Here is a 527,500-nt window from a genome sequence, read left to right as displayed (position 1 = left end):
AAAAAATGTCTGAATAAGCCACTTAATATCTTTCCTGTTGAAATGGTTTTCTTTTATTAAGTGTCTGATCTGTTGTGTATAAATTCAGTAGGGCAAACCTAAAGATTAAGAAATTAAAAATATACCATCATAGCACAAATATTGCATGCTCACAGCCAGCTGCTGATGTGGATGTTATGTATGTAACGACTAAACATTTTTTCATACTCTAGATCAGGGGTCTTCAACCTTTAAGACAGTGTGGGCCACATAAAAAAATGAAACGAAGCCGAGGGCCACTAAGCTATACTGCGGTATTTAGAATCTAAATTTTAATTTATGATTGTAATGAGACCTTTTCTAGACTCATAAGACCATAAAAAAGACTTCAAAAGATAATTATTGTAATTTAATGAATGAAACATGGTCTACTTTACCTTTGTTATTATAATAAGTTCATATCAGTGGGAAACTTGGCATTGTTTTTGCTTGGCCAGCTTGTCGATGTTGGCATCAATGTTAGAAGTCGCTATGCGCAGAGTATTCTCAAGATGTTGGTCTGACTCCGGGAAAGGGAAAAAAAATTTTTTTTTTTATTGTGTTCATATGTGCGCTGCGGGCGGGCGCGTCGGCGGGCCATGGAAACCATAGCAGCGGGCCACCTGTGGCCCGCGGGCCACGGGTTGAAGACCCCTGCTCTAGATAAACTTTTTTTCCCCCCATTAAGCTCAGCAGTTATACAGCATACAGTAGTTTGCTATTCTGTTGAGCAAATAATCTTGGTTATGGCCATTTAAAACCATGAAACATTTGAAACCTGTATCTGCATACATGTTTAACCGGGTGTTTTTGTTTTGTAAAGAAGCTTGTACTGTAAGTCATCAGTTCTGTATCACTTTGTTTATGTATGTAGCAAAAATATGTAATTTTTCTATGTACTAAAAGCTATTCATGAAACACTTGCTTTTGTTAACTGTTGCCAAGAAAGGAAATATATAGAGATTACTTTTTTTTTAAGCATATTCTGGGATGCTTAACGCAAACTATTTGTAAATTATGCACTCAAATATGTTTTCAAATGTGCTTTAATTAAATTTTAGTATTTTGGCAGTATGTGTAATTCTTTTGTCTAAATCATGTAAAAACAGCAGTTAAAAATGTTGGTTGTCAGGGAATTAAATATACAAATACAGCTTGCTTTGTTGTGAAATAATAAGGTTGATTATACTTGTGAGACCTTCATTTTTATTTGTGGCTACCATACATAAGGCACTCTAACCCCTAACAAACCTCTTTTATTGATTTGGTCATGCTGGTGTGATATTACATAGTGAACCACCTTTTAGCGTAGGATTGAAAAACAATAGCTCCATAGACTCTTGAGTAAACCAGAGCCAGCCTCTCATTTAATAAAAAGATTAATAGGTCTATTTCCATCTCTCGAAGTTCCACCTTTTGGCCTCTACCATAATCTAACATTTATAAATGTTGGTATTTGATTTATGGATTCCACTGTGCAGTGTGTGAATTTCATGACCTAATATTTGTTTAATAAACTGTAACCAGTTATGTACTGAGCTCACCATGTATTATATCAATTTCATCAAGTAGTGTATGCCTTTTATTCGATGATGTATGCGTTTCAATTTGCTAAAACGTGTATTCACAGCTTGGATGAATTATATCGCCAGTCTCTCTCATAGCTCTGAGGTTCATTGGGTTTGGAAGCTGTAGTCTTCCAATCTAAACAGTAGAGGGTACTGTGTCACACACACTCATTGTGAGCAGGTCAAATATTTTATTTTATCTAACATTTCTTGTTCCCATAAAAAATTAACTATACAAGAAAACATATGAATTATTTCAGAAAGCGACTTTCAACAAAGGTAGTGCTGTGTGCTGAACACCATGTAGCAATAGAATACTATACATGCCCAACATAACCACTGGACATGGTTGTCTAGAGCAGGCCTAGACAACTTTCTTGTAAAGCCCAGTACTCACGGGCCGATGTGGGAGAGATGTGTGCTGAGCGTGTGGGGGGAGACGGGGGGGGCGCACATTTCACCCAGCGGGTGAAATGAGCGACCTGCATGGCAGGCCAATCTAGCACCAGCGATAGCGATGCGTGGGGCTGCGTATCGCTATCGCTGTGGGGGGTACACACGGAGCGATCATGCTTAAAAGCTAAGCAATCTAGTCAGGTTGCTTAGATTTTAAGCAGCGATCGCTCCGTGAGTACCCCCCTTAAGGCTTGTAGGTTAACAACACCTGTAGAGACACAGGTTGTCCAGAATTCTTTTTTAGACCCCTCACATCATGATCTCATGATTGCCAGAGAGCTACCTTTTCAGGAATAAATCCTCAAACTGGGGGACTGTACCTGAAAATCAGGGGTAGTGTGTGTATTCATATGTAATATACACAATGGATACACAATATGCATAAATGTGATGGAGACATTAGTGCAGCAGTGTGTAAATATATACCAAAAAAACTTGCTCTAGAAGGATGGAGAACTTGAAAATTAAAGGTTGATTTTTATTATTACAATTCTCATAAATAAGTGATTGAGGGGAAAAAAAAAGATTTGTTCAACGGTTTATAATATGAATGAAGGCAAGAAAATTGCATATGAGTAATTTTGTGTCCTTTAAGGCCTTCCACCGGGTTCACTATGGTATGCCGGCGGTTGGGCTCCCGGCGACCAGCATACCGGCGCCGGGAGCCTGACCGCCGGCTTACCGACAGTGTGGCGAGCGCAAATGAGCCCCTTGCGGGCTCGCTGCGCTCGCCACGCTACGGGCACAGTGGCTATTTTATTCTCCCTCCAGGGGGGTCGTGGACCCCCACGAGGGAGAATAGTGTATGTATACTGTGCGCCGGGATCCTGTCAGTCGGCATACTGAAGACCACCCCTTCCACCTCCCCTATTTCTTACTTGCTGTCTTGGAGTGGCTCGTTAGGCAGCTTTGTGCATCCTGAAGAAAGCATGTGTTTTTAATAAAACTAATGTAAACTGATAAATGTATGAGTATAGGACTGCACTGCTTTATGTTGTCATAAAACTAGTAATACACAATTCTGGATTACCAGATCCTCCCAACAGTTTTCTCCAAAGTTTTTAGTGCTAACACTGCTAAATTACTATTGCAGTGATGTTTGGGGCGCTGGATTCTCACTGCTGTTAATGTTGGTGATCTCTAGATTTGTCAGAGAAGTTTTTCTTTTTTTTCTATTTATCCAGCGCATATAGATATTATTGGAGGTTACTACCTACTTTGATATATTTAGTTTTATCCAATTAAGCAGAATACCACATTTCAAAGAGCAATGAGTAGCTTTGGTGATTTGGTCATTTAGGCTATACTGAATTCCCCTTTTTAATGAGCACATTGTTACAATTTTATTTTACAGTGCTTTGTAAAAATAAAATATATTTTATATATAAAAAAAAAAGCATGTAAGCTTTTTATTGGATAATTAAGGTTGTTGTAAATATTTCCTGTGGAACATTACACTACAAATAAAAACGGAGGCAAGTACCTTCCTTTTGAAGAGTTAGATCTGTTAAGTTTTACTAGACCATTCTTTTTGGTGCCATTTTGGTAAATGTTTCCATGTGCATTTCACCTTTTGGTCTAATCTGCATGTATTGAAGTTCCCAAAGGCTTATCTATATCTGATAAAGAAGTCCTAAATGAGTATTTTCCCATGACATAATCATGTGGGAGGTACAATGAAAATATGTAGTGTATATATAAAACCAGTGCATTTGTTTTTGTTTTTTAAAGCAGATATTTTATAAATAAACTGCATTTTGGGGTCAGTTATACATTGAGTAAAGCCTTAATTGGATATTGAAGACCCTGAGAAAAATGAGGATACACCTGACACAATTTCTGATTTGTCTTACGCATTTAGTGGCCAGTTTCCCAGATACACCTGCTCATTCCAGAGAATTGACTGTTGTACAGAAAATGTTATTTAAAGCAGGTGCTTAGGTACCAACAGATTGCATGTGCACAACTTGAATTGGATATTCAAAATATAAATTTTGGTTATATTATGCCAAAATATTAGAGACACTGAATGAGACATGGCGACAGTGGTTCATTTGCAAAAAGCAGACCTAATACATTGATCTAACAGCAGCTGAGACAACTTGGATGGAGTAACAGACTGGCAACAGTCGGTCATCTAACAGCCGAGTACAGTAGTATGACATACAACTCAACTTTGTCACTGAAAAACAAGGTGAAGTTTCAGATATATGGTAATCGACCTAGACCCTGAAACACTGGAAAACCATAGTCTTTGATAAATCCTTGTTCTTTGTATGCTGACACAAAATGTTTAGTTCATGGCTTCCATCTGGCCTCTGCAGGCTAGTAATTGCTGTACGTGGTTTTTTTTTGTTTTGTTTTTTTGCCAATCAGGTGAACCTCTTTTTCAGCAGTGTACACTCCCAGCAAATGGACACTTTTCATCAAAGATAAGAGAATTTGTATTGGTACCAGATTTGGACATTGAATTCAGCTGATTACTTATCTAAAGCTGGATACTCACTATAAATCTGTCCAATCCGACTGGTTTGAAAGAAAATCTGGTAATGTCTGGGAGCAAATGATGATCAACCATTTGCTCCCCAAATCCAGAAAACTGACAAAAATGGTTGTTCGGATAAATTGGCTAACTCAAATGGATTTAACCAATTTGTCTGTTTTCTAGTGTTTGGGAAAAAATGGTCAATTGTCATTTGTCCCATACATTACCAGATTTTTGTTCCAACCAGCCAGATTGGATAGGTAATCTTGTAGGGTAGAGCAGCATGAAATGGGATACATTATCATACCTCCCAACATGACCCTCTCCTGGAAGGACAAAATGTTCTGCTTTTAGGCTTTTCTCTTAGTTTATGATTGCCTGCACCTGTTTTGATAACAGATTAATGAATAAGAAAGATGTTTCAGCACAGGGGATGGCAATCCTATATTAAGAGGGAAGTCCAGGAGCAGAGAGTTCTGTCCCTTTTGGAGAGGGTCATGATGGGAGGTATGCATTATTACAAGCAAACATCTCCCACCAAATATTAACAACAGGTTGGAACATTATAGTCCAATATGATGATTATGGCACTTTTTTTTTTGTTTCCCTTAGGATATCCGTTTGTGTGTCTCAATCAATAACTTCTGGGTTTTTTTTTTAAGGAGAAATGGATTAGCAACTTGCTATTGGATATAAGTAAAATTTTAAGTGCCAACTCACTGTGACTTGAAATTCCTTACATTACACTATGTACAAGACTCTTTCTTTTCATATTGAATAGTAATACTTATGAACGAAGTTGAATCTAAATGCACTCAAGCATCTGTATGGTTATGGTCATTTCTCAAACATTGGCATAGTAGCCCATATGATTATGCACTCTGTGTATAGACCCGGTTGCTTATATTTATTTGAGCACTTCATACACATTTTTCAATCTTTTCACACTTCAAGTCATAATATTGCTTCCCCTAGTCCCAACGTTATGGCACATTATTAAATTATGAGTTGCACAATTGCTGAGAAAACTCTTTCCTATACAATTATTTTGAAATCAAAATAACACCTTTAAGTTCTATAAAACACTATTGGTCTTAAGAGCTACTAATATTGTTTGTGTGTTGATGATTTAGTCACAGTAAATGTAACTTGCTACCTGTGAAATTAAAAAATTTGATCTCAATGACTGAAGTTCAGCTTCCATATATACAGTATGCTTTCACAGGGGATGGTATCGGGATCCCGGTGCTTGGGCGGTTGTCAAAATACCATAGGCTCCATACTGATGCTCAGGAGCCCAATACCTAATTGGTAAATAAATAAACTTTCTCTAACCCTCCCTCCCCACAGCCTAATGCCAACACCCCCCCCCCCCAACTGCCGCAATCCTGACTAGATCCCCTGTGACAGCCTAATCAACCTTCTATAGACATGAGAATACAGGTGCACTGTCATGATATTTGGCTGAATTTGTCTGTATGGAAGTCTTTACTGAACTGTTGGCCTATAATGTCTGTAAATGTGATTAGTATGTATTTAGCGTGTCAAGCATTAACGTGTATTTGTATTAATAATCGTTACTGCAAATATTTAGCCGTTCTTAATCTGTGTTGTTGCTAATGGGGTAAATATACAAGCCTCTGAAATCTAGAAGCACAAGCCAAGACCTCATGCTGCTTATGTAATGAACAATGACTCCAGTTGCCTTGGATTTTAATTGCTGCAGCAAGAGAATATTTTGTAACAACCTGGGTCATTCATATACGCTCTTATGGCAACTTTCCACCTATTTAGCATGGACGGACCATAGGAAGAACTGGCACCGGTTTTCCTGTATATCAGCCTGTATGTGCACGCTGCCTAGCACTGTTAATCCTGGGAATCATTTGAGGAAAGTAAAGTACATTTGCATGGAAATGCATTCTAAAATTATTACTACTATTAACAACCTTTTTATTCATCTAACCATATTACACAGTCTTACAGTGTATGTTTAATCAACCACTTCAATGGAGCCTAGCATAAATGCTTAAATGCGCGCACACATATATACATTATGGACATTAGTGATTGAACTGCTCTGTTGGGCCCTATCTAGCGGCTGCGGGCGTGTACCACAATTGAATTCAATTCTGCCAAAAGAACATTCATTTTTGATATTTATTGCTATAGTAGTCGGTTGTCAAAATTAAAAGCTATCCATATGCATATATTCAGGGGAGAAGTGTGTTTTCATTCATCCTTTTTCATTTTTCGGTTTAATTTTTTTTTCAGTGTGATCAATCTTTAAAGATGGTTGATGCTGTAGGCCTAGTAGAATTGTCACAGCTAGTAGAGTGGTTTGGTGTACATGACCGCTAATGTACTTTGTAACAAGGTCAATACACTTACTGCATATATAGCATGTTCATCTGATACCCATGTTCCTACAAATTTTTAATCCCAGATTATTGCCGGGGTAACCAAGGTTAAGGTTTGGTGGGAAAGGGTCAGATCAAAATAAACCAGGTTGTATTACCCAGAAATATGACCCTTGTCGAAATCCAGGTCACACTGTTTACACTGTTTACCTGTGTGATAAAAGCATAGAGGGAACCAGATCACTAGCAGTTGGAGATGTCATCTCCAAGTGCTAGCAGAGGGAAGACCCGGCAATAACCCAGGTCCAGCCTGTGGTGCGAATGGGGTTTCCAGCCACTGACGCACCTTGAAACCGTGATTCGGTTGCTTAGTTCAGACCTGGGTTTTTGGGGGTGTTTGGTGGAAAAAGGGGTATTAGATCTAAGACAAGCGCAGCTACTATACATGGGTAGAAACACTAGAACACTTAATATCCCAGGAAGCTCATCTTATCAATGTGGGCTAAACAGGCTCTTGGGTACTAATGATGTAAGTGAACAGATCTGTGCTTTAAGGACATATTTATCAAACCAGTTTTTCATAAAATAGTTTGGTCCCATTGGTTTACACCAGAGGTTCTCAAACTCGGTCCTCGGGGGCCCACACAGTGCATGTTTTGCAGGTCTCCTCACAGAATCGCAAGTGAAATAATTAGCTCCACCTGTGGACCTTTTAAAATGTGTCAGTGAGTAATTAATACACCTGTGCACCTGCTGGGTTACCTGCAAAACATGCACTGTGTGGGCCCCCGAGGACCGAGTTTGAGAACCTCTGGTTTACACCATAGTCAGATGGTGTAAACCACATTGCCTATAGTAGCGGGGTCTTGTGATACCTATTCTGCGGCCTCTGGAAACTGATACTGTGTGCATGTACAGTTCCTAGGAGGCGGTTTTTTTTTTTAAATGAGTGAGTCTCCCCTGGATGTAATTTACAGGGGCAGCGGTTAGCATTACCTCTGTCCCTGCAAAGTCACATTTAGTACATAGCGGAGATAATCATGTAACAAAATTATCTTTGCTGTGATGTCCAAAGAAAAAATTGCAACCCTTTTAGTACATATGCCCCTTAGTCTGTGTCTCCACATACAGGGCAGTTGAGAAGTATGGGTGTGCAGCATATTACAGGTGATCCCAGATTTCTACTTTTACTTCTAGAAAAATGAAGCTCAGTGAGTAGACAAGTTGAAACATGTCTGGAAGTAAAAGGGAAGTGATATAAGTGAGGGATCCTGTCATGTCTGCGTTGTGTGAGGTGTCTAAAGATGGGGCTATTGTTATGCTACTTGTAGGTGACAGTTTATTTTACAAATGTAAAGATGAGTAACATGAGCTGATAAACTGTGTAATCCCAGGCACACATCCACCTGTTTTTAATCTAAATCACCTTCTCTGCAAATAGGAGAGAAATTCCACAGCAGTCCAACGTGTCATTTTATGTACCGAATTCACATCTTACTGCAGAGTCCATACAATGCATCCTCCTTTTGTGGGTCTTTTGTACACAGGTGCTACTTCCAAGGAAGGAAGGAAAGCTGGAAGGCAGAAAAGATGCTAATAAGTAGCAGTCTACTTCATTGCCCAAATGATAGAATTGTATTATTCACTAGTGGTACTTTCAAACTATAATAAATAATGTGGTCAATCAATTACTGAATTCTGATCTTCTTAAGATTTTCAATGTACTGTTTAATGAATACAAAATACTGGAACTACTACTGCGCAGTCAGACCTGTTAGATTTGTATGTTGTTTTTTTTGGTGAGATCTGACATACTAAAATATATCTTAAACTGGGTACACACCTGTACACCTGATATGTGCTGATTGGTCCGATGATTGTATAGGTGTGTATGCAGGAGTGACAATTCGCCTTTAAACAGCTTAAAACGCTCCTGCAACTGTCGTATTGGGAGGTCACATTTTATGTGCAGATTAGTATTTAAGACACTGGCTTCCCAATCCCATAGAAGAACGTACGCTATGGGGTATGTTCAATTATTGTCGAATTTTCTGACATTCAGAAAATCTGCACTAATTCGACCTCCATTGTATTCAATAGCGGGTGTTTTCGCCAGTTTTGTAATCCGTTTTTGCCCATGCCTTTTCGTTTGTTTTTGTCTAATCGGCATGGGTGAAAACGGACCCAGAAAACTGTCAAACACCCGCAAATTCGACAAAACACTTGAATCGGCGGTGGATTCGCGATCCACGTGGTTTTCTCCTGTACGGGTCCTCAGTACCCCAAAAAGTGCATGGTTTTTCAGGTCTCACAGAATTGCAAGTGAAAATAATCAGCTCCACCTGTGTATCTTTTAAAATGTATCAGTGAATAATGACTACATCTGTGCACCTGCTGGGCGATCTGGAAAACGTGAACTGCGAGGGGTCTTCAGGACCGAGTATGAGAACCACTGGTCTATCGTTTATTATGCAAACTGAAAACGTTGGCCGAACATTACAGTACTTTGGGGATGTAATAACGAATACCTTTATTGAAAGGTGTAATGTATGATAGTTTTGAGGGGGGACAAAAAGGAAAAAATATTTCTTATGTTAGTTTCTCTGACGTCCTAGTGGATGCTGGGAACTCCGTAAGGACCATGGGGAATAGACGGGCTCCGCAGGAGACTGGGCACTCTAAAAGAAAGATTAGGTACTATCTGGTGTGCACTGGCTCCTCCCTCTATGCCCCTCCTCCAGACCTCAGTTAGATTTCTGTGCCCGGCCGAGCTGGATGCACACTAGGGGCTCTCCTGAGCTCCTAGAAAGAAAGTATATGTTAGGTTTTTTATTTTACAGTGAGACCTGCTGGCAACAGGCTCACTGCAACGAGGGACTAAGGGGAGAAGAAGCGAACCTACCTGCTTGCAGCTAGCTTGGGCTTCTTAGGCTACTGGACACCATTAGCTCCAGAGGGATCGACCGCAGGACCCGTCCTTGGTGTTCGTTCCCGGAGCCGCGCCGCCGTCCCCCTTACAGAGCCAGAAGCATGAAGATGGTCCGGAAAATCGGCGGCAGAAGACTTCAGTCTTCACCAAGGTAGCGCACAGTACTGCAGCTGTGCGCCATTGCTCCTCATACACACTTCACACTCCGGTCACTGAGGGTGCAGGGCGCTGGGGGGGGGGGCGCCCTGAGCAGCAATAAAAACACCTTGGCTGGCAAAATAATCACAATATATAGCCCCAGAGGCTATATATGTGATAATTACCCCTGCCAGAATCCATAAAAAAGCGGGAGAAAAATCAGCGAAAAAGGGGCGGAGCTATCTCCCTCGGCACACTGGCGCCATTTTCTCTTCACAGTGTAGCTGGAAGACAGCTCCCCAGGCTCTCCCCTGTAGTTTTCAGGCTCAAAGGGTTAAAAAGAGAGGGGGGGCACTAAATTTAGGCGCAATATTGTTTATACAAGCAGCTATTGGGAAAATTCACTCAGTGATAGTGTTTATCCCTACATCATATAGCGCTCTGGTGTGTGCTGGCATACTCTCTCTCTGTCTCCCCAAAGGGCTGTGTGGGGTCCTGTCCTCAGTCAGAGCATTCCCTGTGTGTGTGCGGTGTCGGTACGGCTGTGTCGACATGTTGGATGAGGAGGCTTATGTGGAGGCGGAGCAGATGCCGATAAATGTGATGTCGCCCCCTGTGGGGCCGACACCAGAGTGGATGGATAGGTGGAAGGTATTAACCGACAGTGTCAACTCCTTACATAAAAGGCTGGATGACGTAACAGCTGTGGGACAGCCGGCTTCTCAGCCCGCGCCTGCCCAGGCGTCTCAAAGGCCATCAGGGGCTCAAAAAACGCCCGTTACCTCAGATGGCAGACACAGATGTCGACACGGAGTCTGACTCCAGTGTCGACGAGGTTGAGACATATACACAATCCACTAGGAACATCCGTTGCATGATCTCGGCAATAAAAATTGTGTTACACATTTCTGACATTAACCCAAGTACCACATAAAAGGGGTTTTATGTTTGGGGAGAAAAAGCAGCCGGTGTTTTGTTCCCCCATCAGATGAGTGAATGAAGTGTGTGAAGAAGCGTGGGTTCCCCCGATAAGAAACTGGTAATTTAAAAAAAATAAAAAAATAAATTACTGCTGTCGTACCCTTTCCCGCCAGAGGATAGGTCACGTTGGGAGATATCCCCTAGGGTGGATAAGGCGCTCACATGTTTGTCATAAAAGGTGGCACTGCCGTCTTAGGATACGGCCACTTTGAAGGAGCCTGCTGGTAAAAAGCAGGAGGCTATCCTGAAGTCTGTATATACACACTCGGGTATTATACTGAGACCTGCAATTGCCTCAGCATGAATAGTGCTGCTGCAGCAGGGTCTGATACCCTGTCAGATAATATTAATACCCTAGACAGGGAGAATATGGTGCTAACATAGAGCATATTAAAGACGTAGTCTTATATATGAGGGATGCACAGAGGGATATTTGCCGGCTGGCGTCCAGAATTAATGCAAGGTCCATTCTGCCAGGAGGGTATTAGAGACCCGGCAGTGGACAGGTGATGTTGACTTTAAAAGGCACATGGAGATTATGCCTTATAAGGGTGAGGAATTGTTTGGGGATGGTCTCTGGGACCTTGTATCCACAGCAACAGCTGGGAAGAAAAATTTCTACCTCGGGTTTCCTCACACCCTAAGAAAGCACTGTATTATAGGGTACAGTCCTTTCGGCTTCAGAAAAGCAAGGGGGCCAAAGGCGCTTCCTTTCTGCACAAGGGAAGAAGGAAAAAGCTGCACAGACAGCCAGTTCCCAGGATCAAAAATCCTCCCCCGCTTCCTCTGAATCCACAGCATGACGCTGGGGCTCCACAGACAGGTGCGGTGGGGGCGCATCTCGGGAACTTCAGGGACCAGTGGGCTTGCCCACAGGTGAATCACTGGGTTCTGCAAGTAGTATCACAGGGATACAAGCTGGAGTTCGAGGCGACTCCCCCTCGCCGTTACCTCACATCAGCCTTGCCTGCTGCCCTCGGATATAGGGAGTTAGTACTGGCGGCAATTCACAAGCTGTACTTCCAGCAGGTGAAATCAAGGTACCCCTCCTTCAACAAGGCCGGGGTTACTATTCCAAAAATGTTGTGGTACCGAAACCAGACGGTTCGGTGAGACCCATTCTAAAATTGAAATCCTTGAACACTTATATACGAAGGTTCAAGTTCAAAATGGAATCGCTCAGGGCGATTATTGCAAGCCTGGAGAATTTCAGGGTATCACTGGACATCAAGGATGCTTACCTGCATGTCCCTATTTACCCTCCTCACCAGGAGTACCTCAAAATTGTGGTACAGAATTGTCATTACCAATTCCAGACGTTGCCGTTGGTCTGTCCCCGGCACCGAGGGTATTTACCAAGGTAATGGCCGAAAGAATTATCCAGTACTTGGACAATCTCCTTATAAAGGCGAGGTCCAGGGAGCAGTTGTTTGTCAGAGTAGCACTATCTCGGGAAGTGCTACAACAGCACGGCTGGATTCTGAATATTCCAAAGTCGCAGCTGGTTCCTACGACGCATCTACTGTTCCTGGGGATGGTTCTGGACACAGAACAGAAAAAATTTCCAAGGACTTTGGTCAAGTCAGGAGTCGTCCCTACACATAAATATTCTGGAACTGAGGGCCATTTACAATGCCTTAAGTCAGGCAAGACCTCTGCTTCAAAACCAGCCGGTACTGATCCAATCAGACAACATCACGGCAGTCGCCCATGTAAACCGACAGGGCGGCACAAGAAGCAGGATGGCGTGGCAGAAGCCACAAGGATTCTCCGATGGGCGGAAAATCACGTCTTAGCACTGTCAGCAGTGTTCATTCCGGGAGTGGACAACTGGGAAGCAGACTTCCTCAGCAGACACGACCTACACCCGGGAGAGTGGGGACTTCATCCAGAAGTCTTCCAACTGTTGGTAAACAGGTGGACATGATGGCGTCCCGCCTCAACAAAAAGCTAAAGAGATATTGCGCCAGGTCAAGGGACCCTCAGGCGATAGCTGTGGACGCTCTAGTGACACCGTGGGTGTACCAGTTGGTTTATGTGTTCCCTCCTCTGCCTCTCATACCAAAGGTACTGAGAATAATAAGAAGGCGAGGAGTAAGAATGATACTCGTGGTTCCGGATTGGCCAAGAAGAGCTTGGTACCCAGAACTTCAAGAAATGATATCAGAGGACCCATGGCCTCTACCGCTCAGACAGGATCTGTTACAGCAGGGGCCCTGTCTGTTCCAAGACTTCCCGCGGCTGCGTTTGACGGCATGGCGGTTGAATTCCGGATCCTAAAGGAAAAGGGCATTCCGGAGGAAGTTATTCCTACGCTGATAAAAGCCAGGAAAGAAGTAAGCGCAAACCATTATCACCATATTTGGCGAAAATATGTTGCGTGGTGTGAGGCCAGGAAGGCCCCTACAGAGGAATTTCAGCTGGGTCGTTTTCTGCACTTCCTACAGTCGGGAGTGACTATGGGCCTAAAAATTGGGTTCCATTAAGGTCAAGATTTCGGCTCTGTCGATTTTCTTCCAGAAAGAACTGGCTTCACTGCCTGAAGTTCAGACATTTGTAAAGGGAGTGCTACATATTCAGCCCCTTTTGTGCCTCCTTTGGCACCTTGGGATCTCAACGTGGTGTTGAGTTTCCTGAAATCACATTGGTTTGAGCCACTTAAAACTGTGGATCTGAAATATCTCACGTGGAAAAAAGTGGTCATGTTATTGGCCTTGGCTTCGGCCAGGCGTGTGTCAGAATTGGCGGCTTTGTCATGTAAAAGCCCTTCTCCCTAAGGTGGTATCAGCTTTTCACTTGAACCAACCTATTGTAGTGCCTGCGGCTACTAGGGGCTTGGAAGATTCCAAGTTACTGGACGTAGTCAGGGCCTTGAAAATGTATGTTTCCAGGACGGCTGGAGTCTGGAAAACTGACTCGCTTTTTATCCTGTAGGCACCCAACAAACTAGGTGCTCCTGCTTCTGAGCAGACTATTGCTCGCTGGATTTGTAGCACAATTCAGCTGGCGCATTCTGCGGCTGGATTGCCGCATCCTAAATCAGTAAAAGCCCATTCCACGAGGAAAGTGGGCTCATCTTGGGCGGCTGCCCGAGGGGTCTCGGCTTTACAACTTTGCCGAGCTGCAACTTGGTCAGGGGCAAACACGTTTGCTAAATTCTACAAATTTGATACCCTGGCTGAGGAGGACCTTGAGTTCTCTCATTCGGTGCTGCAGAGTCATCCGCACTCTCCCGCCCGTTTGGGAGCTTTGGTATAATCCCCATGGTCCTTACGGAGTTCCCAGCATCCACTAGGACGTCAGAGAAAATAAGATTTTACTCACCGGTAAATCTATTTCTCGTAGTCCGTAGTGGATGCTGGGCGCCCATCCCAAGTGCGGATTGTCTGCAATACTTGTATATAGTTATTGCTTAACTAAAGGGTTATTGTTGAGCCATCTGTTGAGAGGCTCAGTTATATTTCATACTGTTAACTGGGTATAGTATCACGAGTTATACGGTGTGGCTGGTATGAGTCTTACCTGGGATTCAAAATCCTTCCTTATTGTGTCAGCTCTTCCAGGCACAGTATCCTAACTGAGGTCTGGAGTAGGGGCATAGAGGGAGGAGCCAGTGCACACCAGATAGTACCTAATCTTTCTTTTAGAGTGCCCAGTCTCCTGCGGAGCCCGTCTATTCCCCATGGTCCTTACGGAGTTCCCAGCATCCACTACGGACTACGAGAAATATATTTACCGGTGAGTAAAATCTTATTTTCTTACTAGTCCATATATAAATACTTTGCTACAACTGCAGTGGTACCCAGTGGTTCTGTCTTAGAAATCGGAGGCCCTTGGGTTGTGTATGAACAGGCTAAAAAAGTTCCTATATAAGTGCCTGCTGTGCTTTTATGAGTAGCTTTGTATTGCAATAGCATTTTAAATGTTGCCTTTTATTTTGCGCTGTTTTTTGTTTTGCTTTTTCATTTATGAACATGCTACTTTATCCTGGCAAAACCTGTATTAAAGGTTTAGTTAGATTTGCATATATAACACATACAAAGTTTAAAAAAAACACCTGTCTGTTAATTTCATGTTCTTGTGGCCACCTGCTGCTTACGACGCATAAGGATGGAAATAGTCCTTTCTTTTCCTATTTGAATGTTTGTTTGTGTACTGACTGGGCATAAAATACATACCCTGAAGTACTGTGTGTTCACTACTATTACATCTGAAATCAAAATTTGTTGTTAAGTAAATCCTTACATTCACGTTAAACCCATCTGATCATTTGTTGGTTTGGTGTTTGTTGTGTGTGTTGCTTCTTTTAGGTTTATGGTTTGTAAAAAGATTTTATTTTGCATTTGAACAACAGGTTTTGTTTGGGCATAATACTGTACCAGACAAATATTAGTCACCAGTCACAATGTCTCTATTTTATGTTACCTCCATTCTGAACAGTATTTCTGGGAGGTGTCCTTGGTGTTCATTACAATGACTTGGACAGTGTCTGGGTTGTGGTTAAGGCTCTGTCTGTCCACATCAAGAACAGTCCTCTATGGTTTAGTTAATAACGGCAACAGTCAGATGAAAGAGGAGAACTGCAAAGCAATTTCCATGTATAACCTACACCTAGTTTAAAGGTCTTCATTAAGTAGATGCTTTGTAGTCCCCTTGTGGGGGCATGTTTTATGCTCAACATGAAATAAGACATATTTTGAAATGTGACCTCATCAAGAAGAAATATTGTAAGCACCAGTTGAAATTTAATGATGCCAAAATTACAGCTTTGTTTTAAAAATCTAGTTTCATATGAGTAATTTTTTTTTTATTTTTTCTTGTTAAGATCTTTGTGACCTGAAGAGACCCTGGAGAGAATCCAAGGGGGGTATTCAGTTGTCTTTCTCGTGGCCGCCACTAGTTGGCACCCAACGTCAGCTGTTCAGTTCTGCCGTTCAGGTGCCCAGTAGCCACGGAGGGCACTTTTTTTTTTTTTTTCCTCCCTCGCAGCCTCCTGAAGTGCTAGGGGGAAAAAAGGTGCGATTCAGTTGCGGTTCTTGCACCTCTCGGAGCTGTGGGGCAAAAAAATGTTAAGTGCCAAAGCGCCCAAACCTGGACTTTGGACGCCCATTCAGGCTTTTTAGATGGATTTAACCTGGAGCTGTCAAGCCCTTTTAACTAGCAATGGGTGTCTGATCGGAGCAACAATTGAATAGCTCCTATTGACTCCCAGCAGAGGGCGTAAAAACAATTGCATTGGCCCCAATATGTGCAACTCTGCATTTGGGTGTCTAAACAATAGTTTGGACCCTCAAAACAGGACTTTAGACGGGTTTAGCCGTTTAACGTGGTTAAACCCTGCCTTTTTGGATGCAATATGCATGTACAGCCAAACCATTGAATAGTGACAATTGTTTGGGCATCTAAAAAGTCTCATTTATATGGTAAAATTAGATGCCCAAAACAGTTACATTCCCCCCTAAGGGTTAATTTTATATGTTCCTTATTAAGTGATGCAGTTTCTTGCTTGCATAAGTGAGCAATATATTTCCTAGAACACAGGTTCTCAAACTCTGTCCTCAGGACCCCACACAGTGCATGTTTTGCAGGTCTCCTCACAAAATCACAAGTTAAATAATTAGCTCCACCTGTGGACCTTTTAAAATGTGTCGGTGAGTAATTAATACACCTGTGCACCTGCTGGGTTACCTGCAAAACATGCATTGTGTGGGGTCCTGAGGACCGAGTTTGAGAACCTATGTCCTAGAACAATATCATGATCAAATACAAACCTATAACATGTTTTGTAGTTCAATAGATCTGTTGAGTTCTGTACCTGTGAAACATGAATTCTGGCAATTGTAAGAGTTGGTATTGAGAGTTGGAGGGTCACTCAGTGCTCCAGATAAGCACCAGGTGTGAAGCATTGTTAGATGACCTCCTTTTTCTTGTTTGGACAGAAAGCCCTGTGTATATTTACCACACAAACTATAAATAATAGCACAAACGAAAAACCCACATTTGTTTGCCTCTATCACCCTACCCACTGTTTTTACAAAAGATTCTCTCTGTACTGGATAGAACTCTAGGTTATAAAGATGAAGAACACTGTACTGGAAACTATTGTATAGTTAGAATAAATATTGTAAAATAAGGGTGAAGTATTGGCCTTTCAGGTCATTGTCTCATCCCCCCACACACACACACACACACACACACACACACACACACACACACACACACACACACACACACACACCTATTTCGTTCCCCACTTATCGATGCAATTCCTCATTTTGTATGGAATAACGAATCTGATTAATATTAAATGACACCTAAGAGTCCATCATCCGGGTTGGATTGCTTTCTTCTGCTAACATATGGTTGAAAATAAGTACGCCGACTTGTGATTATCAAAAGAACATGTTGAGATCGAAAGAACAGTCCGATGATTGATTGCATGGGTGTGTACCCAGTTTATGAATGTCAAATTATAGGAAGAGACCCCTAAATCAGCTTAGTCCTTGTTATAATACAACGCACAGAATCTGGTGGTTATAATGCACAGAGAAAGGTGGTTTACAGAGATTGGTTCTCTTCAGAGGGAAAACATTTCACGGTCTTTTCTCTAGTCTGCAATGTGGATAGAAATGATTGTGCATATGTTATTTTCCAAGTGGTTACACTTTGTAACATCAATGGGATATACCATGTAGTGTGCTCAACTGCATGGTATATCCCATTGATCTTCATTAAGATGTAGAATATTTGATACTCCAAGGTGATAAGTGATTATTAAAAAGTCTCTCAAACTAAGCATTTCTGGAACTGGACATGCGTATGTCTTGATGAAAAATGAAATGTATGCCTTTTTGTGGCATGTCTCTTGCCTACTCTAGAGTTGTGGGTATGCAATGGATAATGCAAAGTCCTATGCAGGTAAATTGTCTCTCCACTTGTAAATTGTCTCTCCACTTATGACTGAGGATGTGTAACTGGGTTGTATAATGACATTCTCACGTAGGCATAGATTAGTGACAGTGTTAACAGAACGGAAGATTGAAGTGTAGTTACTGCTGTTTCCAGACATGTCTTTTTAACTCCTAGTCTGGTGCAAGTGCACACTGGTGATGATGATGACTAGCTTCAAGCCAAAAACATGGATCAGGGGCAGGTGCATTGCAAGATGTGTACAACTCTATGGGCAAATATACTGTATGCTTTGTTAACCTTTATACAAGGCTGGAGCACATACACCCGATTTCCGTGCAACTCTGCATCAGACGCATTATATTACTAAGTGGGAGGCGGTCAAGATCCCGCTGGACGGGATACCGGCGGTCGAAATACAGACGCCGGAATCCCGACCAGCACAATCCCGACATATTCTCCCTCCGTGGGTGTCCACGACACCCATAGAGGGAGAATATAATAGTGTAGCGAGGCATCGTGCCCGCAGCATGGAGAGCGAAGCGAGCCCGCAAGGGGCCGCGTTCCGCTCACCACCCCTGTCGGGATTGTGTGGTCGGGATTCCTGCGTCGGTATTTAGACCGCCGGGATCCCGTCCAGCAGGATTTAGTACTGATCCCTACAAAATAATGTTTCAATATAATATTGCATTAAATATAATGTCGATGTCCTAGTTGTAATTTGTGTGTGCACCTATATATAGAACTGTATGAAATGCCAACCAACCAGCTCCTTATTGTCATTTCTCCAACACAGCCTGTAACATGGCAGTTACAAGCATTGATAAAAGCACAGGTAAAGTGATAAACGGGGAAATATGTTTGTCTCATTTTTTTACCTATCTTGATTTAAACCCCCAGGAACTGGTAAACAGACTTCATTAGATTTATGGCTTATACGAAAAAGCTGGGTTAGGGGTCCTGGGGTCCACCCGTAATACCCATTTCTGTTTTTTAGGCTTTCAGCCTGAGAGCAGGCTAATTAGTGTCTGCACCAGTAAAGGGGGGTACACACAGAGAGATCTGTGCTTAATTTCAAAGCAATAAGCAATCTGACTAGATTGCTTAGAACTTAAGCACAGATCTCTCCATGTGTATGCCCCACACGTGTCGGTGATTGAGCCTGCATGCAGGCTCAATCTAGCAGGTCGCTCATTTCACTGCTGGGTGAAATGAGCGCCCCGCCTCCCTTGTTTATCACACACACATCGCGCTGTGCTGAGCGGAGAGAGAGATGTGTGCTGAGCAGTCACTGATAGATCGCTCAGCCCACATCTCTCCCCGTGTGTACGGGGTTTAAGAGACTGATAGTAGCTGGGTCAGGGGTTTGATCAGGGTCTCACTACCTGGGGAAACAGCTGATTAGACTGGCAAATGGGGTTTTGTGAAACGCCTCATGTTTTTTTCAGTGCATTGCCCAGATAAGCAGTTTTATAATTATTCCCCCCCCCCCCCTTCCTTTTTAAGGCTTTGTATTTTTCAAAAATCTTTATTGGCTACTTTATCACTGACACGATAAAGGGATTTAAATGCATCGCAAAGTCTGATAAAAGAACAATGGGAAAGATGCACAAGCTAGCAATGTAGCATGAAATAATGCCTTTTATTTATTGTAAATAAGGGTGATATATAGTGTAATCACAAGACTTTAGAAGTTGCACACTGCATGTTGCCATATTAGCAAGAAAAATACAAGTAGATGCATTATTAGCATTGTTGTGGATGATTGGTAATAGTTAGAAACCAAAATGATATCATTTCAGGTGCATTTTGTATAAATTAAATGAACTTTAATAAGATTATAGCAACACAAACACCAAAACTTTGAAAATCAAAACTGTCCACGCTCAGGCCTGGAATTGGCTTGTGTGACTGAGCATTGAGCAACGGGTGTAGTAGGTTATGCCGGCGGCCGGGCTCCCGGCGACCAGCATACCGGAGCCGGAAGCCAGACCGCCGGCATACCGACAGCGTGGTGAGCGCAAATGAGCCCCTTGTGGGCTTGCTGCGCTCACCACGCTGTGGGCACGGTGGCTACGCGCGCCACGCTATCTGTTCTCCCTCCAGGGGGTCGTGGACCCCCAAGAGGGAAAAAAAGTGTCGGTATGCCAGCTGTCGGGATTCCGGCGCCGGTATACTGTGCGCCGGGATCCCGACAGCCGGCAACCTTAAAACCACCCTTGAGGAACAGGACTTTGGTAACATACATGTGCGCGTAAATTGAACAAGCTCCATCCATGCAGCCCTCTGCGTAGAGTCGGTGGGCCTGTTGATAGTGTCCATCTTCTGATCACAACTCTTTAAAACCAAAAGACAAAAGGCCCCTTTCCAATCGGTCTCTATGCCATGCCCATTTCCTGTAAGCTACACTTCTTATGGGGACGGAGACTCAGGCAGTTTACCTTTGATTGGAATTTCCTATCAAAGAGCTTGTTAATTGGGGCAGTTTTAAACCTTTATATGCAGCAGTATTTGTAGGAATTGCTAGTTGCTGCCCAGTACTACTTCTTACTTTTGTTTCTAGAGTAACTTTAACACAGGAAAGCTTGTAATTTTATAATAGATGGTTTGTATTCTAGTTGCATAGAGGTCTGGTGCAAGATTCATAGACCGGCTCGAATAAACTAAAGTAGGAAATGTCTCCATAATCCCTGTTCGTGTAAAACTTTGCATACTGTACATGCATTTCACTGTTTCAGCAGTGTGAGGTGTTTTGTGATGGCTGTGTTTTTTGTTTTGTTTTTTGTATTTTTTTGCCTAGATTATTCAAGCCGCATTGCAGTTTATAAGGCTGAGCAGTGTGAATTGCTGGATGCTAGAAACCACCGGCAGCGTACTACTGTGTTGTTGACTTATGCCCAGAACAGCCAGTCCGGAAAGTCTGCAGCAGGCATAGCTCTCAATCATTTTCCTTCATGGCTGGCCATGAAAGTAAACATTCTTTAGATCACAAATATGGCCGATTTTGGACATAATACGCCCATTCATTGCAAATGAGAAAAGTGTTATGATAACTGCAGGTGTAAAACACTAACATTCTATGAACCATAATCCATTTAAGATAGTGATAGGAACATTATTTTTAAAACAATTTAATGTCTAAATCAAATTGGAGATGAAATATCTTGGGCTCATTAGTAATCTTTCTTTTCACTTGACTTTTTAGACCTTCACTAAAACACCCAAAACTTGCTCTGTGCGGAGCCACGATTTATCCATTTCCATTCAATGATCTTTCTGAGCCTTGTTGCTACATAAGAAAGTTCGATGTTTCCAGTTCTCAGATTAGCCGTGCAATTCTAGCCACCTAATAATTTATACATGCTGAATGGCTGCACTGCAATTGGTTCCTATGCTTGCCAGCAGTATTTACTATATGAGCAAGTGTTATGTATGTTAAGTTAAGCCATGCAACATAAGGCAGGGCTCTTACAAACAGGTGTTGAATAACAATACCTGTTACAAGTATAAACAAAACTTTGTACTTTGTCCTCACTTTTAGTAGAGCGTTTGAAGCTTGTTCTCACAGTCTATGTGCAGCATTCGTGCATTATGCAGCTAACCAACGCTCCCATAATAACTTATTGTTACCTGTGTGTAGAAGTCCAGATTTATTTGTATATTTACATGAATGATTGGTAACCAGATATACACATTAAAGTGACTGCTAAAGGTTCAGTGGTAGTAGGAGACTTTATTTGTGTAAAGCACCTAGCATTATTGTTTTTGCCATCATGGGTGATATGCTAAGTGTACAGTGAGATTTTGGTTACAAAGGCATAACACAGCCAGCAAGACAAAGAGCCATCATAGGACTATAGAGAATGCGCTTATCTTTACCCCCTGACAATAACCTTACCTTTGAGATACTGCACCATCTTATCTCTTTAAATGCAACAATAGACTATGATCAAATCACTTGTGTTTTGTTTTTAAAGTAAACCTATTAAAATTAATACTATATAGAATGATCTGACTCCTAATTTAAGAATCCTGTCTAATCTAGATTTCTGACAAGCTACAGTAGATGGACATTTTGGGCTCAATTCAATTAGAATGAACTATGTCACATCCACAAGTAAGTGTGGCCATATGCCACGCTTAATGGTACCGTTGTACTTATGGATTTTTGTTTTCCTTCCTGTCTATGGGCTGCAAAGAGAGGTCAGTTTGTGGGCTGCAAAGAGAGGTCAGTTTGTGATGGCCAATAAGTGAGACCAGTGTCAACTTTTTGCACCAGTTGGGTATATGTTATTTTGACCCTAAAGAGGCAGTGGTCTGTGATTAGTTTTTTTGTTTTCCGCTAATCCCATATAGACCTGCTAACGCTTCCTCTATTTTTCTGTAATCCGCTGTGTAATGTATATCATAGGGCAGAGATTCCCAAACACTGTGCCGTGACTCCCTGGGGTGCCTCGGGACACTTGCAGGGGTGCCCTGGGTTGGTGGTCCAGGACCAATTCAAATTATTCATGGTCAATATAATAGGCAAAACCAGTGCTGGTGGCTGCCAGTCATAAAATATGTGGCCAAACAGAAGCAAATCCTGTCCCTCACCACACAACTGACCCCTAAGGATTACATATAAACGCAATCTACTTTAATGTAATATTTCTTTCTAAATTTCTCAATAAGAAATTTTTGTCCTAGGGGTGCCGTGAAAAAAATACTGATATTCTAGGGCGCCGTGATTCAAAAAAGTTTGGAAACCACTGTCCTAGGGGTTAATAAAAAAAGGTTGGATAGTACATACACATTTGTTACATAGGCTGAACACTTACCAGTAACTTTGTCATACAGTAGCAGCCTTTTAATCCCTGTTTACTTTTGACCTGGACTAATGCCTCCCAGACTGAATCAGTGTACCGTACATCTCACACATTCACATTTGTGATTTAGTTTGTGGATTTTGTGCCTGGTTTAACCATTTTCTGTCTTTCTACATATCAGTCTATGATGGTTTTAACTTTTAAGTAGAATTCACTGTCTTCTCAAATTAATATAATTAACGGAGAAATGGATTTATATACTAATGAATTTGTTCAGCATGGACGGTGTAATGGTTAGCATTACTGCTTCACAGCACTGAGCTCATGGGTTCCCACTATAGCCTTAAATATGTGGAGTTTGTATATTCTCCCCATGCTAGCGGGAGTTTCCTCTGGGTGCTCCAGTTTTCTCCCACAATCCAAAAATATACTGGTAGGCTAATTGGCTCCAAACTAAATTTAACCCTAGTGTGAATGTTTCTGTGTGTACATGTGATAGGGAATATAGATTGTAAGCTCCGCTGGGGCAGGGACTGATGTGAATGGCCAAATATTCACTGTAAAGTGCTGCGGAATATGTGTGCGCTATATAAATAACTGGTGGTAATAATTATTTTTGTGTCACAATATCTTACAATCTTGCTAGCCATTGCAATTTTTTGTGAATTTTATTGACCAGGACAATAACTGTGTTTGAAGGAATTTAAAGGGATACGATCAGTAAACTGTATCTATAGCCTGGAGTTCTTACACACAAAGTATAATTATTGTTGAGCAAAGAGTATAAGGTGATTAGATTTTATTTCAATCAGTGGGTGGGTTGCTTTTTTTTCTGTACTTTTTGTGCATAGAGATTTACATTTATTAAATTTATATTTGTAACCACACGCGTACAGATGGTATTTTCTTCAAAAGTCAAAACTAATGGTAGAGGACACCTCTCTGATCAGTGCCCCTAATTAGTTGTACATACTGTGCAAAGGGGATTTGTTTCCACATTGTCAGGCAGGAATGTTTTGCTCACATATACGTCTGTTTATATAGAGAGCCCCCTGGTGTGTTTTCAAGAGCAGACACTGGAAGGTTTTCCTTTTTGCTTTTGATGCACAGAGGAGTGGGCACATTTTATATGTATAGGCTTTAGGTAAAGGAAGTTGGGATTGCTGGTGGCCATCTGACTTCACTGTTGTTGGAATTCTGTGTAAGCAAAGGGATGAATGGGGGGCTGGGCTAGTGACAGTATGAGTAAGTAGAGGGGTTGGCTCTTATAAGTTCAGGTAGAGAGAGGTCTGGTTTGCAGCGCTCACTTAGAGGATGGAAACAAACTAAAGAGTCATACCCTGGAATGTTTATAGCTGCCCAGTGGAACTTCACTAGAAGACTTACCTTTTCTGAGCAGAAATAATTCCAGTGATCTGTATCGCTACTAAAAAGGTGAGGGCAAGCTCTAGATCAAACAACATGATTTCGTTTGTGAAATCTTTTTTTTTTTTTTTTTTTTCATATTATTATTATTATTATTATTATTATTATTATTTTATTTTTCCTGTTTGTGTTTTTCTGTATCTGTGTATTTTTTTTTCTGTACTTTAATTTTATTTATTTTTACTAAGTGTCTATGATGTAGTTTGATATTGAAATCAGTAATGTGACAGTTTACTATAAACATTTGAAAATGTCATGTATCATTTGTGTGTTCTATCACACAGTGTATAGCGTATATTTTTAAGCATTGTTATTTGCACTTAGCTGTAGCTATAATTCTATTACCCGTAGTTCAGTGCAGGTACTTAATCTCAAAGTTTTAAATAAGCGAGGTTAATTGGATGTTGATGTCTTGTCTATGGATCTGTAAGTTAAGAGGGGCCAGGTTTGCCTGACCTGCTCAGGGTGCCTCTGTTCTAGATGACATACAAGATGGCCCCAAATTTGATCCCCTTTATAGAACAGACGTTGCATTTGTATGTTTCATGTGTACGTTTTGTTAGTTGGCCTGTCTGATCTGCAGGTGGTCTCTGTAAGCTTTAATTTCATCTTTGAATGACCATGGTTTTCATTTTCAGCAGTGTATTCAGGGGAATGCTTTATTTTGTTGTATATACCACTGCCTCTGTTGAATCTGCTTGCACAAAAGAATGTTTCTAAAAGTCCTTAATAACTTTCATGTTTGTTATGCTAACCAATGCAAAATGAACCCATTTATTTATTTATTTTAAGATGTTGTATGGATTTTCAGATAAACAGTTGAAACATTACTAGAAAGTAAGAGGATTTGTCTTCCCTACTTTTCCATAACATTTTAAGCTGTTGTAGGCCCCTCACCCCTAGAAATCAGTTTCAATGTAATATAAAAGACAAAAGTGTTGTTCAGTCCAGCAGGTGACAGTGTGAGATGTAAATATCTGTGTACATAGGAATAGTCAGCTAGCTGTTTCCTAAAGGTCAGGAGAGGACAAATCCCCGAAACCAGGGAATGTTGGCTACTGAAGCTTTATTGTTCACTAAACTAACTACTTGTGATGTTTTCAATCAATATCTCTCAAGCTCCACCTATTTCCTACCATAAGAACTCCAACACAGATTAGTCTTTTGAAGTGGATATAGAGAACATCTACTCAGTTATTAGAGTACCTGTACCAAGCTCTAATTGCAAGAGGTCTAAATGTAAATTTAAATATACACTAGTTTGCTGGACATGCCGGTTGCAGAATGCACTGGTGTTATATTGCTTGTTTGTATGTTTTTGTTATTCTGTTTCATCCTTTTGTTTTGGACATCTGTCTTTTCACTAATGCTCTGGATTACCACACTCATTTTAATAGATAAAATTTCCTGTACTACCATACCTGTGTTGTAATCCTAAACATTGTGACTCCCATTCTTGCAGATTTTAATTGAATTCATAGCACAATACATGTAGCAAATAAGAATAGGAAAGGGACATATTGTTCCCAGCAAACTCTAACATCTACCTAATGGTGTATGGTGGTAAATAATTCTAAGCCACACTGGTTGTCTTTAGTGGACATACAGTACCTGTATCTAGAAATGTACACTGGAGTATCTATAAAAACCCTATTTGTGCACTTGGGTACAATTTTAAAGCCACAAATTCTAACTGTAAGGCCTATTCCTTTCTCTGTCAGATGTACTATGCCTTGGAGTGGGATAAAGTACTAGCCAATCAGCTCCCAACTTTTATGTTACAGGCGGTGTTTGACAAATGACAGTTATAATCTGATTGGGTGATAGTTTCTTTCTCTCCAGTTTATCACTCTCTAAGGCTTAGTACTTTACATCTGCCCCATGATCTCTATAACTAACATCGTTTTTAGTTTTAACTTTTAAATGTTCCACCTAGGTTACATGTTTTGCTCTTGGTCACTGAATTTTTTCATTTGCTTTCATAGGGTTCCTCAGTTTGTTATGGACTATATATGGTCAATTCCCCAACTGCGCTTATTTTGAAAAGTTTTAAAATTCCCAAGTTTGTGAAATTTTCTGTTTTTAGTTTTGTTTTCAAACTGGGCAAATCATTTGACTTTGAAACACGCAAAAGTTTTTGCTCATCCCAGATATTATAGGTTAAATAATTAAAAGTGATCAAGATTCAATTACAAAAATATGTAGCTAAGACCAGCCATTCATGTTTGGCTAAAATAGTACTCATCCCCAACTTTTAATGATATCCTGCTAATGAAGATTTCCTTTTCCTTCAACTAAAAACTGGTAGTTAAACCAGTAATATTGTTGCAAGATAACTGGCATTTATAATATACAAAGCAACATTTTATTTATACATTGCAGTCCCTGCATTGAAATACTTCTATCCGGGTTAGTTATTACAGCTGCTAAGCTGGTTTGTACATGCTCACTGCCACTGACATGGCCAGCAATTTACCACTTCCTTTGAAGAACATATACAACTGTAAAAGCATTCCCTTGTATGACTGCTTCAGCACTCCGTTCTATTCAGCAGATTTGCTGGATGTTTTACTTTAAAGGGAAATTTTATATATGTAAAAAGATGGCTTTCTTGTGCATTTAGTAGACTGAGAGTCAATATTTTCCATTCTGTATTAACTCTTGTAGAATCTGACACTTTCTAAAGTGATTTATTTCTGAAATTTAAATCAACATAAATAAGATGGCCAATGGGAGATTGATGTACAGGGTGGTCCATAAGTGTGGAAACACCCTTATAAAAAGGAAATGAGAGGGGAAATATTAATCCAGTGTCTAATCATATGATATGGGAGTGGGGAAAACTTACCCTAAAAAGTTTTCTCCCACTCCCATATCATGCGTGTTGACACTGGATTAATATTTCCTTACTCATTTCTTTTTTTATAAGGATGTTATGGACCATGTGATTAGTCCTAGAATAGTTTGTCTGGTTACACACTTTCCGATGTCCCATCCGATGTGACCTCATGCAAGATTCCGCCCCTCCCCCCCCCCCGCAAATGATATCATTCATACACTGCGATATTGTTTGCTTCTCATTAGTGACTGCATGCACCCACATCCAAATATCCAAATGCATGCCGTCTCATGCAGTATCTTTTAGATTTCAAGGGGAAATCTAAAGATTGTGTACATTAATGACCCACGGGAGAGCGCATCGTTAACAATATACTGTAGTGGATACACACCGGACGATGTGAACGATATGTCGCCCGATCTGCCCTGATCGGACGATATATCGCTTGCACATCGCTAAGTGTGTACCCAGCCTAAGAAAGCAATACAGTGCAAATTTATATTCTGTAAATAATCTCATGAGATTGACCACCTAAAGGAAAAACAACCCCTTACTGTGTTCTCTATTCTAGTGGTTTTATTGCTTTAGTTAAACCCTAAGGAGGTGACTGCCTCGTGTTCATTTAAGGCAATAGCCTTGCGGTATTGCACAATTAATGGAGTTAATCTTATTACCAAATAACCAGTATTTGTATATCTGAGCACAGAAGAAACAATAAATCTCTATTATGAGATTAAGCTCTTGAGGTCATGTCTTTAATAATCTCCTTTAACGACAACCCCTATTTGAATAGGAGCATAGTAAGGATAGTAAATTGCCATTTGCACTATACTTGGTGCTCGCTGTTGGCATTGGGGCATGAGCAAAACTTTGCGACAGCCTTTTAGGAATGATCAACTGTATAGTATAATTGTTATAGCTCCTATCTGCAGTTTTATGGGCTATATATAAAGGTCACATTCAAAATTGTCACTGTTCTACGAAGTGTTACAGCAAGTAGGTGGGTGCCCTAGATGGTGCCTCGAACGCTGCAGTGGCATTCAATGCCCCCACACACTCTGTAGTAGAGCCCCAACCATTGCTGATCGACAGGATAGCATTCTCCATTCCTTAGACTAGGTATGTGACATCACAGCCAAGTGCCACACTGCCATAGTAACCCAGGAGGTTCCAGAGCCAGCAATTTCACATCTAGGATACTACAAGCTTATTCTTCTTTATCAAAGAAAGAGATATGTAAATGCGCAACCAACAGCAGCCGGTATGAGGAAGGTCAAATCCTCAATGTAAACTAGAGTAGGAAAATAAATATACCGGCGCTGACTGATAAATTAATAAGAGATGGTTTGCTTCGTGTGTAGAATTATAAACAATTTATTAACAATTCATATAAAAACAATTAAAAAAGGAATATATCCCTATTACCATTAATTGGTAAAATTCATTTGTCTTATCTGGATAGACTTGATTGGTCACATAGGAAAGTGGTATATTGCACAATCTCCCAAAGTATGTGCACTGTGTTTTGCAGATAATTACCGGATCCACAGATAGGCATCGGCATTAGGACAAGTCCATTTAAAGCTGCAGGTGTGGGCCAAACCGGTTGAGTAGACTTTATCCAGTGGTGGGAGAAAGAGTCCAATTTTTGCCAAGGGATGGTAATGGTCTTGTAGGTCTGTTTGGAAAGTGGAGTCCAGATAGATGTAGGAAAAGCTCAACGCGTTTCACTGGTATAAGTACAATCCAGCTTCCTCAGGAGCATAAATCCTATGAGTACTGGGTATTCTATTTATACCCTTCTTAATGGGTCAATAGGCATCACGTGTTTAGTCTAGAAATCACTCAAAGCAAACCATCCCTAAAAATAATATAAAAATCTTATAGTAGAATCATAATAATCATGTCTATTCATATAATAAGTGTCCATTAAAAACAAGTATTTTATCCTTATTTATTATGAAACAACTTTTAGCAATATAAGTACAGCCTATCGATCATGTGATGTATCACATCACATGATCGGCTAATTCGGCAGTCCCATTGGTCAAATAGAAGGCTCCCGGTCACGTGGTTTTAATCACATGACCGGGTGTCCTTTTAATCCCCTTCTCCTGGGGTACGTTGGTGTTCTTAGTAGGTCTTTAAAGTTAATTTTCTTATTCTTCTTTATGTCTTTAGGACTTTGTGGGAGCATTAAAATCTCTAAATGATTGACGTCATGTCACTCAATCGGTGTTTAAGCACAACTCCAACTATTGACGTCCAAGGCTACTGTCTAACTTTGCATAATCATAGCACTCTGCTTCTGAACACCTCTTTTTAGAATGCATTGTACAAGACCTCTATATATGTCGGAAGGTCCATATTTACCTGAATGTCCGGACGACTTTTACTTTGACATCTGCTAAGGAGAATTGTTTACTTTTCCAATCTAAAAGAATTAAACCTTGCTAACATCTTACACTCTAAATTCATCTTATATATTATACATCCCATGGCTATAATAATAATAATAATAATAATCATAACATTCAATAAAATAAATATGCTGTTGAATTACCAAATGTTTGTCTGAAATACCCCTATTCACTCGCCTGTATAATAATAATAATTTAAATATGCTTATTGCATCATGAATGTGTGGTGAAGTCTTTACGATGTAAGTGTAAGTAGTCAGCTGCAGAGACAACTCTGCCATTATACATGGATCACAGTGTCTGTACTGTATGCAGATGCTAATATTTCAGTCTGGTTAAACCATCATGTTTCAGATGGATAAGACCTTCTTTGTAACTACGTCTAAGCCTAAGAACGTTAAACAGTTGAGCCTTACTGCCTTTGCCAAGGTGATGTCTCTACTGTTGGATTTCCCCAGAAATCTGAATTGACCCTGAAAAAATGTAAAAGTAAAATTAAATATAACACTTTTTTCTTATAAGAAAGGTTCCATGCCTCCTTTTCATCCATAACGTAGTATTGAAACCCACTTTATAAAAAATCTCGAATTTGGAGAAACCTCTTGTAATTTAGTAGCATGTTGTAAAAGGTGTAATATCTTTTTGCAGCTGCAATGCATAATCCTAAAATCTTCTACATCTTAGTAATCAATGGGGGGAGAATCAATTGTTTGAAAAGTCAGTTGGGTGTCTGTTTGTTTTTTCCTATTTCATATACAGGAAAAAATAGACACCCAGCCGACTTTTCAAACATTTGAATTCCCCCCCAGTGAGTGTTATGTATTGTGCATATTGGTCTATATAATGGACCGTTTTATATTCTGCTCTCTTGCTATATTGGACCGGGACTATACGAAATGGTGACTGTCTAGAAGTACCTCTCCTGTGATGCACAATTGTGTAGTGCGGGGGATTTGACATTTGTACAAGCAACTGAGAGAGATGGCAATAGTGTATATCTCTGGTCTGTGAAGGCAGTTGCATTTATTACGGACCATAAACAGGATACATTTTATTCTACTTCCCCTTATACTCTTAGCACTTGTCAATTCTGTAATGTATACCTCCAATAACGATGCAAACAATGATGTACAGGAGACTCATTTCTTCTATGTAGCATTATATTGCACCCCCACATTAATATAATATATGAGATATGGGTCCTGTTTGAGTTGCACACTGCTGCGACAGCTTTAACATCCTCTTGTCATAGTTGCATCACGTTAATTTCTGCCCCTCCCCTGGTGTACAAGCCTGCGTCTATGATTGTATGTAATGCAGAGGTTCTCAAACTCTGTACTCAAGGCACCCCAACAGTCCAGGTTTTAAGTTTATCCATGCTTGGCCACAGGTGACTTAACTAGCACCTCAGTCAATTTGATTTAACCATCTCTGCTGAGCCATGGATATACCTAAACCTGGCCCGTTTGGGGTGCCTTGAGGACTACATTTGAGCACCTCTGTGCTAATATCCGCCCTACCCTGGTGTACAAGCTTGTGTATGATTGTGATTGGACTGAGATGCCCACTTTCAGCATCTTTTAGACCATGTAATACCACTTTGTGCAACTTTCACTCCATGGAATATAGCACCAACCCTATGGCTGGGGCAGATACTCCATCAGAGTATGGCCGATTCTCTGTATGCAACCACCCATGACACTCAAAAGGCGGACCATCTTTATGCGTCCACCTAGCCACTGTTAGTGCCCGGGAACACCCAATACATTTGTCTATACAATGGTAACTCTGTGTGCACAGGCACTAAAAGCATGCACAGTGCGACTTAGAGGCATGCACTTACTCTACTGCTTCCGACTTTGGCAGTGCGTCTGACTCCGCCCCGTAGAGTCTAATACATTGGAATATTACCATGCGTCTCTACATCAGGAATGGAAACCTTTTTATATAACCATGTACCATGTGAATGCAATGAAAGGCTTTATAAAACGGGCTTGAATTGAAAACTTGTGAACAGTTGGTCGTGCGAGTTTTTGAGCTGCACCTGTTAAAGATAACTTTATTTAAGGCCATAGTAGTGGAAGGGGTAATACTCTATCTCAGTATTACCCGAGGCCAAAAGGTCATCCTCCCTACAGGGAGAAACTGTAGCCTCCTTTGTTGCTGTGCGGTCTCTCTCACCCCATTTATTATCATTTTTGGAATGTGCAATGGTTCTTCCCAGCTTTTAGAAGGTACTTGTGAAATCATTTTGTGTTTTAGGGTTTATGGCATTTTGTACACTATATAACTAAATTAAAAGTAAGGTAATGTTTTGCATTACTGTGTATTAATGAATCAATAAATTGTGCATCCCTGCTTGTTGTTCTCACCACTGACCATATTTCATTTTTTTAATTAATATTTTTTTGACGTGATATATCTCACTCATGAACCTTTTGTATAAATGCTTCATTGATGTTTTAAATGAACAATTTCCCACCAATGAACCTATGTGAAAATTATTCATTGAAGTTGTAAATGAGCTTTCCAGACCTAAAGTCCCTCTTTCAGAGATGACATCTGAGGAACAGGCTTCTGGTATATACAATGGCATCTATTCATTTCACATTATCATTTGGCAGCCCATGAAACTTGCATTTATACCGTTTTTCCTCTAAAGTCTATATGTGTGTGTGTGTGTGTGTGTATATATGTATATATATATATATATATATATATATATATATATATATATATATATATATATATATATATATTTAATATAAAATGTGTGTGTGTATATATACACATCATACACTGTAAAAGTACATAGAAAAAAATCTGTTTTGGGATGGTATTCTTCAGATTTAATTTACCATATTATAATTATTCTCCAGATCAATTAATGAGCTAGAAGAGCCTGAAGAGAGCAATCCTCTATTTGCCTATGGCGATGGAGCATAAAGTTAGCAAGCTCATGTATGGTTGCCAGCGAAGCTCCACATCAGATGATGACTCCGGCTGTGCTATGGAGGAGTACACTTGGGTTCCACCTGGTCTTCGTCCTGAACAGGTGATGGCAATCTGGCAGTTTGTATTATTGTACTTTCAGTTAACAGGTTCTGTAACATAAATAGACAAAAATATGTACATGAAAGTTTTTTTTTTTAAATAAGAATGCAGATTGGGCTGCAGTGTTAATGTTTGCTTGTACATCTAGAGATTACAAGCTCTGTCTGTTATTACCCAGTCTTGTTTTGTTCCCAATTGTAAAGTGCAGTGTAATATGCTGTGCAAATAACTTGGTAATACAGCCTCTCTGTATTTGATCATAAATAGATTACTGGACTGTATTATACCATATGCACAACTTTTCTGACAAAATTAGTTTTTTTTATTTTTCGGTTGCAATTAATTGTGGTAGTGGTTCTTTAGTCTTTCAGTTAACGCCTGATTCTTTGGTGGGCAACAGAGTGTCTCCATGCTTAGTATTGCTGCCAAACTGCACTGGGGTCATGAGTTCAATTACAACCAGGGCCCTATCTGTAATGGAGCTTTTATGTTCTAACCTTGTAGGCTTCGTACATGTCTTCTATTTCCCTCCCTTAATTCAAAGACCTATAGGTAGGTTACTTGGATTTTGGAAAGAATGTAATCATAATATTCACTGTAAAGGTCTGCATAATATGTGAAACTGATAATAAATTAAATGTTGGCAAAAAATAATAATCAAAGAATTGCTTGAAAACAAAAGTTAACTATTGCACCTTAATCTTTTGACATGGTTTAATGGTAAGGTACATAGGCTTATAACTTTTGGAAGAGTATGATCAGTTAACCTGTGGTTCTTTTAAAGTAGAAGCTGGCATCTGGCTAAAACATGTTTGAATTTGACCCCTCCCATGAAGTTGACTTAAGGTCTTCTGAAAAAAGCTCAGATGGAAGCAATGAAATCGGTGGCTGGGGATGAACCCTAGCAGCAGGAGCTGACAAAGCAGCTTTTGTCTCACCGATGTGTAAAATTCAAGAAGCAAATTAAACCTGTTTATAGGGGCTGTTTTCTAGATGGCTTCTCACGTTATGCAAAGTAATTGTGGATAGTAATGTAGGAATTTTCATGGACTTGTTGACTAGTTTTAGAGGAGGTGGGTGTAATGGCCACATTAAATGTGCATAATTTATGATACCCCTTAATAGTAACTGCAACTTGCATTCCACAGTAGCAATTTAGCAGCTGGGTGCAAACTGACTGTCATCTTCTTATGCTGGTCTGGCTTATATGATGCTCATTATCACATAAGCCCAAAGCTGCCTTAGACCTAATGTTGCATTACTCACTTTTCCAAGCCATTCACCTGCATTTTACATTTAATTTTAGATGAATCAATATTTTCATTGGCTGTGACAATTATTTATTCTTATTTTTTTATGTATTTATTGCAGGTTCAGCTGTATTTTGCATGTCTGCCAGAAGAAAAGGTTCCCTATGTCAACAGTGTGGGTGAAAAGTTTAGGATCAAACAGCTTCTGTACCAGTTACCTCCTCATGATAATGAAGTAAGATTGCAGCTTGATTAAACATTAGTCTTTGCATTCTACAGCCTTATGTAGAGAGGAACATATGTATTTAGAAACCTCTATACACATGGTGTCCTGTTTCCTGAGGTTTAATTTCCTGAGATGCTGCAGGAGTTTGTACCACTCCTGCAGCATCTCGGAACTTTGTAAAGGCACACATTGTTAGTGCTGCTTTATGCTGTCAGATTGGATCTGGTCTACTGTTTTCGTCCACCAACCGTTTTTCTCTATCGTCCTAAGTGGATGCTGGGGTTCCTGAAAGGACCATGGGGAATAGCGGCTCCGCAGGAGACAGGGCACAAAAGTAAAGCTTTTACAGGTCAGGTGGTGTGTACTGGCTCCTCCCCCTATGACCCTCCTCCAGACTCCAGTTAGATTTTTGTGCCCGGCCGAGAAGGGTGCAATTCTAGGTGGCTCTCATAAAGAGCTGCTTAGAGAGTTTAGCTTAGGTTTTTTATTTTACAGTGATTCCTGCTGGCAACAGGATCACTGCAACGAGGGACAGAGGGGAGAAGAAGTGAACTCACCTGCGTGCAGGATGGATTGGCTTCTTGGCTACTGGACATGAAGCTCCAGAGGGACGATCACAGGTACAGCCTGGATGGTCACCGGAGCCACGCCGCCGGCCCCCTCACAGATGCTGAAGCAAGAAGAGGTCCAGAATCGGCGGCTGAAGACTCCTGCAGTCTTCTTAAGGTAGCGCACAGCACTGCAGCTGTGCGCCATTTTCCTCTCAGCACACTTCACACGGCAGTCACTGAGGGTGCAGGGCGCTGGGGGGGGGGGCGCCCTGGGAGGCAAATGAAAACCTTTAAAAAGGCTAAAAATACCTCACATATAGCCCCAGAGGCTATATGGAGATATTTACCCCTGCCTAAATGTACTAAATAGCGGGAGACGAGCCCGCCGAAAAAGGGGCGGGGCCTATCTCCTCAGCACACGGCGCCATTTTCTGTCACAGCTCCGCTGGTCAGGAAGGCTCCCAGGTCTCTCCCCTGCACTGCACTACAGAAACAGGGTATAACAGAGAGGGGGGGCAAAATAAATGGCAATATATTAATATAAAAGCAGCTATAAGGGAGCACTTAATCATAAGGCTATCCCTGTCATATATAGCGCTTTTTGGTGTGTGCTGGCAGACTCTCCCTCTGTCTCCCCAAAGGGCTAGTGGGTCCTGTCTTCGTATAGAGCATTCCCTGTGTGTCTGCTGTGTGTCGGTACGTGTGTGTCGACATGTATGAGGACGTTATTGGTGTGGAGGCGGAGCAATTGCCAAATATGAGGATGTCACCTCCTAGGGGGTCGACACCAGAATGGATGCCTTTATTTGTGGAATTACGGGATAGCGTCAACTCGCTTAAGCAGTCGTTTGCCGACATGAGGCGGCCGGACACTCAATTAGTGCCTGTCCAGGCGCCTCAAACACCGTCAGGGGCTGTAAAACGCCCCTTGCCTCAGTCGGTCGACACAGACCCAGACACAGGCACTGATTCCGGTGGTGAAGGTGACGAATCAACCGTATTTTCCAGTAGGGCCACACGTTATATGATTTTGGCAATAAAGGAGATGTTACATTTAGCTGATACTACAGGTACCACTAAACAGGGTATTATGTGGGGTGTGAAAAAACTACCAGTAGTTTTTACCGAATCAGAAGAATTAAATGACGTGTGTGAGGAAGCGTGGGGTGCCCCGATAAAAAACTGCTAATTTCAAAGAAGTTATTGGCTTTATACCCTTTCCCGCCAGAGGTTAGGGAGCGCTGGGAAACACCTCCTAGGGTGGACAAAGCGCTAACACGCTTATCAAAACAAGTGGCGTTACCCTCTCCTGAGACGGCCGCACTTAAAGATCCATCAGATAGGAGGATGGAAAATATCCAAAAAGGTATATACACACATGCAGGTGTTATACTACGACCAGCTATTGCGACTGCCTGGATGTGCAGTGCTGGGGTAGTTTGGTCAGAGTCCCTGATCGAAAATATTGATACCCTGGACAGGGACAATATTTTACTGTCGTTAGAACAAATAAAGGATGCATTTCTTTATATGCGTGATGCACAGAGAGATATCTGCACACTGGCATCACGGGTAAGTGCTATGTCCATTTCGGCCAGAAGAGCTTTATGGACACGACAGTGGACAGGCGATGCGTAGAGGAGTTATTTGGGGTCGGTCTATCGGATTTGGTGGCCACGGCTACGGCCGGGAAATCCACCTTTCTACCTCAAGTCACTCCCCAACAGAAAAAGGCACCGACTTTTCAACCGCAGCCCTTTCGTTCCTTTAAAAATAAGAGAGCAAAGGGCTATTCATATCTGCCACGAGGCAGAGGACGAGGGAAGAGACAGCAACAGGCAGCTCCTTCCCAGGAACAGAAGCCCTCCCCGGCTTCTACAAAAGCCTCAGCATGACGCTGGGGCTTCGCAAGCGGACTCGGGGGCGGTAGGCGGTCGTCTCAAGAATTACAGCGCGCAGTGGGCTCACTCGCAGGTAAATCCCTGGATCCTGCAGATAATATCTCAGGGGTACAGGTTGAAATTAGAGACAGAGCCACCTCGCCGTTTCCTGAAGTCTGCTTTACCAACGTCCCCCTCAGGAAGGGAGACGGTTTTGGAAGCCATTCACAAGCTGTATTCTCAGCAGGTGATAGTCAAGGTACCTCTTCTACAACAAGGGAAGGGGTATTATTCCACTCTTTTTGTGGTACCGAAGCCGGATGGCTCGGTAAGGCCTATTCTAAATCTGAAGTCCTTGAACCTGTACATAAAGAAGTTCAAGATGGAGTCACTCAGAGCAGTGATAGCGAACCTGGAAGAAGGGGACTTTATGGTATCCTTGGACATCAAGGATGCGTATCTCCACGTTCCAATTACCCCTCACACAGGGGTACCTCAGGTTCGTTGTACAAAACTGTCACTATCAGTTTCAGACGCTGCCGTTTGGTTTGTCCACGGCACCTCGGGTCTTTACAAAGGTAATGGCCGAGATAATATTTCTTCTTCGAAGAAAAGGCGTATTAATTATCCCATACTTGGACGATCTCCTAATAAGGGCAAGCTCCAGAGAACAGCTAGAGATGGGTTTAGCACTATCTCAAGAGGTGCTAAAGCAGCACGGATGGATTCTGAATATTCCAAAATCCCAATTAATGCCGACAACTCGTCTGCTGTTCCTGGGGATGATTCTGGACACAGTTCAGAAAAAGGTTTTTCTTTCCGAAGAAAAAGCCAAGGAGTTATCTGACCTGGTCAGGAACCTCCTAAAACCAGGAAAGGTGTCTGTACATCAATGCACAAGAGTCCTGGGAAAAAATGGTAGCTTCTTACGAAGCAATCCCTTTCGGCAGATTCCATGCAAAGGGATCTGTTGGACAAATGGTCAGGGTCGCATCTTCAGATGCACCTGCGGATAACCCTGTCGCCGAGGACAAGGGTATCCCTTCTGTGGTGGTTGCAGGAGGCTCATCTATTGGAGGGCCGCAGATTCGGCATGCAGGATTGGATCCTGGTGACCACGGATGCCAGCCTGAGAGGCTGGGGAGCAGTCACACAGGGAAGAAATTTCCAGGGAGTGTGGTCGAGCCTGAAAAAGTCTCTTCACATAAGCATTCTGGAACTAAGAGCAATCTACAATGCTCTAAGCCAGGCGGAACCTCTGCTTCAAGGAAGACCGGTGTTGATCCAGTCGGACAACATCACGGCAGTCGCCCATGTAAACAGACAGGGCGGCACAAGAAGCAGGAGGGCAATGGCAGAAGCTGCCAGGATCCTTCGCTGGGCGGAGAATCACGTGATAGCACTGTCAGCAGTATTCATCCCGGGCGTGGACAACTGGGAAGCAGACTTCCTCAGCAGACACGACTTTCACCCGGGAGAGTGGGGACTTCATCCAGAAGTTTTCCACATGCTATTAAACCGTTGGGTAAAACCAATGGTGGACATGATGGCGTCTCGCCTCAACAAAACACTGGACAGGTATTGCGCCAGGTCAAGAGATCCGCAGGCAATAGCTGTGGACGCGCTGGTAACACCTTGGGTGTACCAGTCGGTATATGTGTTTCCTCCTCTGCCTCTCATACCAAAGGTATTGAGGATTATACGGCAAAGAGGAGTAAGACTAGTGGCTCCGGATTGGCCAAGAAGGACTTGGTACCCGGAACTTCAAGAGATGGTCACGGACGATCCGTGGCCTCTACTTCTGAGAAGGGACCTGCTTCGGCAGGGTCCTTGTCTTTTTTAAGACTTACCGCGGCTGCGTTTGACGGCATGGCGTTTGAATGCCAGATCCTAAAAGGAAAAGGCATTCCAGAAGAAGTCATTCCTACCTTGATAAAGGCAAGGAAGGAAGTTACCGCGAAGCATTATCGCCGTATTTGGCGAAAATATGTTGCGTGGTGCGAGCAGCGGAGTGCTCCGATGGAGGAATTTCAACTGGGTCGTTTTCCTACATTTCCTGCAATCAGGATTGTCTATGGGTCTCAAATTGGGATCTATTAAGGTTCAAATTTCGGCCCTATCAATATTCTTCCAAAAAGAATTGGCCTCAGTCCCTGAGGTCCAGATTTTATCAAAGGAGTACTGCATATACAGCCTCCTGTGGTGCCTAAGGTGGCACCGTGGGATCTAAATGTAGTTTTAGATTTCCTCAAATCCAATTGGTTTGAACCACTAAAGAATGTGGATTTGAAATATCTCACATGGAAAGTGACTATGTTACTGGCCCTGGCTTCGGCCGGGAGAGTATCTGAACTGGCGGCTTTGTTTTATAAAAGCCCTTATTTAATTTTCCATTCGACATAGGGCAGAGCTGCGGACGCGTCCGCATTTTCTCCCTAAGGTGGTATCAGCGTTTCACCTGAACCAGCCTATTGTAGTGCCTGCGGCTACAGACGACTTGAAGGACTCCAAGTTGTTGGACGTTGTCAGAGCCTTAAAAATATACATTTAAAGGACGGCTGGAGTCAGAAAATCTGACTCTCTGTTTATACTGTATGCACCCAACAAGTTGGGTGCACCTGCTTCTAAGCAGTCGATTGCTCGTTGGATTTGTAACAAAATTCAACTTGCACATTCTGTGGCAGGCCTGCCACAGCCTAAATCTGTTAAGGCCCATTCCGCAAGGAAGGTGGGCTCATCTTGGGCGGCTGCCCGAGGGGTCTCGGCATTACAACTCTGCCGAGCAGCTACGTGGTCAGGGGAGAACACGTTTGTAAATTTTTACAAAATTGATACCCTGGCAAAGGAGGACCTGGAGTTCTCTCATTCGGTGCTGCAGAGTCATCCGCACTCTCCCGCCCGTTTGGGAGCTTTGGTATAATCCCCATGGTCCTTTCAGGAACCCCAGCATCCACTTAGGACGATAGAGAAAATAAGAATTTACTTACCGATAATTCTATTTCTCGGAGTCCGTAGTGGATGCTGGGCGCCCATCCCAAGTGCGGATTATCTGCAATACTTGTACATAGTTATTGTTAACTAATTCGGGTTATTGTTTAGGAAGCCATCTTTCAGAGGCTCCTCTGTTATCATACTGTTAACTGGGTTTAGATCACAAGTTGTACGGTGTGATTGGTGTGGCTGGTATGAGTCTTACCCGGGATTCAAAATCCTCCCTTATTGTGTACGCTCGTCCGGGCACAGTACCTAACTGGAGTCTGGAGGAGGGTCATAGGGGGAGGAGCCAGTACACACCACCTGACCTGTAAAAGCTTTACTTTTGTGCCCTGTCTCCTGCGGAGCCGCTATTCCCCATGGTCCTTTCAGGAACCCCAGCATCCACTACGGACTCCGAGAAATAGAATTATCGGTAAGTAAATTCTTATTTTAAGAATCTCCTGAATTTGCAGTTTTACAGATTGCAGGTTTTTCTAATTTACAGGGTTGTTTTACAATTCTATGTTATGTTTTGCTTTTCATTGCAAGAATGTTAAACTGTTAGTATACAGTATTTACTTATGTTCAATAACTACTATATTTTTTTTTTTAAACCATTGACCTATTCAGTGTTACTTTAATGTGTCTTTCTAGAATAGCAATAGTGTATTTACTGACATGTAGAATGTGTCAGTCAAGTGTCAAAATAAGCTTGTGTTCTCCAAATGCCAAGTATTGACCTAAATGCCTTGTTTCTGTAGGTGCGATATTGCCAGTCCTTAAGTGAGGAGGAGAAGAAGGAATTGATGATGTTCAGTACCCAGCGCAAAAAGGAGGCCCTTGGGAGAGGGAATATTAAACTGTTGTCAAGAGCTGTGATGCATGCAGTCTGTGAACAGGTATAGCAGTTCTGTTTCTTGTTTTTTCTATTTTGTTTTTTGCCATACAAAAAGTACTGTAATAAAATGGTATGATGACAGCACCACATTTCTTCACCTGAAATGCCTAAGGCAGAGGTGCTCAAACACGTTCCTCAAGGCACCCCAACGGTCCAGGTTTTAAGTTTATCCATGCTTGGCCACAGGTGACTTAATTAGCACCTCAGTCACTTTGATTTAACCATCTGTGCTGAACCTTGGCTACACCTAAAACTTGGACTGTTGGGGTGCCTTGAGGACCGCGTTTGAGAACCTCTGGCCTAAGATGTACCAACTTAAGTACATGTATTTATTCTGGACAGGCCCCCATCTTCTGCTTCCCCAGCCGCATGTGATAGCGGAGCAATTTCTTAGTACCCCAAACAGCCAAACATCACTCAAGGCACCCATAAAAATAAACATGGGTGCCACCTTAGTCGCCCCTTGGGCTTGCGCCCGGGTAGTGGCATAGTACATATGGTCAATTTTATTTTATTTACTAAATAGTCTTTTTCTTTTTTTTCTGTTTAATAGCTCTGAAAGAGTATTTCACTGTAATGTAGAGAGCCCCTCTATAAGGTTTATGTGTGCTTGCGTATATCTCCCATGCATGTGCATACTCGTAAGAATAAAGCATTTTCTACTTGGGAGAAGTGTCAAATTGTAGCCAGATGGCGAACTTTATTAAAACCACATTTAAAAAATGAAAACCAGCTTAAGTGGTTCTTTAAATATCTACTTAACATATATCGACAATATTTTTCTTGGTTTAGAATCCGTTTATGGTTAGAGATTTAAACTTTTCCTTCTTTTGCATTTTAAATTGATTAAATGCCTTTGGTAGTTTTATGTCATAAGAAGTAGTATTTTTCTTTTTAATGGGAACAGCAAACAATGTGCAAACATTCAGTCAACATGTATAGTTTAAAAAAAATTTTTTTTATTAAATTCTATTTTTATTTTCAGTGCGGTGAGAAGATAAATGGAGGTGAAATTGGAATTTTTGTTTCAAGAGCTAATCCTGGGGTATGCTGGCACCCATCATGTTTCACATGTTCCACATGCAATGAACTGCTTGTTGATCTAATATATTTCTACCAAGATGGAAAAATACATTGTGGCAGACACCATGCAGAGCTACTTAAACCAAGATGTTCAGCCTGTGATGAGGTATTGGACGGAGTCTATTCACATCATGTTTATATTGTCCTTAATTAGTCTTTAGATTGTATTTGAAAATAGTACTTTTGGCCAAGGGAAAGCGTGTAGCAATTTGAAATTAGAAGTGTGTGTGTGTGTATATATGTATATATATATATATATATATATATATATATATATATATATATATATATATATATTATTAGTTTAGATTTTATTAAGGTATAATGCAATTATTATTATTGTCTGTCCTTTAGTTAAAAAGAGAAGAAAAGAGGCATACAGAAAAAAAGGGAAGGGCATGGAAAAATATAGGAATGTGCACATCCCACACACACTATATGCAAAAGCAATGTAATGCACTTTGGAATGTTGTCTTTGTTTTATACTATAAACTACTATGTACCGAATAACTGATTTTAAAATTCTAACAAGACAGTTTCTGGTATAAAATGTGACAAACCACCACCATTCCCTGCATAGAAGTAAATATAAGCACATGGTATCCGATGTCCCCATCTTAGAAATAACAAATTAAATAAATTAGCAGATGTAAAAAAAAAAAATGTTTTCTGTTCCGGTATTTAAATAATTACATATTAGGATGTGATTGTACGTAATGTTTTTGATCTGACTGTTTCTCTTTGTTTTTGTTATTCTTTAGATTATATTTGCTGATGAATGCACAGAGGCTGAGGGGCGTCACTGGCATATGAAACACTTTTGTTGCTATGAGTGTGAGACTGTGCTTGGGGGACAGAGATACATCATGAAAGATGGCCGCCCCTTCTGCTGTGGCTGCTTTGAGTCTCATTATGCAGAGTACTGTGAATCCTGTGGAGAGCATATAGGTATGGAGACCCTTTTTACTTGTATTCTGTCCAGAGTCCATTGTAACGTTTGAAGTTTACAATTAATTGGTTTGGGTAATGTGTATCTAAGCACTTAATAACAAAGCTTAATATTAGCAAAACAAGAGGATATTGTTGCGTACTTTGTAATGTAAATATACAGAGGCATGCCAATTATTTTTTAGTATTGGTTTTTCAAGGTGACTGATTCTTACTAAAATAATTAGGCGCTGCAGGTGAAAAAAATATATATTTTGGACCCCTCACTCTTATCTCAAAACAGCTGCAGCACCATCAGCCCATATGTTAATCCAGTCATGGGAAAACTCTGCTTGACTGGCAACAGTTGTACCCGTCAACTGATTATAATTCTGCGTTTATTTTTCTTGTAGGTGTTGATCACGCTCAGATGACCTATGATGGACAACATTGGCATGCTACAGAAAGCTGTTTTTCTTGTGCACAGTGTAAAGTTTCTCTACTGGGATGTCCTTTTCTACCGAAAAAAGGACGCATTTATTGTTCCAAGATTTGCAGCTTGGGAGAGGATGTACATGCATCAGATTCTTCTGACTCCGCATTTCAGTCTGCTAGGTCTAGAGAGTCCAGAAGAAGTGTACGAATGGGAAAGAGCAGCAGATCTGCAGATCAGTGTAGACAATCACTCTTGCTTTCTCCAGCGCTGAATTATAAGTTTCCAGGAATGTCTGGTAATGCCGATGATACACTGTCTCGTAAAATGGATGATCTCAGCTTATCAAGGCAAGGAGCCAGTTTCGATAATGACTTTTGGAAAGGAAGAGATGAGCAGGAGACTCCAGAGGATCATGAAGAATGGGCTGAGCATGATGACTATATGACTCAATTACTTTTAAAGTTTGGAGAAAAAGGACTTTTTCAGCAGCCTGCTGAGGATAATCGGTCTAGTGAGCATTGGGTGTCAGAGAAGATCAGTCGAGACTTAAAAAGAAATGGGCACAATCAAAGTTTGGCAAGCAAAAAATATGAGAACGATATGTACTGGGCTCAGTCACAGGATGGACTTGGAGATTCGGCTTACGGCAGCCATCCAGGACCAGCAAGTAGCAGGAAAATACAAGAGTTGGACTTGGATCATGGAGCATCTGGTTACAAGCGTGACAAGAAGCCGTGGTATAAGAACTCGTTGGAATGTTTGTCTGATGATCTTAAACCACAGCTTGAAAACATTTGTGACTCTATGGATTCACTAGCATTGTCCAATATAACAGGTATGGTTTGGTTTCTTTTTGACTTGTTTAGACAATTTTAACATGTGGACATTACACTTTTTATTGTCTGAAATGCCATATAAATATCTGTTTGTCAAAACCTAAAAATATTGAATGTGGTCGAATCTGTCTAATGGCTCTCAATAAGTCCCATAGGTTTGAAGCATATCACAGCACATTAATACACAATTTGCATATTGCTGCATTTTAAAAGGAGTTGTATAGAAAACTGCTACTACTAAATCATCATTTTGTCCCACCTAACCAATGCTCGCAGTGAGGAATTGAGGTATAGTGCAGCCAATGACCGTATATGCGCATGATACAGGACCTGTAGTTGAGTTTGCAAATCCTCTCCAGCTTCACAGGTCCCTCATTGATAGATATTGTATAACGCCATATTAATGACGTTACCAAGTGGCGGAAAGCTTCTCTTGTCGCTGCTTGATAAAATAAATTGGGGTCCGCATAGCATGCTATGGGGATGTGGTCATTTAAAAAAAGACCCCACGAGTAAGTGATTTCTCTTACGTCCTAGAGGATACTGGGGTCCATTTAGTACCACGGGGTATAGACTGGTCCACTAGGAGCCTTGAGCACTTTAAGAAATCAATAGTGTTTGCTGGATCCTCCTAATATGCCCCTTCTACCGGACTCAGTTTAGAAAATGTGCCCGAAGGAGCCGGTCACGTTTAGGTTTTCTGCATTTATTTTCGGTTTTATTTTCAGACCGGGCTGGTTGGCACCACCTGCCTGCTTCACGGGACTTGAGAGAGAAGGGAGGGGTTGGCTGGCCCAACCTCCTATAGGGTTAATGGTCCCGTTCCCTGCTGACAAGACACTGAGCTCCTGAGGGACTACAGTGTACTCAGGATAGTACACATTCTCATGCTAGTGGGTCCGAACCAGTATGGTTGGATTCATTAAATGGGATGATCTCAAATATTTCACATAAATTGTCCCAAAATGAGAAAGAGACACAATACTTAAGACAGTCTGTGGATGACTTGATGAATAGAGATTCAGTGTCCATACCAGTGTCACAGACCCCTACCATTTGTCCACAAAAGCGTACACTGGCCCAAATCCTGCAGGCTGACACTGATGATGATGTATCAGACGCAGAGGGAGGGTGAGGTTGATTCGGGAGGGGGGATGCAGCTCTGTCACAAGGAATACAGGTCCTTATAGAAGCTATTAGAGACTTCCTGCACATTCCTGACAAAGTGACAGAGGAAGATGAGGAATCTTATTTTAATGTAAAAAAGAAATCCTCTGCTACTTTCACTGCATCTAAGGAATTAAATTCCCTATTTGAAGAAACTTGGATTAATCCTGACAAGAAGTTTCAGATCCCTAAAAGGTTACTGGCATCCTTCCCTTTTCCTCAGGATGATAGAAAAAAAAAAATGGGAAAACCCGCCGATTGTTGATGCATCGGTATCTAGGCCGTCACGTAAAATAATCCTACCTGTCCCGGGGGCAGCCTCCTTCAAGGACACGGCTGACCACAAGATTGAGACCACTCTCAAATCTCTGTACACAGCTGCGGGGGTGGCCCAAAGACCCACTATAGCTTGTGCATGGATCACTAGGGCCATTGCAAAATGGTCAGGTAACCTAATTGAGGGGTTAGATTCCTTACCCAGAGGGGAGATAGTTTTACTCCTACAGCATATACAGGACTCTGCAAATTTTATGGTGGAGGCCATAAAAGATAGTCTTGCTCCATGCATGTGTCACGGCCATGGCAGTGTCAGCACGCAGGGGCCTATGGCTACGTCAGTGGACTGCGGATGCGGATTCCAGAAAAGGTGTGGAAAGCCTACCATGCACAGGTGAGGCCCCTGTTTGGAGATGAACTGGATACGTGGATATCCAAGACTATGGCGGGTAATTCTACATACCTTCCTTCCGCAACCCCCCCAGCTAGGAAGACCTACTCTCCTCCAACTCTGTAGTCCTTTTGGGTAGCGACATTTAAAAATAAAACCAAAGGTGGTTCTACAGCCTTCAAAGGCAATAGAGGTAAACCCAGAAAACAAGCAACTGCAGGTTCAAAGGAACAGAACTCGGGTTCTGTTTCCTCAAAGCCTTCAGCATGTCGGTGGGACCGCACTGCCTGGAAGACAGGCAGGTTGGAGCCCGATTTAAGAGATTTCAGTCACACATATGGGTGATATCATGCCAGGATCCCTTGGTCAAAGACTTCATCACCCAGGGGTACAGACTGGAGTTTCAGGAACTCCTACCTCACAGATTCTTCAAATCAGGCTTACCAGCTTCTCAGGAGGCAAGTATAATTTACAGGATGCAATTCAAAAACTGGTACAGACTCGGGTCATTGTTCCAGTTCCACCTCAGCTACAGTACAAAGGTTATTATTCCAACCTGTTTGTGGTACCAAAACCTGACTGTTCGGTAAGACCCATTTTAAACCTCAAGTCACTGAACCCGTATTTACGGGTGTTCAAATTCAAGATGGAGTCTCTGAGAGCCGTGATCTCAGGTCTGGAGGAAGGGGAATTCTTGGTGTCTCTGGATATGAAGGATGCATACCTTCCTATCCCAATCTGGCCGCCTCATCAGGCTTATCTAAGGTTTGCATTACAGGACTGTCCCTACCAGTTCCAGGCCCTGCCATTTGGCCTCTCCACGGCACCAAAGGTGTTCACCAAGGTAATGGCAGAGATGATGTTTCTCCTCCGCAAACAGGGAGTGATCATAATTCCGTACCTGGACAATCTGCTGATAAAAGCACCATCCAGGCAGCGGTTGTTGGACAACATTGCCCTTTCAGCTTGACCACTCCGGGATCACGGATGGATTCTGAACCTACCAAAATCTCACCTGGAACCAACACGGAGGCTTCCATTTCTGGGGATGATACTGGATACGGAGGCAAAGAATGTATTCCTTCCATTGGAAAAGGCATTGGTAATCCAGTCGATGGTGCGGGAGGTTCTAAAAACCAACCCGGATATCGGTGCATCTATGCATTCGCCTTCTGGGAAAGATGGTAGCCGCTTACGCTGCAGTATGGAAGGTTTCACGCAAGGCGCTTCCAGCTGGATCTGTTGGAGAAATGGTTCGGATCGCATCTCCACATGCACCAGAGGATACGTCTGTCGCCAAGAGCCATGATTTCTCTTCTGTGGTGGCTTCAGACTTCTCACCTGAGCGAGGGCCGAAGGTTCTGGTTTCAAAATTGGATTCTGCTAACCTCAGACGCAAGCTTCAGAGGTTGGGGAGCAGTCACCCAGAGGGAACACTTCCAAGGAAAATGGTCAAGTCAGGAAACCATTCTTCCAATCAACTTTCTGGAACTGAGGGCCATATACAACGCCCTTCTATAGGCATCACATCTTCAAGATCAGGCCATCCAGGTTCATTCGGACAATGTGACGGCGGTAACGTAAATAAACCGACAGGGCAGAACGAAGAGCAGAGCTGCAATGTCAGAGGTAACAAGGATTCTCCTCTAGGCAGAAAGACGCTGTGGCGTTGTCCGCAATCTTCATTCACGGGAGTAGACAACTGGGAAGCAGATTTTCTCAGCAGACACAACCTCCACCTAGGAGAGTGGGGCCTTCACCCGGAGGTGTTCAGGTGCTTGACACGTCGGTGGGGAATTCTACAGATCGATATGATGGCCTCTCGTCTCAACAAGAAGCTCAGGCGGTATTGTTCCAGGTCAACAGACCCACAGGCAGTGGTTCCATGGGTCTATCAGATGGTGTACATGTTTCCACCACTTCCATTGATCCCAAGAATTCTCAAAAGAATAAAAAGGGAAAAGATTCAAGCAATCCTCATTGCTCCGGATTGGCCAAGAAGGGCTTGGTACGCGGATCTACTGGAAATGCTCCTGGAGGATCCGTGGCGTCTACCTCTTTGAGAGGATCTTCTGCAACAGGGACCATTCGTCTATCAAGACTTACCGTGGCTACGTTTGACGGCATGGAGGATGAGCGTCAAATTCTAGCTCGGAAAGGCATTCCGGATAGGGTAATTCTTACCTTGATCCAAGCCAGAAAAGGGGTAACGTCTAAACATTACCACCGTATTTGGAGAAAATACATCTCTTGGTGTGCAAACAGGAAATTTCCTGCGGTGGAGTTTCAACTAGGACTAGGGAAGCCAATCCCGGGCCATTTTTTTCAATCCCGGGATTGAAAAATGCTCGATCCCGGGATTGCAGTAGGGATCGGTGTAGGGAGCAGGTTTAGTAGATGTGGAGGGCAGAGAGGAAGGGTGTAGGAAGCAGCGAGGGAGGGTGGGTGCAGGGAAAAGGGTGGGTTCAGGGAGGATGTAGGGAGCAACGTGGGAGGGTGGGTGTAGGGAGCAGCGTGGGAAGGTGGGTGTGGGGGCAGCATGGGAGGGTGGGTGGCTGCAGGGAGGATGTAGGGAGCAGCATGGGAGGGTGGGTGGTTGCAGGGAGGATCTAGGGAGCAGCAAGGGAGGATGGGTGTAGGGAGCAGCATGGGAGGGTGGGTGGTTGCAGGGAGGATGTAGAGAGCAGGTAGGAATGGTGCATGTAGGGAGCAAGGAGAAATGGTGCTGAGAACTGTGAGGGAGGGCAGAAATACAAAGCAATGATGGTGGGTGGATGTACTACCGTACTGGCAGCCATGGACACACTGACAGCTGCAGCGCCGGCAGCATTTCAAATGTAGCGCTGGCTGCCAGCCAGTCAGAACTGGAAGTTCGTCTGCCAAACAGGAACCGCTGCTGCGGCTGCTTCCCTGATTGGCTGCCGGCCAGCGCTACGTTTGAAATGGCGCTGTCAGCGACTCAGCGTGTCTTTTGTTTGCCCGCCTAAACTGTACCTCGCTCCCCTATGGGATGCACAGTCGGACAGCGTCCCTTGTCTTAGATGCTGCCTGGCAAAACTTCACATGCGCAAACTAATCCCGTGAATCCCGGGATTGGAGGCGCCAATCCCGGGATTCAAATCCCGGCATTTTTGGGCCAGAATCCCGGGATTGGCCTCCCTAACTGGGACGTTTTCTGCTTTTTCTGCAGTCAGGTGTGGATGTGGGCCTACGCTTGGGCTCCATAAAAGTCCAGATTTCGGCCTTATCCGTTTTCTTCCAGAAACAATTGGTTTCTCTCCCTGAGGTTGACATTTTTGAAGGGTGTTCTGCACATCCAACCGCCCTTTGTGCCTCCTACGGCACCTTGGGTTCTCAACGTGGTGTTGCTGTTCCTACAAACGGAATGGTTTGAGCCTTTACAGGGAGGTTGACGCTAAGTTTCTTACGTGGAAGACCGTCACACTGTTGGCTTTGGCTTCGGCTTCAGCAAGACGTGTGTCGGAGCTGGGGGCGTTGTCTCACAAGAGCCCCTATTTGATTTTTCATGAAGATAGAGCTGAACTCCAAACACGTCAGCAATTTCTTCCTAAGGTGGTGTCTGCGTTTCATATCAACCAACCTAGTGTGGTTCCAGTGGTTACCGAATCACCTCTGCTACTTCAAAGTCCTTGGGGATTGTGCGGGCTTTGAAGATCTATGTAAAGTGGACAGCTCGTCACAGAAAATCGAACTCGCTGTTTGTTCTCTATGATCCCAATAAAATTGTGTGTCCTGCTTTAAAGCAGTCTATTGCTTGCTGGATCAGGCTTACTATCCAGCATGCTTATTTTACGGCAGGTTTGCCAGTTCCAAGATCTGTACAAGCCCACTCTACTAGGACGGTGGGGTCTTCCTGTACGGCTGCCCGGGGTGTCTCGACTTTACAGCTCTGCTGAGCAGTTACTTGGTAAGGTTCAACACGTTTGCTAAGTTCTACAAGTTTGATACTTTGACCAAACTGAAGGTCCTCGGAGGCCAATCTGTTCTGCATGAACCTCGGCACTCTCCCACCTGGTTTGGGAGCTTTGGTACATCCCCATGGTACTAAATGGACCCCAGTATCCTCTAGGATGTAAGAGAAAATAGGATTTTAATTACCTACCGGTAAATCCTGTTCTCATAGTCCATAGAGGAAACTAGGCGCCCACCCAGTGCTTTGTGTTTTCCTGCACTGTTACTTGGTTAAGTGTTCAGCTGTTGATGTTCCGGTTCAAGTTTGGTTAGCATAGCTTACCTCTTATTTTGTGTGTGCTGGTTCGAATCTCACCACTGTCCTATTAAATCCTTCTCTCAAGGTATGTCCATCTCCTCGGGCACAGTTTCTAGACTGAGTCTGGTAGGAGGGGCATGGAGGGAGGAGCCAGCGCATACTATTTATTTCTTAAAGTGCCCAAGGCTCCTAGTGGACCCGTCTATACCCCATGGTACTAAATGGACCCCAGTATCCTCTACGGACTACGAGAAAAGGATTTACCGGTAGGTAATCTAAATCCTATTTTTATCTCCTTAAATAGCAGGAGGCAGACCCCTTAGTCATAAGGCTTGCAACACCTGGCATATTTAGACATTGTAATCCCATTATTAGCCATGCTTAAGTAAATTTTAAATTCTATGAAAGATGGTGACTTCTGCAAACTAATGTGAATTTTTTCTTTTTCTTCCTCGCTAGCTTCTGTTGATGGGGAAAGTAAGCCACGACCTTCACACTTTTCTTATCCAAATTTCCAAGACTTAGACACACGGGATTGTGAGAAAATGAGCAACATGGGAACTCTTAACTCTTCCATGCTCAACAGGAGTACGGAGTCTCTGAAAAGCCTGAACTCAGAAATCTGCCAGGAAAAGCCACCTCCAGAAGCAAAACCTATTCACACATCTGCCTTGAGAAGGTCAAAATCACAAACAAGACCACAAGTCAAATTTTCTGATGATGTCATTGACAATGGAGATTATGGCACCATTGAAATCAGACAGCCACCAATGAGTGAAAGGAGTCGTAGAAGGGTTTACAAATTGGAAGACCGTAGTCAAAGACCCCATCGTCATAGGCGCAGGAAATCACGCTCTGAAAATGCACTTCACCTTGCTGCAGATCAAAAGTCACCAGGATGGGAAAAACCTAGGTGTTATACTTCTGAGGATTATGATAGACTTTTTCATAACAAATCTCCTCAAGAGGTTCAGGCGTACATTCAGAATGGTGAACTATTTGGACAATATGCAAATGCTGCTTCAGATTTTGGACTGCAAAGCCAAATCATGGATAAGTATTTTGGTATGTGTGGTGAAGAAGATGACTCTTGGTGTTCAACATGTTCATCTTCCTCTGATTCAGAAGAGGAGGGATATTTTCTTGGACAGCCTATTCCTCAACCACGACCACAGCGATATCCATATTTTACAGATGACATGCCTACTCCTACATCTGTACTATCCAGTAGTCATTTTGGCCAAAGGACCACTAAATCCAAAAAGAAGAAGGGACACAAAGGCAAAAACTGTATTATTTCCTAAGACTTATAGGCATCTGTATCATCCTTCCTGTGAAGACAGACTATTGACATTCTAACTCCAGAGACACTTATTTAGTTTTATAGTTCTGCTATTTGTTAAAAATGTGTTTTTTGTTTTTAATGCTTTGCCAATTGTACCAAAACAGGCCGGCTGGTGTTTACAATGTGTAATTACTATTGACAAAGTTTGTGTTTAGCAGAATATTTACTTAGACTATCACAGGTTTACAGTTCAGGTTTGCTTTGGTTTTATTGCTTTGCACATAATACTGAAGTTAGATATTAGACAATGCACCAAATGCTTAACATTAACTGGCAGAAATACATCAGACTTGCTAACCCTGCATACCTCAAGCTTTGTAACCTACTCTAAAGATGGGAATGGTGTAATGGAATAAATAACACTTTTATTGCAGTTTACAGGAATCATTTACGAGTGAATATGGTGTATTTTCATCTGAATAAGATTGTTTGCTTGGAACAGTGTGTATTTTATGGTCTTACATTTAAGATGTGTATTGGGAACAATGCAGAGAGTTCTTTTGTTCCAGATCATTCACGCTGTTTAACATACATGAAGAACCATTTTGCAAGTATTGTCTGTTGGTATTTACTCCAGAAAACCTTTTTAAATGTAGAATATTTAGCTGCAAGTTATTTATATTGTTACATATAAACAAATCTAGCCCTAATTTAACTGCAAATAATGTATATATTGTATATGTCAAATGCAGAACTTTTGTTTTTTAGATTTATTTTCTGCAGTGTTGCATTTTTTTCCTCTGCAACATTGAATAGGGGCCCAACAGAAGCGTTATGGTTGGTTCCTTATTTGCTTTCTCATTTTTATTGCTGTTAAAATGTTTTAATAAGGAAAAACCCAGCAGTGTTTAGTAATGGATAATGGTTCTTCATATTTCCACCGTCTCTCATGTATTATTTGGCTCTACATAAGGCACTGTAGTGGTGTAAGTTATTTTACACCTACTGTATGTAACCTACTTTTTATTTATGGATCAGAGACTAGCAGAAAAAAACATCTTTTTTATAAAACAACTGCTGCAATAGTTTTTTGTCTGGAAACCATAAGTTTTAGATACCGCAATTCACTTGTTTGATATTTCTAAAAGATTGACACATTTTTGTGAATAAAAATATAGACAAAGTTGCATTTGGTATATCTTGAGTCATTTATTTTATGTATTATTTTTGTGTACTAAGTTAGAGGACCTCTCTACATGCCGCTCAAGTTACACTTGCAGTATGTGCTGTGAATCGGTTGGGTGTCTGTTTTTTCCTGTCTATTAAGGGGGTACTCACAGAGAGATCCATGCTTAAAATCTAAGCAATCTGACTAGATCACTCGTGTGTACCCCCCACAGCGATAGCCGCGCATCGCTATCGCCGGTGCTAGATTGGCCTGCATGCAGGTTCAATCTGGTACGTCGCTCATTTCAATGAGCCGCCCCCCCCCCCTCCCCCGCTTCGCTCAGCACACATCGCGCTGTGCTGAGCAGCGGGAGAGATGTGTGCTGAGGGATTCCCGTGTATATGGCCCTATAGATAGGAAAAAACAGACTCCCAACTGACTTTTTTCAGACATTTGAGTCTCCCCCACTATCTCATTGTGCTGCTGCAAGGAAATCCATAAGTAAATACTGCTGACTAGATCTGAGGACAGGTTAGCCATTCAGTGTGGTAAGTGTCCATGACGTTTATTATGTATCTTTTTGTAATAACCAGATTCTTTTTTAAACCACAGTAACAATAAGTTGATTATATTGATATCGTGATGGTATCCAACAATACATCTGTAAATAATCCTAGATCCAACTTTAAAAGTAATTTACAATATAGAACACCAATTGTGTGCATTTAATATTACTATTTGAAACCCCCTTGTTTGCTAGAGTGCATTGTGGTAGTAGTCCTGATTCAGATGTGGTTGGAGTTGTTGTCACTGCTGCTTCCTTGGTAGCAGCAGCGATAGCGCAGTACAGTGATGCAGTAGGAGGCTTCTATTACAAGCAGATGCCTCCTGTTGCAGTAGTGATCTGACCTGTGTCCTAGGACGCAGCATTTGATCACTGACCTAGCCATCAGGCGACTTGCGGCACCGATGGCCAGGGAATCTTCATCCAACTACGGAGATTCCTGGCCTCTTCCCCCTAAATAGAGGCAACACGTATCCATTTTCACAAACTGAGGCTGATGCTACCCGCTTCCCCTGAAAGAGTCAGTGATTGACAGTCTGACGGTGGGTTACTTGTTACATCACGGGACTCGTTCACACATGTGTAGAAGATTCAATACTTTGCACATCCCATTCCAATAGCTACTGGATCTGAATCACCCCCAGCGTGCTTTCTATAACTCCTCCTTTGTATTAACCTTACGTTAAACAACAATAAATAAATAGGCAGGTGCGCAACCAACAGCAGCAGGTAGGAGGAAGGTCAATTCCTCAGAAACCAAGTAGTAAAAAAGGAGTAAATACCCGCGCTGGCTAAGCAAATTAATAGTAATAATAATAGGGATGGTTTGCTCTATGTATAAAATAACAATTTATTGACAAATCGCATATAAACAAATTTAAAATAAAAAGGAATTCCTATTATCACAAGGTGGCAATAAAACTTGATAATGTCTTATCTGGATAAGATTTAATGGATTTCACATTCTCCTGTATTCAAAATTTCCATTCCTGAAGGCTAGGGCAACCTCCCCTTGTGCATTCACTGTGTTTAGGTAGATAATTACCAGATCCCCACGTTGTAAGACATCAGCATAGGAATGAGTCCATTTGTAGCTGTAGGGGTGGATCAGACCAGTTTGTTGAATAGGTCCAGTGATGGGAGAGAAGTCCAAAGTATGCCGAAAAATGAGAAGGCTTTGCGGGCCAGTTAGGAGAGTGAAGTCCAAAGGTATGGAGTAAGCTCAATGCGTTTCACTGGTATAATCCAGCTTCCTCAGGAGCATATATCCCATAAGTGTAGGGTACTCTATTTATACCCTTCCTAATAATTTGATAAGCACCACCTGTTTGGATCATTGTTAATACAAAGAGACAAACCATCCCAAATAACAGTTTAAAAATCTGACAGTCAGAATCACAAACTTAATCTCTATTTATAAAATGTATTACATTTAAAAAACGAGTATTATTACCTTTGTTTAAACAAACGGAAAGTAAGATAGTGCCGATCATGTGACGTTACTCGTCACATGATCGGTATTGTGGCTGTCCCATTGGTCAGAGGACGTCTCTGTGGTCACGTGATCTGTCACATGACCGCAATCTAAAACATCTTCAATCCGAGGTCAACTCTTACTCCTGGAGGGACCTCAGAGATCCTCTGTCTCATAGGTTGGTTCCGATCACCTGACGAAGCACGCGCTAACGTGACGTGCGCGATCGCTCGGCTGCTCACGTGAGCGCGCTCTCCGCAAACATAAGTTTCCCTTCAAAACAAAGACCCGGAACATGTGTATAGTCTGCTGATAGACAATTAAGCAAACAGGTTTTTCTATGACGATTTTCATACTCTATGGTTACCATGGAAACCCGTTTTAAACAGGGTTGGTTTTTATCATTCTAACCCTCCATGTTAAAATTAGACTGCATTGATGCGGCTTCGTTTTTTGTCAATAAAGAAAACAATATTACATAAAAATGGGTAAATAAACATTGTGATCTTATCAAGTATCTGGTTTCATTCACTTTAACCTGATGTAAATACAAATTTCATTTACCTATATATACAATTACAGGACTATACAGACTTTATTTTGACTACCATTATAATTAGATAATTGATACATGGATAGATTCATAATCTCCATATAATTATCTCTAATATATATGACATGAATGAAAAAATATATCCTATACCCCTAGATGACAGAATTCAGTTCTATAGCTTCATTTAGTCCATCCGGATGTAACGAATTATATTTGAGCATCCAGAAGACTTCCCTACGGCACAGTTGGTTAAACCTGTCCCCTCTGTCTGTTGGTGTAATATGTTCAAGGCAATTAATAGAAAGACAAGCTGGATTACTTCCATGTTTCTCCAAATAATGTCGTGATACACTGTGTGTCCCTAATTTGCGTATTATGTTTTTATTATGTTCCATGAAACGTGTGTGTATCGCTCTCGTGGTCACAATTCATGAAAGTTTTAAGTATATATTGCTCAGATGAACCTGGAATAGATATTTGTGTGGTCACACAAATATCTATTCCAGGTTCATCTGAGCAATATATACTTAAAACTTTCATGAATTGTGACTCCAAATTCGTGATCTACGTGTTAACATGTGGGTGCGGCCTGAATTACGTAGGCAGGACCACGAGAGCGATACACACACGTTTCATGGAACATCGGAGAAACATAATACGCAAATTAGGGACACATTAGGGAGATTATGAATCTATCCATGTATCAATTATCTAATTATAATGGTAGTCAAAATAAAGTCTGTATAGTCCTGTAATGGTATATACAGGTTGAGTATCCCATATCCAAATTTTCCGAAATACGGAATATTCCGAAATACGGACTTTTTTGAGTGAGAGTGAGCTAGTGAAACCTTTGTTTTTTGATAGCTCAATGTACACAAACTTTGTTTAATACACAAAGTTATTAAAACTATTGTATTAAATGACCTTCAGGCTGTGTGTATAAGGTGTATATGAAACATAAATGAATTGTGTGAATGTAGACACACTTTGTTTAATGCACAAAGTTATAAAAAATATTAGCTACAATTACCTTCAGGCTGTGTGTATAAGGTGTATATGTAACATAAATGCATTCTGTGCTTAGATTTAGGTCCCATCACCATGATATCTCATTATGGTATGCAATTATTCCAAAATACGGAAAAATCCCATATCCAAAATACCTCTGGTCCCAAGCATTTTGGATAAGGGATACTCAACCTGTATAGGTAAATGAAATTTGTATTTACATCAGGTTAAAGCGAACGAAACCAGGTACTTGATAAGATCACAATGTTTATTTACCCATTTTTATGTAATACTGTTTTCTCTACTGACAAAAAACGAAGCCGCATTAACGCAGTCTAATTTTAACATGGAGGGTTAGAATCTATCCATGTATCAATTATCTAATTATAATGGTAGTCAAAATAAAGTCTGTATAGTCCTGTAATGGTATATATAGGTAAATGAAATTTGTATTTACATCAGGTTAAAGTGAATGAAACCAGATACTTGATAAGATCACAATGTTTATTTACCCATTTTTATGTAATATTGTTTTCTTTATTGACAAAAAACGAAGCCGCATCAATGCAGTCTAATTTTAACATGGAGGGTTAGAATGATAAAAACCAACCCTGTTTAAAACGGGTTTCTATGGTAACCATAGAGTATGAAAATCGTCATAGAAAAACCTGTTTGCTTAATTGTCTATCAGCAGACTATACACATGTTCCGGGTCTTTGTTTTGAAGGGAAACTTATGTTTGCGGAGAGCGCGCTCACGTGACCAGCCGAGCGATCGCGCACGTCACGTTAGCGCGTGCTTCGTCAGGTGATCGGAACTAACCTATGAGACAGAGGATCTCTGAGGTCCCTCCAGGAGTAAGAGTTGACCTCGGATTGAAGGGGTTTTAGATTGCGGTCATGTGACAGAGATCACGTGACCACAGAGACGTCCTCTGACCAATGGGACTGCCACAATACCGATCATGTGACGAGTAACGTCACATGATCGGCACTATCTTACTTTCCTTTTGTTTAAACAAAGGTAATAATACTCGTTTTTTAAATGTAATACATTTTATAAATAGAGATTAAGTTTGTGATTCTGACTGTCAGATTTTTAAACTGTTATTTGGGATGGTTTGTCTCTTTGTATTAACAATGATCCAAACAGGTGGTGCTTATCAAATTATTAGGAAGGGTATAAATTGAGTACCCTACACTTATGGGATATATGCTCCTGAGGAAGCTGGATTATACCAGTGAAACGCGTTGAGCTTACGCCATACCTTTTGGACTTCACTCTCCTAACTGGCCCGCAAAGCCTTCTCATTCTTCGGCATACTTTGGACTTCTCTCCCATCACTGGACCTATTCAACAAACTGGTCTGATCCGCCCCTACAGCTACAAATGGACTCATTCCTATGCTGATGTCTTACAACGTGGGGATCTGGTAATTATCTACCTAAACACAGTGAATGCACAAGGGGAGGTTGCCCTAGCCTTCAGGAATGGAAATTTTGAATACAGGAGAATGTGAAATCCATTAAATCTTATCCAGATAAGACATTATCAAGTTTTATTGCCACCTTGTGATAATAGGAATTCCTTTTTATTTTAAATTTGTTTATATGCGATTTGTCAATAAATTGTTATTTTATACATAGAGCAAACCATCCCTATTTTCTCTATCGTCCTAGTGGATGCTGGGGTTCCTGAAAGGACCATGGGGAATAGCGGCTCCGCAGGAGACAGGGCACAAAAAGTAAAGCTTTTTCCGATCAGGTGGTGTGCACTGGCTCCTCCCCCTATGACCCTCCTCCAGACTCCAGTTAGATTTTTGTGCCCGGCCGAGAAGGGTGCAATCTAGGTGGCTCTCCTAAAGAGCTGCTTAGAAAAAGTTTAGCTAGGTTTTTTATTTTACAGTGATTCCTGCTGGCAACAGGATCACTGCAGCGAGGGACTGAGGGGAGAAGGAGTCAACTCACCTGCGTGCAGGATGGATTGGCTTCTTGGCTACTGGACATCAAGCTCCAGAGGGACGATCACAGGTACAGCCTGGATGGTCACCGGAGCCACGCCGCCGGCCCCCTTGCAGATGCTGAAGTCAGAAGAGGTCCAGAATCGGCGGCTGAAGACTCCTGCAGTCTTCAAAAGGTAGCGCACAGCACTGCAGCTGTGCGCCATTTTCCTCTCAGCACACTTCACACGGCAGTCACTGAGGGTGCAGGGCGCTGGGGGGGGGCGCCCTGGGAGGCAAAATGATTACCTATAAAGGCTAAAAATACCTCACATATAGCCCTAGAGGCTATATGGAGATATTTAACCCCTGCCTGGATTCACTAAATAGCGGGAGACGAGCCCGCCAGAAAAGGGGCGGGGCCTATCTCCTCAGCACACGGCGCCATTTCCTCTCACAGCTCCGCTGGTCAGGACGGCTCCCAGGTCTCTCCCCTGCACTGCACTACAGAAACAGGGTAAAACAGAGAGGGGGGGGCACATTTATGGCGATATTTTGATATAACAAAGCAGCTATAAGGGAGCACTTATTATAAGGCTATCCCTGATATATATATAGCGCTTTTGGTGTGTGCTGGCAAACTCTCCCTCTGTCTCCCCAAAGGGCTAGTGGGTCCTGTCTTCGTTAGGAGCATTCCCTGTGTGTCTGCTGTGTGTCGGTACGTGTGTGTCGACATGTATGAGGACGATATTGGTGTGGAGGCGGAGCAATTGCCAAATATGAGGATGTCACCCCCTAGGGAGTCGACACCGGAATGGATGCCTTTATTTATGGAACTACGGGATAGTGTCAACACGCTAAAGCAGTCGTTTGACGACATGAGGCGGCCGGACAATCAATTAGTGCCTGTCCAGGCGACTCAAACACCGTCAGGGGCTGTGAAACGCCCTTTGCCTCAGTCGGTCGACACAGACCCAGACACAGGCGATGACTCCAGTGGTGACGGTGACGAATCAACCGTATTTTCCAGTAGGGCCACACGTTATATGATTTTGGCAATGAAGGAGGCGTTACATTTAGCTGATACTACAGGTACCACTAAACAGGGTATTATGTGGGGTATGAAAAAACTACCTATAGTTTTTCCTGAATCAGAAGAATTAAATGACGTGTGTAATGAAGCGTGGGTTGCCCCTGATAAAAAGCTGATAATTTCAAAGAAATTATTGGCATTATACCCTTTCCCGCCAGAGGTTAGGGAGCGCTGGGAAACACCTCCTAGGGTGGACAAGGCGCTAACACGCTTATCTAAACAAGTGGCGTTACCCTCTCCTGAGACGGCCGCACTTAAAGATCCATCAGATAGGAGGATGGAAAATATCCAAAAAAGTATATACACACATGCAGGTGTTCTACTACGACCAGCTGTAGCGACTGCCTGGATGGGCAGTGCTGGGGTAGTTTGGTCAGAGTCCCTGATTGAAAATATTGATACCCTGGACAGGGACAATATTTTACTGTCGTTAGAACAAATAAAGGATGCATTTCTTTATATGCGTGATGCACAGAGGGATATCTGCACACTGGCATCACGGGTAAGTGCTATGTCCATTTCGGCCAGAAGAGCTTTATGGACGCGACAGTGGACAGGCGATGCGGATTCAAAACGGCATATGGAAGTTTTGCCGTATAAAGGGGAGGAGTTATTTGGAGTCGGTCTATCAGATTTGGTGGCCACGGCTACAGCCGGGAAATCCACCTTTCTACCTCAAGTCACTCCCCAACAGAAAAAGGCACCGACTTTTCAACCGCAGCCCTTTCGTTCCTTTAAAAATAAGAGAGCAAAGGGCTATTCATATCTGCCACGAGGCAAAGGTCGAGGGAAGAGACAGCAACACGCAGCTCCTTCCCAGGAACAGAAGCCCTCCCCGGCTTCTACAAAAGCCTCAGCATGACGCTGGGGCTTCTCAAGCGGACTCGGGGACGGTGGGCGGTAGTCTCAAAAATTACAGCGCGCAGTGGGCTCACTCGCAGGTAGATCCCTGGATCCTGCAGATAATATCTCAAGGGTACAGGTTGGAATTAGAGACGGATCCACCTCGCCGTTTCCTGAAGTCTGCTTTACCAACGTCCCCCTCCGAAAGGGAGACGGTTTTGGAAGCCATTCACAAGCTGTACTCTCAGCAGGTGATAGTCAAGGTACCTCTTCTACAACAAGGGAAGGGGTATTATTCCACTCTTTTTGTGGTACCGAAGCCGGATGGCTCGGTAAGGCCTATTCTAAATCTGAAGTCCTTGAACCTGTACATAAAGAAGTTCAAGTTCAAAATGGAGTCACTCAGAGCAGTGATAGCGAACCTGGAAGAGGGGGACTTTATGGTATCCTTGGACATCAAGGATGTGTATCTCCACGTTCCAATTTACCCCTCACACCAGGGGTACCTCAGGTTCGTTGTACAAAACTGTCACTATCAGTTTCAGACGCTGCCGTTCGGATTGTCCACGGCACCTCGGATCTTTACAAAGGTAATGGCCGAGATGATGATTCTTCTTCGAAGAAAAGGCGTATTAATTATCCCATACTTGGACGATCTCCTAATAAGGGCGAGGTCCAGAGAACAGCTAGAGATGGGATTAGCACTGTCTCAAGAAGTGCTAAAACAGCACGGGTGGATTCTGAATATTCCAAAATCCCAGTTAATGCCGACAACTCGTCTGCTGTTCCTAGGGATGATTCTGGACACGGTTCAGAAAAAGGTTTTTCTCCCGGAGGAAAAAGCCAAGGAGTTATCCGAGCTTGTCAGGAACCTCCTAAAACCAGGAAAGGTGTCTGTACATCAATGCACAAGAGTCCTGGGAAAAATGGTGGCTTCTTACGAAGCAATTCCATTCGGCAGATTCCACGCAAGAATTTTCCAAAGGGATCTGTTGGACAAATGGTCAGGGTCGCATCTTCAGATGCACCTACGGATAACCCTGTCTCCAAGGACAAGGGTGTCTCTTCTGTGGTGGCTGCAGAGTCCTCATCTATGGGAGGGCCGCAGATTCGGCATACAGGATTGGATCCTGGTGACCACGGACGCCAGCCTGAGAGGCTGGGGAGCAGTCACACAAGGAAGAAACTTCCAGGGAGTATGGACAAGCCTGGAAACGTCTCTTCACATAAACATTCTGGAACTAAGAGCAATATACAATGCTCTAAGCCAGGCAGAACCTCTGCTTCAGGGAAAACCGGTGTTGATCCAGTCGGACAACATCACGGCAGTCGCCCATGTGAACAGACAGGGCGGCACAAGAAGCAGGAGTGCAATGGCAGAAGCTGCAAGGATTCTTCGCTGGGCAGAGAATCATGTGATAGCACTGTCAGCAGTGTTCATCCCGGGAGTGGACAACTGGGAAGCAGACTTCCTCAGCAGACACGATCTTCACCCGGGAGAGTGGGGACTTCATCCAGAAGTCTTCCACATGCTGGTAACCCGTTGGGAAAGACCAATGGTGGACATGATGGCGTCTCGCCTCAACAAAAAACTGGACAGGTATTGCGCCAGGTCAAGAGATCCGCAGGCAATAGCTGTGGACGCGCTGGTAACGCCTTGGGTGTACCAGTCGGTGTATGTGTTTCCTCCTCTGCCTCTCATACCAAAAGTATTGAGAATTATACGGCAAAGAGGCGTAAGAACGATACTAGTGGTTCCGGATTGGCCAAGAAGGACTTGGTACCCGGAACTCCAAGAGATGATCACGGAAGATCCGTGGCCTCTACCTCTAAGGAGGGACTTGCTTCAGCAGGGTCCCTGTCTGTTTCAAGACTTACCGCGGCTGCGTTTGACGGCATGGCGGTTGAACGCCGGATCCTAATGGAAAAAGGCATGCCGGAAGAAGATTCCTACTTTGATTAAAGCAAGGAAAGAAGTAACCGTGCAACATTATCACCGAATTTGGCGAAAATATGTTGCGTGGTGCGAAGATCGGAGTGCTCCGACGGAGGAATTTCAACTGGGTCGATTCCTACATTTCCTGCAATCAGGATTGTCTATGGGTCTCAAATTGGGATCTATTAAGGTTCAAATTTCGGCCCTGTCGATTTTCTTTCAAAAAGAATTGGCTTCAGTCCCTGAAGTCCAGACCTTTGTTAAGGGAGTGCTGCATATACAGCCCCCTGTGGTGCCTCCAGTGGCACCGTGGGATCTCAATGTAGTTTTGGATTTTCTAAAATCTCATTGGTTTGAACCACTAAATAAGGTGGATTTGAAATATCTCACTTGGAAAGTGACCATGCTTCTAGCCCTGGCTTCTGCCAGGAGAGTGTCAGAATTGGCAGCTTTATCTTACAAAAGCCCATATCTGATTTTCCATTCGGACAGGGCAGAACTGCGGACTCGTCCGCATTTTCTCCCTAAGGTGGTGTCAGCATTTCATCTGAACCAGCCTATTGTAGTGCCTGCGGCTACAAGTGACTTGGAGGACTCCAAGTTACTGGACGTTGTCAGAGCATTAAAAATATATATTGCAAGAACAGCTGGAGTCAGAAAATCTGACTCGTTGTTTATATTGTATGCACCCAACAGGATGGGTGCTCCTGCGTCTAAGCAGACGATTGCTCGTTGGATCTGTAGCACAATCCAACTGGCACATTCTGTGGCAGGCCTGCCACAGCCTAAATCTGTAAAGGCCCACTCCACAAGGAAGGTGGGCTCATCTTGGGCGGCTGCCCGAGGGGTCTCGGCATTACAACTTTGCCGAGCAGCTACGTGGTCAGGGGAGAACACGTTTGTAAAATTTTACAAATTTGATACTCTGGCTAAGGAGGACCTGGAGTTCTCTCATTCGGTGCTGCAGAGTCATCCGCACTCTCCCGCCCGTTTGGGAGCTTTGGTATAATCCCCATGGTCCTTTCAGGAACCCCAGCATCCACTAGGACGATAGAGAAAATAAGATTTTACTTACCGATAAATCTATTTCTCGGAGTTCGTAGTGGATGCTGGGCGCCCATCCCAAGTGCGGATTATCTGCATAAATTGTACATAGTTATTGTTAACTAATTCGGGTTATTGTTGTAGGAAGCCATCTTTCAGAGGCTCCGCTGTTATCATACTGTTAACTGGGTTTAGATCACAAGTTGTACGGTGTGATTGGTGTGGCTGGTATGAGTCTTACCCGGGATTCAAAATCCTCCCTTATTGTGTACGCTCGTCCGGGCACAGTACCTAACTGGAGTCTGGAGGAGGGTCATAGGGGGAGGAGCCAGTGCACACCACCTGATCGGAAAAAGCTTTACTTTTTGTGCCCTGTCTCCTGCGGAGCCGCTATTCCCCATGGTCCTTTCAGGAACCCCAGCATCCACTACGGACTCCGAGAAATAGATTTATCGGTAAGTAAAATCTTATTATTATTACTATTAATTTGCTTAGCCAGCGCGGGTATTTACTCCTTTTTTACGTTAAACAACAGTCTGTAGTCAAGTCTGTTCCATCTCGGCAAGAGGCCCAGGTTCATGTGGCTTAGTCAGCAAACAAGTATTTCTGCACGTGCAACAGGGGATCAGCTGTAGTGCAATACAGGAGCATACCTTCCATTCATGCAAAGAATGGGTGCCCGGTCAATTTTGATGTATTTATATGTGTATGTATGTGTATATATATATATATATAATATATGTGTGTGTGTGTGTGTGTGTGTGTGTGTGTATATATATATATATATATATATATATATATATATATATATACACAGGTTGAGTATCCCTTATCCAAAATGCTTGGGACCAGAGGTATTTTGGATATGGGATTTTTCCGTATTTTGGAATAATTGCATACCATAATGAGATATCATGGTGATGGGACCTAAGTCTAAGCACAGAATGCATTTATGTTACATATACACCTTATACACACAGCCTGAAGGTCATTTAATACAATATTATTAATAACTGTGTATTAAACAAAGTTTGTGTACATTGAGCCATCAAAAAACAAAGGTTTCACTATTTCACTCTCACTCAAAAAAGTCCGTATTTCGGAATATTTCGTATTTCGGAATATTTGGATATGGGATACTCAACCAGTATGTATGTGTGTGTGTGTGTGTGTGTGTGTGTGTGTGTGTGTATATGTGTATATATATATATATATATATATATATACTTGTGTGGTGCCCGGCACTCCTGGTCCTTATAACTCATTAGCCTGGGTGCCCTCCATATGGATATAATACCAGCAAATAAAGAAAAAGGCATCACTCCAGGACTTTTAAAGTGCAATGTTGCAATGTATTAAAACAAATCACAGGTCCAACGTTTCGGGGCCCGTAGCCCCTTTGTCAAGGTGTGAATAAGTGTAAAGTGAAAAACCTCTTACCTTTACAGTTGGTGGTCACCACGTGTGAGGAGGTGCTTCGCCCGCGCTGTCTGACGGCCGGGGGTTTCCGGCGCTGAGTGAGTGACGTCCCACTCACAGCGCCTGCCTGCTCCGGCGCCCCGTTGCCATGACATCACGTCTGGACTACGGCTCAGCTGCCATGGTAACCTAGCCACTTTCCATTGCGCTTGCGTGCCGGGGTCTGCAGGAAAGAGAGTGAACTAAAAGTAAACGGTGTACACAGATTAAATTATTACATGATGTGCAACCTATAAAGTGCTTTTACAGTTCGACCACAGCTAGGTCCTCCATAAACTACAGCTAATTACATTAACCAGACTAATTACCAGTACTTAATTATATATTTTAGATTAATCAAGGACCCCTCTGTTTGCACTGCATATGGCCACTAGAGGCATCAAACCCACACCCCCCATGGGGAGGTTACCCAGCATAAGGTGATGCTACATATGGATTCATTTCAATAATAACCCGTCACCACTATTAGAGGTACAGACAGAGCGTAGCTGGAATTAGAGGGTACCCTCCACCTCCTAACACTACACGTTAACATTAAATGTAGCATAATCCCTTAGGGGCAGCTTCTTCTATGGGTCCATAGTTCTTGGCTCACTTCCTGCTCAATGTGTTCCACATGATCTGTTCATTCAGTCCATTAGGCTGGATAGTCTCCAATTTGAATATCCACATGGCCTCCATTTTTAACAGCTTTCCATCTCTGTCTCCTCCTCTCAGGCTATGGGGGACATGGTCAATAGCCATATGTCTCATGGAGCTTAATGGGTGATGTTTATCCGCAAAGTGTTGAGCCACTGGTTGTTCCGATTTCCCACTTTTAATGGCTGCTGATATGGCTGAGCGATGGAGTGCCATTCTTTGTCTCATATTTCTGATGGTTTTACCTACATACCCTAGCCCACATGGGCATAGGATAAGGTAAACTACATGGGTCGTGGTGCAGGTCAAGATATGTTGGATGCTAAAGGTTTGACCTCTTTTTTGGGGTGCTTAAATGTATTGCCTGTCATCATCGATTTACATGCTGTGCATCCCAGACATTTATAGCAACCTGGTGCTTTAGTGAGGAAGTTCACCGGAATATCTACTCCATATCCGGTGATGTCTGAATGTACTATACTATCTTTAATATTTCTTCCCCTAATGAAGCAACACATAGGTCTTTTTGTTTTAAAGCATCCAAGTTTCTCATCACTTGCCACTATAGGCCACAACGCTTTAGTGGCTCTTTGGACTATCGGACTCGAAGTGCTAAACTTGCTCGTCCATGGTATCACGTCTTTAGAGTTTTTCTTGGATTTAGTCAGCAAGGTACTTCTGTCTAGGGACAGCACTCTGGTCCTGTAGCATTATTCGGTCATATCCACGTTCTGCAAACCTGTCCACTACCTTATCCAGTTCAGCTTCCATTGTGTCATAGTTACTATGAATTCTTGCTGCTCTCATTAATTGTGACCTTGGGAGACCCCTAATTAAGGGCTTCGGATGGTGGCTATCAGCCCTCAGTAGTGTATTTTTATCTGTTGGTTTAGAAAAGAGGGTGGTGGAAATGTGGTTGTCCGTAATTCTCACTGTGACGTCAAGGTAGTTCATAGTTTCCGAATCGTTCTGGTATGTAAACTTGATGCAAGTTGCATTTGTATTGATGTCCTCCATCACTCTCCTGAACTGTTCTGCTCCCCCTGTCCATAACGTAAACACGTCGTCTATGTAGCGGCAGTATAGCAAAATGTGCTGAGCTATATCATTATCAAAGAACAGCCTTTTTCTTCCTTGAACATAAATACGTTCGCGTACGCCGGTGCGACGCTACTGCCCATAGCACATCCATTTAGTTGCAGGAAGTACTTACCATCAAATAGGAAGTGATTTCTGTGTAGTGTCAGGTATAGGAGCTGCATAAACAGATTTATGTCCACATCACTCATCTCCTAGGAATTCTTTGGTCGCTAGTAATCCCTCACTGTGGGGTATACTAGTATAAAGGATGCAGACGTCCATCACACACATCTGTGTGCCAGGTGGGATTATCCCTACCTTGCTAAGTCTGACCAAAAAATCTGTAGTGTCCTTAATGAAGGTGGGTTGCTGTATCACCATTGGCTGTAGCACACTGTCCAGATACTGCAATATCGGCTGGTATAGTGAGTCCCTTGCCGAAATAATAGGTCTTCCGGGTGGCTTAAAGCTGTCCTTATGTATTTTCGGGGTGGTAAAGAGGACCGGTACCACTGGAAACTTTTGTGTTAGTGCTTCATGCATCTTAGGGGTAATTTTCCCCGTTTGCCGTGCCTCCTCCAGAACTTGGTCCAGTTCATGTTTATACTGGTGAGTAGGGTCAGTGTCCAATTTGACATAGGTCTGTGACTCTCCCAGCTGTCTATAAACTTCATCACGGTAATCCCGTACATCTTGGACTACCAGACCTCCTCCCTTATCCGCCTGTCGGAAGATAACGTCTTTGTAGTTACTGAGATCTCTCAAGGCGTCCCTCTCCGCCTTTGTCATGTTATTCCTCTGCTGTGTAGGGGTATTAATGTAGCGGGATACTGAATTATCCAATAGCCGTGTGAACGTTTTCAATGAATGGTTAGATGAGGGAGGGTCAAACGTAGAGGTTGAACGTGACCTCAAAAAACTGTCGAATACCGTAGTGTTAGAGTGTGTGGTTTCATTATCTTGAAAATGCTCCTGGAGCCTTAATTTCCGGGAGAACTTATGTAGGTCGTGTTTCCACGTGAAGGCATCGTGTCTATTAGTAGGGATATAGGAAAGGCCTTTATTTAGGACTGTTAACTCGGCCTGTGTAAACGTACTGGATGAGAGATTGAAAATCATGTTTTGTTCTTGGCCGCTCGACTTCTGTAGTCTCTTGCTCTGGCCCCCTCTACGGGTGGGCGTCCTTTTGGTCCTTGTGCTTTTGCCAGTGTTCCCCCTAAAGGGACATCACCTGGGATGGTAGCTTCATCTGAGTCGGGAGCCAAGAACTCACTGTCGCTGTTAGAGGAGTAGCTGGGTTTATTACCCCCTTCTCTTTTCTTTCTCCATTCCCTTTTAAAGGCATAACCACGTTGGGATGATTTCTGTGTATCTCCTCCCATCAACCATCTATAGACTTGGTTGTCCTCATAGTCACTCTTCACTATGTGATGTTTATTCCTCTTGAACCGAATCAGTTCTTTCTTGTACTGATCACATTGGGTCTGGAGTTTTTTCATCCAGTCCTGGGAGGTATCTTCCTGGAGGGTCCGTAAGTTCTCCCTCTCAAAGGTAGTGATTTTCTCTCTGGTGGATTTAAGTTCTCTACCGACTTCCTCTACTACTAATAGTACTAGGTCCAGGCTGCACTTATTGAGAATTCCTGTCCATTTACGACAGAATTCTGGGTTGTATCTCCCCAACGTTGGCACATTTTTTATTCTGAACCCTCTAGGGATCATCTGTTCACGATGGTACTGTGACAATGAAATCCCATGCATAAAGTAATCCGTCTCCTTTTTCTTGAGTTTTAATAACTGATAAAAGGTGTCCTGGGCATCAAGTTGGAGGTCGGCATCAGGGAGGCAATCCCTGAACAGTAGCCTCTCTGCATCACCCTCGTTATAGCTAAATAAACTTCCCTTGGGGTGCATAGAATTCTGACCCCCCCTGCGTGCCAATACAGGTGCTGTGGCTGGGTCCTTCCATGCTGCCGGTCTGTCCCACTGTCAGTGTTACATCCATTGGAAAAGTGCTAGCGTGCTTAGATAAAGCTGTGTACTACTGAATAGTAATAGTGAAGTGTCCGTGCTCCTAAAGTGTTGATCACACAACTTGATCCGGTACAAAAACTCTCTGTTTACTGTACTCTAATTCCGGACTCCTACAGGTGCCTTGGCTCGGGCTGATCACAATGCAGTCTTCACTGGAACACTGTACATTCTTGTGTGGTGCCCGGCACTCCTGGTCCTTATAACTCATTAGCCTGGGTGCCCTCCATATGGATATAATACCAGCAAATAAAGAAAAAGGCGTCACTCCAGGACTTTTACACATTGGCTTAGTTATATCATAATCCAGTAAAACCTTTTTTTTTCTGCAGCACAGATGAATAACAATAGGTAACCTTATCCCAGAGAAAATGTAGAAAAAAGTATTTATTGCGTAACTCCTTGTCCGTTTGTAACTGTTCATGGAAAATTCTTGAATTAAATTTACATTATTGTTAAAACTTAATTTTTGTCAAATTCACTTAGGAAATCTGTGTGGTTCAGTAAAGTAAAAGTGTCAATGTAATTAATTTATAGATGTCCCTTGCTATACATCTACTGCATGGCAGAATTTGTACCCTTATGAGATAAAAACCCATCCTATTAAATATTTAATGCCGGTGTTAAGCCCCACTACACTGATATGTTTTCTTGCTGCCTTTTGAGGACTGTATGCCAATACCAGTGTGTTCTGTATTCTGCTAGTTTAGCCTATGGAATGTAACTATGTGTTGCTTTGTCTAGCCTCTGACAGACTGACGTCCTCAGCTTTGAGGGATCATATAGTTTTACTATGAGTATCTCTTTATATTTGATTACATCTGATTTCTTCTACTTGCTGCTGTGATATCTCTGACAGAACCTTGATAATTAATCTGCCTGTTTTAAGACTGTTTGGAAAGTTCTAGAAGCCTCACTGCTCTGTGCTACAATAGAAGTATTGAGTATCTGAATAGCTGCACATAAAGTATTACACCATGTGGGTCAGAATAGTAGGGAATATGGTATTATAATATAGCTATTGTATCTTGTTCACTTAATTTATGGGTAAATCTGTGAGCTTGCTTCCTGCAAATTCACGTTCCTGGGCACACCCTCTTTTTTGGACACTTGCGCCTTCAGAGTGGTAAGGCTATTTACTGCACCAGGTATCACCAACCCCGATGCTGCCACTGCTCCTGTGAAAACTACTTACTGCCAGCCGCATACACTAGGAACCCAGTCAGGGGGCTGCAACCTTGTGAGGGTCCCTGTGAAGGCCACCAATATTTTGCACTCTGCCTCTGGTCTTGGTCCACACCAATCCTAGTATGGTTGGCATCCATATTACCCCATTGAAAATTGTGACTGGCAGTTACACACACACACACACACACACATAGTCCTGCATAGGCGGCTTCAGAGGGGGGCACCAGGGTACGTGTAGCCTCTCCCATTGTTCAGGATAATATTTAAAAACTTATTTAGAAGCTATAGATTCCCACAGGCCCAACCCGCCTGAGACAGCTAAACGGGACCTAAAATCCGACCTCACCTCAGCAGGTTCCTACATCTCCTTACACATGTCGGGGCCTCCACTGTCTCTTCTTACCCGATGGAGGACTCTGTCTCTTGGGGGCATCCCCAGGAACATAGACCTGTGGGATCAGCAGTCTCCTTACACCCGCCTGGGCCTCCATCACCACTTCACTCCCGCAGTAACACTCATTGCCTGCTATCACCTAATGCACCCAGGAACATGCAGATCACACCACCGGCTGAGCAGGGAACCAATGAGGGAGAGCACCGGTACCAAGTCGCGGCTGCCATATTGACGTGCCTGCCTCCATGAGATGAAAGACCACCATCACTGCCCCTCGCTTCTGCCACCGATCACTGTCCCTCGCTTCTGCCACCGATCACTGTTGGGGCTGTGCTGGAGGATGGGATAGCACTGGTTCGAGAGCATCACATGCTTATTCTCCAGTCACTCTCTGTACCTACTGCCTCTCCCAGTATCCATTGCCTCTACTTGCCGTCCATTGCCTCCAGTGGTCACCAACTGCCTGTCACTGCCTCTCCCTGTTACCTACTAACTCCTGTCACCCACTGTTTCCCCCTGGCACCACTATCTCCCCACTCTTGTCACCCTCTGCCACACCAAAGCATCACACTCTGCTTCTCTCTGTCACCCAGTACCTATCTCAGGCACCCTCCCCTTGTCAATTACTGCCTTTCCCCATCACCTTTTCCCTGTCACTACTACCTTTCCCCATCACTCTTTCCTGTCACCCACTGCCTGTCTCCTGCAATCTCTCCCCATCACTTCGCCTGTCACCAGCTGCCTATCCCCATCATCCTATATGTCACCCACTATGCCTCCCAATGGTGTCGCCCACTGCCTCCCCATCTCCCACTATCTCTCCCCATCACCTAGTGCCTCACCCTCTGCCTCTCCCCTGTGTCACTATCTCCCCATAACCTTCTGCCTTTCCAAGGCATCACCCTCTCTCTGTCATACGGATATGGCATTCCCTGTGAAGCCACTCCCCTTGTTATGAGGCCATACCCTTGTTGTGAGGCCATGCCCACTTTCTAGGAGTATGCAAGGACCTTTTTTGTCTTGATAAATGTCCTTGAGACCAAAACGCATAGATTTCATACAAGGGGTGTGAGTATCTTCATGCATTGATGCGCTGTTTTGTTACTTTCTTTTCTTCTTCAGGGTCCGTAGGAGACAATGGGGTGTAGGTGGCAGTTAGGACCGGGCACCAGTTAAAGCATTACATATCTCTGGATGCTCCAGTCATTCCACCCTATACCCTGCCAACAGCCTGAGGCAAATCAGTTTTGTTTCTGAGCCTGTTCATCATTAAACAGTGGGGCTGTTATTATGCAGCCCAAGCTTTATTTTATGCTTTTTTTTTTTTAAAAAAAAAAATTAATACTGGAAGAGCAAACAGCGCTAGGCAGTCCTCTGGACACCAGCTCTGCAGCTCTAGCTGCCAATCTGGTACTTATGGAGGGGCACCTGGGGGCATAGCTTGCACAGCTCTACAGGAGGACCACGGATGGCAGCCGGAACACAGGACAGGTAAGGCGGGTTCTTTAACACAGTCCTACCTCCGGTCTTAGGAGACAGACCAGAGGTGCTGATGTGGACACAGTTTTTTTTCCGGGACTCCACAGGACCACCATGGCTAACTATACTGGTGCAGGGTTTCTTAATAGATGCCAGGGAACCTGGGGTTGATGTCAGCATAGGGGAAGTCAGCCCTCTCCCTGCGGCCCCTCCCCCAGCTCAGGGTGCCATTCCACTGTGGTCTTCCCACCTCTGAGCTGCTCCGTCTTCCCCTCTGCTCCTCCTCAGAGACCCACAGCAGCCATTTTCTTCAAGCGGCTACATGTCCGGGAACACTGGGTCCAGTCTCCCCGTATACCTCTCCTAAGAGGCAGGTTATACAGCGCTATATATCCTACCAGCCATTGCGGTCTGATATTTTTCTATTGTCCACTTATACATTTCCCTTTTGCTTCTATAAAACCCTAAGAACAGGTGTTTAGGTATTTTTTACACTCCACAGCTAACCGTGTTTGTGAAGGTTGTCACAGTACAGTAATTGTTGCACACTGCCTAGTGCCATATTGTGCATTATACCATTCTTGCAGCTATGTCTAATAAAGGCAAGGCTCACGAGGAGGCTGTTGATCCTGTGCTGGTCTCATGCAAATGCAGGATTTTCCCCTCAGGACATTGTACAGGATGGTTTACTTGCAGCTTGTTATATTCCAACTAACCAGCCAGCCCCTCCAGCTCCTGTGCAGGATACCTCCCCCGGGGGATCTTTTGTTTCACAGATACTAGCACAAATAGCTGACAGCTTAGCAACCCCTGCGATATCTCCCCCTGTGGGATTCCCCCAGCAGGTGCACCCTGCTATACCAGTTACAGCTATGCCCCCTCCCTGGGTGGATGTGCTTTCCACTTCCATATAGAGCCTAGCTACTACTACTACTGCTTTTCAACAGATGTTACAAGGTGAAAGACCACTAAAGCCACTAGGAGCGCTGTGCCATCTTCACAGTCTACACAGCTTTCAGAGGTGTCAGCTGGAGAGGCAGATGTCTCTCTCACTGAGGCCCCCTCAGGGGAGATGGAGCGTCACTCTACCTGTAATTGTATCGGCGCTTGTAAGGGTAGGTAAATCTATTCTTTAATTAGAAGGGGAGGAGCCTGCTCCTCCACCAAAAAAGGCCCAGCTGTTAAGGCTGAATTTCCTCAGTCTGAGCACCTTACTGAACTCCTGCGTGAGGCTTGGAATACTCCTGCTAAAAAGTTTCAGCTGCCAAACTACCTGGCTTTGTTTTACTCTATTCCAGTGGCTGATTGTGTTAAGTGGGATGTTCTCCCAGTTGTCGATTCTCATGTGGCACGTCTGATAAAACCTCTACTTTACCTATCCCTACAACATCTTCCTTAAAGGAGACTACAGATAGGAGGATCGAAGCCTGTCTCAAATCTATCTATTCCCTTACAGGAGCTATTACTCAGCCTGCTATGGCTACTGCCTGGGTGGCCAAGGCCATTGAGAGCTGTGCAAAAGCTCTAGAGGAAGAACTTCGCTCTGACGTTTCCCAGGAAATTCTGTCCAACATCACCAATATCAGGAAAGCAGCCTCTTATCTAGGTGAAGCAGTTCTGGATACTGGTTTCCTGGTGTCCGGGGCATCTGCTACCTTGGTGGTAGCCCACTGCATTCTCTAATTACGCTCATGTAAAGCGGACACGCATACCAAGAAGACCCTGGAATTACTACCTTACACGGGGAATATACTATTTGGCATAGAATTGGACAAGATTGTGGCTACGTTGGCAGCCGCCAAAACTGTTTTCCTGCCCTCAGCATCTACACCACGGGTACTGATATCTACCTTTTGGTCCTTTTGTCCCCAAGGCAGAGCTAAAGGTCAGTCCTTCCCTCAGCAATCAGATTCTACAATGACCACCAAGCCCAGGGCTAAGCAGGCATGGGCTGCCAGACGTCCAACTACCAAATCTGAGGACCAACCCTCAGCCTGACAGGGCGGGCCTCCTCCAGTGGAATCCCAGGATGGGAGACCGACTTCTTCAGTTTGGAGTCAGACCACCACAGATGACTGGGTGCATGAAGTCTCTCACGCGCTCTCATTCCAGAGTCGACCCCTCAACGGTTCTTCTGCACAAGCCCTCCATCGGACCCGAGCAAGGCCTTGGCCCCCCAGCAGGTCATTCAGTCCATACTGCAATCAGGTTGTCACGATCCAGGTAATTCCTTATCAGTATTTACCTTCCAAATGCCTCCTGAGACTGTCCCAGTGTTCCAAGCCCGGATTCCATCTGCACTGTCTGTGTGCAGCACGCTGCATCTCTGTCTCTAATCTCTTTACTGTGATTCTGGCAGCATCAGGGTTAAGTTTCACATGCAAGTTACAAACAATCTTTCCCTCCAAAAGCTAACATGGGCGCAGCCATGTTTGCTTTCATCACATGTTGCTTTTCAGCCTATCAGCTGCACTCTGGTTTCTACCTAATTACCCAGCAGCTGCACTCTAGACTCTGCTTAATCAGCCAGCCAATCCCTGTTTCCCAGCTGGTATAAATATCTTGTTCCTGGGCTGGAAAGATTGTCAGTGCTTCAATTGTCTTCAGTGATTCTAGTGTGCAGTCCTCCCATGGACTTTCTCTGCAGTACAGCCTGACTCTGCAGTGTCTCATCATTGCACCTTGTGACTGGCAGTTACCTGACACTGGCTTCCAGCGGTGCTCTGCCCTGCCAGTAACCATCTGTGTTCCGCCATCGATCTCAAGTCACCATCGGTGTTCCGCCATCGATCCCAAATCACCATCGGTGTTCCGCCATCGATCCCAAATCACCATCGGTGTTCCGCCATCGATCCCAAGTCACCATCGGTGTTCCGCCATCGATCCCAAGTCACCATCGGTGTTCCGCCATCGATCTCAAGTCTCAATTGGTGTTCCATCATCGATCCCAAATCATCCATCGGTTTTCTATCATCAGTATTCCTCTGAACTGTGTTTCCTATTACCAGTACCAAGTCATCAGTATTCCTCTGAACTGTGTTTAATAAAGCCTTTGAACTTTCCTTTGTTGTCTTGGTCACGCCTTCGGGCATTTGTTCTAAAGGTTCCCTGCATGTCCAAGAACCCTGTACTGCCTCCCAGGTACACATATACCTCAGCCCTTACAACTGAGGCTTCCCCCCTGGTCAGCACCAGCCCTCAGTTGTGACAGTAAGCACTGACCTCATGGATCCGGCCGGAGACCAGGTCCAAGCGACCAGGCCGATGCAAGAACTTGCAGCCCGCCTTGAACGTCAGGAGGCTGCACGGGGCCATGTGATTCTCTGTCTCCAGGACCTCTCCTCTTGGCTGGATGGAATACAAGTAACCCTAGGTGGTTCAGGGGTGTCTAGTGTGCCGACTGCAGTACCTTTGGTGGTATCCCCACCCACCATTCCCGTTTCTGCTCCTTGTCTCCATTTACCAACACCTGCCAAGTTTGATGGTTCCCCAAAAGCCTGTCGGGGTTTCCTAAATCAGTGTGAGATATATTTTGAGTTACAGCCTGGCAGTTTCCCAACTGACCGCACCAAGGTTGCTTACATCATCTCCCTCCTCAGTGGCTCCGCCCTTGATTGGGTATCACCTCTATGGGAGAAGTCTGATGCCCTGCTCTCTTCATATGCAGACTTCGTGGCAACCTTCAGGCGCATCTTTGATGAACCAGGTCGTGTGACCTCTGCCTCCTCTGATATCCTCAGGCTACGTCAGGGGACACGAACAGTCGGTAAATATCTGGTACAGTTCCAGATACTAGCGTCTGAATTTTCCTGGAATGATGACGCTCTTTACTCAGCCCAAGATGGGGCGTCTGTGTCTACAGCCCAAGAAGGGGCGTCTGTTTCTGCAACCGCAGGAGGGGTATCCAATGTTCAAGCTCTAGTAGGGGCATATGAGTCTTCTCAAAAAGGAGTTTCTGATCTGTCAACCCCAGGAGGGGTGCTGGAGAAAACAACCCTGAGAGAGGTGTCTGATTCGTCAACCCCAGGAGGGGTCACCAAAGTTTCAGCCCCAAGGGAAGTATCCAGAGCCAAGTTCCCAGATGGAAATTTTTGTGCTACAGATGCAGTTATGAACTCCTGTTTGCCGTCTTCAGAGAGCACCACCATGTTGGCATCCAGCATGGACCAGGTCCAGGATGGTCTAACTGAACACTCAGATACCACTCATTCCGGTTCTAACCGGATTCTGACTCTTTCAGTTCTAGCTGATTCAACGGTCTCCAAACTCAATCCTGTCCTATCAGTCGGCCCAAAGTCTTCGCCGGTCTCAGCCGGTTCAAGTTTGTCTGGACTTAATTTGGTCTCATCCATAGGTCCGGTACAGTCTCCTATGGTCCCAGCCAGTTCAAGTTCATCAGGATTCAATCTAGATCCTTCCATTTGTTCAGGTAAAGAACTTATAAGAAGTGTCCTGGGGCCACTCCTAAAGGAGGGGGTGCTGTCACGATCCAGGTAATTCCTTATCAGTATTTACCTTCCAAATGCCTCCTGAGACTGTCCCAGTGTTCCAAGCCTGGATTCCATCTGCACTGTCTGTGTGCAGCACGCTGCATCTCTGTCTCTAATCTCTTTACTGTGATTCTGGCAGCATCAGGGTTAAGTTTCACATGCAAGTTACAAACAATCTTTCCCTCCAAAAGCTAACATGGGCGCAGCCATGTTTGCTTTCATCACATGTTGCTTTTCAGCCTATCAGCTGCACTCTGGTTTCTACCTAATTACCCAGCAGCTGCACTCTAGACTCTGCTTAATCAGCCAGCCAATCCCTGTTTCCCAGCTGGTATAAATATCTTGTTCCTGGGCTGGAAAGATTGTCAGTGCTTCAATTGTCTTCAGTGATTCTAGTGTGCAGTCCTCCCATGGACTTTCTCTGCAGTACAGCCTGACTCTGCAGTGTCTCATCATTGCACCTTGTGACTGGCAGTTACCTGACACTGGCTTCCAGCTTCCAGCGGTGCTCTGCCCTGCCAGTAACCATCGGTGTTCCGCCATCGATCCCAAGTCACCATCGGTGTTCTGCCATCGATCCCAAGTCACCATCGGTGTTCCGCCATCGATCCCAAGTCACCATCGGTGTTCCGCCATCGATCCCAAGTCACCATCGGTGTTCCGCCATCGATCCCAAGTCACCATCGGTGTTCCGCCATCGATCTCAAGTAACCATCGGTGTTCCGTCATCGATCCCAAATCATCCATCGGTTTTCCATCATCAGTATTCCTCTGAACTGTGTTTCCTATTACCAGTACCAAGTCATCAGTATTCCTCTGAACTGTGTTTAATAAAGCCTTTGAACTTTCCTTTGTTGTCTTGCTCACGCCTTCGGGCATTTGTTCTAAAGGTTCCCTGCATGTCCAAGAACCCTGTACTGCCTCCCAGGTACACATATACCTCAGCCCTTACAACTGAGGCTTCCCCCCTGGTCAGCACCAGCCCTCAGTTGTGACACAGGTTTTGTGATTCCATTTCCTTTGTCACAACATACTAAAATCCATTTAATATAGGCTCCATAGTACCCGGTGGTGAAGTCCAGCAGAGGGAATAAGGTGCTGACCTGTAGCCCCTCCCCAAGCTCCGGGCTCCATCTACTGCTGGTGTTCCCTCCCTGGAGCTGCATCTCTCTCCCTCACTCCCTGACGAGATTTTGACATTCAGGATGCTTATCTGCATATACCTAAAGCACCCTCTCATCAATGATTTCTCAGGTCTTCTGTCCTTCAGCAACATTTCCAGTTTTGGTCTTTTTACTGCTCCCAGAGTCTTTACCAAAAGTACGGCTGTTATGGTGGTGCAGATGCGTCATCAGAGGGACAGAATACTCCAATACATGGTTGACTTGCTGATCCTTGCACACTCTCCGGAGATCCTTCACCACCATCTTTAGCTAATCATTGCCTACCTGCAAAACCACGGCTAGCTAATCAACTGGAAAAAGTCATCCCTCATGCCTACTCAAAGGCTGTTACATCTGGGAGCTCTCCTGGATACTCAGGCGCAAAGACTTTTCTTGCCAGTAGACAAAATCTATGCACTACAACGAGTGCGCATGTTGTTTCACAGTCGCAGAGTGTCAATCCACTCATCCATGCAGGTCTTGGGGTCCATGGTCTCCATCTTCGACATGGTGGAGTATGCCCAGTTCCACTTCAGACCCCTGCAACTCCTAATTCTGTCCAGATGGAATGGACAACTACATCTGATCAGGTCCCAGATGATGGTCCTCTCTCCGGAAGTTTGTCTGTCTCTAGCTTGGTGGTTCCACATGTCCCATTTGGAGAAGGGTTGACCCTTCTGGATCCCGGATTGGATACTCCTGACCATAGACAAGGCAACAAAATTGTAACAGATGACTGTAAGAAAGTAGCAACTACTACTTTCTTACAGTCATCTGTTACAATTTTTTGAAACAAGAATCACAGCTGCACTTTCTTTCAGTGCGGAATTATACACAGCTTTGCAGAACACTTACTTCTAATACCTTTATAATCAATTTGGAGTAACGTTTATCCTATACATTGAAATGGTTATTGTACTCAGAGCTACCGTCATATTTGCTATCTTTTCACGGCCACGTGTCATACTTTCCTTTTTTCTAGTAACAACCTTCATAGCAGCATTTCGTTCTTGGTGTATTCAAACATGTAATCTGTAGAATTGCCACCCATAATATTTTAATTATCAAACCTGCAGTGGCACTTACTAACCATTCATCAGCATCTAAATCTTACTCTTTACTATATTTCTGGACTCTCACCAGCGATACATCGGTATATGGGAAGACCTGGGAATATACCCATACTTACCTTTGCCTAAAGCTGGCAGCAGATCCATCTACCCAATTCCAACCTTTTCTGTTCCTATCTTTTACACACATTTATCGTATGTGAACTCTCATCAGTGATCCTGGTATAGAAAGGGTATCGTGTTTCTACTATCATACCACACTGTATACGCCCGAATCCGTCCAATCTCAGAAGCTAAGCAGTGGTGGGCTTGCTCAGTACTTGGATGGGAGACCTCCTGGGAAGACCCAGTTTAGTAGACTCTGGAGTTCTCAGTATACTCTGTGTTTAACACTGACAGCAGATTCACGGGTCTTCTTTCTGTACAAAGTGTACTCTGATCTTTCAATATCTTTACATTTTCTTGGTGGTGAATTGCCATTGGTCACATACTAAGTGTAAATTCTGTCTAAGATTTATATACAAACAGGAGTTATTCAACCCTAATTTTCAATCAATTAAACTTAATTAATTGTTAGCATACCCGTGAGTCCCTAATATATCGACTCAGTTTGGGTCTTGATCGCCAATACTGGCCCAGTTTGGGTCTTGATCATCCATATTTGCATCTGGTCTCCATAATATGAATTTACCTGGAATAGTGGTATAGGAGAGACCTGTATTGTTAATATTTAACTTTTGTATATTTATGTGTTTGTTCAGGATACACCAAGTGAAATTATTGTTTTGTAAAGAAACAATAAAATTCAATGTTTTAATTTTACTAATAATCTAGTCTTCGTCTGACTATTTCTAAGAGTGCACCCAGAAAAGAGTCTTCTTTTTGTTGCCTTGTCTAGTATTAATTCTGACTCGGGGTGCACCACCATTAAAAACACTGATTGGGAATAATTTCCCCCACAATTGTTTTAATTTTGGTTCTTGAGTAATATCTATAATTTCTTGATCAGTGCGGTATCTCCCAAACCTCTAACATACTCCTGACCATGGATGCCAGTCTCCGTGGATGGGGGCAGTGTCCGGGCAACTCTCCTTTCAGGGCCATTGGACTCGCACAGAAAATTGCTCACCAAATCAGCGTCCTGGAACTATGAGCTGTCTATAGAGCACTCAGTCTGCCACAGGACATTCTCAAGGGCAGACCGGTCCAGGTCTAGTCTGACAATGCCACTGGAGTGGCCTACCTCAACCATCAGGGAGGCACCCACAGTCATTGGCAATGCTGGAAGTGACTCACATTCTCTGATGGGCCAAACGCCATCTACTGGCCATCTCGGCGGCGTTCATCCCCGGGATCCTCATCTGTGAAGTGGACTTCCTCAGCAGTCATGACGTGCATACCGGCGAGTGTGCTCAACCCCCCCCCCCCCCCCCTCCCCAAAGATTTTCCAGCTTCTGGTGGACAAGTGGGGCCTGCCAGATGTGGACCTTATGGCCTCCTGACACAACCATAAGGTTCCCATGTTTCGGTCCAGAACAAGAGATCCCGAAGCAGCCTTCATGGACATCCTGACAGTGAAGTAGACCTTCCTGCTGGCTTCCCTCCAGTTTCCCTTCTTCCTCGGGTCCTTTAGAAATTCAAACAAGAAGAGGGCACCTTCCTGATGGCAGCTCTGGTCTGGCACTGACCCTATTGGTTCTCCGATATTCAGAGTCTCTCCATAGACACTCCCTTTCCACTACAACCTGACCTGCTGTCTCAAGGTCCTTGTCTAAACCTGGACATCTGTCTTTGACGGTGTGACTCTTGAGTCATCCCTCCTAAGGTCCAAAGGTTTGTCTTGCTTAGTAGTACATACCATGCTCAGAGCGTGGAAGCTGGCCCCGGCCTCAGCCTGTATTTATTACTGGGTGTGGCATACATACGTCCAGTGGTGCGCTGCAAGACGCTATGACCCTCTGGTTTTTAGAGTTTCTCAAATCCTGGCCTGCTTTCAAGCTGGATTGGATCTCAGACTCCACCTGGCCTCTCTGAAAGTGCATGTCTCTGCTTTTGTCAGTTTGGTTTCAACTAAGGATTGCTCCTCTGCCGGATGTTCGCACCTTTCTTCAGGGTGTCGTCTGTATTCAAACTCCCTTTTTCCCTCCAGTGGCTCTGTGGGATTTTTCAGTGGTTCTTAAAGCACTTCAGGAGCCTACGTTTGAACTGCTGGAATCAGTGGACCTCAAATGGCTAACTGCAAAGAATCTTTATTTTTTTGGCTATTGCATCGGCCTGACGGGTGTGAGATTTGGAGTCGCTCTCCCTTCTTGATCTTTCATCGGGACAGGGCTGTTCTTCGAACTCGTCCTGGATACCTTCCCAAGGTGGTCTCACGTTTTTTCCTTAACGAAGAGATAGTTGTATCGGACTTTCACTCCCCGGAGCTCTTGGTGAGGGAGGCCACCTTGGATGTGGATCTACGTGGCTCATACCACCTCCATCTGGACAACGGATTCCCTTTGTCCTCTTTGTTACAGATTCCACAAGAGTGGCTGGCCAGCTGACAAACACTCTGGACAGATGGTTTTGCATGACTATCTCACAGGCTTACACGCAGGCTGACCTCTCTGACAATTCAACTCGCTCAGTGGGTCCTTCTTGGGCATCCCGCCGTGGCGTTTCTGATAAACAACTCTGCAAAGCAGCCATGTGGTCTTCTATCCACACCTTTCTCACTTTCTATGCCTTTTGATACATCTGCCTCTCAGGATGCTTTATTAGTACACCGGATTCTCCTCTCGGCTCAGGAGCGTCACCACCCTTGAACAACTGCTTTGGGACATCCCCATTCTCTCCCATGTGGAGCCTTTATAGACCCTGAAGAAAAGGAAATTTATGGTAGACTTACCTTTTCTTAACTCTTTCTTTGAAGTCCATGGGGTCCACAGGGTGCCCGCCTTGATGCACCTGGCTTCTGTGGGTTTTTCCTCTTGGTCACTGGTTCCCTTCTCTATTGTGTGAGAGTGGGATTCTTGTGTGTACCAATCTTCCTTTTCTCCTATCCTGCTCCTGCCTTGGGCTTGTTGACAACTGATTTGCCTCAGGCTGAGGGTGGAGTATAGGGGGGAAGAATCGGAGCATACTGGGATATGTAAGGCTTTAACTGTTTGGTGCTGGTCCTAACCACCACCAACACCCCATTGTCTCCCCTGTGAACCCTATGGACTTCGAAGAAAGAGAGTCAACAAAGGTAAGTCTACCATAACTCTTTTTTTTTTTTTTATACATTTTATAATTTTTGTTCTCATTGTTTTTTTTGTGCTTTTCTTCTTTGCCCACAGACTAAACCTAACCCACCCTCCCCTGCTGCCTAACCCTAATCCTCCCCCACCGCAGCCTAAACCTAAGCTGTTCTCCTAAACTGACTCCTGTCATTGTCATCCCCCTCCTCCCGCGCGTGGCTTACGTCTCATCAGTCCCAGCATGCTTATGTTGTATTCCGGCGTGGGCGTTACAATCCATGTCAGGATCCCAAACGCCGGGATCCTTAACGGATCCTGTAGCAACTGACATAATACAATATCAATATAAACTATATTGGTGTTAAAAATCGTAAGCTATACCATAAAAGTGAGGAACAGTTGATATATATATATATGAATAAATAAGTCTGTAGAAAATGTGTGATGTCTACCATAGACCAGTGGTTCCCAGTGTGCCTAGGCACCCTGGGGTGCCACAAGACACTCGTAGGGGTGCCTTGTGTTGGTGGTCCAGGACAAAAACAAATTATTTATGGTCAAATTGATAGGCAAAACCAGTGCTAGTGGCTGTCAACATAAACATGTGGACAGTTAGAACCACAGCTATGTCCACCACCACATAACTGAACCTAAAGGTAACCAGTAAGCACAATTTCCTTAATTTTTTGAAAATTCTTTTTAAATTTATAAATAAGAAACTTTTGGACTAGGGGTGCCTTGATCTAGGGTGACATGATTCAAGAAAGTTTGGCAACCAATGGCATAGATCATGCCCAAACTGCATGAAAGATGTCAACATGTATTTTGTAAGTTGGTGCCTGCAGTGCAGATCACTAACAGGGGAGGGGGGGCTGCGCTAGGCAGCCCTGAAAAGAGCTTTTAAGAAGACTTCAAGGGCCGCAGCACTTTTGTCATTCTGACATGCTGTGCTGTGGCTCCATCAACTCCCTCAGCGGCGCTGCATACTCCCGCGGCCTGGTTCCCGGGTACTTGCAGCAGGGACGCACCGGTTTCTAGGCACACCACCTGGATCGCATGGCTGTATGACAGGGAGGAGGTAAGAGGGTCCTCCAGGTGGGACCTGCCGGCAAATCTCGATCCGGACACGGCCACTGGAGACTGACCATGCCGCTGGTTTGGACACTGTGGCCGTACAGGGATCCCACTATATCCACATAGGTCGGATTTACTAAAATCCGTTTAAAAATAGGCTCCATAGTACCCGGTGGTGAAGTCCAACAGAGGGGATAAGGCGTTGACCTGTAGCCCGTCCCCCAGCTCCGGGTGCCATCTACTGCTGGTGTTCCCGCCCTGGAGCTGCATCTCTTTCTCCCTCACTCCCTGACGAGATTTTGGTGTCATTACATAGCTGGGCTGATCTCCTGGACTGCTGGGCACTGTCTCCTCTGTAAAACCGCCTCTCTTGTCAACGCTGTGTATTTACAGACACTTAAGTATTCTACATGTCATTTTAGACAGTGTTAGTTAAGAACAAGTGTACTGCTATATGAATATTTAGTACAAGTATTCTGTGATATACATCCAGTGTTTACTGTGCATTGTTATATCTGTATACATACATATCTTTATGTAGATTTACTAGTCCAGTGCAGTATTATTGTTTATATGTAATAATTTCTGCATTGTACCCGTGACTGTGTGTGCCTATAGCTGCTGTGTGTATTCTATTCTGTGCATCACACATATTGCTATCACTATATTCTGTACCCTGGGGGGCTAAGTGTCAGGGTCTCATTTAAAATATAGTGTTCCACAGGATATACTGTATACTATATTTTTCACTGTGTGTTTGTCACCTCACACGGCTTAAATCCTCTGTTTTGTGCTTTGCATTTGCTATCACATAACACAGGGGTTTATTTGCAGGTATTGTGTTTATCTGGCTATACTGTACTGTTGTGCCCTAAGGCTACATTCCCAATAATGTCTGCTACACAGGGCGGGAAATCCACAGATGCTCCTGCATCATGCAGTGCTGGCACCACGGATTTGACTGAGGAAAAAGTTTCAGCTGAGGGTTCAGGTACTGCGTGCCCTGCACCTTCCAGTCAGTCTGCAGCACCTGTGGTAAATCAAGACCCACCTTGGGCTGCTTTTTCAAATATGCTGATGACGCTTGTAATGCGGATTACGCCCCCCTGTGGGACCTCCTGTGCCATTGCAGCCACATATTGTCCCTGTAGTTAACCCGCCTTGGGTGGATGCTCTGTCTACCCAGGTACAACAATTAAATCATTCTTTGGTTAGACAAAAACCTAGCCCTCACCCTGCAGGGGCCAAGGGGTCATCTAAACAAGTCATTTCTTCCTCACAATCCACTAATATTTTGGATGATTCTTCCAATGAGGATGGGGATTATACTGATCCGTCAGACACTGATACAGTTGCTTCTGATGAGGAAACTACAACTCAAGTTGATGTTCCTGACCTAGTGGAGGCTATCAAGCTGATTCTCCAGATTGATTAAGTTTAAACGTCAGAAGGTTGCTAAAGTAGTTTTACTTCATTCTGACCTTTTAATTGACATACGTCAGGAATCCTGGTCATCTCCAGCGAATAAATTTTCCCTGTACAAAAAGATGCTAGCTTGTTACCCTATCCATGCGGAGTTGAGTAACAAGTGGGAAACTCCACTGCTGGTGGACTCTCATGTCGCCCGTCTAGTGGAATCTTCTACTCTGCCTGTCACCGCTGTCACCTCACTGAAGGAACTGACTGATAAGCATTTGGAGGGATGCCTGAAGTCTATTTACACACTTACCGGTGCTATGCATAGACCCACTATGGCAGCCTCTTGGGCTGTAAAACTATTGAAGCATGGGTACAGGCAATTGAGGATGAGCCACCTCTAAACGTTTCTGACACTGCCAGACATCTGTTGTATATTACCACAGCCTCTCACTATATTCAGGAGGCGGCCTCTGATGCAGGCGTAATGGCGGCCAAGGCGTCTACTATGTCTATCCTGGCTCACCGGATTTTGTGATTAAGGTCCTGGAAAGTGGACCTGGACTCCAAAAAGTTCTTGGAGGTTCTCCCTTTTAAGGGAGACATACTATTTGGAGAGGATCTGAACAAGATTGTGACTGACTTGGCAATAGCTAAGACTGCATTTCTCCCAAGTACTAATCCTTCTGCTCCGAAGGCTAAGAGTACCACTTTTCATTCCTTTCGACCTCCAGGTAAAGCAAAGGGTCAGGCGTACCCGAGACAGGCTCTTACTTCCAAAACCACCAAGCCATCTCGGGCCGCCCGTCAGCCTGCTTCCAAACAGGACAAGCCTGCAGCATGACGGGGCGACCTCCACCTGGAGGACCCCGGGGTGGGAGGCCGACTTCTGCAGTTCGCCTAGGCCTGGTTAAAAACCACTTCAGATTCCTGGGTGCGGGAAGTTGTCTCTCACGGGTACGCACTCTCTTTCAAGAGACATCCCCCTCACCAGTTCTGCCCGATGGTTATCCCTTCGGATCCGCTGAAAGCACAGACTTTACATTTGGTTGTACAATCTCTCCTAGATACTGGAGTGATTGTGCCGGTACCTCTGTCTCAGAGGGAGGGGCTACTATTCGACCCTGTTTCTAATCCCGAAACCAAATGGGTCCTCCCGGCCTATACTCAACCTCAAATCTTTGAACAAATTTGTGAGGGTATCCGAATTCCATATGGAAACTCGTCAGGATGTACACGCCGGAGAGTGGGGCCTTCATCCCAAAGTTTTTCAACTCCTAGTGGACAAGTGGGGCCTACCAGATGTAGACCTGATGGCATCTTGACACAATCACAAGGTTCTGGTCTTCGGAGCAGGGACAAGGGATCCTCAAGCAGCGTTCATGGACGCACTGCCAATTCCATGGAACTTTCGGCTGCCATACGTGTTCCCTCCAGTGTCACTCCTGCCCAGGGTAATACGGAAGTTCAAGCAAGAAGGAAGAATACTACTTCTAATCGCTCCAGCGTGGCCCAGATGGCATTTGTTCTCAGACCTGCAGGGTCTCTCGATGGAGCGTCCGCTTCTACTTCCTCAACGCCCAGACCTCCTCGTTCAGGGCCCTTTTGTCTACCCGGACCTGGCCAGACTGGCTTTGACGACGTGGCTCTTGATGCATCACTCCTGAGAGCAAAAGGATTCTCTGAGGCGGTCATTCAAACTATGTTGAAAGCCCGTAAACCAGCTTCAGCTCAGATTTATTACAGGGTCTGGAATTCTTACTTCACATGTTGTGCTGCTAAGAATAAGGATGCATATACTTTCAAAACTTCCAGACTTTTTTTTTTTCTACAACAAGGCCTAGACTTGGGCCTTCGTCTGGCCTCCCTCAAGGTTCATATATATGCCTTGTCGGTGTGGTTTCAGAGAAAAATTGCATCTCTTCCTGATGTTCACACTTTCACTCAGGGTGTTCTAAGGATTCAGCCTCCCTATGTCCCTCCTGTGACTCCATGGGATCTGTCTGTCGTCTTAAATGCCCTGCAAGAGTCTCCATTTGAACATCTTGAGTCTGTGGACCTTAAATGCCTTACGCTTAAGGTCGTGTTTTTGTTGGATATTGCCTCTGCTAGAAGGGTGTCGTACTTGGGTGCTTTGTCCTGTTGTACACCCTTTCTGATTTTTCACCGTGACCGGGCAGTTATTCGAATTCGCCCTGGTTATTTACCTAAGGTGGTATCTTTTCACCTTAACCAGGAGATTGTGGTTCCGGCCTTCATCTCTTCTGGTTTGTCCTCCAAAGAAAGATCTGTGGACATGGTACGGGCTCTCCGTATTTATGTGGAAAGAACTGCCTCTATTAGGAGGTCAGATTCCCTGTTTGTACTTTTGGTTTTCACAAACGTGGCTGGCTTGCGAATAAGCAAATCTTGGCCAGATGGTTTAGAATGGTGATTGCACAAGCTTATGCACAGGCTTCCCAGCTCCTGCTGCTATCAAGGCCCATTATACTCAGTCGGTTGGACCTTCTTGGGTGGCCCGTTATGGTGCTTTCACAGAATAATTGTGCAAGGTGGCTATGTGGTCCACGGTGAACACGTTCATCAGGTTATATGCCTTTGATACTTCGCCTCCCAGGATGCTTCCTTTGGACGCCGGGTTCTTGTGCCCGCTACAGTGCGTCTCTCATGAAGAACTGCTTTAGAACATCCCCAATGTTATTCCCTGTGGAATACCAGTGTACCCCACTGCAGAAAAGGAGATTTATGGTAGACTTACCATAAATCTCTTTCTGCGAGGTTACACTGGATTCCACAGGGCACCCACCCTGACGCACTTAGCTTCTTTGGGTTTGTATGGCATTAGCCGCTAGTCCCTTCTCCTGTCTTGAGAATGTGGTTCTATGTGACTAACATCTACCATCTCTCTTACCTGCTACTGCATTGGACTGGTTAACAAAACTGCCTGGAGGCGGGGCTATAGAGGAGGCAGTGCCGTGCATCCTGGGAGCAGTCAAAGCTTTAGCCTGTTGGTGCCTCGGATCAAGATCCAACTTTATACCCCTGATGTTATTCCCTGTGGAATCCAGTGTAACTCGCAGAAAGAGATTTAACAATGGTAAGTCTACCATAAATCTCCTTATTCGTGCCAAACATGTATGATACATCACCAACATTTCAGGGCTCCCACTGCCCCGTTTTCAAGGTGTACATGTATCACTGAAGACTAAGAATGCACATGCACAAAATCTTACCTTAAATAGGTGTATATATAGAGCACATTTCCCGCTGCAGGCCATGGCCGGACCGGATGGCAGTGGGAATGGGCATCCCAGTGTTCCTGTCCATTAACTTCATCACGGCGCACGGTGGTTGGCGTAAATGTCGCCTCCCCAACTAACATCGGGAACTCTGTCAGTGTACAATGTGGTAATGCATGATGCAGTAAACGATCAAAAAAGACAGTGATCACATCATGCGCAGATACATAACTACATTGCTAATTACTAAACTATTGCTGAATAGGATAAGGATTAGATACATAAATCGTATGGAGCTCACTAAACGATGTCTAAACCACCTCCTGGTATCTAATGATGTCTAATAATATTGGCGGTAAATAGAACATCTGTGCTAACTGATATAATCATTGACAAATTTGTCATTAGAGGATATAACTTACATACCTTAAGGAAACAAAAGGAGGAGGTTCTACAGAACTAAAGACAATCACTACTTTGCCCCATGAAGAAAGCCCAGGAGAACATCATTCCATTGAGGATGAAGTTCCACACAGCAAGCCCTGTAATACAGAGGGCAACTAAAGTGCTCTGGTCTATAGTAACTACAGATAAAAACCTCCAGTGCTTTTACCATAAACGACCCATGGCGTGCATTACTCGTGTACGTAACATCAGGGACGTAGTTGTCCACACTGATATCACTGGTTTTGATGCACCGGCTACATCCAATACCGATTTTATATGTAGGCCACTCGGCTGTTATAAGTGCATTAATTGCACCACATGTCAACATATGCTCACTGGGAAGTACTTTAAACACCCACACAGTGAAAGAAAGAAAAAATTAGACATATTCTCACCTGTCTGTCATCCTACGTTGTCTATGTGATTATCTGCCCCTGCAATAAATACTATGTGGGGAAAACTTCCAGAAAAGTCAGGAACGAATACACTGTTCAGCCATCAAATAGGCATTATATAATAAGAAAGCGGACCAGCCGGACACTTCTTACAAGAATGCCACACGTTCGCATTGTTTAAACATTTGATCATTGATCATGTACCACCGTCACTTAGGGGTGGTGACAGAGGAGGTAACTCAAACTTGAGGTGACCTGGATATATCGTTTGAGCAACATTCAACCGTATGGATTCAATTAAAAATTCAGCTGCAATGTATTTAAATAACTTCACAATTGAGTAGCTCTGGACTCCAGTTGTGTTCCATCCAACTATAATGACAGAATCAATCATGTAATTAGCCCCTGCTCAGTTTATTTTATGGGCCTTTGTTAGTCATTCCAGTGCCAGTTAGCCTCCCTGCACAGATGTTCTCTTTACCTCCAATATTATTAGGCATCATTTGGTGCTCTGCATAAGATTTATGTATCTAATCCTTATCCTATACAGCAAAAGTTTAGTAATTAGCAATGTAGTTATGTATCTGCGCATGATGTTATCACTGTCTTTTTTTTTTTTACTGTTTACATCATAATGCACTGCCACATTGTGCATTGACAGAGTTCCCATGTGGGCCGGGGAGGCGACATTTCCGGCACTGGACGGTTTGCCGTGGCAACCACTGTGTGCCGTGATGACGTCAACGGACAGGGACGCTGGGATGCCCATCCCCACCGCCATCCGGTCCGACACTGACCTGCAGCGAGAAATGTGTTCAATGCAGATCTATTTAAGGTAAGTTTTTGTGCATGTGTGTTTCTTATTATCTTCAGTGCTACATGTGCACCTTGAAAACAAGGCCGTGCGAGCCCTGAAACGTTGGTGATACATGTTTGTCATGAATATAACCTTTTGAATAAGACCTGGAGTGCCACTGATTCCTTTCTATTTGGATATCTTCTCTACCACCCTGGTAGAAGGCACCCTGGCATTTGACATGTGAGAATACTCACTGTTGGTTTGCATTGCAATATTATATGTGTGTGTGTGTGTGTGTGTGTGTGTGTGTGTGTGTGTGTGTGTGTGTGTGTGTATATATATATATATATATATATATATATATATATATATACATACAGTGGTCGAAGTGGAAATTTTGAAGTGGAGGTATGCAAAAGTCAAGGATGTAATTATGCGCACGCGCTCCAGAAAAGGGGGCGTGACCACCCAAAAGGGGGCGTGGTCACCCAAAAGGGGCGTGTCCCATGTAGTAGAGCCCCTTATACTATCTAGTACTGGTGCCCCTTTCACATTATAGCACACTGAATGAGCTGAAATTCACCTTGTAGCACACTGAATGAGCCGAAATTCACCTTGTAGCACACTGAATGAGCCGAAATTCACCTTGTAGCACACTGAATGAGCCGGAATTCACATTATAGCACACTGAATGAGCCAAAATTCACCTTGTAGCACACTGAATGAGCCGAAATTCACCTTGTAGCACACTGAATGAGCCAAAATTCACCTTGTAGCACACTGAATGAGCCGAAATTCACCTTGTAACACACTGAATGAGCCGAAATTCACCTTGTAGCACACTGAATGAGCCGGAATTCACATTATAGCACACTGAATGAGCCAAAATTCACCTTGTAGCACACTGAATGAGCCGAAATTCACCTTGTAGCACACTGAATGAGCCAAAATTCACCTTGTAGCACACTGAATGAGCCAGAATTCACCTTGTAGCACACCGAATGAGCCGAAATTCACCTTGTAGCACACTGAATGAGCCGAAATTCACCTTGTAGCACACTGAATGAGCTGAAATTGTGACAGCAGGGACAGCCAGAGTGACGACAGGGAGAGAGAGAGAGTGACGACAGGGAGAGAGACAGGGAGGGTGACTACAGGGGGAGAGAGTGACGACAGGGAGAGAGTGACGACAGGGACAACAGGGAGAGTGACGACAGGGAGAGTGACGACAGGGGGGGGGAGTGACGACAGTGAGAGTGACGAGAGAGACAGTGACGACAAAGAGAGAGACGGGGAGAGAGAGAGACGACAGTGACGACAGGGAGAGAGAGACGACAGTGACGACAGGGAGAGACAGATGACAGGGAGAGGGACGACAGGGAGAGAGAGTGACGACGGAGAGAGTGACGACAGTGACGACAGGGAGAGAGTGACGACAGCAATAGAGTGACGACAGAGAGAGTGACGACAGGGAGAGAGGCAGGGGGAGAGAGAGTGACGACAGAGGGAGAGTGACGACAGGCAGAGTGACGACGGAGAGAGTGACGACATTGACGACAGGGAGAGAGAGTGACGACAGAGGGAGAGTGACGACAGGGAGAGTGACGACAGTGAAAGTGACGACTGTGACGACAGGGACAGTGACGACAGGAACAGCAGGGAGAGAGGTGACAGCAGGGGAACATTACCTTATTTGTTGCTGGCAGCAGTGAGTTGGCGCCGGGCGGCTGGTGAGCGGGGCCGGCGGCCGGCTGGTGAGCGGGGCCGGCGGCCGGCTGGTGAGCGGCGGGCGTCTGGCAGCGGTGAGCGGCTGTGAGCTAATACAGCGCTCTACATAGCCGCCGGCCGCCGCGCAGGGACGGGGAGCACCATGTGCAGCAGGATGGCCACTTCCCTCGCCTCCTGCTGCACTTTCTGGGCTCATTTCCGGGTCAGTGGAAGAAGTGGCGCTATACCATACTGCCGTATACCGCCCCACTTCGACCACTGTATATATATATATATATATATATATATATATATACACACACACACACACACACACACACACACACACACACACACACTGTATGTTAGATAAATTTTGTGTCTTTTAGTGCACCTTGTGTGTTTTATTTTGTTTTAAAATTACTATTATCACTATATTTACATTACGTTTTGTTATAAAACTTAGTTAAAGACCAATATTTTATTTCTTATACATCTAGCTGAATGTTATACTCAAAATGACTATCTTTAAGTTACATACATATTTACTTCCAATACCAATTTGTTCTTATTACACCAATCATAATGGAGCCTCTAATAATCTGTTTAAGGTGGAATTGACAATTCTGGCCAGACTTCTCTCTGACATTTCTCCACACTCAAGTGGCTTTTTCAAGGACTTCCTTTATCTTCTCTCCCTCCTTATCTACCTCCCTGTTTCCTCTTTATGTAGAGGGCATTTTATCTGTTTGGATGTCCTATTGTCAGTATGCAAGGTAAAGAAATGAGGAAGGACTTGTCCAGACAAGCACTTTACTGCACTACTTATTAAACAAAAGCAGCTGATCTTTACCTTGTCTACATCACTGGATGTTTTCTTTCTTTGCATTCTAGTTGGAGAACAATGACCATTATAGTTTCAGAAGCCTATCTGACAGATAACTGGTTGTTTGGAGTAAACAACTGGATCTGACCTGTGCTTGTTTCTGTCGGATGATGATACTAAATACAGTGCATGTTACTCCCTCTCTGTATGACAGGATGTAATTTTAATTAGACATGCTAGTCAGGTGTTTTATATACAGTATGCTAGAATGTAAGTTTACTATAATTGAAATCCAACTCTGACAGTGTGTGGGCAGCTTCATGCTAAATTTCAAAATCTGAACCATGGGAAGATTCGGACCAGGACTCTGCTTGGATCGGATCTCTTTGGAGGAACTGGACCGGGTTTTGGTTTGGTTCGGATCCACAAAACTGCCCTTTCTACTTTAAAACAAACATAAATGCATATGTCATGGATGAGGCATATGGTACAAATTGTGGACAAATGGGATGAGAAAACCTAGTCATCCAGACATTTACATGAAGAGGTTTCTTGTAGTTATTTTTTTTTAAAGGTGTTCTCCAGTTTAATGTTTTCCTTTTTAAACTATATTTTGGTAATTACAGCACTTGAAGGAGTTCTCAGGATTCAGCTCCTGCAAGTCCCATAATTAAGTTTATTGTGCCTTACTTTGCTTTACTTACTCATACTAACACAACATACCATCTGTCACTGGCGCAGGGGGAGCGCAGGGAAGACCCAACCCACTAACTACTTTTTAAACTAGTTTACAGCCAGAACTACATGCAGCCAAGTGCTTAACTGTGGTAAGAAGTGTTGCTATTATCTCCTACAAATGTAAAATAGTTTAGAAACATGGGAGGTTACGTCACAATGACTCAGGTTTTGCTGTATAAAACAAATCATGCTACACTCAACTTTTCAGCTTGTTAACCATTTTGTGGATTGATCAAATTAGTTCTTTCAAAATGAATGTTATTCTAAGACTACTATATCTGTTTCAGACATTGCCTATATGCATCACTCATATACCATAGGGTTAACTTTTTGTCAGTCCGTTAACCTTCTAGTATGTTTTTGAATTGTGGGAGGAAACTGGAGTACTGGAGGAAACTGATGCAAACATGGGAAAACATACAAACACCACAAAGATAAGGCCTTGATAGGAATCAAACCCAAGACCTCAGTGTTGTGCGGCAGCAAGATAACACTGTGATGCAAACCTCTTTCCTGAGGATTAGGTACAGGCCTTGGAAGTATAGCATATGTAATACCCCTTTCACACAGAAACTGAAATTACTGGGTGAAGCAGTTCTACCCGGTAATTTTGTGAAAAACACGGGTCCATTTTCTGTGTGAAAGGGTCAACCCGGGTTGAAATTCCCGGGACTTTGACTCTGGAATTTTCCAGGGTCCGGAACCCGCAAATTTTGACCCGGGTTGACCCTTTTAAACAGACAAAATACCAATGTTGACCTGCAAATTACCGGGTTGAAATTCTCGACCCGGTGATTTGCTTGTCTGTGTGAAAGGGGAGTCAGGCAGAGACCGGCAAAACTACCCGGCATTGAAACACTGTGTAATTGCCGGGACTTTCAGATTTTTCTGTCTGAAAGTGGTATCAGAGATCCAAGGACTTAAAAACTGGAAAGTAGGCTGAGGAACAGTTTTTTGACAGGAGTAAAGTATTCAAAACAGAGTGAGCTACGGACCACAGCATCTCAGCATCTCCACAGAGATTAGAGGATGAACAGTATATTTTGTAGAGACCTTCCAGAACTAGATACCACCATTGATCAGTTTCCATGGAATTTTCTGTAATATGGACTGAGGTAAGCAAGAAAATGGGATTAACAGGAATCTGCTCCAGGCCACTAAGTTAAGAGAGCATCATGCTTCCATGCCAAGTAAACAGCTTTCTTAAAAATGATAGCCTTTGAAAGTGAGAGGAGGTAAAGGTAGACAAATATAGATACAATGGGTACAGGGTTTTATAACTGAGTATTAACTGTTGAGAATTTGAAATGATTGCAATTAATTATGCAAACAATGGTTGGAATTTAAAAAGCTGCTGATCAAATTCTCAATTTCAATCAAGTACCCCTAACAGGTAATGTTTTCTCGATTTCTTTTCTAATGTACCAATGCGTTGTCTATTTTGCTGGGTCACTAGCACACCTGTTTCCGCAGACAAAATTTTTTGAGGATCTTGAGGATTGGAGTTGAAAAACATTGCTCCACATGATTCTCCCGCTGTGGCCAGATGTTGCTGCATTGACCCTACACTTTTAGGGAGTTATTCGATGCAAGTGCAATATCCCCGTTGGTGCCAGTGCTCACGTGAAGGTACTGTCCCGCATGTGCGCGGCCCGCATTGGCTGCGAACACTGCTACCTGATTGATAGGTAATGGGGTTTGCGGTGACTGACCATTACGGGGATTGGTCAGTGGCATTTTCGGGGAGGCTGCGTAACGTCAGATGCAGCGATCCGATTAAAAGAATGGCGGTGGGCCACCTGCCTTCGCAGCCGGGCTGTGGAAGCAGGGGGTCGTCCACAGTTGCTGCGGTCGCAATTAAATTGTCAGCATGCTGGGCAGCCTTGCGATGGGCGGCCCCCAGCATGTAAATAAAAGGATTGGAGATTCTGCTTGTTAGCAGAATCTGCAATCCAACCTGAATAAGCCACTTCATTGGAAGACTGAAAATAACATTGTTGTCAACTATATCTCCCTCCTATTTCTCTTGCTTCTCAGCCTACACCAGAGTTTCCCAAACCCTGCCATTACAGTTCAGGTTTTAAGATATCTACTGTATGTATACTGAAACTGTGACCTACACCACAACCAGATCCTGATCTCCTCTTTCAGTTGTGGTGGCTAAATCTATGCTGAGAGCATTGTATTATTATGTTATACTTATTCTAACGAGGACTTCCTTAAATGACTGTTTAAATGTTGTTTTTTTACATTACAGTCTTACTCATTAAAGGCATATAAAATAAATCAGCAGCTTGGTACCTTACAGCACTGTGGTCATGAGCAGGCTTGGACTGGCCCACAGGGGTACAGGGGAAACCACCGGTGGGCCCCCACCTCCTGCTCTAAGGATCAGGTTCCAGACTGTGCACTTGAATTATACATATGTTACCTTATACTGGTCTATGGTGTATTTTCTACAGTGCATTGCTGTTATTAATCTGTTATTAATCTGGTACATTATCATGCATGCAGCAGCTGAATTTACTGTATATATTTATGAAGGGGCCCAGATGTTGCACTCTCTAATGGTTAGTCAAACCAATGTCTCTCTAATGGTTAGTCAAAACCAACACCCCCTCCGCACACTGACCACACCCCTAACATAGGCCCCTACTACTGCATTCCCCCGGTGGGCCCTACATGCCCCAGTCCGACACTAGTCATGAGTTTGATTCCAACCAGGGCCCTCATAACTGTGATGAATTTGTGTATTCTCTCTGTATTTCTCTGTGTTTTTCAGAGTGGGGGAGGAAATTATGTGAACTGTAAATATCTGTAAAGCACTGTGTAATTTAGTGGTGATATATAAATCAGCAATGATAATGATCTTATCTAGAATAAAAGCTATTTGTACAACTAAACAACAAAATAAAATATTATGCAAATGCAACAGGAAGGTAAAATGTGCTGTTTAGTCTCAGTCTGGTTTTACATTGCAGCTTGTTAGATGTAATATGGTATTGAGATCATCTCTGCATTAATGAAAACCAGCCACAACCCACATCTTTTGGATGGTTTAAGAAGAACATTATTTTTCATTTCTGAACTGTTCATCTTAAATCTTCTATCCTTAACTACGTCCTTGGAGACCTCCCAATGTTTTTTTTTTTTTGTTTTTTTTTGGGGGGGGGGGGGAGGCTTTGGTAGGTGTTATATTTGTTAAACACACACACACAATAAATCATCTGCTCTGTTTCAGGCCCTTCCCATTCCACTTTTTAAGCAGTTGCAATCCTACATTATACAATTCACCAAGGTGCATGAACATTCCCAAAGACAACACCTAAACAGGACAGTGGTGTTGGCACCCAAAACATTGGGGGAGATATATCAAACCTTGGTGAGATATACAGTAACCACAGAGAATACAGCAAATACATAAATATTGCCTATAATGGAGTAACAAGTTGAGACAAAATAATAGAACCTGCATGCTACAAGGAAAATCAAACTTCTTGAGTTATGGACCATATTAAAGGTAAAATTTGTTTTTGATCACGTGTACCAAAGAAGGTTATAAAATGTGTCTTAGCAGATCAGCATTTCTCAGGCCAATGTATGTCACAACAACTACAGACAGTTAAAAATTTGAGCAAAAAGAACAACATGGAACTCGCCAATCTGCAGTGTTCTTAGAAATAGAATATGCAGGAGCATGGCCTGATTATTGAAGATGTAGGACGCACTTGTCTAATGCTACCTGTAGCGACTGTGGATCCCTCTCCAGTAGTGGAACTCATTCACCCTGTCTATCCATGGGTGGTCGCTGGCATGGACTGTCCATTAAGCAATTGTCATTCATTATAGGTGTGCTCTGTGCCCCGCTAGCATGTCCCTGCCATTGATGGCCTGCTTAGCATTCTTCTTCCAGCTTGCCACCCCAAAACCTCTGCATCCCATTTTCCTCCTTTAGACAGAGAGATGAAGGACTGAGGCTAGACACACTCCCTTTGCTGTTCTCTCCCACAACTGGATGGAACTTCCCTGCCACCCCTGACATGCTATTCAACACTGCCTGTGATTTGTGGATGTCCATCCGTGCAGTTGCATCCTCCAGCTGTGAATGCCTCTCCGGACCCAGCTGCAGCTTGCTGATTCCTAAAACTGTGGTTTCCTTTTTCCATGTGGCTGTGATTTGTAGTGAAGCGACATTAGGATTCTGATACCTGAGTGCCTTGCCTGTCCTCCCACCTCCTGGTTACACGCTTACCTTCATCGTCAGGACTCCCTCAGCATTGCTCATACATAAGGCCTCACTGTGGCATCCACTTTTCACTCTTCTGCAGTGCTACTCAACACTGGGATACTCCTCCAGACGTGATATAGCTTAAACTGTGCCTCAATGACGATAGTAGCGATTTTGAATCCTCAGGTGCTGCTGCCATGACCTCTCATATTCCCTGGGTGCTCTCTCCCAGAGCACTCCATGACACTCTTGCGTCTACATTCCAAACATTCCAATGGCCCATATGAGTGGCCATCTATAAATTAAACATGGCGCTAGTGTGTCTGTTCTTGCCTCCATGAAACCTAACTAAAATTCTGTGGTATGCCTGAGAACCCATCCTGTGCCAGTTGTTAGTCCTACTGTGCAGTGCTCTACCCATATATCTCCAAGAACCGACATGTCTCCTAAACAGTGCAGACTGTCTACCCTGGCCCCCAATCGGGTTAACCGCTAACACATCACCTGATCCAGTGGCCTCCAAGCATTTGGGGACATCTCCACAACTGCCTCTACCACTACTCTTACCCCAGACGGACCACTTATAATCCACACACTGCACCAGATGCTCCATGTCTTTGGAGCAGACCTGACTACAATTCTACAAACTTCTGTTCAACAGGTCAAGGTCAAACTTACAGGACTGGGGGACCGCACAAACCATCTAGAGAATAAAATGCAGGACTTGGTGACTTTCCACAATGATCTTATTAGAGCTCATAACTTGGTCCTGGTGGAGCTCTCTGCAGTTAAGGATAAGCAACTTACTCTATGTTCAATGACATGCTTCGTGACTATGCTATGGCCTTCTTCCAGAAGGTGCTCTCATACTCAGACAATCATTACTTGTTCTTAGAACGGATTCACCTGCTCCCGAAACTGAGATCTGCTTATGGAAAGTCACCCCATTTGATACCCTCCCCTGTGTTCACTTCTTCCATGTGAAAGAAGACCTCTTTAGAGCTGCCTGTCTATCTGAAGGGTCGGAGGTCATGATTGATCTTCATCACTTTCTGAACTTCTTGATTGATACTATCAGCAAATGAAATTTGTTTCCACCCCACCATGGTAGCACCCGTGGCATAAGATATCCAATACCGCTGGAAATTTCCAAATTGAGCTTCTTTTTCACAAAGACGGATCCACCTACAGTATGTAATCTCGACTCTGGAGGCCAATGTTAAACTTCTAGATTTATTGTGAATCTCAGATTCCAACACACACACTCACTCTCTCTCTCTCTCTCTCTCTCTCTCTCTTTCTCTTCCCCCCCAAGGCTTCCAGCTGATTTGTCTCAATTGGGATGGCAGCACCATAATCGTTTGATTATCCATGGACTCCCTCCCGTTTTTGGGGTGGTAACCTCTCCTATTGCTTATGTTTTACCTTGGCCCTACTCGATATAGGTGGCAGGTGCTATAAATTGCCCTTGGATCTTTGGACTGCCTTACCTTACATTCACAAAAACTTCTTCTAAGTACTGGGGTATGATCTTCCTGGCCACAGGTAACCCTCTCTCCATGGACTGTTTGTGATGTATAAAATATATAGTGCCCAGTGATATTCTACATTAATTCCGGTTTGGTCTTTTTATTGTAATCTACTATATTCTAATCTGTATTTTACTATGTTGCCATTTATGTAGCTTGATTTTTTATCCTATGAGCTCGCTGTTTCTAGCTATATGTCACACTGTTTACATGCATGTCTAATTCTTATGTTTTCTATGCAAATATATATTTTTGTGTCTTCTTTTATTATGTATTTGATCTTATGCGTGGTGATAGCTGCGGCATACCTCCACATGGAATAATTTTGCCATATTTTGTACCTATGGCAGTCTCTTGGGCTAGGTTGTTTTCCCTCTCCTTTCCTGGTATTATTTTCCACCTCCATTTAGGAGACAAGATCCCTGGTGATTTTCCTGTGTACCCCATGGTTTAATGTTTTTTTTTTATTTTCAGTCTATTAGGCTAGAAGTTTCATTACCCCTCTCCTAGCTCTCTATGGTTAGAGTCCCTATCTGTATTGTTATGGGGCCAAACTCTCCCCACAAGAGAAGGCTGACCCTATACACTTTCCACCACCATAAAGCAGATGTCATTGCACACCAGGAGACGCATGTTTCTTCTATAGCCCCCCCTACCCCAATATTTTGAGATCTAGGTATTCTATCTGTCATATGGCTAAAAGTCCTAATCAAAATAGTGTAGCCATTCTTTTCTACGCTGAAATCCCATTTACCCTTAATTGTAAGGTGGAAGATAAGAATGCCAGGTTCCTTATTCTTACTGGCATTGTTGCGGAGAAGGAGGTTACATTAGTTTCTCTTTTTGCTCCGAATTCAACAGGTCCCCCCAAAGTCATTTTTTTAAAAATTCAGAAGGACTACCAGGGTAGACTCATTCTGTGACTTCAGTTTGGTCACTGATCCTAGACTTGATTTTTCAGAGATCAGGTATCTTTCCTCACTTTTTAAAAACTTTGAGTTATATGATGAATGATGTACATACTTTCCCAATGAGAAAGATTATACTTTCTTCTCTACTATGCAACAAGTCCTACTCCATGTTTGACCTGGTTTTGCTACATAAGTGAAGACATCAGCAGACCAAGCGGGTCCAAATTCTTCCCATCTCCTAAGCCGACTGTGCTCTGGTGCTGTGGGTCTTGAACACGGGTCATACCCCTCCTACTAAACTATGGCGTCTCCCTGAGTACCAGTTGACCAACCCTGAAACATTACAAGCAGTAACTGATACTCTTTATATATTCAGATTAAATCCCCTGCTGACACTGCTATCTCTACCTACTGTTGTACTCTGGAGGCCATGCATAGAGGCACTTCCATATAGAAGGGAGCTCAGATGAAAGCTCACACCTACAAAATGTAGGCCAACCAGGAGTCTACTCTCCGGTCATTGAAATGCAAATCTAATCCCATCCCAAGTCTAGGTCCCTCTGAAAAAGTTTCACAAGGTACAGCAACAGCTCCATAAGCTCTTTATGCTTCTTATGCAATCTGCTCTTACCTGCCTCCATCATAGGTTTTACACAGCCAAGAACAAGGCCTCCAGACTTAGGTCGGTAAGCTGTGGTGATATCAGGCCCACAACTGAATACTGGTACTAAATACTTTAACCCCTTAGATATTGGCAAGCAGTTTTCTGTTTATTATGCGCAGTTATACAATTATGAAGGAACACTGCATCTTTCAAACGTCTGTGAATTCCGTATCCTCCTCTTTTGATACCATTCACTTCAGTCATTGTATCAGGAAGGCCTGGCTGCACTTAAACGCTCCCTGGTCTCTGGAAGAACTCCATATGGTGCAGTGAGATCAATGTCTGGGGAGGCACTGGCTAGTATCAGAGCCACATTTACACACACATATATGAAACTGATGGTTCATGTGGTCATTATACAAAGGTGCAGCAGTATATACTTTTGTTAAAATAAATATAACCCTAATTCTTAATTATAAATATATTTTTTGTATTATTCTAATCATTTTTATAGTTACAGATGGCTATATACATTTGATACTAAAAGGTGAAAATAGTTGAGGCTCAGATCATAACATTATTGAAGCCAGGTAAAGACCCCACTGACTGTATGAATTATAAGCCCATAGCACTCCTTAATGATGTGAAGATTTTGTCTACATTGATAGCGGATCGCCTTAATCCTTTACTTACCATGGCTGATGCACCCTAACTAGGTAGAATTCATTAGTGGTCCCCAGGCTCCTGACAACACCAGCCACGTTCTGTACTTTGCAGACTGGCTGTTGGACTTACATGTGGAGCTCCTGTTTTTCACCCTAGGTGCCTACAGCTAGAACTGTTTCTTTCATCTCCTCTCCTTTTATTTTTGTATTGGCTATTGAAGTCCTGACCCAAAGGCTCCAACTGTCCTCTGAATTGCCAGTTCTTTTAGTTCATGGCACCTCAGACAAACTTTGCCTTTTTTGACTATGGACTATGTCCTACTGTTTGTAACTAACCCGAGACCTTGTTGTCTGCTCTCCAGGCTACCCTGGCTCATTATAATTCGGCCTCTTACTTCAAACTTAATGTCACCAAGAAATAAACTCTCCCCATCAGTTTCCCCCAGCTGGTCCTTCAGTCCTTTTTACATGGAAAGGAACCTTTTTTAACTTTAGGAATTGATATTCTCAGTAGAGATGTGCGGCGGGCACTTTTCGTGTTTTGTGTTTTGGTTCTGGTTCCATGCTCGTGTCTTGGATCTGGATTGGTTTTGCCAAAACCACCCTTTCGTGTTTTGGATCTGGATGATTTTTGAAAAAAACAAAAAAATAGCTAAAATCACAGAATTTGGGGGTAATTTTGATCCTACGGTATTAACCTCAATAACATTAATTTCCAGTCTATTCTGAACACCTCACAATATTGTTTTTAGGACAAAAGGTTGCACCAAGGTGGCTGTATGACTAAGCTAAGCGGCACAAAGGAGTGACACTGCAGTGTCAGACAGGATGGCACTTAAAAAAAATAGTCCCCAAACAGCACATCATGCAAAGACGTAACAGAGGTGCAATGAGGTAGCTGTATGACTAAGCCAAGCGACACAAGTGTGCGGCACAAACACCTGGCCCATATAGGAGTGGCACTGCAGTGGCAGACAGGATGGCACTTAAAAAAAACTAGTCCCCAAACAGCACATCATGCAAAAAAGCAAAAGAGGTGCATTGAGGTGGCTGTATAACTAAGCTAAGCGACACAAGTGTGCTGCACAAACACCTGGCCCATCTTGGGTTGGCACTTCAGTACCACTGCACTAATGGCGGATACTGGACGCACGTCTAACACTAACTTAGCTGTAAAGACCCTCAGTTATCCGCTTTGCAAGAGGATGACTGCTGTCATATTTCATCTTCCTCGCAAAGGGCTGTTGGACAGTCATTTGCTTAGTTGAAGTAGTATAAGTGGTTTTCCGACTTCCCCTCTGGGATGACGATCGACTCCCAGCAGCAACAGCAGCAGCAGTAGGAGGAAGTGGTTCTTGATCTTTCCCTAATTTATCCTCCAAATTTTTGTTCTCCATTATTTTTCTGTAGTTATATAACAAAATGCAGCAAAGGAGAGCGTACCTCTATACCACAGAGGGCAAACCCTTTAAAAGTTATTTTAGTTAAATATTAATAACCCCTTTATTTGGAGTAAATAATATACTGCACAAGACAGCACCACTGAACTTATATGGCAGCACAACTGGACATATACGGCAGTACCACTGGATTTATACAGCAATATCACTGGAATTATACGCCAGTACCACTGGAATTATACGCCAGTACCACTGGAATTATATGGCAGTATCACTGGCCTTATACGGCAGTACCACTGGCCTTATACGGCAGTACCACTGGACTTATACGGCAGTACCACTGGATTTATACGGCAGTACCACTGGATTTATACGGCAGTACCACTGGACTGGATTTGTACAGCAGTATCACTGGATTTATACGCCAATACCACTGGGATTATACGGCAGTACCACTGGGATTATACGGCAGTACCACTGGAATTATACGGCAGTATCACTGGTAGTAATAATAATAATAATAAACCTTTGTCTATTACTTTTCCTACTTGCTCAGTTAGTCAACTTGGCTGGTGCCTGAATGACCTATGTGGTCTCCTGGTTGGACTGCTTAGCAACATTCAAAATGATGTTGCCCACAATTATTATTTATATTCCCTGCAAACTCCCAGACTCAATAAAAACATGTATGCTTTCCTATGTTTGGAAACGTAAACTTCATCGCCTCGCATTTGGACATATGCACTGGCGTATCTGTAATGGGTGCAGTGTGTGCGGTGCACATGGGCCCCTGGGTACAGAGGGGGGCCCACACCACATACACTGCACCCATTTCTTCTATACTTACCTTTCTGGCATCCATCGGTGACTGTGTGTGGGCCCCCTCCTCTCCCGTAGCTGTCACCGTCGCTGCTAGCGCACTGAGTGCTAGAGACTCTGGCACAGTGTCAGAGTCTACAGCGCATGCTCAGGATACAAAAAAAATGGCGCAGCAGCATTTTTTGGAGTCCTGCACATGCGCTGTAGACTCTGGCAGTGTGCCAGAGTCTCAGCGCTGAGAGCGCTAACAGCGACGGTGATGGCTACAGGAGAAGAGGGGGCCCACACACGGGTCCCCTCCTCTCTAGAAATGCCACTGGACATATGGTTTGCTCTAAACAGCAAGGTGGCTTGACTCCATGATATTGCTTAGTACCACGAGGCTGCCCTCCTTTTCAAATTTGGTGATTGGTTACTCCGCCCCATTCAATACCCTGGGTAAACCTAGAGCAGGGGTGGGCAATAAGCAGGCCTCAAGCTGCTGTAGAACTACACATCCCTGAATGATCTTCCATAACTTTGCTGTCAGGGCATGTTGTGATGTGTAGTTCAACAACAGCTGGAGGGCAGCTTATTGCCTAACACTGACCAGAAGTGTGATCTTACCTTGCTCTGGACCTACTGGACTCCTACACAGCTTATGCTATTTCTTTGTTATGGCCATTTCTGATACCCTGAAGGTATGGGACACTAAGCTTGCAACTCATTTTGACTTTGTACTGTCTACCAAAATGTTGTGCTTTAAAGCCTTAAAAAAGCTGTTGCCTAACCTGTTCACCTCTTATTACACCTATGGTTGATATGTTCTCCCTTTAGTCCCAACTCTGTAATAATTTTGGCTTTGGGCACTCCAGATTCAACATTGGTGTTACCCCTAATGTTTTTGTACACCTCCTGGCCTGGCTTATTACTGCCTTCTCACATACTGTTGTTTCATACTGGTACAGCCTCTTTTATCCATCAGACCTTCTGGGTAAATCCGCTATCCAATTGCAGTGGGAGAGAGACATCAACCAGACTTTTACATTAAAACAATGGGAATCTGTACATTTTACCCCTTATTCTGTGTAAAGGTACATCAATCACACTGACCTGCGTTTGCAACTATTGTATAGACTTTACATAACACCCACCAAACTCCAGGTATCCGTTTGGATGGTCGACCATGTTATGGTCGACAGTCATTAGGTCGACCACTATTGGTCGACATGGACACATGGTTGACACATGAAAAGGTCGACATGCGTTTTTCAAAAATGTTTCTTTTGTGGAACTTTTACATACTTTACGATCCATGTGGACTACGATTGGGAATGGTAACCTGCCCGAAGCATGGCGAGCAAAGAGGGGACGCGGTGCACTAATTGGGGTTTCCCGTCACGTTACGCAGAAAACGACACCAAAGAAAAAAAAAACTCATGTCGACCATTTTCACGTGTCGACCATTTGTCCATGTCGACCATGCCAATGTCGACCAATAGTAGTCGACCTAATGACTGTCGATCATAACATGGTCGACCATCCATATACGAGGATGCTCGTGCTCAAGGCTCTGCTTGCGCCACTGTAATACAAAAGGTACCACTCTGCATGTATTTTGGGGCTGTCCTCCCATGTTCTGATCCTTTTCTGGGGGAGATGTATGCTCTTATCAAGGATATTTTAAACCTTACTTTTCCTCTGACCAAGTGCTGGCCTTACTACACGGGGATCCTTTTGCCGTTTCCAAAACAGACTGATATGTCCTTGGGAATTATTTGATATCGGCTACGTACGAATGCAAACTGCCTCCCTTCTCCCTATAATCTAAAAGATCCCCCTGCTAAGGGCTTGATTATCCTTTTTCTACATTTTGATACTTGCCGCCCCCCTCCCCCCCCATCCTGCTTATCCCACCCACTCCCTGCCCTGTGAACCCTCCCTTCCTTTCCCATTTTCTTTTCTGTACCCCACATTTTGATTTTTCAATAAAACTTTATATTGGAAAAAATATCTAGAAAATGTAATATAATAAAATGACAACATAATTTGAACACACATTATGAACATGCACCCTTTTCCACTGAATATAGTTTTTCTCTTTTTCTATTTTTTCCTAATTAAAAATGAAAAGTGCAGGTATCTGTAATTGCTTTTCAAATTTTTTTTTTCTTTTTTACTACATTGTTTTTTTTTGCTATCTCTATAAAAATTTTAGGGGGGAAAAAACATCTCACATAGGTACTGTTTCCAGTTTTGCATAATGAAATCCTCATTCTCATACTTAAAAAACAAGAAGAGACTAACACATAAAAAACAACAACAAACATAACATTTTATAATGCATTGTGGATTGGAATAGCTTAAGTATGAAAAAGAAGTTGTAAGAGCAGAGAGAGGTCAGAGGGTGATGAGACATCTTACTGTGACCACAGCAGCTTGGAAACATCTTCATCCAAGAGGGTAACCTGATACAGCTTAAAGCATCTAGCTGCCATTTAACCTAAGATCTTGTTGATTAAAACAACTGCTTGAACTTATAAACAATTGTCACATGTAGTAAGGGTGAAACAAAAAAAACCCTTTTTTTATTTTAAATAGTGACCTGATGATTTACAGATTCTATGGAAAAAGATTATTGGCAGAATTCAATTGCCGGCCGAATCGTTGCGGCAGCCGCCGCTTTTTACGGCAGTGGGATCTTGAACAAATGTGTTTGGTACCCCATAGGGTAGCGAGCACTTTTGTGTGAAATCCAGGATTCGGCCGGGTGACCATCGGGTTCTTGGTCACTTCCATGACTAGGGCCCTTCTACCCCGATCGCTCAGTTTAGACGGGTTTTAGCCATGTAAGGGGTAATGATGTTATCATCCACAGCATCCTGTAACATGTTTCCATTCAACACTAAAATCTGTTGTTGGATCACCATATAATTTCTTGTATACTTTATAGTCAGAAAGCTGGCGGTAGGCTTCTTTCCTATAGACACATACATTCTGTATGACTATGGTGCCCCCCTTATCGGCGGGGCATATTATAAAATCCGTATGACCTGCAAGGTTCCTTAGAGCAATTTTTTCATCTCCCTTTAAATCAGGGATCGAGTTAGGAACATGTTTTCCGTGTTTTGTCACACTATTCGACAATAATCTTGTACAGGATTTAATAGATGTATTTGACAGACTGCTCTAATAGGACAAGTTTCTGTTGGTGGTGGCACCTTCGCAATCTTATAAAATATTCCCGCAGTTGTAGCTGCCTATTAAGATGACTAATATCCACCATATCTGAAAAAACGTCATGTCCCCAGGTTGGAACAAAGGACAAACCTTTATTCAACAGTTAATTCTGCAGCTGTCAAGGTTCTTGTGGATAAATTATGCAGTTATTTCCTCTTTGAGGCAAGTTTTGTCTTGCCTCTCACACTGTTTGCCCCTACGAGTTCTCGCTCTTTTGTGACCCCTTGTTAGGGCCCATGTTGCAAACTCATAACGGAGATCGTTGATTCATGTTGTCCTGCTCATATTCACAGTTAGAGGACTATGCCGCACAAGATGCCTCAGTATCAAGGGGATTCCTATTTTTATTTACGCTACATCGATAATGTCTTATTCATTTGGCTTGAACGAAAGAGGACTTCATCCCTATGATGCTTGATGTAAACACCTTGGATTCAGATTTTAAGTTTACATATGAGATAAAACTGATTCCATACACTTTTGGATGTTGCCATAGATATAAAACAAAATTACAAACAAGACAAATAGCAGTGGGACTCAATATCTTAGGTGCTTTAGTACACTCAACAAATCAATCAATGTGGGTAATTCAGACTGCGCATGTGCACCCCGGGAGGCTAGTGAGATGCTATCAGCATCTCAGGGCTGTGATCTCCTCTGCCTTTGCCCGAGGCAAAGCGGGCAGCGGTCAAACGAGAAGTAGAGGAGCTGCTGTGCCCCGGGTTGACGAGCTTTGGAGAACCTAGCAAACAGCCAGTATCTCACTACTCTGGATTTTACAAAATGGTATTGGCAGATTCCTTTAACTGAGGTTGCTAAGGCCAAAACTCCTTCTCTACCCCAGAGGGCTTATTTCAATATAAAGTACTGTTGATTGGTTTGCATGGAGGTCCGGCAACTTTCCAGAGAGCTATGAGCAAGTTGCTGCGACCTCTAACATCTACGATCAGTTTTGCTGATATGCAGGGGGGGCTAAGTAGCTCCCTGCCTGCGCTGGCAGTCGGCTACCCGCCTAATTCTGGGTCGCAGTAGCTGCGTGATGTCACGCAGCCGCCGCGGCCCACCCCAGCAATGGTCCAGACACGCCTGCGTTTTCCGGACCATGCCCATCCAGCATCATTCTAACATAAGTTTACTGCTAATCCTGAGAAATGTGCCCTTGGAATGGTGGAGGTGAAATATTTGGGATATATTGTAGGCAGAGGGCAGGTAAAACCTCAGCCCAGTAAGGTGAAGGTGGTCCTCACATGGCCTAAATCCAAATTTAAGTCCCAGCTCAGAACATTCCTTCTAGTGAGTAACTACTGCAGATTCCTTTCATGATTTTTCCATTAGAGCAGCACCATTAACTGAGTGTCTGAAAAAAAAATGTCCCCAAATAAAAAAAATATGGTCTAGACCAGCAGAGGCTGCATGGCAGGATTTAACACTCCGCTCCGTGCCCAGCTTCTCTGACCCTTTTCACGGCTACTATAGCCTCCAAACCTCCCCCACACCCACTCCTGCTCCTTCACGATGAACAAGTTTGTCACATCCTCGCAGCCGCCGCGCTCCCAGCAGCAGGCGCTGCAACAGATCAAATGAGGCGCGGACCCTGTAATGGCGCCGGAGGAAGAGGCACACGCCACCACGCCGGCTTCAAAGAAAACAGTCACTGAGACACTGGACACTGCTGGTTTGAACTCCCAGCGCCCCCGGGACAGCCCGCTGCTTTATGGGGACCTCGTGGACGCCATTACCTCCACGATGGGGCCGCTACTGACTAAAGCAGTAAGTGACATTACCACTCAGATGCACCACTTGTCTACCAGGGTTACCACTGCTGAAAACAGAATAGGCTCGGTGGCTCATAATCTAGCTGATTTGCAACGTGAAGTTAAAAGGTTGGAGAAGGAGAATTATTCCATTATCAATAAAATGGAGGAAATAAAAAATCGCTCACGGCGAAACAATATAAGGGTGGTGGGGCTCCCTGAAACGATTAAGGGCCACTTGCTGGAGCAATTTGTTGCACACACCTTTCCACAACTGCTGGGCATACCTGACCTGTCCATCGGATAGGCCCTCATCCACGCCCTAATGACTCGCGTCCCAGAGTCACTATTTTTAAATGCCTCAGTTACACACACAAGCTAGAAATATGGAAAGCTTCCAGAAAACAGCCCGTCCTTAAATGGGAAGGCGCACAACTCTGACTATTTCAAGATTACTCCGTGGAACTTACGAAAGCCCGCAGAGCTTTCTCTCCTATTTGTACACACCTGATTGCAGATAGGAAAAAATTTGCCCTTATTTACCCTGCCAAGCTGCGTCTGTTTGATAAGTATAGACACTTTGATTTTATGTCTCCTGCCGATGCTGAAGATTTTCTCTGTGCTAGAGGCCCGACTTCAGATCAAGATATTACCGACCCCGCCTGATTGCCTTGATCCCCCTGCCACCTGCATCTATGACAGACGGATGGTGTTGTTACTCAACTTCACCTCACTTCCCTCCCCAGCTACTCTGGTTTCTCATACGATGTGTCCTCTCTGCAGGCCTACACCCCTCCGGTTCCTCGAGGACTCTTTGAGGTTTTACATGACAACTAGCCGGGCATGACAGGAGTTATGCTCTGGGTTCCTACAAAAGTATTTTACTGTATCTGATGTTTTTGTTTTTAATTTGTCTCCGGAAGTTATGTGAAAGTGCAGTATGGTAGTTGGATACGCAATGTGTATCGTTGTTTCTTGTTTATTATATGTTTCTATGTGTCTTTGTGTCCCCACCCTATCGTGTCTTGTCCTCTTCCTCCACCAGTCCTTCTTCTTATCATAAATGTTTAGATGCAATGTTCAGGCGTACCTACTCTCCACACTGGTATTATACAACATGTCTGAGATTAATGTGGGGGGTTTTAACTCTCCCGAAAACGCAGGAAGGTTCTCTTATATTGTAACAAGTTGAAACTAGATATACTTTTTATCCAGGAGGCCCATTTAGTACCGATAGAAATGTTAAAACTCCAAATGCTAGGCTGGAAACTGTTGGCTAGTGCTTCTTATACGTCTAAGTCTAGGGGAGTAGTCATAATGTCACTACGTACATTACCATGTGAACTGACAAAAGTGGTATCAGATATTGAAGGTAGATATGTTATTGCTAACGTTTTACTCCACTCCCAGCCCTACACGTTGTGCAGTGTCTATGCCCCGCCTGTCTACACCACCAAATTCTTTAGTACACTGCTTGCTGAACTGACACCTCACATGGGAGGGGAACTAATAGTATGCGGGGATTTCAATCTTGTTTCTGACAAACACCTTGACAGATCCCCTGTACCCAAAAAATAATTTTCTCTACCCAAGTTTGGGATCCCTCAATTCCTATCCCAATTATCCCTAGTTGATGTTTGGAGGGCCGTCAACCCTACCGCCAGGGAATACACCTGCCTCTCCTCTGTTTAACACACCCTATCAAGAATAGACTATTTGTTGGTCTCCCAGACTTTGTTCACAAGGGTATCAGACGTCGAGATTGAGCCGATATCATTATCGGATCACTCCCTGCAGCGATTTTCTTTGCATGTCTCTGATGAACCGTCTCCCAGACGGATTTGGAGATTTCCTTCACATTTATTGGCCTCCCCTGAATTTCAAACTATGCTAGTCGAATGCTGGGGGGAATTCTGCTCCAACAACCAGTCTCACGCAAGCTCCAGCCCTCCTCTCTTCTGGCAAACAGCGAAATCGGTCTTGAGGGGCGCAATTCTCTCATATATGGCTAAACTAAACAAAGCCTATGCCACTTCCTACCTCAGGTTGCAAAATCAACTGTCCTCTACTTACTCTGCTTACTGCCGCAGCCCTACTGTGTCCAATAAGCATAATTACACTATCGCTAAATCCCACTTTAACGAATACTTAACCAATAGGGGCAATAAATCTCTCTACAAGGTCAATTACAAATATCACCGTTTTGGAAACAAAACAGGCAAGCTACTAACTAACATACTGAATGGCACTAGGCCATCTGCTATCGTCCATCCCCTACAGAGAGCGGATGGCTCTCTCACCTCCTCCAACGCACAGATATTGCAGATCATGACTAATTATTATTCCGCTCTTTACTCTCATACTTCTCTAGCTCCTGCAGCAGATATGCACTCCGACCCTATGTGTGACCCCTTTGTCCTTACGGACTCCTTCCCGCAAATGGACTCTGCCCTAGAACCTGCACTGATTGGCCCTGTCACTGCTGCAGAAGTCACATCTGTAATTAAAAATCTGAAACACGGTAAAACTCCTGGCCCAGATGGGTTTGGGTGTAGTTTCTACAAATTCATGCTTCCCCATATACTAGACACGCTGGTGGATGCCTTTAACCATATGTTACGATCTGGCCTCCCCCCTCTATACTTTAATGCAGCCTATGTTAAAGTTCTGCCTAAACCGGGTAGGGATCTCACCAACCCAGGATCTTATAGGCCGATATCGCTATTGGATTCGGACTATAAGATCTTGGCGAAAATATTAGCGGACAGACTTAAAGTGGTACTACCATCTATTATCCACCTGGACCAAACGGGGTTTATTGTGGGCAGACACTCTGTGGTCAATGTGAGGAAGGTCATTGCTGCTGTCCAACATCTCCAACAATCTGTTGACTACTCTCCTCCAGGTATCATTTTATCCCTAGACGCCGAGAAGGCCTTTGACCTGGTGCTTTGGCCCCACTTATATTCCACCATGGCCCGATTTGGTCTTCCCCCGACTTTTATTTACTATGTCAAATTGCTGTATTCCACCCCACTTTCACAAATTATCTGCAATGGCCAAATATCAGACTACTTCCCCTTGTACAAAGGCACTAGACAAGGGTGCCCTCTGTCACCCTTGCTCTTTGCCATCGCCATTGAGCCTCTGGCTATTCTACTACGTGGCTCAACGGAGTTTCATGGAATCAAGATTGCATCGAATGAATTGAAGGTATCACTGTTCGCAGATGATACGCTTCTATTTATTACTGACCCCCTGACCTCCATTCCCCACATTATGGCATTGATTGATGAATTTGGTAAATCCTCAGGGTATAAAATCAATGTCAATAAATCTGAACTTCAACCAATAGGCAAGTACTCGCTAGATCTTGCTTCTTCCCTGATTTTTTCACGCTTTAAAATTAGTACCTCAATGATGAAATATTTGGGTATATCTATCACTAACAAAACTGAGACATTATATAAAGCCAATTTCACCCCGGTGATACAAAAGATAACCACATTAATGTTATCATGGGACGCGCTTTCACTCTCCTTGCTAGGTAGGGCTGCAGTAGTTAAATCAATTATCTTCCCTAAGCTGTTCTACACTATCCAATCGTTACCACTTGCTTTGACTAACAGTGATATTTTGCAAATCTCCTCCTTTCTATGGAAGGGCCAGAGGGCTAGAGTTGCGCTCCCCAAGCTAATGCTTCCTCTGTCATTAGGTGGGCTGGGTATACCAGACTTTAAATCTTATACCGTGTCGGTATTCTTTCGTTATGCAGGGGATTGGTTGTTGGACAGATCCACCCACACTTATATAAGTTTGGATCAAGCAGCCCTTTCACCTTATTCACCCACAGCTCTGCTGCATCTCCCATCCTCAGCTATACCGAAACATATCTATTCTAATGTACTTTTCCATGATACTTACCTCATATGGATTAGTTTGAATAAGAAATTGATGAGAGACTTTCGATTCTCTCCTTTCCTTACCCTTTGGGGCAACCCCGCTTTCCCGCCTTCACTTTGCAGTCCGCTGCTCCAAGTCTGGAAAAGTAAAGGTATCGCCCTTGTGAGCAAAGTCTTTGACTCAGGGGGCACGGTTTGCACGTTTGCTGACTTACAACGCAGACATCACCTCCCCAACAGCCACTTCTATTTATACCTGCAGGTGAGACATTATGTTCAGTCACTCCCCTATACTCAACTCACTGACTCTATTACACATGGCTCCCATGTTATCCTGAAAGTTCTACTTCGTAGAACTACGGCACAGTACAAACTCTGTCACTTATACCCTCACTTAGTAGAGACTAGGATTGATATACCCTTATACTCACGTAAATTACTCACTCAATGGACATTGGATTTGCCCACCATATCCAGTGTGTCAAATGATCTCCTAGTGCAATACAATAAATACACTAAAGGTTTACACTCCACCTATCTACAGGAAAAACGCACCTTAGATTTTTCCATAAGGCATATATATCCCCTGCCCAGCGGAAGTATATGGGGGGTGGGGACACTGGGTCCTGTACTAAATGTACTATGCAAAATGCCAAACTTTTTCACTGTTTCTGGGAATGTTCCAAAATACGTAGGTTTTGGTGTAAATTAGTCTCTTTTCTGAGCTCTATCCTTCATGTGCCCCTTACTCCCAACCCCGAGGCTTGCCTTTTGCTCCACTTGCGAATGGCAGTTTGGAAAGCACTCTCCTCGCTGCATACCTCTTATTGTCCTCATACTGACTCTCGCCAAGAAATTGATACTAATACACTGGACCAAGAAATCTGCACCCACGCTTCAGGAACTGAAGGTTCGGCTTCTAATGTTCTTGTACTTTGATATGCGATCTCTTTTGCTGAACGAAGTCTTTTCATTGAGGACTTTCCACAACAAATGGGACTTATATATTCTTACCCTGGATGCTGATTCCGTAAATGCTATTTCATCTTATTTTGGTACACGTGACTGGTCGAAAGTGAAAACCTGCCTTGCTCCTTAGATTATCCTCTTCAACTTCAGCTACCTGAATGTGGTTTATTTGTCTTAGAAAATGTTACCACGATATTTGACCTTCCTGCTCTAGGAACCCCATACATGTTTGCAGATATGTGAAATGGTACCCATGAACGCTCTCTCTTTTATCTTTCTTCTATCTCCCTTTCCCCTCTACCTACCCGTGTCTTATTCCTCTTTGTGTGTGTCTCGTTTGTGTTTGTTCTTATTATATCTTATTACTAAAATGGTCAGAAATGTAATGTTTACTCTGATTTATTGAATTTTGTCGTCAGTTGTACTCCTGACTGTGAGTGTACCTGCCCCATTGATACAAACTTCAATAAAATGTTATAATAAAAAAAATATTATTTGTTTGGGTGAGAGTTCTTATTGGTTACAGATCATGCCCCTTTACAGTGGATGCACATGAACAAAGAAGTGAATGTTCATGTGACCACCTGGTTTTTGGCCTTGCAGCCATTTAAATTTGAGGTGCAGCATCATCCAAGGAAACAGCATTTTTGCCGATGCCCTTTCCAGAAAGTTTGTGGGTTCCGTTCCTCCAAGCAACTCTATGGTGAATATAGGGGAGGAGGAGGAGGAAGAGGAAGAGGGGGAAGGAGAACTCTGGAAAATTGTAGAGGGTTGTGTACCCGGACGGATTACACAAATAGATGTGTGCGAGGCAGGTAGCTCGCCTGAAAATAGGATTTTGGTTACCTATCGGTAAATCCTTTTCTCGTTAGTCCGTAGAGGATGCTGGGGTCCACATTAGTTCCATGGGGTATAGACGGGTCCACCAGGAACCATTGGCACTTTAAGAGTTTGAGAGTGTGGGCTGGCCCCTCCCTCTATGCCCCTCCTACCAGACTCAGTCTAGAAACTGTGCCCAAGGAGACGACATACTTCGAGAGAAGGATTAGACACAGATAGTGATGAGATTCACACCAGGTCACACATACAAGGCACGTCAAGTCAACTAGCTTGAACTACTCAGCAACTGCTGAAACAGTACTTACCAAGTAGCAATGCAATACTCAACTAAAACAAAGTTATACTGAACCAAATAACATTTGCAGGAGAACGAAGTGCTGGGCGGGCGCACAGCATCCTCTACAGACTACGAAAAAAGGATTTACCGGTAGGTAACCAAAATCCTATTTTCTCTTACGTCCTAGAGGATGCTGGGGTCCACATTAGTATCATGAGGATGTACCAAAGCTCCCAGAACGGGAGGGAGAACGCTGAGGCTCCTGCAGAACTGATTGACTGAACTTCAGATCATCAGAGGCCAAAGTATTGAACTTGCAAAACTTTGCAAACGTGTTCGACCGAGACCAAGTTGCAGCTCGGCAAAGTTGAACTGCCGAGACACCCTGGGCAGCCGCCCAGGAAGACCCCACCTTACGAGTAGAGTGGGCCTTAACAGATTTTGGACACGGCAGCCCTGCCGTAGAATAAGCATGCTGAATAGTGAACCTAATCCAGTGAGAAATAGTCTGCTTAGAAGCAGGACACCCAATTTTCTTGGGATCATAGAGGACAAACAGAGAGTCCGACTTTCTGTGACGAGAAGTTCTCTTCACATATATCTTCAGAGCCCTTACGACATCCAAGGACTTTGATGCAATTGAGGAGTCAGTAGCCACTGGCACCACAATAGTTTGGTTGATATGAAATGCCGACACAACCTTCGGAAGAAACTGCTGACGAGTCCGGAGCTCAGCTCTATCTTCGTGGAAGATCAAGTAAGGGCTTTTACAGGATAAAGCCCCCAGCTCTGACACACGTCTAGCAGAAGCCAAGGCCAACAAAATGACCACCTTCCATGTAAGAAATTTGACCTCTACCTCCTGTAGAGGTTCAAACCAATCAGACTGGAGGAACTGCAACACCACGGTATGGTCCCAAGGCGCCGTAGGCGATACAAAGGGAGGTTGGATATGCAGAACCTCCTTCAAAAAAGTCTGAACCTCAGGGAGGGCAGCCAATTGTTTCTGAAAGAAAATGGATAGGGCTGAAATCTGGACCTTCACAGAATGCAAACTCAGGCCCATATTCACTCCTGCTTGGAGGAAGAGGAGGAAACGTCCCAGTTGAAACTCCACCATAGGAAACTTCTTGGACTCACACCAAGAGACATATTTCTTCCAAATACGATGGTAATGTTTAGACGTTATCCCTTTCCTAGCCTGTATGAGGGTAGGAATAACCTTCTTCGGAATGCCCTTCCGAGCAAGAATCAGGCCATCAACTTTCATGCCATCAAACGTAGCCGCGGTAAGTCTTGATAGGCGAACGGCCCCTGCTGCAGCAGGTCCTCCCGAAGAGGAAGAGGCCTCATCTCTTCTTGCAGTAGATTCAGAAGGTCCGCAAACCAAGCACTTCTTGGCCAGTCTGGGGCAATAAGGATCGCTTGAACCCTTGTTCTCCTTATGAGCTTTAGGATTCTTGGGATGAGTGGGAGTGGTGGAAACACGTACACTGACTGGAACACCCATGGAGACACCAGGGCGTCCACTGCCTATGGGTCCCTCGACCAGGAACAATAACGTTGAACCTTCTTGTTGAGACGAGAGGCCATCATGTCCATTTGGGGTAAACCCCAAAGATCTGTTATTTCCTTGAACACCTCCGGATGGAGTCCCCACTCTCCTGGATGGAGATCGTGTCTGCTGAGGAAGTCTGCTTCCCAGTTGTCTACTCCCGGAATGAAGATGGCTAACAGCGCTAACGCGTGCTTTTCTGTCCAGAGGAGTATTCTTGTCACCTCTGACATTGCTGCTCTGCTCTTCGTTCTGCCTTGTCGGTTTATGTAAGCCACTGTTGTTAAGTTGTCCGACTGCACTTGAATGGCCAGATATCTGAGAAGAGGGGCCGCCTGAAGACCGTTGTAGACGGCTCTTAGTTCCAGGATGTTGATGGGCAGGCCGGCTTCCAGGCTTGACCACCATCCTTGGTAGGTTACTCCTTGAGTGACTGCTCCCCAGCCCCGAAGGCTCGCATCCGTGGTTAGAAGGACCCAGCCCTGAATCCCGAACCGGCGTTCGTCCAGAAGGTGAGGCAATTGGAGCCACCAGAGGAGTGAAATCCTGGCCTTTGGCGACAGACAAATTCTCTGGTGCATGTGGAGGTGAGATCCCGACCACTTGTCCAGGAGATCCAGTTGGAAGGTCCGAGTGTGGAACCTCCCGTACTGGAGAGCCTCGTAAGAGGCCACCATTTTTCCTAATAGGCGAATGCATTGATGAACCGACACCCGAGGTGGCTTCAGGACATCCCAGACCATGGCTTGTATCACCAACGCCTTTTCCTGTGGAAGAAACACCCTCTGCATTTCCGTATCCAGGATTATTCCCAGAAATGACAACCTCTGGGTTGGTTCCAAATGTGACTTTGGAAGGTTCAGAATCCAACCGTGACTCTGGAGCAGTCGCGTTGTGAGGACAAAGGACTGCCGCAGCCTCTCCTTGGACGATGCCTTTATCAGCAGGTCGTCCAGATACGGAATGATGTTCACACCCTGCTTGCGGAGGAGAATCATAATTTCCGCCATCACCTTGGTAAACACCCTCGGTGTTGTGGAGAGGCTGAATGGCAGTGCCTGGAACTGGAAATGACAGCCCAGCTATGCGAAGCGGAGATCAGCCTGATGCGGCAGCCAGATCGGAATGTGGAGGTACGCATCCTTGATATCCAGGGATACCAGGAATTCCCCTTCTTCCAGACCCGATATCACCACCCTGAGAGACTCCATCTTGAACTTGAACTCCTTTAGGAAGGGGTTCAATGATTTTAGGTAATGGGCCTGACCGAACCATCCGGTTTTGGTACCATGAAAAGGTTCGAATAGTAACTTTTGTTCAGCATGTGAGGTGGTACTGGCACAATGACCTGTGCCTCTACCAGCTTTTGGACAGCGTCTTGTAGTACAGTGCTGTCCTCCAACAGAGTTGGCAAGCCTGACAAGAAAAAGCGATGAGGAGGAAGACTTTGAAATTCCAGCCTGTATCCCTGAGACACAACATCTAACACCCAGGGATCCAGGCCGGACGATACCCAGACCTGACTGAAGTGTCTGAGTCTCGCTTCCACTGGCCCCACCACCGGGGCGTACAGTCCACCGTCATGTGGAGGACTTTGGCGTACCCGAAGCAGGCTTTTGTTCCTGGGAACCTGCAGCGGCAGGTTTCTTGGACTTAACCCGACCTCCCCTAAAGAAGGTATTGGAAGTTCTGGCCTTTCTAGGCTTGTTAGGCCGAAAGGACTGCGTTGCAGATGAAGAGAAAGATTTCTTCGGAGCGGTGCTGAGGGAAGAAACGGAGACTTACCCGCTGTAGCGGTGGATATCCACGCATCTAGAGCTTCCCCGAAGAGAGCCTGACCTGTATAGGGTAGGGACTCCACACTTCTTCTGGATTCTGCGTCGGCCGACCACTGGCGCAGCCACAGTCCCCGACGAGCTGAAACAGACATGGAAGATATTCCCGCAGCCATGGAACCCAGGCCTTTCATGGATTCTACCATAAAACCTGCAGAATCATGTATGTTGCGTAAATACAATGCAACGTCATCCCTATCCATCGTATCCAAATCCTCAAGTAAGGTAGCCAACCACTTTACTATTGCCTTTGCAATCCATGCAGTAGCAATAGTGGGACGAAATATGGCCCCTGAAGCAGTATACATTGATTTAAGAGTGTTATCAATTTTCCTATCAGCCGGCTCCTTTATGGCGGTAGATCCTGGAACAGGTAAAACCACCTTCTTTGAGAGTCTGGACACAGAGGCATCAACAATTGGCGGGTTTTCCCATTTTTTCCTATCCTCCTCCGGGAAAGGAAATGCCACTTGGACCTTTTTAAGGATCTGGAATTTTTTCTCAGGGTTTACCCATGCTTTTTCAAATATAGCATTCAATTCCTTTGACGCAGGGACGGTTAGCGAGGCTTTTTGATTTTCAGTGAAAAAAGCCTCCTCAACCTGCTCAGGTGTGGTATCATTAACATTTATCACATCCCTGATAGCCTCCATTAACAATTGCACCCCCTTTGCAAGAGATGTGGACCCCCGCAACACATCCCCATCACAATCTGTAGTGTCAGAATCAGTATAGTCTTGTGTGACATGCACAAGCGCATGTTTGTGGGGGTATATATGGGGCGTCCTGCAGTGACGTGCGGTGAGGTCACTGGTTGGGGAGGCACTGGCAGCTAACAAGCCCTCCCCCCCCCCCCTAAAAAAAAAAAAGTGTGGTCCCCCAACACATCAGGAAAACCAGCACTAGGCAGAACCAGCCAGGGGGAGTAATGCCATAGCAGGGGAGACACTCAGTGTGGGGTCCCCCTGCCATAACATTAATCTGCCCCCCAGCCAGTCAGCCCAGGGTTGGAATTCCTCGGAAAGCGGGAACCCCAAAAAATAAAAATGGGGTCCCCCCTCCCGAGCAATAACCAGCACTGGGCTGATAGCCCAGTGCTATGCCCCGCACCCCTGGTGGCGGTGGGTGCGGGGTTCATTGTGTGTTAATATTGTTCTTTACAGGTGGCCTACAGGTCCCAGCAAGCCTGCCCCAGCATGCTGGCACTTGGAGAACCACAAGTGCCAGTATGCCCGGACACAAAGGGCCTGCTGGCACCTGTAGTCCACCTGCAAAGAATAGTAATATTGTTCTTTACAGGTAGCCTACAGGTCCCAGCAAGCCTGCCCCAGCATGCTGGCACTTGGAGAACCACAAGTGCCAGCATGCCCGGACATAAAGTGCCCGCTGGCACCTGTAAAGAAAATATTAAAATAAAAACACCACACTGTCTTGAAAATAAGCTTTATTAAACTGGGTCTTCACCTGGGGGCGGCGGCCTTCAAGCTCTTTTGCGTGGCCGCCGCCTTCCCAGGGCTTTTGGCGTCTTCACCTGGGCGGGGCGCCACCTCCCCAGGGCTTCTAGCGTCTTCACCTGGTGGGCGGCGGCTGCTAAGCTCTTTTGCATAGCCGCCGCCCAGCCAGGACTTCCGGCATCTTCATTCTTCAGGAGCTCTTCACAGCTCCTCCTCCGCCGTCGGACTGACTCTCCTCCGCCTCGCGCTGACTTATATAAGTCAGCCGGAGGGGGCGGGGCGATGACGCGGCGAGCCGTGATTGGCTCGCGGCGGCCATCTTGAATTTCAAAAATGACGCTGAGGTGCCATTTTTGAAACTGGAACCGCTCCGCTGCCAAACTCTGCAGGATAAAGGTAATTTACGCCGCCGCCGCAACCCGCACCGCCGACACCCGCTCCACCGCCGCATCCCGCCGCCCGCATCATCGCCGCATCCAGCCGCCCGCACCTCCTCCGCCAGCGTCGCCGACACAGTGATTGACAGCGGATCCAATGACGGATCCGCTGGCCAATCACTGTGGCCTCACTGACAGGGACGTGCTTTCATAGGTTGAAAGCACGTCCCTGTATGAAAGCGGCACCACTAATGGTGCCGCTTTCCCATATATTTTCAATGGGCTTTTACAGCCCATGGCTAGTCGCCGCCCGTGCCCGCCCCCCATACTTTTCCCAGTGACAACGGGAGGCACCACGATCGGTGCCTCCCAAACACATATAAAAAACAGCAACACTAAGAATAATATTAAGAAGATACATATGGCACAGAATATGTGCCATATGCATCTTCTTTGTATTATCTTAATCATTATGACAGGGGAGGCACTGCCTCCCCTGACTGCACGTCCCTGGCGTCCTGAGGTACCAGAACCAGGCCATACTGCCATAGAGCTCTGTAATACCTGGGTTGCAGATTCATTACTTGCAACCCTGTCAGAAATCTGAGAAATCCAAGATTTGATAGAGGAAAACCACTCTGGTTCCCTTGTTGGTATCTGTGCTAAACCAGTGATATCCTGATTACATGGAATGGGATCATCCTGGGAGGATAAATCCTCTGCAGCATATGACACAGTGTCCCTGGACATAGCTAAAGGAGACTATCAAACACCACACACACACACACACACACACACACACACACACACACACACACACACACGCACGCACGCACGCACGTACGTACGTGGGGGCAGACAGAGTTTCCCCCCCAGGAATGGCAAGAGAGACATAGAGATCGGAGCCAACCCACACACAGCGATTTCAGCAAAGGGAGACCCCTTGTCAGCGCAGACTGAGTCCCTTAATAGGAGACACAGGCAGTTTACAGCCTCCCCTCCCCCTTCTACAGCCCCCTGGTACCGTGTACTGACAGTTGGAGCTGCTGTGGAGGGACCTGTTCTTCCATCCAGCACTGTGCAGGCAGGAAAATGGCGCTGGAACGCTGCTGGGTCCGCTCTGAGAAGCTCCGCCCCCTTAATGGTGCTGTCTTCCCGCTCTTCATAGATTATACTGGCCTGAGGTAAAACTTGCTGGTTGAGATCCGCGGACCCCGACAGACTTGTGGACCAGTGTGGGGGTAAGCGCTGGCTCAGGGCACCCCTCACAGCGCTGCACCATGTGCCTCTGAACCTTCACAGGAGTGCAGTTAATACTGCTCTCCCTCCCCATTGCAGCCATCTTCACACCGGCCCCCCGCTTGCTAGGGGGGTCGGTGACTCACTCACCACTTCTTCAGCTCTGTAAGGAGTTGGCAGCATGCTGCTGAGGCGAGCGGTCCTCTGTGGCGGAGAACGATCAGACCCTTCTGGAGCTCAGTGTCCGGTCAGTGGAGACAGTGGCTCAGACCCTGCAGGGCGGACACTGCTCTCCCCCTTAGTCCCTCGCTGCAGGCAGGCTGTTGCCAATAGCCTCCTGTAAAATTAAAAACTCTAAAAATAACTTTTACTAGAAAAGCTCTGTAGAGTTCCCCTAGCTGTGACCGTCTCCTCCGGGCACATTTTCTAAACTGAGTCTGGTGGGAGGGGAATAGAGGGAGGAGCCAGCCCACACTCTCAAACTCTTAAAGTGCCAATGGCTCCTGGTGGACCAGTCTATACCCCATGGTACTAATGTGGACCCCAACATCCTCTAGGACATAAGAGAAAAGTTATTAGCTTCACCAGGGTGTTTGACGCTAAGGGGGAGGAATGTGGCAGGGACAGTTTAATGCAACATGACATTAATGTGGAATGTCCAGGTTTAGCAGAGCAAAAGCAGCAGGACTGAGGGGTCCAGTCCAGGTGTTGCTTCAATCAGTTGTCAGCCAGGAGCGAGGCTAATTAAGTAAACTGCACCTGTGATCAGCCTTTAAGAATGTGTTCAGAGCACAGAATGGGACTTCTGATGGTGATTAGCACCCAGAAGGGGGTGTGGGGATGTCAGGGCCACCGATCCTGTGCTGCTATGCTTATATGAATCTGTACTGCTGTAATGTTTTATATATAATAAGAATTTACTTACCGATAATTCTATTTCTCGTAGTCCGTAGTGGATGCTGGGGACTCCGTAAGGACCATGGGGACCAGCGGCTCCGCAGGAGACAGGGCACAAAAGTAAAAGCTTTAGGATCAGGTGGTGTGCACTGGCTCCTCCCCCTATGACCCTCCTCCAAGCCTCAGTTAGGATACTGTGCCCGGACGAGCGTACACAATAAGGAAGGATTTTGAATCCCGGGTAAGACTCATACCAGCCACACCAATCACACTGTACAACCTGTGATCTGAACCCAGTTAACAGCATGATAACAGCGGAGCCTCTGAAAAAATGGCTCACAACAATAATAACCCGTTTTAGTTAACAATAACTATGTACAAGTATTGCAGACAATCCGCACTTGGGATGGGCGCCCAGCATCCACTACGGACTACGAGAAATAGAATTATCGGTAAGTAAATTCTTATTTTCTCTGACGTCCTAAGTGGATGCTGGGGACTCCGTAAGGACCATGGGGATTATACCAAAGCTCCCAAACGGGCGGGAGAGTGCGGATGACTCTGCAGCACCGAATGAGAGAACTCCAGGTCCTCCTCAGCCAGGGTATCAAATTTGTAGAATTTTGCAAACGTGTTTGCCCCTGACCAAGTAGCAGCTCGGCAAAGTTGTAAAGCCGAGACCCCTCGGGCAGCCGCCCAAGATGAGCCCACCTTCCTTGTGGAATGGGCATTTACATATTTTGGCTGTGGCAGGCCTGCCACAGAATGTGCAAGCTGAATTGTACTACACATCCAACTAGCAATCGTCTGCTTAGAAGCAAGAGCACCCAGTTTGTTGGGTGCATACAGGATAACAGCAAGTCAGTTTTCCTGACTCCAGCCGTCCTGGAAACATATATTTTCAGGGCCCTGACAACATCTAGCAACTTGGAGTCCTCCAAGTCCCTAGTAGCCGGAGGTACCACAATAAGCTGGTTCAGGTGAAACGCTGACACCACCTTAGGGAGAAACTGGGGACGAGTCCGCAGCTCTGCCCCGTCCGAATGGACAATCAGATATGGGCTTTTGTGAGACAAAGCCGCCAATTCTGACACTCGCCTGGCCGAGGCCATGGCCAACAGCATGGTCACTTTCCATGTGAGATATTTCAAATCCACAGATTTGAGCGGTTTAAACCAATGTGATTTGAGGAATCCCAGAACTACGTTGAGATCCCACAGTGCCACTGGAGGCACAAAAGGGGGTTGTATATGCAGTACTCCCTTGACAAACTTCTGGACTTCGGGAACTGAAGCCAATTCTTTCTGGAAGAAAATCGACAGGGCCGAAATTTGAACCTTAATGGACCCCAATTTGAGGCCCATAGACACTCCTGTTTGCAGGAAATGCAGGAATCGACCGAGTTGAAATTCCTCCGTGGGGCCTTCCTGGCCTCACACCATGCAACATATTTTCGCCAAATGTGGTGATAATGTTGTGCGGTCACCTCCTTCCTGGCTCTGACCAGGGTAGGGATGACCTCTTCCGGAATGCCTTTTTCCCTTAGGATCCGGCGTTCAACCGCCATGCCGTCAAACGCAGCCGCGGTAAGACTTGGAACAGACATGATCCTTGCTGAAGCAAGTCCCTTCTTAGTATCTCTTGAAGTTCCGGGTACCAAGTCCTTCTTGGCCAATCCGGAGCCACGAGTATAGTTCTTACTCCTCTCCGTCTTATAATTCTCAGTACCTTGGGTATGAGAGGCAGAGGAGGGAACACATACACCGACTGGTACACCCACGGTGTTACCAGAGCGTCCCTGCTATTGCCTGAGGGTCTCTTGACCTGGCGCAATACCTGTCCAGTTTTTTGTTCAGACGGGACGCCATCATGTCCACCTTTGGTCTTTCCCAACGGTTCACAATCATGTGGAAGACTTCCAGATGAAGTCCCCCCTCTCCCGGGTGGAGGTCGTGCCTGCTGAGGAAGTCTGCTTCCCAGTTGTCCACTCCCGGAATGAACACCGCTGACAGTGTTATCACATGATTTTTCGCCCAGCAAAGAATCCTTGCTGCCATTGCCCTCCTGCTTCTTGTGCCGCCCTGTCTGTTTACGTGGGCGACTGCCGTGATGTTGTCCGACTGGATCAGCACCGGTTGACTTTGAAGCAGAGGTCTTCCTAGGCTCAGAGCATTGTAAATTGCCCTTAGCTCCAGTATATTTATGTGGAGAGAAGTCTCCAGACTTGACCACACTCCTTGGAAATTTCTTCCCTGTGTGACTGCTCCCCAGCCTCTCAGGCTGGCATCCGTGGTCACCAGGACCCAGTCCTGAAAGCCGAATCTGCTGCCCTCTAGTAGATGAGCACTCTGCAGCCACCACAGAAGAGACACCCTTGTCCTTGGAGACAGGATTATCCGCTGATGCATCTGAAGATGCGATCCGGACCATTCGTCCAGCAGATCCCACTGAAAAATTCTTGCGTGAAATCTGCCGAATGGAATTGCTTCGTAAGAAGCCACCATTTTTCCCAGGACTCTTGTGCATTGATGCACTGACACTTGGCCTGGTTCTAGGAGGTTCCTAACTAGCTCGGATAACTCCCTGGCTTTCTCCTCCGGGAGAAACACCTTTTTCTGGACTGTGTCCAGAATCATCCCTAGGAACAGCAGACGTGTCGTCGGAATCAGCTGCGATTTTGGAATATTTAGAATCCACCCGTGCTGTCGTAGAACTACTTGAGATAGTGCTACTCCGACCTCCAACTGTTCTCTGGACCTTGCCCTTATCAGGAGATCGTCCAAGTAAGGGATAATTAAGACGCCTTTTCTTTGAAGAAGAATCATCATTTCGGCCATTACCTTGGTAAAGACCCGGGGTGCCGTGGACAATCCAAACGGCAGCGTCTGAAACTGATAGTGACAGTTCTGTACCACGAACCTGAGGTACCCTTGGTGAGAAGGGCAAATTGGGACATGGAGGTAAGCATCCTTGATGTCCAGGGACACCATATAGTCCCCTTCTTCCTGGTTCGCTATCACTGCTCTGAGTGACTCCATCTTGATTTGAACCTTTGTATGTAAGTGTTCAAAGATTTCAGATTTAGAATAGGTCTCACCGAGCCGTCTGGCTTCAGTACCACAAATAGTGTGGAATAATACCCCTTTCCTTGTTGTAGGAGGGGTACTTTGATTATCACCTGCTGGGAATACAGCTTGTGAATTGTTTCCAATACTGCCTCCCTGTCGGAGGGAGACGTTGGTAAAGCAGACTTCAGGAACCTGCGAGGGGGAGATGTCTCGAACTTCCAATCTGTACCCCTGGGATACTACTTGTAGGATCCAGGGGTCCACTTGCGAGTGAGCCCACTGCGCGCTGAAACTCTTGAGACGACCCCCCACCGCACCCGAGTCCGCTTGTACGGCCCCAGCGTCATGCTGAGGACTTGGCAGAAGCGGTGGAGGGCTTCTGTTCCTGGGAAGGAGCTGCCTGCTGCAGTCTTCTTCCCTTTCCTCTACCCCTGGGCAGATGTGACTGGCCTTTTGCCCGCTTGCCCTTATGGGGACGAAAGGACTGAGGCTGAAAAGACGGTGTTTTTTTCTGCTGAGATGTGACTTGGGGTAAAAAAGGTGGATTTTCCAGCTGTTGCCGTGGCCACCAGGTCCGATGGACCGACCCCAAATAACTCCTCCCCTTTATACGGCAATACTTCCATGTGCCGTTTGGAATCTGCATCACCTGACCACTGTCGTGTCCATAAACATCTTCTGGCAGACATGGACATCGCACTTACTCTTGATGCCAGAGTGCAAATATCCCTCTGTGCATCTCGCATATATAGAAATGCATCTTTTAAATGCTCTATAGTCAATAAAATACTGTCCCTGTCAAGGGTATCAATATTTTCAGTCAGGGAATCCGACCAAGCCACCCCAGCGCTGCACATCCAGGCTGAGGCGATCGCTGGTCGCAGTATAACACCAGTATGTGTGTATATACTTTTTAGGATATTTTCCAGCCTCCTATCAGCTGGCTCCTTGAGGGCGGCCGTATCTGGAGACGGTAACGCCACTTGTTTTGATAAGCGTGTGAGCGCCTTATCCACCCTAGGGGGTGTTTCCCAACGCGCCCTAACTTCTGGCGGGAAAGGGTATAACGCCAATAATTTTCTATCGGGGGAAACCCACGCATCATCACACACTTCATTTAATTTATCTGATTCAGGAAAAACTACAGGTAGTTTTTTCACACCCCACATAATACCCTTTTTTGTGGTACTTGTAGTATCAGAAATATGTAACACCTCCTTCATTGCCCTTAACATGTAACGTGTGGCCCTAATGGAAAATACGTTTGTTTCTTCACCGTCGACACTGGAGTCAGTGTCCGTGTCGACCGACTGAGGTAATGGGCGTTTTAAAGCCCCTGACGGTGTTTGAGACGCCTGGACAGGTACTAATTGGTTTGCCGGCCGTCTCATGTCGTCAACCGACCTTGCAGCGTGTTGACATTATCACGTAATTCCCTAAATAAGCCATCCATTCCGGTGTCGACTCCCTAGAGAGTGACATCACCATTACAGGCAATTGCTCCGCCTCCTCACCAACATCGTCCTCATACATGTCGACACACACGTACCGACACACAGCACACACACAGGGAATGCTCTGATAGAGGACAGGACCCCACTAGCCCTTTGGGGAGACAGAGGGAGAGTTTGCCAGCACACACCAAAACGCTATAATTATACAGGGACAACCTTATATAAGTGTTTTCCCTTATAGCATCTTAATATATTATAATATCGCCACACAAAATGCCCCCCCTCTCTGTTTTAACCCTGTTTCTGTAGTGCAGTGCAGGGGAGAGCCTGGGAGCCTTCCTAGCAGCGGAGCTGTGTAGGAAAATGGCGCTGTGTGCTGAGGAGAATAGGCCCCGCCCCCTTTTCGGCGGGCTTCTTCTCCCGTTTTTCTGACAACCTGGCAGGGGTTAAATACATCCATATAGCCCCAGAGGCTATATGTGATGTATTTTTAGCCAGCATAGGTACTTTCATTGCTGCCCAGGGCGCCCCCCCCAGCGCCCTGCACCCTCAGTGACCGTTGGTGTGAAGTGTGCTGAGAGCAATGGCGCACAGCTGCCGTGCTGTGCGCTACCTTAAGAAGACTGGGAAGTCTTCAGCCGCCGATTTCTGGACCTCTTCTCTCTTCAGCATCTGCAAGGGGGTCGGCGGCGCGGCTCCGGTGACCCATCCAGGCTGTACCTGTGATCGTCCCTCTGGAGCTAGTGTCCAGTAGCCTAAGAAGCCAATCCATCCTGCACGCAGGTGAGTTCACTTCTTCTCCCCTAAGTCCCTCGTTGCAGTGAGCCTGTTGCCAGCAGGACTCACTGAAAATAAAAAACCTAACAAAACTTTTACTCTAAGCAGCTCTTTAGGAGAGCCACCTAGATTGCACCCTTCTCGGCCGGGCACAAAAACCTAACTGAGGCTTGGAGGAGGGTCATAGGGGGAGGAGCCAATGCACACCACCTGATCCTAAAGCTTTTACTTTTGTGCCCTGTCTCCTGCGGAGCCGCTGGTCCCCATGGTCCTTACGGAGTCCCCAGCATCCACTTAGGACGTCAGAGAAATATATATATATATATATATATATATATATATAAAAACTGGCATGTCATACTGAATCTATTAAATATATATATATATATATATATTGGATTCTGTATTATACGCTGGTTTTCGGGATCCAGGTGATCAGGTGACAGACACCGGGATACCGACGGTAAGCGCAACGTGTCCTCTCATGGGCTTGCTGCACTCGCCACACTTCGGGCCCGGTGGCGAGGCTATATTCCCCCATGGGTGGACCACCACCTGAGTGGGGATTCCAGCCGGCAGTCAGGATTCCAACCACTAGTATTTCACCGGGTGTCAGGATTGCGGCATCAGTATCCTGATAGCTAGGATCCTGACCGGCGGCAAAATGAATGCCATATATATATATATATATATATATATATATATGCATATATATATATATATATAAAACCATACACATTATTATTATTATTACAATACAGTATACTAATGGTGTGCTTCTGCAGCAGACATATGCTCGTGAAGGTATAAAACATGTAAAGAAAGACGGATTAGATAATTTGCTAATGAAATGGCTTGACAGAATGAGCTAACAAGAGTTTGAAAAGAGGATCATTGTACGCTGCGCAATTTCATGTTTCCAGGGTGACTCTGGACACGTATATTGAAAATTCAGTAACCTTGATGGACTGGCCAGCTCAGATTCCAGATCTTAACCCCATTGAGAACCTCTTGGTCGAACTGGAGTGATGGGAGCGTTCTAGACTGACTGTACCTTCTTCAGTGTTAAAGTTGGTCACTGTACTTAAGGTAGAGTGGCAAAACATACCGCCAGGAACTTGTGGACAGTTTGACAAGAATATAAAGTATATAATTTTTTTTTTCCTCATAGAAACAGTGGCCCCTTTGTGACTTAATGAATGCAATCCTTAAATACACATTTTTTTCCAATTTTTTACTTTTCGAATTGGTTATATTTGTATTTCCACTTAAGATTTTAGATTCATACTTTGTATTGTATTTGAAGAAGAAATGTTAATATTTTTGAATTTTATTTGGTCTAGGGTACTTGCACCCATAACGCTGAGCGACAGTCAGGCTGCTCACAGCCAATCAGTGGCTTGTTTCCACAGAAAATGCTGCTGATTGGCCTGGTGGCTCTGCAAATGATGGAAGGTACATGGGTTCCAGCATATAGCTGCTCTAGGTCTGGCCTGGTTCAGGTAATAATTATTCTTTTTTTTAACCCCCTGTATGCCTATTAGAGAAGAGGACCGATCATCTTAAGCATAGGCGAGTTTGGATTTTTATAACCCTATCAATGTAGCGGATCCTACTGGAGAAGTGGACCGAGCAGTATCAGGGACATGATAAGTATAGGAGTACGAGTAACATAGTATTTGAGGTTGAATAGAGGCAAATTACCAATCGTGTTCAACCTGTTTTAAGTTGTGATGATTCTACATACTTGCTGAATAATGTTTTATGACTAGTTAGCTACTATAACTCATGTTACCCCCGGATTAACCACATTGATATTTTAAGTATTATAACCTTGGATAGCTTTTTCATTCAGAAATGTATCCATTCCTTTTTTAAATCCAATTACAGAGTCCGCCATTACCACCTTCCCTGGCAGGGAATTCCACATCCTGTTTGCCCTAACAGTGAAGAACCCTTTCCTCCGTTGCATTCTGAACTTTCTCTCCACCAGTCGCAGCGAGTGCCCACGTGTCCTAAACTGTGTTCTTTTAATAAAATAATTCCTCTGATAACTCTTTGTGATGTCCCTTTACATATTTGAAGATATTAATAATATCTCCTCTTAGGCGCCTCTTTTCTAGTGTATACATATTCAGCCTAGTAAGTCTTTCCTTATAGTCCAGTCCTTCTAGGCCTTTAATCAATTTAGTAGCTCGCCTTTGAACACTTTCGAGTTCACTGATGTCTTTTTTATACAATGGTGCCCAAAACTGAACACAATGGGGGTAATTCCAAGTTGATCGCAGCAGGAACGTTTTTAGCAGTTGGGCAAAACCATGTGCACTGCAGGGGGGGCAGATATAACATTTGCAGAGAGAGTTAGATTTGGGTGGGTTATTTTGTTTCTGTGCAGGGTAAATACTGGCTGCTTTATTTTTACACTGCAAATTAGATTGCAGATTGAACACATCACACCCAAATCTAACTCTCTCTGCACATGTTAAATCTGCCTCCCCTGCAGTGCACATGGTTTTGCCCAACTGCTAAAAAATTTCCTGCTGTGATCAACTTGGAATTACCCCCAATATTCCAGGTGCTGACGTACCAATACCTTATACAGCGGCATGATTACATCCGAGTCCCTTGTCTCAATTCCCCACGCTAGCACCTTACTTGCCTTCTTTACTGCGTTTTGACATTGTGTATGGTTATTAAGCCTATTATCAATGAATACCCCCAAATCTTTTTCCAACTCTGTTTCCCCTAGGCGTTCCCCATTTAATATGTAGGATGCAAGTTTGTTTTTAGTCCCAAAATGCATAACCTTGCATTTGTCTGTATTGAACCTCATTTTCCATTTAGACACCCAGAGTTCAAGTTTAGATAGATCATTCTGCAAGGACTCCACATCCAATTCTGAATTAATTACCTTACACAGTTTAGTATCATCTGCAAAGATTGACACTGTGCTTTCCAGGCCTATTTCTAGGTCATTGATAAATATGTTGAACAGTAGTGGTCCGAGTACGGACCATTGTGGTATTCCGCTGATTACCGGGGACCAGGTTGAGGACTTCCCATTGACCACTACTCGCTGTACCCTGCTATCCAACCAGCTGCTTATCCATGTGCAAATAGTTTTTCCTAGGCCAATCTCCTTTAATTTGATCATCAGTCTCCTTTGAGGAACTGTATCGAAGGCTTTTGCAAAATCTAGGAAGACCACATCCACTGCTTTTCCTTGATCAAGATTATTGCTCACTTCCTCCTGGAAGCTAATTAAGTTAGTCTGACATGACCTGTCCCTCACAAACCCATGCTGGTTCTTGCTAATAATCCCAGCGGACTTTAGATACTCCTGTATGACGTCCCTTAGAATTCCTTCCAATATTTTCCCCACTATAGATGTTAAACTAACTGGTCTGTAGTTTCCCAGAAGATTTTTGGATCCCTTTTTAAATAATGGCACTACCTCAGCTATACGCCAATCCTTCGGCACCATGCCTGATCTAATTGAACTATTGAAAATCAAGTATAGGGGTCGTGCTAGTTGTGAACTAAGCTCCATAAGAACCCTCGGGTGAAGTCCATCAGGACCAGGTGATTTATTAATCTTAATTTTGCTTAGTCTCTCCCGGACTACTACTTCGCTTAAACAAGTATCTATCCATGAATCATTACTGTCACAATTGTTATGCTCTACTCCCACCATCAGTTCTTCACTGGCGAATACTGATGAAAAGAATTTGTTCAGTATTCCCGCTTTTATTTCGTCATCATTTATCAATTCTCCTAATTCATCTTTTAATGGACCGATTTTCTCCTTTTTTAACCTTTTACCGTCTATGTATTTAAAAAACTTTTTAGGATTGGTTTTACTCTCTATAGCGATCTGCTTTTCATTTTCCATTTTCGATGCTCTTATTGCCTTTTTGCATTTATTACACTCCTTGTAATAATTGAAAGACTCCTCCTTTCCATTAGATTTAAATGCTTTGAAAGCCCGCTTTTTTTAATCCATTTCTGCCTTAACCTTCTTGTTACGCCACATCGGTTTGAGTTTAATACTCCTGTGTTTACTGCCCATGGGAATAAAGTTATGAATATTGCTATCCAGCAACCCTGAGTATGTAGTAAAGTTATTCTATCTACAGTGTCTCTTGTGTTTTTTGTTATTTTTTTAACAGGGGGACTACAGGTACCAGCAGGTCCTTAATGTTCCACATGCTGGTACTTATGGTTCTCTAAGTACCAGCATGCGGTGGAAGTTTGCTAGGACCTGTAGTCCTCCTGTGAAAGACAATATTATTTCTACTTTTAACTATCAACATGGCGCCCATTGCCCAGGGGTGCCAGTGATAGCCCCAGGCTTCACCCTAGCCCTGGGGATCCTCAGGAGGGGTGACCCTCTATTGGGGGTCCCACTATCCGAGGAATCCCAAAGATGGGGTGATTAGTTGGAGGGGCTAAATGCTTCGGCCAGGGATATAAATATAACCATGTCCCCTGGCTGTAACATCACCTCCCACCCCGCTTTTTGGAAATACGGGGTAACATTACCCCCCAGTATTTCTACAACCAGGGCCAGCTCAAGAGTCTGGTGCTGGTTCAACTAAGTATAGAGGGCCCCCATGCCGTTTCACTCTATCTCTAGAACCAGGACGAGCTCAGAGACCGGTGCTGGTTTTGCCTTGGGGGACCTTACATTTTTTTCCTTCAAAAATGAACCCATTAATTCACTTTAAACACATATGTTTGCACGGATCTTACAGATCCATGCAGGCTTCACATCAAACACGCTTACTTTTTTTCAGTGCATTGGTTTAGCAAATTTTGTTGCAATTTTGCTAACACAATTCTTAGTAAATTTGTAATTTAATTTCCATTTATACCAATGTTATTCTGATGGTAATTTGCAGCGATTTGGTCAGTGAATTAATGTTTGACATGTTATTTCTATGTGAAAAAAAACCTGCAAAAAGAAAGCAGCAAATCAACCTTTAGTATAGTCCCCCTCCAGGGTCAGTTGGTCAAATCCTGCAGACTATATTATAGCACTGGAAACCTAAAGGTTTGTTTTTTCAAGCTTCTAAGGCAGGCATTCCCAACCATGGTCCTGAAGGCACACTAACAGTGCAGATTTTAGTGATATCCAGGCTTCAGCACAGGTGACTTAATTAGTAGCTCAGTAATTTTGATGTAACCATCTGTGCTACAGCCTGAATATCACTAAAAGCTGCACTGTTAGTGTGCCTTGAGGACTGTGGTTGGGAATGCCTGTTCTAAGGTATGCGAGCAGCATGTGGGACAGCACAGACTGGAGAGTGGAAGAGGTAATCAGCGCTGAGGCAGAGCAACAGAGGAAAAGAAGAGAGGGCATGTATATGGATATGTAGGAAGAGGGACAGTTGGAGAGGAGATCATAAAAGTGGTATTGGAAGCCAAAGCAGTTGAGAAGATCTCCAAGAAAGCAACTATAAAAAGAGAGCATGCATATAAAATTAAGGAAGACAGAGAGTTAATGCTATTTTCTATATTCAATTAACATTTTTAGTGTTTAAAAAGTGATTCATTTGTATACACTGAATATAGAATTTCTGTGGATGCATGTTTCCACCAGTTATTCTATATCCAGTCCAAGTAAATCGGTAAAAAAAAATAAAAAATAAAAAAAAAATCTAGGAAAACAAATATATCAACCTTTGTACCAGCGCATTATTGAAGCCACTGACTTGGCATTATGGGAAAATAAGAATTTACTCACCGGTAATTCTATTTCTCGTAGTCCGTAGTGGATGCTGGGAACTCCGTAAGGACCATGGGGAATAGCGGGCTCCGAAGGAGGCTGGGCACTCTAGAAAGATCTTAGACTACCTGGTGTGCACTGGCTCCTCCCACTATGACCCTCCTCCAAGCCTCAGTTAGGACACCGTGCCCGGACGAGCGTACACAATAAGGAAGGATTTTGAATCCCGGGTAAGACTCATACCAGCCACACCAATCACACCGTATAACTCGTGATATGAAACCCAGTTAACAGTATGAAACAACCGAGCCTCTCAACAGATGGCTCAACAATAACCCGATTTAGTTAACAATAACTACGTACAAGTATTGCAGATACACCGCACTTGGGACGGGCGCCCAGCATCCACTACGGACTACGAGAAATAGAATTACCGGTGAGTAAATTCTTATTTTCTCTGACGTCCTAGTGGATGCTGGGAACTCCGTAAGGACCATGGGGATTATACCAAAGCTCCCAAACGGGCGGGAGAGTGCGGATGACTCTGCAACACCGAATGAGAGAACTCCAGGTCCTCCTCAGCCAGGGTATCAAATTTATAGAATTTTGCAAACGTGTTTGCCCCTGACCAAGTAGCAGCTCGGCAAAGCTGTAAAGCCGAGACCCCTCGGGCAGCCGCCCAAGATGAGCCCACCTTCCTCGTGGAATGGGCATTGACAGATTTTGGCTGTGGCAGGCCTGCCACAGAATGTGCAAGCTGAATTGTACTACAAATCCAACGAGCAATAGTCTGCTTAGAAGCAGGAGCACCCAGCTTGTTGGGTGCATATAGGATAAACAGCGAGTCAGATTTTCTGACTCCAGCCGTCCTGGAAACATATATTTTCAGGGCCCTGACCACGTCTAACAACTTGGAGTCCTCCAAGTCCCTAGTAGCAGCAGGCACCACAATAGGCTGGTTCAGGTGAAACGCTGACACCACCTTAGGGAGAAACTGGGGACGAGTCCTCAATTCTGCCCTATCCATATGGAAAATCAGATAAGGGCTTTTACAGGACAAAGCCGCCAATTTTGATACTCGCCTGGCCGAAGCCAAGGCCAATAACATGACCACCTTCCACGTGAGATATTTCAGATCCACGGTTTTTAGTGGTACAAACCAATGTGATTTTAAGAAACTCAACACCACGTTGAGATCCCAAGGTGCCACAGGGGGCACAAACGGGGGCTGAATATGCAGCACTCCCTTTACAAAAGTCTGAACTTCAGGTACTGAAGCTAGTTCTTTTTGAAAGAAAATCGACAGAGCCGAGATCTGTACCTTAATGGAGCCCAGTTTTAGGCCCATATTCACTCCTGCTTGCAGGAAATGCAGAAATCGACCTAGTTGAAATTCCTCTGTTGGGGCCTTTTCGGCCTCACACCATGCAACATACTTCCGCCATATGCGGTGATAATGATTTGCTGTAACCTCTTTCCTAGCTTTAATAAGCGTAGGAATGACTTCCTCCGGAATTCCCTTTTCCTTCAGGATCCGGCGTTCAACCGCCATGCCGTCAAACGCAGCCGCGGTAAGTTTTGGAACAGACAGGGCCCCTGCTGCCGCAGGTCCTGTCTGAGCGGCAGAGGCCATGGGTCCTCTGATATAATTTTTTGAAGTTCTGGGTACCAAGCTCTTCTTGGCCAATCCGGAACCACGAGTATCGTTCTTACTCCTCGCCTTCTTATTATTATTCTCAATACCTTTGGTATGAGGGGCAGAGGAGGGAACACATAAAACGACTGGTACACCCACGGTGTTACCAGAGCGTCCACAACTATCGCCTGAGGGTCCCTTGACCTGGCGCAATATCTTTTATAGCTTTTTGTTGAGGCGGGACGCCATCATGTCCACCTGTGGCCTTTCCCAAAGGTGTACAATCCTTTGGAAGACTTCTGGATGAAGTCCCCTCTCTCCCGGGTGGAGGTCGTGTCTGCTGAGAAGATCAGCTTCCCAGTTGTCCACTCCGGGAATGAACACTGTTGACAGTGCTAACACATGATTTTCCGTCCATCGGAGAATCCTTGTGGCTTTTGCCATCGCCATCCTGCTTCTTGTGTCGCCCTGTCGGTTTACATGGGCGACCGCCGTGATGTTGTCTGATTGGATCAGTACCGGCTGGTTTTGAAGCAGAGGCCTTGCCTGTGTAGAGAAGTCATCTGACTTGACCAAAGTCCTTGGAATTTTCTTCCCTGTGTGACTGCCCCCAGCCTCAAAGGCTGGCCTCCATGGTCACTAGGACCTAGTCCAGTATGTCGAACCTGCGGCCCTCCTTAAGATGGTCACTCTGCAGCCACCATTTTAGAGATACCCTGGTCCTTGGAGACAGGGTTATCAGCCGATGCATTTGAAGATGCGATCCGGACCACTTGTCCAACAGGTCCTACTGAAAAGTTCTTGCATGGAACCTGCCGAATGGGATTGCTTCGTAGGAAGCTACCCTTTTTCCCAGGATTCGCGTGCAATGATGCACCGATACCTGTTTTGGCTTCAGGAGGTCTCTGACTAGAGATGACAGCTCCTTGGCTTTCTCCTCCCGGAGAAACACTTATTTCTGGACAGTGTCCAGAACCATCCCCAGGAACAGTAGACGTGTCATAGGAACCAGCTGTTTTGACTTTGGACTGTTTAGAATCCAACTCTGCTGTTGTAGCACTTTCCAAAATAGTGCTACCCCGACTAGCAACTGCTCCTTGGACCTCGCCCTTATAAAGAGATTGTCCAAGTACGGGATAATTAAAAACTCCCTTTTTTCGAAGGAGTATCATCATTTCGGCCATTACCCCGGTAAACACCCTCGGTGCCTTGTACAGTCCTGCCTGGACTTGGTAATGGTAATCCTGTACCACAAATCTGAGGTACTTCTGGCGAGGATGGTAAATGGGGACATGCAGGTAAGCATCCTTGATGTCCTGGGATACCATGTAATCCCCCTCGTCCAGGCTTGCAATAACCGCCCCGAGCGATTCCATCTTGAACTTGAATTTTTTTTTTTATGTATGTGTTCAAGGATTTTAATATAAATGGGTCACACCGAACCATGCGGTTTCGGTACCCCCACCCGTGTAGAATAGTAACCCCGTCCTTGTTGAAGTAGGGGCACTTGAGTATTACCTGTTGGGAATACTGCTTATTAATTGCCTTTAGTACAGCCTCCCTGCCTGAGGGAGTTGTCGGCAAGCCATAATCTAGGAAACGGCTGGGGGGAGATATCTCGAATTCCAGCTTGTATCCCTGACATACTTCTTGAAAGAAACAGGGATCCACCTGTGAGCGAGCCCACTTATCGCTGAAAAATTTTTTTAGACGGCCCCCCACCGTACCTGGCTACACCTGTGGAGCCCCCGCGTCATGCTGTGGGCTCAGAGGAAGCGAGAGAAGAATTTTGAATCTGGGAGCAGGCTGACTGGTGCAGCTTTTTCCCTCTTCCCTTGTCTCTGTACAGAAGGGAAACACCTTTGACCCGCTTGCTTTTCTGAAGCCGAAAGGACTGTACCTGATACAGTGCTTTCTTAGTCTGTGAGGAAACCTGAGGTAAAAATATTTCTTCCCAGCTGTGGCTGTGGATACGAGGTCCCAGAGACCATCCCCAAATAATTCCTCACCCTTATAAGGCAGAATCTTTTTAAAGTCAGCATCACCTGTCCCGTGACAGGTCTCTAATACCCTCCTGACAGAATGGACATTACATTCATTTTGGATGCCAGCCGGCAAAAATAGGATTTTGGTACCTACCAGGTAAATCCTTTTCTTTGAATCCATAGGGGGCACTGGAGTACTCTTGGGATATGGACGGCTTCCACCGGAAGAAGGCACTGAATAAATTAATTTTTGAGACTACTCCTCCCCTCCATATCCTGCAGCACTTCAGTGTTTTTTACTGAGCCGAACAGGATCGATAGAGAGATTGACAAAAGGAGAATTACATATAGTCTCACAGACAACAATAAAGTTGACACAACGTAACAGACAACTAAACAGTTGACACCATAACTGATTAACCCTTGTTAAATTTAAACTAGTCGTGAAAGTGTGTTACCATAAGAACCACTGGACTCCTAAAACAGGTAAACTGCTCTGGGTGGGCGTCCAGTGCCCCCTATGGATTCAAAGAAAAGGATTTACCTGGTAGGTACCAAAATCCTATTTTCTTTTTCATCCACTAGGGGTCACTGGAGTACTCTTGGGATGTACCAAAGTCTCCTCCGTGGCGGGAGAGCTGTTTGGCACCTGTAACACTAAACGGCCAAAGCTAGATGCTGCTGCCGCGAACGTATCAAACTTGTAAAAGCGCACAAACGTGTGCACTGACGACCAAGTAGCCGCACGGCAAAGCTGTGTCGTAGAAGCCCCACGACTCGCTGCCCATGACGTCCCCACAGAACGTGTGGAATGAGCTGTTACTGAAGTAGGTGGCTGTAACTTAGCATAAAGGTAAGCCTGACGTATAGTCAGTTTGATCCATCTGGATAAGGTCTGCTTAGAGGCTGGCCAACCCCTCTTAGCTGCGTCATAGAGAATAAACAACGTATCTGTCTTACGCACAGTAGACGTTCGGGAAACATAGATACGCAATGCGCGAACCACATCCAACGTTCCAGAGTCTCCTGTTAACACAGGAACTACTATTGGTTGATTGATGTGAAAAGACGACACTACCTTTGGTAGAAAAGCGGGATTCGTCCGAAGTTCCGCTCTGTCATCATGAAAAATTAAATACGGTGATTTGCATGACAAGGCACCCAAATCTGAAACACGCTTAGCCGAAGCTAAGGCTAAAAGAAAAATCGTTTTCCAAGTGAGAAATTTAATATCCACTTGTTGTAAGGGTTCAAAGTAATCGGACTGTAAGAAATCTAAAACCAGATTCAAGTCCCATGGTGCTGTAGGTGGAATGAAAGGAGGCTGTATCCTCTTTACACCCTGTAGAAACGTATGTATTGACTGCAACGAGGCCAATTTCCTTTGAAAATAAATTGACAACGCAGATACCTGCACCTTTAATGTGGAAAGACGTAGTCCTCCATCTAACCCCATTTGTAAAAATAACAAAAGACGGGATAATTTAAAAGACGATGTCGGAAATTTCCGAGCTTCACACCAACCTATATAAGTACGCCAAATTCTATAATAATGAGCTGCCGTAACCGGCTTCCTAGCTCGTACCATGGTTGGTATAACAGACTCAGGAATGCCCTCTTTCCTTAAGATGGCCTTTTCAACAGCCACCCCGTCAAACGCAGCCGCGCTAAATCGGGGTAAAGGAACGGACCCTGTTGTAACAGGTCCGGACGTAGTGGGAGTGGCCACGGATCGTCTGCGAGTAACCCGAGGAGATCCGAGAACCAAGCCCTCCGAGGCCAATGAGGCGCTATTAGAATGACTGTGACGAACCCTCTCTTGATCCGTTTTAGCACCAACGGGAGCAGCGGAAACGGTGGAAACAGATACACAAGGCTGTATGGCCACGTGGCTGTGAGAGCATCCACCGCCACTGCCCCTGGATCTCTTGTTCTGGACACATATCTTGACACCTGATGATTGTGGCGGGATGCCATTAGATCCACCTGAGGGTAACCCCACTTCTGGATCAACATCTGAAATACTTCTGGATTCAATGCCCACTCTCCTGGATGAAAATCCCGACGACTGAGAAAATCTGCCTCCCAGTTGTCCACTCCAGGAATGAACACTGCCGATAATATCACCTGGTGATATTCGGCCCATCTGAGGATCCGAGCTACTTCCCGCATAGCCATGCGGCTTCTCGTTCCTCCTTGTTTGTTTATATATGCGACTGCCGTCGCGTTGTCTGACTGCACCTGAACAGTCTGAAAACGAAACATGTACACCGCTTGTCTTAGAGCATTGTAAATCGCCCTGAGTTCCAGAACATTTATGGATAGCGATCTTTCGTGATCCGCCCAGAGGCCCTGGAGCCGATAACTCTGAACTACAGCTCCCCAACCTCTGAGACTTGCGTCTGTTGTCAGAATTATCCAATTCGCGACGCCGAATCGTCTCCCTGCAGATAGATTGTGTATTTTTAACCACCAGAGAAGAGACACCCTGACTTGTGGTGACAACCTCACCCTGTGGTGCAGCTGCAGATGTGATCCCGACCACTGTGCTAACACCTCCAGTTGAAACGGACGTGAGTGAAATCTTCCGAACTGAAGTGCTTCGAAAGCCGCCACCATTGTGCCTAGAAGGCGAATGCACAAATGTACTGAGACTGTGCGTGGCTTGAGCACTAATTGCACCAGATGACGAATGCCCTGTACTTTCTGTTGTGGCAGGTAAACCTGTATCGAGAATCATCCCTAGGAATTGAAGTCGTTGACACGGAATTAGATGTGATTTCTTTAAACTGACTATCCAACCGTGCTGAACTAGTACATTGTACGTTAGTAAGGCATGTTGGAGAAGCAATTGTTGCGACGGAGCCTTTATGAGTAGATCGTCTAAATACGGAACAATTATTACCCCTAGGGACCTGAGATGAGCTGTCATCACGGACATTACCTTGGTGAATACCCGAGGCGCTGATGAGAGGCCAAACGGTAGAGCCTGAAATTGGTAATGGTCTCGTCTTATCGCAAACCTTAAGAAACTCTGGTGAGGTGGCCAAATCGGAATGTGCAAATACGCATCCTTGAGATCTAGTGCAATCATGAATTCCTGTGGCTCTAACCCTGCAATTACTGACCTGAGAGATTCCATCTTGAATCTGTGGTAAGTGACGTAATGATTGAGACCTTTTAGGTTCAATATTGGCCTGACTGAGCCATCTGGTTTTGGTACCAGAAACAGACTGGAATAATAACCCTGCCCCTGTTCCTGCACAGGGACCGGAATTATCACTGCAGCATTCAGCAGAGACTGAATGGCAACCTGCAGAACTGCTTTCTTGTCGTCCGACACAGGCAGTCCTGTCGTGAAAAATCTTCCTGTCGGAAGATAATCGAACTCTATTTTGTAACCCTCTAATACTAAATTGCGGATCCACCCATCTGTGGACGTCTGCAGCCACGCCCCCTGAAAGCTCTGAAGGCGTGCTCCCACAATTGGAGATCCGAGATGGGCTGGGAGCCCGTCATGCCACTGGTTTGTTAGTGGTCTTGGTGTCTTGACGACGTGCATTGGATTGTCGGGCACTACGTCCCCGACCTCTTCTGCCCGGCGTGACTGCTCCTCCCTGCCCACGAAAGGGCTGAGTTCTAAAGGATTTGAACGCCGGACCAGAATATTTCCGTTTAGGTATAGTTGTAGGCGATGGAAGAAAAACAGACTTCCCTCCAGTAGCCTCAGAAATCCATTTGTCCAATTCAGGACCAAAAAGTTTCTCGCCATCATAAGGCAATGCCTCTATACCTTTTTTAACCTCCGTCTCCGCCTGCCACGAACGCAGCCAAAGTGCTCGTCGTACTGTGACTAGCGATGAGGACAGGCGAGAAGTAAGCTGACAGACGTCAGTAGAAGCTGTACATAGATATTCAGCAGCTTCCCAGATTTGATCCGCGAGAAGTATAAGATGATCATCTTGCAGAGCCGACTTGAGCTCTTTTATCCATACCATTAAAGCTTTAGTAACCCAAATGCCAACCAACCCAGGTCTTAACAGCACTCCAGATGCTGTGTACATGGACCTTAGCATAGCCTCTATTTTACGATCTGCAGGGTCTTTAAGCGTAGTAGCAGTTGGGACTGGTATGGTTAACTTCCTCGTAAGTTTAGATACGGATGAATCCACCAAAGGTGGGTTCTCCCATGTAGCTGTCATGGCCTCTGGAAACGGGTAACTCGATTTAAATCTACGAGGAATAGAAAACCGTTTGTCCGGATTTTTTCGTGACTCCAGTAACATTTTATTAAGAGATTCCGAGATAGGGAAACACATCGGAGATCTCTGTCGTTTAGTAAAGACTACCTCATCATTCGTCAGTGGCTCCTCAGTTTCCGTAAACTCCAGCGACTGACGAACTGCTCTGATGAGATTGTCAATACCTGGGCTGTCAAAGTCGTCACCTTCTGACTGTTGTTCTATTTCGCCCTCCTCGTACTCCTGTTCAGTGAGGTCTAGTATCCCAGAGACAGGAAAATTAGTAGGAAAAGGAAACTTATCTTTTCCACTCAAGGTGGACTTATGACCAGTTTGAGACTCCCCAGGTAACTCAAATGGTCTCATCTTAAACTCAGATCTTGCCGCCTCTCTTTCTTCACGAGAGGCGGCCAGTTCTGATTGTAAACCAACTAATACATCTGCAAGTAAAGCCCATGGCGGGTCCTGAGATGCCTTTACTTCTGGAATGGAAATCGTATTTATGGCTGTATTAACAACACATGCTGTACATGTGGTGGATCCATCAGGCAACACACTCTTACAGACATGACATGACAAATGTTTCTTAGATTTTGCTGGTGTCTTACTCATTATGAAGACAGACAATACAAACTCCACACAGACAGACTGCACGACTCAGTAATAACACCAAAGTTCCTGGTATATTCTAGGCAAGTGCAGTGCCTGCCAGAAATACGAAAACTGACCCCAAAATTCCTCTAGTACCACTCTTAGCCGAGATGTAAAAATAGGAAACCTGGAACAGACAGGAGAACATTTAAACATATTAAGCATTTCTTGCACTGCCAAATACTGTTAAAGTCTCCCCCCCCCCACTCCCACGACCTCCGTGTACAGCACCGGGTCTGGGCCTGTGGAAGTTTTGCAAAGGGCCGTGTGAGCGGCCTGTCTGTAGACCCCGGACAACGGAACTCCTCGGCTGCTGCGGGCGGATGGCGGAAGCAGAGAGCGTGCTGCATGGAGCCGTGGAGCGGCCCATGCACACGTGCTCCCGCCCGCCACACACAGCATAACGGCGTGTCTGTGTAGCCAAGCAGCGCTGCTGCTGCGCAGGGAGCAGCGGTCTTTTAGGATGCTGGGAGCCGGAGAGTGAGAGCGCGCCGCATGGACCGTGAAGCGGCCCATGTACACGCGCTCCGGGCAGCGGTGAGTACCCAACAATCCCCAACAGTGGAGCGGCAGCAAGCGCTGACCGCCCCAACCCAACATACCTGGACCGTGACAAAAGTCTATGACGGGGCCTTCATCCAAGCTCCGTCCAGCTTTCCTGCAGGCAGCCTGCAAGTGGAGTGAGGGAGCTCTTTACAGAGAGGTCCGACACTCACGGCTACTCAGCCGCTTCCACTGTCCCTGACCCACGCCTGTTAGAAGGGGGGAAAGGACGTGGAAATTGAAGAAAAAAAAAAACTTAGAAAAAAATTCCAATACTTTGTGGATGAGCTCCACTATGCCTTCTAACTGTGTCGAGCACAGAAAAAACACTGAAGTGCTGCAGGATATGGAGGGGAGGAGTAGTCTCAAAAATTAATTTATTCAGTGCCTTCTTCCGGTGGAAGCCGTCCATATCCCAAGAGTACTCCAGTGACCCCTAGTGGATGAAAAAGAAATATCCCTCTGTGCATCCCTCATATATAAGACGACGTCTTTAATATGTTCTCATGTTTGACAGGGTCACCGACCACGCTGCAGCAGCACGATCTGCAGGTCTCCGTCTAGTACCTGAGTGTGTAAATACAGACTTCAGGATATCCTCCTGTCTTTTATCAACAGGTACCTTCAAAGTGGCCGTTCCTAAACCGGCAGTGCCACCTTTTTTGACAACCGTGTGAGCGCCTTATCCACCCTAGTGTATATCTCCCAGCGAAACTTATCCTCCTGGCGGGAAAGGGTACGCCATCAGTAACTTTTTAGAAATTACCAGTTTCTAAACGGGGGAACCCACGCTTTTCACACACTTCATTTATTCATCTGATGGGGGAACAAAACACTGCCTGATTTTTCTCCCCAAACCTAAAAACCCATTTTTAGAGGTGCTTGGGTTAATGTCAGAAATGTGTAACACATTTTTTATTGCCGGGATCAAGTCACGGATGTTCCTAGTGGATTGTGTATATGTCTCAACCTTGTCGACACTGGAGTCAGACTCCGTGTCGACATCTGTGTCTGCCATCTGAGAGAGCGGGCGTTTTTGAGCCCCTGATGGCCTTTGAGACGCCTGGGCAGGCGCGGGCTGAGAAGCCGGCTGTCCCACAGCTGTTACGTCATCCACCCTTTTATGTAAGGAGTTGACACTGTCGGTTAATACCTTTCACCTATCCATCCACTCTGGTGTCGGCCCCACAGGGGGCTACATCACATATATCGGCCTCTGCTCCGTCACCATATAAGCCTCCTCATTCAACATGTCGACACAGCCGTACCGACACACCGCAGACACACAGGGAATGCTCTAAACGAGGACAGGACCCACAAAAGCCCTTTGGGGGGACAGAGTGAGAGTATGCCAGCACACACCAGAGCGCTATATAATGCAGGGACTAACTGAGTTATGTCCCCTATAGCTGCTTTTTTTATATATGTATACTGCGCCTAAATTAAATGCCCCCCTCTCTTTTTTTTAACCCTTTTCTGCAGGGGAGAGCTAGGGAGCTTCCCTCCATCGGAGCTGTGAGGGAAAATGGCGCCAGTGTGCTTGAGGGAGATAGCTCCGCCCCTTTTCTGCGGCCTATTCTCCCGCTTTTTTATGGAATCTGGCAGGGGTATTTACCTCATATATAGCCCCTGGGGCTATATATTGAGGTATTTTTGCCAGCCAAGGTGTTTTTATTGCTGCCTCAGGGCGCCCCCCCCAGCGCCCTGTACCCTTAGTGACCGGAGTGTGAAGTGTGTGAGAGGAGCAATGGCGCACAGCTGCAGTGCTGTGCGCTACCTTGGTGAAGACTGAGTCTTCATGCCGCCGATTTTCCAGACCATCTTCTTGCTTCTGGCTCTGTAAGGGGGACGGCGGCGCGGCTCCGGGACCGAACACCAAGGACTGGGCCTGCGGTCGATCCCTCTGGAGCTAATGGTGTCCAGTAGCCTAAGAAGCCCAATCCGGCTGCAAGCAGGCGAGTTCGCTTCTTCTCCCCTTAGTCCCTCGCTGCAGTGAGCCTGTTGCCAGCAGGTCTCACTGAAAATAAAAAAACCTAAGTCTATTTCTTTCTAAGAGCTCAGGAGAGCCCCTAGTGTGCATCCAACCTCGGCCGGGCACGAAATCTAACTAAGGCTTGGAGGAGGGTCATAGTGGGAGGAGCCAGTGCACACCAGGTAGTCTAAGATCTTTCTAGAGTGCCCAGCCTCCTTCGGAGCCCGCTATTCCCCATGGTCCTTACGGAGTTCCCAGCATCCACTAGGACGTCAGAGAAAAGTAATTCCACAGCAGCTGGTTTATACAGTACATGAGTATACAGGATAAAGAATTACTGTGACTGTATGGTACTCATGTTCCCAAGTTGTCTCTCCAGTCCGCAGCAATTCCATATATAACCGCTTCACAAAGCTTCTTCTCCCTGTGCTTTTTCTTAGAGGATTTTGGTGTCATCCATGTCCTCACATCCTTAACATCACTCTCATTCTACTCAACATGAAGTGACTGTGAAGCTCCAAAAAGGATGATGAACTCTCTCTCTCTCTCATGGGTTGCATCTGGTGTGAATGTTTTCCTGCACATAATTTCAGCTGTACTGTAATGCACTCAAACATAGGGGACGTTTTAGGGTTGCATGCAAATCATTTTTGCAAACGGATCTCAATTTTCAGCACTGTGCATCTTAGTTAAAAATCCAGTTAAGGCATGTAGTCAGAATTGTGTGGACGTAGCGATTCATCTAATTTCATATGTATCACTGGTAATCATCCAGTGCAATTTCGTCACATTTCATAGTGAGCAATCCAACCCCACATCTTTCTCTACGACGCAGATAGCACATTCTACCCAGTAAGGTCTATAACAATAGATCAGCTCTCGCCCCCTCACCCCTGTATCACTTGACAGCAAAGTCAAGTTCACTCATGGTGATTACCAGCCAGCCTGACATTACAAATATATCTATCATTCTCTAATTATATATATATATATATATATATATATATATATAGTCCATAACAGCCGGCACTCCAACTCTGCAACAGCAACAAGTCTCCGTGCAACAGTGTAAAATCACATGCACTCCTCCTGGAATCACGGCACTGGAGACAATTTGTATAGAAGCAAATGACTTGTATTAGGGTAAACGCACGTTTCGGAGCTTCAGCTCCGTCCTCAGTACCTAACAAGATCAACAAACAACAATACAAACAAAAACCTACATTTAAATACTTGTGTGAGTTGCCGCTGTCCACCTGGCTCCAGTCCGCGGCCGTCGCGTTCCCTTCCACTTCCGCCCCTTGCATCATGTTGCTGTGGCAACGCGCGGCTTGCGCACCACCCGCTACACTGTTTTCCGGAGCAGGAAGTCTCGGGTGCTCTGGCTCTGCAGAACCGTACCTCCGCAGTGAGGCAAAAGGTGATTTCAGCTACACGGCATTGTATTTTTGGAAACTGCCGCGACTAGGGATACGAACGGATCTCCGCAGTGAGACCACTTTATCATCAGCCATCAGCGGACTTGCCTTACCACACTGCTATCACCAGGTGAATTAATCACATCCCCTGTTGGGAAGTTCCTAATACAATAACATCATATGGTCAATTGCCGGCTTTTCTAACGAAGGTGAGAGCACTTCAGCAAGTTTGCCTTCCAATTATCACTGAGGCATCAACTAAAAATCATTACATCTACCTCGTGCATTTGCATACAGGACCCTGTGATAAACTCCAGGAACCAGCACGGGGGTAACTATCATTGTTTGTTTTGCCTTAATAGTCCCATACTAGTTTTTGCGGAGCCTTCTGTGGACAGTATATATGATTTTATACTGGGACGCCAGTGGTAGAATCAATTGACATTCTGATAGAGAGCCTCTCTCTCAAGATATTCAATTTTGCACTTTAGTTACATTGTATACTGTCTTAATAGCACATTTACAATTATAGATACAGTGTTTCTGCTTACATATGCTAGAGGTATTAACCTCTGAATTTTTAAATTGTCAATTTTTCATGTATTGTTTGTTTTATGTGTTTATGTGGTATCTAATTGTTTGATAAAAAATTTTTTAAAAAGGGGTCAAGCCTCATTGAGTCAATTATTCTCCATGATAGACTGCCTTTAATTGATTGGTCAATTAACTCTAAGTGATTGGGAGCGCAGAGCATTTCTTTTGTTTGTGTTTCATAGTGTTTTTCAGCCTAGCCAGCTGTTTTGCTCAGCAGCCGTAATTTCACTATTTTTGTATCGATCACCAGTTGGTTAATTTATTATTATTATCTATAGCGCCAGATTTATACAGTTTGGGATTTATCTCCAGCTGTATTTCTATACAAGATCTTATTTCGGTACCTAATGGCAGTCAGGCTAACTCTGGCGAGCACATGGAGGGCTGTGCGGCCCCCCAAAGAAATGCCACCCCACACCATTACTGACCCACTGCCAAACCGTTCATGCTGGAGGATGTTGCAGGCAGCAGAACGTTCTCCTTGTCGTCTCCAGACTCTGTCACGTCTGTCACATGTGCTCAGTGAGAACCTGCTTTCATCTGTGAAGAGCACAGGGCGCCAGTGGTGAACTTGCCTATCTTGGTGTTCTCTGGCAAATGCCAAACGTCCTGCACGGTGTTGGGCTGTAAGCACAACCCCCACCTGTGGACGTCGGGCCCTCATACCACCCTCATGGAGTCTGTTTCTGATCGTTTGAGTAGACACATGCACATTTGTGGCTTGCTGGAGGTCATTTTGCAGGGCTCTTGCAGTGCTCCTCCTGTTCCTCCTTGCACAAAGGCGGAGGTAGCGGTCCTGCTGCTGGGTTGTTGCCCTCCTACGGCCTCCTCCACGTCTCCTGGTAGCGCTTCCATGCTCTGGACACTACGCTGACAGACACCGCAAACCTTCTTGCCACAGCTCACATTGATGTGCCATCCTGGATGAGCTGCACTACCTGAGCCACTTGTGTGGGTTGTAGACTCCGTCTCATGCTATCACTAGAGTGAAAGCACCGCCAGCTTTCAAAAGTGACCAAAACATCAGCCAGAAAGCATAGGAGCTGAGAAGTGGTCTGTGGTCACCACCTGCAGCACAACTCCTTTATTGGGGGTGTCTTGCTAATTGCCTATAATTTCCACCTGTTGTCTATTTCATTTGCACAACAGCATGTGAAATTGATTGTCAATCAGTGTTGCTTCCTAAGTGGACAGTTTGATTTCACAGAAGTGTAATTGACTTGGAGTTACATTGTGTTGTTTAAGTGTTCCCTTTATTTTTTTGAGCAGTGTATATATATTCATTATATTGTTTTTTTTTTCCTTATACAAATAATGTTGAAATATACAATTGTATCTCCAATGTAAAAGAAAAGGAAAAGTTTTATGATAAGTTTTAAATCAAAATATTTTAATAAAGAGATATATGTGATTCTAATATGGGTGTATAAATGTGTAAGGTCATCCTCTCTTTATATAACATCCACCAACAGTCATCTAATTATATCAGATTATAGAATAAGAGCGCTCCATAGAGATATTTCTTCTTATATATATATATATATATATATATATATATATATATATATTTTAAATATGTGTCTGTGTGTTTAATGCCCGTAGCAGTTCTTTAATGTACTTTTCTATGCACTTTCTGTGGCACTGCAGACCCTTGTGAGAAGATAAGATGTGCCGCTTGAGCCACAGCATTGTCCGCCTATGACTTCCAGCTGATCACGTTAGTAAATGCAGTTCTACAACAGCTCTAGGGCCACAGATTTCCATTTTTATGCTTTTACAGTACATCATCCAATAAACTCCTGCTGAAAGTAAAATACAGGTGACTAGTGTGCAGTTTTGGCAGCCAGAACTAATGTTAGTTAGCTGAAGAAAAAACCAAGAACTACAAAGTAAATAAAGTCAAATGACACATTGTATTTTGTCAGCAAGGATAGGTTTTCATTTATATACTCTTCTGATGTGGAAAAATCAAAGTTTAAAAAGAACATATAATAAAATTGCAATATAGATGTAACTCCAGGTATATTCTGAATTGTAATCTCTGTGATACTTGATGTTGTTATAAACTACTTGAGTGACCCATTTAAGTTGAACACTAACCACTCTACAAAAACTATTGCACAGGTAACAGGGTGACCCATATAAACAAATCAATCTTATTCCTATAGGATACAGTAATATATTCTCACAGTAACCTGCAGATCATTTTTAGCCTACATAAATATTTTCTAAAGTGTTTAATTTATTCTTAAATCAAACTTTTTGTGGCACAAGAATTGAACCAAACACCCTTCTGTATATACTTTAAGCATTTCTACTTTTCACAAAAGAATGAGTTTGCAATGGGCATCGATAATACAGGTTGATCCATACGATATTTGTTGTATTTCTTTGTGCCCATTTCATTAGGATCAACCTCTTTCTCAGTGTTTATGGACAATTACTTTATCAGGTACATGTATTTACAATACATGGTATTAAACAGCTTTCTCATGTAAAATAACAATGATGCTGTACAGAAGGAAATGGTAATTTCCAGAGATATTCATAAAATTAAAAATAAAATAAAACAAAAGAACATTTTAAACATTCTACATTTAGTGAATTTACGGAATTGACAGATCTAGGAATGCAATTACTACAAACAAACAGTAAATGTTACATATTATACAAATACTGCAGTAAAAACAAATCAAAGAAAACTATGAATAAAATACCCACCTACAGCTCAGCCTATTTATCATCTACATTTAAACATTTCTACTTTGTAACTTACAAAAAAATTATAATAAAGCGTAATAATGTGCGATACCTATGAAAATACCAGTTACACTAACTGTATCTTAGCATCGGACATATCTATATGTTATAGGTTATAAAGAAAGTCCAAGAAAAAAAAAAAGTTAAACCCACAGTAATTCTATATACATGCTATGCCAGGTCCTGAGGAGCTGCATCATATTCTGCAATGTACAATTTCAGCTCTTCAATACATCTCTCGCCGATTTCACTTAAATTCTGCCGTAATGCAAACTGGACCTGTTTTTCAAGGGACGGGTCCTTGTCTATCAGCATCTTCACGACCATGCCAAAAGTCTCGCAATCCTGCCTGTACACCTGTGTGAACACAAACATAAAAATTGTAGCATTCAGGAACCAAGTTTTGGGCTTCACCACACTGTGGGAATTTCAAATATTGTAGATAACCCACATATAAAACGTTCCAGCACAGAAAGGTAACAACTGTATATACAGTATTAACAGTAGACAAGGGTAGGACTGTATTAAAACACAGAGTGTTCCAAGTAATCTCATTTGATCTGGGAACTGCATATCACCTTACGCCAGTGTTTCCCAACCAAGGTCCAAGGCACACGAACAATCCTGTTTTTAAGCATAGCCATACTTGAGCACAGGTGAATACATTAGTATCTTGGATATTTTGATTTTTCCATCTGTGTATGGATATCACTAAAACCAGGACTGTTAGTGTGCCTTGAGGACCACGGTTGGGAAGGACGGTCTTACACCTTTATAAAAATAGGAAGACATTTTTGGAAGAATATATGCAAACAAGTACTTCTAAAACACACACAATTTATATAAATGCAGAACTCCTCAACAACACAAATACATTTTGAATGGTATAACAGAAAAATAATTTTTCAATGCAAAGTATTGTATTAATTATTAATACTGTATTCCATCACTCTCCATACTGTACAAGGAGACAAGTGTACATGTATGTTCTGGGCAAATGTTAGGTTCTTCTGCCGCTCCCTCTAACTCCAATATTCAACAGAGCAGGGTGCATGGATTGTGGAATGGCCTTGTATATTCCTGTCTGAGGTATTACAAACACTGCACTTTGAGGCAGATTATAACCTAAGTGCCTATTATGCCCTCTTTATGGACTGGCCACACTTGCCCTAAAATCAAGCATTAGGATACTCCCCCTATAGAAATCCTGCATTTGCCCGTGGATGTGAGCATACAATTCCATATTAATTTTTAATTATAAATTTCAATTGTATATGTTAAAGAGAGAGAGAGAGAGAGAGAGAGAGTGTTTGTGTGTGTGTGTGTGTGTGTGTGTACACACAGACCAAGCAGCAAGAGAAACCTTCACACTGCAAAGTACTGTATTGCTGCTGCATCGCCACTAAAGTGGTAGAGACACATTAATGCTACCCTAAACATTCTATGATGATTACATATTAATTCATTTGATACAGAAACAATATTAGACTATCCAATAAGTTCAAACAATAGAAGAAAATGTTGGATGCGGTTTTAATATAAAGTGAAACAATCACAAGATTCCAAAACTCCTCCTTGTATACAGTGGGCTCAACCCACTAAGCTTCAAATCACGAGTTATTGCGGCTGTATGCAGCACTTACGGTATAGCCGGACTTGCCGCAAGGTCGGGGTGAGAATGGGCAGAGAGGGGGGCGATTTGCTGTGCAGTTGCCTGCGTTTCTACACTGTTGTAACGGCAACTTGCCCTCTTTGCACTTAACTGCATTGAGCCCAATATGTAGTAAAAGCTTTAAAAGTCATTTAATACAGGTAGAGACAGTATCTTCAGAACTCACAGTACAAAATTGCACGTATAAAATGCTATAGCATTAATGCAACAATGATAGCTGTGCCCTTTCTAATTCAAACAAATATTGTGAAATTGTAATCATATGTCTAGCCCCCAAATACATAACCTTACTTTATCCACACAGAACTTCATATGTTATATAGCTAGCTGATCTCCCAATTTACCTACAGTAGGCTACACTGTAAGGATAGGAACTCCAGCATGGACGCTTCTATTACACTACATCATTTTGTGTTATCTGCAAACATACATGTGTGATTATGGAAGTGTTACAGGTTTATAACAGACTTAATATAAAAAATATAATCGTTTACATATAATCATTGCTTAGAGTTGCAGGACAAGCGTTCTACTGTCCTGTCTGTGACACTTACATTGTATGTGTTGTAATGTAGACAAAGCTGTTTAATATAACACTGAGTCAACAAAACTCTGTGGGGTATTGAGAATCCCAAGTTTGTTTTTAAACAATGAAACCAAATTTCCCTAGGGTGATAGTATTCTTGCGGTAATAGAGTTGGTTCAGCCTTCGTAACAGAGGAGAAGAAATAAAAAAACAAAAAAACAAAACAAAACATTTAAACAACAGTCCTAGCTAGAAGAGCCACAGTACTAAAGCTGATAAAGTGTAAGAATATTAAAATTACCTATACACATTAAAGCACAGTAAAAAAAAAAACCCCACAAAGAATACTTTGGAACAGAAAAAGGAGTGGTCACGCAGTTGGGATACAGCCTACACATTCTCATCTGTAGGATATATAGCTGTGGGCAAAGGAAATGAGCTATTGAGAAAGTATCACTTTTATTAGTCCAAAGGCATTATACTCTTATCAGCCCCATCTATAACCACTCAACAAGCTGCTGTAGGCTAGGTGTCTGGGGCAGGTGAAACTGCTTGTTAATTAACATTTCAACACTCCATTACATTTCTGAGGCATGGACACTTCAACTAAAGCACTTGTTACCCTTATGAAATACAAAAGCCCAAGTGACATGTATGTGCATAAAGGAAATGGTCTCCAATACACTTAATTTTCTCTTCATGATAACGATCTTCTTCAACCGAAAAGTTTCAGATCGTCCTTACACGGGGGCACCTGGGCTCTATGTCATTAAGGTATGGCTGTTCTGTCCTACTGCTCTGCAATTAAACTTACCATATTTGCAAAGGAATGTGAGTCATGTTATTTTCATGCTCGTTTGAGTCAGGGTATACTAATTTTTCATTTCAGTAAAATCTGCTCTTTACTAAATAACAGATTGCAGCCTTCGCCCACAAACTCCTTTCATATTTTAAACCTCTCAAACAGAAACTTTGTTTCTCAAAAGGAGCCCACAAAGATCAACATCAACGCCAAAGGAATGTTTAATAATTATTAACAGATGGTGTAAGGAAAGTACAAACAATATAAATAATGGTTTGAATGGTGTAATGCGTCTTCTTTTTCCCTGTAAAAAAAACAACTATCTATTCTCTTTAATTCTATGAAGAATAAAGAATTAAATGTTGTAACAAAAAGCAGGATATTGTTTTTACCCACTTCTAATTTCCACCCACTAGAAACAGTTGTTTGCAATAAGCAACCAAAGTTAAAGTGCACATATGAACTACACTCAGAGCTGTACAATGTTCATGAGAATGCAGTGTATCAATCCTGTAAAAAAGTCGGATTGAGATGAGTGAGCTGAGAGCAGGAGATGGGGGAGCAGCGGGGAGAGCAGGAACCCAGCGGCAGCGTCTACCCGGCTCCAGCAAGCGAGGTCCCGCTTGCTGGAGCCGGGTGGACGCTGCCGTGAGCCTCCTGTTGTTACGCTGCTGCAGCCACTGCTTTCCCGTCTGCTCTGTCTCCTCCGCTGCTCTCCCCCCCGACGCAGCAGACATCTCTCATTCACCCCGGCGCAGCAGACATCACCCCCTCCCGGCATCCAGCGCCGCTGACAGCTTCCCCCACTGCTGACAGCAGCAGCAGGACATGACAACGGGAGCGGCCAAATCCGACAGTCGGATTTGGCCGCTCTTTTGAATAGGGGTTGTCGGGTCCATTACGACAACTGCATGTCGCAATGGACCTGACTCTTATTGAATATACCCCTAAGTATAGTACCCCTAATCTCTAACTCCTCCTCTCCACAGCCTAAACCTAACACTCCCTCCCCACAGTCTAACCCTAATTCCAACTGCCAGGATCCTGACTGGATCCCATTCACACAAGAGGCACATCATAACACTGAAAGGTCGTAAAGAGAAAGGAGAATTGTTCTAGTTTGACCTGTAAAAGATCTCAAACCTCCCAGCACTTTAAAAGCTAGGTAACACACAATTCAATTTTGGTCATCCCAGTGGAAGGGCTCAATATTGGCAGCAGTTACTGATTTTCCGCCACAACACGCTGAATTTGCATATGTCTGCCCACAATGAGATAATCAGGATAAAGCATAATAAATAAGGGCAGATTATAGAGAATGCACACACAGTGCAAAATACTGGGACCTTTTGGCTGATATCTTCTGTCAGGACTGATTGATCAGATAATCAAAGTTGAGAATTTCTAGGTGTTTTTGGCCTTTTTTTTTTATTGGTATTTGGCCTAAACATGCAATTACTCAATAAAGCAGGCCGAGCTCCCGTTTACTGTATAGTGTGTACCTAGCCTTAGTCAGTGTTCTCCCCAGAAAATATTTCTAGGTGGGTGGCTACAAGAAGTAGCCGGGTGGGGGCCTTCACAAATATTTTTTTTTTTAAACATTGCCCAGATAGGGCCCAATTGCTTTCTGGATGCAAACAATTTTTTTTTTTACCAGCTCCCAGATACTGGGTGTAGTATGGTATGCCGGCGGCCGGGCTCCCGGCGACCAGCATACCGGCGCGGGGGAGTCCAACCGCCGGCATACCGACAGCGTGGCCAGCACAAAAGAGCCCTTTCGGGCTCGCTGCTCTCGCCACGCTGCTATTTATTCTCCCTCCAGGGAGGTCGTAGACCCCCACGAGGGAGAAAATCTGTCGGTATGCCGGCTGTCGGGATTCCGGCGCCGGTAAACTGTGCGCCGGGATCCCCACAGTCGGCAACCTGAAGACCACCCCAGATACTGTCCTCACTTGCTGGCTACACAGAATTGTTCCCCAGTAAACAAATATGTGAGAGTGGAAGCAGGAGGAACACTCTTATGTTCTCTGGAAAGCAACTGTTCCCGCCAGTGTGCCCTTGCTTTTATTCAAGGGAAGGGGTCTATGCCCCTCTGACCAGGGGACTGAGGCTTGTGGGGGCCCCACCAATAAAAAAAAACTGACCTCACTTGCCCCCAACTATAATCTGGCTCTGCTTCCATGCAGCGACCACAAGGTGTCCTGCCAAGTGTCCCTATGCCCCCCTCACAGAAAGTCACAGGGTGTCCCCTCTGCCTCCATGCAGGGCTTCACATGGTGTAATCAGAGCCACAAGTGCCAGCAAAGAGCTACTGAACATAATGAAACTCCTCCTCCACAAACTGATGACAGCAGGAGGACCCCAGGCCTTCGCTCTAGTGCTTCTGCTCCCTGGTGCAAGTAAGTGACTGCTCTCCCCGCCACTGGAGAGGGGGCAAAGGCCTGTACACACCACCCAGCTACCATCTTCCACCCCCTCTGTCCCTGTACACACTGTAGCAGTGTAGGTTCTAATGGTTCTAACCTGTGCCCATATACCATTATTGTTTAATGTACATTTACAGACCACCACTTACTCAGCATGATCATTATTACAATTACAAAATACAAAACTGGCACAACTTTCAGCAACTATCACACCCATATCCTCTGCGTTTTGGAGACAGCTATTGTCACGAGGAATCTCGGGCAAATGATAGCTGTGCATGTGGGCTGTGTTCCCACACAGTATATAGATTTACTGAAAGTCACATTGTAATAGATTCTAAAATGAACACAGCAATAAAACAGAAATGTGTTTATAGAAGCAATGACTTAAATGGTTAGGTAGAATTGTTAGTGATCCGTTCAATTTGCAGGCAGTCAGGATACAGACGCCAGAATCCTGGCAAAACAGGACTATTCCCACTCGTGGGTGTCCACGACACCCACAGAGTGGGAATAGATCCTGTGGTGAGCGCAGCAAGTCACCGAGCCCGCAGCGTGGTGAGCACAGCATACCAACAAGGGGACTCTTTGCGCTCGCCCCACTGCAGACATTCTGGCAGGCAGGATGCCGCTGTCGGGATGTGGACAGCCGGCATCTTGCCCGCCGGTAATTCGTATGTATTCAGATTGTTGTATAGAGGAAGAATGCCACTCCTAACTGTAATTACTGATCATTTTTGTGCAGACAATAGATCACAATTAGTGCGCCTGAGCCGCCGAAAAGAAAAGTGGTTAGAAGTATCACCAATACTCCCGATAGACAGAAATACAACAAATAGTTTACCACCTTTTATCTCAGGCGCTCCTCAACTAATACAGTGTTCAATCTCTCAGATTACAGGAGACATATGCCCTTGGAAAATGGAACATAAAAATACATAGTGTGATATTGTAACAATGGGAGAAGACAGGTGAATCAATCTCTAGAGGTGCCAGACTCGTACCGCATCAGGTGGTCTACTATTATGTAGACAATTGCGCAGTGTTTAGAGCGGGTCACCGTCTTAGATATATCCTGACTCCTTCCAACGTCTCTGGAGTGTCCCCTTCTTATTCCAACCCAAGGTGCATGTGAATAAAAATGGTACTCCAATAGTGCATTACCATAAAAAATTTATTCACAAGATTTAAAACTTTAAAAGGTGGGTTCTTACCAGACTGAATGGTCTACACAAAACAGTAGACAACAGCATTTGTTACAAATCAAACAACCAGGCGTCCCCAGGAGTAGTTGTATACAGCCAGGCAAGAGCTCCACACACGTCCTGCTACCTTCACCAAGCGCCTGAGATAAAAGGTGGTAAACTATTTGTTGTATTTCTAATTACTGATCAGTCTCTAAGTAGTTCTTGCAACATTTTTAGTGACATTTTAAATCACATTCAAAATACAGATACAATTAACTCGTGTGCTTCCTAATAGATCAGCTGCACGTTTCTCTAACTGCATCTCTATAAACATGGTAAGGAAAAGAGGAGCATAAATGTTGGGATTAGAGAAAACAGATAAGTCAGTGGATGGCGTAACACTAACCTCATCCATTACATCTGTTGAGAAAGGCTGGGGAGATTTAGGCCACACACAAACTGACACCCAAGGCTCCATGCACGCTATTAGAATGCTATTTGTTATGTGTTTGGATTAAGAAGGTTAAGAAATTCTCACATGCAACTAATAGTATCGTAATAGTGCTGACAATCTATTGAGACATACTACGTTTTTAAAAAAAGAAGATTTTTTTTTCTGTTGTGCAAGAAAACATTTCTCTCTTGTGGCATACACTGTTCTAGGTTTTAAGTAACAATATCCACTCTTGTTTTCTCTATGTTCCACTCTAAGGGAGGAATTTAACTGCCAGCGAAGGGTACGTATTGCGAGATGGGATACTGTTGCCGGTGTATAAGTGCCACGGCAACAGCATCCCATCTCGCACCCTCTGCCCGGCCAAATGCAAGATTCGTACAAAAGTGCTCGCTACCCTATGCAGAAACAGAATCACAATTCTCACCCCCTTCACCCAGCTGGCAGAATGCCAGAATCGCACAAAAATGCTCGCTACCCTATGGCGGCAACAAATACTTTTGTGTAAGATTGGGCTGCCATACAGCACGGCTATTTGCCCAGGCGCAGGTATTCACCAGCAAATTAATCCCCCCCCCTCTAAGAGCTCCAACAAGAACACTAAATCTTTTATTTTATTTTATAACAAGATGAGAAAGCAAAGAGCAAATACAAACTCTGGGACAGGTGACAAACACTATACATTAAAGTTGTGCAGCACTGAGCAATATAAAAACACAATTATACATATACAATTTCCTTTGCCACCCCCATATGCAAATTCATGAGCACTGAAAAGCCACTTGCACTTTTTGTCTCCGACTTGCTTATCTTCACAGTCTTTGTGATCAAGATAGAATTCTAATTTAGAGCAAGATAATAAAAAAAGATAAAGAAAACAAAAGAAATTACATGCTTTGAGAATAACAGAGGAGCAGCAAAGAGCTGTTTTACATTGGAAGTAAATTTACATACTTCAAATGAAGGAAACAGAATTATATTGCAAAAATACAAAATTATTTGTTATGCATTTATAGTGTTTGAACAGTTCACAGTTCTATACAGAAACAATATGGTTGTAGAAGTCTGAAAGTGGCTTTGTTCACTAAATTTTTAAGGCAAATAATATTCTCCAAAGGATGCCCCATCAGTGCACGGAAAAATTAGTTGTGTTCAGCCTACAGAGTCAGATCAAGAATTTCTGTTTAGTGGTGGGGGGTTAATCTGGGCTCTTCCCACTTTCTAGTATGTATTGTTTACTAATATAAATAATACAAAATACAAGTGTGCATCATCCCCGTTTTAAAATCCACAATGCAGGGCATTCAAACTGGATGTGGTCAATTTTCCTACAATCAAAATACCAACATTTAAAATACCGACAAGGTCAAAATAACATTTAAAATACCGAAAAGGTCAAAATACCAACATTTATAATGCCGACAAGGTCAAAATACCAACATTTAAAATGCCGACAGGTAAAAAAGTCAACATGAGTTTTTCACTGAAACTGACTTGTTCATACCTTACCATCCCAGTGGACCTGGAGAGGAAATATAATAGTGTGCAGTGAGGCACCGTGCCCAAAACATGACGAGCGCAGCGGGCCATGTGATGGGACGCGGTACACTTATACGGTGTCCATGTCGACATACACACAATAAACAATGAAAAATGTGTGTCGGCTTTTTGACCTGTCGACATTGTAGGTATTTTAACCTTGTCAGGATTTTGAGCATCATTCAATTTTTGTCAGGATATTGACCGTCGGGATTTTGATTGTAGGTATTTCACACTAAACCCGATTCAAACACCAGACCTCTTGTACTATACTCACACACTCAACACATGATTATTTGCAACAAGTAGCAACCATACTAATTCTAGTTAAGTGTAAGCAGGCTGTAATACTTAGTTTATACAACAATTGGGGTGCAATCTACCACTATATGGAACGTTATTGCTTTATTAAAACACTGATGCTTCTACAGTTCATTACATGCTGACCAGAATAACCTGCTAACTCCACAGAAAAAAAGATCTGTAAGCAGGTGGATGTTCTAGCTCCGTGGTTCCCAAACTTGGTCCTCGAGTAGAACACAAACAGTTCATGTTTTCCAGGTCACCCCAGACGCAGGTGCACTGTGTATCACAAACTGTCACATTTTAAAAATCCACAGGTGACCAATGAAACATGAACTATATAGGGTAACAAGTGTATGTCCTGCTTTAAAACCCCAGGAGCGGGGCAGTGACTCAGTTTCCATCTAAAATAATTTCTCCCTTTGGACAGAAAATAATTATATAATTCCCCACGGAGAGCTTGATTTAGAAATGTATGTAACATGCAATACCAATAGTGGGGCATCTGCGCATGTGCACAATGGGTCTTGCATGATTGCATGCAGTGGCCCCTGAGCTACAGCCTGTTGTTTGGGGATGGGATGTTTTGGTGGAGCTGGGCAGTGTTCCCAAAACTATGTTGCTCCCGTTCTCTGGGAGTGGTGAGGGCAGGGTCTGCGTCTTGGGACTCAGATTTCCTAGTCCCTGCAAAGTGAAGAACCTGACCATCCTGCGTAACCTGGGGATTATTCAGATGGCCGATGTTCAGGCAAGTGATCTGATGCAGAGTCCTCGAATGCAGCAGTGGACCACAGAAACCTGCAGGAGTTTATTTACACAAGACACCTTCTGCATATTTTAGTACAACAGTTGCTTCCATAAAAAAAATATTTGGTTCTTATTTAAAATTTACAATATCTAACAAATTGCTCATTGGCTGCTATGAGTTGTAGGCCCTACACACTGGCCGATCCGCCGACGGGCGACCCTGCGGTGGGGGGGGGGCAGTGACGGGGGGAGTGAAGTTTCTTTACTCCCCCCGTCACACGGCTTCATAGAACTGCAGGCAAATATGTTGTTAAATACTGATTTTAGGACTTTTCAGGTAAAGAGGCTGAATGCCTGAAGCTCAAGGTGCTATGTATGCCTCCTGTTGGTGCCTGAGCAGAGGGTGCTCGAAAAGGGTGGTCTTCAGGTTGCCGGCGGCCGGGCTCCTGACAATCACCATCCCGGCGCTGGCATACGGACATCTTTTCTCCCTCTTGGGGGTCCACGACCCCACTAAAGGGAGAATAGATAGCGTTGCACGCTAGCGTGCCCGCAGCGTGGGTAGCACCCGAAAGGGGCTCATTTGCGCTAGCCCAGCTGTCGGTAAGCCGGCGGTCGGGATTCCAGCCGCCAGGAGCCCGACCGCCGGCATCACATACTACACCCCTCGAAAATACCCTATGTGATGACCACTACCCATGCATATAGTAAGGTACTTTCCACTTTCATTTTTCAGGCAGCACCTTTTTTCCTTTGCCTTAGCATTTAGGCTGGGGTTAGGACAATTTTTTATTTTTTTTGGTGAAAAGTTTGGCCTATATGGCACTATTTAATTTATTGCACATTTTTGCACCCAGACCTAAACTAATCACATTTTTGTGTTGCTTTGCTTTTTTTTTTTTTATACTTTCCTCTCCCCTAATTATGGCTCGGGGGTATGGGACATACAGGGCCTTCGTCTTTTGGAGAAGGTCCAAAGACCCAAGCCCCTAGAACAGTCTGAGCACTGCCCTGGATGAGTGGAGCACACAAATTGAGAGTTAAAAACAAACCCATTGGTTGTGTTGAAAATTGAAATCTTTCCAACCCCAGATCAGCAAGAAACAATATTATCCAAAGATTCGATATCCAATACTGCATATATTTTCACTGTAAATGATATTACTCATAATTTACTGGAAAGAAAAAACAAAAATTTGTGTTAGTTTCTCTTTGCGCTCAGTGTAAAAGGATTATTCTATGAAAGAGAAGTCCTTTCATCAGACATTTTAAGAGTTCTTTCTGTGCTTTGGCAGGGTACTTGTGATTTCTATTTATCATTGGTCTCTTCATATCAGGCCAATTTCATAAGTCAAGAATGGAAAAAAAAAATACAGAGCTCTAAAAAGGAAAAAAGAGCCCATACAGACATGCAGCTATGTGTTTGATGTGTCACTTTCTAATCATGTAGATTGTGGCACACACACACACACACACACACACACACACACACACACACACACACACACACACACTAACAGCAATTTAGTCAGAAGCTAACAAAGATACCTGTATGTTTTTTGGACTCTGGGAGGAAATGCACATAAGGGGACAACATATAAAACTCCCTGCACAAGGACCCAAGTGTTGAATGTGTCTGCATATGATTTTGTGTATCTGGCTAACAAACGACTGACAACAATCCAACATGTTTTATATAAAGTTGCTCCTAGTCATCCAAATTTCAGGAAAGGTTCTTTCAACATGTCTAGCAAAATGGTTTGTTTTAGAACCAACTCGCTGCCACTGCAGAGGCCAGGAAAGAAACGGCTTTAGTCTATTCTGCTTCCAATGTGGTGATAAATTATGGATTTAGGATACATTTCTCAGAATTAGATAGTAATGTGTTTCCATTATGGTAATTCAATCATTTACTTTTACAGTGGCATATTACAGTTCCATAGATCTGTGATCTTGCAATAGTTATAGAGGAAATTTAACCCTGCGTCGCTAATACCTGCACAGAGAAGAAAACTTTGGGAAGCCTGATTCCTGATGCAGCCAATGTAGCTGGGAGGTGTGTCTAACATCCCAAACTGAGGTAATCTTTAAAAAAAAAAGCTACACCTGGCGCTTCAGGAAGGCACAATCCACATGACAATAAAATGGTGATGTTAGCTGGTATGCTGATAGTAAGCCAAAATGTGCAGTGTGGCTTCCAATTCCTCCCAGGAGAACAGGCAATCAGTTCAACATGTTTCGCCACTCTACGGGTGGCTTTTTCACCACATCACCATTTGGCACTGAGCATCTGACAGTTAAGATCTAGCACACTGTCTCCGCTGTTAAGCAACCAGTGATAGAGTGGTGCTGGCTGCATGTGACACAGCAGCATTACCTGGCACACAGGATCCTTCATCAGTCAGCTGTTTCCTCTGGTGACCAGGCAGAGTTGAGGGGCACCCACCGCACCTGGATGCGCTGCAGCGACTGGATCCACGGCTACACACTATCTGCTTCCCGGTGGCCAGCCGATATTGTGATAACGGGGACAACACTCACAGGCTTTACAGCAAGGTACAACTGAATTCCCCAGTACGCTACGTCTAGCGTCAGCGACCATCCTCACACACCCGCAAGGGACATTGTGATCTAGGGTCATCCCTGCTGGGACCTTGCTACGTCTCAAGTTACTAGACCCCCCACCGTACAGTGTTACAGGTACGGAGTCTCTATTTACACACAGGACATCACTGTGGATTTACTACAAGGAGCCGAGTATCCTAATGATCTATACATGCGAGTCTATTAAGAATTATTAGAAGGACTATATAATCTGCCATTGTCCTGTATTGGACACTTATAATTATTGAGACTGTGTGATTCTACAGTAACATTAGATATACACTGCAATTAATGTTACAAGAAATGCTCTATGCTATTATTGTGTACACCAATTGTGACTAATTAGCTTCCGGGAGTACTACTTGTATTTTTATATTTGAATTTTAATAAAACATATATGTTATTGTCATGTGGATTGTGCCTTCCCTGAAGCACCAGGTGTAGCATTTTTTTTAAAGATCTTGAAATAGTTACTGACTTGGGCAACCCAGTGCTTGCTTGCATCTATGCTCCTGCCAGTGTCAAAGCAACCTACTGTAACCAAACAGTAGTGTCTGATATAGAGATTAAGGTTCTACCAGCCAACTGGGCTGGAAGATCGTTTGGGCTAAATGGGCTAAAATAGTTTGTAATATGATATTGGGCTAAAATGGTTTGTAATATGGCCTTGGCTGGCGATGCACTATAATTAGCTGTGAAGATATTAGATACAATAACCTTAGTAAATCAATGATAAAGATGTGTCCTCATCCACTATAGCTTCAGTAGTACCGAATAGTCCATCTTAAAGCATCAGGTCTTGGGCAACTATGCGGCCACGAAAATACATAAATCTATAACTTTTTGCAGATCAAAAAAACAGTCTAATCTACAAAAAACAAACCAGACGAAAACTACTCTGGGCTAATTGGACACCCCCCTCTCTCCCCACAAACCTGTGCATGGAGTGCTACAGCTGCAGCTTTTTCTCACGCAAGTTCTGTGCTTCATATATGACTTTGTACGTGTTGAAAATTCCTGTATGGTTATAGTTGCAGCCCAGCCTCTATAGTACACTTTGGTGTTTTGCTGCACATGCGATGTGAATAAGACACAAATTGTTATGAAAAAGACTGTATGATACACCTCTCAGAGCAGCTAAATTGCACCTGGGTGTCTCATGGTGTATACCACTAAGGGAATGGTGTATACCACTAAGCGGTATGTTCAATTAGGGTCGGATCCATTCCGACATGCATTTGTCGGAATGGATCCGACAACCCCTATTTAATCCCATCTCAAAAGTCAAATTGAGAGGAGACCTGTGAGCGGAGGGGAGAGGGGGGAGACCAGACGGAAGAGGGCAGCGCTGCAGAAGGATGTCTCACAGCCGCCAGACCTCACGGCAGTGTCCACTCGGCTTCAGCATGCGTGACTTCACTTGCTGGAGCCGGGTGGAAGCTGCCGTGACACATCCTCCTGCAGCGCTGTGCCTGCGGCTCTCCCCCCTCTCCTCCTCCAAGGTCCCTCATCTCAGTCCGACATTTTTTTTATCCCTTAAAAAGTCGAAAAGCTTTGACTGTTCCCAGAATGCATAGCGCCGCTTCCTCTATAACCCCGCCTCCCTGCACAGGAGCTCAGTTTTTAGATAACCAGCCCAATGCAGTAGCAGGAAAAGAGACGACAACAGTTAGTAGCCACATACACCACACTCTCACGACAGGAGAAGTGTCAGCGGCTAATGCCATACCAACCCAAAGAAGCTAAGTGCGTCAGGGTGGGCGCCTTGTGGAGCCCAGTGTACCTCGCAGAAAGAGTTTTAACAAAGGTAAGTTCTTACCATAAAACTCGTTTTCTGCTGCGGGGTACACTGGGCTCCACAAGGATAGCCATAGGGAATGTCCTAAAGCAGTTCCTTAAGGGAGGGGACGCACTGTAGCGGGCACAAGAACCCGACATCCAAAGGAAGCATCCTGGGAAGCGGCAGTATCGAAGGCATAGAACCTTATGAACGTGTTCCCGGAGGACCACGTAGCCGCCTTGCACAATTGTTCAAGGGTTGCACCACGGCGGGCCGCCCAAGAAGGTCCAACAGACCGAGCAGAATGGGCCATAATGTGAGCAAAAGCTGATAGACCAGCCCTCACATAAGCATGTGCAATCACCATTCTAATCCATCTGGCCAAAGCTTGCTTGTGAGCAGGCCAGCCCCGTTTGTGAAATCCAAACAGCACAAAGAGAGAATCAGATTTCCTAATAGAAGCAGTTCTCTTCACATAGATACGGAGAGCCCGTACCACATCCAAAGACCGCTCTTTGGGAGACAGATCAGGAGAAACAAGTGCCGGAACCACGATCTCCTGGTTAAGGTAAAAATCCGGGACGAGTCCTAAGAACCGCCCGGTCACGGTGAAATATCAGATATGGGGAACTACAGGACAAGGCACCCAAATCCGACACTCTTCTAGCTGAGGCAATAGCCAGCAGAACCACCACCTTAAGGGAAAGCCACTTAAGATCAGCTGAACCAAGAGGTTCAAACGGAGACTCTTGTAGCGCCTCAAAAAACCTCCGACAAGTCCCAAGGAGATACGCAACACACCCTGAGTAAAGGTGTGCACATCGGGTAAGGTCGCAATTTTTCTCTGAAACCACACCGACAAGGCAGATATTTGAACCTTGAGGGAGGCCAGACGCAGGCCTAAGTCCAGGCCTTGCTGAAGAAAAGCCAACAACTTGGCTATACTAAACTTGGAAGCGTCATAATCGTTAGATGCGCACCAAACAAAATAAGAATGCCAGACCCTATAGTAAATCCGAGCCGAAGCCGGTTTCCGGGCCCGCAACATAGTTTGAATGACCGCCTCAGAAAATCCTTTAGCCCTTAAGACGGAAGCTTCAAGAGCCACGCCGTCAAATACAGCCGGGCTAGGTCCTGGTAGACACAGGGGCACTGAACGAGGAGGTCTGGGCATTGTGGAAGTAGAATTGGACGCTCTGACGATAGGCCCTGCAGGTCTGAGTACCAGTGCCGTCTGGGCCACGCTGGAGCTATGAGAAGCAGATTTCCCTTTCTTGCTTGAACTTCCAAATAACCCTGGGCAGGATTGACACCAGAGGGAACAAGTACGGCAGCCGAAACCTCCACGGCACCGCCAGCGCATCCACGAATGCTACTTGAGGATCCCTTGTCCTTGCTCCGAAGACCGGAACCTTGTGATTGTGTCGAGACGCCATCAGATCCACGTCTGGAAGGCCCCACTTTTCCACTAGTAGTTGAAACACTTCTGGATGGAGGCCCCACTCGCCGGCATGTACGTCCCGACGACTGAGAAAGTCCGCTTCCCAATTCAGGACTCCCGGAATGAATATTGCCGATCTGGCCGGTAGATGGCGTTCCGCCCAATGTAGTATCCGTGAGACTTCCTTCATTGCCAATCGGCTTCGAGTGCCGCCTTGATGATTTATGTAAGCCACTGTGGTGGCGTTGTCCGACTGTACCTGAACAGGACGGTTCTGAATTAATTGCTGGGCCAGGTTCAATGCATTGAAGACCGCCCGCAATTCCAGAATGTTGATCGAGAGGAGAGATTCCTCCTTGGTCCACCGACCCTGAAGGGAGTGTTGCTCCAGCACCGCGCCCCAACCTCGCGCCCCAACCTCTCAGACTGGCATCCGTCGTCAAGAGGACCCAGTTGGATATCCCGAATGGATGGCCCCTGCACAATTGTCGGTCCTGGAGCCACCACAGCATCGACAGACGGACCTGAGATCATGTGAGACCTGATCCGGTGAGGCAGGCCGTCCCACTTGGCTAGACTCCGCTTCTGGAGGGGGCGAGAATGGAATTGAGCATACTCCACCATGTCGAATGCTGACACCATGGGGCCCAGCACCTGCATCGCCGAATGTATCGACACTTGCGGACGAGAAAGGAAGCAACGAATCCTGTCCTGAAGCTTCAGGACTTTCTCCTGAGACCAGAACAACCTCTGGTTGTGAGTGTCCAATAACGCTCCCAGATGCACCATGCTCCGAGCAGGGACCAGGGAGGATTTCTTCCAGTTGATGAGCCACCCGTGGGCTTGTAGAAACTGGACAGTCATATCCAGATGATGTAGGAGAAGTTCTGGGGAATTTGACAGGATTAACAAGTCGTCCAGATACGGCAGTATCCTGACCAATTGATGGCGGAGTACCACCGTCATTACCACCATAACTTTGGTGAAGACTCGCGGAGCCGTTGTTAAACCAAAAGGTAACGCCCGAAACTGGTAATGGAGGTTGCCAATCGCAAACCTCAGGTATTGCTGATGTGACGCTGCTATAGGAATATGCAGGTAAGGATCCTGTATGTCCAGGGAGACCATGTAGTCCCCAGGTTCCAAGGCCAGAACTATAGAGCGAAGGGTTTCCATACGGAACTTGGAAACCTTCACAAACCTGTTCAATGCCTTGAGGTTGAGAATGGGCCGGGAGGACCCATTCGGTTTCGGGACTAGAAACAGCGGAGAATAGTACCCCCGGCCCCTCTGCGCAAGAGGCACCTGTACTACGACTCCTGTATCCAGGAGGGTCTGTACCACCGAATGTAGAGTGTTTGCCTTTGTCTGGTCCAACGGGACATCTGTCCAGCAAAATCGATGAGGGGGGGGGCGGTTTTTGAAGGCTATGGCGTAACCTTGAGTGATGACTTCCCGTTCCCAGGCATCTGAAGTGGTCTTCAACCATTCCTGGGTATACCCTAGAAGCTGGCACCCCACCCCGGGATCCCCCAGGGGGAGGCCCGCCCAGTCATGTGGCAGGCTTATCGGTCTTGGAAGCTGGCTGACGGGCCGCCCAGGCTCTTTTGGGCTTTGGCTTACCAGGTTTGGAAGTGCGGGCCTGCTTGTTGTACGCCTGACTTTTTGCTTTACCTGAAGGACGACAGGGGCGAAAGGAAGTACCTTTAGCCTTCGAGACAGAAAGAGCGGTACTTGGCAGACAGGCGGTTCTGGCCGTAGCCAAGTCAGCCACAATCTTATTTAAGTCCTACCCAAACAGAATATCTCCCTTGAAAGGGAGTACCTCCAGGGTTTTTCTCGAGTCCAGATCCACAGACCAGGATCTCAGCCACAAAATCCGGCAAGCCAGGACTGATGTAGTAGAGGCCTTGGCTGCTAGGATACCGGCATCAGAAGCCGCCTCTTTAATATAGCGAGAAGCTGTGACAATATATGACAAGCATTGTCTAGCATGGTCAGAAGAGAATTCAGCTTCTAACTCCAAGGCCCATGCTTCAATAGCCTCCTCTGCAGCCCATGTTGCTGCAATAGTGGGCCTTTGTGCGGCACCCGTGAGCGTGTAAATCGCTTTTAGACAACCCTCCACACGTTTATCCGTAGGCTCTTTTAGAGACGTGACGGTAGTGACTGGTAGAACTGAGGAAACCACCATCCTAGCCACATGTGAGTTTACTGGAGGAGGTGTTTCCCAATTTTTAGACAGTTCTGGTGCGAGGGGATAGCGAGCCAGCATCTTCTTTTGAGGCACAAACTTCTTACCCGGGTTTTCCCAGGGTTCCTGACGTATATCCACTAGGTGGTCAGAGTGAGGTAAAACTTGTTTAACCACCTTCTGACGCTTGAACCTATCTGGTTTCTTAGGAGGGACGGATGGCTCGGGATCATCCGTAATCTGTAAAATCAACTTAATAGCATCCAAAAGATCAGGAACATCCACATGTGAACCACCCTCACCCCATCAGCAGTATCTAAATCAGAATCTGTGGGATCAGTGTAAGTGCCATCTTCATCAGACGAGGTGTCAGTGACAGCAGTGGATTGTGAGGAGATAAGAGCTCGCTTAGAGGACCCCTTGGGCTTAGGCGAGCGAGGGTCAGACTTTTTAGTAGTCAGGGACTGGTTTAACTTCAACTGAGCGGATAAATTGTCCGCCCACGGCGGATTAGCTGCAGGGACCACATATGGTTGTACCGGCATAGGGGGTCCCATAGGGGGTGTTAATTTATTAACTAGCGTATGCAGAAGCGTGGAAAAAGCAGCCCACGGTGGGTCATTATTGACCTCCGTTGCCACAGTTCCACTGGGAGGCAAGGAGCCCCCAGAACCAGAACCCACAGCTGCTATATTCTCCTCATATGGATCTGTGGCTTCAGCAACACCAGCAGTGTGTTCCGCCCCAGAACCGTTACCGTCAGAAGCAGACATGATAACTTGCAGTATCAGGTAACACAGTACAATTAGCAGCAGCACAATACCTCTTACCCAAACCCCTGCGCAGTGTAGTCAGCACAAGCAGGGACATAGGAGAGATACGGTGACTAAAATCACAGAGAAAAATACGTATTAGAGTATATCTTGTGAATATCCTATATTATCATAAGACCTGACGCACCAAGCCCCCTCAGGTTATAGAATATAGGGATAGCAAGTTGAGTGAGAGACACGAAATGGAAACCACTCAGCAAGCTAATGCACACACATATAGTCACAGTTATACAATGCAGAGGTTATTACCAACAATAATACTGCACTGGACCAGCTGATATAGCTATGTAGTCAATAGATATAACACTGCACAGTAAGAACTGGATGTATATCACAGGGTAATTGTACTAGAAAACCCTGACTAAATGCACTGTTTCTTAACTAACACTGTCTAATAGGCAGGTAGAATACTTAAGTGTCATGTAAAGTCACAGCGCTGACAACCAGGCGGCTTTACACAGGAGGATTTGCCCAAGCAGTCCCAGGAACAGTGTAGCTGAGAGAAATGGCGCCTAGACACTGACAGGAAGTGAGGAAAAGACAGATATGCAGCTCCAGGGTGGAAACATTTGCAGGAAATGGCACCCTGGGGCTGGGGGAGGGGCTCCAGGTCTAAGCCTTATCCCCCTGCTGGCAAAACCACCAGGTACTGTGGGCTACTAGTAAAACGGTTTTAAGGGAAAACCTGACCTGCACCCATGCCCTGGTGATCTAGTGGGATCGCCTGTACTGCCACAGTGTCCACTGCCAGCGCGCGCGGCCCGCCTCCCATTGACCACGCCAGATCGCGATAAAGTATGGGTCCCGAAAGCGGGACCCACTCACCACCTCCCGAAGCGCGGCAACGCGATCCCGGAGAGCCCCCGTCGTGTGTGCATGACCATGGAAGAAAACCGGAGCCTCCTGCTGTAGTTACCCGGCAACCAGGGCTCGGGAGTGTACAGCGCCGCTGGGGAGAGATGGAGCTGCAGCAGTAAATGTCAATAGACTGCTGCTGCCCTTGAAGTCTTCACTTTTCTTCTAAAAAGCTCCTCTTAGGGCTGCCCAGCGTAGCCCTCTGTTATGTGCCTGCTATCTGCGGCACCAACTACAAAACTGAGCTCCTGTGCAGGGAGGCGGGGTTAGAGAGGAGGCGGCACTGTGCATTCTGGGAACAGTCAAAGCTTTTCAGCCTGTTGGTGCCTCGGATCAAGATCCTACTCTACACCCCTATGTCTATCCTTGTGGAGCCCAGTGTACCCCGCAGCAGAAAGTAGGAGTATTAAAGCATATACATATAGAATGGAGGGACCAAAATGACTGATATAGGTAAAGGGGACAAATATCACCTAGAGAGTAAAAAGAAACCATCAGTTAATGGGAATACAGAGCTTGCGGTAGGATTCCCAACTAAGGGAGTCAAATAATTGTAGTATGTGGCATTGTTGCGAGGGGGAGAGAGATTCAATATAAGGGCTCCATTTCCTGTAAAAACGTAGAGCGTTACGGTCAAGATCAGGGAGAGTGAACTGACGATCAAGGTACAATGTAGTAGTGAGAGTGGACTTAAGGTTACCAAGGGAGGGGGAGGTTCGAAATATCCAATGATTCAAAATCAATTTCCCCCCCCAAAGTCAATAAGACATATAAAAATGGGACATAGCGAGCCTGGGAGGGGGGTAAACACCGTAGTAGTATTAAGGCCAAGGACTGCTGCTGGGTCCATAGGGAGAGAAATTTGAAAAGTAGATTTTAAATACCATAACACTTTATGCCAAAATAGTTTCACTTTCGGACATTGCCAGAAGTTGTGCATAAAAAGAGCATTAGGCGCTTTACATTTAGGACAGTGTCCGGTTTCCTTAGAAACCATACATTTACGCTGCCCAGGGGCGATATAAGCCCGGTGGAGAAATTTAAAATGGATCTCCTGGAGTTGGGCAGAATGTAGGGCCTTCAAGATAGAAGGAAGGGGGGAGAGGAAGCACTCCACAGATGGAGCCCAGGACCAAATCACTCGACCATTTAGATAACATAGTGGGCCAAAGAACGCCAGATTTGCTAGATAGCAAATCGTGGTACAGCCAGCTGACCTTATAAGAGAAGTTTGGCAGTGTTAATAACAGAGGAGATAAAGGGTCACTCCTCCGCTCGTGCACAGGAGGGATGGGGAGAGGTTGCACAAAGTGACGGACTTGAAGGAACATAAAAAAATCAGACAGGAGCACATCGTGTCCCTCAGCTAAATCCGCAAATGACAGCACATTCCCACCAGGGTCAAACACGTTTCGAATAAGGGCTATACCCTTAGACTTCCACGTGAGAAATTTGTTATTGTCAAAAGGTGGAGTGAAACAAGGGTTCCCGCAGAAGGGAATAAAAAGGGAATATTCCGGGTATCTATGTAACACTTTATTAATGACCCACCACGAGAGGTAAGCATCCCAAAAAAGAATGTTCGAATGCGCCATGGGTGGGAGTAGGGTTTTAGGGGTATGGAGTAGAGCCCTGAGATCATAAGGATACATAAGGACCTGCTCAATATCATAATTCACATACGAAGAAGTACCCAATAATCAGTCTGAAACGTATCTAAAATTCACAGCTCGGAAAAATGCTAAGAGGCCGGGGACAGCTAAACCGCCATCTTTACGAGGGAGTTTTAAGTTTAGGAAGGGAAATCCTAGACCTCTTGTGATTCCACAGAAATTTAGTGAACATTCGATCACATAACAGTAAATCTTTTCGGGAGGGTTGGACAGGTAACATCTGAAGAAGATAAGAGATTTTGGGGAACACAATACTTTTTAAAATAGCTACTCTCCCTAATAGGGACACAGGGAGGGAAGACCAAGTGGTTAGCAATTGGGACACTTTGTTAAAGACAGCTGTATAATTAACCAAATATAAATCTGAAATATTGAATGGAATATAAATTCCCAAATATTTTAGTTTAGAGGTATTTAGCTGGAACTGAGTAAGGGTGGGCGAGGAGGGGTGTACACAAGCAGTCGGAGTAAGTGGGAAGAGTTCAGACTCGGAAGTATTTATGCGATAACCTGCAAAAGAGCCAAAAATAGAAATAACCTGCATGACTAGTGGATAGAGGTCTCAGGATTCAAAATGAAAAGGAGCATGTCATCCGCGAATAAACTGACACGGAGCTTATGGTCCCGGACCAGCACGCCAGAGTAACTTGGGAGATGACGCAATTTAATGGCAAGGGGTATTATAGCGATGGCGAATAACAATGGGGAGAGGGGTCAGCCCTGCCTAGTACCACTGTGAAGGGGAATGGGAGTAGCAGCTTAGGGAGAATACAGAGTGCGTAGCATGTTGATCAAATCCAGTGGAAACCCGAACCTGTCCAGCGTGGTGTATAAGTGGTTCCAGCTAACAAGGTCAAAAGCCTTCTCAGCATCCAAAGAAAGCACATATTGTGGGTCAGGGTTTCCAGCGGAGTGTAACCAACTAGCCGCCGTAATAACTTTACGAATATTATTAGTGGAATGTCGGCCTGAAATGAAGCCTGTTTGATCAGGGTGGATTACAGAGGGAAGCAAACCTTTTAATCTATTGGCAATGATTTGCGTAAACAATTTATAATCAACACTGAGGAGGGAGATAGGGCGGTAAGAACCAGGGAGATGGGGATCCCTACCAGGTTTAGGAAGAAGACGGACCAGAGCATCATTGAAATATAAAGGAAGGGAGCGAGAAGTCAGAATCTTATTAATTACTAGGGTCAGAGGGTCTAACAATTTAGATAAAAGCATCTTATAGAATTCTCCGTAGAATCCATCAGGCCCAGGGGCCTTTAGGGGTTTAAGGTTCTTAATAGCCGTTTCCACCTCTCGGGCGGTAATCGGGGAGCAGAGGCCTTCAGCCACTGGCAGCGGTATTCGAGGCAGGTAAACAGAGTCCCCAAAATAATTTTTAGCCTGTTCATCAATAGGGGAGTGGGAATATATGTCAGTGTAAAATTCTGAGAGGAGCTGCGCCATAGCCACAGATTTAGTAGCTAACGAACCATCAGTGCGTTTAAGCATCTGGATCACTGAAGAAGGCACAATACCTTTCAGAAGATTGGTAAGGAGGCGGCCCGTCTTATTGCCAAACCTATAAAAGCGGTGATTTTTGTGGAAAGTATGGCAGTCACCCATCATCGACAATACAGCACTGAACCGTGTTTTACAATCTAGGAATAGTTTTTTCGAAGAAGTGGAGGGGCGTTGTTTGAAACATTGATAGGCTTCAGTTAAACTATGCTGAGAAGTTTTAAACTCAGAGAGGAAACGTTTCTTCCTCGAGGAGAAATATTCTATAAGTCTACCACGGATAACCGCTTTTGAGGCCTGCCAAAACATTAAAGGATCAGTTTCAGAAGTATTTGCATTATTCCAGTCTGAACTCCTCCCAGAACACCTCCAATTTATTCTGAAACTGCAGGGAAGAGGTAAAGGCAGTCGGGAAAACGCCAGCATTTAAATGAACCACAATATAATGAAGTAGTAAGGGATGTTCAAACTAATGCATGGTCTGAGAGGGAGATAGTTTCCATTTGCGCCTCAGTACTCTGGGGAATTAAGGACTCCGACAACAAAAGGAAGTCAATCATAGATAAAGTGCCGTGAGCAGCCGAGAGACACGAGTACTCCCTGTCTGTAGGGTGGAGGAATCTCCAGACATCAGATAAACGCAACTGTTGAGCAAAAAAGTGGACACCCAGGGCAGGGGGGGGGGGGGGGGGGTTTGAGCGTGCACGAGCTAAGGAGTTTGTGTCCATATAAGCGGAAACAACAACATTGAAGTCTCCGCCCACAATCATCGGGCAGGAGACAAATGGACACAGTTTAGTGATAAGACTCCAAATACTTTAGAATACGAGTTTGGGGCTTAGACAGTACATTAAACATATTTAGTGTTATAAAGCATAATCTCTAAAATAAGAAATCTACCAGCAGTCTCACATATGGAGGTAAGGACTTAGATATGCAAGTTACGTTTAGCAAGAACGAGGACACCCCTAGCTTAAGTAGAATAAGGAGCATCAGAGAGCACCTGCCAACCCAGAGCACCCAACTTTTGGGCCTCCGAGGAAAGAAGGTGCGTCTCCTGTAAGAACACCAAATCCATATGCAATCTATTTGAAAAAAGCAGAATCTTCTTTCGTTTAATGGGGGAGTGGATTCCCCCAACATTCCATGTACCTACTTTAATGGAAGACATAAGGCAGCATACCTAGAGCAATCATATATAAAAACATCTTGCATACCCGAAAACACTGGAGGGGAGGGAAAGACACAAGAGAAGGGGAGGAAGGGAGAAGGAAGAAAACAGTAGAAACAAGAAGAAAAAGACAGCCGCATGGGGGTCCCGCAATAACAATTGTAGAACAACTTCACGGGAAAATAGGAGTGGTAATAACGATATACGGTGAGGAGTACACTGCCCCTAGCAAACTACCACTATATCGAACAGCATAGGGAGGGGGGGTGCGGGAGTGCAAATGAGCGGCCAGAACAATGACATCCGCCGTCTAAACAAACTAAAAAAACATGGAGATCATTTAAGATCTACAGAGAGCCAGCATTGAACAGAATATGTGAGAACATACAGCAGAAGGAAAATTGATAAGTTGTTATAGATCTACATCACCCAGAGGATCAGTAGGAATGCAAAGAAATAGTCCATACAGTTCAACGTAGGGACCCACAGTCCAGGAGGAGGGGGAAAGAAAAAGAGTTATTATAAATAGCAACACGCATGGAGCAACAGTGGATCAAGAAAATTCTGAGGCGAAATCCATATAGCACATTTAATCTGACACAAGGTCAGGGGCTGCGGATTCCAAAATGAAAGCAGCGGCATCTTCAGGGGCGGTAAAATCTTTAAAGAATGAGCCGTTGAAAATCCTCAAACGTGCGGGATAAAGCAGTGCAAACGTATGGCCCTCGTGTGCCAATTTAGAGCAGATAGGAGAGAACGCCTTTCAGAGCCTAGTAAGCCCTGGGCAGAAATCTTGAAAAAGCAACAGCTTGGCATCTTCCCAAACAAGATCCCGTACATGACGGGAAGCAGACCATAGTGCTTCTTTATGGAGGAAGTAGAGACAGCGAAATAGCACAGCACGTGGACGAGGAGATGTGGAAGGACGGGCGGGACCCGTTCTGTGGGCACGTTCCACCACTAGGTCCGAGCAGACATCGTGTACTCCAAGGAGATCAGGTAATGTATGTCGGAAAAAATGATAAAGAGCCGGTCCCTTAACTGACTTTGGTAGCCCAATGAGCCTGAGGTTGCTTTGACGCAACCTATTTTCTAGGTCGTCAAGCTTCGACCACACCATGGGGCAGATGTATTAACCTGGGGAAGGCATAAGGAAGTGATAAACCAGTGATAAGTGCAAGGTGATAAACACCAGCCAATCAGCTCCAATATGCAAATTGACAGTTAGGAGCTGACTGGCTGGTGGGTTTATCACCTTGTGCTTATCACTGGTTTATCACTTCCTTACGCCTTCTCCAGGTTAATACATCTGCCCCCATGTTTTCAGATTTTTGCAGTTTAGCAGAGATGTCAGAAAGTTCAGGAATTTTCTGAAAATTTTCACCAGCGGTATGCTCCACATGTAATACACGTTTAGCCAATTGCTTGTACTGTCTCTTGATATCCAGGACAGCCTGTTGCAGAGCAGCAGCATGCAACTGTGCTTGTTCTTGAAATAGAGGTTGCACAGTTTCCTTCACAGCAATGACTATGTCTCCATAGGACAAAGAGTGTGCAGGGGGTTGAGAGGGCAGGGAGCCACCATCAGCACCAGACCCAGCAGAGGTATGAGGCAGGGGAGGCAGAGGAGCCAGGACGCCAGCAGTAGCATCCGCTGCAGTGTCCAGGGAAGCTGCGGCGGCCATCTTGGAAGCGGAGCCGCGGGAGACTTCAGGCTTGGCGCGGGGTGCTTTGCTCTGCATAGCGTGGGCCAAAAACCTGTCCATACAGGGGAGCGGACCGCTCAATGGACGCCCGGGGCGGGCGGTATGAAAGGTTTAGTGGCGGGAGGCACCAGAGCTACAGAGGAGCTGTGTCACTCCATGCAGCGCCGGAACCGGAAGTCAAATAAATTTGTTTTAAATAAAAGTAGACTGCTTCCAATACCTAGTTCACACTGAAAACAACTTATATACAGCAATTTACAAGCAATGTACAGATCAAAAGGCACTGCGTCTTAGAAAACTTGGTAACCAGGTCAATAACTTATGAGTTTAATAATTCCTAGGCCTATCAACTACAACTTCTGATATTATTAGGGAACAAATCTAGAAATGTAGTCACACAGCACCGTTTTGAAACAGAAATGAGCTAACAATTATATAAAATTGTGTGTGTGTGTGTTGGTTGGGTGTCTGTTTTTTTCCTGTCTATTAGATAGGGGGAAAAAAAACAGACTCCCAACTGGCTTTTCAAACAATTGAATATTCCCCATTGAGTCTGTATATCAAGCATAATGGAACTTGGCATAGAAAAAAAAGCTGTGGTCGCTTTCTCGTAGCACTTCATATAAAAGATTCATTGACTCACTTGCACACATATATACAAGCTATATTTATATTATCAAATTAATCAGCAGTCTCCTGGTGTGTCCTAGTTGCAAGGCATCGCAACTAAGTTGCATTTTCAGCAAAAAAAGACGCTCAACACAGGCAATGTCTTACGGGACCTGGTGTGCCAAGAGGGGCTGCTTGGCGCAGCTGCAGAAAAGAGGTCACATCTGCATAGCTGCTTGATAATGCAGATATCTATCATGCCGGTGGCAGCAAACCAGAGCACAAAAGCATAATGACAGGGTCAAGTGGTTTTGTTGTTTAGACCAACCACAAGAATGGGGAAATAAGTGCTCTAAGTGACTTTGGGCCATATTTAGAGATGTATGTAAACCCGATGGTGACTAGCGTTCTGTGAATAGGGAGGCTAGGGACTGCATCTTCGGATGCAGATTTCCTATCCCCAGCAGCAAGAAGAGCCCAACCATCCTGCGTAAACTGAAGGTTACTCAGTTGGCTAATGAATACATAAGTGATCTGATGCTGTGTCTTCAGACACAGCAGCTGATCACACAAGTATGCAGGAGGCATCAGCACAACTGAGTGCTAGAGGAGGAAGTGTTTCTGGAGCAGTTTCAGTTTTGCATGGATGGCATAGTTCCAGTGAAAGGAAATGTCACTGCTACATTATACAGTGACATTCTATAGAATTGTGTCCTTCATATTTTATGGCAACATTTCAAGGGTCCTTGCCTTCCTGTTTCAATATAAAATCCCCCATCACGGGACTATAAAAAAAACGCTTTGCATAGTTGGAAGAATTTGACTAGCTTACAGAAAGCCCTGGGTCTATATTTACGAAGCTGCTCAGCGTTGACAATTACAAACGATCCTGAGATTCAGTGTAAAGCCCAGGATGCTCCGCACTGAATGTTAGTTGCACTTAAAACTTTTAGCTACAACCCACCGACAAGCTGCCACTTTGTAAATACTGCCCCTGATCTCAACCCTACAGAACACTTTTGGGATGACCTGTAACATGACTGAGAACCATGCCTCATTACCCAACATCAGTGCCCAACTCGCTAGTGAGAATCCCTGCAGCTATGTTTGAAAATTTTGTTAAAAGCCATCACAGAAAAGTGAGGCTGCTATAGCAGGAAAGAAGAGATTAGGACCATACTAATAGTAAAACATCTGTTATTGCCAGTGACGACCAGGCAACATCACTACTGAGTGTAAAAACTAAATACAAAACATGGGAATTGGAGATCTGGTATTATGTATAAAATGAGCATAGAGATGACTGATATAAATGTATTTCCTGACGGTTGATAGGACATCTTGGATAATTAGTGACAATATGTGTTGTGAAAATAATCTTATAAATTCACCTGTAGAGAGGGCAGTATCATGTGGGTCTTGGATGAAGATAAAGTGGACGGGGATAAAGTACCAGCCAACCAGCTCATAACTGCCATTTTTCAAACACTGTGACATGTCAGTTGGGTACTTTATCTCAGTTGACCTTATCACCATCCAAGGCTTAGGAAATAGACCCTATGGTCACTGAATGGAGCACTTTAATGTCTGATCACATTAATTGGAAAACGGAAAACAAGTTACCGAAGCACTAGGTGGGAGTCTAATTAAGCAGTTTAAATGAAATTCTGGAAAGAATTACCAGTTGAAGATGAGATAAAACACATGAAGCAGTAGATAGAAAATGAGCACTCAACTGATATAGTTGGATTATCAAAAGGTGACATCAAGCAATGGATAGTAATTTCATTGGCATCACATCAAAGATTCAGAAAATCTGCTTCTCCAGATATTGTGAATATAGTAGTAGTAGTAGTAGTTATTATTATAGTAGTCTAGTTAATCTTTGGAAACTTAAGACCTTAAAATAAAATAAAGTCATTGTAAATCACTAAGAAGCTATCCTGGACTGCTTAAAAATGGATTAATTACATACAAATAAGAAAAGGTATAGGCTTGTAACAGTCTCTGAAAAGTTTGTGAACCTTTAAAAACTTTTTTTTTTGTTGGTTTTTAATCATGTAATCTTAATGTAGATCTGTCAGGAAGGCAACAAGAACAAGTAACAATTAGTAAATATGTTAAAAGGTACCATTTTAGCAAACATGTTAGAATCTTTACGCTATAAAACTTCTCAGTGGCTCCAGGAAAGGAACATGATTGTGTCTATAATTCTAGCACATGGGTGATGATAATCTCCTGCGTAGCTTTCCAATTTTTAATATGTTTGCAGCCAGACACCACGAAATAGTCATACATTAGGCAATATAACAAACAGCTTGTCTCCCCTTTTTATTTTCTGCAGGGCCAGGAAACTGCTGGGGTCATGAATCATATATAACAGTGGTGCAGCACAAGGGAAGGCACATAAAGATGATAAAATTATAACATTTTCCAGTTGCAATGAAGTAAAACAAGGGTATAAATTACTTAACTCACTTTAAAAAGAATGGCTGCCTCTACTTGCACATGAATGGAGCTTTACTGTGAAAGAAATCCATTTAAAAAGAAAAAAAAAAAAGAAAAGAATAAAATCCATCAGTATGGGCTATTGGTGAACACTCTTTCCTGACTGCAAAGCATTAACACTGGAAAAAATCTTTATAGTTAAAGTGGGATAACAATACAAAAAAAAATGAAAAAAGAAGAGTCATTCGTTTACTAAGCGGTGGCTTATTCGCCACTTCCCAGCATGTTAAATCATAAAATGTAAAAGGGCTATGCTTTTCATAATAAAACAGTATTTTGTTATTAAAAGCATTGTCCTTTTAAATTTCCTTGAGCAACAACAAAGTCTACAGTGAGTTAGGCCACATTGCTTGGTGGTTAAAAAGAGTTCCATGCATTTTGACTACTTAAGACTCCACAATGAAGTGTAAATATTTCAAAGGTTAACAAATTGAAAAAAAATGTGCATTATGTTGGTTAGAAATGGAACAAAGCCTGCTTCAACATGATCGCCAAGTGACAAGTAAGCTTTCTCCATGTGGCTGCTTACTAAACTGTCAATTAAAGCACAATGCAAGCTTGGTAGGAGTCACATGACAGCACGGGTGGTATTCAGTTTGCCACCTGTTGGGATCCCAGAGCTCAGTATACTGGTGCTGGAATACAGACACCTATTCTCCTTCTTGGAGGTCCACGATCCCACTGGGGGGGGGAGAAAAAATAGCGTAGTGCGGAAGTAGAAGAGGACGCTCTAACAAGAGACCCTGTAGGTCTGAGAACCAATGCCATCTTGGCCAAGCCGGAGCGATCAGAAGTAGGATTCCTCCTTCTTGCTTGAACTTCCTCATTACTCTGGGCAGGAATGACACCGGAGGTAACACGTACGGCAGCCGAAAGTTCAATGGAATTGCCAATGCGTCCACGAACGCTGCTTGAGGATCCCTTGTCCTTGCTCCGAAGACTGGAACCTTGTGATTGTGTCAAGATGCCATCAGGTCTACATCTGGTAGGCCCCACTTGTCCACTAGGAGTTGAAAGAATTCTGGATGGAGGCTCAACTCTCTGGCGTGTACGTCCGGACGACTGAGGAAGTCCGCTTCCCAGTTGAGGGACTGTACTTGAACAGGCCTGTTCTGTATCAGATGCTGGGCCAGGTTCAGAGCATTGAACACCGCCCGCAATTCCAGAATGTTTATCGGGAGGAGAGACTCTTCCCTGGTCTACCAACCCTGAAGAGAGAGTGTTGCTCCAACACCGCACCCCACCCCTCAGACTGGCATCCGTTGTCAGGAGGACCCAGTTGGAGATCCAGAAGGGATGACCCCTGCTCAATCGATGGTCCTGTAGCCACCAGCTCAGTGACAGACGAACCTCCGGAGACAAGGGGATCATCTGAGACCTGATCCGGTGAGGCAGGCCGTCCCACTTGGCAAGAATCAGCTTCTGCTGAGGGCGGGAATGAAATTGAGCGTACTCTACCATGTCGAAAACAGACACCATGAGGCCTAGTACTTGCATCGCCGAGTATATCAATACTCATGGGCGAGAGAGGAAGCATCGAATCCTGTCCTGAAGGTTCAGGACCTTCTCCTGTGACAAGAACAACTGCTGGTTGTGAGTGTCCAACAATGCCCCCAGGTGCACCATGCTCTGAGCAGGGACCAAGGAAGATTTCTTCCAGTTGATGAGCCACCCGTGGGCTTGCAGAATCTGGACCATCAGATCCAGATAACGTAGGAGAACTTCTGGGGAATTCGTCAGGATCAACAAGTCGTCCAGATACGGTAGGAACCTGACACCCTGATGGCAGAGCAGGGCTGTCATCACCGCCATGACCTTGGTGAAGACTTGCGGAACTGTGGTCAATCCAAAAGGTAAGGCCCGGAATTGATAATGGAGGTTGCCAATAGCAAACCGCAGGTATTGCTGATGCGACATGGCAATAGGAATATGGAGGTAAGCATCCTGTATATCCAGGGATACCATATAGTCCCCAGGCTCCAAAGCCAGAACAATAGAGCAAAAAGTTTCCATACAAAACTTGGAGACCCTCACAAATTTGTTCAAAGACTTGAGGTTGAGAATGGGCCGGGAGGAACCATTCGGTTTCGGGACTAGGAACAGCGGTGAATAGTACCCCTTGCCTCCCTGAGCCAGAGGCACCTGTACTACCACTCCTGTGTCCAGGAGGGACTGTACCACCAAATGAAGAGTTTTTGCCTTTACCTGATCCGAAGGGATGTTTGTCAGGCAAAATTGATGAGGGGGACGTTTCTTGAAGGATATGGCGTATCCATGAGTGCCGACTTCCTTTACCCAGGCGTCTGAAGTGGTCTTTAACCATACTTGAGTAAACCGTAGAAGGCGGCCTCCCACCCTGGAATGCCCCATGGGGAGGCCGGCCCCATCATGCAGCAGGCTTGTCTGATTTGGAAGCAGGCCGACGGGCAGCCCAGGCACGTTTAGGTTTGAGCTTATTGGTTTTGGAAGTTCAAGCCTGTTTCGGTTACGCCTGACCCTTTGCTTTACCTGGAGGTCGAAAGGAACGAAAGGAAGTACTCTTAACCTTCGGAGCAGTACTAGGTAGACAGGCCGTCTTAGCAGAAGCTAAATCAGCAACAATCTTGTTGAGATCTTCACCAAAATGGATGTTCCCCTTAAAGGGAAGCACCTCCAGAGTTTTCTTAGAGTCCAGATCCACAGACCAGGACTGTAACCAGAGAATCCGGTGAGCCAGAATGGACGTAGAAGCCTTGGCCGCCAGAACACCGGCATCAAAAGCCGCCTCCTTAATGTAAAGAGAAGCTGTGACAATATACAAAAGATATTGTCTAGCATTATCAGAAAAATTGGACGGCAGCTCTGCTTCCACCTACTGAGCCCACGCTTCAATAGCTTCTGCAGCCCAAGTAGCTGCATCGACTTTAAGCAACCCTCCACACGCTTATCCGTCGTTTCCTTCAGAGAAGTAAGCTGAGCGACTTGCGAATCCACCGGCTGTGGCGTTTCCCAATTTTTACTTAACTCCGCAGCGAGGGGGTAGTGGGCTATCATCATCTTGTGAGGTGTGAATTTCTTTCCTGGATTCTCCCAGGATTCCTGACGTATATAAACCAGATAGTCAGAATGAGGCAAAAGTAATTTGGGAACTTTCTGACGTTTGAATCGGTCAGGTTTCTTGTAGGCATCAACAGGTTCTGGGTGGGTCATCATCAATTTGAAGAATCAGCCTGATAGCTTCTAATAGGTCAGGAACATCCACCTGTGAAACAGACTCTCCAGCAGAAGCATCTGGATCAGTGTCTGAGGGGTCAGTATACACGCCATCCTCATCGGACGAAGTATCTGAAACATGATTGGATTGTGAGGAAGTAATGGCCCGCTTAGAGGCCCGCTTAGAGGACCCCTTGGTTTTAGGCGGGCGAGGGTTAGACTTTTGTTTAGTCATTGAGTGATTCAATTGCTGTAACTGAGTGGACAGGAGATCTGCCCATGTCGGATTAACCGCAGGGATGATATGTGGTTGTAAAGGCACGTGAGGTCCCATAAGGGGCTTAAGTCTAGTTACCAGCGTAGTCACTAAATTAGAGAAAGTAGCCCAAGGTGGGTCGTGATGTGCCCCCGTTGCTACAGACTGACTGGGGGGTAAGGAACCCCCAGAACCTGAACCCTCTGCTGCTATATTTTCCTGCGGGATCAGCCACAGAACTATCGCCCCTTGTAGCTGACATGATATGAAAGCGTAAACCACGGGCGACACAGTACAATATCAGCAGATATAATACCTAACCAAGAACCCCCTGTGCAGTGTGAAAGCAAAAAAAAGAGGATTCAGGAGGAATATGGTGACTGAAAATCACAGAGCAAAATAAGTATATCCTGTGAAAATACCTATATCAACTAATAACCCTGACGTACTTAGCCCCCCTCAGGGTACAGAATATAAGGATAGCAATATGAGTGAGATACACGAAGTAGATATCACACACCAGCTATATGCACACACACAGTAACATGTACAGTGCAGAAATTATGATAAACAAGAAAACTGCACTGGACCAACAATACTAAGTAAAGCTATAGACTTATAGATATATCAATGCACAGTAAAGACTGGATGTATAAAATAGCCCTGTAGTAATGCACTGTTTCTTAACTAACACTGTCAAAAAACATGTAGAATACTTAAGTGTCCTGTAAAATGCACAGTGCTGATGATGCAGGCGGCTTTACAGAAGAGACTTTGCCCATGCAGTCCCAGAATCAGCACAGCATGTGTAATGGCGCCCAAACGCTGACAGGGAGTGAGGGAAAGAGAGAGATGCAGCTCCAGGGCGGGAACATTTACTCTAAATGGTGCCCTGGGTGAGGGGCTACAGGTCAGAGCCTTATCCCCTTGCTGGACTTCACCACCAGGTACTGCGGGCCTTAGCAAACGGATTTTTGAGAGAATCCGACCTGTGCCCTTACCCTGGTGGTCTAGAGGGGTCCCTGTACCAAATCAGTGTCCACGTCAGCGCGCGCGGCCTGCCTCCTAAAGGCCGTGCCGGATCGCGATTTACAGCAGGTCCCGCTTGGGGGACCCTCTTACCTTCTCCCTTGATGCAGCCACGCGATCCCGGACAGCTGCGGTGAGTGTGTGTGCCTGACCAGAAGAACCGGAGCCCTCCGCTGTAAGTACCCGGCAACCAGGGCGCGGGAGTATACAGCGACACCGGGGGAGGTGATGGAAAATGACATCTAGCACTGTGATTGCCTATGCTGCAGCCCTTGAAGTTTTCTATCTTCTTTAAAAAAGCTCTTGCCAGGGCTGCTCCCTGTTAGTGTCCTGCACTGCAGGCACCAACTTACAAACTGAGCTCCTGTGCATGAAGGCAGGTTTATAGAGGAGGAGGCGCTGACCATCTTGGGAACAGTCAAAGCTTTTAGCCTGTTGGTGCCTCGGATCAAGATCCTACTCTACATCCCAAGGTTATCCCTGTGAAACCCAGTGTACCCCGCTGCAGAAAACTTAATATGAAAACCACCAGGGAGAGTGTCGAAGTCAAAAATATTACATAGAAAGAACATACAAACTCTACACACATATAAGTCGCTATACTTGAAAATACGCGCAGCGAGCACAGCAATATATATGGTAACATACGCATTTACACGGACATGCCACAGAGATGGATTCGACACTTATTTCATACAGTAAATAATTATAATAATATCAAGCGCCAGACATCATAATGATTTAATATTATATAATGAAGTAATGTCATGTATGTGTATTATTTGAACGAAGCAAGATAGACCTGTCATATTTACTATTAAAGCAACCAGATTAAATTGTAGATTCATTTGATACTTGTTATTAAGTTGTAGGACATTGCAACAAGGAGTTATGATTAAATGTATGAAAGCTAAAATCACTCTTATTAGGATGGTGGACAGGAAGCTCAGGCCAGCCCCTTTTGATGTCTTCAAGGTTGAACCTGTTTAGCATACAAATAAACTAGTGACTCATCATGAATGAGAAAGTTCCCTCCCCCAAAACTAAATAACACATTGCAGAGACACACAGTTCTCAGTTGCTGTTTTGTATCAGACGATGATGGAGTTGCTGCCAGATCAGTTCCTGTATTTATTTGCTGAGAGTGAGAGAGATATTAAGAGGAGGATGCATTGAAAGATATGGTAATTGTATCGCTGGCCTGTAACTGTATGTAACTGTACGTATGTATTAACTGCTTACTGTACGAGTTGTAACCATGTAACTATAGGTATACTCTACATTGTAATATATTGAATCCATATCCTTTTAATAACAAATATATACATCAATGAGCTTTGGAACTCCGATAATGTGTGGGTGTATTGTTTTCTCTTATGGGATGCAGTGTTTTGCTATGTATAGGGCACATTCATGGCACATGGTAATAAGAGGTGCAGGCATTTACAATATATATTAGAGCAGGCATTTTAAATATTTGTTAGAAAGCAATTTGGTATTTACAAGAGAATAGCATGGAGTACCTTCTCCTTAATAATCAGGATAATGTGAATTAAATAATTTACACCCAAATTCAAAATTGTAAAGCATCCTTTGCATGTAGCTACTTTTGGACAAAGTGCACTGGAGACTCAGAATAAACAGACATGACAGAACAGTATACATGATCCTCCAAGAATTAACAATGGTTAGACCAGTTATCATACTTAACAAAACAATAATCTTTAAACTGAATTTCCTTCCTTGTTATCCTTTGTTTGTGTACCACTAACAAAACCTGTCCAGCTGTAAGAATTAGGAAGAACAATCTGAACATAAAGTAGCAAACAATGCAGTGCTCCTAGCCCTACATTTAGGTTATTACTGGCTGCCAGCCCTGTAGTTACTTATTTTGTGCGATGATTGCTGCAACGAAGGTCCCGGAAATGACGTCGGATACCTGCCCTGCAACCGCATGGACACACCTGCGTTTTTCCAAACACTCCCAGAAAACGGACAGATGACACCCATAAACTCCCACTTCCTGTCAATCTCCTTGCGATCGCCTGTGCGAATAGAATCGTTACTAGAAGCCGTGTAAAACAACGATGCTCTTTGTACCCGTATGTCGCGCGTGAGCATTGCGGCTCATACGCATGCGTAGTTTTGCTGTTTTTTAAATGATCGCTACACAGCGAACAACGGCAGCTAGCGATCAACTCGGAATGAGGGCCATAATGCGCGCACACACACACTGGGTGATACACTGCAATAAGCAAGGGAGACAAATATTGAAGCAAATTTGTGAAGAAAGGGAGAGAAAGAAAGATGGCAGCAGGTGTAAGGAGGAAAGGCAAGTGAGGAGAATGATGTTTCCCAGATGGTGGAAAAGAAAAGTGCTATGCTACTGGAGATAGGGCTAAATGAGTGAAACCAAATAATAATTATACAGCGACACTTCTACTACTGTACTCAAGTAAAAAAAAGATAAGTAAAACAAAATTTTTGTTAGGTACTGTGCTCTTCAAAATTTTTTCTAACATGGTAACCATCAATCCAAATTTTCCATAATAACGAAATAAAACAGTAGTGTAATTTTGACAATAATAAACATCTGAATGTCCAAAAGTTCACATACTGTAGTTGTCATTTCTCAATCACCTGTGTTCAATTATTGTGTTGAAATTATTGGCTCCATGTAATTAAGTGCATACCTCAGGGTCTTTTCTCTTACCCTTCTGATGCCTTTTGAGTTAAAAAAATCATGGCCACCACATATATACCATAAAAAAAGGTTAGATACATTATAGTGACGCACCACCAAAATTCTAAAATAAAATAAGAATTTACTTACCGATAATTCTATTTCTCGGAGTCCGTAGTGGATGCTGGGGTTCCTGAAAGGACCATGGGGAATAGCGGCTCCGCAGGAGACAGGGCACAAAAGTAAAGCTTTCCGATCAGGTGGTGTGCACTGGCTCCTCCCCCTATGACCCTCCTCCAAGCCAGTTAGGTACTGTGCCCGGACGAGCGTACACAATAAGGGAGGAATTTTGAATCCCGGGTAAGACTCATACCAGCCACACCAATCACACCGTACAACTTGTGATCAAAACCAGTTAACAGTATGATAACAGAGGAGCCTCTGAAAGATGGCTTCCTAACAATAACCCGAATTAGTTAACAATAACTATGTACAATTATTGCAGATAATCCGCACTTGGGATGGGCGCCCAGCATCCACTACGGACTCCGAGAAATAGAATTATCGGTAAGTAAATTCTTATTTTCTCTATCGTCCTAGTGGATGCTGGGGTTCCTGAAAGGACCATGGGGATTATACCAAAGCTCCCAAACGGGCGGGAGAGTGCGGATGACTCTGCAGCACCGAATGAGAGAACTCCAGGTCCTCCTTAGCCAGAGTATCAAATTTGTAAAATTTTACAAACGTGTTCTCCCCTGACCACGTAGCTGCTCGGCAAAGTTGTAATGCCGAGACCCCTCGGGCAGCCGCCCAAGATGAGCCCACCTTCCTTGTGGAGTGGGCCTTTACAGATTTAGGCTGTGGCAGGCCTGCCACAGAATGTGCAAGTTGGATTGTGCTACAGATCCAACGAGCAATCGTCTGCTTAGACGCAGGAGCACCCATCTTGTTGGGTGCATACAATATAAACAACGAGTCAGATTTTCTGACTCCAGCTGTCCTTGCAATATATATTTTTAATGCTCTGACAACGTCCAGTAACTTGGAGTCCTCCAAGTCACTTGTAGCCGCAGGCACTACAATAGGCTGGTTCAGATGAAATGCTGACACCACCTTAGGGAGAAAATGCGGACGAGTCCGCAGTTCTGCCCTGTCCGAATGGAAAATCAGATATGGGCTTTTGTAAGATAAAGCTGCCAGTTCTGACACTCTCCTGGCCGAAGCCAGGGCTAGTAACATGGTCACTTTCCATGTGAGATATTTTAAATCCACCTTTTTTAGTGGTTCAAACCAATGAGATTTTAGAAATTCCAAAACCACATTGAGATCCCACGGTGCCACTGGAGGCACCACAGGAGGCTGTATATGCAGCACTCCCTTAACAAAAGTCTGGACTTCAGGAACTGAAGCCAATTCTTTTTGAAAGAAAATCGACAGGGCCGAAATTTGAACCTTAATAGATCCCAATTTGAGACCCATAGACAATCCTGATTGCAGGAAATGTAGGAATCGACCCAGTTGAAATTCCTCCGTCGGAGCACTCCGATCCTCGCACCACGCAACATATCTTCGCCAAATGCGGTGATAGTGTTGCACGGTTACTTCCTTCCTTGCTTTAATCAAAGTAGGAATGACTTCTTCCGGCATGCCTTTTTCCTTTAGGATCCGGTGTTCAACCGCCATGCCGTCAAACGCAGCCGCGGTAAGTCTTGAAACAGACAGGGACCCTGCTGAAGCAAGTCCCTCCTTAGAGGTAGAGGCCACGGATCTTCCGTGATCATCTCTTGAAGTTCCGGGTACCAAGTCCTTCTTGGCCAATCCGGAACCACTAGTATCGTTCTTACGCCTCTTTGCCGTATAATTCTCAATACTTTTGGTATGAGAGGCAGAGGAGGAAACACATACACCGACTGGTACACCCAAGGCGTTACCAGCGCGTCCACAGCTATTGCCTGCGGATCTCTTGACCTGGCGCAATACCTGTCCAGTTTTTTGTTGAGGCGAGACGCCATCATGTCCACCATTGGTCTTTCCCAACGGGTTACCAGCATGTGGAAGACTTCCGGATGAAGTCCCCACTCTCCCGGGTGAAGGTCGTGTCTGCTGAGGAAGTCTGCTTCCCAGTTGTCCACTCCCGGGATGAACACTGCTGACAGTGCTATCACATGATTCTCTGCCCAGCGAAGAATCCTTGCAGCTTCTGCCATTGCACTCCTGCTTCTTGTGCCGCCCTGTCTGTTCACATGGGCGACTGCCGTGATGTTGTCCGACTGGATCAACACCGGTTTTCCTTGAAGCAGAGGTTCTGCCTGGCTTAGAGCATTGTAGATTGCTCTTAGTTCCAGAATGTTTATGTGAAGAGACGTTTCCAGGCTCGTCCACACTCCCTGGAAGTTTCTTCCTTGTGTGACTGCTCCCCAGCCTCTCAGGCTGGCGTCCGTGGTCACCAGGATCCAATCCTGTATGCCGAATCTGCGGCCCTCCAATAGATGAGCACTCTGCAACCACCACAGAAGAGATACCCTTGTCCTTGGAGACAGGGTTATCCGCTGGTGCATCTGAAGATGCGACCCTGACCATTTGTCTAACAGATCCCTCTGGAAAATTCGTGCATGGAATCTGCCGAATGGAATTGCTTCGTAAGAAGCCACCATTTTTCCCAGGACTCTTGTGCATTGATGTACAGACACCTTTCCTGGTTTTAGGAGGTTCCTGACAAGCTCGGACAACTCCTTGGCTTTTTCCTCCGGGAGAAAAACCTTTTTCTGAACCGTGTCCAGAATCATCCCTAGGAACAGCAGACGAGTTGTCGGCATTAACTGGGATTTTGGAATATTCAGAATCCAGCCGTGCTGTTTTAGCACTTCTTGAGACAGTGCTAATCCCCTCTCTAGCTGTTCTCTGGACCTTGCCCTTATTAGGAGATCGTCCAAGTATGGGATAATTAATACGCCTTTTCTTCGAAGAAGAATCATCATCTCGGCCATTACCTTTGTAAAGACCCGAGGTGCCGTGGACAATCCGAACGGCAGCGTCTGAAACTGATAGTGACAGTTTTGTACAACGAACCTGAGGTACCCCTGGTGTGAGGGGTAAATTGGAACGTGGAGGTACGCATCCTTGATGTCCAAGGACACCATAAAGTCCCCTTCTTCCAGGTTCGCTATCACTGCTCTGAGTGACTCCATTTTGAACTTGAACTTCTTTATGTACAGGTTCAAGGACTTCAGATTTAGAATAGGTCTTACCGAGCCGTCCGGCTTCGGTACCACAAATAGAGTGGAATAATACCCCTTTCCCTGTTGTAGAAGAGGTACCTTGACTATCACCTGCTGAGAGTACAGCTTGTGAATGGCTTCCAAAACCGTCTCCCTTTCGGAGGGGGACGTTGGTAAAGCAGACTTCAGGAAACGGCGAGGCGGATCTGTCTCTAGTTCCAACCTGTACCCCTGAGATATTATCTGCAGGATCCAGGGATCTACCTGCGAGTGAGCCCACTGCGCGCTGAAATGCTTGAGACGACCGCCCACCGCCCCCGAGTCCGCTTGAGAAGCCCCAGCGTCATGCTGAGGCTTTTGTAGAAGCGGGGGAGGGCTTCTGTTCCTGGGAAGGAGCTGCCTGTTGGTGTCTCTTCCCCCTTCCTCTGCCTCGTGGCAGATATGAATATCCCTTTGCTCTCTTGTTTTTAAAGGAACGAAAGGACTGCGGTTGAAAAGTCGGTGTCTTTTTCTGTTGGGGAGTAGCTTGAGGTAAAAAGGTGGATTTCCCGGCTGTAGCCGTGGCCACCAAATCTGATAGACCGACTCCAAATAACTCCTCCCCTTTATACGGCAAAACTTCCATATGCCGTTTTGAGTCCGCATCGCCTGACCACTGTCGCGTCCATAAACTTCTTCTGGCCGAAATGGACATAGCACTTACCCGTGATGCCAGTGTGCAGATATCCCTCTGTGCATCACGCATATAAAGAAATGCATCCTTTATTTGCTCTAAAGACAGTAAAACATTGTCCCTATCCAGGGTATCAATATTTTCAATCAGGGACTCTGACCAAACTACTCCAGCACTGCACATCCAGGCTGACGCTATAGCTGGTCGTAGTATAACACCTGTATGTGTGTATATACTTTTTTGGATATTTTCCATCCTCCTATCTGTTGGATCTTTAAGTGCGGCCGTCTCAGGAGAGGGTAACGCCACTTGTTTAGATAAGCGTGTGAGCGCCTTATCCACCCTAGGAGGTGTTTCCCAGCGCGCCCTAACCTCTGACGGGAAAGGGTATAAAGCTAATAACTTCTTTGAAATTAGCATCTTTTTATCGGGGGCAACCCACGCTTCATCACATACATCATTTAGTTCTTCTGATTCAGGAAAAACTATAGGTAGTTTTTTCACACCCCACATAATACCCTGTTTAGTGGTACCAGTAGTATCAGCTAAATGTAACGCCTCCTTCATTGCCAAAATCATATAACGTGTGGCCCTACTGGAAAATACGGTTGATTCGTCACCGTCGCCACTGGAATCAGTGCCTGTGTCTGGGTCTGTGTCGACCGACTGAGGCAAAGGGCGTTTTACAGCCCCTGACGGTGTTTGAGGCGCCTGGACAGGCACTAACTGATTGTCCGGCCGTCTCATGTCGACAAACGACTGCTTTAGCGTGTTGACACTATCCCGTAATTCCATAAATAAAGGCATCCATTCTGGTGTCGACCCCCTAGGAGGTGACATCCCCATATTTGGCAATTGCTCCGCCTCCACACCAATATCGTCCTCATACATGTCGACACACACGTACCGGCACACAGCAGACACACAGGGAATGCTCTTAACGAAGACAGGACCCCACTAGCCCTTTGGGGAGACAGAGGGAGAGTTTGCCAGCACACACCAAAAGCGCTATATATGACAGGGATAGCCTTATAATAAGTACTCCCTGTATAGCTGCTTTTATAATACAATTTTTGCCACTATTTTGCCCCCCCTCTCTTGTTTTACCCTGTTTCTGTAGTGCAGTGCAGGGGAGAGACCTGGGAGCCGTCCTGACCAGCGGAGCTGTGTAAGGAAAATGGCGCTGTGTGCTGAGGAGATAGGCCCCGCCCCTTTTCCGGCGGGCTCGTCTCCCGCTCTTTAGTGTATTCTGGCAGGGGTTAAATATCTCCATATAGCCCCGGAGGCTATATGTGAGGTATTTTTTAGCCAAATAGGTTTTCATTTGCCTCCCAGGGCGCTCCCCTCCCAGCGCCCTGCACCCTCAGTGACTGCCGTGTGAAGTGTGCTGAGAGGAAAATGGCGCACAGCTGCAGTGCTGTGCGCTACCTTTAGAAGACTGAGGAGTCTTCTGCCGCCGATTCTGGACCTCTTCATGTTTCTCGTTGCAGTGATCCTGTTGCCAGCAGGACTCACTGTAAAATAAAAAACCTAAGCTAAACTTTCTCTAAGCAGCTCTTTAGGAGAGCCACCTAGATTGCACCCTTCTCGGCCGGGCACAAAAATCTAACTGGCTTGGAGGAGGGTCATAGGGGGAGGAGCCAGTGCACACCACCTGATCGGAAAGCTTTACTTTTGTGCCCTGTCTCCTGCGGAGCCGCTATTCCCCATGGTCCTTTCAGGAACCCCAGCATCCACTAGGACGATAGAGAAAATATTTAATAATTGCACTTACAAGCAGATAAAATGAAACAGCTTTTAACAAAACTTTTGCTATCAAGTTCCAAATTGACAAGTAGAAAAGGCATACCAGAATCAATCATCGATTATCTTGGGACCCAAATATTGGAGAAAAAGGCCCTTTCAGACTCACTGGGAGAAAGAAAGGGCCATATGCAATTGCAGTCGAATTGCCGCAAATGTCGAAAAACTAGGCATTTTCGACACAAAAAAAAATGATTCGACAACAGCACTTTTCGACAAAAAACCGTCCGTTTCAGATTCGACTTTTTGCAATTCGACAGTCGTCAAATTCGACATGTCTGCAATGGTAAAAATGCGGCTTTTCGACAAAAGCATATTCAATTGAAGAATGTCGATTCGACAACCGTGCTTTTCGACAGTAATTTCGTCAATTTCAGTCCGCCTCATTTTGCTGGCGGGATCTAATACATTTTTTTAAAAACATGTTTTTTCTTGTGTTTTTTTTTTATTGCTAATAGCATATCTATTTATATTAGAAGGGATTATCTACTTGGGTTTGTCTATTAGGAGCCTCAAGTATTATTTAATATATTTTTTAAAATATTTTTTTTTTTTTTACTGACTAAAATAATATGGAGAGATCAGAGCATGTTTTTCAGTGGGAAGGGGTGAAAATGGGTTAAAAATCAAGAAAAAAAATTCGTGGGGTCCCCCCTCCTAAGCATAACCATCCTCGGCTCTTTGAGACGGTCCTGGTTGTAAAAATACGGGGAAAAAATTGACAGGGGATCCCCCATATTTTAACAACCAGCACCGGGCTCTGCGTCCGGTCCTGGTGCAAAAAATACAGGGGACAAAAGACGTAGGGGTCCCCCGTATTTTTCACACCAGCACCGGGCTCCACTAGCTGGAGAGATAATGCCACAGCCGGGGGACACTTTTATACCGGTCCCTGCGGCCGTGGCATTAAATCCCCAACTCGTCACCCCTGGCCGGGGTACCCTGGAGGTGTGGGGACCCCTTAAATCAAAGGGTCCCCCTCTCCAGCCACCCAAGAGCCAGGGGTGAAGCCCGAGGCTGTCCCACCCATCCAATGGCGGCGGATGGGAGGCTGATAGCCAAGTGACAAAATAAAGAATATTGTTTTTTGTAGCAGAACTACAAGTCCCAGCAAGCCTCCCCCGCAAGCTGGTACTTGGAGAAGCACAAGTACCAGCATGCGGGGGAAAAACGGGCCCGCTGGTACCTGTAGTTCTACTGCAAAAAAAATACCCAAATAAAAACAGTACACACACACACACACCGTGATAGTAAAACTTTATTACATACATGCACACCGACACACACATACTTACCTATGTTGACACGAAACGTCGGTCCCCTTCTCCAGTAGAATCCACGGGGTACCTGTAAATAAAATTATACTCACAAAAATCCAGTGTAGATCTGTCCTCTTCTTGTTTGTAATCCACGTACTTGGCAAAATAATAAAACGCAAAACCCGATCCACGCACTGAAAGAGGTCCCATGTTTACACATGGGACCCCTTTCCCTAAATGCCGGGATTCCCCGTGACTCCTGTCACAGAGGGTCCCTTCAGCCAATCAGGGAGCGCCACATCGTGGCACTCTCCTGATTGGCTGTGCGCGTCTGAGCTGTCAGGCGGCGCATAGCACTATGCCGCTCCATTATATTCAATGGTGGGAACTTTGCGGTCAACCGCGAGTAACCTCAACCGCTGACGCAAAGTTCCCACCATTGGATACAATGGAGCGCCTATGTGCTACATTGTATCTCGAGTGCGCCGCCTGACAGCTCAGACGCGCACAGCCAATCAGGAGAGTGCCACGACATGGCGCTCCCTGATTGGCTGAAGGGACCCTCTGTGACAGGAGTCACGGGGGGTCCCGGCATTCGCGGAAAGGGGTCCCATGTGTAAACATGGGATCCCTTTCAGTGCGTGGATCGGGTTTTGCGTTTTATTATTTTGCCAAGTACGTGGATTACAAACAAGAAGAGGACAGATCTACACTGGATTTTTGTGAGTATAATTTTATTTACAGGTACCCCGTGGATTCTACATGGAGAAGGGGACCGACACTTCGTGTCAACATAGGTAAGTATGTATGTGTCGGTGTGCATGTAAGTTTTACTATCACGTGCGTGTGTACTGTTTTTATTTGGGCATTTTTTTTGCAGTAGAACTACAGGTACCAGCGGGCCCATTTCCCCCCCACATGCTGGTATTTGTGGTTCTCAAAGTACCAGCTTGCGGGGGAGGCTTGCTGGGACTTGTAGTTCTGCTACAAAAAAACAATATTCTTTATTTTGTCACTTGGCTATCAGCCTCCCATCTGCTGCCCTTGGATGGGGAGGCGGGAGGGGGGGGGGGGGATGACGACGACAGCCTCGGGCTTAACCCCTGGCCCTTGGGAGGCTGGAGGGGGGGGGGGGGGGGAACTAGTTCGGGATTTAATGCCACGGCCGCAGGGACTGGTATAAAAGTGTCCCCCGGCTGTGGCGTTATCTCTCCAGCTAGTGGAGCCCGGTGCTGGTGTGAAAAATACGGGGGACCCCTATGTCTTTTGTCCCCCGTAATTTTTGCACCAGGACCGGACGCAGAGCCCGGTGCTAAAATACGGGGGATCCCCTGTCAATTTTCCCCCCATATTTTTACAACCAGGACCGGCTCAAAGGGCCTGAGGCTGGTTATGCTTAGGAGGGGGGACCCCACGCATTTATTTTCTTGATTTTTTTAAACACTTTTGTGCCGTCCATGAAGTCAAATCCAGGACGCACACTATCGTCAATTGGTCCGTTTTTCGACAGCGGGACTGTCGAATCCGTTTTTTATTGAATATGTTAAATTCGGATCCCGGCGGGAGGGTGTCTGACTGTCGAATTGTGTCGAATTTAAAAACGGTCGAATTCCAGCTGGTATTCGACCGCAATTGCATATACCCCAAAATCTATTCATCTAAATATGCCAATAGGAGGTAAAAGGGACACCCAGAGACTTATCAAAGGTCATAATGTTGAAGAGGACACTTTCAATATTTAGGTCCTGGGATAACAGGATGATTGATTCAGATACGCCTTTTCATCATGCCTATCTGGTATGGTGCAAAAGTTTTGTTAGAAGTGGTTTATTTTATAATTTGTGAAAAGAATTTACATATAGTATCCAATTTTATTTTGAGTTTCAATACATTTGTGGCATGATCTCTATTATTTCACTCCTGGCAGAGGTTTCTTTGAAGTCATTATGGGAATAGATGTGGGCTGTATTATAACGAGGTTTAGCAAGCCAAGGTACAGATTGTTTAGGAGTTGCAGACTGAATGCCAAAGATGTTTTTTCTCTCTCCATAGTAATTCTACCACTACGATTTTATCACTAAAGAGAACATGATAATTAGACATTTGTATAAAGCAGGGATGTGCGGTAAAGTAAATGGCTCATGAGAGACTGGCTAGTACCAGAGCCAGATTTACACACAATATGAGCAAAAGAGTGCATGTGGGCATTATACACAGGTGCAGAAGTATATACTGCCGGTAATTTGGTGAGTTTTGATCAGAGATGTACGCACAGACTTTTACGCCAAAGTTTTGACTATAAAAATTATTAGAATAATACACAGAAATTATTCTAATATAGTCTTTGTATTTTTCATATATTTTATAGTCAAAACTTTGGCATATAAGTTCGTATGACAAGAAAGGCTCTGCCTCACCTCACCGCATGTCACTGGTAGAAAGTATTCTTTAGCAAAATTCTATGCTCAAACTACCGTTCTCCAAAACAATATTGCTATGCGAGTAGATCACATAGCCCAACTAACCACCTTTTCTCATTGCAAGCTCAGTGATTCATGAGGGTCAATAGGGGCATACTCGTCCAAGCTAATATTTTCTTATATCTTGCAGGAAGGGCCCAGTTACTTCTTTGTTTGCTAATGCCCAGCATGTTTTAATAATGGGTTTGCTCCAAACTGTAAAGAGATGCAAAGTATGCTGGAGAAAATAAAAATGTGTTAATAAATAATAATACAGGTTGAGTATCTCATACCCAAAATGCTTGGGACCAGAAGTATTTTGGATATCTGATTGTTCCGTAGTTTGGAATAATTGCATCCCATAATGAGATATCATGGCGATGGGACCCATGTCTAAGCACAGAATGCATTTATGTTTTATATGCACCTTATACACACTTCCTGAAGGTAATTTTAGCCGATATTTTTAAGAATTTTGTGCACATACACACAATTCATTTATGTTTCATATACACCTTATACACACAGCCTGAAAGTAATTTAATACAATATTTTTAATAAGTTTGTCTATTAAACAAAGTTTGTGTACAATAAGCCATCAGAAAACAAAGGTTTCACTATCTCAGTCCTACTCAAAAAAAATTCGGAATATTCCGTATTTCGGAATATTTGGATATGGGATACTCAACCTGTATTCCATTTCACATTTTCGACTAGCCTGCAACTTATCACTGTAATCAATGTTACAGATAAGACTTTACTATTAAGGCCTTATGCGCTTTATTTGGTTAATACCTAAATTACATTCTGCATGGCCTATTTTGCATATAAACCCTACTACCTCTGGGTATCTGTACTACGGATACACACTGTCTAGATAGACAGTCAATAAGTCATCACCATGTGGTCGACAGGCATCAGGTCAAAAGGGTTAAAAGGTCAACAGGTAAAGGTCGATAAGTACAAAAGGGCGACATGGCAATGGTCGACACGTTCTTTCTTTATTTCAATTTTTTTCAACTGTTGCTTAGTTTACCATCCACGTGGACTATGATTGGTAATAGTAAATGTCAGCGGACTGAGGCACCTTGCCCAAAGCGTAGCGAGCGAAGCAAGCCCGCAAGGTTTTACGGTACCACTAATTGGGGTGACAGGTGATGAAACATACAAAATGACACAAAAGGCTTGTCTACCTTTAACCTGTTGACACTTTGACCCTGTTGACCAATTGACTGTCTATATTACAACTGTAGATCGTCTATACCACACCCCTACCTTTGCATAGATATACTCAAATAGAGGCTGCCTTAGTTCGTTATGCTTGCCAGTATACTACTATTCCTCTAAGAGGCAACATTTATGTATTAAAGCAATCATGTATTAAATTATGTATTAAAGCAATATTTATGTATTTGTCTTTTCTTCAGACTGATGACATACTGCCAATTCTGCAGGATTTTCCAGTGCCCTGTGTCTACCACAGCAAGTAGTGGAGGTATTGAACACAGATGCTTTTGATTACCCCTCCGAGCCTAATTCATGACTGTAAGGCGATTTCAGAGTCGCAAGGAAACGGCTGTGCAATTCCGTGTAATTAAAAACGTAAAGGCAAAAGGATGCTTCTGTATGAGACAGACATCTCCTGCATGCATTTATGAGATCCGAACTCAGATCACCATCACGACCATTGCTGAAGCCTACTGAGGCTGGCCATTAGACCTGAACACCTGGGTCCAGTATGTCTGTGTCCATCTAGGCTAACCTGTCACGCCTATAAAACGGGGCTAACATGCTGAAAGAGCAAAGAAGCAGTAACAATACGTTTCTACCATGGATCTGTAACATATTGTGGTTGAGTATTAGCCGTTTGGCACCTAGTCCTCTACTGCGCTTTATTTACTACGCACTGTGATGTGAAGTCAGAAGTTACGCTGCACAGCCAGACGGACCTCACCTCCTGCACTGCCCCGCATCTCACCTCCGGTCAGTAGGTGACCCACCCTCCCAGATTAGGGTTAGTTATGTGGGTTTTGCAGGGCGGGAACGGTTGGACACATTGAAAAGAAACCCGATGCCCAGGATTGAAAAAATAGCCCGGGACTGGCTTCCCTAGAGCAGAGCTTGTAGCAGCCATATTTTTTTTTTGCCTCCAGAATAGATAGATAAGAATAAAGACTATCTTAATTATAGTAACATTAATAACAATAAAGAGAAATGTTCATACACATGTACTGTAAGTACTTTTCTCTTTAGTTTAAAATAAGATTTTACTCACCGGTAAATCTATTTCTCGTAGTCCGTAGTGGATGCTGGGAACTCCGTAAGGACCATGGGGAATAGAAGGGCTCCGCAGGAGACTGGGTACTCTAAAAGAAAGATTAGGTACTATCTGGTGTGCACTGGCTCCTCCCACTATGACCCTCCTCCAGACCTCAGTTAGGATACTGTGCCCGGAAGAGCTGACACAATAAGGAAGGATTTTGAATCCCGGGTAAGACTCATATCAGCCACACCAATCACACCGTATAACTCGTGATACTATACCCAGTTAACAGTATGAAATATAACTGAGCCTCTCAACAGATGGCTCAACAATAACCCTTAGTTAGGCAATAACTACATACAAGTATTGCAGACAATCCGCACTTGGGATGGGCGCCCAGCATCCACTACGGACTACGAGAAATAGATTTACCGGTGAGTAAAATCTTATTTTCTCTGACGTCCTAGTGGATGCTGGGAACTCCGTAAGGACCATGGGGATTATACCAAAGCTCCCAAACGGGCGGGAGAGTGCGGATGACTCTGCAGCACCGAATGAGAGAACTCAAGGTCCTTCTCAGCCAGGGTATCAAATTTGTAGAATTTAGCAAACGTGTTTGCCCCTGACCAAGTTGCAGCTCGGCAAAGTTGTAAAGCCGAGACCCCTCGGGCAGCCGCCCAAGATGAGCCCACTTTCCTCGTGGAATGGGCTTTTACTGATTTAGGATGCGGCAATCCAGCCGCAGAATGCTCCAGCTGAATTGTGCTACAAATTCAGCGAGCAATAGTCTGCTTAGAAGCAGGAGCACCTATTGTGTTGGGTGCCTACAGGATAAAAAGCGAGTCAGTGTTCCTGACTCCAGCCGTCCTGGAAATATAAATTTTTTAAGGCCCTGACTACGTCCAGTAACTTGGAATCTTCCAAGTCCCCAGTAGCCGCAGGCACTACAATAGGTTGGTTCAAGTGAAAAGCTGATACCACCTTAGGGAGAAACTGGGGACGAGTCCTCAATTCTGCCCTATCCATATGGAAAATCAGATAAGGGCTTTTACATGACAAAGCCACCAATTCTGACACACGCCTGGCCGAAGCCAAGGCCAATAACATGACCACTTTCCACGTGAGATATTTCAAATCCACAGTTTTAAGTGGCTCAAACCAATGTGATTTTAAGAAACTCAACACCACGTTGAGATCCCAAGGTGCCACAGGAGGCACAAAAGGGGGCTGAAGATGTAGCACTCCCTTTACAAATGTCTGAACTCCAGGCAGTGAAGCCAGTTCTTTCTGGAAGAAAATCGACAGAGCCGAAATCTGGACCTTAATGGAACCCAAGTTTAGGCCCATAGTCACTCCTGACTGTAGGAAGTGCAGAAAACGACCCAGCTGAAATTCCTCTGTTGGGGCCTTCCTGGCCTCACACCACGCAACATATTTTCGCCCAATACGGTGATAATGGTTTGCAGTTACTTCTTTCCTGGCTTTTATCAGCGTAGGAATTACTTCCTCCGGAATGCCCTTTTCCTTTAGGATCCGGAATTCAACCGCCATGCCGTCAAACGCAGCCGCGGTAAGTCTTGGAACAGACAGGGCCCCTGCTGTAGCAGATCCTGTCTGAGCGGTAGAGGCCATGGGTCCTCTGATATCATTTCTTGAAGTTCTGGGTACCAAGCTCTTCTTGGCCCATCCGGAACCACGAGTATCGTTCTTACTCCTCGTTTTCCTATTATTCTCAGTACCTTTGGTATGAGAGGCAGAGGAGGGAATACATAAACCGACTGGTACACCCACAGTGTCACTAGAGCGTCCACAGCTATTGCCTGAGGATCCCTTGACCTGGCGCAATATCTAGTTTTTTGTTTAGGCGGGACGCCATCATGTCCACCTGTGGCCTTTCCCAACGGTTTACCAACAGTTGGAAGACTTCTGGATGAAGTCCCCACTCTCCCGGGTGTAGGTCGTGTCTGCTGAGGAAGTCTGCTTCCCAGTTGTCCACTCCCGGAATGAACACTGCTGACAGTGCTAAGACGTGATTTTCCGCCCATCGGAGAATCCTTGTGGCTTCTGCCATCGCCATCCTGCTTCTTGTGCCGCCCTGTCGGTTTACATGGGCGACTGCCGTGATGTTGTCTGATTGGATCAGTACCGGCTGGTTTAGAAGCAGAGGCCTTGCCAGACTTAGGGCATTGTAAATGGACCTCAGTTCCAGAATATTTATGTGTAGGGACGACTCCTGACTTGACCAAAGTCCTTGGAAATTTCTTCCCTGTGTGACTGCCCCCCAGCCTCGAAGGCTGGCATCCGTGGTTACCAGGACCCAGTCCTGTATGCCGAATCTGCGGCCCTCTTGAAGATGAGCACTCTGCAGCCACCACAGTAGAGATACCCTGGTCCTTGGAGACAGGGTTATCAGCCGATGCATCTGAAGATGCGATCCCGACCACTTGTCCAAGAGGTCCCACTGAAAGGTTCTTGCATGGAACCTGCCGAATGGAATTTTGCTTCGTAAGAAGCTACCATTTTTCCCAGGACTCGTGTGCAGTGATGCACCGATACCTGTTTTGGTTTCAGGAGGTCTCTGACTAGAGATGACAGCTCCTTGGCTTTCTCCTGCGGGAGATACACTTTTTTCTGTTCTGTGTCCAGAACCATCCCCAGGAACAGTAGGCGTGTGGTAGGAACCAGCTGTGACTTTGGAATGTATAGAATCCATCCGTGCTGTTGTAGCACTTCCCAAGATAGTGCTACTCCGACCAACAACTGCTCCTTGGACCTCGCCTTTATAAGGAGATCGTCCAAGTACGGGATAATTAAAACTCCCTTTTTTCGAAGGAGTATCATCATTTCTGCCATTACTTTGGTAAAGACCCTCGGTGCCGTGGACAGTCCAAACGGCAGTGTTTGGAATTGGTAATGGCAATCCTGTACCACAAATCTGAGGTACTCCTGGTGAGGATGGTAAATGGGGACATGTAGGTAAGCATCCTTGATGTCCAGGGATACCATGTAATCCCCCTCCTCCAGGCTTGCAATAACCGCCCTGAGCGATTCCATCTTGAACTTGAATTTTTTTATGTATGTGTTCAAGGATTTCAAATTTAAAATGGGTCTCACCGAACCGTCCGGTTTCGGTACCACAAACAGTGTGGAATAGTAACCCCGTCCTTGTTGAAGTAGGGGCACCTTGACTATCACCTGCTGGGAATACAGCTTGTGAATTGCCTCTAGCACAGCCTCCCTGCCTGAGGGAGTTGTCGGCAAGGCAGATTTGAGGAAACGGCGGGGGGGAGATGCCTCGAATTCCAGCTTGTACCCCTGAGATACTACTTGAAGGATCCAGGGATCCACCTGTGAGCGAGCCCACTGATCGCTGAAATTTTTGAGGCGGCCCCCCACCGTACCTGGCTACGCCTGTGGAGCCCCCGCGTCATGCGGTGGACTCAGAGGAAGTGGGGGAAGAATTTTGATTCTGGGAACTGGCTGACTGGTGCAGCTTTTTCCCTCTTCCCTCGTCTCTGTGCAGAAAGGAAGCGCCTTTGACCCCCTTGTTTTTCTGAAGCCGAAAGGACTGTACCTGATAATACAGTGCTTTCTTAGGCTGTGAGGAAACCTGAGGTAAAAAAATTTCTTCCCAGCTGTTGCTGTGGATACGAGGTCCCAGAGACCATCCCCAAACAATTCCTCACCCTTATAAGGCTCTATGTGCCTTTTAAAGTCAGCATCACCTGTCCAGTGTCGGGTCTCTAATACCCTCCTGACAGAATGGACATTGCATTAATTCTGGATGCCAGACGGCAAAATATCCCTCTGTGCATCCCTCATTATATAAGACAACGTCTTATGTTCGCAAAATAGTATCCCTGTTTGACAGGGTTACAGACCACGCTGCAGCAGCACTATCTGCAGGTCTCAGTCTAGTACCTGAGTGTGTAAATACAGACTTCAGGATAGCCTCCTGCTTTTTATCAGCAGGTACCTTCAAAGTGCCCGTATCCTAAGACGGCAGTGCCACCTTTTTTGACAAACGTGTGAGCGCCTTATCCACCCTAGGGGATATCTCCCAGCGTAACTTATCCTCTGGCGGGAAAGGGTACGCCATCAGTAACTTTTTAGAAATTACCAGTTTCTTATCGGGGGAACCCACGCTTTTTCACACTTCATTCACTCATTTGATGGGGGAACAAAACACTGCCTGCTTTTTCTCCCCAAACATAAAACCCTTTTTTAGTGGTACTTGGGTTAATGTCAGAAATGTGTAACATATTTTTTATTGCCGGGATCATGTAACGGATGTTCCTAGTGGATTGTGTATATGTCTCAACCTCGTCGACACTGGAGTCAGACTCCGTGTCGACATCTGTGTCTGCCACCTGAGGGACCGGGCGTTTTTGAGCCCCTGATGGCCTTTGAGACGCCTGGGCAGGCGCGGGCTGAGAAGGCGGCTGTCCCATAGCTGTTACGTCATCCAGACTTTTATGTAAGGAGTTGACACTGTCGGTTTATACCTTCCACCTATCCATCCACTCTGGTGTCGGCCCCACAGGGGGCGACATCACATTTATCGGCATCTGCTCTGCCATCACATAGGCCTCCTCATCAAACGTGTCGACACAGCCGTACCGACACACCGTACACACACAGGGAATGCTCTGACTGAGGACAGGACCCCACACAGCCCTTTGGGGAGACAGAGAGAGAGTATGCCAGCACACACCAGAGCGCTATATAATTTAGGGATTAACACTATATTGAGTGAATTTTTCCCAATAGCTGCTTGTATATACAATATTGCGCCTAAATTTAGTGCGTCCCCTCTCTTTTTAACCCTTTGAGCCTGCAAACTACAGGGGAGAGCCTGGGGAGCTGTCTTCCAGCTGCACTGTGAAGAGAAAATGGCGCCAGTGTGCTGAGGGAGATAGCTCCGCCCCTTTTTCGCTGACTTTTCTCCCGCTTTTTAATGGATTCTGGCAGGGGTATTTATCACATATATAGCCTCTGGGGCTATATATTGTGATATATTTGCCAGCCAAGGTGTTTTTATTGCTGCTCAGGGCGCCCCCCCCCCCAGCGCCCTGCACCCTCAGTGACCGGAGTGTGAAGTGTGCATGAGGAGCAATGGCGCACAGCTGCAGTGCTGTGCGCTACCTTGGTGAAGACTGATGTCTTCTGCCGACGATTTTCCGGACCTCTTCTTGCTTCTGGCTCTGTAAGGGGGACGGCGGCGCGGCTCCGGGAACGAACACCAAGGCCAGTTCCATGCGGTCGATCCCTCTGGAGCTAATGGTGTCCAGTAGCCTAAGAAGCCCAAGCTAGCTGCAAGCAGGTAGGTTCGCTTCTTCTCCCCTTTAGTCCCTCGATGCAGTGAGCCTGTTGCCAGCAGGTCTCACTGTAAAATAAAAAACCTAAAATAAACTTTCTTTCTAGGAGCTCAGGAGAGCCCCTAGTGTGCATCCAGCTCGGCCGGGCACAGAAATCTAACTGAGGTCTGGAGGAGGGTCATAGTGGGAGGAGCCAGTGCACACCAGATAGTACCTAATCTTTCTTTTAGAGTGCCCAGTCTCCTGCGGAGCCCGTCTATTCCCCATGGTCCTTACGGAGTTCCCAGCATCCACTAGGACGTCAGAGAAAACGGACTGCGATTTATTAATGTCCTACATGTAATGTGTGACATCAATGTATTTTGCACAATGTAGGGGCCACTTGTAGACAATTTGGCTCCCCATGCTAATAGTAAACCCTCCCCCCCCCACATGGACATAAAAAGGGTGTGGCCTCGCTGCAATGCCCCTTACACATTATGCCTCACACCGTAATGCAGCAGACACCATATTATGCCCCCACACTGAACAGTAAATGCCCCCTATAAATTATACCCCTGACACCATATTATGCCCTACACAGTACTGCCCCCTTACAAATAATGACACACAATAAAGGTGGGTACACACTGACCGATATATCGCGGGGCCGTCGGCCAGTGTGTACCTGTGATATGTCTGTGAACTCTGTCGTTCACAGACATATCGCGTTGGCCCCACAGCACAGCCGACGGCCAATATATCTACCGATATATTGGCGCATCGCTGTGCGTGTACGGGTGACCAGCCGGCCGCCCATACACATGCTGTGGCGGCCGGCGGTGCTTGACAGCATAACGTCAGTCCCCAACGGATCGGGCAGTGTGTATGCACAGCACACTGCCCGATCCGTCCAAAGATATATCTGCAGATCAATTGATCTGCAGATATATCTATCAGCGTGTACCCACCTTAAGGCTAACTACTTTTAAACTACCTGCTCGTTGTCATGGGTTTCATGACACCCCCCGTTTGGTGACTATGGTCAGCTGTATTCACTGCAGGCCGCAGCATATTCCCCTCTTTTTCCAGGGGGGCCACCGGTCCTGGCGTTTCCAGGTATCGCTGGTCACGCCTGTGCCTTTCCCTGTTACTAGGGGCCTTACTGGACCCTTAGCATCGCTATCCTCTGAGGTGGTGGCCATTTTGAGAGGGACATTTCAATAGTAATCCATGTGGATGGCCAGACTGCATGAAATTCTGCCCTAGAAACGGCACTTGTGCAAAGAACTGGTAAAAATCAGTCCAAAGTGCTCTATAAGCTCTGATATATTTAAAGTTGCAGTATCAACTCAAATAGGAATGAAGTGTATTTTGTTGTGAAAACTTTGCCACAGTAGGTGTCCTCTATAAAGTTCACTGGCGGATTTTACCTATGGGCTGCAGGACTGCAGCCCCCCAGTAAAATCAGACACTTAAGGGAGCTCAGCTGAGTCAGTTGCAGTATTTTTCAATGCACATAGTCCACATACGCCAGATTCAGTCCAACACTGCATAAAGCCCAATCTGGGCAAATATGGCATTTTTACCTAAGAACTGTATTCCAATTCTAATTGCTGAAGAATAAAAATGTACATGAAATACTTCCTTACATAAAACAGCAGGATATGTAAGCTGCATTAGTGTAGTTAAAAAACAAAATGATGGCATGTCACAGATAATTGGTCTCACTAAATTTCATTGGTTAGATTGAACTTATGCTCTTGTACTGAAGAGCACAAAGAGCTGCAGTAGCAGGCTGGTCTAGAAATGTGGATTTGGCAACAATCTCCTCTAAATCTTGTTTTAATTATGGCACCGAGACAGCTAGGGGAAGCGTTCTGTAACTGTAACTGAAGGACATTTTAAGCATTCACAATGAGGATGTCTGTGCATGAATGGGGACCATAACTGGAGATCTTTCTTGATTTGCTTTTAAAAAGCAGGACAAATACACATGCACACATGAGCTGCTGACATTTTTCAAATAAAAACAGGATAATAGTGCGAATGAAATATGTTAAAAACGGAAATGTAATGTAGGAAGAGAGATATAAACATAAGAAGGTGCATCTGATTCCTGCAGAGAGAAACAGTAAATGCTATCACAGCTACAGTTGTCTCCGCATCCCTAAGACAGGGAGTTTCACATTACAAAAGGCAAGTCTCAGAAAAGAATCTATTAGCTGTGCAAAAGAGGGATATTAAAAATAAATAAAAAAATACACAATACATTTAAAGGAATACAAAAACATACTTAAAGATTTCAAAAAGATTTGCTTGATGAAATCAGCCAAGTACTACAGTAACACACAAGTGTGGCCTGGGGACCCCCCTGACCAACATGGTTAGTGGCAGGTGCCGCATTGAAGGGGTTAAACCCAGTGCAGTGGTGCCATATTTAAAATAGTCGATGGGCGTCTTATTTAAATGTAGGAAAGGCACTAGGCACCTTATGTTTTAAAAAATATATATTTTTCTTACTGTCTGATATGCCACACCCTGGGATCCACTCCGGCAGCTGTGGCCAGTTTGTTAACTCCCAGTGCACTGCGTCAAGAGGGGGGATGCTGTGGTGCAAGGAGCCACTTTGTGTGCCAGCAACTGGGGTTTGGGGGCTTTGCTCCAGGTGCCCCAGCATAAGAGGGTGGCAGGGCTGTGTGATGCATACAGGGGGATTGGGTCAGCGACCCAGTACAGAAATGCCTGCGTTTAGCTCCCGGCCCCTAAGCACTATGAGGCTGAGCTGGGGGAAAAGGAGAGCCAGTGCACTGCACTGTTAGGGAACGGTGCATAGAGTCGCCCGCTGGGAGACCTCTGGCTTCTAGTGCGGCAGTTCAGATGACATGCCATTAACACCCGCTGTACTGGAGTAGAGTAAATGCAGCCGCTGCAGCTATGATGTTCGGCAGCAGGCGCTGTATGACTGAAATACATTTTAACTGTTCTGGTAGTTCCGCAGCCCGGTACCTCCAGTGGCAGCATGTTAACCTCTTATGTGTTGCACAGGGGGACAATCCCAGCCTGCAGGGTTAGGGTAGCGCAGCGCTCACAGTGTCTAAAACAAAGGCCCATCTCTGGAGCTTTGATTCAGGTTAGAGATTGTGAGCTGGGTTCTGTAGCAAATTCCTGGAAGTATTTTTAGAGGGAACCTTCCGCCACTCCAGATGACCTGGCACCTGGGTTGTGACTAACACGGCAGGTGGGACAAAGCAGGAGAGACCACTACCTAGTGTCTATAGGCGACAATGTTAAACGTGCACAAGGCATATACAGCACATGCACGGGTAAAGACAACATGGCAGAACTACCCCCTGTGGTATTGTGTGCTGGATGAGGATAAAAGGAGGCCAGAATGTGTACATCTTCTGTGATATCATGAAGTGTGGAACTGCTGTAAACATCTTGTATACGGTATCCCCTGGCAAAAGGGAAGGGTCTTTTTTAAGACCATTTGAGTAAATAAACCTCTTGCTTCAAGACAACTGTCTTCATCTTGTGACTACGGAATGCGGCAAACGCAGTTCCGTGCTTCACCTGTCCTGAATTGAGCCCAGCGTCTCCAACATGGAGGTGTGACAGCAGCGTGTCTGCATACACAGCAGAAAGGCGGTTCCACGTGCCGGTGGTAGGAGCTTGGTGGTGGAGTCAGTAACAGGTGGTTACTGAAGGTAAGAGGGAATCCCCTATTGGCCAGGTCCCGTAAGACCCAAACCCAATCTGTAATCTCTTGGCGCAGGCAGTGAGGGCGCTTCCGGTCACAACAGGGTCCACTTTAGACTTTTCCTAATCAATGTAAAACCTAAAGTAATTCTCATAGGGGTACACTGAGAAAAAGGGGGGGGAGGAGGGGAAGGAGAAAAACTAAGTGTTGTAATGGAAAGGCAGCTGTGAATGTAACCAGGTGTTATTTCTAGTTGGGCACAAATGGAATGATTAAAGAAAATACATTCAGCGCTCCACAGTGATTGCTAGAGTAGGGGGAAGAGAGGGACATAACGCTCTCCTCCGCTTGCTCATTGGCACAAGCGCGCCCAACAGGAACAGCTCATGTGTCATGATACACAGTTTGAGAAGTGCTGCTGTAGATAAACATACATTGTAAGCAAAACACATCACAAAAAAAGAGGATTAAATGGATATTTGGTCCAGATTACAAACAAAATCAGCTTTCCATTTCACAAAGTGTCTGAAAGAGAATGTCTACAAAGTAAATGGAATCACAGACTTCATCATAACAATATAAATGCATTAAGAAAACTTTTGCTTATGCCTAATAAATCTTATTAGCAAATAATTTCCCTTGCATGTGTTTACTGAAAGATGGTCATTAAAACACCATTAGTATACTTTATAGAGTCTGGAGTAACATTTTAGTTTTGAGCTAAAACAAGGATCATTCTGTTGAGTGGATGTAATTTAGTCTGCAATGACAAAGATAGGCTTTAAGTTTGATGGTAAAATCAGTTGAACAGAAATTTGCAGCATGGCGCTTAACCAAAATAAACAGTTACAAGTATCAGCCAAGAGACTGAATGCTTACATCCACACATTTACTTGTTGCCTGCATTTATGCATTAATATCACACATTTCAACAGGAAAATTAAATCTAAAGATTTAAATATGCCCCTTTAAAACACACACACAAACACATACATATATATATATATATATTTGTTTGTATATATCTATATATAGATATATCTATCTATATGTAGATATATCTATCTATATATATATATATATATATATATATATATATAAATCTCCAAAATCCAGCACTCGAACAATACAAAAGGGTAACGTCACCTGGTGCCATCCAAGAACTCCCCAAGTTGGGTGTCCATACATAAGTCCCACTGGCGGTACTCCCGGTGTGTGGTCAAAGAACAACTCAGATGCTTGAAGCTACAGCATCTGAGTTGTTCTTTGACTACACACTGGGAGTGCCGCCAGTGGGACTTAGAGTATGTATGTATGTATGTATGTATGTATGTATGTATGTATGTATGTATATATATATATATATATATAATATATATATATATACACAATTATATACATATATATACACATACACACATACATATATATATATATATATATATATACACACACACACATACACACATATATACATACATACATATATACACACACACACACATATATACATACATACATATATACACACACACACACATCTGTCTGTCTATATAAAATAAAATTATGTATACATGGGAAAATTATACTGTGTAAAATGTATTTTGGGTAAAGAAAAGTTTTATTGGAATTGACATTTCCTATGTATTCCTATGTATTTGAGTAGCACGAGTAACTTAATTTAATAGGTGTCTATTCACCACATAAATGTTATTCAGAACTACAAAAAGGACACATGCACATGACTAACTGCTAAGTTTTTTGGCCTATTGCTGTTAGACAGGAAAGAGTGAGAATAACTAGTAGGTCAAGTTGCCAATTACTTAATAGACATACTGTAAAGCTGTTTGTTGAATACCTGTCCACAACTTTTTTTGTTGTGCCTTACCATTTTCCTTAAGCCTTACAATTTTTTTTACCTAGCCTTCTTTACATACTCTCTTTCTGCAGGTCAAAACTATTAAGCCATGGAATGGGCTGGTCACAAGATGGAGCCATTGCAACAAACACCTGTATTGTTACACAGTACCAGAACCAACAGGGGAAGAACACAGCATCCCAGGAAACGAGGCAAAATGTGTTGGAGAGTCCAGCAATGTCGCTGCACCGTCCCAAAAGACCACTCAAGTGTCAGTCTGGGACCTCATCATTACTGGGAAGTAGATTTATGTATATCCAAAGAAAGAAAAAAAAGAAGAAAGAAGAGTGAAACTATAAGCGCAGAGCTACAAAAAATCAACATCACCCGGAAATGGACAGAAGTATAATTATGACTTATAATTAAGATGATATAAATCAGATTTGAGATTCCAATTGTCCAACATTAAAATCTGTAACTGGATCTACAGTGCTGAGACTACGGTGTTGCAGTTAAATAAATGAACCATATATAAAATAGCTGCATGCACTTGTATGCAGAGGCTTAGAAAGCATGCAAAAATGAGCCACCTGCTGCACAGTCACAGGGCAGCCCCAACTTCCATCCGAGGATCTGTGATTATAGCTACACTTCTAGAACAAAACCTACCTATAAATGGGATAACGTATAACCTTCTACGGGTAGCATTTGCTGCAAAGTGCTAGGTAGTGTAACTATAAATGCATGAGATGTTGGAGGGTTTAATGACCATATAAAGCCATAGCTTGTACTGAATGATCTTACAACCTTTCAGCTGAGAACACATCATATTTATACCCTGTATTAAAGTGGTAATAGATTAAATGACTCTAAATTTCAGAATGCAGGACGATGTACAGGGCAGTGCCAGGGATGAGTAACTTACCAACCACCCATGAGACTCAGAGTTTTACTACTTGGCGGCAACTGAGCAGAATGAAAAAAATTGTTTGAAGACAGGAGGTCTTATTTCTAACCAGTGTGGGCTTCCTTGTCCAGAAGCAATGAAGGCGTTAAAGAAAGGGGGAGAAGGGGAAAGCTGTTGACACTTTCACAGAAATATGCATCTTGCTAATGCACTGCTGAGGAATTATGTACAGCAAGCTGTAGAAAAAAGTGTCACAATGTTTATTTTATAGCTCCAATTTAAAACAAACGCATCTGCTGGTTTTCAGTCTGCTACTTCACTCATAAGGCTTCCATGGAAAATGTTAAATGGAAAATATTTAATCCAAAAGAATAAGTTATTAAATGTAAAAAGTGGAAAGTGGCAACAAAAGGCTCAATGCACAGGCTCTTAAGTCATTACTAATGTAAACGTTGCAAAGTCAATTTACACTTTTAGACATTACTCACAATTAAAACACAAAACTGCACAAGAAAATATCCACATTATTAGTGATTTGTAAAACATGGTCATCGGTTTAGGAAAAATGACTGACAGATCCTTGAACTTTACGTGAAGCCGGAAAAGCTACTTGTGGTTTTACGCTGGGTTCAGTGGAAGATAAACTGGAAGCAGGGCTGTTTCTAGACAATTTGGCTCACAGTGCGAACAGTAAAAAAAATGTGCCGCTACCACCATTGGTAGTTGAAAAATGAGATATTGGTGCGCGCCGAAGGTGAGCCCGTCCCAAAAGCGAGTGTGGCCTCCCTGCAGTGGGTGTGGCCTTAGTGCAAGTGGCATGACCTTGCAGGAAAAGACTATCTTACACCCCCATTTTGCACCTGGCACACTCAGACATGGCCACCACAGGAAAAAACAACAACCCTGATTCATGCCCCTTACATTATTTGTCATTGTTTCTCCTTATAGTAATGCCCCTTACACATTATGCACTACAACTTAATGCTTCTTCCACATTGTCTCACACCGTAGTGCCCAATACACATTATACTACACACTGTAATGCCATTTACACATTATGCCACACACTGTAATGCCCCTTATACCTTATTAGCTGCTGATTCTAAACAATGCAGTGAGGAGACAAGTGCATGTGTTTATAACAGGCAGCAGAAACATGTCAGACTCTTGCTCATCACAGTGTGCTCCAGCAGAGCAAATATTGTTATGCACACCAGTGCCTGCAGGAATGTACTGGTGTCTGAACTGTTATGCACACCAGTGCCTGCAGGAATGTACTGGTGTCTGAACGGATAGAGAAGCAAAACAAATGCACTCACAGACAGACTGGGGAATATGACATTACGTACACAGAAGGTGATAGGGTAACAAAATAAACACAAAGTGAACAGAGAAGCCCAGAGGCTAAGAAACTGGGTGTCTCCCTAGTATTAGTAATGCTCAGATGGAAAAAGCAAGATGTTGTGTTTTAATACGTAGAGAACCCGAAATGCTGTTGCTAAGGGCAACAGCAAAACCCTAAAGGGTTACCAACGGGTGTGGCAGTAAACTCCATGGTCAGAGATGGAATGATAGACACAAGGAGAGTCTCCACAATCCTAATCCTCACTTGCAGTGCACAGGTTCAGCTTACTGCCACTAAACTCACACCTCAACACCTTGTACAGTGAGACAGGATTTAATCAGACAAGTCTGAGAATACAGCCGCAAACTTGCTAAGTTCACAGAGTAGCAAAAGAACCCCAGCAAGTTAAACGACTGACTCCAGTCTTACTGCTAGGTCTGGATTGGCAGAGTGTAGTACCAAATCCCCAGGCCTAATTGCAGTAAGCAACAACAAATACAAAGCTACACAGTACTGGCTAACTTTCAGGAACTGACTAACCAACAAAGATTCAGCAGCATCTGCTTAACCTGAGAAGAGGCCTTATATAGCAGGTGCTGTCCACGCCCCACTCAGACCTCACAGACTGTGAGCACAAAAACCAGCACCGGATCCCCTGCCGTGCACAGAGCCTGTAACCACTGCACAGCAAAAGACCCGAACCGGAGTATCAGCTGCGCTCAGGTTACTCCACTAGCACTTGTCTCCCGGTTGCCATGACGACGTGGCAGCACAGGGCAGGAGACCCTAACAAATATACAATGTGCATTCTATATAATGTATGCTCTGTATCATAAACTGTTACTATGTTACACAGGGCTGCCACTAATCTCATTTTATGCACATGGCTGCACTCAGCTAACTTTGCTCCTCGCCATATCTCCCACGTTGGATGGACTTTGCTGTTTACCAGACAGGCAGCTTGTTTTTGTTTTTTTCCCCTCCCCATTGCACGATGTGCCCATCTGTAGCCAGTCTGTACTGGTAGAGGTATAACTGGTCTTCTAGAATGGGCCACAGCTGTCTCATCTATGGCAGAGGCCATTTTGGGAGGGACAATTTAACAGTTCCATTTGGACGGACAGACCGCATAAATATTGGCACGGAGACACTGGCCACAGACGACCCGTCCCTTTAAACAGCGCTGGCTAGAAGGCAGCTAGGTGGTGTAGCATGTAGTCTTGTTAGTAATCCCAGCACAGTGACAGAACCGGCCCAAATGCTGTCCGATCATTGCTTTTTTATTTTTCAAAGTTGCGAAACCATTTAATAAACAAGTTAGCTTGGAAGCAATATCCATATAAAACAAAATGGCAGCTAAATAATACTGCTTAAATAGTTTTTGGCATTATTCTACAAACAATGATTTTCATGTGTGTAACTCAAGTAAAACACTTGCACAAAAAGCCTATTTACTCCTCTTTCTTTCCATCTCTATGTGAAAAAAACTAAAAATAAGAATTTACTTACCGATAATTCTATTTCTCGTAGTCCGTAGTGGATGCTGGGGACTCCGTAAGGACCATGGGGAATAGCGGCTCCGCAGGAGTCTGGGCACATCTAAAGAAAGCTTTAGGACCACCTGGTGTGCACTGGCTCCTCCCCCTATGACCCTCCTCCAAGCCTCAGTTAGGATACTGTGCCCGGACGAGCGTACACAATAAGGAAGGATTTTGAATCCCGGGTAAGACTCATACCAGCCACACCAATCACACTGTACAACTTGTGATCTGAACCCAGTTAACAGCATGATAATAGAGGAGCCTCTAGAAAAGATGGCTCACTACAGCAATAACCCGAATTTTTTGGTAACAATAATTATGTACCAGTATTGCAGACAATCCGCACTTGGGATGGGCGCCCAGCATCCACTACGGACTACGAGAAATAGAATTATCGGTAAGTAAATTCTTATTTTCTCTGACGTCCTAGTGGATGCTGGGGACTCCGTAAGGACCACGGGGATTATACCAAAGCTCCCAAACGGACGGGAGAGTGCGGATGACTCTGCAGCACCAAATGAGAGAACTCCCGGTCCTCCTCAGCCAGGGTATCAATTTTGTAGAATTTACAAACGTATTTGCTCCTGACCAAGTAGCTGCTCGGCAAAGTTGTGAAGCCGAGACCCCTCGGGCAGCCGCCCAAGATGAGCCCACCTTCCTTGTGGAGTGGGCATTTACAGACTTTTAGCTGTGGCAGGCCTGCCACAGAATGTGCAAGCTGAATTGTATTACAAATCCAACGAGCAAAAGTCTGCTTAGAAGCAGGAGCACCCAGCCTGTTGGGTGCATACAGGATAAACAGCGAGTCAGATTTCCTGACTCCAGCCGTCCTGGAAACATATATTTTCAGGGCCCTGACAACGTCTAGCAACTTGGAGTCCTCCAAGTCCCTAGTAGCCGCAGGCACCACAATAGGTTGGATCAGGTGAACGCTGAAAACCACCTTAGGGAGAAACGGAGGACGAGTCCTCAATTCCACCCTGTCCGAATGGAAAATCAGATAAGGGCTTTTACAGGATAAAGCCCCCAATTCTGACACGCGCCTGGCCCAGGCCAGGGCCAACAGCATGACCACTTTCCCTGTGAGATATTTTAACTCCACAGATTTAAGTGGGTCAAACCAATGTGACTTTTGGAACCCCAAACTACATTGAGATCCCCAAGTGCCACTGGAGGCACAAAAGGAGGCTGTATATGCAGTACCCCTTTTACAAATGTCTGAACTTCAGGGACTGAAGCTAGTTCTTTTTGGAAGAAAATTGACAGAGCCGAAATTTGAACCTTAATGGACCCCAATTTCAGGCCCATAGACACTCCTGTTTGCAGGAAATGTAGGAATCGACCCGGTTGAATTTCCTCCGTCGGGCCTTACTGGCCTCGCACCACGCAACATATTTTCGCCAAATGCGGTGATAATGTTTTGCGGTTACATCCTTCCTGGCTTTGATCAGGATAGGGATGACTTCATCCGGAATGCCTTTTTTCCTTCAGGATCCGGCGTTCAACCGCCACGCCGTCAAACGCAGCCGCGGTAAGTCTTGGAACAGACAGGGTCCTTGCTGGAGCAGGTCCCTTCTTAGAGGTAGAGGCCACGGATCCTCCGTGAGCATCTCTTGAAGTTCCGGTTACCAAGTCCTTCTTGGCCAATCCGGAGCCACGAATATAGTGCTTACTCCTCTCCATCTTATCAATCTCAGTACCTTGGGTATGAGAGGCAGAGGAGGGAACACATACACTGACTGGTACACCTCTGGTGTTACCAGAGCGTCTACAGCTATTGCCTGAGGGTCCCTTGACCTGGCGCAATACCTGTTGAGTTTTTCCCAACGGTTTATAATCATGTGGAAGACTTCTGGGTGAAGTCCCCACTCTCCCGGGTGGAGGTCGTGCTGAGGAAATCTGCTTCCCAGTTTTCCACTCCCGGAATGAATATTGCTGACAGCGCTATCACATGATTTTCCGCCCAGCGAAGAATCCTTGCAGCTTCTGCCATTGCCCTCCTGCTTCTTGTGCCACCCTGTCTGTTTACGTGGGTGACTGCCGTGATGTTGTCCGACTGGATCAACACCGGCTGACCTTGAAGCAGAGGTTCTTGCTAAGCTTAGAGCATTGTAAATGGCCCTTAGCTTCAGGATATTTATGTGAAGTGATGTCTCCAGGCTTGACCATAAGCCCTGGATATTCCTTCCCTGTGTGACTGCTCCCCAGCCTTGCAGGCTGGCATCCGTGGTCACCAGGACCCAGTCCTGAATGCCGAATCTGCAGCCCTCTAGAAGATGAGCACTCTGCAACCACCACAGGAGGGATACCCTTGTCCTTGGTGACAGGGTTATCCGCTGATGCATCTGAAGATGCGACCCGGACCCTTTGTCCAGTAAGTCCCACTGGAAAGTTCTTGCGTGGAATCTGCCGAATGGGATTGCTTCGTAGGAAGCCACCATTTTTACCCAGAACCCTTGTGCATTGATGCACTGAGACTTGGCTCGGTTTTAGGAGGTTCCTGACTAGCTCGGATAACTCCCTGGCTTTCTCTTCCGGGAGAAACACCTTTGTTCTGGACTGTGTCCAGGATCATCCCTAGGAACAGAAGACAAGTCGTCGGAACCAGCTGCGATTTTGGAATATTGAGAATCCAATCGTGCTGCCGCAACACTACCTGAGATAGTGCTACACCGACCTCCAACTGTTCCCTGGATCTTACCCTTATCAGGGAATCGTCCAAGGAAGGGATAACTAAAATTCCCTTCCTTCGAAGGAATATCATCATTTCGGCCAATACCTTGGTAAAGACCCGGGGTGCCGTGGACCATCCCTACGGCAGCGTCTTAACTGATAGTGACAGTTCTGTACCATAACCTGAGGTACCCTTGGTGAGAAGGGTAAATTTTGACCTGAAGGTAAGCATCCTTGATGTCCCGAGACATCATGTAGTCCCCTTCTTCCAGGTTCGCAATCACTGCTCTGAGTGACTCAATCTTGAATTTGAACCTCTGTATGTAAGTGTTCAAAGATTTTAGATTTTAGATTTAGAAACGGTCTCACCGAGCCGTCTGGCTTCGGTACCACAATAGTGTGGGATAATACCCCGTTCCCTGTTGCAGGAGGGGTACCTTGATTATCACCTGCTGGGAATACAGCTTGTGAATGGCTTCCAAAACTGCCTCCCTGTCAGAGGGAGACGTCGGTAAAACCGACTTTTGGAAACGGCGAGGGGGAGACGTCTCGAATTCCAATTTGTACCCCTGAGATATTACCTGAAGGATCCAGGGGTCTACTTGCGAGTGAGCCCACTGCACACTGAAATTCATTGAGAACGGGCCCCCACCGTGCCTGAGCTTGTAAAGCCCTAGCGTCATACTGAGGGCTTGGCAGAGGCGGGAAAGGGTTTCTGTTCCTGTGAACTGGCTGATCTCAGCAGCCTTTTTCCTCTCCCTCTGTCACGAGCAGAAAAGAGGCACCTTTTGTCCGCTTGCCAACAAAGGACTGCGCCTGATAATACGGCGTCTTATTTTGAGAGGCGACCTGGGGTACAAACGTGGATATCCCAGCTGTTGCCGTGGCCACCAGGTCTGAAAGACCGACCCCAAATGTCCCCTTTTTAAGGCAATACTTCCAAATGCCGTTTGGAATCCGCATCACCTGACCACTTTACTGGTGGAATTGGACAACGCACTTATACTTGATGCCAGTCGGCAAATATTCCGCTGTGCATCATGCATATATAGAAATGCATCTTTTAAATGCTCTATAGGCAATAATATACTGTCCTTATCTAGGATATCAATATTTCCAGTCAGGGAATCCGACCACGCCAACCCAGCACTGCACATCCAGGCTGAGGCGATTGCTGGTCGCAGTATAACACCATTATGTGTGTAAATACATTTTAGGATACCCTCCTGCTTTTATCAGCAGGATCCTTAAGGGCGGCCATCTCAGGAGAGGGTAGAGCCCTTGTTCTTACAAGCGTGTGAGCGCCTTAACCCCCCTAGGGGGTGTTTCCCAACGCACCCTAACCTCTGGCGGGAAAAGGTATACTACCAATAACTTTTTAGAAATTATTATCGGGGGAAACCCACGCATCATCACACACCTCATTTTATTTCTCAGATTCAGGAAAACTACAGGTAGTTTTTCCTCACCAAACATAATACCCCTTTTTGGTGGTACTCATATTATCAGAAATGTGTAAACATTTTCCATTGCCTCAATCATGTAACGTGTGGCCCTATTGGAAATCACGGTTGTCTCTTCACCGTCGACACAGGAGTCAGTATCCGTGTCGGCGTCTTATCTGCCATCTGAGGTAACGGGCGCTTTAGAGCCCCTGACGGCCTATGAGACGTCTGGACATGCACAAGCTGAGTAGCCGGCTGTCTCATGTCAACCACTGTCTTTTATACAGAGCTGACACTGTCACGTAATTTTCAACAGTACATTCACTCAGGTGTCGACCCCCTAGGGGGTGACATCACTATTACAGACAATCTGCTCCGTCTCCACGTCATTTTTCTCCTCATACATGTCGACACAAACGTACCGACACACAGCACACACACAGGGAATGCTCTGATAGAGGACATGACCCCACTAGCCCTTTGGGGAGACAGAGGGAGAGTTTGCCAGCACACACCAGAGCGCTATATATATATATATATATATATATATATACATGGATAACCTTATATAAGTGTTTTTCCCTTTATAGCTGCTGTATGTTTTAATACTGCGCCTAATTAGTGCCCCCCTCTCTTTTTTTAACCCTTTCTGTAGTGTAGTGACTGCAGGGGAGAGTCAGGGAGCTTCCCTCCAACTGAGCTGTGAGGGAAAATGGCGCCAGTGTGCTGAGGAGATAGGCTCCGCCCCTTTTCCGGCGGCCTTATCTCCCGTTTTTCTGTATATTCTGGCAGGGGTTAAATGCATCCATATAGCCCAGGAGCTATATGTGATGTATTTTTTGCCATGTAAGGTATTTTTATTGTGTTTTATTGCGTCTCAGGGCGCCCCCCCCAGCGCCCTGCACCCTCAGTGACCGGAGTATGAAGTGTGCTGAGAGCAATGGCGCACAGCTGCGGTGCTGTGCGCTACCTTATTGAAGACAGGAACGTCTTCTGCCGCCGATTTTTCCGGACCTCTTCGCTCTTCTGGCTCTGTAAGGGGGCCGGCGGCGCGGCTCCGGGACCCATCCAGGCTGAACCTGTGATCGTCCCTCTGGAGCTAATGTCCAGTAGCCAAGAAGCCCAATCCACTCTGCACGCAGGTGAGTTCGCTTCTTCTCCCCTTAGTCCCTCGATGCAGTGAGCCTGTTGCCAGCAGGTCTCACTGAAAATAACAAACCTAATCTAAAACTTTCACCAAGAAGCTCAGGAGAGCCCCTAGTGTGCACCCTTCTCGTTCGGGCACAGAGATCTAACTGAGGCTTGGAGGAGGGTCATAGGGGGAGGAGCCAGTGCACACCAGGTGGTCCTAAAGCTTTCTTTAGATGTGCCCAGACTCCTGCGGAGCCGCTATTCCCCATGGTCCTTACGGAGTCCCCAGCATCCACTAGGACGTCAGAGAAATAAGAATTTCTATAAAAGCAAAATCCAACAGATAATTATTAATCCCCTGATTAATTTATGACAATACATTGTGTAATCCCGACACACAAAGCTAAAACATGAGAAGACCATTTCCCTGTATGAGGGACTACTCTTGTTTTATTCATCAGTAAGTAATATAAAACGGTTTTCAAATATGTCCTTTTTAAAAAGAGTACTCATTTTTTTAAAACTTCACCTGTCTGCAAGGGGATCAAGTCAGGATCCCCCGCAAGTAAAACGCTGGTGCCGGCAACTCGACAAGCTTCACAAACCCACCTCTGGAATCCCAACAGCCGAGATCCCGAACGAGCGTATGCCGCACTGCCGTAGAGGTAAGCCACGCGGGCGGTAAGGATTTAGGTTTAGGCTGCGGGAATGGGGGAAGTGGGGGGGAAATCAGGTTTAGGCACCACCGTAGAGGGTTGGGGTTAAGCTGCACGGGAAGGGGGGGGGGGGGGAGGGGGGCATTTGGGAAAGGCAAGTATAATTACCTTTCCCCAGATGGGATTCCCACCATTGGGATGCGTCTGCAAGAGTTTCCCCAAATTTAGAGGAACATACTTTGAAAGCTAAGTCTGGCATTAGATAGCAGTGAATAGCGTGTGAGCATTACCTGACATATGGAGCTCTTCATTGTGCACTGAGTGCTGAAGTTTACATTTGATAGGGAATTCTAATCTGTCATTCTTTGCTGTCATTATGCGAGACTCCCAATGATGCTGCACTTTTCTGGCGATTAGAGTCAGGCTTTTATGCACACAACTGTATGCTTGCAAGCAGAGCCCTCTTATCTCTGTCTATTATTAATCTAATTTTAGTTCTATTCCTTATGGTAAAGAGCAACAGAATATGTTAACGTTATATGAGTAGATCATATCAGTCATATTGTTAAATGTAATGACCACCGCAAATTAATATGGGATGTGGTTATCACCCTAGGCAAGTATCGGTGATCACTGTTAGGGTTAGCACCCGGGAGAAGGGTTAGGGTAGGGCACTGGAAGGGTGGGGGTGTTTAGCCGTAGCTGCCACCTCAGGCGGGTTAGGGTAGGGACAAAATAGAAACCATGTACCCCACAGCCATTATCACTGTCGGGATGCCTGTGTCAGTCATGTGACTGCCGGTAAAATGTATCACACCAATAATACAATGCTTTTATTTAGTGACATTAAGGAAACGTGTCAGGACAGGGGTTAGAAAGCAAACTATTATATATCTATCTAAAATACACATGTGTACTTTAAAGCAGTATTTTTATGAAAGTTAATGAATAAGGAAATAGTAAGTAATAGAAGAGTCAGACCTGTTTCATCATGTGGTTTTCTAGCCTGAAAATACATCCACTTTTTGACAATCTCAATTAGATGCTTCCCACTCTTACCAACTGTAGCTGACATTTGGAAGTTAAGATTTCTTTTCCATAGCAATAGTTTTCCAGTAACATGGCACTCTCACAGAACCCGAGAGATAAGCATGTTAAAATAAGAATTTACTTACCGATAATTCTATTTCTCATAGTCCGTAGTGGATGCTGGGACTCCGTCAGGACCATGGGGAATAGCGGGCTCCGCAGGAGACAGGGCACATCTAAAAAAGCTTTTAGGTCACATGGTGCGTACTGGCTCCTCCCCCTATGACCCTCCTCCAAGCCTCAGTTAGGTACTGTGCCCGGACGAGCGTACACAATAAGGAAGGATCTTGAATCCCGGGTAAGACTCATACCAGCCACACCAATCACACCGTACAACTTGTGATCTGAACCCAGTTAACAGTATGATAACACAAACGAAGTAGCCTCTGAACAGATGGCTCACAACAACAGTAATAACCCGATTTTTGTAACAATAACTATGTACAAGCATTGCAGACAATCCGCACTTGGGATGGGCGCCCAGCACCCACTACGGACTATGAGAAATAGAATTATCGGTAAGTAAATTCTTATTTTCTCTAACGTCCTAGTGGATGCTGGGACTCCGTCAGGACCATGGGGATTATACCAAAGCTCCCAAACGGGCGGGAGAGTGCGGATGACTCTGCAGCACCGAATGAGAGAACTCCAGGTCCTCTTTAGCCAGAGTATCAAATTTGTAAAATTTTACAAACGTGTTCTCCCCTGACCACGTAGCTGCTCGGCAAAGTTGTAATGCCGAGACTCCTCGGGCAGCCGCCCAGGATGAGCCCACTTTCCTTGTGGAATGGGCCTTTACAGATTTAGGCTGTGGCAGGCCTGCCACAGAATGTGCAAGTTGGATTGTACTACATATCCAACGTGCAATCGTCTGTTTAGACGCAGGAGCACCCAACTTGTTGGGTGCATACAATGTAAACAACGAGTCAGATTTTCTGACTCCAGCTGTCCTTGAAATATATATTTTTAATGCTCTGACAACGTCCAGTAACTTGGAGTCCTCCAAGTCGCTAGTAGCCGCAGGCACCACAATAGGCTGGTTCAAGTGAAATGCCGAAACCACCTTAGGGAGAAATTGAGGACGTGTCCTCAATTCTGCCCTGTCCGAATGGAATATCAGATATGGGCTTTTGTATGACAAAGCTGCCAACTCCGAAACTCTCCTGGCTGAAGCCAGGGCCAACAGCATGGTTACCTTCCATGTAAGGTATTTTAAATCTACCGATTTTAAAGGCTCAAACCAATGAGATTTGAGAAAATTTAGAACCACGTTCAAATCCCACGGTGCCACTGGAGGCACTATTGGGGGTTGTATATGTAGTACACCTTTGACAAAAGTTTGTACTTCAGGCACTGACGCCAATTCCTTCTGGAAGAAAATTGATAAGGCCGAAATTTGAACTTTAATGGACCCCAATTTGAGGCCCATAGACAATCCTGCTTGCAGGAAATGTAAGAATCGACCCAATTGAAATTCTTCCGTTGGAGCCTTCTTGGCCTCACACCACGCAACATATTTTCTCCAAATGCGGTGATAATGTTGTGCGGTCACTTCTTTCCTGGCTTTAATTAAAGTAGGAATAACTTCCTCAGGAATGCCCTTCTCTTTTAGAATCCGGCGTTCAACCGCCATGCCGTCAAACGCAGCCGCGGTAAGTCTTGGAACATACAAGGTCCCTGCTGAAGCAGATCCCTTCTTAGAGGTAGAGGCCACGGATCCTCCGTGAGCATCTCTTGAAGTTCCGGATACCAAGTTCTTCTTGGCCAGTCCGGAGCTACCAGTATTGTTCTTACTCCTCTTTTCCGTATAATTCTCAGTACCTTTGGTATGAGAGGCAGAGGAGGGAACACATACACTGACTGGTACACCCACGGTGTTACCAGAGCGTCCTGTCTGCTGAGGAAATCTGCTTCCCAGTTGTCCACTCCCGGGATGAACACTGCTGACAGTGCTACGACATGATTTTCCGCCCAGCGCAGAATCCTTGCAGCTTCTGCCATTGCACTCCTGCTTCTCGTGCCGCCTTGTCGGTTTACGTGGGCGACTGCCGTGATGTTGTCGGACTGGATCAACACCGGCTGACCCTGAAGCAGCGATTTTGCCAGGCTTAGAGCATTGTAGATCGCTCTTAGCTCCAGTATATTTATGTGAAGAGACGTCTCCAGGTTTGACCACACGCCCTGGAAGTTTCTTCCCTTTGTGACTGCTCCCCAACCTCGTAGGCTGGCATCCGTAGTCACCAGGACCCAGTCCTGTATGCCGAATCTGCGGCCCACTAACAGATGGGCAGTCTGCAACCACCACAGGAGAGACAACCTTGTTCTCGGTGACAGTGTTATCCGCTGATGCATGTGCAGATGCGATCCGGACCATTTGTCCAGCAGATCCCACTGAAATGTTCGTGCATGGAATCTGCCGAATGGAATCGCTTCGTACGAAGCCACCATCTTTCCCAGGACTCTTGTGCATTGATGTACTGACACAGTTCCTGGTTTTAGGAGGTTCTTGACAAGTTCGGATAACTCCCTTGCTTTCTCTTCCGGGAGAAATACCTTTTTCTGAACCGTGTCCAGAATCATGCCCAGGAACAGCAGATGTGTTGTCGGGGTCAATTGAGATTTTGGAAGATTTAGAATCCACCCGTGTTGCTGAAGCACTACTTGTGTTAGCGCTACACCGACTTCCAGCTGTTCTCTGGACTTTGCCCTTATCAGGAGATCGTCCAAGTAAGGGATAATTAATACGCCTTTTCTTCGTAGAAGAACCATCATTTCGGTCATTACCTTGGTAAAGACCCGAGGGGCCGTGGACAACCCAACGGCAGCGTTTGAAACTGATAATGACAGTCTTGTATCACGAACCTGAGATACCCTTGGTGTGAGGGGTAAATCGGGACATGTAGATAAGCATCTTTTATGTCCAAGGACACCATGAAGTCTCCTTCTTCCAGATTCGCTATCACTGCTCTGAGTGACTCCATCTTGAACTTGAATTTCTTTATGTACAGGTTCAAGGATTTCAGATTTAGAATAGGCCTTACCGAACCGTCCGGTTTCGGTACCACAAATAGTGTGGAATAATACCCCTTTCCCTGTTGTAGGAGGGGTACCTTGACTATCACCTGCTGAGAATACAGCTTGTGAATGGCTTCCAAAACCGACGTCCTTTCTGAGGGAGACGTTGGTAAAGCAGACTTTAGGAACCGGCGAGGGGGAGACCTTTCGAACTCCAGCATGTAACCCTGAGATACTATCTGCAGGACCCACGGGTCCACTTGTGAGTGAACCCATTGATTGCTGAAAATCTTGAGTCGACCCCCCACCGTTCCTGAGTCCGCTTGTAAAGCCCCGGCGTCATGCTGATGGCTTTGTAGAAGCCGGGGCGGGCTTCTGTTCCTGGGCAGGGGCTGCTTGCTGCCCTTTCTTACCCTTTCCTCTGCCTCGCGGCAGATAAGACTGTCCTTCTGGTCGCTTTTTATAGGAGCGAAAGGACTGCGGCTGAAAAGACGGTGTCTTTTTCTGTTGGGAGGGGGTCTGAGGTAAAAAAGTGGATTTGCCGGCAGTTGCCGTGGCCACCAGGTCCGAAAGACCGACCCCAAACAATTCCTCTCCTTTATATGGCAATACTTCCATATGCCTCTTGGAATCCGCATCACCTGACCACTGTCGCGTCCATAAACTTCTTCTGGCAGATATGGACATCGCGCTTACTCTTGATGCTAGAGTACAAACATCCCTCTGAGCATCTCGCATATAAAGGAAAGCATCCTTTAATTGCTCTAGAGTCAATAAAATACTGTCCCTATCCAGGGTATCAATATTTTCAGTCAGAGAATCCAACCACACTACCCCAGCACTGCACATCCAGGCTGAGGCTATTGCCGGTCGCAGTATAACACCAGTATGTGTGTATATACTCTTCAGTGTAGTTTCCAGCCTCCTATCTGCTGGATCCTTGAGGGCGGCCGTATCAGGAGACGGCAACGCCACTTGCTTTGATAAACGTGTGAGCGCCTTATCCACCCTAGGGGGTGTTTCCCAGCGCGCCCTAACCTCTGGTGGGAAAGGGTATAATGCCAATAACTTCTTGGAAATTAGCAGTTTTCTATCGGGGTTAACCCACGCTTCATCACACACGTCATTCAATTCCTCTGATTCTGGAAAAAATACAGGTAGTTTTTTCACCCCCCACATAATACCCCTTTTTCGAGGTACCAGCAGTATCAGAGATCTGCAAAGCCTCCTTCATTGCCGTGATCATATAACGTGTGGCCCTATTGGAAAATACGTTTGTTTCTTCACCGTCGACACTAGATTCATCTGTGTCGGTACCCGTGTCGACTGACTGAGGTAAAGGACGTTTTACAGCCCCTGACGGTGTCTGAGACGCCTGAACCGGTACTAACTGGTTTGCCGGGCGTCTTATTTCGTCAACTGACTTTTGTAATGTGCTGACATTATCACGTAATTCCATAACTAAAGCCATCCATTCCGGTGTCGACTCCCTAGGGGGTGACATTACCATCATCGGCAATTGCTCTGCCTCCACACCAACATCGTCCTCATACATGTCGACACACACGTACCGACACACAGCAGCCACACAGGGAATGCTCTAATCGAAGACAGGACCCCCTAGCCCTTTGGGGAGACAGAGGGAGAGTTTGCCAGCACACACCAAAAGCGCTATAAATGTATATAAACAACCCTAGAAGGTGTTGTTTACTATATATGCGCTCTTAATATATAAATATCGCCAATTTATGCCCCCCTTCTCTTTGTTACCCTGTTTCTGTAGTGCAGTGCAGGGGAGAGACCTGGGAGCCTTCCTTACCAGCGGAGCTGAGCAGGAAAATGGCGTTGAGTGCTGAGGAGAATAAGCTCCGCCCCTTTTTCGGCGGGCTTTTCCCCGGTTTTTAAGAAACTGGCCTGGGTTAAAATACATACATATAGCCTTAATGGCTATATGTGATGTATTTATTTTGCCACTAAAGGTAATTATATTGCTGCCCAGGGCGCCCCCAGCAGCGCCCTGCACCCTCCGTGACTGAGTCAGTGAGCCGTGTGACAACAATGGCGCACAGCTGCCGTGCTGTGCGCTACCTTCAAGAAGACTAAGGAGTCTTCTGCCGCCTGCTTTCCGGACCTCCGTTCTGCCGTCTCTTCAGCGTCTGTAAGGGGGATCGGCGGCGCGGCTCCGGGACGAACCCCAGGCTGACCTGTGTTCCGACTCCCTCTGGAGCTAAGTGTCCAGTAGCCTAAGACTCCAATCCATCCTGCACGCAGGTGAGTTGGAAATCTCTCCCCTAAGTCCCTCGATGCAGTGATCCTGTTGCCAGCAGGAATCACTGAGATTGAAACCTAAAAAAAAACTTTTCTAAACAGCTCTTTAGGAGAGCCACCTAGATTGCACCCTCTCGGACGGGCACAAAAACCTAACTGAGGCTTGGAGGAGGGTCATAGGGGGAGGAGCCAGTACGCACCATGTGACCTAAAAGCTTTTTTAGATGTGCCCTGTCTCCTGCGGAGCCCGCTATTCCCCATGGTCCTGACGGAGTCCCAGCATCCACTAGGACGTTAGAGAAATTCCTTTTACATGGCTGGCTACTCTTAGGTGCAACTATACTTCTTCCAAGGAATTCCAAAACTACTCTTCAAAAAAACTTTTAAGGTGCATACAAATGGTGCGATTTTCAGTGTGATATGGACTATAAAGTCCATATCGTATCGTGTGTATCAGCTTGTGTTGCCGATGCGTGATCCCGTGGGATCGGCATCGCAAGAAAATATAGTGGGTGCAGGAGGGGCCGATATGGATTACATGCCACCGGGCACAATATAGGGGTATATTCAATTCCTGTTGGATCCTTTCCGATGGAAAGGATCTGACAGATCAGTATTCAATGACTAGGCCAAACTCGACAGGTTTTGGCCGTTCCGACAATGTCAATCCGACTTTTTTTAAAGTCGGATTGACAATGTTGGAAACGGGGATAAAACCTGTTGAGTTTGGCCGCGATTCCGACAAAATACGTGGATTCCGACAATCCACGTGTTTTCCGACAAGTCAGGAATTCCCGAATTGTCGGAAAAAAAACAAACCTACTGAATAAGTCAGAACCTCTTCCGACCTAAAACAGTCGGAAACTGCCGTCATTCCGACAAGATGGCAGTTTCCGACAAGAATTGAATACACCTCATACTCAGCATCGTCTGCGACACCCCCATCACACCGTGTGTACACACCTCTGGTATGACTGAAATAATGTGACAATATTCGGCAAAAAATCAGTAATTACCAAGTTAAAAAGTAAAACACAATCACAGCAGTCCTCCAATTACTCAGGTGTGGTTACTAAATACTTCTACACACAGGAAGGAGCATATAGTAAGGATAGATGTAGTTTTCTGTAGTTTGGTACCTTTATTTTTAAAGTAATAAACACTTTTTGCTTGGCACAAACATTTCACACATTACTAACCTCTTCAATTTCTTTGGTCTTTACTGCTATCGCTTTTGAGCGGTTGCTAAGTGGAGCGGGTTCAAAAAGTTCTGAATTTCCAGTTACATTTGCCTCATTTTCTGCTGCTTGATCCCCAAACAATGCAGATGAGGAGCCAACCTTTTAAAAAAAATTCATAAAAAGATAGGTGAGCTTTTTACCCTTTAATAACACAAATACTGTATAACATATTGTGCGCTCAGAATTTCAAATGGTCACGCTTGCTATAGGTTTCCTGCAGCAGAGAGGACTGGGAGCCGAAGGGTTAAAATAAATCATTCTGCAAGTATGCAATGAATAGTTTAATCCAGAGTTAAAGTTCTACTAAAATTCTGCATTTAACTCATGTTTTCTCAACTCAAAAAGAACATTGGCTGGAAACCAACGCTTAGATTTCCAGTTGTAGTTTGTTGAGCTGTGGCATTATGACTGTAGTTAAGAGATTTATGTATTATGACATCAATTTTGTCTTAACTGGTCATCTCTGCTTAGTTAGCAGACACTACAAAGTAAGCTAATATAGATCTACTAATATATTGAGCAGATCAAGGGGAAAATTCAATTAGCTGCGAGTTGATTCACAGGGTCTGTTACTGTGTGTATTGTGCACAGAGAAATTCAATTACAGACAGGAGATCATCATTCTGTGAAAATCCAAAAGCAGCAGTTAATACCAATTTCTTCTTGCACCCTCCAGTGCGAGCAAAATAAGTTTTAGCAGTTGTCTTAGGGCTGCAATTTAATAACTCTGACCATATTACAGCAGTAACAGACCGACTCAACTAGAGGTTGCTTTGAAATGCACAGAAATTGTATTTGCTAGTGCCAAAGTTCCTGCAAACTAATTTATTAAACATAGCTATTAGCAACTATCAAAATTACGTGACAAGATTTAACAATAGTGATTAGGATTGAAATGTTCTGAAATTCAGCAATGTACAGTAACAAACATACAAACTAAAATCTTTAAAAAACGTTTCTGACTGGAACAACATGCTTTTTCATATGATAAAACGTTGTATTTTAGGATTACTGGTCTTTAATATTAAGATGTCCCATGAAGTGTGACTCTGGAGGAGTGCACCTACTTTGTTCCTGGGTACTGAATCACATTATATTTTATACTTCAGATATAAAAGGATATAAAACAATATTTTTTAGCAAAGTTTCAGCGAGTGCATTTCAACACAACTGCTAGCTTTGTGGAGTTGTACATTAGTATAAATTTAATATCAAACCAAGGTTACACATAGGGACAGATGCACTGCAAGATAGACATTGTTCTGTGCATGCAATGTTGGAGTACATAATCCCAATTTCCATTCAACTCTACAGCAAGCACAATATGTTACTTTATATGGGATCAGTACGAGATCCTGGCAGTCAGGACACCGACGCCGGGAGCCTGACAGCATGGATCTTGGCGGCGAGCGCAGAATGTCCCCTCGTGGGCTCGCTGCGCTTGCCATGCTTCGGGCCTGGCGGCGACACAGGGTTCTATTCCCCTCCAGATGGTGGCGTGGACCACACCCAAGAAGGGTAACCAGTCGGCGGTCAGGCCTCCGACCGCCGGTATTTCAGCTGGTGTCGGGATTCCGGCGTCGGTATCCAGACCGCTGGGATCCCGACAAGCGGTAAAGTGACCGCCTCTCCTTTATATAGATCGATTTATGGTAGACAAATAAATATAACAGACAATTCTTTCATGGTACAAATACAACACCGATAATCCGGCAATTGATGGTCCGGCAATTGATAGTCCACCACCTCTTTTAATCCGGACACATTATTATTATTACCAGTTATTTATATAGCGCACACATATCCTGCAGCGCTTTACAGAGAATATTTGCCCATTCACATCAGTCACATCAGGTGCCGGGACAAGTTAGGCTGCGGGAGGGCTTACTTAGGCGGGGGGAATGAGTCGGGCTATTGGAGGTTTAGGTGCTGTAAGGGGGAGGGGAGAAATTAGGCTGCAGGATGGGGGGGTTCAGAATGCAGCCGATACCCCCGCTGCCGCTATCAAAATAACCAATAATAATAAACAGTACGGCACAGAACCAGACGTAACGGATTATCAGTATTGCAGCATCATGTTACAATGGTGCTATACCATTTATGAACAACTTAAAATTTTCTGAACCTCTACATAATTGTAACCTTCAATATGTTCAGAACGTAATCGAACTCACTAAATAGATACAAAACAAAAGTTAAACAAATAACACAAAGATATACGTTATTTATTATCAGATCAAAATGACGCTAAGGGATAGAAGTACTAAGCCTTGGAGAGAGAAACTATCAACTTGGCAGCTCCTGTCATTTTTCAAACGCCTGTAACATGGCAGTTAGGATCTGATTGGATGGTACTTTACCTCTAGACTTATCACTCTCCAAGGTTTAGTACATCTGCATCTTAATTTCTTTGTCAGAAAAGAGGTGCAAACCTCAGTGAGTGCATGTAAACAACTGTTGTGTACCTTGTTATAAATCTGTAATTATACATTTCTTATATTGCCACAGTTATGCAACATTGTTACAGCTGTACTTACATTATGACTATTAAATGTTTTTGTTATTTTTGTCACTTGTGGTCCAGGTGGTATTTCTTTGAAATCTTAAGGCCCATACACACTTGACGATAAAATGAGCGACGTCGTTCATTTCAGCCCTCATCAACGACGTCGCTCATTATATTGTCAAGTGTGTATGCATCCAACGACCACCGATGCGCGGCCCCGCGGGACGTTAACGACCCTCGCTTATCTGTGAAGCATGTATGCTCAATTTCCACTATGGTCGTTACCGACCAGAGACGTCGTTGAATGTGTATGGTGTGAACGGCCAACGACCAAGCCACTGTTCACCAGCCCTGTTCCCAGCTCATTATTTTAATAAACTCTTCAGCTTGGATGCTTCAACGATGAATGGTCTTTGGTCGTTGGTAGTGTGTATGCTCATGTCGTTTGCTCAGCTGTTCAAGGGAAGTTCAAGGGAAGTCGTTAACGACGTGTGCATCGTCAAGTGTGTATGGGCCTTTACAGTACATTTTACACGTTTTTGATTTTGGCACCTATTAGTACTGTTTCATATTATCTATTTGTTCCTTACCGTATGTAAGATTGCAGCGGTTAGTTTTTCTAAACATTTTTTCTAATTTAATCTATTTATAGATATAATAGATATTAATCGATTTTAGATTCATCAGTCCATAGAACATAATTCAGTAGTATTCAGGCTCATCCTGCTGGCCTTTAGCAAACTTTAAACAGAGTAACGTTCTTCTTGCAGCTTCTTTCTAGCTATCCTCCCATGCCATTATTCTATTTCAGTTCTTGCCTGATGATGGACTAATAAACACTGCCATTAGCCAGTGTGATCCATTGAGGTGACCCTGGGGTTCTTTGGATCTCCTGGAACATAACATACCTTGCTTTAGACGTGATTTGTATTGAACTACTCCTGGGAAAAGTAACATTGGGTTGAATTTTCTTAATGTATATGCTGGTCTGTCTGCGGCTTTGGGAAGATCTTAGTCTTTAGAAATCGGGAACCTTAGTCTGAGATTCTCAGAAATGTATTTTGCTTGAGGCATAACATGTGCTCTTGAACCTATGGTTAATACTAGAGTTCGGTGGTGAAGATTTTTTGTAATACTCCTCCCACTGATTAACACTCCTGACCAATACCTCTTTAAATAAACTGATCATATGGGTTCATGAACTTTTTCCAACCAATTTAATGTTGGGTCACTTCAATAAACACATTATCGAAAAAGTATATCCTCGTGTAATTTGATTTATTGCTCTTTGTTTTATAACGTAGATTAAGCATTAAGGTCACATCTATGCAGTAATTGACAAATTATAAAGGGTTCACAAGCTCTCTGTACCACCACCACATACTTTAATAAAAGCTTGAAAATAATTTCATTTAAAATCAAATGTACTTTTGATAATTCTTCGGTTACTTCTGGTAAATTGCTTTCAGACACCTTCTCCATTTTCTCAGATATCCATTTGCAAGCAGCTTCCACGAAAGCAGTGTCCGTGATGCGATTTCCTTTATCTAGTTCTACAGTCTGTCAAGGGCAAATCAAACACTTTATGAGGAGTTATTGTTTGCAACCAATCAACTGTTAACATATGTCTAGCATATGCTGAGCGATGGAATATTCATACTCATTACTTTGGTCCTGGAGAGGTATAGGTGGAATACACTTGGTAAACATTCGGAGCTGATAAGTAAAGACAGCCTCGTCATTTAAAGTAGCAAAGGCTGTTTAAGTGCAGGGGAAAAAAATTATCTATGCATCATAAATTGGTCAGTAAATACTCATCTTCTACAACCAGCAGTATAATGGGCTTAACATACTTTTACAATTCTCAGGATAAAAATGAACAATCAAACTGATTTTATCTATTTTTACTGGGTCTGGAATGGAAGGCTTGTCATTAGTAATTCATGAGAATAAGCAACTCAATTTTTTTAAGCCAAATGGTAACCTATACATTGTAGTTCAGAAAAAAATTACATAGATATGACAAGTCAGCCTGCAGAAATTAAACAAATTATTAGTAAACATTGATGTATAAGACAACCTCTGTGGACTCTTCTCTTTCTAAATGATATTCAGCATACTTATATAGTACTTCATTCCATAGATGCACTCCTTTTGCACAGAGAAAGACAGACCTGGATCTGGAAACACTCCTCTTAACCGTTTACCCTTTATGACCCCTTGTCCATTCAAGATGGCAGCACCGGCTTGTAATGGTCGCTGTGAGCTTGAAAGATGACTCACCCACAAAGAGTGGGTGAGAAAGCAGACAGCAAATAAATAAATTACAGTTCCTACCTTTGTTGAAGGACCCGCGGCTGAGCTTGATGGAGATGGATCTTTTGAAGATTTTAGGACATGTGAACTGGGTCTTTCCTTGCCTGAAATGAAAAATTAGAAACATGTAAATGTGTATGCAACTGTGCAATATTTTACAAACTTTTTCTGGGAACAGTAAGCCATTATATCGGCAGCACGAATGGTGTAATGGTTAGCATCACTGTCTCACAGCACCGAGGTCATGGGTTCAATTCCCACTATGGATCTAACTGTGTGGAGTTTGTATATTCTCTCCATGCTTACATGAGTTTCCTCCGAGTCCTCTGGTTCCTCCCACAATCCAAAAATATACTGGTAGGATTATTGGCTCCAAGCAAAATTAACCCTAGCGTGAATGTGTGTGCATGTACATGTTGTAGGTGAATGGCCAAATTTTCTCTGGAAAGCTATATAAATAACTAGTAATAAAACCTGTGCTTCAAAAACCTATAAATGACTGTACTTAGTGTGTCTAGAATCCCTAGTTTACACACACACACTATATATATATATATATATATATATATATATATATATATATACACACATACATACATACACACACACACACACACTGGTAGGGTATTGCAGGTGAAACGCGTTGGAGATCCTGATTACACCTCACCTCTGAAAGTTAAGCACTTTACTTGATCATTTTATGAGCTGTTTACAGTGTATGAAATTTGCATATTGACTTAATTTTTTAAGCAGCCCTTTTTTTTCTTTTTTAGTAGTCATTTATTCTAATTTGTTTGGTTTTATTGTCTCCCCGTTTTGACATTTTAACCTGTTTCTTATTTAAAAAAATATTGTTATACTTTTTATATACCATTACAGTGTATTTACATAATTTTTGACACCGGAGGTCGCCCACAACACCCTATCAGTGTTTATTTTATATCAATTCCTGCAGGCGACTCATTGACCGCCTGCTTATACTTAGGGCTGGAGCAGACACCCCATTATACTTAAATGGGGGGAGTGTCAATTGGGAGTATTGTGTGAACTGGTATACGGGAAGTATCTGTGGCGCTGAGAAAAATCTGTGCAAAAAAAAAAAAAAAGTATAATATTTATATTATATATATATATATATATATATATATATATATATATATATATATATATACATACACACACACATATATACTGTGTGAACAATTAAAAGAGTAGTGGGCGCTCCATAGTGCTTGTACCTGTTAAAAATATATATTTATTTGGACAATCACACAATAGTAGCTCACGTATCACACATGCTGGTCATAACCACTGTAAGTATAATTAGATTAAAATAATATAGTGCCCTCTGATGAAGTTCAAGTGATGAAACGTGTAGGGTTGTGGCCTAGCATTCAAAAGTGTAACAAGGATCCTGCCGGGACCAATGTTATGTGGGCGGTTTGTGTTTTTGGTGCTCTGTATTGTTTTAAGCAGATTATACTTATGGTGGTTATGACTGCCATTTGCTGTACGCAAGTTACTATTGTGTGATTGTCCAAATAAATATACATTTTTTTATGGATACAAGCACTATGAAGTGCCCCCTATTCTTTTACCTGTTCACAGATAGAAACAGATAACTGGATATGGGACTTGCAAGGGGAGACGCCGACCAAAGGAGACTGTTTTAGTACAAGAAAACCGGCAGTATTGGCTACTTAAAAAGGGAATGCTTGGTTTGAAAAGGACATTTGCTTTCTTTCTGGGACTAGCATTTCCACAACAGACTTTTAAGGTGTAATTATATATAAAGGTAGCGTGTCCGGCACTCAAATCCATAAAGCTGTATACGCTGCGGTGCCCTCCTTGTGGAGTATTGTGACTTCACTATGCAGCAACAGAGGTATCTGGGCGGCACTCAGCAGACTTAGGTCAGAAGATTATGCAAAGGTCATTTTATTAACCACAAGTCAACATGTTTCGGAGACTGCTCTCCGTCCTCAGGGCCAGACCCGGAGAGCAGTCTCCGAAACATGTTGGCTTGTGGTTAATAAAATGACCTTTGCATAATCTACTGACCTAAGTCTGCTGGGTGCCGCCCAGATACCTCTGTTGCTATATATATATATATATATATATATATATATATATATACACACACACACACACACACACACACACACATATATATATATATATATATACATAGACACACACATACACATACACACACACACACACACACACACACAAGATCTTGTATGGTACTGAGGACGGGGAATATGCTCCAAAACGTTTATTGCTGAAATACAAGTGATGTTGATTATTTTACAGTCTCCAGTGCCGCAATGTCAGGACTGACGTGAAATGGATTTTCTGTGAGGAATAAATATCCTTATTTTCTTTCGTCCGAAATATATATATATATATATATACATACATACATACATTACATACACACACACACACATTATATATATATATATATATATATATATACACACATATACACACATATACACATTCACACACACAACCGTTCAAATGTTTGGGGTCACCCAGACAATTTCCTTATTTTTGAAAGAAAAGCACTGTTTTTTTCAATGAAGATAACATTAAATTAATCAGAAATACACTCTATACATTGTTAATGTGGTAAATGACTATACTAGCTGCAAACGTGTGGTTTATAAAGGAATATCTACATACTGTAGGTGTATAGAGGCCCATTGTCAGCAACCATCACTCCAATGTTTTAATGGTACATTGTGTTTGCTAATCGCGTTAGAAGACTAATGGATGATTAGAAAACCCTTGAAAAACCTTGTGCAATTATGTTAGCACAGCTGAAAACAAGTTTGCTCGTTAGAGAAGCTATAATCCGGGCCTTCCTTTGAGCTAGTTGAGTATCTGGAGCATCACATTTGTGGGTTCGATTATACTCTCAAAATGGCCAGAAAAAGAGAACTTTCATGTGAAACTCGACAGTCTATTCTTGTTCTTCGAAATAAAGGCTATTTCATGCGAGAAGCTGCCTAGAAACTGAACATTTCCTACAGCGGTGTGTACTACTCCCTTCAGAGAACAGCACAAACAGGCTCTAACCAGAGTAGAAAGAGAAGTGGGAGGCCCCGATGCACAACTGAGCAAGAAGACAAGTACATTAGAGTCTCTAATTTGAGAAATAGACACCTCACAGGTTCTCAACTGGCAGCTTTATTAAATGGTACTCGCAAAACGCCATTGTCAACGTCTATAGTGAAGAGGCAACTCCAGGATGCTGGCCATCTAGGCAGAGTGGCAAAGAAAAATAAGAATTTACTCACCGGTAATTCTATTTCTCGTAGTCCGTAGTGGATGCTGGGAACTCCGTAAGGACCATGGGGAATAGACGGGCTCCGCAGGAGACTGGGCACTCTAAAAGAAAGATTAGGTACTATCTGGTGTGCACTGGCTCCTCCCTCTATGCCCCTCCTCCAGACCTCAGTTAAAGAAACTGTGCCCGGAAGAGCTGACACAACAAGGAAAGGATTTGGAATCCAGGGTAAGACTCATACCAGCCACACCAATCACACTGTACAACTTGTGATAACCATACCCAGTTAACAGTATGAATAACAACTGAGCCTCATTTAATGGATGGCTCATAACAATAACCCTTTAGTTAAGCAATAACTATATACATGTATTGCAGAGAGTCCGCACTTGGGACGGGCGCCCAGCATCCACTACGGACTACGAGAAATAGAATTACCGGTGAGTAAATTCTTATTTTCTCTGACGTCCTAGTGGATGCTGGGAACTCCGTAAGGACCATGGGGATTATACCAAAGCTCCCAAACGGGCGGGAGAGTGCGGATGACTCTGCAGCACCGCATGAGCAAACTCAAGGTCCTCCTCAGCCAGGGTATCAAACTTGTAGAACTTAGCAAACTTGTTTGACCCCGACCAAGTAGCAGCTCGGCAAAGCTGTAAAGCCGAGACCCCTCAGGCAGCCGCCCAAGAAGAGCCCACCTTCCTTGTGGAATGGGCTTTCACTGATTTTGGATGCGGCAATCCAGCCGCAGAGTGAACCCGCTGAATCGTGCTATAGATCCAGCGAGCAATAGTCTACTTCGAAGCAGGAGCACCAACCTTGTTGGCTACATACAGAATAAACAGCGAGTCAGACTTTCTGACTCCCGCCGTTCTGGAAACAAATTTTCAAAGCCCGGACTACGTCCAGCAACTTGGAATCCTCCAAGTCCCTAGTAGCCGCAGGCACCACAATAGGCTGGTTCAAATGAAACGATGATACCACCCTAGGGAGAAATTGGGGACGAGTCCTCAATTCTGCCCTGTCCATATGGAAGATCAGATAAGGGCTTTTACATGACAAAACCGCCAATTCTGACACACGCCTAGCCAAAGCTAAGGCCAATAGCATGACCACTTTCCACGTGAGATATTTTAGCTCCACGGTCTTAAGTGGCTCAAACCAGTGGGATTTCAGGAAATCCAACACAACGTTAAGATCCCAAGGTGCCACCGGTAGCACAAAAGGAGGTTGAATATGCAGCACCCCCGGAACAACGTCTGAACTTCAGGCAGTGAAGCCAGTTCCTTTTGAGAGAAAATGGATAGGGCCGAAATCTTGACCTTTATGGATCCTAATTTTAGGCCCATAGTCACTCCTGACTGTAGGAAGTGCAGGAATCGACCAAGCAACCTATTTTCGCTATATACAGTGAAAAAGTCTTGCTGTCACGTCTTTCCTAGCCTTTATCAGCGTAGGAATAACTGCATCCGGAATGCCCTTTTCCGCTATGATCCGGCGTTCAACCGCCATGCCGTCAAATGCAGCCGCGGTAAGTCTTGGAACAGACAGGGCCCCTGTTGCAACATGTCCTGTCTGAGAGGCATACGCCCCGAGTCCTCAGAGCATTTCTTGCAGCTCCGGGTACTGAGTCCTTCTTGGCCCATTCGGAGCAAAGAATAATGGCCCTCATTCCGAGTTGTTCGCTCGGTATTTTTCATCGCATCGCAGTGAAAATCCGCTTAGTACGCATGCGCAATGTTCGCACTGCGACTGCGCCAAGTAACTTTACTATGAAGAAAGTATTTTTACTCACGGCTTTTTCTTCGCTCCGGCGAACGTAATGTGATTGACAGGAAATGGGTGTTACTGGGCGGAAACACGGCGTTTCAGGGGCGTGTGGCTGAAAACGCTACCGTTTCCGGAAAAAACGCAGGAGTGGCCGGGGAAACGGTGGGAGTGCCTGGGCGAACGCTGGGTGTGTTTGTGACGTCAACCAGGAACGACAAGCACTGAAATGATCGCACAGGCAGAGTAAGTCTGGAGCTACTCTGAAACTGCTAAGTAGTTAGTAATCGCAATATTGCGAATACATCGGTCGCAATTTTAAGAAGCTAAGATTCACTCCCAGTAGGCGGCGGCTTAGCGTGTGTAACTCTGCTACATTCGCCTTGCGAGCGAACAACTCGGAATGAGGGCCATTGTTCTCACTCCTCCTTTTATTACAATTCTCAGCCCTTGGGTATGAGTGGAAGTGGAGGGAATACATAGACCGACTTGAACACCCACAGTGTTACTAGTGAGACCACAGCTATCACCTGAGAGTCCTTTGACCCGGCTTAAAACCTTTTTTACCTTTTTATTGAGGTGGGACGCCATCTAGTCCACCTGAGGCAGTTCCCATCAATTTGCAAACTGCGTGAAGACTTCCTGATGAAGTCCCCACTTTCCCGGGTGGAGGTCGTGCCTGCTGAAGAAGTCTGCTTCCCAGTTGTCCACTCCCGGAATGAACACTGCTGACAGTGCGCTTACTTGATTCTCCGCCCAGCAAAGAATTCTGGTGGCTTCTACCCTCGCCACCCTGCTCCTTGTGCCGCCTTGGCGGTTTACATGAACCCCTGCGGTCTGACTGGATCAGAACCGGTAGGTTGCGAAGCAGGATCTCCGCTTGACTTAGGGCGTTGTATATGGCTTTTAGTTCCAGGATATTGATGTGAAGGCAAGTCTGTTGACTTGACCACAGACCTTGGAAATTTCTTCCCTGTGTAACTGCCCCCCACCCTCGGAGGCTTGCATCCGTGGTCACCAGGATCCAGTCCTGAATGCCGAATCTGCGGCCCTCGAGAAGGTGAGCACTCTGCAGCCACCACAGGAGAGACACCCTGGCCCTGGGGGATAGGGTGATTAACCGATGCATCTGAAGAGGTGATCCGGACCACTTGTCCAGGAAGTCCCACTGGAAGGTCCTCGCATGGAACCTGCCTAAGGGGATGGCCTCGTATGATGCCACCATCCTTCCCAGGACTCGAGTGCAGTGATGCACTAACACCTGTTTTGGTTTTAATAGATTCCTGACCAGTGTCATGAGCTCCTGAGCTCTCTCTATCGGGAGATAAACCCTTTTCTGGTCTGTGTCTAGGATCGTGCCTAGGAGAGGCAGATGAGCTGTAGGAACCAACTGCGACTTTGGAATATATAGAATCCAGCCGTGTTGCCGTTACACTTCCAGAGAAAGTGATACGCTGTTCAGCAACTGCTCTCTTGATCTCGCTTGTATGAGGAGATCGTCCAAGTACGTGATAATAGTGACACCTTGCTTCCGCAGGAGCTCAATCATATCCGCCATTACCTTGGTTATGACAATCCCGTACCGCAATTCTGAGGTACGCCTAATGAGGTGGATAAATGGGGACATGAAGGTATGCATCCCTTATGACCCGATTCACGATAAAGTCTCCCTCTTTTTAGGCTTGCCCTGACCGCTCTTAGCGATTCCATCTTGAACTTGAACCTTCTCAGGTATATGTTCAGGGATTTTTAATTCAATATGGGTCTGACCGAACCGTCTGGTTTCGGGATTACAACATGGTCGAATAATAACACCCTCTTGTTGAAGGAAGGGACCCTTGACCACCACCTGTTAAAGATACAATTTGTGAATTGCAGTTAACACTGGCTCCCCCTCTTGGGGGGAAGCCCGCAGGGCCGTCGGTGAGGGGGCATCTTGTCACAGTCCAGCTTGTATCCCTGAGACACAATATCTATTGCCCAGGGATCTAACAGGGAGTGAACCCACTTGTGGCTGAACTTACGAAGGCGTGTCCCCACCGGGCCTAGCTCCGCCTGTGGAGCCCCAGCGGCATAGGTGGATTTTTGTAGGGGCCGGGGAGGACTTCTGTTCCTGGGAACTAGTTGTGTTGATCCCGGCTCTGACAAGAAAGGACGCACCTCAGACTTTCTTGTTTCTTTATTCAAAAGGCTGCATTTAATAATGTCATGCTTTCTTAGGCTGTGCAGGAATATAAGGCAAACTAGCAGAATTACCAGCTATAGCTGTGGAGAACCCTTCTCCACACAATCCTCAGCCTTCCATATGCCTCTTAAGTCGGCATCATCGGTCCAATGTATATACTACAGGACACGTCAAGCAGAGATCGACATAGCTTTGACTCTAGGACCCAGTATACTCATGTCTCTTTGGGCATGCTTTATAACTATAAATATCTATTACTTAAGACAGCATCTTTAATATATTTACTAAGGTCTCAATCTCTGCTGATAAGGTACCTGTCCACGCTGCCACAGCGCTATAAACCCATGCCGACACAATCGCCGGTCTGGGTAGTATACTAGAATGTGCACGCTATCTGCAGGATCCCTGAGAATAGCAAGTGCTACCGTCTGTGCAAACAGGACACCCTAGGGGAAGATTCTCAACACATCCTGGCCCTAGTGGGGAAAGGATACAGCCTGAGAATTCTCTTGTGGGAAGCTGCTGTCTCTTGTCTGGAGATTCCCGCTCTTTTTCCTCATGAGAGGAGGGAAATTTACCTCAGCATTCTTCCCCTTAAACATGTGTACTCTCGTGTCAGGGACAGATGAGTCATCAGTGATATGCAAATCATCTTTTATTTCAATATCATATATTGAATACCTTCTAGCCATCTTGGCTGTAACTTAGCATTATCGTAGTCGACAGTGGAGTTAAACTCCGTGTCGATACCAGTGTTTGTTATTTTGGATAGTGAGCATTGTGAGACTCTGAAGGTCTCTGTGACATAGGGACAGACATGGGTAGATTTCCTGTCTGTTCCCTAACCATTTGTGCAATAAATTCACCTTAGCACTTACAGATATCCAAACAGGTGTCGGCGTTGTCGACAGAGACACCCTCTCACATACATATCACATACATATCCGCTCTATCACCTCCTTAGAGGAGCCTTTTACCTCAGACATGTCGACACACGCGTACCGACACACCACACACACAGGGGATGCTCTATTTGAAGACCGTTCCCCCACAAGGCCCTTTGGAGAGACAGAGAGAGAGTATGCCAGCAAACACCCCAGCGCTATATAACCCAGGGATTACACTGCAACTCAGTGTTTACCCAGTAGCTGCTGTATATACAATTTTTGCGCTTAAATTTATGTGCCCACCCCTCTCTTTTCACCCTTTGTGTACCAGGATACTGCAGAGGAGAGCCTGGGGAGCTTCCTTCCAGCGGAGCTGTGAAGAGAAAATGGCGCTGGTGTGCTGAGGAAGAAGGCCCCGCCCCCTCAGCGGCGGGCTTCTGTCCTGTTTCTGACTAAAAATGGCGGGGGTTTTACACATATACAGTCACAGACTGTATTATGTGTATTTTTATGCCAAAGGTATTTTTATTGCTGCCAAGGGCGCCCCCCAGCGCCCTGCACCCTACAGTGACCGGAGTGTGTGGTGTGCTGTGGGAGCAATGGCGCACAGCTGCGGTGCTGTGCGCTACCTTAATGAAGACAGGAGTCTTCTGCCGCCGATTTCATCGCTTCTCTTCGGTCTTCTGGCTCTGCAAGGGGGACGGCGGCGCGGCTCCGGGAACGGACGATCGAGGTCAGGCCCTGTGTTCGAACCCTCTGGAGCTAATGGTGTCCAGTAGCCTAAGAAGCACAAGCTAGCTGCAAGCAGGTAGGTTTGCTTCTCTCCCCTCAGTCCCACGTAGCAGTGAGTCTGTTGCCAGCAGATCTCACTGAAAATTAAAAACCTAACAAATACTTTCTTTCTAGCAAGCTCAGGAGAGCCCACTAGGAGCACCCAGCTCTGGCCGGGCACAGATTCTAACTGAGGTCTGGAGGAGGGGCATAGAGGGAGGAGCCAGTGCACACCAGGTAGTACCTAATCTTTCTTTTAGAGTGCCCAGTCTCCTGCGGAGCCCGTCTATTCCCCATGGTCCTTACGGAGTTCCCAGCATCCACTAGGACGTCAGAGAAAAGCCATATCTGAGACTGGCCAATAAAAGGAAAAGATTAATATGGGTAAAAGAACACAGACATTGGACGAAGGAAGATTGGGAAAAAGTGTTATGGTTAGACGAATCGAAGTTTGATGTGTTTGGATCACCCAGAAGAACCCTTGTGAGACGCAGAACAAGTGAAAAGATGCTGGAAGAGTGGTGCCTGACGCCATCTGTCAAGCATGGTGGAGGAAATGTGATGGTCTGGGGCTGCTTTAATGCTGGTAAAGTGGGAGATTTGTAAAAGAGATTTTGAATAAGGAAGGCTATCACTCCATTTTGCAAGTCCATGCCATACCCTGTGGACAGCGCTTGATAGGAGCCAATTTCCTCCTCCAACAGGACAATGACCGAAAGCACACCTCCAAATTATGCAAGAACTATTTAGGGAAGAAGCAGGCAGCTGGTACTCTGTCTGTAATGGAGTGGTCAGCGCAGTCCCCCATATCTCAACTCCATTGAGCGGTTGTGGGAGCAGCTTGACCGCATGGTACGCAAGAAGTGCCCATCAAACCAATCCAACTTGTGGAAGGTGCGTCAGGAAGCATGGGGTGAAATTTCTTCTACTGCAACAAATTAACAGCTAGAATGCCAAAGGTCTGCAATGCTGTAATTGCTGCAAAAGGAGCATTCTTTGACGAAAGCAAAGTTTGAAGGACAAAATCATTATTCCAAATAAAAAATAAGAATTTACTTACCGATAATTCTATTTCTCGTAGTCCGTAGTGGATGCTGGGGACTCCGTCAGGACCATGGGGAATAGCGGCTCCGCAGGAGACAGGGCACAAAAGTAAAAGCTTTAGGATCAGGTGGTGTGCACTGGCTCCTCCCCCTATGACCCTCCTCCAAGCCTCAGTTAGGATACTGTGCCCGGACGAGCGTACACAATAAGGAAGGATTTTGAATCCCGGGTAAGACTCATACCAGCCACACCAATCACACTGTACAACCTGTGATCTGAACCCAGTTAACAGCATGATAACAGCGGAGCCTCTGAAAAGATGGCTCACAACAATAATAACCCGTTTTAGTTAACAATAACTATGTACAAGTATTGCAGACAATCCGCACTTGGGATGGGCGCCCAGCATCCACTACGGACTACGAGAAATAGAATTATCGGTAAGTAAATTCTTATTTTCTCTGACGTCCTAAGTGGATGCTGGGGACTCCGTAAGGACCATGGGGATTATACCAAAGCTCCCAAACGGGCGGGAGAGTGCGGATGACTCTGCAGCACCGAATGAGAGAACTCCAGGTCCTCCTCAGCCAGGGTATCAAATTTGTAGAATTTTGCAAACGTGTTTGCCCCTGACCAAGTAGCAGCTCGGCAAAGTTGTAAAGCCGAGACCCCTCGGGCAGCCGCCCAAGATGAGCCCACCTTCCTTGTGGAATGGGCATTTACATATTTTGGCTGTGGCAGGCCTGCCACAGAATGTGCAAGCTGAATTGTACTACACATCCAACTAGCAATCGCCTGCTTAGAAGCAAGAGCACCCAGTTTGTTGGGTGCATACAGGATAACAGCAAGTCAGTTTTCCTGACTCCAGCCGTCCTGGAAACATATATTTTCAGGGCCCTGACAACATCTAGCAACTTGGAGTCCTCCAAGTCCCTAGTAGCCGCAGGTACCACAATAAGCTGGTTCAGGTGAAACGCTGACACCACCTTAGGGAGAAACTGGGGACGAGTCCGCAGCTCTGCCCTGTCCGAATGGACAATCAGATATGGGCTTTTGTGAGACAAAGCCGCCAATTCTGACACTCGCCTGGCCGAGGCCAGGGCCAACAGCATGGTCACTTTCCATGTGAGATATTTCAAATCCACAGATTTGAGCGGTTTAAACCAATGTGATTTGAGGAATCCCAGAACTACGTTGAGATCCCACAGTGCCACTGGAGGCACAAAAGGGGGTTGTATATGCAGTACTCCCCTGACAAACTTCTGGACTTCAGGAACTGAAGCCAATTCTTTCTGGAAGAAAATCGACAGGGCCGAAATTTGAACCTTAATGGACCCCAATTTGAGGCCCATAGACACTCCTGTTTGCAGGAAATGCAGGAATCGACCGAGTTGAAATTCCTCCGTGGGGCCTTCCTGGCCTCACACCATGCAACATATTTTCGCCAAATGTGGTGATAATGTTGTGCGGTCACCTCCTTCCTGGCTCTGACCAGGGTAGGGATGACCTCTTCCGGAATGCCTTTTTCCCTTAGGATCCGGCGTTCAACCGCCATGCCGTCAAACGCAGCCGCAGTAAGACTTGGAACAGACATGATCCTTGCTGAAGCAAGTCCCTTCTTAGTATCTCTTGAAGTTCCGGGTACCAAGTCCTTCTTGGCCAATCCGGAGCCACGAGTATAGTTCTTACTCCTCTCCGTCTTATAATTCTCAGTACCTTGGGTATGAGAGGCAGAGGAGGGAACACATACACCGACTGGTACACCCACGGTGTTACCAGAGCGTCCCTGCTATTGCCTGAGGGTCTCTTGACCTGGCGCAATACCTGCCCAGTTTTTTGTTCAGACGGGACGCCATCATGTCCACCTTTGGTCTTTCCCAACGGTTCACAATCATGTGGAAGACTTCCAGATGAAGTCCCCACTCTCCCAGGTGGAGGTCGTGCCTGCTGAGGAAGTCTGCTTCCCAGTTGTCCACTCCCGGAATGAACACCGCTGACAGTGTTATCACATGATTTTTCACCCAGCGAAGAATCCTTGCTGCCATTGTCCTCCTGCTTCTTGTGCCGCCCTGTCTGTTTACGTGGGCGACTGCCGTGATGTTGTCCGACTGGATCACCACCGGTTGGCTTTGAAGCAGAGGTCTTCCTAGGCTCAGAGCATTGTAAATTGCCCTTAGCTCCAGTATATTTATGTGGAGAGAAGTCTCCAGACTTGACCACACTCCTTGGAAATTTCTTCCCTGTGTGACTGCTCCCCAGCCTCTCAGGCTGGCATCCGTGGTCACCAGGACCCAGTCCTGAATGCCGAATCTGCTGCCCTCTAGTAGATGAGCACTCTGCAGCCACCACAGAAGAGACACCCTTGTCCTTGGAGACAGGATTATCCGCTGATGCATCTGAAGATGCGATCCGGACCATTCGTCCAGCAGATCCCACTGAAAAATTCTTGCGTGAAATCTGCCGAATGGAATCGCTTCGTAAGAAGCCACCATTTTTCCCAGGACTCTTGTGCATTGATGCACTGACACTTGGCCTGGTTCTAGGAGGTTCCTAACTAGCTCGGATAACTCCCTGGCTTTCTGCTCCGGGAGAAACACCTTTTTCTGAACTGTGTCCAGAATCATCCCTAGGAACAGCAGACGTGTCGTCGGAATCAGCTGCGATTTTGGAATATTTAGAATCCACCCGTGCTGTCGTAGAACTACTTGAGATAGTGCTACTCCGACCTCCAACTGTTCTCTGGACCTTGCCCTTATCAGGAGATCGTCCAAGTAAGGGATAATTAAGACGCCTTTTCTTTGAAGAAGAATCATCATTTCGGCCATTACCTTGGTAAAGACCCGGGGTGCCGTGGACAATCCAAACGGCAGCGTCTGAAACTGATAGTGACAGTTCTGTACCACGAACCTGAGGTACCCTTGGTGAGAAGGGCAAATTGGGACATGGAGGTAAGCATCCTTGATGTCCAGGGACACCATATAGTCCCATTCTTCCTGGTTCGCTATCACTGCTCTGAGTGACTCCATCTTGATTTGAACCTTTGTATGTAAGTGTTCAAAGATTTCAGATTTAGAATAGGTCTCACCGAGCCGTCTGGCTTCAGTACCACAAATAGTGTGGAATAATACCCCTTTCCTTGTTGTAGGAGGGGTACTTTGATTATCACCTGCTGGGAATACAGCTTGTGAATTGTTTCCAATACTGCCTCCCTGTCGGAGGGAGACGTTGGTAAAGCAGACTTCAGGAACCTGCGAGGGGGAGACGTCTCGAACTTCCAATCTGTACCCCTGGGATACTACTTGTAGGATCCAGGGGTCCACTTGCGAGTGAGCCCACTGCGCGCTGAAACTCTTGAGACGACCCCCCACCGCACCTGAGTCCGCTTGTACGGCCCCAGCGTCATGCTGAGGACTTGGCAGAAGCGGTGGAGGGCTTCTGTTCCTGGGAAGGAGCTGCCTGCTGCAGTCTTCTTCCCTTTCCTCTACCCCTGGGCAGATATGACTGGCCTTTTGCCCGCTTGCCCTTATGGGGACGAAAGGACTGAGGCTGAAAAGACGGTGTCTTTTTCTGCTGAGATGTGACTTGGGGTAAAAAAGGTGGATTTTCCAGCTGTTGCCGTGGCCACCAGGTCCGATGGACCGACCCCAAATAACTCCTCCCCTTTATACGGCAATACTTCCATGTGCCGTTTGGAATCTGCATCACCTGACCACTGTCGTGTCCATAAACATCTTCTGGCCAGACATGGACATCGCACTTACTCTTGATGCCAGAGTGCAAATATCCCTCTGTGCATCTCGCATATATAGAAATGCATCTTTTAAATGCTCTATAGTCAATAAAATACTGTCCCTGTCAAGGGTATCAATATTTTCAGTCAGGGAATCCGACCAAGCCACCCCAGCGCTGAACATCCAGGCTGAGGCGATCGCTGGTCGCAGTATAACACCAGTATGTGTGTATATACTTTTTAGGATATTTTCCAGCCTCCTATCAGCTGGCTCCTTGAGGGCGGCCGTATCTGGAGACGGTAACGCCACTTGTTTTTATAAGCGTGTGAGCGCCTTATCCACCCTAGGGGGTGTTTCCCAACGCGCCCTAACTTCTGGCGGGAAAGGGTATAACGCCAATAATTTTCTATCGGGGGAAACCCACGCATCATCACACACTTCATTTAATTTATCTGATTCAGGAAAAACTACAGGTAGTTTTTTCACACCCCACATAATACCCTTTTTTGTGGTACTTGTAGTATCAGAAATATGTAACACCTCCTTCATTGCCCTTAACATGTAACGTGTGGCCCTAATGGAAAATACGTTTGTTTCTTCACCGTCGACACTGGAGTCAGTGTCCGTGTCTGTGTCGACCGACTGAGGTAATGGGCGTTTTAAAGCCCCTGACGGTGTTTGAGACGCCTGGACAGGTACTAATTGGTTTGCCGGCAGTCTCATGTCGTTAACCGATCTTGCAGCGTGTTGACATTATCACGTAATTCCCTAAATAAGCCATCCATTCCGGTGTCGACTCCCTAGAGAGTGACATCACCATTACAGGCAATTTCTCCGCCTCCTCACCAACATCGTCCTCATACATGTCGACACACACGTACCGACACACAGCACACACACAGGGAATGCTCTGATAGAGGACAGGACCCCACTAGCCCTTTGGGGAGACAGAGGGAGAGTTTGCCAGCACACACCAAAACGCTATAATTATACAGGGACAACCTTATATAAGTGTTTTCCCTTATAGCATCTTAATATATTATAATATCGCCACACAAAATGCCCCCCCCCCTCTCTGTTTTAACCCTGTTTCTGTAGTGCAGTGCAGGGGAGAGCCTGGGAGCCTTCCTAGCAGCGGAGCTGTGTAGGAAAATGGCGCTGTGTGCTGAGGAGAATAGGCCCCGCCCCCTTTTCGGCTGGCTTCTTCTCCCGTTTTTCTGACAACCTGGCAGGGGTTAAATACATCCATATAGCCCCAGAGGCTATATGTGATGTATTTTTAGCCAGCATAGGAAGTTTCATTGCTGCCCAGGGCGCCCCCCCCAGCGCCCTGCACCCTCAGTGACCGTTGGTGTGAAGTGTGCTGAGAGCAATGGCGCACAGCTGCCGTGCTGTGCGCTACCTTAAGAAGACTGGGAAGTCTTCAGCCGCCGATTTCTGGACCTCTTCTCTCTTCAGCATCTGCAAGGGGGTCGGCGGCGCGGCTCCGGTGACCCATCCAGGCTGTACCTGTGATCGTCCCTCTGGAGCTAGTGTCCAGTAGCCTAAGAAGCCAATCCATCCTGCACGCAGGTGAGTTCACTTCTTCTCCCCTAAGTCCCTCGTTGCAGTGAGCCTGTTGCCAGCAGGACTCACTGAAAATAAAAAACCTAACCAAACTTTTACTCTAAGCAGCTCTTTAGGAGAGCCACCTAGATTGCACCCTTCTCGGCCGGGCACAAAAACCTAACTGAGGCTTGGAGGAGGGTCATAGGGGGAGGAGCCAGTGCACACCACCTGATCCTAAAGCTTTTACTTTTGTGCCCCGTCTCCTGCGGAGCCGCTATTCCCCATGGTCCTTACGGAGTCCCCAGCATCCACTTAGGACGTCAGAGAAATCATTATTTCTAACCATGCCAATGTCTTGACTATATGTTCTATTCATTTTGCAACACGATATTGTCTGTGTGACCCCAAACTTTTGAACTGTAGTGTATATATATATATATATATATATATATATATATACATACACACACACATACACACACAAATACACCACCGAATATCCGGCACCTGATGGTCTGGCACCTCTTTTAATCCGGACACATCAGGTCTTGGGGGAAGTTGGGCTGTGGGTGGAAGTTAGGATGCAGGCTGCATTTAGGCTGCAGGAGATCTTAGATTAGCAGCAGGAGGCTTAGTTAGGCTGCAGGTGGGAGAGTCTGCCTGTGGGCGGGTAGTTTGGCTGACATGGGGAGACGTGTTGTCGGTGGGGAATCTGGCTGCGTGGCTGGAGTTAGGCTGTAGGAAACAATCTGGATAGAATTAGGCTGCAAAGGGCTGGGTCAGGGTGCTGACTACACCACAGACAATGATACCACTGATAATCCGGCACAGTGCAGGAACAAAGGGTGCCGGATTATCGGTGGTGTACCTGTGTATGTATGTATATACATACACTCACACATACACAGTATATGAAAATGTATGAAACTAAATATTGAATTAAGGTACATACCGGAAGTTCAGCTGTGTTTGCCGCATTTGGTCTTTTTCTATTGTTTTTAAAGTTATATTGTACTTATTACCCATTCAGCATAGCGGTTAGCTGTAGCAAACTGGGCTGTAGTCGACTGGACCGATTTCGAGAAGCTTAATAGTATTTTTTATGTTGTATACTGTTCCCAGCTGATGGTTGGAGGAGGAACTATTAATCAAGCATGAGAGGAATTTAGGGAGGGTCAGCAGACAGTGCAGCAAATCTGTCTTTCCTACTATTTGGAGATATCCTAATGAAGGCTGCGTTTGGTAGCTGAAAAGTCGACCTATGACACTTTAATGGTGATATGTGAATAACAAATTTGTGTTTAAGTCTAGGAAAAGCTGAGGATTTATTTGTGAGTGCCAACTGGTCTTTGGATTATATATTATATAATAAGAATTTACTTACCGATAATTCTATTTCTCGGAGTCCGTAGTGGATGCTGGGGTTCCTGAAAGGACCATGGGGAATAGCGGCTCCGCAGGAGACAGGGCACAAAAGTAAAGCTTTCCGATCAGGTGGTGTGCACTGGCTCCTCCCCCTATGACCCTCCTCCAAGCCAGTTAGGTACTGTGCCCGGACGAGCGTACACAATAAGGGAGGAATTTTGAATCCCGGGTAAGACTCATACCAGCCACACCAATCACACCGTACAACTTGTGATCAAAACCAGTTAACAGTATGATAACAGAGGAGCCTCTGAAAGATGGCTTCTTAACAATAACCCGAATTAGTTAACAATAACTATGTACAATTATTGCAGATAATCCGCACTTGGGATGGGCGCCCAGCATCCACTACGGACTCCGAGAAATAGAATTATCGGTAAGTAAATTCTTATTTTCTCTATCGTCCTAGTGGATGCTGGGGTTCCTGAAAGGACCATGGGGATTATACCAAAGCTCCCAAACGGGCGGGAGAGTGCGGATGACTCTGCAGCACCGAATGAGAGAACTCCAGGTCCTCCTTAGCCAGAGTATCAAATTTGTAAAATTTTACAAACGTGTTCTCCCCTGACCACGTAGCTGCTCGGCAAAGTTGTAATGCCGAGACCCCTCGGGCAGCCGCCCAAGATGAGCCCACCTTCCTTGTGGAGTGGGCCTTTACAGATTTAGGCTGTGGCAGGCCTGCCACAGAATGTGCAAGTTGGATTGTGCTACAGATCCAACGAGCAATCGTCTGCTTAGACGCAGGAGCACCCATCTTGTTGGGTGCATACAATATAAACAACGAGTCAGATTTTCTGACTCCAGCTGTCCTTGCAATATATATTTTTAATGCTCTGACAACGTCCAGTAACTTGGAGTCCTCCAAGTCACTTGTAGCCGCAGGCACTACAATAGGCTGGTTCAGATGAAATGCTGACACCACCTTAGGGAGAAAATGCGGACGAGTCCGCAGTTCTGCCCTGTCCGAATGGAAAATCAGATATGGGCTTTTGTAAGATAAAGCTGCCAGTTCTGACACTCTCCTGGCCGAAGCCAGGGCTAGTAACATGGTCACTTTCCATGTGAGATATTTTAAATCCACCTTTTTTAGTGGTTCAAACCAATGAGATTTTAGAAATTCCAAAACCACATTGAGATCCCACGGTGCCACTGGAGGCACCACAGGAGGCTGTATATGCAGCACTCCCTTAACAAAAGTCTGGACTTCAGGAACTGAAGCCAATTCTTTTTGAAAGAAAATCGACAGGGCCGAAATTTGAACCTTAATAGATCCCAATTTGAGACCCATAGACAATCCTGATTGCAGGAAATGTAGGAATCGACCCAGTTGAAATTCCTCCGTCGGAGCACTCCGATCCTCGCACCACGCAACATATCTTCGCCAAATGCGGTGATAGTGTTGCACGGTTACTTCCTTCCTTGCTTTAATCAAAGTAGGAATGACTTCTTCCGGCATGCCTTTTTCCTTTAGGATCCGGCGTTCAACCGCCATGCCGTCAAACGCAGCCGCGGTAAGTCTTGAAACAGACAGGGACCCTGCTGAAGCAAGTCCCTCCTTAGAGGTAGAGGCCACGGATCTTCCGTGATCATCTCTTGAAGTTCCGGGTACCAAGTCCTTCTTGGCCAATCCGGAACCACTAGTATCGTTCTTACGCCTCTTTGCCGTATAATTCTCAATACTTTTGGTATGAGAGGCAGAGGAGGAAACACATACACCGACTGGTACACCCAAGGCGTTACCAGCGCGTCCACAGCTATTGCCTGCGGATCTCTTGACCTGGCGCAATACCTGTCCAGTTTTTTGTTGAGGCGAGACGCCATCATGTCCACCATTGGTCTTTCCCAACGGGTTACCAGCATGTGGAAGACTTCCGGATGAAGTCCCCACTCTCCCGGGTGAAGGTCGTGTCTGCTGAGGAAGTCTGCTTCCCAGTTGTCCACTCCCGGGATGAACACTGCTGACAGTGCTATCACCTGATTCTCTGCCCAGCGAAGAATCCTTGCAGCTTCTGCCATTGCACTCCTGCTTCTTGTGCCGCCCTGTCTGTTCACATGGGCGACTGCCGTGATGTTGTCCGACTGGATCAACACCGGTTTTCCTTGAAGCAGAGGTTCTGCCTGGCTTAGAGCATTGTAGATTGCTCTTAGTTCCAGAATGTTTATGTGAAGAGACGTTTCCAGGCTCGTCCACACTCCCTGGAAGTTTCTTCCTTGTGTGACTGCTCCCCAGCCTCTCAGGCTGGCGTCCGTGGTCACCAGGATCCAATCCTGTATGCCGAATCTGCGGCCCTCCAATAGATGAGCACTCTGCAACCACCACAGAAGAGATACCCTTGTCCTTGGAGACAGGGTTATCCGCTGGTGCATCTGAAGATGCGACCCTGACCATTTGTCTAACAGATCCCTCTGGAAAATTCGTGCATGGAATCTGCCGAATGGAATTGCTTCGTAAGAAGCCACCATTTTTCCCAGGACTCTTGTGCATTGATGTACAGACACCTTTCCTGGTTTTAGGAGGTTCCTGACAAGCTCGGACAACTCCTTGGCTTTTTCCTCCGGGAGAAAAACCTTTTTCTGAACCGTGTCCAGAATCATCCCTAGGAACAGCAGACGAGTTGTCGGCATTAACTGGGATTTTGGAATATTCAGAATCCAGCCGTGTTGTTTTAGCACTTCTTGAGACAGTGCTAATCCCCTCTCTAGCTGTTCTCTGGACCTTGCCCTTATTAGGAGATCGTCCAAGTATGGGATAATTAATACGCCTTTTCTTCGAAGAAGAATCATCATCTCGGCCATTACCTTTGTAAAGACCCGAGGTGCCGTGGACAATCCGAACGGCAGCGTCTGAAACTGATAGTGACAGTTTTGTACAACGAACCTGAGGTACCCCTGGTGTGAGGGGTAAATTGGAACGTGGAGGTACGCATCCTTGATGTCCAAGGACACCATAAAGTCCCCTTCTTCCAGGTTCGCTATCACTGCTCTGAGTGACTCCATTTTGAACTTGAACTTCTTTATGTACAGGTTCAAGGACTTCAGATTTAGAATAGGTCTTACCGAGCCGTCCGGCTTCGGTACCACAAATAGAGTGGAATAATACCCCTTTCCCTGTTGTAGAAGAGGTACCTTGACTATCACCTGCTGAGAGTACAGCTTGTGAATGGCTTCCAAAACCGTCTCCCTTTCGGAGGGGGACGTTGGTAAAGCAGACTTCAGGAAACGGCGAGGCGGATCTGTCTCTAGTTCCAACCTGTACCCCTGAGATATTATCTGCAGGATCCAGGGATCTACCTGCGAGTGAGCCCACTGCGCGCTGAAATGCTTGAGACGACCGCCCACCGCCCCCGAGTCCGCTTGAGAAGCCCCAGCGTCATGCTGAGGCTTTTGTAGAAGCGGGGGAGGGCTTCTGTTCCTGGGAAGGAGCTGCCTGTTGGTGTCTCTTCCCCCTTCCTCTGCCTCGTGGCAGATATGAATATCCCTTTGCTCTCTTGTTTTTAAAGGAACGAAAGGACTGCGGTTGAAAAGTCGGTGTCTTTTTCTGTTGGGGAGTAGCTTGAGGTAAAAAGGTGGATTTCCCGGCTGTAGCCGTGGCCACCAAATCTGATAGACCGACTCCAAATAACTCCTCCCCTTTATACGGCAAAACTTCCATATGCCGTTTTGAGTCCGCATCGCCTGACCACTGTCGCGTCCATAAACTTCTTCTGGCCGAAATGGACATAGCACTTACCCGTGATGCCAGTGTGCAGATATCCCTCTGTGCATCACGCATATAAAGAAATGCATCCTTTATTTGCTCTAAAGACAGTAAAACATTGTCCCTATCCAGGGTATCAATATTTTCAATCAGGGACTCTGACCAAACTACTCCAGCACTGCACATCCAGGCTGACGCTATAGCTGGTCGTAGTATAACACCTGTATGTGTGTATATACTTTTTTGGATATTTTCCATCCTCCTATCTGTTGGATCTTTAAGTGCGGCCGTCTCAGGAGAGGGTAACGCCACTTGTTTAGATAAGCGTGTGAGCGCCTTATCCACCCTAGGAGGTGTTTCCCAGCGCGCCCTAACCTCTGACGGGAAAGGGTATAAAGCTAATAACTTCTTTGAAATTAGCATCTTTTTATCGGGGGCAACCCACGCTTCATCACATACATCATTTAGTTCTTCTGATTCAGGAAAAACTATAGGTAGTTTTTTCACACCCCACATAATACCCTGTTTAGTGGTACCAGTAGTATCAGCTAAATGTAACGCCTCCTTCATTGCCAAAATCATATAACGTGTGGCCCTACTGGAAAATACGGTTGATTCGTCACCGTCGCCACTGGAATCAGTGCCTGTGTCTGGGTCTGTGTCGACCGACTGAGGCAAAGGGCGTTTTACAGCCCCTGACGGTGTTTTAGGCGCCTGGACAGGCACTAACTGATTGTCCGGCCGTCTCATGTCGACAAACGACTGCTTTAGCGTGTTGACACTATCCCGTAATTCCATAAATAAAGGCATCCATTCTGGTGTCGACCCCCTAGGAGGTGACATCCCCATATTTGGCAATTGCTCCGCCTCCACACCAATATCGTCCTCATACATGTCGACACACACGTACCGACACACAGCAGACACACAGGGAATGCTCTTAACGAAGACAGGACCCCACTAGCCCTTTGGGGAGACAGAGGGAGAGTTTGCCAGCACACACCAAAAGCGCTATATATGACAGGGATAGCCTTATAATAAGTGCTCCCTGTATAGCTGCTTTTATAATATAATTTTTGCCACTATTTTGCCCCCCCTCTCTTGTTTTACCCTGTTTCTGTAGTGCAGTGCAGGGGAGAGACCTGGGAGCCGTCCTGACCAGCGGAGCTGTGTAAGGAAAATGGCGCTGTGTGCTGAGGAGATAGGCCCCGCCCCTTTTCCGGCGGGCTCGTCTCCCGCTCTTTAGTGTATTCTGGCAGGGGTTAAATATCTCCATATAGCCCCGGAGGCTATATGTGAGGTATTTTTTAGCCAAATAGGTTTTCATTTGCCTCCCAGGGCGCTCCCCTCCCAGCGCCCTGCACCCTCAGTGACTGCCGTGTGAAGTGTGCTGAGAGGAAAATGGCGCACAGCTGCAGTGCTGTGCGCTACCTTTAGAAGACTGAGGAGTCTTCTGCCGCCGATTCTGGACCTCTTCATGTTTCAGCATCTGCAAGGGGGCCGGCGGCGAGGCTCCGGTGACCATCCAGGCTGTACCTGTGATCGTCCCTCTGGAGCTGATGTCCAGTAGCCAAGAAGCCAATCCATCCTGCACGCAGGTGAGTTCACTTCTTCTCCCCTAAGTCCCTCGTTGCAGTGATCCTGTTGCCAGCAGGACTCACTGTAAAATAAAAAACCTAAGCTAAACTTTCTCTAAGCAGCTCTTTAGGAGAGCCACCTAGATTGCACCCTTCTCGGCCGGGCACAAAAATCTAACTGGCTTGGAGGAGGGTCATAGGGGGAGGAGCCAGTGCACACCACCTGATCGGAAAGCTTTACTTTTGTGCCCTGTCTCCTGCGGAGCCGCTATTCCCCATGGTCCTTTCAGGAACCCCAGCATCCACTAGGACGATAGAGAAATATATATATATATATATATATATATATACACAGGTTGAGTATCCCATATCCAAATATTCCGAAATACGGAATATTCCGAAATACGGACTTTTTTGAGTGAGAGTGAGATAGTGAAACCTAAGTTTTTTGATGGCTCAATGTACACAAACTTTGTTTAATACACACAGTTATTAAAAATATTGTATTAAATGACCTTCAGGCTGTGTATATAAGGTGTATATGAAACATAGATGAATTGTGTGAATGTACGCACACTTTGTTTAATGCACAAAGTTATAAAAAATATTGGCTAAAATGACCTTCAGGCTGTGTGTATAAGGTGTATATGAGACATAAATGCATTCTGTGCTTAGACTTGGGTCTCATCACCATGATATCTCATTATGGTATGCAATTATTCCAAAATACGGAAAAATCCGATATCCAAAATACCTCTGGTCCCAAGCATTTTGGATAAGGGATACTCAAACTGTATATATATATATATATACACACACACATACATACATACACGGGGTGACCCCAAATGGACAATGCGGAAAAGATAAGGCGGCACTCGGAGTCTTGTAACGAAAAGGAGGTGTATTGGCAAATATATATTTATTATATAGAGATGAGAGCCCATCTTGCTCTCTATCTCTCAGTCAATAAACGCTAACCTGTACAAATAATAGAAAGTTTACCATAATTTTATCTACATTTTCAGTTAGTAAATGGAATGATTTGGTTACTGAATTAGCAAATATATATTTCTACTTGGTCCTCCAAAATATGTCAATAACCAGCAATATCAACTATGTGGTTTATCTTTGTATAAAAAAAAAAAAATGCACATTTTACACTGCATACTTCTGTAAATACACAATCATCAGTGTGGGTACTTAGCTGTTACCCATATACGCTTCCACCCTCCTTCCCGGGACAAGTTTAGTGTTGTACACTGAAGGATTTATGATGGATGCTGAACAGTTTTTTAATGAATTTTTTCAGAGTGGTTTTGACTTCAAAAGGAAAACACAAATGTTATCTGGTTTCTATTTACTTAAAGGATAAAGCAATGGGGTGTAAAAAAAAATGTGCAAACATCTTCCTAAACCTATCAGGTGTGACATTTCTTCATAGTGACTGCTAGCCAACAAATAGCCTGAAAGGGCTTCTATCCTGCAATTTACCTGAGAGTTCATATGAGCACTGGCAGTCACCAACTACATCCTAACAGATCTTTCGCAGATATAACGTATACTATTTGTACAGATATCTAATGGGTTCTTCCTGTTTGATTTTGGGTAAAAAAAAAAAAAATCAAAATCAAACAGGAAGAACCCATTAGATATGTGGGAACCTTAAATACACAATGGCAGGAGATCAATCATATTCTGGAGAAACACTGTTCAATCCTTCAGACAGATGATGATTTATTAAGAATACTTCCCAACAAACCACTGACCAGCTGGAGAAGGTCCAGAAATTTACGTGACAGAATAGTACACAGTCATCTCTCTAAACCCAGGCCGAACGAACTAGGAAAGAAAGGATCTTTCCCTTGTGGTAATTGCAAGGCCTGCAAGTGTATGATACCCGCTAAGTATTTTCTTGATAAATACAATAGAAAGTGGGAAATATCCACTAAAATTACGTGTACCACAATAGGTGTCGTATATCATCTTTAATGCCCATGCCTTAAAAAGTATGTTGGTAAGACGTCACGACCACTGAAGGTTAGACTTCTTGAGCATATCAGAAGCATTCGAAATGCTACGAAGGATGCTACCAGGTTTAAAACATTGTCACCGGTAAGCTAGGCATTTCCTCAATCATCATAATGGGGATCCGACAGGTCTCAAGGTGTTTAGTATCAAGCATGTACAACTTGGCATTAAAGGGGGAGATCTGGATCAAGAATTATTAAAATTCGAGACGACAATGATCTTCTTGCTAAACAGCATCTACCCACATGGGATGAATGAATCTAATAGCTATACTTCTTTCCTGAAATAATCTGCATTATCTAGATTAATATACTCTGATAGGGGCAACCATTGATAAAAGAATCAAACATTTATGAAAACTCTTTCACTTCAACACATCACTTACATTTCACGCCACCTGGCAATACTGGCAAGTTATTTTCTCATTACTTATTGAGATACATATATACATGTATAATGGCACACCTGAGTGTACACGCACCACTTCCCCCTTGTTTTCTTTTTTCTTTTCTTTTGCACAGTTTGACACTTTTGCTTTTTTTAGTGTGGTTATTCACTTGTTATCCTCAGTGATCTTGCTCTCAGCACTAAATATTTAATATTTTAGTTTTGGCACAAATAATTTTGTCAACATATGTGAGGTGTCTCGATCCTCACCATACATTTGTAGTTCACATCAAATCACAATTATTTTCTAGTGAGGACAATGAGATCCGTCACTAGTATGTCACCTTTCAGCACTATATAAGATTCAGTAGACAGATGTGTTGTTCATCTCTATCTATTGACATATGAAATTATTCCAATAATAGGTACCACAACTGGATATTTTCTGGAAATTATCCAGACTATAGCCCTGTCTAGACTATCATTTAATGAATAGCAGATAGTACATGTGTCAATCAATACCCATCAGAGCTGATACTCTCGAATACAAATACAGAAATATAGTCAGGAACAGGCCTATAGACTAATTATAGGTCTGTAGACTAATTTACATATTATGCCTCAAAAGTACAGATACAATTACCTTGATACTTGCTCCTTGACAATACTTACCGTCACAACAAATTAGACTTCATCATGTGACAAGTAAACCTTCAGAAGTACATGAATGGTCAGAAACTGATACAGGTTGAGTATCCCTTATCCAAATATTCCGAAATACGGAATATTCCGAAATACGGACTTTTTTTGAGTGAGAGTGAGATAGTGAAACCTTTGTTTTTTGATGGCTCAATGTACACAAACTTTGTTTAATACACAAAGTTATTAATAATATTGTATTAAATGAGCTTCAGGCTGTGTGTATAAGGTGTATATGAAACATAAATGAATTGTGTGAATGTAGACACACTTTGTTTAATGCACAAAGTTATAAAAAATATTGGCTATAATTACCTTCAGGCTGTGTGTATAAGGTGTATATGTAACATAAATGCATTCTGTGCTTAGATTTAGGTCCCATCACCATGATATCTCATTATGGTATGCAATTATTCCAAAATACGGAAAAATCCGATATCCAAAATACCTCTGGTCCCAAACATTTCGGATAAGGGATACTCAACCTGTACCTACCTACACATTGTATTAGTCTATACACTGGGTTTTTAGGAGGTACAGAGAATGTATATAGATATCTAGTCACAAAATGTATTCCTCTTTATGTGAAAATTTATACCATCAAATGGGGGGTTGTACCATCATAAAATAATTTTCTGTGAACACCTGCCTGTCTAGTATACTAAGTCATGCATTGGGGTTTTTAGGGTGCACAAAGAATCCATGCAGACATCTAATTTTGAAATATACTTACCTTTATGGGAAAATTGATATTACTAATGGGTGGTTGTACCCCCCATAAATGATCCACATAAATATCTTCACCTTTATGGTAAACCAGACATCACCAATGGGTGGTGTACTGTCGTCTGATTATTAACCATCTTTGTAGTCGGGTTTTTTTCTCTTCAAATTATAACCCAATTCAATCACTACTTTACTACTGTACGTGAATAAAGGCAATAAGAGGATGAGAACTTATATGTATTGAAATCATTATAATAAGTTCCTCATTACTCTTTAGGCTGCCCATATATACTCTTTACTTTTCGTCATTGTATTCTTAAAAGAAGGAATAACCCCTCATGATACTAAGAAAATTGTAATGAGATACTTAAAGTATTTAGAGCCGCACCCCGAATGGTTAATATGTATCATAATAAGTTTCACAGCTCCAGTATGAAAAATACATGTTTCGGACCACTTATACAAGAGAGCCCCACACCAGTATACCGACCAGGAGACCTGTATATGTATCAATTCATTGACTGGAATATTGAAATATAAGTGTGGGCATAAAGAGCTGATTAGATGTGATAGGATCACTGACACACTGTATGATGTGGGGATAACATAGGGCCCTAAACGGGATCAATAAAGACTGCGTCAGCAGCAAATAGCAAAGCTGCTTTAATATATACAGACATCGGGGCGTAGTGAGAACGAGATCCCTGTCTCATGGATACGATACAGACCGTGATGTGCGGGTTGTGATTGGAGAGTGGAATCACATGACCGCGGCCTATTGGCCGGCGGCTGCACGTGACCATTCACAATACGATGATTGGATGATGCAAATCTGATTTAATCACGTCCAGGGAAGGCGCTCGTGTTGCTCCCCGACGAAGCTGCCGTTTAGTGCAGTGAAACACGCGTGTAGGGCACAGTGTGCCCGCGTGTATTAGATATATGATGTTATAAAACAAACGTATAGATACTTATATTATGATGGTGGTTATTCACTAGAGAAGTTGTATTTGGCTGCTTATATTAGAGGATAAAATACTCAGTAATACAAACTGCAACAAATGTTTCAAACACCATCCGCTGATAGCTGCTGATGTCCTCAATATTACACACTTGATGATAGGATACTTAATATCAGAGTCTGTAACAAATGCCTTAAGCATCATACACGGACATCAGCTGAGGCTTTGAAAACCATATGCCGACAATGCCAGAGTTTGCAATAAATACTCTAAGTATTATATACCGACAGCAACTGATGTGTTAGATACTATACGCTGACATTAGCTGACTTCTATTGAAAGGAACAAAATGTATTGAACAGGAGACAAGTGCCCTTGTATACAGGATAATATGCCAATTACTGTATACACCAGCCGCACCATGTGTGTTATTGATTTTGTATCAAATTGCTACAGTGCACATTACACTGTAGCAACTAACTAGAGAACACTTAGAACCAGGTGGCAGCTGCATGATTAGATAGAACACTGAATCAGTGTGATTGCAATATATTACATTGTAGCAAATAACTTGGTAAACACCCAGAACTAAAAGGCAGCCATTTGTTTCAATTGAACAACACAGTTATCATCATTGGGAGAGTTTAGAAATTGTGGAGGCTGCAAATTCTATTAGCACCACTATGTTTAAGCACTACCAGATACTATATTTTTAATCACATTATGAGAATGAAATATTATAAGGGATATGATATACGGGGTTGATATATATTCTTAGAGGAGTGTTATCTCCCTGAATGACACAGCTTTATACCTCTGAACAAAATATTTAAACAGAGAGCGATTTCAAGCTGGTCTGATATAATGAAATATATAGAATTTAATTAGGTTGGCAATACATGTCGATTATTGGATACTAAAAATAGGGATTGCTATATCCCTTAAAGGGGATCCGGTCTGAAGATCAACAGTGTCTAGTTCGACAATGTTTAGGTCGACCACTATAGGTCGACAGTCACTAGGTCGACATGGATGGGAGGTCGACAGGGTTTATAGGTCGACATGTGCTAGGCCGACAGGTCTAAAGGTCGACATGAGTTTTTCACATTTTTTTTTGGTGGATTTTTTCATACTTAACGATCCACGTGGATTACGATTGGAACGGTAAAGTGTGCCGAGCGAAGCGGTAGCGGAGCGAAGGCACCATGCCCGAAGCATGGCGAGCGAAGCGAGCCATGCGAGGGGACGCGGTGCACTAATTTGGGATCCCGGTCACACTACGAAGAAAACGGAAAAAAAAATAATTTAAAAAAATCCTCCCGTCGACCTTTAGACCCGTCGACCTAGCACATGTCGACCTAGAAACCCTGTCGACCTTCCACCCATGTCGACCTAGTGACTGTCGACCTAAACATTGTCGACCTAGACACTGTCGATTTGATGAACCACACCCCCCTTAAAGATCCACACTATAGTTGGGACTGCCATATTCCCCAAACAACCTTTCCCCTTACATATGCCCTAAAATGTGTATTTGTGCATTAATAGATAGTGAGTGCAAGCTAATACTTACCTTTTTCTGAAAAAGATACTTACTCTCCAGCTGATCCTGGTACAGGACTATAATATACCGAGATGTAGCAGCGACAATTGGCGATACATAGTATCTAATTCTCTCTCTAGTGGAGTCAATCTGCACATATATACCTAGTGACATTCACAGACTCTATATTTGTGATTAATTCATATGAGATAATTTGGGTGAATAAATAGGTGTATATAAGATAACATTGACTCTCTCGAATTACCAATCGGGAGAGGGATGATAAATATTATTGGTGCAACAACCACTATATAAAAAGAACCATTTATTCTTAATGGACCAAATATTGGTAACATCTGAATAGACATAATAACCTTACCAGTATCATACGTATATAATACATGCGGACACGCCTTTTAAATCTCTTTATTCACATTTCCTATCTTTAAGGTTTCACATATATGTTAGTTTGTCTGGTTTTAACTCTTATGTTTCACTGTAGTTTGGGTAACAATTCATAATTTAATATATATCTAATAAAGGTTATGTTTTAAAATAAAGCAATCTTTTCTAGTGCGTCAACCATACAGTTTCTTCTTTCTTCTCCCCTCAACCTTACTGTTTATATACTGTAAACAGCACCCCCTTACCATATTAAGCATTGTCCCATATAAGTGGAAAAGGGGTTCAGACCAGTGATGGTATGATGATGGTTCACATACACTCACAATATTAGTAATATATTGAGTGTGCAGATACTCAACTCTTGTGAGCACTCTACCATACAGGCCTGATTGGTGGATTGCTGCACAGATGGTTGTCCTTCTGGAAGGTTCTCCTCTATATACACAGAGGAATGCTATAGCGCTGACAGAGTGACCATCGGGTTCTTGGTCACCTCCCTGACTAGGACCCTTCTGCCCCGATCGCTCAGTTTAGACAGACAGCTATAGAAAGAGTCCTGGTGATTGCGAACTTCTTCCATTTACGGATGATGGAGGCCACTGTGCTCATTGGGACCTTCAAAGCAGCAGATATTTTTCTGTACCCTTCCCCAGATTTGTGCCTCGAGACAATACTGTCTCGGAGGTCTACAGGCCATTCCTTTGACTTCATGCTTGGTTTGTGCTCAGACATGCACTGTCAAGTGTGGGACCTTATGTAGACAGGTGTGTGACTTTTCAAATCCTGTCCAATCAACTGAATTTACCACAGGTGGACTCCAATTAAGCTGTAGGAACATCTCAAGGATGATCAGTTGAAACAGGATGCACCTGAGCTCAATTTTGAGCTTCATGGCAAAGGCTGTGAATACTTATGTACATGTGATTTCTTAGTTTTTTATTTTTCATAAATTTGCAAAAATCTCAAAAAATAAGATTTTACTTACGATAAATCTATTTCTCGTAGTCCGTAGTGGATGCTGGGGACTCCGTCAGGACCATGGGGAATAGCGGCTCCGCAGGAGACAGGGCACAAAAGTAAAAGCTTTAGGATCAGGTGGTGTGCACTGGCTCCTCCCCCTATGACCCTCCTCCAAGCCTCAGTTAGGATACTGTGCCCGGACGAGCGTACACAATAAGGAAGGATTTTGAATCCCGGGTAAGACTCATACCAGCCACACCAATCACACTGTACAACCTGTGATCTGAACCCAGTTAACAGCATGATAACAGCGGAGCCTCTGAAAAGATGGCTCACAACAATAATAACCCGATTTTTGTACCAATAACTATGTACAAGTATTGCAGACAATCCGCACTTGGGATGGGCGCCCAGCATCCACTACGGACTACGAGAAATAGATTTATCGGTAAGTAAAATCTTATTTTCTCTAACGTCCTAGTGGATGCTGGGGACTCCGTCAGGACCATGGGGATTATACCAAAGCTCCCAAACGGGCGGGAGAGTGCGGATGACTCTGCAGCACCGAATGAGAGAACTCCAGGTCCTCTTTAGCCAGGGTATCAAATTTGTAGAATTTTACAAACGTGTTCTCCCCCCGACCACGTAGCTGCTCGGCAGAGTTGTAATGCCGAGACCCCTCGGGCAGCCGCCCAGGATGAGCCCACCTTCCTTGTGGAATGGGCATTTACATATTTTGGCTGTGGCAGGCCTGCCACAGAATGTGCAAGCTGAATTGTACTACACATCCAACTAGCAATCGTCTGCTTAGAAGCAAGAGCACCCAGTTTGTTGGGTGCATACAGGATAACAGCAAGTCAGTTTTCCTGACTCCAGCCGTCCTGGAAACCGATATTTTCAGGGCCCTGACAACATCTAGCAACTTGGAGTCCTCCAAGTCCCTAGTAGCCGCAGGTACCACAATAAGCTGGTTCAGGTGAAACGCTGACACCACCTTAGGGAGAAACTGGGGACGAGTCCGCAGCTCTGCCCTGTCCGAATGGACAATCAGATATGGGCTTTTGTGAGACAAAGCCGCCAATTCTGACACTCGCCTGGCCGAGGCTAGGGCCAACATCATGGTCACTTTCCATGTGAGATATTTCAAATCCACAGATTTGAGCGGTTTAAACCAATGTGATTTGAGGAATCCCAGCACTACGTTGAGATCCCACAGTGCCACTGGAGGCACAAAAGGGGGTTGTATATGCAGTACTCCCTTGACAAACTTCTGGACTTCAGGAACGGAAGCCAATTCTTTCTGGAAGAAAATCGACAGGGACGAAATTTGAACCTTAATGGACCCCAATCTGAGGCCCATAGACACTCCTGTTTGCAGGAAATGCAGGAATCGACCGAGTTGAAATTTCTTCGTGGAGCCTTCCTGGCCTCACACCACGCAACATATTTTCGCCACATGTGGTGATAATGTTGTGCGGTCACGTCCTTCCTGGCTTTGACCAGGGTAGGAATGACCTCTTCCGGAATGCCTTTTTCCCTTAGGATCTGGCGTTCAACCGCCATGCCGTCAAACGCAGCCGCGGTAAGTCTTGGAACAGACATGGTACGTGCTGAAGCAAGTCCCTTCTTAGCGGCAGAGGTCATGAGTCCTCTGTGAGTATCTCTTGAAGTTCCAGGTACCAAGTCCTTCTTGGCCAATCCGGAGCCACGAGTATAGTTCTTACTCCTCTACGTCTTATAATTCTCAATACCTTGGGTATGAGAAGCAGAGGAGGAAACACATACACCGACTGGTACACCCACGGTGTTACCAGAACGTCCACAGCTATTGCCTGAAAGTCTCTTGACCTGGCGCAATACCTGTCCAGTTTTTTGTTCAGGCGGGACGCCATCATGAACACCTTTGGTCTTTCCCAACGGTTCACAATCATGTGGAAAACTTCCCGATGAAGTCCCCACTCTCCCGGGTGGAGGTCGTGCCTGCTGAGGAAGTCTGCTTCCCAGTTGTCCACTCCCGGAATGAACACTGCTGACAGTGCTATCACATGATTTTCCGCCCAGCGAAAAATCCTTGCAGTTTTTGACATTGCCCTCCTGCTTCTTGTGCCGCCCTGTCTGTTTACGTGGGCGACTGCCGTGATGTTGTCCCACTGGATCAATACCGGCTGACCTTGAAGCAGAGGTCTTGCTAAGCTTAGAGCATTATAAATTGCCCTTAGCTCCAGTATATTTATGTGGAGAAAAGTCTCCAGACTTGATCACACTCCCTGGAAATTTTTTCCCTGTGTGACTGCTCCCCAGCCTCTCAGGCTGGCCTCCGTGGTCACCAGCATCCAATCCTGAATGCCGAATCTGCGGCCCTCTAGAAGATGAGCACTCTGTAACCACCACAGGAGAGACACCCTTGTCCTTGGAGATAGGGTTATCCGCTGATGCATCTGAAGATGCGATCCGGACCATTTGTCCAGCAGATCCCACTGAAAAGTTCTTGCGTGGAATCTGCCGAATGGAATCGCTTCGTAATAAGCCACCATTTTTCCCAGGACTCTTGTGCAATGATGCACTGACACTTTTCCTGGTTTTAGGAGGTTCCTGACTAGCTCGGATAACTCCCTGGCTTTCTCCTCCGGGAGAAACACCTTTTTCTGGACTGTGTCCAGAATCATCCCTAGGAACAGCAGACGTGTCGTCGGAAACAACTGCGGTTTTGGAATATTTAGAATCCACCCGTGCTGTCGTAGAACTACTTGAGATAGTGCTACTCCGACCTCCAACTGTTCTCTGGACCTTGCTCTTATCAGGAGGTCGTCCATTTTCTTCGAAGAAGAATCATCATTTCGGGCATTACCTTGGTAAAGACCCGGAGTGCCGTGGACAATCCAAACGGCAGCGTCTGAAACTGATAGTGACAGTTCTGTACCACGAACCTGAGATACCCTTGGTGAGAAGGGCAAATTGGGACATGGAGGTAAGCATCCCTGATGTCCCGGGACACCATATAGTCCCCTTCTTCCTGGTTCGCTATCACTGCTCTGAGTGACTCCATCTTGATTTGAACCTTTGTAAGTGTTCAAATATTTCAGATTTAGAATAGGTCTCACCGAGCCTTCTGGTTTCAGTACCACAATATAGTGTGGAATAATACCCCTTTCCTTGTTGTAGGAGGGGTACTTTGATTATCACCTGCTGGGAATACAGCTTGTGAATTGTTTCCAATACTGCCTCCCTGTCGGAGGGAGACGTTGGTAAAGCAGACTTCAGGAACCTGCGAGGGGAAACGTCTCGACTTTCCAATCTGTACCCCTGGGATACTACTTGTAGGATCCAGGGGTCCTGTACGGCTCCAGCGTCATGCTGAGTACTTGGCAGAAGCGGTGGAAGGCTTCTGTTCCTGGGAATGGGCTGCCTGCTGCAGTCTTCTTCCCTTTCCTCTATCCCTGGGCAGATATGCTTGTGGGGACGAAAGGACTGAGGCTGAAAAGACGGTGTCTTTTTCTGCATAGATGTGACTTAGGGTAAAAACGGTGGATTTCCCAGCAGTTGCCGTGGCCACCAGGTCCGATGGACCGACCCCAAATAACTCCTCCCCTTTATACGGCAATACATCTTTGTGCCGTTTGGAATCTGCATCACCTGACCACTGTCGTGTCCATAAACATCTTTTGGCAGATATGGACATCGCACTTACTCTTGATGCCAGAGTGCAAATATCCCTCTGTGCATCTCGCATATATAGAAATGCATTCTTTAAATGCTCTATAGTAAATAAAATACTGTCCCTGTCAAGGGTATCAATATTTTCAGTCAGGGAATCCGACCAAGCCACCCCCGCGCTGCACATCCAGGCTGAGGCGATCGCTGGTCGCAGTATAACACCAGTATGTGTGTATATACTTTTTAGGATATTTTCCAGCCTCCTATCAGCTGGCTCCTTGAGGGCGGCCGTATCTGGAGACGGTACCGCCACTTGTTTTGATAAGCGTGTGAGCGCCTTATCCACCCTAAGGGGTGTTTCCCAACGCGCCCTAACTTCTGGCGGGAAAGGGTATACCGCCAATAATTTTCTATCGGGGGAACCCCGCGCCTCATCACACACTTCATTTAATTTATCTGATTCAGGAAAAACTATAGGTAGTTTTTCCACACCCCACATAATACCCTTTTTTGTGGTACTTGTAGTATCAGAAATATGTAACACCTCCTTCATTGCCCTTAACAAGTAACTAGTGGCCCTAAAGGAAAATACGTTTGTTTCTTCACCGTCGACACTGGAGTCAGTGTCCGTGTCTATGTCGACCGACTGAGGTAAAATGGGCATTATAACATCCCTGACGGTGTTTTAGACGCCTGGACAGATACTAATATGTTTGCCGGCCGTCTCATGTCGTCAACCGACTTGCAGCGTGTTGACATTATCACGTAATTCCTTAAATAAGCCATCTATTCCGGTGTCGACTCCCTAGAGAATGACATCACCATTACAGGCAATTTGCTCCACCTCCCAACATCGTCCTCATACATGTCGACACACACGTACCGACACACAGCACACACACAGGGAATGCTCTGATAGAGGACAGGACCCACTAGCCCTTTGGGGAGACAGAGGGAGAGTTTGCCAGCACACACCAAAAACGCTATAATTATACAGGGACAACCTTTATATAAGTGCTTTTCCCTTATAGCATTTTAATATATGTAGTCATATCGCCAAATCAGTGCCCCCCCTCTCTGTTTTAACCCTGTTTCTGTAGTGCAGTGCAGGGGAGAGCCTGGGAGCCTTCCCACCAGCATTTCTGTGAGGGAAAATGGCGCTGTGTGCTGAGGAGAATAGGCCCCGCCCCCTTTTCGGCGGGCTTCTTCTCCCGTTTTTCTGAGACCTGGCAGGGGTTAAATACATCCATATAGCCCCCAGGGGCTATATGTGATGTATTTTTAGCCAGAATAAGGTACCATCATTGCTGCCCAGAGCGCCCCCCCCAGCACCCTGCACCCTCAGTGACCGCTGTTATGAAGTGTGCTGACAACAATGGCGCACAGCTGCAGTGCTGTGCGCTACCTTATGAAGACTGAAAAGTCTTCTGCCGCCGGTTTCTGGACCTCTTCATTTTTCGGCATCTGCAAGGGGGTCGGCGGCGCGGCTCCGGGACGAACCCCAGGGTGAGACCTGTGTTCCGACTCCCTCTGGAGCTAATGGTGTCCAGTAGCCTAAGAAACCAATCCATCCTGCACGCAGGTGAGTTCACTTCTCTCCCCTAAGTCCCTCGATGCAGTGAGCCTGTTGCCAGCAGGACTCACTGAAAATAAAAAACCTAACAAAACTTTTACTCTAAGCAGCTCTTTAGGAGAGCCACCTAGATTGCACCCTTCTCGGCTGGGCACAAAAATCTAACTGAGGCTTGGAGGAGGGTCATAGGGGGAGGAGCCAGTGCACACCACATGATCCTAAAGCTTTTACTTTTGTGCCCTGTCTCCTGCGGAGCCGCTATTCCCCATGGTCCTGACGGAGTCCCCAGCATCCACTAGGACGTTAGAGAAATACTTTTTCGTGTTGTCATTATTGTAGTATTGTATTGTGTGTAGAGTTTTGGAGGGAAAAATTAACTTATTCCATTTTGTAATAAAGCTGTAAAAATAAGATTTTACTTACCGATAAATCTATTTCTCGTAGTCCGTAGTGGATGCTGGGGACTCCGTCAGGACCATGGGGATTAGCGGCTCCGCAGGAGACAGGGCACAAAAATAAAGCTTTAGGATCAGGTGGTGTGCACTGGCTCCTCCCCCTATGACCCTCCTCCAAGCCTCAGTTAGGATACTGTGCCCGGACGAGCGTACACAATAAGGAAGGATTTTGAATCCCGGGTAAGACTCATACCAGCCACACCAATCACACCGTACAACTTGTGATCTGAACCCAGTTAACAGTATGACAACGTAGGAGCCTCTGAACAGACGGCTCACAACAAGAACAACCCGATTTTTTTGTAACAATAACTATGTACAAGTATTGCAGACAATCCGCACTTGGGATGGGCGCCCAGCATCCACTACGGACTACGAGAAATAGATTTATCGGTAAGTAAAATCTTATTTTCTCTAACGTCCTAGTGGATGCTGGGGACTCCGTCAGGACCATGGGGATTATACCAAAGCTCCCAAACGGGCGGGAGAGTGCGGATGACTCTGCAGCACCGAATGAGAGAACTCCAGGTCCTCTTTAGCCAGGGTATCAAATTTGTAGAATTTTACAAACGTGTTCTCCCCCGACCACGTAGCTGCTCGGCAGAGTTGTAATGCCGAGACCCCTCGGGCAGCCGCCCAGGATGAGCCCACCTTCCTTGTGGAATGGGCCTTGACAGATTTAGGCTGTGGCAGGCCTGCCACAGAATGTGCAAGTTGAATTGTGCTACAAATCCAACGAGCAATCGTCTGCTTAGAAGCAGGAGCACCCAGCTTGTTGGGTGCATACAGTATAAACAGCGAGTCAGATTTTCTGACTCCAGCCGTCCTTGAAATATATATTTTCAATGCCCTGACAACGTCCAGCAACTTGGAATCCTCCAAATCGCTAGTAGCCGCAGGCACCACAATAGGCTGGTTCAGGTGAAACGCTGACACCACCTTAGGCAGAAAATGAGGACGCGTCCGCAGTTCTGCCCTGTCCGAATGGAAAATCAGATATGGGCTTTTATACGATAAAGCCGCCAATTCTGACACTCTCCTGGCTGAAGCCAGGGCCAGTAGCATGGTTACTTTCCATGTAAGATATTTCAAATCCGCCGATTTGAGTGGCTCAAACCAATGGGATTTGAGAAAATCCAAAACTACATTAAGGTCCCACGGTGCCACTGGGGGCACAACCGGGGGCTGTATATGTAGTACTCCTTTTACAAAAGTCTGGACTTCAGGAACTGAAGCCAATTCTTTCTGGAAGAAAATCGACAGGGCCGAAATTTGAACCTTAATGGACCCCAACTTGAGGCCCATAGACAATCCTGTTTGCAGGAAATGTAGGAATCGACCCAATTGAAATTCCTCCGTGGGGCCCTTCCTGGCCTCACACCACGCAACATATTTTCTCCAAATGCGGTGATAATGTTGTGCAGTCACCTCCTTCCTGGCTTTAACCAGTGTAGGAATGACCTCTTCTGGAATGCCTTTTTCCCTTAGAATTCGGCGTTCAACCGCCACGCCGTCAAACGCAGCCGCGGTAAGTCTTGGAATAGACACGGTCCCTGCTGAATCAGGTCCCGTCTTAGAGGTAGAGGCCACGGATTTTCCGTGAGCATCTCCTGAAGTTCTGGGTACCAAGTTCTTCTTGGCCAATCCGGAGCCACGAGTATCGTTCTTACTCCCCTTTGCCTTATAATTCTCAGTACTTTGGGTATGAGAGGCAGAGGAGGAAACACATACACTGACTGGAACACCCACGGTGTTACCAGAGCGTCCACAGCTATTGCCTGAGGGTCTCTTGACCTGGCGCAATACCTGTCCAGTTTTTTGTTGAGGCGAGACGCCATCATATCCACCTTTGGTTTTTCCCAACGGTTCACAATCATGTGGAAGACTTCTGGATGAAGTCCCCACTCTCCCGGGTGTAGATCGTGTCTGCTGAGGAAGTCTGCTTCCCAACTGACCACTCCCGGAATGAACACTGCTGACAGTGCTATCACATGATCTTCCGCCCAGCGAAGAATCCTTGCAGCTTCTGCCATTGCTCTCCTGCTTCTTGTGCCGCCCTGTCTGTTTACGTGGGCGACTGCCGTGATGTTGTCCGACTGGATCAACACCGGCTGACCCTGAAGCAGGGGTTTTGCCAGGCTTAGAGCATTGTAAATCGCTCTTAGCTCCAGTATATTTATGTGAAGAGACATCTCCAGGCTTGACCATACTCCCTGGAAGTTTCTTCCCTGTGTGACCGCTCCCCAGCCTCTCAGACTGGCATCCGTGGTCACCAGGACCCAGTCCTGTATGCCGAATCTGCGGCCTTCTAACAGATGAGCACTCTGCAACCACCACAGAAGAGACACCCTTGTCCGTGGCGATAAGGTTATCCGCTGATGCATCTGCAGATGCGATCCGGACCATTTGTCCAGCAGATCCCACTGAAAAGTTCGTGCGTGGAATCTGCCGAATGGGATTGCTTCGTAAGAAGCCACCATCTTTCCCAGGACTCTTGTGCATTGATGCACAGACACTTTTCCTGGTTTTAGGAGGTTCCTGACAAGTTCGGATAACTCCTTGGCTTTCTCCTCCGGAAGAAACACCTTTTTCTGAACTGTGTCCAGAATCATTCCCAGGAACAGCAGACGTGTTGTCGGGGTCAACTGAGATTTTGGAAAATTCAGAATCCACCCGTGTTGTTGCAGCACTACTTGGGTTAGTGCTACTCCGTCCTCCAGCTGTTCTCTGGACCTTGCCCTTATCAGGAGATCGTCCAAGTAAGGGATAATTAATACGCCTCTTCTTCGCAGAAGAATCATCATTTCGGCCATTACCTTGGTAAAGACCCGAGGTGCCGTGGACAATCCAAACGGCAGCGTCTGAAACTGATAATGACAGTTTTGCACCACGAACCCGAGGTACCCTTGATGTGAAGGGCAAATTGGGACATGCAGGTAAGCATCTTTTATGTCCAGGGACACCATAAAGTCCCCTTCTTCCAGATTCGCTATCACTGCTCTGAGTGATTCCATCTTGAACTTGAATTTTTGTATGTACAGGTTCAAAGATTTCAGATTTAGAATAGGTCTTACCGAGCCGTCCGGCTTTGGTACCACAAATAGCGTGGAGTAATACCCCTTTTCCTGTTGTAGGAGGGGTACCTTGACTATCACCTGCTGAGAAAACAGCTTGTGAATGGCTTCCAATACCGTCGCCCTGTCTGAGGGAGACGTTGGCAAAGCAGACTTTAGGAACCGGCGAGGGGGAGACTTCTCGAATTCCAACCTGTAACCCTGAGACACTACCTGCAGGATCCAGGGGTCCACCTGTGAGCAAGCCCACTGCGCGCTGAAATTCTTTCGTCGACCCCCCACCGTTCCAGAGTCCGCTTGTAAAGCCCCAGCGTCATGCTGAGGGCTTTGCAGAACCCGCGGAGGGCTTCTGTTCCTGGGAAGGAGCTGCTTGCTGCCCTCTCTTACCCTTTCCTCTGCCTCGGGGCAGATATGACTGTCCTTTTGCCCGCTTCTTATAGGACCGAAAGGACTGCGGCTGAAAAGACGGTGTCTTTTTCTGTTGGGAGGGGGTCTGAGGTAAAAAGGTGGATTTCCCGGCAGTTGCCGTGGCCACCAAATCCGATAGACCGACGCCAAATAATTCCTCCCCTTTATACGGCAATACTTCCATATGCCGTTTGGAATCCGCATCACCTGACCACTGTCGTGTCCATAAACTTCTTCTGGCAGATATGGACATCGCACTTACTCTCGATGCCAGAGTGCAAATATCCCTCTGAGCATCTCGCATATAAAGAAAAGCATCCTTTAATTGCTCAAAAGTCTGTAAAATACTGTCCCTATCCAGGGTATCAATATTTTCAGTCAGGGAATCCGACCAGACCACCCCAGCACTGCACATCCAGGCTGAGGCGATGGCTGGTCGCAGTATAACACCAGTATGTGTGTATATACTTTTTAGGGTAGTTTCCAGCCTCCTATCAGCTGGATCCTTGAGGGCGGCCGTATCAGGAGACGGTAACGCCACTTGTTTTGATAAGCGTGTGAGCGCCTTATCCACCTTAGGGGGTGTTTCCCAGCGCGCCCTAACCTCTGGCGGGAAAGGGTATAATGCCAATAACTTTTTTGAAATTAGCACTTTTCTATCTGGGTTAACCCACGCTTCATCACATACATCATTCAATTCCTCTGATTCAGGAAAAACTACAGGTAGTTTTTTCACCCCCCACATAATACCCCTTTTTGTGGTACTTGTAGTATCAGAGATATGCAAAGCCTCCTTCATTGCCGTGATCATATAACGTGTGGCCCTACTGGAAAATACGTTTGTTTCTTCACCGTCGACACTAGATTCAGTGTCCGTGTCTGGGTCTGTGTCGACCGACTGAGGTAAAGGGCGTTTTACAGCCCCTGACGGTGTCTGAGACGCCTGGGCAGGTACTAACTGGTTTTCCGGCCGTCTCATGTCGTCAACTGATTTTTGTAATGTGCTGACATTATCACGTAATTCCATAAACAAAGCCATCCATTCCGGTGTCGACTCCCTGGGGGGTGACATCACCATTACCGGCAATTGCTCTGCCTCCACACCAACATCGTCCTCATACATGTCGACACACACGTACCGACACACAGCAGACACACAGGGAATGCTCTATTGAAGACAGGACCCCACTAGCCCTTTGGGGAGACAGAGGGAGAGTTTGCCAGCACACACCCAAGCGCTATAATATATATGGGAACAACCCTATATAAGTGTTGTATCCTTATAGCAGCTTAAATATAGTAATATCGCCAAAAAAAGTGCCCCCCCTCTCTGTTTTACCCTGTTTCTGTAGTGCAGTGCAGGGGAGAGTCCTGGGAGCCTTCCTCACAGCGGAGCTGAGCAGGAAAATGGCGCTGTGTGCTGAGGAGAATAAGCCCCGCCCCCTATTTCGGCGGGCTCTTCTCCGGAGTTTGTGAGATCTGGCAGGGGTTAAATACATCCATATAGCCTCAAGGGCTATATGTGATGTATTTTTTAGCCATAAAAAGGTATTATACATTGCTGCCCAGGGCGCCCCCCCAGCGCCCTGCACCCTCCGTGACCGCTGTGTGAAGTGTGCTGACAACAATGGCGCACAGCTGCAGTGCTGTGCGCTACCTCAGGAAGACTGAAAAGTCTTCTGCCGCCTGCTTCTGGACCTCTTCCATCTTCGGCATCTGCAAGGGGGGTCGGCGGCGCGGCTCCGGGACCGGACTCCATGGCTGGGCCTGTGTTCGATCCCTCTGGAGCTAATGGTGTCCAGTAGCCTAAGAAGCCAATCCATCCTGCACGCAGGTGAGTTGACTTCTCTCCCCTAAGTCCCTCGATGCAGTGAGCCTGTTGCCAGCAGGACTCACTGAAAATAAAAAACCTAAAAACTTTTTCTAAGCAGCTCTTTAGGAGAGCCACCTAGATTGCACCCTGCTCGGACGGGCACAAAAACCTAACAGAGGCTTGGAGGAGGGTCATAGGGGGAGGAGCCAGTGCACACCACCTGATCCTAAAGCTTTATTTTTGTGCCCTGTCTCCTGCGGAGCCGCTAATCCCCATGGTCCTGACGGAGTCCCCAGCATCCACTAGGACGTTAGAGAAATAACAAAATGTGGAAAGAGTGAAGCGCTGTAAATACTTTCCAGATGCACTGTACCAGGACATTGTACGGATTAATTTGATGTGACACTTGCACAGTATATCTGTGTGCGACTGAGTCTCTGAATTTGAAAATTGCTACAGCGCAGTAGCTTATTTCCAAGACAAGTTCTGTTCTGCTCCGTGTACAGACTCACACATAATATACAAGTATCACATATCAAATTAATCAGCATTGTGTCATTGTGTGTCCTAGTCGCATTGCATTACAATTAAGAAATGTTTCTGCTCTATGCTAGCAGTTAATTGGGACCTGGCGGCTCACTTGCACCAGACACATCACTCTGCGTGGTATATTCAGGCTAGATGTATGAGGACACATCTGTAGTTGTCAGGTGCTCAATTGTAACTGACACAAAAATGAAAGCCACTGTTTCTAAATAAAACAATCTTTCATTTATTAAAATAAAGCTTTAGGGCATAAGACGCATGAGGTTAATGAACATTCAAAAGAAATTTGATAATGTAAATAGAAAGATAAATCTTAAGCCTTAATGAGTACTATGGACACAAAATACTAGCTGATGGGTGCTGGGTGGACCATTTTACCTATTTTTACACCCCCCCGGAGATGAATTTGGAAAAATCCCTGTTTAGTGGGTGGCTACAAATAAGTCAGTTTCCAGACAACCCAGCAGGTGCACAGGGAGAGTTCACAAACTGTCACATTTTCCAGAGCAAAATGGTGATGCAAGGTAAATGGAAGACAGACATTTTGCCACATAACTCTGAAACCAAGCAACAATTACAACTTCAAATTTGCAAATCCACAGACCAAGCCCTTTAATTTGGTATATGATACGCTCTGCTCAGACAATGGCATCATAGAAATAGGTCACTCATAACAGTCGCCCTTCCGCTATTAACGTATAGATAAGGTAATTAAAACACAAAACCATACATACTTCTGTGTTGATGGGAGGCTAATGTTTTGCCCTTGTCTGGAGAATAGCTCCTGCTGCTGACACTGGAGCCAGATCTACTGTGTGGAGAATCTTTTCGGGTAACAGGAGATTCTCGGAAATAGGAGGACTCTCTTCTGAGTGGTGAGTGATCTCGCACATACGCATGGTGATATAAAGGTTTTCTCCTGAAGCCTTCCCTGTGGTCTCTATGTTGATTTAAAATAAATAAAATAAATAAATAAGTAAATTCAACCGCATTGGAGAATCTCATTACACTGTTAAACTAACACATTTTGCATACTTTTAAACACATCTAATTAAATATCACTTGCACATGAAAATGCTGTTGATTTGCTACTAAATTCTGTATGTATTCATATGAGAAAATGGAAATACACGTGAAACTCAGAAAATTAGAATATCGTGCAAAAGTTAATTTATTTCAGTAATTCAACTTAAAAGATGAAACTAATATATTATAGGTTGAGTATCCCTTATCCAAAATGCTTGGGACCAGAGGTATTTTGGATATGGGATTTTTCCGTATTTTGGAATAATTGCATACCATAATGAGATATCATGGTGATGGGACCTAAATCTAAGCACATAATGTATTTATGTTACATATACACCTTATACACACAGCCTGAAGGTCATTTTAGCCAATATTTTTTATAACTTTGTACATTAAACAAAGTGTGTCTACATTCACACAATTCATTTATGTTTCATATACACATTATACACACAGCCTAAAGGTCATTTAATACAATATTTTTAATAACTTTGTGTATTAAACAAAGTTTGTGTACATTGAGCCATCAAAAAACAAAGGTTTCACTATCTCACTCTCATACAAAAAAGTCCGTATTTCGGAATATTTGGATATGGGATACTCAACCTGTATATAGACTCATTACATGCAAACTGAGATATGTCAAACCTTTATTTGTTATAATTTTGATGATTGTGGCTTACAGTTTAAGATAACCCCAAATTCAAAATCTCAGAAAATTATAATATTACATAAAATCAATAAAAAAAAAGAAAAGAAAAAAGGATTTTAAATAGAGAAATATCAGCCCCCTGGAAAGTATAATCATGCTTATGTACTCAGCACTTGGCTAGGGCCCCTTTTGCATGAATTACTGCCTCAATGCGGCATGGCATGGATTTTATCAGCCTGTGGCATGGCTGAGGTGTTATGGAAGACCAGGATGCTTCATGTCTCATCTTTCTCTTGGCAATGCCCCATACATTCTCTATGGGGTTCAGGTCAGGTGAGTTTGCTTACCAATCCAGCACAGTAATCCCACAGTCACTGAACCAGGTTTTGGTACTTTTGGCAGTGTGGGCAGGTGCAGGAAAATTAAGTCAGCATCTCCATAAAGCTTGTGTGCTGAAGGAAGCATGAAGTGCTCTAAAATATCCTGGTAGACGGCGGCGTTGACACTGGACTTAAGAAAGTACAGTGGACCAACACCAGCAGATGACATGGCTCCCCAGATCAACACAGACTGTGGAAACTTCACAGTGGACTTTAAGCATCTTAGATTGTGTGCCTCTCCATTCTTCCTCCATACTCTGGGACCTTGGTTTCCAAATGAGATGCAAAATTTGCTCTCATCAGAAATGAGGACTTTGGACCACTGAGTAAAAATAGGATTTTAATTACCTACCGGTAAATCCTTTTCTTGTAGTCCGTAGAGGATACTGGGAATCCATTTAGTACCATGGGGTATAGATGGGTTTACTAGGATCCTTGGGCACTTTAAGAATGTGATAGTGTGCGCTGGCTCCTCCCTCTATGTCCCTCCTACCAGACTCAGTCTAGGAAACTGTGCCCGAGGAGACGGACATACTTTGAGAGGATAGATAATAAAAGTGGTGCGATTACGAACAAGCTCACGCAGAACAATAGGAAAACCATGCTAACCAAACTTTAAACATGAACAGCAACGGCTCAACAAACCAGAATACTTAACCAAATAACAGTGCAGGAAAAACTAAGCATCGGGCGGGCGCCCAGTATCCTCTACGGACTACGAGAAAAGGAATTACCGGTAGGTAACTAAAATCCTATTTTCTCTTACGTCCTAGAGGATACTGGAAAGCCATTAAGTACCACAGGGAAGTACCAAAGCTCCCAAACCGGGTGGGAGAGTGCTGAGGTTCCTGCAGAACTGATTGACCAAACTGAAGGTCCTCAGAGGCCAAAGTATCGAATTTGCAGAACTTGGCAAATGTGTTTGAATCTGACCAAGGAGCTGCTTGGCAGAGCTGTAAAGCGGACACACCCAGGGCAGCCGCCCAAGACAAACCCACCGACCTAGTAGAGTGGGCCTGTACAGAATTTGGAACAGGCAATCCTTCCGTGGAATAAGCATGCTGGATCGTGAGCTTGATCCAGCGTGCAATAGACTGCTTTGAAGCAGGACACCCATTTTATTGGGATCAGAGAGAACGAACAGCGAGTCGCATTTTCTGTGACGAGCTGTTCTCTATACATACACCTTCAAAGCCCTCACAACATCCAAAGACTTTGAAGTAGCAGAGGTTGGTTGATGTGAAACGCAGACACCACCTTAGGAAGAAACTGCTGATGAGTTCTTAGTTCAGCTCTGTCCTCATGGAAAATTAAGTAGGGACTCTTGTAAGACAACGCCCCTAGTTCCGACACATGTCTTGCTGAGGCCAAGGCCAATAGTGTGATGATCTTCCACGTAAGGTACTTTACGCCAACCTCCTGTAACGGTTTAAACCAGTCCGATTGGAGGAACTGCAGCCCCAGACTAAGATTCAAAGGTGCCGCGGGAGGCTGGATGTGCAGAACACCTTTCAAGAACGTCTAAACCTCAGGAAGAGAGGACAACTGTTTCTGAACGAAATAGACAAAGCCGAAATCTGGACTTTAATGGAACCTAGGTGTAGGCCCACATCCACTCCCGACTGCAGAAAAAGCAGGAAACGTCCCAGATGAAATTCCACGCAGAAAATTGTCTGCTCTCACATCCAGAGACATACATCTTCCATATATGGTGGTAATGTTTAGACGTTACCCCTTTCCTGGCTTGGATCATAGTCGGGATGACCTTGTCAGGAATCCCTCTCCTGACTAGGATCAGCCATTCAACATCGATGCCGTTAAACGTAGCCGCGGTAAGTCTTGATAGACGAACGGGCCCTGTTGCAGAAGATCCTCGCGAAGAGGCAGAGGCCACAGATCTTTGAGGAGCATCTCCAGAAGGTCTGCGTACCAGGCCCTTCTTGGTCAGTCCGGAGCAATGAGTATTGCTTGAACCTTTTCCCTTCTTATTCTTTTTAGAATTCTTGGGATCAGAGGAAGTGGAGGAAACACGTACACCATCTGGTAGACCCACGGAGTTGTCAGAGCATCTACCGCCACTGCTTGTGGGTCTCTCAACCTGGAACAATACCGCTTGAGCTTCTTGTTGAGACGAGAGGCCATCATGGCGATTTGTGGATATCCCCACCGACGTGTCAAGCACCTGAACACTTACGGGTGAAGGCTCCACTCCCACGGGTGCAGGTCGTGTCTGCTGAGGAAGTCTGCTTCCCAGTTGTCTACTCCTGGAATGAAGACCGCCGACAACACCACGGCGTGTTTTTCCTCCAGAGGAGAATTTTTACACCTCTGACATTGCTGCTCTGCATTTCGTTCTGCCCTGACGGTTTATGCACGTTACCGCCATTACATTGTCTGACTGGACTTGAATGGCTTGATTCCGAAGTAGGGATGAGGCCTGCAGAAGGGTGTTGTAGGTTGAGGAGGCTTTCTTTACGGACAATAAAAGTCTCCCTCACCTTCCCTGCGTCTAGGGAAGTAAACGCATTATTTGAAAAATCCTGGGAAAACCCGGAGAAAAAATTCCAGATCCCAAAGAGTTCTAGTTGCTTTTCCTTTCCCTTAAGAGGATAGGAAAAAGTGGGAAAACCCTCCTATAGTAGACGCTTCTGTTTCTAGATTGTCTAAAAAGATGGTTTTACCTGTCCCTGGGTCTACCGCTTTGAAAGAACCGGTAGGTCGCAAGATTGAGACTACGCTCAAATGCATATACACTGCTTCAGGCGTGGCACTTAGGCCCACTATTGCTTGTGCATGGATTCCTAAAGCCATAGTAATGTGGTCAGCACGTTACTAGAGTATTTAGATACTATGGATAGAAGTGACATTGAAATGTTTTTACGTCACATACAGGATTCTGCGGGTTTCATGGTGGAGGCCATGAAGGACCTTGATTATCTAAATGCACGGACGTCTTCCATGGCGGTCTCGGCATGTAGGGGATTCTGGCTGCGCCAATGGTCTGCAGATGCGGAATCCAAGAAGAGTGTGGAGAACCTACCCTTCACAGGTCATGCTCTATTTGGGGAAGCTTTGGATGCATGGATCTCCACGGCAACCGCGGGTAAGTCAACCTTTCTTCCCTCATCCACTCAGACGCCGAAACAACCTTTCTCTGCGTCTACAATGCATGCCTTTCGGACCGCAAAGGTTAAGAAGTCCAAGTCTCCTTCCACCTTCTTCAGAGGTGGTCGGGGAAAATCCAGAAAACCTGCACCGGCAGGTTCCCAGGAAAAGAAGCCGGGTTCTGTTACCTCAAAATCCTCGGCATGACGGTGGACCTCCCAGCCTGGAGGTTGGCCAGGTGGGAGCACGTCTAAGAAATTTCAGTCAGATCTGGGCGTCCTCAGGCCTGGACCCCTGGGTACAGGATATTGTATCTCAGGGGTACAGACTGGAGTTTCAAGAGCTCCCGCCTCACAGATTTTTCAAATCAGGCTTACCAGCTTTGCTGACAGAAAGGGCCATCTTACAGGAAGTCATTCAAAAATTGGAAAGGGCAAATGTAATTGTTCCAGTTTCACCTCATCTGGAAAACAAGGGTTACTACTCAAACCTTTTTGTGGTGCCGAAGCCAGACGGTTCGGTCAGACCAATATTGAACCTCAAATCGTTAAATCCATATTTGTGGGAATTCAAGTTCAAGATGGAACCTCTGAGAGCAGTGATCTCAGGTCTGGAGGAGGGGGAATTCCTGGTATCCTTAGATATCAAGGATGCATACCTTCACATTCCTATTTGGCCGCCACACGAGGTTTATCTCAGGTTTGCGCTGTTGGACTATCACTATCAGTTCCGGACGCTGCCATTCCGCCTATCCACGGCATCGAGGGTGTTCACCAAAGTAATGGCAGAGATGATGCTTCTACTCCGCAAGCAGAGATGTGAGCATAATTCCATATCTGGACGATCTGCTGATAAAAGCATCGTCCAGGGAGAAGTTGTTGCAGTCCATTGTACTCACAACTCAACTGCTCTAGGATCATGGATGAATCCTGAATCTTCCAAAGTCACATTTGGAGCAGGCAATGAGATTGTCTTTCCTAGGGATGATCCTCGACACGGAAGTGCAGAGGGTATTTCTACCACTGGAGTAAGCGTTGGTGATACAAACAATGGGCTGGGATGACTTAAAGCCTAGCCGGGTATCGGTTCATCAATGCATTCGTCTTCTGGGGGGGATGCGGTCAAGATGCCGCCGGCCGGAATCCCGGCGGTCGAAATACAGACCCCGGAATCCCGACCGCCACAATCCCGACATTCTCCCTCCGTGGGTGTCCACGACACCCATAGAGGGAGAATATAATAGTGTGCCGAGCGTAGCGAGGCACCGTGCCCGCAGCGTGGCGAGCGAAGCGAGCCCGCAAGGGGCTGCGTTCCGCTCGCCACCCCTGTCGGGATTGTGTGGTCGGGATTCCGGCGTCGGTATTTCGACCGCCGGGATTCCGACCGGCGGCATTTAGTACTGATCCCTTCTGGGGAAGATGGTTGCCTCCTATGAGGCTCTACAGTACGAAAGATTTCATGCACGGTCCTTCCAACTGGATCTTCTGGACAAGTGGTCGGGATCCCACCTACACATGCACCAGAGGATACATCTGTCGCCGAAAGCCAGGAATTCACTCCTATGGTGGATGCAAATACCTCACCTTCTTGAGGGCCGCAGGTTCAGGATTCAGAACTGGATCCTTCTAACCACGGATGCAAGTCTCAGAGGTTGGGGCGCGGTAACCCAAGGGGAAAACTAAGGAAGGTGGTCAAGTCTGGAATCTATCCTTCCAATAAACATTCTGGAACTGAGAGCCATATTCAATGGCCTTCTACAAGCGGCACATCTTCTGCAGGGCCAGGCCATTCAGGTGCAGTCGGACAATGTAATGACTGTGGCCTACATCAACCGACAAGGCGGAACAAAGAGAAGATCTGCAATGACAGAGGTAACAAAGATCCTACTCTGGGCAGAAAGACACGCAATGGCGCTCTCAGCAATCTTTATTCCAGGAGTGGACAATTGGGAAGCGGACTTCCTCAGCAGACACGATCTCCATCCAGGAGAGTGGGGAATCCACCCAGAGGTGTTCGCAGAGGTGACAAGTCTTTGGTGCGTACCTCACATAGACATGATTGCCTCCTGCCTCAACAAGAAGCTTCGCAGGTACTGTTCCAGGTCGAGAAACCCACAGGCAGAGGCGGTGTAAGCACTGGTGGCTCCGTGGACCTTACAGTCGGTGTATGTGTTCCTTCCACTCCCGCTCATCCCAAGGATTCTAAAACGTATAAAAAGAACAAGAGTTCAGGCGATCCTCATTGCTCCGGATTGGCCAAGGAGGGCTTGGTATGCAGATCTTCTGGAGTTACTGCTGGAAGATCAGAGGCCTCTTCCTCTTCGGGAGGACCTTCTGCAACAGGGGCCGTTCGCTTATCAAGACTTACCACGGCTACATTTGACAACATGGAGGTTGAATGCCAGATTTTAGCTCGGAAAGACATTCCAAAAAAGGTTATTCCTACCCTGATCCAGGCTAAGAAAGCAGTAATGTCTAAACATTACCATCGCATTTGGCAAAAGCATGTGACTTGGTGTGAATCCAAGAAGTTTCCTATGGTGGAGTTTCAACTTGGGCGGTTTCTCCTCTTCCTGCAAGCAGGTGTGGATGTGTGCATACGTTTGGGCTCCATAAAAGTCCAGATTTCGGCCTTGTCCATTTTCTTCCAGAAACATTTGGCTTTCATCCCTGAGGTTCAGACTTTCTTGAAAGGGGTGCTGCACATCCAGCCTCCCTTTGTTAGTGTTCCTTCTAGGCTGTTTCAGCAGGGTGCAGCACCATGCTCATTTTTGAAATGTGAAAAAGCACCCTGCCCTTTTTCAGTGCACCCTGCAGGGCCATAAATCGCCCCCTTGTATACAGACTGTAACAGTCAGAGTGCATGTTACAATGTCATCTACTCCTTGCCAACTTCTGAAATTGGAACACAATTTCTATCCTTAGCCAACTGGATGGCAGAGGAGGCACTGTAAGTAACACAGCACTCTGATAAAGAGGGAAAGAACAGGGTAAGCAGTGAGCATGTACTGCTTACAGTATTTCCCTAGTAGAACAGACTTATTATTTTCCTATATATTTTAACCCATTGTTTAACTTTTCTGTTTTATAACACATACGGATTATAACTACTTCAGCACTGGAAAAGACATTTATATTATCTACTTGTGTATATGCTACAGCCGATCTTTCAAGAAGACTGGACATATACAGTATGTTTCTAAGTACATATGTTAGGTGTCTTATATGTATGTATGGGTATATGATTTACTAAGGGCAAAATGTATGTACAAAAACTATAAACATATGCGCTATGCATTGTGCGCAAAGCATCACATCAAAAATGTGCCCTTCAAAATAAAAATGTGCCCTCTACAATGCTCAGCACCCTGCCCTAAAAATATCCTAGAGTGAACACTACTTTGTGCCTCCTACGGCACCTTGGGATTTTAACGTGGTGTTGAGTTCCAGCAATCAGATTGTTTCGAGCCTTTACAGGAGGTCTGAAGTCAAGTTTCTCACTTGGAAGGCGGTCACACTGTTGGCATTAGTATCTGCTAGGCGTGTCTGAATTGGGTGCTTTGTCCTGCAAAAGCCCCTACTTAATTTTCCATGAAGATAGAGCTGAGCTCAGGACGCGTCAGCAATTTCTTCTAAAGGTTGTGTTGGCTTTTCATATCTACCAACCTATTGTGGTGCCAGTGGCTACTGACTCCTCCATTACCTCAAAGTCCTCGGATGTTGTGAGGGCTTTGAAGACTTATGTGAAGAGAACTTATCGTCACAGAAAGTCGGACTCTCTTTTTGTCCTTTATGACCCCAACAAGATTGGGTATCCTGCTTCTAAGCAGACGATTTTTCGCTGGATCAGATTTACTATCCAGCATGCATATTCTACGGCAGGCTTGCCGTGTCCAAAACCTGTTAAGGCCCATTCTACTCGTAAGGTGGTGTCTTCCTGGGCGGCTGCCCGGGGTGTCTCGGCTTTACAGCTTTGCCAAGCGCTACTTGGTCAGGGTCGAACACAATTGCTAAGTTCTACAAGTTCGATACTTTGGCCTCTAAGGACCTAAAGTTTGGTCGATCTGTTCTGCAGGAGCCCCAGCGCTCTCCCTCCCTCTGTACTGGGAGCTTTGGTACATCCCTATGGTACTAATGTGGACCCAAGCATCCTCTAGGACGTAAGAGAAAATAGGATTTTAATTACCTACCGGTAAATCCTTTTCTCGTAGTCCGTAGAGGATGCTGGGCGCCTGCCCAGCGCTTCGTTCTCCTGCAGTTGTTACTTGGTTTGGTACTACCTTGTTACTTGGTTAAGTACTGTTGTTCAGCAGTTGCTGACTTGTTCAAGCTAGTTGGCTTAGTTTGCCTTATGTGTGAGCTGGTGTGAATCTCACCAATATCTGTTTATTTCCTTCTCTCGAAGTATGTCAGTCTCCTTAGGCACAGTTTCTAGACTAAGTCTGGTAGGAGGGGCATAGAGGGAGGAGCCAGAACACACTACTAAACGCTTAAAGTGCCCGTGGCTCCTAGTGGACCAGTCTATACCCCATGGTACTAATGTGGACCCCAGCATCCTCTACGGCAGGCATTCCCAACCACGGTCCTCAAGGCACACTAACAGTGCAGGTTTTAGTGATATCCAGCCTTCAGCACAGGTGACTTAATTAGTAGCTGAGCTATTTTGATTTAACCATCTGTGCTGCAGCCTGGATATCACTAAAACCTGCACTGTTGGTGTGCCTTGAGGACCGTGGTTGGGAATGCCTGCTCTACGGACTACGAGAAAAGGATTTACTGGTAGGTAATTAAAATCCTATTTTCACTATCTCACTCAAAAAATTCCATATTTCGGATATGGGATACTTAACCTGCACCACCAAATGCACTACCAAAGCAGAACACACAACTAGAAAAGATAAACACAATAGCACTTCTTAGGACTTTAGATTAACTAAAATAATAGTGGCTTTTTGTGTATATTTTGGCAACAGAACAGTCATGTTGACTCTTGAGGTGCATACACACTTAGCAATACAGTCATCTTTGTCGCTCATTTTCCCCCTCCTGAACAATATAGTTTACTATATCGCTCAGTGTGTATGCAGCCGACGACGAGCGATGCGCGGCTCTGCGGGTTATTAACGACCCTCAGTCTCGGCCATGCACGTAGCTCAATTTAGACTCCTCGTCCAAAGCTGCATGCTCCAGCTGGCCGCAGCATGTCACTGTGCGATATCGCTAGCGATATAACAGTGTGTATGCTCGCCGTCAGGCGGCCCGGGAAACATTAAGCAATGTTGCTCACAGAACACAACGCCTAGTGTGTACACACCTTTAGTTTAGTGTTTAACTACAAATGAATAAAGCAGTAGTGAATGGTCGTACACTGACATTCACTTATATCTGGTGAAAAAAAAAATAAGAATTTACTTACCGATAATTCTATTTCTCGGAGTCCGTAGGGGATGCTGGGGTTCCTGAAAGGACCATGGGGAATAGCGGCTCCGCAGGAGACAGGGCACAAAAGTAAAGCTTTCCGATCAGGTGGTGTGCACTGGCTCCTCCCCCTATGACCCTCCTCCAAGCCAGTTAGGTACTGTGCCCGGACGAGCGTACACAATTAGGGAGGAATTTTGAATCCCGGGTAAGACTCATACCAGCCACACCAATCACACCGTACAACTTGTGATCTAAACCCAGTTAACAGTATGATAACAGCGGAGCCTCTGAAAAGATGGCTCACAACAATAATAACCCGATTTTTGTAACTATGTACAAGTATTGCAGATAATCCGCACTTGGGATGGGCGCCCAGCATCCACTACGGACTCCGAGAAATAGAATTATCGGTAAGTAAATTCTTATTTTCTCTATCGTCCTAGTGGATGCTGGGGTTCCTGAAAGGACCATGGGGATTATCCCAAACGGGCGGGAGAGTGCGGATGACTCTGCAGCACCGAATGAGAGAACTCCAGGTCCTCCTTAGCCAGGGTATCAAATTTGTAGAATTTAGCAAACGTGTTTGCCCCTGACCAAGTAGCTGCTCGGCAAAGTTGTAAAGCCGAGACCCCTCGGGCAGCCGCCCAAGATGAGCCCACCTTCCTTGTGGAATGGGCATTTACATATTTTGGCTGTGGCAGGCCTGCCACAGAATGTGCAAGCTGAATTGTATTACACATCCAACTAGCAATAGTCTGCTTAGAAGCAAGAGCACCCAGTTTGTTGGGTGCATACAGGATAACAGCAAGTCAGTTTTCCTGACTCCAGCCGTCCTGGAACATATTTTCAGGGCCCTGACAACATCTAGCAACTTGGAGTCCTCCAAGTCCCTAGTAGGTGCAAGGCACCACAATAAGCTGGTTCAGGTGAAACACTGACACCACCTTAGGGAGAGAACTGGGGACGAGTCCGCAGCTCTGCCCTGTCCGAATGGACAAACAGATATGGGCTTTTTTGAGAAAAAAACACCAATTTGACACTCGCCTGGTCCAGGCCAGGGCCAAGAGCATGGTCACTTTTCATGTGAGATGCTTCAAATCCACAGATTTGACTGGTTTTAAACCAATGTGATTTGAGGAATCCCAGAACTACGTTGAGATCCCACAGTGCCACTGGAGGCACAAAAGGGGGTTGTATATGCAATACTCCCTTGACAAACTTCTGGACTTCAGGAACTGAAGCCAATTCTTTCTGGAAGAAAATCGACAGGGCCGAAATTTGAACCTTAATGGACCCCAATTTGAGGCCCATAGACACTCCTGTTTGCAGGAAATGCAGGAAACGACCGAGTTGAAATTTCTTTGTGGGGCCTTCCTGGCCTCACACCACGCAACATATTTTCGCCACATGTGGTGATAATGTTGTGCGGTCACCTCCTTTCTGGCTTTGACCAGGGTAGGAATGACCTCTTCCGGAATGCCTTTTTCCCTTAGGATCCGGCTTTCCACCGCCATGCCGACAAACGCAGCTGCGGTAAGTCTTGGAACAGACATGGTACTTGCTGAAGCAAGTCCCTTCTTAGCGGCAGAGGCCATAAGACCTCTGTAAGCATCTCTTGAAGTTCCGGGTACCAAGTCCTTCTTGGCCAATCCGGAGCCATGAGTATAGTTCTTACTCCTCTACGTCTTATAATTCTCAGCACCTTAGGTATGAGAAGCAGAGGAGGGAACACATACACCGACTGGTACACCCACGGTGTTACCAGAACGTCCACAGCTATTGCCTGAGGGTCTCTTGACCTGGCGCAATACCTGTCCCGTTTTTTGTTCAGACGGGACGCCATCATGTCCACCTTTGGTATTTCCCAACGGTTTACAATCATGTGGAAAAAACTTCCACTCTCCCGGGTGGAGGTCGTGCCTGCTGAGGAAGTCTGCTTCCCAGTTTCCATTCCCGGGATGAAACACTGCTGACAGTGCTATCACATGATTTTCCGCCCAGCGAAAAGTCCTTGCAGTTTTTGCCATTGCCCTCCTGCTTCTTGTGTCGCCCTGTCTGTTTACGTGGGCGACTGCCGTGATGTTTTTCCCACTGGATCAATACCGGCTGACCTTGAAGCAGAGGTCTTGCTAAGCTTAGAGCATTATAAATTTACCCTTAGCTCCAGTATATTTATGTGGAGAAAAGTCTCCAGACTTGATCACACTCCCTGGAAATTTTTTCCTTGTGTGACTGCTCCCCAGCCTCTCGGGCTGGGCTCCGTGGTCACCAGCATCCAATCCTGAATGCCGAATCTGCGGCCCTCTAGAAGATGAGCACTCTATAACCACCACAGGAGAGACACCCTTGTCCTTGGATATAGGGTTATCCGCTGATGCATCTGAAGATGCGATCCGGACCATTTGTCCAGCAGATCCCACTGAAAAGTTCTTGCGTGAAATCTGCCGAATGGAATTGCTTCGTAGGAAGCCACCATTTTTACCAGGACCCTTGTGCAATGATGCACTGTTTTTAGGAGGTTCCTGACTAGCTCGGATAACTCCCTGGCTTTCTCTTCCGGGAGAAACACCTTTTTCTGGACTGTGTCCAGAATCATCCCTAGGCACAGCAGACGTGTCGTCGGGATCAGCTGCGATTTTGGAATATTTAGAATCCACCCGTGCTGTTGTAGCAGTATCCGAGATAGTGCTACTCCGACCTCCAACTGTTCCCTGGACTATGCCCTTATCAGGAGATCGTCCAAGTAAGGGATAATTAAGACGCCTTTTCTTCGAAGAAGAATCATCATTTCGGCCATTACCTTGGTAAAGACCCGGGGTGCCGTGGACAATCCAAACGGCAGCGTCTGAAACTGATAGTGACAGTTCTGCACCACGAACCTGAGGTACCCTTAGTGAGAAGGGCAAATTTGGGACATAGAGGTAAGCATCCCTGATGTCCCGGGACACTATATAGTCCCCTTCTTCCTGGTTCGTTATCACTGCTCTGAGTGACTCCATCTTGATTTGAACCTTTGTAAGTGTTCAAAAATTTTTTTAGAATAAGTCTCACCTAGCCTTCTGGCTTCAGTACCACAATATAGTGTGGAATAATACCCCTTTTCTTGTAGTAGGAGGGGTAATTTAATTATCACCTGCTGGGAATACAGCTTGTGAATTTTTTCCCCATACTGCCTCCTTGTCAGAGGGAGACCTTGGTAAAGCAGACTTCAGGAGCCTGCGAAGGGGAAACGTCTCGACATTCCAATCTGTACCCCTGGGATACTACTTGTAGAATCCAGGGGTCCTGTACGGTCTCAGCGCCATGCTGAGAACTTGTCAGAAGCGGTGGAACGCTTCTGTTCCTGGGAATGGGCTGCCTGCTGCAGTCTTCTTCCCTTTCCTCTATCCCTGGGCAGATATGATCTTATAGGGACGAAAGGACTGAGGCTGAAAAGACGGTGTCTTTTTCTGCAGAGATGTGACTTAGGGTAAAAACGGCGGATTTTCCAGCAGTTGCCGTGGCCACCAGGTCCGATGGACCGACCCCAAATAACTCCTCTTCCTTTATACGGCAATACACCTTTGTGCCGTTTGGAATCTGCATCACCTGACCACTGTCGTGTCCATAACATCTTCTGGCAGATATGGACATCGCATTTACTCTTGATGCCAGAGTGTAAATATCCCTCTGTGCATCTCGCATATATAGAAATGCATCCTTTAAATGCTCTATAGTCAATAAAATACTGTCCCTGTCAAGGGTATCAATATTTTTAGTCAGGGAATCCGACCAAGCCACCCCAGCTCTGCACATCCAGGCTGAGGCGATCGCTGGTCGCAGTATAACACCAGTATGTGTGTATATACTTTTTATGATATTTTCCAGCCTCCTGTCAGCTGGTCCTTGAGGACGGCCCTATCTATAGACGGTACCGCCACTTGTTTTGATAAGCGTGTGAGCGCCTTATCCACCCTAAGGGGTGTTTCCCAACGCGCCCTAACTTCTGGCGGGAAAGGGTATACCGCCCATAATTTTCTATCGGGGGGAACCCACGCATCATCACACACTTTATTTAATTTATCTGATTCAGGAAAAACTACGGTAGTTTTTTCACATCCCACATAATACCCTCTTTTGTGGTACTTGTAGTATCAGAAATATGAAACACCTCCTTCATTGCCTTTAACGTGTGGCCCTAATAAGGAATACGTTTGTTTATTCACCGTCGACACTGGATTCAGTGTCCCTGTCTGTGTCGACCGACTAAAGTAAACGGGCGTTTTAAAACCCCTGACGGTGTTTTTGAGACGTCTGGACCGGTACTAATTGTTTGTCGGCCGTCTCATGTCGTCAACCGACCTTGCAGCGTGTTGACATTATCACGTAATTCCCTAAATAAGCCATCCATTCCGGTGTCGACTCCCTAGAGAGTGACATCACCATTACAGGCAATTGCTCCGCCTCCTCACCAACATCGTCCTCATACATGTCGACACACACGTACCGACACACAGCACACACACAGGGAATGCTCTGATAGAGGACAGGACCCACTAGCCCTTTGGAGAGACAGAGGGAGAGTTTACCAGCACACACCAAAAACGCTATAATTATATAGGGACAACCTTATATAAGTGTTTTCCCTTATAGCATCTTTTTTATATATTTCTAACGCCAAATTAGTGCCCCCCCTCTCTGTTTTAACCCTGTTTCTGTAGTGCAGTGCAGGGGAGAGCCTGGGAGCCTTCCCTCCAGCCTTTCTGTGAGGGAAAATGGCGCTGTGTGCTGAGGAGATAGGCCCCGCCCCTTTTTCGGCGGCCTCGTCTCCCGCTCTTAACGGATTCTGGCAGGGGTTAAATATCTCCATATAGCCTCCGGAGGCTATATGTGAGGTATTTTTAGCCAAAATAGGTATTCATTTGCCTCCCAGGGCGCCCCCCTCCCAGCGCCCTGCACCCTCAGTGACTGCCGTGTGAAGTGTGCTGAGAGGAAAATGGCGCACAGCTGCAGTGCTGTGCGCTACCTTTAGAAGACTGAGGAGTCTTCTGCCGCCGATTCTGGACCTCTTCTTACTTCAGCATCTGCAAGGGGGCCGGCGGCAAGGCTCCGGTGACCATCCAGGCTGTACCTGTGATCGTCCCTCTGGAGCTGATGTCCAGTAGCCAAGAAGCCAATCCATCCTGCACGCAGGTGAGTTCACTTCTTCTCCCCTAAGTCCCTCGTTGCAGTGATCCTGTTGCCAGCAGGACTCACTGTAAAATAAAAAACCTAAGCTAAACTTTTCTAAGCAGCTCTTTAGGAGAGCCACCTAGATTGCACCCTTCTCGGCCGGGCACAAAAATCTAACTGGCTTGGAGGAGGGTCATAGGGGGAGGAGCCAGTGCACACCACCTGATCGGAAAGCTTTACTTTTGTGCCGTCTCCTGCGGAGCCGCTATTCCCCATGGTCCTTTCAGGAACCCCAGCATCCACTAGGACGATAGAGAAATAGGATTTTGGTTACCTACCGGTAAATCTTTTTATCGTAGTCCGTAGAGGATGCTGGGGTCCACATTAGTACCATGGGGTATAGACAGGTTCACCAGGAGCCCATTGGCACTTTAAGAGTTTGAGAGTGTAGGCTGGCTCCTCCCTCTATGCCCCTCCTACCAGACTCAGTCTAGAAACTGTGCCAGAGGAGATGGACATCTTCGAGAGAAGGATTTAACACAGATAGTGGCGAGATTCATACCAGCTCACACATACAAGGCACATCAAGCTAACTTAGCTTGAAAACTCAGCAACCGCTGAAACTTTACTTACAAGTAACAATGCAGTACTTAACTGAAACTAAGTTGTACTGAACCAAATAACGATTGCAGGAAAACTAAGCGCTGGGCGGGCGCCCAGCATCCTCTACGGACTACGAGAAAAGGATTTACCGGTAGGTAACCAAAATCCTATTTTCTCTTACGTCCTAGAGGATGCTGCGGTCCACATTGTTACCATGGGGATGAACCAAATCTCCCAGAACGGGAGGGAGAGCGCGGAGGCTCCTGTAGAACTGATTGACTGAACTTCAGATCATCAGAGGCCAAAGTATCGAACTTGTAGAACTTTGCAAACGTGTTCAACCCAGACCAAGTTGCAGCTCGGCAAAGTTGTAAAGCCGAGACACCCCGGGCAGCCGCCCAGTAAGACCCCACCTTACGAGTAGAGTGGGCCTTGACAGGCGTAGGACACGGCAATCCTGCCGTAGAATCCGCATGCTGGATAGTGAACCTGATCCAGCGAGAGATCTGCTGGGGTGAGCGATCCCCTGTGGCGGGGAACGATCTATCCTCTCTAGAGCTCAGTGTCCTGTCAGCGGAGATGGTGGCTCAGACCCCGCAGGGCGGACACTACTCCCCCCTTTAGTCCCACGAAGCAGGGAGGCTGTTGCCTGCAGCCTCCCTGTAAAATAATAAACTCTAAAATAAACTTAACTAGAGAAACTCTGGAGAGCTCCCCTAGCTGTGACTGGCTCCTCCGGGCACATTTTCTAAACTGAGTCTGGTAGGGGGGACATAGAGGGAGAAGCCAGCCCACACTCTCAAACTCTTAAAGTGCTAATGGCTCCCGTCTATACCCCATGGTACTAATGTGGACCCCAGCATCCTCTAGGATGTAAGAGAAAGCTAATTTCAAACCTTATGGGTGATTTGTGTGTGTGTGTGTGTGTGTGTGTGTGTGTGTGTGTGTGTGTGTGTGTGTGTGTGTGTGTGTGTGTGTGTGTGGGGACGGACGGACAACTGTCAGGTTAATATTGAAGAACATCTGTATGCTAAAAATAAACGCACTTGTTAGTGCAAAGGAAACACAAGACAAGACAATGTGAACTTGTTTTTCTGACCATAAAAGACAGGTGGTTCCCTCAGACTGGTGTCACGATGGGCTGTAGTAAATGACCAGCAATTCAGACAGACCACAACATTCTGTGTGTTGGGCATTTAAGGAAAACCCTGCATGGTAAGACGTGACCTCACCTGATGTTTGCTTTCATTTTTTTCAATTATGATAAAACAATGACCATTATACGCCGATTAGGTACAGCACCTTTTTTGCATAGATCTTTACAAATGGCTCCATGAATCATAAAGGGACCAAAAACACTCCCCCAACCATAGATGTCTGGTCCATATTGTGATCCATCAAGGTTTTTGAGAAGTTTAAACGTTCTCCTACACACATTTTGCTTTAGCACGTAAACGATGGACAGAAATCGATTTGCAAAAGTATTTGTCTTCCAGTATTAGCCCAACAGTATACGTGAAGCATAAGCAGGGGTTCAGTATTAATAGCTGGCGGACGGGATCCAGGCTGTCATGATCCTGACAGCAGGATCACTATGGGTGTTGTGGACACCCACATTGAGAGAATAGCCTGTGTCGCTGGTATTCCAGCGTCGGCATTTCACCGGCAGCCAAGATTCCGGTGTCGGCACTGTAGCGTTATTTTAAACGATTCCCATAAGCAGATTACTTGTGATAAGACAGAGTTTGGTGCACATTGCAAAAAAAGGTTTCTCTAGTATCAAATTCTCATCTCCAAAATGTTTACGACTAGTTCCAATAATGTACTTTTTAAAAGTATATATTGTCCAACGGGAGGCAACCACCACACTGCCTGTCGGGATCCCGGCGGTCACAAAGCTGACATGCGGTGAAATACCGCCGCTGGAATACCAGCTCCACAGGGTTTTCTTCCTCTATGGGTGTCCACGACACCCATAGAGGGAGAATAGATCCTGTGGCGAGCGCAGCGAGCCCGCAAGGAGCTTTTTAGCGGTCGCCCCAGTACCGGCATACTAGTGGCCAGGATCCCGCTCTCAGGATCATGATCCCGGCCACCGGTAAAATATGTATTCCTATCCAACATCTGTCCAAGATTGGTTTTAAGTCTGTACTTAACAATAAAGGTGCATACACACTTCGCGATATAGCTCATTTTCCCCTCCTGAGCAATATCGTTTACTATATACCCCAGTGTGTATGTAGTCGACGACGGCCGATGTCGGGCCCCGCGGGTCGTTAACGACCCTTGGTGTTGGCCTTACAAGCAGCTCATCGTCCAAAGCTGCATGTGTAGCCTGGCCGTGACATGACGTTAATGTACAATATCACTAGCGGTATCGCACAGTGTATATGCTCGCTGTCAGGCGGCCCCGACCGGGAGGGGACACACTAGGCAATGTCGCTCATGGAGAACATCGCCTAGTGTGTACCCACCTTAAGAACTAAATGTAGTCCCTTGCAAGTACCTACTAGTGCCTGATACACTGTGAGAAAAATATTGATTCCCCAACACATTATGAATGGTTTGACACATTCTAATAGGATGAACAGGACACACAATTATTTCAAGCACATGATCTACAAAAAGTGCAAAATACAAATAAAATGGAATTGCTGAGACATAATAAACATTACCACTTAAGTAATACAGAAACTTATTTTTATTTATCAAGAGTTACTTGAGGTTATTGGATACCAGGAGAGAGTGAGAGAGAGCAGTTACAGATTGCAGATACAGTTGGGATGAGCACTTGAACACATTTAATATGAAAATAACAAAACTTAATTTAAGCTGGGTACGCACTGTGCAGATCTTTCTGCGGTTCAGATAAACACTCCAATCCTCTGAGTGATCATATGAATAGTGTGCACCCCATCAGTGGTGTAACTAGAAATTTGCTCCCCCAAGCCAAAGAAGGTCCTGGCACCCCCCCCCCCCCCCCCCATTTAAAAAGAAAAGTATTTGTGCGCCAATAAAAGGGAGTGGCCTCACTGGAAGGGGTGTGAACTTGCTGCAAGGGTCGTGCCATTGCAGGAAAAGGACTACCTTATACCCCAGTTTTGCAACCTGCACACCCAGACATTGGTCACCGAAGAAAAAAAAATATTATTGTGGTTCATGCCCCTTACATTGTCATTTTTCCTCCTTACATTAATGGCCGTGACACATTATGCCATACACTGCAATGCCCGTGACACATTATGCCACACACCGCGACGTCCCTGACACATTATGCTACACACCACAATGCTCCTAACACATTATGCCCCACAGTAAGGCTCCTAATTACTTTTAAATTACCTGCTCGTTGCTAGGGGTTTCATGCTCTAGGTTCCATGCTCATTGCCAGGGGTTTCATGCTCTGGATTCCATACTTCATGTGTCATACTCATTGCCAGGGGTTTCATGCTTGTTGCCAGGGGAGTCATCTGTTGGTGCCAGGTAGTAGGTGTCACCATCGCCAGCACTGAGCACCCCTGGCACTTCCAGATTACGCTGCAGTGCTGCGCATGGACAGGGAGTCAAGTATGACCTCTAGCATCAGTTTCCTCCAAGGCGGTGGCCATTTTTGAAAGGAACATTGGCAGATTTATATGTGGGCGGCTAATCAGCATGGGAATCTGCTGCGACGCGCGACCCACCCACAAAAAAAAAAGCCTCCAAGCCCCCGCGCTGTAGTTACGCCAGTGCACCACATACATAAAGAGCTATTTTAAGCTCAGACCTGATTCAGAGGTTGTTTAAACCCAATTTATGTGCAGTATATCTTCAATGTTGGGGCACCTGTAGACATTTTGGGGTGGGGGTGCCACAGATGAGCAGCGTTCCTATTTTCTGGGAAGGGTCTGCGTCCTCGGGTACAGATTTCTTGGCCCTAGCAGTGTGGACAACCATCCTGCATAACCTTAGGGTTACTCAGATGAGCAATGTTCACACAAATGATCCGATGCTACGAGCATTTGGGGATGGGGGTGGGAGAGGGGTGGCAGAGCCAAGCAGCATTTCCGTTTTCTGGGAGCAGCAAAGCCAGTGTCTGCGTCTTCAGGCACAGATAGTCACACTAATTTGGTTCACAGGTCATTTGCTGAAAACACATGCTGTTGTGTGTGTGGATCATGGTGACTACATTCATCTAACGCAGTCTAACAGGACTTGAAAAGTCATCCAACAAGCTTACCAAGACACCTTCCGAAATCTTTAACAGTAAATCAAACTTATTTCAAAGCAAACCACTCAAGCAATAAAATATATACGGTATTATTTGGCGGGACTGTCCCAAATGGTCTTCCTTCTGTAAAGCTGTAATAACACTAACAAATAAAATCCTGGGGTTGGATACGCTGACCGACCCCGAGTTTCGGTTACTATCAAACTCCTATATTCCAATAACTAAAAAGGACTACTTGAGCCACTGCTAAAAAAAAACTGTCAGTAATTATTATTACTTAAAATGCTAAAACCCCAAACACAAGACACTGGAGATCCCTGTCGCTTTCTTCCAATAAGGATTGTTTTACTGCAATGACTTTTTTAGGTTAATGGATGCCCTAATGTAATCAGCAGTCAGATTTTCTGCCAGAGTTTCAACAGATGAAATTCAAAGGTGTATACTTACTAAAGGTGTGAGATTTTTTTAGAAGTGGAGATGTTGCCCAAAGCAACCAGATTCCACTTAACAGCTACCTAGCTGCTTCTATATCAGGGGTGGGGAACCTTTTTTCTACCAAGGGCCATTTGGATATTTATAAAATCCTTCGGGAGCCATACAAAAATTATCAACTTCAAAATTAGCCTGCCCCCCCAGTAGTTATACCCCATAGTGGTAGCCGAAGGCATGTGTGCCAAAAAATGGGTGTGGCCAATTAAAATGGGATGCGATACACATATGCCCCCAATAGTGCAGTGCCAGATACACATTGACCCACACATGTCCCCGACTCCACTGTGCTGCTCACCGCCGTTGCTGTATGTGTGTGTGTCAGGGGAGGAGAGCGCAGCCATCTTCGGCGCACAGCATAGGATTACCCAGGGTGAAATAGTCTACCCTTAGAAGAAGGGGGGGGGAGGACGCAATTGCAGGTAACCAGTGGCTGAAGGAAAAATTGGGATAACATAATTTTGCCAAGATCATAGTATGGGTGGTTGTGAGAATATCTGACACTTTTTACTTCTTTAATTTTGTATCAGAAATGAAGATATACAACATAATATAGATTGACATAAAATAATGATTAGCCTAATATTTGTATAAAAATTGGCCAATTCTATTTTTTCTTATTGGGGCATATGTACTAATAATCATAGAATTGCCACAATTATTAAAACTCTGTTTTGCGTCAGATATTTCCATAAAAATATCCCTGCTATGTACATAGGGAAACCCGAAGGGACAGCTGTAGGGTTAATTTCTGTCCCTGCATGTTACTGCCCCAGCTTTTTGGAGGAATTTTTCAATCTCCTGTGATAATCTGACACTGCAGTGTGTCAGATACCGGAATTGGGGACGGCGCCGGACGGAGGCTGCGGGAGGGGAATCGAAAGATCTCTCTCCTGCTACTATGCCTCCCATAGGCTTAAAGCAGTTTACACCATCTGAAGCTGGTATAAAACTGTCCATACTCTGAAAAAACTTTGCTTTCATGGTTTGATATATAAGGGTCAGATAATAGTCCCCATTTCTGTGAAATCTCCTACATTACGTTATTAGTACATTGCCAAAAACTGTAAAATGATGCAGAAATTTCAGTCTCTACATACATTTATGGACAAAAGCTTGATTAATAGGCCCCATAGTAATAATAAACACATTTAAAACATTACTGATACTACCTTCAGTAATATAATGAGCTGAAAATGTACGTAGTAGTTGTTAATAAATGTTGAGAGGAAGCTGAAAATCTCACTTCAATAAATCAGTTAACTGAAAATGAGATGATAATAAAAATGTGTTTTCACAAGTATGTGCCCTTATTTATACTGGTGAGAACTCAGTAGCACAACCGTGTCACTGCTATTACCATTAATTCTTTGTGCAATAATAGTGGTAAATGACTGCACCATAGTTTGTGATGAGAAAATAAATATATCTCATATATATATATATATATATATATATATATATATATATAAAAATAAGATTTTACTCACCGGTAAATCTATTTCTCGTAGTCCGTAGTGGATGCTGGGAACTCCGAAAGGACCATGGGGAATAGCGGCTCCGCAGGAGACTGGGCACAACTAAAGAAAGCTTTTAGGTCACCTGGTGTGCACTGGCTCCTCCCACTATGACCCTCCTCCAAGCCTCAGTTAGGACACTGTGCCCGGACGAGCTGACATAATAAGGAAGGATTTTGAATCCCGGGTAAGACTCCTACCAGCCACACCAATCACACCGTATAACTCGTGATACTATACCCAGTTTAACAGTATGAAAACAACTGAGCCTCTCAACAGATGGCTCAACAATAACCCTTTAGTTAACAATAACTATGTACAAGTATTGCAGACAATCCGCACTTGGGATGGGCGCCCAGCATCCACTACGGACTACGAGAAATAGATTTACCGGTGAGTAAAATCTTATTTTCTCTGACGTCCTAGTGGATGCTGGGAACTCCGAAAGGACCATGGGGATTATACCAAAGCTCCCAAACGGGCGGGAGAGTGCGGATGACTCTGCAGCACCGAATGAGAGAACTCCAGGTCCTCCTCAGCCAGGGTATCAAATTTGTAGAATTTTGCAAACGTGTTTGCCCCTGACCAAGTAGCAGCTCGGCAAAGTTGTAAAGCCGAGACCCCTCGGGCAGCCGCCCAAGATGAGCCCACCTTCCTTGTGGAATGGGCTTTTGCTGATTTAGGATGCGGCAGTCCAGCCGCAGAATGCGCCAGCTGAATTGTGCTACAAATCCAGCGAGCAATAGTCTGCTTAGAAGCAGGAGCACCCAGTTTGTTGGGTGCATACAGGATAAATAGTGAGTCAGTTTTCCTGACTCTAGCCGTCCTGGAAACATAAATTTTCAAGGCCCTGACTACGTCCAGTAACTTGGAATCCTCCAAGTCCCTAGTAGCCGCAGGCACCACAATAGGTTGGTTCAAGTGAAAAGCTGATACCACCTTAGGGAGAAACTGAGGACGAGACCTCAATTCCGCCCTATCCATATGGAAAATCAGATAAGGGCTTTTACATGACAAAGCTGCCAATTCTGACACACGCCTGGCTGAAGCCAAGGCCAATAACATGACCACTTTCCACGTGAGATATTTTAGATCCACGGTTTTAAACCAATGTGATTTTAAGAAACTCAACACCACGTTGAGATCCCAAGGTGCCACTGGAGGCACAAACGGGGCCTGAATATGCAGCACTCCTTTCACAAACGTCTGAACTTCAGGTAGTGAAGCTAGTTCTTTCTGGAAGAAAATCGACAGAGCCGAGATCTGTACCTTAATGGAGCCCAATTTCAGGCCCATAGTCACTCCTGCTTGTAGGAAATGCAGAAATCGACCTAGTTGAAATTCCTCTGTTGGGGCCTTTTTGGCCTCACACCAAGCAACATATTTCCGCCATATGCGGTGATAATGCTTTGCAGTTACATCTTTCCTGGCTTTAATCAGCGTAGGAATGACATCCTCCGGAATGCCCTTTTCCTTCAGGATCCGGCGTTCAACCGCCATGCCGTCAAACGCAGCCGCGGTAAGTCTTGGAACAGACAGGGCCCCTGCTGCAGCAGGTCCTGTCTGAGCGGCAGAGGCCATGGGTCCTCTGAGATCATCTCTTGAAGTTCCGGGTACCACGCTCGTCTTGGCCAATCCGGAACCACGAGTATTGTTCTTACTCCTCGTTTTCTTATTATTCTCAGTACCCTTGGTATGAGAGGCAGAGGAGGGAACACAAACTGACTGGTACACCCACGGTGTCACTAGAGCGTCCACAGCTATCGCCTGAGGGTCCCTTGACCTGGCGCAATATCTCTCTAGTTTTTTGTTTAGGCGGGACGCCATCATGTCCACCTGTGGCCGTTCCCATCGATTTACAATCAGCGTGAAGACTTCTGGATGAAGTCCCCACTCTCCCGGGTGGAGGTCGTGCCTGCTGAGAAAGTCTGCTTCCCAGTTGTCCACTCCCGGAATGAACACTGCTGACAGTGCTAGTACGTGATTTTCCGCCCATCGGAGAATCCTTGTGGCTTCTGCCATTGCCATCCTGCTTCTTGCGCCGCCCTGTCGGTTTACATGGGCGACTGCCGTGATGTTGTCTGACTGGATCAGTACCGGCTGGTGTAGAAGCAGGGATTTTGCCTGACTTAGGGCATTGTAAATGGCCCTTAGTTCCAGAATATTTATGTGTAGGGAAGTCTCCTGACTCGACCATAGTCCTTGGAAGTTTCTTCCCTGTGTGACTGCCCCCCAGCCTCGAAGGCTGGCATCCGTGGTCACCAGGACCCAGTCCTGTATGCCGAATCTGCGGCCCTCTAGAAGATGAGCACTCTGCAGCCACCACAGCAGAGACACCCTGGTTCTTGGAGACAGGGTTATTAGGCGATGCATCTGAAGATGCGATCCGGACCATTGGTCCAACAGGTCCCACTGAAAGATTCTGGCATGGAACCTGCCGAAAGGAATTGCTTCGTAAGAAGCCACCATCTTTCCCAGGACCCGCGTGCAGTGATGCACCGATACCTGTTTTGGTTTCAGGAGGTCTCTGACTAGAGATGACAGCTCCTTGGCTTTCTCCTCCGGGAGAAACACTTTTTTCTGGACTGTATCCAGAATCATACCCAGAAACAGTAGACGTGTCGTCGGAACCAGCTGTGATTTTGGAATATTCAGAATCCAACCGTGCTGGTGTAGCACCTCCTGAGATAGTGCTACTCCCACCAACAACTGCTCCTTGGACCTCGCCTTTATTAGGAGATCGTCCAAGTACGGGATAATTAAAACTCCCTTTCTTCGAAGGAGTATCATCATTTCCGCCATTACCTTGGTAAACACCCTCGGTGCCGTGGAGAGTCCAAACGGCAGCGTCTGGAATTGGTAATGGCAATCCTGTACCACAAATCTGAGGTACTCCTGGTGAGGATAGTAAATGGGGACATGCAGGTAAGCATCCTTGATGTTCAGGGATACCATGTAATCCCCCTCGTCCAGGCTTGCAATAACCGCCCTGAGCGATTCCATCTTGAACTTGAATTTTTTTATGTATGTGTTCAAGGATTTCAAATTTAAAATGGGTCTCACCGAACCGTCCGGTTTCGGTACCACAAACAGTGTGGAATAGTAACCCCGTCCTTGTTGAAGTAGGGGCACCTTGATTATCACCTGCTGGGAATACAGCTTGTGAATTGCCGCTAGCACAGCCTCCCTGTCTGAAGGAGTAATCGGCAAGGCAGATTTTAGGAACCGGTGGGGTGGAGACGCCTTGAATTCCAGTTTGTACCCTTGAGATACTATTTGCAGGATCCAGGGATCCACCTGTGAGCGAGCCCACTGATCGCTGAAATTTTTGTGGCGGCCCCCCACCGTACCTGGCTCCGCCTGTGGAGCCCCACCGTCATGCGGCGGACTTGGAAGAAGCGGGGGAGGACTTTTGCTCCTGGGAACCTGCTGTTTGTTGCAGCCTTTTTCCCCTACCTCTGCCTCTGGACAGAAAGGACCCGCCTTTTCCACGCCTGTTTTTCTGAGTCCGAAAGGACTGTACCTGATAAAACGGCGCCTTTTTAGGCTGTGAGGGAACATGGGGTAAAAATGCTGACTTCCCAGCAGTTGCTGTGGAAACTAGGTCCGAGAGACCATCCCCAAATAACTCCTCACCCTTATAAGGCAAAACTTCCATGTGCCTTTTTGAATCTGCATCCCCTGTCCACTGGTGAGTCCATAAGCCTCTCCTAGCAGAAATGGACAATGCACTTATTTTAGATGCCAGCCGGCAGATCTCCCTCTGTGCATCTCTCATGTATAAGACTGAGTCTTTTATATGCTCTATGGTTAGCAGAATTGTGTCCCTGTCTAGGGTGTCAATATTTTCTGACAGGGAATCTGACCACGCAGCGGCAGCACTGCACATCCATGCTGACGCAATAGCTGGTATAAGTATAATGCCTGAGTGTGTATATACAGACTTCAGGATCGCCTCCTGCTTTCTATCAGCAGGTTCCTTGAGGGCGGCCGTATCCGGAGACGGTAGTGCCACCTTTTTAGACAAACGTGTGAGCGCTTTATCCACCCTAGGGGGTGTCTCCCAACGTGACCTATCCTCTGGCGGGAAAGGGAACGCCATTAGTAACTTCTTAGAGACTACCAATCTTTTATCAGGGAAAGCCCACGCTTCTTCACACACTTCATTTAATTCTTCTGATGGGGGAAAAACTACGGGTAGTTTTTTCTCCCCAAACATAATACCCTTTTTAGTGGTACCTGGGTTTATATCAGAAATTTGTAACACCTCTTTCTTTGCTTCAATCATGCAACGAATGGCCTTCGTGGACATTAGACTAGACTCATCGTCGTCGACACTGGTGTCAGTATCCGTGTCAACATCCGCGTCTGCCATCTGAGGTAGCGGTCGTTTTAGAGCCCCCGATGGCCTTTGAGACGCCTGGACAGGCACGAGCTGAGAAGCCGGCTGTCCCGCATTTGGCATGTCGTCAAATTTTTTGTGTAAGGAGTCGACACGTGCACGCAATTCCTTCCATAAGTCCATCCACTCAGGTGTCTGCCCCGCAGGGGGTGACATCCCTTCTATAGGCATCTGCTCCGCCTCCACATCATTATCCTCATCAAACATGTCGACACAGCCGTACCGACACACCGCACACACACAGGGAATGCTCTAACAGAGGACAGGACCCACAAAAGCCCTTTGGGGAGACAGAGTGAGAGTATGCCAGCACAAACCAGAGCGCTATATAATGCAGGGACTAACTGAATTATGTCCCCTATAGCTGCTGTTATATATACTGCGCCTAAATTTAGTGCCCCCCCTCTCTTTTTTACCCTTTTCTGTAGTGTAGACTGCAGGGGAGAGCCAGGGAGCTTCCTTCCAGCGGAGCTGTGAGGGAGAAATGGCGCCAGTGTGGTGAAGGAGATAGCTCCGCCCCTTTTTCGCTGACTATTCTCCCGCTTTTTTATGGATTCTGGCAGGGGTAATTATCACATATATAGCCTCTGGGGCTATATATTGTGGTATTTTTGCCAGCCAAGGTGTTTTTATTGCTGCTCAGGGCGCCCCCCCCTAGCGCCCTGCACCCTCAGTGACCGGAGTGTGAAGTGTGTATGAGGAGCAATGGCGCACAGCTGCAGTGCTGTGCGCTACCTTGGTGAAGACTGATGTCTTCTGCCGCCGATTTTCCGGACCTCTTCTTGCTTCTGGCTCTGTAAGGGGGACGGCGGCGCGGCTCTGGGACCGAACACCAAGGCCAGTTCCATGCGGTCGATCCCTCTGGAGCTAATGGTGTCCAGTAGCCTAAGAAGCCCAAGCTAGCTGCAAGCAGGTAGGTTCGCTTCTTCTCCCCTTAGTCCCTCGCTGCAGTGAGCCTGTTGCCAGCAGGTCTCACTGTAAAATAAAAAATTATATACTTTCTTTTTAGAAGCTCAGGAGAGCCCCTAGTGTGCATCCAACCTCGGCCGGGCACAAAATCTAACTGAGGCTTGTGGGAGGAGCCAGTGCACACCAGGTGACCTAAAAGCTTTCTTTAGTTGTGTCCAGTCTCCTGCGGAGCCGCTATTCCCCATGGTCCTTTCGGAGTTCCCAGCATCCACTAGGACGTCAGAGAAATAAGATTTTACTCACCGGTAAATCTATTTCTCGTAGTCCGTAGTGGATGCTGGGAACTTCGTAAGGACCATGGGGAATAGCGGCTCCGCAGGAGACTGGGCACAACTAAAGAAAGCTTTAGGACTACCTGGTGTGCACTGGCTCCTCCCTCTATGACCCTCCTCCAGACCTCAGTTAGGATACTGTGCCCGGAAGAGCTGACACAATAAGGAAAGGATTTGGAATCCCGGGTAAGACTCATACCAACCACACCAATCACACCGTATAACTCGTGATATTATACCCAGTTAACAGTATGAAATATATCTGAGCCTCACTAACAAATGGCTCATAACAATAACCCTTTAGTTAGGCAATAACTATATATTGCAGACAATCAGCACTTGGGACGGGCGCCCAGCATCCACTACGGACTACGAGAAATAGATTTACCGGTGAGTAAAATCTTATTTTCTCTGACGTCCTAGTGGATGCTGGGAACTCCGTAAGGACCATGGGGATTATACCAAAGCTCCCAAACGGGCGGGAGAGTGCGGATGACTCTGCAGCACCGAATGAGCAAACTCAAGGTCCTCCTCAGCCAGGGTATCAAACTTGTAGACTTTTGCAAAAATGTTTGAACCCGACCAAGTAACAGCTCGGCAAAGTTGTAAAGCCGAGACCCCTCGGCAGCCGCCCAAGAAGAGCCCACTTTCCTCGCGGAATGGGCTTTTACAGATTTAGGGTGCGGCAGTCCAGCCGCAGAATGTGCAAGTTGAATCGTGCTACAGATCCAGCGAGCAATAGTCTGCTTAGAAGCAGGAGCACCCAGCTTGTTGGGTGCATACAGGATAAATAGCGAGTCAGTTTTCCTGACTCCAGCCGTCCTGGAAACATATATTTTCAGGGCCCTGACTACGTCCAGTAACTTGGAGTCCTCCAAGTCCCACGTAGCCGCAGGCACCACAATAGGTTGGTTCACATGAAAAGCTGAAACGGTACCGTTTCTGTAAACTGACAGGATATGAGTCTGAGTGTAGTCCCCATCGAAGTTGGTGTTAACACCCGATGGGGGGTGGCAAACACTTGGATCTCAAGTCCAGTCACAACAGATTAGATGTAACATCCCGATCTCTATGTAAATCTGGGTAAATTAGGCAGAAGGTTGTAGGATTAGGAGCATATAGATTTTAGATAGGACTGAAGAAGCGAATAAATTGTCCCTGAGTGACGAAACGCGTTGGGCGTGGCTTGCATCTGCAGACGAAGTCGGTCTCCCGTCTGGAACAGAGCAGACGTCTTCTCCGTGAAAAGTACTCCGCCAGCAGAGGGTTCAGTCCGAGGCGGCAGTTATCGGAGAACTGGCTAAGTGCATCTACTTTAACTTTCATGTACGTGGATATTTACACAGTAAAGTGTTACCTTTTATTATTATTCACTGGTGCGCTCTCCTTATTTTTGATATATATATATATATATATATAATATATAATATATATACACACACACACACACACACAGGTTGAGTATCCCTTATCCAAAATCCCACATTTTTGGGTCCCCTAAAGAGAATGACATATATATTATGTGTATATATAGATATATAATATAATATATATATGTGTCATTATCTCAGTAGGGGAACCAAAAATGTGGGATTTTTAATTTCGGATAAGTGATACTCAACATGTGTGATGATAGTGTGATATATATATATATATATATATATATATATATATATATATCATCACACACTTTCACAGCAGGATGAAAAGATAACAGGACAGCACTCACATTTAAGTAGGGTTTAGTGGTCCAACAGAATAACACAGTAATAATCAGAGGCGGCCTGAAAGCCGTTTCAACCACGCTTCTGTGGACTTTTTTAGCCCCTGAGGAAAACCACAGAAGCGTGGTTGTGGTTGAAACGGCCGTTGGGCCACCGCTGATTATTACTGTGTTATGCTGTTGGACCAATAAACCCTGCTTAAATGTGAGTGCTGTTCCGTTATCTTTTCATCCTGCTGTGAAAAGTGAGTGTGTATATTACTGCAATATGGAACTGGCACCACTTATTTGATATACTTTTTCAGAGTGCTGTTTCTTTCCGGGATATATATAGATCTCTCTCAATGACAAGCACTTTACTTCTCAAAAGAAATAAGAATCAATGGGGCATATGTATTAACCTGGAGACAGCATAGGGAAGTGATAAACCAGTGATAAGTGCAAGGTGATAAACGCACCAGCCAATCAGCTCCAATATGTAAATTAACAGTTAGGAGCTGACTGGCTGGTGTGTTTATCACATTGCACTTATCACTGCCTTATGCCTTCTCCAGCTTAATACATATGCCTATTTGATCTGTAAGCATTTTCGTTACAAATGCGATTTACAGGTGCCCACATTGCTGATAAAGCATCACTACACATTAACTTCACATTAATTATAATTTATTACCAGTTATTTATATAGCGCGCACATATTGCGCAAAGCTTTACAGAGAATATTTGGCCATTCACATCAGTCCCTGCCCCAGTGGAGCTTACAATCTATATTCCCTATCACATGTACACACAAACATTCATGCTAGGGTTCATTTTGGTGGGAGCCAATTAATCGACCATTATATTTTTTGGATTGTGGGAAAAAAAACGGTGTACCCGGAGGACGAGGAGAATAAACAAACTCCATACAGTTATGGGCCCTACACATTTGCCGATGTGTATGAGCGATATGAACGATCTCGTTCAGTAATGAAAGATAAATCGTTCATATCTCTCAGTGTGTATGCACTGATGAACGATGCGCATCCCTGAAGTCGCTCATCAACGGTTTTCCCTCGTTTAGCATAGCAAGCCAACATGGACAATGGTCGTTAATTGTTGAAAATGAACATCCTCCAAATCGGAAACATCGCCAAGTATGTAGGGCCCATTAGTGCTATGGTGGGAATCAAACACATGACCTCAGTGCTGTCAGGCAGTAATACTAACCATTACACTGTCCGTGCTGCCCCACATAGTTTTCAGTTATGCAATAAGAGTGGTGGAAATCCTGATGTAAAGTCATAGACTGTGGGCCAGCTGGACTACATGTCATCCAATCAGTCAGCCCTCTTACCTGTGTGTCTGTCTGTTAATAGCCCCGGGAAAATTGTTTACTAAACAGTGATTTTACAAACCTCATATTTTCTACTTCTCATGACAAAACAAATCTAGAGTGAATTAAATAACTTCATGTTGACAACTGTAATGCAATTAATATACTAATTAACATGCAGTTAAAGCCTAAATAATATGCACCTGGTTAGGGTGCCCTTTAGGTGAACCCTTAACATTCTGCAAACAAAGGGCAGACTTCATATGGCAATTGGCCCTCACAAAGTTTTATTACCAAGAGAATGTTTATAGTATTTAAACTGGGGATGCTGTAGTCAGCCTTATTAGTTGGCATACTATAGCTATGAAGTTAAACCAATTGTTTGGTCTTTATGGTAGCCATCCCTTATTTATGTGAACAGCTTTAAAGCAAACACACTTTTATGTATGAGCAAGATTACTGTGCCACACATGAGTACAAATATATGATGTCATTTATTGTACTATAATTATATGCCAGCTGCAGTTACCTTTAAAAAAAAAAAAAAAAAAAAGTCAGGAGATGCAGTATTCATTAATAGTGCATCCACTACCGCTACATAGCGACACTACACCAGTAATCACGAGTACGCTGACAGTCATTGGGTACAAGTTACATCACCAAGACACAATGCAGCTTAGGACAGAATACTGAATCCTTTACATTTTGAATTAAGCATTTGTTTATCTAGGGTTGTTATCCACAGCTTTACACTTTAAATCTGATAAGTAGTAGATGTTTGTGCATCTGCTGAGAGTGGTAGAGCTGGTGTTACATGGATGAGTGATCTTTCATTACTGATCTCCTAGTATGTGTTGCTACACTAAGATTACACATTTAAATGACTATTTGCCTCTTTCTGAATTGTTATCTGGGCCACATCTTACAGGATTGAACATTACTTAAGTAATCAGTAGTTACATTACTTTGCTAGATGCCTTTACAGATAAGAAAGGTGACTGCTGGCTTTGATAATTTTCTTGGTATTGTATAATGCTGATTCAGAGTTTCTTGGCCTTCCTATGTGCTCAGTACACAAGCATGGAGCTGTAGGCCAGACAAAACGACATGTCACCATGTACAGCATATTCTTATGTATACACTCAAAAGTGAAGTCATTACTCCGAGCTTGTGCATTCGCTTGTATGTGGTGAAGTGGAAAAAGAGAGATAAACGGAGAAATGGAAAGAGAGGGAGGGGAGAGATGACACTTAAAGAGAAAGACACAGAAGTTAAACATAAACTCTACACTCCTTAGCAAAAACAATGTTGAAGAGGAGCAAGTTACATAGGGGCAGATTTATTAAGCCTGGTGAAGTGATAAAGTGGAAGGTGATAAAGCACCAGCCAGTCAGCTCCTAACTGTCATTTTTCAAACCCAGCCTGTTACATTGTAGTTAGGAGCTGATTGGCTGGTACTTTATCACTTCACCAGGCTTAATAAATCTGTCCCATAGTTAGCTATCATTAAATCAGTGTTCACTCTTTATTATTATTATTATGTCTTTACTGTTTAGATGACATTACTAAACATAGGGATATCGCATACTTTTTATACAAAACACTGTCCTGAATAGATACAAGCAACAGGAACAAACAAAAATATTCCTTTCACACAGAAATCCAAATTACTGGGTTAAGCATTTGGACCTGGTAATTTGCCGATCAACTTGAGTATTTCTTCTGTGTGAAAAGATCAACCCAGGTTGAAAATCCTGTGACTTGGTCCTGGGGTTTTCAACCCAGGTTGACCCTTTCACACAGAAGAAATACTTGTGTTAATCAGCGCCTTCCGACACAGAAATCAAAATGGGTCTGTGGAAGCCGCATTACAAGTGCTCAAAAAGGTTAAAAGCATTTTCATTAACATTTCTAAGCATTTGCGTTTATCACTGCTTTTAAGCTTTCATAGCTTCTTCACATCTTGGGTGGAATTCAAATGTTTGAAAAGTCGGTTGGGTGTCGGTTTTTTTCCTATTAGATAGGGGGAAAAAAAAACAGACTCCCAACTGACTTTTCAAACATTTGAATCTCCCCCCTTGTGACAGGTTTTACATTAATTTCAATGGACATGGGTTTTGGCAACTGTTAAGGGCCGTATTCACGGCACGATTTGGGGAGAGATGTGTGCTGAGCGGTTCGCTCAGCACAGATCTCTTCCCCCGCTCAGCAAAGCGCGATGTGTGCTGAGCGTGCGGGGGGAGACCGCTCATTTCACCCAGCGGGTGAAGTGAGCGACCTGCTAGATTGGCCTGCATGCAGGCCAATCTAGCACCAGCGATAGCGATGCGTGGGGCTGCGCATCGTTATCGCTGTGAGGGGTACACACGGAAAGATCACTGCTTAAAATCTAAGCAATCTAGTCAGATTGAGTTATGCTGTATGCTACAGTGAGGCAGATGTATTAAGCCTGGAGCAGTGATAAAGCAGTGATAAGTGCAAGGTGATAACGCACCAGCCAATCAGCTCCAATATGTACAGGTTGAGTATCCCATATCCAAATATTCAGAAAAACGGAATATTCCGAAATACGGACTTTTTTGACTGAGACTGAAATAGTGAAATCTTTGTTTTCTGTGGCTCAATGTACACAAACTTTGTTTAATACACAAAGTTATTAAAAATATTGTATTAAATGACCTTCAGGCTGTGTGTATAAGGTGTATATGAAACATAAATGAATTGTGTGAATGTACGCACACTTTGTTTAATGCACAAAGTTATTAAAAATATTGGCTAAAATGACCTTCAGGCTGTGTGTATAAGGTGTATATCAAATATAAATGCATTCTGTGCTTAGACTTAGGTCCCATCGTCATGATATCTCATTATGGTATGCAATTATTCCAAAATACGGAAAAATCCGATATCCAAAATAACTCTGGTCTCAAGCATTTTGGATAAGGGATACTCAACCTGTACATCGACAAGAGCTGACTGGCCGGTGCTTTATCACCTTGCACTTATCACTGCTTTATCACTTCTCCAGGCTTAATACATCTGCCCCCATGTGTGTAAACTCTAAGTGCAGCATTCATTAGCATTACAAGCTTAGGAAACAGCTAGTGTGTCAGTAAAACGCATATCCCACAGACTTTAGTAATGGGTAAGTAACCTGCTGCAACACCATATAGTAAAAGCTAGGAAATCACTATATTTATAGGGAAGATAAACTGTCTGTCTGCACAATACTGCCTCAATGGCATTAAATCCTATGAGAGTCTACAAACAAAATAACTTTAGGCATGCACTTACGTAATAAATATGTCAGAACAGGCTATTCTTTCTTTGGTTGATAATGGCCTGGAAAAGCAACTTGCAGTAACTTCTGTGGCTCTATGTAGCCTTGTATAAGACCTGTCATCATAGAATAAATATATAAATTCAATCTTGTGACGGTTCCCCCAACATCTTTTTTTTCCAGATAAATATTTTATAACGTCCATGTACAAGCACAGGCACCATATATATATATATATGAACAAGAGAGACGATGAAACAATTGCAGAAACAAAAGACTTCGTTTTAGAATGTCTGTCTGAATTGGTGCTACCAGCTACTAGAGATGAGCGGGTTCGGTTTCTCTGAATCCGAACCCGCACGAACTTCATGTTTTTTTTCACGGGTCCGAGCGACTCGGATCTTCCCGCCTTGCTCGGTTAACCCGAGCGCGCCCGAACGTCATCATGACGCTGTCGGATTCTCGCGAGACTCGGATTCTATATAAGGAGCTGCGCGTCGCCGCCATTTTCACACGTGCATTGAGATTGATAGGGAGAGGACGTGGCTGGCGTCCTCTCCATTTAGATTAGAAGAGAGAGAGAGAGAGATTGACCTGATTTACTGGAGCTTAGGAGTACTGTAGAACTGTAGAGAGTGCAGAGTTTACTAGTGACTGACCACAGTGACCACCAGACAGTGCAGTTTTATTTAATATATCCGTTCTCTGCCTGAAAAAAACGATACACAGTGACTCAGTCACATACCATATCTGTGTGCACTGCTCAGCCCAGTGTGCTGCATCATCTATGTATATATCTGACTGTGCTCAGCTCACACATCTTATAATTGTGGGGGAGACTGGGGAGCACTGCAGTGCCAGTTATAGGTTATAGCAGGAGCCAGGAGTATATATTATTATTAAAATTAAACAGTGCACACTTTTGCTGCAGGAGTGCCACTGCCAGTGTGACTGACCAGTGACCTGACCACACTGACCACCAGTATAGTTAGTAGTATAGTATACTATATTGTGATTGCCTGAAAAAGTTAAACACTCGTATCTGACTGTGCTCAGCTCACACATCTTATAATTGTGGGGGAGACTGGGGAGCACTGCAGTGCCAGTTATAGGTTATAGCAGGAGCCAGGAGTACATATTATTATTAAAATTAAACAGTGCACACTTTTGCTGCAGGAGTGCCACTGCCAGTGTGACTGACCAGTGACCACCTGACCACACTGACCACCAGTATAGTTAGTAGTATAGTATACTATATTGTGATTGCCTGAAAAAGTTAAACACTCGTCGTGTGACTTCACTTGTGTGGTGTTTTTTTTTTTATTCTATAAAAAAACTCATTCTGCTGACAGACAGTGTCCAGCAGGTCCGTCATTATATAATATATACCTGTCCGGCTGCAGTAGTGATATATATATATTTTTTATATCATTATTTATCATCCAGTCGCAGCAGACACAGTACGGTAGTTCACGGCTGTAGCTACCTCTGTGTCGGCACTCGGCAGTCCGTCCATAATTGTATACCACCTACCCGTGGTTTTTTTTTCATTCTTCTTTATACATACATACTACTACTACATCTCTTTATCAACCAGTCTATATTAGCAGCAGACACAGTACAGTACGGTAGTCCACGGCTGTAGCTACCTCTGTGTCGGCACTGGGCAGTCCGTCCATAATTGTATACCACCTACCCGTGGTTTTTTTTTCTTTCTTCTTTATACATACATACATACTACTACTACATCTCTTTATCAACCAGTCTATATTAGCAGCAGACACAGTACAGTACGGTAGTCCACGGCTGTAGCTACCTCTGTGTCGGCACTGGGCAGTCCGTCCATAATTGTATACCACCTACCCGTGGTTTTTTTTTCTCTTTCTTCTTTATACATACATACTACTACTACATCTCTTTATCAACCAGTCTATATTAGCAGCAGACACAGTACAGTACGGTAGTCCACGGCTGTAGCTACCTCTGTGTCGGCACTGGGCAGTCCGTCCATAATTGTATACCACCTACCCGTGGTTTTTTTTTCTTTCTTCTTTATACATACATACTACATCTCTTTATCAACCAGTCTATATTAGCAGCAGACACAGTACGGTAGTCCACGGCTGTAGCTACCTCTGTGTCGGCACTCGGCAGTCCGTCCATAATTGTATACCACCTACCCGTGGTTTTTTTTTCTTTCTTCTTTATACATACATACTACTACTACATCTCTTTATCAACCAGTCTATATTAGCAGCAGACACAGTACAGTACGGTAGTCCACGGCTGTAGCTACCTCTGTGTCGGCACTCGGCAGTCCATCCATAATTGTATACTAGTATCCATCCATCTCCATTGTTTACCTGAGGTGCCTTTTAGTTGTGCCTATTAAAATATGGAGAACAAAAATGTTGAGGTTCCAAAATTAGGGAAAGATCAAGATCCACTTCCACCTCGTGCTGAAGCTGCTGCCACTAGTCATGGCCGAGACGATGAAATGCCAGCAACGTCGTCTGCCAAGGCCGATGCCCAATGTCATAGTACAGAGCATGTCAAATCCAAAACACCAAATATCAGTAAAAAAAGGACTCCAAAACCTAAAATAAAATTGTCGGAGGAGAAGCGTAAACTTGCCAATATGCCATTTACCACAAGGAGTGGCAAGGAACGGCTGAGGCCCTGGCCTATGTTCATGGCTAGTGGTTCAGCTTCACATGAGGATGGAGGCACTCAGCCTCTCGCTAGAAAAATGAAAAGACTCAAGCTGGCAAAAGCAGTAGCACCGCAAAGAACTGTGCGTTCTTCGAAATCCCAAATCCACAAGGAGAGTCCAATTGTGTCGGTTGCGATGCCTGACCTTCCCAACACTGGACGTGAAGAGCATGCGCCTTCCACCATTTGCACGCCCCCTGCAAGTGCTGGAAGGAGCACCCGCAGTCCAGTTCCTGATAGTCAGATTGAAGATGTCAGTGTTGAAGTACACCAGGATGAGGAGGATATGGGTGTTGCTGGCGCTGGGGAGGAAATTGACCAGGAGGATTCTGATGGTGAGGTGGTTTGTTTAAGTCAGGCACCCGGGGAGACACCTGTTGTCCGTGGGAGGAATAGGGCCGTTGACATGCCTGGTGAAAATACCAAAAAAAATCAGCTCTTCGGTGTGGAAGTATTTCACCAGAAATGCGGACAACAGGTGTCAAGCCGTGTGTTCCCTTTGTCAAGCTGTAATAAGTAGGGGTAAGGACGTTAACCACCTCGGAACATCCTCCCTTATACGTCACCTGCAGCGCATTCATAATAAGTCAGTGACAAGTTCAAAAACTTGGGCCGACAGCGGAAGCAGTCCACTGACCAGTAAATCCCTTCCTCTTGTAACCAAGCTCACGCAAACCACCCCACCAACTCCCTCAGTGTCAATTTCCTCCTTCCCCAGGAATGCCAATAGTCCTGCAGGCCATGTCACTGGCAATTCTGACGAGTCCTCTCCTGCCTGGGATTCCTCCGATGCATCCTTGCGTGTAACGCCTACTGCTGCTGGCGCTGCTGTTGTTGCTGCTGGGAGTCGATGGTCATCCCAGAGGGGAAGTCGTAAGCCCACTTGTACTACTTCCAGTAAGCAATTGACTGTCCAACAGTCCTTTGCGAGGAAGATGAAATATCACAGCAGTCATCCTGTTGCAAAGCGGATAACTGAGTCCTTGACAACTATGTTGGTGTTAGACGTGCGTCCGGTATCCGCCGTTAGTTCACAGGGAACTAGACAATTTATTGAGGCAGTGTGCCCCCGTTACCAAATACCATCTAGGTTCCACTTCTCTAGGCAGGCGATACCGAGAATGTACACGGACGTCAGAAAAAGACTCACCAGTCTCCTAAAAAATGCAGTTGTACCCAATGTCCACTTAACCACGGACATGTGGACAAGTGGAGCAGGGCAGGGTCAGGACTATATGACTGTGACAGCCCACTGGGTTGATGTATGGACTCCCGCCGCAAGAACAGCAGCGGCGGCACCAGTAGCAGCATCTCGCAAACGCCAACTCTTTCCTAGGCAGGCTACGCTTTGTATCACCGCTTTCCAGAATACGCACACAGCTGAAAACCTCTTACGGCAACTGAGGAAAATCATCGCAGAATGGCTTACCCCAATTGGACTCTCCTGTGGATTTGTGGCATCGGACAACGCCAGCAATATTGTGTGTGCATTAAATATGGGCAAATTCCAGCACGTCCCATGTTTTGCACATACCTTGAATTTGGTGGTGCAGAATTTTTTAAAAAACGACAGGGGCGTGCAAGAGATGCTGTCGGTGGCCAAAAGAATTGCGGGACACTTTCGGCGTACAGGCACCACGTACAGAAGACTGGAGCACCACCAAAAACTACTGAACCTGCCCTGCCATCATCTGAAGCAAGAAGTGGTAACGAGGTGGAATTCAACCCTCTATATGCTTCAGAGGTTGGAGGAGCAGCAAAAGGCCATTCAAGCCTATACAATTGAGCACGATATAGGAGGTGGAATGCACCTGTCTCAAGTGCAGTGGAGAATGATTTCAACGTTGTGCAAGGTTCTGATGCCCTTTGAACTTGCCACACGTGAAGTCAGTTCAGACACTGCCAGCCTGAGTCAGGTCATTCCCCTCATCAGGCTTTTGCAGAAGAAGCTGGAGGCATTGAAGAAGGAGCTAAAAGGGAGCGATTCCGCTAAGCATGTGGGACTTGTGGATGCAGCCCTTAATTCGCTTAACAAGGATTCACGGGTGGTCAATCTGTTGAAATCAGAGCACTACATTTTGGCCACCGTGCTCGATCCTAGATTTAAAACCTACCTTGGATCTCTCTTTCCGGCAGACACAAGTCTGCTGGGGTGCAAAGACCTGCTGGTGACAAAATTGTCAAGTCAAGCGGAACGCGACCTGTCAACATCTCCTCCTTCACATTCTCCCGCAACTGGGGGTGCGAGGAAAAGGCTCAGAATTCCGAGCCCACCCGCTGGCGGTGATGCAGGGCAGTCTGGAGCGACTGCTGATGCTGACATCTGGTCCGGACTGAAGGACCTGACAACGATTACGGACATGTCGTCTACTGTCACTGCATATGATTCTCTCAACATTGAAAGAATGGTGGAGGATTATATGAGTGACCGCATCCAAGTAGGCACGTCACACAGTCCGTACTTATACTGGCAGGAAAAAGAGGCAATTTGGAGGCCCTTGCACAAACTGGCTTTATTCTACCTAAGTTGCCCTCCCACAAGTGTGTACTCCGAAAGAGTGTTTAGTGCCGCCGCTCACCTTGTCAGCAATCGGCGTACGAGGTTACATCCAGAAAATGTGGAGAAGATGATGTTCATTAAAATGAATTATAATCAATTCCTCCGCGGAGACATTGACCAGCAGCAATTGCCTCCACAAAGTACACAGGGAGCTGAGATGGTGGATTCCAGTGGGGACGAATTGATAATCTGTGAGGAGGGGGATGTACACGGTGATATATCGGAGGATGATGATGAGGTGGACATCTTGCCTCTGTAGAGCCAGTTTGTGCAAGGAGAGATTAATTGCTTCTTTTTTGGTGGGGGTCCAAACCAACCCGTCATATCAGTCACAGTCGTGTGGCAGACCCTGTCACTGAAATGATGGGTTGGTTAAAGTGTGCATGTCCTGTTTATACAACATAAGGGTGTGTGGGAGGGCCCAAGGACAATTCCATCTTGCACCTCTTTTTTCTTTTATTTTTCTTTGCGTCATGTGCTGTTTGGGGAGGGTTTTTTGGAAGGGACATCCTGCGTGACACTGCAGTGCCACTCCTAGATGGGCCCGGTGTTTGTGTCGGGCACTTGGGTCGCTGAGCTTAGTCACACAGCTACCTCATTGCACCTCTTTTTTTCTTTGCGTCATGTGCTGTTTGGGGAGTGTTTTTTGGAAGGGCCATCCTGCGTGACACTGCAGTGCCACTCCTAGATGGGCCAGGTGTTTGTGTCGGCCACTAGGGTCGCTTAGCTTAGTCATCCAGCGACCTCGGTGCAAATTTTAGGACTAAAAATAATATTGTGAGGTGTGAGGTATTCAGAATAGACTGAAAATGAGTGGAAATTATGGTTTTTGAGGTTAATAATAATATGGGATCAAAATGACCCCCAAATTCTATGATTTAAGCTGTTTTTTTAGGGTTTTTTGAAAAAAACACCCGAATCCAAAACACACCCGAATCCGACAAAAAAAATTCGGTGAGGTTTTGCCAAAACGCGGTCGAACCCAAAACACGGCCGCGGAACCGAACCCAAAACCAAAACACAAAACCCGAAAAATTTCAGGCGCTCATCTCTACCAGCTACATTATCAAAACAAAGTGGAAGATATTTTTTTTTCAATTACTATTGTCACCATAAGTATTTATTACCAGTTATTTATATGGCGCACACATATTCTGCAGCGCTTTACAGAGAGAATATTTGGCCATTCACATCAGTCCCTGCACCAGTGGAGCTTACAATCTATATTCCCTACCACATTAATACGCACATACATTCACACTACAGTTAATTTTGTTGGGATCAAATTAACCTACCAATTTATTTTTGGATTGTGGGAGGAAACCGGAACACCTGGAAGAAACCCATGCAAATAAAGGCAGAATATACAAACTCCAAACAGTTGGAGCCATGGAGGAAATTTAACCCATGACCTCTGTGCTGTGAGACAGTAATGCTAACCATTACACCATCCGTACAGCCCTATAAGCACGTATCACATCTGCAGTACATAGGAGACAAAAATGCTCACCACTAACCACTCTGCAGCTCTGACACAACGGACAAACCAGGCCGTCTGTAACATAGGTCTGTTCAGATTTCTACTTTAGCAGAGTTTAGCATTCAATGAAGGCTGTATAAGCTGGACAGCATTTACGTTGTTTTGGCTGAGTCACAAGACATTTACCTGGAATATTGGGTCATTAATAAATTACTAATGAAAGTATTCAAAACTAGGCAAAGATCACTAAATGTAGAACTCAGACTCCCAAAGGAAAAAGTAACTCATTATTAGATGTAGTATGCCACCTAGTGGCTGCATGCTTTCACATGTATACTGCAATATGAGACTTCTCTAATTGTGCAGAAGGTATGCAGAAGGTAGACCATCTAAGAAAGGACATTTTGGGTATTGTAGGAATGGGGCCATCAACGGGGCCATCAACTGCACCTTCCTTTTATTGCACAAATATTGCTTTAATCAATATGGACACTTCCTGGATTACAGAAGGTCAAACACAGCATGTAATACTGATCTGCTATAGTTAACCTCCTTGGGCATTTGACATTTTGTTGTGTTACAACATGAAACTATGATGGATTTAACTGAAATGTATCCCCACTAATGAACACAAAGTACTTGATGATGTGCCATTTTTTTTATAGTAAACTATTTAACAAGACTGGGAACAAATAAACTGTACGTAAGTTACAGCATCATTATTCACCAACCAATTTCAAAAGTAAATATTTGGTAGAACCACCTTTGGCAGCAATTATAGCTCTGCATCTATTTGGGTAAGTGTCTATCAGTTGTGCACATGTACACTTTGGACCCAATTCAGAGTTGACTGCAGCAACAAATTTGTTAGCAGTTGGGCAAAACCATGTGCACCGCAGGGGGGGCAGAGATAATGTGCAGAGAGAATTAGATTTGGATGCAGTGTGTTCAAACTGAAATCTAAATTGCAGTGTAACAATACAGCAGCCACTATTTACTCTGCACAGAAACAAAATAACCCACCCAAATCTAACTCTCTCTGCAAATGTTATATCTGCCTCCCCTGCAGTGCACATGGTTTTGCCCATCTACTAACAAATTTACTGCTGTGACCAACTCTGAATTACCCCCTTTGAGCCCATTTTTCTTTTGCAAAATTGCTCAAGATCCATCAGTTTGAATGTGGATTGTTGGATAAAACATTGCCACAAATATTCAATCAGATTGAGAGCTGGTCTTTGACTACATCACTTCAAGCAATTAAGCTTTTTGGTGTTAAGACACTTTAGGTTAGGCATTCACAGTCTTGGTCCTCAATGCACACTAACAGTGCAGGTTTTAGGGATATCCAGGCCTCAGCACATATGGTTAAATCAAAATAATCGAGGTACTAATTAAGTTACCTCTGCTCAAGCCAGGGCCGAAACTAGGATTTTTGTCACCCGGGGCAAGGTAGTCATTTGACACCCCCCCCCCCCCCCCCAAAAAAAAATATATATATTTTTTTTACAATAAATAAATAAAAAAACTAAACATTTTAAAATAAAATAAATAAATGAATAAAAATATTATATATATATATATATATATATATATCTCTTTCAGAACCTTTTTACCTGAAAAATTGCCTTTTCTAACATAAATTTCATATCCAGGAAAAAAAGTGTCCCCATTTTACACAGTACGACAGGCAAGTGTCCCCATTTTACACATTGCGGCAGACAGGTGACCCCATTTTACACAGTACGCTGGCAAGTGTCCCCATTTTACACATTGCGGCAGACACGTGTCCCCATTTTACACAGTACGACAGGCAAGTGTCCCCATTTTACACATTGCGGCAGAAAGGTGACCCCATTTTACACATTGCGGCAGACAGGTGTCCCCATTTTACACATTGCGGCAGACACGTGTCCCCATTTTACACAGTACGACAGGCAAGTGTCCCCATTTTACACATTGCGGCAGGCACGTGTCCCCATTTTACACATTGCGGCAGGCACGTGTCCCCATTTTACACATTGCGGCAGACACGTGTCCCCATTTTACACAGTACGACAGGCAAGTGTCCCCATTTTACACATTGCGGCAGACAGGTGACCCCATTTTACACATTGCGGCAGACAGGTGTCCCCATTTTACACATTGCGGCAGAAAAAAGTGTCCCCATTTTACACATTGCGGCAGGAAAAAGTGTCCCCATTTTACACATTGCGGCAGACAGGTCCCCATTTTACACATTCCGGCAGGTGGTGGGGAGAGAGAGAGAGAGAGAGAGAGAGAGAGAGAGAGAGAGAGAGAGAGAGAGAGAGAGAGAGAGAGAGAGGGAGAGGGAGAGGGAGAGGGGCTGACTTACATTTGAAGCGGTTCTCGCCGCTCTTCAGCCGCCTCTCCCTCCTCGTCTGCGCGGCTCCCCCTTCTCCCTCCTCCCGAGTGCCCAGCTCGGGGGGCGGGGTTTCGTGGAATGACGCGTTTGCGTCGTGACGTCACGACGCAATCGCGTCATTCCGCGAAACCCCGCCCCCCCGAGCTGGGCACTCGGGAGGAGGGAGAAGGGGGTTTCAAAGCACAAAGAAGTGCCGCGGCGCTGCACTGGCGCATAGGGAGAGGGTGTTAGGGGGTCTCGGCGCCCCCTCCAATCCGGCGCCCAGGTCGCCTGCCCCCCTAGCCCCCCCCCTAGTTTCAGCCCTGCTCAAGCATGGATATCCCTAAAACCTGGACTGTAAAGCTGGGCATAAACTATATAATTATCTGGCAGATCATCTGCCAGATCTGGCTGGTTGGAATGAAAATCTAGTAATGGATGAGAGCAAATGACAATCGACCATTTGCTCCCAATTACTGGAAAACGGACAAAACCTGTCTTTCATACAAATTTGTTAAATCCGTGATTTAACCACTTTGTGTGAACAGTTTGTCCATTTCCCAGTAATTGGGAGCAAATGGTCGATTGTCATTTGCTCTCATCCATTACCAGATTTCATTCCAACCAACCAGATCTAGAAGATGATCTGCCAGATAATTGTATAGTGTCTGCCCAGCTTTATGGTGCCCATACACTTGTGCGACATCGCGGGGCATCGCACCGGCAGTTCAGGTACGATGACATAGCACCTGAACTGCCAAAGTGATTACCATGCGATCGATCGCATGGTAATAACGTGATGGGCACGTCACCGCCGAGTGGGAGCGGCCTCCATTCGCTCCCGGCGGGTTCCCATCGCACATCGCAGTGCGATATATAGCATGTGTTTTTAAAAACACATGCAATTGCACTGCGATTCAATAAATATTAAGTGCAGCACATACTATCTTGAGACGTGATATTGACCGGCGTGCCCGCGCATCGCGTCGAAAGGTACCTAAAATGCGCACACAATCCTTCGATTTCTCTCACAGATGCGGTCGAAATCGAAGGTTAGCACAGATTATCTCACAAGTGTATGGGCACCATAAGTGTGCCTTGAGGACCAAGGTTCAAAAAGCCTGCTTTTTAGGTTACTGTCATGTTGGTAGATAGATCTTCCAAGTCCAAGTGCTCTTGTAGACTGCAATAGGTTTTCACCCAGGATTTCTTTGTTTTGCTCTGTCCATTTCCTCCTCTATTTTTATAAGCTTTCTAGGACATGTCACAGAGATGTCTAAGTTCTGGCAAACTGTAGCCGGGCTGTGATGAGAGTTTGTACCAACGAGGTCTTTTTTGCCACCCTTTCCAAGGAACAAGGTTGTGAAATGTCCTGTTTTACAGATCACAATTACTCCAATCTCTGTCTTGTTATGGGCCCTACACACTGGCAGATGATACTGCACGATATGAACGTTCTCGTTCATTAATGAACGAGAACTTATTCATATCGTGCAGTGTGGAGGCAACAGCGATGAAAGATGCGCGGCCCTGCGCTCGTTCATCGCTGGTGTCCCGTCGCTTGTGCATGCAGGACAATAGGGACGAGATCGTCCATATTTGCCTGCACTGCTATGAAGCCGGGTGACAGGGGGAGTGAAGAAACTTCACTCCCCCCATCACTGCCCCCCCCCCCCGCCGCTGGGTCACCCGTCGGCCGTATCCGCCGTCGGGCAGCTCGGCGGCGGATCTATCAGTGTGTAGGGCCCATAAAGCTAAGGGGGGAGAGAAACCAATCAGCTGTTAGCTAGCATTGATCAAGGACATTCTATATTAGAGTAAAAGTTGATTGGTTGCTATGGGCAACTTCTCCACTCTTTAGAAGTCTTTTTACATCTTCACCCAACTTCTTTAGAGTTGCCTTTAGCTTTTTTCATCAAGACAGTTTTGGAAGACAACTTGTTTCATGTAGATTCAGTTGTTCCAAATGTCTATTTCAATTCATTTATGATGGACCTAACTGTGGTTTGGGGTAGAAGATGTTTGTTTGGAGAGGAAAATGAGGAGCAGCACTGAGAACAGACTTGAATGAAGAAAGGCAGTAGTCAGGGAGGCCACATAAGAGGGATTTACAACGGTCCAGCCTAAAAATGACCAGAGTGGGTGGTATGTCTATGGTATACGTTGAAGAACCAAACAATAAAAAAGGAAACGATACACTGATAAGCTTTCCAGAGGACGCAGTTTTCATCATTTTGTTTCATTCTCTATCAAAGACACTTTTTATAAATATATCTATATCTTGCAATAATGGTCTAAGTTTGTGAGTAATAAATGTGACTTTTTGCAAAAAGTCCCTGGTGAGTGCAATCTATTTTTTACAATATGGGCTATAAATAGTATTAGTATTATAAATACAGCCATATATACGTATACAGGCACTTACCTACATACTACAGATAATGCTGGTAAATAGAGCTTGCCAGTCAAAATGCCGTTGTTAGAATTCGGACACTACTCGGAATGCCAGCATACCAACACGGAGGTGGTTAGGTTTAGGCTACACGGAGGATGGTTTAGGTTTAGGCTGTGGAAAGGGGGAGCAAGGTTTAGGCACCACCAAGGAGGGTTAGATTTAGTCTCCAGGTTAGGGGGCCATTGGGATGCCATGGACTTTATACGGGACGCCGGCATCCCGAATGCCAGCATTTCATACCCAACGCAAACTTGCCTATACTGTAGGTGAGGCACCTTCACTCTGGCATTGGCATCCCTCCCATTTACCCTCAGGTGTTTTAATTACCAGAGGTTCCTACATGTTAGATCACACATTGATAAGGGCTCTATTTCAGGTAAGACCTTGATACATTTATATATTGTGATAGTATTAGAGATGTTAGGGACACATGTTATTAAGTCACCTGGTCGTGGTACATGGGCCCACATATCTGCGCAAATGTGTGCTAAGAACTTCACTTAAACCCACACAATTAACATGTAGTATATCTAAAATAGTTCTACTTTCAGTGCTAGGCATCATTTCTCTTCCTCCAGCATAGTATTAGAAGCCTCTGCATGATAGCACCTCATAATATTCCCCCCCCCCCCTTTTCCGCTATACTGTAGTCGTATAAGAAAAACAAATGCTGGGTGGGGTGCTGGGCTAACATGAAAGTAGTTACAACCCTCAAAACACTATGCCACTAAACTATGATCCATAGCATAATTCATTATTACAATTACAATAAAGAGTCCATAAATGTTTTTAGAAATGGCAGGTTACAAATGAATTTTCATGACATGGAGTTGAAAAGACTGTGGATCATCCTGCTCCTTCAACAATGACACATTAATTGCCCACTGCAGCAAAAGATCAGGAATCAGACTGACCAACACACAATACCTGAATAAAATGAGTGAGTTGTGGTAAAGAGACCAGTGTCCTAAAAGATACACAAATAATTGACAAGTCTTTGCTGACCCCTATGTATGGAATGTCACCAGGTCTTGTGAAATTCCCCCACATTGCTCACTTATGCTATAAAACATAAATAGCAGCACAAGCTGTTGATCAATCCAACTACCCAATTAACTGAGCTAACAGCTATCAAGTACAGAGCTTTAGTCAAAGAGAGCATAAAAAGATATGTGCCACTTAATAGAAGAAGTGTGATTATGCCTTACTTGCTGCAAGAGATTTTTAAACTCTATAAAATGCTGTTTCATCAACCCTGGTAAGAAATGAAAAGCTTTTATTCTGAAGTTGATGGGGACATTTATGTTAATACAGATAGAAGAATTCAGCTTGTTCTATTAGAAAAGGAGGACAAAGAATTACAGCATACTAGAAACAAAAGTGTTTTAAATACAGGACAGTGTTTGAATATTCCAATCAAATATTCAACTTTCCTGGCACTGGCAAATCTAATTATGAATTTGCATAATACAAGAGAAGAAAAATAGTACACTGGTGATATTTTATAATTAATTTGCTTCCCCGTTACAGGATGTGGTCAGGATCCCGGCGGTTGAGATCCCCGGACTCAAAATACCTGGGGAGTTGGGTTTATGCACCCCGGAGAGTGTTAGGGATAGGCTGCATGAGGAAGGGGGGGGGGGGGGGGGGGGGGAAGGGGGGTTAGGTTTAGGCTGCTGGGAGGGGGGTTAGGTTTAGTCAACACAGGGGAGGGTTAGGCTGCGGGGGGAATGTTAGGTTTAGGCCACTATAAGGGTGGGTTAGGGGGCCATTTGGGGAAGGCGGGAATACTTACCTTTACCTGTTGCTATATTGGGATGCCGTGGTCGGAATTCTGTCCGCCGGCATTACAATCCCAACCCCGACACACATAGAAAATGTTCAAAATGCACATCTAAACTAAACTATGCAATAGATTGTGTTACAAGGCATAACACTGCACTCCACAATTGTACAAGGGGTGTTGGCGCTGCTCTATAAAGAAGATGTCCCTCCTTCTAAAGTATATATGAAATGGGTGATCATACAGCGCTGGACTGAGGCTGAGAGAGTGGCAAGGGGAGGGAAAGGGGTGGTCTTCAGGTTGCCGGCGGCTGGGCTCCCGGCGACGGAATCCCGACCACCGGCATACCAACATATTTTCTCCCTTTTGGGGGTCCTCGACCCCCCCGGAGGGAGAATAGATAGCATGTCACGCGTATCGAACTCGCAAGAGGCTCATTTGCGCTCGCACAGCTGTCGGTATGCCTGCGGTCTGGATTACAGCGCCAGTATGCTGGTCGCCAGGAGCCCGACCGTCGGCATACCATACTACACCCGAGGGAAACAATGGTAGAAATAGGTCATTATATTATTATCACCCCTTATTTCTTTATAGCCCACCCATATTCCGCAGCACTTTACAGATACTATTTGCCCATTCAAATCAGTCCCTGCCCCAGTGGAGCTTACAACCTATGTTCCCTACCACATGTATACAGACACACAGACACACTAAGGTTATTTTTTTGTTGGAAGCCAATTAACCTACCAGTATATTTTTGGATTCTGGAAGGAAACCGGAGTACCCAGAAGAAACCCATGCAAGTACGGGGAGAATATACAAACTCCACATAGGGGGGTGGTGGGAATCAAACCCACGAAGTAAGTGCTGTGAGGCAGTAATGCTAACCTTTACAACATCCGTACTGCCCAGATGTGCTGTTTAACGTGGAAAAGAATTAATGTTAGTGAAAAATATGTGAGAATCAAAATGAAATGAAATAAAGGAGAGGTATCCTTTAATAACCCATGATGGACAAATGCAGATAACCAATCACAAAAGAAAGGAATTGCCTGAATCATCCGCAATGAAGGGTGACGGACAAAGGAGACTACAAAACAAGCAAAAATGGATACAATCAATAACCTTGACAAAGGCAGATTACTGCTGAAACACGTTGGTGGACATTACGGCCGTGCGACCATTGCGCACCCCCGCACACAGCACATACACCACTAGCAGCCAGAGAGACCCGGAGCCCCCTGCAAATGGGCAAAACAAACCGCTGCTGCAAAGCATGGTGGGTGACCGCAACAAGAAAGTGCACGACCCATGCGGCTTGCAAACAGCGGGGTTATGGCTAAAACAAAGTTGGGTAAAGGAACTCTAATGTCACCAGGGGGAGGAGCAAGGCCAGAACATGGTTGTTGACACTCGCCACCAGGTTACTAAAAGGGAGTAGTTGTTGACGTGAATAGTGAAAGTACTAACTTTGCAGGCCTACCTCCTCCCCGACGTCAGAGGTCCTTTAGCCCACTTAGCTCTAGCATCTACCAAAACTGCAGAGCACTTCACTCCCGCCAAGATTGACAGGCGCTGGACACCAATAATCGGGACCATGAAGAGGAGGCCTAAGAGCCCACGTTGTGCCCACTGGAATGCTCTAGAGGAGCTGCACCCGGTTGCAACTACAGAATTGAACACACGCTTACCGGTAAGTCAGGGGATGGGGAACCTTCGGCCCACCAGCTGTTGTTGAACTACACATGCCTTGCTACAAGTTTTGCAATTTGGCCATGCTAAAACTGTTGCAGGGCATGCTGGAATATGTAGTTCAACAACAGCTGTAGGGCCGAAGGTTCCCCATCCCTGCGGTAAATGAACAGCGTGACCAGGGGATGCAGCAACAACACACTGCAAACCACCGAAGGTTTAACATTATCTGACTGTGGGATTAGGGGTTTAAGGTGTTCCTAAAAAATAACTTTATTCAGACACCATGTGGGACTCTCCCTTTTATGACATTGCACTGATGGAGACTTACTTTAAGACTTTAAATATTTCTATATAAACCCAATACGGGAATAAACCTTCATCCTTAATTACCTCTACGTTTATTTAATTTCATTATAATTCGCACATATTTTTCACGGACATTAATTCATTTTCACATTAAACAGCATATATTCCTACCATTGTTTCCCTCCCCTTCCCCCTCCCTCAGCATCAGTGCAGTGCTGTATGATCACCATTTCATATAAACTATGTAATAGTTTGCCAGAGCAAGTATCTAAGAACTTGATATTTGTATATTTTGAATGCTGTCAAAATCAGCAGCACCCCGGTAGCAATAGTCATGAATTCTAATATGTAAAAAAACTGGAACTAGTTGGAGACCATTTCTTACAAGTCACAATATTATTCTATAGTTCTAAGCAGTAGTTTCTGGACAACAGTTATTTAGATAAAAAGTATGAATAAAATTACTTTTTGAACTGTAATCAGAGAACTTTCAATGGCACGTTCACCTTTTTGATATATAAGGAAAAATAATTGACTGGTTTTCAAGGGCTTAGTCAACATGAAAAAATTACAAGTTTGCTGGTTACTACTAGTACTATTGATCTGAATACAATGGAGCTCATTTACAAAGATCACCAGAGGGACACCACAAACTGCTTTGACTTTTTAGGGGCATCCTATGATCTGAATGCCGACATGTTTCATAGACCATGGAAATGTCACAGTAAGTCCAACCTATTACCACTTTACAATCACTGCTTTATTGAAACTTTGTTTATTTTCCTCACTACGATAATGTCTGGTTTAGCCCGATATTAATTAGTAGTATGTGGTGACATCGGGACAGCCTCTATACAGTACGTATATGTTTATTAGGCAAAGTGCTCCTAGAAATATGTTTCATCACCCAAGTAGAAATAAAAGATACAAGCGATATACAGTATGTCCAAATGAAAGTTTAGGGCAAGACTTAGAACTGGTACAAAATCCAAGTAACCCTCACTTTGTCTAATTCCTCTCAATCTGTGAAAGGATGAAGGACGTATGGCTGCGTCTGATTGCACATAATGTAAAATAAAAAAACATTTATGCAAATAGAGCTAAACTGTTGCAACGGACCTAAAAAGTCAAAGAAAACAGCACTGAACACTCATCTGCGCAAGTGTACGTTTCACACTCTGTTGTTTAGGAGTAACGTCATTAAAATTTCGCAAGCAAAATGCGCTACATACCAACAGTGTAATGGTGAGCAAAACACAAAATTTCCTTTTTAGGCGTTGCTGGTCCATTAAAGAGGTTCCTATGGCAGGTACCAAAGGAAAAGCTGCTGACTGCAGCAGAACAGAGGCTTGTTTTTATTGCTTTTGACATCTATAAATCTCAGTCAAGGTCTTGCATTAAAACAGATCAATTTTCATATGAAGGAAAGCAACTTCCAGTAGAGGTACAAGGCCTTAACTAGGGCTATCAAAATAAGTTTCTTCATGCCAATTTGTCCAACCAAAATATACACGGCGGTACTGAAACATAATGCACTGCAGTGAGAAACACAGAAAATGCCATATGTAGTTATACTACAATACTCACAAATATTGCAATCATTACTTTTGTAAAGGTTGGATGCTTTCCTCAATAAATACACACCGTTTTGTGACCACTATGTGATTCTTTCGTGATAGTTTTCAAGGAAATAAATTTAGTGCCAGCTATGTACAATGTTCTCTCTAGGGCCTTTTCCTCTTGCGCACCGTCCAGCATTTGACATCATATTTGCTTGTTAACATCAGGTGCCCATGGCTGGCCTGAAACAAAATATCTGATGTATGCTTGCACCATAAGTAACAGAAGCACTCTCTTTATGGAGCCACTCCCTGTCGGAAGAAGGATCTCGGCTGAAGCTCCCCCTCCTCAATATCACACTGTCTTTCTGACGAAAATGTGTCTCAGACGATGCGGCTAGGATGCACCAGGAGATTTTACCGATTCATTTGAAAGGGGACACGTGTATATCTGTGTGTGACTGAGTCATAAATGAAGCACAACAGAACCTGGTATGGAAAAAAGCTGCAGTCGCTGTATCATAACAGTTCATATGCAGATTCAGAGATTCCGTTGCACACAGATATACAAATGTCGCATAACAAATTATTCAGCACAGTCTTGTAGTGTGTACTAGCCATATAGGACAAGTCGCATTTTGGACAAAAAATGAGACCAATGCTAACCGAGTCTCACGGGACTTAGCAGGCAAAGATTTCTACAAAAGTTTAATAGGATTTCAACCGCATGTGTAAGGTTTTGAAATGACTCACTGAATACTCATCTAGAAGTCAATAATTAGAATGCTCCTGCCCTCTGCTGGACATTCTTTAAAAAATACAAATTAATTTGGTGGGTGTGGAAGCACCCACACCTCACCAAAAAAGAAGAAATTCCTATGTTTGGAGCACTCTTTTTAATGATATTATATATGAATGGGTGAAAAATGTACTTAGTTTAAAACTTAGCTTTTATTAATCAAATACTCAACTAAAAAATGATAGCAGGGGTGTATTAGAAATATCAATTAATCAATCCCCTTATATACAGTGGTAAAAATATAAGAAAATTAATGACAGGAAAATGATAGTAATCTATCAAACTTGTTAAATAAGCAGCAGTAGTGATATTGGTGATACATATATTTGCGTGCAATCAAAGAGATTATTTCAGGAATTTAATTAATCTTTAGATATTAAACTTCAATATCTCATACACGATCCAAACTGAAAATATATGTCTGGATTTCACCTGGCGGTATGAATAATGCTATACATATAGGATCGACTATCATTTTCCTGTCATTAATTTTCTTATATTTTTACCACTGTATATAAGGGGATTGATTAATTGATATTTCTAATACACCCCTGCTATCATTTTTTAGTTGAGTATTTGATTAATAAAAGCTAAGTTTTAAACTAAGTACATTTTTCACCCATTCATATATAATATCATTAGAAAAGAGTGCTCCAAACATAGGAATTTCTTCTTTTTTGGTGAGGTGTGGGTGCTTCCACACCCACCAAATTAATTTGTATCTGGTACACTATTCCTGGGAGCACCTCCAACGCAAGAACAGCTGCCCATTTGGGCTTAATTTGCCTTTGCCTAGTTGGTTTTCATGATTCAGTCAATTAATTATTTTTAGTCTGGTGCGGGGTATATCTAGATTTGTTACATTCTTTAAAAAAATAAGATTTTAAACCTACCGGTAAATCTTTTTCTCCTAGTCCGTAGAGGATGCTGGGGACTCCATAAGGACCATGGGGTATAGACGGCCTCCGCAGGGGACATGGGCACTCTAAAGACTTTAGATGGGTGTGCACTGGCTCCTCCAGACCTCAGTTAAAGAACTGTGCCCAGAGGAGACGGACAGTACGAGGAAAGGATTTTTGTTAATCTAAGGGCAAGATACATACCAGCCCACACCATCCACACCGTACAACATGGAAAATACGAACCAGTTAACAGTATGAAACAAAACAGCATCAGCCAGAGACTGATCAAAACTGTAACATAACCCTTATGTAAGCAATAACTATATACAAGCCTTGCAGAATTTAGTCTGCACTGTGACGGGTGCCCAGCATCCTCTACGGACTAAGAGAAAAAGATTTACCGGTAGGTTTAAAATCTTATTTTCTCTTACGTCCTAGAGGATGCTGGGGACTCCGTAAGGACCATGGGGATTATACCAAAACTCCAGACCAGGCGGGAGAGTGCGGATGACTCTGCAGCAATGATTGAGCAAACATGAGGTCCTCATCAGCCAATGTATCAAACTTATAGAATTTAGAAAAAGTGTTTGAACCCGACCAAGTAGCTGCTCGGCAAAGTTGTAATGCCGAAACACCTCGGGCAGCCGCCCAAGAAGAGCCCACCTTCCTAGTGGAATGGGCCTTTACCGAATTTGGTAACGGCAATCCAGCCGTAGAATGAGCCTGCTGAATCGTGTTACAGATCCAGCGGGCAATAGTCTGCTTAGAAGCAGGAGCGCCAACCTTTTTGGCTGCATACAGGACAAACAGTGCCTCTGTTTTCCTAACCAGAGCCGTCCTGGCTACATAAAATTTTAAGGCCCTGACTACATCAAGAGACTTGGAATCCTCCAAGTCACCCGTAGCCACAGGCACCACAATAGGTTGGTTCATACGAAACAATGAAACCACCTTAGGCAGAAACTGAGGACAACTCTGCTCTATCCACATGGAAAATCAGATAGGGGCTTTTGTGAGACAAAGCCGCCAATTTGGACACCCGCCTCGCAGATGCCAAGTCTAACAACATGACCACTTTCCAAGTGAGAAGTTTTAACTCAACTGTTTGAAGAGGTTCAAACCAGTGTGACTTAAGGAACTGTAACACCACGTTAAGGTCCCATGGCGCCGCTGGGGGCACAAAAGGAGGCTGGATGTGCAGCACACCCTTTACAAAAGTCTGGACTTCTGGGAGAGAAGCTAATTCCTTCTGAAAGAATATTGACAGGGCCGAAATCTGCACCTTAATGGAGCCTAACTTTAGGCCCATATCCACTCCTGTCTGCAGAAAGTGGAGAAAACAGCCCAGGTGGAAATCTTCCGTAGGAGCATTCTTGGCTTCACACCAAGATACATATTTCCTCCAGATACGGTGATAATGTTTCGCCGTCACCTCCTTCCTAGCTTTTATCAGAGTAGGGATGATTTCCTCCGGAATACCTTTCCTAGCTAGGATTTGGAGTTCAACCGCCATGCCGCCAAACGCAACCGCGGTAAGTTTTGGAACACGCAGGGCCCCTGCTGCAACATGTCCTCCCTGGGAGGAAGAGGCCACGGATCTTCTGTGAGCATTTCCTGAAGATCTGAATACCAAGCCCTTCGAGGCCATTTCGGAACAATGAGTATTGTCTGGACTCTTTTTCATCTTATGATTCTCAGTATTTTTGAGATGAGTGGAAGAGGAGGGAAGACATAGACCGACGGAAACACTCACGGTGTCACCAGGGCGTCTACCGCTACAGCCTGAGGGTCCCTTGTCTATTTGAGGAAGCCCCCAACGACTTGTTATCTCTGCAAAAACTTCTTGATGAAGACCCCACTCTCCTGGATGGAGATCGTGTCTGCTGAGGAAGTCTGCTTCCCAGTTGTCCACTCCCGGAATGAAGACTGCTGACAGCGCGCTTACGTGATTTTCCGCCCAGCGAAGAATCCCGGTGGCTTCCGCCATTGGCACTCTGCTCCTTGTCCCGCCTTGGCGGTTTACATGAGCCACTGCTGTGACGTTGTCCGATTGAATCAGAACAGGTAGGTCGCGAAGAAGAGTCTCCGCTTGTCGTAGGCCGTTGTATATGGCCCTTAATTCCAGCACGTTGATGTGTAGACAAGCCTCCTGGCTCGACCACAGTCCACTTCCTTGTGTGACTGCTCCCCATCCTCGGAGGCTCGCGTCCGTGGTTACCAGAACCCAGTCTTGAATGCCGAACCTGTGACCCTCGAGAAGGTGAGCACTCTGCAGCCACCACAGGAGACACACCCTGGCCCTGGGGGACAGGCTTATTTTCTGATGTATTTGTAGATGGGACCCCGACCACTGAAATGTCCTCGCATGGAACCTGACGAAGGGGATGGCCTCGTAGGCCGCCACCATCTTTCCCAGTACTCGAGTGCATTGATGAACTGACACTCTTTTTGGCTTTAACAGGCCTCTGACCATGCTCTGGAGTTCCTGGGCTTTTTCCATTGGGAGAAAAACCCTCTTCTTTTCCGTGTCCAGAATCATGCCTAAAAATGATAGCAGAGTCGTTGGAATCAACTGCGACTTTGGCAGATTTAGGATCCAGCCGTGTTGCTGCAGCAATCTCAGGGAGAGTGACACGCTTTTCAGCAACTAATCTCTCGATCTCGCTTTTATCAGGAGATCGTCCAAGTATGGGATAATTGTGACTCCTTTCCTGAGTAGGAGCACCATCATTTCCGCCATTACCTTGGTGAAAATCCTGAAACTGGTAATGACAGTCCTGTACAGCGAATCTCAGGTACGCCTGATGAGGAGGATAAATGGGGACATGAAGGTATGCATCCTTTATGTCTAGTGATACCAAAAAATCTCCCCCTTCCAGGCTGGAGATCACTGCCCAGAGAGATTCGATCTTGAATTTGAACCTCTTTAGATACAGGTTTAGGGATTTTAGATTCAGAATGGGTCTGACCGAGCCATCCGGTTTCGGGAGCACAAATAGGGTGGAATAGTACCCTTTCCCTTGTTGTATTAGAGGAACCTTGATAATCACCTGCTGTCGACACAGCTTTTGTATTGCAGCTAAAACTATTTCCCTCTCTGGGGAGAAGCTGGCAAAGCCGACTTGAAAAATCGGCGAGGAGGCACTTCTTCGAAGTCCAGTTTGTAGCCTTGGGATACAATTTCTATCGCCCAAGGATCCAAATCTGACAGAACCCAGACCTGGCTGAAGAGTCGAAGACGTGCCCCCACCGGCGCGGACTCCCGCAGTGGAGCCCCAGTGTCATGCGGTGGATTTTGTAGAAGCCGAGAGGACTTCTGCTCCTGGGAACTAGCTGTGGTAGGCATTCTTTTCCCTCTACCCTTACCTCTGGCGAGGAAGGACGAGCCCCGACCTCTTCTGGACTTATGCAACCGAAAGGACTGCATCTGATATTGAGGTGTTTTCTTTTGCTGTGGGGGAACATAATGCAAAAAAGAAGATTTACCCGCGGTAGCTGTGGAAACCAGGTCCGCGAGGCCCTCCCCAAATAAAACCTCACCCTTGTAAGGCAAAGTTTCCATATGTCTCTTTGAATCGGCATCACCCGTCCATTGGCGGGTCCACAGGGCTCGCCTAGCAGAAATTGCCATGGCATTGGCTCTTGAACCCAACAGCCCAACGTCTCTCGCAGCGTCTCTCATATATAACGCTGCATCTTTAATATGACCCAAGGTCAATAAAATGCTATCCTTATCTAGGGTGTCAGATGACAAGTTATCTACCCATGCTGCTATTGCGTTACATACCCATGCCGACACTACTGCCGGTCTGAGCAAGGCACCCGTATGTGTATAAATTGATTTTAAGGTAGTCTCCTGTCTGCGATCAGCAGGATCCTTGAGGGCTGCCATGTATGGAGACGGTAGCGCCACCTTTTTGGACAAGCGCGTCAAAGCCTTGTCCACCCTGGGTGAGGATTCCCACCGTAACCTGTCCTGTGCGGGGAAAGGATACGCCATAAGAATTCTCTTGGGAATCTACAGTTTCTTGTCCGGAGTTTCCCAAGCTTTTTCAAATAAAGCGTTCAGCTCATGAGATGGGGTAACGGTTACCTCAGGTTTCTTCTCCTTAAACATGCATACCCTTGTGTCAGGCACCGAGGGGTCCTCTGTGATATGCAAAACATCTTTTATTGCAATAATCATATAATGAATACTTTTGGCCACCCTTGGGTGTAACTTCGCATCATCGTAGTCGACACTGGAGTCAGAATCCATGTCGGTATCAGTGTCTGCTACCTGGGACAGGGGACATTTATGAGAGCCCGAAGGGCCTTGTCACACAGTCAAAGCCATGGATTGACTCCCTGCTTTTTCTCTGGACTCTACTTTGTCCAATCTTTTATGTAATAAAGACACATTTGCATTTAAAACATTCCACATATCCAACCAATCAGGTGTCGGCGTCGCCGACGGAGACACCACAATTATCTGCTATGGGTTCACTACGGCTGGCCGGTGGTCGGGCTCCCGGCGACCAACATCCCGGCGCCCGACAGCCGGCTTACAGACAGCGTGGCGAGCGCAAATGAGCCCCTTGCGGGCTCGCCGCGCTACGCGCGCCACACTATTTTATTCTCCCTCTATGGGGGTCGTGGACCCCCACGAGGGAAAATAAGTGTCGGTATGCCGGCTGTCGGGCTCCCGGCGCCGGTATACTGAGCGTCGGGAGCCCGACCGCCGGCATACAGAAGACCACCCATCTGCTATACCTCCTCCTTAGACGAGCCTTCCGCTTCAGACATGTCGACACACACGTACTGACACTCCCACACACACTGGGATATACAATTATGGGGACAGCCCCCCAATAAGGCCCTTTGGAGAGACAGAGAGAGAGTATGCCAGCACACACCCAGCGGCACTGGACACTGGAATAAAATCCCAGACTGTACAGCGCTCTTTTATAGAATAAATAATACACTCACTGCGCCAATTAAATGTGCCCCCCCCCCCTCTTTTTTGCCCTCTGTACTTGCTCAGCAGGGGAGAGTCCAGGGAGCAGCTTCTCTGCAGCTTGCTGTGGAGAAAAATGGCACTGGTTAGTGCTGGAGATCAAGCTCCGCCCCCTCACCGGCGGGCTTCGATCCCACTCAAATTCTTTATACTGGCGGGGGGTTTTCAATATACTGACTCCGCAGTATCTAATATATTAGCCAGTGTCCCTTGAGGTGAATATTGCTGCCCAGGGCGCCCCCCCCCCCCCCCCCCTGCGCCCATACAGTGTCTTCTGTGTGTGTATGTGTGAGAGCAATGGTGCGCAGCGTTACCGCTGCGCGGTACCTCAGTGAAGATCTGTAGTCTTCTGCCGCCTGTGAAGTCTTCTTTCTTCTTATACTCACCCGGCTTCTATCTTCCGGCTCTGTAAGGAGGACGGCGGCGCGGCTCCGGGACAAACAACGAGGACGACACCTGTGTTCCGACCCTCTGGAGCTAATGGTGTCCAGTAGCCCAAGAAGCAGAGCCTATCAGTTAAGTAGGTCTGCTTCTCTCCCCTCAGTCCCACGATACAGGGAGCCTGTTGCCCGCAGTGCTCCCTGAAAATAAAAAAACCTAACAAAAAGTATTTTCAGAGAAACTCAGTAGAGCTCCCCTGCAGTGCATCAAATCTCCTCTGGGCACAGGATCTAACTGAGGTCTGGAGGAGGGGCATAGAGGGAGGAACCAGTGCACACCCATCTAAAGTCTTTAGAGTGCCCATGTCTCCTGCGGAGCCCGTCTATACCCCCATGGTCCTTACGGAATCCCCAGCATCCTCTAGGATGTAAGAGAAACAAAAAGAATTGCATTATTTTAAGCCACTAGTTTAGAAAATGAAATAGGATATTGAAACAAGGAGTAACATTAGTACAATGATGTAAAATAGCACTCAAATAAAAATCAATAATGCAGTAACACAAATGCTGCAATATACAACGCAAATGACAATATGTTAATCTTGTAAGACAAACACACTTATGCACATGAGAAAGCTACTATTTACGCTAATTAAATGTAACACAAAAGGAATAAAACAAGTACATTTAATAAAATGCATCAAGTTTTCCAATGCTGCACTACACTGTAAGGTTACTAACGCCACTGGCATTGTGAAGAAGCTATTTTAACCTACAGATGTGTCCTCATACATCTAGCCTCAATACGCCATGCGGCACAAGATGCCTGGCATGAGTGAGTCACCAGGTCCTGTGCAAGTCTACTAACATCGGATGTCTTTTTTTTGCTGAAAATGCATCTCAGTTGCAACACAATGCAGCTTGGATGCACTTTACATTGTGTGTGATTGAGTCAGTATACGGAGCAGAACTGTACTAGGAAAAAAAGCTGTGACTGCAGTACAGATTCAGAGACCCAGTCACACAAAGATATAAGTGTCATATATCAAACTAATCAGCACAGTCTCCTCCTGCATCCTAGTTACACTACGTTGCAACTAAGATGCATTTCTGGTTACAAAAAAAAAAAAAAAAGACACCCAACGCTAGATTATCACGCGACCTGGTGTGCCAAGAGGGGCCATTTGGCGCAACTGCAGCAAAGCTATATGAGGACATATATGTAATAGATTTAAATAGAAGCAAAGTGAAAAGACATACTGTATAGCAAGGTAAAATTGCCAACTAAATGCTAGGGGAAAACTCTTAAAAATACCTAGTGGTTAACTCCCTAGCCTGAACTGCGGTTTCACCATAGGCGCAAATCAGGATCGTGTTCCTGGTGCACGCTGATGTCATGGATTAGTGATGTGTGTGAATGGCTGGCTGTTTTTCACGTCCTCTAAAGGTGCATACACACGGAGCGATATAACTGAGCGATTTTGACTATATAGTCAAAATCGCTCAGAAAGTTAGTGCAGATCGCTCCGTGTGTACACAGGCAGCGATAGCGATGCGCGTCCCCGCCAGGTCGCTATCGCTGGGAAAAATAGTCAGTGCAGGCAAGTCAATTTTGGCTATGTCGCTGGGAAAGTTAGTTAAAATCGCTAGAGGCCAGCGATTTTTCCCAGCGATAGCGATGTTGGCGGTGGTGCGGGCGGCGGCGGGTGGTGGCGGCGGTGCGGGCGGCGGCGGGTGGCAGTGTGGGCGGCGGCGGGTGGCGGTGTGGGCGGCGGCGGGTTGAGGCGGTGGTGCGGGCGGCGGCGGTGCGGGCGGGGGAAATTTACCTTTATCTTGCAGAGTTTGGCAGCGGAGCGGTACCAGTTTCAAAAATGGCGCCTCAGCGCCATTTTTTAAATTCAAGATGGCCGCCGCGAGCCAATCACGGCTCGCCGCGTCATCGCCCCGCCCCCTCCCGCTGACTTATATAAGTCAGCGCGAGGCAGCGGCTTTCAGTCCGACGGCGGAGGAGGAGCGGAGAAGAGCTCCTGAAGACTGAAGACGCCGTGGAAGTCCTGGATGGGCGGCAGCTATGCAAAAGAGCTTAGCGGCCGCCGCCCACCAGGTGAAGATGCTGGAAGTCCTGGGAAGCCGGCGGCCATGCAAAAGAGCTTAAAGGCCGCCGCCTCCCAGGTGAAGACGTCGTGGAAGTCCTGGATGGGCGGCGGCTATGCAAAAGAGCTTAGCAGCTGCCGCCCACCAGGTGAAGACGCCGGAGCAAGACCCCAGAAGCCCTGGGGAGGTGGCGCCCCCCAGGTGAAGACGCCGGAAGCCCTGGGAAGGCGGCGGCCATGCAAAAGAGCTTAAAGGCCGCCGCCTCCCAGGTGAAGACCCAGTTTAATAAAGGATTTTTTAAAGAACGTGTCGTGGTTTTTTCCCAATATTTTCTTTACAGGTGGAGTACAGGTGCCAGTGGGCCCTTTATGTCCGGGCATGCTGGAACTTGTGGTTCTCCAAGTGCCAGCATGCTGGGGCAGGCTTGCTGGGACCTGTAGGCCACCTGTAAAGAACAATATTACTATTGAAAGGCTATCAGCCTCCCATCCACCGCCCACGGATGGGGGGGGACAGCCTCGGGCTTCACCCCTGGCCCTTGGGTGGCTGGAGGGGGGGACCCCTTGATTTAAGGGGTCCTCACTCCTCCAGTGTACCCCGGCCAGGGGTGACTAGTTGGGGGGGTAATGGCACGGCCGCAGGGACCAATATAAAAGTGTCCCCCGGCTGTGGCATTATCTCCCTGGCTAGTGGAGCCCGGTGCTGGTTTTAAAAATACGGGGGACCCCTATGTCTTTTGTCCCCCGTATTTTTTAAACCAGGACCGGACGCAGGGCCCGGTGCTGGTTGTCTAAATATGGGGGAACCCTACTAATTTTTTCCTCTGTATTTTAACAACCAGGACTGGCTCAAAGAGCCCGAGGCTGGTTTTACATAGGAGGGGGGACCCCACGCAAATTATTTTTTTAACTTTTAGCTATTTAAATACCAGCCACCCTGTAAAATCGTCCTATATATGACACTCATCCCCTTATTTAAATGAGATAGTCAAAATCTCCCATAGCCAAAATCTCCCATAGCCAAAATCTCTTGCATAGTTAGACAAAATCTCTGGTAAAGTTAGTCAAAATCTCCTACTGCCAGTTCAAGGGAAAAGTTAGTCAAAATCTCTCATAGCCAAAATCTCTCCGTGTGTATGCACCTTAAATTCGGTTACAACACAATTTGAATACGGACCGTAAAACTAGTGTAAATTATTGGTAATTAGGTTCAAAGTTAGGCAAACTGACATTCCATGTTTTGTATGTCATAGTATTGTGTACAAATATTTTTGTAAAATAAATACTATATTTTGGTTGTCAATTTAATATTAATAAATAATGGTACGGATAAACAGTAAAAAAACAAAAAACCTCAGATAAAACAAAGTTAAGAAGACACATGAAGGAGTACCAGGTTCTGGCAGTGTGTGACCAGATCATCAGGGTTACATAAGTAGAAAGGTAAGAAATGTACAGCATGGATGAGAGAAGCCGCTGAACATATCCCAGAGTGCTGAACATGTTGATGGAGTCATAAAAAGGCAGTGACTTAAAATAGTTACACATCTCGCCAACCAGAAAACCAGAGAATGTGAATCACCAGCTATGCACAATAAAATTATTATATACTGCAATTTCCTATTCTTGGTATAAAGACTATAAAGAATATTGCTGAAATATTAACCTCTGTCCAAAATAGGATCTGAAATAATTTGGTCATCACCAGGGAACTTTTTGAACTCCCCTGATTTATGTATACTACTGCTGTATCGGTGTCAGACTATATCTATATTCTTACAGGCTGTCCTTGGATAAGAGATAGTTCTTTCTTCAGTGTGTTTTGAACAGTTTTTTGTTCTAGCACATTCCTTGAACCATAGTCCCTGGAGATGACTGTTCAGTGTAACTGTCCCCCATCCCTGGAGACTAACATTGGTTGAGATAACCAACCACTGTTGGATAAGGAAACTGCCCTTATTCAAGTTTTCCTATCAGGTCTACCGTCTGAGAGACTGTTTTGTCTTTAGTTAAAGGATGATGAAATGATACAATATGTTTGAAGAGGACCTTCTCCACTAGTCCCTGAATGACAAAAGACGGGCACCGACCACAGATACTTCTTAGGTGTATGCCCTTCCTGTCATGCTGACTCATCCTGGTGCCTAGGCAGCAGTTTACCTGGTGCCCTACTACTAATGCTAAATTTTCTTCATCTGCCAGTGAAACATTGAAACAAGGGTGTCTGTCCCCTGGACGGAAAGGAAGTAGATGACTGGCCCTGTTTAAAGAGTGGATGACATTAAATAAAATTCTTAGATTTTCCCACAGATGAAAAAACAACAGAATTTCGAGGCCACAAAAGGTATGTTATCTAACTCTGAGACATACAAAAACTTTCCTTCAAATGGTAAACATTCGATCAACATTTATTTTGGCATTCACTTTCCATGACTTTAACCAACGAATGCATCTAGTCAAGACCACTATCCCAGAATTTTTGACAACTCTGTAATGGATAATAACTGAAATTAAGAACTGCCTGACTGGGTACATTCTCCATTGCTGAAACAATACTAGGTCTTAAAACTGCCACTGCAGCTACATAAACAGATTTAAAAAAATAAGATTTTACTTACCGGTAAATCTATTTCTCGTAGTCCATGGTGGATGCTGGGGACTCCGTAAGGACCATGGGGAATAGACGGGCTCCGCAGGAGACATGGGCACTTTAAGAAAGAATTTAGATTCTGGTGTGCTCTGGCTCCTCCCTCTATGTCCCTCCTCCAGACCTCAGTTAGAGAAACTGTGCCCGGAAGAGCTGACAGTACAAGGAAAGGATTTTGGTAATCCAGGGCAAGATTCATACCAGCCACACCAATCACACCGTATAACTTGAGATAAACATACCCAGTCCACAGTATGAACAACAACAGAGCAACAGGTCAACCCTGATGCAACCATAACATAACCCTTATTTAAGCAATAACTATATACAAGCATTGCAGCAGAAGTCCGCACTTGGGACGGGCGCCCAGCATCCACTACGGACTACGAGAAATAGATTTACCGGTAAGTAAAATCTTATTTTCTCTAACGTCCTAGTGGATGCTGGGGACTCCGTAAGGACCATGGGGATTATACCAAAGCTCCCAAACGGGCGGGAGAGTGCGGATGACTCTGCAGCACCGATTGAGCAGACACAAGGTCCTCTTCGGCCAGGGTATCAAACTTGTAGAACTTTGCAAAAGTCTTTGAACCTAACCAAGTAGCCGCTCGGCAAAGTTGTAATGCCGAGACCCCTCGGACAGCCGCCCAAGAAGAGCCCACCTTCCTAGTGGAATGGGCCTTAACTGATCTTGGCAGCAGCAATCCAGCCGCCGAATGAGCCTGCTGAATCGTGTTACAGATCCAGCGAGCAATAGTCTGCTTTGAAGCAAGAGCACCAAGCTTGTTGGAAGCATACAGGATAAACAAAGAGACTCTGTTTTCCTGACCCTAGCCGTTCTGGCTACATAAACCTTCAAAGCCCTGACTACATCAAGCAACTCGGAATCCTCCAAGTCCGTAGTAGCCACAGGCACCACAATAGGTTGGTTTATATGAAAGGATGAAAACACTTTCGGCAGAAATTGTGGACGGATCCGCAATTCTGCTCTATCCGCATGGAAAACAAGATAGGGGCTTTTATGTGACAAAGCCGCCAACTCTGACACACGCCTAGCCGAAGCCAAGGCTAATAGCATGACCACCTTCCACGTGAGATATTTCAACTCCACCGTTTTGAGTGGTTGAAACCAGTGGGATTTCAGGAAACTCAACACCACGTTAAGATCCCAAGGTGCCACTGGAGGCACAAAAGGGGGCTGAATATGCAGCACTCCCTTTACAACGTCTGAACTTCAGGTAGAGAAGTCAACTCCTTTTGAAAGAAAATGGATAGGGCCGAAATTTGGACCTTAATGGACCCCAATTTTAGGCCCAAATTCACTCCTGACCGTAGGAAGTGAAGGAAACGGCCCAGCTGGAATTCCTCCGTAGGGGCATTCCTGGCCTCACACCAAGCAACATATTTTCGCCATATACGGTGATAATGTTGAGCTGTCACGTCCTTCCTAGCCTTTATCAGCGTAGGAATGACCTCATCCGGAATGCCTCTCTCTGCTAGGATCCGGCGTTCAACCGCCATGCCGTCAAACGCAGCCGCGGTGAGTCTTGGAACAGACAGGGTCCCTGTTGCAACAAGTCCTGTCTTAGAGGAAGAGGCCACGGGTCCTCTGTGAGCATTTCTTGCAGATCTGGATACCAAGTCCTTCGTGGCCAATCTGGAACAATGAGTATCGTTCTCACTCCTCTTTTTCTTATTATTCTCAGCACCTTGGGTATGAGAGGAAGAGGAGGAAATACATAGACCGACTGGAACACCCACGGTGTCACCAGGGCGTCTACAGCTATCGCCTGAGGGTCTCTTGACCTGGCGCAATACCTCTGTAATTTTTTGTTGAGGCGGGATGCCATCATGTCCACCTGTGGCAGTTCCCACCGACTTGCAGTCTGTGCGAAGACTTCCTGATAAAGTCCCCACTCTCCCGGGTGGAGGTCGTGTCTGCTGAGGAAGTCTGCTTCCCAGTTGTCCACTCCCGGGATGAACACTGCTGACAGTGCGCTTACGTGATTTTCCGCCCAGCGAAGAATTCTGGTGGCTTCCGCCATCGCTACCCTGCTCCTTGTGCCGCCTTGTCGGTTTACATGAGCCACTGCGGTGATGGTGTCTGATTGAATCAGAACCGGTTGGTCGCGAAGCAGGGTCTCCGCTTGAAGTAGGGCGTTGTATACGGCCCTTAGTTCCAGGATGTTTATGTGAAGGCAAGTCTCCTGACTTGACCACAGACCTTGGAAATTTCTTCCCTGTGTGACTGCTCCCCACCCTCGGAGGCTTGCATCCGTGGTCACCAGGACCTAGTCCTGAATGCCGAATCTGCAGCCCTCGAGAAGGTGAGCACTCTGCAGCCACCACAGGAGAGACACCCAGGCCCTGGGGGATAGGGTGATTAACCGATGCATCTGAAGATGTGATCCGGACCACTTGTCCAGTAAGTCCCATTGAAAGGTCCTCGCATGGAACCTGCCGAAGGGAATGGCCGCGTATGAAGCCACCATCCTTCCCAGGACTCGAGTGCAGTGATGCACTGACACATATTTTGGTTTTAATAGGTTCCTGACCAGTGTCATGAGCTCCTGAGCTCTCTCTATTGGGAGATAAACCCTTTTCTGGTCTGTGTCTAGAATAATGCCTAGGAAAGGCAGACGAGCCGTAGGAACCAACTGCGACTTTGGAATATTTAGAATCCAGCCGTGTTGCCGTTACAATTCCAGAGAAAGTGCTACGCTGATCAGCAACTGCTCTCTTGATCCCGCTATTATGAGGAGATCATCCAAGTATGGGATAATTGCGACCCCTTGCTTCCGCAGGAGTACCATCATTTTCGCCATTACCTTGGTAAATATTCTCAGTGCCGTGGAGAAACCAAACGGCAACGTCTGAAATTGGTAATGACAATCATGTACCACAAATCTGAGGTACGCCTGATGAGGTGGATAAATGGGGACATGAAGGTATGCATCCTTTATGTCCAGAGACACCATAAAATCCCCCCCTTCCAGGCTTGCGACGACCGCTCTCAGCGATTCCATCTTGAACTTGAACCTTTTCAAGTATATGTTCAGGGATTTTAAATTCAATATGGGTCTGACCGAACCGTCCGTTTTCGGGACTACAACATGGTCGAATAATAACCCCCTCCTTGTTGAAGGAGGGGAACCTTGACCACCACCTGTGGAAGATACAATTTGTGAATTGCAGTTAACACTATTTCCCTCTCGTGGGGGGAAGCCGGCAGGGCCGTCGGTGAGGGGCATCTCCTCGAAGTTCAGCTTGTATCCCTGAGACACAATATCTATTGCCCAGGGATCCAACAGGGAGTGAACCCACTTGTGGCTGAAATTTCAAAGACAAGCCTCCACCGGGCCTAGCTCCGCCTGTGGAGCCCCAGCGACATGCGGTGGATTTTGTAGAGGCCGGGGAGGACTTCTGTTCCTGGGAACTAGCTGTGTTGTGCAGCTTCTTTCCTCTGCCCCTGCCTCTGGCAAGAAAGGACGCACCTCGGACTTTCTTGTTTCTTTGTGATCGAAAGGACTGCATTTGATAATGTCGTGCTTTCCTAGGCTGTGCTGGAATATAAGGCAAAAGATCAGAATTACCAGCTATAGCTGTGGAGACCAGGTCCGAGATCCCTTCTCCACACAATCCTCAGCCTTGTAAGGTAAACCTTCCCTATGCCTCTTAAGTCTGCATCACCTGTCCATTGCATGTTCCACAGAACACGTCAAGCAGAAATCGACATAGCGTTGACTCTAGAACCCAGTAGACTAATGTCTCTTTGGGCATGTTTTATATATACATATATATATATATATATATATATATATATATATATATATATATATATATATATATATATATATATATATATATATCTAAGACAGCATCTTATATATATATATATATATATATACATATATATATATACACATATATATATATATATATATATATATATATATATATATATAAACAATGAAAAAGAGGCGGCACTCGGAGACTTAAAAGTTCAAATAGTGTATTCAGCAAAACAACCAACGTTTCGGGGTCAGATGCACCCCTTTGTCAAGGTGAATAACAATGTGCAATGTGTTTAACATACCTTAAATAGAGAGACATCCCTCCGTGAATCACGCCCGCCCGGCCACGCTGTTTCCCGAATCATTTCCGGCTGTCCAAGTGTGACGTCAGCGCTGTCGCGTATGGTCGCCGTAGCAACCAAAGAGACCGCCCGTCCTCTCTGCTGGCTTCCGGCTGGTGTGTCTTGCGTGGTGGCGTCTGGTTGTTATGGTAACCAGGCTTCCTGAGCGGCCGGGCTGCGGCGCTATGTGATAAAAAGGAAGTAGATAAAGTGAATAGTGCATGGATTAAATAAAACAGTACCCTATTACCACTAATGAAGCTAGCCATAAGAGGGATCTCCACAATTATAAAAACGAAACAGCTATATTTAGCAGTAACGCTGCCGGCCCTGCTGTAAAACTTAAAGGGGCTGGAGTGTCATAAATATGCTTAGGGGGAAGAATGGGGGGGCGGATCAAGGCCACCAAGTCTCTACTAATGCCCCAGGGGACTATTCATGAGTAATCCCCAAAGGGGAACAATGGATCACATAGTAACTACTCCTTCGATGCAGTATGTATACTGCCTATGGCCACTTGTGGAGATGACTCTAGACTAGAAGATGAAGACATGTAGTAGACAACTTATAGTGACTAAAGAAAGAGGTGTTAACCACAATGTTCCTAAAAGATGTTAAAGCTCAATTTCTCGTTGAGGCCGTTTGGATTAGTGGTCCCCAACTCAAAGATCCACCGGGTTTCCAACTGTAGCAGTCTACCATCCCTGTCTCCTCCCCTCACATGTTTGGGGACATGGTCAATAATAAGATAACGTAGATCTTTCATGGTGTGTCCAGCTGTTGCGAAGTGCCTCGCCACCGGTTGTTCCGATTCTTTACCCTGTAGCGCTTGCTTAATGGCTGAACGGTGAAGGGCCATTCTTTCCCGAAAGGATCTGATAGATTTCCCCACATAATGGAGATTACAGGGGCATTTAATAATATAAATAATGTGGGTGGTGGTGCATGTTAATACATATTTAATACTAAAGATCCTTTCACTATGGGGGTGTTTAAAATTGGAGCCTGTGATCAGGTACTCGCATGTCGTGCATTTGATGCATTTGTAGCAGCCAGGTTTCTTTTCTAGAAAGGCACCCTGAGGTCGGCGATGCCTGTTTGCCTCAGCTTGAAAACCGGTGACATCCGAGTGGACCACTCTGTCTTTGATATTCCTGCCCCGTTGGTAGCAAATCATAGGTCTTTTATTACGAAGTGAATGGAGGGCTTGATCTGAGGCCACTATTGGCCACAAGGCTTTAGTGGCCCTCTGTACCACCGGGCTGGAAGTGTTGTATTTGGTCGGGAAAATGATGACTGGTTTCTGTACTGGATTCTTGGGGGTTAATAACGTTTCCCTGGGGATCTGCATAACCTCTTCTTTATGTTTCAGTAGCAATTGATGGTCATATCCCCTCTCCAAGAATTTTGCGACCATATGGTTTAATTCTTGTTCCAGATTGCGGCGGTCACTTGTGATACGTGAAACCCTAATCATCTGTGATCGGGGTAACCCCTCTTTCAGTGCCCTCGGGTGGTGACTGCTTGCTTTGAGCAGGGTGTTTCTATCGGTGGGCTTACAGAATAGACTCGTGTGCAGGGTTCCATCCCGGATGGTAACTTGAACATCCAGATAATTCAAGGTGCTTGTACTTGTCTGGTAGGTATACTTGATGCTAGAAGCCCTGGCATTGATAGTAGACATCAGTGACTTAAAGAGATCCAACCCCCCTGTCCACAAGATGAAGAGATCATCTATAAATCGTGTGAGCAGGAGGATATGGGCTGCTGTGGACTTGTTCTTGAAAAATGACTCAAATTCCTCCTTAAACATGAAGATATTGGCGAACGAAGGGGAGACATTGCTCCCCATCGCGCACCCGGTTTTCTGTCGATAGTACTTGCCGTTAAACAGAAAGTAGTTCTTCTCCAGAGTCATACGTAGTAGGGTCAGGAATAGAGTATGATCAAGTGATTCCATCCTCTCTTTTATTAAGAATTCCTCCATGGCTATTAAACCCGCCTCATGTGGAATACTGGTGTATAAACTCACCACGTCAACCACACAAATCAAAGTATCATCTGGAACATTTTTGATTTCACCCAGCCGGTTGATAAAACTTGTTGTGTCCTTGATAAAGTGCTGGTGCTTGAGAATTAAGGGTTGCAAAATACTGTCTAAAAAGACAGACACAGGTTGGAAGATGGAATCCCGGGCTGCTATTATAGGCCTTGCGGGCGGGAACTGGAGGTTTTTATGTACTTTAGGTACCGTGAAGAATATGGGTACAAGTGGATGTTCTTGCTTAAGTGCTGAATAAATCTTAGAGGTAATCTTGCCGGATGATTTGGCTTGGTCTAAAACGGCAGAGAGTTCTTTTTGGTACTCGACGGTAGGATCGTAAGGTAGTTCCTCATAGGTGGCTGTGTCAGCTAATTGGCTGTAGCTCTCTTTCAGATAATACTCCAGGTCGAGCACCACCACTCCTCCCCCTTTATCCGCTGGGCGGATCACAATGTCTCATTGTGATCCGCCCAGCAGATAAAGGGGGAGGAGTGGTGGTGCTCGACCTGGAGTATTATCTGAAAGAGAGCTACAGCCAATTAGCTGACACAGCCACCTATGAGGAACTACCTTACGATCCTACCGTCGAGTACCAAAAAGAACTCTTTGCCGTTTTAGACCAAGCCAAATCATCCGGCAAGATTACCTCTAAGATTTATTCAGCACTTAAGCAAGAACATCCACTTGTACCCATATTCTTCACGGTACCTAAAGTACATAAAAACCTCCAGTTCCCGCCCGGAAGGCCTATAATAGCAGCCCGGGATTCCATCTTCCAACCTGTGTCTGTCTTTTTAGACAGTATTTTGCAACCCTTAATTCTCAAGCACCAGCACTTTATCAAGGACACAACAAGTTTTATCAACCGGCTGGGTGAAATCAAAAATGTTCCAGATGATACTTTGATTTGTGTGGTTGACGTGGCGAGTTTATACACCAGTATTCCACATGAGGCGGGTTTAATAGCCATGGAGGAATTCTTAATAAAAGAGAGGATGGAATCACTTGATCATACTCTATTCCTGACCCTACTACGTATGACTCTGGAGAAGAACTACTTTCTGTTTAACGGCAAGTACTATCGACAGAAAACCGGGTGCGCGATGGGGAGCAATGTCTCCCCTTCGTTCGCCAATATCTTCATGTTTAAGGAGGAATTTGAGTCATTTTTCAAGAACAAGTCCACAGCAGCCCATATCCTCCTGTTCACACGATTTATAGATGATCTCTTCATCTTGTGGACAGGGGGGGTTGGATCTCTTTAAGTCACTGATGTCTACTATCAATGCCAGGGCTTCTAGCATCAAGTATACTTACCAGACAAGTACAAGCACCTTGAATTATCTGGATGTTCAAGTTACCATCCGGGATGGAACCCTGCACACGAGTCTATTCTGTAAGCCCACCGATAGAAACACCCTGCTCAAAGCAAGCAGTCACCACCCGAGGGCACTGAAAGAGGGGTTACCCCGATCACAGATGATTAGGGTTTCACGTATCACAAGTGACCGCCGCAATCTGGAACAAGAATTAAACCATATGGTCGCAAAATTCTTGGAGAGGGGATATGACCATCAATTGCTACTGAAACATAAAGAAGAGGTTATGCAGATCCCCAGGGAAACGTTATTAACCCCCAAGAATCCAGTACAGAAACCAGTCATCATTTTCCCGACCAAATACAACACTTCCAGCCCGGTGGTACAGAGGGCCACTAAAGCCTTGTGGCCAATAGTGGCCTCAGATCAAGCCCTCCATTCACTTCGTAATAAAAGACCTATGATTTGCTACCAACGGGGCAGGAATATCAAAGACAGAGTGGTCCACTCGGATGTCACCGGTTTTCAAGCTGAGGCAAACAGGCATCGCCGACCTCAGGGTGCCTTTCTAGAAAAGAAACCTGGCTGCTACAAATGCATCAAATGCACGACATGCGAGTACCTGATCACAGGCTCCAATTTTAAACACCCCCATAGTGAAAGGATCTTTAGTATTAAATATGTATTAACATGCACCACCACCCACATTATTTATATTATTAAATGCCCCTGTAATCTCCATTATGTGGGGAAATCTATCAGATCCTTTCGGGAAAGAATGGCCCTTCACCGTTCAGCCATTAAGCAAGCGCTACAGGGTAAAGAATCGGAACAACCGGTGGCGAGGCACTTCGCAACAGCTGGACACACCATGAAAGATCTACGTTATCTTATTATTGACCATGTCCCCAAACATGTGAGGGGAGGAGACAGGGATGGTAGACTGCTACAGTTGGAAACCCGGTGGATCTTTGAGTTGGGGACCACTAATCCAAACGGCCTCAACGAGAAATTGAGCTTTAGCATCTTTTAGGAACATTGTGGTTAACACCTCTTTCTTTAGTCACTATAAGTTGTCTACTACATGTCTTCATCTTCTAGTCTAGAGTCATCTCCACAAGTGGCCATAGGCAGTATACATACTGCATCGAAGGAGTAGTTACTATGTGATCCATTGTTCCCCTTTGGGGATTACTCATGAATAGTCCCCTGGGGCATTAGTAGAGACTTGGTGGCCTTGATCCGCCCCCCCATTCTTCCCCCTAAGCATATTTATGACACTCCAGCCCCTTTAAGTTTTACAGCAGGGCCGGCAGCGTTACTGCTAAATATAGCTGTTTCGTTTTTATAATTGTGGAGATCCCTCTTATGGCTAGCTTCATTAGTGGTAATAGGGTACTGTTTTATTTAATCCATGCACTATTCACTTTATCTACTTCCTTTTTATCACATAGCGCCGCAGCCCGGCCGCTCAGGAAGCCTGGTTACCATAACAACCAGACGCCACCACGCAAGACACACCAGCCGGAAGCCAGCAGAGAGGACGGGCGGTCTCTTTGGTTGCTACGGCGACCATACGCGACAGCGCTGACGTCACACTTGGACAGCCGGAAATGATTCGGGAAACAGCGTGGCCGGGCGGGCGTGATTCACGGTGGGATGTCTCTCTATTTAAGGTATGTTAAACACATTGCACATTGTTATTCACCTTGACAAAGGGGTGCATCTGACCCCGAAACGTTGGTTGTTTTGCTGAATACACTATTTGAACTTTTAAGTCTCCGAGTGCCGCCTCTTTTTCATTGTTTATGAGGATTTTCTTGGAGGGCACCGGAGCCATTGTAGCAAACGGAGGAGGGAGTGCCGGTCCGTGGGGAATATATATATATATATATATATATATATATATATATATATATATATATATATATATATACACACACACACATATATATATACATACATACTAGGGTCTCAATCTCTGCTGATAAGGTATCTGTCCACGCTGCTACAGCGCTATAAACCCATGCCGACACAATCGCCGGTCTGAGTAGTGTACCAGAATGTGTGTAAATGGACTTCAAAGTACTTTTACTGCATGCTATCTGCAGGATCCCTGAGGATAGCTGTTAAGTCAGCGCTACCTTTTGGGCAAACGTGACACCCTAGGGGAATATTCCCATCGTATCCTGGCACTGATAGGGAAAGGATACTCCCTGAGAATTCTTTGTGGGAAACTGCAGTCTCTTGTCTGGAGATTCCCGCTCTTTTTCTTCATGAGAGGAGGGAAATTTACCTCAGCTTTCTTCCCCTTAAACATGTGTACCCTTGTGTCAGAGACAGATGAGTCATCAGTGATATGCAAAACATTTTTTTATTACAATAATCATATATTGAATACTTTCCTGCAATTTTGGCTGTAACTTTGCATTATCGTAGTCGACACTGGAGTCAGACTCCGTGTCGATATCAGTGTCTATTATTTTGGATAGTGAGCATTGAGAGACTCTGAAGGTCTCTGCGACATAGGGACAGACATGGGTAGATTCCCTGTCTGTTCTCTAATCTTTTGTGCAATAAATTTTCCTTAGCACTTAATTTCACATATCCAAACAGGTGTCGGCGTTGTCGACGGAGACACCACTCACACACACATTTGCTCCATCTCCTCCTTAGGGGAGCCTTTTACCTCAGACATGTCGACACACACGTACCGACACACCACACACTCAGGGAATGCTCATCTGAAGACAATTCCCCCACAAGGCCCTTTGGAGAGACAGAGAGAGAGAGAGAGAGAGAGAGAGAGTATGCCAGCACACACCCCAGCGCTATAAACCCAGGAATAACACAGTAACTTAATGTTAACCCAGTAGCTGCTGTTTATATTGATTTTTGCGCCTAATTATGTGCCCCCCCTCTCTTTTTACCCTCTTCTACCGTGTATCTGCAGGGGAGAGCCTGGGTAGCTTCCTCTCAGCGGAGCTGTGGAGAAAAAATGGCGCAGGTGAGTGCTGAGGAAGAAGCCCCGCCCCCTCGACGGCGGGCTTCTGTCCCGCTTAAATATACATTTTCTTGGCGGGTGCTCATACATATATACAGTGCCCAACTGTATATATGTGTACTTTTGCCGAAAGAGGTCCATATGCTGCCCAGGGTGCCCCCCCCTGCGCCCTTACAGTGACCGGAGTATGTGAGGTGTGTAGGAGCAATGGCGCACAGCTGCAGTGCTGTGCGTTACCTCAGTGAAGAACGGAGTCTTCTGCCGCCGATTTCGAAGTCTTCTTGCTTCTCATACTCACCCGGCTTCTGTCTTCCGGCTCTGCGAGGGGGACGGCGGCGCGGCTCTGGGATCGGACGACGAGGGCGAGATCCTGTGTACGATCCCTCTGGAGCTAATGGTGTCCAGTAGCCTAAGAAGCAGGACCTAGCTTCAGAGAGTAGGGCTGCTTCTCTCCCCTCTGTCCCACGATGCAGGGAGTCTGTTGCCAGCAGAGCTCCCTGAAAATAAAAAACCTAACAAAATACTTTCTCACAGCAAGCTCAGAAGAGCTCACTGAACAGCACCCAGCTCGTCCGGGCACAGTCTCAAACTGGGATCTGGAGGAGGGACATAGAGGGAGGAGCCAGAGCACACCAGAATCTAAATTCTTTCTTAAAGTGCCCATGTCTCCTGCGGAGCCCGTCTATTACCCATGGTCCTTACGGAGTCCCCAGCATCCACTAGGACGTTAGAGAAAAGCCTTTACATTTATTTGTCCGAGTTCTCTTTTAAAGAGGCCCCATCTGGAAAAGGTAAAGCCATAACCTTAATTAAACTAGCAGCAGGAGCATCTGCCTTCTATGAATGTTCTCAGCAAGCTATCTTGCATTCAGGAACTGGATACATAGAAGGAAAACTGTGTGGGATCTGAAACTTATCAGGATTAAGCCATGGTTCAGTTACCAATTGTGAAGATGAAGGATAACAAACATCCTTTCTTTAATCAGGAGGTAGTCTCCAAATTTTCAATATCCCTGAGATACAAGACGTTATACACTGCTTTAACCATGTCATCCACACCATGAATGTCTGTTCTTCTCTATTAAGGTTACTGGATCCTAAAAATCAGAGTCTGACTGATGTTCTTCCGCTTCCGAGGAAACATCAGGCTCAGAAAACCCAAATGCTCCAAAAGATGTCTCTTACGCATTTATGTACCAGATGCAACATAAACCGAGCAGCAGGGAAGAGAGCGTGCCAGAAAATGGGGGGAAAGAGTCAAAGAGAACTGGGATTGGAGAGAGAGAGAGAGAGAGAGAGAGAGAGAGAGAGAGAGAGAGAGAGAGAGAGAGAGAGAGAGAGAGAGAGAGAGAGAGAGAGAGAGAGAGAACACAAAGGTTGGGGTACTGAAAAAGACAAATGAGGGAGAGAGAACTAGAGGAGGGTAGGGTAGAGAGGGCTGAAGACTCCTGGAAAACTAGCTAATAATGGGTCAAAAATGCTAGTTCGGCTATTTTGGTGATACTACTCGCTAAGTGTGGGTCACTGAGGAGAGATTAAGAGGTAGCAGAGGAGTATTAGGATATGAACTTCATTAAGTGACAGAACAAATTTGAAATACTTAGACGGATAACAGGTACAGTCAAGGATGTGATAACATACCGCAACATCAGTAAAATGCTTGCGGCATCTGGATTTATTAGGTCCCAACAGCAGGTGGTCAATAAGTTGAAGGCACTCAAGAAACAATATCACAAGGTTAACGGCAATAATAGGAATCGCAGTGCTTCTGCCCGTATGGACTGTCAGTATTTTGAGCTGTCTTCCCACGCATTTGGCCATACCGCATTAAGCATGATTGCTGCACTGTGAGTATTCCCCAGTCCCCTCCCTTTCTTGTAGAAAACTGGGAATCAATCAAGTCCTTTTAAAATGATATCACACTGGTTTTAACATGGGTGACCCGGGTTGAGCAAAAAGACACCAACATGGCAATAACTTGTGAATAACCCAGTTAAATATTGCGATGTGAACGTCTCTTACCCGGGTCAGAGCCATATTCAAATCCCAGCTCTGACCCTGGTTTGCGATATGAAAGGTGCATCTCTGCTAGAGAGACTAACAAGGTCTCATATTAAGGACAGTGGGGCAGATGTAGTAACCTGGAGAAGGCATAAGGAAGTGATAAACTAGTGATATGTGCAAGGTGATAAAGGCACCAGCCAATCAGCTCAAATATGTAAATTAATTGTGGATAAGTCCCCGATCCCATGTGTTATCGCGCCTACCATGGCCCCTTATCACGGATTATGCTTCGGATGTCGCAAAATCCCCGATAAATGCCAGCATATGGGGAAAAGAATGCTAGTATTGTTGCTAATAGGATACCGCCCTAAACCTTTTTTTATTGGCTTTCATATTATATATACACACACACACACACACACACACACACAACAGCAGTATGTTTCCATACAAATGGAAAAATTTCAAAATCAAAATATGAATTTTCTCAAAAAGGTGATTTTTTTTTTTTTTTACATAAACTGTTCATACTGTTGTTAATAAATCCCCACAGTTTTATTTTGGGATCATGGTGATAAGAGCTTTAATTTTCAGTGATTCATGAACATTTTATTTAAAAATCAACAAAACAATATTTTTTCAGTTTACTACATTAGAGGAATGCATGTTCCTCTTCAGGTGCGTTTGGGGAACATATTTTACAGACAGCGCCTGCTCTCACATGCTGGCACTATACAAATCAAGGTGATTAAACCAACTGCTTTATATAAATTTTATTTAAACTTGCTTTAAAATTTATTGTAGACATGAATCACCCAAAATTATACTGACCAACTTCACAGCGTAATAGATATATATTATTTTATTTAATACTATGAATGTGTGCATCGTATTTATACGTAAGTTTAATTCAATTTATGACGGGGCAAATCCTTACCCAATTGGAGGTTGCAGTATAGGGTGAGTATCTCTTATTCAAAATCCCTAATTTTTGGGTCCCCTACTGATACAATGACATATATATGATAGACAGACAGACACCCAAAAATTTGGAATTTTGGATAAAGGATACTCAACCTGTAGTAGATGAATTTACAATAGCAGACTAAAATGCCTTTACTGTCCACTAGATGTCACCGGTATTTCATGTAATAAGCATTTTACTTCTGTACAATTTCTTAGATAATTAACTTGGTTTTCAAAAACACCCAACACCCTAGCAGTGATTAAGAATAGTAAAATGATGCAGTAACTGGATCGAATGATCATAGTCCTGAACTGATTTCAGTAGAGATGACAGACATGAGCTTGCCACAAAGGTAGGACAAGGCATTCAAACACTTAAAATAATCCAAATGGTTTGTAACAAAAGGCAAATATTTCTCAATGTCATTTAATGCGCATAATAGGTATAATTTAAAATCCAACATGTTACTTGCCAACACATGGTGGCTATATCCCATATACAATACACCTATTACAATAACCATACTGGTAGCTATGTCCACTTATGAGCAACAACAAAAACAGGGAAGGACTTTTCTTTCCATAATAGCTGTTTCTGTGTTTATTTGTGGATTACTTGATACAAATATTTATTTTTAAATAATATCCTCTTAAGGTGGGTACACACTAGGCGATGTGCTCTATGAGCGCCGCCGCCTACTGTTTACCCACCCATGACGGGCGGCCCGATGGCGAGCATACACACTGTGCGATATCACTAATGATATCGCACAGCGACGTCATGCAGCGGCCGGCCAGAGCATGCAGTTTTGGACGATGAAAAATTAGTTAATAGGTAATAGGCCCGCGGTGGAAAATGAGATGTTTGACCTAAAGCAGCTGTTTAAACGGGTAGTTAGCCCCTGATAGAAACAGTAGGCAAGAGGGAAATGTACAGTGCTATAAACTGGATAAGGAGAAATCACATGTGTTTTATTACATAAAAATGTTGCAACAAACATACCATAAATATTTACATATTCAATTTTGGGATTATAAGATTAACAAGTAGGGCAGGCACAGCACAGCAGTTTGTTTGGTATATTACCACATGTAGAAGCCGGACATATTCTCCTATTAGGAGTCCATGGAAGAATGCCACAGTCCAGGGGATAGAGTCAATACTTGTCAGATATTAGTCAATATGGAGTTGGAAAAACAGACCTTTGAATGCTTGATTCCGGACAGGCTTGGCCCTATTGAAAGCTTGGTCATGAACTCCTTTTTCGGACAGCTGCAAGTTCCCCGTATGTAAGCACTGGTGGACTTCTAGGCGTATTCCAGGTTTGAATAAGAATCTGTGATGTTCGGCTCCTAAATACCAACAGCTTTGTCAAGGGCTTGGTACCACTAAGAAGAGCAGATCTCTTATTAGTGGTAGAGGCCAAGGGTCTTCAACAGGCATGTCCAGAAGATCCGGGTACCACACACCCCAAGGCCAATCCGCGGCAATCAGAATTGCCTGAACTCCTTGATTTCTGATTCGCTTTAGCACCCTTGGGAGTAATGGAATCATAGGAATCAGGTAGACCAGCCGATAAGGCCAAGGTGACATCAGTGCATCAACTGCCCTCGCCTGAGGGTCCCTGGTTCAGGAGCAATTCCAACGAAGCTTCTTGTTGAGTCGAGAAGCCATCATGTCTATTTGCGGGCAGCCCCACAGGTCGATGATCTGTTGAAACACCTGAAGGTGGAGCCCCCACATTCCCCAGGGTGGAGATCGTGACGACTCAAAGTCAGCTTCCCAGTTGTCTACTCCCGGAATGAAGACTGGTGACATTGCCCTTGCATTTTTTTCTGCCCAGAGGAGTATTTTTGACACCTCTTGCATGCAAGCCCTGCTTTTTGTCCCCCCTTGCCGATTGATGTACGCCACTGCTGTGGCGTTGTTTGACTGTACCTGGATCGCATGATCCCCGAGTAGAGGAGAGGCCTGAAGCAGAGCACTGTAGATCGCCCAAAGTTCCAGAATGTTGATCGGAAGGAGGGCTTCGTGGGCTGACCACCTGCCCTGGAACTGAGCCCCCTGGGCGACAGCTCCCCATCCTCTCAGACTCGCATCCGTCATGAGGAAGATCCAATCATGAATCCCGAAACTTCGGCCTTCTGGAAGATTGGACGACTGCAGCCACCACAGTAGGGAAATCCTGGCCTGAGGTGACAGCCGTATTATCTGGTGCATCTGAAGATGTGACCCGGACCACTTGCTCAGGAGATCCAGTTGAAATTTTCTGGCATGGAATCTGCCGTATTGGATCGCCTCGTATGAGGCTACCATCTTTTACAATAGTCGGATGCAAAGATGGATGGATATCCAATTTGGCCTCAGAACAGCACGGACCATCTCCTGAAGTGTTCTTGCCTTGTCCTCTGGGAGAAACACTTTCTGGGCCACAGTATCCAGTAACATCCCCAGGAACAGGAGCCGCTGAGTTGGCTCCAGGTGGGACTTCTGTACCATGGTGTGTGATAGAAGTTGGATAGTGTGGTCGATATGGAGCAATAAAAGCTCCCTGGATCTTGCTTTTATCAGGAGATCATCCAGGTAAGGGACAACATTGATCCCCTGGACACGGAACATCATCTCCACCATTACCTTCGTGAACACCCTCGGAGCTGTGGACAGGCCGAAGGGTAGCACCTGGAACTGGTAGTTATCATCTAGTAGGTGCAAACCTCAGATAAGCCTGATGAGGTGGTCAAATCGGAATATGGAGATAGGCGTCCTTGATATCCAGGGAGACCATGAATTCCTGTTCTTCCAGGCCCGAAATCACTGCTCGCAAGGATTCCATTTTGAACTTGAAAATGTTTAGGTAAGGGCTCAAAGATTTGAGATTCAAAATGGGCCTTACCGAACCGTCCGGTTTCGGTACCACAAACAGGTTGAAGTAATAACCCTTTCCCAGTTGTTGTATTGGTACAATGACATGGGATCGGACCAACTTTTGGATGGCCTGTTGCAACGTAATTTGCGTATCCTCCAAAGCTGGTAAGCTTGATTTGAAAAATCGCTGGGGAGGAACACAGTCGAACTCCAGCTTGTAGCCCTGAAAAATTAGGTCCTTGAGCCTGGTATCTTGGCAATTACTCTCCCAGATGCGGCTGAAGTCACGCAGCCGAGCTCCCACCTCGAGATCCCCTCAGGGCGGGTGGGCACCGTAATGCTGAGGACTAGTGGAAGCAGAACTGGTGCTCTGTTCCTGAGAACCAGAGCTTGAAGGTTTTCTTGTCTTACCTCTGGCGCCTCTAGCTGCATTGGAGGTGCCTCTGGCCCTAGATCGAAATCTGTTAGACCGAAAGGACTGAACAGACGGCCCCAGGTGGGAACTCCTAGCCAGCATGGCCCCAGAGGACAGGAACGTGGATTTCCCTGCAGTAACTTTAGAAATCCACGTATCCAACTCAACCTCGAAGAGCCATTCCCCAGTAAAGGGGAGAGATTCCACACTGCACTTGGATTCTGCGTCCGTTATCCACGGACGCAACCATAAGGCCGTGCGCGCCGACACTGCCATGGCAGAGGTCCTAGCATTAATATTGCCCATCTCCTTGAGAGAGTTACACAGGACACAAGCAGTGTCCTGGATGTGCCTTAGGAGAGTTACCGTAGTAACCAGGGGCATATTCCCGGAGAGGCCCTCCTGAATTTGAGTAGCACACGTATGAATGGCATGGGTCATCCAGCAACCTGCTATGACCGGCCTTTGAGATATACCTGCTGCCGTGTAGGTAGACTTTAGTGTAGTCTCTATTTTTCTGTCCCCAGGGTCCTTCATGGTAAAGGAGCCCGGGGCAGGTAGCACCGCCTTTTTAGACAGTCGAGAAACTAATACGTCAACCGCCGGAGTTTCCTTTCAGAATTTCCTACCTTCAGGAACAGATGGGAAAGTGTACAAAAATCTTTTTGACACTTGGTATTTTTTGTCTTGATTTTTCCAGGCTAACTTAAATAGGTCATCTAACTCTGCAGAATCAGGGAAAGAGACATTAGGTTTGTTCTGCTGTGATGCATCATCCTCTAGAGGGAATTTTAGCATGTCCCGTGTAGCCAGAATGAAGGGCTCAATAACCTGAGCAGAAGTGGAATCCCCACTAACGGGATCCAAGTCCTATCCGTCCTCTTGTATCTCATCAACTGAATCAGAGAGTAAGGCAGGTAAACCACGCTTTTGTGGTCCTGCGTTAGAGAGGGGGAGCTGTGTAACATCTTCCCTGGCAGCCAGGTCTGCAACAGCCTGCTGTAGTAGCTGAGTTTTTTTGAGTATTAGCAGTGAGTTGTGATGACACATCAGTCATAATAGTTTTAATGGCACCGAACCAGGAAGGCTTTTGACCATCCCCTCAACCCTCTCACGGAGTTGTGAAGATTGGCTGCATTGTTCACAGGATACAGAAACAGATGTTGAGGGAGAGAATCTGGTGTGACACACACTGCATAATTAATGTTTACCCATATTCACAGTAAAGCACAGTTACATACACAAGTAATAAATTAGCAAGCCTGCCCTTACTGTATGTGAGAGGGAGACAGAGAGAAAGAGACCAGTACAACCCAGCCCCAATGAGGCTGTAAGCTGTTATATCACAGTGAAACACCTATGATCACTGTCCTTTACAGGACACAGATTTTGTACAATAGCGGCTCTCCCCTTTGCTACACCCTGTACCAGTTTTCCAGCGTTTCCTGAGTGTCTGGAGGAGCCGTGTGTCTGCTGCTGCAGCTGTAAGCATAGGAAGGCGCCAAAATACAGCTGGTCCCCCTCTGAGGTAGCTCCGTCCCCCCCAATGGCGCCAGAGCTACAGTGTTTTTTATACTGGCAATGTATCCCAAAAAGCGGAAAAACATCACACAACTGTTTGTTTAAGCCACCGCTAGCTATTGTACACAGGGGGCTATAGCGGGTCACCCCCAGGAGGGTCCCGTATGCCTCCCCTGCGTCTCAGCCGCACCTTGAACTGGGGAACCCCCTAGTGGGGTCCCCGGTTTGTACTCACCACTGTTGTCACCTTCAGGCTAGTGTTAGGGGTGTGGGCGTGCTGCGATTGTGACCGCCAAGGTGCAGTGCCCCGGTGTACAACAACCTCTCAGGACGGTGGTCCTGCAATGGGGAAGCAGCTCTGGCACCTCGCAACTCCACACCCCCACGGAGCAGGTATGCTGTTGCAGAAACAGCATACCGAAAATAATAAAGATTGCAAATAAACTGAAGAAAACTCTCTGGAGCTGCAGAGATGTGCATCCTCTCCTTAGGGCACTTTATTCTAAACTGCTTGTGGGAGGGAGCGTAGAGGGGAGGAGCCAGCACACCCAGTTAAAGAAATTTAAAGTGCACCGGCTCCTTTGGACTCCGTCTATACCCCATCGTACTAAGTATCCCCAATATCCCTTATGGATGCTAGAGAAAGTTTACTTAGGACCTACAAAGGCTAGAAGAGGAAAATTACAATCTGACACCAGCACTCTAGAGTGCAGCATGACCTATGGAGGAAGAGCATAGGCTTTCCAATAACATTTTTAAACTAGAAAACTCTCCTTTCCTGCAGGTCGCCAAGAGATTGCAAGCTCAGGAGTATTGCAGCAGTAATAACTAAAAGGCAATACCTCTAATGTTTCATGAACTGTGAAAACAAGGCTAAAGTAGTACTCCAGGCTATACATGCAATTAGGTTAGACTTCCTTTTTAAAGAAAAGCATTTACTCAAAAATATACATATAAAATTATGTGTTTTTTTTTGTTTGTTTTTTAAGGTAGAACCACTTCTGAATTATGGTTATCCTAAAGAACTACAGGAGAATTGTGCAAGCAATGTATATATTTTGCCGGATAAAGTTTACAGACTGCTAAAATTAGTAAAATACCATAAAAAGTAATACGAACAGCAAATGATAAAATTAAAAAGTTACCCAAAATCAGAGTGGCGACTCATGTAGGGATCACCACGTGGCCATCTGTATGCTGGATCTTCCTGTGGCAAAGTGGATAAAGCAAAACAACTGGTCACTTTACTTGTTAATGGTTTCCAATCTTTTTAGAGCGCAATATCTATGATGCACTGCAGACTGTGGTTATCAGTAGCAGAGTGGAACAATAATTATATGAAGTGTCAGTTGCGCAAAAAAAAATATAAAAATAGATCAGTGGCTTTGACTGATAGATTTAAAGCTGCAATAGAAACAAACCATAAAATTTGTCTGGTTCAGCATTATTTATGTTACCACTATAAATCCAATGTTTAGTAAATCTGCCCCCTGGTGTAAAATAAACTTTAATAAGTACACCTTTTCTTAAAGGTCAAGTTTTAACTTTCCACTTCTTGCATCGTGCATACATTTATAAGCTATATCCAACTGTATACTCAATACAAACAATAATTAAAAAAAGGGAAGTGCTGTTTTGCTGCTGTTTTCTATTTTTTATCATATTTTTTGCAAGCTGTATTTCTAACATGCTTTTAAATTTCAAGCAAGCTTTACACATTTCAAATGCTATTATATTGGAGCAGGACCCTACCGGAAGACTCCTACAGCTCCACATTCTACTTCAGGACACATTTTGATAATATGGGAAAGTGGAGAACCACAGACCGGCATGGTTTTTCTTTTGCACTTTTAATTAGCAATTTCCAATTACTGCTGCTAGTGAAAAAGAGACACTTGCTAAATAGGAAAACATTCTTCAAAAGGAAGAGAAGTATTAGAACTGGAGGACATGCACTGAAACTGGAGGAAAGTAGGTTATAACGAAAACTTACTTCACAGAAAGGAAAGTAGATAAGTGGAACAGCCTCCTGTCAGAGGTGGCAGAGGCTAAGACAGTAAAGCTATTTAAACATGATTGGGATAGGCATATGAATATCCTTACAAAGAAATAAAGATCAAAAAGGGTTGAGATTACCTAAAGGATACAAAAAGGGGGCAGACTAGATTGGCAAGTGTTTCTTATCTGTCATCAAATTCTGTTTCTATAGCTCAAAGAAGGAGAGTTAGGATTAAGAAATTAGTTGTTTCACAGAGCTGAAAACCATTATATATTTATTCCTTTCTGCTTTCGGTCATTAAATGCATGGAGGAGTCACAGTACAGTTATTTAATATAGACAACCCTTAAAATTCAAAATAAAGTTAGATCAATTGCAAACACTGTCTGTTGGTTCTTAATGTTAACCATACAGAGAAACACATACCAGAGGGCATATTTTTTTATAGGATGGGTTGTTAGTACAGGTCCGGTATCCGTTTTCTGGATACCAGAAAAAAAGGAACATTTCGGCCTTGTAGTGACATCATGACGCGGCCGGCTCCATGACGTCACTGGAGTCCGCGGCCAATCACAGACAGATGGGGGAGTGGCTTTGCAGCCATTCCTTCACAGTCACTGCTGCCAGGACCCAACACATTGGACCCATCACCCCCCTCCCTGCCCCATGCAAATGTTCCGGACCCATCAGGATAACAGGTACTCTGTTAGCCGGAAAAATCCCATATCCCGAATGCTCTTGGTCCCGAGCATTCCGGATATGGAATACTCAACCTGTATCACTTATGCCATTATGTATAAAATCCCACAATCATGTACTGTTGAGCTTAATACCATGTATAATAATTATACCCACCACTGAGCCCAATAGCACTCTTAATCAAGTTTATGTATACCATGGCATAAGTACTTCTAACAACTAGTTCCACTGAAAATAGATAATTTCTGGGTTGTATTTGTGTTCTATAACAGAAAAGGCTTTCTTTTTACACTAGCTGAGTAAAAATCTTTCAGAAATGAACCAGACATCTGAAATACCACCCACAACTTTATTCCGCAACTTTTAATTTTTAGGGCAAAATACCCACGAGCAAATGTGATCAACTCATGATATGTTTCAACTGTATTGTGATTAGAACACGAGAGAAGAAACCTCACAGGAATCCAAATTGGCATGTGCACATTGAGTATGATTCAGAGCCATGTAGTGTGAATACATTTAATTTTTTTGCACACAGAAAATATTGACCACATTTACAGGTAGCAAACAAACACTCGAAAGCTTTGCTTTTACACTTAAATTTAGAATTAAGAGAAGACATCTCTTCCCAACTACAGTGCATCTGGAAAGTATTCACAGTGCTTCACTTTTTTCACATTTTGTTATGTTACAGCAATATTCCAAACTGGAATAAGCGTGTATGTGAAGTCCGCGCGGATAACTGGAGGACTATGTGTATATTTGGCTGGTCTGTGGAAATCAGCGAGATGAAGTGGTAAGGAGCAATCCCTGACCGGGGGTCGAACCCGGGTCTCGGCAGAGGAAGCCATATCCTGACCACTGCATCACCATGGACTTGGTGTTGATAGCAGGATGGTGAATGTATTGGTGAGAACAAACTGGATATACTGTCACAGGAGTAGGTGTTTGTGTGCTCAAGGTTACTATGAAATAGGTTCTCTGGCATTGCGCAGAACTGGGAGGAGAGCTGAAGACGTTGAACAGGACTGGTTACCGGTGAGACTGAGTACCGCACTGTGAACTGGGTTGGGTACCGGTATAACTGGAATGCAACTGTAATCTGGGCTGGTACCGAATATAACTGGAAACGCAACTGTATTTAGAACAATGACTGTGGCTGTGACTTTAAGACAAGGCTGAAGAAGAACTCAAGACTGTAGCTGTGACTTTAAGATGAGGCTGAAGAACTGAAGACGGTAGCTTTGTCTTTAATACGAGGCTGAAGAATACTGGATATAACTGGTAACACAACTGTAATCCAGACTGAGTAGCAAAAGAGCAGAGTTTTACAGGAACTAAGGTAATAGTGTTACCTCTTAAGGAGCTCAGCTACTAAGCTCACACTGAGCTGTGTGACACAAGCAACTGGCAGCTTCTGTCACACAAGTCTCTTTACTTATACTTCCTGGTGATGTGTGAATGGAGTCAGGTGATTCAGAGAGTCTCAGGCTGGCACAGGATTGGATAGATCCAGGTCAGGTGATCAGACCCTGTCATGTCAGTACTCCAGGTTAGGCTCTGATGTGGAGTGAGGCCTAGCAGGCCGGAAAAACACTGAAGCCTGAACTTCTAAAAATAAAACAGAGGATGCCTACTTTTAGGCCTAAACTCCAGATTGCTGAACACAGTAAAGAATCAAAACGTTGCACACAGCTGATTACTTAGAGGAATTCCTACTCAGGTGGCTAATCAAGGAAAGCAAACACAGATTTGCAGTCTTCCTGCTGAGCTGAACAGATGCAAGTTACAGTACATGATGAAGTAAGCCCCAGAATATGAGAAATACAGTCAGGATCATGACACCTGGCATTCACGCCAAAGAGTTTGGTTTCTTTGTCTCATCAGATCAAAGAATTTGGTTTCTGTTGGTCTCAGAGTCCTTCAGGTGCATTTTGTCAAACTCCAGGTGGGCTGCCATGTGCTTCCGTCTGGCCACTCTACCATACAGGCTTGATTGGTAGATTGCTGCAGAGATGGTTTTCCTCTCTTCCACAGAGGAATGGTGTAACTCTGACCGAGTGACCATCGGGTTCTTCGTCACCTCCCTGGTGGTTTTACTTCTTCTATTTACAGATGATGGAGGCTACTGTGCTCATTGGGATCTTCAAAGCAGCAGATCTTTTTCTGTACCTTTCCCCAGATATGTGCCTCGAGACAATCCTGTCTCGGAGGTCTACAGACAATTCCTGTGACTTCATGCTTGATTTGTGCTCAGACATGCACTGTCAAGTGTGGGACCTTATATAGCCAGGTGTTTGCCTTTCCAAATCATGTCCAATCAACTGAATTTACCACAGGTGGACTCCAATTAAGCTGTAGGAAAATCTCAAGGACGATCAGTGGAAACAGGATGCACCTGAGCTCAAGTTTGAGCTTCATGGCAAAGGCTGTGAATACTTATGTATATGTGATTTCTTAGTTTTTTATTTTCCCCCCAGTGCCAGATACACATGTCCCCCCAGTGCCAGATACACATGTCCCCCCAGTGCCAGATATGCTGCTGCTGCTACTAGATCTAAGCTGCTGTCTGGGAAGCACAGACAGGAGGACGCAGAGTCTTGGCTGCCGGTCCGCAAGCTCTGATTGGCTCACGGGCCAACGCAGCTTACAGGGTGGCTGTGGGAAGCAGGCCGCGGGATGGGCGTTGTGCAGACGAATTCTCTAACAAAGCGCTCAGAGCTGTTTACCATATAAGACACTGCTGTATTTCAAAGAAATATATAATACTTATATGTCCATAATGTCCATGGTAGATTACTTCCTGGTTTCCTCAAGTCCTGTAAAAATGAATTTTTATTGTAATAATGGGAATTGATGGTTTAATTAAAAACATTTATTAAAAACAAAAATGGTAATATACGTATAAATCTCTTAAGGTTTTATACATATTTAGAGAGTGTTTGGCAAGTAGCACGTTATTGTTCTCTTTATGGTTCTGAATGTCATCATTGGGTTATATTTTTTGTTTTCAGCCGACAAATGTATGCCTGAATATGGAACCTTAAGAGATTTATACGTATATTACCATTTTTATGTTTTAATAAATGTTTTTAATTAAACCATCTATTCCCGTTATTACAATCTCTGGAGGGATGGAATGATTGCTATCACACAAAGAAACCCAGATGCGAGGTGTTCCACTGTGTGAATAGCGAGTATGGTGCGCCCTTGCTTAATTTATTTGAAATAGGGTGGCAGCTACGGTTTAACTGTAAACCCAAAGATACCTTTATGTAATAACATCCTACACTATATTTGTTATTTTTACTTTATTTCTATACCTACCTGGATCGTTTGAGAAAATTTGCCATCTGTCAGGCAGACTTCTGAAAATAAGAGAAGCATCTCGTCTTATATGATCACTATCATACCGTCCACAATTTGAGGAAACCAGGAAGTAATCTATCATGGACATTATGGACATATAAGTATTATATATTTCTTTGAAATACAGCATTGTCTTATATGGTAAACAGCTCTGAGTGCTCTGTTAGAGACTCTTTGTCACATAATAGCTATATTTCATGTAGTTGAGTCCGTACCTTCTCTATTCAGCTGCATAAGTGGTTGTGCCTTGGGCATCAGATTTTATTTTTGTATTTAAAGCTGTGCAGACAGGGACCTGGTTCCAGGGCAGGCTCCAATATAGTGGTGAGAGCTAGCGGCGCCCATTGAGTGTGGCGCCCTGTTCGGCTGCTCTATTTGAACATGCCTGGAGCTGGCGCTGCCCCCTGCAGTGCAACACAATGCAAATTAATTTTTTTTTTTTTTAATATTTGCCAGCCACTCTATATAGGCACCAATAGAATGTCAAGTCTACTTTCTTCCATCCAGATGAATGAAAATCCTTTTTTCATAGGAATCAAAAAAACCTATTTTCAAACCCCCCCCCCCCAAAAAAAAAAAAAAAAAGCATTGACGTAACATTGACAGGAGCAGTAAATCTACACATGTGCACATATATTAGCTAACTATTTGTACTTTATTAGAGGTTTGGTTGTGTGAGGCCTAATAAAATGCATGTGTAGATGTTTTATTTCTTAACTTTTAAGGTTTAAGTTATTTTTCAAATAATTGTTTATTTTGACCTCAAGCTTATGTTCTATCAGGCAGACAACTGCTTTAATATTATGAATGATGTGGAAAGTTAATATATAATTTTATAGATTAAAAGCATCTGTATTTCTTGCATTCAGTTTAAACATGATCACCGGGATATCCTTCTCACTCCAGCAGTTAATTGCAGCAGAGGGCTACAGCAAATCCAAAAATGTGAGCAAGGTGTTATTGGGAGAGCTATTGATAACACTCAAATAGATGTGAAACTTTCTATAACCTAAGGTTTTTCTTGCTGTATTTACACTTTCAATGAATGTTAGTGCAAGCTTGGTGACCATCTATTTCACACTCAGGGCCTAATTCAGACCTGATGGCTAGGCTGCGTTTTCGTACAGCGGGCGATCAGGTCTAAACTGCACATACTTATGCACCGCAATGCACAAGCGCGTTGCATGGGTACACAGCGGATTGTCGCTCAGTGATGGGTTTGTGCGAAGGATCCATTCGCATAGGCGTTCGCAAGGAGATTGACAGGGAGAAGGCGTTTGTGGGTGGCAACTGACCGTTTTCAGGGAGTGTGTGGAAAAACGCAGTCGTGTCCATGCGTTTGCAGGGCGGGTATCTGACATCAGTTCCAGCCCTGAACAGGCTGACATGATCACAAAGGCTGAGTAAGTCCTGGCCTGTGTTTGTACAGCTCTGCCACACATGCGTTCGCACACTTGCACAGCTAAAATACACTCCCCCCGTAGGCAGCGACTATCTGTTCGCAGCAGTGAAAAAAATGCCTGCTAGCGATCAGGTCTGAATTAGGCCCTCAGAGAGGCTATGTTCTTCATTGAAGTTAAATTTGTGAATCTGCTGTGTATAAGACACAAACCTGCTCACACTAACAAAACTTTATCTCTAATGTCAAAGTACTTACATGCAGGTTATGTTGTCAGTAGTTATAATATAAAAAGAGGTTACAGTTAAAACGTAATGTACTTTAAGTCTAAAACACACACTAAATTCTAAAACACATACATACCCCTCTGTATGGTCCACTTCGTCTTTCATAGCCATGAGCATCTTCATAATCTCTGTAATCTGGATCATTGTAATCGTCATAACGATGACACCCTTCATCCTCTGGCCTTCTAACGACATTTACTACTCTGTGATATTCACCCTTAACACACATAAGGAAAAGTATGAGAATTAGCTGGGCTTGAAGTACAACCTCTCCCTTTAAGCTCTAATGGGTTTATATAGTAAACTAAACAAAGACTTTTCAAAGGCTCTGATTACCAGCATCTTTGCCCACAGAATTTAAAACAGCAATACTATTAGTTACAAAAAACATTTTTATCCTTTATTAGTTATAAAAACCAGGTGTGTTTTGCACTTGATAAAATTATTGCTTTAAATTTTGCGGGCAAAATATCCTTTATCCAATTATATCTCCTGTGAACAAAATATTTTTTCAGCTGAAAACACACAGGTTTTGTGAATCATGTGTATTTTTCCTGCCGCAGCCCCAGGTGAAGCAAAATTCACGACAAGCCATGGCAACCCCTACAGTCAGTGTCCCGCAGCTGCTGCAGCGACAGCAGGTAGGGCACCCGGAACCTGGCGCTCAGACCTATGCCTCGCATACCCCCCCCGAGTGCCCCGGTCAGGCAGATCCTCTACCAACAGAGCCGGAGGGGAGCAGGTTCACAACAGGCTTGCAAGTACTCAGTCTAAAATAAATCCACTGCATTAACACAAGGGTTATATAATAAGTTCTGATCTCAGAAAGGTGGAGATTTTTCTGCGATTCTGACTCTTGGGATATTACGTGGCAATTGTTTTAAAGGCAAAAGCATTCTGATTTTCCTTTAAAAATGAAATTCCTGCTTTAAGTCCCAAGTCAAAAACCACCAAACAATTTGCAATTTCAAAATCGGAACCCATTACATTAACACATAAGTTACATTCAGAAGATCTAAGCATAGAGAGCTTTAGATGTAGACAGCAAGTGCATATACAGTCATTGTGGATAATTTTTTTTTTTTTTAATTAAACCTTTATTGCAATTTTTCAAGAATAAACATTTAATGGGTCAACTAAAGGTTTCCTGAAATGCAAGTCATTTTCATTTAGTAATTTATCGGCCAGCAAAATTGAAAATGTGAACAATTAAGGGGCAACTAAACCAAATAATGCAATAGGGGAAATTCAATTGTTATCACCGCTTGATCTCCTGTCTAAAGCCGCAGGGGTGATATTCAATTGATGCTTGTTCTCACGCCCATTAGTGTCGGGTTTAGCTGCGTAAAACAACTAAACTTCACTAAACTAATGGGCGCAATCATGAAAAGTGCAGTTTGGCCAGCAAAACAGGGCACGTCTTTGCACATTTCAGCTCGCCACCCCCAGGGAGTACGAGCTGAAATGCCGGCACTGGGAGCAGGTTGTGCCCGACAGGAGTAAAAATTTAATAACGCTGTCAGGCATGCAGGAGAGACAGCTGCCTGCACTAGCAATTGAATTCCCCCTGTAGAAGCTGTCACAGAAATGGTCAGACAGATAAGAGACAGGGCCTTGTTTGTAAAAGCTACACTTCCTTAACACAAAATTTCCCCATTACAGGGGGTGTTGGGGAGTATCTTGCAAACAACATCTACAGGTTAGGGTTGTTATGTTCAGATTTAAATATTTAATAGCCCAGAGTTGTCAATTATTACAGAAATGTTTTCAGAATTTGAAACTGCAGAGGGCAGTAAAATTGGTGGTCACTATGCCACGTGTGATCCTCACATTTCCTGTGGCCTCTGATTTTCTTGATTCAGGAGTACCTATTGCGTGACAATTACTTTTTATGGGCTCTGACCATAGCCAAGTCTGCCCACATACAACATGGTAGTAGCAACTGATAGCATATATATATATATATATATATATATATATATATATATATATATATATAAGGGACAATATATAATTTACTGGACAGCAAGGAAATAGAATTACTTACATCTGGAGGAATTTCACGTGGAGGCAGGCGATGTCTAGGAAGCCGCTCATACTCACTCCACATCTCATCTTTTCTGTACTCCACTTAATTATAGAAATAAAAATGCTATTAAATGGATCTACTCCCATTGCATGTCATACAGTGCACTTATCTGGGTGAACATTAGTTTCAATTTATTTAGTATCAATTTAGTGAAATAATGGCAGTAGACATGCAAAGCTACTACTTCTAAAAAATGTATAAATGTGTGTTTATTCTCAAACCGAGTAGTATACATATCTTATATGGTGAATCAAATCAGGTAGCTTGACGTTCATGTACACATCCAGCTTTTACTGTGGCTACTGCAGCTTTATAGGATACTGTTGGACAGGAGCCTGCTCCCTGGATGCACCCAATAATTAAGTCTTAATGATGCTATATGGGAGGTCAAAATTTCACTGTACAATCTATATAATAATGAAGGGTGGTCTGTCCCACCTCAATCATGCACAGTGAGAATGGGGGCGCATGTTGAGGGTGTGCATCACCAATTGCAACAAATGCAGCAAGAGATGGGACAGATCACCAGGAGAAGATAGAAGCCCCGGTAAGAATGATTTGAAGGGGGCAGGCTGTAGTAACCAAGCACATGCCTTGTCCATTTTACTAGATAGAGATATATATATATATATATATATATATATATATATATATATATATATATATATATATATATATATATATATATATATAAATATAGATATATATATATATATATATATATACACACACACACACACACACACATAAACATGTATTATGTACTTATCTTAAGATTAGTTTTGATTACACCATATTTAGCTGAGAATTTGCATCATTAAAATATTAATTTATTTGCAGCTCATAAATTAGTCACATTTAAAGTGAATTTTTAGTTACATGTGCTTAAACGTACTCTTATTCCTCAGATATATTGTTATTCACTAGAAACGACTTGCATTCAAACTCAGCTTCAGTTACTAAAAACAAACAAAAAAAAAAGTTACAGTTAACATGAAATACAACAAACAAACATTAATCAGCATAAAAAAGAGAAAGTATGGCACATGTGCCGCTATATAAAATATTGAGATCTAGCTTACCTAAAATTAGGTTTGTGTAAATCATTCAGTATATAAGAAACATCTGTTTATTATTATACATCTGTTTATTATTAGAGGTGGCACATCACTTTATTTTTCTTGTTTTTTAACCATTAGCTAAAGAAAATAAATAAATAAATACATACAAGAAACATCATTGGAGATGTGGTCTAAAAGAACTTCCCAAAAGAAAAAAAAAAAAAGGCTTGGCTTTTGGCGATTTATTTTTCACCACAATTACACTGAAATTGCCAGTTTAGAGTTTCTCTTATGTGTTACATATACAAAGCATCAACAAAATCTACTTATCCCACACATTATGATCCTTAGCAAGACCACATAATACCAGCATCCAAGGACAAGACGGACAAGTATGAAAGGGGAAAACTTATCAACTAGTTCCCATTGTTTGGTGAGTGGTCTGAATTAATGGATCACAAACAGCACAGCATGTTATAAATTTTAAGCAGGACCCAAACTACAGTATCTTAAAAAGGCATCACCCTTCTTTTCATTAATTATAATGGATTTCTTTCTAATTGCATAAATTGATGATCCCCTCTTACTGTCACACATGCAGTAAGCACAGCGATGATGCAGAGCATTTCATGCCGTCTCCCCAGACCTCCTGCCAGAGATGCTGTCCCCATAGCTGCCAGTTTTACGGGGTGCATTAAGCCCCGAGTGGTGTGACAAGAGGGGAACAGGTGGAGAAGTTGGTGCATGCCTGCCCTGTCTTAAATGCCCCAGGCCCCCCGAAAGCCTTAATCCGGCCCTGGGTGCTTAAGCAATAATCACCCCATGCAGAGGCGGAACTACCGCCAGTGCAACCAGTGCGTTGCACTGGGGCCCGCCTCTGTCCAGGGGCCCACAGCATGTAATGAGTCAAACTGACTCTTACATGCTGCTGTGGGCAACCGCTGCCCGCAGCGCACAGCCGCCCAGAGAGGAGAGGAGCAGCGGTACGGGGGAAGGAGGTGGAGGAGGGAGCCCCAGTGCCAGATATGCTCCCAGTGCCAGATATGCTCCCATTGCCAGGTACACATGTCCCCCCAGTGCCAGATATGCCCCCAGTGCCAGGTATACATGTCCCCCCCAGTGCCATATATGCCCCCAGTGCCAGATACACATGTCCCCCCAGTGCCAGATATGCCCCAAGTGCCAGGTATACATGTCCCCCCAGTGCCAGATATGCCCCAAGTGCCAGGTATACATGTCCCCCCAGTGCCAGATATGCCCCAAGTGCCAGGTATACATGTCCCCCCAGTGCCAGATATGCTCCCAGTGCCAGGTATACATGTAGCCCCCCCCCCTCCTGCTCACCGTTGCTCCTCTCCTGTGTGTGTCTGTGTGAGGGGAGGAGAGCACAGCCTGCGCCTCTCCTTTCCCTCAGTCTCCGGCGGGTGCAGGTGTCTCAGTTCAATTCAGCGCCGATCCATGAGCCAATCAAAGCTCGCGGTCCGGTAGCCTTGGCTGCCGGTCCGCAAGCTCTGATTGGCTCACGAGCTGCGCTGAATTGAACAAAGACACAGAGGGGCAGGAGAGGAGCAGGCTGCGCTCTTCTCCCCTCACATCAGCGGCATTGAGCAGCAGAGGGAGGGACGATGAGCAGCGGCCCGCCGGTGTGGGTACGGCGTACCCACGGCTAATTCTTAAGGGTACGCCGTACCCACCCGTACCCACACACTTGCACCGCTGCCCACCACCAACTATTTCCTTTAGTAATTAGGTGGCGAGCCACCAAGCCCGAAGCGAGCCCGCAAGGGTACTTTTCGGGTACCCTGTTCGGCCGTAGCTCCTCCCCTAGGTACGTCACAAGGTCCCTTCTCCCACTCCGATATAGAACCAAGGTTGGTTCTATATCGGAGGGGCTGAAGGGACCTTATGACGTATTGAGGGGAGGAGCTACGTCACCAGGGGGAGGAGCTACGGGCGGACAGGGTACCCGAAAAGTACGCTCGCCACGCTTCGGGCACGGTGGCTCGCTCCGCTCACCACCTAATTACTAAAGGTAATAGTTGGTGGCGTGGATAGTAGAGGAACTATCCCGCTGGCCTAGCTCCTCCCCCTTGCGTCGTAACTCCTCCCCTTACGGAAAAGGTCCCTTAGCCCACTTGATTCTAGCATCTACCATAGAACCAACCATGAGAGCAGTCACACACCTGATATAGTAAAAGACTGACTAAAAGTGAAACTAAAGCTTACCACAAAATACATATTTTAAGTATCTACAAGAACACACTGACATGTAGATATATAAGGACAGTGCTATGTGGCTGTGTATTAACGCGGCATGCTGCCATTCGGGACTGGCATACCAGCAGCAGGGGCTCCCCTGTTCCTTGGCAGCACATCAGGCACCGGCTTATCAGGCAACATTGCGGAAAAACACAATGCGGGTTACGTGTGAGGCAGCAGCAGCCGCCCGGGCTCTGTCACATACAGCCAGCAGCAGGGTGCACAGTCACTTCCCCATCACTTTTTACACGGCCCCGGCCGGCTGCAACCGGGACCCATGCCGGTCTCCTCTGCCGCTCGCAGCTACCCTGTAGGGAACACAGGAGATCTCACGCTCAATAGCAATTGCAGCAGCATACCGTATACAGTTGGCTCCAGGTCACAGACAGGCGACGGACACTTCCCGTGCTGCCCCGCGCTGCTATGATGACGTCATCACTCAGGTACTGGTCGCAGCGCCGGCCAGGGAGTTTGACGTCACACGTGGGGCGGTCTCGCAGGCTGCGGCGTGACGCTGAGTACGTACATCATCTTAATAATAATAATCATACATCTATACACGGTCTGTGCTACCCCAGTGCACGGTGTATCTGCGTGTGGCCGGCATAAGTAGAAATCAGGGCTTCCTGGTCGGCGGTGGTAGCGTGCTCTACTGTCCTTTCCTTTCCTCTGGAGAAGAGACAATATACTGGCAGCAGAGTGAGTCTGATGTCTCCCGGTGTTCCCTCCCCCGTACGGTTGTGTCTATGTTGCCTTCGTGCAGTGTACCGACTGCATATCATTCTAGCACCCTGCAACTTTCAAATCCTGTGCAGTTCCTCTTACCTGCCTTGGGTGTTCGTTCTCTGCTCTGGTGCTTCTCAGCACACACAGGTCTGTACCACAGCACTGAGTAACAGATCAGAGTGTGCTGAGAAGAACTACAGCAGAGTGCGACACCCCAGACAGGAAAGGTATGTATGTGTGTATCAGTAGCGGATCTTGCCACGGGCAAGCAGGACTTTTGCCCAGGGTGCCGCCTTCCGGAGGGCGCCGCACCGTGGCAAGATCCGCCACTGCTGCCCGCTGTGTCCCCCGTCCGCTGCCGTCCCCCTCCTGTGAAGGGACAGCGTCTAGTTTCCCTTCGTGGAGAGTAACTTTGCTGAGCGGTGCGCGATGACGTTATCGCGCACCGCACATAGCATCTAGTTTCCCTTCGTGGAGAGGACCTTTTGCTGTGCGGTGCGCGATGACGTCATTGCGCACCGCTCAGCATTCAAGCGGCGCTAGCAATGTACAGGGGGCGTAACTGACCACGCCCCCTGTATTAGGTCACGCCCCTTTTCCTGCCCGGAGCGCAGAGCGCCCTTGAACCGGCCCTGGTGTGTGTGTGTGTGTGTATGTATATATATATATATATATATATATATATACACACACACACACACACACACACACACACACACACACACACACACTACTCCAAGAATAAAGGCACTGGAGGCAATGGATTCAGAAACGATGTGCATTGAAAAGCGACAGCTGTTTCAGGGCAATAGCCCTTTCCTCAAGCAGCAACAACACCAATGCTGTTTTGTCCAGCATTTGGTGGTGTTGCTGCTTGAAAGGGCTGTTTCCCTGAAACAGCTGTCGCTTTTCAATACACATCGTTTCTTAATCCATTGCCTTCAGTGCCGTTATTCTTGGAGTAGTGCATTGATAATTTGAACGTTGCACGGAGGCTGGTTGTGATATTTAACCCTGTGAGTGCCGACTGCATTGTATATGTGTGTGTGTATGTATGTATGTATGTATATATATGTGTACATATATATATATATATATATATATATATATATATATAATAAGAATTTACTTACCGATAATTCTATTTCTCGGAGTCCGTAGTGGATGCTGGGGTTCCTGAAAGGACCATGGGGAATAGCGGCTCCGCAGGAGACAGGGCACAAAAAAGTAAAGCTTTTACCAGATCAGGTGGTGTGCACTGGCTCCTCCCCCTATGACCCTCCTCCAGACTCCAGTTAGGTACTGTGCCCGGACGAGCGTACACAATAAGGGAGGCAATTTGAATCCCGGGTAAGACTCATACCAGCCACACCAATCACACCGTACAACTTGTGATCTAAACCCAGTTAACAGTATGATAACAGAAAGAGCCTCTTAAAGATGGCTCCTTAACAATATAACCCGAATTTGTTAACAATAACTATGTACAGTATTGCAGATAATCCGCACTTGGGATGGGCGCCCAGCATCCACTACGGACTCCGAGAAATAGAATTATCGGTAAGTAAATTCTTATTTTCTCTATCGTCCTAAGTGGATGCTGGGGTTCCTGAAAGGACCATGGGGATTATACCAAAGCTCCCAAACGGGCGGGAGAGTGCGGATGACTCTGCAGCACCGAATGAGAGAATTCCAAGTCCTCTTTTGCCAGGGTATCAAATTTGTAGAATTTTACAAACGTGTTTTCCCCCGACCACGTAGCTGCTCGGCAGAATTGTAATGCCGAGACCCCTCGGGCAGCCGCCCAAGATGAGCCCACCTTCCTTGTGGAATGGGCCTTAACAGATTTAGGCTGTGGCAGGCCTGCCACAGAATGAGCAAGTTGAATTGTGTTACAAATCCAACGAGCAATCGTCTGCTTAGAAGCAGGGGCACCCAACTTGTTGGGTGCATATAGTATCAACAGCGAGTCAGATTTTCTGACTTCAGCCGTCCTTGAAATGTATATTTTTTAAGGCTCTGACAACGTCCAACAACTTGGAGTCCTCCAAGTCGCCAGTGGCCGCAGGCACCACAATAGGTTGGTTCAGGTGAAACGCTGATACCACCTTAGGGAGAAAATGCGGACGAGTCCTCAGTTCTGCCCTATCCGAATGGAAGATTAGATAAGGGCTTTTATAAGATAAAGCCGCCAATTCAGATACTCTCCTGGCGGAAGCCAGGGCCAGTAACATAGTCACTTTCCATGTGAGATATTTAAAATCCACCTTTTTCAATGGTTCAAACCAATGGGATTTGAGGAAATCTAAAACTACATTTAGATCCCACGGTGCCACCGGAGGCACCACAGGAGGCTGTATATGCAGTACTCCTTTAACAAAAGTCTGTACCTCAGGAACTGAGGCCAATTCTTTTTGGAAGAATATTGACAGGGCCGAAATTTGAACCTTAATAGATCTCAATTTGAGACCCATAGACAATCCTGATTGTAGGAAATGTAGGAAACGACCCAGTTGAAATTCCTCCGTCGGAACACTCCGATCCTCGCACCACGCGACATATTTTCGCCAAATGCGGTGATAATGTTTCGCGGTGACTTCCTTCCTTGCCTTAATCAAGGTAGGAATGACTTCTTCTGGAATGCCTTTCCCTTTTAGGATCTGGCGTTCAACCGCCATGCCGTCAAACGCAGCCGCGGTAAGTCTTGAAAGAGACAGGGACCCTGTTGTAGCAGGTCCCTTCTCAGAAGCAGAGGGCACGGGTCGTCCGTGACCAACTCTTGAAGTTCCGGGTACCAAGTCCTTCTTGGCCAATCCGGAGCCACTAGTATTGTTCTTACTCCTCCTCACCGTATAATCTTCAATACCTTTGGTATGAGAGGCAGAGGAGGAAACACATATACTGATTTGTACACCCAAGGTGTTACCAGTGCGTCCACAGCTATTGCCTGTGGATCTCTTGACCTGGCGCAATACTTGTCCAGTTTCTTGTTGAGGCGAGACGCCATCATGTCTACCATTGGTCTTTCCCAACAGTTTACTAGCATGTGGAAGACTTCTGGATGAAGACCCCCCTCTCCCGGGTGAATATCGTGTCTGCTGAGGAAGTCTGCTTCCCAGTTGTCCACGCCCGGGAAGAACACTGCTGACAGTGCTATTACGTGATTCTCCGCCCAGCGAAGAATCTTGGTAGCTTCTGCCATTGCACTCCTGCTTCTTGTGCCGCCCTGTCTGTTTACATGGGCGACCGCCGTGATGTTGTCCGACTGAATCAACACCGGTTTTCCTTGCAGGAGTGGTTCCGCCTGGCTTAGCGCATTTTAGATTGCTCTTAGTACCAGAATGTTTATGTGAAGAGACTTTTCCAGGTTCGTCCATACCCCCTGGAAGTTTCTTCCTTGTGTGACTGCTCCCCAACCTCTCAGGCTGGCGTCCGTGGTCACCAGGATCAAATCCTGTATGCCGAATCTGCGGCCCTCCAATAGATGAGCCTTTTGCAACCACCACAGAAGATATACCCTTGTCCTTGGCGACAGGGTTATTCGCAGGTGCATCTGAGGATGCGACCCTGACCATTTGTCCAACAGATCCCTTTGGAAAATTCTTGCATGGAATCTGCCGAATGGAATTGCTTCGTAAAAAGCCACCATTTTTCCCAGGACTCTTGTGCATTGATGTACAGACACCTTTCCTGGTTTTAGGAGGTTCCTGACAGGTCGGATAACTCCTTGGCTTTTTCCTCGGGAAGAAAAACCTTTTTCTGAACCGTGTCCAGAATCATCCCTAGGAACAGCAGACGTATCGTCGGAAAACAGCTGCGATTCTTGGAATATTTAGAATCCAGTCGTGCCGTCGAAGAACTACTTTAGATAGTGCTCTTCCGACCTCCAACTGTTCTCTGGAACTTGCCCTTTTTAGGTCGTGCAAGTAAGGGATAATTTAGATGCCTTTTTTCTTTGAAGAAACATCTTTTCGGCCATTACCTTGGTAAAAAGGCCCGGGGTGCCGTGGATAATTCAAACGGCATCGTCTGAAACTGATATTGACAGTTCTGTACCACGAACCAGAGGTACCCTTGATGAGAAGGACAAAATTTGGACATGGAGGTAATCCTTGATGTCCAGGGACACCATATAGTCCCCTTTTTTCCGGTTCGCTATCACTGCTCTGAGTGACTTTATCTCGATTTGAACCTTTTATGTAAGTGTTCAAAACATTTTAGATTTAGACTATGTGTCACCAAGCCGTCTGGCTTCAGTACCACAATATAGTGTGGAAAAATAATACCCTTTTCCTTGTCGTAGGATGGGTACTTTGATTATCACCTGCTGGATATACAGCTTGTGAATTGTTTCCAATGCTGCCTCCCTGTCGGAGGGAGCCGTTGGTAAAGCAGACTTCAGGAACCTGCGAGGAGAAGATGTCTCGACTCTCCAATCTTTACCCCTGGGATAATACTCGTACGATCTAGGGGTCAACTTGCGAGTGATCCCACTGCGCCCTGAGACTCTTGAGACTACCCCCCCACCTTGAGTCCGCTTGCACGGCCCCAGCGTCATGCTGAGGACTTGGCAGACGCGGTGGAGGGCTTCTTTTCCTGGGAAAGGGCTGCCTGCTGCAGTCTACTTCCCTTACCTCTATGTCTGGGCAGATATGACTGGCCTTTTGCCTGCATGCCCTCATGGGAAAGGAAAGATTGAAGCTGAAAAGACGGTGTCTTTTTTAGCTGAGATGTAACTTGGGGTAAAAAAGGTTGGATTTCCCAGCTGTTGCTGTGGTCCCCAGGTCCGATGGACCGACCCCCAAATAACTCCTTCCCTTTATACAGCAATACTTCCATCTGCCGTATGGGATCTGTATCACCTGACCACTGTCGTGTCCCTGACATCTTCTGGGAGATATGGACAACGCACTTATCTTGATGCCAGAGAGCAAATATCCCTCTGTGCATCTCACATACATATATATAGAATGCATCCTATTAAATGCTGTACATGAATAAAATATTTTTAGTCAGGGAATCCGACCAAGCCAACCCAGCACTGCATCTCCAGGCTGATGGCGATCGCTGGTCGCAGTATAACCACCGTATGTGTGTATATACTTTTTAGGATATTTTTCCAGCTTCCTATCAGCTGGCTCCTTGAGGGCGGCCGTATCTGGAGACGGTAACGCCACTTGATAAGCGTGTGAGCGCCTTATCACCCTAAGGGGTGTTTCCCAACGTACCCTAATTTCTGGCGGGAAAGGGTATAACGCCAATATTTGCTATCGGGGTAACCCTACGCATCATCACACACTTCATTTTATTTTATCTGATTCAGGAAAAACTACAGGTAGTTTTTTCACTCCCACATAATACCCTTTCTTGTGGTACTTGTAGTATCGGAAACACGTAACACCTCCTTCATTGCCCTTAACGTGTGGCCCTAATGAGAAATACGTTTGTTTATTCACCGTCGACACTGTATTCAGTGTCCGTGTCTGTGTCTGTGTCGACCGACTGAGGTAAATGGGCGTTTTTTTAAAAACCCCTGACGGTGTTTCTGAGACGCCTGGACCGGTCCTAATAGATTGTCGGCCGTCTCATGTCGTCAACCGACCTTGCAGCGTGTTGACATTCTCACGTAATTCTCTAAATAAGCCATCCATTCCGGTGTCGACTCCCTAGAGAGTGACATCACCATTACAGGCAATTTCTCCGCCTCCTCACCAACATCGTCCTCATACATGTCGACACACACGTACCGACACACAGCACACACACCGGGAATGCTCTGACAGAGGACAGGACCCACTAGCCCTTTGGGGAGACAGAGGGAGAGTCTGCCAGCACACACCAAAAACGCTATAATTATATAGGGACAACCTTATATAAGTGTTTCTCCCTTATAGCATCTTTTATATATATACAATATCGCCAAAATCAGTGCCCCCCCTCTCTGTTTTAACCCTGTTTCTGTAGTGCAGTGCAGGGGAGAGCCTGGGAGCCTTCTCTCCAGCTTTTCTGTGAGAGAAAATGGCGCTGTGTGCTGAGGAGATAGGCCCCGCCCCTTTTTCGGCGGGCTCGTCTCCCGCTATTTTTGAAGTTAGGCAGGGGTTAAATATCTCCATATAGCCTCTGTGGGCTATATGTGAGGTATTTTTTGCCTCTAATAAGGTTTTTATTTGCCTCTCAGAGCGCCCCCCCCAGCGCTCTGCACCCTCTGACTGTTGTGTGAAGTGTGCTGAGAGGAAAATGGCGCACAGCTGCAGTGCTGTGCGCTACCTTTATGAAGACTCAGGAGTCTTCAGCCGCCGATTTTGGACCTCTTCTCTCTTCAGCGTCTGCAAGGGGGCCGGCGGCGCGGCTCCGGTGACCATCCAGGCTGTACCTGTGATCGTCCCTCTGGAGCTAGTGTCCAGTAGCCAAGCAGCAAATCCACTCTGCACGCAGGTGAGTTCACTACTTCTCCCCTAAGTCCCTCGTTGCAGTGATCCTGTTGCCAGCAGGACTCACTGTAAAGTAAAAAACCTAAGCTAAACTTTCTCTAAGCAGCTCTTTAGGAGAGCCACCTAGATTGCACCCTTCTCGTTCGGGCACAAAATCTAACTGGAGTCTGGAGGAGGGTCATAGGGGGAGGAGCCAGTGCACACCACCTGATCTGGTAAAAGCTTTACTTTTTTGTGCCCTGTCTCCTGCGGAGCCGCTATTCCCCATGGTCCTTTCAGGAACCCCAGCATCCACTTAGGACGATAGAGAAATATATATATATATATATATATATATATATATATTATAATATTATGGGTGGCTGTTTAGCAGGGCGCCACAGAAAGGGCGGGTTTTGCCTTAATAAAATCGTGCAGGGCGCTGCACCCTGCTAAAACAGCCTAGAGTGAACAATAAATTATGTTTTTTGTACTGAATTATTTTGGTTGAAGTTTTTTAGTATTTTAGTATATCAGGTGTGACTGTTTTTATGTGCTCTATAACAACGGGGGCTGAATGTCTTTCTTGCTTACTCATCCCATAATACTGGCAGCTATGGGGACCTCTGAGCTGGAGTGTCTGGGGAGACTGCATGGAGGAAATGCTCTGCTTCGTCAGTGAGCTCGTTGCATGTGTGACCAGCTCCGGGTGTCGTTACCTTGAACAGCACATGCAGCCCTGGACAACCTGTGGCTCTTCAGCTGTTGTATAACTACAAGTCATAGCATGCCCTGCTACACTTTTGCTATTAGGAAATGCTAAAACTGTGGAAGCGCATGCTGGGATGTGTAGTTTTACAACAGCTGGAAAGCCATGGGTTGGCCAGGCCCGAGTACGTGTATTCAGTACTTCCAGTGCTTATACAAGTCCTTCATTTACTGTTATGTATTTTCTAAACAATAAGTTAAGTAATTAGGCCATTATAATTGAAAACCTAAAGAATAAGTCTATGATGCATATTTAAGACTTTTGGGTCTTGGCTAAATTCACAACCCTATAACATGCTTTGCTCTTTGTGATCTGTTAACTCATACCACTTGCCATACAATGGAATGGAATCTGGGCAAATTTTCCCTTTTCATACTGGGCTAATTTGTGCATGGAATTGTTGTTGTTGTTGTTGTTTTTGTTATATTTATAAGGCGCCACAAGTGTTTCGCAGCGCCGTACAAAGGACCGTATAGGGAGACTAAACTTAGCATTACAGTAAATAAATAACAAAAATAGAGTACATGTAACAAAGAGCACCACAATTCTTAGAACATAATACAGCTAAGATGTAAGTGGTATCCGTTTAGATGGTCGACCATGTTATGGTCGACAGTCATTAGGTCGACCACTATTTGTCGACATTGACACATGAAAAGGTTGACATGAGTTTTTCACACTTTTTTTTTTTTTTTTTCTCTTGTGGAACTTTTCCATACTTTGAGCCACATGGACTACGATTGGGAACGGTAACCTGTGCCGAGCGCAGCAGAGCGAGGCACCTTGCCCGAAGCCTGGCGAGCGGACACTGTGCACTAATTGGGGTTCCCCGTCACTTTACGCAGAAAACTACACACAAAAAAAGAAAAGGAAAAAAAACCATGTCGACCTTTCATGCGTCGACTTTTTGTCCATGTTGACCATGCCAATGTCGTCCAATAATGGTCGACTTAATGACTGTCGACTGTAACATGGTCGACCATTCATACCGGAACCGATGTAAGTAGTGAGGTGCAAGCAAGCAGGAGGTAGCCTGATGGCAGTATGTAAGCGAAGCAGGGACGTTCAAGGCATGAGGAAGGGCTATGGAGGAGCTGCTTCAGGACTAGGTTATGCATCGGAAGGGTACGCTTTAATAAATAGGTGGGTTTTTAGTGCCCATTTGCAGCACGGGCAAAATCTTGAACTCGAGCATGGGAAGCAGTGACCAGGGCAGAGGAGAGGCGACGGCCATTGGCCGACCGTAGGGAGCAGGAGGGATTATGAAGGGAGAGGAGCTTGAAAAGGATTCTGTAGGGGAATGGGAGCCAGTGTGGATTTTGTCGAAGGGAAGTGGCAGATGTGGAGCGGCGGGAGAGGAAAATGAGCCTAGCTGTGGAGTTGAGGACAGATTGGAGGGGAGCAAATGAGGCCAGTGAGGAGAACATTGCAGTAGTTGAGTCGTGAGATGACCAGTGAGTGGGTGATAAGTTTAGTTGCACTCTAGAAGAGAAATGGATAGATATAGTTCTTTGGTTCACCCCCAGTGAGTAAATAAGACTATAAAAAGCTGGCTTTCCAGATCTTTGTTTGCACTCTTATATGGTTGCGTAAACAAATACTCAGAAATCTGGAGCGAGCTCGTGCCTCGAGGGGGTTGGGTTTAAATGCTGTTGCTGGCGTTTACCTCCCGTTGCAACAGCAACTCACCATCCTTGCATGAGTGGGCGAGGTAATTGGATTTACCCCACAGTATGTGTTTGGGACTACCTTCTGTTTTCAGTAATGTAGACCATTATGCTGATGCTATATAAAAAAAAACCTAAGAAAAACTTCTGTTTTGTTTATAGAAACTAAACTGGCAACTTCAGTGTTATTGTGGTTAAAAACAAATCCCTAAAAGCCAAGCAGTTTTTTTCTATGAGAAGTCTATATAGTCCCTTTTAAAAAAACAAAAACAATAAAAAACCCTTTTGTGTGTGTTATATTTTTAACATGCCAGTAACTAGTGTGAATTAACAAATCTTGAGTATACCGTGGCACAAGCCAGACCATTTTTCTTCTTCAGGGTCCATAGGCTCCACAGGACTACCATGGGGTTTAGGTGGTTTGGAATGAATGGGGCATCAAACAGTTAAAGCTTTCTGATCCCAGGATGCCCTGGATCTGCCTCACCTTTAACCTCTTCCCCATTCCAAGGCCATTCAGTTTCGTTTTGGTGCCGGTTGCAGCTGAATGCACCCTCAAGCTTTCAAGTACTAGAGCTAGCAGTGTCAGGCGTCCCAAGGGACACCGGTGCTGCTGCTCCATCACTCCTGTCAGCACTGCAACACTGGTAACGAGTCCAGTGTTTATGGTGGGCGCTGGTAAAGCAGATGCTGGCTAACGCTTTTTCGGGCTTGGGACCACAGCTGGACACTCGGAAAAGGTAAGGGACAGTTCAGGGTTGGAGACGCTCTGGAAGGCGCTTTATTGTGGAGACCAAGTCGCTCGTGTCTTCTGTTAGACCACCAGGGCTGATATATGATTAGCACGGGGAGGCTTGTAAGCTGGTTTAGTCCTGGGGGAAAATATCAGCAAAGGGGAGGTAGGCTCTCCCTTTAGCTCCTCCCTCGGCCCAGGGCGTGATTCTTTAAAGGTTTTCCTACTTTTTCTGGGCTGTAAATACAGTCCAGTTATTTATATGGCATGGAATATGTGTGTGCTATATAAATAACTGGTAATAAATTAAAAATAACGATGTCCAAAGGCAAGTCCTCTAAGGAGAAGGTGAAGTCTGGGGCTCCTATACTGTGTTATTTTCATTTTTGCATGACCTGTTCATTCAATGTAGACACATGATTTTGTGTAAGATGGTCTCTGAGGTGTTATGCTACACCAACACTAAAAATGGTGACCCCCATCACCTGTCCTAGAACCACCATGGGAGGCTTCTTTGTCTTCGGTTATGACTCTGTTAGTAGAACGCTTGCCAGTGCCTACTCTGACTCTACAACAGGGCTTACCTCAACTGACTCTCGCTGCTTTGTTGCCTTCCCCCCCCCCCCCCCCCCTCCTGTGCACCTCCATGGATGGACATGTTTTCACAGTCCGTCCAGATTTTAGCTCAGACATCAGTTGCCTTTAAAGATATGGCACAGTCCGAGAGACATGGGGCAGTTAAAGCGTCCAGGCGACTTGCATTCTTATGATTGTTGTTCTGATCAAGATGATATTGATGCCTCAATCTTTGGTTTTTGACCAGAACAAGGTGGATATTCCTTCCTTAGTCAGGGCACTATACCTGACATAGAGGAGGAGGAACCAGCTTCTAGACTTACGGGTCCTATTTTTAAGCCACAGATAGTCGTTCAGGCGGAGATCCCTCAGTCAGATCAGATCACTGAGCTCATGCATGAGGCCTGGAGTACTAACAGGAAGTTTCAGTTACCAAAAAAAGCTGGTTTGATATTTCCTTTCCCAAAGGGAGAATGTACAAAGTCGGTGGTTCCCCACTCTGTAGACGTTCATATAGCTCGGCTAGTAAAAAGCTCTACATTGCCCTGACTTCACTTTGCAGAGGCCTGGCGTCAGACTACCACAGACACCTGGGTGCAGCAAGTGGTGTCTCATGGATAAATTCTCACCTTTTCGGAAACTTCCTCTACAGCAGGTTTGCTGTATGGCCCGTCCAGCAGATCCTGTTAGGGCCATGGCTCTGCAACAGGCTATTCATACCCTTCTACAGTCAGGAGGTATGCCAGTTCTGTCATGTCAACAGCGGACAAGTTTTTATTCCACACTGTTCGTGGTCCACAAACCAAATAGCCCTTTCCAACGCATGCTCAACCTCAGGGCTCTAAACAAGGTTGTCCAAGTGCCCAGGTTTCGCATGGAAACCCTCTGTTCCATTGTCCTGGCATTGGAACGTGGATTTTATGGCAGCCTAGGACATTCAGGACGCTCACCTGCACGTGCCTATCAATGCCACCCATCCGTGTTACCTAAGGTTTGCCATTCTTCACCAGCATTATCAGTTTCGGGCACTGCCCTTCGGACTCTCTACGGCCCCTTGGATCTTTACCAAGATTATTGCAGTCATGGCTGCACATCTCGGGCGTCAGGGAGTACGAATTTTCCGCTACCTGAACGACCTACTGATCGATCCTGGCTCAGTCTCCGGAGGGTCTGCATACAGCATCTCCATTTGACCATTGCCTGTCTCCAGACGCACGGATCAACTGGTAGAAATCCTCCCTGTCTGTGTCTCAAAGGATATTACATCTGGGAGCCATCCTAGATTCTCAGGCTCTGAGGATTTTTCTGCCAGCAGACAACAGCTCTCCACTCTAGTCTACGCAGTTTTCTTCAACGCGAGCGAGTGTCCATATACTCAGCCATGCAGGTCCTGGGGTCCATGGTCTCCACCTTCGACATGGTGGAATACGGGCAGTTTCACTCCAGATCTCAGCAACACCTGATTCTGTCATGAACGGACAGTATTATTTTCTCAGAGCTCAGACAATGGTGTTGTCTCTAGAGGTTCGGCTGTCATTCTAGTGGTGGCTTCAGATGGTCGGCTAGTGCAGGTCCAATCCGACAACGTGACTACAGTAGCCTACCTCAACCATTAGGAAAGCACGCAAAGTGTAGTCGCCATGAGAGAGGTGACTCACATCCTCACTTGGGAAGAGCGCCATCTTCCGGTAATATCGGCAGTGTTCAACCCAGGAAGTGTACTTCCTAAGCCATAGAACTTCCCCTCAGGAGAGTGGGCTCCACATCCAGAGGTCCTTCAGGATCTAGTGGACAGGAGGGGTCGACCACCTGTCCACTAGATCAGCATAACTGCTGTTAACTCTGCTGTTGTATCACAGGGCAACGAAAATAAACACCTCAACCAGAGAATATAAATATGTTTAAACGGCACAAATCAAACCAATTCAAGGTGGGCACATAGGCCTATAAGATAAAAATAAACAAATGTTTAATGATTCCATAAAAAAGCTGGAAATGCTGGAGGCTAGACTTATCATTATCCCTAAACCTGGTAAAGATCTGACGAGTACCCCAGAACTACCGGCCAACTGCCCGTTTGAACTCTGATATTAAAGTGTTCACTAAGGTGTTTTTATACTGGGTAGACAAAAATAACACCCAACTGGTTTTCAACTTGCTAGGTTATAGTCTCAAAATCTCTCCCCCCCCCCCCAACCCTATGCTCCTTCTATCATTTGATACCGATGGAACTGGGCAGCGGTGTTCCCTCCCTCCTCTATTTTCCCAAACTATACAACCCCTAGCTATTTTTATTAGGAACCATGCTCAAATCTCGAGTATTTCGGTGGGCCAATTATTAGCACAATTTGTCTTTTTGCAGATGATGTGGTCCTTTGTTACTAACCCAGAGGTTTCCCATCCAGCAATTCATGCGGTGCTCCAGAGTTATTCTGATGCATCCTATTATAAATTAAACGCTTCCAAGATGGAAATGACCAGAGCCTACTCGTCTCCCTTAAATCTATGTATCCTTATGTGGCAGGATTCCATGATAGGGTACTTAGATGTTAGAATTCCTGCAGATATTCCTACTATAGACTGTAATTACTCTACTAGAGCAAAATGTCACACTGACAAAGTTGTGGAGTAATTGAGATATCTTGGGTGCTACAGTGAAGATAATGTTGCTCCGTAAGATGTTGTACCTCTTTCATGCCATACCATACATGTGGCCCCACACACTTACTAATCAATTTTTATAGGGTCTCCTCATCCTTCATATGGAAGGGGAAAAGTGCTAGACTTTCTCGGGACAGTCTGTTTGGTTCTACTAGAGGGGCTCTTGCTGCACCTAAATTAGAGTTCTGTCAACCTTCCAGTCTCTTGGCAACACCTTCTGACTGGTTTTAATTTCACCTCTCCTAAACCTTGGGTGGAAATTGAGTGTTATCTGGCTAACCCCATCCTATTAGAGGACCTCCCCTGGCTAGCTGGCGATTCCACATACTATTCTGATAAGTACACTTGATTCAGTAGACGGGATGTAATGACATCCGAGTTTGCAGGAGGTGCAGGGCGCCAGCTGAATTCTTTTTTTTTTTTAAGATCGTAATTTATAAGGCAAAACCATGTCTTGTGAATGACTGCCATTTTAAAAAAACGTCCGAGTTCGACCGGCATCCCGCACCTCTGGCAAACTCGGATGCCATTATATCCCACCTTTTATAAATGCTTGGTATCAGATGATTGCAATCACTGGAGGTATTGTGTTGCCCTCTGCCCAATTGCCTTTGAAGGCTGTGTCTAAACTAACCCTGGACCTCTCCCCATCGTCCTGGTTTGATCTGGCTCTAACCAAATGTACTGACCTCTTGGAGAATTCATTGATCAGGTTGTTTGCACAGTTGCAATTCCAATATTATTTTCCCTTCTGTGATTTCTATAATTATTTGTATGTTAGACACTGCCTTCAAACATTGCAAGTAGGCCCCCTGACCATGGTCCCTTCACCTTTTTACTTTAATTTCCAAATTGTATTCTCTGTCGTTTAAATGGTGCCATGTTATTGTGGTATAGCTATATCATGGACCCCTGTGAAACTTAAGTTTTCAGGTCAAACTAATTGGTAACAGAATTTCCATATTACCTTTTCTGATGAGAAGTGGAAGGGGATATTTCGGAATATATTTAAAATGTCTAAATGCATAAACAATTCTGAAATGCTTGTGATGTTACTACAAAGAATATACCACGGTTAGTAAGAGTTAACCAAAGATTAACCCCACAATATACATATATAGAAAACCACAGCACTCGCCACCCCAGAAGCGGGGTGCAGTGTCTGCACTCACCACTCATAGGGTGGGGTGCATGTAGCCCATGGCCACCTACCCAAATACATACAAATAGAAAATTCAGCACTCACCATAGCAAGCTCACTTGTGGGGTTAACCAAAGATTAACTCTTATTAACCGTGGTTAATATAATTCAGAGAAAAAAAAAAACAAATATATAATCTTATATGTAATGAACTACCGTATTTTTCGGACCATTAGACGCACCGGACCATAAGACGCACCTAGTTTTTAGAGTAGGAAAACTGGGAAAAAAAATATTCTGACTTCTAAGAGATTTCTGTGATTTCTCAGACTCAATACAGTGCAGTCTTCTGTCAGAGCCAGAACACACAGACACACACACATCAGAGCCAGCATACACACACACACTGACAGTACCAGTGGTTCCCTGCGTCTCCTGAGAAGGGAGGAGGTAGGGAGGAGGTGGGGGCGAGTGGGGGAGTCACCTGACGCCGGCTCTGCTGCTGAGATGTGGCCGCTCTGCTTATGACGGCACAGCAGCAGCAGCAGCATCCAGGACCCGCCGCTACCCGCCAGCCGCCGCTACCCGACAGGAGGGAGGAGGTATGAGGGAGCAGGGGAGTTACATGACGCTCTGCTGATGACGGCACAGCAGTAGCATCCAGGACCCGCCGCTACCCGCCAGCCTCTGCTACCCGCCGGCCGCCGCCACTACCCGCTACCCGCAAACGTCTTATTCGCTCCATAAGACGCACATACTTTTCCCCCCACATTTTTGGGGAGAAAAAGTGCGTCTTATGGTCCGAAAAATACGGTACTTACTGTTCTGCTCCGTTTTTGGTGAGAGCCCACAAGGCTATCAATGTGATTTTGAAATGTTACAAATTAACACAACATTGTATGTTGCTTAATTTTGATAGTGTGTATTAATGTGTTATGCTCTTGCACAAGAGATGGGATCACTCAAAAACTGCATTTCACTTGTATATGACACAATCTAAAAATTATTTTACACAAAAGTAGTAACCACACTGTAGTTGGAGATTCCCTTTAAAAAACTTATTATTTTGTGTCTGCAATGTAATTCTAAAATGTATTAATATATCTTTTGATAGAGACAATGAGCGGTGGTCTTGCACCCAGTAAAAGTACTGTGTATGTGTCTAATCTACCCTTCTCGCTGACCAACAATGACCTCCATAGGGTACGTATATGGTCTCAATCTCACCATGAAGAACAGTGTGGTTTAAAGGTAAATTTCCTATCTTGATGTGGTTTTTTTTTTTTTGTTTTTTTTTTCCTTCCAGATTTTTTCCAAATATGGACAAGTAGTCAAGTAAGTTTCTCATTATTCAAAACATTTCTTTGTGCACACAATATATCGAAAAAGGAAGGAAGGAAGGCTAATCTGTCCATTTGAGACCGAATACCAAAAACTTGATACTAACTACAATAATAGAAGTAGATTTTTCTTGTATTGTTTAAATATTGAAAAGTTAACCAATAATTACATTTCCACAGTGGCATCTGGCACTACAGGTGAGAGTATCCATATTGGTTCACTTTTGACCAAATATAAGTCAATGGAATGAAAAACATAACAAAAGATGATAACCCCAAATACTACAAGTTTTAAATGTACCTAAACTATTTTATTAATAGTATACTGTATATGCAATACACCATATATCATGTTTATCATACTTAGGGGGGTATCCAATTAGATGCAATAAAACATCGGGATTGAAAAATGGGAGGTTTTCCTGATGTTTCACTGTTGTTGTTTTTTTTTTTTTTTTACGGGGTATCCACTTAGATCTCCTGTTTAAATTATATATTATAATTTTTTTTATTTATTTTTTTACCAAAAAGACAGGTTCCATGAAACCTGTGCATTTTTAGTGCAGAAGCCCCCAAAATCCAGTGCTTATTGGGGATTTTGTTTCGCTTGGCATGTGAAACAAAATCCCCAGTAAGCTGTGGCGAACCCTCTAGTCAGTGATCCCCCAAGCCTGCCACAGCAGCTGGGTACTGCAGGGAGGGTGCCTGGAAGCTGGCACTCAGCACCGTGGCCAACATCCGCCCCTCTTCTCTTGCCCTGGGTACCCCGGCTAAGTGGTGGTCATGTGACTGGGTGGGGGGGGGAGCCGGAGCACGGGAGTCAAGGGAGCGGATGCATTGATGCAGGGCAGGGATCAGGTGACAGAGGGAGCCGGAGCTCAAGCTTTTATAAATACCCCACTTAATATTGTCACTTTCAATTCAGCTAGTTGATGGTCCTTCCCCAGATTTAAAGTGGGCTATAGGCCTTAATTCTTAATTCATCTACTCCAGTGTTGCTATTGCAGTATATTTTATCAATGTCCTTTTGAAAAATAACTTTCTCCAAAGTGTGATCTTTTTGGCAGACAGAAGGGTATACTGAACATACATTTAAAAAGAAGTGACATGAAGTGTACTGATTTATTACTCAGGTGGAGTTGATGAATAAATTGTTTGCCCGAGGTCTGAGTTTGAAAATAAGGTTATAAATACGCTTCAGCTATAATAGCTGTTTTTACAGTAAAATGCTAAACTGCCAATCCGTACAGTTCTTAAATTATATGTTAAACTTGCTTTGCAGGAAAATACATTGGGGGAAATTCAGTTAGGTGCAAGTTAGCAAGCTGCAAACTCACACTGTTAAACTAGCACACTTTGCCTTCATGCGCACACCCAAGAATCACACAATCCAATTTAAAAATTCCAATTTGCACTACTCGCAGCAAGGTTGTTTGAATTTTGTCCAAAAAAATGGACAGGGAAAAGAGCACGTAAACATGGGGAGACCTTCCTGGACTCCAATGTGAGTAACTGAATTCCCCCCCCCCCCCCCCATTGTTTTAAAGCCTGATATGTTTGTCATACTTTTTTTTTTTTGTTTTGTTTCATTTAGAGTTACTATTTTAAAGGACAAGGAGTCCCGTCGAAGTAAAGGAGTCGCATTTGTTTTATACCTAGATAAAGAGCCTGCACAGAATTGTGTTAGAGCTCTAAACAACAAACAAGTATGTTTCACGCAGAACATCATTATTTGTCTGTAATGTTCTCATCATTATAATTAGAACTACAATGTAAATGTATGCTTGTCATGTAGCTGTTCGGCAGATTAATAAAAGCAAGCATTGCAGTAGACAATGGCAGAGCAGCTGAATTCATCCGGAGGCGTAATTACACTGACAAGTCCAGATGTTATGAATGCGGGGTGAGTAAAACAAATTGTGATTTTAATGCTTTGTACTAACCACAACCTGCAGTGCATGTTGTAATATATTCTAAAAAGTGTAATTTGAATGTATACAGCGGAAATTTATATAAAAATGCACATCTAAAACCCAAGTCTTATACATCTATATCTCAGTTTAGTCTGCCCTAGGATAAAGCCAATGGTTTCCAAACTTTCTTGGATCATGACATCCTAGGCCAAAAGTTTCTAATTAAAATAAACATCAACAATTCTTAAATTAACTTGTGATTCCCCGTTATCCTTAGGCTAAGTTGGGTGGATCTGGACAGGTTTGTTCATGTATTTTATGATTGGCAGGCACCACATAGATTTGAGGCGATTGGCAATTGCACCCAGATAATGTATGCATGTGAGAGAAAGGGTTCATATAGTGAAGTACAGTAAAAACACCTTTAATTACATGATACACATAAAATATACATGAAATATTTAGCTCCACATGGAATGTATAAACAGCAAATCGTCCAGCACAGATCTAATGAATGTAGTTCCTGGAAGATCTATGAACTGAATGAACAGTTCAAAAACAGCACAATGCAGGTGAGTCTTTTATCTGCAGCCCTTGGTTTTAGAGAATAAATTGCACCTCAAGGGTACTATGGATTCTTAAAAATTTTTTAGAAACCATTCCATGGGAGGAAGGCCTCATAATGGTAACTGCAGACGTTCGCTCCCTATACTGAATTATTGACCACGAAAAGGGGGAAAGAGCCACTAAGAATTTTTTAGAAAAAAGTCAGTTAGACATCAAACTTCAAGAATTCATTAGTGAAGGAGTTCATTTTATTTTAACAAACCATTATTTTCTTTATGACGATTTTTATCTTCAAAAGGTAGGCACCAGGTTCGCTCCAAGTTACGCTAATATTTTTATGGGTCATTGGGAAAATGAAAAAATATGGAACAACAACCCATTTGGAGTGAACCTGGTGTCCTGGTCACGTTATATAGATGACGTCTTCTTTATATGGAAGGGAAGTCAAAGGTCCCTTGAGGAGTTTTTTACATACCTCAATACTAATGATGTCAACATCGAATTTTCATTTGTAAGCAGTGATACCACAGTAAATTTTTTAGATATCACGGTGTATGTAGAAGATGGCCATATACACACCAAATGCTTTATTAAGCCAACAGATTCGGGTACATTCCTACAAGCAATGAGTTGCCATCATCCCAACTGGCTGGGCTCTATCCCAGGTAGCCAGTTGAGGAGATTAAAGCGTAATTGCTCCAAGGAGGACAATTACCTCCAACAGGCGGAGGCTATGAAGGATAAATTTGTAGCCTCCGGTTACAAAGAGAATCATATCAGGGAAGCTACTAACCAAGTGGAGAGAATTGACAGGAGACACCTTTTGATTAAGAAGCCCAAGCGAAAAGATGATTTGTCAGCCTACAACTGGGCTTTTACAACCACCTATAACAGTCAATACAAACGGTTAGAGACTATCTTATCAAAACACTGGAAGATCCTAAAGAGAGACCCCATTATAGGTGAATTATTACCCAATAGACCAAAAGGCATCTATAGAAGAGCGCCCACCATAGGTTCGAAGGTGGTAAAGAGCTTGCTTCCTTCAGACAAAATCAAACCAGGTACGATAAATTCAAAAGGATTCTATAGATGTGGATCTTGTATCGGTTGTAAAGAGGTCAAAGGGGACAATAAAAAATTGACGGAAGTTCAAATTAACGGTAGAACAGAAAAAATCAATGAGTTCATAACCTCAAGAACGTGGTTTATGGGATTGAATGCACTTGTGGTCTTTACTATATAGGACGAACCTCCAGACCACTCAAAACTAGACTGGGGGAACACCTAGAAATATAAAGAAGGGCTTGCAAACCCATTCTTTATCCGAACACTTCAGATTAAAGCATGATAGTATAACGTCAGAGATCAGAAGGTTTTTTGGCCTGAAACATATATCAGGTCATCGTAGGCAAAGAGATCTGGCCACCCAACTGGCCAAGGTGGAAATTAAATAAATTTTTGAACTAGGGACTCTAAAGCCAGGAGGCTTTAATTTGGATTTCGATATCAAGTGGTTTTTATAGGCATTAATTGTGGTTCTTTTAATCAATTAGTGTGTCCCCGATTAACTAGTCCCACTATTCCTTATGCCCCTCTTTGTACTGAGGACCTATAACATATGTCTTTCTTGCCTAAACACTAGCACTTTCAGCATGGGCACCTTATTTCAAGCACTTTATTTCTAAAGATGTAATTCTTTGTTCAAACTATTGATTGTTTCTACCATGTGTCTCCAAAGAACTTTTATACGTATTTTTTAGAAGTCACATTTGTTTCTAGTTTTAATACAGTTTTTTTAAATGGTTTGTTCAATTGTTGGATTGCACAGGACTGCGTTTCCATAACAACAGACGGAGGCCGGCCGCTGGGCGGAGCCGTTTCCGGGGCAACGTGAGATACACATTATGGAACCCCCGGACGGAAATTACGCACTTAGCCGTTATGGCACGGACTGTAAGCTTTATGGGAAATGGAGTCCGTCCAGACCCGCCAGCGGAAGTGACGTCGCGGTACCACGGCAATCCGCTGCGGTACACAGCTGAAGGAGAGGCTGTTAAACAAATGATGGGAATAGGCATCAGCTGCGACCAGAAGGTTACCATTGGACAAGGGACATTTAAATATCAATGTTTGGAAGCTCCACATACGGACTCCTTGAAAAAGACCCCAGAATAGGGGTGGTAACGCGTCGGAGGGAACAGCAAAAGCCGCCCAGGACGGACGTGTGACTGTGACACCGGGAGACTTATTACAGCCTATTTGACACCAAGGGTGCCTGGGACTCGCCTGCATTGTGCTGTTTTTGAACTGTTCATTCAGTTCATAGAACTCCGGTAATTACATTCACTAGATCTGTGCTGGACGATTTGCTGTTTACACATTCCATGTGGAGCTAAATATTTCATGTATATTTTAGGTGTATCATGTAATTAAAGGTGTTTTTACTGTACTTCACTATCTGAACCCTTTCTCTCACATGCATACATTATCTGGGTGCAATTACCAATCGCCCCAAGAGAGAGCCAGACCAGAATTATCTCTGTAGACTATCCTGTAAACAACAGCGCCGGATAAGTGATACCTATCTTTTTTTTTTTTTTTCTTCTGCATGTTGTGGTGGAGGTTGGAGGAATCCTCCTTTTTGGGTATTCACCAATTTACTGCACATTGATATTATAGCGCACTAGACCGCAGTGTTGCATCTTGTTTTGTATACCACATAGATTTGAGGCTGGACCAACAACCTTTGCACCCATGCAAGTGCTGTACAGTGCCAGAGTGCCACAGCAGCCAGTTTAGGAACCACTGACCTATTCTACATATAAAGCAGTTCTTATCCGCAATTATGTTGCTCATACCTTAAAGTAAATTCTCCTTGAAAAGTTACATAGGTTCCCTAACTATGAAGCAAAAGTATCCTTGAAGACTTGCATGGTTACCCATGGATTTCCTGATCAAACTAAAGGATTGCTAGTCTGTGCTCTGTAGCATTGCCTGACAGGAAGCAAAGCCATCTTTTATTTGCTATGGCCAAGTAGTTCCTGCCAATAAAGTTTAGCAACCACTGGTTTTTAATAGGTACTTTAGGCTCTACCAACTGACTTGAGCTCAAGGATGGGACAGTTAAATACCAGCCATAATATCGTAAATGTACGAAGATTACAATTAGTAATGTTTGTTATTTTGCATAACAGAGCTGTAACATAAAAGTTTAGAAATCTGCCTCTTGCATTGTAACAAAGAAAGTAGTACTACCTCTCCAGTATAGTGAATCTGTTCATCTGTTATTTATGTAATCTCTCATGAGTAGGGCTGCATTCATCTTTCCCTCTATCCTGACTAGTCTCCCAGTTCCTGCCGATGAAAAACATCCCCACAACATGATGCTGCCACCACCATGCTTCACTGTAGGGATGGTATTGGCCTGGTGATGAGCGGTGCCTGGTTTCTTCCAGACATAACGCCTGGCATTCATGCCAAATAGTTCAATCTTTGTCTCATCAGACCAGAGAATTTTGTTTCTCATGGTCTGAGAGTCCTTCAGGTGCATTTTGGCAAACTCCAGGTGGGCTGCCGTGTGCTGTTTACTAAGGAGTGGCTTCCGTCTGGCCACTCTACCGTACAAGCCTGATTGGTGAATTGCTGCAGGAATGCTGTAGCTCCGACAGAGTGACCATCAGGTTCTTGGTCACCTCCCTGACTAGGGCCCTTCTCCCCCGATCGCTCAGTTTAGACAGCCAGCTCTAGGAAGAGTCCTGGTGGTTCCGAACTTCTATTTACGTATGATGGAGGCCACTGTGCTCATTAGGCCCTTCCAAGCAGCAGATATTTTTCTGTGCCCTTCCTAAGATTTGTACCTCGAGACAATCCTGTCAATGAGGTCTACAGACGATTCCTTTGACTTCATGCTTGGTTTGTGCTCAGACATGCACTGTCAAGCGTGGGACCTTATATAGACAGGTGTGTGGCTTTCCAAATCATGTCCAATCAACTGAATTTACCACAGGTGGACTCCAAATAAGCTGTAGGAAAACCTCATGGATGATCAGTGGAAACAGGATGCACCTGAGCTCAATTTTAAGCTTCATGGCAAAGGCTGTGAATACTTATGTACATGTTATTTCTTAGTTATTTATTTTTAATACATTTGCAAAAAAAAAAAAAAAAATTCACGTTGTCATTATGGGGTATTGTGTGTAGAATTTTGAGGGGGGGTGGGGGGGGGGAATGTATTCCTTTTTGGAATAAGACTGTAACATAACAAAATGTGGAAATAGTCAAGCGCCTTGAACACTTTCAGGATGCACTGTATATTACAGCATTTGGAAGAGATTCTTTACATGATGTGAATCCAAAAGAAATCCAACCATTCCACACATCCTTAGTTTCCTCCATGGGGAAGTCTGTAAAGGTATTGAGTTATCCTCACTAAAGTACCAGTGTCAGAGTTAGGTATTTTATTGGAGACGAATTTGACTTCACAACAATGGAAGGGGTGCAGAAACATATTATATATATATATATATATATATATATATATATATATATATATATATATAATATCTCCATGGAAGTCCTGCACTCACATCCGTAAATCATCAACTATGGGGTGCGCCCAGTAGAATCCACAGAATCCCTGTAGATCAACATATGTAGCAGTAGTTCCAGTTTCCTGGGGGGCACTCTCCTTTAAACATCATCACACGAATTTTCTTAATCCATAATAGGCTTTATTCGGTCTCGCAATTGGCTTTATTAAGTCGACGTTTCGGCTCTATCAATAGAGCCTTTATCAAGACCAGCCTTGCAAACAATTTTATAGTCAAGTGGTCATAACTAAAATGAGTATAACTCAACAGAACAACACTGAGGGTGGATTCTCGGTCACTCCAGCATCTTAACTTCATATAAATAGGGAAAATATCCTGGATAACTATCCATATAGAGACACCTTGGTCAATAAACCTCCCTGGAGGTCACAAATCCACATCCATTCAGTGTGGCTGGCATCATGAAGTTAAGATGCTGGAGTGAAAATCTGAGTCGGTGGGTGTCATGCCTGGTTGAACTGACATGGAATGACCTCAAGGTGCAGAGTTACTTGCTCTTTTATTCAGGGTTGGCTGGTTTAAACCGATTTTTATTTTTTTTTTTATTTTTTTTTTTTTAAACCACTGGTTTTTTTTTTTTGGTTTTTTTTGTTTATTATGTTGTGACTACAGGCACAACACTGTGACTTCTTAAATAAAGCCTATTGTAAGGGAATCCCGGGTATTATTCCTCATTCTTGTTGCTTGTGGTCTTCATCTAAGTAAGCTGAACCAATGCAGTAAATCACACACACAACAAAAATGTAGGGCGGTGAATCAGATAAGAGAGGTGCTAAATCTGCCTAGCATCAAGCTTCTCCCCCCAACATTCCCATAGGAGGTTTATGGTAGACTTACCATAGTTAAATCTTTCTGCGAGGTACACTGGGTTCCACAGGGAATACATTGGGGTGTAGAGGTGTATCTTGATCCAGAGGCACCAACAGGATAAAGCTTTAGGATTCATTACGGGGCCGCCTCTATAACCCCACCTCCAGGCACTGTGAGCTCCGTTTTGTTAACCAGTCCAATGCAGAAGCAGGTAAAAGAGAAGGCAGATGTTAGTCACATAGAACCACGTTCTCACGACCGGAGTAGGAACTAGCGGCTAATACCTGAGAAGTTCGATAGACTTCTTGGAAAGTAGCCACTAACCCCTATTGCACACTGTAACTGAAGCCGCTGCGGCCGCTGTAATAAATCCTTTACCTACGTACTCTGTCCCCAGTTAGCTTACACAGTCCCGTACTGTGCACGCACTTTGCGTACACACGCCGGAATAGCCGTGCAGCTTACACTCAGTGCATACACACAGACCGACACGCTGAGAGCACGAGGCAGCTCTAGGTGTGGCAATTACACTATACAAACGCTCAACAGAAACTGAATGCGACACCAGTATTTGATTGTATGTTGTGGTCCAAAGCAGCAACAAGTAATAATATATTTGTAAAAGGGAGTTACAATAAGTTAAAATATAAATGGTACAACACAATACAATTCAATCACAGAGAGAGAGTCACACCCAATGATATGTACGCTTTGTCGCTTGCGCTACCCGGATCCGGTCCCCAGCCGTCTGGCGAGACGACCTATGAGTCTTTAAAAAGCAGAGAGAGAGTGACCGGCCCAGGTGCAAGGTTTATATACCCTTGCCCAAAATACAATACAATGGGGTTGTATGCTCTCCACTGATTGGTTGGAGGGATGGTCGTTTACAGTACAGGAGAGGTCATTGGTCAGTTTGAAGAGATGGGTGATGCCTTGATCCAGGGGTGTGTACTGCTGGTCAGCTCTGGATTCCCACCGCATACCAAGTACATAATAAACACAAATATACCTTTAATCTGCCTTTGTGAATAACTATTCGCAACGACATGCGATCTTCTCCAAACCAACACCGGATTATTACTCCTAATTATCCGAACACGTAGATACCATGCATGATGCTCTGATCAGTTACTGTCCCCTCGCATACTGTAAAGGTGTATAATTCCCTTGTTGTGCCTTGCAAGTAAAAGTTGCATGATGGGAAAGGGGAGACTATGTGCAATGTGTGCACCAAGTTTGGGAAACATGCAATGTGTGACAGATATTTCCATGTTCATTAGGTTACCCTGTCATGCTATCTCCAAGCAACATGATCCTACACATGAAATGACCAACCATTCTCAAGATACACACAAATGTGTGTGTGTGTATATGTATGTATGTATGTATGTATGTATGTATGTATATGTGTATATATATGTATGTGTGTGTACACACACACGGAAGTGCGGTACTCCAGGCGACTTGAATAAAGAAACTTCAGGCAGTGAAATGAAAGCAATGTTTAACACATTGTCTTCAGGCTTAACAAACATACATAAAACAACACTCAGCTAAATAGTGATCACACCCCTGTGACTGGCGCCATCAATCCGGAAACGGGATTGCAGCCCGCCCAGGGACGCAGACGTCGCTGACGTCATCATAGTGCTCCCATCACCAAGACAACGTGTCAACAAGCATAGGCTACATAGAAAAACATGTATAATATCATAGACCTAATTTCATTATTAATCATTACACAAATACAGGCCTATCTTAACTAATCATAATGCTTGTAACACAGGTTCTGACCTGTATATTAGAGCCTATCATGGCACATGTAATACGTATCAATAGATGCATGATGCACAATACTGGATAAGATCCTATTTTTTTTGTAGGTATATAGATGACCTGCTGGTCATCTGGCAGGGTTCTAAAGAATCTTTGATGGCCATCATTGATGGCCAAAACACCAAAGAGCATCCCATTAAATTTACATACTCTATTGAGTCCAGCACTATCCAATTTTTGGATGTCCAGCTGTCTATAGATAAGGGTAAAATTACCACATCGCTGTATTCCAAGCCTACGGACCGTAATAATTACCTTCATTTTACAAGTAGTCATCCATTGCCTCTGAAACGGGGGCTACCTTATTCTCAATTCCTGCGGGCCAAACGGATCACCTCTGATCCGGAGTTAGCTATACAACACATTGAAAATATGTCCCAAAAAATTCTGGAGCGAGGCTATGATCCTTTGTTGTTAAATCAGGCTAAAAATAAGGCCATGGCATTAGATCGCCAGCAGTTATTAAATCAGCAAAAAAACAAAGTCAAAGATAGTATGTTACCTTGGGTGAATAGTTTTCACTCGGCCAGTAATTCTATTAGAAGGTCAGCGAAAAAACATTGGCACTTGATCCAATCGGATCCTGATTTGCCACTGACTCATACCAAACTTATGCCATGCTATCAACGACCAAGAAATTTACGGGACATATTAGTCAAATCAGATGTTTATGATCCAGGACAGCAAACTTTGGCATTTGTGGGAAGAAAAGGTTGTTATAAGTGTACGTTTGTTAAGCCTGAAGACAATGTGTTAAACATTGAAACGTTGCTTTCATTTCACTGCCTGAAGTTTCTTTATTCAAGTCGCCTGGAGTGCCGCACTTCCACTTGGGTCCATTGAACTTTATTATGCGGGCACCCGGTGCGGTTATGCAGCTGATGGGAGAGATGGTATCTTTTGCTTTTATATATATATATATATATATATATATATATATATATATATATATATATATATATAATTTGTTTCCCTGCTTATTATGTCTATCTTTCAAAGGTTTTCTAGACTGCAGGCTGCCAGTAGTTAATAATTTGCAACCACAAGCTTGTGTGTATCTATTGGGATATTTGTCTCCCATTGTTCTGGCCCCCACCAAACGATGTCTTGTTTGGTTTGTGTTTGTCTTTCTTCACTGACCAGGGGGTCTGTTCAAACATTGGAGTGAACAAGACATTGTTTTGGAAGGATGTGCATGTTTGGTTAGATTAGTGTGTGTGAACAGTGACTTGACACAGGCTGGGTCATGTGGCATGTGTCTGTATTAATTTCCATTGCAAGTAAGAATCTTTCTGTAATTGCTCATACCACGCCTGTACGCGCACTCCTGTGGGAGGCGATTGTACGCAATTTGCGAGTATGCTGCACGAACGCCAGACTAAGTACATATATGGATGCCATCTGTGTGGTGTTTGCTTGTGGTGTGTGTATTGCAATATTTTCCGACTTCGACATACCATACAAACCCTAAGAAGCTAAGTGCGTCAGGGTGGCCGCCCTGTGGAACCCAGTGTACCTTGCAGAAAGAGATTTAACCATGGTAAGTCTACCGTAACTCTCCTTTTCTGCAGCGGGTGCACACTGTGTTCCACAGGGAATACATTGGGGATGTCCTAAAGCAATTCCCCAAGGGAGGGGACGCACTTTAGCGGATACGAGAACCCGGCGTCCAAATGAAGCATCCTGGGAGGCAGACGTATCAAAGGCATAGAACCTAATGAAAGTGTTCACTGAGGACCACGTAGCCGCCTTGCACAATTGTTCTGCGGACACGCCACGGCAGGCCGCCCGAGAAGGTCCAACAGACCGGGTAGAATGGGCTTTGATGGTAGCAGGAGCTGGAAGGCCAGCCTGTACATAAGCATGTGCAATCAACATTCTAATCCATCTGGCCAAGGTCTGCTGATTAGCAGACCAGCCACGTTTATGAAAACCAAAAAGAACAAAGAATCAGCTCTCCTAGGCGAAGCTGTTCTCTTCACATAAATACGGAGAGCCCGTACCACATGCAAAGACCGCTCTTTGTAGGATAAAGCAGGAGAGGTAAAGGCCGGATCCACAATCTCTTGGTTAAGGTGTAAAGATGACACCACTTTAGGCAGATAACCAGGTCCAGTTCTAAGAACCGCCCGGTCACGGTGAAAAATCAGAAAGGGAGACCAACAGGATAAGGCACCCAAGTCTGAAACCCGTCTAGCAGAGGCAATAGCCAGCAAAAACAAGACTTTAAGAGTAAGCCACTTAAGTCCACATACTCTAAGTTCGAATGGAGACTCTCTTGTAGGGCATCCAGGACAACCGACAAATCCCAAGGAGCCACAGGAGGAACATAGGGAGGTTGAATCTGTAAAACACCCTGAGTGAAAGTATGAATGTCAGACAGAGTCGCAATTTTTCTCTGAAACCACACCAACCAGGCCGAAATATGATCCTTGTGGGAGGCCAGTCGAATGTCTACGTCCAGGCCCTGTTGCAGAAAAGCCAAATGTTTGGCAGTACTGAACTTATACGCATCATAATTCTTAGCTGCACACCGGGTGAAATAAGAATTCCAGACCATATAATAAATCCGAGCCGAAGCCGGTTTACGGGCTTTCAACATAGTTTGAATGACTGCCTCAGAGAATCCCTTGGCCCTCAGAACTGAAGCTTCAAGAGCCACACCGTCAAAGCTAGTCTGGCCAGATCCTGGAAGGCACAAGGGCCATGAACGAGGAGGTCTGGGCGTTGCGGAAGTAGAAGAGGACACTATCGAGAGACCCTGTAGGTCTGAGAACCAATGCCGTCTGGGCCACGCTGGAGCTATCAGAAGTAGTATTCATCCTTCTTGCTTGAACTTCCTTATTACCCTGGGCAGGAGTGACACCGGAGGGAACACGTATGGCAGCCGAAAGTTCCTTGGAATTGCCAGGGCGTCCACTAACGCTGCTTGAGGATCCCTTGTCCTTGCTCCAAAGACTGGAACCTTGTGATTGTGTCGAGACGCCATTAGGTCTACATCTGGTAGGCCCCACTTGTCCACTAGGAGTTCAAATACTTCTGGATGAAGGCTCCACTCCGACGTGTACGTCCTGACGACTGAGGAAGTCCGCTTCCCGGTTGAGGACCCCCAGAGTGAACACTGCCAATATGATTGGCAGATGACATTCTGCCCATAGAAGAATCTTTGACACTTCCATCATTGCCATGCGGCTTCGTGTGCCGCCTTGATTTATGTACGCCACCGTGGTGGCGTTGTCGGACTGTACTTGAACAGGCCTGTTTTGTACCAGAGGCAGGGCCAGTTTCAAAGCATTGAACACTGCCCGCAACTCCAGAATGTTCTATCGGGAGGAGAGATTCCTCCCTGGTCCATCGACCCTGAAGGGAGTGTTGCTCCAACACCGTGCCCCAACCCCGCAGACTGGCATCCGTCGTTAGAAGGACCCAGTTGGAGATCCAGAAGGGACGACCCCTGCTCCCATCCAGAGGCATTTTTTTCTTCTTAACAGTTTTTAACTTATGAGGGAGGCTACTCATTGTGATGGCTGCTATTTTAGTATTTAGAAGAGAAGGAATTTAATTCTAATTATATTTTGCTGTCTTGCTCAGTTCACCTATTTATACACTTGTTTGTGCTGTTTAAGTTTTGTGACACTATGTTAAGTTACACATTTCATTGATCGATTTTTGCATTCATTTTGATGTTTATATTAGTATAAGAATAGATCAGTAGTTGGTGTACCCAAATAATAGCCCATCCGCCAATGTACGCATTATACAGTAGTCCATTTTTAACAATTTATTCAAACAACTGTGACTAATGACCTGTTAATAATCTTCATTTGTGCTGGTGACTCTAGGTTATTAATTAAACATTTGGTGACTAGTATTAGTGGAAGTAAAAACCTCCACATACAACAAAACCGTGTCAAATACAGTGACAAAAGGTTCCGTTTATTAGTGTCTACTAACACGATAGCCTGCCTTAGAATATTTTAAACTCCTTTTTATAAATAACTTTTCTAATAATGCACACTGCATATTTTATAGAGGTGCATTCTTAAAGTATGTTTATTGCTTTGAACTTAAATGTGCATACTGTACATTCTCATTTTATTTTTTTGTATTCAAGGATACAGGTCACTTGAGTTATGCATGTCCCAAAAATATGTTGGGAGATCGTGAACCTCCACAAAAGAAAGAGAAAAAGAAAAGGAAGAAGACCATTGAATTAGAAGAAGTGTAAGAATTAAATATATATAATTATTTTTTTATCTATATATATATATATATATATATATATATATATATATATACACACACACACACACACACACACACACACACACACACACACACACACACTATACATTATAATGTGTGTATTTTTATTTTTTGGGGGGGGGGGTTATTGTTGGATATTTACATATAAAGATTTTTGCTTCCTGTAGTCCGGAAGAGGAACAGAGTGAAGAGGAAGGCGAAGATCCTGCTCTTGACAGCCTTAGTCAAGCCATAGCTTTCCAGGTACAAATTTTGAATCACTGTAATGATGTAGAGGCATGTAACTAAAACAAAAATGTCAACTCCTATTCTGATTTGCAAACAGTTTTATTTCTGCTGCTTTTGGGCTTGTGCATAAAAATATAGGATTTTAATTACCTACCGGTAAATCCTTTTCTAGTAGTCCATAGGGGATACTAGGAATCCATTTAGTACCATGGGGTATAGACGGGTCCACTTGGAGCCATGGGCACTATAGAAGTTTTATAACGTGTGCTGTCTCCTCCCTCTATGACCCTCCTACCAGACTCCGTCTAGGAAACTGTGCCCGAGGAGACGGACATACTTTGAGAGAAGGAAAGTGGTGAGATTTCAAACCAGCACAACCAGAACAAGCGGAAAGCCATGCTAACCGAACTTGAAAAATCGTAACAGCAACAGCTGAATTAAACAACAGTATTTAAACAAGTAATCGTGCATGAAGAACGAAGCACCGGGCGGGCACCCAGTATCCCCTACGGACTACGAGAAAAGGATATACCGGTAGGTAATTAAAATCCTATTTTCTCTTACGTCCTAGGGGATACTGGGAATCCATTTAGTACCATTGGGAAGTACCAAAGCTCCCAAACCGGGTGGGACAGTGCTGAGGTTCCTGCAGAACTGATTGAGCAAACTGAAGGTCCTCAGAGGCCAAGGTATCTAACTTGTAAAACTTGGCAAACGTGTTTGAACCTGACCAAGTAGCTGCTCGGCAGAGTTGAAATGCCGAGACGCTCCGGGCAGCCGCCCATGAAGAACCCACCGACCTAGTAGAGAGTGGGCGTGTACAAATTTTGGAATCTGCAAGCCTGCCATGGAATAAGCATGCTGGATAGTGAGCCAGATCAAGCGTGCAATTGACTGCTTTGAAGCAGAACACCCAATCTTGTTGGTATCCTATAGAACGTACAGCGAGTTCGATTTTCCTGTAACAAGCAGTTTGCTTTACATATACCTTCAAAGCCCTTACAAAGTCCAAGTACTTTGAAGTAGCAGAGGTGTCAGGAATAACTGGGACCACAATTGGCTGGTTGATGTGAAATGCGACCTTAGGAAGGAATTGCTGACGAGTCCTGAGTTCAGCTCTGTCCTCATGGAAAATCAATTAGGGGCTCTTGTGAGACAATGCCCCCAGCTCCAATTCGTGCCTTGCCAATGCCAAGAGCGTGACGGTCTTCCACGTAAGATATTTTACGTCTACCTCCTCTAATGGTTCAAACCAGTCTGATTGGAGAAAATGTAGAACCAAATTGAGATACCAAGGTGCTGTGGGAGGCACAAAGGGAGGTTGGATATGAAGAACACCCTTCAAGAACGTCTGGACTTAATAGAGAGGAGCCAATTGTTTCTGAAAGAAAATAGACAAGGCCGAAATCTGAACTATTATGGAGCCTAGGCATAGGTCCACATCAACTCCCGACTGCAGATAAAGCAGGAAAAGTCCCAGATGAAATTCCACCGAAGAATATTGTCTGCTCTCACACCAAGAGACCTATTTCTTCCAGATCTGATGGTAATGTTTTCACGTTACCCTCTTCCTGGCTTGGATCATAGTAGGGATGACCTTGTCAGGAATCCCTATCAGCCGTTCAACTTCCATGCTGTCAAGCGTAGCTGTGGTAAGTCTTGATAAAGAATGGGCCCTGTTGTAGAAGAGCCTCTCATAGAGGCAGATGCCACGGATCTTCGATTAGCCTCTCGAGAAGAAACAAGTACACCAGCTGGTAGACCCACGGAGTTGTCAGGGCATCGACCACTACAGCCTGTGGGTCCCTCGACCTGAAACAATACCGCTTTAGCTTCTTGAGTCAGAGGCCATCATGTCGATTTGTGGATAACCTCATCGACGTGTCAGCCACTGGAACACCTCTGGGTGGAGGCCCCATTTCCCTGGGTGGAGGTCGTGTCTGATGAGAAAATCTGCTTCCCAGTTGTCTACTCCCGGAATGAAGATCGCCGACAATGCCGCAGCGTGTTTTTCCGCCCAGAGGAGAACTCTTGACACCTTTGACATTGCGGCACTGCTTTTCGTTCCGCCCTTTCGGTTTATGTACGTTACCGCCGTCGCATTTTCCGATTGAACTTGAATGGCCTGGTTCTGAAGAAGAGATGAGGCCTGCAGAAGGGCGTTGCTCTGAGTTCCAGGATGTTTATTGGAAGGACGACTTCTTGACTTGACCATCTTCCCTGAAACTGTACCCCCTGGGTGACTGCACCCCAACCTCTGAGGCTTGTGTCTGTGGTTAAAAGAATCCAATTCTGAATCCCGTACCTTCAACCCTTCACTAGGTGAGAAGTTTGTAGCCACCACAGGAGGGAGATCCTGGCTTTCGACGACAGACGAATCCTCTGGTGCATGTGAAGATGCAATCCGGACCATTTGTCCAATAGATCTAGCTGGAAGGGCCTCGCCTGAAACCTTCCGTACTGAATTGCTTCATAAGATGCCACCGTTTTCCCCAGAAGGCGGATGAATAGATGTGCCGAGATTCGGGTCAGCGTCAAGACAGCCCGAACCATCGACTGGATTACCATTGCCTTTTCCAAGGGAAGGAATGCTCTCTGGGACTCTGTGTCCAGTATCATTCCCAGGAAATGAAGCCTCTGCGTTGGCTCTAAGTGAGAGATTTTGGCAGGTTCAGAATCCACCCATGGTCCAGGAGTAATTTGGTTGTGAGACCAATGTTCTCCAACAAATGCTCCCTGGGCGCAACCTTGATCAATAGATCGTCCAGGTAAGGAATGATGTTCACTCCCTGTTTGTGGAGTAGCATCATCATCTCTGTCATCATCTTGGTGAACATCCTCGGTGCCGTGGAGAGACTGAATGGCAGGGCCTGAAACTGGTAGTGACAGTCCTGCAGTGCAAAAAGTATGTAAGTTTGATGAGGCAGCCAGATCGGAATGTGAAGGTACGCATCCTTGATATCCAGAGACACTAGGAATTCCCCCTCTTCCAGTCCTGAGATCACCGCTCTCAGACTCCATCTTGAACACTTGTAAGTATGGGTTCAATGATTTGAGATTCAGAATTGGTCTTACCGACCTGTCCGGTTTCAGAACTACAAACAAGCTGGAATAGTATCCTTTGTTTTGTAGGTGAGGTGGAACTGGGACAATTAACCCGAGTCTGTAACAGTTTTTGAATGGCTTCTTGTAAGGTTATCCTTGCTTCTGGAGAAACTGGTAAGCTTGATTTGAAGAATCTGTGAGGTGGGAGATCCTGGAACTCCAGACTGTAGCCCTGGGATATAAGGTCTGTGACCCAGGTATCCTGGCAAGATCTTGTTCAAACTTGACTGAAGCAATTTAGCCGGGCTCCCACCTGCCTGTCTCCCAGGCATCATGGTCCACAGTCATGCGGAAGGTTTTGAGGAAGCAGAGCCTGAGCCCTGTTCCTGTGGACCAGCAGTCGCAGGTCTGCGTGGTTTACCTCTAGCACCTCTGGCGGAGGAAGAAGAACCTCTGGCCTTGCCCCTAAACTTTGCAGTCCGAAAGGACTATAAAATTGGTCCTGAGTAGGCCTTCCTAGCTGGCGGAGCTGCAGAAGGTAGATAGGTGGACTTACCCGCAGTAGCTCATGAGATCCACTTGTCGAGTTTGTCGCCAAATAAGGCCTCACCTGTGAAAGGCAGGCCTTCCACACCTTTCTTGGAGTCCACGTCGGCAGTCCACTGACGCAGCCATAATCTCCTGTGTGCCGACACTGCCATAGCTGTGGTGCGTGCATTAAGCAAACCTAACTCTTTAATGGCTTCAACCATAAAGTTTGCAGAGTCTTGTATGTGTTGCAGGAATAAAACCATTTCCTCTTCAGGTAAGGTGTCTAACCCCTCATTAAATTACCAGACCATTTAGCAATGGCTCGAGTAATTCACCCACATGCTATAGTGGGTCTTTGGGCCACCCCTGCAGCTGTATACAAAGATTTGAGTGTAGTCTCAATCTTACGATCAGCTGTATCCTTTTGGGAGGCTGCACCAGGCACAGGTAGTACTATTTTACGTGAGAGCCTGGAGACTGATGTATCCACTATCTGTGCATTATCCCATTTTTTTCCTATCCTTAGGAGGAAAAGGAAAAGATGATAATAACCGCCTAGGAATTTGACATTTCTGGATTAACCCACGGTTCTTCATACAGGGTATTTAGTTCCTTTGACACAGGAAAAGTGGCTGAGGATTTTTTTTTTCTTTCTTTATATTAAAGTAAGATTCCTCACACTCCTCTGTCACCTTATCAGGGATATTTAGGACTTCTCTGATAGAATCTGAGAGCCTCTACACCCTGCGACAGAGTGCCCTCCCCAACCTCTATGACCACCTCCCCTTCCTCCCATTTCTGTCCCGTCATTATCAGTCAGAATGCAGGATATGGGCCAAAGTACGTTTTGCGGACCATTGGTAGAGGACTGAGACGCTGGTCTGAGTCCTTTTGCATAAACTCAGCCATAGACTGTCTTAAGTATTGCGTCTCCTTCTCATTACGAGATCATTTAGTAGAGATGGTGGAAATCATCCCCCTAATGGAGTCCAGCCATGCTGACTCCGCCCAACTAGCCTGAGAAGGGATAATACACTGAGTACACACTACTAAACCCCCTGGAGAAGAGGAACACTGTGCCTTACATGAAACACACTCTTTGCCTGACATACTGCAGCAGTTTCAGTGCACACACAGGAAAAGGTTAAATGCACAATTAACCTACAAAGAGCCCTTCCCGAGAGAGGATAGAACCAGCACACAACGCCCTTATCGCTAAAGCTAAGCTTAGCCGGGTCGCAGACTAAGTACCTAGATTCGGGACTTATATACTAGTGTACTAGCTCCCCCCTGCTTTGACCCCCAGGTACCGCTGAGTTGCACGTCTCCGAAGTCAGCGTCTGTGCTGCTGCAGTGAGGGAAAATGGCGCCTGTGAGCTGCTGTATCCGCTCATAGTGAAGCCCTGCCCCTGTAATGGCGCACGTTCTTCCCGCTCTTCTTTATACTGGCTTAGTGTCAGTAAAATGGAGTAAGCCCCCGTTTAAGCCTGTATTGCCAGTCTGTGTACTGTTTGTACTTCAGTGTACTAAGTCTTGAGACTCATTCTGCCCCTTGTAGAAGCTGTGCGTCTCTGTACTCTAATGCCACCATAATGGGCAGCGGCCCGCTAACCGGGATGCCGGCTTAGTACTCACCACTCTTCTTTCGTCTGGCTATGTTAGGGGTGGCGCCGTGCTGTGGGAATGTACGCTCGCCATGGTGGGGCTTGCGAATAGTTCCCTCAGGAGCTAGCGTCCTGTCAGCGGGTAATGGGATCATTAACCCTTACTGCGGTTGGGCCGTTTCCTCCCCCCCCCCCCCCTAAGTCCCACGAAACAGGCAGGCTGGTGCCATCCAGTTCTGCCTGAAAACAACAAACTTTGAAAATAAATGCAGAAATCTCTTCAGGAGCGTCCAGAGATGTGATCGGCTCCTTCGGGCACATTTTCTAAACTGAGTCTGGTAGTAGGGGCATAGAGGGAGGAGCCAGCACACGTTATTAAACTTCTATAGTGCCCATGCCTCCAAGTGGACCCGTCTATACCCCATGGTACTAAAAGGATTCCCAATATCCCCTAGGATGTAAGAGAAAAAAAGATTAAAGTGTTAGAGTTAGGCAAAAATTGTATTTTGTACTCAAATCGCTTTAACATCTCTCTGCAGCATTGTGTACTAGGCTTGCAGACATAGGGGTATATTCAACTGAAGTCGAAAACTGCCGTCTGTCGAAAAGAATCCTGATTCGACATATTTAATATTTGGCCAAATTTTTCGACAAGTCGATAAATTCCGCCGATCCACGTGGTTAAGTCGAAAACGGGGCCAAATCAGACAGGTTTTGGCCCCTTTTCGACCATCTCAGTCCGACATCAAAATGATGTCGGACTGAGATGCGGAGCCGGAGGAGCCGCAGGGAGATGGGTGGACAGCCGGCGGGCACACAGGAGAGATCAGCGCTGCATCAGCTGCTGGAGCCGGGTGGAAGCTGCCGTGAGGTCGGGCGGCTGAGTGACATCCTGCTACAGCGCTACTCCGTAGCGCTGATCTCTCCTGTGTGCCCGCCGACTGTCCCCCCGTGGCTCGCCCCCCCTGTGTCCCATCTAAATTCGACTTGAAAAAGGGGTTGTCTGATCCATTCCGATCCAAATACATGTCGGAATGGATCCGACTTTAATTGAATATACCTCATAAACGCTTAATATTGTACTAGTCAGTCATGATCATGTGCCCTGCAGGCAAGGCTGCAGCTGGAGAAAATTTTGCCACAGTTTGTGTTAACGGAAAATTTGGATACATTTTCTTATGGAATTGTTCACAGTGAACACTTATCCATAATGGGAGTGTACAAGCTTATATAGTTTAAAACCAGTTCTAAAATGATCTTTGCAGAACTCAAGGGGGGGGAATTCAGCTTTCTTTGGGCACCCGACAGGAGCTATTCAGTTGTTTGCCAATGGGCACCCATTATTTCTGCTCTCACCCTCCTGAAGTGATAAACAGAAATCCAGCCAAATTATTGTTTTGGCTGCATGCCTAATGCTTTGCACAGGTTTAGCCACTTTGTGTCTAAACCCTATGCATTTTGGCACAATAAGCAATGGGCACTTGGGCCAACTTATGGAACAATTGAACATCTCCCCACAGGCGCCCATTACTCACATGCCCCAAAACAATTTAATTATCCCATAAGAGTTAATAATTGTGCAGAGGACTTCAGCGTAACTGTAGCAATGTAAACAATCAACAATATTGTACAATGCCTGCTAAGTTGAATAGAAGAATGTAGGTTGAAAATGTGAGTGCCATGCTCGTTACTGTGGTAGTATTTTAAATTGAATAGTTGCATTGAAAATTCTCCAGGTCACAAGCAGTCTGTTTAGGAAAAACTTCAATATAGTGTTATTTAATTCTCTTAGAGAACTCCCTTCTATGCAATGGACGCGATTTCTTGTTCACAATTTTTACTCCATATCCTACAGAGGTGCACAAGAAAACTTGCAATGCCATGGCTACAGTAATTGGCTGATAAGTGCACAACTGGCAGCACACCCTATGTGTATTGTCGTCAATCAATGCTGAGCATATATGTTAGCTAGAAGTCTACACGCCTTTCGTTCAGGCTTTTAACAAAGCCAAAGAAATGGAAGATGGAGAAGAAGCTGTGGATAACACATGTATTTAGATATATTGTTTACTCGTATAATTTTCTAGGTTCCCAAAAGAAATTTACGGAATACTGTTTCTTTTTCATCCACTAGGGGTCACTGGAGTACTCTTGGGATATGGACGGCTTCCGTAGGAAACAGCACTGAATATTTAAATTTAGAACACTCCACCCCTCCATATCCCCGAGTACCTCAGTGTTTTTTCTGTGCTCGAAGTAGTAACAGCTCTGTGAGTCCACAATTACTTTTAATTATTTTTCTATTTTATATACATCCCTTTCCCCCTTCCAAAAGGCAGGGTCAGGGATTGTGCACGCTGCTGAAGCAGCAGTGGCGTGTCGGTCCTCACTGAATGAGCTCCCTCACAGCCACACACAGATCTCCTGCTCAGGCTGGCCGGCGCTTGTACAGAAGCCCCGTCGGAGCCTCATCACAAACAGGAGTGCAGGTATGTGTACGGGGCGGTCAGCTCCCGCTGCCGCCCCGAGGTGTGGGGACATTGTTATGCAGGATCCTATGCAGACGCCCGGCCGCCGCCGCTGCTCTGCCCGCTCACACGGCTCCGGCCGCCGCCGCTGCTCTGCCACTCACACTGCTTCGGCCGCCGCCGCTGCTCTGCTCATGCTGCTCCGGCCCCCACCGCTGCTTCCCGCTGCTCACAGCGCTCGATACACAGCGCTTCACGATCCCCGCTCTCTGTCTCTAACGGTCACTGGGAGATGCGGCTCCACACGCTGCACTGGCCGCCGCTCTGTGTCTGAAAGCATACAGGGGGGAAAGGGGGCATAATCAGGGGGCAATACAGTAAGATAACCTGCAACAGCAGATGCTAGGCTGCAGGGGTATTTACACAGGATTTCATGCACTGTGATTATATGTGAGAGCATGGCAGCCATTTTAACCATGCTTCCTGTGTCTTCCTGCTGTGATTCCAGAACGTTCCAGTACTACATCTCTACTCCACCGGAGGCGCAGGGGTGTTAGTGGGAATTTGGGATCACATTTCATAGTACTGGCCACGTGTACTGCACTTGGCCAGATAGATATATATATATATATATATATATATATATATATATATATATATATATATATAGAGACACCTTACTACTATTTTACTGAGTCGTGCAAGTGTCTGTTTTTGTGTATTGTGTTGTCTGTTCGCAAGATAGAAACTATGCTAAAGTCCATGTATGTAGCAGCAGGAGTGATGCTGAGACCTGGATTGGTTGGCATCTGGGTCACTAAGGCGCTCATAATATGGATTACAGAACTCAAATCTGCTTTACATGACGAAAATCTGATACTTCTTGCAAATCAAATGTGTGAGGCTGCAGAGTATCTCTGTACAGCGTCTACTGACGTCTGTCAGCTCACTTCTCGTATTTCATCGTCGCTAGTTACGGCACGACGAGCACTCTGGCTGCGTGCTTATCAAGCGGAGGCAGAGGTCAAACGAGGTATAGAGGCGTTGCCTTACAATGGCAAGAAGTTGTTTGGTCCTGAATTGGGAGCATGGATTGCTGAGGCTACGGGAGGTAAGTCGGTTTTCTTACCATTGCCTCCACCGGTATCAAGAAGGAGGTACGCTGGACCTTCGTTCAAATCCTTTAGACCTCAGTTCTTTCGAGGACGTGGCAGAGGAACAGCCACGCCTGCTAGACGTGGTCGTGGTTTCCAACAAACCAACACAAGTCGCCAGGACGCTAAGGCTACCGACAAACCAGTGGCATGACGGGCTACCAGCCCATCTCGGTTCTCCGATTGTGGGAGCACGCCTTCAGACGTTCCATTTGGCGTGGTTCCACACATTCCGCGGATGGGTGGATCCGCAATAGAGTTCGACTGTTTTCCGCCTCTGCGGTTTTTCAAGACAGGATTGCCTCTGTCGGACGACAAGAGGGCGGTTCTGCAAATTGCCATTCAGTCCATACTGGATTCAGCAGTTTTGATTCCGGTCCCTGTACATCAACAGGGTCAGGGTTATTATTCCAGTCTGTTTCTGGTACCGAAGCTGGATGGCTCAGTCAGACCAATATTGAACTTAAAGGGTCTCAATCAGTACATAACTTACTACAGATTCAAGAGAGTAAGGCACCAGCAAAAACTAAAAAGCATAATTGCAAAGTCTGTAGCAGTGTGTTACCGGATGGATCTACCACATGTACAGTATGTTTTGTGGATTCGGTTCAGAATACAATTTCTGCTCCAGTTTTACAGCCAATTTCCTCACCGAACCCTCCTTGGGAAATGCTAGCCAATGTACTGGCTGGGTTGCAATCAGAATTGGCCGCCGCTCGACAAGAGCGGGAAACGGCAAGATCTGAGTCTAGGGTGAGACCGCCAGAACTACCGGAGGCGTCTCAGCCTTGCGAAAGGTCCAAATCCATTTTGGGTAAACGGGATAAATTTCATATGTCTTATGATTTTCCAGTTTCTGCTATGTTGCATTCTGACGATTCCATGCCAGACCTCACGGAACAAGATGAGGGTGAGGAGGGCGAAGTGGAGTCAGATAGTGAGGATTTTAACAGCCCCGGCATTGATAATCTCATCAGAGCGGTGCATCAGTCTCTGAGGTTTACTGAAACTGAGGAGCCTCTCACAAATGATCAGGTCGTATTTACTAAACGACAAAGAACTCCAATAAGTTTTCCTGTCTCGGAATCTCTTAATCAGATGTTAGTAGAAACACGACAGAATCCAGATAAACGGTTTTCTATACCTCGCAGATTTAAGTCTAGTTACCCGTTTCCAGACTCGGTAACATGTACATGGGAGAATCCACCAATAGTTGATTCGTCAGTGTCGAAGCTTACCAAGAAATTAACCATACCAGTGCCAGCGGCTACTACGCTTAAAGACCCTTCAGATGGAGTCTCTGCGTTCCGTGATTGCGGGTTTAGAGCCAAAGGAATTTATGATTGCGCTAGATCTCAAGGATGCGTACTTACACATTCCGATTTGGCAGCCTCATCAGAAATTCTTGCGGTTTGCAATACGCCAGAACCATTACCAGTTTCAGGCTCTACCGTTTGGCCTATCATCAGCGCCTCGGGTATTCACCAAAGTGATGTCTGTGATGATAGCTCATCTCAGATCCCTGGGAGTGACAATAGTTCCGTATTTAGACGTTCTGCTCATCAAAGCACCGTCTCAACAGATGCTTCTCCAACATGCGCTGCTAACGTACAATGTACTGGTTCACCACGGTTGGATTGTCAACTTCAAGAAATCACATCTAATTCCGTCTCAACGCCTTCAATTCCTAGGTATGATTCTCGATACGGTCAATCAAAGAATTTACCTACCACAACAGAAAGTACAGATTCTACGCCATCTAGTACAATTACTGCTCAAGCCACGCACAGTGTCTGTACACTTGTGCATTCGCCTCTTAGGCACAATGGTGGCAGCTTTCGAAGCGCTTCAGTTCGGAAGATTTCACTCACGTCCTTTTTCAACTGAATGTGCTCGCCCAGTGGTCGGGCTCGCATCTGCAGATTCACCACAGGGTGAGGTTGTCGCCAAGGGCAAGAGTGTCTCTGCTCTGGTGGCTCAAGGAACACAATTTAACCGCAGGGAGACTGTTCGGAGGCTGGAATTGGATAATTCTAACGACAGACGCCAGTCTCAGAGGTTGGGGAGCGGTAGTTCAAAATTGTCAGCTCCAGGGTCTCTGGGCGGATCACGAAAGATTGCTGTCTATAAATGTCCTGGAACTCCGCGCAATTTACAATGCGCTACGACAAGCGGTGCACATGCTTCGCTCTCAGACTGTCCAAGTGCAGTCAGACAATGCGACGGCGGTCGCATACATCAACAAACAAGGAGGAACGAGAAGCCGCATGGCAATGCGGGAGGTAGCTCGAATCCTCAATTGGGCGGAATGCCACCAGGTGATATTGTCGGCCGTGTTCATTCCGGGAGTGGACAACTGGGAAGCGGATTATCTCAGTCGTCGGGATTTTCATCCAGGAGAATGGGCATTAAATCCAGAAGTGTTTCACATATTGGTTCAGCGATGGGGTTATCCTCAGGTGGACCTGATGGCGTCTCGACACAATCACCAAACGCTCCAGTATGTGTCCAGAACAAGAGATCCAAAGGCAGTGGCGGTGGATGCTCTCACCGTCGCGTGGCCGTACAGTCTTGTGTATCTGTTTCCACCGTTTCCGTTGCTCCCTCTGGTGCTAAAACGGATCAAAAGAGAGTCTGTCACAGTCATACTAGTGGCGCCTCATTGGCCTCGGAGAGCTTGGTTCTCGGATCTCCGATGACTTCTCGCAGACGATCCTTGGCCGCTCCCACTACGTCCAGACCTGTTACAACAGGGTCCGTTCCTTTACCCCAATTTAGCGCGGCTGCGTTTGACGGGGTGGCTGTTGAGACCGCTCTCTTAAGAAGAGAGGGCATTCCAGAATCGGTTATACCAACCATGTTACGAGCTAGGAAGCCGGTTACGGCAGCTCATTATTACAGAATATGGCGTGCCTATATAGGTTGGTGTGAAGCTCGTAAGTTTCCGACATCATCTTTCAAGTTATCCCGCCTTTTGTTATTTCTACAGACGGGGTTAGATGGAGGACTGCGTTTATCTACACTAAAGGTGCAGGTATCTGCTTTGTCAATTTACTTTCAAAGACGATTGGCTCTATTGCCGTCTATACACACTTTTTTCCAAGGTGTCCTCAGAGTTCAGCCTCCATTCATTCCACCTACAGCGCCATGGGACTTGAATCTGGTTTTAGATTTCTTACAGTCTTCATATTTTGAACCCTTACAGCAAGTGGATATAAAGTTTCTCACTTGGAAAACAATTTTTCTTCTAGCCTTCGCTTCGGCAAGGCGTGTTTCAGATTTAGGTGCCTTGCACATGCAAGCCACCGTATTTGGTGTTTCATGATGACAGAGCGGAACTTCGGACGAATCCCGCTATCTTACCAAAGGTAGTGTCATCTTTTCACATCAATAAACCAATAGTAGTTCCTGTGTTGACAGCACATTCTGGAACTCTGGATGTGGTACGCGCATTACGCATTTATGTATCCCGAACGTCTTCAGTTCGTAAGACGGATACGTTGTTTGTTCTCTATGATGCTGCCAAGATGGGTTGGCCAGCGTCTAAACAAACCTTATCCAGATGGATAAAACTGACCATACGTCAGGCTTACCTTCATGCTAGGTTACAGCCGCCTACATCAGTAACCGCTCATTCCACACGTTCTGTGGGAACTTCATGGGCAGCTGGTCGGGGGGCTTCTACGACGCAGCTTTGCCGTGCGGCTACATGGTCTTCAGTGCACACGTTTGTGCGCTTTTACAAGTTTGATACGTTTGCGGCATCAGCATCTAGCTTTGGCCGCCTAGTGTAACAGGTGCCAAACAGCTCTCCCGCCCACGGGGGAAGCTTTGGTACGTCCGAAGAGTACTCCAGTGACCCCTAGTGGATGAAAAAGAAAATAGGATTTTGGTACTTACCAGGTAAATCCTTTTCTTTGAATCCATAGGGGGCACTGGACGCCCACCCAGAACAGTTTTACCTAGTTTGTGGTGAGTTCTGAGGATCTTATGGTAACACACTCTCACCGACTGGTTCAAATTATCAAGTGCTGGTTATGGTGTCAACTGTTTAGTTGTCAGTAACGTTATGTGTCAACTTCGTTATTGTCTTATGTTATATGTAATACTCCATTGTCAACCTCTCTATAGTTCCTGTTTGGCTCAGTAAAAAACACTGAGGTACTCGGGGATATGGAGGGGTGGAGTGTTCTAAATTTAAATATTCAGTGCTGTTTTCTACGGAAGCCGTCCATATCCCAAGAGTACTCCAGTGCCCCCTATGGATTCAAAGAAAAGGATTTACCTGGTAAGTACCAAAATCCTATTTTTTCTCTTTTCTTTATTGTAGCAAGCAAGAATTGAAGAAGAAAAATACAAATTCAGACCGGCTTCAGGAGAAGCCTCTGCATCCGATGACTCAAGGCGACCGAGAATTAAAAAAAGTGCATATTTCAGTGATGAAGAGGAGTTTAGCGACTAAGTGTATCACTATATTTCTATATTTCAATTGTTTTTTGCCCACACAAGGAGATTAGCCCAGTGCTCACTTTGTAGATATAATTTAGTACTTAATAAGCATTTTTGAAATTGGCTTCCTCTAATGCGATTACATTTTTCCTCATTACTTTGACAAATCCATAACTACAGATATTTTATTTTTATTGTGAAATAGGTTCAATAATGTTTCTAGCTTAGTATAATATAGCTTTTTGGGTATTGCCAAATTGCCACTTTCATGTATGTATGTATGTATGTATGTATGTATGTATGTATGTTCTGCAGAATATTAAAATTTACTGTTCGAAAGCTCTTTAGTGACCAAAAGTAATAGCTGAATATGATGGATTCTTTCTTGTCACTTAAAGGAAACACATTAAGAGTTCGGGCTGTGGTTGAAGTGTAATCTGCATCAGTGACACCATGTGGTTTTTCAATCTCCGCATTCTTATAATGAAAAAGCATCTCTTGACATACATCTGTCTACAATTTACTGGAAGCAGGGAGAAGCATTAATAAGCTCTGAAATATGAATAACTCTGTGAGTGGGGGTCATGTTTAGACCTGGTGACATGTATCAGGTTACAGGTGTAATTGATAATGTGAATGAGCCATTAATCTGTTCATTTTATTATTTGGTGTATGATTTGGAAATTGTTTTGATTTTTGTATGTGACGGCCATACTTATTTGAAAAAGCATATTGCCTATAACTGGTAAGACTCTTCTTCTTTTGTTAGGTTATTCGGTTTCTGCTCAATTGACTCCTTTACTTGCATGAGCTTCCCTCACACTATCCAAAAACATACTAGTAGATTAACTGACTTCTGTCAGAAAATTAACTTCCTCGTATGTGTAAGTGACCATGTGGTAGAGAAGATGGATTGTAAATTGCGCTGGGGCAGGGACTGGTGTGAATGACTAAATATTCTCTGCAAAGCGCTAAGGGAATTAATAAGAATTTACTTACCGATAATTCTATTTCTCGTAGTCCGTAGTGGATGCTGGGGACTCCGTAAGGACCATGGGGAATAGCGGCTCCGCAGGAGACAGGGCACAAAAGTAAAAGCTTTAGGATCAGGTGGTGTGCACTGGCTCCTCCCCCTATGACCCTCCTCCAAGCCTCAGTTAGGATACTGTGCCCGGACGAGCGTACACAATAAGGAAGGATTTTGAATCCCGGGTAAGACTCATACCAGCCACACCAATCACACTGTACAACCTGTGATCTGAACCCAGTTAACAGCATGATAACAGCGGAGCCTCTGAAAAGATGGCTCACAACAATAATAACCCGATTTTTGTAACAATAACTATGTACAAGTATTGCAGACAATCCGCACTTGGGATGGGCGCCCAGCATCCACTACGGACTACGAGAAATAGAATTATCGGTAAGTAAATTCTTATTTTCTCTGACGTCCTAAGTGGATGCTGGGGACTCCGTAAGGACCATGGGGATTATACCAAAGCTCCCAAACGGGCGGGAGAGTGCGGATGACTCTGCAGCACCGAATGAGAGAACTCCAGGTCCTCCTCAGCCAGGGTATCAAATTTGTAAAATTTTGCAAACGTGTTTGCCCCTGACCAAGTAGCAGCTCGGCAAAGTTGTAAAGCCGAGACCCCTCGGGCAGCCGCCCAAGATGAGCCCACCTTCCTTGTGGAATGGGCATTTACATATTTTGGCTGTGGCAGGCCTGCCACAGAATGTGCAAGCTGAATTGTACTACACATCCAACTAGCAATCGTCTGCTTAGAAGCAAGAGCACCCAGTTTGTTGAGTGCATACAGGATAACAGCAAGTCAGTTTTCCTGACTCCAGCCGTCCTGGAAATATATATTTTCAGGGCCCTGACAACATCTAGCAACTTGGAGTCCTCCAAGTCCCTAGTAGCCGCAGGTACCACAATAAGCTGGTTCAGGTGAAACGCTGACACCACCTTAGGGAGAAACTGGGGACGAGTCCGCAGCTCTGCCCTGTCCGAATGGACAATCAGATATGGGCTTTTGTGAGACAAAGCCGCCAATTCTGACACTCGCCTGGCCGAGGCCAGGGCCAACAGCATGGTTACTTTCCATGTGAGATATTTCAAATCCACAGATTTGAGCGGTTTAAACCAATGTGATTTGAGGAATCCCAGAACTACGTTGAGATCCCACAGTGCCACTGGAGGCACAAAAGGGGTTGTATATGCAGTACTCTTTTGACAAACTTCTGGACTTCAGGAACTGAAGCCAATTCTTTCTGGAAGAAAATCGACAGGGCCGAAATTTGAACCTTAATGGACCCAAATTTGAGGCCCATAGACACTCCTGTTTGCAGGAAATGCAGGAATCGACCGAGTTGAAATTCCTCCGTGGGGGCCTTCCTGGCCTCACACCATGCAACATATTTTCTCCAAATGCGGTGATAATGTTGTGGGGTCACCTCCTTCCTGGCTCTGACCAGGGTAGGGATGACCTCTTCCGGAATGCCTTTTTCCCTTAGGATCCGGCGTTCAACCGCCATGCCGTCAAACGCAGCCGCGGTAAGTCTTGGAACAGACATGATCCTTGCTGAAGCAAGTCCCTTCTTAGTATCTCTTGAAGTTCCGGGTACCAAGTCCTTCTTGGCCAATCCGGAGCCACGAGTATAGTTCTTACTCCTCTCCGTCTTATAATTCTCAGTACCTTGGGTATGAGAGGCAGAGGAGGGAACACATACACCGACTGGTACACCCACGGTGTTACCAGAGCGTCCCAGCTATTGCCTGAGGGTCTCTTGACCTGGCGCAATACCTGTCCAGTTTTTTGTTCAGACAGGACGCCATCATGTCCACCTTTGGTCTTTCCTAACGGTTCACAATCATGTGGAAGACTTCCAGATGAAGTCCCCACTCTCCCGGGTGGAGGTCGTGCCTGCTGAGGAAGTCTGCTTCCCAGTTGTCCAATCCCGGAATGAACACAGCTGACAGTGTTATCACATGATTTTTCACCCAGCGAAGAATCCTTGCTGCCATTGTCCTCCTGCTTCTTGTGCCGCCCTGTCTGTTTACGTGGGCGACTGCCGTGATGTTGTCCGACTGGATCACCACCGGTTGGCTTTGAAGCAGAGGTCTTCCTAGGCTCAGAGCATTGTAAATTGCCCTTAGCTCCAGTATATTTATGTGGAGAGAAGTCTCCAGACTTGACCACACTCCTTGGAAATTTCTTCCCTGTGTGACTGCTCCCCAGCCTCTCAGGCTGGCATCCGTGGTCACCAGGACCCAGTCCTGAATGCCGAATCTGCTGCCCTCTAGTAGATGAGCACTCTGCAGCCACCACAGAAGAGACACCCTTGTCCTTGGAGACAGGATTATCCGCTGATGCATCTGAAGATGCGATCCGGACCATTCGTCCAGCAGATCCCACTGAAAAATTCTTGCGTGAAATCTGCCGAATGGAATCGCTTCGTAAGAAGCCACCATTTTTCCCAGGACTCTTGTGCATTGATGCACTGACACTTGGCCTGGTTCTAGGAGGTTCCTAACTAGCTCGGATAACTCCCTGGCTTTCTCCTCCGGGAGAAACACCTTTTTCTGGACTGTGTCCAGAATCATCCCTAGGAACAGCAGACGTGTCGTCGGAATCAGCTGCGATTTTGGAATATTTAGAATCCACCCGTGCTGTCGTAGAACTACTTGAGATAGTGCTACTCCGACCTCCAACTGTTCTCTGGACCTTGCCCTTATCAGGAGATCGTCCAAGTAAGGGATAATTAAGACGCCTTTTCTTTGAAGAAGAATCATCATTTCGGCCATTACCTTGGTAAAGACCCGGGGTGCCGTGGACAATCCAAACGGCAGCGTCTGAAACTGATAGTGACAGTTCTGTACCACGAACCTGAGGTACCCTTGGTGAGAAGGGCAAATTGGGACATGGAGGTAAGCATCCTTGATGTCCAGGGACACCATATAGTCCCCTTCTTCCTGGTTCGCTATCACTGCTCTGAGTGACTCCATCTTGATTTGAACCTTTTTATGTAAGTGTTCAAAGATTTCAGATTTAGAATAGGTCTCACCGAGCCGTCTGGCTTCAGTACCACAAATAGTGTGGAATAATACCCCTTTCCTTGTTGTAGGAGGGGTACTTTGATTATCACCTGCTGGGAATACAGCTTGTGAATTGTTTCCAATACTGCCTCCCTGTCGGAGGGAGACGTTGGTAAAGCAGATTTCAGGAACCTGCGAGGGGGAGACGTCTCGAATTTCCAATCTGTACCCCTGGGATACTACTTGTAGGATCCAGGGGCCCACTTGCGAGTGAGCCCACTGCGCGCTGAAACTCTTGAGACGACCCCCCCCACCGCACCTGAGTCCGCTTGTACGGCCCCAGCGTCATGCTGAGGACTTGGCAGAAGCGGTGGAGGGCTTCTGTTCCTGGGAAGGGGCTGCCTGCTGCAGTCTTCTTCCCTTTCCTCTACCCCTGGGCAGATATGACTGGCCTTTTGCCCGCTTGCCCTTATGGGGACGTAAGGACTGAGGCTGAAAAGACGGTGTCTTTTTCTGCTAAGATGTGACTTGGGGTAAAAAAGGTGGATTTTCCAGCTGTTGCCGTGGCCACCAGGTCCGATGGACCGACCCCAAATAACTCCTCCCCTTTATACGGCAATACTTCCATGTGCCGTTTGGAATCCGCATCACCTGACCACTGTCGTGTCCATAAACATCTTCTGGCAGACATGGACATCGCACTTACTCTTGATGCCAGAGTGCAAATATCCCTCTGTGCATCTCGCATATATAGAAATGCATCCTTTAAATGCTCTATAGTCAATAAAATACTGTCCCTGTCAAGGGTATCAATATTTTCAGTCAGGGAATCCGACCAAGCCACCCCAGCGCTGCACATCCAGGCTGAGGCGATCGCTGGTCGCAGTATAACACCAGTATGTGTGTATATACTTTTTAGGATATTTTCCAGCCTCCTATCAGCTGGCTCCTTGAGGGCGGCCGTATTTGGAGACGGTAACGCCACTTGTTTTGATAAGCGTGTGAGCGCCTTATCCACCCTAGGGGGTGTTTCCCAACGCGCCCTAACTTCTGGCGGGAAAGGGTATAACGCCAATAATTTTCTATCGGGGAAAACCCACGCATCATCACACACTTCATTTAATTTATCTGATTCAGGAAAAACTACAGGTAGTTTTTTCACACCCCACATAATACCCTTTTTTGTGGTACTTGTAGTATCAGAAATATGTAACACCTCCTTCATTGCCCTTAACATGTAACGTGTGGCCCTAATGGAAAATACGTTTGTTTCTTCACCGTCGACACTGGAGTCAGTGTCCGTGTCTGTGTCGACCGACTGAGGTAATGGGCGTTTTAAAGCCCCTGACGGTGTTTGAGACGCCTGGACAGGTACTAATTGGTTTGCCGGCCGTCTCATGTCGTCAACCGACCTTGCAGCGTGTTGACATTATCACGTAATTCCCTAAATAAGCCATCCATTCCGGTGTCGACTCCCTAGAGAGTGACATCACCATTACAGGCAATTGCTCCGCCTCCTCACCAACCTCGTCCTCATACATGTCGACACACACGTACCGACACACAGCACACACACAGGGAATGCTCTGATAGAGGACAGGACCCCACTAGCCCTTTGGGGAGACAGAGGGAGAGTTTGCCAGCACACACCAAAACGCTATAATTATACAGGGACAACCTTATATAAGTGTTTTCCCTTATAGCATCTTAATATATTATAATATCGCCACCAAAATGCCCCCCCACTCTGTTTTAACCCTGTTTCTGTAGTGCAGTGCAGGGGAGAGCCTGGGAGCCTTCCTAGCAGCGGATCTGTGTAGGAAAATGGCGCTGTGTGCTGAGGAGAATAGGCCCCGCCCCATTTCGGCGGGCTTCTTCTCCCGTTTTTCTGACAACCTGGCAGGGGTTAAATACATCCATATAGCCCCAGAGGCTATATGTGATGTATTTTTAGCCAGCATAGGTACTTTCATTGCTGCCCAGGGCGCCCCCCCCAGCGCCCTGCACCCTCAGTGACCGTTGGTGTGAAGTGTGCTGAGAGCAATGGCGCACAGCTGCCGTGCTGTGCGCTACCTTAAGAAGACTGGGAAGTCTTCAGCCGCCGATTTCTGGACCTCTTCTCTCTTCAGCATCTGCAAGGGGGTCGGCGGCGCGGCTCCGGTGACCCATCCAGGCTGTACCTGTGATCGTCCCTCTGGAGCTAGTGTCCAGTAGCCTAAGAAGCCAATCCATCCTGCACGCAGGTGAGTTCACTTCTTCTCCCCTAAGTCCCTCGTTGCAGTGAGCCTGTTGCCAGCAGGACTCACTGAAAATAAAAAACCTAACAAAACTTTTACTCTAAGCAGCTCTTTAGGAGAGCCACCTAGATTGCACCCTTCTCGGCCGGGCACAAAAACCTAACTGAGGCTTGGAGGAGGGTCATAGGGGGAGGAGCCAGTGCACACCACCTGATCCTAAAGCTTTTACTTTTGTGCCCTGTCTCCTGCGGAGCCGCTATTCCCCATGGTCCTTACGGAGTCCCCAGCATCCACTTAGGACGTCAGAGAAATATAAATACTGGTCCACAAATAAAAAAGGAGAGTATTGAAGAATGGCAGTTTGAAAATTATTATACAACATGGTTAAAGGTTGACTGTGATTGGCCACTCCGATAATTTTTACTTTTTTTTTTCCTTTTTTGACTTATGCTGGGTGGTCATTATCCTACAGTTATATAAATCTCTCAAGTCCTAGGTTTCTTACAGACTGCAGCAAGTGTGCTCCATCCAGAGTATTGTATTTTTGGGATAATTCAGTTTTTAAGATTTCACAAAATAGGACACCTAGGATTGAGGGAAAAAAGTTCCCTCTTGTACACATCAGTTCATGAAATCTTCCTCCAATAGATGAGGGTTTCCCACGTAATTTATGGCACACAAGGCAATATTTAATGTACGCTTCATCAGCAATGGTTTTGGTCACCCTCCTATAAAGCTCTGATTAAATGCCTGGTGCATTTTTGTTTTGAGATACTTTAAACATTTTTCCATCTGTGGAGGAAGGCCTCTTCTAGACAAAGATTAGCATATAATTTGATGCTTCCCAACTTTCTTCACACCCCTTACTTCTGAAACAGAAAGTCTGTGGTCTCTCAGATTCATTGTATTGTCACAACTCAATCACGTTAAATACTGTTATAGTTCATAGGAGGTCAATTATTGCATAAATAAAAGGGGAATTCAGTTGTATTTGGGATCTTTATAATAGGTTCTTCATGGGTGATAATCAGTTGTTCTGCAGATGGGTGCGAAGTTTAGAAACTGCTTTGGGTGGAATTTGCTCACCACCTCCAGAGGGTGCAAGCAGAAATAATGGGCACATGCAGAAATCTTGCCCATCGCCACAAACAATTGAAATGCTCCCATGTTGCATATGTTTATGCTGGGAGGACTTTCTGTTTCATTGCCTAGCTCGCCTAAGGATGGCAAACTGCCGGGATCAATACAGGATTGACAGACATATATATGCTATACAACTGGGGACTAGGTTAGCATATAAATGTGATGCTTCTCCGCCTTCCTCACACCCAGTCCCCTTGGAACAGAAGGTAGACCGTCTCTCAAGATTCATATTTTTGTATTGTCACAATTCCTCAGTCACTCCAAATAGTGTTACAGTTCACAGGAGGTAAATTATTAATACATAAAGGAGGGAATTAAAAAAATTTTTATGAGTGCTTAGATGTAATGGTCTCCCGATGGGTGATATTCAATTGCTCGGCAGATGGTGCGAGTACCGTAAGCACCCATTACTTATCATGCCTGAAAGCATCAGGTATAGATGAGTTGATACAGGATTGACTTGTCTGCAGTTAATACTGAGGAAAACCAGCAAAATTGCATTGAGCTTTAGTATTTTTGATAGTATGTGCTTAGTATTTTTTTTTATTTTTTTTTGAAGCATGGGCAGTTGGGGAGTCAGAGCCGCTTGTGCATGCACAGTTAAAATAAAGTAATGCATGTGCAGTGCAGAAAAAGTCAGAAGAAGGGGAACTGGATTATGAATAGGACGACCCCTCCAATTGTCAGGAAGAGTCCCATTCATTATTTGGGGTTTATGTGCTTATTGATGCAGTCCGATAGACATTACATATTAAAGAAACAGTAGTTCCTGAATCCAGTTCTTTCTTTAAACATAAGAAGAAACAGGTGTCTTTTCCTGGATTTTCTCATTTTTATGAAATCGTAAAGTAGGCCTGGTTAAAACTAGTGATGAGCGAGGTTCGGTTTTACTCGGTTTTACTCGGTTCTCAAAACGGCATCTTATTGGCTATCCAAAACACGTGACATCCGTGAGCCAATAAGATGCCGTTTTGAGAACCGAGTAAAACCGAGTAAAACCGAATCCGCTCATCACTAGTTAAAACCTGATTACAAATTCGTATCCCTAAGTGCTTTATCCATTTCCAGAAGAGGACACCAAGCCCTGGGAAGTTCCACCCATGGTGGATGCTCCCATTGCAGGGTTAGTAGGGAATATGGTCCTTCCCATAGCACCATCTGTAATGCTGAAGGATGCTGACGATAAACTAATTGAATCATTCCTAAAATCCATTTTCTCTTACGTCCTAGAGGAAGCTGGGGACTCCGTAAGGACCATGGGGTTATAGATAGGCTCCGCAGGAGACATGGGCACTCTAAAGACTTTAGAATGGGTGTGCACTGGCTCCTCCCTCTATGCCACTCCTCCAGACCTCAGTTAGATCCTGTGCCCAGAGGAGACTGGGTGCATTGCAGGGGAGCTCTCCTGAGTTTCTCTGAAAAATACTTTTTGTTAAGTTTTTTTTTATTTTCAGGGAGCACTGCTGGCAACAGGCTCCCTGCTTCGAGGGACTGAGGGGAGAGAAGCAGACCTACTTAAATGATAGGCTCTGCTTCTTAGGCTACTGGACACCATTAGCTCCAGAGGGTCGGATCGCAGGTCACACCCTCGCCGTTCATCCCGGAGCCGCGCCGCCGTCCTCACAGAGCCGGAAGATAGAAGCCAGGTGAGTATACGAAGAAAGAAGACTTCAAAGGCGACAGAAGACTTCAGTCTTCACTGAGGTAACGCTGCGCGCCATTGCTCCCACACATACAGCGGGCACTGTAAGGGCGCAGGGGGGGCGCCCTGGGCAGCAATAAAAACCTCTATGGACACTGGCATATAAAGTAGATACTGCGGAGGCAGTATATTAATAAACGCCCGCCAGTATAAATCATTTGAGCGGGACCAAAGCCCGCCGGTGAGGGGGCAGGGCTTGATCCTCCAGCACTAACCAGCGCCATTTTCTCCACAGCACACTGCAGAGAAGCTGGCTCCCCGGACTCTCCCCTGCTGAACACTGTTACAGAGGGCAAAAAAGAGGGGGGCACATTTCATTGGCGCAGTGAGTGTACTTACATATTTATATAAAAGCGCTGTACTAACTGGGATTTTATTCCAGTATCCGGTGGCGCTGGGTGTGTGCTGGCATACTCTCTCTCTGTCTCTCCAAAGGGCCTTATTGGGGGACTGTCTCCAGATATATCCCTGAGTGGGTGGTGGTGTCGGTACGTGTGTGTCGGCATGTCTGAAGCGGAAGGCTCATCTAAGGAGGAGGTGGAGCAGATGATTGTGGTGTCTCCGTCGGCAACGCCGACACCTGAGAAAAAGCAGGGAGTCAAGCCATGGCTTTGACTGTGTCACAAGGCCCTTCGGGCTCTCATAAACGTCCTCTGTCACAGGTAGCAGACACTGATACCGACACGGATTCTGACTCCAGTGTCGACTACGATGATGCGAGGTTACACCCAAGGGTGGCCAAAAGTATTCATTATATGATTATTGCAATAAAAAATGTTTTGCATATCACAGATGACCTCTCTGTCCCTGACACGAAGGTATGCATGTTTAAGGAAAAGAAACCTGAGGTAACCTTTCCCCCATCTCATGAGCTGAATGCGTTATTTGAAAAAGCTTGGGAAACTCCAGACAAAAAACTGCAGATTCCCAAGAGGATTCTTATGGTGTATTCTTTCCCTGCACAGGACAGGGTACGGTGGAAATCCTCGCCCAGGGTGGACAAGGCTTTAATGCGCTTGTCCAAGAAGGTGGCGATACTGTCTCCAGACACGGCGGCCCTACAGGATCCTGCTGATCGCAGACAGGAAACTACCTAAAAATCAATTTACACATACGGGTGCTTTGCTCAGACCGGCAATAGCATCGGCTTGGGTTTGTAGCGCGGTAGCAGCTTGGACAGATACCTTGTCAGCTGACATTGATACCCTAGATAGGGATACCATTTTATTGACCTTAGGTCACATTAAATACGCAGTCTTATATATGAGAGACGCTCAGAGCGACGTTGGGCTGCTAGGTTCGAGAGCCAATGCCATGGTGGTTTCTGCTAGACGAGAGCTGTGGACCCGCCAATGGAAGGGTGATGCAGACTTAAAGAGGCATATGGAAGTTTTGCCTTACAAGAGTGAGGTTTTATTTGGGGAAGGTCTCGCGGACCTGGTTTCCACAGCTACCGCGGGTAAATCTACTTTCTCTGACGTCCTAGTGGATGCTGGGAACTCCGTAAGGACCATGGGGAATAGACGGGCTCCGCAGGAGACTGGGCACTCTAAAAGAAAGATTAGGTACTATCTGGTGTGCACTGGCTCCTCCCACTATGACCCTCCTCCAGACCTCAGTTAGATTCTTGTGCCCGGCTGAGCTGGATGCACACTAGGGGCTCTCCTGAGCTCCTAGAAAGAAAGTTTATTTTAGGTTTTTTATTTTACAGTGGCAACAGGCTCACTGCATCGAGGGACTAAGGGGAGAAGAAGCGAACCTACCTGCTTGCAGCTAGCTTGGGCTTCTTAGGCTACTGGACACCATTAGCTCCAGAGGGATCGACCCCATGGAACTGGCCTTGGTGTTCGTTCCCGGAGCCGCGCCGCCGTCCCCCTTACAGAGCCAGAAGCAAGAAGAAGTCCGGAAAATCGGCGGCAGAAGACATCAGTCTTCACCAAGGTAGCGCACAGCACTGCAGCTGTGCGCCATTGCTCCTCATACACACTTCACACTCCGGTCACTGAGGGTGCAGGGCGCTGGGGGGGGGGCGCCCTGGGTAGCAATAAAAACACCTTGGCTGGCAAATATATCACAATATATAGCCCCAGAGGCTATATATGTGATAAATACCCCTGCCAGAATCCATTAAAAAGCGGGAGAAAAGTCCGCGAAAAAGGGGCGGAGCTATCTCCCTCAGCACACTGGCGCCATTTTCTCTTCACAGTGCAGCTGGAAGACAGCTCCCCAGGCTCTCCCCTGTAGTTGGCAGGCTCAAAGGGTTAAAAAGAGAGGGGGGGGCACTAAATTTAGGCGCAATATTGTATATACAAGCAGCTATTGGGAAAAATTCACTCAATATAGTGTTAATCCCTGCATTATATAGCGCTCTGGTGTGTGCTGGCATACTCTCTCTCTGTCTCCCCAAAGGGCTGTGTGGGGTCCTGTCCTCAGTCAGAGCATTCCCTGTGTGTGTGCGGTGTGTCGGTACGGCTGTGTCGACACGTTTGATGAGGAGGCTTATGTGGTGGCAGAGCAGATGTTGACAAATGTGATGTCGCCCCCTGTGGGGCCGACACCAGAGTGGATGGATAGGTGGAAGGTATAAACCGACAGTGTCAACTCCTTACAAAAAGGCTGGATGACGTAACAGCTGGGGGACAGCCGGCTTCTCAGCCCGCGCCTGCCCAGGCGTCTCAAAGGCCATCAGGGGCTCAAAAACGCCCGCTCCCTCAGATGGCAGACACAGATGTCGACACGGAGTCTGACTCCAGTGTCGACGAGGTTGAGACATATACACAATCCACTAGGAACATCCGTTACATGATCCCGGCAATAAAAAATGTGTTACACATTTCTGACATTAACCCAAGTATCACTAAAAAAGGGTTTTATGTTTGGGGAGAAAAAGCAGGCAGTGTTTTGTTCCCCCATCAAATGAGTGAATGAAGTGTGAAAAAGCGTGGGTTCCCCCGATAAGAAACTGGTAATTTCTAAAAAGTTACTGATGGCGTACCCTTTCCCGCCAGAGGATAAGTTACGCTGGGAGATATCCCCTAGGGTGGATAAGGCGCTCACACGTTTGTCAAAAAAGGTGGCACTGCCGTCTTTGGATACGGCCACTTTGAAGGTACCTGCTGATAAAAAGCAGGAGGCTATCCTGAAGTCTGTATTTACACACTCAGGTACTAGACTGAGACCTGCAGATAGTGCTGCTGCAGCGTGGTCTGTGACCCTGTCAAACAGGGATACTATTTTGCGAACATAAGAGCATATTAAAGACGTCGTCTTCTATATATGAGGGATGCACAGAGGGATATTTTGCCGGCTGGCATCCAGAACTAATGCAATGTCCATTCTGTCAGGAGGGTATTAGAGACCCGACACTGGACAGGTGATGCTGACTTTAAAAGGCACATAGAGCCTTATAAGGGTGAGGAATTGTTTGGGGATGGTCTCTGGGACCTCGTATCCACAGCAACAGCTGGGAAGAAATTTTTTTACCTCCAGGTTTCCTCACAGCCTAAGAAAGCACTGTATTATCAGGTACAGTCCTTTCGGCTTCAGAAAAGCAAGCGGGTCAAAGGCGCTTCCTTTCTGCACAGAGACGAGGGAAGAGGGTAAAAGCTGCACCAGTCAGCCAGTTCCCAGAATCAAAATTCTTCCCCCGCTTCCTCTGAGTCCACCGCATGACGCGGGGGCTCCACAGGCGTAGCCAGGTACGGTGGGGGGCCGCCTCAAAAATTTCAGCGATCAGTGGGCTCGCTCACAGGTGGATCCCTGGATCCTTCAAGTAGTATCTCAGGGGTACAAGCTGGAATTCGAGGAGTCTCCCCCCCTGCCGTTTCCTCAAATCTGCCTTGCCGACAACTCCCTCAGGCAGGGAGGCTGTGCTAGAGGCAATTCACAAGCTGTATTCCCAGCAGGTGATAGTCAAGGTGCCCCTACTTCAACAAGGACGGGGTTACTATTCCACACTGTTTGTGGTACCGAAACCAGACGGTTCGGTGAGACCCATTTTAAATTTGAAATCCTTGAACACATACATAAAAAAATTCAAGTTCAAGATGGAATCGCTCATGGCGGTTATTGCAAGCCTGGAGGAGGGGGATTACAAGGATGTTTACCTACATGTCCCCATTTACCATCCTCACCAGGAGTACCTCAGATTTGTGGTACAGGATTGCCATTACCAATTCCAAATACTGCCGTTTGGACTGTCCACGGCACCGAGGGTCTTTACCAAGGTAATGGCAGAAATGATGATACTCCTTCGAAAAAAGGGAGTTTTAATTATCCCGTACTTGGATGATCTCCTTATAAAGGCGAGGTCCAAGGAGCAGTTGTTGGTCGGAGTAGCACTATCTCGGGAAGTGCTACAACAGCACGGTTGGATTCTATACATTCCAAAGTCACAGCTGGTTCCTACCACACGCCTACTGTTCCTGGGGTTGGTTCTGGACACAGAACAGAAAAAAGTGTTTCTCTGACGTCCTAGTGGATGCTGGGAACTCCGTAAGGACCATGGGGAATAGCGGGCTCCGAAGGAGGCTGGGCACTCTAGAAAGATTATGACTACCTGGTGTGCACTGGCTCCTCCCACTATGACCCTCCTCCAAGCCTCAGTTAGATTTCGTGCCCGGCCGAGGTTGGATGCACACTAGGGGCTCTCCTGAGCCCTTAGAAAGAAAGTATAGTTTAGGTTTTTTATTTTCAGTGAGACCTGCTGGCAACAGGCTCACTGCAGCGAGGGACTAAGGGGAGAAGAAGCGAACTCGCCTGCTTGCAGCCGGATTGGGCTTCTTAGGCTACTGGACACCATTAGCTCCAGAGGGATCGACCGCAGGCCTAGTCCTTGGTGTTCGGTCCCGGAGCCGCGCCGCCGTCCCCCTTACAGAGCCAGAAGCAAGAAGAGGTCCGGAAAAACGGCGGCAGAAGACATCAGTCTTCACCAAGGTAGCGCACAGCACTGCAGCTGTGCGCCATTGCTCCTCATGCACACTTCACACTCCGGTCACTGAGGGTGCAGGGCGCTTGGGGGGGGCGCCCTGAGCAGCAATAAAAAACACCTTGGCTGGCAAAATACCACAATATATAGCCCCAGAGGCTATATATGTGGTAAATACCCCTGCCAGAATCCAGGAAAAAGCGGGAGAATAGGCTGCGGAAAAGGGGCGGAGCTATCTCCCTCAGACACACTGGCGCCATTTCTCCTTCACAGATCCGCTGGAAGGAAGCTCCCTGGCTCTCCCCTGCAGTCTACACTTCAGAACAGGGTAAAAACAGAGAGGGGGGGCACTAAATTTAGGCGCAATATATATAATATAAAAAGCAGCTATAGGGGACATAACTCAGTTAGTCCCTGCATTATATAGCGCTCTGGTGTGCTGGCATACTCTCACTCTGTCCCCCCAAAGGGCTTTTGTGGGTCCTGTCCTCATTCGGAGCATTCCTTGTGTGTGTGCGGTGTGTCGGTACGGCTGTGTCGACATGTTTGATGAGGATAATGATGTGGAGGCGGAGCAGATGCCTTTAGAAGGGATGTCACCCCCTGCGGGGCAGACACCTGAGTGGATGGGCTTATGGAAAGTAATGAGTGCACGTATAGACTCCTTATATAAGAAAATCGACGACATGCCAAATGTGGGACAGCCGACTTCTCAGCTCGTGCCTGCCCACGTGTCGCATGGGTCGTCAGGGGCTCTAAAACGCCCGCTTCCTCAAGCAGACCCAGATGTCGACACTGATACTGACACCAGTGTCGACGACGATGAGTCTAACCTGATGCCCACTAAGGCCATTCACTGCATGATTGAGGCAATGAAAGAGGTGTTACACATTTCTGATATAAATACAGGTACCACTAAAAAGGGTATTATGTTTGGGGAGAAAAAACTACCCGTAGTTTTTCCCCCGTCAGAGGAATTAAATGAAGTGTGTGAAGAAGCGTGGGCTTTCCCTGATAAAAAATTGGTAATTCCTAAGAAGGTACTAATGGCGTTCCCTTTCCCGCCAGAGGATAGGTCACGTTGGGAAACACCTCCTAGGGTGGATAAAGCGCTCACACGTTTGTCTAAAAAGGTGGCACTACCGTCTCTGGATACGGCCGCCCTCAAGGAACCTGCTGATGGAAAGCAGGAGGCGATCCTGAAGTCTGTATATACACACACAGGCATTATACTTAGGCCAGCTATTGCGTCAGCTTGGATGTGCAGTGCTGCCGCTGCGTGGTCAGATAAACTGTCAGAAAATAGTGACACATTAGACAGAGACACGATCCTGTTAACCATAGACCATATAAAAGACTCAGTCTTATATATGAGAGATGCACAGAGGGAAATCTGCCGACTGGCATCTAAAGTAAGTGCATTGTCCATTTCTGCTAGGAGAGGCTTATGGACTCGCCAGAGGACAGGAGATGCAGATTCAAAAAAGCACATGGAAGTGTTACCATATAAGGGTGAGGAATTATTTGGGGATGGTCTCTCGGACCTAGTTTCCACAGCAACGTCTGGGAAGTCAGCGTTTTTACCCCATGTCCCCTCACAGCCTAAGAAGGCGCCGTTTTATCAGGTTCAGTCCTTTCGGACCCAGAAAAACAGGCGTGGAAAAGGCGGGTCCTTTCTGTCCAGAGGCAGAGGTAGGGGAAAAAGGCTGCAACAAACAGCAGGTTCCCAGGAGCAAAAGTCCTCCCCCGCTTCTTCGTCCAAGTCCGCCGCATGACGGTGGGGCTCCACAGGCGGAGCCTGGTACGGTGGGGGGTCGCCTCAAAAATTTCAGCGATCAGTGGGTTCGCTCACAGGTGGATCCCTGGATCCTGCAAATAGTATCTCAGGGGTACAAGCTGGAATTCGAGGCGTCCCCACCCCACCGGTTCCTAAAATCTGCCTTGCCGATTGCTCCCTCAGACAGGGAGGCGGTGCTAGCGGCAATTCACAAGCTGTATTCCCAGCAGGTGATAATCAAGGTACCCCTACTTCAACAAGGCCGGGGTTATTATTCCACACTATTTGTGGTACCGAAACCAGACGGTTCGGTGAGACCCATTCTAAATTTGAAATCCTTGAACACGTACATAAAGAAATTCAAGTTCAAGATGGAATCGCTCAGGGCGGTTATTGCAAGCCTGGACGAGGGGGATTACATGGTATCCCTGGACATCAAGGATGCTTACTTGCATGTCCCCATTTACCATCCTCACCAGGAGTACCTCAGATTTGTGGTACAGGATTGCCATTACCAATTCCAGACGCTGCCGTTTGGACTGTCCACGGCACCGAGGGTATTCACCAAGGTTATGGCGGAAATGATGATACTCCTTCGAAGAAAGGGTGTTTTAATTATCCCGTACTTGGACGATCTCCTAATAAAAGCGAGGTCCAAGGAACAGTTGTTGGTGGGAGTAGCACTATCTCAGGAGGTGCTGCACCAGCACGGCTGGATTCTGAATATCCCAAAGTCACAGCTGGTTCCGACGACACGGCTACTGTTCCTGGGTATGATTCTGGATACAGTCCAGAAGAAAGTGTTTCTCCCGGAGGAGAAAACCAGGGAGTTGTCATCTCTAGTCAGAGACCTCCTGAAACCAAAACAGGTATCAGTGCATCGCTGCACGCGGGTCCTGGGAAAGATGGTGGCTTCTTACGAAGCAATTCCCTTCGGCAGGTTCCATGCCAGAATCTTTCAGTGGGACCTGTTGGACCAGTGGTCCGGATCGCATCTTCAGATGCATCGCTTGATAACCCTGTCTCCAAGAACCAGGGTGTCTCTACTGTGGTGGCTGCAGAGAGCCCATCTTCTAGAGGGCCGCAGATTTGGCATACAGGACTGGGTCCTGGTGACCACGGATGCCAGCCTTCGAGGCTGGGGGGCAGTCACACAGGGAAGAAACTTCCAAGGACTATGGTCGAGTCAGGAGACTTCCCTTCACATAAATATTCTGGAAGTCAAGCAAAATCCCTGCTTCTACACCAGCCGGTACTGATCCAGTCAGACAACATCACGGCAGTCGCCCATGTAAATCGACAGGGCGGCACAAGAAGCAGGATGGCGATGGCAGAAGCCACAAAAATTCTCCGATGGGCGGAGAATCATGTACTAGCACTGTCAGCAGTGTTCATTCCGGGAGTGGACAACTGGGAAGCAGACTTCCTCAGCAGACACGACCTCCACCCGGGAGAGTGGGGACTTCATCCAGAAGTCTTTCAGATGCTGGTAAACCGTTGGGAAAAACCACAGGTGGACATGATGGCGTCCCGCCTCAACAAAAAGTTAAAAAGATATTGCGCCAGGTCAAGGGACCCTCAGGCGGTAGCTGTGGACGCTCTAGTGACACCGTGGGTGTACCAGTCGGTTTATGTGTTCCCTCCTCTGCCTCTCATACCAAAGGTATTGAGAATAATAAGAAAGAGAGGAGTAAACACCATTCTCGTGGTTCTGGATTGGCCAAGATGAGCGTGGTACCCGGAACTTCAAGAGATGCTCTCAGAGGACCCGTGGCCTCTACCACTCAGACAGGACCTGCTACAGCAGGGGCCCTGTCTGTTCCAAGACTTACCGCGGCTGCGTTTGACGGCATGGCGGTTGAACACCGGATCCTAAAGGAAAAGGGTATTCCGGAAGAAGTCATTCCTACGCTTATTAAGGCCAGGAAAGATGTTACGGCAAAGCATTATCACCGCATATGGCGGAAATATGTTGCATGGTGCGAGGCCAAAAAGGCCCCAACAGAGGAATTTCAACTAGGTCGATTTCTGCATTTCCTGCAAGCAGGAGTGAATATGGGCCTAAAACTAGGCTCCATTAAAGTACAGATCTCGGCTCTGTCGATTTTTCTTTCAAAAAGAACTAGCTTCAGTACCTGAAGTTCAGACATTTGTGAAAGGAGTGCTGCATATTCAGCCCCCATTTGTGCCTCCTGTGGCACCTTGGGATCTCAACGTGATGTTGAGCTTCTTAAAATCACATTGGTTTGAGCCACTAAAAACCGTGGATCTGAAATATCTCACGTGGAAAGTGGTCATGTTATTGGCCTTGGCTTCAGCCAGGCGAGTGTCAGAATTGGCGGCTTTGTCATGTAAAAGCCCTTATCTGATTTTCCATATGGATAGGGCGGAATTGAGGACTCGTCCCCAATTTCTCCCTAAGGTGGTGTCAGCGTTTCACCTGAACCAGCCTATTGTGGTACCTGCGGCTACTAAGGATTTGGAGGACTCCAAGTTGCTAGACGTTGTCAGGGCCCTGAAAATATGTTTCCAGGATGGCTGGAGTCAGAAAATCTGACTCGCTGTTTATCCTGTATGCACCCAACAAGCTGGGTGCTCCTGCTTCTAAGCAGTCTATTGCTCGCTGGATTTGTAGTACAATTCAGCTTGCACATTCTGTGGCAGGCCTGCCACAGCCAAAATCTGTGAATGCCCATTCCACAAGGAAGGTGGGCTCATCTTGGGCGGCTGCCCGAGGGGTCTCGGCTTTACAACTTTGCCGAGCAGCTACTTGGTCAGGGGCAAACACGTTTGCAAAATTCTACAAATTTGATACCCTGGCTGAGGAGGACCTGGAGTTCTCTCATTCGGTGCTGCAGAGTCATCCGCACTCTCCCGCCCGTTTGGGAGCTTTGGTATAATCCCCATGGTCCTTACGGAGTTCCCAGCATCCACTAGGACGTCAGAGAAAATAAGAATTTACTCACCGGTAATTCTATTTCTCATAGTCCGTAGTGGATGCTGGGCGCCCATCCCAAGTGCGGATTGTCTGCAATACTTGTAAATAGTTATTGTTAACTAAAGGGTTATTGTTGAGCCATCTGTTGAGAGGCTCAGTTGTTTTCATACTGTCAAACTGGATATAGTATCACGAGTTGTACGGTGTGATTGGTGTGGCTGGTAAGAGTCTTACCCGGGATTCTAAATCCTTCCTTATTATGTCTGCTCGTCCGGGCACGGTGTCCTAACTGAGGCTTGGAGGAGGGTCATAGTGGGAGGAGCCAGTGCACACCAGGTAGTCCTAAATCTTTCTAGAGTGCCCAGCCTCCTTCGGAGCCCGCTATTCCCCATGGTCCTTACGGAGTTCCCAGCATCCACTACGGACTACGAGAAATAGAATTACCGGTGAGTAAATTCTTATTTTCTCCCGCAGGAGAAAGCCAAGGAGCTGTCATCTCTAGTCAGAGACCTCCTGAAACCAAAACAGGTATCGGTGCATCACTGTACACGAGTCCTGGGAAAAATGGTAGCTTCTTACGAAGCAAAATTCCATTCGGCAGGTTTCATGCAAGAACCTTTCAGTGGGACCTCTTGGACAAGTGGTCGGGATCGCATCTTCAGATGCATCGGCTGATAACCCTGTCTCCAAGGACCAGGGTATCTCTACTGTGGTGGCTGCAGAGTGCTTATCTTCAAGAGGGCCGCAGATTCGGCATACAGGACTGGGTCCTGGTAACCACGGATGCCAGCCTTCGAGGCTGGGGGGCAGTCACACAGGGAAGAAATTTCCAAGGACTTTGGTCAAGTCAGGAGTCGTCCCTACACATAAATATTCTGGAACTGAGGGCCATTTACATTGCCCCAAGTCTGGCAAGGCCTCTGCTTCAAAACCAGCCGGTATTGATCCAATCAGACAACATCACGGCAGTCGCCCATGTAAACCGACAGGGCGGCACAAGAAGCAGGATGGCGATGGCAGAAGCCACAAGGATTCTCCGATGGGCGGAAAATCACGTCTTAGCACTGTCAGCAGTGTTCATTCCGGGAGTGGACAACTGGGAAGCAGACTTCCTCAGCAGACACGACCTACACCCGGGAGAGTGGGGACTTCATCCAGAAGTCTTTCAGATGCTGGTAAACCGTTGGGAAAAACCACAGGTGGACATGATGGCGTCCCGCCTCAACAAAAAGTTAAAAAGATATTGCGCCAGGTCAAGGGACCCTCAGGCGGTAGCTGTGGACGCTCTAGTGACACCGTGGGTGTACCAGTCGGTTTATGTGTTCCCTCCTCTGCCTCTCATACCAAAGGTATTGAGAATAATAAGAAAGAGAGGAGTAAACACCATTCTCGTGGTTCTGGATTGGCCAAGATGAGCGTGGTACCCGGAACTTCAAGAGATGCTCTCAGAGGACCCGTGGCCTCTACCACTCAGACAGGACCTGCTACAGCAGGGGCCCTGTCTGTTCCAAGACTTACCGCGGCTGCGTTTGACGGCATGGCGGTTGAACACCGGATCCTAAAGGAAAAGGGTATTCCGGAAGAAGTCATTCCTACGCTTATTAAGGCCAGGAAAGATGTTACGGCAAAGCATTATCACCGCATATGGCGGAAATATGTTGCATGGTGCGAGGCCAAAAAGGCCCCAACAGAGGAATTTCAACTAGGTCGATTTCTGCATTTCCTGCAAGCAGGAGTGAATATGGGCCTAAAACTAGGCTCCATTAAAGTACAGATCTCGGCTCTGTCGATTTTTCTTTCAAAAAGAACTAGCTTCAGTACCTGAAGTTCAGACATTTGTGAAAGGAGTGCTGCATATTCAGCCCCCATTTGTGCCTCCTGTGGCACCTTGGGATCTCAACGTGATGTTGAGCTTCTTAAAATCACATTGGTTTGAGCCACTAAAAACCGTGGATCTGAAATATCTCACGTGGAAAGTGGTCATGTTATTGGCCTTGGCTTCAGCCAGGCGAGTGTCAGAATTGGCGGCTTTGTCATGTAAAAGCCCTTATCTGATTTTCCATATGGATAGGGCGGAATTGAGGACTCGTCCCCAATTTCTCCCTAAGGTGGTGTCAGCGTTTCACCTGAACCAGCCTATTGTGGTACCTGCGGCTACTAAGGATTTGGAGGACTCCAAGTTGCTAGACGTTGTCAGGGCCCTGAAAATATGTTTCCAGGATGGCTGGAGTCAGAAAATCTGACTCGCTGTTTATCCTGTATGCACCCAACAAGCTGGGTGCTCCTGCTTCTAAGCAGTCTATTGCTCGCTGGATTTGTAGTACAATTCAGCTTGCACATTCTGTGGCAGGCCTGCCACAGCCAAAATCTGTGAATGCCCATTCCACAAGGAAGGTGGGCTCATCTTGGGCGGCTGCCCGAGGGGTCTCGGCTTTACAACTTTGCCGAGCAGCTACTTGGTCAGGGGCAAACACGTTTGCAAAATTCTACAAATTTGATACCCTGGCTGAGGAGGACCTGGAGTTCTCTCATTCGGTGCTGCAGAGTCATCCGCACTCTCCCGCCCGTTTGGGAGCTTTGGTATAATCCCCATGGTCCTTACGGAGTTCCCAGCATCCACTAGGACGTCAGAGAAAATAAGAATTTACTCACCGGTAATTCTATTTCTCATAGTCCGTAGTGGATGCTGGGCGCCCATCCCAAGTGCGGATTGTCTGCAATACTTGTAAATAGTTATTGTTAACTAAAGGGTTATTGTTGAGCCATCTGTTGAGAGGCTCAGTTGTTTTCATACTGTCAAACTGGATATAGTATCACGAGTTGTACGGTGTGATTGGTGTGGCTGGTAAGAGTCTTACCCGGGATTCTAAATCCTTCCTTATTATGTCTGCTCGTCCGGGCACGGTGTCCTAACTGAGGCTTGGAGGAGGGTCATAGTGGGAGGAGCCAGTGCACACCAGGTAGTCCTAAATCTTTCTAGAGTGCCCAGCCTCCTTCGGAGCCCGCTATTCCCCATGGTCCTTACGGAGTTCCCAGCATCCACTACGGACTACGAGAAATAGAATTACCGGTGAGTAAATTCTTATTTTCTCCCGCAGGAGAAAGCCAAGGAGCTGTCATCTCTAGTCAGAGACCTCCTGAAACCAAAACAGGTATCGGTGCATCACTGTACACGAGTCCTGGGAAAAATGGTAGCTTCTTACGAAGCAAAATTCCATTCGGCAGGTTTCATGCAAGAACCTTTCAGTGGGACCTCTTGGACAAGTGGTCGGGATCGCATCTTCAGATGCATCGGCTGATAACCCTGTCTCCAAGGACCAGGGTATCTCTACTGTGGTGGCTGCAGAGTGCTTATCTTCAAGAGGGCCGCAGATTCGGCATACAGGACTGGGTCCTGGTAACCACGGATGCCAGCCTTCGAGGCTGGGGGGCAGTCACACAGGGAAGAAATTTCCAAGGACTTTGGTCAAGTCAGGAGTCGTCCCTACACATAAATATTCTGGAACTGAGGGCCATTTACATTGCCCCAAGTCTGGCAAGGCCTCTGCTTCAAAACCAGCCGGTATTGATCCAATCAGACAACATCACGGCAGTCGCCCATGTAAACCGACAGGGCGGCACAAGAAGCAGGATGGCGATGGCAGAAGCCACAAGGATTCTCCGATGGGCGGAAAATCACGTCTTAGCACTGTCAGCAGTGTTCATTCCGGGAGTGGACAACTGGGAAGCAGACTTCCTCAGCAGACACGACCTACACCCGGGAGAGTGGGGACTTCATCCAGAAGTCTTCCAACTGTTGGAAAACCGTTGGGAAAGGCCACAGGTGGACATGATGGCGTCCCGCCTAAACAAAAAACTAGATATTGCGCCAGGTCAAGGGACACTCAGGCAATAGCTGTGGACGCTCTAGTGACACCGTGGGTGTACCAGTCGGTTTATGTATTCCCTCCTCTGCCTCTCATACCAAAGGTACTGAGAATAATAAGAAAACGAGGAGTAAGAACGATACTCGTGGTTCCGGATGGGCCAAGAAGAGCTTGGTACCCAGAACTTCAAGAAATGATATCAGAGGACCCATGGCCTCTACCACTCAGACAGGATCTGCTACAGCAGGGGCCCTGTCTGTTCCAAGACTTACCGCGGCTGCGTTTGACGGCATGGCGGTTGAATTCCGGATCCTAAAGGAAAAAGGGCATTCCGGAGGAAGTCATTCCTACGCTGATAAAAGCCAGGAAAGAAGTAACCGCAAACCATTATCACCGTATTTGGCGAAAATATGTTGCGTGGTGTGAGGCCAGGAAGGCCCCAACAGAGGAATTTCAGCTGGGTCGTTTTCTGCACTTCCTACAGTCAGGAGTGACTATGGGCCTAAACTTGGGTTCCATTAAGGTCCAGATTTCGGCTCTGTCGATTTTCTTCCAGAAAGAACTGGCTTCACTGCCTGGAGTTCAGACATTTGTAAAGGGAGTGCTACATATTCAGCCCCCTTTTGTGCCTCCTGTGGCACCTTGGGATCTCAACGTGGTGTTGAGTTTCTTAAAATCACATTGGTTTGAGCCACTTAAAACTGTGGATTTGAAATATCTCACGTGGAAAGTGGTCATGTTATTGGCCTTGGCTTCGGGCAGGCGTGTGTCAGAATTGGCGGCTTTGTCATGTAAAAGCCCTTATCTGATTTTCCATATGGATCGGGCAGAATTGAGGACTCGTCCCCAGTTTCTCCCTAAGGTGGTATCAGCTTTTCACTTGAACCAACCTATTGTAGTGCCTGCGGCTACTAGGGACTTGGAAGATTCCAAGTTACTGGACGTAGTCAGGGCCTTAAAAATGTATATTTCCAGGACGTCTGGAGTCAGGAAAACTGACTCGCTTTTTATCCTGTAGGCACCCAACAAAATAGGTGCTCCTGCTTCTAAGCAGACTATTGCTCGCTGAATTTGTAGCACAATTCAGCTGGAGCATTCTGCGGCTGGATTGCCGCATCCTAAATCAGTAAAAGCCCATTCCACGAGGAAAGTGGGCTCATCTTGGGCGGCTGCCCGAGGGGTCTCGGCTTTACAACTTTGCCGAGCTGCAACTTGGTCAGGGGCAAACACGTTTGCTAAATTCTACAAATTTGATACCCTGGCTGAGGAGGACCTTGAGTTCTCTCATTCGGTGCTGCAGAGTCATCCGCACTCTCCCGCCCGTTTGGGAGCTTTGGTATAATCCCCATGGTCCTTACGGAGTTCCCAGCATCCACTAGGACGTCAGAGAAAATAAGATTTTACTCACCGGTAAATCTATTTCTCGTAGTCCGTAGTGGATGCTGGGTGCCCATCCCAAGTGCGGATTGTCTGCAATACTTGTATATAGTTATTGCCTAACTAAAGGGTTATTGTTATGAGCCATCTGTTGGTGAGGCTCAGTTATATTTCATACTGTTAACTGGGTATAATATCACGAGTTATACGGTGTGATTGGTGTAGCTGGTATGAGTCTTACCCGGGATTCAAAATCCTTCCTTATTGTGTCAGCTCTTCCGGGCACAGTATCCTAACTGAGGTCTGGAGGAGGGTCATAGTGGGAGGAGCCAGTGCACACCAGATAGTACCTAATCTTTCTTTTAGAGTGCCCAGTCTCCTGCGGAGCCCGTCTATTCCCCATGGTCCTTACGGAGTTCCCAGCATCCACTACGGATTACGAGAAATAGATTTACCGGTGAGTAAAATCTTATTTTTTTGCCTTATGTTCCCCCACCGCAAAAGAAAACACCACAATATCAGATGCAGTCCTTTCGGTCGCATAAGTCCAGAAGAGGTCGGGGCTCTTCCTTCCTTGCCAGAGGTAAGGGTAGAGGAAAAAGAATGCCTGCCACGGCTAGTTCCCAGGAGCAGAAATCCTCCCAGGCTTCTACTAAATCCACTGCATGACGCTGGGGCTCCACTGAGGGAGTCCACGCTGGTGGGGGCATGTCTTCGACTCTTCAGCCACGTCTGGGTTCAGTCAGACGTGGATCCTTGGGCAATGGAAATTGTATCCCAAGGCTACAAGCTGGAATTCGAAGAGGTGCCTCCGCGCCGATTTTTCAAATTGGCTTTACCGGCTTCTCCCCCAGAGAGGGAGATAGTTTTAGCTGCAATTCAAAAGCTGTGTCAACAGCAAGTGATTGTCAAGGTTCCCTAGTTCAACAGGGGAAGGGGTTCCGAAACCGGGTGGCTCGGTCAGACCCATTCTAAATCTAAAATCCCTAAACCTGTACTTGCAAAAGTTAAAATTCAAGATGGAATTGCTCCGGGCAGTTATCTCCAGCCTGGAAGGGGGGTATTTTATGGTGTCACTGGACATAAATGATGCATACCTTCATGTCCCCATATATCCCCCTCATCAGGCGTACCTGAGATTCGCTGTACAGGACTGTCATTACCAGTTTCAGACGTTGCCGTTTGGGCTTTCCACGGCCCCGAGGATTTTCACCAAGGTAATGGCGGAAATGATGGTGCTCCTGCGCAGGCAGGGAATCACAATTATCCCATACTTGGACGATCTCCTGATAAAAGCGAGATCGAGAGATCAGTTGCTGATAAGCGTGTCGCTTTCCCTGAGAGTGCTCCAGCAGCATGGCTGGATTCTAAATCTACCAAAGTCACAGTTGGTTCCAACGACTCGGCTATTGTTCTTAGGCATGTGTCACGATCCGGGTATCTGGACACCATTTCTTACCCATCAGATGCCTCCTAAGGCTGGCTCAGCGCTCCAGGACCGGATCCCATCTGTTATCCTAATGTTCACATTCCTGCATCCTCTCCTGTCTCTCTGAGACGCTGTCACAGTAACGCCTTATTACATCTGGCATGGTGTCTCCCGCGGCCTCCGCCGCCGTCCCTGAGCTTCTGCATGCAGAGTGTCAGAGTGGCGATTACGTCAGCCGCGGCCTCCGCTGTGTCCGCGTGGTTGGATGTGCACTTGTCAGCCTGGCGTCTCCTGTCTCCAGTGGCCGGCGCCGCCATTACTGTTTTCCTTACCACATGGATTACAAACCAAACTTCCCTCCAAGTGTCTGCATGGGCGCAGCCATCTTGGATTCTGTCAGCTGATCATTTCCTCCAATCTGTTGTCAGTATTGTTAATCTGCATAATTGCCTAGCCAATCCCTTCCTTGCTGCAGGTATAAATACACTGTGCCTGAGCAAGGAAGGCGTCAGTGCTTTGGTTGTCAAACCTAGTTCCTGTTTGTCTCTCTCCTGTGATTGTCTTCCAGGTTCCAGCTCCTGTCTCAAGACTTCCACCATAGAGACCCGCACCAGCATTCCACCTGCGGTGTAGCCTGACTCTCCAATCCATTGTGGATTCATCTGTTTCCAGCTACAACATTACCTGCTTCCAGCTCAGCTTCCAGCAGAGTACAGCTTCCCTTAAAGGGCCGGTGTCCTTTCTACACTTTACCACTCTCCACCGGTATTATTATTTCTCCGCTCTCAACTTCTACATTTCAGTTCATATTTCATCGCTCCCAAGTTCATTTATTATTTAACTGGTACCAGCCAGTATCCACTCCGTGTTAACAACAGTCTGGTTCCAGCCAGTATCCACAGCAGCCGTTTTATCTTCAGCAACCCAGCTTTTCCTGGAACACCAGCTGGTACAATCCTGGGTTATCTCCATTGCTACAGTCGGGCCTGGTAAGGACTTTCCATCTAGAAGATTATAAGAACTATCTCACACTACCAGTGCCCTGTGGCTCCTGCCATCCTGTAGTACCCAGGAACTGTATTTATTCTTTGCTGACTTTTACGTTTTCTTTTACTGCTGCTGTGTTGCGGAGTTGTCATAATAAACATCATTGACTTTTATCCAAGTTGTCGTGGTCACGCCTTCGGGCAGTTATTATTCATGTTACTTACATGTCCAGGGGTCTGATACAACCTCCCAGGTTCCGGTACATCTCAGCCCCTACAACTGAGGCTGCCTCCCGTCAGCTCAGGCCCTCAGTTGTGACAGTAAGCACTGACCTAATGAATCCAGCCGGAGACCAGGATCAAGCGGCCAGGCCGATGCAAGAACTGGCAGCCCGACTAGAACATCAGGAGGCTGCACAGGGCCACATCATCCGCTGTCTCCAGGATTTCTCTACTCGGCTGGATGGGATTCAGACAACTCTCCGTGGATCAGGCGCGTCTGGTGCGTCAACCACAGTGACTCCAGCTATAACCCCACCCACCTTACCCATTTCTGCTCCACGTCTTCATCTTCCAACACCAGCAAAGTTTGACGGATCTCCAAGATTCTGCAGGGGATTTCTCAACCAGTGTGAGATTCAGTTTGAGCTACAACCTGGCAATTTTCCCAGTGACCGTACAAAAATTGCCTACATTATTTCTCTTCTCAGTGGCTCAGCCCTTGATTGGGCATCACCGTTATGGGAGAGGTCCGACACCCTGCTATCTTCCTACACTGCCTTCGTGTCAACATTCAGGCGCATCTTCGACGAGCCAGGCCGGGTAACCTCAGCTTCATCCGAGATTCTCCGTTTACGCCAGGGGTCACGTACTGTAGGACAATATCTGATACAGTTCCAGATCCTGGCATCCGAACTGGCATGGAACGACGAGGCCCTGTATGCTGCATTCTGGCATGGCTTATCTGAGCGTATTAAAGATGAGTTAGCTACCAGAGACTTACCTTCTAAGTTAGATGAGCTAATCTCACTCTGCACGAAAGTTGATTTACGTTTCAGAGAGAGAGCAACTGAGCGTGGAAGATCATCTGCTCCAAAATCTTCTGCTCCTCCTCCTCGTCAACTGTCACCATCTAAAGATGAGCCCATGCAACTTGGCCGTTCCCGTTTAACTCCTGCTGAGCGCCGAAGACGTCTCTCCGAGTCTCTCTGTCTCTATTGTGCAGCTCCGTCTCACACCATTAATGCCTGTCCCAAACGTCCGGGAAACTCCAAATCCTAGCTCGCCAAGGAGAGGGCCGGCTAGGAGTAATGATCTCCTCTCCATCTCCTCAAGATTGTAATCTCCCAGTCTCGCTTCAAGTTGCTCAACGTTATCGGAACGTCATTGCCCTCCTTGATTCCGGAGCAGCTGGGAACTTTATTACCGAAGCCTATGTTAAACAGTGGTCCCTACCCACCGAGAGACTTCCTTCGTCCATTTCTTTAACTGCCGTGGATGGCAGCAAAATTTTTGATGCAGTTATTTCTTTAAGGACTCTACCAGTTCGTCTGAGAGTGGGAGTTCTTCATTCCGAACTTATTTCTTTTTTAGTGATTCCAAGAGCCACACATCCTGTGGTCCTGGGCCTTCCATGGCTCCGTCTTCACAATCCTACAATTGATTGGACGACTACGCAAATTCTGGCATGGGGTTCCTCCTGTGCTGAGACATGTTTGTTTAAAGTATTGCCTGTCTGTTCTTCCTCCCCTAGGTCGTCTGATGTTCCACCTCCTCCATATCAAGATTTCACGGATGTGTTCAGTAAAGCTTCTGCTGATATCCTTCCTCCTCATAGAGAATGGGACTGCCCGATTGATCTCGTTCCAGGGAAGGTTCCACCTCGAGGCTGAACTTATCCGTTGTCTCTGCCTGAGACGCATTCTATGGAGGAATACATTAAAGAGAACCTAGCAAAGGGGTTCATTCGACCTTCTTCTTCTCCAGCCGGCGCAGGCTTCTTTTTTGTAAAAAAGAAAGATGGTGATCTGCGGCCGTGCATCGACTACAGAGGTTTGAACGACATTACCATCAAGAACCGTTATCCTTTACCCCTGATTACTGAGCTCTTTGACAGAGTTAGCGGAGCTACCATCTTTTCAAAGCTGGACTTGCGAGGTGCATACAATCTCATCCGGATCCGTGAGGGTGACGAGTGGAAGACCGCCTTTAACACCCGTGACGGACATTATGAGTACCTCGTCATGCCCTTCGGATTGAGTAATGCTCCAGCTGTCTTCCAGCATTTTGTCAATGAGATCTTCAGAGACATTCTATACCGTCATGTCGTGGTCTATCTAGACGATATCCTCATTTTTGCCAACGATTTAGAGGAACATCGTTTTTGGGTTAAAGAGGTTCTGTCCCGTCTCCGTGTCAATCATCTCTATTGCAAATTAGAGAAATGCGTCTTTGAAGTCAAGTCCATTCCGTTTCTAGGGTACATTGTGGCGCCTATTACTGCTTTCACTAAGAAGGGTGCTAACCCGTCCAAGTGGTCTGAAGAAGCCATGCAAGCATTTCATCTTTTAAAACAAAGGTTCATCTCTGCGCCTGTTCTGAAACAGCCTGACATCGACTCTCCTTTCATCTTAGAGGTGGATGCCTCCTCCGTTGGAGTAGGAGCGGTGTTATCTCAGAGGGCTAAAGATGGCCATTTACACCCTTGCAGTTTCTTCTCCCGGAAGTTCTCCCCAGCTGAGCGCAACTATGCCATTGGCGACCAGGAGTTGCTAGCCATCAAGCTCGCTCTAGAAGAGTGGAGGTATCTGTTGGAGGGAGCTTCTCATTCAATCACCATACTTACAGACCACAAGAACCTTTTATATCTGAAAGGCGCACAATGTCTCAACCCTCGTCAGGCCAGATGGGCACTTTTCTTTTCCAGGTTCGACTTTAAACTCCAGTTCTGTCCGGGCTCTCAGAATCGCAAGGCCGATGCCCTTTCCCGCTCATGGGAGCAAGAAAATGAGTCCGAGTCTTCAGACAAGCATCCTATTATAAATCCGTTGGCATTCTCCACGGTAGGGATGGACTCTACGCCCCCATCAGGGAAAAGTTTTGTGAAACCGATGCTAAGGAAGAAGCTCATGCATTGGGCCCATGCTTCCCGTTTTGCCGGACATACAGGTATCCAAAAAACCCTGGAGTTTATCTCTAGGTCCTATTGGTGGCCAACTCTGAAAAAGGACGTCTTGGAGTTTATTGCATCTTGCTCAAAGTGTGCTCAACATAAGGTATCCCGCCAGTCGCCTGCGGGGCAACTGTTTCCACTATCTGTTCCCCGTCGACCTTGGACCCATTTGTCGATGGATTTTATTACAGATTTACCCATGTGCAACAAGTTCAATACCATCTGGGTGGTAGTTGACCGGTTCACCAAGATGGCACACTTCATTCCTCTCACCGGTCTTCCGTCAGCTTCCAAGTTGGCTCAAGTATTCATACAAGAGATCTTCCGACTCCACGGTCTTCCTGAAGAAATTATCTCAGATCGAGGAGTTCAATTCACAGCCAAATTCTGGCGAAGTTTATGTCAAGTCCTTCAAGTCAAGCTAAAGTTTTCCACGGCTTACCATCCTCAGACCAATGGTCAAACCGAGAGGGTGAATCAGGACTTGGAGGCCTTCCTCCGCATCTATGTGTCCTCCTCTCAAGATGACTGGGTTCAATTACTTCCCTGGGCCGAGTTCTGTCATAACAACCAGTATCATTCTTCATCTGCTTCAACACCATTCTTCACTAACTTTGGATTCCACCCTAAAGTCCCTGAGTTCCAACCGCTTCCAGCAACTTCTGTTCCCGCAGTGGATATCACCTTGCATCAGTTTGCCAATATCTGGAAGAGCGTAATCTCAGCTCTGCTCAAGGCATCGTTCAGGTACAAGAAGTTTGCGGATAAGAAGCGTCGAGCAGTTCCTGCTCTCAAGGTGGGTGATCGGGTATGGTTATCCACGAAGAATTTAAGGTTAAGAGTTCCCAGTATGAAGTTTGCACCTCGCTATATCGGTCCTTTCACGATTGAACAAGTCATCAATCCTGTTGCTTACAGACTTCAGTTGCCTCCCTTCTTAAAAATACCCAGGACATTCCATGTTTCCCTGTTGAAACCGCTGATCTTGAATCGGTTTCATTCCTCACTTCCTCCAACTCCGAAAGTCCAAACTCAACGAGGCATTGAGTATGAAGTGGCCAAGATCCTGGACTCACGTCACCGTTACGGTCAACTACAGTATCTTATTGACTGGAAGGGTTACGGCCCTGAGGAACGTTCATGGACCAATGCTTCTGATGTCCATGCTCCTGCTTTGGTCCGGAGATTCCATTCCAAGTTTCCTCAAAAGCCAAAGAAGTGTCCTGGGGCCACTCCTAAAGGGGGGGGGGTGCTGTCACGATCCGGGTATCTGGACGCCTTTTCTTACCCATCAGATGCCTCCTAAGGCTGGCTCAGCGCTCCAGGACCGGATCCCATCTGTTATCCTAATGTTCACATTCCTGCATCCTCTCCTGTCTCTCTGAGACGCTGTCACAGTAACGCCTTATTACATCTGGCATGGCGTCTCCCGCGGCCGCCGTCCCTGAGCTTCTGCATGCAGAGTGTCAGAGTGGTGATTACGTCAGCCGCGGCCTCCGCTGTGTCCGCGTGGTTGGATGTGCACTTGTCAGCCTGGCGTCTCCTGTCTCCAGTGGCCGGCGCCGCCATTACTGTTTTCATTACCACATGGATTACAAACCAAACTTCCCTCCAAGTGTCTGCATGGGCGCAGCCATCTTGGATTCTGTCAGCTGATCATTTCCACCAATCTGTTGTCAGTATTGTTAATCTGCATAATTGCCTAGCCAATCCCTTCCTTGCTGCAGGTATAAATACACTGTGCCTGAGCAAGGAAGGCGTCAGTGCTTTGGTTGTCAAACCTAGTTCCTGTTTGTCTCTCTCCTGTGATTGTCTTCCAGGTTCCAGCTCCTGTCTCAAGACTTCCACCATAGAGACCCGCACCAGCATTCCACCTGCGGTGTAGCCTGACTCTCCAATCCATTGTGGATTCATCTGTTTCCAGCTACAACATTACCTGCTTTCAGCCCAGCTTCCAGCAGAGTACAGCTTCTCTTAAAGGGCCGGTGTCCTTTCTACACTTTACCACTCTCCACCGGTATTATTATTTCTCCGCTCTCAAGTTCTACATTTCAGTTCATATTTCATCGCTCCCAAGTTCATTTATTATTTAACTGGTACCAGCCAGTATCCACTCCGTGTTAACAACAGTCTGGTTCCAGCCAGTATCCACAGCAGCCGTTTTATCTTCAGCAACCCAGCTTTTCCTGGAACACCAGCTGGTACAATCCTGGGTTATCTCCATTGCTACAGTCGGGCCTGGTAAGGACTTTCCATCTAGAAGATTATAAGAACTATCTCACACTACCAGTGCCCTGTGGCTCCTGCCATCCTGTAGTACCCAGGAACTGTATTTATTCTTTGCTGACTTTTACGTTTTCTTTTACTGCTGCTGTGTTGCGGAGTTGTCATAATAAACATCATTGACTTTTATCCAAGTTGTCGTGGTCACGCCTTCGGGCAGTTATTATTCATGTTACTTACATGTCCAGGGGTCTGATACAACCTCCGAGGTTCCGGTACATCTCAGCCCCTACAACTGAGGCTGCCTCCCGTCAGCTCAGGCCCTCAGTTGTGACAGCATGATTCTGGACACGGAACAAAAGAGGGTTTTTCTCCCAATGGAAAAAGCCCAGGAACTCCAGAACATGGGGGGTCATTCCGAGTTGTTCGCTCGTTGCAGATTTTCGCTATACTGCGATTAGTCGCTTACTGCGCATGCGCAAGGTTCGCAAAGCGCATGCGCTTAGTTATTTTACACAAAATTAGGTATTTTACTCACGGCATAACAAAGCTTTTTCATCGCTGTGCTGATCGTAGTGTGATTGACAGGAAGTGGGTGTTTCTGGGCGGAAACTGGCCATTTTATGGGAGTGTGCAGAAAAACGCAGGCATTCGAGTTGCAAAACGCAGGAGTGGCTGGAGAAACGGGGGAGTGGTTGGGCAAACGCTGGGTGTGTTTGTGACGTCAAACCAGGGACGAAAAGGACTGAGCTGGTCGCAATGGCTGAGTAAGTCTGGAGCTACTCAGAAACTGCTAAGAAATTTCTATTCGCAATTGTGCTAATCTTTCGTTCGCACTTCTGCTAAGCTAAGATGCACTCCCAGAGGGCGGCGGCTTAGCGTGTGCAATGCTGCTAAAAGCAGCTAGCGTGCGAACAACTCTGAATCACCCCCATGGTCAGGGACCTGTTAAAACCGAACAGAGTGTCAATTCATCAATGCACTCGAGTACTGGGAAAAATGGTGGCGACCTACGAGGCCATCCCCTTCGGCAGGTTTCATGCGAGGACATTTCAGTGGGACCTTCTGGACAAGTGGTCCGGGTCCCATCTTCAAATTCATCAGAAAATAAGCCTGTCCCCCAGGGCCAGGGTGTCTCTCCTGTGGTGGCTGCAGAGTGCTCACCTTCTAGAGGGTCGCAGGTTTGGCATTCAAGACTGGGTTCTGGTGACCACGGACGCGAGCCTCCAAGGATGGGGAGCAGTCACACAAGGAAGAAATTTTCAGGAACTATGGTCAAGCCAGGAGGCTTGTCTACACATTAACATACTGGAATTAAGGGCCATATACAACGGCCTACGACAAGCGGAAAATCTTCTTCGCGACCTACCGGTTCTGATTCAATCAGACAACGTCACAGCCGTGGCTCATGTAAACCGCCAAGGCGGGACAAGGAGCAGAGTGGCAATGGCGGAAGCCACCGGGATTCTTCGCTGAGCGGAAAATCACGTAAGCGCTCTGTCAGCAGTCTTCATTCCGGGAGTGGACAACTGGGAAGCAGACTTCCTCAGCAGACACGATCTCCATCCAGGAGAGTGGGGACTTCATCAAGAATTTTTTGCAGAGATAACAAGTCTTTGGGAACTTCCTCAAATAGACATGATGGCGTCACGCCTCAACAAGAAGCTTCGGAGGTATTGTGCCAGGTCAAGGGACCCTCAAGCAGTAGTGGTAGATGCCCTGGTGACACCATGGGTGTTTCAGTCGGTCTATGTGTTCCCTCCTCTTCCTCTCATCTCAAAAATATTGAGAATCATAAGGCGAAAAAGAGTGCAGACAATACTCATTGTTCCAGATTGGCCTCGAAGGGCCTGGTGTTCAGGTCTTCAGGAGATGCTCACAGAAGATCCATGGCCCCTCTCAGGGAGGACCTGTTGCAGCAGGGGCCCTGCGTGTTCCAAGACTTACCGCGGTTACGTCGATGGCATGGCGGTTGAACACCGAATCCTAGCTGGGAAAGGTATTCCGGAGGAAGTCATCCCTACTCTGATAAAGGCTAGGAAGGAGGTGACGGCGAAACATTATCACCGTATCTGGAGGAAGTACGTATCTTGGTGTGAAGCCAAGAATGCTCCTACGGAAGCTTTCCACTTGGGACGTTTTCTCCACTTTCTACAGACAGGAGTGGATATGGGCCTGAAGTTAGGGCCGAAATCTGTACCTTTTATGGAGCCTATCTATATTCTTTCAGAAGGAATTGGCTTCTCTCCCAGAAGTCCAGACTTTTGTAAAGGGAGTGCTACACATCCAGCCTCCTTTTGTGCCCCCAGTGGCACCATGGGACCTTAACGTGGTCCACTTAACGTGGTTACAGTTCCTAAAATCTCACTGGTTTGAGTCTCTTCAAACAGTTGAATTGAAATTTCTCATTTGGAAGGTGGTCATGTTGTTGGCCTTGGCATCTGCAAGGCGGGTGTCCGAATTGGCGGCTTTGTCTCATAAAAGCCCCTATCTGATTTTCCATGTGGATCGAGCAGAGTTGAGGACTCGTCCTCAATTTTTGCCTAAGGTGGTTTCATCGTTTCATATGAACCAACCTATTGTGGTGCCTGTGGCTACGGGAGACTTGCAGGATTCCAAGTCCCTTGATGTAGTCAGTGCTTTAAAAATTTACGTAGCCGGGACAGCTCGGGTTAGGAAAACAGAGGCACTGTTTGTCCTGTATGCAGCCAACAAGGTTGGCGCTCCTGCTTCTAAGCAGACTATTGCTCGCTGGATCTGTAACACGATTCAGCAGGCTCATTCTACGGCTGGATTGCCATTACCAAATTCGGTAAAGGCCCATTCCGCTAGGAAGGTGGGCTCTTCTTTGGCGGCTGCCCGAGGTGTCTCGGCTTTACAGCTTTGCCGAGCAGGTACTTGGTCGGGTTCAAACACCTTTGCAAAATTCTACAAGTTTGATACCCTGGCTGATGAGGACCTCATGTTTGCTCAATCGGTGCTGCAGAGTCATCCGCACTCTCCCGCCACGGTTTGGAGCTTTGGTATAATCCCCATGGTCCTTAAGGAGTCCCCAAGCATCCTCTAGGACGTAAGAGAAAATAAGATTTTAAACCTACCGGTAAATCTTTTTCTCCTAGTCCGTAGAGGATGCTGGGGGCCCGTCCCAGTGCCGACTAAATTCTGCAAGACTTGTATATAGTTATTGCTTACATAAGGGTTATGTTACAGTTTTGATCAGTCTCTGGCTGATGCGGTTTTGTTTCATACTGTTAACTGGTTCGTATGTTCCAAGTTGTACGGTGTGGATGGTGTGGGCTGGTATGTATCTTGCCCTTATATTAACAAAAATCCTTTCCTCGTACTGTCCGTCTCCTCTGGGCACAGTTCTCTGACTGAGGTCTGGAGGAGGGGCATAGAGGGAGGAGCCAGTGCACACCCATTCTAAAGTCTTTAGAGTGCCCGTCTATACCCCATCTTCCTTACAGAGTCCCCAGCATCCTCTACGGACTAGGAGAAAAAGATTTACCGGTAGGGTTAAAATCTTATTTTTTCTGTGACTGTTATTTCCATGAGGCCTATCCTGGCTAGCGCCTGGGTACTCACAGCCATCAATGACTGGATGCCTGAAATGGTCACTAGCTTTTGGTCAGGAAATATGTCTGACGCCAGTACCGTAGCCGATCAGGTCATGGAAGCTCTGACTTTTGTGGGTGTTATGCACACCAGTGCCAGCAGGAATGTACTGGTGTCTGAACGGTGAGGGATGCAAAACAAATGAACTCACAGACAGACTGGGGAATATGACATTACATACACAGAAGGTGATAGGGTAACAAAATAAACACAAACAGAGAAGCCCAATGGCTAAGAAACTGGGTGTCTCCCTAATATTAGGAATGCTCAGATGGAAAGAAGCAAGATGTAGTGATTTAATACGTAGAGAACCCGAAATGCTGTTGCTAAGGGCAACAGCAAAAACCCTAAAGGGTTACCAACGGGTGTGGCAGTAAACTCCTTGGTCAGAGATGGAATAATAGACACAAGGAGAGTCTCCACAATCCTAGTCCTCACTTGCAGTGCACTGGTTCAGCTTACTGCCACTAAACTGACACCTGAACACCTTGCACAGTGAGAAAGGATTTTGGCAGGCAAGTCTGAGAATCCAGCCGCAAACTTGCTAGGTTCACAGAGTAGCAAAAGAACCCCAGCAGGTTAAATGACTGACTCCAGTCTTACTGCTAGGTCTGGATTGGCAGAGTGTAATACCAAATCCCAAGGCCTATTTGCAGTAAGCAACAAACAAATACAAAGTTTACACCAGGCCTGGCCAACCTGTGGCTCTCCAGATGTTGTGAAACTACATATCCCAGCATGCCTTGCCACAGTTTTAGCATTCCCTAATAGCAAAACTGTAACAATGCATGATGGGACTTGTAGTTTCACAACCGCTGGAGAGCCACAGGTTGGCCAGGCCTGGTTTACACAGTACTAGCTAGCTTTCAGGAACTGACTAACCAACAAAGATTCAGCAGCATCTGCCTAACCTGAGAAGAGGGTTTATATAGCAGGTGCTGTCCACGCCCCACTCAGACCTCACAGACTGTGAGCACAAAAACCAGCACCGGATCCCCTGCCGTGCACAGAGCCTGTAACCACTGCACAGCAAAAGACCCGAACCGGAGTATCAGCTACGCTCAGGTTACTCCGCTAGCACTTGTCTCCCGGTTGCCATGACGACGTGGCAGCACAGAGCAGGAGACCCTAACAGTGGGTGAGGCTTTATTAGATATGGTCCATTTACAGACTCAGATTTCTGCTTTTGCCATTTTGGGCAGACGCTCGTTATGGCTGAAATTGTGGAAGGCAGATATGTAGTCTAAACATGCCTTAGAGGCTCTACCATTTGAAGGTGGTTCCCTATTTGGCTCAGAATTGATAAATAATTTCCCAGGTTACGGGGGGCAAAGGTCCTTCCTTTCTGGTGCCACACCTAAGGTTATACCCAGGTTTGGTTCCTTTCTTGGCCACAATAGGGGGAACTTTTAGGCCTATCGAGGAATGCCTAGAGGCATCAGTAAAGGTAAATTTCAGAGGGCGTGTTGGATACAGGTACTACCCGTCCTGCGGCAAAGCAGGCAGGTCAATCGGAATGACTATTTAGAGCCAGGAATCTTTCCGAGTGCGTGACCAGTTGCTCATGGTCAAGGATACTTGGAGTTGTTCCAATCCAGATCATTGGGTAAAGGGTCTGGTCACAAGAGGATATATCCTGGACCTAGAGAGTCGTGTTCCAGAAAAAATTCTGGTTACTCTTCCCAAGGGAGTTGAGCAGGCAGCTCAGACTTATCAGGTTCCAGGTTACTTTTTCCGGTATGAAAATCAGAATGGGGTTGGGGTTTTTATACCAGCCTGTTTCTGGTGGACGAACTAGAAAGGTCATTCTGGCCCATTCTCAATCTGAAATGGCTAAATCCCTATCTCCATTTGAAGAAATTCAAGATGGAGTCACTAAGGACAGTAATTGGTTGATGGAAGAGGACAAATTCCTGGTATCAGTAGACATCAAAGATGCCTACCTTCATATTCCCATATGGAGGGTTCATCAACGTCTTCTGCGGTTTTGCGGTTGGGGATCGTCTGTTTCAGTTTCAGGATCTGCCTTTCGGCCTCTCTACTGCTCCCAGAGTTTTCACAATGGTTATGGCACATATGATCCCTCTGTTAAGAAAACAGGGAGTAAATGTGTTGGCATACCTAGACAACCTTTTGATAAGGGTATCTGCGGTAGTCCATTTGCATCAACATTTGCAGGCAACCACAGAACTGCTGCAAACTTTTGGTGGGGTTATAAATTTGCCAAAATCAAATTTGGTCCCATCTCAACATATGTTTCTGGGGCTCCTCTTTGACACTCTGTGTCAAAGGGTGTTCCTTTCTCAAGTGAAGGTTCAGGAACTAAAGAACAATACAAGGGCGGAAAATCATACAAGAAAGGATCGCACATATAAACCAAAGATATAAAAGTATGCCAGTGATTCAATTAGAAAATATTTAATTAAAAGTAATCTAAAAAAACATGTATGGACACAAATCACAATAGATTAAATTGATAAGCCATCTAGAAGCTGTATAAATCTTATATTACAAGGGCTGTCCTTGGACTGCCAAGGATTTCAATCTTCAGGGCCATGCAATTACAGTGAAGAATAGTGGCTTCGTTTGAAGCCCTACCTTTCATCAGATTTATGTTCATCCTTTGCAAAACCAGTTTACATCACTGGGTAAAGTTAGACCCTCATTTGAAAATACAGATGTTCAGATTATCTGTCAAAGTACGTTGGTCCCTTCATTGGTGGCCTAACAAGCTGTGGTACTGGGGAGACACCTTCAGGGTCTCTGATCCAGCCAGGAAGTCTGGTTTCCTATCAATATCCGGGAGCTAAGAGCAGTCCAAAACAACACTGATCCAGACCCAGTCTCTGTTAAAAGGCCAGCCTGTGTGTATCCAGACAATGCCACAACAGTTTACATAAACAAGCAGGGTGAAACTCGCAGCTGGTGCACAATCAAGGAAGTGTCTCACATTCTTCATTGGGCACAGAAATGGATTCCTGCAATCACGGCAGTTTTTATTCCAGGGGTGGACAGCGGGAGGCAGACTTTTTGAGTCGCAATACAGTACACGCAGGAGAATGGGAACTACACCAGGAGGTGTTCAGGGAGATAGTTTCCAAGTGGGGACAGCCAGACATAGATCTGTTGGTCTGTCTCAACAGGAAACTACCAAAATATGGAGCTCACTCTCTGGACCGTCAGGCATTTCTAATAGATGCCATGAGAGCACCAGTTTGGGGTACATTTTTCCTCCTCTGGTGATGAACCCAAGGGTATTATGGAGGATTCAATCAGTGGCTCGGATGGCCATTCTGGTAGATATACAATAGAACTGCGCTCAACCCCTAAGGTGTGTGTGTTTAGCTAACAAATGCACATCAGATGTAATAAAAGATAATGTATGAACAGATCCAAATATGAGTTTGCACTTGGATATAGAAATCACAAAAACAACAATATGATGCAAATTAATTGTTGTGAGCCACTGTATTTATTGTATACTGGCCAATCTAAAGGTGTGCGGTTAATGCCCAGGGTGGGGGATATTGTCTCTTATAAAGTTCATGCAGGTTATAATACAGACTGCGGCGTCCCGCACATCTGCTGTTGAAAAGTCTTTAGGAAAAAAATAATAATAATAACAAATCTTTGAAACCTTCACGATGCCCTGAGCTTACGGTGGTGGCATAAGTGGGGTAAAAAAGGGGTATCCGGACTCGCTCTGCAGAGCGGCATCTGAATCCTTTCCCCACCACTAGACAGGTCCACCTCTCTGACCGAACTGCACCCGGGGGGCGTCTGAACAAGGACGCACCACGGGCAGCAGGGGCAGAGAGGGGAAACCAGTCCAGAGACCCCTTTTTTACCCCACTTATGCCACCACCGTAAGCTCAGGGCATCGTGAAGGTTTTAAAGATTTTTTACCAACACCGGCATTTATTATTATTATTTTTTTCCTAAAGACTTTTCAACAGCAGATGTGCGGGACGCCGCAGTCTGTATTATAACCTGCATGAACTTTATAAGAGACAATATCGCCCACCCTGGGCATTAACTGCACACCTTTAGATTGGCCAGTATACAATAAATACAGTGGCTCACAACAATTAATTTGCATCATATTGTTGTTTTTGTTATTTCTATATCCAAGTGCAAACTCATATTTGGGTCTGTTCATACATTATCCTTTATTACATCGTTGGCTAAACACACACACCTTAGGGGTTGAGCGCAGTTCTATTGTGGTATATCCACTAAGCTTCTCCATTTATGTATAGGTGGGTTGGAACACCGATCAGAACGAGCAGCTCACCCCGGCTAGCTATAGAATAAAGACACTCAGTGCGCAGAACCCTCCAATTTATAAGGTCTTTCTGGTAGAACCGCATTGGCCGCATGCCGACATTGGTATGTAACCCTTCAGAGCATGGTCGCAGATGTTCCGTTTTCGTTTACCTCTGCAACCAGATCTATTGATCAAGGTCCCTGCTGGCATCCAGATTTGCCTTAATTGGCGTTGACGGCATGGTTCTTGAATTCAAGATTCTGAGACCTAAAAGGTTTTCCAAATCTGGCAAATACCATGATTCAGGCTCGTAAACCACGTCACGTCAAAAATATATCATTGCATCTGGAAGAGGTATGTTTATTGGTGTGAACAGAACAAGTTTAAACCTGAGAGTTTTCATTTATCCCGACTTTTGACTTTCTTACAGCATAGAGTAGCGAGGGGGCTTAGGTTATCCTCGCTCAAAGGACAGGTATCAGCCTTGTCTATCCAGTTTTAAAGAAAAAATGTGCCATTATTCCTGAAGTACAGGCTTACCTTCAGGGGGTAACTCGCATACATATGTCCATCTGTACTGCCAGTTCCACCTTTAATCTGAACTTGGTGTTAGAGGCGCTTCAGAAAGCACCCTTTGAACCTTTGGAGCCTGTGGAATTGTGATACCTTACCTTGAAAGTGTTTTTTCTGCTAGCCATTGCTTCAGCAAGGAAGAGTTTTGGAGTTAGCGGCCCTTTCCTGTCTCCGCTCCTCATTTTTCATGAGGACAGGGTGATGTTAAACACTAAACATTTTTACTTCCAAAGGTTTTTTCAGCGTTTCCAAACTTTTGCAGACACCATTTTTTGTTTTCTGTTCTTTTGAAAGTGTAAATGATGGAAATAAAAATCAAACTTTTTTTGACATGTTATAAGAATGTCTAATCTGTAATTTGATGCCTTTTGGAGATTTTTCCATCTTTCCTTGGCTTCTTTTTGCACATTAAAATAAATTTTTGCCTGGGGTGCCCAAACTTTCGATCCCCACTGTATGTGGATCGTACTGCGTCTCTGATTTACAGATTCCCCGTTAGTACTAATTGATGCTCCAAAAAGAGGCTGGCCAACTTCTAAAGGTTCTATTGAAAGATGAGTTACAGCTGCCATTAGGCAGGTTAACGTGTCGTCCAATGAGAGAGTTCCGGCCTCATTGCAGGGTCCCCTCGACTCGTGCGGTTGGAGCTTCCTGGGCAGTATGACTTGGAGCCTCGGAAGAACAGTTGTGCAGAGCAGCCACCTGGCCTTCTGTACATACATTTACTAAGTTTAACATTTCCATACATTCGTCACTAGTGAAGCCAGTGTCGGACGAAAATTTTGAGAGCAGTCGTTTTCAAAGCCCCCCCCCCCCCCTTCAATTTGGCTAGCTTGGGTATGATCCATCTGTGGAATGCTGAGATCCCTCCCTTGTTTGATTTCAGACTAATTTCTATTAGTTGGGTTCTCAATTCTTTTGTTTTTCTATAGGCTTGGTTAAACATTAGACTGAGGATCCAGTGTCACGGTCCGGGTAACTGGATGCCGTTTCCTGCCTGTTAGGTGTCTCCTGAGGTTGGCTCAGCGAGCCAGGGCCGGGCTATAGCTATGTTTTGGCTTACATCTCTTGCTTATGGCCTGCAGCGCTGGTTCAGCGACCTCCTTAGTGTACTCACTTGCGGTGGTGTGGCGCTCTCAGCCCCACCGCGGCCGTCACTGCCGCGCCTTTGGTTCCCTGCTGGACGTGCGTCCTGTGTGTGCCGCAGCCGCCGCCGTCATCCCTGTGGCCGCTGTGCGCGTATGGGCGCATGGAGTTTCTACTGTTGCGGCCTCTGCCGCCATTACCGTTTGACACATGGTCTCTGAGTGCTTTTCCCCTTCAATCTCCGTCAATGGGCGCAGCCATTTTGGATCTAATCACGATACACTCCTCACCTATCCACAGTGCTGCTGGAGTCTGAACCTAATTGTCAGCCAATCCCTGCTATTGAGCAGGTATAAATATCCTGTCTCAGCACCCAGAGGGTTGTCAGTGCTTCCATTGTCTCTCCAGCGTTCCAGTATGCAGCTTCATTAAGGACTCTCCTGTGAACTCTCCCTGCAGTATAGCCTGACTCCCTGGTGGTTACCCTCTGTGGTGCAGCACCAGTTCTCGGGTGCTGAGGCTCTGTGATGCAACCTGACTCTCTAGTTACCGCACCCAGCGCTAGCAGAGTGTATGACTCCGGCTTCCAGCAGCCACTCTCTAGCAGTCCTCTGTCTCCATTACTCACTCTAATAGTGGAGTATTTACCTGCGATCCCTAGCATCACTCAAGCTTTACCTGCGATCCCTAGCATTGCTCACTTTTTATCTACGATCCCTAGCATCACTCAAGCTTTACCTGCGATCCCTAGCATCGCTCACATTTTATCTACGATCCCCAGCATCGCTCACATTTTATCTACGATCCCCCGCATCACTCTATATTCCACCTGTATTTCCAAGTGTCATAAAGCACTCCCATTTATACTCCGGAATACTGGTCATTACCAGTTGTGACTCAGAGATTCACTTCTGACTGTTATTGTTTGGTTACATATTCTTATGATTTAATAAAAACCCTCAAAGGCACTTCCTGTTGTCATGGTCACGCCTTCGGGCAATTGGTACTACAATCTCAGCACGTCTAGGAGTCCCCTCCTGCCTCCTAAATTCACGTACCCGTTAGCCCCTACAACTGAGGCCTCTAGCTACCGACACCAGCCCTCAGTTGTGACATCCAGGTTATGGGGAGGAGTTATATAGAGGGTGGGAGTCAGTTTGAACTCATTAGTACCCGCCTCCAACCCACCTAAGTCATAACCCACAGGTAATGGCATCCCCCAGATGGACTTAAAGGAATTGAATTTACTGGTGAGTAAAAATCCTGTTTTCAATCCTCCAATAGGGATTTAGCTGTGACCATCTTTACCACTTCAGATTGCCAGAGCCCAGTGTTCCTAAAGTACACAAAAGATAAAACAGTTTTTCACAACAAAGCCATGCAAACTCTGTGAAAAGATGTCATATCACCATATGAAATCTTTATAAATACAGGGCAAGTAAAAATTGTGTTCCCAATTACTAGGTTTTGCAATGCTAAATGTAATAATAATATTTTACTCACCGGTAAATCTATTTCTCGTAGTCCGTAGTGGATGCTGGGACTCCGTAAGGACCATGGGGAATAGCGGCTCCGCAGGAGACTGGGCACAACTAAAGAAAGCTTTAGGACTACCTGGTGTGCACTGGCTCCTCCCTCTATGACCCTCCTCCAGACCTCAGTTAGGATACTGTGCCCGGAAGAGCTGACACAATAAGGAAGGATTTTGAATCCCGGGTAAGACTCATACCAATCACACCGTATAACTCGTGATACTATACCCAGTTAACAGTATGAAATATAACTGAGCCTCTCAACGGATGGCTCAACAATAACCCTTTAGTTAACAATAACTATATACAAGTATTGCAGACAATCCGCACTTGGGATGGGCGCCCAGCATCCACTACGGACTACGAGAAATAGATTTACCGGTGAGTAAAATCTTATTTTCTCTGACGTCCTAAGTGGATGCTGGGACTCCGTAAGGACCATGGGGATTATACCAAAGCTCCCAAACGGGCGGGAGAGTGCGGATGACTCTGCAGCACCGAATGAGCAAACTCTAGGTCCTCCTCAGCCAGGGTATCAAACTTGTAAAATTTAGCAAATGTGTTTGACCCCGACCAAGTAGCTGCTCGGCAAAGTTGTAAAGCCGAGACCCCTCGGGCAGCCGCCCAAGAAGAGCCCACCTTCCTCGTGGAATGGGCTTCCACTGATCTAGGATGCAGCAGTCCAGCCGCAGAATGTGCAAGCTGAATCGTACTACAAATCCAGCGAGCAATAGTCTGCTTTGAAGCAGGAGCACCCAGCTTGTTGGGTGCATACAGGATAAATAGCAAGTCAGTTTTCCTGACACTAGCTGTCCTGGAAACATAATTTTTCAGGGCCCTGACTACGTCCAACAACTTGGATTCCTCCAAGTCGTTAGTAGCCGCAGGCACTACAATAGGTTGGTTCAAATGAAAAGCTGATACCACCTTAGGGAGAAACTGGGGACGAGTCCTCAATTCTGCCCTATCCATATGGAAAATCAGATAAGGGCTTTTACATGACAAAGCCACCAATTCTGACACACGCCTGGCCGAAGCCAAGGCCAACAGCATGACCACTTTCCACGTGAGATATTTAAAATCCACTGTTTTTAGTGGCACAAACCAATGTGACTTTAGGAAATCCAACACCACGTTGTGATCCCAAGGTGCCACAGGAGGCACAAAAGGGGGCTGAATATGCAGCACTCCCTAAACAAATGTCTGAACATCAGGCAGTGAAGCCAGTTCTTTCTGGAAGAAAATCGACAGAGCCGAAATCTGGACCTTAATGGAACCCAATTTTAGGCCCATAGTCACCCCTGACTGTAGGAAGTGCAGAAAACGGCCCAACTGAAATTCCTCCGTTGGGCCTTCCTGGCCTCACACCACGCAACATATTTTCGCCATATGCGGTGATAATGGTTTGCGGTCACTTCTTTCCTAGCTTTAATCAGCGTAGGGATGACTTCCTCCGGAATGCCCTTTTCCTTCAGGATCCGGCGTTCAACCGCCATGCCGTCAAACGCAGCCGCGGTAAGTCTTGGAACAGACAGGGCCCCTGCTGCAGCAGGTCCTGTCTGAGCGGCAGAGGCCATGGGTCCTCTGAGATCATTTTTTTTTTTTTTTTTAAAGTTCTGGGTACCAAGCTCTTCTTGGCCAATCCGGAACCACGAGTATAGTTCTTACTCCTCTCCTTCTTATTATTCTCAGTACCTTAGGTATGAGAGGCAGAGGAGGGAACACATACACCGACTGGTACCCCCACGGTGTTACCAGAGCATCCACAGCTATCGCCTGAGGGTCCCTTGACCTGGCGCAATATCGTTTTAGCTTTTTGTTGAGGCGGGACGCCATCATGTCCACCTGTGGCCTTTCCCAATGGTGTACAATCATTTGGAAGACTTCTGGATGAAGTCCCCACTCTCCCGGGTGGAGGTCGTGCCTGCTGAGAAAGTCTGCTTCCCAGTTGTCCACTCCGGGAATGAACACTGCTGACAGTGCTAACACATGATTTTCCGCCCATCAGAAAATCCTCGTGGCTTCTGCCATCGCCATCCTGCTTCTTGTGCTGCCCTGTTGGTTTACATGGGCGACCGCCGTGATGTTGTCTGACTGGATCAACACCGGCTGGTGTTGAAGCAGGGGTCTAGCCTGACTTAGGGCATTGTGAATGGCCCTTAGTTCCAGAATATTTATGTGTAGGGAAGTCTCCTGACTCGACCATAGTCCTTGAAAGTTTCTTCCCTGTGTGACTGCCCCCCAGCCTCGAAGGCTGGCATCCGTGGTCACCAGGACCCAGTCCTGTATGCCGAAACTGCGGCCCTCTAGAAGATGAGCACTTCTGCAGCCACCACAACAGCGACACCCTGGCCCTTGGCGACAGGGTTATCAGCCGATGCATCTGAAGATGCGACCCGGACCACTTGTCCAACAGATCCCACTGGGAGATCCTTGCATGGAACCTGCCGAATGGAATTTCTTCGTAAGAAGCTACCATCTTTCCCAGGACTCGCGTGCATTGATGCACCGACACCTGTATTTGTTTTAGGAGGTCTCTGACTAGAGATGACAACTCCTTGGCCTTCTCCTCCGGGAGAAACACTTTTTTCTGTTCGGTGTCCAGAACCATACCCAGGAACAGTAGACGCGTCGTAGGAACCAGCTGCGACTTTGGAATATTCAGAATCCAGCCGTGCTGTTGTTGCACTTCACGAGATAGTGCTACTCCGACCAACAACTGCTCCCTGGACCTCGCCTTTATAAGGAGATCGTCCAAGTACGGGATAATTATAACTCCCTTTTTTCGAAGGAGTATCATCATTTCGGCCATTACCTTGGTAAATACCCTCGGTGCCGGGGACAGACCAACGGCAACCTCTGGAATTGGTAATGACAGTCCTGTACCACAATATTGAGGTACTCCTGGTGAGGAGGGTAAATGGGGACATGCAGGTAAGCATCCTTGATGTCCAGTGATACCATGTAATCCCCTTCGTCCAGGCTTGCAATAACCGCCCTGAGCGATTCCATTTTGAACTTGAACCTTCGTATATAAGTGTTCAAGGATTCCAATTTTAGAATGGGTCTCACCGAACCGTCTGGTTTCGGTACCACAACCATTGTGGAATAGTAACCCCGGCCTTGTTGAAGGAGGGGTACCTTGATTATCACCTGCTGGAGTACAGCTTGTGAATTGCCGCCAGTACTACCTCCCCTCGAGGGCAGCAGGCAAGGCTGATTTGAGGTAACGGCGAGGGGGAGTCGCCTCGAACTCCAGCTTGTATCCCAGTGATACTACTTGCAGAACCCAGGGATCCACCTGTGAGCGAGCCCATTGGTCGCTGAAGTTCCCGAGACGCGCCCCCACCGCACCTGGCTCCACCTGTGGAGCCCCAGCGTCATGCGGTGGACTCAGAGGAAGCGGGGGAAGATTTTTGATCCTGGGAACTGGCTGTCTGGTGCAGCTTTTTCCCTCTTCCCTTGTCTCTGTGCAGAAAGGAAGCGCCTTTGACCCGCTTGCTTTTCTGAAGCCGAAAGGACTGTACCTGATAATACGGTGCTTTCTTAGGCTGTGAGGAAACCTGAGGTAAAAAAATTTCTTTCCCAGCTGTTGCTGTGGATACGAGGTCCCAGAGACCATCCCCAAACAATTCCTCACCCTTATAAGGCAGAATCTTCATGTGCCTTCTAAAGTCAGCATCGCCTGTCCACTGCCGGGTCCCTAATACCCTCCTGGCAGAATGGACATTGCATTAATTCTGGATGCCAGCCGACAAATAGCCCTCTGTGCATCCCTCATATATAAGACGACGTCTTTAATATGCTCTATGGTTAGCAAAATAGTATCCCTGTCCTGACAGGGTAATAGACCACGCTGTAGCAGCACTATCCATGCTGAGGCAATTGCAGGTCTCAATATAGTGTAGGAAAAAACTGTGTTCCCTAATGCACACCGAGTGAAAAATATTACTACATAATAGTCAGATAATACGGAGATCTTAGTTGCGTATATCTGCAGATATAGGGTTAAGCCCCCAGGCCGATCGACAAGGACCCCCAGTGACGGAGAAGCCTTGTCGATCGGCCTGGGGGCTTAACCCTATATCTGCAGATATACGCAACTAAGATCTCCGTATTATCTGACTATTATGTAGTAATATTTTTCACTCGGTGTGCATTAGGGAACACAGTTTTTTCCTACACAGAATTACCCCTCCCTTTTAGCACCTGAGTGATATTACAATCTGATTGAGCAGCTTTCCATTTTGTGTATTGTATTTAGAGAGGCATAGGGGTATATTTACTAAGGTCCCGATTTTGACCGAGAAGCCGTTTTTTCTTCAAAGTGTCATCTCGGTAATTTACTAAGCAAAAATCACGGCAGTGATGAGGGCATTCGTAATATTTTGTAAGTCCTAGGAAAAAATCACGAATCAATACACCATCGGTCAAATACGCCTGCAATTTGGTAGAAATCGGGAATTTACTAAAAAGTGCAAAACACAAACACTGCCGTGATGAAATACAAATCGTGAAAAAGTGCTAAAAAAAAAGACCTGCTTTTTTATCCCGTGTTTGTATAGGCATGCACGGATCCATGAGATCCGTGCATGTTTTTCAGTGGGAAGGGGTGGGAAATGTTATTATTTTTCAAAAAAAAAATGCGTGGGGTCCCCCCTCCTAAACCAAACCAGCCTCGGGCTCTTTGAGCCGGCCCTGGTTGCAAAAATATGGGGAAAAAATTGACAGGGGTTCCCCCATATTTAAGCAACCAGCACCGAGCTCTGCGCCTGGTCCTGGTTCCAAAAATACGGGGGACAAAAAGCGTAGGGGTCCCCCGTATTTTTGAAACCAGCACCGGGCTCCACTAGCTGGACAGATAATGCCACAGCCGGGGGTCACTTTTATACAGTGCCTTGCGGCCTTGGCATCAAATATCCAACTAGTCACCCCTGGCCGGGGTACCCTGGGGGAGTGGGGACCCCTTCAATCAACGGGTCCCCCCCCAGCCACCCAAGGGCCAGGGGTGAAGCCCGAGGCTGTCCCCCCCATCCAATGGGCTGCGGATGGGGGGCTGATAGCCTTTGTTGAAAGTAATGAATATTGTTTTTAGTAGCAGTACTACAAGTCCCAGCAAGCCTCCCCCGCAAGCTGGTACTTGGCGAACCACAAGTACCAGCATGCGGCGGAAAACCGGGCCCGCTGGTACCTGTAGTACTACTAAAAAAATACCCCAATAAAGACATTACACACACACCTTGAAAGTATAACTTTAATGCATACATACACACTACCATATACACATACTTACCTTATGTTCACACGAGGGTCGGTCCTCTTCTCCTGTAGAATCCATGGTGTACCTGTTGAAAAAATCCTACTCACCAAATCCAGTGTAGAGGGCTCCTCGGATAATCCATTTGTAATCCACGTACTTGTAAAAATAAAAAAACGGTACACCCGACCACGAACTGAAAGGGGACCCATGTTTTCACATGGGACCCCTTTCCCCGAATGCCAGAAACCCCCTCTGACTGATGTCTAAGTGGGTTTCTTCAGCCAATCAGGGAGCGCCACGTTGTGGCACCCTCCTGATCGGCTGTGTGCTCCTGTACTGTCTGACAGGCGGCACACGGCAGTGTTACAATGTAGCGCCTATGCGCTCCATTGTAACCAATGGTGGGAACTTTGAGGTCAGCGGTGAGGTCACTTTCGGTCAACCGCTGACCACAAAGTTCCCACCATTGGTTACAATGGAGCGCATAGGCGCTACATTGTAACACTGCCGTGTGCCGCCTGTCAGACAGTACAGGAGCACACAGCCGATCAGGAGGGTGCCACAACGTGGCGCTCCCTGATTGGCTGAAGAAACCCACTTAGACATCAGTCAGAGGGGGTTTCTGGCATTCGGGGAAAGGGGTCCCATGTGAAAACATGGGTCCCCTTTCAGTTCGTGGTCGGGTGTACCGTTTTTTTATTTTTACAAGTACGTGGATTACAAATGGATTATCCGAGGAGCCCTCTACACTGGATTTGGTGAGTAGGATTTTTTCAACAGGTACACCATGGATTCTACTGGAGAAGAGGACCGACCCTCGTGTGAACATAAGGTAAGTATGTGTATATGGTGGTGTGTATGTATGCATTAAAGTTATACTTTCAAGGTGTGTGTGTGTAATGTCTTTATTGGGGTATTTTTTTAGTAGTAGTACTACAGGTACCAGCGGGCCCGGTTTTCCGCCGCATGCTGGTACTTGTGGATTTCCAAGTACCAGCTTGCGGGGGAGGCTTGCTGGGACTTGTAGTACTGCTACTAAAAACAATATTCATTACTTTCAACAAAGGCTATCAGCCCCCCATCCGCAGCCCATTGGATGGGGGGGACAGCCTCGGGCTTCACCCCTGGCCCTTGGGTGGCTGGGAGGGGGGACCCCTTGATTGAAGGGGTCCCCACTCCCCCAGGGTACCCCGGCCAGGGGTGACTAGTTGGATATTTGATGCCACGGCCGCAAGGCACTGTATAAAAGTGACCCCCGGCTGTGGCATTATCTGTCCAGCTAGTGGAGCCCGGTGCTGGTTTAAAAAATACGGGGGACCCCTACGCTTTTTGTCCCCCGTATTTTTGGAACCAGGACCAGGCGCAGAGCCCGGTGCTGGTTGCTTAAATATGGGGGAACCCCTGTCAATTTTCCCCCCATATTTTTGCAACCAGGGCCGGCTCAAAGAGCCCGAGGCTGGTTTGGTTTAGGAGGGGGGACCCCACGCAATTTTTTTTATTTTTTAAGTTTAAACATTTTTTTTTTTTTTTTTTACAAGGTCAGATCCGGCCGAGATTCATTGTATTAAAGTCGGCAGTGTTTTACAAGTCACTCACGTAAAACACTGCCTAAAAAAACGAATGACATCGACATCGGAAAAACCGTAAATGCAGAATACGGCAGCTTAGTAAATTAGTCGTAATCAATTCAAAAAGTTGCATATTTACACTTTCGATGTCATTCGTGATTGAACTTTGACCTCAAACGGGAAAATACGAATCTTAGTAAATTTACCCCATAGATGGGTCAGCATTAGGAGGGATTGCGGACTCCAGAAGTGCCATAGGGGAAGCCAGGGGTATCCCCAGGTAAGCTGGCTCTCAGATGCTGTAGGAGCCATTACCATGTGGCCTTACACTGGGAATTTAACCCAGACATATTTGTAATTATTTATGGGGTGGGTGTGGGGTGCGGTGGCCCCTGTGTCGGTATGGCTGGGCTGCTTCAGGTCGGCACACCCTAACACTTTATTAACACTTATGATTTTCCCTATCACTTTGTATATATTATTTTAATCACACCAATTACATAGCACTTCTGTGCTTCTTATTAACCCCTATTAATTCTCACCTGTGTGCTGACCTGGGGTGGCCGACCTGTGCCGACATCGTGGGATCCTGCACCCCGGACCCATACCTAGTATTAGGGACCCCCAGTGACGGAGAAGCCTTGTCGATCGGCCTGGGGGCTTAACCCTATATCTGCAGATATACGCAACTAAGATCTCCGTATTATCTGACTATTATGTAGTAATATTTTTCACTCGGTGTGCATTAGGGAACACAGTTTTTTCCTACACAGAATTACCCCTCCCTTTTAGCACCTGAGTGACATTACAATCTGATTGAGCAGCTTTCCATTTTGTGTAAGGTCTCAATATAGTACCTGAGTGTGTATATACAGACTTCAGGATAGCCTCCTGCATTTTATCAGCAGGCTCCTTCAAAGTGGCCGTATCCTAAGACGGCGGTGCCACCTTTTATGACAAACGTGTGAGCGCCTTATCCACCCTAGGGGATATCTCCCAACATGACCTATCCTCTGGCGGGAAAGGGTACGCCATCAGTAACTTTTTAGAAATTACCAGTTTCTTATCGGGGGAACCCACGCTTCTTCACACACTTCATTCACTCATCTGATGGGTGAACAAAACACTGGCTGCTTTTTCTCCCCAAACATAAAACCCCTTTTTTGTGGTACTTGGGTTAATGTCAGAAATGTGTAACACATTTTTCATTGCCGAGATCATGCAACGGATGTACCTAGTGGATTGTGTATATGTCTCAACCTCGCCGACACTGGAGTCGGACTCCGTGTCGACATCTGTGTCTGCCATCTGAGGTAGCGGGCGTTTTTGAGCCCCTGATGGCCTTTGAGACGCCTGGGCAGGCACGGGCTGAGAAGCCGGCTGTCCCACAGCTGTTACGTCATCCAGCCTTTTATGTAAGGAGTTGACACTGTCGGTTAATACCTTCCACCTATCCATCCACTCAGGTGTCGGCCCCGCAGGGGGTGACATCACATTTATCGGCATCTGCTCCGCCTCCACATAAGCCTCCTCATCAAACATGTCGACACAGCCGTACCGACACACCGCACACAGGGAATGCTCTGACAGAGGACAGGACCCCACAAAGCCCTTTGGGGAGACAGAGAGAGAGTATGCCAGCACACACCAGAGCGCTATATAATACAGGGATGAACACTATAACAGTGATTTTCCCTTATAGCTGCTTATATATATACTGCTGCGCCTAAATTTAGTGCCCCCCCTCTCTTTTTTACCCTTTGTAGTCTTGAAACTGCAGGGGAGAGCCTGGGAGCGATACTTCCAGCGGAATTGTGAGGGAAAAATGGCGCCAGTGTGCTGAGGGAGATAGCCCCGCCCCTTTTTCGGCGGACTTCTCCCGCTTTTTTATGGATCTCTGGCAGGGGTATTTTTCACATATATAGCTTCTAGGACTATATATTGTGATTTTTTTTTTGCCAGCCAAGGTGTTAATATTGCTGCTCAGGGAGCCCCCCCCAGCACCCTGCACCCATCAGTGACCGGAGTGTGAGGTGTGCATGAGGAGCAATGGCGCACAGCTGCAGTGCTGTGCGCTACCTTGTTGAAGACCGAAGTCTTCTGCCGCCGATTTTCAGGACCATCTTCTTGCTTCTGGCTCTGTAAGGGGGACGGCGGCGCGGCTCCGGGACCGGACGATCGAGGTCGGGCCCTGTGTTCGATCCCTCTGGAGCTAATGGTGTCCAGTAGCCTAAGAAGCCCAAGCTAGCTGCAAGCAGGTAGGTTCGCTTCTTCTCCCCTTAGTCCCTCGTAGCAGTGAGTCTGTTGCCAGCAGATCTCACTGAAAATAAAAAACCTAAATTAAACTTTCTTTTTCTAGGAGCTCAGGAGAGCCCCTAGTGTGCATCCAGCTCAGCCGGGCACAAGATTCTAACTGAGGTCTGGAGGAGGGTCATAGAGGGAGGAGCCAGTGCACACCAGGTAGTCCTAAAGCTTTCTTTAGTTGTGCCCAGTCTCCTGCAGAGCCGCTATTCCCCATGGTCCTTACGGAGTCCCAGCATCCACTTAGGACGTCAGAGAAAAGGGGTTTCTTGTAATGAGATGTGTGTTTTGAAATGCAATCTCTCAAAGTTCAAATTCCCCGCTACTGATTTTGTATTGATTTTTCTAACATCGGTCAGGAACCAGCTGAAGAAAATGACTGGTGCAGAGCATGAGGCAGAGGTTCCCAAGGTACCCCAATGGTCCAGGTTTTAAGTTTATCCATGCCTGGACACTGGTGACTTAATTAGTACCTCAGTCAATTTGATTTCTCCATCTGTGCTGAGCCATGTATAAACCTTAAAATAAGATTTTAAACCTACCGGTAAATCTTTTTCTCCTAGTTCGTAGAGGATGCTCGGGACTCTGTAAGGACCATGGGGTATAGAGAGGCTCCGCAGGAGATATGGGCACTCTAAAGAACTTTTACTATGGCTGTGCACTGGCTCCTCCCTCTATGCCCCTCTCCAGACCTCAGTTAGAGAAACTGTGCCCAGAGGAGATGGACAATATGAGGAAAGGATTTTGTAAATCTAAGGGCAAGATTCATACCAGCCCACACCAATCATACCATATAACTTAGAATATACGCAACCAGTTAACAGTATGAACGAAAAAACAGTATCAGTCAAAGACCGATTCCAACTGTAACATAACCCTTATGTAAGCAACAGCTATATACAAGTCTTGCAGATTTAGTCCGCACTGGGACGGGCGCCCAGCATCCTCTACGGACTAGGAGAAAATTTTTACCGGTAGGTTTAAAATCTTATTTTCTCTTACGTACTAGAGGATGCTGTGGACTCCGTAAGGACCATGGGGTTTATACCAAAGCTCCAAACCGGGCGGGAGAGTGCGGATGACTCTGCAGCACCGATTGAGCAAACGCGAGGTCCTCACCAGCCAGGGTATCAAACTTGTAGAATTTTGCAAAAGTGTTTGAACCCGACCAAGTAGCTGCTCGGCACAACTGTAATGGCGAGACGCCTTGGGCAGCCGCCCAAGAAGAGCCCACCTTCCTAGTGGAATGGGCCTTTACCGAATTCGGTACCGGCAATCCAGCCATAGAATGAGCCTGCTGAATCGTGTTACAGATCCAGCGAGCAATAGTCTGTTTAGAAGCAGGCGTGCCAAACTTGTTGGCTGCATACAGGACAAACAGAGCCTCTGTTTTCCTAACCCTAGCCGTCCTGGCTACGTACATTTTTAAGGCCCTGACCACATCCAGGGACTTGGAGTCCTCCAAGTCACCCGTATCCACAGGCACCACAATAGGTTGGTTCATATGAAAAGAAGAGACCACCTTAGGCAGAAATTGAGGACAAGTCCTCAACTCTGCTCTATCCACATGAAAAATCAAGTAGGGGCTCTTGTGAGACAAGGCCGTCAACTCTGACACCCGCCGTGCAGATGCCAAGGCTAATAACATAACCACCTTCCAGGTGAGAAATTTTAATTCCACCGTTTGAAGAGGTTCAAACCAGTTTGATTTAAGGAACTGTAACACCACGTTAAGGTCCCATGGTGCCACTGGTGGCACAAAAGGAGGCTGGATGTGCAGCACTCCCATTACGAAAGTTTGGACTTCTGGGAGAGAAGCCAATTCCTTTTGAAAAAATATAGAAAGGGCCGAAATCTGTACTTTAATGGAGCCTAATTTTAGGCCCATATCCACTCCCGTCTGTAGGAAGTGGAGAAAACTGCCCAGATGGAAATCTTCCGTAGGAGCATTCTTGGTTTCACACCAAGATACATACTTCCTCCAGATACGGTGATAATGCTTCGCCGTTCCTTCCTTCCTAGCCTTTATCAGAGTAGGGATAACTTCCTCCGGAATACCTCTCTCTGCTAGGATTCGGTGTTCAACCGCCATGCCATCAAACGCAACCGCGGTAAGTCTTGGAACATGCAAGGCCCCTGCTGTAACAGGTCTTCCCTGAGCTGAAGAGGCCACGGATCTTCTGTGAGCATTTCCTGAAGATCTGAATACCAGGCCCTTCGAGGCCAATCTGGAACCACAAGTATTGTTTGTACTTTGTTTCGTCTTATGACTCTCAACACTTTTGAGATAAGAGGTAGAGGAGGGAACACATAGACCGACTGAAACATCCATGGTGTCACTAGGGCGTCTACCGCTACTGCCTAAGGGTCCCTTGACCTGGCACAATACCTCCGAAGCTTTTTGTTGAGGCGTGACGCCATCATGTCTATTTGAGGAAGTCCCCAAAGACTTGCTATCTCTGCAAAGACCTCTTGATGAAGTCCCCGCTCTCCTGGATGGAGATCGTGTCTGCTGAGGAAGTCTGCTTCCCAGTTGTCCACTCCCGGTATGAAGACTGCTGACAGAACACTTACGTGATTTTCTGCCCAGCGCAGAATTCTGGTGGCTTCCGCCATTGCCACTCTGCTCCTTGTCCCGCCTTGGCGGGTTTACATGAGCCACTGCTGTGACGTTGTCTGACTGAATCAGAACCAGTAGGTCGCGAAGAAGATACTCCGCTTGTCATAGGCCGTTGTATATGGCCCTCATTTCCAGTACGTTGATGTGCAGACAAGCCTACTGGCTTGACCATATCCCCTGAAACTTTCTTCCTTTTGTGACTGCTCCCCATCCTCTGATGCTCGTGTCCGTGGTCACCAGAACCTAGTCTTAAATGCCGAACCTGCAACCCTCTAGAAGGTGAGCACTCTGCAGCCACCACAGGAGAGACACCCTGGCGGACAGGCTTATCTTTTGATGAAGGTGTAGATGGGACCCTGACCATTTGTCGAGAAGGTCCCACTGAAACGTCCTCGCATGGAACCTGCCGAAGGGGATGGCCTCGTAGGCTGCCACCATTTTTCCCAGAACTCGAGTGCATTGATGAACAGACACTCTTTTTGGTTTTAGCAGGTCCCTGACCATGTTCTGGATGTCCTGGGCTTTTTCTATTGGTAGAAAAACCCTCTTCTGTTCCGTGTCCAGAATCATGCCTAGGAATGATAGTCGAGGCGTTGGAAGCAACGGAGACTTTGTCAGATTGAGAATCCAACCGTGTTGATGTAAAAACAAACAATTCCTGGCGCTGTGATTTATACAGATATGTATGCAGCTCTCTCAGGGGCAATTGGTTATTCAGCCCCTATATGTGAAACTAAAGAAAAAACAACCAAGAGAGAGCTATTCACATCTGATGTGGATTTTTATTTAATATCTATGATAATTCAGCGCATTTTATACTTAATGCCGGCCGGTAATACATAAAAATACAATAAAAATGACAATGAACAACTAAAACAATTAATGATTATACCCTTTTTAAAAATAATTAACTACACATATGGATATATCCGCTCCCACTGTATTGAGATATCTCTCCTTATAACTTTAGATCTCAAGAGGAACAGATATTTTGCACATGAAACATATCCAACACTATTGCTCTTATCTGGAATAGCTGCACATGAGCTTTTTAGCCTCTGAATATCTCGCTATAATAATAATGTGTCCATGTATCAATTCATCTAGTCAAAGTCACATATATTGAAGAGAATATTGGGAGCGACCCTTGGCTTGCAGCTTATTAATGATATTATTGAAGCAATTCATGCGAAGCTGATTAGAAGCAACAGTCAATATCATGCAGTTAGTAATGAGCAGACGTTAGTAATGTACCGTACAAGAGCCACTATTCAATCACAATGCATGTGATGATCCTCCTGGTTAATTAACCCACAGGTGAACTGTTTAAGGAGTGAAACATGTGTCCTGCTTTATACCACGGTAAACTTGCTCGTCCTCCTGGCCGATGTTCACACTTACGACCTTATCCGGAGTCCGTGGATGTGAAATGGTATGAAAGTTCCCTTGGTGCGGGAGTATAATAATGCCGACCAGCTGGTGAAAGTTCGTCCGCTGTAGTATATAGGCAGAAATACTGACAGACGCATTTCTCCGCCTACTCGCAAGCATCGGCGGCTTCCTCAGTGTCATGACACTGAGGAAGCCGCCGATTCTTGCGAGTAGGCGGAGAAAGCTGGTCGGCATTATTATACTCCCGCACCAAGGGAACTTTCATACCATTTCACATCCACGGACTCCGGATAAGGTCGTGTGAACATCGGCCGGGAGGACGAGCAAGTTTACCGTGGTATAAAGCAGGACACATGTTTCACTCCTTAAACAGTTCACCTGTGGGTTAATTAACCAGGAGGATCATCACATGCATTGTGATTGAATAGTGGCTCTTGTACGGTACATTACTAACGTCTGCTCATTACTAACTGCATGATATTGACTGTTGCTTCTAATCAGCTTCGCATGAATTGCTTCAATAATATCATTAATAAGCTGCAAGCCAAGGGTTGTTCCCAATATTCTCATCAATATATGTGACTTTGACTAGATGAATTGATACATGGACACATTATTATTATAGCGAGATATTCAGAGGCTAAAAAGCTCATGTGCAGCTATTCCGGATAAGAGCAATAGTGTTGGATATGTTTCATGTGCAAAATATCTGTTCCTCTTGAGATCTAAAGTTATAAGGAGAGATATCTCAATACAGTGGGAGCGGATATATCCATATGCGTAGTTAATTATTTTTAAAAAGGGTATAATCATTAATTGTTTTAGTTGTTCATTGTGATTTTTATTGTATTTTTATGTATTGCCGGCCGGCATGAAGTATAAAATGCGCTGAACTATCATAGATATTAAATAAAAATCCACATTAGATGTGAATAGCGCTCTCTTGGTTGTTTTTTCGTGTTGATGTAACACTCTCAGGGAGAGTGACACGCTTTTCAGCAATTGATCCCTTGATCTCGCCTTTATCAGGAGATCGTCCAAGTACGGGATAATTGTGACACCCTGCTTGCGCAGGAGCACCATCATTTCCGCCATTACCTTGGTGAAAATCCTCGGGGCCGTGGAAAGCCCAAACGGCAACGTCTGAAACTGGTAATGACAGTCCTGTACCGCGAAACGCGGGTATTCTTGATGAAGAGGAAATATGGGGACATGAAGGTAGGCATCCTTCACGTCCAGCGACACAATAAAATCTCCTGCTTCCAGACTGGATAATCACAGTCCGGAGTGATTCCATCTTGAATTTGAACTTTTTCAAGTATAGGTTTAGGGATTTTAGATTCAAAATTGGTCTGACCGAACCATCCGGCTTCGGGACCACAAAAAGTGTTGAATAGTACCCTTTTCCCTGTTGGCCTAGGGGAACCTTGACAATCACTTGCTGTTGACACAGCTTTTGAATTGCATCTAATACCACTCCCCTCTCTGGGGAAGAGGTTGGCAAGGCCGACTTGAGAAATCGGCGAGGGGGCACCTCTTCGAACTCCTGTTTGTAACCTTGGGATACAATTTCCAACGCCCAAGGATCCACGCCTGATAGGACCCAGACTTGGCTGAAGAGTCAAAGACGTGCCCCCACCGGTGCGGACTCCCTCCGTGGAGCCCCAGCGCCATGCGGTGGACTTAGCAGAAGCCGGGGAGGACTTCTGCTCCTGGGAACTAGCCGAAGCAGGTGTTCTCTTACCTCTACCCTTACCTCTGGCGAGGAAAGAGGAGCCCCGACCTCTTCTGGACTTATGCGGCCGAAAGGACTGCATCTGATATTGTGGGGTTTTCTTTTGCTGTGGGGGAACAAAAGACAAAAATTTAGATTTACCCGCGGTAGCTGTGGAAACCAGGTCCGCGAGACCATCCCCAAATAACACCTCACCCTTGTAAGGTAAAACTTCCATATGCTTTTTTGAGTCGGCATCACCCGACCATTGGCGGGTCCACAGAGCTCGTCTTGCAGAAGCTGCCATGGCATTGGCTCTGGAACCAAGCAGCCCCACGTCTCTTTGAGCGTCTCTCATATACTAGACTGCGTCCTTAATGTGACCTAAAGTCAGGACAATGGTATCCTTGTCCAGGGTATCCATGTCAGCCAACAAGATATCTGTCCATGCTGCAATAGCGCTACAGACCCATGCTGATGCTATTGCCGGTCTGAGTAAAGCCCCCGTATGTGCATAAATAGACTTTAAGGTAGTCTGTCTACGAGCCGCAGGATCCTTAAGGGCCGCGGTGTCTGGAGACGGTAGCGCCACCTTCTTGGACAGACGCGTTAATGCCTTGTCCACCTTGGGCGAGGATTCCCAACGTACCCTGTCCTTTGCTGGGAAAGGATACGCCATAAGGATCCTCTTGGGAATCTGCAGTTTTTTGTCTGGAGTTTCACAAGCTTTTTCAAATAATTTGTTCAGTTCATGGGATGGAGGAAACGTTACTACAGGTTTCTTCCCCTTAAACATGTTTACCCTCGTGTCAGGAACAGAGGGGTCATCTGTGATATGCAAAACATCTTTTATTGCCATAATCATATAATGAATACTTTTGGTCACCTTAGGGTGCAACCTTGCCTCATCATAGTCGACACTGGAGTCAGAATCTGTGTCTGTATCAGTGTCTACTATTTGTGATAAGGGACGCTTTTGAGACCCTGACGGGCCCTGTGACCCAGTCAAATCCACGGATTGACTCCCTGCTGTTTCCTTGGACTCAGTTTTGTCCATTCTCTTATGTAATAAGGTCACATTAGCATTTAAAATATTCCACATATCATACCAATCATGAGTCGGCTGTGCCGACGGAGACACCACAATCATCTGCTCCACCTCCTCCTTGGATTAGCCTTCCGCTTCAGACATGTCGACACACGCGTACCGACACCCGTACACACACACACAAGTATATATCTATAAGGGGACAGTTCCCCAACAAGGCTCTTTGGAGAGACAGAGAGAATGCCAGCACACACCAAGCGCCAACTGACACTGGAAACAATTCCCAGATATAGCGCTTTTATATTCAATCGTATAATACACTCACTGTGCCAAATTGTGCCCCCCCCCCTCTTTTGCAGCCCTGTATCACCGTTCTGCAGGGGAGAGTCCGGGGGGCCAGCTTCTCTTCAGCACACTGTGGAAAAAATGGCGCTGGTTAGTGCTGTGCGACCAAGCTAAGCCCCCTCTAGTGGCGGGCTTCGGTCCCGCTCAAATTCACAATTAATGGCGGGGGATGAACATATCCACTGACTGCGCAGCCCATATGTGTAATAATATGCCAAAACAGAAGTATATATTGCTGCCCAGGGCGCCCCCCCTGCGCCCTGCACCCATCAGTGCCTGTCCGTGTGTGTAACGTGTGGGAGCAATGGCGCGCGCTTACCTCAGGGAAGATCTGAAGTCTTCTTTTCTTCTTATACTCACCCGGCTTCTATCTTCCGGCTCTGCGAGGAGGACGGCGGCGCGGCTCTGAAACGAACGGCAGGGGGAGACCTGCGTTCCGATCCCTCTGGAGCTAATGGTGTCCAGTAGCCTAAGAAGCAGAGCCCATCATTTAAGTAGGTCTGCTTCTCTCCCCTCAGTCCCACGATGCAGGGAGCCTGTTGCCAGCAGTGCTCCCTGAAAATAAAAAAACCTAACAAAATTATTTTATCAGAGAAACTCAGTAGAGCTCCCCTGTAGTGCACCCATTCTCCTCTGGGCACAGAATCTAACTGAGGTCTGGAGGAGGGGCATAGAGGGAGGAGCCAGTGCACACTCATACTAAAAGTTCTTTAGAGTGCCAATATCTCCTGCGGAGCCCGTCTATACCCCATGGTCCTTACGGAGTCCCCAGCATCCTCTAGGACGTAAGAGAAAACTAGAGATGAGTGGGTTCGGTTTTATCTGGATTTTTTCTATTGGCTATCCAAAACACGTGAGCCAATAAGATGCCGTTTTGAGAACCGAGTAAAACCGAACCCGCTCATCTCTACTTAAAACTGGACTGTTGGGGTAGATGTATTATACCGTCTTTGCTATCTAAAATATAGCACGCCAATATGCAGGCATTGTATGAACGGTCAGTAGCAGTGACCTTTCTGACACCAGCAGGTATCTATTTCGACAGCTGCAGGTTTCGTTGCCCATACACCACAGCAGATACAGTTCTGTTCCTGGCTGTGGCGGCTGCCAGCTCCAGGCTGCATGTGAGATTTTGTGATAATAGCGAGATCTCGCGCATGCCCAGAGGAGCCGACTGGTGGAGAGTCACAATACATCTGCTTAGTGCGCTTTAGCATGGGATTGCCGGAAGGGAGTTTTCACTCCCCCACTTCAGCAGGTAAGATGTTAATACATCTTTTCGGTGTAGCTTCCTTCTTCATCTTGGTAAAGAGGTTAAGGAGGAAGCATTATACATCTACTCCCTCCTCTGTGTTCTTGATTTTCATATAAGTCTGTTCTTTAGATCTCACCTCGTGTGATTTTTTTTTTTATTTTTAATTAAGGATCGTATGTTTGTACCACTACTTGCAATGATGTTGGTTAACCTGCACGCGCATCAGAGCAGCCATCACAGAACTTAACCCCCATACGCTATGAAGGGTTTGTGAGGAACTTGATTACCGGTTTTATGTGGGCCGTGCACATCGAACATTTGTAATTTGTCTGAAAGACGCTTAATAAGTTTTCCTTTTCATCAGTACTTAGTGTTTACCTGTGTTACAATAAACTTAGTAAAAAATATAATTGAAATCAGGAACAAAGTCTTGACTTAACCTGCAGCAGGGTTGCCATTAGGGGGGAACTGCCGGCACTCTAGTCCTAGGCCCGGACTGTGAGGTGACCTATATGGCAACAGTGTGAATTCGAACGCACGACAGGCTGGAATAGACGGGCAGATCTGGCAGAGTTTAAATTTGCAGCGGCATCTCCTGATTAGCTGCCGTCCATGACCCCTAATTGGCTCGTGGCCTGCTTCCAATTTTAAATACTGACAGTGCTGGTCTTCTCTGGCTGCCTGTTCTGGACTCCTTAACTGTGCTGCTGCTGTGGTCCGAGCCCGCCACAGTCATGCCTATGGGCACCACCTGGTGTTCAGTGGCCTTGTCCCATGAGTGGCTTCCAACGCCCAGAATGGTTAAGTTGTGGTGAGAGGGGGCCTCTGCCTATTCTGGCAGTCCCGGACCCCACACTTTCTGATGACAGCCCTGCCCTATAGCATACTTCCCAACTTTGTCCATGTGCCAAATGGGACAGCTGCACACTCCTGAAATAAGGGGGCGTGGGCTTACGAGAAATGGGCATGACCAGCGCTGTGTGAGCTGCTGGCCGTGCCCCCAGTTCCTTTCGCTGCACATGCGCACGCTATCTAGTCACAGCAAGTGAGAGGCAGTCTGTTGCCCGCTCCTACCACCATCTACTTGTGGGACAATGCCAAAACACTGGACAGGTGGCAGCAGTGTCGGACTGGGGCATGGAGGGCCAACGGGGTGGGGAATGTAGTGGTAGAGGCCCATGCTTAGGGGTGTGGTCAACTGACACAGATACTTGGCTAACCATGGTATGGGCCCCATGACAAATATATATATATATATATATATATATATATATATATATATATATATATATATATATATATATATATATAGTAAATACTGCTACTGCTTGTATGATAATAAACCAGATTAATAAGAGCAATGCACCGTAGATAATAAGAATTTACTTACCGATAATTCTATTTCTCATAGTCCGTAGTGGATGCTGGGAACTCCGTAAGGACCATGGGGAATAGCGGCTCCGCAGGAGACTGGGCACAAAAAGTAAAAGCTTTAGACTAGCTGGTGTGCACTGGCTCCTCCCCCTATGACCCTCCTCCAAGCCTCAGTTAAGATACTGTGCCCGGACGAGCGTACATAATAAGGAAGGATCTTGAATCCCGGGTAAGACTCATACCAGCCACACCAATCACACCGTACAACTCGTGATCTGAACCCAGTTAACAGCATGATAACCGAAGGAGCCTCTGAAAAGATGGCTTTCAACAATAAACAACCCGATTTGTTTGTAACAATAACTATATACAAGTATTGCAGACAATCCGCACTTGGGATGGGCGCCCAGCATCCACTACGGACTATGAGAAATAGAATTATCGGTAAGTAAATTCTTATTTTCTCTGACGTCCTAGTGGATGCTGGGAACTCCGTAAGGACCATGGGGATTATACCAAAGCTCCCAAACGGGCGGGAGAGTGCGGATGACTCTGCAGCACCGAATGAGAGAACTCCAGGTCCTCCTCAGCCAGGGTATCAAATTTGTAGAATTTAGCAAACGTGTTTGCCCCTGACCAAGTAGCTGCTCGGCAAAGTTGTAAAGCCGAGACCCCTCGGGCAGCCGCCCAAGAAGAGCCCAGCTTCCTTGTGGAATGGGCTTTTACAGATTTTGGCTGTGGCAGGCCTGCCACAGAATGTGCAAGTTGAATTGTACTACAAATCCAACGAGCAATCGTCTGCTTAGAAGCAGGAGCACCCAGCTTGTTGGGTGCATACAGTATGAACAGCGAGTCAGATTTTCTGACTCCAGCCGTCCTGGAAACATATTTTCAGGGCCCTGACTATGTCCAGCAACTTGGAGTCCTCCAAGTCCCTAGTAGCCACAGGTACCACAATAGGTTGATTCATGTGAAACGCTGAAACCACCTTAGGGAGAAATTGAGGACGAGTCCTCAATTCCGCCCTATCCGAATGAAATATCAGGTAAGAGCTTTTATAGGATAAAGCCGCCAATTCTGATACGCGCCTGGCTGAAGCCAGGGCCAACAGCATTACCACTTTCCATGTGAGATATTTCAAATCCACTGTGGCAAGTGGTTCAAACCAATGTGATTTTAGGAACCCTAAAACTACATTGAGATCCCAAGGTGCCACTGGAGGCACAAAAGGAGGCTGTATATGCAGTACCCCTTTGACAAACGTCTGAACTTCAGGCACTGAAGCCAGTTCTTTCTGGAAGAAGATCGACAGGGCCGAAATTTGAACCTTAATGGATCCTAATTTTAGGCCCATAGACAATCCTGCTTGCAGGAAATGTAGGAAACGACCCAGTTGAAATTCCTCCGTAGGGGCCTTCTTGGCCTCACACCACGCAACATATTTTCGCCAAATGCGATGATAATGTTTTGCAGTTACATCCTTCCTGGCCTTGATCAGGGTAGGGATGACTTCATCTGGAATGCCTTTTTCCTTCAGGATCCGGCGTTCAACCGCCATGCCGTCAAACGCAGCTGCGATAAGTCTTGGAACAGACAAGGTCCCTGCTGGAGCAGGTCCTTCCTTAGAGGTAGAGGCCACGGGTCCTCCATGAGCATCTCTTGCAGCTCCGGGTACCAAGTTCTTCTTGGCCAATCCGGAGCCACGAGTATCGTTCTTACTCCTCTCCTTCTTATGATTCTCAGTACTTTTGGTATGAGAGGAAGAGGAGGGAACACATATACCGACTGGAACACCCACGGAGTTACCAGAGCGTCCACCGCTATTGCCTGAGGGTCCCTTGACCTGGCGCAATATCTGTCCAGTTTCTTGTTGAGACGGGACGCCATCATGTCCACCTTTGGTTTTTCCCAACGGTTTACAATCACTTGGAAGACTTCTGGATGAAGTCCCCACTCCCCCGGGTGGAGGTCGTGTCTGCTGAGGAAGTCTGCTTCCCAGTTGTCCACTCCCGGAATGAACACTGCTGACAGTGCTATCACATGATTTTCCGCCCAGCGGAGAATCCTTGCAGCTTCTGCCATTGCCCTCCTGCTTCTTGTGCCGCCCTGTCTGTTTACGTGGGCGACAGCCGTGATGTTGTCCGACTGGATCAATACCGGTTGACCCTGAAGCAGAGGCCTTGCTTGACTTAGGGCATTGTAAATGGCCCTTAGCTCTAGGATATTTATGTGAAGAGGCGTTTCCATGCTTGACCACAAGCCCTGGAAATTTCTTCCCTGTGTGACTGCTCCCCAGCCTCTCAGGCTGGCATCCGTGGTTACCAGCATCCAATCCTGAATGCCGAATCTGCGGCCCTCTAGAAGATGAGCCTTCTGTAACCACCACAGGAGAGATACCCTTGTCCTTGGAGATAGGGTTATCCGCTGATGCATCTGAAGATGCGATCCGGACCATTTGTCCAGCAGATCCCACTGAAAAGTTCTTGCATGGAATCTTCCGAATGGAATCGCTTCGTAAGAAGCCACCATTTTTCCCAGGACTCTCGTGCACTGATGCACTGACACTTGTCCTGGTTTTAGGAGGTTCCTGACTAGCTCGGATAACTCCCTGGCCTTCTCCTCCGGGAGAAACACCTTTTTCTGGACTGTGTCCAGAATCATCCCTAGGAACAGTAGACGTGTTGTTGGAATCAGCTGTGATTTTGGGATATTTAGAATCCACCCGTGCTGACGTAGCACTACCTGAGATAGTGCTACTCCGACCTCTAACTGTTCCCTGGACCTTGCCCTTATCGGGAGATCGTCCAAGTAAGGGATAATTAATACGCCTTTTCTTCGAAGAAGAATCATCATTTCGGCCATTACCTTGGTAAAGACCTGTGGTGCCGTGGACAATCCAAACGGCAGCGTCTGAAACTGATAATGACAGTTTTGTATCACAAACCTGAGGTACCCTTGGTGAGAAGGGTAGATTGGGACATGGAGATAAGCATCCTTGATGTCTAGATACCATATAGTCCCCTTCTTCCAGGTTCGCTATCACTGCTCTGAGTGACTCCATCTTGAATTTGAACCTTTTTATGTAAGTGTTCAAAGATTTTAGATTTAAAATTGGTCTCACCAAGCCGTCCGGCTTCGGTACCACAAACAGCGTGGAATAATACCCCTTTCCCTGTTGTAGGAGGGGTACCTTGATTATCACCTGCTGGGAATACAGCTTGTGAATAGCTTCCAATACTGCCTCCCTGTCGGAGGGAGACGTTGGTAGAGCAGACTTCAGGAACCGGCGAGGGGGAGACGTCTCGAATTCCAATTTGTACCCCTGTGATACTACCTGCAGGATCCAGGGGTCCACTTGCGAGTGAGCCCACTGCGCGCTGAAATTCTTGAGACGGCCCCCCACCGTGCCCGAGTCTGCTTGCAGAGCCCCAGCGTCATGCTGAGGACTTGGCAGAAGCGGGGGAGGGCTTCTGCTCCTGGGAAGAGGCTGCATGGTGCAGTCTTTTTCCCCTTCCTCTGCCCCGGGGCAGGAACGAGCGGCCTTTTTCCCTCTTGCCCTTATAGGGACGAAAGGACTGGGTTTGAAAAGACGGTGTCTTTTTCTGCTGAGAGGTGACCTGGGGTAAAAAGGTGGATTTTCCAGCCGTTGCTGTGGCCACCAGGTCCGATAGACCGACCCCAAATAACTCCTCCCCTTTATACGGCAATACTTCCATATGTCGTTTGGAATCCGCATCACCTGACCACTGTCGCGTCCATAACGTTCTTCTGGCAGAAATGGACATCGCACTTACTCTAGATGCCAGGGTGCAAATATCCCTCTGTGCATCTCGCATATATAGTAATGCATCCTTTAAATGCTCTATAGTTAATAATATACTGTCCCTATCCAGGGTATCAATATTTTCAGTCAGGGAATCCGACCAAGCCACTCCAGCGCTGCACATCCAGGCTGAGGCGATCGCTGGTCGCAGTATAACACCGGTATGTGTGTATATACCTTTTAAGATATTTTCCAGCCTTCTATCAGCTGGTTCCTTGAGAGCGGCCGTATCAGGAGACGGTAACGCCACTTGTTTTGATAAGCGTGTGAGCGCCTTATCTACCCTAGGGGGTGTTTCCCAACGTGCCCTAACCTCTGGCGGGAAAGGGTATAGTGCCAATAATTTATTAGAAATCAGCAGTTTTTTTATCGGGGAAACCCACGCTTTATCACACACCTCATTTAATTCATCTGACTCAGGAAAAACCACTGGTAGTTTTTTCACACCCCACATAATACCCTTTTCTCTAACGTCCTAGTGGATGCTGGGGACTCCGTCAGGACCATGGGGAATAGCGGGCTCCGCAGGAGACAGGGCACATCTAAAAAGCTTTTTAGGTCACATGGTGTGTACTGGCTCCTCCCCCTATGACCCTCCTCCAAGCCTCAGTTAGGTTTTTGTGCCCGTCCGAGAAGGGTGCAAACTGGATGGCTCTCTTAAGGAGCTATTTAGTAAAGTTTTTTTTTAGGTTTCTAATCAGTGATTCCTGCTGGCGACAGGATCACTGCAACGAGGGACTTAGGGGAGAGACTGGCAACTCACCTGCGTGCAGGAGGATTGAAGTCTTAGGCTACTGGACACTGAGCTCCAGAGGGAGTCGGAACACAGGTCAGCCTGGGGTTCGTCCCGGAGCCGCGCCGCCGATCCCCCTTACAGACGCTGAAGAAAGACGGCGGAACGGAGGTCCGGAAACAGGCGGCAGAAGACTTCACAGTCTTCAGAGAGGTAGCGCACAGCACTGCAGCTGTGCGCCATTGTTGTCACACGGCTCACTGACACGGTCACGGAGGGTGCAGGGCGCTGCTGGGGGCGCCCTGGGCAGCAATATAAATACCTATTTGGCAAATAAATACATCACATATAGCCATTAAGGCTATATGTATGTATTTTAACCCAGGCCAGTTATTAAAAAACCGGGAGGAAAAGCCCGCCGAAAAGGGGGCGGAGCTTATTCTCCTCAGCACTCAGCGCCATTTTCCTGATCAGCTCCGCTGGTGAGGAAGGCTCCCACTCTCCCCTGCACTGCACTACAGAAACAGGGTTAAAAGAGAAGGGGGGCATAAATTGGCGATATAATGATATATTAAGAGCGCATATATAGAAACAACACCTTCTAGGGTTGTTATATACATTATAGCGCTTTTGGTGTGTGCTGGCAAACTCTCCCTCTGTCTCCCCAAAGGGCTAGTGGGTCCTGTCCTCTATCAGAGCATTCCCTGTGTGTGTGCTGTATGTCGGTACGTGTGTGTCGACATGTATGAGGAAAATGTTGGTGAGGAGGCGGAGCAAATTGCCTGTAATGTTGATGTCACTCTCTAGGGAGTCGACACCGGAATGGATGGTCTACTTATGGAATTACGTGATAATGTCAACACGCTGCAAGACGGTTGACGACATGAGATGGCCGGCGGACAAATTAGTACCGGTCCAGGCGTCTCAGACACCGTCAGGGGCTTGTAAAAACGCCCATTTACCTCAGTCGGTCGACAGACACAGACATGGACACTGACCCCAGTGTCGACGGTGAAGAAACATACGTAATTTTCCTTTAGGGCCACGAGTTACATGTTAAGGGCAATGAAGGAGCTGTTACATATTTCTGATACTACAAGTACCACAAATAAGGGTATTTTGTAGGGTGTGAATAAACTACTTGTAGTTTTGCCTGAATCAGATAAATTAAATGAAGTGTGTGATGATACGTGGGGTTCCTCCGATAGAAAGTTATGGGCGGTATACCCTTTCCCGCCAGAAGTAAGGGCGAGTTGGGAAACACACCTTAGGGTGGATAAGGCGCTCACACGCTTATAAAAACATGGCGTTACCGTCTCTAGATACGGCCGCCCTCAAGAAGCCAGCTGATAGGAAGCTGAAAAATATCATGACAGTATATACACACATACTGGTGTTATACTACGACCAGCAATCGCCTCAGCCTGGATGTGCAGCGCTGAGGGGGCTTGGTCGGATTTCCTGACTGAAAATTTTGATACCCTTGACAGGGACAAGATTTTATTGACTATAGAGCATTTTACGGATGCATTTCTATATATGCGTGATGCGCAGAGGGATATTTGCATTCTGGCATCAAGAGTAAATGTGATTTACATATCTGCCAGACGAAGACACGACAGTGGTCAGGTGAGGCAGATTCCAGACGGCATGTGGAAGTATTGCCGTATAAAGGGGCGGTCCATCGGACCTGGTGGCCATGGCAACAGCTGAAAAATCCACTTTTTGTTACCCCGAATCACATATCGGCAAAAAAGGACACAGTCTTTTCAGTCTCAGTCCTTTCGTCCCCATAGGGGCAGGCGGGCAAAGGCCAGTCATATCTGCCCAGGGGTAGAGGAAAGGGAAGAAGACTGCAGCAAGCAGCCCATTCCCAGGAACAGAAGCCCCTCACAGCTTCTGCCAAGTCCGCAGCATAACGCTGGGGCCGTACAAGCGGACTCAGGTGCGGTAGGGGGTCATCTCAAGAGTTTCAGTACGCAGGGGGCTCACTCGCAAGGGAACTCCGGGATCCTACATGTAGTATCCCAGGTGTACATTGGAAATTCGAGACATCTCCCCCTCACACAATTCACAGGCTGTATTCCCAGCAGGTGATAATCAAAGTACCCCTCTTACAACATGGAAGGGGGTAGTATTCCACACTATATTGTGGTACTGAAGCCAACCGGCTCGGTGAGATCTGAAATATTTGAACACTTACATACAAGCGTTCAAATCAAGATGGAGTCACTCAGAGCAGTGATAGCGAACCAGGAAGAAGGGGACGATATGGTGTCACTGGATATCAGGGACGCTTACCTACAGGTCCAAATTTGCCCTTCTCACCAAGGGTACTTCAGGTTCCTGGTACAGAACTGTCACTATCAGTTCAGACGCTGCCGTTTGGGTTGTCCACGGCGCCCCGGGTCTTTACCAAGGTAATGGCCGGAATGATGATTTTTCTTAAAAGGAAACATGGACGCTTTCCTGATAAGGGCAAGGTCCAGAGAACAGTTGGAGGTCGGAGTAGCACTATCTTAAGTAGTTCTACGTCAGCACGAGTGGATTCTAAATATTCCAAAATCGCAGCTTTTTCCGATGACACGTCTACTGTTCATAGGGATGATTCTGGACACAGTCCAGAAAAACGTGTTTCTCCCAGTGGAGAAAGCCAGGGAGTTCTCCGAGCTAATCGGGATCCTCCTAAAACCAGGAAAAGTGTCAGTGCATCATTGCACAAGAGTCCTGGTAAAAATGGTGGCTTATTACGAAGCAATTCCATTCGGCAGATTTCCCGCAAGAACTCTTCGGTGGGATCTGCTGGACAAATGGTCCGGATCGCATCCTCAGATGCATCAGCGGATAACCCTATATCCAAGGACAAGGGTGTCTCTCCTGTGGTGATTACAGAGTGCTCATCTTCTAGAGGGCCGCAGATTTGGCATTCAGGATTGGATGCCGGTGACCACGGAGGCCAGCCTGAGAGGCTGGAGAACAGTCACACAGGGAAAAAATTTCCAGGGAAGTGTGATTAAGTCTGGAGAATTCTCTCTGCATAAATAAGCTTAGAGCAAATTTATAAGGCTCTAAACTTAGCAAGACCTCTGCTTCAAGGTCAGCCGGTATTGATCCAGTGGGATAACATCACGGCAGTCGCCCACGTAAACAGAAAGGGCGGCACAAGAAGCAGGAGGGCAGTGACAAAACTGCAAGGATTTTTCGCTAGGCGGAAAATCATGTGATAGCACTGTCAGCAGTGTTCTTTCCGGGAGTGGACGACTGGGAAGCAGACTTCCTCAGCAGGCATGACCTCCACCCGGGAGAGTGGAAACTTCATAGGGAAGTTTTTCAGCATGATTGTGGACCGTTGGCAAAGACCAAAGGTGGACATGATAGCGTCCCGCCCGAAAAACGGGACAGGTATTCCGCCAGGTCATGAGACCTTCAGGCGATAGCTGTGGATGTTCTGGTAACACCGTGGGTGTACCAGTCAGTGTATGGGTTCCCTCCTCTGTTTCTCATAACCAAGGTATTGAGAATTATAAGACATAGAGGAGTATGAACTATACTAGTGGCTCCGGATGGGCCAAGAGGGACTTGGTACCCGGAGCTTCAAGAGATGCTCACAGAGGACTAAGGGCCTGGGGAGCTAAGAAGGGACTTGCTTCAGCAAGTACCATGTCTTTTCCAAGAATTACCGCGGCTGCGTTTGACGGCATGGCGGTTGAATACCGGATTCTGAAGGAAAAAAGGCATTCCATAAGAGGTCATACCTACCTTGGTCAAAGCCAGGAAGGAGGTGACCGCACAACGTCATCACCACATGTGGTGAAAATATGTTGCGTGGGTAAGGCCAGGAAGGCTCCACGAAGGAAATTCAACTAGGTCGATTCTGCACTTCCTGAAAACAGGAGTGTTTTGAGTCTCAAATTGGGGTTCATTAAGATTTAAATTTCGGCCCTGTAGATTTTCTTCCAGAAAAAATTTACTTCAGTTCCTGAAGTCCAGATTGTAAAGGGTGTATTCCATATACAGTTCTTTTGTGCCTCTAGGGGCACCGTGAGATCTCAACATAGTGTTGGGATTCCTTAAAATCATATTGGTTTGAACCGCTCAAATCTGTGGATTTGAAATATCTCACATGGAAAGTGACCATGCTGTTGACCAATATCTCACATGGAAAGTGACCATGTTGTTAGTCCTGGCCTCGGCCAGGCGATTGTCAAAAAGAATGGGCGGTTTTGTTTTACAAAAGCCCATATTAGAATTTTCCATTTGAACAGGGCAGAACTGGGACTCGTCTCCAGTTTCTTCCTAAAGGGGTGTCAGCGTTGTCACCTGAAACAACCTATTGTGGTGCCTGCGGCTACTGGGGACTTGGAGGACTCCAAGTTACTAGACGTTGTCAGGGCCCTAAAAATATATATATATATATATATATATATATATATATATATATATATAGTTAGGACGGCTGGAGTCAGAAAGTCTGACTTGCTGTTTATATTGTATGCACCCAACAAGCTGGGTGCTCCTGCTTCTAAGCAGTCTATTGCACGCTAGATTTGTAGTACAATTCAGCTTGCACATTCTGTGGCAGGCCTGCCACAGCCGAAATATGTAGATGCCCATTCCACAAGGAAGGTGGCCTCATCCTGGGCGGCTGCCCGAGGAGTCTCGGCATTATAACTTTGCCGAGCAGCTACGTGGTCAGGGGAGAACACGTTTGTAAAATTTTACAAATTTGATACTCTGGCTAAAGAGGACCTGGAGTTCTCTCATTCGGTGCTGCAGAGTCATCCGCACTCTCCCGCCCGTTTGGGAGCTTTGGTATAATCCCCATGGTCCTGACGGAGTCCCCAGCATCCACTAGGACGTTAGAGAAAATAAGAATTTACTTACCGATAATTCTATTTCTCGTAGTCCGTAGTGGATGCTGGGCGCCCATCCCAAGTGCGGATTGTCTGCAATGCTTGTACATAGTTATTGTTACAAAAATCGGGTTATTACTATTGTTGTGAGCCATTTTTTCAGAGGCTACTTCGTTTTGTTATCATACTGTTAACTGGGTTCAGATCACAAGTTGTACGGTGTGATTGGTGTGGCTGGTATGAGTCTTACCCGGGATTCAAGATCCTTCCTTATTGTGTACGCTCGTCCGGGCACAGTACCTAACTGAGGCTTGGAGGAGGGTCATAGGGGGAGGAGCCAGTACACACCATGTGACCTAAAAAGCTTTTTAGATGTGCCCTGTCTCCTGCGGAGCCCGCTATTCCCCATGGTCCTGACGGAGTCCCCAGCATCCACTACGGACTACGAGAAATAGAATTATCGGTAAGTAAATTCTTATTTTTTGTGGTACTTGTAGTGTCAGAAATGTTCAAAGCCTCCTTCATTGCCGTGATCATGTAACGTGTGGCCCTACTGGATATTACGTTTGTCTCGTCACCGTCGACACTGGATTCAGTATCCGTGTCAGGGTCTGTGTCGACCATCTGAGGTAACGGGCGTTTTAGCGCCCCTGACGGTGTCTGAGACGCCTGAACAGGCACTAATTGATTTGTCGGCTGTCTCATGTCGTCAACAGTTTTTTGCAAAGTGCTGACGTTGTCACGTAATTCTTTAATTACTACCATCCAGTCAGGTGTCGACTCCCTAGGGGGTGACATCACTAACACAGGCAATTGCTCTGCTTCCACATAATTTTCCTCCTCATACATGTCGACACAATCGTACCGACACCCAGCACACACACAGGGAATGCTCTGATAGAGGACAGGACCCCACTAGCCCTTTGGGGAGACAGAGGGAGAGTTTGCCAGCACACACCAGAGCGCTATATATATACAGGGATAACCTTATATAAGTGTTACTCCCTGTTATAGCTGCTGTATTTATATATTAGCTGCCAATAGTGCCCCCCTCTCTGTTTTACCCTGTTTCTGTAGTGCAGGACTGCAGGGGAGAGTCAGGGAGCCGTCCTTCCAGCGGAGCTGTGAAAGAAAATGGCGCTTGTGTGCTGAGGAGAAAGGCTCCGCCCCCTTCACGGCAGCCTTTTCTCCCGCTTTTTTCAGGAAACTGGCAGGGGATAAATGCATCCATATAGCCCAGGAGCTATATGTGATGCATTTTTTTTAGCCATATAAGGTTTTTATATCGTTTTTATTGCGTCTCAGGGCGCTCCCCCCCAGCGCCCTGCACCCTCAGTGACCGGAGTGTGAAGTGTGCTGAGAGCAATGGCGCACAGCTGCAGTGCTGTGCGCTACCTTATTTGAAGACAGGAACGTCTTCTGCCGCCGCTTTCTCCGGACCTCTTCGCTCTTCTGGCTCTGTAAGGGGGCCGGCGGCGCGGCTCCGTGACCCATCCAGGCTGAACCTGTGATCGTCCTTCTGGAGCTAATGTCCAGTAGCCAAGAAGCCCAATCCACTCTGCAGTCAGGTGAGTTCGCTTCTTCTCCCCTTAGTCCCACGATGCAGTGAGCCTGTTGCCAGCAGGACTCACTGAAAATAAAAAACCTATTTAAACTTTTACTTCTAAGCAGCTCAGGAGAGCCACCTAGCTTGCACCCTTCTCGTTCGGGCACAAAAATCTAACTGAGGCTTGGAGGAGGGTCATAGGGGGAGGAGCCAGTGCACACCAGCTAGTCTAAAGCTTTTACTTTTTGTGCCCAGTCTCCTGCGGAGCCGCTATTCCCCATGGTCCTTACGGAGTTCCCAGCATCCACTAGGACGTCAGAGAAATGTATAATGTACAATTCAAGTGCACAGTCTGGACCTGATCCATAGAGGAGAGGAGGGGCCCACCGGTGGTTCCCGTGTACCCCTGTGGGCCAGTCCAACCCTGGGTGGGAGGTATGCTGTAGAGCCCTTTGTATGACGCGGACAGCCTGGCAAGTGCTCATTGTGCTTTCGTCTCGGGGTAGTAACACTCGCTCAAAAAAAATCAAACATTTGGATCCCCCTCTAGGTATCCTGCGTTTGCCCCTAGACTCTGTCACATTTTGAGCCCTCGTTTACCTAAAGCTCATGCTTGCCTGGCTGAGACCCACATACGAATCTGGCAGCGGAGAGAGGGGATTCTCCTCCCCCGGGGAAGAGAGCCGTATAACAACAGCCCGCCGCTACCGCACGCCAGACATAACACACACAGCAGCAGCGTGATAGTGGCACATGGCGCAAACACAGCTCTATTCTCCCCCAGCCCCCGCACAGTCCGTCCCCCGGCCCGCTGCCGTTACCCTCCTCCCGTGCTGCTGCCTGTGTGACTGCGGTACCATTAGCAGCCGCCGAGTCAGATGATGCGCTGACGCCTCTCCCGCTGTCCGACTCAGCCATGTGCGTCCTGTGATTGGCCGGACTGGGTCACGTGTGGCGGCGGACAGCTGGCTGCGGCTGATCGCGGTCGGTGCAGCCGCCTGCTCCCCGCTTCACTGTCCGGGCTTCCTCGCTCGGCCTCTGCAACTCCTTTCCCGCCGCAGCATGGGAGACAAGAAAAGCCCTACAAGGTGAGCCTGTGCAGAGGCGGCGACAGCCGTGCGGGGGGTGGGCCGTGCAGGAGAGCCCGAGGCTGCGGCAGATGGGAGCAGGCCTCGCTGTGTGCTACATGCAGACATGTCTGTGTCTCACGCTTCTCTCTCCCTCAGGCCGAAGCGGCAGCCGAAGCCGTCGTCAGACGAGGGGTACTGGGACTGCAGCGTCTGCACCTTCAAGAACAGCGCCGAGGCCTTTAAATGCCTGATGTGTGATGTGCGCAAAGGGACCTCCACCCGGTGAGAGCCGCACTCCTGTCTGTCCCCCGCAAGGCCAGCATTGTCTGCCCCCACACCCCACTCCTGGCGTGTACCTGCACACAGAGCAGTGACCCACACTAGCACACTGGGCGTCATGCTGCCGTATGTTGTCCTTTACCAACATGTAATCACGATTTGCAGGGACCCTGTAGTGTAACATGCAGAGCAGCCTGTATGTAGGGGTTTAAGGTATGCTAGCCAGTATTGCATCTGGCACACTGGTAATATGCCCTGCTGTATGGAAATCACATTCTCATTTACACATCCTCAAACAACCACAACGAATTATACCAAAATGAACGTGTGTGTGTATATGTATATATATATATATATATATATATATATATATATAATCTCACTCCTCTCACAGCAAAAGCTTCCATTGTTCACATGTCCATTAAATATGTTTCAATCATTCTTTTTGAAACATTTTTTGTTAACATGTTTCTCTTTGGTTACATGCATCTTTTTGGCTCAGTGATGAGTAGGGTGACAACATCACAGGTTATCGCTCTTTATTCTAGTCCACCGATCTGTACATAACATTTGTGGTAGGAAAGTTAATTCCCAGCCCCACACCTATTACTTTATTCCTGAGTGATGCAGAAAAGTAATATTCCATCCAGCAGAAGCATGGGACACACATTGTGGTATGCACGGGGTTTGTAAATGTTCTAGGTTTCTCTTTTGGTTCAAGTGGTGGTTGAACTATACATACTGTAAGTAGAGTTTAAGGGGGTCATTCAGAGTTGATCGCTCGCTAGCTACTTTTTGCAGCGCTGTGATCAGATAGTCGCCACCTATAGGGGAGTGTATTGTCGCTTTGCAAGTGTGCGAACGCCTGTGCAGCCGAGCTCTGCAGAAACGTGCAGTTTCTGAGTAGGTCTGAACTTAGCCCTTGCGATCACTTCAGCCTGTCTGTTCCCGGAATTGACGTCAGACACCCGCCCTGCAAACGCTTGGACACGCCTGCGTTGTCCCAAACAGTCCCAGAAAATGGTAATTTGACACCGATAAATGCATTCTTCCTGTCCATCTCCGTGCAAATGGATTCTTCGTTAAATCCATCGCTCAGCAACGATCCGCTTTGTACCCGTACAACGCGCCTGCGCATTGCGGTGCATACACACGCGCAGTAGTTACCTGGTCACTGCGCTGCAAAAAAAGGCAGCGTGCGAACAGGTCGGAATGACCCCCTAAGTGTGATGGGTGCATGAAAGTGCCAGTTTATACATGCAAATTATTTCCCAACAAGATCAATGATAGCTAGATATTTTAAAGCTGTGGTAAGATGTGCTAAATTTTGCATGCACACACTTTAGTGTATACGCACTATATTTTTTTAAATGTCACTTACTGCTACAGTATGTGTGCATTATATATATAATCTATTTGTGGGATTACTTGATTTTAAATTATTGTACGGACACGTTCACTTTTAAACTAGCATTTTCCACTAGATCTAGTTGGCCTTAATTTATATATTTTCCAATATGACATAGGAAAGAATTTTAGTTTAGTTGATATAGCACAGACTGGGACCGTATAGAGCAGCCATGTCAAACAGAAGTTCTTTCGTGGGGAGCTTATAGCCACACAGCTATTTACCTGTCCAAGGTACCTAAATCCAGTCACCTTTTCTACAGTATCTGCTACAACCACATGTCCTCTCCTCTTTCTCTCCCATATAATTAGGCTTACCATACTATCCCTTTAAACTGGGACACTCATGGATTACACAGGTTCTGTGGCTAATTAAAACCAGGTGAAATTCAGGCTTGAATTAAGCCAGCCACAGAACCTGTGTAATTCATAAGTGTCCCATTTTAAATGGATAGTATGGTAAGCCTACATATAATGGATCGGTCCACAGTCCAATTTAGAACTCACCAAGAGCTGCAGGTGGAATTATCTTCCTCTATTCTTTTCCCTCCTTCATCCTTCTCTATCTTCCTTCACCATCTCAGTTTTCTTTCACACCTCCTCTTCTCTCCTCCACTCTCCACTATCCTCCCTCCATCTTTCACCATCCATTTTCTTGTGTGTGTGGAAAGGGAGGAGAATCAAGGCAAATAGGATGGTGGTTGGTCCCTGTGAAGGTCCAAGCCACCAGATTTCTCTATCGTCCTAAGTGGATGCTGGGGTTCCTGAAAGGACCATGGGGAATAGCGGCTCCGCAGGAGACAGGGCACAAAAGTAAAGCTTTTACAGGTCAGGTGGTGTGTACTGGCTCCTTCCCCTATGACCCTCCTCCAGACTCCAGTTAGATTTTTGTGCCCGGCCGAGAAGGGTGCAATTCTAGGTGGCTCTCATAAAGAGCTGCTTAGAGAGTTTAGCTTAGGTTTTTTATTTTACAGTGATTCCTGCTGGCAACAGGATCACTGCAACGAGGGACAGAGGGGAGAAGAAGTGAACTCACCTGCGTGCAGGATGGATTGGCTTCTTGGCTACTGGACATGAAGCTCCAGAGGGACGATCACAGGTACAGCCTGGATGGTCACCGGAGCCACGCCGCCGGCCCCCTCACAGATGCTGAAGCAAGAAGAGGTCCAGAATCGGCGGCTGAAGACTCCTGCAGTCTTCTTAAGGTAGCGCACAGCACTGCAGCTGTGCGCCATTTTCCTCTCAGCACACTTCACACGGCAGTCACTGAGGGTGCAGGGCGCTGGGGGGGGGGCGCCCTGGGAGGCAAATGAAAACCTTTAAAAAGGCTAAAAATACCTCACATATAGCCCCAGAGGCTATATGGAGATATTTACCCCTGCCTAAATGTACTAAATAGCGGGAGACGAGCCCGCCGAAAAAGGGGCGGGGCCTATCTCCTCAGCACACGGCGCCATTTTCTGTCACAGCTCCGCTGGTCAGGAAGGCTCCCAGGTCTCTCCCCTGCACTACAGAAACAGGGTATAACAGAGAGGGGGGGCAAAATAAATGGCAATATATTAATATAAAAGCAGCTATAAGGGAGCACTTAATCATAAGGCTATCCCTGTCATATATAGCGCTTTTTGGTGTGTGCTGGCAGACTCTCCCTCTGTCTCCCCAAAGGGCTAGTGGGTCCTGTCTTCGTATAGAGCATTCCCTGTGTGTCTGCTGTGTGTCGGTACGTGTGTGTCGACATGTATGAGGACGTTATTGGTGTGGAGGCGGAGCAATTGCCAAATATGAGGATGTCACCTCCTAGGGGGTCGACACCAGAATGGATGCCTTTATTTGTGGAATTACGGGATAGCGTCAACTCGCTTAAGCAGTCGTTTGCCGACATGAGGCGGCCGGACACTCAATTAGTGCCTGTCCAGGCGCCTCAAACACCGTCAGGGGCTGTAAAACGGCCCTTGCCTCAGTCGGTCGACACAGACCCAGACACAGGCACTGATTCCGGTGGTGAAGGTGACGAATCAACCGTATTTTCCAGTAGGGCCACACGTTATATGATTTTGGCAATAAAGGAGATGTTACATTTAGCTGATACTACAGGTACCACTAAACAGGGTATTATGTGGGGTGTGAAAAAACTACCAGTAGTTTTTACCGAATCAGAAGAATTAAATGACGTGTGTGATGAAGCGTGGGGTGCCCCGATAAAAAACTGCTAATTTCAAAGAAGTTATTGGCTTTATACCCTTTCCCGCCAGAGGTTAGGGAGCGCTGGGAAACACCTCCTAGGGTGGACAAAGCGCTAACACGCTTATCAAAACAAGTGGCGTTACCCTCTCCTGAGACGGCCGCACTTAAAGATCCATCAGATAGGAAGATGGAAAATATCCAAAAAGGTATATACACACATGCAGGTGTTATACTACGACCAGCTATTGCGACTGCCTGGATGTGCAGTGCTGGGGTAGTTTGGTCAGAGTCCCTGATCGAAAATATTGATACCCTGGACAGGGACAATATTTTACTGTCGTTAGAACAAATAAAGGATGCATTTCTTTATATGCGTGATGCACAGAGAGATATCTGCACACTGGCATCACGGGTAAGTGCTATGTCCATTTCGGCCAGAAGAGCTTTATGGACACGACAGTGGCAGGCGATGCGTAGAGGAGTTATTTGGGGTCGGTCTATCGGATTTGGTGGCCACGGCTACGGCCGGGAAATCCACCTTTCTACCTCAAGTCACTCCCCAACAGAAAAAGGCACCGACCTTTCAACCGCAGCCCTTTCGTTCCTTTAAAAATAAGAGAGCAAAGGGCTATTCATATCTGCCACGAGGCAGAGGACGAGGGAAGAGACAGCAACAGGCAGCTCCTTCCCAGGAACAGAAGCCCTCCCCGGCTTCTACAAAAGCCTCAGCATGACGCTGGGGCTTCGCAAGCGGACTCGGGGGCGGTAGGCGGTCGTCTCAAGAATTACAGCGCGCAGTGGGCTCACTCGCAGGTAAATCCCTGGATCCTGCAGATAATATCTCAGGGGTACAGGTTGAAATTAGAGACAGAGCCACCTCGCCGTTTCCTGAAGTCTGCTTTACCAACGTCCCCCTCAGAAAGGGAGACGGTTTTGGAAGCCATTCACAAGCTGTATTCTCAGCAGGTGATAGTCAAGGTACCTCTTCTACAACAAGGGAAGGGGTATTATTCCACTCTTTTTGTGGTACCGAAGCCGGATGGCTCGGTAAGGCCTATTCTAAATCTGAAGTCCTTGAACCTGTACATAAAGAAGTTCAAGTTCAAGATGGAGTCACTCAGAGCAGTGATAGCGAACCTGGAAGAAGGGGACTTTATGGTATCCTTGGACATCAAGGATGCGTATCTCCACGTTCCAATTACCCCTCACACCAGGGGTACCTCAGGTTCGTTGTACAAAACTGTCACTATCAGTTTCAGACGCTGCCGTTTGGTTTGTCCACGGCACCTCGGGTCTTTACAAAGGTAATGGCCGAGATAATATTTCTTCTTCGAAGAAAAGGCGTATTAATTATCCCATACTTGGACGATCTCCTAATAAGGGCAAGGTCCAGAGAACAGCTAGAGATGGGTTTAGCACTATCTCAAGAGGTGCTAAAGCAGCACGGATGGATTCTGAATATTCCAAAATCCCAATTAATGCCGACAACTCGTCTGCTGTTCCTGGGGATGATTCTGGACACAGTTCAGAAAAAGGTTTTTCTTCCCGAAGAAAAAGCCAAGGAGTTATCTGACCTGGTCAGGAACCTCCTAAAACCAGGAAAGGTGTCTGTACATCAATGCACAAGAGTCCTGGGAAAAAATGGTAGCTTCTTACGAAGCAATCCCTTTCGGCAGATTCCATGCAAAGGGATCTGTTGGACAAATGGTCAGGGTCGCATCTTCAGATGCACCTGCGGATAACCCTGTCGCCGAGGACAAGGGTATCCCTTCTGTGGTGGTTGCAGGAGGCTCATCTATTGGAGGGCCGCAGATTCGGCATGCAGGATTGGATCCTGGTGACCACGGATGCCAGCCTGAGAGGCTGGGGAGCAGTCACACAGGGAAGAAATTTCCAGGGAGTGTGGTCGAGCCTGAAAAAGTCTCTTCACATAAGCATTCTGGAACTAAGAGCAATCTACAATGCTCTAAGCCAGGCGGAACCTCTGCTTCAAGGAAGACCGGTGTTGATCCAGTCGGACAACATCACGGCAGTCGCCCATGTAAACAGACAGGGCGGCACAAGAAGCAGGAGGGCAATGGCAGAAGCTGCCAGGATCCTTCGCTGGGCGGAGAATCACGTGATAGCACTGTCAGCAGTATTCATCCCGGGCGTGGACAACTGGGAAGCAGACTTCCTCAGCAGACACGACCTTCACCCGGGAGAGTGGGGACTTCATCCAGAAGTTTTCCACATGCTATTAAACCGTTGGGTAAAACCAATGGTGGACATGATGGCGTCTCGCCTCAACAAAACACTGGACAGGTATTGCGCCAGGTCAAGAGATCCGCAGGCAATAGCTGTGGACGCGCTGGTAACACCTTGGGTGTACCAGTCGGTATATGTGTTTCCTCCTCTGCCTCTCATACCAAAGGTATTGAGGATTATACGGCAAAGAGGAGTAAGACTAGTGGCTCCGGATTGGCCAAGAAGGACTTGGTACCCGGAACTTCAAGAGATGGTCACGGACGATCCGTGGCCTCTACTTCTGAGAAGGGACCTGCTTCAGCAGGGTCCTTGTCTTTTTCAAGACTTACCGCGGCTGCGTTTGACGGCATGGCGTTTGAATGCCAGATCCTAAAAGGAAAAGGCATTCCAGAAGAAGTCATTCCTACCTTGATAAAGGCAAGGAAGGAAGTCACCGCGAAGCATTATCGCCGTATTTGGCGAAAATATGTTGCGTGGTGCGAGCAGCGGAGTGCTCCGATGGAGGAATTTCAACTGGGTCGTTTTCCTACATTTCCTGCAATCAGGATTGTCTATGGGTCTCAAATTGGGATCTATTAAGGTTCAAATTTCGGCCCTATCAATATTCTTCCAAAAAGAATTGGCCTCAGTCCCTGAGGTCCAGATTTTTATCAAAGGAGTACTGCATATACAGCCTCCTGTGGTGCCTAAGGTGGCACCGTGGGATCTAAATGTAGTTTTAGATTCCTCAAATCCAATTGGTTTGAACCACTAAAGAATGTGGATTTGAAATATCTCACATGGAAAGTGACTATGTTACTGGCCCTGGCTTCGGCCGGGAGAGTATCTGAACTGGCGGCTTTGTTTTATAAAAGCCCTTATTTAATTTTCCATTCAACATAGGGCAGAGCTGCGGACGCGTCCGCATTTTCTCCCTAAGGTGGTATCAGCGTTTCACCTGAACCAGCCTATTGTAGTGCCTGCGGCTACAGACGACTTGAAGGACTCCAAGTTGTTGGACGTTGTCAGAGCCTTAAAAATATACATTTAAAGGACGGCTGGAGTCAGAAAATCTGACTCGCTGTTTATACTGTATGCACCCAACAAGTTGGGTGCACCTGCTTCTAAGCAGTCGATTGCTCGTTGGATTTGTAACAAAATTCAACTTGTACATTCTGTGGCAGGCCTGCCACAGCCTAAATCTGTTAAGGCCCATTCCGCAAGGAAGGTGGGCTCATCTTGGGCGGCTGCCCGAGGGGTCTCGGCATTACAACTCTGCCGAGCAGCTACGTGGTCAGGGGAGAACACGTTTGTAAATTTTTACAAATTTGATACCCTGGCAAAGGAGGACCTGGAGTTCTCTCATTCGGTGCTGCAGAGTCATCCGCACTCTCCCGCCCGTTTGGGAGCTTTGGTATAATCCCCATGGTCCTTTCAGGAACCCCAGCATCCACTTAGGACGATAGAGAAAATAAGAATTTACTTACCGATAATTCTATTTCTCGGAGTCCGTAGTGGATGCTGGGCGCCCATCCCAAGTGCGGATTATCTGCAATACTTGTACATAGTTATTGTTAACTAATTCGGGTTATTGTTTAGGAAGCCATCTTTCAGAGGCTCCTCTGTTATCATACTGTTAACTGGGTTTAGATCACAAGTTGTACGGTGTGATTGGTGTGGCTGGTATGAGTCTTACCCGGGATTCAAAATCCTCCCTTATTGTGTACGCTCGTCCGGGCACAGTACCTAACTGGAGTCTGGAGGAGGGTCATAGGGGGAGGAGCCAGTACACACCACCTGACCTGTAAAAGCTTTACTTTTGTGCCCTGTCTCCTGCGGAGCCGCTATTCCCCATGGTCCTTTCAGGAACCCCAGCATCCACTACGGACTCCGAGAAATAGAATTATCGGTAAGTAAATTCTTATTTTCACAGGCTCTGAGTCTTTACTAAAGAGTGTTAACGGGCCACATGTTTGACATGGTTGTTGTAGAGTAATCTAATTTTGCATAGAAACATAGAATTTGATGGCAGATAAGAACCACTTGGCCAATCTAGTCTGCCCCTTTTTTTTATCCTTTAGGCAATCTCAACCCTTTTTGAACCTTAATTCTTTCTAAGGATATGTTTGATCTGGCTAAAACACACTGCTGTGCAAACTTAAAACAATCTGTACTGACCTCTCTTCAAACTTCATTCTGTATCACCTCTGTTTTGTTTTTTTTAATTGTAAATGGTATTTTTTGATGTCAATGTACAAAGTCCTGATTATTAGAATCTAGAGTAAGCATTGTATATTATTTTCAAAATAACCAAAATTTAAATATCAATATTACGCAATAGGGGCATTTCAAAAGACTAATTACCAGGAACACAGCTTTAAATATCTGGGGTTAGGGATGGAAGTTCAGGCAAAAAAATGGGTTATATTGTGTAACAATATATCCATACAACCATCAAAAACTGGTTTGCAATAATGATGTTCCTGTTAATTTCAGTACTTGTGATATGTCCCTATTTTCATTTTTTATTTTATTTTTTGTAAATATTGACAAACTGCAAAGGTAGTATTCAGACAATAGTTGATCCAACCAGGCCACAGGCAGCTTGGTAATGATGTCATGGGGGAGATAAAGAGATTGTTTATTGCTACTGTTATGCATGCAATGCATGATGGTAGATGTAGTTTTCCACCACAATCGTTGCCCACAGAGCTATGAAGTCACTGCAGGCTGCACTTCCCCTACCAGGACTGCATTTTGAAAAGCCACAAAGCAAGAAAATTGTTACTGGGATTCACAGAAGCGTCTACAAAAGGTATTTTGGTGTCACAATAATCAAAATAAATTTATTTGTTAGCTTTACTATTATTATTTATAGATTGACCCATTTCAAATAATATTTGTTATAAGCTATGACACGGTTTCCACAAAAAAAAATAATTAATAAAGTGTTAACTAATTACAGAGCTGTATATTTAGAATCTGCTACCTTAGCAGTGTAAGCTATTTTTCTCTTTTTATCTATTATAAACCGCGACTTGAACAGTCTAAAAATAACATATTGTCTGGTCTAAAATAATATATAAACTGAAAACATTAATTTGCACATTAAGATACACCACAGATTTTGTTTGTGAGAAATAGATGTCTGCATTATCAGTTGGGCATATTGCATTAAATCTGAATCTATGATCAGCTCACCCTTTCCTGTTACCTGATGATGGCTAGCACTGCATGGTACTTGTTTTCTCTGTAATGAAAATCAGCAGATTACTCCCGGCCCTAAGGTACTCCCATTGTTGGACTATCTAACTGCAGTTTGCAATATTCATTTATTACAATTGCCAGCTAGCTTTTTGAGTAAGTTTTGCAGTCAAGCCAAATTATGCGTATGTAAACTCAACTATCACTGATGTCAAACGAATAAAGATTTTAGCCATAGAGCATAATATGCTCTTCAAATAAATAGAATAAGACAAAACAGCTGTTAAATTGTAATTTATCAACAATAGTGAACCTGGAAATTGGTCACAATTGCATCACAACTTAATTGGTATGCCGTTTTTATGCATTTGTTTAAGGGATATTTCATCCGCTGATAGTGGAATTTTCGTCTTGCATGAAGATAACTCCTCATATCTTCAATGCTTTATATACACTTGATATTAATACTTTGTTCTGACATAAAACCTCATAAAATGTCATTTAAGTTCTGACTATCTAAATACAAGGGTCTTTACTGATAGATATGAACTCTTAGGGGTATATGCAATTGTGGTCGAATTCCCGAAATTGTCGAATTTCGGGTCATTTTCGACCAAAAAAAAAAATTCCCCTATGCAATCCAGTGCTTTCCGACCAAAAAACGGACTTTCAAAATTCGACTTTTTGAAATTCGAATTTTTGCAAATTCGACTTTTCTGCAATGATACAAGTGCTGCAATTCGACCAAAGCATATTCAATTCAAGTTTTGAAATTCGACAGCAGTGCTTTTAGACAGCAAATTCGTCATTTTCAATCCGCCACACTTTGGAGGGTGAAAACAAATAAAAAAATTTTAAACATGTTTTTTTTGGTGTTTTTTTTTTTGGGAATAGCAGATCTATTTATATTAGAAGGGATTAGGTACTTTTTTTTTTTTTTTGGGAGGCACAAATATTATTTATATATTTTTTAAAATATTATTTTTTTTATTTTTTATTTTTTTATGCTGGAAGGGTAAAATCATAAAAAAAAATGGCGTGGGGTCCCCCCTCCAAAGCATAACCAGCCTCGGGCTCATTGAGCTGGTCCTGGTTCTAAAAATGCGGGGGAAAAATTGACAGGGGATCCCCCGTATTTTTAAAACCAGCACCGGGCTCTGCGCCTGGTGCTGGTGCCAAAAATACGGGGGACAAAAAGAGTAGGGGTCCCCCGTATTTTTAACACCAGCATCGGGCTCCACTAGCTGGACAGATAATGCCACAGCCGGGGGTCACTTTTATGCCGTGCCCTGCGGCCGTGGCATCAAATATCCAACTAGTCACCCCTGGCCGGGGTACCCTGGGGGAGTGGGGACCCCTTCAATCAAGGGGTCCCCCCCCCCCAGCCACCCAAGGGCCAGGGGTGAAGCCCGAGGCTGTCCCCCCCCCCATCCAATGGGCTGCGGATGGGGGGGCTGATAGCCTTTGTGATAATAAAAAGATATTGTTTTTTCCAATAGTACTACAAGTCCCAGCAAGCCTCCCCCGCAAGCTGGTACTTGGAGAACCACAAGTACCAGCATGCGGGAGAAAAACGGGCCCGCTGGTACCTGTAGTACTACTGGGGAAAAAATACCCAAATAAAAACAGGACACACACACCGTCGACAGTAAAACTTTATTTCATACGTCGACACACACATACTTACCTATGTTCACACGCCGACATCGGTCCTCTTCTCCATGTAGAATCCACGGATACCTGTAAAGAAAAGTTCAAAATACTCACCTCAACCATGGTCCAGAGATAAATCCACGGACTTGGCAAAATAAGAAAACGCAAATACCCGCACCAAAAACGGACTGAAAGGGGTCCCATGCTGACACATGGGACACCTTTCCACGAATGAGACCTGTCAGTGACAGCTGTCACTGACAGGTCTCTAAGCCAATCAGGAAGCGCAACTTCGTTGCGCTCACCTGATTGGCTGAGCGCTGTCTGCACTGTGACAGCGCATCGCACAGCTCCCTCCATTATATTCAATGGTGGGAACTTAGCGGCTAGCGGTGAGGTCACCCGCCGGTCAGCGGCTGACCGGCGGGTGACCCCACCGCTACCCGCAAAGTTCCCACCATTGAAAGTAATGGAGCGGCTTTGCGATGCGCTGTCACAGTACAGACAGCGGACAGCCAATCAGGTGAGCGCCACGGAAGTAGCGCTTCCTGATTGGCTGAAGGGACGTCAGTGACAGGAGTCACGTGATGTCCCGGCATTCGGGAGAAAGGGGTCTGATGTGAAAACATTGGACCCCTTTCTAGTCCGGTATGGATCGGTGTTCGGTTTGTTTTTTTGCCAAGAACGTGGATTTACCTCTGGACGTGGATGTACCTCTGGACGCTGGAAGGTGAGTATAATTTTTTCACAGGTACCCTCGGATCGTCGGCGACCGTGGCAGTCGGCGTGTCAACATAGGTAAGTATGTGTGTGTCGGCAGTATGTAATAAAGTTGTACAAGTCACGGTGTCTGTGTCCTGTTTTTATTTGGGTATTTTTTTTCCAGTAGTACTACAGGTACCAGCGGGCCCGTTTTTCTCCCGCATGCTGGTACTTGTGGTTCTCCAAGTACCAGCTTGCGGGGGAGGCTTGCTGGGACTTGTAGTACTAATGGAAAAAACAATATCTTTTTATTATCACAAAGGCTATCAGCCCCCCCATCCGCAGCCCATTGGATGGGGGGGGGGCAGCCTCGGGCTTCACCCCTGGCCCTTGGGTGGCTGGGGGGGGGGGACCCCTTGATTGAAGGGGTCCCCACTCCCCCAGGGTACCCCGGCCAGGGGTGACTAGTTGGATATTTGATGCCACGGCCGCAGGGCACGGCATAAAAGTGACCCCCGGCTGTGGCATTATCTGTCCAGCTAGTGGAGCCCGATGCTGGTATTAAAAATACGGGGGACCCCTACTCTTTTTGTCCCCCGTATTTTTGGCACCAGCATCAGGCGCAGAGCCCGGTGCTGGTTTTAAAAATACGGGGGATCCCTGGCCAATTTTTCCCCTGCATTTTCTCCTTCATCCACTAGGGGCCACTGGAGTGTAGTTACAATGGGGAGATAGTAGGTGGTATTGGTAGCTGGCACTTTAAAAATTCTCACACTGTGGCTAGCTCCTCCCCTACTATCTCCCCTCCAAGCCAGTCTTAGTTAAGTGCCCGAGGTAGCTGGTTCACTTGGGTTTAGCTGAAGAATTTTCTTCTTTTTTCTTTATTATTTTATTTTTCTTACACACACTCACAGACTGGCAGCTCTGCCACTGCCAGTCTGCACCGTGGGAGCTGCCGGCGGGGTCCCATCGCAGCTGCGTGCGGCTAGGGATGGGCCCCGGCTGAGGGAGACACTGAGCTCTCCTGAGTTGGCGGACACCGCTGCGTGCGGCGCGTGTCGCGGCCACTCCATCCAGCAGAAGATTCCGGCAGCATGGCAGCGGTGAGTATCAAAAATGGTCGGACACCGCTGCGTGCGGCTTGTGTCGGGACCACCCCACCACAGAAGATTCCGGCTGGACGCCGCTGCGTGCGGCGTGTGTCGGGGCCGATCCACCAAGAACACAGTGGTGAGTGAAGTATACTTTATTTGTGGTGGCTATGTATGTTTTTAGAGCAATCTGTTTATTGTTGTACAACCCACTCCAGAAGGGCTCTCTGGGGCTGTAATGTACTTTATTGTATCCTTACCTGTCCTCCTCATGGAGAAACAGACAGGATGATTGGGGGAGGCTGAGTATGTGTTTATACAACCCTGACTGAAAAACGGGTGTGTGTCATTCTGATAACCCTCTGCTCCCCCAGCTCCCCGCACCCCCCGCACCCACTCAGCGCGACTCACAGAGCCGGCACAGGGATCCCGCTCGAGCGCAAAGCAATGTTTAAATTTGGCGCCTTGTACGGAGGGGGCGGAGCTAAGTCCCGCTCTGTAGAGCGAGCTCAGCGCTCCCTGCTCCCAGGCGGCGACTCGCGCTCTGTTCAGCGCAACACTCCCCGGCGGCGGCTAGCAGATACAGGGCTCTACTAGCGCTGTATAGCGGGCTCAGCGCTCAGCGCTCCCCGGCGGTGACTCGCAGGCCCAGCGGAGGGTACAGCTCGCTTCCCGCTTAGTTTTGCAATAAGGCGCCATAGCCGGGGGGCGGAGCTAACTCCTGCTCTGTACAGCGGGCTCAGCATTCTCCGCTCCCCGGCCACTGTTATAGTGTAATAGGCATTTATGTGAGTTTAATGCACATGGTGCTGAGGAGAATGTGATATAGTCAGAGTGGCTCAGCACTAATCCAGTTATCCACTATATAGATTTTATCGCATAGCCCAGAGGAGTTTCACTCTGGCGGCCATTTCCTCCCTGCACAGACCTGGCTTCATATTTGCAGTGTCTCCTATAGCCCAGTGGGCTAATCTTGCATACTCAGAGACAAATACAAATAAAGTCCCAGGTATATTAACAGTTAACCCGCTTTACTCAGCGGGCTCCCAGGTCTCCCCGTCGCTAGGCAACAGCTCTGGGATTTGTAACTTTTCGATACTTCAGGCTGCTGAAATATAGATACATTCCTCCTGCAGTAGAGTCCTCTACCCAGCATTTTCCTACTTGCAAATCAGGGAACCTGCTCTATTACAGTAGCTGGGACTCAGCTCAATAATAATTAAAAGGATCTACTGTGCAGTATTTATTTACCTACGGTGTGTGTGTATATATACATATATAGTTATGTTTGTGCATGTATATATATAGATATATATATTTAAGTGCGTGTAGGTATGTATATAGATAAATCCATAAAATACCAGATATAGGGGATAAAAGCCTACGGCCACACCACCCTGAACACGCCCGATCTCGTCTGATCTCGGAAACTAAGCAGGGTCAGGCCCGGTTAGTACTTGGATGGGAGACCGCCTGGGAATACCAGGTGCTGTAGGCTACTTCCGCAATGTTTTCTAATAACAACATCTTGCACATAACATTTTCCCCCATCTTTCTCACAGGCTGGTCACCATTTTGAAAAGCCAGCGGAACCTCAGAGAAACATCTGGTGCACCTTAATTAGCGGTACACTAAATACAGGGCGGGGTGTTGCCTTCCCTTTATTATTCCTTGTTGTCACTAGTTACTAATGCTATTTGTAATTGTGGAATGCGTGTAAGGCATCAGACAAATAGCGCTGCGGCTCAGTACGCTAGTAGCGGGTATCTGAACAGGGGTTTGAATCCAAACAAAACTTTAAGGAGAACTCCTATAGCCTAGGGCTAAGACTCCTGTCCCACAGCGCAGCGTTGCTGGTTCAGGTCTCCGCTGCTCCAGAAAGTTTATTTTAATCGTATCGGTCACTACACATTATAGTGCAGACCTTACGTAGGGCTCTGTTTATTTAACCCACCTTTTCTCCTTTCGTTTGTCTCTCCTGGGATAGTCGAAGAATTCCCTCTTAGGTGTGAAGTATGCGGCGGAGCCATCTGCTTCGCCCTCCACGCACCTGCACACCCCTGTTTGATCAATGATGCAGGTAATGTCACTATTAACCAGACAATAGCTCATCAGGTAAGCCCTTGGACTTTGGTTTCCAAGGTCACAGGATCAAATCACAGCGGGACCAAACACACCTTTCCAAAAAGAAACTTTGCTAACATTCCATGCATTACTGATGTCTGTTTTCTGTGGATCTGAACCAGTGTCTCAGAATATACAGGTACATAATACAGCAGTTCATCTGATACTGCAGGTAAAGGAGGAGGACACGTCAAGTCCATCAGGGTTCCACGCCATTGACGAAAATGACAGCGACTGGTTCAGTTTCGGATGAGCTGGGCAGGCTCCGGTAGGCGGCCGACAGACACCCGAATACACAATATCAGGTATCAAACAGGGTTTGTTTTCCTATCTTTTCCCCGCAGATGGCAGGAGATGGTATCAGAACCTCTCTAGGGTATACACCTCGGTGTATCGCCGGTCCATCAAGCCGCCGTTTTCCTGAGGCAACCTTGCTCAGGGATCCATCGACATATGCGGCAGCATGGTTCTACCGTATCCGGAGCAGGTAGGTTGGGGAACAATTGTCCTCTAGGTTACAGGATGCTTCGCATCAGGATCAATTGATACTTTGATACAGGTCAGAATCACGATTCTGCTTTATGTTCCTTGGAGGTCTCCATGTCTACAGACTCGGACCCTGCATCTTCGCTTGGGCTGTCTTAACCCGACGACCTCTGGGGCTGCGACAGTGACAAGTAAACATGAAATCCTACGGGGCAGATGGTTCTGGGGAAGGAACTTTCTGCAGGATTTCTTGAACCAATGGAGGTAGGTCCACTTTGATTTCTCCTACTACTGCCCCAGCTCCAAGACAGACCTTTACTGGTCTTCCCTTTAGATTGTTTCGTGCCCTTTCAGGTTTTTGACTCCACACGGGTGATATCTTCGTCGCCAGGGGTTCTCAGGGTAAAAAGGCTGAAGCAGAGGTTCAACATCCTCAGTCCAGTCTGATTTTATGTCATCCTATACACCCATTACACCTGCAGGGTCCCAGGGTAGGCGCAGGTCGATGGGAGAAGGCTTGGGCGGTTACAACCGTCTCAGGAGTCCCTCGGCATGGGTCGGCTGATTTACGATGACAAGACAGTCATACTGCAGGCTGCGCTCCATAGGTTTCTAACCGCAAAGGGTGTTGATCCCTGTTTTACACATATCATTTGAATTAGGACAGTTCTCAGGCCTTTGTTTTCTTTTCACGTTCCGAAGCCAAGTGGCTCGGACAGGCCTATTCTGGCCTTACAATCCTTTTAGTCTGTGATTGCTAGTTTAAACAAGAAAGGGAGTTTTACGTGTCCCTTGTCTTCAGAGATGCCTGTTTACTGATTTCCGTTGGACAGGCTTTTCTCAGATTCCCCCTTAACAGGATTCTCATTTTCACTGTAAGTCCTTTACTCTTCTCTCTTCCGCTCCCACAGAGTTTAGGAAGATAACAGAATAACTCTTTTTCAAGGGCAGTGGGTGACGTTGGTTCCCTAATGGGACAATTTACTGCTACTATCCCACTCTGTACATTAGGTGGCTTCTGAATATCCGGAGGATCCACGAGCTTCTGATTCGACACAGATCCAATTTATGCTCCGCATAGACGTTTCTCAACACGGTCCGTCAGAGGTTTTTTCATTCCTCGGCACCAGAGACTCTATTTCTTCAGTCAAGTTGCGACGTAATGAGTGGCCGCCTCCATTCCTCTCGGAACGGGGGACAACAATCTTGTTTCCAGATCAAGCCACCAGGTCAGACTCCTGGGTGAGGGAACATGCCCCGGAGTTTTGTCAGCTGGTCCGCTGTGGGCGGAGATTTCGGATCGACCTCAGGGCGTTCTGACTGACTCTTTAACCCTTTATTACTCTCGGACGGCAGTAGCCGTGGAGGCCCTCAGGGCTCCGGGGAGTTTTCTGGTTATTCTATCCTGCCTCCTTTTCTATTTCTACTTCATGTTCAGTAACACAGGAGGGGATTATGCGTGCTAGTCCTCTCGGTGGCGCTGGTTGGGCCACGCATGACTTGAAGATACAGATACGCCTGTTGTCAGTAGAGGAGCCTTGGCTCCTACCTCGACGGGACTGTCTACTTCAACAGGCTCCTTTTTTTTTTCTCCTTGTTCAATTTTACACTGGTTTCGGTTACCCGTGTGACTGTTCACGAGACCTCAGAAGGGAGGAGTTCCCTAGTTCGGTTAGGCCTACTGGGCTCCGATTTCAGAAGTCTATTACCTCTTCTCGCTTTTGCCACTTTGGGAAAACTTTATGGAACATAATGAAGATAAAAGGGGGTTTTTCCCCCTTCTTCCAGTTACCATTCATCTTTGGTTTCTCTGGGAGGTTTTTTGCTCCGCTGCGCTTCAAACCACACTGACCGGAATTTTAGGTCTCTGCCTTTTTCGCTTTTCTTCCAAATGAGATTAGCCTAGCGGCCGTAAGTTCGGCCTCTTGTTCAGGGAGTACTCTATTGGCAACTCCCCGGGCTCGGCTTCGGCCTCAGCGGTCGTTTCTTCCAGAGGGGAGGTCCATTTTTCATATAAATCTGACACTAGTGGTTTTCAATCCTCTCTGAATGTTGTCAGGGCTCGTCAACTCTCTCTACAGAGGTCTCAGGCTATTCGATGAAGTGTTTTTTCTTCTTTGCTCTGGACGATGCTCCCGTACTAAATAGCCGGGGCCCCAGCATATGCTGGACAGTTGGATACATCTGATCATCAGACAGTCTTCTTGGCGGTTACTAGGGAACCTCCGTTTTCCAATTCAGCGCGCTTTACGCGCATTGTAAGACCTTCGTGGGCAGCCGCCCGCGGGGTCTCCATGAATATTTTGTCGGGCGGCTACTTGGTCAAACCGACATTCGTTTTGTCAAATTCTACAAGTTTGACACTTTTACGGCCTCTGCATCACTGTTTGGCCGAGCAGTTTTTACAGGACTCTCAGCGCTTTCCCACCCGTTTTTTGGGAGCTCTGGGACGTCCCCATTGTAACTACACTCCAGTGGCCCCTAGTGGATGAAGGAGAAATCAGGATTTTGGTACTTACCGATAAATCCCTTTCTCCGATTCCACAGGGGCCACTGGACGCCCGCCCAGCGCTGTTTCTCCTGATTTTTGTTTGATTAACGATTGCAGATCACCATATGACTGCTTGTTGGGTTCAGGCTAGCCTGGTTTTTTGTCAGGTTCTGTTCCAGGTTTAGTTTGTGTTCGCCTGGTTTACAGGGCGTCGTTAACCTCCTCTACCTTACGGTTTGTTTATTACAGCTCTCCTCGGGCACAGTTTAACGTAGACTGGCTTGGAGGGGAGATAGTAGGGGAGGAGCTAGCCACAGTGTGAGAATTTTTAAAGTGCCAGCTACCAATACCACCTACTATCTCCCCATTGTAACTACACTCCAGTGGCCCCTGTGGAATCGGAGAAAGGGATTTATCGGTAAGTACCAAAATCCTGATTTTAGAACCAGGACCAGCTCAAAGAGCCCGAGGCTGGTTATGCTTTGGAGGGGGGACCCCACGCCATTTTTTTTTCGGGTTTTTCCCGTTTTTTCCCGTTTTTTAAAATCGCGGCAAAATCGGCCGATTTTCGCCCGCGATTCTGGCGAATCCGTTTTCCATTGAATATGGTGAATCCCGGCAGGCACCTGCCGGGATTCACCTGGCGAATTTGGTCGAATTAAAAAACGGCGATAATTGCCGCGATTTCGACCGCAATTGCATATACCCCTTAGTCAGATGATAGAACACAAAGGTTGAGAAGAAAACATTACTTCAGGAGAATTAACTCTATGGAAATTAAGATACTAGTTACAGATGATAGAAGCTATAGGTTTAAAAGCACAATTTCTGAGGCAACACAGATGTATATTTGATTTTACTTCATCAGTCCTTTGTGTTTCACTTAATTTTGAATCTCTAAATAAACATATTTTTTTTTTTAAATGTCATACATTTCATTCTCAATTAGAGTTCTACAATGTTTTTTTAATTATTATGCTTTGCATTTCTTTAGACCATGTGGTAGCAGTATTTTAATTGTTTTTTTTTTTTAGAATATCTGAATACTTGGGAGAAAATATTTGTAAAAAATGTTTTGGCAGCAAGTAATAGCAACAAAAATGGTTGGACTGTATCAAAATGTAAGCAATAATTTTTATGTTTTCATGCAGGAAACCTCGGCCGGTATCGCAGCTGGTTGCACAGCAGGTAACTCAGCAATTTGTGCCTCCCATGCAGTCAAAGAAGGAAAAAAAAGACAAAATAGAGAAAGAAAAGAGTGAAAAAGAAACTCCTATTAAAAAGAACAGTAACAAGAAAGCAAGGTATTTATTGTTTTGGAAATTAATTTATACATTGATACCGTTAATCATCTGTCTTCATCAAAGTCATGCCATAATAGTTTTTCTCTAACGTCCTAGTGGATGCTGGGGACTCCGTAAGGACCATGGGGAAAAGACGGGCTCCGCAGGAGACTGGGCACGCTAAAGAAAGATTCAGTACTATCTGGTGTGCACTGGCTCCTCCCTCTATGCCCCTCCTCCAGACCTCAGTTAGAATCTGTGCCCGGCCAGAGCTGGGTGCTCCTAGTGGGCTCTCCTGAGCTTGCTAGAAAAGAAAGTATTTTGTCAGGTTTTTTATTTTCAGAGAGCTTCTGCTGGCAACAGACTCTGCTACGTGGGACTGAGGGGAGAGAAGCAAACCTACTCACTGCAGCTAAGTTGCGCTTCTTAGGCTACTGGACACCATTAGCTCCAGAGGGATCGAACACAGGTACCTAACCTTGATCGTCCGTTCCCGGAGCCGCGCCGCCGTCCCCCTCGCAGAGCCAGAAGCAGCAGAAGCAAGAAGACATCGAAATCGGCGGCAGAAGACTCCTGTCTTCACTTAAGGTAGCGCACAGCACTGCAGCTGTGCGCCATTGCTCCCGCAGCACATTCACACACTCCGGTCACTGTAGGGTGCAGGGTGCTGGGCAGCAATTAAGATACCTGATGGCAAGAGCATACATATATACAGTCAGGCACTGTATATATGTGCGAGCCCTTGCCATTTTTACACATGAGAAGCGGGACAGAAGCCCGCCGCTGAGGGGGCGGGTCCTTCTTCCTCAGCACACCAGTGCCATTTTCTCTTCACAGCTCCGCTGGAAGGACGCTCCCTAAGCTCTCCCCTGCAGTATACAGGTGCAATAGAGGGTAAAAAAGAGAGGGGGGGCACATAAATTTAGGCGCAGATATATATATAAGAACAGCAGCTACTGGGTAAACACTAAGGTACAGTGTAATCCCTGGGTTATATAGCGCTGGGGTGTGTGCTGGCATACTCTCTCTCTGTCTCCCCAAAAGCCTTTGTGGGGTCCTGTACTCAGTCAGAGCGTTCCCTGTATGTGTGCGGTGTGTCGGTACGCCTGTGTCGACATGTTTGCTGAGGAAGGATACGTGGAGGCAGAACAAGTGCAAATAGATGTGGTGTCGCCCCCGACGGGGCCGACACCTGATTGGATGGATATGTGGAAGGTGTTAAATGATAATGTAAGCTCCTTACATAACAGATTGGATAAAGCTGTAGCCTTGGGACAGTCGGGGTCTCAACCCATGCCTGCTCCCACAGCGCAGAGGCCGTCAGGGTCTCAAAAGCGCCCAATATCCCAGTTAGTTGACACAGACGTCGACACGGAATCCGATTCCAGTGTCGATGACGATGATGCAAAGTTGCAGCCTAAAATGACTAAAGCCATCCGCTACATGATTGTGGCAATGAAGGATGTGTTACACATTTCTGAGGAAAATCCTGTCCCTGACAAGAGGATTTATATGTATGGGGAGAAAAAGCAAGAAGTGTCTTTTCCCCCGTCACATGAATTGAATGATTTATGTGAAAAAGCGTGGGATTCCCCTGATAGAAAGGTAGTAATTTCCAAGAGATTGCTGATGGCGTATCCTTTCCCGCCAACGGACACGTTACGCTGGGAATCCACCCCCAGGGGTAGACAAGGCGTTGACACGCTTATCTAAGAAGGTGGCCCTGCCGTCTCAGGATACGGCCGCCCTAAAGGATCCTGCGGATAGAAAGCAGGAAGCTATCCTGAAGTCTGTTTACACACATTCTGGTACGCTGCTGAGACCAGCAATTGCTTCGGCCTGGATGTGTAGTGCGGTAGCAGCATGGACGGATACTCTGTCTGAGGAGTTAGATACCCTGGACAGGGACTCTGTTCTAATGACCCTGGCACATATCAAGGACGCGGTCCTATATATGCGGGATGCCCAGAGGGACATTTGCCTGCTGGGCTCTAGAGTAAATGCAATGTCCATTTCTGCCAGAAGGGTCTTATGGACTCGGCAATGGACAGGGGATACCGACTCTAAAAAACACATGGAGGTTTTACCTTATAAGGGTGAGGAATTGTTTGTCCACTGCATGACGCTGGGGCTCCACAGGCGGAGCCGTGGGGGCGCGCTCTCCGACATTTCAGCCACCAGTGGGTTCGCTCACGGGTGGATCCTTGGGCTATACAAGTTGTGTCTCAGGGATACAAACTGGAATTCGAGGTGACGCCCCCTCACCGTTACCTAAAATCGGCCTTGCCAGCTTCCCCCATGGAAAGGGAGGTAGTGCTGGCAGCAATTCACAAGTTATACCTCCAGCAGGTGGTTGTAAAGGTTCCTCTCCTTCAACAGGGAAGGGGTTACTATTCCACTATGTTTGTAGTACCGAAACCGGACGGTTCGGTCAGACCCATCTTGAATTTAAAATCCCTGAACATTTATCTGAAGAAATTCAAGTTCAAAATGGAATCGCTCAGAGCGGTCATTGTAAGCCTGGAAGAGGGGGATTTTATGGTGTCTCTGGACATCAAGGATGCTTACTTGCATGTCCCCATTTATCCACCTCATCAGGAGTACCTCAGATTTGTGGTACAGGACTGTCATTACCAATTCCAGACGTTGCCGTTTGGGCTCTCCACGGCACCGAGAATATTTACCAAGGTAATGGCGGAAATGATGGTGCTCCTGAGAAAGCAAGGAGTCACAATTATCCCATACTTGGACGATCTCCTCATAAAGGCGAGGTCCAGAGAGCAGTTGCTGATCAGCGTAGCACACTCTCAGGAAGTGTTGCAACAGCACGGCTGGATTCTGAATATCCCAAAATCGCAGCTGATTCCTACGACGCGTCTGCCCTTCCTGGGCATGATTCTGGACACAGACCAGAAGAAGGTGTTTCTCCCGGCGGAGAAGGCTCAGGAGCTCGTGACTCTAGTCAGAGACCTCTTAAAACCGAAACAGGTGTCGGTGCATCACTGCACGCGAGTCCTGGGAAAGATGGTGGCATCATACGAAGCCATTCCATTCGGCAGGTTCCATGCGAGGATCTTTCAGTGGGATCTGTTGGACAAGTGGTCCGGATCGCATCTTCAGATGCATCGGCTGATCACCCTGTCCCCCAGGGCCAGGGTGTCTCTTCTGTGGTGGCTGCAGAGTGCTCACCTTCTCGAGGGCCGCAGGTTCGGCATACAGGACTGGGTCCTGGTGACCACGGATGCGAGCCTCCGAGGATGGGGGGCAGTCACTCAGGGAAGAAACTTCCAAGGGTTGTGGTCAAGTCAGGAGGCTTGTCTGCACATAAATATCCTGGAACTAAGGGCCATATACAACGCCCTGAGTCAAGCGGAGCCTCTGCTTCGCAACCAACCGGTGCTGATTCAGTCAGACAACATCACCGCAGTGGCTCATGTAAACCGCCAGGGCGGCACAAGAAGCAGAGTGGCGATGGCGGAAGCCACCAGGATTCTTCGTTGGGCGGAGAATCATGTGCAAGCACTGTCAGCAGTGTTCATTCCGGGAGTGGACAACTGGGAAGCAGACTTCCTCAGCAGGCACGACCTCCACCCGGGAGAGTGGGGACTTCATCAAGAAGTCTTCACGCAGATTGCAAGTCGGTGGGAACTGCCACAGGTGGACATGATGGCCTCAACAAAAAGCTAAAAAGGTATTGCGCCAGGTCAAGGGACCCTCAGGCGATAGCTGTGGACGCACTGGTAACACCGTGGGTGTTCCAGTCGGTCTATGTGTTTCCTCCTCTTCCTCTCATACCCAAGGTACTGAGAATCGTAAGGAAAAGAAGAGTGAAAACAGTACTCATTGTTCCGGACTGGCCAAGAAGGACTTGGTACCCGGAACTGCAAGAAATGCTCACAGAGGAACCATGGCCTCTGCCTCTCGGACAGGACCTGTTGCAGCAGGGGCCCTGTCTGTTCCAAGACTTACCGTTGGCTGCGTTTGACGGCATGGCGGTTGAACACCGAATCCTAGCAGAAAAGGGCATTCCGGATGAAGTTATTCCTACGCTGATAAAGGCTAGGAAGGACGTGACAGCAAAGCATTATCACCGTATATGGCGAAAATATGTTGCTTGGTGTGAGGCCAGGAAGGCCCCTACAGAGGAATTCCAGCTGGGTCGATTCCTGCACTTCCTACAGTCAGGTGTGACTATGGGCCTAAAATTAGGGTCCATAAAGGTCCAGATTTCGGCCCTATCCATCTTCTTTCAAAAAGAACTGGCTTCACTGCCTGAGGTTCAGACGTTTGTTAAGGGAGTGCTGCATATTCAGCCCCCTTTTGTGCCACCAGTGGCACCTTGGGATTTTAACGTGGTGTTGGATTTCCTGAAATCCCACTGGTTTGAGCCACTTAAGACCGTGGAACTAAAGTATCTCACGTGGAAAGTGGTCATGCTGTTGGCTTTAGCTTCAGCTAGGCGTGTGTCAGAATTGGCGGCTTTGTCATGTAAAAGCCCCTATCTGGTTTTCCATATGGACAGGGCAGAATTGCAGACTCGTCCGCAGTTTCTGCCAAAGGTGGTGTCATCTTTTCATTTGAACCAACCTATTGTGGTGCCTGCGGCTACTCGTGACTTGGAGGACTCCAAGTTGCTGGACGTAGTCCGGGCTTTGAAGATTTATGTAACCAGAACGGCTGGAGTCAGGAAGACTGACTCGCTGTTTATCCTGTATGCATCCAACAAGCTGGGTGCTCCTGCTTCAAAGCAAACTATTGCTCGCTGGATCTGTAACACGATTCAGCAGGCTCATTCTGCGGCGGGATTGCCGCAGCCGAAATCAGTGAAAGCCCATTCCACAAGGAAAGTGGGCTCTTCTTGGGCGGCTGCCCGAGGGGTCTCGGCATTACAGCTTGCCGAGCTGCTACTTGGTCGGGTTCAAACACTTCTGCAAAATTCTACAGGTTTGATACCCTGGCTGAGGAGGACCTTGTGTTTGCCCATTCGGTGCTGCAGAGTCATCCGCACTCTCCCGCCCGTTTGGGAGCTTTGGTATAATCCCCATGACGGAGTCCCCAGCATCCACTAGGACGTTAGAGAAAATAAGAATTTACTCACCGGTAATTCTATTTCTCGTAGTCCGTAGTCGATGCTGGGCGCCCGTCCCAAGTGCGGATTTTCTGCAATACGTGTATATAGTTATTGCTTAACAAAGGGTTATGTAGCATCGGTTGAGTGATGCTCAGTTGTTGTTCATACTGTTAACTGGGTAAGTTTATCACAAGTTGTACAGTGTGATTGGTGTGGCTGGTATGAGTCTTACCCTGGATTCCAAAATCCTTTCCTTGTAATGTCAGCTCTTCCGGGCACAGTTTCCTTAACTGAGGTCTGGAGGAGGGGCATAGAGGGAGGAGCCAGTGCACACCAGATAGTACTGAATCTTTCTTTAGAGTGCCCAGTCTCCTGCGGAGCCCGACTATTCCCCATGGTCCTTACGGAGTCCCCAGCATCCACTACGGACTACGAGAAATAGAATTACCGGTGAGTAAATTCTTATTTCTCTGACGTCCTAGTGGATGCTGGGACTCCGTCAGGACCATGGGGGATAGCGGCTCCGCAGGAGACAGGGCACAAAATTTAAAAGTTTGACCACTAGGTGGTGTGTACTGGCTCCTCCCCCCTATGACCCTCCTCCAAGCCTCAGTTAGGTTTTTGTGCCCGTCCGAGCAGGGTGCAATCTAGGTGGCTCTCCTAAAGAGCTGCTTAGAAAAAGTTTGTTAGGTTTTTTATTTTCAGTTAGTCCTGCTGGCAACAGGCTCACTGCAACGAGGGACTTAGGGGAGAAGAAGTGAACTCACCTGCGTGCAGGATGGATTTGCTTCTTAGGCTACTGGACACTAGCTCCAGAGGGACGATCACAGGTACAGCCTGGATGGGTCACCGGAGCCGCGCCGCCGACCCCCTTGCAGATGCCGAATAGAGAAGAGGTCCAGAAACCGGCGGCAGAAGACGTCTCAGTCTTCATGAGGTAGCGCACAGCACTGCAGCTGTGCGCCATTGCTCTCCGCACACTTCACACCAGCGGTCACTGAGGGTGCAGGGCGCTGGGGGGGGCGCCCTGGGCAGCAATGTAATATACCTATTCTGGCTAAAATATATCACATATAGCCCCTGGGGCTATATGGATGTATTTAACCCCTGCCAGGTTCCAAAAAAACCGGGAGAAGAAGCCTGCCGAAAAGGGGGCGGGGCCTATTCTCCTCAGCACACAGCGCCATTTTCCTGCCCAGCTCCGCTGCGAGGAAGGCTCCCAGGACTCTCCCCTGCACTGCACTACAGAAACGGGGTAAAAACAGAGAGGGGGGGCACTTATTGGCGATATTTATAATATTTGAGCTGCTATAAAGGGAACACACTTATTAAGGTTGTCCCTATATATATTTATAGCGCTTGGGTGTGTGCTGGCAAACTCTCCCTCTGTCTCCCCAAAGGGCTAGTGGGGTCCTGTCTTCTATCAGAGCATTCCCTGTGTGTCTGCTGTGTGTCGGTACGTGTGTGTCGACATGTATGAGGACGATGTTGGCGTGGAGGCGGAGCAATTGCCTGTAATGGTGATGTCACCCCCTAGGGAGTCGACACCAGAATGGATGGCTTTGTTTATGGAATTACGGGATAGTGTCAGCACGCTACAAAAGTCGGTTGACGACATGAGACAGCCGGCAAACCAGTTAGTACCTGTCCAGGCGTCTCAGACACCGTCAGGGGCTGTAAAACGCCCTTTACCTCAGTCGGTCGACCCAGACACTGACACTGAATCCAGTGTCGACGGTGAAGAAACAAATGTATTTTCCAGTAGGGCCACACGTTATATGATCACGGCAATGAAGGAGGCTTTGCATATCTCTGATACTGCAAGTACCACAAAAAAGGGTATTATGTGGGGTGTGAAAAAACTACCGATAGTTTTTCCTGAATCAGAGGAACTGAATGAAGTGTGTGATGAAGCGTGGGTTACCCCAGATAGAAAACTGCTAATTTCAAAGAAGTTATTGGCATTATATCCTTTCCCGCCAGAGGTTAGGGCGCGCTGGGAAACGCCTCCTAGGGTGGATAAGGCGCTCACACGCTTATCAAAGCAAGTGGCGTTACCGTCTCCTGATACGGCCGCCCTCAAGGATCCAGCTGATAGGAGGCTGGAGAATACATTAAAAAGTATATACACACATACGGGTGTTGTACTGAGACCAGCAATCGCCTCAGCCTGGATGTGCAGTGCTGGCGTGGCTTGGTCGGAGTCACTGTCTGAAAATATTGATACCCTGGATAGGGACAGTATTTTACTGACTATAGAGCAGTTAAAGGATGCATTTCTTTATATGCGAGATGCACAGAGAGATATTTGCACTCTGGCATCAAGAGTAAGTGCGATGTCCATATCTGCCAGAAGAAGTTTATGGACGCGCCAGTGGTCAGGTGATGCGGATTCCAAACGACATATGGAAGTATTGCCGTATAAGGGGGAGGAATTATTTGGGGTCGGTCTATCGGATCTGGTGGCCACGGCAACGGCCGGAAAATCCACCTTTTTACCCCAGGTCACCTCCCAGCAGAAAAAGCCGCAGGCCTTTCGTTCCTATAAGAACAAACGAGCAAAAGGACATTCCTATTTGCCCCGAGGCAAAGGAAAGGGTAAGAGACTGCAACAAGCAGCTCCTTCCCAGGAGCAGAAGCCCTCCCCGGCTTCTACAAAGGCGTCAGCATGACGCTGGGACCTTACAAGCAGACTCAGGGGCGGTGGGGGGTCGCCTCAAACATTTCAGCGCACAGTGGGCTCACTCGCAGGTGGACCCCTGGATCCTGCAGGTAGTATCTCAGGGTTACAGGTTGGGATTCGAAGTCCCCTCCTCGCCGTTTCCTAAAGTCTGCTTTGCCAACGTCTCCCTCCGACAGGGCGACGGTATTGGAGGCCATTCACAAGCTGTATTCTCAGCAGGTGATAGTCAAGGTACCCCTCCTACAACAGGGACAGGGGTATTACTCCACGCTATTTGTGGTACCGAAGCCGGACGGCTCGGTAAGACCGATTCTAAATCTAAAATCTCTGAACCTGTACATACAAAAATTCAAGTTCAAGATGGAGTCACTCAGAGCAGTGATAGCGAATCTGGAAGAAGGGGATTTTATGGTGTCCTTGGACATCAAGGATGCTTACCTTCATGTTCCAATTTGTCCTTCACACCAAGGGTACCTCAGGTTCGTGGTCCAAAACTGTCATTATCAGTTTCAGACGCTGCCGTTTGGATTGTCCACGGCACCCCGGGTCTTTACCAAGGTAATGGCCGAAATGATGATCCTTCTTCGAAGAGAAGGCGTCTTAATTATCCCTTACTTGGACGATCTCCTGATAAGGGCAAGATCCAGAGAACAGCTGGAGGTCGGAGTAGCACTAACCCAAGTAGTGCTCCAACAACACGGGTGTATTCTGAATTTTCCAAAATCCCAACTGATCCCGACGACACGTCTGTTGTTCCTAGGGATGATTCTGGACACTGTTCAGAAAAAGGTATTTCTTCCGGAGGAGAAAGCCAGGGAGTTATCCGATCTAGTCAGGAACCTCCTAAAACCAGGAAAAGTATCTGTGCATCAATGCACAAGAGTCCTGGGAAAAATGGTAGCTTCTTACGAAGCGATTCCATTCGGCAGATTCCATGCACGAACTTTTCAGTGGGATCTGCTGGACAAATGGTCCGGATCGCATCTGCAGATGCATCAGCGGATAAAATTGTCCACAAGGACAAGAGTGTCTCTGCTATGGTGGTTGCAGAGTGCTCATCTGTTAGAGGGCCGCAGATTCGGCATACAGAACTGGGTCCTAGTGACCACGGATGCCAGCCTGAGAGGCTGGGGAGCGGTCACACAGGGAAGAAACTTCCAGGGCGTGTGGTCAAGCCTGGAGACGTCTCTTCACATAAATATACTGGAGCTAAGAGCAATCTACAATGCTCTAAGCCTGGCAAAACCTCTGCTTCAGGGTCAGCCGGTGTTGATTCAGTCGGACAACATCACGGCAGTCGCCCACGTAAACAGACAGGGCGGCACAAGAAGCAGGAGGGCAATGGCAGAAGCTGCAAGGATTCTCCGCTGGGCAGAAAATCATGTGTTAGCACTGTCAGCTGTGTTCATCCCGGGAGTGGACAACTGGGAAGCAGACTTCCTCAGCAGACACGATCTGCACCCGGGAGAGTGGGGACTTCATCCAGAAGTCTTCCACATGATTGTGGTCCATTGGGAAAGACCAATGGTGGACATGATGGCGTCCCGCCTCAACAAAAAACTGGACAGGTATTGCGCCAGGTCAAGAGACCCTCAGGCAATAGCTGTAGACGCTCTGGTAACACCATGGGTGTACCAGTCAGTGTATGTGTTTCCTCCTCTGCCTCTCATACCAAAAGTACTGAGAATTATACGGCAAAGGGGAGTAAGAACGATACTCGTGGCTCCGGATTGGCCAAGAAGAACTTGGTACCCGGAACTTCAGGAGATGCTCACGGAAGATCCGTTGCCTCTACCTCTAAGACGGGACCTGCTTCAGCAGGGACCGTGTCTATTCCAAGACTTACCGCGGCTGCGTTTGACGGCATGGCGGTTGAACGCCGAATCCTAAGGGAAAAAGGCATTCCGGAAGAGGTCATCCCTACCCTGGTAAAAGCCAGGAAGGAGGTGACTGCACAACATTATCACCGCATTTGGAGAAAATATGTTGCGTGGTGTGAGGCCAGGAAGGCCCCGACGGAGGAATTTCAACTGGGTCGATTCCTACATTTCCTGCAAACAGGATTGTCTATGGGCCTCAAATTAGGGTCCATTAAGGTTCAAATTTCGGCCCTGTCGATTTTCTTCCAGAAAGAATTGGCTTCAGTTCCTGAAGTCCAGACTTTTGTAAAAGGAGTACTACATATACAGCCCCCGGTTGTGCCCCCAGTGGCACCGTGGGATCTTAATGTAGTTTTGGATTTTCTCAAATCCCATTGGTTTGAGCCACTCAAATCGGTGGATTTGAAATATCTTACATGGAAAGTAACCATGCTACTGGCCCTGGCTTCAGCCAGGAGAGTGTCAGAATTGGCGGCTTTATCGTATAAAAGCCCATATCTGATTTTCCATTCGGACAGGGCAGAACTGCGGACGCGTCCTCACTTTCTGCCTAAGGTGGTTTCAGCGTTTCACCTGAACCAGCCTATTGTGGTGCCTGCGGCTACTAGCGATTTGGAGGATTCCAAGTTGCTGGACGTTGTCAGAGCATTGAAAATATATATCTCAAGTCAAGGCCCATTCCACAAGGAAGGTGGGCTCATCTTGGGCGGCTGCCCGAGGGGTCTCGGCATTACAACTCTGCCGAGCAGCTACGTGGTCAGGGGAGAACACGTTTGTAAAATTCTACAAATTTGATACCCTGGCTAAGGAGGACCTGGAGTTCTCTCATTCGGTGCTGCAGAGTCATCCGCACTCTCCCGCCCGTTTGGGAGCTTTGGTATAATCCTCATGGTCCTGACGGAGTCCCAGCATCCACTAGGACGTCAGAGAAAATAAGATTTTACTTACCGATAAATCTATTTCTCGTAGTCCGTAGTGGATGCTGGGCGCCCATCCCAAGTGCGGATTGTCTGCAATACTTGTACATAGTTATTGTTACAAAAAAATCGGGTTGTTATTGTTGTGAGCTGTCTGTTCAGAGGCTCCTACGTTTGTCATACTGTTAACTGGGTTCAGATCACAAGTTGTACGGTGTGATTGGTGTGGCTGGTATGAGTCTTACCCGGGATTCAAAATCCTTCCTTATTGTGTACGCTCGTCCGGGCACAGTATCCTAACTGAGGCTTGGAGGAGGGTCATAGGGGGAGGAGCCAGTACACACCACCTAGTGGTCAAACTTTTAAATTTTGTGCCCTGTCTCCTGCGGAGCCGCTATCCCCCATGGTCCTGACGGAGTCCCAGCATCCACTACGGACTACGAGAAATAGATTTACCTGTAAGTAAAATCTTATTTTTACTATGGGTTACTAAAGTTCCTTAACTCTGGATGTAAGACGGAGGTCAATTGAATTAAAAGCGATTCCGGGAGCCATTTTCACTGCAAATTCGCATAGAGAATTGAATTAACAATTTTATTCAAAATCTGAATTAATACACAAATGGATTTACCTTTTGGGTTAATGGAATTAACTCTACTGTTTTGCATTTTAATTTAACCATATAATAGAGAAAATTATTTATTTTAACCCTGATAGTGAAATATGTGATAAATTCATAAAACATGTATTTTCATTGCTTTATGTGCAAATTAATGAAAGCCTGCCCATAATATTTGTTTTCATTCAGTGAACACTGTAAGTTTAAGAGCCCTTATATGAAGTACTAGATCACAAATAAAAATAATATTCCTCTATTAGCAAAATAGTACCCTTCAGCTGACTAACAAAGCCAACATCTTGTACCTGTGTATTCTTTTATGTTTTAGGCTCTATGTCCATATTTTTATGGAATTGCCCTAATGTATATTTTATGCACTATAATGTCTGAGGTAAATTTTAAGTAGTTATGCAAGTACTCTTAAAAGACAGTGTATAAACAAATATGAAGTATATCTGGAGGCTACAGAGTTAAATATAAGTGCCTAGGCACTATATTTAACCCCCGCCAGTATAAATATATGTAAGTAATAGCGGGGCTGAAGCGCGCCATTAAGGGGGCGGGGCTTCTCCCTCACAGCTCATTTCAGCGCCTTTTTTTCCTCACAGAGAAGCTGGTCCTTCCAAAGCAATGCTGTACAGATCAGAGTGAAAAACGAGGGGGGACACAGTTGTTTGGTGCAATATAAGTTAAAAATAAAAGCACACTATATCATGAGCGCTGTGGAAATGAGCTGGTAAACTCCTTCTGTGTTTCCCTGACAGAATGTACTGGGGTCTATCCCTTATAGCCAGTGTAATGTCGGTGGGTGTTTGGTACACGTGTGTCGGCATATCTGAGGCTGAGTGCTCCGCCACAAAGGGAATGACTGTCAGCGCTGTCGACTCCTAATAGTACTTGGTACATGTAAATAAATGTCAACATGTCAGCAGAGGTATATTTTTCCCAAGAGAAAACTATATGGGAGACACAGACGTGGGTGGTGACCCTGTCTGCACCAACAATATCTGACTGGGTGGAAATTGGCATGATAATGTGATGCATATCAGAAAGAGCTATACCTATATGTTTCTGTATGTATAGTAAGGTTACATAGGTCTGTGGCACGATCACAGACGTGATAATATTTATGGAGGGAGTCATATTCATAGAATAGATTTCTCTCAGACCCCTCGGGATTGCAAAAATGTTATTTCTCTAACGTCCTAGTGGATGCTGGGGACTCCGAAAGGACCATGGGGAATAGCGGCTCCGCAGGAGTCTCCTGCGGAGCCGCTATTCCCCATGGTCCTTTCGGAGTCCGCAGCATCCACTACGGACTATGAGAAATAGAATTATCGGTAAGTAAATTCTTATTTTTGCCCAGTTACTACTCCCTGAGATCGACTCGAATAATGTTTATTATGTCGACCATAATGTTTCCTGATTAGATCCACAAAATCGGCATTCAGTACATGTTCATACACATTGGAACGTATTAACGTCACTAGGGACCCTGCTGTTCCTGACAAAAGGATATATGTATTCGTGTTTTATAGATATATAGATATATATATATATATATATATATATATATATATATATATATATAGAGAGAGAGAGATGGATATAGAGATGGAAAGATATGTGTGTATAGGTGCATTTAAAGGTGTATGTATGTGTGTGTGAAGATTTTTATAATGAATGCTGAGGTAAAGTTATTCCTTCTCATGTGCTGAGCGCTCTGTTGAAAAAACTCTAGGTCAAGGATTCCGAGTGTTTTTTCTTTTCCCGCCGTGGATAAAATAAAGTGAGAGTCACCCCCTGTTCTGCACGGGGCCCTGTCACAAAGGATCGTATGCAGGAAGATATGTGATACTCTAATTATGTGTCCACACGTACGTTGATTATACTTGCATTACATGCGCATGGGGGAGTAGTATGCAGGGTACTCCTTAAGTTGGGTCATGTCTATATCATTGCAGCATACTGCCGTGCGACTACAAGGGATATAGTACTCTTGGGTTCGCGGGCCAATTCCATGGCGGTCTCGACTAGGAGGGCGTTGTGGATTCAGCAATGGAATGCTGAGGCTGACTCCGAGAAGAACTGGAGTCTCTTCCCTATGAAGACGAAACCTGGTTTGGGGATGGCCTTGTTAAGTTGATATCGGCAGATACCACTGGTAAGTCTACCTTCTTGCCCTATGTTCCCTCACAACGGTTGGTGACGCATTTTTGTAGGATGCAGTCATTTCGACCGAATGGATACGGTTTTCCCTTTCTTTGCAGGTAGAGGAAGGTGAAAAGGTAAGAGGTCAGCAGCCTTTTCAAGTTCGCAAAAGCAGAAATCATCCTCTGTTTCTGCCACATCCACCGCATGACGCTGGGTCTATATTGCGGGAGCCCACACCGGTGGGACCACGTCTAATACTCTTCAGTCAGTCCTGGAACGGACATGGACCAGTGAGTTTGAGAATAGAGTCCCAAGGGGGACATACTGGAGTTTCCAGACGATTCCCCTCACTGTTTTTTCAAATAGACCTTACCGATTCTACTCTTGACGGGGAGGTAGTATGCGACGCCATACAAGAGTTGTCAGGATCAGGTCATTGTCCTGCTGTCCCGGTCACACAAAAAAAAGCTCTGTTATTCAAGCTTTTTCGTGCTTCTGAGGCCGGACGACTCGGTCAGAACAATCCTATATCTAAAATCCCAAAAATTTCTACTTAAGAAATTGAATTACAAGATGGAATCTCTCAGGGCAGGGATCTCCAATCTGTAAAAGGAGAAAGAGGGTCTAAGTACGGTTTCTTCCACATTAGGCTTACCTGGGTTTGCTATTTAGGATTGTCATTACCAATTCACCGGAGTGATGGCGGTATGATGGTTTTCCTTCGATAGTAAAAGAGTAATTATTATTCTGTACTGGAACGCTCTCCTGAGTACTGCGAGGTCAAGAAACAAGTGGTGCAAAACGTTGCTTTCTCCCTGACAGTTCAACAAAGTGGTTGGCTCCTGAACTTGCCAGAATCACTGTTGATCCCAACGACGCAGTTGTCTGCGTTGGGAATAATGTTAGATACAGAACTGTTGAGAGTTTGTTTCTTCCAGTCGGGTCAGATCTGCAACAGTGTCAATCCATCAATAAGTTCAGTTGATGAAAAAGATGGTTGCGGCCTACGAGACCATTCAGTGAGCAGGTTAAATGCCAGAGTGGTTTTAGCAGGACCAGTTGGACATGTGGTCCGGGTCTCACCTGCACATGCACCGGAAAATCATCCTATCTTACAGGACCAGAATCTCTCTCCTGTGGTGGCTGCATAGTTCTCACCTCCTAGAGGGACGAAGGTTCGGGATCCAGGATTGCATCTTGGTGTCCATGGATGCAAGTCTCCGAGGCTGGGCAGCAGTCATTCAGGAGGAAAAATTTCCAGGGAAAATGGTCAAGCCAGGAAGCTTGTCTGCACATAAACATTTTGGAATTAAGGGCTATTTACAATGGCATAACAGCAGTGGCGTACATAAACCGCCAGGGTGGAACAAAGAGCAGAGCGGCAATGGCGGAGCCAAAAAAGTTCTTCACTGGGCTGAAAGACATGCAAGCGCTCTGTCAGCAGTCTTTGTTCCGGGCGTGGACAACTGAGAAGCAGACTTCCTCAGCAGACACGAGCTCCATCCAGGAGTGGGGTCTTCATCACGAGGTCTTCACAGAAGTGACAGTACGTTGGGGAATTCCTCAAATAGACATGATGGCGTCTCGCTTCAACAAGAAACTTCAGAAATATTGTTCCAGGTCGAGGGACCCTCAAGCAATAGCAGTGGACGCCCTAGTGACACCGTGGGTGTTTCAGTTGGTCTGTCTTCCCTCCACTTCCACTCATTCCAAAGGTGATAAAGATCATAAGAAGAACAAGGGTTCAGGCAATACTCATTGTTCCAGACTGGCCAAGATGGGCCTGGTATCCGGATCTTCAGGAATTACTCATAGGAGATCCCTGGCCTCTTCCTTTATGAGAGGACCTATTACAGCAAGGACCGTGCGTGCATCAAGAATTACCGCGGCTGTATTTGACGGCATGGCGGTTGCACGCCAAATCCTAGCCCGAAAGGGTATTCCCAATGAAGCAATTCCCACACTACTTCAGGCTAGAAAAGAAGTAACGGCGAGACATTATCTCCGTGTTTGGAGAAAATGTGTCTTGGTGTGAATCCACGAAGGCTCCTACGGAAGTATTTCAGCTGGGGCGTTTTCTCCATTTTTAGGTGTGGATTCGGGCCTAAAGTTAGGCTCCATTAAAGTACAAATTTCGGCCTTGTCAATTTTCTTTAGAAAAAAATTGGCCTCCCTTCCAGAAGTTCAGACCTTTGTAGAAGGAGTGCGGCACAGCCAACCTCCCTTTGTGCCCCCAGTGGCACCATGGGATCTTAACGTGGTGTGGCAGTTCCTGCAATCTCATTGGTTTGAAAACCTTTAAGGTTGAGCGTAAATTCCTCACTTGGAAAGTGGTCATGCTGTTGGCCTTGGCATCTGCAAGGCGGGTGTCTGAATCAGTGGCTTTGTCTCAATGTCGCCAGAACGGCTCAGATTAGGAGAATGGTGGCTCTGTTGTCCTGTATGATCCCAACAAGATTGGGACTCATGCTTCCAAGCAGACTTTTGCACGCTGGATCTGTAATACGATTTGGCAAGCTCATTCTACGGCTGGATTGCCGTTACCGAAATCTGTGAAGGCCCATTCTACCAGAAAGGTGGGCTCATCCTGGGTGGCTGCACGAGGGGTCTCGGCATTACGGCTTTGCCGAGCAGTTACTTGGTCGGGTTCAAACACCTTTTGAGAAGTTTTACAAGTTTGATACCCTGGCTGTCGAGGACCTCTTGTTGGGTCAATCGGTGCTGCAGAGTCATCCGCACTCTCCCGCCCGTTCTAGAGCTTTGGTATAAACCCCATGGTTCTTGAAGCATCCTCTAGGACGTATGAGAAAATAGGCTTTTAATACCTACCGGTAAATCCTTTTCTCTTAGTTCGTAGAGGATGCTGGGCGCCCGTCCCAGTGCGTACTGTATCTGCAGTTATTGGGTATGTTTACACACACGGTGTGTTGCGTTTAAGTCAGCCTGTTGCTGACGATATTCATGCCATGGCATGCTTTATGCTGTTAGTGGTTGTGTTTACACACAGGTTGTGTTACGCTTTGTGTCAGCGTATTGCGGCATATTCTTCATGCCGTCGGCTGGTGTTCTGTTGAATGCCACGTTCTGCGGCATTCTGGAGGTGTGAGCTGGTAAGATGCTCACCGTGGTTTAACAATAAATTCTTTCCTCGAAATGTCCGTCTCCCTGGGCACAGTTACTTAAACTGGAGTCTGGAGGAGGTGCATAGAGGGAGGAGCCAGTTCACACCCATTCAAAGTCTTAAAGTGCCCATGTCTCCTGCGGATCCCGTCTATACCCCATGGTTCTTGAAGCATCCCCAGCATCCTCTACGGACTAAAAGAAAAGGATTTACCGGTAGGTATTAAAATCCTATTTTTGTAGCCAGGTCAAAATGAAAATGTTTACACTTTTACCATGGCAGTGTTAGTACGAAATGGAATAAAAATGGATTTGGTTCACTTTAACTCTAAACACTCCAATTGTCACTTTGGCATGTAGGGAAATGTCTCCATGTGTTAGAGAGCTCCTACATACCATGCTGTCAGTGTATTGAAATATATCTTTGCTTACTGAAGTCAGAGATAATTAATGTCTCTGTACACGGCTTTTTTGCCTTTCTGTACATAATATTCATTTAAGCGCCTATGGGGTATATGCAATTGCGGTCGAATTCCCGAAAATGTTGAAAAACGGGACATTTTCACCAAAAAAAAAAAATTTGACAATGCAATACAGTACTTTTCGCCAAATAAACGGCCATTCCAAATTCGACCTTTCTGCAATGGTACAAATGCGGCAATTCGACAAAAGTATATTCAATTGAAGATTGTAAATTCGACTAGTGCTTTTAGACAGTACGTCATTTTCAATCCGCCACACTTTGCTGGTGGAATCTAATAAAAAATGTTAACAAATTTTTTTTTGTGTTTTTTTATTTTATTGGTAATAGCATATCTATTTATATAAGAAGGGATTAGGTACTTGGTTTGTCTATTTTGGAGGCACAAGTATTATTTATATATTTTTAAAAATATATATATATTTTTTTTTAAATGGAATGGTAAAAAGCAGAAAAAAAATGCGTGGGGTCCCCCCTCCTAAGCATAACCAGCCTCGGGCTCTTCGAGCCGGTCCTGGTTCTAAAAACCGGGGGAAAAACTGACATGGGATCCCCCGTATTTTTAAAACCAGCACCGGGCTCTGCGCCTGGTGCAAAAAATACAGGGGACAAAAAGCGTAGGGGTCCCCCGTATTTTTTACACCAGCATCGGGCTCCACTAGCTGGACAGATAATGCCACAGCCGGGGGTCACTTTTATACAGCGCCCTGCGTCCGTGGCATTAAATATCCAACTAGTCACCCCTGGCCGGGGTACCCTGGAGGAGTGGGGACCCCTTCAATCAAGGGGTTACCCCTCCCCAGGCACCCAAGGGCCAGGGGTGAAGCCCGAGGCTGTCGTCTGCCCCCCCCCCCCCCCCATCCAAGGGCTGCGGATGGGGGGCTGATAGCCTTGAGTAAAATTATAGAATATTGTTTTTTTCCAGAAGAACTACAAGTCCCAGCAAGCCCCCCCCCCCCCCCCGCAAGCTGGTACTTGGAGAACCACAAGTACCAGCATGCGGGTTGAAAAACGGGCCCGCTGGTACCTGTAGTTCTACTGGGAAAAAAATACCCAAATAAAAACAGGAGACACACACCGTGAAAGTAAAAGTTTATTTCATACATGCCGACACATACATACTTACCTATGTTGACCCGCCGACTGCCATGCCCCCCTCGTCACTGAAGAATCCGGGGTACCTGTGAATAAAATTATACTCACCTGATCCAGTGTCCGGATCTTTTTAAATAATCCTCGTACTTGGCAAAACAACAAAACGGCAACCCGGACCAAACTGACTGAAAGGGGTCCCATGTTTACACATGGGACCCCTTTCCCCGAATGCAGAGATCCCCCCGTGACTGCTGTCACAGAAAGGTCCCTTCAGCCAATCAGGAAGCGCCACTTCGTGGCACTCTCCTGATTGGCTGTATGCGCGTCTGAGCTGGCAGACAGCGCATCGCACAGCTCCCTCCATTAGTTTCAATGGTGGGAACTTTGCGGTCAGCGGTGGGGTTACCCGCGGTCAGCCGCTGACCGCGGGTGACCTCACCGCTGACCGCAAAGTTCCCACCATTGAATATAATGGTAAGGCTTTGCGATGCGCTGTCAGATGCGCATAGCCAATCAGCAGAGTGCCACGACGTTGCGCTCGCTGATTGGCTGAAGGGACCCTCTGTGACAGGAGTCACGTGGGGTCCCGGCATTCGTGGAAAGGGGTCCCATGTGTAAACACGGGACCCCTTTCAGTCCGTTTGGTCCGGGTTGCCGTTTTGTTGTTTTGCCAAGTACGATGATTATTTAAAAAGATCCGGACACTGGATCAGGTGAGTATAATTTTATTCACAGGTACCCCGGATTCTTCTGTGACGGGGGGCGTGGCAGTCGGCGGGTCAACATAGGTAAGTATGTATGTGTCGGCGTGTATGAAATAAACTTTTACTTTCACGGTGTGTGTCTCCTGTTTTTATTTGGGTTTTTTTTTCAGTAGAACTACAGGAACCAGCGGGCCCATTTTTCCACCCGCATGCTGGTACTTGTGGTTCTCCAAGTACCAGCTTGCGGGGAGGCTTGCTGGGACTTGTAGTTCTTCTGGAAAAACCAATATTCTATCATTTTACTCAAGGCTATCAGCCCCCCATCCGCAGCCCTTGGATGGGGTGGACAGCCTCGGGCTTCACCCCTGGCCCTTGGGTGGCTGGGGGGGGGGGACCCCTTGATTGAAGGGGTCCCCACTCCCCCCAGGGTACCCCGGACAGGGGTGACTAGTTGGATATTTAATGCCACGGCCGCAGGGCGCTGTATAAAAGTGACCCCCGGCTGTGGCATTATCTGTCCAGCTAGTGGAGCCCGATGCTGGTGTAAAAAATACGGGGGACCCCTACGCTTTGTCCCCAGTATTTTTTGCACCAGGCCAGAGCCTGGTGCTTGTTTGAAAAATACGGGGGATCCCCTGTCAGTTTTTCACCCGGATTTTTAGAACCAGGACCGGCTCGAAGAGCCCGAGGCTGGTTATGCTTAGGAGGGGGGACCCCACGCAATTTTTTTTCTGAGTTTTTCCCGTTTTTTTTACATTTTTATAAGTCTAATCAAAATCCGTCAAATCGGCCGTTTTTTTCGACAGCGAGACTGTCGAATCCGTTTTTTTTTTTTTTTAATATGTTGAATTCCGGCACTCGACGGTCGAATTGTGTTGAATTAAAAAACGGGCGAAAAATTGCCGCGATTCGCCGGCAATTGCATATACCCCTATGGCATCAGAACATGCCTTATTATACAAAAAGTATATATTGGCAGCTGATATTGGTCATGTGCTCTATGTGTGTATCATTGTTGGGAAACAATGGCCCTCATTCCGAGTTGATCGGTCGCAAGGCGAATTTAGCAGAGTTACACACGCTAAGCCTACGCCTACTGGGAGTGTATCTTAGCTTCTTAAAATTGCGACCGATGTATTCGCAATATTGCGATTACAAACTACTTTGCAGTTTCTGAGTAACTTCAACCTTACTCTGCCTGTGCGATCAGTTCAGTGCTTGTCGTTCCTGGTTTGACGTCACAAACACACCCAGCGTTCGCTCAGACACTCCCCCGTTTCTCCAGCCACTCCTGCGTTTTTTCCGGAAACGGTAGCGTTTTCATCCACACGCCCATAAAACGCCGTGTTTCCGCCCAGTAACACCCATTTCCTGTCAATCACATTACGATCGCCGGAGCGATGAAAAAGCCGTGAGTAAAAATACTATCTTCATTGTTAAATTACTTGGCGCAGTCGCAGTGCGAATATTGCGCATGCGTACTAAGCGGATTTTCATTGCGATGCGATGAAAAATACAGAGCGAACAACTCGGAATGAGGGCCAATATTGGTCCTGTGCAACTTGCTAATCTGAGCAGTATGGGTAGATCTTATCTTCTGCTCAAAACGGTATGAAACATAGAAGAAATGGCAAAATACTTGATCATTACTGCAACCAGCAGTTCAGATGACTTGTAGCAACAGCCACCACAGTAAGTGGAAGTGTGTATGTGTGTCACTTTCTGTTTTCTTATTTTTTATTTATTTTTTGGGGTTTAAAAAGTACCTGTGTGTATTAGAAGAAATACAATACTTGCTCTAGAATATTTAGCATTTTTGGGGGTCACCTCAAATTTCTTTTGCCTGTATAAAAGCACTGCGTATATAGCCACTTTATACTGTTATAGAGCTCCTCTGTGACTTCTATTGTCCTTTACAATTTACAGAAGAGGTAAATTACCCCGTATGTAATACAGATGACATGAATATTTGTAAAATATACTCTTACATTTGGTGAGCTCCAGTGTAAAACACATCTCTTTAGAGTGTGGGAAGAAAGGGAAGCACCTGGAGGAAAATCTAGCAAACAGGGAGTATATATATATATGTATATGTGTGTGTATGTATATATATATATATATATATATTATTCCACATTGTGAACTCCAGCACTGTCAGGTATAAATGCTAAGCACTGAGCCACGGTGCTCCTCAAATTATCTTGCTTTGTTTCAGATATAAAACTTTATTTATTACCAGTTATTTATATAGCACACACATATTCCGCAGCACTTAACAACATAGAATATTTGTCCATTCACACCAGTCTCTGCCCCAGTGGAGCTTACAGTCTGTATTCCCTATCTCATGCACTCATACACACTAGGGTTCATTTTGTTGGGATCCAGTTAACCTACCAGTATATTTATGGATTGTTGGAGGAAACCAGAGTAGGGGAAGACTTTACAAACTCCACACAGTTAGGGCCATGGTGGGAATGAAACCCATGACCTCGGTGCTGTGAGCAGTAATGCTAACCATTACACCCTCCGTACTTGCATTTGAAAGAAAATGATCACCCATTACAGTAAGACAGCTAGGACATTAAGGGGTCAATTGAGTTAGTTGCGAGCCATCTCATGGCGCGAGTCACTGTGGGCTAAATGCCGCACGTGGTAACCCCCTAACTTGCGGTAGGTCTCTCAACTTACAGCCCCATTTGGGGATGCTCAAAAGAGTCAGCGAGCCCAGGGAAAGAAAGGGGTACCATTGAAACAGCACTTCGCCCCTAATTGGATTGACCCTACAAAATAGCTTTGACCCAATGTGACAGTAGGCGGAGTGATATAGTGCTGTATGTGTGTGATTTATTTTATTTTTCTCCTACGTCCTAGAGGATGCTGGGGACACTTCAAGAACCATGGGGTATAGACGGGATCCGCAGGAGACATGGGCACTTTAAGACTTTAAAAGCGGTGTGAATTGGCTCCGCCCTCTATGCCCCTCCTCCAAACTCCAGTTAGATTCTGTGCCCAGTGAGACTGGATGCACTCTGAGGAGCTCTCCTGAGTTTCTCTGAAAAAGACTTTTGTTTGGTTTATTTTCAGGGAGAACTGCTGGCAACAGTCTCCCTGCTTCGTGGGACTGATGGGAGAGAAGCAGGCCTACTTCTGTGAGTTTCAAGGCTCTGCTTCTTTGGCTACAGGACACCATTAGCTCCTGAGGGTCTGAACGCTAGGTACGCCTAGATGCTCGTTTCCAGAGCCCGCCGTCACCCCCCTTACAGAGCCAGAAGTCAGAAGACGGGTGAGTAGAAGAAGATCTGAAGACTTCAGTGACGGCTTTGAGGTAACGCACAGCGGCCGCGCTGCGCGCCATGCTCCCGCACACAGACGGCACTACAGGGTGCAGGGTGTGGGGGGGTGGCCCCCATGGCAGCATAAAAATCCTCAATATGGACTGGCAATGTGGTTTTTAAGTGCCTGGGCACTAAATCCGAACCCCCGCCAGTATAAATATTTTTTAAAAATAGTGGGGCTGAAGCGTGCCATTAAGGGGGCGGGGCTTAGCTCTCACACCTCTTATCAGCGCCATTTTCTTTTCACAGAGCTGCAGAGACGCTGGTCCTTCCTCTACACTGCTGTACAAGTAACGGTGCAAAACAGGGGGGGCACAGTTATTTTGGTGCTGTATATGTAATTATAAAAGCGCTAACGGGTCTGAGGCTTTATATAAGGGATTTCAGAACCAGGATAAGCGCTGTGTTGTGAGCTGGCAAACTCCCTCTGTGTTTCTCTGACAGGCTTTACTGTGGGTCTGTCCCCTATATGCCCAGTGTGTTTGTGGGTGTCGGTACACGTGTGTCGGCATGTCTGAGGCTGAGTGCTCTTCCCAGGAGGAGACTGGATTAGGGAAAGAAACGGCTGTGGGAGTGACCCTGTCGGCACCGCCGACTCCTGATTGGGTAAATGTTTTGATTACTTTGAATGCGAATGTGGCTTTGTTAAATAAGAGATTAGATAAATCTGAGTCTCAGAGCCAGGCATGGAAAAAATCCGTGGAGAATGTGTTGTCACAAGTTCAGACCCCCTCGGGGGTCACAAAAGCGTTAATTTACCCAGTTAGCAGATACGGATACCGACACGGACTCTGACTCCAGTGTCGACTATAGTGATGCCAGATTAAATCCAAAACTTACTAAAAGCATTGAGTACATGATTGTGGCGATAAAAGACGTGTTGCATATCACGGAGGACCCTGCTATTCCTGATACAAGGGTCTGTATGTTTAAAGGAAAGAAACCTGAGGTAACGTTTCCTCCTGTCATGAACTAAACGCTCTTTTTGAAAAAGTTTGGGAAAATCCTGACAAGAAGTTTCAGATTCCCAAGAGAATTCCGGTGGCATTATCCGTCCCCCTCTGGGGATAGGGAAAAGTGGGAGTCACCCCCCACTGTGGACAAAGCCCTATCCGGCTGTCCGAAAAGGTAGAGCTTCCGTCCCCTGACACGGCAGCCCTAAAGGAACCTGTGGATCGTAAGCAGGAAAATACATTGAAATCCATTTATGTCACTACGAATACGCTGTTCAGACCTGCTGTTGCATCGGCGTGGGTGAGTAGCGATATTGAAAAATGGGCAGATAACTTGTCATCTGAGATAGATACCCTGGATAGGGATAGCATTCTTTGACGCTGGGTTATATCAGGGACGCTGCAGCCTACCTAAAGGAAGCTGCGAGGGATATTGGCCTTTTGGGATCAAGGGCCAATGCCATGGCAGTCTCAGCTAGGAGAGCATTGTGGATTCATCAATGGAATGCTGATGCTGACTCTAAGAAGGCGATGGAGTCTCTGCTGTATAAAGGTGGTGTCTTGTTTGGTGACGGCCTCGCTGACCTGGTATCTATGGCTACCGCGGGTAAGTCATCCTTTTTACCTTATGTTCCTGCACAACAAATGAAACCGCACCACTATCAGATGCAGTCCTTTTGGCCCAATAAATTCAAAAAAGGGCGAGGGTCTTCCTTCCTTGCTTCTAGAGGAAGAGGAAAGGTAAAGAGGTCACCGGCTGTGGCAAGTTCCCAAGAGCAGAAGTCCTCTCCGGCTTCTGCCAAATCCACCGCATGACGCTGGGCTCCTCTGCGGGAGTCCGCACCGGTGGGGGCACGTCTCAAACTCTTCAGTCAGGTTTGGGCTCGTTCAGCCCTAGACCCATGGGTTTTGGAAATAGTGTCCCAGGGGTGCAAGCTAGAGTTTCAAGACAATTCTTTAAATCGGCCTTACCAGCTTCTCCGGACAGGGAGGTGGTATACGAAGCAATACGGAAATTGTGTCAAAATCAAGTCATTGTCAGGGTTCCTTTGTTGCAACAGGGAGAAGGCTTCTATTCGATCCTGTTCGTGGTCCCGAAGCCAGACGGCTCAGTCAGACCGATCCTGAACCTCAAATCTCTCAATTTCTACCTACGGAAATTCAAATTCAAGATGGAATCTATCCGGGCAGTGATATCCAGTCTGGAGGAGGGGGATTTTATGGTGTCGGTAGACCTAAAGGGGTGTAGTATGGTATGCCGGCGCTTGGGCTTCCGGCGAGCCCGACCGCCTGCATACCGACAGTGTGGCGAGCGCAAAGGAGCCCCTTGCGGGCTCGCCACTCGCGCCACACTATTTTATTCTCCCTCCAGAGGGGTCGTGGACCCCCACGAGGGAGAATAGCTGTCGGTATGCTCCACATCAGGCTTATCTGAGGTTTGCAGTGCAGGATTGCCATTATCGGTTTCAGACGTTGCCATTTGGCCTGTCCACGGCTCTGAGAATTTTCACCAAAGTAATGGCGGAAATGATGATTCTCCTGCGCAAGCAAGGAGTCACAATTATCCCGTACTTGGACGATCTCCTGATAAAAGCGAGGTCCAAGGAACAATTCCTGCTGAACATTACGCTCTCCCTGACAATTCTGCAACAACATGGTTTGCTCCTAAACTTAACAAAATCGCAGTTGGTTCTGACGACACGTCTGTCGTTCTTGGGTATGATTCTGGAAACGGAATTACAGATAGTTTTTCTTCCAGTGGAAAAGGCTCTAGAAATTCAGAACCTAGTCAGATTCTGAAACCAGCAAGAGTGTCGATTCATCAATGCACTCGGTTGCTGGGGAAGATGGTGGTGACCTACGAGGCCATTAAGTTTGGCAGATTCCATGCCAGAGTGTTTCAGTGGGACCTGTTGGACAAGTGGCCCGGGTCCCATCTGCACATGCACCGATAGATAATCCTGTCTTCCAAGACCAGAATCTCACTCCTGTGGTGGCTGCACAGCTCTCACCTCCTAGAGGGACGCAGGTTCGGGATACAGAACTGGATCCTGGTGACCACGGATGCGAGTCTCTGAGGCTGGGGTGCAGGGAAAATTTCCAGGGAAAATGGTCAAGCCAGGAAGCTTGTCTACACATAAACATTCTGGATTTAAGGGCCATTTACAGCGGCCTTCTACAAGCGGAACATCTTCTTCGCGATCTGCCCGTCCTGATTCAGTCGGACAACATAACAGCAGTGGCGTACATAAACCGCCAGGGCGGAACGAAGAGCAGAGCGGCAACGGCAGAGGCCACAAAAGTTTTCCGCTGGGCGGAAAGACATGTAAGGGCTCTGTCAGCGGTCTTCATTCCAGGTGTGGACAACTGGGAAGCAGACTTCCTCAGCAGACACAATCTCCATCCAGGAGAGTGGGGTCTTCATCAAGAGGCCTTTGCAGAAGTGACAAGTCATTGGGGAATTCCTCAAATAGACATGATGGCGTCTCGCCTCAACAAGAAACTTCAGAGATATTGTTCCAGGTCGAGAGACCCTCAAGCAATAGCGGTGGACGCCCTAGTGACACCGTGGGTGTTTCAGTCGGTATGTGTTCCCTCCGATTCCACTTATTCCAAAAGTGATAAAGATCGTAAGAAGAACAAGGGTTCATGCAATCCTCATTGTTCCAGACTGGCCAAGGAGGGCCTGGTATCCAGATCTTCAGGAATTGCTCGCAGGAGATCCCTGGCCTCTTCCTCTACGAGAGGATCTGTTACAGCAGGGGCCGTGCGTGTACCAAGATTTACCGCGGCTTCGTTTGACGGCTTGGAGGTTGAACGCCGGATCCTAGCCCGAAAGGGTATTCCCAGTGAAGTCATTCCCACACTACTTCAGGCTAGAAAAGAAGTAACAGCAAAACATTATCACCGTATTTGGAGAAAATGTGTCTTGGTGTGAATCCAAGAAGGCTCCTACGGAAGAATTTCAGCTGGGCCGTTTTCTCCATTTTCTGCAAGCAGGTGTGGATGCGGGCTTAAAATTAGGCTAAATTAAAGTACAAATTTCGGCCTTGTCAATTTTCTTTCAAAAAGAATTGTCCTCCCTTCCGGAAGTCCAAACTTTTGTGAAAGCCGTGCTGCACATCCAACCTCCCTTTGTGCCCCCGGTGGCACCATGGGATCATAACATGGTGTTGCAGTTCCTGCAATCTCGTTGGTTTGAACCTTTACGTAAGGTAGAGTTGAAATTCGTCACTTGGAAAGTGATCATGCTGTTGGCCTTGGCCTCTGCAAGGCGGGTGTCTGAATTAGCGGCTTTGTCTCACAAGAGCCCCTATTTGATCTTCCATGAAGATAGAGCAGAGTTGAGAACTCGTCAGCAATTTCTGCCGAAAGTGGTGTCATCGTTTCACATGAACCAACCTATTGTGGTGCCAGTGGCTACTGACGCCTTAGTGGAATCGAAGTCTCTAGATGTGGTCAGAACTTTGAAAATTTATGTAGCCAGAACGGCACAGATTAGGAAAATGGAGGCTCTGTTTGTCCTGTATGATCCCAACAAGATTGGGGCTCCTGCTTCCAAGCAGACTATTGCACGCTGGATCTGTAATACGAATCAGCAAGCTCATTCTACGGCTGGATTGCAGTTACCGAAATCTGTGAAGACCCATTCTACCAGAAAGGTGGGCTCATCCTGGGCGGCTGCCAGGGGGGTCTCTGCATTACAGCTTTGCCGAGCAGCTAGTTGGTCGGGTTCAAACACTTTTTTTCAAAGTTTTACAAGTTTGATACCCTGGTTAAGGAGGACCTCTTGTTTGGTCAATCGGTGCTGCAGAGTCATCCGCACTCTCCTGCCCGTTCTTGAGCTTTGGTATAAACCCCATGGTTCTTGAAGTGTCCCCAGCATCCTCTAGGACGTAGGAGAAAATAGGCTTTTAATACCTACCGGTAAATCCTTTTCTCTTAGTCCGTAGAGGATGCTGGGCGCCCGTCCCAGTGCGTACTGTATATCCAGTTGTTGGTTATGGTTACACACGTGTTGTGTTGTGTTGTGTTTATAGTCAGCCTGTTGCTGTCGTTATTCATGCCGTTGCATGCGTTGGGTTAAATGCCATGTTGTACGGCATGCCTGAGGTGTGAGCTGGTATGTATCTCTTAGTTTAAATCAAATTAAATCCTTTTTCCTCGAAATGTCAGTCTCCCTGGGCACAGTTCCTATAACTGGAGTCTGGAGGAGGGGCATAGAGGGAGGAGCCAGTTCACACCCCTTTTAAAGTCTTAAAGTGCCCATGTCTCCTGCAGATCCCGTCTATACCCCATGGTTCTTGAAGTGTCCCCAGCATCCTCTACGGACTAAGAGAAAAGGATTTACCGGTAGGTATTAAAATCCTATTTTTTTTTGTGAATGGGAAATAATACACAAAGCAGGGGCAAAGAGTTCATATATTAAGAGAGCATTGCTTATGCAAAGGGAACATGAGCTTAGTTATGGAAAGAAGGCGTAAGACACTCGTTATGACTAAAGAGAAGGTAGGGTCATCGTATAGAAAAGTCTCAACAGCCTCCACCTGACCCTTTTATGCCATCAGACACCTCAGAGAGAAAGTAGTGCAGACTCAAACCTATTTTCATTCAGTGGGTGCCTAGTCCAAAGATGCTGTAAACCAGCACACCATATTTTCCTAAATAGAAACTGGTGTATTAATGTAATATGCCATCAGCCACAATAAAACGTGCAAAAATGCTGTATACTCGTCATGTCACAGGGTCCAGCGATCATGAGTCGCATGGTTCAGCAGATGGCCTGACACTGTTTAGGTACCCATAAGCGGCTTCATCACTGGGCATAATGGTGCTTACAAACATTGCTGATTACAGCCATGAGGCTGAACAGAAAACATCATGAAGTGATCCCCTTTCTAAGAATGTACTTACCTGAAAATTAAATCAAACGAGTATCTGTAGCGTCTCTCCAAACATAGGAAGGTGCAACTAATTGGTATGCTCAGGAATGGGATGAAAAAGAACATGGATCTGTCGGTTATATTGGGACCCTACTCTTAGGGTGCCCACACACGGCATGATATAGCTGCCGATCCAAAGAATTGGAACAATATGGCAGCAATATCGTTCCGTGTGTGGGCATGATGTCTAAAAACATAAAAGTGGTTCCAATCTGCGCTTCTAATTAATGCAGCTGGCAACCTGGTCGGGTTACACCGTTACCCGTGGTTTAAACAGCATGAAAAAAAGAAT

At 45.7% G+C, this 527,500-nt stretch overlaps 4 protein-coding genes, 1 non-coding gene and 1 pseudogene across 16 annotated transcripts in view; 5 read left to right on the top strand and 1 right to left on the bottom strand.

The window, feature by feature from the left end:
• Nucleotides 1-32,265: 32,265 nt before the first annotated feature.
• PRICKLE1 (prickle planar cell polarity protein 1) lies at nt 32,266-51,990 on the top strand. The gene is made up of 7 exons (XM_063927337.1): nt 32,266-32,391; nt 33,762-33,875; nt 40,035-40,172; nt 41,157-41,360; nt 42,016-42,202; nt 42,595-43,452; nt 49,978-51,990. Exons 1-7 carry the CDS (start codon nt 32,266-32,268, stop codon nt 50,820-50,822), a joined length of 2,472 nt encoding a protein of 823 aa, XP_063783407.1. The 3' UTR covers nt 50,823-51,990.
• A 25,693-nt stretch (nt 51,991-77,683) lies between these two features.
• Nucleotides 77,684-77,802, top strand: LOC134937884 (5S ribosomal RNA; annotated as a pseudogene).
• Nucleotides 77,803-145,741: 67,939 nt separating this feature from the next.
• PPHLN1 (periphilin 1) lies at nt 145,742-363,272 on the bottom strand. 8 transcript variants are annotated; one of them, XM_063927330.1, is made up of 11 exons: nt 363,182-363,272; nt 360,398-360,461; nt 359,461-359,543; nt 357,490-357,630; nt 350,807-350,868; nt 302,670-302,771; nt 268,873-269,078; nt 226,994-227,076; nt 226,085-226,216; nt 222,109-222,249; nt 145,742-146,964 (listed from the first exon to the last, which is right to left on the bottom strand). In XM_063927330.1, coding segments are annotated over exons 2-11 (1,137 nt in total). In that variant the 5' UTR covers nt 360,399-360,461; nt 363,182-363,272; the 3' UTR covers nt 145,742-146,778. The 8 variants fall into 8 exon arrangements, with proteins under 8 accessions (XP_063783400.1, XP_063783403.1, XP_063783397.1 ...); XM_063927327.1 differs by lacking the exon at nt 145,742-146,964 and adding an exon at nt 148,765-148,986; XM_063927328.1 differs by lacking the exons at nt 145,742-146,964; nt 363,182-363,272 and adding exons at nt 148,765-148,986; nt 362,903-363,171.
• Nucleotides 363,256-407,071, top strand: ZCRB1 (zinc finger CCHC-type and RNA binding motif containing 1). 2 transcript variants are annotated; one of them, XM_063927336.1, is made up of 8 exons: nt 363,256-363,340; nt 378,620-378,708; nt 378,812-378,840; nt 380,440-380,551; nt 380,641-380,748; nt 392,699-392,808; nt 393,018-393,093; nt 406,211-407,071. In XM_063927336.1, exons 2-8 carry the CDS (start codon nt 378,625-378,627, stop codon nt 406,340-406,342), a joined length of 651 nt encoding a protein of 216 aa, XP_063783406.1. In that variant the 5' UTR covers nt 363,256-363,340; nt 378,620-378,624; the 3' UTR covers nt 406,343-407,071. The 2 variants fall into 2 exon arrangements, with proteins under 2 accessions (XP_063783406.1, XP_063783405.1); XM_063927335.1 differs by lacking the exon at nt 363,256-363,340 and adding an exon at nt 363,347-363,521.
• Nucleotides 407,072-479,393: 72,322 nt separating this feature from the next.
• Nucleotides 479,394-527,500, top strand: part of YAF2 (YY1 associated factor 2) — an 82,702-nt gene continuing 34,595 nt past the window's right edge. The window contains exons 1-4 of one of the 4 annotated variants that reach the window (XM_063927325.1): nt 479,394-479,485; nt 480,277-480,402; nt 488,927-489,031; nt 499,119-499,271. In XM_063927325.1, the coding sequence (XP_063783395.1) occupies nt 480,371-480,402; nt 488,927-489,031; nt 499,119-499,271 (290 nt within the window). In that variant the 5' untranslated portion in view covers nt 479,394-479,485; nt 480,277-480,370. Of the gene's footprint in view, nt 479,486-479,531; nt 480,139-480,276; nt 480,403-488,926; nt 489,032-499,118; nt 499,272-527,500 lie in introns of those variants that run through there. The other 3 variants (XM_063927326.1, XM_063927323.1, XM_063927324.1) reach the window with 3 other exon arrangements.
• On the top strand, nt 494,246-494,364 carry LOC134937402 (5S ribosomal RNA). The gene has a single exon (XR_010180573.1). It is a non-coding gene; the product is annotated as a 5S ribosomal RNA (ribosomal RNA).

Source organism: Pseudophryne corroboree, chromosome 6 (assembly GCF_028390025.1).
Source record: "Pseudophryne corroboree isolate aPseCor3 chromosome 6, aPseCor3.hap2, whole genome shotgun sequence".
In the NCBI taxonomy this organism is placed as follows: domain Eukaryota; kingdom Metazoa; phylum Chordata; class Amphibia; order Anura; family Myobatrachidae; genus Pseudophryne; species Pseudophryne corroboree.
Note: the sequence above shows the minus strand (reverse complement) of the source record. Positions and strands in the feature narration are given on the sequence as shown.

Bases quoted from the DNA above. Each gene is read 5' to 3' on its own strand.
- PRICKLE1 (XM_063927337.1), top strand. From the start codon at position 32,266: ATGGCGATGGAGCATAAAGTTAGCAAGCTCATGTATGGTTGCCAGCGA. The intron at 32,392-33,761 runs GTGATGGCAATC...TATTTATTGCAG, and splicing joins CTGGTCTTCGTCCTGAACAG to GTTCAGCTGTATTTTGCATG. The intron at 41,361-42,015 runs GTATTGGACGGA...GTTATTCTTTAG, and splicing joins GATGTTCAGCCTGTGATGAG to ATTATATTTGCTGATGAATG.
- PPHLN1 (XM_063927327.1), bottom strand. The intron at 302,772-350,806 runs GTAACTTTTTAA...CTATGATGACAG, and splicing joins AGTCGCCACTCTGATTTTGG to GTCTTATACAAGGCTACATA. The intron at 227,077-268,872 runs GTATGTATGGTT...TTTTCATTTCAG, and splicing joins AGCCTCCCATCAACACAGAA to GCAAGGAAAGACCCAGTTCA.
- ZCRB1 (XM_063927336.1), top strand. From the start codon at position 378,625: ATGAGCGGTGGTCTTGCACCCAGTAAAAGTACTGTGTATGTGTCTAAT. The intron at 378,841-380,439 runs GTAAGTTTCTCA...TGTTTCATTTAG, and splicing joins AAATATGGACAAGTAGTCAA to AGTTACTATTTTAAAGGACA. The intron at 380,552-380,640 runs GTATGTTTCACG...CTTGTCATGTAG, and splicing joins GAGCTCTAAACAACAAACAA to CTGTTCGGCAGATTAATAAA.